The 499,795-nt window shown below is 48.2% G+C and overlaps 5 protein-coding genes and 1 long non-coding RNA gene across 53 annotated transcripts; 3 read left to right on the forward strand and 3 right to left on the reverse strand.

Annotated features, from left to right (window-relative positions):
* Nucleotides 1–1,726: 1,726 nt before the first annotated feature.
* Nucleotides 1,727–24,861, reverse strand: TSPAN3 (tetraspanin 3). Its single transcript, XM_035553947.2, has 7 exons — nt 24,673–24,861; nt 14,006–14,197; nt 12,867–12,941; nt 8,998–9,099; nt 7,741–7,893; nt 7,409–7,492; nt 1,727–2,678 (listed from the first exon to the last, which is right to left on the reverse strand). Exons 1-7 carry the CDS (start codon nt 24,733–24,735, stop codon nt 2,586–2,588), a joined length of 762 nt encoding a protein of 253 aa, XP_035409840.1. The 5' UTR covers nt 24,736–24,861; the 3' UTR covers nt 1,727–2,585.
* Nucleotides 24,862–45,355: 20,494 nt separating this feature from the next.
* On the reverse strand, nt 45,356–165,067 carry PEAK1 (pseudopodium enriched atypical kinase 1). 33 transcript variants are annotated; one of them, XM_035554154.2, is made up of 16 exons: nt 164,872–165,058; nt 159,755–159,835; nt 158,278–158,348; nt 157,600–157,694; nt 154,649–154,800; nt 153,870–153,923; nt 148,355–148,560; nt 145,253–145,607; nt 142,754–142,986; nt 137,693–137,766; nt 136,948–137,023; nt 80,346–83,609; nt 73,548–73,664; nt 71,421–71,617; nt 61,712–62,460; nt 45,356–52,739 (listed from the first exon to the last, which is right to left on the reverse strand). In XM_035554154.2, the coding sequence occupies exons 12-16, from the start codon at nt 83,495–83,497 to the stop codon at nt 51,582–51,584; spliced, it is 5,373 nt and encodes a 1,790-aa protein (XP_035410047.1). In that variant the 5' UTR covers nt 83,498–83,609; nt 136,948–137,023; nt 137,693–137,766; nt 142,754–142,986; nt 145,253–145,607; nt 148,355–148,560; nt 153,870–153,923; nt 154,649–154,800; nt 157,600–157,694; nt 158,278–158,348; nt 159,755–159,835; nt 164,872–165,058; the 3' UTR covers nt 45,356–51,581. The 33 variants fall into 33 exon arrangements, with proteins under 33 accessions (XP_035410047.1, XP_050569051.1, XP_050569053.1 ...); XM_050713094.1 differs by lacking the exon at nt 157,600–157,694 and having other exon boundaries at nt 154,526–155,424; XM_050713096.1 differs by lacking the exons at nt 145,253–145,607; nt 148,355–148,560 and adding an exon at nt 91,095–91,174 and having other exon boundaries at nt 154,615–154,800.
* On the forward strand, nt 64,713–108,045 carry LOC118251703 (uncharacterized). 3 transcript variants are annotated; one of them, XR_004779910.2, is made up of 6 exons: nt 64,713–64,872; nt 96,665–97,121; nt 98,642–98,712; nt 99,465–99,533; nt 100,730–100,806; nt 104,594–108,045. It is a non-coding gene; the product is annotated as an uncharacterized LOC118251703 (long non-coding RNA). The 3 variants fall into 3 exon arrangements; XR_004779911.1 differs by having other exon boundaries at nt 64,817–64,872; nt 96,665–96,886; nt 97,057–99,533; XR_004779909.1 differs by having other exon boundaries at nt 64,817–64,872; nt 96,665–99,533.
* Nucleotides 165,068–165,237: 170 nt separating the features above from the next.
* On the forward strand, nt 165,238–332,610 carry HMG20A (high mobility group 20A). 11 transcript variants are annotated; one of them, XR_004779914.2, is made up of 19 exons: nt 165,284–165,579; nt 166,828–166,921; nt 169,755–169,856; nt 170,331–170,480; nt 182,128–182,220; nt 184,238–184,385; nt 185,732–185,947; nt 188,358–188,490; nt 188,836–188,867; nt 192,316–192,391; nt 193,239–193,454; nt 194,089–194,232; nt 238,995–239,157; nt 245,359–245,523; nt 298,233–298,316; nt 323,217–323,327; nt 323,948–324,112; nt 328,521–328,718; nt 330,177–332,404. XR_004779914.2 is itself a non-coding variant. In XM_035554232.2 (13 exons), the coding sequence occupies exons 4-12, from the start codon at nt 170,452–170,454 to the stop codon at nt 194,223–194,225; spliced, it is 1,080 nt and encodes a 359-aa protein (XP_035410125.1). In that variant the 5' UTR covers nt 165,238–165,579; nt 166,828–166,921; nt 169,755–169,856; nt 170,331–170,451; the 3' UTR covers nt 194,226–194,232; nt 197,378–202,287. The 11 variants fall into 11 exon arrangements, 8 of the variants coding, with proteins under 8 accessions (XP_035410125.1, XP_035410127.1, XP_035410128.1 ...); XR_007708743.1 differs by lacking the exons at nt 165,284–165,579; nt 166,828–166,921; nt 169,755–169,856; nt 170,331–170,480; nt 323,948–324,112; XM_035554232.2 differs by lacking the exons at nt 238,995–239,157; nt 245,359–245,523; nt 298,233–298,316; ... (2 more) ...; nt 328,521–328,718; nt 330,177–332,404 and adding an exon at nt 197,378–202,287 and having other exon boundaries at nt 165,238–165,579.
* LINGO1 (leucine rich repeat and Ig domain containing 1) lies at nt 332,559–444,222 on the reverse strand. Of its 3 annotated transcripts, XM_035554231.2 has the most exons (5): nt 444,101–444,222; nt 415,966–416,008; nt 382,935–383,093; nt 379,070–379,155; nt 332,559–334,828 (listed from the first exon to the last, which is right to left on the reverse strand). In XM_035554231.2, the coding sequence occupies exon 5, from the start codon at nt 334,814–334,816 to the stop codon at nt 332,975–332,977; it is 1,842 nt and encodes a 613-aa protein (XP_035410124.1). In that variant the 5' UTR covers nt 334,817–334,828; nt 379,070–379,155; nt 382,935–383,093; nt 415,966–416,008; nt 444,101–444,222; the 3' UTR covers nt 332,559–332,974. The 3 variants fall into 3 exon arrangements, with proteins under 3 accessions (XP_035410124.1, XP_035410122.1, XP_035410121.1); XM_035554229.2 differs by lacking the exons at nt 379,070–379,155; nt 382,935–383,093; nt 415,966–416,008; nt 444,101–444,222 and adding an exon at nt 346,279–346,500; XM_035554228.2 differs by lacking the exons at nt 379,070–379,155; nt 382,935–383,093; nt 415,966–416,008; nt 444,101–444,222 and adding an exon at nt 345,850–346,276.
* A 32,976-nt stretch (nt 444,223–477,198) lies between these two features.
* On the forward strand, nt 477,199–497,311 carry CSPG4 (chondroitin sulfate proteoglycan 4). 2 transcript variants are annotated; one of them, XM_035553795.2, is made up of 10 exons: nt 477,199–477,388; nt 485,961–486,124; nt 486,915–490,484; nt 490,714–491,193; nt 491,450–491,626; nt 493,287–493,485; nt 493,605–493,736; nt 493,829–493,983; nt 494,254–494,437; nt 494,821–497,311. In XM_035553795.2, exons 1-10 carry the CDS (start codon nt 477,295–477,297, stop codon nt 496,710–496,712), a joined length of 7,047 nt encoding a protein of 2,348 aa, XP_035409688.1. In that variant the 5' UTR covers nt 477,199–477,294; the 3' UTR covers nt 496,713–497,311. The 2 variants fall into 2 exon arrangements, with proteins under 2 accessions (XP_035409688.1, XP_050568880.1); XM_050712923.1 differs by lacking the exon at nt 477,199–477,388 and adding an exon at nt 480,984–482,167.
* The last annotated feature ends 2,484 nt before the right edge of the window (nt 497,312–499,795 follow it).

Genomic DNA, 499,795 nt, shown 5'->3' on the forward strand with positions numbered 1-499,795 from the left:
AGAAATACTGAGCAAGACAGATTAACACGTGGCTCTGGTAGAACCTACACTAGAAACTACAGCACTGTTGAGCAAACCAAACTGGCTGTTACTGGAAGCAGTGTACCTGTACTTCATGAAGCACAGGCTATTTTACAGTATTTTTCTCAGTAATATTAAGTAGCTGCTACTAAGTTGTGTGCTGCCATACCTCAGTTCCCTTTAATACTTGAGCTTATTTTAAGGTAGTAGTGGAGTTAACTTTGTACTGCACTGCAGATTCAAGTCCTGCACTAAACAGGATTCAACAGTAACAGCTAGATAAACTAGCAACTGAACATCTACCATAAAACACTACTCCATCCTGCTCACACAAGTTTCTAATTTTTTCTTAGATGGACAAGAAGCTGTTTTGTTCATTATGACATTGAAGTCAATACTGGAAAATACTGTCTTGAATGTTTACAGGAGCCTGAGTTGTTTCCATGTAACTTCATTTAAGGAATCGCAAACCAGGTAACAAAGAAGAAAATCTGCTTAAGTGTTACTTGACAGACTTGTGCTATTAAGACCTTTCCACCGTGATCTAACAATAATGCAGTTTCTTGCTCAACAGCAAAAGCCACCTAATCGTGTTGGGATGTGGGTCTTTGACTTCGGTGAAGACTTTTCAACACAAACCTTACTTACACTGTTCAGCAATGAGTGAAGCAGAAAGGCATAGAGCTTCAGCAGCTTGCTAAAGAGAAACAGCTCCTAATAGCACGCTTTTTCCCACAGGACAGAAATCTGGTCTTCTGCTGTCAGAGCACATGAATAGTTTGTTAAGAGCACGGTTTTATTAACATTAGCAGACAGCCTGGAATACAGTAATCTGTTTTAAAACCTGCCCTGGTCTGATTCTTACAACCCAGGGTTATCTCAGTCTCATTAGTCTGGGATCTTACCAAGCATGTGTAATATATGTAATACAACATGATGCACATAACCCTTATTCATCCACTCTCCTGACAGTTGATTGTTAGCAGGCTTATTTCCCACATCCACTGAATTTAATACTAGAGTCCCAGGAGGCCTTTCAGGTTATTATTAACCCACATATAATCCTAAGAATGAAAACCTAATAGCATGTTATCTGCAACCCACATTTAGAAATTAACACAGCAGTCCACAAGCATGCTTCTACAGTACTGAAACATCTCTAAAACTTAAATCTCTCAGGTCATATTGGCCTTAACATCATTAACGCACATCAGAATTCCCTTTTCCTAAGTGACATTTCTTTGGGTATCTGAGAACATTACATTGCCATCAATTTGGTGGAACAAATGTACTTTGCATGATAAAGCACAATCAACCACAGTAGAAGTTCTTAACATTCCTGTCTTCTGCAAAGAATGTCGTAACTGAAACCATTGAAAGCAGAGCAGTGACTAAGTATCTGAGTATCATAAAGCAGATTAATGTGTAATTAAGACGCAGCAGTTACAATATTCATCCCCCACTGTTGAGAAATGACAGATTCTTCGGGAATGGTATTCACAAAGTGTTTCCTTTCCACAAAGTTTAACTATGTTGTACTGTTTCAAATAAAAAGTAATGTGACAAACAAGCTTCCACCAAACCTTAGATGACCTCACTTAGATCTCTAAGACAGATGCTTTCATATACGAACGGTTACACTTCCAGCACATGAGGATACCATTTGAACATATACACAGGAATCTTAAACAGAAAACCAGACATGTTTATAGGGAGGATATACAGAGATTTATTTAATCAGGTTTACTATTTACAGTTGAGATCACTTTCACATACTACTTTGCTACTCTACATGGCTACATTATTTCCAAACCAGTTTAAGATCTACAGTCTACAGTTCACTCAACACATAAAACTGCTCTTCATAGAAAAAAATGAAATATTTCATTATAGAACAGTAGTGCATACATTATACTCCTGAAAAGCCAGCTCGTATTTTAAAACACTAATGCTTGAAAGGTTTGATCTCTGAAGGTCAAAACTTAGTCTTATGTACCTAAAATTTTGGTTAGTTTTTTTGTTGTTTTGTTTTTACCATTATATATAAAGTTTACTGGACTTAAGTGTTTTTTTTAAAAAAAGTGACACTGGTGATGGGCAAGGTTAAAATATTTTTCAAATTGAATACAGCTGGCTTTTTTTTTTTTTTTTTTTACAACTTCAGTCAAAGAAGTTCCATGTAGTGAAGGTTTAACAAATTCTCTCTATATGCAAGAATCAGTCAGTTAATGCTTAGAGGTAATCCACCAACACATCCTTTGACTTTCATATCAACCAAATCACACTTAACTTGCAAATGGTTCTGAAATTAGAAAGTTTACTAGCATACTAAAACATTTAGATACATGAATAGCTGGCTAAAACAGTGAAAGTCACAGGTAATTAATTATATGGGTGTGTGTAAAGCTGAGTTGTTTTGCCCGTCACCAGTGTACAGTACAGCTCTCCTCATCTGTGAAAGGTGCGCTTTGACTAAGCTTAGGGCAAGAAAGCTATTGCAGTAAACCTGGCCCGTTCACCTTCCACACAAGTGAGATAAGATTGAACCACGTTCCCATTCTCTTCTAGGCGTAGGTTCCGCCAGTGATGAGAAGTTCGTAAGCAGGATCCCGACTCCTTCTACATAGTACTATACAGGCACACAACATGCCCAGAAGCTATGGAGAAAAAAAGAAAACAAGCTGAGTACAAAGAAGGTACTTCATGATTTAACCTCTGCACAGAAATTGTCAGCATGCTTCATAGCACCGTGAATGTCCATAACAAACAGCAACAAATGCATTGTTATTGAAAAAAGCTTCACTTCCTGCTGCAAAAAACAAGGGCCACAAACTTCAGCCTTAATTTCTTGAAAGATCCTAGACATGGGTTTGGTCAGCCACTTGGATGCTGCCTCAAAAAATTCAGATGGAAAAATGACTGATTTCTTCCTGAAAGACACAGCTTCAGATACTGCATGTGTTATGAAAGACAATGAAGTGAAATTCAAATACATGAGCCTCAGTTGTTATGATGAAAAAACTAAGCATTCTGTGAAGCTGCTCCACCTTACTTCAAATGCTCCATCTGTTAATATGCTATACTAGAAAGCTCAAGGCCGATGTGAATTATTCACTAAAGGTGAATTTCTTGCCATTGAAATTTCAGAGCTGTAACTATGCAGGCAAGTTTGCCAGGAATTTAGTGTTATGATCACTTTGTATACATTTATAAGACTTGAATCAAATGAATATGATCAGGGATTCAGGGTATGATTTTAGGAAGGTTGCATATTTTTTGAGAGTAGATTTTTTTTCGGGGGGTAGGTATAGACTTATTCAAGTTCAGTGATGTGTTCCAAAGTCTGCAATCATTGACAATAGCTTCTAGTGACATAAGAGATTATCTTGATTTCTTCATATGCATACAGGGAAAGAGTCTATTCACAGATAAACGTCTACTTCAAGATGCTCCTGTCATAGCTCTGGATTATAAAGCATCACCCAGGCAGTAAGTTACTTAAACAGAACAACATGAGAGACTTGAATGGGAAGCACAAAAGAATTAAACTGGAGACCAGCCAACCAAGTATAAAGCATGATGTTTTGTGAAAATACGTCACTTGATGGGAAGAATTATTATTTTTTAAATGAAGTCTGATGCAAATGTCACATGCATAACAAGTTTCAGAAACCAAAGCTTAACTGAATGTACATGCAACTTGGTACTTAAGTGTGCTGAAAGATGAAAGAAGTTTTTAAAATCTTAGTTAAGTCTAAATAAGCAGTGATTAAGAAGCATGATGAAATTTTAGTCCAAGCTCTGTATTTCCTGGAAAGGAACAAGACGTAAAAATTAAAAATATTTGTCCATATTTTATTCTCTGCTTTGGATCTATAGCCAGATTCAGCTCAGGTCCAGAAATAGCCTATTGGGAGTAACCTATAGTATGGCCCTTCAGCCTATTGATAAAAATGGAATCTTCCTTTACTTTCAGCTAGTACTTGGATGGTTCCAGTTCACAGGCTAACTCCTATAAACGCTATATGCATTATGCTCATGTCAGAGTAAGAGGAAGAACTGACTTACATGAAAAGCATTCTTCATGGACAGAACCCTTCCAAAGGAAGAGGTAGCATCCACAATTAGAAAAAAACAAGCTAGACATGCACGATTTGTGGTAACTCCCTGTGGCTACAAAACTCTGAAGAAGGGTTGTATGCTACAAGCACAAAAACCTTCTTTTATGCTGACAAAAACAAGATAAAATGAAGAGTGCTATACAAACAACTCCTTTATTTTTTTTGGCCATAAGTCATTCTAGCCATGTATTCAAATAGTAAAACTAGTTCCATCACATTTATGGTTATTCACATAAAGAATCCTGGTCAATTGACTGAAGACATCCAATTTATGGAGTTGTGTAAAATCCAAAACAATCAAGTACTGTAACAGACTTATCTAATCAGTTTTTGAGTCAATATCAAAAACATTTACACACTTTAGGAAGCTAGCAAGCATATTCCTGGAATTCACTGTGAGCACAGAATGGACTCCCTACAGTTCTATTTTCTTCACAGAAATAATTCAGCATATAACTCTCAAAAGATGCGCTGGCATCTCTAAAACCTTCTTTAAGGCATTTGATTCTGTATCTCTTCAATCTCTACTTAATAATATTGTAAACAAAATCTTTTAGAATTCTGTTGAGGCATGATAGATGCATCTTGTAAAGCCTGAACAGCATCAAGAAAAGTTTAGACGTCTCCCACAGTCAGAAATTTGTTTTTAATTTGCCTGCTAGCGTTAACCATGGCCCATCTTCTTTCACCAAACTAATTTACTTTTTTTGCTTAAAAACCTCATTGGCTGTATAGATATGCCAAATTTAATATCTCACAAATTATCGCTAACTACAGAAGATATCTTTAAGTATGAACTTTGCAGCTCATCAAGCAGCACTTAGCATGTTGCAATACCTTTGCTCCCTTCAGGTTGCCTCCAATTTATTAATAGTTCAGAGCTGTCACTGTTTTAGACAAAGGAATTACCACACACTTCAAGAGTAACTGGAACACACACACTAGAAATTAATTCTATGCAGAAAAGACTGAGTTTTCCCACAAATTAAAATCCTCAGAGAAGTTCTATTCTCATCTTCTCAGTCTTTTCATTTTAAAGAAAGGGGTGAAAGCTAGATTTGCTTATTGTAAACTACGAGGTAAATTTTGAACAGTCTTACCGCACTGCATAACATACAAACTAAAAATCAGTTCTGAGTGGACTCTATCCAGCATTTCTTGGAGTGGTAATAGAACTGACCAAAACAGATTATTCTTCCTCTGCAGGACACAGCCTAGGTTACAGGCCATTTGCTGAAGTTTACATTTTTATCTACATTGCAATTATCCTGCAGCCTATTTTGCTGAGAATCATGCTATGTACATACTTCAATTCTGTATTCCAAATAGGAGGATGTCACAACTTACATCCTAGGTTTTGGGAGGCAATAAAAAGAATAGTTTGAATGTGATTTAGTATTAACCTGTCTTAAACTAAAGCGTTCTTAAAACATGCCAATTTACAAACATTTGAAATGTGGAGCAAAGATATAAGAATATGACCTCCAATAAACTTAAATCTGATTACCACTCAGTGAATATTACTGGACAGAAATTTCAAAGGTATTCCTAACACCCTGTACTCTATTTATTCACTTGTCCAAACCAATGGCACAACTTGTGACACATTGTATTGTTACACTGCAGCAAAGAAAGAAATTGCTTTAATGTTCTTATTTTCTTCCAAGCTGTTTATCCATTCACTTTTGCCAATAGCTTGATTACTGACATGTGGAGACAAATCAAAGCGTACCCACTGCATAAAGTATAAAAACACCATGCTTGCCTAGAATTGGTGACCCAGGAAGAACAGAAGGATACAAGTGGTCACATTTCCATTCTACCTGTAGTAGAAATTCTGGCCCAATCCCAAAGAGGATTATAATAGTACTGCACTTTAGAGTAGACCTATTGATCAACCTGCAAACTCCAGTATTGGGAATAATGCCGCCTCCTCTCTATTCAGCTCACCCAGCCTCATAACATACATTTTCTCATACATAAAAATCTGCCACAGTAACTATGGTTGTGGAAATACCTTCATTTTAATTACAGAAATATTTCAGTGTTTGAACAGACTGAATATTGCTTTAACAGTTAAAATTTTAAGAATGACAATTTAAAAAAATCTTCCTTTGGAAGACTAAGCATAGATGTCACCAAATTTCAAACTTCATATCTGAAGAAATCTGGTTCTGGACCATTCAACAACATTACAGTATACACTGTTACCTATGAATACAGCCTTGCAGCACTGAAATAGAAATCTGGCTATTTTCACAAAACTGTTTGCAAAGGATTATTTACTTACCTTCAAACATACAAACCAGCTCTAAAGCTGGTTTTGAAAATTAAAGTGCTTAAGCTTCTCAATTCAACAGGAACAATGTTTTCTGAATTCAAATGCTATTAAGGGCATAAAATTACTTTGAAATCAGTTTTTAAATCTCTTGGGATTCAGCATATATAGTAAATTTCTCAGAGACCATAATACTGACACAAACTGAAAATGTGATTAATGTACTAAACCTGCCTGATTGATGAAAGCACAAAATTCTGATTTTACAGAAATGTTTAAGAGACATTGTCATATAGGTTTATTTGTTTTCAGTCTTAGTAAATAATGAGATGCACATTAGTTTATTTCCCCAGTTACTTTTTATGACCGGAGAAACTACAACCATTTGGATTCCTATGAGACAGCCTTCTTTCAATTTTAAGTAGCTGCTGTCTCTAGCTTTGAGCTTTTTTTTTTTCCAAGTACAGCACCTTCAAGACAATGCAAAGATCAATCAAACAAAAGCAGAACATGCTATCGAAAACCCTGCCTTATTTTGTGGGTGTCGACATTGTACATATGCCATGAAGCATACTTAAGCTGATGTACCTCTAAAACAGCATGAAGTATGAGCCATTTGTTTCAAAGCTGTAAATTAAATACTATACAAATTCTTCAAGTGTTAAATGCTTTCAGAGCACATTGATAGATACTTGATGCTTAAAGATAATCAGTTTAAGATGTAACTTATCATTTACATTCTAGTCAATTACTACTGTTAATGTTCAGCTACCTTCAAATCTAACAATGCACACTCATCACAGTAGTTTTTAAACCATGCTTAGTTGAGAAGTTCTGTGTTAAGGTGTTTAGGTCCTTTTGACTGAGGCTCATCTGTCTCTCAAACGAAGTACAAACCAAAGCTGTTGACACCCTGTACATAACTGTAATAACCTGGACAGCAGTTCACAATTTCATTTGAGTTTATAAATAAAGAATATTCGCTTACCTGAATAGCGGCAAATGCTAGTGCTGCCCAGATGACATACATCATTATCTCTTGAAGCTTCTTTACAACCAGAGCCTCACAGCCCTAAAACAAGTAGACTTGTCATATATCCCTCTGGCAACCATATTTAGATACACACCAAAAACCCCCAAAAGCATCAAACAGGGCAGAAATATAAGAAGCGTTTTTCTTTAGAGGACATATTTATTTCCTATTAATCATAATTCCTTTCACCCCAAACTTTACAGTTCCACTAAACAGAAAATTAAATGATTGTCAGCAAAAGAACAGGACTTGTACTTTGCTCTAAGTTCATGTTTTGGCTGTCTTACCTCAGAATAAAGGTCCATTGGACGGGTCAAACTGCCAGTACAATTGCTGAGAGCTGCTTTGCAACAGCTAAGTGGCACACTGTTGTTTTTAGTTTGCTTGAACCAGACAGTGTTCTCCCAGTCTGAGTAGTTATGGATCCCACAACAGCGCAGCTGAAAACATACAGGTAAAGACTCACCATGTTTACCAATCATGAAGCTGGATGAAACAGTTCTAATTGCAATACCAAAACCACAAACATGTTACGGTTTGGTTGACTGTTACTTCAGTAACAGAAGTTATTTGACAGCGCTATCAAAGTAAATCATGGACTGAATGGATTGTTAAGTGGCCTGCAGCCTTAAGTCATTTAAGTCCTTAGAAAACAGACTGGAAGTGCCAGTTCTTGGGGAACATTTGATGAGCCATTTTTCCTTTGTGCCCCCAAGACAAGACAAAGAATGTTATTTACAGCTCAGAACAGCTCTATCAATAAAGTTTATGACAGATGCTTGAAAAAACCTACACTCTCTGGATGTAGTCCTGGCATGAACCAGAGTTTGTTCTTCTCACAAGACTTCAATGCAGAATTGAAGTTCATTTTATATGGCCACATAGACATGTGGCTATGCAAAAGAGGAAGCCTTCAAGAATGAACCAACTGAACATAAATACAGTTCTGTTCAGAGTTGGAGTTTCATATGTACAGTACAGTCTCAGAGGTACCGCCCTAAGTATTAGTTTATGAGCCTGTCCTTCATTTCAGGAGGCGATTTAAGCAAGGTATTAAGAAGTATTATCATTGCTTTAAACATACTAGATATTTAATATACAAATATTAGAATTTTATTGATGCAATTCTAAGAATGTTGAAAGCTCCTGCATTTTCCATAATTCCCCCTCCTCCCCATCCAGCAACTCACAAGACCGGCATTCAGCTAGATTCTAGAGCAATTTTCTTCCCCAAATGGTTCTAGATGAAACTGCACAGATAAGAGCATGCCGCAAAATCCCATTGCAGAAAAACAGAAGTACTAAATATTTGAATACAAATACTGATTCACTGATAACCCCCACAAAATACACCTTCCCACCAACAATTTCTTAATTTTACTGATCATAACAGAGTTCAGCTATTTATTGACTGCTGCTTACTAAGTTTGTCAGAACTCCTGAAGATGTGTCACAAGTAGCAGAGTAACATAGCACCTGTGTTTTATGGACAGAACAGACTGGAAAGCTCCAGTAAAATTATTTCATGCATCTGGCAGTCTCACCTGCCTCTGTACATAGTCAATGGCACGACTGGCTGCATCAGGATTTGTCCCATTGTATCCATTGTATACTTTCTGAATGCTGTGATCAACTTCATCCTCCACCTGCAAAGCATTAGCAAAGCACCAGCATTAGCACACCAACAGAAATAACAGAGGTCTAGGTAAAAATAATTCCACTACTAATTACAGAACTCAACAAACCAAGACAACTCGCTAATATCTGAAATTAGTGTACTTTGGTGGTATAGCTTCTTAATATTCTGTCCTGACTTTTGCAAAGATACCATGAGCATACAACCAAGGAAAAATGTGCAGCTACATTTGGTAAGATTTTAGACAAAGTAGCTTTGCAATGCATCTCAGAAAGGAAATGGCTTCTATTATAACACCATGGGCATAACAGCAGACACTATGAAGAGAAGAGCTCTCTATAAGACCACATATTCACCTTTCCACTTTCTAGTCCTTGAAAGTTCCAAACCAAAACCAGCATAACCATCCAGGCTAACTCATTTTGTTAGGGACCATGAGGATATCATTAAGTCATGTGGCCTGCTCTGCCACATGCTCTTCTGAACAAAGCATGGGGAGTCCCAAAGACGAGCTCTTTTCGCTGATTATTCTAGCTTACAGTGACCAAGGTCGCTGTTCAGTCCGCCGTTCAGTCCGCCACCCCCACACTTTCTGAGAAATGTTGGTGGAAGTACATGGTACATAGCAACAGCTCCTGGAATAGCTCCTAAAGCTACCGCAGATGAGTCAAGCTGCTAAGGATGCTGTCAAGTACACGTGTTTAAAAATGGATGCCACCCAGGAATCATCACTTGTCCCCCAAAAGATTTCTGATAATATCCACTTCAGAGGAAACCTTACTAGAACCTTTCAAGTAATAAGTTTCAGTATAAATTGTTCCTTAAATGCACAGAAAGTTTGGTGTTGCCAAAATTTGGTACTAGAGTAAGATTAGAAAAAAAGTCAATTCAGGGCTATTGCATTCAGTGGGAATTATGTGCAAGGAATGTTCAGTTCTGAGATGAACAGGAACTAAGCAAGCATGTTCTTTAGATTGCAAGTTATAGTAGGAAGATCTTGCCAACACATCATTGCAAAGAGACTTAAACTGTTTGAAGAGAATTTTCTGCAACAACAGCACAAGCTTCATTTCCCCTCACAAAAATGCTGGTTAACTTCACAAGTAGATCTGTATCAAGACATGACTTAAAGTCAATCTAGCCTTTGCAGACAGCTTGTTTCAGACCAGCTTGAAATCAGTTATGATTTAACTAATGATTGTCCTGATTTCAGCTAGGATAGAGTTAGGTTTCCTCCTAGTAGCTGGTGTAGTGCCATGTTTTGGATTTAGGATGAAAATAATGCTGATACCACACTGATGTTTTATTTGTTGCTGAGCTGTGCTTACAGTAAGTCTAGGACTTTCCAGCTTCTTGTACTGCCCTGCCAGCAAGGAAGCCAGGGTGCACAATGCACTAGCTGGGAGGGGACAGAACCAGAACAGCTGACCCAAACTGACAAAAGGGATATCCCATACCATATCACATCATATGGAATAATTCATATGGGGTGGCTGGCCAGGATGGGAGGGGACCGCTGCTCAGGGACAGGCTGGGGAGTGGTGGGTGAGTAGTGAGCAATTGCATTGTGCATCGCTTGCTTTGTACATTCTAGTATGATTATCATTTCTCTTCCTTTTCTGTACTATTAAACAGTCTCTACCACAACCCAAGAGCTTTTACTTTTTTCCTCCTGATTCTCTCCCCCATCCCACTGGGGTGAAAGAAGGGAGGGGGGCAGTTGTGAGCAAATGGCTGTGCAGTGCTTAGCTGCCTGCCAGGTTAAACCACATCAGTGATTTACAACTCTGGTTCATATACCAAAATGTATCCTCAATTTGTTACATACGTTTTAAAGCATTTCAGTGCGTGCTTGTGTATTGTCTTATGTTTCAATTACAGCAGCATGTATGTGAGGGACGTGCAAATTACATAAGCATGACTTGAGTGTCTTTTTTTTATTTTAAAACAAAACTCCACAGATCTACACAGGCCATGCGTGCAATAGAAGAGTAATACTAGCAAGAGACAGTTGCCCTATTTATCTCGCCAAAAATAAAGGCAGATTTCACCTCCAAGTTCACTGGTAGTAAGTTAATTTGACACTCTTGTTGCACTTGAAAATAATAGTTCTAGACACTGAGTACTACAGGATAGTAGAAGACAGCCATTTTTACTAACAATACCTCTGTCTCCCTCTCAAGAGATTAAAGATTTAGTTTCCAAATGCTGACTCCTGCAAGACATTTCAGTTAGCATAATACCAAGCTGCCACTGAAAAGATACTCCATTCCCTTCCTTCTCTCAAGCTCTGATCCTGCATTACTGCTTGTGAGGCTGTATGGTAGCAAGACAAAATGAGAGGCAACAGGAATATACAGTTGGGGCCGATCCAGTTCTCAAGTGGTTCAAGTGTGTAATTTCAGACAGGCTAAGAAAGAAAGATACATGCATCTTCTTTTACATGCTCTGAATCCTGTTAACCAGAGATCAGCAAACCACTTCTCTGTCCAGATCAGAGACATGGTAATTCCTGCACTACACTGTAGCACACTAGCTCTGCATGTATTGGAGCAGAAAGCAATCATTCAAGCTATCATGTATGAACTCAACATGCTTCCCTTTCTCCAGGAAGCATACAGCTTTCCTCAATTGCTTCTAAGGACTACTTGCACTACCAACTAGAGTCCCAGCTGATCAGCTCTGCCAAGAAACCTAATGCAGACTGTGAGAATATACCCTTAAATTAAGTATCTTTAATAGAACATTCGTGTTGAAGCAATCTATTCTGTAACAGAGATTAATAACACACAGTTCAAGGTCGTCTTGTTAGCTGCTTATTTGAAGCAGTTTTCCTTCAGTTAACAAAACAAGACTAAATTTTTCCTTAATGCTTGACACTGCTTTTTAGAGAAAAGGCACGCAAGCAGGACTGAACTATAAAGTCCCTTGTTGCTTATATAAACACAGATGGGCCAAAGGAAGGTCAATGGGGCTTTAATTCACCTTGCTATGAAGACAGGACTATAATGCCATCAAAGTATTTCACAGCTATACCTTTTTTCTGCTGATATTTTTCCTGCAACATTGACACATAGACAGATACAACAAGAGTCAGTGAAACTGCAAGTTAAACTTTTATTTTCTTCAAACTACATTGTGGTATCTCTAATAGCACATGGTATACTTCTACCATGTTATATTGCTAGAAGCACATTTAATTTCATTTTTCTGGTCCTGTTCTCTGAAATTCCATTAATAAAACAGTGGGAGAAATCAATTTCTTTAGCCATGCCCCTATAGCCATTGCCAACAAGCTGCATAAAGCTAGACAGTATACATTAACACATTCAGTCTATTTGGCTTGATTATTAAGCAGTGTTAATCCATAGACTGTAAGTCAACATTTAAGCTAGGGCATATTGTTTTGATATGCAACATGTTCAAATACTGTGTAACCTTAAACGTGCACTTAGTCAAATGCATAAATAGGCTAGAAAGCCATCTGGAAAATTGGAAGGTACTAATTACCAAGACTCCCTTGTCTCCCTTGTAGTGTTCAATTGTCATCAATACATTCCAGACAGGTTTTTTTCTTTCCCTCTGAGAAAAGCTTCAGCTTTGCTTTCAGGAATATTGCTGTTCTAAATTTTAAGATATTGATCTCTAACAGTTTTCCCTTAATGAATATCCATTAACAGTTTCACAATCACATACAGAGAAGGCTGAAAAGGCTACACCTCTGTATTTTGGTCACAGTTCACAACAAAACATTTACTGAAATTGAGAGGTTATTACCTTTGCTCTGTAGATGTATCCAAGAACCACCACCACCACTTCAGTAATAAAAACCAAGAGCAAGATGATCACAAACTGTAAAATACAATCCAGGATATTTATGCAAATAATTTCACCCATTTCCTTTCTAAAAGTCTCAATATAACCTTTGCTATTTATTATACATCTTTTAGGGTTTTAACTCAGCAACTAACCTAAAGCAGGCAATAAAGTTGACCAAATGGGTCCATGACCAAATGGGTCCAGAGGTAACTTAATTCAAGAAGCTTTAGTGCTCATAGCTTTACCAAGTAATACAACTTAAAACTACCTAGCCAGGCAAGTGCTGATCACTAAGACCAAAAAACTGTAAATTGAATGTTTTAACCAAGTGCTTTTTTCACTCTTTTATTAGATAAATAGGACTGCCACATCACACAAGTGACCCAGGCTGTTAATAGAAATTGTAGGTGAATTAAGGAAATGTTTCTTCAGATTAAGCCCTGAAACAATTAACAGCAATAGCAACCTACGCATTCGTCTTGGTATGTTTATGAACACTTAAAATAAATTGTTAAAGAAGCACACACAGCATCTAAAAACAACAAAATGGGGACAGTTTAAAAGCTGGCTCTCTTCTCTTCTTTCTCCTACCTAATACACAAACTGAATCTGCAGTTAAAATGCTTGGAAACATATGACAAATTCCTAGAAACTAAGTATTCAAATTAAGCCATACAGAGAAAATTTAGGCATCATAACCACCCCTAGTCACCCTCAATGCAATACACTTAACACTAGAAGGCTCCTGGCTGGCTCATCCTTCTCCCTCTCCAATTTTAGCTTTTCAATCAGAACAGATAAGTGAGATTTAATTATATAATTAAGTCAGAACAAATGTTTCTTGTTGTTTTTTTTTAAAAAAAAAGATGTTCACTGTGCTAACAAGTTGAACTTGAGTCTTCTGCTGCCAGAATCAGCAGATTCAACACCATCATTCAAAACAAAAAAATTGAAAAAAGGTGTTCAGAACAAAATACAAGGCCAACACTTAAGACAACAAAACAGGACAAAAAACATTAAAAACTATATTTTACAGAATCAATTAAAGGGAAAAGGAACAGATAAACAACAAGCAAACACCATCACACGCAACTTACTGTAGCAAGTCCACAGCGACTTTCTCGAATTGTGGCACAACACCCAATAAGTCCAATAATAAAAAGAAGTGTTCCCACAGCTATGATGATAACTGCTGGAATGAGCGTGTAGACGTCTTCAAAGAAGTGATCATAGTCGTCATATGTGATGAACACATAGGCTCCCACGTAGCACAGTATGCCTGCTGCTGCCTACAATAGACACAATAACTGTAAACTTATTCGAACACTAAACCTTTGTGCAAGGCTACTTTGCAACAATTTTATCAAATAACATGAACTAGTGCTTTTACCTTTTTTTAAGGCATCATCACTAGACTATACTGCATGTTTGTTCAGAATATCTCAAATGGAGACCAGCCAATTCCAGCTTCCAAACTACATTTCATCTAGGCAGATTCAGTTTTGACTGCATTATGGAAGCCTTCTGATGCATGTAGTTAAGAAACGAGGGTAACCAGGCAATGAACATCAAAATCTTGCTCCCTTCTCTTCTCAAGTACTTCCCCTCCTGTGCTATGAACTTAGCTTTTTACACTTACAAACTACATACCTTTGATAACAGGATTCCAGACCACAAACAGCAAGTTGTTTGTAATTGAACAGCTTTTCAGAACATGGATGCAGTTTTTACCTGCCATTTACCTACTACTTATTCCTCCATTTTGCCTACTGACTACTACCTATGATTTAACATTAGGACAGAATGGATATATGCATTGTAGACTAACTTCTGCTAGAGGCAACAGCTTTTTTTCAAGTAAAAGACACCAATTACTGAAAGACTGAATCAAATACCTACAGACTTCTTAAACTGAAAGTTCTGGCAGTGACTTTCTAAAAAGAGCCATTGTATAAAAAGGTCTTTTGTTAAATGTAGAAAAAATACCACCTCAGGTTACTACCATTTAATAGCAAATAAGGCCTGAAGAGTTATACGGCCTGAACCAAATAATGCCACCATTGCTACAGAGTTAAACAATCCTACTATCCCTTAAAATCAAACAATTATATTCTACAGATTTGCAGTGAAAGACGATATCATCGGAATGCTTCATGTTACACACTTCCCCGGTGTCACAATACATACAAATCACACTGCCTTGCTAGGCTAAGCTAAAAACAGCCCACTCAGAAGATGCAAAGACTAAGCCATGATCTGGGGAATTTAATCCTGCTGTAGAGAGTAGCAACCCCCTTACAATCCAATCCATACCCCAGGCACAGAAGTACATTCAGCTGGAATATCACACACTTCAGCTCTGACCTGAGAAAGAATACAGCAGGCTGTGCCTCCCTCCTGCCTTCCTTCCCCAGCGGTTTTGTTACCACCCCTATCCCTGTGCTGGAAACAAGAGGGCAGACGGATGTGCACACCTAGCTCCAGCAGCTAGACTACTATAAGACTGCATCGTGCTATAGTAGAATCAAAGAACCAATAAATAATCCAGACCAGAAGGGATCTCAGGAGATCATTTAGTCCAATCTCCTGCTCAAGGCAGGGTCAACACTGAATTCATACCAAGTTGCTCGAGGCTTTGTCCAACATCTTGGAAATCTCTAAGAATGGAGACTCCACAGCCTCCTAGGCTGTTTCACACTCCTGTTCAGTGTGGCACAGAACAAGAGAGGTGATCAGAAAACTGGTGCCTACCATTTCAGCACTGTTTGCTACTATGCATATTTAGTCTGCAATATTACTGCAACTATTTCCCACAAACAACGCTGCATAAAGACTGCTAGCATAAAGCCTTACACACAAAGCATCCTCAGCAGCACTTTGCTGTAGAAACACTAGCTCAAAGAAAAAGGAATTAAGAGCGAGCTCAGAAGTGCCTTCAGTTCTGTGTGGATCTGAACATTGTATTTCTCCTCTACCTTGATGTATGCAGTGAGGGTGAGAGTGTACTCTGGAAGAATCTTAAAGCATCCAGAAGGCTCACATTCATCCAATAAAAGGTGCTATGGAGATACAACAGCAATGAAACTGAAAATTAAGTCAAATACCAGAAGTGAGGCACCACCAGACCAAAAAAAAACAGAAGCAAACAAGCTATTATTAAGACCGCCCCTTTGCACAAAACACATCCAAGTGCTAATCCAACAGTGGAAATCGTGCCATGTTAGGTACAACACGGCAAAACACAGACATGCAATTTCTGTAGACATAGCAAAGATTCAAAGTAGTGTCACCGAACAATGGCATTGCATTAACTGTAGCCTAGCAACAAAGCATGTGAATGACAGGCCAGTGAGGTAATCTCTCACTTGGCAGAATTAAAATGCTTCTTAGAAATATGGTATTTTGTAAGGTGGAAGGAGAAACAGCTGCAGCTGGCATGAGCCATAGAAAATATACCACATAACTGTAATCAGACCCACTTGTGAGCCCCTTTGTCTTCCTCCACAGGGCAAAGTTTAAGTGGCTTCCCTCTTTCTAAGAAAAATCTGGATCATAAAGAAAGACTTAAGATTCCTGATAGCTGGATGTGCACGTACATTAAAAAATATATTTGAAAGAAAAAAATTATACATTAAGAAGCCATCTACACATTGTAACTTTCCATCCCTGATGGAAATGCATACATTTTTGAGAAACTTCTTCCTTTCCAGTATTACGCTTAAGATGAGTCTAGCTAACAGAGTCTAAGACATTAACAAGTGTTGTCAAGTGCATTTTTTTCTTAAAGAAATTATTATTTTATAACAACTGGAAATGCATGTTCCTCTTTAGACTCCTCATCTTAAATGAACGTGGTCTGAAGATATCACTAAAACCTTTTCACACATGGAACTATAGTGACTGACCAACCATGACAGCATTTGCCCTTCGGTTTTGCTTCCAAAGGCTGTAAAACTGGTGTTTCTGTGGATAAAGCTGCAAAATTTTGGAAGCAGGAGGGTGGATTCATCTGTCTGAAAACTGTGTGCTAGAATCATGAAGCAGAAAGTAAAGACATTGCCTCTCTGCTTGATGTGGCCACCTAGTCAATGAAGTCAGAATTACGACTACCCCTTCCTCAGAATCACTTCAACAAATCTAGAAAAAAAAGGCACCTGAAAACAAAGCCTGCCAGAGTTTTCATACTCAGATCAGTTTAAAAGCTATAAAGATTAAAATTCCTTTCCTCCATGTATTACAGTTGAGCACTATGAAAAAATGCAGTGCTGCCCTTCTCATTTACAGGAAAAAAGTTTCAAAGCCTTCCCTTCTCATTCCATGTCAGAAATGTGATGCTTAGTGTTCTTCTGAGCATGCCCTACATCAGCAAGGGAGGGTAAGGGGAGGTACCTGTATCAGCATTTTGGCTAGAATTAGAAGAGTCCTTTTGGAGCAATCCTTTTTGCTCATCTTCTGACAATTTTCATTAACTATCTTTTAGCCAGCATCACTAAATGGGCTTGGCATGTACAACAGGACCCCATTTAAATGAAACTCAGCCAGAAGATTAGTGCTTCTACTGTGCTACTAACTATACTAATGGATGTTGAATTACTGTGACCAGCGGTGACTCCTTCCACTACTCAGTAGTTTCAAAATCTGGTCCTTAGCACAAAAGGTTTTGCTCCATTTCTATAGTATAGCACTACGTTGTATGTTCAGATAAATAAAGCATAAATAGTGTGATAGGCAAAGAGCTAGTTTTACCTATAGCAAGTATACATTCTACATTGGTCAGTAGCGTACCAGTTGAACTGCATATTTCCCTCTTGAAGTCCAAGAATGGTAAAGTTGAACCTATGCTTACTGTTGTGTTTTTTTTAAACACAGCTTCTATCTGGTCTGAAGCTGATCTGAGCTTCTATCATTTGCTTCTCAAAAAGGGAATAATGCAGAGAAACTAAGATCTCTATCACAAGTAATGACACAAGGATAATTAAAAAATATAAAACAATCCAATTCTCAATGCTTATTATTCTGAAGAATGAAAGGTAAATCCACAGAACACTAAGTATGCTCAAATTAAGCAAAGACATGAATAAAAAGCCACCATATATTTTCAATCATGCATTTCTCCTATCATTAAGTGGTAGTTAAATACATGAACTGCATACAATTCAAGTAAGTCTTTGATAAGCAAGACCCAAAAGAATAATTCTCTAATAAACTGTTCAAGGCTCTGAATAGAGATGGCAACAGCTCCTGAGTCTGCGCCAGGTCACACGCGTGCTCCGGGGAGCCGGCTGGTTATTCAGCATTCACACATCCCTTCCGAGCTGCCTGCAGCTAACTTCAGTACTGAACCTGACATGGCATATGCTTATTTTAGGATGAATTAAGCTTTAAAAAGACTGCTAAGGCAAATACAGTCAATGGAAACAGTTTGCTGCAAAAGGCTAGAACACGTAGATACCCCTTTCATAAAATTTACAGATAGACCTCATAGATCAGAAAAGCTTTGTCTTGTTACTTTGACATGGGCCTCTAAGGAATTACTGAAAACATAATAAGTATGCAAGTAACTGGAGGGAAAACAGGAAGATCTCGTGTGCAACGCATACAACAATAAAAAGAAAAGTATTATAGGAAAGAATATTTAGAACCTGGGAGTTCTCCCTGTCTCTGGGCTGGTGCAATAACATCCTCCTAAGCCCATGTCTGTCTTCCAAAAGTCAGCTTTCACCTTTCACATGCACTGAGTTGTACAAGCCTACTCATTGTCTAGACAAACCCTGAATCATTTTAAGTAGGCTGCAAATTAAGAACTGCCTTCATACTTTCAGTAATCCTCATACGTAGCGGCAGTTTGAAAGCTAAAGTTTTTGCTGCTTAGGAAGATGACTGGAAAATAACAGATCCAGACTACTGGTTCTGCTGACCATTTGTTTATCAATAGAAAACGCAGCTCCATTTACATACTAACACTTTCCTATACTACCCCACTAATGTTCTTCCCCAACAGACTTAAAGGGAACTCAAAAGATTTTCTCTCTACAAAGCACTGTCCTTCGAGTTACTTTTGCTATTGGACACTCCGGGTTCACAGTAAGACCCAAACAGAGACTGACTTTTTTTTTTTTTGGTACTCTTCCATTTACCTGGGCTAAAGAAGAACACTCATCTCTCTGGAATCTTCATTTTATTCACTGTTTTTCTTAAAACAGTCTCTGAACAAGCAAGTGAAAGTAGCAGCAAAGTACTATATGCTAGAAGAAACCACTTTCACCTGATATCTGATTAGATAAGAAGGTATTTCACCCTTTTTGATAAGGACACTGAACCCTGAAAGAAAATAAGTGCTTAGTACTGCCAACTTTACCATCACTGATGGGTAAGTTTCAGTGGTAATATAGATACCACTCAGCCCAAATACTTGTCATTCCACTCCCAAAGTATCTGTCAAGACTGTGATTGTAAAACACACCTATGGTGTACTCTCACATGCTATCTTCCCAACCTGTCTATTGCTTTCTTTATGTTCAGCCTTCAGTGATTCTTTTAGTTGTCACTGCCCCTCTAGTATGTTGGGAATGTGCATTTTTAAGAAAATGCCATGCACTCGAGACTTTTTAGGGGTCTACAATTGTATCTGTTTCATTCTTCCTAACACCTCCTTTTCTCCATGCACGCCAATGACAACATTTTCTACCTGTACATATATACAGACATTGACATCATGGGTTACTATCCAGTTTTTGGACTTCTTGCAACAGCACACTAAAAATTGTTTCTTTTTCACAATACTTTTTTCTCCATTTGACTTCTACTGTATTTCTCCATCATTTTCTGACCTGTTCAACACACTAGGATATTCACAGCCTGATTACTTTCAGATAAAAAAAGTTTTCCTCACATTTAGTTTTTTTTCACCTTTCTCTCCTTCAAAGTTGAGTTTCTCAGTTTTAACCTCAAAGACCCTAAAGGATAAGGCCCTCTACTGTTTATTTGTCTTTCCGTTCCTCTCAGCACTTTGCTACTCTTTATCTCCCTTTCCAGTCCCTTCTGAAAGGAATACACAGTCACCTGACATTCTTTTCTCTACTTGCTTAAATTGGTATCCTACCACCATAGGACCCAATGGCTTCTGGACCACTCCTCTACTTCTTTCTTATCAATAATTGTTTACATGGAAAACTGGGCTATGACTCTCTCTCAAAACCCTTGGGGAAAAGAAAATTAGCAATTCCATCTAATCTTCCCAAGAAGGGCAAGTTTGAACTGATGCTTCCTATCTCTACATTTATTTATGAAGTACCTTTAGGCTTAAGCATTCTTTGCCAAGTTATCCAGAACTCAAATGAATGTTTCATAAGACCTACATCATACTATTCTTGATGACTACCACTTTTTTTTTTTTTAAGTCAGCTGCATGTCCACAGCAGATGTCCAGCTTTCTATATGATAAACTACTACCTGTCCTGCTGTGAGAAGGCGGTTTCTCCAGCTCATTTTCAAAAAAAATTTCCCTGTAGTAATCCAACATGGGAATGTAGTTAGAATAAGAATTTACAGGCCACAAAATAGTTTTCATAAGACTATATAGAACCGAGATTTTTTTTATTAATGCCAATTAGAAAATGTAATAAATAACAGCACAAGACTTTTCAGAATGTGTAGAATCACTAGCAAATTCAGAGGAGTTTGAGTTATTAAAGTTAGCAGTCACAGATGATGAATGTGCACAGCTATGACCTGGTAGCATGCCGCCTTTTTCAGAAGCCTTGAAAGACAAACAGGGAGCTGTCATAAAATTATTAGAAATGACAACCTATTTGACTCCAATACTGAAAAACAAGAGAACTTTATTCTTAATGATTTATGAAGGTTTGTGCGTATAACTGAAGGCACTGCTCTTAATGCCTGCTGCCACAAACAGGGACAGCTTGTCTTGGCATAAGTCTTTAGCAGTACCATTTAAGCTAGCTTGCTTCTCCCAGCAACTATTTGTAGCAGCAAAAGGAACTTGCTATTGCCAACATGCTTATTCTGTATTAATTTTACAGAAACAGCCTTGTCAGCTGCAGGATTTGTTAACAATATTAAATCATACCTGCACTAACAAAACTTAAAAATGTTTTTTCTTTTTGCCAGTCTTTCTAAAGGCTAGACATTACCAAACAGTACCATCTGAGAACCTTTGAATTAAAAGAAATGTTATGAGCTACTGCAATACATACTCAGAAGCCTGAGGTAAACATCTCAGAGCACACTGCAACAGATTCATACTGAATACGAATAGTATTGTGGCTTCACACGAGTAGAAGTGCCATCAACAAAACTGTCCAGTTCAGTAGAACAAACCAATGCTCTTTCCCTATAAGACAGCATCACAATTTAAGCTGCTTCTTCTGTTCTTAAACACTTCTTCAAAACTGAGGTGTTTTTTGATATTGCCGTCATACTGACCTAAGACACCTAGCTGTTGCTTAGAGGTGTGGTCCCACAGTGCTGTGCTCTTAGCTTTCTCTTGTTTCTTGCCCTTACCTTATACCACTGTGTCCATCCGATAGCCATTCAACCAGGATCATCAAATTAAATTAACGTAAGTTCACGCCCACCTTTTCCTAGGATTAATTTTCTCCTGGAAACAGGACTAAAGCAGTTAATTGTGGTGTCAAATGAACACTGAAGCCTGCCCAAGTAAGCAGCAGAAACACAGGCCTTTCTGGTAACAGCCATAGCACTTCATTCCCCACAGCCTCAAATTATCTTATGGATGGCAGAGATCAACTGATGATAGTATCAAAAATACTTGAAGACTTAGAATAGACAAGAAATCTTAAATTTTCTGATCTATACATCATTAGGTTCACAGTATCCAAACAACAGCTGATAGATACTAAACAATTTCCCAACTCTGTTCTAGACTAACAGCCCATCAAGTTAAGTATAACATAGAAAACAGAACTAAAGGAAAAAAAGGACGAACGTGTTTAATAGTCATGAACTCAGAATGCCAATCATCATTATTATTTTTAAACAAGTTACATTCTAGACTACAGAGCATAACAATAAAAGTCTCTGCTTTTTCTTCAGGCAGCAGAAGTGGTAATTTTCTGAGCATCTCACGTTCATAAGACTCAACTATAAAAGCATTCTGAACATTCACACCCTCCCACAAATTTCAGACCCATGGTAAGGGAGAAGTTATAATCATATAATGGTAAAATATCCCGAATTGGAAGGGACCCACAAGAATGATCAAGTCCAACTTCTGGCTCCACACAGGATCACCCCAAATAAAGGATCAAACCATATTTCTGAAAGTGTTATCCAAACACTCCCTGAAGCATGATTTGCCTGGCTAGTCTAGCAGAGCTTTCAATGACTTCATCAAAATAATCTTAAGTTTAAATGCAGAAGCAACTTGATATATCTACAGACCATGAAGATGACGATGATCATGATGATGAGATTTATATATGAAACTCTAAAGAGACATATTAAGTTTATAAAGGAAATAAAATGAGGTTTCAGAATTACTTGACGAATTATAGGCTGTTGATTATTGTCAAAAGTCTCAGTGCAAATCTGAATGATCTAACTACCAGAACTGGAACTACATATGAATGACAATCAAAAGATTTCTGTAACAGCACAGAAGCAATTAACATTTAGTGCCCATCTAGCTGACAATGCAACATAGACATTCAGCTCAGACACCAAATGAAACATGCTAGATCAAGAATTCAAATGCTTCCTTTCTCTTCTGCTATTTAAAATGAAGATATACTACTTTTGCTCAAAGTATGCAAGAAGGACAAATGAATTCTTTTCCTATTTTTATCACGTAGCTTGGCTAGAGAGGCAAAACATGGATTTTGCGATTTTCACTTTTTAGGAAACATGCTTTTATCATTCTACATGCAACTTAGCAGTATGGCTGTTCCAGCTGCGTCCCTGTCAAAAAACTATCTGCATAAGTTGACTTCTCGCACTGGATATGGTTTGCAGAATACAGCAATGACATTTTAATTTGTCATGAAGTACTTTTTATCTAAACACAATCTGTCCTGAGTCAAGTTCGTCTCAAAATTTAAGCCATTAAAAATGGTAAAGCACTGCATTCAGCATTACACAAAATAACTTCTGCACTTATCGTTGTTTAAGCTGGATAACTGCACTTGCAATTAAATTATTAAATCCAGCAAACAGCAAGCAATACTTTTTCAAATATATAAAACATGAAAAATATCACTGAAGTCTGGAGGGTGGATAAGAAATTGCATGCAGAATGCATTCATTTATTAGACATATAATCTAATCTAAACCAGCAACCAAGGAGAGAAAAACACTACTTCAAGATGCAACTCAGACTACCTACATGTCCAGTGAAAAACTAAGTATTCTGTAGCAGCTACCAGATTGCCTTTTTTTAATGCCATTTGCATGTAACAAAAAGCCACACCCTTCAAAGCAGATTCCAAACAAATGGCTGTGCTAAAAGATTGATGCAACTACATGATACTTTGAAGATAAATAATGGAACTAATACACCTCAGTGAAAATGAGCTATTCCTAACATGCATCAAAGTCAAATATACCTCACAGTTACTGTTCATCTCTCTGAACAGCTATATACACAAATGTCAGTGAGACTGCACAGACATGCATTTTGCCTGACCGTGATTCATGTTTAGGCACCCAAGAGAGGCATTCCTTTGTAAAAATTTAGACAAGAACATTTATCCTCTAACATTTGTTAGCTTTCATATGGCTTTCACTATTAGTTATTCTGCTAAATATAGCTACATTTTTATGTTCTAATATCTTGTTACCCACTATCCCTTTTTCAAAGATGAAATCTTTGAGCAGCTGCGACAACAAATCTTCTGTTCCTGAAGCTGGGATTAGAGGCTGAGAAACACAGGATCTAAATCCAGAAAAGGAACTCTTAAAATACACAGACAGCCTTAAATGTGGTTTCATTTATATATATGTTGTTCTGACAGGACACTTGTAACTGTAAGTAAGATGTCAAACTACAGCTTGTTATGTTATGTCCGTCCTCAGAAAGGGGGTTTACAGCAGCCTACTGGTGCACCAAGCCAGCACAGCCAGCTTACATGGTTGTCTTGCTGCCAGCACGGCTGTAGTTGCAGCAGGTTTAAGCAATGCGTAAATAGCATGATGCAGCTGTGCTCACTGGAAGAAACAAACCACAAGACTCGCTGTTAGACTATTAAGTTACATGTGTATCACAATTGTGCTAAACCGATAAAAAAACCAACAATGCTACATACTTAACACCAAGTACTTACAACAGTCGTGTTAGGTAGAAGGCCAAAAGCTAGGTGGCTGTAACAGCTCTTTAAGCCGGCAAACCTGAAAGCCTCAATAACGCAGCTCAAGGTATATTCAATTACACAAGCGTCTCTTGTGCTCGTTGAACCCTCACTACCAGGCTGCCGAGGCACCCGACGCAGCTCCCTCCACCTCTGAACTTCGGAGAGGAGGGCAACTCGGCAGGGACGGGCTGCACACAGCGCTACAGCACAGGTCCCCAAGGAGAGGATACAAAGCGCCCCTCACACAGCCTTTAAGCAAAAACGGGACTGGCACAGCGGCACGGGGACGCTCCCAGCCGCCCGTAAGCGAGGCCGGGACAGCGGCCAAGAGACGCGGCCCCTCAGGGCCCCCGGCCCGCAGCGCCCCGGCCCCTCAGGCCCGGCCCAGGCCCCCCCCAGCAGGGGCCCCCCCCGGCCCCGGAGGTGCCCAGACTCACCCAGAAGATGAGATTGAGGAAAACCAGGACGGTTTTGGAGGAGGTGATGCCGCACTGCCCCATGGCGCCGCCACCGCCCCTCAGCCCCACTCCGCTCCCCTCGGCTCTGTTCCGCCGCTGGCCCCGCCCCCACGTGACCCGGGCAAGCCGAGGCAGTGGCTTGCGGAGCCTAAGATGGCGGCCGGCTGCGTCACGTGCCAGGAGGGGGGCGGAGGAACCTAAGATGGCGGCCGCTCCCTCTTAAAGGAGCCTGCGGCCGGCAGCCGTGCGGTCTACATCGTGACCGACCGCCGCCGTGAAGTCGTGACCACAGGGGCGGAAAGGTGCCTCACGCGAGAACTTTGGTCAACTTTCTCCGTCCCTTCCCTCATGAGATGGACACGGTTTGTCAGCCCCATTAGCAGCTTAGACTGAAGTGGCCCTTGGAAATCCCCTGTACTAATAATAATGACTTCTTTCAGTAGATGTTTAGATCACGAGGAAAAAAAAAAAAAAGCGCTCAACGATTGCCCTGGTCAGCGGTATGATGACAGGGCTCCGTGCCTTCAGCAGGCTGAAGGACAGTTTCAGGGACTACCTAGAAATCTCAGTCAGTTGAGCTAAAACTAAACGTTTCAGGAATTACAGCTGCACCCTGAGTGCTGCTTAACCTCTCAGAACAGTGGTGTGAGCGCTGGGATGCAAAAGCTGAGGTATGTCCCCACAGGAGAAGCAGCCTGAGAGACATCTCTTCTTAAATGACCGCTGTAAGGATCTCACTGGCTGGGTTACTTTGCTAACTATCCCGCTACCAACAATGTGTGTAAAGGTGAAGCATGAAGTGTTTTCCTGTGAGGAATTCTCTGTGCACATTGATGGATTTTAAGATAAACTTGAACCTCTGCTACTGGCTGTCAGTGACTATGTTATTTGTGCACCAAGGCATGACAGGCGTAGAGGAGATCAAATGTATAAATGAAGAATGTCATGCATTTTACGAACAGGACATTTGTCTAGCAGGAAGAAGTAAAGCTCCAGTGAAGCAAGAGAATATGACTTTTTGTCCCACAAGTGAACGAACGGTGAGGAAGGTGCAAACCTGGGTAATTTTTAGAACATTTTTGACTCATCTAAAGAGAGTGGGCTTTCCCTGTGAAGAACGAAGGAAACGTTAAGAAATGAAGAGAAAACATGCACAGTTTCCACAAGATGCACTTCTCTGAGACTGCACCAGCGCTCAGGGAGCTAGGTCAAGGTAACATCTATCTAATATTTGCTGCTCTTTTTACTTATAACTTTATCTTTAGCACAATCAGGATAGAACTGATAATTATCAAGGCCTTGTTTGGTATCTCACTAGTCAACCCAAACACCTTCTCCGCCATTTCTTTTGGCATCATGATATTTTCTTGATCTTTCTTTTATTCCATTTCTCCTCTTTGTAACCCTCCACTTGTCACAGAAATACCTGTCATCCCTCAGCTGTTCTCCCCAGGCTTGGTGAGCTCATTGAATAGCTTCACCTTGTTCCTTTTATAGCAGATTTGCTTCACAGGTGGAAAAGAAATTACCCATGCTACTGAGGGCCTTAACATTTTAGGGATCAATTTTGTAAATGGAGACAAGTAATAACCAGTTACATTGCACTGTTCTGTTCTCATGGTAGCAAAGTTAGTTTTTTTTCCTCTTACAATTATGGGAAGTTATATCCAGAACCAGTTCCTCGATACCATGGAGATAGTAAGTCTTTTTTCAGGCTTCTTTTCAACTCCTTATATGCTCTTGGATGAAACTTCCCAATCTTGCAAGCCTTATCAGAGCATTTTCTGTCTCTACAAATTAATTTATGTACACAGAAGGTTTGCTCAAAATTGGTTGCACTATTAATATAGTTTTGCAATGAATTTCTGTCATTAACAGTGTGTTTATGTCTTGTAGTTTCTGTTTTTTATTGTGTCGTTCGAGCTCTCAAGTACCACCAGCCAGACTGGCCACAGGCGCGCCGCTCAGGGCACTTATGGCCAGCCACCTTTTGTGAGGCCATAGGGTGACAGTGACTCTGTGGTCACATCACAAGGGTCTCGGGGTGCCCCTGATGGCAGCAGTGACAGAGGTCACCTGACCATTGTGAGACAATGCTGACGTGAGATGGCTGCTCCACGCTGACAGGAGCCATGTCTGCCACGCTGGGGTCCAGGCCAGGAGGTCAGCCTGCGGCTTGGGAACTGCCCTTTGGAGCTGGAGATGTCCTTGATGTGCAGCTGGACACCCGAGCATTGGAGACATCCTGAAGAGACCATGGAAACAACGAGTATTAAACACAAAATATGTAACAATAACCTGAAGGGATGTCTGAAATTGCTCAAGTGTTGTATTGGCCTCGCATCACGAGAAGACTCAGCTCTGTTCCCAAAATCCAGGCTGAAGGTGGGATTGTTCAGCCTAGAGAAGAGGAGGCTCAGGGGCGACCTCATCGCACTCTACAGTTACCTTAAAGGAGGCTGTAGCGAGGTGGGGGTTGGTCTGTTCTCCCACGTGCCTGGTGACAGGACGAGGGGGAATGGGCGAAAGTTGCACCAGGGGAGGTTTAGGTTGGATATTAGGAAGAACTTCTTTACGGAAAGGGTTGTTAGGCATTGTAATAGGCTGCCCAGGGAAGTGGTGAAGTCACCATCCCTGGAGGTCTTCAAAAGACATTTAGAGCTTAGTGATATGTTTTAGTGGAGGAGGACTTGTTAGTGTTAGGTCAGAGGTTGGACTAGATGATCTTGGAGGTCTCTTCCAACCTAGACGATTCTCTGATTCTGTTTACATATTACAATTCAGTGTCATATGGTATTTTAAAAGCATAAGGATATATCATCAAAAATGCCATGAAGAGTTGGTGGAAAAAAAAAAAAGACTAAGACTTGTCTGACAGAGGAAAAATTCACAGGATTAATGATGATATTTAAAAACTCAAAGATTTTATTACAACAATGCTGTTACGAAGTTTCAGTGTTGAAAGTTTAAATGTAACAGCCTGCTCTGATGTTCTGTATTAATTTTCTCTACAGCACATATTTCGTGACAGATTAATAGGACTTACTGTTCAGCAAACACATTTCAGTTACTTTTTTTGTGGCTAGTTTGGAGAACTGCTAAAAAGGATGTAAGGAAGGACTGGGACTTCATGCGTTCTGGGAACTGGGGAAAAGTGCTGTTATGTGAGGCCCTGATGGGGTTGTCATTTTACGTATGTGAGGAACAAAAGGGGCTTGTGGGGAGGATGGAAAAGAGTGGGAATGGAGAGACTGCAGTTAGTTTTTGAGGGATTGTGTGAGCTGGACTCACGTTACCTGGGATGGCAACATCAAACACCAAGAGAAAGATAAGCGTCAGGTGTACCTCTAAGCATGTCACCTGTAGAAAAGTAAGTATAATGGTGCCTGGCATTCTTTGCAGTACTGTCCCACTGCTCATGTGCATAGAAAGATAGCTGATTGTGACTGCCAGTGTGGGGGCTTTGCCAGGGCTTTTGTCAAACTCATGTGCAGTGAAATACTCCTGGTTCTTTGGAGAACCCATTCAAAACTTCTGTGTCTCACCGTTCTCTGTAACTTCAAATCCAAAGACTGTCTTTGGTATGTGCCTGTGCTGCATCTCATACTAAGCAGGGCATGCCAATCAAGTGACATATTGGGAAAGATGGGACCAGTAGTAGGATGCCATCAGAAATTTGCCCTCCTCCCTACATGGGAATTTAGTCAGGACATAATAGCTCTTTGCCTGCACAGGTAGAGGAGGAGAGACAGCTTGCTGAACTGAGCATAGACATTGCAGTTCCCAGGAGGGCAGGGAGCAAGGCGTGTTGGAGGCAGGTTGTAATAAGTGGTTTGAAAACAGGCTGTAATTTCAAGAACTAGCTTGATTGAATTGGACTGAACTGTCTCCTGCACAGCCCTGATACTTAGATCTCCACCTTTCTTGTTGTGGACAGCTAGCTTGACTGCTGAGGTGTGCTTTTATTTTTAACACAGTTTAAGCCTCTCTGAAATTCTTCAAAGACTGTTTATCGAGCATTTCACAACATTTGGCTTGTAACTATCATCATAGCAATATTTTCAGAAATGTGTACATGGATGTAAGGATAGCCTGCACTCCTACTTCTTTTGAGGGAATGAGAGGATCAAAGACTAAGGGCAAGAGTGGCTCAGTTCTCAACTACAGAATGCAAGTATACTAGCAAGGCGTTTACCACACAGTTTGTGAAACTCACAGAGACCAGTCTGACTGAACTCTAGCATTTAATAAGACACCATTGCAGCAGCAAAGACTGCACAGGTTGGTTGCGTGGCTGGTTAAGGTAAGTGCCATGAGAAGTTGTTTTGCAGACCAGCAGCAGACTTGGAATTGCAGACAAGTGTGCAGGCACATATGACTATGATCTAGTTTGCCCTTAAGTATAATTATGTCTGATTCAACTCTCCATTTTTTATATAAGCACTAGGAGTCAAATTCTGTGGGTATGGTGCACTTTGCATTTATGCAATTGAGTCTAGACTGTTACAGATCACTGACCTAGACAAGTCTGCATACAATACCACAGCAGTGATTAATTTGCAGGCATGCATTAGAAAAGTAAAACGGTTTTCTTTCTTTTGGGACAAACAATGTAGTAAATGTAATACAAATAAGTTAACTCAGTTTGAATGAATTAGGTGGTATAGAAGAATCTCATTATTTTTATCAGCTTCTGAGGAGATAATTAGAAGCTTCTTCAATACTTTGAAGTGTGTAAGAACATGGAAAGATCCATGAAAATTGAAAGATGCATAGTAAAAATGCCTGATTATCTGACAAACATTTCCCAGATGTGTATTTTAAGTTGTTATTTGGAATAACAGTTACCTAAAGAGAACATCCATTGGTCACAGGTATTGCAAACCACTGAACAGAGGAGGGAGCTGGGACTGTCAGTGTTAAGTAGAGAGGACAGCAATGCTGAAATTCAGTCTGTCACGTGTTCTGGAGCAGAAGAGATCTCTTACCTATCTGATTTCGTAGATACCAGGAACGCCAGTCACAACTTACAATCTGTTAATTGCCCTTCACTGGTAGTAAATGATCTCACTGGAGTCAATCCATGCATTTTGTCACCTTTGGATGGACTTGCACATTGTGAGCTTTCAGGCAATGATCAAATGTTGGAAGAAAGGTGCATTTTATTGCCCCAGAAGAATGTAGAAGGAACCATCTCTCATGGTTCACTCATGACTAAGGGAAAAAAAAAGTTGAGATTAATTTATTATCTTCTTTTTATATGATCTCTGTCATCTGAATTAACCTACGTAAAATAGTTTTCAGTAATGCAGACGTATATACGCACATAGAGTGCATTTAAATACAATTTTCATTAATTAATTATGTAATAATATGCTTTTGTTCAAATACACTGGATGGCATGCAAAATGTTTATGTGCTGTAATTTAATTTGTTCTAACACACAGTTTTTGCCAGTCATTGTGGTGTCATGGTACGTGTTGGCATGGTGAAGGGAGACTTTTTGTATTTGAGCAGCAGGAAATCAGAATGTAAAGATAAAAGCCTGACGTTAGACAGAATCTGAAACAATTCTGCATATGGATCCAAAAACCTGGTACAATAGTTCAGAAAGCAAGATACAAAAAAAAAATAAATTAAATCCTTTTAGAAACATGTCACTGCTATTGGCATCTTACCCAGGTACATGAACATTGATCTTATTAAGAAGTAGGTGTGGGTTGGCCTCAAAGTGCACCCAAATGCTGGAGAGCAACTGAATCTGTGTAGTTGATCCATTTCATGCTATGAAAAAAGGGAGAAATCCTGGCACTGTCCATTCTGCTCTTTGGAGTCGTTAACACTGAACTACAGATAGCTCCTTCTCACTCCCCCACCCTTACATTTTCTGTGCGAGCTCTGTGCCAGCTCCAATCAGTTCACTTTTCAGGATCTACATCCTGGAAAATGGCTTCAGTGTAACATTACTTTGCCTTTGGCAGCGGAGGCTGTTACCACAGCTCTTCTGTCTCCACACCTGCAGGCATATGCTCCCCTCCCCGTGCTGCCCTCCTCCCTTTCCAGCTGGGCCAATGCAACTAATTTGAAGAGAGGGTGATGCTTTTTTACTCACAAACAGCTCTGCACTGCTGAAGAAGTGACCGGGGGATGGGAACTTCTTAAATCAAGGAGAGGTTTGTGTTGTCAAGAAAGGTTTGTGAAACCTCAGACCACAGTTTGATGAGATTTCCCTTCCTGCAGCAGTGCTGGCTTTAGCAGCCTTCTGTTGGTTTCTCCCTTTTCTTTAACTCTTCTTCACATAGCAGTAACAAATGTACCAGCATAAATATTTATGTAACCATGGAGACCAAGAGGAAGGAACAGATTATGGTAAAAAAATAACTTGGGAAGAAAAATTGTATTTTTAACCTGGATTGCTCCCCAGTCTGTTCAGTGGATGTACCAACCCAGCTGTGAGGGCTGTGCACACAGAAATGACCAGCAGGCAAGTGTGGGGTGTGTAACTGCTTTTACCACCAACGCTGCTGAGTTCACTCTCCAAGAACTTGGGACTCCTGGAACATGTTTCACCTTACCTAATATTCTCCAGATTCTGTCTCATCTGGGCTGGAAATATAAGCCCCAGGTTGCTGCTGTAACCAATAGAAAGTGAAAGGATGGCTCATCCCATCCTGAGATGAAATGGATCACATCCTGGAGGGACCTCTCTCCGTCTATACCTTTTTCCTTCTACGGTATCCAGTTCAAGCCAATTCACAAGTCACCCTAGCTATTTAGTGTTTTACCCACTAAGACAGCATTTCACAAAGGAAACAGGAGATTTTAAGGCCAATGTAAAGATAAGACAGTAAGTCAGTGACAGGCAGAAAGACAAATCATATAAATAGGCTTCCTTTACACTTTGGCCTGTATAAGCACTGCCTGGGCACATCAACCAACAGGCACGGCCCTGTTTCCCCATAAGGGGACGGGTAAGCCTTCATCCTGGGTATGGGGTGGCATGCCTGGGGAACCTGGGGGATACGCAGCACACAGCCCTCAGGTGCCTCCATAAGGTGTTGTGGGGCCTTGCTGCCTAAGACACTGAGCACCATTGCTGGAATTCATTACATAATCTGCAGGTGAAGTGGTTTTGCAGAAAATATCATTAAAATATTGCATCCTTTTAACTGGTGTTGCTCTATCTTATTGTTTGGAAAATTGATTAATCTCGGGAAAAAAAAAAAAAAAACACCTCCCTAAAAACAAGCTACAATTCCAAACCAGTTTGCTGGGCTGCCTTTGCAACGCAGCCCTACCAAACTGTTCTGTTGGTGCCATCTGTAGCTGAGAAGAGCTGCTCCAGGATTTAGCATCTGTGTTTGTACACACACCTTTTAACAAAGATCTTTGCAGTTTATTAATGGGTAACCCTATTGTACTGAGAAGAATGAGAATGTTGCATTTAAAACAAAACTTCATGGATGGAAAACCTTACCTGGATTTACTTTGCAGTGCTAGAGAATTTATGTAACCTGTCTTTCTGATTTTCTCTGAATTTTTGGAGGTTGTTGGTTTACGTCATCAGTGTATTACAAGTCTTGAGTTGATATCTATGAGGCCTAGAGCTTCTGGAAGGAAGAGCTCCTACTGTAATTGTTGGGCTGCCTCCTATGGGTATTCTGCCTACCCTGTTATGAACAGTGAGGATGTTATCTTCATGGTTGTCATTGGGTGGCTTGGAGCAGGCGCTCAGCATAATCCTGCCAGGTGTTAAGTGCTGTGACATAGCTGTAAAGGGGTGTTTGAACATATCCATACATTCAGCTGTGGTTCCAGTAGAGTGAAAGATCTGGAAAAAAAAAACACTTGGTACATTCCAAAAGGGCAGGATAATTAGAGGGACAGTAACTTGTAAACATCGGTTACAAAACCAATGTTTATTTCTGCACTCTGTAAATGTCTCTTTTCCCTTCTAAGCTTAGTTCTCCTCAACTGTTTAAATTAAAGTATGGTCAATTGAACATTTTCCTTACCAGTTGCAGTTTGCTGAGTCATACTCCAAAATCAGCCCTCTGTGTAATTCTAGCAAGCCAGCTGTGGCACATTATCCAGAAGGAGCAACAAAACAAACTGGTATTGAGTAGGTGAATTCAACAACAAAAAAAAAAAAAAAGAAAAGAAAATGTTAAGCTTTGTGTAGTACTGTAGGCCAGTTTTTCAGGTAAATAATTGATGTCATCCAATATTATGTGTATCTTAGTGAAATGATGACCTAATATTTCAAACAAAATACAACTTCTGTAATGAGATACCTCGTTTCTGCCAGGATGTTATTAAGATACCTGCTACAGTGATCTAATGAGATTGACCTTCATTTCATAACAAATTGCTCTTCTCCAGAAACTATTTTTAATGGCCTTCATGATTTATGCAAAAGGACCTATAGCGATAGCCTTAATTTGGGGGAATAAATGATTCAAATAATTATAAATTTTATGACAATGACAAGTTACTTTAAAGTGCTACTAAATTTTTACCGTGTTATGCACCAGTTAAGGACGAAATTGTGAAAATCTCATATGGTTTTGTTCTCTCTGCAAAGAGCAAAATAAATGAATTTAGCTCATAACGGGTAGAAGAAAAAAACCACCTAATTGCTAACTGACTATTTTAGCAGCTCGCAGGCTTTCACCTTCAGGCTATTTTACTCCCTGGAGTGCTATTTGCTGCCATCTACTGGTTATTTCTCAACATTTCAAGGAGACGGTCAAATCCGTGCTCTAATGTATTCCAGCTCTCCTCAGTCAAAGCTGCAGTGCATGTGACTTTTGATACCTGTTGTAAAGAGAGGAACCGTGCTCTAAAGAGTGATGAAGGGGAAAAAGAGGAATCTGTATTCTGAATATTTGTGCTGATTGTCTTAAAATTATTGATTAGTTGAAGCAGGACGGTTAAAGCATTTCAGAGGGAAGATGCTTAGAAGATGGATACAGTTGGCGTTTTATTAATAATAGATAAGAATGCTTTGCTCTTCTGTAGTTATTTTAATCCCAAAAGCTGAAGTACCGTGCTAGCGTTATTTAATCCTCACCACATCCTTGGAAGATTTCTTTTATTACGTGGTAGCAATTTTATGGACTGATGTCTTGTACCCACTGTGAGTCAGAAGATTTTCAGGCTTCATTTTTCATATATATGGCTGTAACTATCATGCTTGTAAATACCCCTTCAAAAATGCCAACACCAGGACTGTTCTGAGTAAACAGCGCTACCCAAAACATAATTGGAGGTGAAAAGACTAAGATACAAATTAAACTTTAAAGGAAAGGCTTCACAAAAGTAAAAAGAACAAAGTATTTCCTCAAAGGTCATATAAGTTACCATGTAAAGACAAAGAACTTTCAAGTCTGTATGTATGGCATCATTTGGTGACTTCTGCACCAGCAGGATCCCAAAGGAGGGATTTATGTACCTTGCCACGTTGTGAGTCAGTCAATATTCCCCAGCAGACTTTCTCCTTACGTTCTCATTGCCAGGCACAACTTCCTCACCAACACAGAGATACACCACCATTCCTTTTTCCAGACTTTGGCTTCTGTCATTGTTATTTGTGAAGATGAACACGATTTGTTTGTGCTTGTGGCCTCTTTCTCATGTCTTAACGGTACGGGCATGCTTTCCTCTTAGCGTCTGACAAAGGCTCCATGGGCAGAGCTCCCTATTAACTGTTCCAACCTTGACAGTCACAAGACAAGCACATAGATCGTTATCTGGCACCCAGCTTTTCTTGGCTGTCCCTGCCTTTTTCCTGCCTGGCTAAGACAGCAGTTCAGTCTGTGCTTTTCAGTGTTGCTGCCCACTTCTGTTCCATTCTGTCATCTACTTTATTTTGCAGCCATCCCCTGTAATGCCACATTCACTTTGCCGCAGAACAAATACAGGGGAGATCTGTTTAGTTATGCAGATGGCCACTTTGCCGTAGGCTGCAGGTGCTGTAGGGTGCAGTTGTTAGTGTTTACGTCCACAAAACCAATGAATTGGGTGATCCATTTGTAAGCATCATCCTCCAGTGCCTTAACTGTGGATACACAAATTTTGAGCAGTCTTGTCACAGAAACTGTTAGACTACAAAAGGTTTTCATTTTCCTGTAAACAAAGAACAAGTAAAAAGATATGGAGCTTAACTCTCCAGTGTGTTACACAATAGTACCATTGATTCCAGTAAAGTTCTATTTCATCTTAAACCCAATGTAATTGACTGGTACATCAGGTTTTTAACTCAGAAATCCTCTATATCCCACACATCTCAGGCAATCACCACAGCTGCTATGGATCTCTATCACTTACATATATTTCCATACCACAAAAGAAAATACATTTCTGTTGCTTCAGCCAGAAAGTACTTTTTCTGTAGAACAGCCTATGGACTTAGAGAAAACATTGCATGTCTATGTCTAATTACAACATATAAGGTTCAGAGAAGAGGAGGCTCAGGGGCGACCTTATCGCTCTCTACAGTTACCTTAAAGGAAGCTGTAGTGAGGTGGGGGTTGGTCTGTTCTCCCACGTGCCTGGTGACAGGACGAGGGGGAATGGGCGAAAGTTGCGACAGGGGAGTTTTAGGTTGGATGTTAGGAAGTACTTCTTTACCGAAAGGGTTATTAAGCATTGGAACGGGCTGCCCAGGGAGGTGGTGGAGTCGCCATCCCTGGAGGTCTTTAAAAGACGTTTAGATGTAGAGCTTAGTGATATGGTTTAGTGGAGTACTTAGTGTTAGGTCGGAGGTTGGACTCGATGATCTTGAGGTCTCTTCCAACCTAGAAATCTGTGTCTGTGTCTGTGTCTGTCTGTTCTTCCTCTAGTAGTAATCACACAAATGCTGCAGGGATGAAATCCTGTTACTAAGTCTCCTTCCTTTCTTTTTCTTTCTCTTTTTCTTTCTCTTTCGTCATGTAGCAGCTGTCTTAATTCATTAGAGAACAGTTTCTTATAATTTGTCACAGTGTAATGAGCTAGTTACAAAATCAATCAGTATTCCAGGTGAGAAATAGTAGGGTGCCAGCAGTTTACCTGATGACCCGTTCTGATGAAGCAGACAGGTGTATATATTTTAGCAGAACATGAAGGATGAGGTTAGAGATCACACATTTGCTGATGATACTGTATTGTATAAAATCTCCCTCCTACAGAGTCCACATCCCTTTGCTTTCTGATGAAACAATGTAGTATGGCATACATGTCAAATTTTGTGGCTGTGAAGCCTGTGCGGATATTTTTGGAAAGGCAGAGAACTTGCTGAATGTTAAAGTAGAACTTGCTGAATGTTAAAGTATAACTTTGTACTGAGATTTTATTCAATAAAGGGTGAACACAATTGTAAAAACAGAAGCCAGTAGCTCTGTAAGCCACTGAGGAAATCTGCATTTCAGCATTTGAAAGCCCATATTTTCATCTTTTGTTGTTTTAATCCCTTTGGGAACCTTTCTGTAGTGAATGACATGGCATATATTAATGTAGGCTTTTAAAATATATTTATATATAAGCAATAGGGAGAATGTGCTATACAACTGTTATTGTTGATTTGTGGTTAAAAAGAAAAAAAGTAACAATAAAACCCAGTGAAAACAGAGGCAAAAAACTGGGTTAGGAAATTCCTAACACAGCCCCTTTGAAATGTACTTAAAAGGAAAGTCCTGACTGTGCTGGATGTGTCCAGTAAACCTTCCTTTTCTTTTATTTTCTTGGCATTAGGACTACTAATGCTGCCAATAACCTGAGTGGTACAAAGGGACAGGAATCCTGTTACTCTTTTCTCAAGGGTAACAAGTCTTTCCTTTTATCCACACCTATGGAAAGTGACAGGTCAGTGTGAGGAGAGACGCATTTTACTTACCCTATAAGAAAAGCAGTGTCAGGCTGGTCAGGTTGTTTCTCACTCTTTCCAATTCTGAACAACCAGAACATGGAGAAAAGGCAGTATTGATACAGGACATCTGAAGCTTTCTGTTCACAGCAATCACCTTGCTCACTGCCGAACCTTTGGTGCAAGGGAGCCCTTTGTTCATCTCAGTTTGGACAGCTTTGCCAGGGATCTGCAGCCTTTTATTACAATCTCCTAATTGCTGAGGTTTTATAGTTAAGTAATTTAACTGTCTAGGGGTTCCTAGGCTCATTACCCTCCTGTTTTACCATCTGACACATTCACCACATACCTAAGAATATGTCACAGCTCTCCTTTCATGTCTTTCATCTGATTTCTGTAAATGGGACACAGAGATCTTTTAAATTGGCATAGCTTTGTGACCTTCAATGGAACTATCTTAACCAATATTCAGAACACACCCCACAAAAAAAGATACACCTTTGTAAAACACAGATCTTCACCCAAAACGCAGCTGCCTTTTTGCATGTGAACTCCTGCAAAACCAGAGTTCTGCCACATACCTGATAGGATGATTCTCAGAGCCTGGAGTCCAGCGAGTTGCACACTGAACTTGAATATTTTTCCTGACAGTAATTGCAATTGATTTTTCAAATCAACTGGGTAAAGTCATTCTGTCTTTGATGTAAAACACAGCTGCATTTTCCACAAGAAAGGCCTTTTCCAGAGATGTAAAGCATTCTAGAGCCTAGTTGTTGCTGTTTGGGTAAGCTCTGTGGCAATTCTGTCTTACAGAGGGTTATGTGCAGTTACTGCCTTTATTCTTTACGTGACCTATCTGAGCAGAAGGAAGTGTTTGGAATAAGGGCAGCTATTTTGAACTTATGATATGTTAGAGACAGGGGGAATCAGAGTGAAGGATAGAATTAGGTCACAACTTCAAGATGCCAACATTTTCCTCTTGATTTGCTTATCGCTTTTGTAAGGCAGGCTCTCACATTTACCACAGTGGAAGGAATAATCTTTTCTCTACACTCATTGGATCAAAGTACAAAGGAAATTCAGTGAAGTCATCAAAAATTTAATTTTCTGCATTTCTAGGAGAAAGTCTGGCTAAGAGGACAAACCAATCTTCTCAGCTACGTAATTAAGCATTTACTGTCAGGAGATAATAAACAATCAATCGAGGTTGGTTAAACCATTTCTCAAGGGCAGTTTAGAACCTCACTGAAATGACAAACGCAGTGCAACACAGGCATTTCTGTGATGAAGTCAGATCCAGGGCAGGAACAGCAATGGGATTGTTAATGATTAGTAGGATAAGAAGTAGGATCACGAAGGCCACTTTTAAAGCTGAGGAGCTCAATTCAGTTCAGGCAATGTCCCGAGCCCACTGATTGCTCCCTTTAGAGAGCAAGCTTGCATTCTTCATTCCCTGTGGTCTTCAGAACTAGTAAGTGCATTCAAGTAAGCCACTGGTAAAGTGTTATCACAAAATACCCTTCGTTAAAACACTTCGGGAATTGTGGGAAAATAGTATTATTGAAAAGCAATCTTAATAACTGTAAGACTATATTCAATTTGCTTGCAACCTTACAGCTTTGCCTTCAGAGGCTGTGTGCACCCACATCTCCTGTTTTCTATCACAGCAATCATGTGCACATGTGGATGTGGGCGGGCGTGGGTAAACAAATAGTGCTTCGGAAATCCAGCCCACGTTGTGCAAAATAAGAAATTAGCAATGACCTTGTGGCTAATACTGATAGGATCTTTTCTATTATATTTTATCCCCTTTCAAAATTGCTATGGATTGTGAGCATTTATCTAACTGTATTGAGGATAAGGCCCACTTCCCAGATACAGTTAAAACAAGCTGTTCTTTCTACCTTTAGAGGGGATAACATAAATTCACAACCATGCCACTGTCTTCTCTTAAATTCTGAAGGCAATTAGGAGATGTAGGAAACCTTGCCATCAGATGTTTCTAATTTAATTCAATCCCATGTTATGTTGACCTCTACTTCAGTCTCAGCCTCAGGATCTAAATTGTTTGTATTAAAAATAACATAATAGCCACCCTTTTGTTTAATCAATGTTGACTGCATTTAGGCAGGCACTAGCAGATAATCTGACTACAAATACACAGTGAGTTGGCAGTTAGTTAATAACTGATGAGGAAAATTTGGAAAAGAATCAAAGGAGAAAAGAAAAAGAGAAAAAAATAAAAAAGAAAAAGAAAGCCTTACAAAGACATACAACATTAGAGGAAATACTATGGAAAATTTATTTTTGCCAGTGACTGGTATTGGCATAGGCCTCAAAGATGCACAGCCAGTGATCTCAGCCACGGGTGACAGGCTCAGCCCAGGAGGGAGAGCATTGACGGGACTCTGAGCAGAATGAGGCCTACGGTAAAACTAACATCATTTCCTCTTAGACTTATTTAAACTTACTAATGGGATTTATAGGTTAGACGCTTAGTGGTATAAGCTGGCATAACTCCACTGAGCTCTGACTGCATCATTTCCACCCTTCTCTTTCTGTAAATGTAGGTGGACACTGTTTACCTGCCCACTAGCCCTTTTATGGGAAAATGATGCTTCTTGTCCAGTGATTTTCTGGGGCTTGTGTGCTCCCAGATTTTTGCCTCAATGTGTGGAGCTGTTTCTTCATTCAGATGGTTCAGCTGGTAGGAGAACCAAAGCACTTGGTGTTGTTCTCGGGGTGTTCCGTGCACTAGCTACATCTGTGATTCAGCTTCGTGAAGTTCCCTGGGGAATGTCCTGTTTGGGGGCATGGATGGGCAGCAGCAGACTGCCTTGGGACGGGAGACAGGCTCTGTTGAGGGTGAGCTGATGCCAGGAACCTTGGAAAAGACAGGCTTTCTGGCAGTCCTGGCACAGAGCTGGAGCCAGGGCTGGCAAGAAAACCTCTGGTGTGTAGCTAAATGCAAGCCACACACTGAGTAGTGTGGAGCAGCTCTGCCATCGCATCGTACCAGCTTATGGGGAAGTCACCGGTCAGGCTCCCCAGCCAGTTCTCTGATCGTCCTGGCCTGACTTACCTCACAAGGCCCCAGTTCTCTGGAGACTGAGAGCTGCCAGCTGTAGGGCTGCCAGCTCTGATGGCACTTAACAGAGGATGACATGGACTTAGATTGAGGGGACTGTGCTGCATCTCTTTTTTTTTTTTTTTAAATACCATCCTGGAAACACGTCTGAGGTAGGTAGCTTATTGCCCACTATATTTTTCTCCGTAAATTTGCAATACTGTTGTAATGACAGCCCTTCTGGTCAACCAGCAGCTCCAGAGGAGACTTGGACTGGTTATTTTCCACCTGCCTCCCCTGTGTCTGCTCCTGATGCCTGAGTGATCAGGCAGAATGGAGCCCAGGGCCTGCTGCTCAGCAGATGGCACCTTTCCAGTGCATCAGTACTGGAACGATAGCCAGCACAGTATGAGACAACCCAAGCTGTTAGAGCCTGCCTTTCAACTAAAGCAGGAGAGCAAGCCGTGGCAGTTTCCTGTTTTGCAAGTTACCCGGTAGCAAAGAGATGGTTTACACAATGTCCTAACGTGTTCTACTATGCCCTTATTCTCTGCCTAAGCTCCCAGGGCTCTCACTGAAGCTCCCCGCTCAGTGGATTTCACACTGATTTGGTAATGAGAGGTGCCACACACCATCTCAGAAGGGACTGTACTGCGCTATTCTTGGGAATAACATGAACTGTATGTGCTAATCACACAAGGGCTTTGAAGCTTGCGGTAGAGACTGCTTAAAGTCATCAGCATAATAATAGAGCAGATTTGGGACTTGAAGAGGATGGTGAAGTGGCAGAGGGCACAAAGCTCTAGTCTCAGTCTGGAAGCCTGTTTGGGCTGAAATGGATGTCAGAGCAGCTACTTCAGTGCTATATTCCTTTCTTTTTAGAAGCTATGCAGTCTTGTTACTTTCTTGCTCATTTTGTGATAGATTTAAATCGATTGAGGCTCCCAAATCTTAGTGGACAGTTGTAAATCAATGGTGAATAGCGTGTGAGTAGAAATACTGTGGGAGATGGCTTAGCTGAATGGGCACTGAACCCTGGATCAGGCTTCTTCCATCCTTTTCCCATTCAGTGCAAAACTCACATTGTATTCTTAGTGAGTGGGAAAAAAGAAAACCCTTTTAATCACAGATAGGGAACAAAAATTCCATAACAAGTACAAATTCTTTAGAGAAGACGGACAACTGTGTCCAAGAACTAGTCTTAGTACAACATTTCCAATTGCTGATTTGCAGGAAGAAGTGATTAATCAAAAAGTGAAATCTTTTCAAGACTAGCATAAATTGCAGGAGATTGTAAAAGATTCCGGATGGATTTGAATTATTTGAAAAAGCAGACGAAAATGGCAAAAAAAATTTGAGTTGAATAAACACGGTCTAATCCCTATTACTAAAAAATAAACTCATTGTTCTGATGTGAACATCCACCAGGATTTTCAGAAGACAAAGCTGTAGGCCTAGAAATGTCTGCTCAGGACAAGCAAATAGGGTGCTGATCTGCTAGAGATAAAAACGTTCTGCCATTTCTACAGAATGCCCATATCCTTACTCCCATTCCCTCAGTTTGGGCTGTATCAGCTCAGAGACACAGACCAAAAAGGTCTCTCAGCAGTGAAGGGAGCAGGACTGTATGCTGAGGTTTCTATGGACAGAGATGTTGAAGTCTTCAAGGTGATATGCAGAGGGAAATGCTTCGTGCCACGGGGAAATGATTTGAATGCTTCATTGCTGCAAACATGTCAGGAATGATGAAACTGCGGGTTTTATGAAGCAGGGATGGCATTGTAACATTTATAACTAATGCAATAAACAAATCGTCATGCGGTATCCCACAACATCATCTGATATCCTATTGCTCCTGCTTGTCTGAAGCCTAGTCAAACCCTGTGTCTTGTGATGGCAGCTTTAGCAATAACGTCCATACAAACCCAAATACATGAGCTGGATTAATATTGCAGAACATAAACCACATTTTCAGTAATAAAATGGAGAAAGTTTAGATGGAGACAGGCTCCCCTGGACAGCAGAAGCTGCACGACTGGCTCCCCAGGTTATGGGGCGTCCCTTTTCTTTTGGTGGTTGAGGTAGTGGCTGTTACATGGGCAGACTACTGGCCCATCTCCAACAGTAACTTGATATAAATTTAGTGCCTATGTAGGAACTAAGATAATTTTATTATCTTGATTTAATTCTCCATTTTCTTTAGAAGAATATTTATGTCCTTTTGCATTTTGGATAGGTGCAAAGTTAGTAGTTTGCTTCTCACATATAAACTGCAGGGATTTCCTGGTATTTTTTAAATTTAACCTGCTGTTCATTGCAGTTAATCCAGACCACTAAGAGTCCTGTGAAATCAGGAAAAAAACAGGATCTGATATTAGACCTGTAACTGCCCCCTGCCCTGCTGCACACAGGTGCTGCCCTTGGGGGCCTTTCTGTCTCTAAATGGCAGCATGCAGGAGAGCGAGTGCTCTCCTGACCCCAGGGTGCCAAGTCAGGTGCCTTAGAATAGAGTAGAGCAGCACAGAATAGAATAGAATGGTTCAGTTGGACCTTCAATGATCATCGAATCCAACTTTCTGCCCTCTTCATGGCTAACCAAAAGTTACAGCGTATTAGTGAGGGCATTGTCCAAAGGCCTTTCAAACATTCACAGCCATGGGGCATCAACCACTTTGCTAGGAAGCTTGTTCCAGTGTTTGACCACCCTCATGGTAAAGATTTTTTCCTAATATTTACTCTGAACCTCCCCCAGCACAGCTCTGTGCCGTTCGCATGAGTCCTTTCATTGGTTCCCAGGGAGCAGAGACTGGCATCGCCCCCTTTACTTCCCCTCCTCAGGAAGCTGCAGAGAGCACTGAGGCTACCTCTTAGTTTCATTTCCTTTCCTCCAGACTAGACAAACCAAGTGTCCTCAGCCTCTCCCCACGGGACATACTTTCCAGCCCTTTTGCCAGCGTTATTGCCGTCCACTGGATGCCATCAAGTACCTTTGCATCCTCTTTATATTATGGAGCCTAGAACTGCACACAATATTCAAGGCAAGGCCTCACCAACACTAAACACAGTGGGAGAATCCCCTCATGTGACTGGCTGGCTATGCTGTGTTTAATGCACCCCAAAAAGTGGTTTGCCCTCTTGGTGGCCAGGGCACACTGCTGGCTCACGCTGAGCCTGCTGTCGACCAGCACCCCCAGATCCCTCTCTGCAGGGCTGCTCTCCAGTCACTCACCTCCCTGTCTGTACCTGTGTCTGACATTACTTTGTCCTGGGGCAGAACACAGCATTTACCTTTGCTGAATGTCACGCTGCTGCTGACAGCCCAATGCTCCAGTCCATCTAGAGCCCTCTGCCTTGAGTGACACCAGGGGCACGGCACATCCCAGTACCTGTAAAACAGCAGGCAACAGCTTGAGACGGCAGCTTCATACATGTCTGTTGAACAGAGACTACAATTAAGACTGGCTGGTACTGAAAAAAACAGAGAGTGGTAAATAACTTGGCAATAAGCTTCTCCGTTTCCATTTCTCACCTTTCTGGAGTCTAAGATGTAGCAGAGGGTTTTGTGGCTTTGCCTTAAATGATTGTGTTACTTCCAGCATCTGCTTTTGTATGTCCCGACTCTGCCAGCTGCAGTGTGACAAAATAACACCTTAATGACAGCAAAACAAAGAGGTCTCATTGGGGTGTGCGTGGTATAAGAACAGGAGATGCTGACGGAAAATGTTCAATAGCCATAGTTTTTTGTTCTCTGGTTTAATACTCATAAATCTGCTTCGCACTCCTCCAGCTGCTCTCCCAGTGGCTCCCTCAGTGACTTGTTTTCCAGACAATAGATGCTGCTACTCACTTGACTTCTGTTCTCATCTAAAAGAGATGAACTGATAGCAAGAATCCTGCCTCCATCTTCCGAATGGCTGGGCTAAGCACTAGGCTGTGGCATTGCCTGCTGAGATAGCAGCAGCACTACTAAGCGAAGTGCAGCAGATTTGAAGGCCAAATAGGGTGTTTTAATGCATGCCTTTCTCCACAGAGCTAGGAGTCTTAGCTCAGAATTGAACTGAAATGAGACTTTCCCTGCAGGATGGATTGCACAAAATGTTTAACTTGTGCCTTGTGAGCTGGCTGCTCCGATGTAATTCTAGCTGAAGCCACTGCTGGGTAAGGAGGAGGATGGCATGATTCATGTATGGCAGCACAGACGCTTACTAACTCGGCAAAACAGGCAGCCTGCATAGCGTGAAGATTTTCTGGAAAATAAAGGTTTGCCATTTATAGGAACAAAGCTTCTTAGGGCCTGTTTACAATTAAGGTGAATTTCTGGGCTGGTGAAAAACCTGAAAATTCTTGCATCAGCCTAAACTAGGCATCTGCTGGCTTCACTTGTATTCATGTCTGGCACAAGCTGAAATGATGCCAGACTGTGACCACTTAAGGACACCCACCAGAGAGTTTGCACCGATATAACTAAATTCATTTCAAACAGATTTTAGTAAAACTAGTATAACTATCATGTCTTGTCAAGGTAGCAGTCTATTTTTGAGTATCTTTTCCCTCCAGAGTGGTGATTGCCACTGACAAATGGCATAATCTGGCTCTGTTTAGCTGAGTCCTTGGCACTTTGTTGAAGTGAAGAGGGATTACTCTAGCAAAGCCGAAATATTTATCAGGCTGTTAAATGTCTTGCATATTTACTGGTATCTCTGGAGTCAGTTAGCTTTGTATTTTTAAAAAGGATGAGGACACTAGCTTTAACTGGTTTTGAAAGGCTTTGAAACCGTGTCTGAGGAATAAATGTGAAAGACATGTAGTAGTTACACTAGACTAATTGTGATCCCCCTGCAATTGATGACATTACCTGTGCAAAGCCGCTGGAACTGTGGGAAGAATCGAGCCCTCAGGTTGTTGGCTCTTTTAAAAGAGTAGTTACGAGCAGCGCAATTGTCACGCAAAACCACAGCATTGCTCCAATGTACGCGGTGTCATCTGTTCTATGCTAATAAATTAGCATCTGCAGCTAGCATTGCTGCCTATCAAATCTGGGAACAAAATTGAGCTGCTTGATCTCACTATTGCTGAAGTGTGTCTGCACGATCACGGAAGATGCATATTATCCCATCTGTTTCTCACAGACCCTCCATCAGGCTGTATGCTTCAAGGTAACGGATCAGACAAAATGAATTCCACTGCAGATGACTGCCTTGGAGGCATCCGACTTTGTCACAGCATATAAAAATTTCCCTCAGAGCCATTTTATTCCTTCACATCAGGCCATTTAAGCCCCATCCACACTAGGGAAATGGCTGACTTTGGCTCAGCTCCTTTAGCGATAACAGTTGCCCCAGCGCGGACACGTGGCTGTGTCCATTTTCATTAATGTGTCAAGTCACCTCTCTCCAAGAAGGCTTTACCAGACAGTTGTTCAATCAGCAGCAGTTGCCGGTGGAGTTTATTTTTGGGCTGCTGCCGCTGCTTGTCGGCATGGAGCTGAACCAGAGCCAGCCATGGTGAGACTTCTGGGGAAAACACCATCAGAGGTGGCAGGTAGCTCTGTGTCCTGAGCCCTGGGCAGCAGGGATGCTTGGCATCACTCATCAACCAAAGCTCCTATCTGTTGCACTCACACACTAGCTGCTGCAGCAAACCAGCCCACTTTTCTTGGAGGAAAATCTTTTTTTCTCGACTTGCCATGTGTTTTCCTCAGAAGTACAGATTTTAGTCTAATTTCCTAGGAAGAAAAAGACAAGCGAAAGTTTGAGTGTAATAAAACTAGTTTATTTACACAGTAACATGAATGCCACAGAGTACACAGCAAAGTACCACAGCAAACCAGAGTGTAACTGCCCCTGATCACAAAGGAAGGCTTGAAGTTTATATACTTACTTATATAAAAATGTGTAAATGTCAATATGAAGCACCAGATAAAGCAATGCAACCAGGAATTCCAAATACAAATTACCCACAAGAATGGAGTTGAAATTAAAGACAAATAAATCCCTTATTCAAGGCCTTTTAAAGAAATCGCGTTTATAAAAGATCATCAATTTTGGAATCCCTAATTTAAAAATAACTTCCCCCCCTCCTATTAAAAACAAGAACATATTCTTAAATGCTCAGCATAATTAAGTTTTAAAAGAAAAAAACCCAAGGATTTCAACTGCAAAACCTGCTATTACCAACAAGCCAAATGATAAAGAAACAGAGGTTAAAGTCAATTTTAAAGGTGTTCTTTATGAAATGACTAGATTCAAACTGACATAGCCCTAAATATATATTATATACACAATATATAATATATATATTTGCAAATGGAAAGGGGCAAAGAATATTTTCGGGATACAAAATTTCATATACATATATATATATGAATGTGCCCACACACACTCATATATTCATGTATATATGTGAACATATATTTCTTCCGCATAAAAAAATTTTCCATCCTCTTCTAAATCCCTGAAATTTTCCCCTTGGGTGTATGCAAAAAGTAATTTTCGCAATCTGAAGTACAGTCCAAATTCTCAAATTCTGTAGATTGGTAAAATGCTAATGTACAGGTAAGCTGAGTATTTCATTTCTGACTGGCAACTCTGCTTGATCTGAAAGCATTCTGTGGTTTCCAATTAAATGCTGAGTGGAGCACCAATGCAAGGAGGCTTATAGGAAATTATTTAAATTACATTCTATGTCTGTTCAAAACTACCATCCTTCTAATACTGCATCCAGGTGAATAGTAAAATCTATACAAATGCCTATCAGAAATTCACCGCAACTCAGCAGCAGTAAAGACTTGTTCCTCCTTTTGGAGTTGAGGATGCCCTAAAGAAACGTCTCCTTAGTATTTCTTCTGAAAAGTATTTTTTGTGTGTTAGGAATCCAGATGATTGTTTACAGAGCATTTCCACAGGTCTGTTATTATAGGAGGTATTTAAAATTCTATTCTGCGCTTCTTTGATGTTATCTTACTGCATAACTAAATCATCATCACATCTCTCTACACATGGACTGAAGGGCTCTGATCGTGCTCTAGGTTTTACAGGTGTTTTAGCAGAACCAACACTACCTTTGCAAAATCAGAGTTAAATAGATGGCCCAGTCATGCACCAAGTAACAGTTTAACAGTCATAGGCTGTTTCTATGGAGAAACAGACATTTTAGTTCTTGTTTGGGGTAAAGGGGAAATGAAAGTGCATTAAAAGGTCTGATTCAGTTTCCATTGTATCCCTCATTAAAGTTGCAACTGATTTAAATAATAACAGGATTATTTACTTTATATTTACATATGAATTTGTTATTACAAACAAAAAATATATTAATTTAGGTGGGGCTTCTCAACACAAGAATTGAGAAACAGATACATTTCATTCAGCAGCAAATACTATTTTCACATACTAAAGTTAGGGCCCTACAGTGGGAAGCTGCTGAATGAATTCTCTAAGCAGCTGATCGCTAGCACACATCTGATTTATTTAAATAACATATTTTTCTCTCTAGTATGCTGGAATTCCCCTGTGTTAAAATGTCAAGATGATCCATTCATACCTTGTGGGTGCTGCTGGGATGTGTGGAGCATACAAGATTTAAGGTGGAGTATTTTTGTAAATGATATGTGCATTCTTGTCTGCAGGCCAGCAGCACAGTATCCTAGCTTGAGTTGTCGATTTAATCAGGTCTGAATATTGAGAAGAGACCAGGCCTCTATACTGGACATGCTTGAGGCTCCAGAACGAAATTCTGGTTTCCCTCATTCCTGAAAATTTCTAGCTAAGGTTTTACTAATCGATTCTCTTTATCTCAGCTGGTTCTGCATACTGACTGGAGCAGATCTGAGGCTTGAAAGCTAATTAGTGAATAAGTAATTCCAATTTTAGAAACACAGAACCATTTTCCATAACATCTCAGGAGTCTTTTTTTCAGAACTCCTCTTTTACTAGAGATTTGCATTTCACACCACAGTGCAGTGTGCAGCACATCCACTACTTACATCAGGAGCAGCACACCTTACCTCCTTCTGATTCCTCCTCTCCTGGAAGCCAAGCGCGTGCAGTAGATTGTCAAAGCATTAGACTTGTTTTGATGCAGGAGTCAGTCTGGATCAATTGACTTATTCTCCCTGTGCAGATTCAGTTCCAAACGTGAAAGCCCACAATTTCGGTGGTTATTCAGGTTTATGCTGTACTACAAGCAATTTAAAGGAACCTGTTCAAATAACTGAAACTCTAGAAACAGATTTTATTGAATAGGTCAGCTCAGTATTGTATGAAGTACAGCTTTTAATTTTTAAAATCTTTTGCATCTTAATGGAGGCAGTATTATTTATACGGCTATTATGGGAAGAATAAGATTTCTACCAACTGACCAGCTTCATTTTATTTTATTTTTTCGACAAGGCACTAAATGTTTTGAATCCAATCACTGTGCTCTCTCTGTAACATTAGAGAGGTTTTTAATGGCTCTAATAGGTTCAGAAACCACTCAACATAGTTCAAGCAAACATTTGATTTTCCAGAAATTAGTTTCCACTGGAAAAATCTTTAGAGTTCATGTTAAAAATATGTGAACGACAGCTTTTATTAATAGAAAAATATATATTTACAGTCAATACTGTTATCTGAGATTTGCAGCTCTTCCTATTTCTTGAGATCAACTGAAAGTGCGATACTGCTAAAAAAAAATTCAAGATCTGTGCACATAGCCATGGAAGTTAAAGCATGCACAGCCAGGGGTTTTGTTCCTGTCCTACACAGGATCCCAATTACAGAGCGGGTTTTTTTTCCTTTTGCTTAGCAATTATGCTGTAGCATTCTTAGGGTTTGTTTACAATCAGTTTAATGCATACATTCTCAGATATTTATGTGGCATAATCTGTTGCTAGGATGGACTACCACAAACAGTTACAATCATCAGTTATGGGCACATCTGCAAAGTCAGCTGCTAGCTCCCCCGAGGAATACCTCAGGCCAGACTGTGTTTGACTTCTTTGATCATTCTTTCTTTTTTAAAGAAAACACACACAACATTACAAATTGCTAAAGTTTACCCAGTGCTGCACAAGAAAGAGATCGGTAGTGAACATCTATCCATGCTTGATTATACTGCAGTTAAAATGAGTATTGGTTCATCACAAAAAATACTAACTGAAATTAGATAGCTAGAGATACAAAGGCTTTGGACCAGCTGCATTAAATACGTATGGTTGTAAAACATTCAAAATTCAACTTTGCATGTGCGTGTTGACATGAAAGTAACACTGAGAACACATGTCCGTAAACACAGAAACCTCCTGGCCTCAGGGAACGAGCCCAATACAACGGCAAGTGGTCCAAGAACTGCTCATACAGCCTATATGAGCTAGGTGAGAAGTTATGTGCACACAGGCACTACGAAACGAACACAAAACCAGACTACAGAGAACAAGAAGCCCTACTCTTAGCTCAACACATTGTGACTAATAGCTAGCAGATAGTATGCGTGTGACTTGTCATGCTCAGTGTACTTAAGCTATGAGGGTATTGCCCTCCTGTCTCCAGATAAAGCAGAGCTGCACTGAACACGTGTGTGATTCTTTTAAAGGTTCTACAAGCTGCTAAGCAGTAGTATAGAAACTTTCTTTCCTGATGTAGTGAAGTACCTCAACTACACACATTGCACTTGGGCTTTTAAAGCACTGTCCTCTTCCTCCCCTCCCTCCCCCCCAGTCAATGCTGCCATCCTGACCTTCTTGCCAAAAAGAGAAAGAAAAAATATCACATGAAAATATATTATCCTTATCCTTGCCTGATCCTTCACTGATACAGGTGAATCAAACACAAGAATAATCATCAGAAGTTTCAGAAAGTCTTTAGAAAGGTCACAGAGACTGTCTACATACTATGGCACAATCGATGTAGGCTTCTACACGCTATTCCGCTTAGCTCTGATAGATGCCCGAGAAGATTAATACAGAAATTTCAACCCCTCCAAGTGAATGGTGTGGATCCAGAGCTAGTTTTGCTGACCTTAAGCCTGCACGACTGTTTGTTCAGTTTCCATGCATCTGGTCCAAACATGCATATGCTGTATAAAGTGGCTATTTGTTTCAAGGCTGAAGTGAATTGATTCCTCACAGTTTTAACAATTAAAGTGAAATATCAATCCATAAAAAGAACACATGGATATCTGTGCATTTATGTGCCAGGAAAGTAAAAGGAAGGGGCTGCAGATCTAGCATCAGGTAAAGGCTGGTGTGTAAAGTGAACACTGTAATGTACAGCTTTAAAAAATACATACAAGAATTGCACATAGATCCATAGAAGAGAAGCACAGGCTCATAACTAGGGCTGTCTGCTTTTCATCCCCTGGGTCAGAATATTCAGTATTGCTTTTTCTTCTGTATCCAAATGAATTCTTCAGAGTGATTCAGGAAACAATTCAGAGCCTAGCAATACTGAGCAAAAATAATGTCTGTACAACTGCAGCGGTTCTGTAGGAAACATCCATTAGGCCAGGGAAGAAAGTCAGCAGCTGCCTCTAAAAGTGAAAAGCTCCTTCAGGTTGATTTTTTTTTAATTTCCTCTCTTTAATACTCAATAATTCCTGCTCTAGTCCAAAATCCTGTCTGCAATGCTCTTTGAGCTATTTTGACAACATGCCATTTTTAGGGTGTTGTCTGTAGCAACATTAGAAAACACTAGTTACAGCAGACAGGAGACAGGCAGCCAAATACCACTGTGGGAAAAATGGATCACGATACTGTTAGTTGTGGCTGCCAAACTTAACAGCTCCCTCAATAATTAAACAACAGTGTTTTTGCCCCCTTGTTTTTACCCTTCAGAGAACTGTGTCTGCAGTAAAAGCGTTTCCATGTGGCCTGTGAGCTACACACAGACAAGCTCTAAGCATTTCTATCTCCTGCCAACATACCAGCAGAGCCAATTTCAGTCCCATTTTGCAATATGGCACAAGTGACAAGAGCAAAACAAAATAAAACAGAAAAGGTGGTTGTTATTTTCAACCCCAGTTCATAGCAGTGATTGTCAGAGAAGGTTATGTACGTCCTATCCATTTCAAGTCAGGCTTTAGTGCCTTTTGCGATGGAAGGGGAATTTCAATTGCCCACCATGTGTTGTATTTTTCTGGTATAAACAGAATTATAGCTACAGTACATCAACTGTCCAGACTGGCGAGTGTCATGTAGGGGAAATGGGAAAGACCAAGTGTGCATATTCTGCTTTTTAATGCAAAGGTCTTAAGCTAAGGATAATGGTCCAATTAAGGCAGCATGGTTGAAATCAAGGATCCGTGATTAGAAAGGATATGGGCAGGCAGCAAGTCAGGGACAGAGGAGGGAAGAGGACAGAACACAGATGCTTACTGTCCGCCGACATTGCTGCAATCAGCAGGATAACCATATCTGCAAGGGAAAAAGAAGGCATAAAAGGTAACAGAAAGATCAGAAACCATTTGGTTGAGACCAAAGGGAAGAGGAGTCCAGCCCCACTGTAAGGGGTCTAAGGTGAGAGAAAACATTGCCTGGGATGTGGATTGAAGGCAGTGGAGTGTTTTGTGGCACGGGGCAATGTGGATCATTCATCTCCCATGTATACAACTCCCATCTCTGCTAATGGTCACTGCTATTCACTACCAATGCTACATACAGAAATGACAGAAACTACCCAGAAGAGGAGGGCGATTTGTTTACTGCAGTGATAGAAATAGTGGTATCAAAGTTTGCTCTCCTTTTCATCCAGATATTAATCTAGTTACAAAGTGTCTGATACAAATGCAGTCATATGTGTGTATAAAAGTAATCCCTAAGAGGCCTGGCAAAAAAGTAAAGTTTCTGCCATATTGGGTACGGGATGCAATTTCTCCAATCAGAACTTATTTGCTCAGAGTTGCTGGCTTTGTTGAAACACTTATTCAAAGTGTGAGCCCTAGCACAGGTTAGAGTGTGGGCTGGGGTGGAGGTGCTTCACGAAAAGCAACAGGTTCTACAAACTAGTGCTGCTGCATGATTCTCACAATGCGATGAAGTGAGTCTATAGTGGCAAAAGCCAGATACTGACAACAAAGCCAGTCTTCCAGAATAACTCCACAGTCCCTGTCAAAGGACTTCTCTGCAAACTTGATCATCAGCAGCGTCCTTTTGATGTCCAGCCAGTTCTGAAGTACAGCATCTCTCCGAGCTGGGTTGGAAGATGTTCTCAGAGCATGAAACAAGTCCTCACGTGGACCCCAAAGCAAACACTGAAGGATTCCCTTGGCTTCTGATATCAGGATCCTCTCTGAAGGGTTGGGATTTAGCAGGCAGCTGGCAAGTTGTTGAAGCCCTTGAGAGTAGAGGGAACGGCAAGGGATCTTGGGGAGATCAGCACGAGTATATTCCTTCTCCTTCAGCTCTGGATTCTCATCAAAGGGATTGGGTAAGTGCAGCATTTCGTAGATAAGGATGCCAGTCTGGAATTCATCACACTTTTTGTACTGTGTGGCAGTGATGATTTCTGGAGCCAGGCGGGACTGATCCCTTAGGACCTCAGGATCCACCATATGACTCTTCTGCTTGGCCTGCGAGAAGTTGCTCACTATTAACCTGGCTGGGCAAGCAGTGTTGGGACTGGGTTCCATGGACTCAGAGCTCAGGGGGTTGCCTCCTGGTCTGGAATGAACCAGCAGCAGGTTCTCTAGCCGCAGATCACAGTGTGTGATATGATAGGGTTTCAGGTGTTCCAGCCCCAAACACAGCTGTAAAAGGAGGAGACAGACCTGCCTCTCATACAAATCTGGGCTTTTTGCATGGCGGGGTGCAGACTCTCGTACAAAGTCAGCCACGGTTAAGTACGGGACCTCCCGCGTGATGACTACAACACGGCTGCGTGGCTTGCTGATGGTCCCCTGATTACTTGAGCTGTCCTTCTGTGAAGCCTCTGTATTGGAAGAAGCATCTCTGTTCTTTTGCTCAGGTTCTCTCTCTTCTTCTTCTTGACCTTCTTCTTCAACCTCTGGTGCATCAGTGTCCTCCCATGGAAGGAGGCGAACTGGGACTTCAGCAAGGAAATGGCCACAGTCCTGCTGGATGTTAAAGTTGATAGCCAGACTCTGCCGGATAGATAGGCTGTGATAATACTGCTGGGACTCCTTAGCTTTGCTCTTACAAATCTGGGGAAAGAAAATAAACAGAACAGACATAACTCTTATATGCAAGTTCTATATCCTGTTTTATTTAATGTATCCATAGTCCAAATACAAGGACCGAAACATTTTTTACTGAACTGACCTTGGCATGTGAACAGTTTTGTACTGGATTGGAACTGCAACTGCAGATCAATACGTGCAAACAGCTCTCCTGCGCATCTATTGCTCAACAGAAAATACTGCTCAGGCAGGTTCTGCTTTCAGTCAGGGGAGCAGCTGATACAAGGTAACTTCAAAAGGGAGCTTACTGCACAGTTACTTGTTTATCCATATCATTTTATTTCCTGTTCTTCTCTCAGATTTGTGTGAAGCTTGAACAAAATAAGAATTATCAAGAGCAATAGGATATATAAAGAAATAAGCATGGAATATTGGAGGATATGATCAGACAATTGCACACGAGTGAACCAGCATGGCATAACAAGTTACCAGCTGTCAGCTGAGCTAAATGACTGGATGCATGCTCCTTGCCCACTGTAATTGGAAACTGAAATCTATTAGCTGAAGCTGTGTGGAGCTAACACACATTATATCTTCAGTGAGGTGGGGGGACAGGGGAATTTGCTGTGGCTCAGGTGATGAATGGAAACTCGTTAGAACATGGTACCTTAATTGCTTTCAATCATTTGTCAACATCCTAAGTATACACTTATATTTTGTCCTATCTACCTATATTTCATTGCTGTCCAGAAATATCTTGATATGTACATTATCACCATAATTATTATCCTTATTAATTGTCTGCACTGTCATAACAACTGGCAGCTCTGACCGCCTTATGACAGCCATGGGACAATCTCTATTAGGGCCTCTGTTCTATGGCATTTACTGATTAAAATTGCAGCCTTACAAAGACTCAGCTGTGTTGACCGTTGCGCATTAACCTTACTTCTGCTGACTTCACTGAGATTGTTCAGAGCCTGTAAGGTTAAGTGCATGTTTTAATCTTTACAAGGTTAGAGCCTAAATATTCAGTCGGTGTAAAGCACCAACAGGTTTAAACTGCAAAGCTCAAAGGAAGAGAAGATAGGAAGATATCTCATTCCAGATGAAGTTACAGCCTCCCTTAGCTCCTTTCTGAAAGCAAAGGAAAGGCTGATCTCTAAGAATGAGGTTAGAAAAGTCAGCACTAGTTCTGCACAGTCACAACAATTAAGGAGCCCAGATCTCAGACTAGCCCTAGATGTAAGCAAAAGGTGGCTTTTCTCCTGGTTTTTCCTTTTTCACCTTCTCAGGAACTCATGTAGGGCTAGTTATAAACTCATCTTCCACTAAACAAACACACAAATGGTACATTTAGTCTTCTATGCTTGTTGAGAAGAGAAATGCATTGTCAGATAGTCATATGAAGTAGATACATGAGATGTAGATGCATGTTTCCATATGAAATGACAATGACAGTCCCCCCCGTCTCTCAAGGGTTACAAGTTTAAACAGGTACAGTAAAAATACAGCATGAATCCTTGCATTATGTATGTCAGCTGATCGTCTTGGAGACTGAAGTCCCTGGGTTTATCAAATACTTAATACTGCATAAAAGACAGAGATAGAAGAGTGTTGTATAGACTACCCTTGCTACATGTACCAAATCTGACTGGGAGAACAATTAATGAAAATTAAAATAATTTTGCTTTCTACGCCCTTGAAGTCCATGGCCTTTTTCTTGAACAGCCAGCCATGGAGACAATCAATTCCAGCTGCAGAAAATTCTGTACGTTGCAACCCAGCTTTTCTTGTTATTACTTAAAGGACCTAATCCAAAATATAAACTAATCACAGAATCGTAGGGGTTGGAAGGGACCTCTGCAGATCATCAATACCAACCTCCCTGCTAAAGGCAGGTTCCCTACAGTAGGTTTAGCAGGAAAGCGTCCAGGTGGACACTCTTAAAAAATATATATATAAAATTAAGCGCTCTTTAATGTCAAGAACAGCACAAAAAAAAAAGCAGTTGCCCTTAGCAACCATACTATACCTCATGTTACCCCCAGAGGAGTTCTAATGCCACCTGCCAGCTAAAAATGATATTCTATCAGGAAAATATAATCTGCAGAGTATTTGCTCTTAAAACAATTAACACTTCCCAGTTTGGTGAATACAAGGCATTTTTTCAAAAGTTCATGAGAATTATTTCTCCTTGCCTATAAAAAGGGAAAAGTAAAGGAATCAAAACTGATTTCTAGTTCTTAATGATAGTCCTAGGCAGCCCCATTTTCCTACTTACTTCAAAAAAGCACTCTCAAATGTATTACTGAAATTTCAGTTAAAATAATAGGATACTAGTACTTCGCATGTCTCAAACATCAGCCTCAGTTCACTCATTTTCAGAAAATATCCCCAATCCTAGAATTGTACTAGTACAAAAGCACGATTTCAGTAGGTCTCTCTGTGGATGTGGCAATGCTCCCTTGGAATTTAGAAAGGACCGGTCATGCAAGATATCTGCACAAAAGGCATGCAGCTGTTAGGGTGCAGTATGCTGCCTTCGCCCTTTCCTTCTGAGCTAGCTGAACAGGCCTGCAAGGCAAATGTATCTGTACGTTGCCAGCTGGATCATCCCTAAGAACTGCCTTCCCAGACTATTAAAAAACACCCTGAAAGGGAGTTGTCCTTCTCCACCACTGTCCTTCTCCATTGTCTCCCTTTTTCCTACTATTTAATCCTATTTCACTCTTTTCTTCATTCCTAATCCTCTGATTATTGTTACTCTTTTCTGGTTTCTTCCATATTTATTACATCTTTCTGAAGAATGGTACCCTATAATGAATACAATATTCCAGTTAAGACCTCTTCATCATCAAGCAGAACAGAAACTTATATATAACGATCCAAGGGTGAAAAAATCACTGATTCCACTATTCCTGTTGTTTATGAAAACCTTAAAGTCACTGTCAACTCTACAGCCTGAATCCACAGCAGAGCCAAAGGTTCCCAAACGTCAACTCTCAAACATGAGATTTTGTTTCAGATGCCTCTCCATCAAGAATGGAGATGCTAATTCCATTCTTGCTACAGTGACTTTGGAGGTTATCTTTGTATCAATAAACAGTAATTGAAGACTAAATGATTACAATCAATACTAAAGTGACTGCATTCATGAGAACAGATTTTCCATCCTTATTCTGTTGTTGAAGAAGATAAACAATTAAAAAAAATATCTGATCTCTTAAAATACCCAACAATGATGGCTACCAGACACTTTTCTTACTTCTCCTGTTCAATACATGCAAGCATATGGATACAAAAACATGCATGCAGTATCTTCCAGAACAAGAAAGCTGAAATCTGATTAGAGATATATTTTCTGCTTCTTGCTTTTTGTTTACAAACAATATGATGTGAGAAGTGGAAGAGGCAGCTGCCTTATTTAAACTTGATTAAATTGGTGACTATACAAGCACTAAAATTTGTACACTAGATATTCTGTAATTGACAAAGGGGAATGGAAAGCTAGGCTGTCTAGGAATAGGATCCAAAGGCTGGAGTATGAATCAGACACCCGTCTGAATTCATAAAACTGTTTCTAAAAGGAAGACCTGCAGTAATCTGATGTTCCTTTAAGTGTCTGATTACTCTTCAGACTTTTGCTGTGAAATACAGCTGCATGAGCCCAGGTAAGTACTGGGCTTTGAGACTACAGAGTTCAGATTCCCTTTGTACTAGTATCTTATTAGAACGGGGAAAATGTACTGCAAGCAGTAGAGACAAACTGCATTTTCTTATTGATCTGTTCTGAGACAGTTCATAGAATGAAATTTCATTTACTGACTTTCACTGGATTACCTGGAATCAGAAAAAATAAGGGCCAAGAATCTTTTTGTGCTATTTTATTATTTTCTGTGCTGCACTTTCTACTCAGAACTCTATTTTATATTGCAGTTTTGCAAGAGTAGTGAATGCTAGTCTTTAATATGATTAATGGGTAATAATGCTTACCTTTGCATTTTGTATTGGCATAACCCCACTATCACCTAAAACTATAATCTGAATGACCAAGATTTAAAATTTTTGAGATGGCTTGAGTTCTGGTAAGTTAAGCAAAGTCTACCTTTATCTTTGAAAATATTTAGGGGACAGGTTGTGAAATTTGATGCCCTCATTAACAGGTAGCAGTTACAGGCTGCTTGTGATGAATTGTAAAAGAAACTGATATAGAGCTTCTTTTCTGTTGGTGACAGTTAATGCTATCTCAAAACTGTGAGCAAATATACAACCCAGTTTTCTTTGCATGATATTTAAAGCTTTTGTCTGTTCCAGTCATTGACTCTTTAAAAAAAAAAAAAAAAAAACCACAGAAATCCCATGGCCTTTTCTGAGAGCTATGACGAAAGGGGTTGGTTGATCTGGGCGTGGCAAGCCTTATATCTAGTGCTAAATAACATGATGGTTGTTCAAAAGATGAAGCAATGTTGGTAAAAAGCCCTTCCATATGATGCAAGAAAGCAATGAGAAGAGAGATATGAGTACGAAGGAACAGAAATTTTCCATCTTCCTTTTCACTGGTATGCATTGTCATCCTGTGTCTTTCCTTCAGTGCATCCATAGGAGCCAAACTTTGGTCACTTTTATCAGGACAGGACAAGGTTCTTTATATCCTGCCATTTCAATATCCTTTTTTTTTTTTCCCCATTCACAAAGAAGCAAGATTTTAATGTTTCAGGGCTTCTAAAAACTTCTGCATTAGCTTCTGTTTTTCCCTTATGTGTCCAGTAGCCTACTGTGCCATCAGCTGACTTCCCTGCTGGTGAAGTGGAATCTCATTTCCACTCTGTCCTATGCATTTTACAGGACATCGGTGAACTTAAAGATGAATATAGTGGGAAATGAATTTACAAGTGCTGAAAATGAGAAACACAGAAGATCACAGAGTCTGTACCATCTGTGCTACTTTGTTGTATTACACACAGGGACAACTGCAAATGAAATTCTGTGTAGAATGAAAGCTTGCTAATCCCAAATTGATAGCTTGTTCTTGGCACGATTTTTTTTTTTTCCAAGGAGGCCAGTTTGATTTCTGATTGACCTCATTTTCTTGATCTGGCCTTAGAACAGAGTGACTGACTTTTTAACAATATGCCAAAACACAGAATTCTGTGCTGCTATGACTGAACTTGGAATGGGCTAAAAGTTTAATGTATATAGCTTTATTTTGATCTGAAGCATGACATTTGGGGATGACTTCTGAGAACAGTTCTGCCAGGCTCCACTAGGGAACTGTATTAATCAAAAAACCCCAACAAATCTTAACACACTAAGTGACAAACTAAACAAAACTGGAAAATAGTTTCTTAGTTGCAGCTGACAATTATCAGCCATATTCAGCCCAATACTATTTATTTCTGCATTGCTCTATTTTATACTTGGAACGGGAACCTTAGCAAAAATCTTCAGGTTTTAATGCATGAAGAATTTCTGCTATCAAAGCAATACATTTTTTTTAACTGCTCCTTTTGAGCTGTTTGTACCTTTGGAAGTCCCATTAACCTACCTAAATTGTACTGCAGCATGTGCCTGTGTCCAGAACACGTGTGGCACAGGTACCTCAGCGCTTTGTTTTCTTTACGTCTGCGTTGTTCTGTATGGACTCTGAACCATGACTTCTGTGTGTCTATCTATGATATTGTGCAGTAATTACCTCGAGAGTTTGATACTGAAAGTAGAAGTAGTTTCCTCCACTTGACTGACACAGTAATTAATCTTGTCTAACCATTATTCATCCTGAGTAATCACATTCTTCCTCTTTCTTTTTTTCTCTGAAGATCCCCATCATATTGCTGCCATATTAAGTCTCCTTAGGGATACTGAGAAGTGGACGTGTCTAGTCCACTCTGTACAAAAAATTGGTAGTCACTCCTGCCTTTATTGTAGTGTAACCTTTTCCCTACATATTTGGAATGACTGATAAGAGTGTGGTTTCATGGGAATGCTTACTTATTGTCCCAGATCTACCAGCTACTTAGAAGATGATAGTTGTACTGAGTGAAGGAAAATACCTCAGAGACTGGAATTTTATGAAAACCTTTCTTGTAAGGGAACTTATATTTTTGCTATTTGGAAAAGTAGCTCTCTAACTGTAACTTGTTTTTATTTGCAATGTTTCAATCAAAATAATTTCCACATGGCTTCCTGCAACATTTTGGCACAGGTTGTTTACTAACAGATTAGGTGAAAGAGAAGTAAGAAGCACAATACAATGCTTTGAAACTACGCACTCCTATAAACCGTGTTTCCTCTAATATCCACACCAAATGGAACAAGCTGCACTTGTTCTTCACCAAATTTATCAGATCATCTTCAGTGATACCACCAGATTTTAAAGTGTGCATCGGCATATTCACCTGCACAAAAGGTTCATTATTCTAAATTTAACTCAGCAGTAGTCAAACAGTTAAAGCTTACATTTTAACAGTGCTTTTATAATTATACTTTTGGAGATAAGGAATTAACATTATTTTTTTTTGGCTTGTGCATTAAGACCCATAATACCTTCTGGGGGCAAATCTCTTGTTTCCTACAAATTGAGAAATAGTAATAATAAAAAACATTATTACAATGTTTCTCAAATCTAATGTGAAAACTGGAAAACTTAGAAAGCATCTGAATTGTTAGCCAGTGTTGCTTGGCTAGTTCTGCAAAACCCAAACGAACTACACAAATTCACAATGTTAGAAGATGTAGCTCCATATATCCTTTCAAAGTGTATTTCTAAGTCTCTTTTTGCTACTTTCCCGTAATCAAAAGTAATAGGAAGGCTATATTTTGGATTCATTAAAAACGCCATTAATTTTCATCTCACTGTTTTTGCCATCCTGTTTTGGGGATGAGGGGGCTAAAATGATGGAAATGCATAGCATATTTGCTGGAGGTAGATGATTATGTAATTATTATACAAGAATTACCTATGGTAGTAAATCTGGTACATTTATTGAAGCTAAATTCACAAAATCTCTATGTAATCTAAGAGCAATCTGTTGTTAGGAGATTTTGTAAGAATTATTCTGGATCAATGACCTACAAGTCAAAGTTCAACTTAGCAGCAAATGTTAAGACAAAACCAGTGTTAGTACATTTCAACTTCAAGGGGAAAATCCAATAAATCCAGTTTAAAGATGGCTATATAATTCAGTACATCAGTGTAGGGAATACAGCAATAAAAACACGCACTGGGGAAACACGGAACTAAAGAGAACCCAACTTAACTGAATGTGAAATAGTTCAGGTATGTGAAATAGAAAATGAAAACAAAACAGTAATCCCATACGCTGGTCCTGCCTGGTTTGTACAGAAATCAGAGTACATCTGTAGTGAGAGCATCTTCCAATATCACATTAACTGGAAGGGAGGGTATTTCCAAGAATAACTTTTCCTCTTAACACGACAGCACAACAGTTCACTGTGACCTCCCACTCCATGATATTTTTATGGATACTTCACTCACACTTGAGACTATCACACCTATTATACTGTAATAAATTTTCTTAATCTGAGAACTACTTTTAAGACAACATCTGAAGTATAACAGAAAATAACATGGCACATATTTTTCATGATGCTACATTGCTGTGCTCTCTTCTTACTAGCTTTGTACAAGAGATCTATTCTCCTAAATATCTTGAAGAAAACAACAGCATCAGTCCTGCCTGTGCAGACAGGAATTATAGTAGTGGTAACCCAAACCTGCACACAGAGAAAAATACTACTTGGGATCCCAGAAGCAATTATTTTTGCATCGCTGTATTAAAAACAAAACAAAAAGAACCCGAGTAAGACCAGACTTGATTCTGCAGCTAGACTAGATTAGCAGATAGATGCATGATCATACTTGTGATCTGTTTCTCAGCTGTTTAGTACCACTGGACATGGCATCCACAAGGCATCCATATTTCATTTCAAATCTTTTCAAAAAGAGAGCCTTGGTAAACTAAAGAAATATAAGTGACTATGCCCACAAATCTGCCTTAAAAAGATGCCACTTCAGGAGAAAGTATCAGTTGAAACAAGCTTACCTTTCATTTATTTATTTTTTATATCTTTCTTGTAAGCAATAACACAGGAGCAACAGCGACATTTTATTCCTGTAAAACACCACCTTTCTGAGAACACCAACAGGCTTTATTTGGAATAATGGATTACGCCTCACACATGTGCTGGGTAATAGCTGTTGTATCTCAGTTTCCACAGGGAGGAGTCAGAAGTTCAGTGATTTGCTCAAGGTCACACAGGAAGTCTGACAGAACTATGACTCTCAGCTGTTTTTCTTGCTATCATCCTACCAGAAAACCCTTGAGAACTGCAGAGATGCAGTGCTCAGAAAAAATTACCTATATAAACCTCACCAAGTTACAACACCTAGTGAGATAGCTGCCAACTATTCATTAATATATTAGCAGTAAGTCTAGTAAATCTTACTTCTTTTAGGCATTAGCTGAACAATAACCTAGACACAAATCAATTGTTTCTTTAGTAAAAGGCAACAAAACCAACACTGATAAATTCCACTTTTTTTTAGTATGGCTTATAAGGCAGCACTGATGGCTAGATGGGAGATTTTGAAAGGCTGGTAATGAATGCTGGTGACAACGTAAGGCTTTGTATGGGAACATAAAGACACACTACTCTAGAGGTTACGTTTAAAATTACAAAGCTCTGAAAATGTAAAACTTGAAAAATATTATGTCATTGAGATTGATGATTTGGTATCATCTGATTAAGTATTTGAACATAGGTTCATCTGCATGCAGATGAACTTTCAGTATTGCAAATGTGCTTCTTTATAGGAGGAAATGCCTGAGATTCTTACATTTCACACAGCATTGCAAGTAGCACTTATTTTTATTTGTAGGACCAACCACAAGTGGGAGTGTTGCTGATTACGGTTGTTGTCATTACATTCTGTCCCTGATGTCTAGGTTTCCCATTTTTCAACCCCCTCTTACCTTAACTGCATAATTGTTGAGAGGATCTTTTGCGTAAGAAGCTGGGTAGTAAACTGCATCGCCCGCCTCACAACACGGCTTGTCACTGGTTAGCCTGAAATCTGACCAGCTGTCAACTCCAAATCGCAGCTGGTCTTTTTGTCCGGCCATGAACAAGTCTTCACATTTAAGTGCCAGCTTCTTCAGTGAATCGGTGTGAAGGCTTCGGATTTTACCTACCACTTCTTCTCGGTTTTCAATTCCTCGATAAAGTGCTTGCCTTTGCGGCTTCTGGACACCCTTGCCCTGCTTAGTCTGCGAGATGCGTCTCCCCGTCAGAGACTCCATGCTATTGGAACATCGGTCCCTAATACTGATAGTGGTTAGGCTGGAAACACTGTTAGTTGCTGAGGTGGTTGTCCTTAACTTTTCTGTAGGCCTGTCCAAGGAATCTCCCGACTCATTGTCCAGCGCCTTGAGCTCCAAGCTGACTGAAGAGCAGGCACTGCTTGCTTCCCAGTTGGTGTCGATGTCATAGGTGGGGTTGGCCACAATGCACAGATTGTTCTCAAGAGCCTGCTTCTGGAGATCTCTGGGACTTGGCTCTGTGTTAGCTCTCAAAATTGTTTTTTTCGGCAGCGGAGGTGGTGTTGGCTGTAAGTTGTTTGTTGTCTCCTGGTCTACTAGTCCTCCAAAGGCAATGGCATCATCCAATGCTCCCTTCGGTTGCCTTGGCTGTTTTGGAGGTATCATGGCTGCTCTGGACTGTCCTGTGTAATAAGAAAATAATTGGATCAGAAGATTTAAGTACTTTGCTGCTCATATCTGCACTTTTCAACAAAATTTAAGAAGGCAAAAGAAAAAAGCTGACTAGGACCTCCCCCCTCCCCATTTGGCGAAAACCTAAATACATACCTGAAATGATGAACTAATCAGAAAGCAAAATGACTAATCAGCATCATGCACAGATTACTACATACAGCCCACCTTTATTTGACCTTGGCCTATAGATTAAAATCAGTTTCAGTGCTGACAATGCTGGCATTTTACATCACATGGCATTAATGACAAAAAAGTGCAAGCAAAAACCAAAAGTCATTTTTGGCACTCGGGCCAAATTTGTTTCAGTAATGATGCTCAGCTTCCCTTAATTCTGCCTGCAGTCAATCAAGTATAATGGTGTTCTTTACTTCCTATTCAAATGTGCTAAAACTATGGGTGGATGCTGTTAAGTGGCTTTGTGAGCTATTTCTCTGAGAGATGCATTTCTCTGGCAGGTGAGATGATCTTTTTTATATATCCTCATAATCATCTGTAAAGCTCTTGATCACTTTGATTTGAAATGTGCTAAAGAGGCTGAAAGCATTGTTCCTGAAGTTTTCTGGTTTACCTTCTGATACAAACAATATAATTTAGATACTTCAGCAGTCACATCAGAAAGGCAAGATTGCCCTAGCAGATTCATTAACTGAAAACAAGGAAGTTACACCTACTTTCACTGAAGCTGACAAGTGCATTGCCACTGGTTTCAGTGAGAGTAGGATTATATTTTGAGATTACCCAACAAGTTAAAAGAGTCACCCACCCCCAACCATAAGTGTCTCTAATAAATTTCCCTTACTCATTTGCCACAGGCACCTTTGATGACAGTGCTGAGTTCATAGATAACGTGATAGAGATTAAGTCGAGATTCCAAGTAGTGGGTCATGTGTACAAAAACATGGGATTTCCTCTGAGATACTGGTTACATTTGAGTGTGTGTGCTTCTAGGCAAGATAAACTTCCCATCCTGTGTTTTGGATGGATTTTAGAGAGGACAATTATGTTTTGTAACTGCCAGAGTTCTTGGAAATAAAGAATAAATAAATGACGGCAATATAAGAGAGAATTGAAAACAAACAAACAATAAACAGAAAATACAAGTGATCAACTGGCTGCTGTTTGGGACAATTAAGCAGTTATTACTCATAACAAAATGAGACTTTTCCACTCTTAATAATCAACTGTCATTTTCAGAGAAGTTATTTTATACATTTTCTACTAGTCTTGTTTTTGCAGCTGTAGCACAGCAGACATGAAATGGATGCTCTGCATAATTGCAGTTGAGCATCTTTACCAAGAAGGATAAGCCAGTAGAAAGATGCCACAAATGTTTGACTATTCTAGTAAGATACGTTTTGAATCCCTGTAAAGAGAGGACTACATCCACACACAGAATAACCTCGAGCCTTGAATTCCTAACGATCATTCTCTTTTCAACCATTCCAAGGAGACAACATCACAAGTGAAAGTTATATCCCTATCTTTTGTTTAAGCTCAAGAAACACTCAAAAAAGTCATATGGATTTTGTGATAAGCCTGGATATTCCAATGTTTAAAAACTGAATTTTGAGCAGGAAATTGTATAAACTTTGTATGTGCACTGACAGTGGATCTTTAGAGCCCGACCATTGGGGAAAATTGCATAGGGCTACTCCCCTGTGTCATCGCTTCTTACCTCACACAAAATAAAACTGCTCGAAGGCTAGAAATACTGCAGAATTCCTGTGTGTCTCTTTCAAACCATTGTAAAGGTCGCTTAAAAAAATACAGCACTCAGTACCCTCTACTGATCCTTTCTGATATCGGTACTGCAGCGAATGTGCTCTACAGAGGCTGCTCTTCCTGTCAGCTTTTGATGTGCTGCAGCACATAATGCTGGTGCCAGTTGAGCAGTACAGAAACTGTATTAGAAATGTACTTTTTGCAGACACGAAGAGTGGCATGATTCATAGTCAAAAGGAGAATTGATATCTGCATGCCAGAATCACACATCCAAATGCCACAGTCTTTTGCGCAACCTCGAGACCAGTTCATTTCTGCTTGCCCGTTTTTCTGACTCATCCAAACATGTGTCATCTTCCATACCAATTCTTTACTCTTACAAAATCTGTGACCTATGTACTTCTCCTCCTAGCAACATTCTGTGTTACAGATCACTTGTCTGTTTTATAATTCTTCCCCTCTTCCCCACTATGCTAAAATAGACTAACTGTTGGGGCTTGGAGAAAGGCTCCAATTTCAGTAGGCAGTTTCCTAATACGCCTTGTCTGTGTGACTTTCTAATCTTGTAACAGCAAGAAAACGCGTTAGAACAAGATGCACATTTCAAGCAGTAGCAGGCGAAACCCTCTCCAAGAAAGGTAAGATTTGTATGTTTCTTGTTGATTCTGTTTCCCGTCTGATTTAATGGACCTGTCCAAAAGCCATTCATACAGAGGGATGTTGCGACTGCAACCAGTGACTTTTGCTAGTTGTAGCTTTTGCGTAGCTTTTGGAACTGACATCAAGACATAATTTGAGAAGCTTTTCATAACCAGAAATTGTCTTTGCATATGTCTGCTGTGGGTGGCAGGATCCAGAGAACTGCATTCATTGGCAGTCTTTATGTAGTTTCTTTTTCAAGTATTCTCAACTGAGGAAAATGAGTTTGTAAAATGTGTCATGTTACAGTGTAGTTTTTCCCCACAAGAACCAGGTTTTCCATACTGAAATCTATCCACCTGGATTACGTGTTTGAAAAACTTCTTATCTGGGCTGTTTTTATGCTGACTTCTTAACCTTGTACGCTTCTTTCATGCCCATACGACCAGGCCTTCTAACTCACCCTTTCCTAAGCATGGTATGGCTACTGCATGCCCATTCTTTTTTAAAATCAATGCCTAGGAAGAAAAAGTTTGTCTTAAATTTTGAAGACACAAGAACATTCCTTTGCACCCAAGCAGTACCAAAGCATTTTCTTTGTTTTCTTGCCTGCCACTTCCTTCTCCCCTTGCACACTTGAAAAACTCCATTTCCTTACCTACTGTACAGACTCTCTGACATTACAACATTACAAGGTGAAAAGGAGAAATGGGCACAATATTAAGCTACCGCTTACAAAGATCTTTAAAGTGGCTTCTAGGCTGTTCAAGAAAGAGAAAAATTAACTCTTTATAGAGGACTTTAAGCAATTCTACAGTATAATATCATCTTGCACTGTAGAATCCTACTGCACTATTTTAATATTAATACTTTAAGTCTCCAGAAACCACACAGAGGTATGAAACTCTAAATCAGACCTAAAAAAAAATCACTTTATTTCTCTAGGTAACTGATTTATCATCAGAGCTTGGCATTACAACCTGCTAATATTAGCTCATTAAACTATCAAATCTGACACACTGTACTCAGATTTAACTCAATTTTGTATTTCATAAGCATGTTTTTCATATAGTAACAATGCTCAGATTTCTTGCTACCACCATGTATCTATATTTTTTGGCTTAGATAGATCAGCAGCATGCATTGTTGAGAAATTTCAAAACTGTGAAGGAACATGCTTCTTTAATTGGAAAAACAACTCTTCGTAAATCAGGCAAGCCAAGTAGGTGACATGCTGCATGCTTCCATCCTTCCTTGAATAGAACTGCTCCTGAGACATGTATCGCTCTACAATACATAACATATGTTAGTTCAGTACTGCAATTACAACAGGCTGCTTCTGTACATTCTCCAAACTCTTCTTGCTCTTGACGTTGCAACCTGTCCTACGTTTTCCTTTATTCTTGAAAGTAATCTTTTCTGATTTTATGCCATTGCCATCTCTGATCCAAGGATAACTCCCCTTGTGGGAACATGTGAATTAGAATCTAGTATTCACTATAGTGACTACACTATCACCATGATTATTAACTGTGTTCTCAGTTTTAGTGACCACTCTGGCACTCTTTAATCTCTAGCTCCCTACAGGAGGGATTTAGATGAATGAACAGGACCCACAGGGCTAAAATGACTCACACCTCTACTGCTCTCCAATTTACCACACCAGCTTGACAAAGATTTCACATTTTGCACTGCCAAGGAAAACAAAAATGAACAATCATCCACATACAACATAGGTAACCAACCTTCCAAGACCAAGTCTATCAAAATCCCAACAGAATAAAGTTAAAACTGTGGACTCCGTACACTGCAGACCACTGAGGAAGAGGAATTTTCAAATGGCTTCTTACATGCCTGCAGGAAACCCCCCGTAAGACAGGGCTGGGCTGATCACACGGCTGGATCTTGGAGTGGTCCAACAGTGTTAGCTCTGGCAGCCTCTGCTTATTTGTTTCTCTCCACAGCCAGGAATGGAGTCAGACGTCCTAGTAATTTCCATGTCAGTATATCCCCATTTCATATTGCAAAACCCAGTCGTAAAGGCTGATTAGAGTACTCATTAAGTAAAATCCTTGAGAGCTACAGGTTGGCCATCTCCAGTGTACACATTATCCCTTCTCTGGCCTTGTTTCTTTGCACTTAGATATTGATCATCCTTTACAATCTACTTTTTCATTATAGAATAGATGTAATTGGAAAAGATTCTTTGTATATCAGTTATACTGATCTTTCAAACTAGTAAAAATACATCACTCCTTAATGAACTCTCACCCTGACTAATATAGATAACCAAATCATGAAAAAAACCCACAGATGCATAAAAGCATCTTCCAACCACTGCAAAAGCATCCAGCAATTCCAGTAAGTGCAGTACATGTACACTATTCTATAAAATTATTCAATACACAGATTTACATGAATGTGATAGTTAATCCTGTATTATATTCAGTTGTTTACAGTTAATTTGATAAACATCTTACTAGAATGACAATTTACTGAACAGAAAGAAAAACTGACATTTGTTAACTAACACTCATGGTGCACCTCCAATTTCTCATCAACAATTTGAGATTGCACAGTACTATCCTATCCTGAGGTGGGCAGTGGGTACTAAATAAATAAAAGCTCCAGCTCATCTGCCTTGGTGACTTCTCAGCTCTTACAGCTGCCCGCCCTTACACCATGTTAAAGGTACTACCTGTACTAATACATGTTACATAAAATGCATCACGTGGATTCTGTAATCACCATTTGTCACTGAACCATCCAGTTTTAGTCAACAATGACTTCATCACCTTCTTTATAGCCTGGCTGAAGCACACTGCCCTGCTTGGACTTACTGACTGAGGAAATACTCCATGTACATGCTGTGATTTGGTATTTTTTCCAGTGTCAGCAAACATAAAACTGAGAAACTTAGCCTCCTTTTCCCCTTTTCTTTAGGTGCAACGAGTAAAATAGTTGAAAATGAAACCACCTATTCTTTTTTAAAGGATAGAAATGCTACTCTGAATATATTTAGAATATTTTAACCTACCCACAGTAATGCAAATTCAATCAAGTCAATTTCCCCAATGAAATTTAAACAGAAAAACTTAAAGATTTGTCAAGGAAAGGATTTTAATCATCTACTTCATTGCCTTCCTTATCATAAACCACAGGACTTACCTGAATTAACTTCTGCTACAATTATGGGCACACCTTAAAAGAGAAACATCCAGGTCCCGCCTTACAGGTTTGAACATTTGTGTGTTTCTACTTTGAGATTCAACTGGCTGCACTGGATTTTATTAAGTCTGTTGATTGTTGATACCAAAGGTATTCCTCATTGTAGGTCTGCTCACCACATGACTACCCAGATCACGATCAAGACTGATCAGACTGTTTCTTTGATAAGCTGAACAGATCCAGCTTCTAGAATCTGTCACTACAAAGTGCCTGTCACAAAGCGAGGCCTTTTCAAAGCTTTTCTTTAGAGCCTACACAATTTCTTTCGAACGTTCTTCTTCAACTGTGATCACCAGGGCTTGACAGTGGTCATGGCAGTTGTGTGGTAAAAATGAGACACACATAACCTCTCTACTCTGATTGAAGTGTCCTCCTGTTTATACATCCTGAGTTCTTTTATCCTATCATCATGATGGGTGTTCCTGTTTCCTCAAAATCCTGTCTTTTATGTTGTATCTGATTCCCCCCCCAAAATCCCCTATCTTATAAGGCTTGCCTGCATTTTTTTAATTCCTAGACACAGGATTTTACATGTTAGCTGAAGTAACAAATACAGCTCCTATTTTATAAATGAGCTTTCTCAAGTTTTGCATCTGCCATTTGGTACCTGACAAGTAATTGCTGGCACAGTTTCAGTAATTGTGGACAGGACCGTAAACTGCTGATGGGACAACTGTGAGAGCTGGGGAGGGCCAAAACCAAACATATTTGAGGGCAGTACTTGCTATAAACTACTACCTGACTACAGATGAAAACTTAGCAAGCTTTTCATTTCATGCAATGTGTCACAACTGAAGATGAGACATTTATCAAACTAAGGATATAATATTGTCTGCTTTTCCATAAAAAAGATAAGAGTATGTATTAGAATAGTATTTAAAAAGTCAATCTTGTGCATTATGCTGCAAATTGCTATGTTCATGATATATTTTCCAAAGTACTACACAAACTGCAGTATGTAACCATAAAAAGGTAACTGTAGATACAACTGCAGCTGAAGCAAAAGGCAAATGTAATCCAACTTGATTATCTTACATTTTTTCTTATTATCCTTTCTTTCAATTAAACACATCAGATTTTGTTAACTGTACAAAGTGTGTGATTTTGCTGCTTGGGTGACGTAAGATGTGAAAACAAGTAGGAGTTACTCTGTGTCCCTACCTAGTCATTTCTTGATAGCTATCTGAATTAGAAAGTGAGCTTGCTCGAATAAACCAGAAAAAAGTTTGAACAGCAGCCAGAGAACTCAGTGCCATTTAGGGTAGCATTGCTTTTAACAACTAGTAGCAAGCTTGCCAAGCCAGACCAAGACGAGACTACAAGTTCATTTAACTCTTTCATATCTAAAACTTACTCTGTTGACAGTGAATCTGAAAAAGACCCTAAGACGAGGATAAGATTTTGAATAAAATACTAAAGGGTTCAGTTTTGTATGGTTTTACACAGGAACATTCACACAGAGGAGTAATGCTGACAAAAGTGATCACAGAATCGCAAAAACACTTAGGCTGAAAGGAACCTCTTGAGGCGCTCGAGTGCCCCCACCCACGGCTCAGGCAGGTAGGGTCAGCTGGAGCAGGCTGTCCGGGGTTGTGTCCGGTTGGGTTTTGTGCATCTCTACAAACAGACACTCTACAACTTCTCTGGGCAACCTGTTCCAGTGTTTAATGATGTGTTATTACATTTCCCATGAGTTTGCTACTCCCACTTTGTGAGATACTGTGGGAAGAAAAGAGGTCTACAAATGGAAGCGCATTAACTGTGTTGAAGCAGCTGCCATCAGGGTAACATCTTGCAGGAGAAAAGCGAGCTAAACTGAGTAAAGATTTAAATAAAATATTCACAATGTCATTGCTTTGGGTATGAAATGCAAGTAATCCCTTGACCATAGGAGCACTATGGCTACAAAACAGCAATCTCACCACAAGAAATAACTGGTAATTCACACATTAAATTATATAATAGAAGCCATAAAGACTTCATCCTTTTATGTATCAGTCTAGTTAGGAACATGGGCTAATCAGGTTTTAAATAGATTTGGTGTAGCTAGATCTACTGTCTGGACTGTATCTGTAATGCAGTTATGTCCTAAATACAGAAAATATATAGATACACACATATACATATATCACAACGAATGGAAAGTAAATTCATTAGGTCTTTGAAGAATTCCACCATAAAGATATAATTTCAGTTCTTCTTGAGTTACAATTTCTTGGTAGATGTTCCTATAATTCTTGGGCAGAATATTTTCCTCTTTATGCTTTCCAAACAATAAATTTAAACCTAATTAATGTTTCATTAGCAGAACACACTACATGTCAGCCACTAACACGTTTAAGCAAAAAAAATCAACAATATTGCTAAATGTCTAAGGAACATATGCACCTGAGGGTTTAAAAACGTGGACCTCAATCCCTCAAACGTGTGGACATACCAAACTCTTATACTTGTGAGCCATCTCAATGCAGTCAGTTTATTCTCGTCCAAATGCTTAATGTGCCAGTATGCTCGCACGATTGGAGCCTTACTGAAAAACTTGTATTTACATATTCTTGAAAATAAATAAATGAGGGATTTTTGCCCTTCTAGAAGACCTGCCTATAGACATTCCTAAATTCACAGTACTCCACATCAAAATGCTTCAGAAAAGGAAGCTCACAATACTGAGAGATGCTTATTTGTCTTGCTCACTTGTCTTCCAGAGAAGGGCTGCATACATGCACCTTTTTCATATGATTCGGGAATTCAGTGATAGTTGAATAGATTGTGCAGTACCTTTGGGATATTCCTATTTTAAACTTTTCTGAAAGAGCAAAAGTAAATTCTGAAACTAGGACAAGAAAGGTTTTAGTCAACAAAAGAGGACTGCAAGTATTTTAACAGTTACTGATGCTATAAAATAAAAAGTCGTATCTTATGCTGCTTGGAAAAATACTGAAATCCACTTATAGTTCTAAAAGCATTAGATAATTTAGTCTGTATTTTAAAGCTGCTTTTTGATAAAAAATCCTCCAAATAGATGAAACAATTTGTCTTTGAAAAGCATCTCTGAGATATTTATCACTAAGGGCAATTAAAAGACTGCCTAGACATAGTTTTAAAATCATAGAAAAGAAAACCTTTGTGTTTGTTGAATCTTCTCTTTCTTTGTTGCATCTCTCAGAATGAGACAAGAGAATTTAATTTTCTATAGATATTAAAAAAGTGTGTCTTTAAGAACTAACATTGTGAAAGCATATTGAGCAGTTTCAAAGACAAGGTACTTCACAGCCTATAAAGATACCCAAATTTTGATCTTTGATGAGTATACACTTACCTAAGTTGCTGTACGTAGCACTGCAAGGATTTAAGTCAGGAGATTGTGAAGCTTCTTCCTTGTCTTCCTCCCCCTGTGGAACGCGGACAGTTGATACAGGTATGACTGAGGCGCTGCCGCCATTGTCCTGCTTCACAAACAGGGCTCTAGGAACACGAGGGGACAAATCCTCCAGTGTCGTGTCATCGGGCACTTGGCTGAAACAAACAAAACAAAATCACCTGGAGATCAAAGCTATGTGCACTAGATCCTAATCGCAAAACACCAGATTTTCCATTATGTATCTTTAGTAAAGGGACTGAAATAAAAAAATAACCTTTTTGCCCCCCCCCCAGCCCCTTTTAAGAATAACTTTCTAAAATATTTATTTTTCTTGATAAGAACAAACAAGTTTTGACTCAAACAGTAATAACAGTTCATACCTTTCATAAAAAAAGGATAATAAAATGTTTTCCAGCTGGCTACAATCAGCATATGTACGCGGGAATGATTCTGCATAAAACATGCGTAGAACTCATAGGACATCAGCAGGGATTAAGGTGCTTTTTACAAATGAGAACAAATTTAGCTTATTCAAAAGTACCAGGGTATAGCCAGGGGGGCTATAAGTCTTAAAAAATGCGTAACATTTTAATGATACATTTTCATATACTGGTAGGATTTTGGGAACTGACACTTTGGGAAACAGATCAGTAGCCCATTTAACCTAGTAATCTGTTTCCCATATAAAATTCTCCATGATTAAAATCCATCTGCTAATGTATTAAGGCAGCCACAAAAGGCCATGAAGACATTCCTCTGTACTTGCTCTTAGCTATGGTGTTTTAATCAAACTATGATTACTTATAGTGCAAAACTGTGAACATCATGGATTCTATCAGCTTCCCTGTGTATATTTACAGCAGTATGATTTAAAAATTATGTGTAATATATGAAAAAAATACTCTGTTCAGGCTTAAAAAAAAGTCCTGTTGAAACCACAGCAGAAATTATCAATAATGTGCCAGATAAAACATGTCAGAGAGACCAAAAATATTTCCGTGCCTTTATGCTCTGTCATTGACAGAAACAAATACTGATTATAGCCAAATCTCAAGAGCATATGTCCTATTCACTAGTTCTCATTATTCCAGTCTGCTCTAATAGAACAGCAAGAATTTTAAGTATTCGTGACTTCCATAAGGGATAGGGGCGAGGCACTTCCTTCAAAAAGATGGTCGCCACAGGTGAGATCTGTACAGGTGTTTAATTTTCATGGCACAGATTTAAAACAAGACAACTCCTGATAAACAGAAAAAAAATTGTGCTTTTTTAAACAGGCAGAGCAGCTGAGTTTCCATGATAAAAATCCTTATAAGTGGGAAGAGAGATGATATCCCCAAAGAGTTAACATACATTATAGGCAAAGGTCTCTCTATTCTAATCTAAAGCCAAACTACTGAAAATCCCGGTACACAGTCTTCTAGCAATCCCAAACAGACTTCAAAGATTACAACATGCCAATAGTTTGCGTAACACAAGACCCCATGTACAGTGCAGCGCACACATGCTGTTTCTACTCTCAGACTCATGAATTTTAACTGCAGGCTGATACAAACAAAACTCATTAGAACTTGTTAGTAAAGGAGAAAAAATGGCATAACTTCAAATAGCTGTAGTCTTTAATCAGCATTAACAATTTTGTTCATTTTTAGTACCATGCATAGCAATGGTGTGAAGAACATTCCAAGTGCCCTAAATATATCCACATTAAAGAGTTAACCTAAGATAATTTCAGAGTAAAGCATACATAAAATTAAAGCAGTGAAAAGGCTCTCAAGTTGATGAGAAATTAAACTAACAACCCGTAGTTGCTGTAAATCATACATTTACCTGCATTCCTCAATAAGAACGTTTTCTTTCAGAAAAAAATAGTTTCTATTAGCTTTACAGTTCTGTCATTGCCACATACCAGAATAATCACATCTCAAAGTAATTTTTTAGTATCGATTGGTGAGGTACAGAACAGACCCATTCTCCATACGAGACACATGCAAGCACATACACTAAACCTAAGCTCAAAAGCATTTTGCCAAAAAACGTAGACCAACAGCTAGAAAGGAAGAAAGAAAAAAAAAACCAACTCACCCACTATACTCACTCACACAATTCCCCATTAAAGGAAATTCTTTCAGGGCCTTCTTGAGTCTTTTAATCATGTCTTGAAACTCTGGCGAGCCATTGATTCCACAGTGTTCTGATGTGCTACAAGTTGTGCAAGCTGTAAGCAAGAGGCTGAACTCTGCACAGAGTGATACACCTACTGCACCTTAATGTTTACCTTAGGGGGTTGGTCCAGGGGCTTGCCAAAGCGCCCTGGGACACCAGCTGGTTACAGCCCTGCCCTCTTAACTCTTCCACTGCCTTCGTGGATGAAAAACAGGTCACACACTGCTACATCACTGTTTTGGTATGACAACTATGGTCTTAGTCATGGTAATTAGCTACAGAAAAGGAGGTTCAAATTTCCAGAGAGGTATGAAGAACTTAGACTAGCCTACTGTTAAAAGTAAGGGGACATCTTGAACCTGTATCCAGCCCATTTTAGTGTCTGAAATGAATACATATTAAGTTGCAACGAGATGATGTCAGGCCATGAAATCAGTGAGTAAATGCTTCCATGTAGCTTAACAGTGAAGTGGGATAGATCCTGAGATCAAGCACACATACACGGTGTACTGACTCAACAAGCAAAAAGCCAACCTGTAATCATCTCTGACATAACACAGAGAGAACAAAAGGGGAAAACCTCCTCACTCATTAAGCTACAAGAACCAAATGAATAATTGCTTTTGCTTCATGCAGTAGTCTAAACAGTTAAAAAATATATTAGCATCTGAGAAAAGCAGACAGAGCAGCTGATAAACAAGCCCTTCTTTGAGATTAGAACCATTTAAGCCCCATTTTGTATAAATCTATATCTCCTTGTTGACTGCAAATGAATAGTGAAGCTATCCCCTTATTTGGGATATTTATAGCTATTTTGCCAGGGTGGATTCCTTGATGCCGTGCGTAAGAGCACATATTTAGCTTCTGTCATCGTGGGCACAGTCTGCTCCGTCCAAGCCCTTTTCTTTTCCCTTTCTTATTTCGGAAAGGAACTTCAGAGGAAATGAATTAATTACCTTAGAGAACTCTGCTCCTCGGGCACATGTGGCTGAAACTAAACAACGTCCAGGTAATAGACAGAGAAGCCCTCCATACACGGAGAGCACATTTGCTTTCCAAAGAAGCTGAATTATGCATAGCAAAAAACCTGCGTTAAAAAGGACTGTCCTTCAGATAACATGCCCCTGAATTCATATGCTTGTGATTCACATGTGTACAAGCTCAAAATCATTTTAAAAGCAGTTTTCTACAGGGTCAAATGCCTCTACTTCTTCCCTCAGGTTATCCTCCTCGAGGTTTTGGAAGATGATGTGATCTAAAACTTTCCTTAATCTTTTGGAATAGTAAGAATCCAGAAAGCAGACCGTGCAGTGTGTTATTTTTTATAAGGACAGTGGAATTACAACTATTGTGTGACCTATATTTTCCTCTGTTCAGTGCACATCTCAATCAAAGTGATTAATAAACAGCAATGAATACGAGGAAGATAAAGAGGTGAAATACTTGAAAAGAGTGATTCTGAAACCGTGTTCCTGCAGTAGGGTCAGATCTTGAGGTCAAGCTGAGGGAGTACAGTTCTGGTAAGGCAGCATTTAAGTCCAAGCGGCAGAAATTTGTGACAGAAACTCAGAAAAAAGCTGACATGGCCTCAGAGCCTGCTCAGACTGATCTCCTCTGATGTCTACTCCACCAAGCGGACATCAGCAAAGCAATAACCAATGGTAGTCATACAGCTTGAGATGAGAGAGCCTGATAAGGAAGAATATTTTTCTTTTACACCAAATATCTGTGGAACCTGTAGACATATTTAGTTTCACAGAGATCCCTTTGAGGCTCCCTCAGGCCCTACCGGTTTTAAGCTAATAAAGCTAAAATAAAGCCTAAATTTATTGAATAATGCTTGAGGAAAAATGCAGAGAGGTTAATGGCTTGGGAGGTGGTCAAAGGCCACCTTACAGAGGAACTTTCATTCAGAACCCAGACCCCTACGTTTCTCCAAAACACTGAGCAGGGATGATCAGTGCTTAGGGTTAAATCAAAACACACTACGGGCACAAAAAACCCTTTCCAGTGGCTCACGCATTTCAGTTTCTCCACCCTCATTAGCCACACACAGTCAAGAGGAAAGTGAAAGAAACTTCACCAACTGGCAGTTCGCAATAACTAAGCCATAAAGTTTATTCCTATTATTTAGAAGTTGACTTATTCCTGAAGCATGAGAATTGATATTCCATTATTATTATTTTTAAAATCTTTTATCATGCAATGTTGGCATGGATAATGGGAACATATTTCATAATCCAGGGAAGACATCCTGCTAAGCTCTTTAGTGTCAGTGAAACTTAATGGCAACAAGTTCCGCAGATTAACTGCACATTATAAAAATTGTTTATCCATTTTATATTTTCAGTCTTTCCATTTTACAGACTGTGTTGGAGAAGTTAAAAACAATAATACACGATTTACCATCTCCATCTAAATTTATGAAATAATGAACAATAAAATCGCTTCCACTTGGTTCTTTAACTGTTCTCAAGACTTACAAAAATCTTCACATAAAACTTCACCTAACTTTTCGCTTACTGAACGTACATAAATTCTGAATCTGTTAGCTTATAGTTGCTCTGGAGAAAGAGTCTCACGGCAATTTTTCCCCAATGAAACAAGGTGAGGTAGGTGGCTAACACTTATAAAACATTGTTGGGCACTTGACTAAAGTAAATAAACCTTGCTGATACCTAGAAAAAGCAGATAAAAGTAGATTCAGGGGGAAGGGGGAGTTGATAGTTCCACCTGAACTTTCTGGGTAGAAATTTCTTCCACTTCAGTAGACTTGTTTAAGAAAAAGCTTTCTTTTCAGCAAAAACATCCTTGAATTCTCCCCACCAATTTATGCAAGCTACATTTAAATGGTTTTGGGTTCAGGTGAGAACCTTAGTTTAAAACCAGTACAAGGGGTCCTGCAAACTGGGAAGGAGGACTTTTTTTTTTAAACATATCCTTACAGTGATCTTAAATCTTAAAACTATTTGTATAACGAGAGTGGCACTGGGGTAAGATTTGAAGGATAATAAGACATTATCAAAAGCTTTGATATTGCTGCCCTCTGATATGTATAGAACCCATTAACGTGCCCAGTAAAACACCCATGGGCTATTTTCACTAAAAATTGCCTTAAAAGAACCCAAATTGCTGATGTACAAGTATGCTCTTTAAGGAAAATGTTTAAAAACAAATCTTCAAAACATACACATCTGTAGACATAATAGGTGTTTCACTCATTTTGGAAGATAAAACAGGATAGTGATCTTTTCTATCTATGGGTCAACAGAACTCATGCCTGTTGATTGCCAGCTTAGTTTCAAGTCCTATTGAATAAGTTAACATCAGTTTAGGAATTAGATTCATAATCCCAACTTCAGTTATGAAGAAATGCCTTCTTACCTAAACCAGAGTAGAATGAATATACAGACCTCATTACTTCAAGTATTTCAAGTAAACATGCAATTTTATCTTTAATTCATCCAAGTCTGGCCCAAAGAGCCTACAAAGAAAAGTTATGAGTGACTTGTAGCTATGAAAGGAAACTACTCAATTCGGTACGTAACTGAAATGGAAATGGCTGTGCGCAATGCGCTTGTACCTTGATTTATGAAGGCAATGCAATCTAAAAATGGTGTCAAAATGTTTTAGTTCAGCTCTGATATGGTTTATGAAGACAGAAAAGGAAGAATCAGAAGGCAGGGCTGCAGTTTTCTTTTAGGAAATGGCTCAATCTAAAAAGTTGCTCCTGGGTGTAAGCAATGTTCTCTCAATGAGGAAGAAACTTTTATCTTGTGAAACTCCTGTAACAAGAGTCTGATCCACTAGAAAACAAAGCCTTTGAGGAATAGGAAGATCCTTTCTTTCCTAAACTTCTGTGTGGATTCCACCAAGTGCCACACCACCTTCATCACTGACAATGGCTTAGGCCAGAAATGTTGTTACCGTTGTAGAGGTCAGTTTTGGCATTTGCCTGGCAAGACCTTCTGCATCATAAAAAATGAACCCCAAGAGTTCTGAGAACACCTGATTTCCATTCCAATTACAATACGGCCGACATTATTGCTGATTTTTAGCAAAAATCCTAATTTAACCCATCTGCAAATTTCTGGTACAGTTAATACATTAGTATTTGCTATCTCCTTTGGAACCACCTTATATGCAACCTGGCTCCAAACAGAAAGAAACTACCGCATGGATAAAACCACACCAAGTTCTTTTATATAGTTTCCAGCTTTCCAAACAACTGTGCCTTTTGCCAGTGCTGTTCAAAGGGATGAACTGACCTTTCTTGGTGATAACTTTAAATACCTTCAGACCTGTTTTGCGGTTATGTTATCAATCTCTAGCAGCTTTGTAATCCATTTCAAAGTAAAGAAATATTGTATATTCATTTAATTTACTTTCAAGATCCCCTAGTAATCTGACATTTTTAAAGCTTATCTTATTTTCCAGGTCATCAGTTTGTTTTTTCAGTGAGCTTACTTGTGTTGGCATTCTCAGGCAAGTGTCATGTTCATTGATTGCTATCTTCATCTCTTCAGTTTTCCTCTATGCCTCTGCAAGCTTAACTGAAGATTTAAAAAATATTTTCCAGGCACATATCTTAGCCTGAATTAACACTAAACTAACCTTTTAATAACATCTGATGAGTTAACACAAAACAAGTATAGCATCACCTGTTATGTCTCCTGCACGTGTGAAAATGGAAGTTGACAACCCTGATTCTCACCTACTGGAATATTAAAAAGAGAAGTCAAAACCCTTTAACTAAATTCCTTCATTTTTTGGCAGTCTAAGGTTTCTCTCTGTCTCTTCAACAGTATTTAAAATTAAGTAAAAAACCAAAACAACAACTACTTTAAGGCTTTAAATTGCATCAAGGTAATAAAAAATAAAATCCACTGCCTAGTGTTCTAACAATGTATTTCTCAGTATTTCATTTTTTACTTTTATTTTTTAATTTGTAGAAATTTGCCACTGAACAATGTTGTTAGGAAGAAGAAATTCCAATTCTAGCATTCAGAGAATTCTGATTTGCACCAGGAAAAATGGTGAGATATGATTTTAGCCAGTATCACCATGACTTGAAGAAAAATTAAAAGTAAAAATACTTTTTGGAATAAATGAGTCAGATGGGACAGAATGACCAAGGGCCAAAGGGAGTCCAGTAACAGTGTAAAAATACAAAACAGGATAACAGCACCATCTCTAGGGTAGTTTAAGAACAAGCGCCAATGATGAGTCTGTTATGGCTGTTTACCACTGAGATAAAAGCAGCTTCTCCTTTCTGTCTTCCCTTGTCAGATCAGAGAATTGATCTGGCTGAAAAATACCTCTGCAGTTACTTTTCCTTGGGTCACTTCCCCAGTCTGTTCACCAGAGGTGACCACACAAACTGTCGTGCCAGCAAAAGAGGGTGAGCGAACCTGCTGATAGCAATATATTCAGTAAGGCTGCTGGAAACATGTTGACACAAAGTCACTTTCTTCAGGTTCCCCTGGAGATAATGCAAAGAACTGTTCCTCTGTAGGGACAACTGAGACCACAAACTTCCCTGATTCTTTAACTTGTTCTCTAAAGCTGCTAAAATTTTTCCATGATACATTTGTGAAATTCCCACAGAGGTGACAAAGTCAAAAAAATTGAATTTCCTACCAGTAGGTTATTGTTGCAATGAATTAAATAATGCAAATTTGAAGTTATTTTGGAATCAGTCTGTATAATAACCTTAGAAGACCTGGTCTAATACATCTACAGCTGTGGTCTATACTCAGTGAAATGCATACTATGCCCACACAATAGCCTGCAATGAATATCTCCAGTACCCTAGGTTATACACTGTCATGCACTGTAGGAACTCTGTGGTGCGTTGAAAACAACATGTATCTGGAACAAGCATATTTCTTTGTGTTTGGAGACAACCAAAAAAGCATGTGTATCCTTGAGAATGGAATAAACAGGCCTTTAAACCAAGACCTAAAACATTCAACTACCTGGAATTTATAGAGTAAGATAAACAATCTGACCAAATATTCCTACAGAAAACAACACATGATTTTAGCAAATTATGATTTAAAAAATATTAAAAATGAAATCACTGAACAAAATAGTCAGGCAGAAATGGAGCAATGGGCTCTGCTGAATCCAGTACTGTTAGGGGGCAGAGTATATTCATTACTAAAGGCCTTGCAAAATGTAGATTTATTATTTTATAGATAATTTAATTCTATTATTACTTTTCACATGGCTTATTTTAGGAGTGCAGCAGTGATGTTGCAGTGTAGCATCAAGTTAATTAGCCTATCTTGTTTTCATGGGTATGTGAGATAAAGTTAGCACACCACCTTTATGCGTCACAGATCTTTTAACTTCTATTCTTCTTTTAAATAGTAGCCTTCTATTTCCACAGAGGAATTATTTAGTTCTATAACATAAGAACTATTTCTTTAACTAGAAATTCAGGAAAATCTGATTCAATGGAACATGACTATCACAATGTATTAATGAACCTGCAAATACCAACTCCAAATAGCAGTTACTATTCCCAGTAATCTTTTTTGATTCTTTCTGATATCCAATATAAAGCAAAGATTTTTAGAATACACTTTAAGATACCTAAAATAAATATATTTAGAAAAATTTACACTTAATAAAACCCCTTGATTTCTTCCCTTTTTGGTAGTACAGACAGTGCAGTTCACAGCTGAATGAATAAAAAGACAAGCGGATTACCTGGGGATTTTCTTCGGAATCTGAGGTGGTGATGAATGGCTCATTATTTTCTGTTCCGAGCTCTCCGGAGACTTTTCCTGTATTTCTCCTTTGTCTTTTGCTAGTGCATCAGCAATAGCAGACTCCACTCCACTCTTGTATTGCTGGTCAACCTTTGGTTCAGTCTGTGCTGGTTCACATCTATACATGAAAACAATTGATGGCTTCTCACTGGTCTCTGATTTTGCCTCGCTGAACCACTGATGACGCTGAACTGGAGGAGGAGGGAGCATGTGTATTACAGTTCCATCAAGACCCACCAATTTTCCTTTTTCTCTCTCTTTCTCTTTGTCTTCCTCCTCATCAGTTTTTCTGCGGCGGAAGAAGCTTTTAAACGATATCCAGCGTTTGGGTTTTGCGTCAGCAGCTCGTCGACCTTCCGAATGAAGGATTGACTCAGCCTCTGTTGACCTGGTGGGACTATTTGGTTTGGTCCAGTTGCTGAAATGTCTTTGCAACAAGTTACTTGCGTGATAGGGTGAAGATGTGGACCGTGGAGGAGGAAATGGTGGTGCTTGCTCTGTTTTGGGACTTGTCGTATTTGGGGTGCCTCTCACTGGCTTTGGAGAATGGGTGGCAACCGGCTGTGATAGTGTATCTTTCTGCATTTTAACGGCTGTGTTTTCCATTGTCTTGGATGGCTCTATTTCAGACTGTGATGTAAAAAGAGATTTGGGTCGTACCAGCGTGTTTTTAGTAGCATCTGCATCAGGGGGTAAGGAATACAGTTCTTCTGCACTGCAAGACTTGGGTCCAGACTGAGGCGTTTCTGGCGGAGACTGCGGGGGCTGGATGGAAGCCACAATCTGTGAAAGCACCGTGCTCGCATTCTCTCTACTGCTGTTGCCAACGGAAGCCTCCAATGTCACATCTGCTGGCTCTTGGGTTGTCTTTTGAATTCTTGATGGGGAGCTGTGGTCAGAACTATGACTTCTCTGTGGTGATATCTGACTTTTACTGAGACAGCTATTAAACTCTTGGACCTTCTGAGCCACAGAACCCAGCCTGCATTCAGTGTTATTAGTTACCCCCTTCACTTGGGAAAATTCACTGGGTTTGCTCCCTATAGCTTCAGTCATTTTGCTTTCTGTTTCTATTTCTTCATATGTGTGGCTTATTACACTGGTAGTTTTATCTTTGATAGATAGCTCTCCGCTGGTCCCTAGAAAACTTTTATAGATAGCCAGGTTATCATATGCATTTGGATTGATTACAATAGGAACTTTAATAGCATTTTTGGAACTCTTAGCATAAGTGGGCTCATCATGAATGATAATAGGAAAAGGCGGCATGCCAGCGTTATTGTAGCTGTTGAATTTTATCTCAGATAAATTTGGAGACTTAACTGGGATAGTTTTTGAGGAAAGGTTTGTAGCTGTAGGCGAAGTAGGAGCTGACTTGTGGCTTGTCTTCCTGGGAGGAACAGAAGGTCCTGAGCTGTTAGCAATTAACTCTACCTTAGGTATCTTCTGTCTTGGACTAGTACTAGAAGTCCACACTTCTTGATATCTGATTGCACTGGATTTTTTCAGATTAGTGTTGACTCGTGCAGGTGATGCTGCTGAGGATGTAATAGGTGTGCCTGGAGTTACTGGTGAACTTGGGTTAGATGATGCATTTTTGGTTTCTGAGGTTTCAGTTGGACTCTCTTTACATTCATTGGTCATGGCAGCTGATACATCCACTACGGTATATGGCTTGCAAACTGGTTGTTCCATATTCACTACCCTGTAAGGTTTAGCTTGCTCTTCCACAGGCACCAAGTTGATAGTTACAGCTTGACCAGTAACATCTGAAGAACTTTTATTCTCTTGCTTATCAGTCTGTACAGCAATTTTGCCGTCTTTCTCTTCCAGTCGAAGAGCAAGGACTGCCTTGTGGGTTTCTAGGCTCTTTGGGACATTTCTGGAAGCCTTTGACGCATCCTTCACTTGCTGACTAACACACAGACTTTCATATTCTGGTTCGATCAATTTGATGTCCTGAGGAGTACTAGGAGATAATCCTCCATTACAGAGTTTCTGTGAAGAACTGCTGGTTGTTCCAGAACGAGACTCTTCTGTCAACGAAGAATCAGGAGACGTAGAATCAGAAGATACCATGCTCTGCATGCTCTCTTGCCCATAAAGAATCACAGTCTCTTCCCCATAACCATTTAAAATTTCATCATAACTATCATCGTAATCGACCGCACAGATCCGCTGAAGAGACTTGTTTCTGAGGGGCACGGTGTTCCATTTTTTGTCAACACAGAACTGAACAGGAGACAGGGTGTTAGCTCGAAAATTAGCAAAGCGAGGTTGGCCCCTCATACGAATTTCCATTGCTAGCAACTCTTCATCACTTTCATCCCAGCTCTCATGCTCTTCCTGCATGCTGCCAAAAAACGTGTCATCCTCACTCTCATCTCCACTAGAGAATTCTGGGTAACAGAAACGCCCACCTTCATTACTTATTACTTCAGTGCTTCCACTCAGAATAACATGCTTACTGTGTGAATCCTTCATTCCACCCATCATGCAGCTTGGAGGGATCTTTCTTTCTAATGATCTTTTATAACAATTATTTATTCTTCCCAAGAAGGTTTCTCTCGAGTTCATTTCATTTCCAGTTAGCTGAGGTGTGGTATCCAAACCTGCAATCTCCTTCAAAACTTCTGTCAGTCCATTATTATTATTATTTGGTATCTTACCTACACCATCGTTGTTGCCATAAGGCCTGTGAACATGGCTATAACCTTCGATTTCATCTTCATTATTATTGTTCAGTGTTTTTTTGTTCAAGACAGCTTTGTTTCGGTTCCAGCTTGGGGGCACCGATTTGTTCTCACAATGATCCGGCGCGCTGATTTCGCCACATACACCCTGCCCATCTACTACCATCATGGTGGGCTTCACAGCTATCGTGGGTTTCTTTGCCACAGGCGGTCGGAAGTTTCCTCTGTTTCCACCACGATGGCTGTTACTTTGGTTTGCGTTGGTTTTCAGATTGCCATGCGAGAGGGTTTTTTTCTCAGATACTGGAGGTAACTGATGCAAGCTTTTTGGCTTGAAGCAGTTCTTACATTCACCAGGTTTCCAGACGTGTTCAGTGAAAGTGTTGCAAGCAGACATTTTCCCAGAGCTTTGCGCTTGATGCTGTGCTGTTCAGTGCATGGTCAGAATTTCATCCATGTGTTTCCTCTTTGTTCACTTGGTATGGCTACTGTTTTAAGCAGTGATCAATCTGAAACACAAAAGAGAGAAGGAGGATAAGAATGGGGAAAAAACAGGATGATCATTGTACTTTTTGAATGCTGCTAACAACAACTCAGAATAACCAAGTAGCCTTTTGCTGATGCCTTAAGCTCTTTTTACTTAAATTTACAAAACTACAGTCCTGGTTTCAGCTGGGGTAGAGTTAATTTTCTTCCTAGTAGCTGGTATGGTGCCATGTTTTGGATTTTGGCTGAGAATAATGCCAGTAACACACGGATGTTCTAGTTGTTGCTGAGCTGTGCTTACACTGAGTCAAGGACTGTTCAGCTTCTCGTTCTGCCCTGCCAGCGAGGTACCTGGGGGTCCAAAAGGAGCTGGGAGGAGACAGAACCAGGACAGCTGACCCCAACTGGCCAAAGAGATGTCCCATGCCATGTGCTGAGCAATAAAACCTGGGGGGGATGATGCTCAGGGACAGTCTGGGCATTGGACAGCAGGTGGTAAGCAATTGCATTGTGCACCATTTGTGCTGCAAATTCTTTCATCATTATTTTCCCTTCCTTTTCTGTCCTGTTAAACTGTCTTATTCTCAACCCATGAGTTTTTACCTTTTGTTTCCCCTCCCAATTCTTTCCCCTATCCCACTGTGAGGCAGAGGGAGAGGGGGCAGTGAGTGAGGGCTGTGCGGTGCTTAGCTGCCTGCCAGGTTACACCACAGCGCTACTTAGATGAAATGCAAAAAAATGTGGCAAGTATTCTTCTCGGACATAAAGAATTAAAACTTTGTCAGTGAAGCCCTATATTACTCAGAGCAGAGAGAGAAAAATGACAATGACTGAGAACATAGAGTAATTCTCTTGACTAGTTCAGGACCATTGACCTTAATTTTTGCCCAATAAATCAAATGCCAGGAAAAGGACATAAAACCAAGGATTAGTGCATATTGTCTTCAAAATAACCATTTAAATGTGTGACAAGAAAGTAAAAGAATATACTTTACTCTATCAAATGCAATTTAGATCACTTGTTTTAGCTTCAAATGTTGAATGAGCTGAGCTTAAGTGGCAAAATATGTTCAACCAATTCCAAACTGCCATTTAAGCACTTTTTTCAGCAGAGTCAAATTATAACTAGACAGATACTTTGTTTGACAAGACAGGCTGGACTCTATGCTGAAAAATCAGCTAAAATGCTGGGGAAGCCTTTCTAGAAAGTCAGTTTCTTCTTTAGCTTGCTATAGTGGCAATAAACCATTCTTATATCCTCAAAACAAAGCTATGGATGACTTTTAGTTCCTGATTTGTTTCACAAGTAGCTTTTCCACCTAACAACCCCCCCCCGGAAACATCTGAAATATAATTGTAAATCTATTTCAAAATGAGTTGTCTTTTTTCCTGAAATGATCAACCTTGAGTAAGAATCAGGCATGAATCTGTTATACTTCACAGTCATTGGAGTATCCCAGATTTGAGTTTTATGAATTAATGCCTGAAGATTTTAAGCCTTCTAAGCCAAAACCACAACTCTGGTCTCTTCATCATTGTTGCATAACTCAGAAATGATCTGACATTTTACCGAGGTGAAAGAAGCTGTCTGTTGCTGGTTCTGCTAACGCAGGCATTGATAAATCAGTAATTTTACATTTTTACCGGCTTTGGATGAAAACATACGTGCTGTTCACAAAGGTACATTGAAAGCGTAATACCAAACCCACTCAGTTAAAGATGCAGCTTTCTATAAAGCCAGAGGTTAGTAACTCAGCAGCAGGACACTTATGCTGGAATTCACCACGGGCACAACTGATTTTCATTAGTGGAGCAAACAATAGAAATCATTAGTAAAATTGACACTTGTCTGACTTTCTCAGTCTCCTCACGTACTGCTCTGTGTTTTGGCAAAGGGCTAGCCTACGCTGGAAAACTCTGAAATAGGAATTCTGTTCCAACACCAGATGGGGCTGAAGTCTAACTGTATTATAACAGAGTACATTCAGACACAGTCATGGTACCAGTGCTATCATATTTCATACACTGACTGAATATGTTTCCAGACACAGCTTTTTGCCAAAAAGTCAGTGCCAAAAGCTTTTTCTTTGTATGACCTAAGAGATAGAAAGTCTGCCAGATAGAGTTCTGCCCAAACTTCAGCCTCTGTTTTAAATATACACTGAGTAAAAGGCCTTTGCATTGTTTTGATCTTTGCCAAGATTTGTTGGTTCAACACTTTGTCAGCCTGTGCATTGTAACCAGAAAAATCACATTAAGAAGTAATTCTCCTAAAATATGAGAGAGAAAGAGAGAATACTAGAATTTTATACTGTGGTTAACTCCTTCTTTTCATGTTAACAACTAAAAGGAGAAAACTTGCACTAAAAGTTGCACAGCTGAAATAAATGTTTTCTTGGAAAATATATTTCTCCATTACAGAAAATCTCCAAGCAGACAATTTAAACAAAGAGATTAGTGCACAGGTGTATAGTTTTTAAGATTTAACTGGGTGATATTATTTCTTAGAAATGGCACAAAGTGCACTTAAATCCTACCACAGAACAGACAGTTTTATGGCCTTCTAGGCTATGCATTTTCTGCTAATAAGGTTGGGGTAAAATGAGAAAGCACTCTATTGCACACTGCCACATGAAAACATTTTCATGTTTTACCACCAGCTGTACTTTGCATTTTTCCCATTTGCTCAGACACACCAGTACGGATCAGTTTTCCTCTAACCCAAATGAGTGCTACACAAAATGTGTGACTGCGAACTACAGGAGGCTTACCAGACCCACAACCCAAGGCTCCAGTCACAGTCGAAGTACGGCAGAGTCACAGTTCTGTGCAAACGTACATTTCATGTCCCAGGAGTACTAATGCAGCAACTGAACTTCAAATGCTACACACACAGACATGCGTGTGTAAATGCAGGCATGTATCAATACACAGACAGAAAATACATAAGATGCATACAGATATTTTAAATCTTTTGCATTTCAGCACCAAATGGAAATGGTTTAAACTCAACAACATGCTCTAAACATGACTTTTGACACAGTCTGCAAAACAGGCATGAGTCACTGACTTCTCAGGTTTATAAACTACAGACAGGTTTCCAATTGGATTTGGCACTTCCAGGATGAGCAGTGCCTGTAACATGCTTTACACTGCCTGCAGCTGTAACGAAGAGGAAATATGCATCTTCAAACAATAGGAAATGTACGTTAAGGAAAAAAAAAAAAAAAAAAACAACAGTGAACTATTTTCATCCTTTGAAATCAGAAGCAGTCTACTATAACAGATTAAATTCATAGTGACCTTTATATGTCTAAACAGGTATTTGCACTCTCCAAAAAAATCTAGCATTTTTTTAATTGTTGTACAACTAAAAATGATTTTTCTGATGCTTTCCTCTGCCTTTAAAGAAAACACATTTACTGTTTCAACCATATAATCACTCCTATGAGTGATAACGACAGTAGAAGTGAATATGAGTGAAATGAATGAGATCTTTCAATACAAAAAAAATTCAAACATTCTTCACATGTTCAGGATGTTGCTTCCATTGCTGTTAACGACAGCTGCAGCTGGATAGGGGGCAGCAGAGTCCATTGAAGGTAATGAAAGCACACACAAATTCACAAAGAAAAAATCTTTGGCCCTGATATCCAGACATTGTTCATTTCTAGACTCTTGCCCTGCTCTTCAAAACTAAGGAGGTCGTGAGGAGATCCAGGCAGTCACACATCAGATCTCTTGGGATTAACGGTGCTCCTGGTATCTCTTCTTCTGTAGCTTCCCTGCAGCCAATGACAGCCCATTTACCTGCTAAGGAACTGCTAACTCTGCAGGAGCCGCTCGCTCCTCTGAAATGAGTAGTTTGGACAACAGAACTTACTTGAAGATACTCAATCTCAGCACTAACAACCTCAGATGTTAAATACAAAACTGCATTAGGCTTCTAAAGTGTTAACAGTAAACACGTGGTACATTTCACCCTGCATCTCAAAGCTTTTTATGCAAGTTGATAAATATACCTATTCACAATTTATACACAGAAACACTGCAGTGCAATGACGTTAAGCAACTAAAATTCACCAAGTGAGTCAGTAACAGGAACAAGTACAGACAGACAAGTTCGGCTCCTAACGTGGTGCTGCAGCCAGCAGATCGTGATACTTCATTCACTAGGTGGTTGAGTCAGCACAGTTAGTTTATCAGCTTTATAGGCTAAATCACTCTTTGTATAAATGAGGAACAACACTCTTGTTTCAGCAGATACACAGCTGCACACAGAAGGGCTCAGTCTGGCCCTGTTGATATTTCACTTTCCAGGTCAGAGTTAGGGGATGACAGGTTCAGAGTTGCAGTGCAGAGCTGAAGCAGTCATCAGCAGAGGCATCCTCATGTCAGGAAACTGCACAGAAATGCAGCAGTATTATTTGTTGACATCATCTCTGTTGAGTGCACCAAGATGGGAATAAACATGCATTTCAGGCATTTTCCCTTTGTTCTAAGTAATTTCAGGCTGGCGGGTCTCCCTTAGATGCATGCTGGCTGAATCACAATGAAGGCCTTCGCCAGTAATACTTTATACTAACATAATCCAATTAAAAGGAACTTAATTGGTGTGCAACATTCCCTACAATTTCAACATTTTAAAAATGAATAGTCTCAGTAAGTACCAGATGGTGACACGCACTAATTAATCAGGCCTGCTCAATGAATGAGCGTATTAAAATGAATGCACCTATTAGACATGTGTTTTCAATGCTGTATGCTGCAAAAACTCCCCTTAAATGAATGCCTACTATATTACTGAGCAATATGCACAAGTGTGCATTTCATCATTTGTAATTGTAATTCTATCACTCTTTGGTTTCTTCTTAGATCACTAGATACTTGGTACAGGAAAAGGCATTTAACTTCAGCATTGCTGTTCATGAAAATGGGCCTACGATTTTTATGCTGCAGAATAAATTGCATTGATTAGCCTTCTTAACAGACAACAGCCCATTAAATTGCTAGTGAACAACCCACGAACCTCTCACCATTGACAGGCATGTCCTCAGACTGAAAAATCAGCCATGGGCAATCCAGCCTAGTTTCCTATATAGGAGCACCTAAACACCACAAAACCACTACGGCTTCGTGGTTTTGTCTGAAGTACTTATAGGCATCTGGACACTCACTGATTGTCACGAAGAATAGTGTAAGTCTAACATAACAAGACTAAAATCATGGTTATTTTTGTCGGTGTCTGATCTTTTTATTATTATTATTATATTTTTATTTTTTAATATAATCAAAAACATTTTAAGAAACTTTTTGAAAAAAACAAAACCAACCCAAATCTGAAATGCTCCAACTTCATACATACTGTCCTGCTTGGGTGGCAATGGGCTGTGGAAACACTTCATCTCTCAGACAGTGTCAATGTGTACTGACTCAGGGCCACTGATCCACAAATACATCTAGCACAGATAACTGGGACTACAAATGCAACGTGCCAATTAGGTTTTGTCTTTCATGCCAAAAAAGAAAAGAAAACAAAACACACAAAAAAACAACCTAAAAAGAAACAAATAACCTTCTCATATTTTACATCCTTTGTTCAACTTCAAAGGAGAACAAATCCCAAGTGAAGCTAACTGCAACATCTGTTAGGTACATGAAATGTAACACAGAGAGAAGAGTCACAGCCAGAGAAGTTATGGTCCCAAGTTGCAGGCATGTTGAGAAACACACTTGTTGACATTCAGTGCCCAGAAGCACTGTGCTTTGAACAATCTTGCAGCAGTTATTAATGAAAGTCAAATCAAGCAAAAAATCTTATTAAAAAAGTACTACAGCAGAGTTTGGAAATAAAACTTAATGTATCGATGTTTAAACGTGTGAGAAGTGCACCCACCGATCTCACAGAACTTCACAAAGGTGGGCAAGCATTTAACAATACAGATTTTGTAGCCTGAAACAGTGACTCAAGGTCTCACTTGAAGTCCTAATTTGGTGGAATATCAAGATTAGAACCCAAATTACCTGCCTCTTAAGTGTGGCACCATGCTCAGTCACAGCACTTATTTCTCAAGAGGTGTGCCAGAAAAGAACGTGAAATTAAGCAATGGCACTGTGATCTACCACGGTTTTATTCCGAAAGTGGACTAATTGGACCAGTATACAGCACATATCTGATCATTGTTGTAACAAGCCAGAACTGTGCCATGGCAGGCAGCACAGATGGACATTTCCAGAAGTGTTAAGCGTCATTATCATTTTTCTTAAAAAAGAAATTTTGTTTCAGATACTTTTTTTTTTTTAGTCAGAACTTTGAGCGCTGATACCAGTCCAACACCATAAAATCACAGTCCTACAGAAAACGTAATAAATCTTCCAGTGGATATTGAGGAGGCAGTGACCTAAACTTCAGGTCCATATAATCTATAAAGTTGCCAACTTACTTTAGAACCGCTCTGCAGCACAACGTACTATGCTGCTGACATAAAGGGCATGCTTTGGATGGAGAAGACAACAGAATCACTGCTAAACACAGTTCTGTAAATAAAAAAGTTGCAAAATTGCTGCAAGACAGCATGAAACAATCAGGAAAACAACTTGGAACTATTTCTGTTTTTAAGCTCCCATGCTGTATTATCTCTCAGTTAAAGAGTGCTTAAATGACATGAATATTTCATAAAACCAAGTGAGTGAAGGAAACCCTTGAATATGTTTTTTTCCACCTAAAACCTCTAAGAAAAAACATCATAGAAATAACCAATGAACTGCAGCAAAAACCTGCCTAAGGCTAGACAATCTGTAATGCTTCAGAATAAAACAGGCATTGCTTCACAATTTACCTAACCCAAACAGATAATGCCATACAGCAAGGAAAAGGCAAGAAATATCCTCAGGATCTGCACAAGTAACCTGATTAGATTCTGCATCATCACATTGACAACGCAAAAAAACTATAACAAGGACAAGCTCTCACATTTAGTTTTGAGGCCCAGTAGACCAGCAAAGACATGCACTTGAATATGAACTCTTCTAACTTCCAATGAGAACAGATTCTTACCTTGAGAAAACTATTAAAAATGTAATTCCTTTTGGAAAAATAATCTGTTATCATTAATATACCTTAAGTCCCTAGTGACCGGTTATCACTTAGACAATTCTGCAGAGTATATTCTTTTGGTATACTTTTTACTTGCACAAACTAGATTCACCCCGCCCCCCCCCATGCCCATCCCTCCAGTAAAAACGCTAAGACCTGTCAATCTGTAAAATACTTCGTTTACCTTGTTTCCTAAAAAGGGCTATGCACAACATTCCAAGATCTTTTAGCAAATTAAGGATAAGCACAGAAGTACATTAGCTGAGAGATACTAGCTCGATAATGGTAACTGAAAAAATATCCCCAGGTTTGAGTTTGTCTCAACTCTGTTTAAGCAAAATTATGAGAATCAAGCCATTCGTAGCATTCTGAGAACGCGTCAGTATGACAATACCTTCCATCATGTGATTACCTTTGAATTACTCTTCCTAGGCTCAATTCAAATCCTGCCCTTTTATCTTTTTGGTCAGTTGTTTAAGCACATGAAAGTATCTAGAAGAATAAATATTACAAAACTGTTAAACCTCTACAGAATGTGAGTATTCACAATATATAACAATGAACTACCTGAAAAACATTACGCTGCTGCTGCAGCTACAAAACCTGGTAACGGTTGTGGTTAACCTTCTCCTGAGCACAGCATGAGAATGAAAACAGTGTGCATTATTACTATAGTATTGAAACCATCAATTCTGAAACTACAACTTACTTAAAACTCTCTGCCTTGCACTACTGCTACGTCCAGCTCCAAAGATCCCCACACAGAACCCTGATGCAGCAAAACGCACCAGTGCCAACCAGGTATCACTTGGAGTTTAGCAATGTAACTAGTGGTTAGCAAAATACAAAACAGCATTCAAAAACCTATCAGCGTTATGATACTCACGAAAAAGTCCCCAAAGACAAACAGAATACTGCAGTATCAGAAGATAAATAATTTGTTATTAGTGGACTGCAGCCACAGTGTGAGAGGTCAGCTGTAATACAGAAGATAAAGCACACTACAGAGAAAGAAGCCAGATGATTACTCTCCATCAATCTCAATCCCCTCCCCAAGATCCTTTTGAGTTATTTAATAAAGACTTGAGAGAATTAAGTTTAAAAATAAAACACTATCAGCCATTATATATATAAAAAAAGATATTAAAAATAATGGATAAATTAAGAGCAACAGCTCAGTGGGACTGGACTGGGTAAAGCCAACAACTGGGGAGAAAGTTGAAGTGGCTGAGCTACACACAAAATGATGTGGTCCTTTATCAGAACCACACAATGGTACAGAAATGAGCTAAGTACAGGATGAATGGGATATCATTTCTTTTTATGACTTCTATGAAGAAAACTTGCTCATCTTCCTGCCAGACAAGGAAGTAATGGGCAAAAGAGAAACAGTATTTTATTTCTATTTTTTAAGAAGCTCTCACAAATCACTAACTGCAGGGCATGCAAATGGTGCAACAGAATATGCACAACAACCAGTAGATTACATGCTTTCAGTGCAAGAAAATCAGAATAAAACCACACACAGATATGTTAAGAGATGAGAAGCTTTACGTATTAAGTGAAATGGATAGACTGGGTGTTCCCGTTTAGCCTCTCATGAAACAAGAGCAACAAACCCAAGAGGCAGCATATTTAAACTCGTGAAAAGAAAATAGTTCCATATAAAATGCTTTCTGAAACAAGATGGCAGTGAGGTCAAGAGGTAGGCTGGATTCAGAAAAGGATTAGACATTTATACAGATGCTGAGACAGTCGTTATTAGATGGGGTAAATTCAAACCTTCCAATCTGAGTGTTTGAATGAAGCCGTAACTATTTGGGTTAAGAAGAAAATCCTTGCAGTGGCAGACTGTTCCTTTATTGTCCATTTCAGAAATTTCGGCAGTGTGACAGACACAACCACCACTGGAGTCAGGGTGCCAGAGCACCGCCAGCACTAATTCACTGCAGAGCGCTTCCCGTTTCTATGCTGTGTACGAGTTCTCTGTCTCATGAAATCATACATCAGCTGTCAGTCTTTTCACACTCACAGATCCAGTTCTCCCACTCCCCTGCACCAGATCTGATGCACAGAAGAGCCACAGAATCCTAGACATCATCTGAAAGATCCCCGCTCTTCTCATCCAATCTGCTCCACGCACTGTTTCCACCTCTGTATGTCACGTCTCATTTAGGATTTTAGCTGTTTAAGCCTTCCTTTGGCAAGGCTCTTCTCAAAATTAACCTCTTGGGTAGCAACATGATTCTGTCTTTCCCTTTGTATCAATTCCTACTATTTTGCTAGAGTTAACTACATGTTTTGAGAATACTAACATCCCATTATCTCTCAGTGGTAAGGCCTCTTCCTTCCCCCCTCATTGTTTTGTCACTCTTAAGTCAGGCTTATATCTCAGCCCTGGAAACATTTTTTGTGTTCATTTCTATTTTTTATGACTATGTTTTCATGTTTGATATGGGGCAACAAAGACCTCAGGCTATACTACTTGGGTCAAGTAACTGTATGCAACTCTAGCATGTCTCTTGCAACGATCCATACAAATCCATAGTAATGCATACATAAGATAGTGGTAATTACAAAGGTAAGGAAGCCAGATGAAAGCCTTGTAAAAGATGAGTACTCTTTGAATGTTGTCATACTATAGGTCAGAAAAATCAGGATAAGATGACAGAAACTGTATGAAAGGGATTTCTCTCTACAAGCAATTTAACTCTTGAAGAAATACACATTACTAGTTTCTGGTAGGAAAATACAGATGAAAATAAACCACCTACTATATCTCATTCACTACTTGGTGCAGCAGGTGGCTAGAAAGGGCTTGAATCTTTGTAAAAACTCCTTCAGCTTCTCATTCCCAAGTAACCATCTCCTCCCACCTGGTGCAGTCATTTTGCCTTGTTCCTTGCATCTATGATCAAAGAAAAACACTCTAATTTGAGGACTTCTTTGATAATCTTGAGAAACTAGCTACAGGTAATTTTCTGGTCATCAAAGCTAGTTCAAGTAGCTCATTCTCACTCAGACCGTTCTTCTAATTAGCATGTCATTTACGCATCCCAACATACCATTTCACCAGACATGATGAATGCAGTAAATTTTAATCCCCAGTCATAAGACACAGCAGTGAAATGAGTGACGAGCTCTAAGTCAGAAGGTTAAACGTTGTTTACTAATGCTGAAGTTAAAAAGAAAACAACGATACATTACAATAGATATTCCTAGGCACTCTTAGATATTCTTATCCTTTGCCTAGAATCTATCTCCATAAAATCAGCAACTACTGATGAGAATGCTATTAGGGATAAAAAGCACCATCACAGGTGAAATTTTAGTTAGAAAAGGAACCAGCAGATAGATAGTAAAATTGTGCACTTCTTAGCATTCACAAAAAACAAGAATTGATTTTTAAAAAAATATATGATTAAATGTTGTGTCTGACTGTATTTTAGGATTTCTGATCCTTCCCAGCATTCCACGATAACAAAGACCAGGATTCTGTTCCCTGCAGTTTCTCTGTGCATTACCCTGCATAAATTTCAACCACACAATCCTGCTTGCAAAGCAGTATCAGGGGTACGAAGAGATGCTATTCCCTACCTGCGTTTGCACAGGTTCTCACAGAGAACTCAGCTGTACATACAAAACTAGGCTTTTGCTAATATAGAGCCTTCTGCTTGTTTTCACCGTTTGGTACCAAAATGGGTTTTACCGTAGCAGTATCCAATACAACTACCTACATTATAAATGATTCACCAGTTTAAAATCCTGTTACGCTTGTAACAGCAGTGTAGAGGAACAGGCCCAAAAGCCAAGCAAATCAATACCTTAATTCATGTAAAACATTGTGTTGTGGACCACTGTGAAGAACCCAGTCATTTTTATGCTCTTCAGTCTCACTATAGGGGTTAGCAAAGTCACCAGCCCCTGAAAAATTTTGAAGTCCACAATACCTGAGTTTTCCAGACATCTTAAGAGGGGCTCCGTGATGCAGCTGTATCCCCCCATGGTGAAGGAAAAGGCCTAACAGCATGACTAAGGGCATCTAACAGTCGGCACTCATGTTTTTAGGCTACCGAAATAGACATGATATCATGCAGGAAAACAAAATCAAAAACAAACAAACAAACAAAAACCAGTAATTTTAGTCCACAAAAATCTGATTCCATACTTGAAAATAATCTAGGCATTGAGGATCTATGCAGCGAAGGCATCACTAAATATAATCAAGAACAGAATCAGAAAGGCAATTTAACAGAAATTCTGTATTAGCTTTTTCTTTTGCATTCAAAGACTTTTTTGTAGCTAGGGAATTTGCTTATTGTACTCCATGTGAAGACAAACAGCCTTCATTTGCAAAGACAGAGGTGTAAATCTATCAACTATGTAAACCACTATAATCTTTACACCAACACTGTAAGAGGAGGAAAGGCAAAGACGGATGTCATGCAGGCAAAACATACCCTAAGAACCCACCTGCTTGTGGGCAGCAGGAATAGGCAACCACAGCTGAATTCCGACACTCAAAAACCAGGGGAGGTTGTCACAGAGAGCAACTGCAGCCAGAGTACATCAAGGTAACGTCCCCCTCCTTCCCCCCGCCCCCTTCCCACTGCTCTGAGCATTCCTGCAAGCCCAGGGTGCCCACTTAGCTGTTCCTTCCACCTATGAACAGTATTGCTGTCAGAGCTCGCAGGTACTAATTAAGAGGCTGCTGATCACACTTGAAAATCGCAAGCTGGAAAACTAGCCAGTGCTCACTCATTGGGTCAGGGCACAGTATGAAACAACAAAACCAAAGCACTGTAAACAAGCTTTATCAAAGGAAAGAGAAAGAAAATCAACAGGAATGGTTGTTTTCAGAAATGGTACTCTGGAATTCTTTTAGTTCTTTTTAAAGACAAATATTTCCTAAAAGAGCTGATTGACAAACATACATTTTGCTACTTGTGCTTGACAGAGTTTTTAAAATTCAAAGCTTTTTCTATCCAGAAAAAAACACAATGTGAATTTTCTAGTCTTGTACTACTAAGATGACTCAATACTAACCCACAGGGATTTGCAGATAAAAGCAGAATGACTTTCATCTGCATCCTTTAACTTTCGAACAAGGTTTCATGATGGTATCTTTACTACCACACAAGACCAGGATGTGTCCACCATTGCGCAGGGATGGGTTTCACAAAAAACACGTCAAGCCCGGGGCAATTACAGTCTGCCACTGCAAACCCCAGTAGAATGAAAGGCTGCTATTATTGGCCCTCTTAGACTGTGTCAGAGGGAGCTTTTATTCCTGCTGCATGCAATACTATGCTATTTTGAACAAAATCATTAACAACACTAAGAACTAGTCTAATGTGGACTAAGAGAAACGGAGAGACTGAGACCTACTCCTTGTCTGGGTAAGAGGCACTAAGTCGTAAGGCAGTAGTAACACTTCTCCTGCTGCCCCCTGCTGAGGTCCCGGGCTCCATCTCTACAGACAGCTCACGAGACGACATCAATACTCCATGCGATCAGGAGAATTGCTCGGGAATCCAAGTCACACTGCCCGGTTAGTGCTTCATAACCGTTACGCACAACAGAGTGATGTGTGCCAGGTCTCAAAAGTACAGCCCATGGAAGAGGCTACATGCTCTCTGCAGTACTTCACCTTGCAATTTATACAGAAAAGTCTGTACTGTGTATTTTAAGGTTGTGGGCTCACATTTGTCTTAATAACACATGCTGGCAGCAGGAAATTAATTACGTAAACAGTACATGGGATCCCAACTGTTAGTCAAACGGTGAATTATGATGGTAATTGCAACAGCTATGCAACAGTGGTAAATCATTTCTTTTGCTACTATACTCAGAAAGTGCTATTGGTTTCTACTTTGACTTTTTTAAAATTAAAAAAATGAGCAAATTGAGCACTTGAGTCTTCTCTGTAAAAAGTGCTGTTCAAACCTTTAATCCCTAGTGACTTTTGTGAATTGTTATTAGCACCCTTGGACTGTTGCTCTCCAGAAGACAAGACGGCATTCCTGGAGTTTCCCACCAGCGACAACCACAATGGAAACAAACCCTTTGTACTCTGGAAATAGATTCCTCTGCACGTGGAGTCAAGGCACTGTCCTTTTAAGTCCAGGCTGCTGTCTACAACTCCTATCCCGCTGATAAACAGTCGCAACTTCCACAAGCTTTTGAGGATGCTTGCTTCTCTCAGTTAAGTCAGGCAGCCCTGCCTATACTGCTTATTCCCAGTTTACAGTTGTACACAGTAAATACTAATTACTTGTTCAAGCCCTTTTTCAATGTAATCAGTAGATTTATCTGCTTTTAAATTAACTGTTCTCCTAATGTTTGTTACATGTAATTTTTTTATTTCCTTTCAGACTAGTGATAAAAAACTTGCCCAATTTTAGGACAAAATCAATACATGGCATCACATGCCAAGGTGGTAAGTCTCCTGCTTACAATCAGCTTCAGACCTATCACCTAACCAGGCCTAATCCACATAATATACACAACACATATTTTAGTTTCTGAAAAACATAGCAAAATCTGAAATGTGAATTTAGCCTTTTGTGTATTTGTTAACAGAAGATATCCATTCATAGCTCAGTAAAATCAAACTCAGTATCTAGAAAGAAGATGTAAAGAGATATGAGGAAGAGAGGACTCCTGGTTTTGCCAAGACAATGAATTGGGGTTTTATCTTTAAAGCCATTTAAAAAAGGCCAAACCCTTCGGTTTGCAAGTTTACAGCCCTTTTACAATAATATCAGGCAGTTATTCAACAAAAAACAAACAGTCTAACTAATGTGCATAAAGATTCAAGGTTTCATTTCTCAGGTTTCTACAGAGATTTGTGGAAGTATACATACATTATTTTTTTTATTTTTTGCATAACTGGAGAGTTAATCACTACGAAACTTCACTTTTGTTGGCTGCTTTGAGTACCCCCTACTCAAATCATCACTCAGATAACAGTCACTCGGAAAAGTGTCAGCTGTTTTAAAAAGCCTTTTGTTGAATCTGGGTATGTTAATAGTGCTTCCAAAGCCTCAATTTTGATAGGAATTGCAGTATGTCAAATTCAATAAAAGCACCCGAACTTTGTTTTGATGCCAGAATGTGGTATGTGGAAAAAAACCCGAACCCAACAAATGATGAACATCCGTGATAGGATATTTATGAACTGCTTACCACATCTGCATGCAGTTGTTGTAGGACTTGGCCGCTGCATGGCTTGATACAAGCATGCTGAGAAACCGAAGCTCTCACTGAAGTGTATTTGCTCTGCACTGTGCACATTTCCCAAATATATATTAATGCAAGTATTTTCACTACTTTTTTTTTTTTTTTCTGTAAAGAGCAAAATAATTCCCTTACTTTCATAGAGTATTGCAGGGACCGGTAGAGCAAGGAGAAAAATGGAAATAAGCAACATAAAAACTAACAGCATTTCTCAGAAAATACCGGTTATAAGGAGAAGCTTCTTGCATAACTCTCATTTATGTTCACCTCTAGTTCTGCAAAAGCAAGATGCTACTTTATAAAGTACTGAAGCACTCAGCAGACACCACCCTAGCAGAGCCGACCTGCTCTGTTTTACCCCCCTCCTTTTCTTTCCGCTGTGTCAGGAGGCAGGTGCACAGCCAGTTACACTCACATCATGTCAGTGGAGCTTCTGATTTGCTCCAGTTGACTGTCATTCTGCTGCCAACCCCACCGCACAGTGCCAAATGCAGTGCAGTACCAATATACACCGCACTTCTGTTCCAGCAGAGAATTCCTCCAACTCTGATATAATTCAACATGATTAACAAAAGGACAGTTTCATAATGCTAATTAACATCGTGTAGTCAGAAGACAGACTGTAGGCCTGTATCTCTAATGTCCTATGTTAAACTTGTTCTATAGACATAAAAAGGCTAGTACATTAACCATATCTTATTTTCACATTCTTCTTTTCAGAGAAGCCCAGATCAATCGTAATGCATGCAGATAGTCTGAAACACTCAGCAGATGATTTCGCTTAAATTTCAGTAAGACAAATTAGAAGAGATCTTCAATCACTGCCTTGGGATGTGTGGGCGATGTATTATATTTTACAGGCAGCAGCAGCTGAAAATCCAGTTTTCACTCGTCAGCCAATGTACGCTTTTAATTACACACTAAAACTTGAAGACCTAAGAACTGGAAAGGAAAAGAGCAAAAGAGAGACTTCACAGAGATAATGAGATGGCTGCTTGCTGAAATTAGGGAACATCATTGTTAATGTCTGCAGTGTTAAGCTAAAGAAGGAAAAAAACAGATTCCTTGTCTTGCCCAATGCATTTCCTTTTAGAAGTGTAGTTCACTAGTAACAAATTTTAAGACTTGAAACCCTAGCAAGTTGACTATTTGAGTGAGGGGTTTTATCTTATAAGGCATGATGGAAGAGCTAGTTTGAGGCAAAGTAATAAATTCTGCCTCCTATTTCTGTGAACCCTTAATATGCTATGATCCATAGACAAATGAAAGTCTAAGGTCCCTGGAAACTTACTGCTTGATATGGCTATTCATTTCCTGGTGCCCACTTGATTTTCACGCTCCAAAAACAAAGCTTCAAAAGAGAAATTAGGAAAAAAAGGTCAAACTTTTTTATAAAGCCCAATTTCAATCTTCCTTATGAAGAATGTCATTCAAACACTTCATTATTAGTGTGTTTACTCATAGTAATTTTTTTTTAAAGCTGTCTAGATCGATTTGATATGTTATCCCGCAACAACTGGACAATTCCTCTGTTTTCTTGCAGATGAGAACCTTGGATTGTTGCACCAAGTTTCAGCATTACTACTGATACACACACTCAAACAGACCTCAGGTGAGCGCATACTTTTCTTACACCTGTACACAAGTTATGCACTTAACATGTTCACAGGTTATGCAGAGGTGGCTCAAGTGTTACTGGCTTAGAAGTCTCTCAAATAGAACTAAAGCACAACATCATGTTATTTTCCTTTAATCCTTTTATTGTAATATATGTGGATAACTGTAATATAGCAAGTATACAAGTTTAATTCAAAGATCAACTACTCGTTGATACTGTCTCTTTAGGTTTTCCTTCTTTAATCATGACAGGGATGCTAAAAACTGCCGTGCCCAAAACATTTCGGAAAGATTAGAATCACTATCTAAAAATTAAGATTTTTCATAACTGATGACTTCTTTGAAAATACACATATATTATCTGCATATTTTCTATACTGTAAAAGCTGAGAAGGATATATTATAAATGCATACACATATATAAAAGGGAACAAATTTACTATTATGAAGTACACTAGTATATTCCTGAGATCTTCAGATATCAGATTATCTATGTAAAATGTATGTATCACAGTCAGAAAGCTAAAAATGTATGACCAGATAAAAGTGGACTCAAATGTAAGTTATGATAAAAAATGAAAAAAACTGTATTAGTAATGAATCTAAGGAAAAATTAATTTAGACAGACAGCTTATCCCAGTGAAAGACGCAAACCTACTGACTGTTTAAGACAAGTCTTAATAGAAGCCAGAATACAGCTCAGAACACAGCTAACAATGATACATGAAAGCCCAGCTAGACATTCTGGATACCTATTGTAGCTGACTCCACGTGAGCTTATACAGCTTTGCTGACAGCAATGTTTTTATTAGGAATGATTCTCATGGTTGCCTTAGCTGTGGATCTGCTGTACCTGTCTATGTTAACACTGTGAACGTATTACTACCACACTGCTTGAACTGTTCAAAGCAGAATTTTAGCCAGGGGTGAATGTAAGCAGTGACGGTTGTCTGCTGGTAAGGGTGCACTTTGGCTGGTAAGGGTGGCTGAGGGGGTTCTTTTTTGTGTAGTATTTACCAAAATACATGCATTCATATAGACCTCCATAATAGTTACAAAGTTCCAATAAATAACTTCAGACGCAGAAAATACAATCCAGTTTTTAAATAAACACTCTAAACAGTTAATGTAGTAAATTTGTGGACGTGAGCACATGCTCATTACGGCAATCTATTTGATTTATTTTTAAAGAAGAAGATGTTACAATAACGTTATGAGCAAGAAACTTCCAAATGCAGTTTTAAAATTATCTATCATCTTCAGCTTTGGTAAGTCAAAAAACTGTATCTCCCCCTACCATAATATGCCTATTTCTGAAGTTTTTCTCCTCCACATTAAAATACTCAAGTGCTTAAACAGATTAATATTCTTTAAGGATGTCAAGGGGATAAATACTGCTATTAACAGATACCAGTTTCCATTTGCTTTTTCAAAAGGGGTGAATTGCACTTTGAGGCCTCATATGCCCTATTAGTCATTCACAGGACACAGTATTACTGAGAGTTAACACGCAGAGGAAGAAGTGGAGACTAAAACATTTTTTTTGCATTAACTGGAGGATTCCCCAAGTGGTTTGCAGTGTGTGCTCCAGGGCCATTCAGTTTTTCTAGTGTATTTCAGGCAGAAGATGTTCAACTCTCTTTCTTCCAGGACCCAAGTATAAATGCAGTGAATCAGGTATTTATCCAATGCAGGTAATAGATTCTTAGGCAGTAATTTTCTGCAACTTAAACATAAATGTTGCATAAAAAATTTATTCTTACTAAATGTTAAACACAAGTGTTTCAACAGAGAGAAGTAGGGAACATGGCACTGATCTCTGCATTCTGTCATCACCAACAACTGCAGCCCATCTGCCCCCAAGGAGCATACAGCTCCTATCAATCTGTGATCAAATTAAAAAAGAGCAAGTGTAGCTTCAAGAAAGGATGGGTATTCTATATGTGCATTTGGAAAAAGACAGCCATGAAGCATTGCCCTGTTGAATGTTATAAAAGTTCCTATAAAATATTCATGCGCAGCATTTGTACTCTAAGCATTTAATCATTTCTTTACAAAAAAATGAATCGGGGATGGGGAAAGAAGAAATTACTGTTTCCCTCTGTTCCAAGGAGTTCAAGGTAACAGAAAAGACGAACTTGTGCACAAGTGCTCTGTAAACCAAAAGCTCCAAAACAAGAAACTTACGGATTAGAATTTTTTCAGGTATATATTTTTTAAATCACTCACACTTGATCCACTGATGCATATCTGTTGTGAGCTAAAATAGCAGCACTTAAAATCCTACCATCACCCTTTGAAAGCATTGCATTTCTTACTATATTCTAGGACATGGAGCCTCTTGAGATTAAGCCTCTCTGACTTGAAGTTTATCAATACTACAATGAGTTAATATAGATTACTACAATAAATCCTGATGGTACAAAAGCCTGTTCACAAATGGTATGTGCACAAAAGAGGAAAGATAAAGCAAAAGAATTTCACAATAAAATTATAAACCTAAAATAAAGGTAAAATATGCAGAGAAGTAACACGTGAATTCCTCAAGATGGAAAGATGGAATTCCAAAGATGGAATTCCTGCAAGATGGAAACAGAAGGGCTTAATGCTATGGTACTTTAGGTTCCGTCCTGGGTCAGTCAAGTCGGATGCTAACAGATGTACCCGAGTCTTCTCTCAGGTGTGTCAGACAAATCTCAGTGGAGCTATTCCAGACATACATACACCAGTTTAGAAATACAAAGCAAAAGAGGAGGAAAAAAAGTGCACTGATGTCTTATATATCCCTCAGGAAAATTGCCTCTTGCAAATGGTTTTTATCATTTCCATCATTTTCATTACACCTCGTTTGATTTGCTTTACCATCTTGACTGGAACAACAGCTAAGATGTGATAGGGAAACATTTTTCCACAGGCTGGTTCTAATTACATTAAATCTCAAGTGAGATAGGACACTTAAATAAGAAACAACAACTGCAGCAGAGCTGAGATAATAACATACCACGATAGTAGGCTTTTTTAAGGTAATGTTAAAATGATGCATTAAACATTAGAGTGCTCCAATCACATCTCAACACAAGAGCCATTGCTCCAGTGGCATGTCGCTGCAGAGGGGGGGTTAGCAGTTCCTGCAGTCAACATTCAACTCAGAACAATTATGAGATGTTGTTGCTCATGCTGAAAGTGACACAGATTTTCGTAACATGAACTGCAAGATGCATGCTTTAACTTCTCCATGAGGGGAGGCAGTTGGGAAAGCAAGGACATAGTGGGATTAGTGGCCTCATGAAACGGATGCAACGTAAAACTCAGAAAGTTTTAAGAGCTCCTGGATTTTGTTGAAAGTTGAACCTTTAACATTTTGTTATGATAGCTGAATTCTCTTTTAACATGCTTGGAAAACATATAAGCTTTAGATTGCTGAAAACAGAGAAATATAAACATGCTAAATGGAGATTGTGGATATGTGGTACATAAACACAGTAGAAGCTGTCACAGTTCCCCAGTTTGTGTGTTTAGTGTTATGAGCCACTGCTCAGCTGTGCCTCCAGTATTGGTGGCAAACTCCCCTGTAGGGAACCAAAAAGGAAGAAAGGAAATGCATGTCGTGTGTCCGTCCTTCCCCCCCTTTTTCTTTGGGCTTACCCTAGCCCAGGCTGAGGGAAGCAGAAGGGCTGGCCTAGGGGAAGGCAGGGAGGGAGCACAGTTATCGACTCCCTTTGATTGCAGCTAGTTACTAGGCTGACCTTAACTAACACGAAACCACATATAAGCAATTCCAGTGTGGTTTACCAGTGTATGGCTACAGCTGAAACAGGTAGACATGTAGATTTGCTCGTAACTTACATAGCTGCTCAGCTATTTTTCCAAAGTCATCATAATAAAGTTTCAAGGAAACTATCTTGCCACTCTGAGTATTGAGACTTATCTTCAGTTAATAAACAGAATCTATGACTATAAATTCTATGCTTAAGAGAATACTAATTTTCACAGCAGTTCAGTAAATAAAACATTCTTGTCTAAATAGCAGAATGTATATTTATGCTCTATTAAAAAGGTATCAAGTACACAGGACAAAGTTGAAAAAGTTAATTTCCATGCACAAAATATTTTTTTGTGTGCATATATTATACACTTCTGACTTGCTGCACTAAGTGTACTTACGCACTAATTACCCATGTTAGTCTAGTGAAATAGCGTCAAGGCACCAAGGAATGATTACATGCAGAAAGTTGAACAATAACAATTATGTGACCACATTGCAAAAACGTATTCTAAATGCTGCTCAGAGGTATCTGTGCAGCCACCGCTAAAGATGCCTGTCTGAATTAAATCTGAAAATGAAATACATATAGATATGAAAGTAATCAGTAGAAGATGTGCAACTATGAAAATATTTTGCATTTAATAAGCAAAGAAGAAGGAATTTACTTGTACATCTTTATTAATGCTTGTTTTTTGTTTAGAAATAAGTTCCTTTAGGCCCTTATGCTCATAAGACATTTGTAAACTAAAATTAGTTGGAGATGCTACCCTTCATGTACGCTCATTGCTTCTCTTGTACTGACTGCTCTTCTCCTGACCAACCTTTCAACCAACTCAACTTTCAAACAGCAGCAAAGTAACCTGTGAATGGAGAGGGGGAGAGAGAGGAGTTTTCTGCCAGGTTAGCAAATTGAATGGGCTCATGAAGATTAGCAGTAAGCACCAAACATTCAGCCACAGAGGGATAACACTGCATGGAGCAAGCAGCCATGAGGAAGCTGTTGTACCTCTATCATCCTCTGCATCCCAGAAGCAATGGTCAGTAGAGATTTCAGCAGGTGAACAGTAGCAAGTTTCATCTAGGCACCACGGCAGGACAGATGATACTTTCTGAGGCTCTCGGCCTCACAAGGACTTATTCTAGTTGCACAAAATCTTTAAATCCTGCTCCAGCATCTCTTTGAGAAGCCTTCGGTTACTGACAATTACCGGAGCCGTCTGTCACAACCTCTGCTGCTAGGGCCACACTAGCACTTTTTTTTTTTTTTTAACTTTTTTTTTTTCCCCTAGGGCCAAACTTTTTCCTCGAGAACTGCGAGTAGCTCAGGTAAATCACAAAAGACATGACCATGTTTTACCTATTCTGAAGGTACAGACTGGCATACTTTGCTTGGGGCTATGGATTGGTATTACCTATTTACAGTTGGTCTTAAAATAATCACGTTAATTGCCTTATTTTGGCACAGTTTCTGGCATATACCTTCCACATTGATATCAATGAATTATTAATGAGCAACTTTACACATAAATTAAACAAAGGCTACTTCTTCCCCAAAGAGAGTAATACTTGGAAAACGTGCTAGTCTTGCTCATGAGTTGCAATAAGGCTGGTAACAGCAGAGGCTGCACAGAGCACAGGCCATGATGACCTGAACACTGAAGGAAGAAAGCAAGCTGAGCAGTGTTTCCTGAAACTAGGGCATCTATAAAGGCAAGTGCCAGTAATGCAATGCTAGTAATTCTACAGCATACAGCCACAAAATCAAGGAGACTTATTTCAACAAATTGGATGTAATAGATTGCACTTATAGGGTTTTATCCCATGGCTACTGAATTACTGAATCTTCATTGATGCTTTTAGGCCACGTGCACTCCTGATCTGCTGTCCAAGTTTCTTCCTATACAGGCTGGTGGTCTCTAAGAACAAGCTTTACAGAACACAGATTTCAGATTTTATGGAATGCACCAGGCTTGCTAAAGATCCACACTTTCTTCTACTTAACTGAAATAACATTTTTTGCCTACAAGTCCTGTTCTTTTTGATACTTGCATTGTGTATTTCCCAGTCAGATCTCTAAGGATCTAATGGCAAGAGTCACCAGTACAGTGCATCTCTCCCTACTTGCCTCCCCTTTAGTTCTTTGAGATACAAGTACTTTATGCTACAGGAAATGAGGACAACAGAAAGCTGTGGATCCCATGAATATACAACTGTCTTGAAGGCATGGAACAATCCAGCCCTAATTACAGCCAGCTGGAGTCTGATCTCTCTGCAGCAATACTTAGATAATTAACCAAATACTGACTGATGCAAGACTCAAGGATGTCACAACTATTCAGACACTCAAGGTTAATTTTTGTATCAATCACTAGAATCAAGCTTAATGGATATTATCAGCCAGTCTTCAAAATCGATCAGTGACACACAGATGTATAATTTGGGAAAAATATTTCTTCTTGGTTTGGGCACTATCATTTTTTAGCTGCAGAAAAATGTCTTTTCCATTTAAAAGGCAAATTCATAAATTTTGATTAATTTCATGTCCCTTTAATAACATGAATTTTTAGACAGATTCAATCCCTCTGACTTCAGGTTATTTTTATAGAGCTAATTAGTCTTGCACTGATCAGAAGAAAAACATTTCTGTCACTGCTTTTTACTGAGTGGTAGCTCCTGAAGCTTTTTTTCAAGTCAGTCATTCAAGAAATCTATTGAGAAATATCTGAAATATTTTAGCTTGGCAAAATGACAATGACGAAAAAATCTGGAACAGAAGTGCAGAGAAACCTTTGGTAAAGACACAGTGCAATGAGAAACACAACTGATCAATAACTGTTAGATCCTGGGTAGAGTTATACAGGAAGAAAAAACATCGTGCATCTCAGTAGCATACTTGGAGTGTTTTACAAAAGCTGGGTGGGGAGGTAAGAATGTAAAGAATTTAGAACAGGGACTCTTTTCATTTCATTTTTTTTTATTTTTTCCCACACCTTCTTATCTAGTACTGAAAAATAAACAATTCCAATTATGTTTGAACACTGCCTAGCATAGTCCTTCAGTAGGAAAAGTCTGAATTTTGTTGAATATCTTCAAAATGTCACCCTAGCACAACCCACAAAGTGTCCACCACAGCAGTTCAAGTACTGTGTGCAGTTTCTCTCTGAAGAAAACAGAGTTTATTACCAAGAATGGAAAATAATGGAGTAAAAATAAAAGCTTTGCAAAGACTCTCATATAAAGAATAACACAAGACACTGCTAAAAAAAAAAAAACAAAACAAAAAAAACCAAGCAAGCCAGGTATTTCTGGAATGATTCTGAAGTCAACTAAAGCCCCTACTTATTCTTCTATGAAGCTTGTTTGCCTGGAATATATATAATTCTAATATATATATTATATAATATATAATATATATTATATATATGCTATATATTCCATATATATATATATGATATAGATATATATAGAATATATATCATTCTAATTTGTAAGAACAAAGGAAGAAAGGACTACGTATCATCGGCCATAATTGTTTCTGAAAGCATTTTCAGAGAGCTATACTGAGAAGAATTAAGGAAAATTCATGTTTGAAAGGAAAAGTTGCATTGTGGATAAATTGCTAAGAAACCCTTTGAATCTGAGGAGCCTCCACCGTTTCTATTATTCTGTGTTTAAAGGAAAGAGAACAAAACCCAATTATACCTTCAGAATAATTTTCTAGATGCGTGCAGCTGCTACAGAGAGTCGGGGCACACGAGTGAGCTTTAGGCACGGTCCCATGGCACTCAATTCCTGCTGCTGCTGAAGCAACCCAGGGCGCGAGGGGAATACTGCAGCGTCCGGGGTTGAATCTGCCTCTGGCCACAAGCAAGAGACAGTGGGATGGGTGACCAGCATGGGACGAAGCGCCGACACTGCCACACGCACCTGGGGGGCTTTGCGAACTGCAGGACACAAAGGCATCCTGTCCACACCGCGTGCAGCACTGCTCTCTTACTGCCGCTTCTGAGGTATATTTTTAGATGTGTCTGCTTTCTGTTCGCTCGTTCCCTCACTCTGCTCTTAATGTTAACAGACAAGCCAGAAGCATGGTATTTACATAATTGCATATATGCCATTTCCTAATTGGGATAATATGGAGCTAACGTCTTTGATTTACAAGTTGTAGCAAAAAATAGCACCGATACTACAGGCTACTCCTGGGTATCTGGATAGCATTCTTAAAAGTATATCTTTTTTATGGCAACTACGTAAGTAATCTTTTCCAACCTAATAAGAAAGTTATTCTTATTCATACATAATGATTTTTGTCTGAAGCAGGGGTAAGCATGGAGATCATCTTTTCCAGCCCTAAAAACTGATCATTCTGTTAGTTAGCAGAATCTGAAATATGTTCGGTGCTTTTTTTTTTTCTTTTCCAAAACAATGGGAACGCATTTCTTGCCAATGCAACCCAGCATGAAAAATAAAATCTAATAATCACCAACTCAACAGCTGATGAATCAAAATGACAGAAAGTAAGTATGCTATTTTCGAATGAAGGAAACTAAGGGAGGCTGAATTGTTAACAAATATTGGGCAAATGAAGATTGGAGACCTCAGTACAAACAAAGGCTTCTAATCTCCCAGTTACCAGAAATTCACTGCTCCCACAACAAGCATTCCCATCAGAAAAAGAGCTAAAAGATCCAATATCCAGAAGCATAGAAGTTTTGATGTAAATAAAACAGGAACCTGTTCAAAATTAGGAGCTGTAGTAGTTTGGAGCTTTAAAACGTTTGTAAGATGATTTTTCCGCTTCGCCAGTCCTGTTTAGCTGAAGTTTCCAGGGACAGCCATCACACCACCAGGAATTCAACACATTCAAGCACCAATCTTCTTTTATCAGATGAACCAGCAGGAAGATAATTTTAACATACCTGTGATGGGACTGATTGCACAGATAAGCATTAGTGAGACTAATGGAGACTAAAGCAAGCTAGTGAAAAATCAGAAATGCCCTTCGGAAAGAGTTGTGTCTAGGGACATTTAATAAGTGTATTTTATGTTATTGTTGCTTCCTCGGTCAATGTTTCCATTTTGAATCATCATCTTCAGCCAATTAAACTTCAACTGAAAAAGCATGGTCAGGCCTGAAAAAACAGCACGCCAGGTCTCAGGGGAAGAGCAGACTTGTCTTAACCCCCCCCAACCCAAGCACATCCTCAATTTCCTACCTCCAACTACTTTTGAGATGGAGCTAAGAACCTTAGCTGGGAGTCTTGGTTTTGTTTATGCCTAGCTGAAGTTACAAGGTTCCACTATCCTTTCCTGCTGAAGCGATGCAGTTCTGCAGTTCCTCACACAACGGTGGGGAAGGCAGCCCAGCAGCCTGCTGGGTCCAGGGAGCGTGCAGGGCACAGCCTCCCTGCTCCGAATGCTCTTTCAAACTGCAGGTATGGAGCAGCTGATACAGCTGGTCAAGTTTAGCAAATTGTTCAGGAACGCACAAAGGAAACATGCTACGCAAATGTAAAATCATTAAAGGAGTCTTTTTACAGTTATCAAGTAATGTTACCATGTAATGTCATCATTTTAAGAAATACATTTAAGCCCATAGCCCCACCTCCTCTTCTGCAGGTACTCGGCTATATCTATAGTGTTCACCAGCACACCAGACTGCTTCGGTGCCAGTACTTTATGTTCCTTCCTTGTTCTTACATGCCAAGTCAAAGAGAAGAAACAAAAGCTGGTGTTGTTTCTAGGAAGAAATGGGTTCTGTATCAATGAGCAGGCAGTTCCTTTTCATGCACGCATCGGCCTGCGTGCTATGTAAAGAGGTAGCCTGTGGAAACACTTGTAGTCTAATATCTTCTCAATGGAAAGCATCCCTACAGAAGTGCTGTGGGCACTGGATATGAGAGAGGCGGCTCCTGGCATTTCAGGAAATCTCTTGCTGACGGTAAATCACTGCGTGGCTGGAGAGATGGGCAGGCTGTCGAACAGAGGTGTGCTCAGCTGCTTACGGCCTCTCATTGTCATTGAGAAGGTGGTCATTTCCTCTTTACTGAATCTTTCCCCTTGTTTTGCTCTTCCTTCCTGATGATAAATGCACCTTTTATTATTCTAACCAATTCAACATTAATTTTAGAAATTTTATCACTCATTGAGATTTCACTCAGTGAGTCAAGCGGAAAAAATGTGTTCTCGAGCCGAGAGAGAACCCTCCCATCTGAATTCCCTGAGCCAAGAGCACCTCCCAGGCAGCGTCCTCCGGCTGCTCCCAGAGACAGAAAGCGCCTGGCCACGTGGCGCACGCGGTGCCTCCGACAGGGAAAGGAGACCAGCCCAAAGCCCGACCCCAGCTCTGCCCCAGCCTCCTCCTGCACGGCCCATCCAGCATGTCCTCGTGCTGTGCACACCTCCTAGTGCTCAGCCCACGAGGTCTTCCCCTGCCAGCAGAGAAACCTCTCGCGCAGCATTGCTGCTCCCGTTCCAGCGCCGCTGAATGTCACTTTCATCAGCGAAATAATAGTAATTTGAATACAGGAACAATTATGGGAGACTACTGCCTCGGCTGGAGCCTTTAGCCCTGACAGATTTACAGTTACTGCTATTTTGGCAAAGGCTGGTTGCAGAAAGAAAAGGTTGCTCTGCTCAGCAGTGCTGTACAAGGCAGCAAGCAAAACACGACCTTTCAGTCCTCTTAAAAATTCTCCTCTGAAAAGAGGATGTTTGTAAGCTACCTGTATCTCTGTCCTACTGACTAGGACGTGCCAAGCTGGTACATTTTCCTTAGTAAGGATGAGTAGGAGCTTGTGATTAGTATTGCTTTTTAATTTGCCCTGCCAATATTTCTGGGCTGTTAAGCATCTTCTAGAAATTCAAAAGCACACTCAAGAGCCCCAGTTCCACAGCTTTTGCAAAATGCAGATGTGAGAACCCAAACCGTCTCTTCCTCTTGTTCATTAGGCATGTCAATAAATTGCAGACCTATGAGCAATTCATCCACATGCATTCAAAGAGGAAGGACCATAGAGGTAGGGAGAGGAACAAAGAAAGAACATTAAAAAGAGCCCGTAAGTTTGAAAACCTGAAAGAATACTTTTCTCTTATCATTCTTTGGACTTCGTTTGTTGCCATAAAAATTTAGTATTCATAACAATCTGAGACACACACAATAGTAAGAAAATACCCTGTGCCTTTAAGTACAGGCAAAGTATTTGAACATTCACATCTCTACAATTTTCATATAATAAATATAAGCATAAAGAAGCTAGTGTATTCCTGCTCCAACTTTTAAAAGGTATGGCATTTTTTTGTATTCCTGACTAGTACACTGACAAGATGAAGGCAATAGTACAGTTTTCATATAGAATTTAAATGTATTTTAGATGTTTCATACCCAATGACAAACAAATGAAGGGCAGAGAATGGGTTTAAGCAAGAACAGCAAAGAGAAAATGAGGGAGAAAGGTGACTTTTAAGGAAACATTCATCATTAACAGAAATAAGCAACTCTCACAGCATACTATATATATGTGGCTTTTAGTATGCTTTGTAAGTTACATAAATTACTTGCCAGATACATGAAAATAGCTACAGAGATGTTTCTACAACTTGTTCTGAACTGTACTTTTGTGAGGCATTTGGTAGAAAGAGTCAGTAACGCAGCAAAAGCGAAATCTACTGTTGCTTTTCAGCGATGAAGAGAGGCTGAAATTTCTCTAATTCACCAAGCAAGCCAGTAATCCAACTTCTTGATGATAAATTAAACTCACAACTACAAAACCTAGCGTTAGACCCTGTTAAGATTGCTCAGTCTCAATCCTGCTAGTAATAAAGCAATACACTCTAAGACCCATGTATGTTATCATATGCGGCTGCATTAGAGAAATAAGCGGCTGTCAGGAGGATCAATTACTGCCCAGGTTTGGGGCACTTCGTTCACGGCAAGGCTTCGCGCAGCCACCCGCAGCGGATCCCGCTGGGACCCTGTCTTCGGGGGCACTGGCGCGCGCAATACGCTCACGCAGGGCGGGCCTCGTGTGCTGCTAGCCCCAACGGCACATGCGCGTGCCACTTCCTTATGTGGGGCCGTACTCGTACACCCATGTGGCCAACGGCACACGTGCGTGCCGCTTCCTCATATGGAACGGGCCTCACGCGGCAAGCTTCAAAACGGCGCATGCGCGTTGCGGCTCCTCCAAAGTGAACAGAAGAACTGGAGAACTATCACACGTACTATATACATAATGCACGTTATGAAGAGCTGAAAATAATCTGCCTCTTACATGCTCAGAAATTATGGCATTTTGAAGTGGCATTACCTCACTGTTGATCAGGTAGTGAGAGTTTTCAGAGGGCAATATTTATTTCACTTCAGAATTAGCTCCTCGGGTGAAGAAATACTGTAGACACACTACACCTTGTTTTAAAGGAAAGGAACGAATGGGTGCCTTCCTTTCTGGACATATTTATGCTGTTAACACACATATGTTGATGTACTGGAATATAGACTCAAAACTAGAGTTTAAAAGTAAAAACTTTTTTTTGCTTTTAAATATGCTGTTTAAAATAGAACTGATTCATGGAGAGAAGGGAAGTACTTAATGGCTTGCTCATACTAAAGGACTCTTTAAAAACAAGTATCTGTTACTCATGCATTTGAAGGATTTGCTCCTCCTGAGCTACTGATTTGAAAAGCTTTTGACACTGCAAGATGAAGACTCATCCCAAAGGGCTGCTATGTGTAGGCTGAACGAATGTCTGTGTGCTCTCAGAACACTTTCTTCCTTTCATTGAAGAAAAGGAAAGATTAGCAAGGGCAGTGTGTGTGCGTGCATGTATGCACATGTGTTAATCACTTTGGCTCTGAAAGTGAGGTCAAACTAAAGTTGTCTGTCTGCCCAGAGAAAGAGCAAGCCATCCTTCACAGAATCACAGAATCGTCTAGGTTGGAAGAGACCTCCAAGATCATCTAGTCCAACCTCTGCCCTAACACTAACAAGTCCTCCACTAAACCATATCACTAAGGGCTACATCTAAACGTCTTTTAAAGACCTCCAGGGATGGCGACTCAACCACCTCCCTGGGCAGCCCATTCCAATGCCTAACAACGCTTTCGGTAAAAAAGTTCTTCCTAATATCCAACCTAAACCTCCCCTGGCGCAACTTTAGCCCATTCCCCCTCGTCCTGTCACCAGGCACGTGGGAGAACAGACCAACCCCCACCTCACTACAGCCTCCTTTAAGGTACCTGTAGAGAGCGATGAGGTCTCCCCTGAGCCTCCTCTTCTCCAGGCTGAACAATCCCAGCTCTCTCAGCCGCTCCTCGTAAGACTTGCTCTCCAGACCCCTCACCAGCTTCGTCGCCCTTCTCTGGACTCTCTCGAGCACCTCCGTGTCCTTCTTGTAGCGAGGGGCCCAAAACTGAACACAGTACTCAAGGTGCGGCCTCACCAGAGCCGAGTACAGGGGGACAATCACCTCCTTAGACCTGCTGGCCACACTGCTTCTTATGCAAGCCAGGATGCTGTTGGCCTTCTTGGCCACCTGAGCACACTGCTGGCTCATATTCAGCTGCCTATCAACCAGTACTCCCAGGTCCTTCTCGGCCAGGCAGCTTTCCAACCACTCATCTCCCAGTCTGTAGCGCTGCTTGGGGTTGTTGCGCCCAGGTGCAGGACCCGGCACTTGGCCTTGTTGAACTTCATACAGTTGACCTCAGCCCATCGCTCCAGCCTATCCAGATCTTCCTGCAGAGCCTTCTTTCCCTCAAGCAGATCGACACACGCACCTAACTTGGTGTCGTCTGCAGACTTACTGAGGGTGCACTCGATCCCCTCATCCAGATCATCAATAAAGATATTAAAGAGGACCGGCCCCAGCACTGAGCCCTGGGGGACTCCACTAGTAACCGGCCTCCAACTGGATTTGGCTCCATTCACCACAACTCTTTGGGCCCGGCCATCCAGCCAGTTTTTAACCCAACAAAGCGTACGCCAGTCCAAGCCACGAGCAGCCAGTTTCTCGAGGAGAATGTTGTGGGAAACGGTGTCAAAAGCCTTACTGAAGTCAAGGTAGACCACATCCACAGCCTTCCCCTCATCCACCAAGCGCGTCACTTGGTCATAGAAGGAGATCAGGTTCGTCAAGCAGGACCTGCCTTTCATAAACCCATGCTGACTGGGCCTGATTGCCTGGTTGCCCTGCAAGTGCCGCGTGATGACACAAGATAATCTGCTCCATGAGCTTCCCTGGCACCGAGGTCAAACTAACAGGCCTATAGCTCCCCGGGTCTACCCTCCGGCCCTTCCTGTAGATGGTCATCACGTTTGCTAGCCGCCAGTCAACTGGAACCTCCCCTGATAGCCAGGACTGCCGATAAATAATGGAAAGCGGCTTGGCCAGCTCCTCCGCCAGTTCGCTCAGTACCCTCGGGTGGATCCCATCCGGCCCCATCGACTTGCGTACATCCAAGTGTCATAGCAGGTCGCCAACCATTTCTTCATGGATAGCGAGGGCCACATCCTGCTCCCCATCCCCTTCCACCAGCTCAGGGTACCAGGTATCCAGAGAACAACCGGTCTTGCCACTAAAGACTGAGGCAAAGAAAGCATTGAGCACCTCAGCCTTTTCCTCATCTTTTGTAACTAAGTTTCCCCCGCATCCAGTAAAGGATGGAGATTCTCCTTAGTCCTCCTTTTTGCGTTGATGTATTTGTAAAAACGTTTTTTGTTATCCTTCTTGCAGTCTGATCATTTGGGTACATGTTAAGATCAAGCTCCAAATATGCATCCACCTATCATTCTGTGACCACCTCTGGCTGACCCTTTCAATGACCCAAAACAATCTTACGCACATAGGAATCATCCTAAAAGGGTGGAAAAAAATAATTATATTCAAAAATACTATCTAAATCTCAAAACACACAAATTGCACAACTGACACCATTGTGGGTTATATTCATTGAAAATGTATTTTCTTTTACCACATAAAATAGTTTGCCATGGGCTATGAAGATAAAACCCAAGACCAGACATTAAATATGGCATACCTGAATTCAAATCGCTAAAACCAAAACCTGTCCTCCCACTAGGAAACAACCTCAATGCTTCGTGTCTTGAAGAACTACTTATCAGATGCTGACACCACAAGGGACTACCCAGGCCCTAAGCCCCCAGGGTTAAAGCTACAACTTCATGCAACTTTTTATTCATTAATTTTTGACTTAATACTACAGACCTAATATTTAATAAGGGTACAAAGGCAGCTGAAAGTGGAAAGAAGGCAATGCTAGTTATCCATCGTTATGAATGAATTATGTGGTACAAACTCTTACAACTTACAGAAATACGTGGTTTATTAAAGCTTGGAAGAGAGTTTCAAACTCAGCCAAAAGGAGCTTATTATGTTCACAGCCAGCTGTACAATTGTGTGTGGAAGGCGGGAACAAGAGCAGCACCTGCCAGCACAGCAACAGAAGTCTACTGCATCTTTTTTACTGTTTTTTTCCTACAAGAACAAGCAAAATCTCTTATGTCAACGGTTAGTGAAAATCTAAGCTTTCAGTGCTATTTCCCACTGACAATATCTGAACGCAGCCTTACAGGGGATGACTCTTGTCAGAGTGATGGAAGCCTCAGGTAGCAATATGGACATGGGGATACAGGGAGATGGAGAAACCAGCGGTACTATAGCAACAGGGAAAACAACAGTGAAATAACTCACCCAACCCCAAACCCTAAAATGGCCATTTATGCAACTTTCTTTCACAAACCAACCCCCAAACTTGCACTGGAACTATGATTTGAATTTCACTCCACTCCCCACCCACCACCATACTCCTCTGCTGTTTGAAGAGTTTTATTAGAACCATCTGTGCAATCCTCCCCTTCCCCCTTCCTTATGTCTGTTAATCCAACAGCTGTACTTCATCATCCATTTAAAAACCTTTGTTTCAAAGTTCTAAGGACAGAAGAAAAATTATCTCCAAAATCAACAAAGCAAGCACATCATATACTGTACTTTACAGATAAAAGAGGAAGAATGGAAGTTGGAGAATACATATATTTTAATGGGAAAATAAGTGAAGGTTTTAGGGATCAATTTATTTTTTTTAATGTACCAATACAATTGCAATAATTCCGACAAAGCCAGGACTTACTGAAGTACTGCAAGCTGTTGCTGCAGAATTATTTCAAGATCACCACCGTCACATATGGACAGAAGCAAAAGAAATGCAGATGAGTATTTCCTTACAGCATCTCTTGTTAGCAAATGTTACTAAGAGAAGGGGGGTGCTACTGTTTATTAACTATAGTAGTAGAGAGACTGCCTTTATACAAGATAAAATTATTCTAAGTTTTTAAATACAGAAGTCATGGACTTCAGACTTTCTTCCTCTTTTATTAGGAGAATGTCTGAAAGTAATTGTCACCGCAATAATCTGTACTTGTCCAGCCCTGAGTCCCCAACAGCATACATTTGTATACACATGAAATTGTCTCTCTGGACATTTAAAAAGTGGGTTAATGTAGAAAAACTGTTTGTATACGTACCAGATATCCCATGCAAGACCCACCCACCAGTAAGAAAAAAGTACAACATGCTTGGTAATGCTACCTTTGGCTTTATTAGCTTGTGTGTGCTGCTGCTTGTCAAGTGTCAGTCATTCTACATAACTCTCCCAAACCATATTTGTTGGTTTATATGAACACATACACATAGCACCATCATTCACGTCAAGATGGGACAGAGCTTCTACCTGTAGAATATGGCAGGGCACATCACTGACAAAAAGTGAAAACGCCGGTGGCTCTAATTTGTTCTGATATGTTCTCCTCCAAGCTGTTTCCGTGGAAGCATTTCACTACTTGCATCAGATCATCTCAGATTTTTTTTTTAAACAAAGAAAATGCACTTTAAATATGAACACAAAATACTCTGAGTTTTAAGTATCCGAGGAACATTCATACTGCTTTCTGATGTATAACGCTACGATAATTTCCGTTCTTTTCCCCTTGAAAATAAATACTTTCCTCTACATGCTGGCTATTTAAAAGGTAACAAAGCAAACACAGACAACATTAAACTACATACATGCAAACATTATTTGATGGTAAATTTGAAGGAACTGACAAATTTTTTTCACTGAACTTTATACAATTTCCCCAGTTACATCAATACTGGAAATAAGTTTCCCTACATACGCAAAAAAACTGAATGGCATTTATTTCTACAAGACATTTAAGACAAGTGCCTTGTGGTCATGCCTGAAGACCTTTCTGATTCTGCTTTATTGAGCTTAAGAGCCCATGTCTTGCTTGGCCCAGTTCTTAATTCCTTGTTTAAATAAACAACATCATTTAAAGCTTCTCAAGGACTCAGAATTTGACTAGACTTCTACAGACTAAACACAAGGGAATTTTCCTTTGTCTTCCCAATCTTCCCTTTCCATCACAATAGAATCTTTTTATTTTGAAATAAGTGTATGCTTGTAACCAAGTTGTAACAAACAACTACAAGTTCACTTATCTGCTCCCTTGAACTCTACCATGCGGTAGTAGACAGCTTTAAAAATGTTTTCCTTGCACAGGCTCTACAAAAAGATGCAAATGCAATCCTTTCCGAGTTGACACAGCAGACTTCAAAATACGGTTATAACCTGTAACTTTATAATTTTATAAGCAAAACTTACAAAATAAAGTAGACCTGGAAAGATTTACATTAAAAGAAAATCCATGTATTTTTTTCCAATAACAGCATAAAAATCAGAAGAACTGCTCTTGAAAAGTATTCTGAAGTCTCTCAGGAGGATTAATGAAATATCCACACACTGTGTGCATGTGTGGATCAGCTAGGAGGAGATTTTTATTAAAATATTTAACATTACTTCTCTCAGTACCTACTTTGCTGGCTTATTAAAAATTCTGGTGAAAGTAAGAACACTGAAGAAAAACAAAGTTTAGGAGAACAAACTGACAACTTCTCTTCCCATTCCTCATCTTTTGTATTTGAGAAAACATCGCTGGGATGAAAACTCACTTAGAAAACCCCTTTTCACACCACCTTTGATCTTTGCAGAATATGTACATTTATAAAAGCTAGAAACAGCAGCGAAAACAGCAAAAGCAATTTAAAAAACTTCTGCGCATAGCCTTCTTTCAGGGCATCATGAATATATTTAAGCAAAAACGCAAAGGAAAGAATGCTTGGGACCATACAAATGAAATTATATCCTGCAGCAAATATTTTCTTGCCCTTGAACACAGTGCTGATTCCTGGGCACCAGTTCACCAAAGAAACTCTGGTGATCCTGTGTGTCCCTTGAACCAGAGCATGGGCAACCGAGAACCTCACCAGTGTTTAGGACGTGACGAAATGCGAGGAGAGGAAGCTGGTATACAGTTTGACTGACCACAGTCAAACAGGTGTTATCAGAGCATTCACTAGTTCATTATAATATCCCTACAAAAATTCTGGTAGATGGTGATCCAAGGATCAGTAACAATTCATATGGAGGGGAAAAAAACTAAAAGCAAAAAAAAAAAAAAGCCAACAGAAACCTTTCTTTGATACTGGACTGCAAGTAGCACGTGATTTTCTGCTACACCGGAAAGTGGAGGGGAAAAAAAAAAAAAGGGAACAATGCACTTCTAGGAATCGCCTTGATGGCTCTGTCAGAACAGATTCCTGGTGTTCAAGTCTTATCTGCTCATTAACAAAAACCTGAGAGAGATTTGAAAGTGGGGATATCAAGCACAAGTGTGTAAGCCATCCAGAAGAAGCCGCATTGCCACGTTCATCCAGAAGAAATGAAACCTTCAACAAAAAGAACAGGAAAGCTGCAGAGCTGCTGCACTGAAGTCTTTAAGGATTATCAGAAAGGACCCTCCAACACCCTGATTTCCTTTTCGTTAAAACAGAAAACAGCTTATAAGAATTTCAAGAAATGAAGGCAGATTACTGACAATTTCCTGATGGAAGGTGGCTGAGACTCCTCTGCACAGAGATGATATGATGCACCATCGAGCCATTTCCCTGGGCTCCCAAAGGCACCGTTTCCAAGGTCACTTGCTCCAAAGGACCCTCCTTGCTGTGGGCTGCCACAGGAGCCCAGAAGACTGAGTCGGCTTTAACACAGACATGGCTGGGGCCTGGAAGGGCCACATGCCTGGCAGCGGGCTGGTGGCAGCTCAAGGAGCGCTGGCAGCAGCGGGGACACTGCTGGAAAATTCCAGCACGGTCTGCACCGAGCTCTGCCCACAGCCACGGCCAGACAAAGGAAACGCGCTCCAGCAGGAAGCGACAAAAACAGCTTAGCCCCATTTTCAAATTGGAGTCAGCAATGCAATCTTTACTTAAATGTTAAGCCACATACACGGGCCATTAGTCAAAATTCCTTTTCTTTTTAATAGCTTTACCAGCTTTGACATTTCGTAACATTATTATTCTAACTCCGATCTGTTCCAGAATTCACAGTGATCTTTAGAAAAATTGTTTTGAAAATGCCATGCTAAAGCATCTTCTGTATTTTACTGTAATTTGTCAAAGTTTTACTTAAAAGCAGGTAGTAAGATGAATGAAAGTGACCGAAAAAATTGAGTACTTACAAGAAAATAAATAATGCTTAAACTCTGACAACAGACAATCCACACCTTTTGACTTCTCAGAGAAGTATCACCCGACCTTACAGTGAGAAAGGCAATAACGTCATATGTAAATCTCAAGCAACAAAGTCATTGGTCAGAAGAGGCAGAACGCACATTGTTCTGACATACTACATTAAAACACATTCTAGGTATTTAGTTTCTCAGTAGCTTTGGTAATTTTTCCATTGATGCTTAACATTTGTGGTGGTCGTTTTTACCCTGGACAACTTCTTTAGCTAACTGAGCCGTGCTGCTTTGCCCCCGTGGCCTGCACCGGCCTGTCCAGGTGCTCCTGCCCAGCAGCAATTCTTACTTTTGATCCAACATTCCTCCCTCCTTGCTTTTACCATTTCCTCCTTTCTGTGTATTCCCAAATGAACTCTTTCTTAGGCATGGGTTTGCAGCTATGCATGGTATCGAGCGACTCCCTTCTCATACAAGTTGCCTTATCAACACACGTGTGCAACTCTTAGATTAAGCTTGATACTGAGCTTGGATACCTTTGTTTTCAGAGAAAATGCACTGTACCATGTAGGAGCATGACGTGATGCTGCAGCTGAACTGTATTGTTAGTCTAATGACAAGCTAGAACACAAGCACTGCTTGCTGTGCATTGTCTGCTGGCCTTGGCAGTTTCCGTATTGCACAGTACGACTTGTTTCCAGCTTGCAGCTGGTTTGTACAGCTCCAGCAGTGTGGTTGCCAAAAGCACTTAAAGCCCAACCTGTGTCTAGCGAGAGAGAGTTTTAAGAGATTATTTTCCTTTTTGTGCCTTTTTTTTTTTTTTGAAAGATGGAGATGCTGCAGATCATAATCCCAAATTTTCCTTTTGTATTCAATTTGTATGCTGTAGGGTATTTATTAAACTGCTGCTTTCAACCACTGCAGTACTGTGTTGTGCAAGGTGAAGTAATGAGAAGACAGGGCATGTCTCAAGCAAGACAATTTCAGATAACTTTGGGTAAAAAAACATGGAATACTTCCTGAGATTTTATTGTCATTTAAATGCTCCTCTAGAAAATGGTTTTATTAAATGCTAATTCAGAATAAAACTCCAAAAGACAAATTCAGGGAGAGAGTAGATGATTGTCATGGAAAAGTGATCCATCTGTGCATGATAAATTATTAACTTAGAGTATTAACAGAATGCAATAGACCTCATCTAAAAAGGAATGATGCAATTTAGCTGATGAGATTTAAAATAACAGAGGCAACAACTGCAAATTAAGCAAAGCTGCCAATGATCAGAAGGATCATAAATATCACAAGGAAAGCCCTAGAGAGGACAAAATGGTTTAAAACATGACAGCAGCCCTAGCAGATCAGACCAGAAGTCCAGCTTGTCCATTACGCTGCTCCTGGCAGCGGCCCAGCGTGTAAGGACACATCCAGCAACACTTTCTCCAAACCCTCAACTCCAGCAATAAGCAAACTGGAAACTTCCTGAATATTCCTGAATACAGATGGTGTCTTTGAACTTGATAGTCATGCATGGAATTTTCCTTCATAAATTTATCCAATTACCTTTTGAACTCATTCAAAATTTAGTATCCACAACATCCCATGGAAGGACATTCCACAGCCTAACAGCTTTGTCTGAAGTACCTTATTGTGTGTGCTTTGAGCTGCCAGATTTTTGTTGCAGAAAAAAAGACAAACCAACCAAACAAACAAAAAAAAACCAGATAAAAACTCAACTCTTTTCTATCGCCTCTATTTACTTTTTCCTAAGCCATTATGATTTTTCATTTCTATTACACGCCCCCCTCAACTTATCCTGCAGTTAGAAGTGTCCTGATTTCTGTAATCATTCTCCAAGAGAGTGGCCGCTCCCAAACCTTCACCTATCTGCTCCACATTCCTCTTTGGCATTCTTTTCAAGTTAGATTACATAGATACTCAGATGCTTGTGCAAAGAGGGTGAAAGAATTTTAGAGCAGGGAGAACAGAGTGATGTTTAAAGGTGGAGAAAATTTTCAGAGGGGAAAAACATACAGAAAATAGATGAAGGTTCACTTACTACATTTTTGCAAGCATCAGAACTGTTTGAGGAAGTACTCTTAAAAAAAAAGATTTATAGTAAGAAAGAGCCCCTTAAGATCTGTAGTAGAAATCCATTTATTTTTCTCTGCTTTCATAATGTTTTACAGAGCTCAGACAATTTATTGGGTGCTGTTCCTCCCTCCAATAAGCATTTCACTGCATTTTGTAACCTTCTACGCTATCTATAAATAGAGAACCACGCTAGAGGCAGTACACTAATGAGACACTTCGTACTATGATTGCATTTATATTTGGGAAGGAAAGAAAAGAAATAATGGCAATAAATCGAATGGCAAACAAATGGACAGTGGGTGGTGACAAAGGAGGATGAAGAATGATTGCCAGCAGTCTTTGAGTTAAAAGCTGCAAGTATAATACTTGGAACTTTTTTTATTTTCCAGTCTTGAGAAGCAACTGGGATCTTTATCATCCACTTCCAAAAGCACAAACCATTCTCTAAGCATCTGAGAACATGCTTTGCTCTCATGCTGGCCAGCCTTCCAGAGGCTCCCCGCAAATGCGGGCTGCGCTCAGGTCGCTAATGCCCGCACAGGAACACGAGACAGAGACCTGTAGCAGTCAAGGCTGCAGGTCTCAGTTCAGCACCACCTGACAGTATGCCAGTGGAACAGGAGGAAACTGCCTGTTGCAGGTGCTCTTTACTAATACTGCATTTAAATGAACTGCAGCTGAGGTCAGGGAAGGTCAAGACAAGTACAATCCCCTTAGGGTAAATGTCTTATCAGGAAAACACTTCAAAATATACCCACGGCAGGCTCTGCACGCACACACTCAGAATTTTCCTCTTTTGTAAGTTTCTATGCAAGGTCAAGTTTGAGTGCAAGAGCCTTGGTATTTCCATAGACTGATATTGCTCATCTGCTGCTACAAACTGTCTTCTATTAAGTTTTTAGAGAAACTACTCGCTTCTGACCTCCAGCACCTCAAACACCAAAGAGTCTACGAAAAAAGCCACAGGATACACATGCTGTAGTCCATGATTCCCCCTGATAGCAGCTGTAGGCTATAGGAGGCCACACACAACTTTTAGGGTATATTTCTTCAGATCAAAAATGTGATAATCAATTCTTTAAGTTGAACAAAAAGAGGTTGGCTTGCATTATTTAGTAGCTACCTACCTGCAGCTGTCATTCATTAGAATATTGAAATTCCTGTAGCCTGCCAAGCATCTACATTACCAGCTCTTACATTCGTTTTCTCGCGCTGTTGTCTATATGCAGTTATTCAACCTTAACTTCTCCAAGCCAGCCCAACCATTTCTTTTTCCCTTTAAGTTGCAGCAAATGTATTTCAGATTTTCCCAAGAGTAAGAGAGAGGAAATAAAAGAAAAGATTTCCCAGAGCTACCATATCACAGCTGAGGTTTCCTGCTTAGGAATTCAATTTATAATTGAATTTTGGTGGCTGCACAATTTTTGATGTTTTGATAAAAAAATTTGCCCTTCCAAATGGCAAAATTACGAAGTTTTGAAAATCTCCATTTCCACATTCTCATTAGACTATATGAGGTGATGATAAAATTTAGTATTTACCAAACATATTTCAGTACTCTTGGAACTAGACAAGAAGTACTTGCCCTATGACGAAACAGAGCAGAACCAGAGGAAACACTTATTTTTTCACATGACTGTACCTAAAAACATGCACATAAATGAGAGAAAACACACCGATATTTACATACTATGTAATACACTTCTGATATATATATATATATATATATATGTTTTCAACATGTGACTTCACAAATGTAATACTGCTATAAACAGCTACAGTACATTAGCAGTCAGTGGAAATAAAATGAGCGTATTATGCTGGTGCTCTGCAAAGTTTGCAGTGGGGAATTCTTCCCATCTCTCTGCTGCCCACTCTGCATAAATGCATCAAAATCTGAGCTGCTGCTCTGCCATGATCTTCTGGCTATTATTCTCTCAAATCCCATCTGCAGGTCGTTTTTAAATGAATTGAACTGGTTAAAATCCTCTCTTTTTTTCTTTTAACCTAGGGTAAATTCAGATAGTCCAGGTCTAACTGATGGGAATTTATTTTTACCATTTAAAATATCAATGTATTTGTTTGGCTCCAGCTTAACAGCTCTGACTGGTTTCATGCAGACTCATTTCACTTCAGCTTTTTCAGATAAATGCATTAGTTTGCTGGGTGCTGAGAAGTGTGGCTGAAAGAGTAATTTCCATTATCTTCTTTTAGGCTCAGACCCATTTCCACATAGAATTTGGAGCACTATACAGAATTTACAGAGAGGAAAGAAAGCACATACCATTGTGAAAATAACTACTACAGATTTGTTTATCTTTACTTGTTTACTAAGATAATCGTAAATCCTCTCTCTCTTTGTAACTTAACAAATTTGGATGTGATTTTCATTATGTAAAGGAAGCAAACTGATTATTCCTCTGCCTTTGGGGAAGACAGTATGCAGAGTTAAAAATCTGTGTATGCACAAACTGAAGTTCTTTTTCTCTGTATGTACAAGAAAACACTGAATAAAAGCATCATACTTGTCAGCATTTCCTCCACACCAGAGGGCTGAAAGGGAACTTGACCTGGATAGGATAGCTTCCTACATCTTTTGTTTTGAAAATGATGACAGACCACTTAGTTTTGTGCAGACAGACACATATACTCAAACTGAGCATTCAGAAAAAGCTGTTTAATGCATGCTGACTACATGCTGACTACATGCTGACTACAGTTTGAGAATCTCTCTTGTTGGAAACCAACAGACTAAAAAACAATGGAAAATTTGTTGGCCGTAACAGAGCTTGCAAGTAATAAAGTTTAATATGGCTTGGATCTCTGTTTACAGAAGAAAGGCAGAAGACAAAACTCATGAAAGCTAATGCTACCATGACAGGCTCCCCCAGAAAAATACAGCTCTCAGGAGCACAGTGACAAAGCTACCTAACCAAAGGTGCTGTACTTTGTCTTCATTGCCAATTGTGAATTCTTACTTATGATCACGTTTGAGAAGCTTGAACTAATGGCTTATGCTTCACTGTAAAAATCAATTCCAAAAAGCATCAAGAACATGCATTAGGGTCCTTCCCTGTTTTAGCCAAAAGTCCTCGAGCTATTGTTTTCTACACTACTAATGCATGGAGACCACTCCTGCAGCACATAATAGTCAAAGATGTAAATACAACGGAAAGACGTAATGAATATTTGTGGGTTTTGTTTGTTTGTTCAAATTGGGTTTTTAAACCTGAATCAATTTGCAGACCTGGTTTACCACATGTCCTGGATACCACCTGCTGCCCAGCAGTTTGGGCACAGGCTATTTCAGCCACCAGTGCCCTGGAATACCCAAATGCCAAACAGCCCTGCCACATGGGTGGAGTGGGCACGGTCCCCAGCTGCTCTGGAGCTGTCATGGTTTCCTCTCACAGCAGTAGACAGCTCCCATGAGGAGATTCCTTTCTCTCTCATGCTAACAAAGCTTACTGAACAGTGAATTGCATTATCTGGCATGCAGAATGCAGGCAAAAGAAATTCTGTAAAAAACACTGCTGCTACTTCTATCCTGTTACTGAACAAAAATTCAGATTGAGCATCCTTGTTTTGGGTTTCACTGGTTATCTGGAACTTGAAGAGTCCTCTGACATAAAAATATATATCTTACCCTGCCTTCTTGCTTCAGAAAAGAAGACTGCAAACCTTAATGGGGTTCTTCCTTAGCATAGTATATGAATACCTTCCTCCTAATTCTTACCATTAGTTATGATATCAAAATCACCTAATGACAGTAACTTTAGGACCACTAATGGAGTCTTAGCTTTGATCCAGTGTTACGGGTGGCATAATACAGAAGTCAGCCTTTGCAACAAAAGATGTATGGTTAGATAGCTTACACATACACAGTGTTAATGGTATAAGCAGCACACCTTACCTGTGTTGCCTGTATTGAGCGTTAAGTTGCACAGCGCAGTTACAGATGAAAGACTGGGAATTCACTTGTTTCCCTGCCTTTGCCATCAGCCTTGTAGTTCTGCTTCCTCTTCTGTGCTCAGCAGCTCACTCATGCAGCAGACAGCTCTCCACTTTTGCCAGGTTCATTTTCTGCCTAGTTAGTGAGTTAAATGAGCTGACAAAGCTCCGAGGTGCTAGCACCAACATGGGTGGGGAGGAAGGGAAAGGGCAGAGTGCTCAGGAACTTCCTTAGCAGCAGCAAGCTGCTAGGTTGGATTATGTCCTTGCAGATAACTTCACTTTGAAAATACTTCTGAAGTTGCCACATCTTATCTTAACCCTATCACTATTATCTGCAAGCCATACAGTTGTTAACTGTGAGGTTGCAACTTTGTCACTGGCATTAGAGAAAACTGAAACATAACTGGAAAAAAAATGAAAATGTGAATATTTGAAGTATAAGGAATCCGACTCCTCTTCCTCACTTGCCCTAACAGACCCAAAGCTGAGGCACGGAGCAATACACTCAAGAACACGACCACTAAAAACCTGGTGGTAGGGTTCAGCTGGCTGGCCACAGTACACAGGGTCTGCACAATGTTCAGCTGCTGACCGACGCACCGATACTTCAAGTGTTGACTCCTACAGGGCTCCTGAAAAAGGCTGCAACCTTCTACTCTACTGGCTTTCAGGAATTGCATCGGAAAACCTCATTTCAGTGAAGTAAACTTCAGCTATCGAGAAGTTTGCCTAAGCCTCATCAGCATCGCCGGTACAGGTACGCTTTGTTTACTCAAGAATACCTTATTGCTTTAATTTAACTAAGTAAGGAACTGACCTGGGCTAAATCAACACAAGGATTTCAAATAAACTCAAGAATATGCACTAAGAAGTGTCAATCATTTTTAATTAAACCTACACATGCACTTCTTTGTTGGATTTACCTAACTCTTATTTTTAGGCAAAACGTTAGTTTCTAGGCTGTGCCTCTGTTATTATTTGTTCAGCAGAAGAACAAACTTATGCAACTCCTACCTTTTCTCCCCACAGGAGCTCGTTGCTCCCGCGCCAGCCTAGCCACCAAGACAACAGTGCTTCAGGCTGGCTGTTGGTCATTTTTGGCAGGGTTTTCCTTCTCCAGGTGAATCACTTCCCTGACTTGGTTTATCACATGGCTGCACAAACACATGTGCTGGCACAATGCAGGTGGCAGTGCAGAAGTGGAAATGAAGGACCAGCAAGAAAGGGAAGTAGGGCCTTACCCAGCTGCAGTGCCACCATATATGCAATCCTAGCTGGAATTTGCTTTGTTCTCACATAAGATAAACTAAAGAAACATTAAAAGACAGGAAAGTGATGAAAAATCGGTAATGAGGGAGGGGTATGACAATCAAGACTAGGAAGCAGACTCAGACTGAAGGCACTGAACCAACTAGATACTGAGGTGATCACTTTTAAGCACCCCACAACTCACACAAGTCCTAAATTCCAGAGAAAGGTTGAACACATTTCACCTCACAAATGCAAACATACTCTCTGATATCAAATTCTCCAGAACAGTGCCATTTATAGTCACCCAGACTAATGACTTACCACTCAGTGTGGCTTTTCTATAGTTAAATAGTTAAATTCCAAGTCTGGCCACATTAATCTCCCAAATGCATGAAGAGAAAACTCCCTTTTGTGAATAATGCCATTGCTGAACCTCTGAAGAAATATCAACAAAGTGAAATATAAGAGTTTAAGAAAATGCTTTAATTTAGAACTACAAGTGTTTTTGGAAGAGGGAGATGGGTGGAATTCAGTATTTCATTTCTGCTTTGGTGTTTCTGAATATGTTCTCAAGGATGCCAAAGTGCCTGCTTGATTAGTTACAGAAGAGCTAAGCAGCATCCTGGCAGCTGCTGCAGCAAGCAACAAACTTGTCACTTGATGCCATTACACATCAGCGGGTGTCAAGTTCTGTGAACGGAAGGGTTTTCCAAGTTTCCAACCACTGCCACAGTCCACCGGGCAGGATGATGGCAATAGCTAGATGCCTGCAAGCCAAGCTGTAAGAAAACCCTTCTTAATCCTCGAAAGCAAGTTCTGAATGTCATGTTGGCTTGGAAGGCTAAAATTTTCATTTCCGTTCCTCCTTCTGAGATGGTCTACATGGCTAGGTGCCACAGAGATTTGCATGCTGATAGATAACAGATCTGTCTGGTTTTGGAGGCTTACCTAATGGTCTAGCAAGAAATTTAGGCACAAGTCCTTTACAGTCTCATCTGAAGCTCATCAAAGTTAAAAACTACTCCAATGAGACATGTTGTTGACATCGTCAAAATCTTATAGAAGTTTTGCATAAAAGTTACAACGTCTGAAATTCCCAATGATAAATACGGCTGACAAGGAAAACCAGAGAACAACCTATGAAACTGCCCCACAGCTGTTAGGTACCTACCGCAACTTTGCGGCCATTAAGCAGCATTTGTTTTCCTAGGATTCCATCATTAAATGTCAAAGTGGTCAAAATGAGGAATAGCTAAAATAAAGACTGATGTCCATTTTACAGTAAGCATTATTGTGCTATGATAACTGAGAGAATTCCTGTTTCAAACTGGAATAAGAAGGTTGGAATATACTCTCACATTCAGTCAAAAGAAGTTAGTTATAACTGATTCCACTAAACTTTTTTTTTTTTTTTTGATTACACAGTCACAGTTAAACCTTCTGCAATTTTGGTGGCCTCTGAACAGACCATTTATACATAATTTTTGTCCCTGTCAGTTCCCTCTAGCCAGTGCAGGCAGACTGCAAGTCTTGTGTCCCAGCCAATGTTCTATTATAATTATTCCACTGTTTCACTTGGCATTTAATAAAAATGCCTTTATATATTGTCATCTCTTTCTTCTATCCATCATTACACTGTTGACTTCCAAAGTAATATGTGCATTTTTGTCTTGTGATGTGCTTAGCATGCCACAAATGTTAGGAGTAGTGAATAGCAACATTTAAAAATAATAAACATTTAATACAAACATTAGTTGAGCACAACTTCTAAACTGTTGTTAGACATACTGGGTATGAACTACAGAATTTTATATTAACACTAAGCTTTGATGACTAAACAGGTTCTTTTATCCCAGCAAACAGAAACTACAATGAACATAGGAGCTGATTACACACTAGGAACTACAGTTATTCTTTTACCTAATCCACAGGATTTCAGCAGTTATAAGCGTACAGTGGCTGAAGCTCCCATTTATGACTCACACTACAGTTTTTCCTCTCCTATTGTTTTGCAAATTCTCTACTTAATTTAAAGTACATTTCAACTCAAAACTTCCAGCCTCAGTGAAAACTTGACAATAACATACTCCAAATGAGTGATGTTTCACAGGTGTGTCTTCACAACATTTTCAGGCAATCTAGATCTGGGCTGGTATGGTCCTACCCTCGTCGCTGCTTCTGAGTTTGTGCCCCCATCTGTGTGTGCAGCCAGATGTTGGCACCAGCCCTCCGGAAGGCAGCTCAGGGAGCTGAGCAGGCTGGAGACCAAGCAAGAGCTGATGCAAGAAGACAGAGGGAGAGAGCATGTAGCGGTGGGGTAGGAGCAATACAGGACATGGCACACAACAGAACTCTAGCAATCCAGATTTAGATGGGTTTAAATGGAGATACATTGTCAGGAGTCGCTAATCATCCTGCATGAGCCACACCTGAAAGGGAATTGGCATTCTGAGGCATGGGTTTTAAGGCACTGATTTATTATCATAAAGCATATTTTGAATCTGCATATAAGCAGAGAAGTTGTCCTACATATACTAGTGATATGAGTACATCATGAAGACCTATTTCAACAAAATTTCATTAAGTGCCAATTTAAACTTCTGGGCTTATGAGTTCAGTCAGAATAATGCCTGCTTTCTCTGCCTTAAGGCTAGCAATTATGCTTTTGAAATGCATTTGGATAATACCTGGGATGCTACAGCAGCCATACTGAAACCTGGAACTCTCTTTTGCTTCGTCGCTTTGCTTTGCTTAACAGCCAGTTTTTGTATGGTAAATCAGCGATAGGAACGACAATTTATGGATAAAGATATGCTAAATAAAACTGTACTGCTTGTACAGGAGCACACTTTGGCACATACCAGAGTTATAATCAAAATCTCATGTCTGTAAGAACAGCATGAAGGCAGCAAGACAAGATTCAAACTACTTCCCATTGATAACTTTTCACGCAGGGTACTCCAGGGCAGAGCCCATTAAACAAACATCTCCCAAAATAAATGCACAAAATGGCAAAACCTTTAACATCACACTCCCATACAAACTATTTCTATCAGCCTATCATTCTCTTCCAGATGGGGAAATTCCCACTCAGTCAGCAATAAAAATGCATTCAGTTATCAGTTTACCTACTAATGAGTAGCTTTTAGCATATAGTGCCGATTCAGAGTCAGGTCTGGAACATGAGAGAATACTCCTTAATAATTTAGAAGACTCATTAATCTTATCGCAGAAGATAAGCAAACAGCATTTGGTATCTACTCTTATTTCCAAACCAAATCAAGGTACAGCATTTCAGAAGACTTTAGGATATATCACATGATAAATATTTGCAAAATGTTCTTCTGTGGAATAACTTGTTAGCAGAAAAATTATTCATCTCAGAAAGCCTGTATTATTAGAGACTAAACATCAGGAACCTTAGGAAATTTGCACTCTTGAAAATTATACCACAAGGTTTGAAAATTATTCAGCGGAGCAGATGCTAAAAATCTTTACAATCTGGTATGTTAAATAGACAATACGTAGGTCTATTCTGGCTGTGCACAGTACAAAATATAAGCATTCTACACAGGTTAAGTATGCCCAGAGACAGAACTCACATTTGGCATCAAATACTCAGTTTGATATCACAATGCAGAGAAGCAGGCAAGAAGAAAAGGTAGTATATAGACTTGTGCTGGGAATAGACACAAAAGTGAAAAAACAGGTTGCCTCAAGTTCTGTACTTGGCCACAAGGATGATCCTTGTTCCTACCAGATATTAGTTACAACTGGCAACACAACAATTGACATAAGTATTTTTGGAAAAGGAAAGTTATACAACAACTGGGTATAATCCCTTGTCACTCCCCCATCCCCAATTATGGCCAGAACCACAGCGCTTATCTAAAAACAAACACCACCAAGAAAGGAGAACCCAAACATAATTTGCTTTGTTTCCTTGGTGTCTCCTGCTATGAACTACCTTAATGCTCTAGAATCACAGCATTACAAAATGGTTGGGGCTGGAAGGGACCTTTAAAGATGATCTAGTGCAGCCTAGAATTGCTTTTACCTCTGTGCAAACCACCACCAGTAATGAGGACTAGCCTACTGAGAGAATTACCTGCTTAGATCTCTACTCATATCTGATCCCTTACTTGTTTGTAGAACAATGATATTCTTTCTTCTGTTTTGAAGTCCTCCTAAATGAGATAATCTCCATGCAGAAGCAGCTGGATGTCTACTCTGGGGAAGAAGGGAGGTCCCATGTATTCCTGCTGCCTTCATCAGGCAGGGCTGTGAACAGCAGCTAGGGAGCTGTAGGTGCTCACCGCATTTCTTGCTCCATTTAGATGAATATGTGCTCCAAGTTCCCATGGGTCTTAGAAAGCAATTTTTTTCCACATGCTGTATATAGAATCACAGAATATCCTGAGTTGGAAGGGACCAACAAAGATCATCGAGTACAGCTCCTGGCTCCACAGGACCACCCAAAAAATCAAACCACGTGTCCAAGAGCAGTCTAAACCCTTCTTGAACTCCAGCAGGCTCAGTCCTCTGGGTGCAGAACCTTGCCCTAACCCCCAGCCTAACCCTCCCCTGTCCCAGCTCCATGCCGTTCCCTCTGGTCCTGTCGCTGTCCCCAGAGAGCAGAGCTCAGCGCCCGCCCCTCCGCTCCCCTCGTGAGGGAGCTGCAGGCCGCCGCGAGGCCTCCCTTCGGCCTGCTCTGCTCTGGGCTGAACAAACCAAGGGACCTCACTCAGCTGCTCCTCACAAATCTTGCCCTCCAGACCCTTTGGCATCCTTGTAGCCCTCCTTTGGATGTTCTCTAATAGTTTATATAAAGGACTAAACCAACTGTACTTTCTCTTCATTATCTACAAAACTAGTAACATCTCCCTTCAACAACTAAATCAATGGGCAGAATTACTTTACTATGTAGGATAAAAATACTTAAGCAGATGTGCTTCAGAGCCTGTGCCTGTTATATTCCTACAGAAAAGGAGGACACAGAACACCATTTTAGTGTAGATCGTTCTGAAATGGCAGTAATTAAAGAACATGCAATTTCCTTAATTACAAGTCCCTTCTTTATAAAATACCCCCTTTAAACAAATCAGTTTATATTACAAGCAGTGAAGCATAGCACAATGCTGCCTTTTCAAAGATAAATGTATCTGACACTTGTTCTTTCCTGAAGTTACCACACTAATATTTACCTTTCACACCAGGCTTATAAACAGCTTGTCATAACACAACCAGTATTTGACTGATCAGGCTATTCGAAAACATTTTGGGGCCACAAGTATGTGTAGGAGAATGTTGCTTAAAGATTATAGAACAGAATAAACATGAAACAAGGAAAGGACAATTATGAATTACTTAAAAATAGTTCATACTTTCTATTCCTGTATAAGCTTATCAAAAGAATATTGATGGTGGGGGTTTTGTGTTTGTGTTTGGTTTGCTTGTTTTTGTTTGGTCTTTTTTGATTTTATTTTTTAAAAGGGCTTTCCAAAGTCATTGCCCAATTTCTAAACCAGCTTTTTAAAACTTCCACCAATCAAAACATTTGTCAGCATAATGGTGGAAGAAAACCCGGGGGACCCAGTCAGCTTCCTTTTCTCTTTTACAAGACAGCACGCTAACAGAAGTGAGGAAGAGCTTGCATAGACTTAGTGCAGCTTTCCAGAAAGGCGTGGGCTTAAAGCAAGGTAATTCAATTATATATACAACCAAACTGCACCTTTCCTATCTCCACTGGTGCTCTTTTCAAACTCTTAGAAGAAAAGGATTGGAATTGCTACTTGGCTTTTTAAAGCGTATACTTGAATACTGTAACGTCTATGGAAACCAGCATAGCCAAGAAACAGCAGCTCTGTAACACGCATTGCTACTCCTTAACACAGCAGAAAAATCAAATGCTGTAGTGCCAAAATACATTGCAGCATGTATGTGTGTAAATGTCTTAATCCTTACACGCAGTGTATCAAAATAAAACAAAAATTTCCCAAGAAATTGAAAATATAATAACAGCATCTTTACATTATACTAACAGTATATGGTACCTTCCTGTTACCAGCTGGTTTTGTTTGCTTGGTTGTGCTTTTAACCAACTTTTGCACTGCATGTTCTGTTCGAACAGGACAAGAGGATTAATGAGTACGTAGTGTCTTCTCAAATCTTCGTTTCCAACTAGAGTACATCCACTTAAACCTAACTAATGGAGTCTTTGTCAGGGAGTGTAGAGATACAACAAGGGGTAATGGTTTTAAACTAAATAAAAAAAAAAGTAGATTTAGATAAGATATAAGGAAGAAATTCTTTACTATGAGGGTGGTGAGGTACTGGAACAGGCTGCACAGAGAAGCTGTGGATGCTCCTTCCCTGGAAGTGTTTAAGGCCAGGCTAGATGGGGCTTTGGGCAGCCGGGTGTGGTGGGAGGTGTCTCTGCCCATGGCAGGGGGTTGGAATTAGATGGGCTTTGAGGTCCCTTCCAACCCAAACCATTCTGTGAGACTAAATTCAGACCAACTAAATTGCAAACAACTGAGCCGCTTCCCACAGCATTCTCCTCAAGAAACTGGCTGCTCATGGCTTGGACTGGTGTACACTTCGTTGGGTTAAAAACTGGCTGGATAGCCGGGCCCAAAGAGTTGTGGTGAATGGAGTCAAATCCAGTTGGAGGCCGGTCACTACTGGAGTCCCCCAGGGCTCAGTACTGGGGCCAGTTCTCTTTAATATCTTTATCGATGATCTGGATGAGGGAATCGAGTGCACCCTCAGTAAGTTTGCAGATGACACCAAGTTAGGTGCGTGTGTCGATCTGCTCGAGGGTAGGAAGGCTCTGCAGGAAGATCTGGATAGGCTGGACCGATGGGCTGAGGCCAACTGTATGAGGTTCAACAAGGCCAAGTGCCGGGTCCTGCACCTGGGGTGTAACAACCCCAAGCAGCGCTACAGGCTGGGAGATGAGTGGTTATAAAGCTGCCTGGCGGAGAAGGACCTGGGAGTATTGGTTGACAGTCGGCTGAATATGAGCCAGCAGTGTGCTCAGGTGGCCAAGAAGGCCGACAGCATCCTGGCTTGTATAAGAAACAGTGTGGCCAGCAGGGCTAGGGAAGTGATTGTCCCCCTGTACTCGGCTCTGGTGAGGCTGCACCTCGAGTACTGTGTTCAGTTTTGGGCCCCTCGCTACACGAAGGACACGGAGGTGCTCGAGCGAGTCCAGAGAAGGGCGACCAAGCTGGTGAGGGGTCTGGAGAACAAGTCTTACGAGGAGCGGCTGAGAGAGCTGGGATTGTTCAGCCTGGAGAAGAGAAGACTCTGGGGTGATCTTATCGCACTCTACAGGTACCTTAAAGGAGGCTGTAGCAAGGTGGGGATTGGTCTGTTCTCCCACGTGCCCGGTGAAAGGACGAGGGGGAACGGGCTAAATTTGCACCAAGGGAGGTTTAGGTTGGATATTAGGAGGAACTTCTTTACTGAAAGGGTTGTGGTTGTTAGGCATTGGAATGGGCTGTCCAGGGAAGTGGATGAGTCACCATCCCTGGAGGTCTTCAAAAGACATTTAGATGTAGAGCTTAGTGATATGGTTTAGTGGAGGACTTGTTAGTGTTAGGTCAGAGGTTGGACTAGGTGATCTTGGAGGTCTCTTCCAACCTAGATGATTCTGTGAGAGTCAAGATTTTGCTAGGTCTCATTCTCTGGGGTCTAATACAAACCTGTATCACATAATAGTACCTTTTCCTATTACTTCCACTATTCTGTAAGGATACATTTCCATGTCATACAAAAATAAACCAATAAAAATTGTGGGAACACACAAAAAGTCAACGATAAGGATAGTAACTAATATAGTTACTAAGTATAGAGATGTTCATTTTCTATAACTCAATATATACTGAATCAAGAATGTAGAGGTACCAACTTTGGAAATAGGAAGAAAAAGATTCCAGTGTAAAACATTTTATTCCTACTACCCTAAACCAGGCAACTATAAAAGGTGATAATCCAGTAGGAAGCAACAGGCCAGTATATCCCAAATAATCAAACTCTTCAAAACATGAAATACAAACTTTCATGCAGCAACTACAAAACTATATTCTATTGACATTTATAATACAGCCTAACTCAAGAGACATAGCTGGCAACTAAAAGACATCTGCTCCTTCAATAAACCCTGGATCAACTCCTCAGATATTTTAGCAAAACCCTGATTTAAACTTGCTAAGAACACACAAACATCACTGCGTTTTCCAGAAAAGATGGCATGACTTTCCTCAGTTCCTGTATTCAGTTCTGCTCAGTTATAGCCATTCTCTCTCCTGAAATAGTAGAAATCTGAAAGTAATAATCAAATGTGGAAAACAGATCTCTTCATAGGAACTTCAGAAATCAAATGCTGATAATTACCAAGATTTTACATTATTTTTGTTTACTGCTCTCTTAAAACACTTTGCAGTGTCTACAAGAAACCAAGGCATTTCCTAACCTTGCTTTCAGGGATTTCTTTTCCCAATGAGCATCTAGCATTCTCATGTCAGTTGCTTCTGCAAACTATCAAGCAGTGGTTCCTTCCAGAGATGGCATTAGATTAACCACTCTATGAAAAACACTTGCAAGGCTGCTCTGCAGTTGCTCTGAGCCACAACATCACTGAGCCCTGCCAGCTGGCACCCCTGACCAGAGGGGCATTTTCCCCTGGGTGCACGCTCCCTGCTTCCCACTGGGTCCTTCCATTCTCACAGCAGGATTAGACCAGTGAAACAGGCTGAGGGTCAGACCTGGGCTAGCGAAACTCATTTTTCTGTTGAGTATACAATACGTGGCAATGGAAAAAGTCTGCTGAAAGCTAGCTTGCATCCCCCTACAGCTCTTCATTTCATATGGTTTGAAAGCTTGCTTATATTGAAGGAACCATTCGGATACCCAGTGCTAAGGAACAGTAACTTCAGCCCCCCCTTCCAGGGAAGCTATGTCTCCCCATGACAGAAACACAAAGTGAGTCCTTGTTTCATTTAAAGTAGAGTCATAAAAATGAAGCACAAATACTAATTTTTCTCTAAAAGCAAATAGACCTGTGGCTAGTTCTTAAACCTTCTGACTTTTCAGTGTCATTTTGATTAAGATTGTTTTAAATTTATTTTGATTGAAATACAGCCCAGTTGGCAGTGGTTGAGATTCTTTTCTTTGACAGTCCATAGCTATTTCATTAAGAGTGCTGGATATCCTGCACAGAGTTCAGGAAGGAAGAGCAGCAGGCCAGTTCAACATGAAATTCTGTTCATTTAGATTTTATTTTTCCCTAAGATTGACAGCACATCTCTTCTTCATACTATCATAAGTAAAAAAAATGAAGACACCACTGGTAGCTTTATTGGAAATTGATTTGCTGAATAAAGACTTGCATGCAAACCATTTCAAGGAAGATTTTCACATGCAACGCCTGGCATGCCAAAGAAATGTTCATGTACAGCTGAATTTGGACCATAGTGGTGTTTTTTTTCCCCCCTTTCTTTCAGCAGCTGCACTTAGGTATCTCCTTTATGAAAGGCCACATCCACACAACTGCCTACGTGAAATAAAAAATCTCATTTATAAGCTGGATGTTCTGAAACAGTTTTAGCCAGTATAAACATGAGCATAGACACAGGAGATGCAAGTCTCAGCAGTCTCTCAAGAACTGGATATGCCTCCATTTTTAGTAGATTGGTTTAAAACAGTTAGGAAAAGCAGCTTGTCAGAAAGGTGATTAAAGGGACCTTAAAGATTTATCTGGATATATATTCAGTTCACACAATACTTTCATCTCAACATGCAAACATTTTTTCCGCACAAAAACTCTTTTTCTACTATTCCTAAGTACCAGAATTTTTGAAAACCATTGTCTCCAAGGAGAGCATTATGATCAGCTTTCCCGTTCAAAACAGAAATTCCTATCTTCTCTAGCAGCTCCAAAGTAACTAAACCATCCTGAGCTTTCTAGTGTACCTACCTGCCAAAAGAAACACACACACTTCTAAAGGAGGAACAGTAAAAAACCAAGAAGTATTATTTAATGGCAATGAAGTTTGAGTGGGTGAAAAACATTCTTGCTTTTCTTGGAATGACAATTCTCAAAATGCTCTTTTTAATTAGGCTACTCAGACAAGCTGCGTTTATCCATTTATTTTCTTCCACAGATTGTTATCTTTAAAGATCTGTCATCTAGATTCTAGCAAGTTAGAGATGATCTTTGTTAACACTTCAAAGATTTGTATTTGAGCAAGTCATAATTACATCATGAGTATGCTATCCCGAATTTTCCAGATCAGTATTTCCTAAAATTTTTATTTACGTCCAAGTCTCAGTCCACAGTAATTTATTTTTGCACATTCCCATCACAAAACTTCTCATTTAAAATCTTACAGACAACACTGACCTAGGCACTTCCTACCACACAATAACGGGTCATATATGCCAGCTCTTTTGTGCTTAATTAATTAATAATACCATATATACTTACATGGAAGAGTGCACAAGTATGTACCAGAGTATCTAACATTTCACCTTCCTGGCTTGCATATGTCACAAGGGATTTGTGCAGTTATGAACCTCATTTTTCAAATATAGCACTCTCCTCATCTCAGCCACTAAAAGTTTTGGAACAACTTTCCCATTCATAATGGCTCAGAACATTTTGTCTACAGACTATGCCCGCAATGCACAGTGTCACAGGTCAGGTATTTCAAAGGCTACTAACATGCTGCTTTGTAACTTACAAAGGTCACGGTGCTTTCAGCTGTCCTCTGGGAACTGCCAGGTTAAGAATGCCAGAAAGCCACTCTTCCAATCAAACTGCAGTAGAAAATAGGGTTCAGCATGTACATTTATTGTCCTTGAAAGTCACAGCACAGAAGTTAACTTGCAAAGCGTATGCAGAACACAGCAAATGAGTCATCCCCAAATGGAAGACTTCCACACTTTCTTATAGACAGGTGAGAAACATTATGTACAAGATACTTTTTTTCAATGGGTCTTCAGACCAGCATTTAAATGCTATATTTCAATAGGTATTTCCTTCGTTAACTTACTGACAATCTCTATTTTCATTTCCTTTTTTTTTTCTCTTGAAACAGGGGAAGGCCTTGGGAACTTCCATGGTTCTTAAGTAATCTATAGCAATGAAGCTACTTATCTCTAGTATTACTGGTTTATAACTCATTCCTCCAGAGTTATTTTTCCTCCCCTGACGAAAAACTGACATAGCATCAAAATTCTAATTCTACACTTCTTCCAGCAAGAAGAGAAAATGATGTGTAAGATACCGGATCTTTTATACTGGAATTTTGTATGGTACTTTATAACATAGTTTATGGTACAGAACCTTACAAAACCTTGATGTTTTCTACTTTTTCATCTGATGTGCAGCTATTGTATACAGCAATAAAGGCATTAAGTATATACCATCTTTGTGTTAAGTTCTGCATTTAAAACATAATGTATAGCATAAGCTACTGCACATACCAGAGGCTTTCTATCTGTAGACACACACAGATTCATCTTTGCACCGCTACTCCCCTCCTCTCTCGAAGAAAGCACTGAAATCAGATAGGAAATGCTCTGAGACTCAATTGTTGAGGACAGTTTTACAGTACCATTGCTTAATCACTCAATCTTTCTATTTTGTTAATCATGTAGCTGAAGAAAAATGATCTGATAGTAACTGTGCATCCCTTTTAATTAGTCCCTGGAAAGAAATGCCAGGAGCCAAGAATGTCCAAATCTTCTGAATAAGCGGAAAAAACTGCACAAAGAATATAAACATTGTCAGTTTATATACACCAACACTTTCTTTTTGATCATGAATCCCTGTTCTGTTCCCCACGAAAAAAAAATGAAGTTTTACAGAAAGTTGCTCACATGAATATGAATATCAGTGCCTGAGCTAACAAAATCCTTCTAACCCAGCTTCCCCTTCCAAGCTTTAGCATATTAATCTCTTTTCCTTTTAGCTGCTCCAGGTCTTGCATAACAATGCCACTTCCTGAATTCAAATCTCTACCAATAAACCTTAAGGCTGACTAATACTTTATTAAGCTCTGTGAATATTCCCTTAAGCAGGGCATCCTTTTAAAACTGGGATGTGCTGTCACAATTCAGCATCATTTTCTTAGCACTTCCAGAGTAAGGAGCAGAAGCATTACTGCAATCAACAACCTACATACCTTCCTGAAACATGGAACCACTACCATTTCAACAGGAGACTTAACAAGCTAACAATGTTCTGTTTAAATTCTCAGCGCTCCATACAGTAACCATCTATTTCTCTGTTATGTATTTGGGCAGGCTCATAGGGAAATCCTGTACAGGTACCTGGAAAGGTAAAAAGCACAATTACTGTCCTCTGCCTTTCAGTACAGCATGAAACCACAGGCCTTTCCTAAGAATGTTTTTTGAATCATCAGTGATTAAACCTTGACACAAGTGGTTATTCTAGTAAAATATGAAAATAAAAAAGGCATGTGAGCTCAGTTTTGATGTGCATGCTAGGTAGTTCCTTTTGTTACTGGTATTTCTAGTGAGGGTGAAGCTAAAAATAAATGTATAATTACCACGTTTGAGCTCCTACTTGAGCTTGATACTCCTACAGAATTTGGAGTATCTGTGTGTTAGATATTATCTACTGTGTGCTACCTGAAGTGTGACTTGCAGGACGGGGAGGACAGCAGTTGATGGCAATGAAAAATGCAGATGGACACAGAACTTTTGACTAAGAGTATATCACAAGGAAGAAAAAAATAAATCATCTTGAAGGGCAACTACAACAGTGAGGAAAACGTATTGCACTTCAGAAGGTAAAATTTATTTCACAATGAGGTTCATTAAAACAAACTATTCACTGCTAAAATTTTATCATCCACTCAAGACCCATAAGATACCTTTTCTCGAAGGGGCTGGAGAAGAAAAACTGTGTTAATAAGAAAAGATGAACTACAGGTTGCACATTTAACATTTTTGATGTGTCTTCATATTAATCCCCAGTGAAAAACACCTACCGACACTGAAGAGGACAAAACAGGGTTCTGCACACTCCAACTGTAAAAACTTCATTGCACAAGGAACAGTAAGTAAGGACTTGAACAAGAAACAAAAGGATACAGCCTTTTAATGTCCCTTGTCTACTGTGACACTTTTTATGAGCCACACACAGAGCAAAATACATATTACTCTAACCCCAAAAGTACTAGTTAGTCGATGGAGCAAGAGCTAAGTACACTAATAATACCAGTTATTTCGCACAGCAAGGGAATGCTGAGACCTGAGTAGCCTGTGGCAAGATGAAATGCCAACAGTGGAAACAGCAGAGCCAGATCCACACCGTGCCAATCCAGCCTAAGCAGCACTTTCATAAGCAATGAGGGACAGAACCCAAAGTGAGCTTTAAAAATTGGTCTTCAAAGACATGCAAACGAGGAAACATTCTTGTAGCTCTTGGAGCAGTGCAACTTACACTCAGGATCTTGTTACCTCCTGCCTCATGCCCTCCTTAAGATACCTCAGCACCTGCTCTTCACAACCGGGATACAACACCTGCTGCTTGGGTATGGGTGCGAAAAAGGAGAGAATTAGTGGCACCCTTCACGTTCTCATCTTCAGTATCTTTCCCCTCACTAGAAGACTGCAGGCACTGAGGACCCAGGCCTTTAAAATGAACCTCCAAAACTGAACGAAACACAAGTGAAGAATCTAGAACAACCAATTAGATATGGTGATGACCAAATAGAGCCATGATGAAAAAAAAAATTCACCAAGTCCATCTCTGTTCAGCTGAACTTGTGGGAAAACGGAAAATGACATTTAAAGTCATCAGTATATGGACACAGGACTATAGGGACAACCCACTTTTATTTTACGCATATGTAACAACCCAGGAAGGAAACAAGAAAAATGGAAAGTTACCAAAACACAACAACTATTGCAATGTATTATGTCTACAGGTATTCATAATCATAGCCTACTTTATTTTGTTAATATGTAGTGAATATATTTGGCACATCAAAATGAAATTGCTAAATAATCCTGCCTAAATGTTTTGCAGATAAAACTCCTTGTGACAACCTATCAGTAAGTGGACAGACTTTTATTCTGATTTTAATTTTTAATGCAAACCCAGCAAGACCAGCCAACCAACCATCAACTCCGACTATTCGAAATACTAAAAAGACGATCAAAATTATCTACAGGACAGCATAGCTGGAGACAGGGAGACAGCATTTGAAGACAGAGAATATAGTCAGTTTATTTGACAACTTTTGCTTTTGTTTCTTATACACAGTAGATAAATACAAGTGTGAAGGTACTCCAACAAGCAGTTTCCTTAGCTCATAAAAAAACACATTTTGTCATACTCCTATTGTGTGAAGATAAAGCTCCTAAAATTGTGAATAATAGCATTATTATTCCACCTACTAACCCACCATACTAACCCACCCAAAGCCTAAACAAAAATGAGTTTTCCAGAACTGGAACACCACCTGCAAGATACTTGGAAAACAAATTCTGCTCGCATTTTCCAGCATTAAAAAGCAGTTGTTTTTTCTTGCATTAACACCACTTGGTTATGAAACGATAAATTTAGCCTCTGTGCAAAGAAAGGAGTGAACATAATGGCTCCCTTAAGGCACAACATTGAGGTAGGAGGGATGTTAGCTCAATTTCTTTTTCAAATGCTGTAGAGAAGGATGACAGAAAGAAACAGCTTCCAGTTGTCATGCTTCTCATCTGCCTGGTCTATGGCTTCCCTCCAGATTTCTCTAATAAGCTCTATTACAGCACAACCCTTCACTGTCCTTCTAATATGCATGCTGCAGCCTGTGTGGTCTAGTTAAGACTAGTTCACGGGAAGCATTTGGGGTTTTGAATTATTTTTTTTAAAACCTGGGATAGCAAAAGAAGGTCATTTCATTTAACGAACCCACAGGAATCTCATAATATTTCAAATATTTCTATTTGTGTGTGAAGATAGACATTTGTGCGGGATGTGGTAGGGAAATTTTGGTTTTGTATATTAGTTTATTTTGGGCAGAGGAAGATTGCTAGTTTCCTACTAGTGTTTTTGCTAGATTATTTTGCAAAACTGCCTATAGGATTGATTGCCTGTTAAAATTCGAAATTTAACTCGAGGAATTCATGAAACAGAAATAAGACAACACTGTAACTAGTCAATAGTAAAAATTAACAAAAGGGGAAATAAATCTGCATTGTTTAGGGATAGGAAAGTAACAAATAAACCCCACTGGTATATTTCAATAGAAGAGCGACCTTTACAGAAACAGACTGCATTCAAGTATACAGGGAAGCAGGAGGAAAAACAGGAAGAGGCATAAATAAAGGATAGAGGAATGAACAGAATGAAGATTGATTGGGTAACACAACTAATGCAAAGTGGACCATCTTGGGAAGATCTGATCTTGCATGCTACAAATTCTTCAGCAGAGGACAGATAACAACAGTCCCGCAACTTGAAATTCAAAGCATGCTGTTTCACTAGGCAGAAACATTGAAAGTAACTTAGTTTTAACCACATCCTAGATTTCAACACAAATGCCACTTTAGCCTACAAATGTTTCCTTGTATTTTTAAGCAATAAATTACTGGCCTAAGGTCTCCAACTTTTTCTCTCAATCCAGATAAAAGCTTCAGAGATGTATGTGCATCGCCGGACAGTACAGGTAAATCGTATTTTCTCCTGTGACAGACTCAACCTAGAACATTTTCATCTCCCCACCCAGCCCTCCCAAACCCTGCTGCTGCCACTCCATGGATTTGTTGTTCCTTCAGGCCTGCTGACACAAGCGATTGTGAGGCGAAGCTGTAAAATGGGCTGTTTAAACACCTTTGAACTTATTCTGTCCCTACTCCAACCCTCCCCATCCCAGGTACTAAGCCCACAACATTTCAATGACCTGCTCTCCACTGTAGCCCTATGAATTCATTTCAGCACAAACGAGTAGGGTAACAAATTGCAATACGCTGACGGGAATGCCACGATGGCTCAGGAAACTAAAAGAACATATCCCTAACTCATTCTCACCATCACTCAGCCACCTTTGTGGTGCTGACCACCTCCTGCAGGGCTACAGTTTTAACTGATTTGGGTAAACAGTAACTGAGCAAAAAAAAAGCTCCACACCCCTCATCCCTAGCTTTTCTCAGATCCATTTCTTGACAGCTATACCAACAGGCTAGCATGCACAGAGTAAAACCAAGAGACTAGGGGCAGGAGTGTGGGGCAGCTGCTTAAGATGGCTTAGGCAATGCCTCTGCCAAAACACTAACTGGAGACTGACGGTGCGGATTCAGGTTACAATTAAAGGATTACACAGCGAGCTATGGCCAAAAAGGATGGTGCCACTTCCTTCTCACCTGGCCCTGAAGCAAGTTCTCACACCTTCTCACATGCTTCACTCCTAGTACTCATCTGACTAGCATGAGATCTTTCAAGGAGCAAAAGAAACGTAAACCATTAAAGAAAAATCCATCTAAAGAAAAATCCATCGTAGTTGAGCAGAATCAGCAGCTTACCGTTACTGACTGGGATGTTGCACAGGTCTCTGCCCTCACCATGTTCATGGTGCCCAGGTCTGATTGCTTCCTTTGTGCTGGTTCCGATGTTTACGAGCAGGACTCCTCACTGAGATGCCAACTTACTGCTAAAACCTTTGCTTCTTCACTGGATGAACTTTCTGTTCCTTTAGCAAGTCGAATCGAGTTCAGTGTAGTGCCCACAGGTGATGGTGAGAAGCAGAAGCATACAGCTGGGGAGAGGAGGGAAGATGGAAGGAAGAATTAATTTCTGGATTAATTTAGGCACTGTTTCATGCTACAACTGAAACAGGAAAGGAAATAAAATCTATAAAGAGAAAATACTGCTGCAGGGTAATTAAGACCTAGGAGTAAACATGCCAAATGGTGTTTGCCACATGACAACAAACAAATGTGAATCAGAATGTGAATCAGTACTTGAGCAGAGGAAGGAATGTTTTCTCTGCCATTCAGGAAGCACTTCAATTGTTTCAAAAAGGTGTGAGTCATTAACTCCCGCATGTATAAGTGAGACATCCAAAGCTATAAATACCTGACATACTTAAAGGGCTCTTCGGAACGGAACAATGGAAACCTATATGTACTTTTTCAAAATAACAGAAGCATGAAAACCATGCATCATTTCACAGATTTTGATTTGTTGTCTTCAGACTCTTCTGAATTGGATTACCCAAGCATGAAGAGCTATAACCTTCAAAGGACCCGTTTCCTTGCTTCTGACACTAAGGGTAGCTAAGCAGCTATCCAAACATGAGAGGCGCACAGGACTTGATCGTATGCTAATTCCATGCAACATTTTTGTATGTCTGAATTCACAGCTTATAGCCATTAAGTGAAGGTACCTTTCTGAGAGCGTCCATGAATCTCACTGGCAACAGGTAGCATCATAAAAACAATCCTCCTCCTCATTCTCTTTGATTTCATGTATGCTTATTGGAGCTCAGCACCAAGGCAGTATGAGAGTTTTACTTACCTGCACCATCGATTTTTATGACAACTGGAGGATTCTCTGGGCTATAACACACTCACATCATTCTTAATCTGTTTCTACCTCCTAATAGATTTTATTCCTTTTAAATACAGCTTAAAAGGCTGGTCTGATGTCAGCATAGGGAGTTTTCATTCTCATGTTAAAACCACTACCATATCGCAGATTATCAGTGCATTAGGGTTATCGAGACCTGGCAAAGGGCATGGTTCCAAACCTAGGTGCAGCCAGCCTGTTGCCTAAAGCCAAATATTACCGTAATAAAGTATAGACCCTATTCCTTCAGATACACAGCTTTAATGTTTTTCCCTATGAAAGTCACCTAGTTGAGATGCCATTTGATTCCTATAAAACCCTTCTAGAAAAAAGTATGGTTTCCCCACATACTGTGTTTTTCAAAATAATTTTTGCAACACCTTCTACCTTTGCTAAAAGACACTACAAAGGATGCTGGTGGACTACCCAATATCTTGCTACAGGTGCCTTGCAGAAGAGGATACATAAAATACCTTCAGCATTCAGGTTAACCCAGGTGTACGTTACTCTGGTGAGACTGACAAACTCCTAGGAAAAGTGATTGCACAACAGGAAGGAGGGGGAAAGAGGGGGCTTAAGAGCTTGGGCAGGCATTGGGACTCCTTCATCTACCCCATCCTCAACTCTCAGAATACAAATGCACAAAAGGAATACAAAACCTATGCATGGCTATGTGTAAGCATATGGAAATTTTGATTTTACTGTATCAGACATTTAATTATACTTTTATACCATCAGTGATATCCTTTCTTAATTCAGACCTCTAAAAATTCTTATTTATAAAACTCCTTAGAACTATACTTATTTTCCTTAATAAATAGACTTATGCAATGAATACTTTATGAAAAACCTTCCCCCTCTACATCTATTTATTTTGTCTTCAGAGATTGATTAGATATCATTGTAAGCTAGAACTATATGAATTGATTTGTACAGTCTTTGTGCTTTTGATGGAAGAGGTTTTCAAATGTAAAAGCCTGACTGTCGAGACTAACGTTGCATTTAAAGCACTGTAGTCATCACACACAGTTTCACTAGCTGGGAACACAGCAGAGTATAAGGAAATTCCCCTTCCTTTGCTAACAAGTTGCACTAAGATCTCAATCAGTGCAGGCTGCAGTCTTCTCAAAAAGTGAGTGACTTTCTACAGGCTTGGTAAAAAAAAAATAAAGTCAGTTTTAAAAACCTAGCAAGCTGAAACATAAATATTCAAACTTACTGCTTCAGAGCCAGTAACTCAAGCAACATTGCCAAGTTCATTACTGAAAATCTCTGCAGCTAGAGCTGCCCAGACTGCGATGCAATAACACAAAGAACCTTGCAACTACAGCTGGGTTATCTATCCCAGTGATGTATTTGTACAGAGTCACCGGGATAATGCTAACAATTTGTTCAAGTACAAAATGTTTAGAGAACATTCAACTAGCCCCTACTTTGCCATTTATGAATCTTACCTTGCCTACCATCCCTGGAAGCTGAACAAACTGGTACCGTACTGAGACCTGATGCAGTTTCCTTTGCAAAAGTGTCTGAAGGACAGTAAGGCTGTTGCCGTGAAGCCAAGAGCTAAATTTGCTGCACATTTCATACAGTGGTTCTCTAATGTGGCACCAATAAGAAAAAAGTTAGTTTGTCTCCCTTCCAAGAATCTCAGGTAATGGCAGGGCTTTCCACACTGGAATCACAAATCACTTAACGCCGTGCAATTTAGAAAGAATCCAGAGGATGCAGGTTTTCCACAGCAGCGCCCCGGCAGGCTGCAGAGCCAGCTAGCAATCTCCTACCATCTCCTTGAATGCACATCTTGGACTAAAATGCACAAAGTGGAAAAATTAAACAAGCAATGAACCACTCATACACGTAGAAGCTCATCTAAATGTCTAAAAACCTCTTAAGAAGCCTCATTGAAATGATGTCAACACACTGAAGCAATTCTCGGAACAAACACCTCCCAAACCTGTCACCGTGCCGTCCCTCCTGCCTCCCTCCGGTGAGGCTGCATTTATCATCTTCAGCTCACTTTCACACACATGGGAGAATCTGTTTACCAACTAGTAAGCTCAAATTAGACACGCATCAAATTGAAGCAACCTCACCCAGGTGAATGCTACAAATCCCCCTGCCTTCACCAGTACTTTATTAAGAGCTAGCTTCACATTTTCTTACCATTAAGAAACAGCCTGCTTTATTCCGACCGCCATCCGAACCGGACACAGCTTGCAGCCCTATCATTACATCTGCTTCCACCCTTTCAAATGGAATGCTTAATGAGTGAGGTTTTTCTAAAAGATGATTTTTGAGTCATGGATGGAACAGGAACTGCCTCACTGTCCATACAGGGCTTGCCCACAACAAAACAGCTTGCTCCTAGGGACCAAAAAATCATCAACTGGATGTAAACCAACCTCAGAGAGTAACTGCAGAGAGGGCCAGCCTTCTCCTTCGTATTATTTTCACATTTCTCCTGCAGAGTTGTGATTTTTCCTTTAAGAAAGGATGGTTAGTGTTCTCTTAAAGGGTACATCTTGATCAGCTGGGGAAGTGTGGGTCTTACCTGCCTTTCCACCACAAAACACAGCAACTTTTAAAGTGCTACCGTACAAACCATACTCGCAACTGAGCTATTTCTAGTGAGCTATTGCCCATTCAACTTCATTTTCCAAATTTATTTTTGATTATGTTTAATAGCATACAAAACCCCTGATTTTAGAAGGAAATTACTCAACTTGAGTGTAACTATAACCACACAACCGGGATAACTACTTCTATGAGTCAGACCTCCAAAAATTTTCCTGTTTTTCAGTTTTTTGAAAGATCACTTTAGAACCAAAAGTATAATACTTACGCAGTACACAGTTGTTAATCCAATATGTTCCATTACAAAGAAAATACTAAAATTTGAGTCTTTGAAGCTCACTTAACAAATCATCCAAAACAGTATTTTGTTGTAATTGCAAACCTTAAAGGAACAGAAAAGCAGAGCTTCTAGAAAAAAAGCTGATTAAAAGTAAATTAAAACATATTAAGTGATAAACAGAACACCAGAAAACTCATGTGCCAAATCTCACAATGTATAAGCATTCCAGTGAAGTGGAGAGAGAAATGTGAAATTAATTTTGCATTTATGTACTTGATTTTGCCACCAACAGTATTTTAACAACTGGCTTCTGTTTGAGCTTTGCCCAGCTTGCTTGGGGCCTCATCCACTCATGTTCTGAACATCTCCACAGACAGAAGTGCCACTACTTCCCTCCAGGGCCCCTGTTCCAACATCCAACCATCGTCACAATGAAGCCTTTTCCCCTTGTATTGCAAGCTAATTTCTCCCTTGTTTACAATCTATGTTTGCTACTTCTTGTGCTCTCACTCCTGAGCAGCTTGACTTCATCTTCTCTACAACCTCCCACGAAGGAGCTGTGGACAGGAGCAAGATCCCTCTTCCACCTTCTCCTTGGTGGGTTGAGCCAGAGTCTGGCAGCTTCCATCCCGCAAAAGCAGAGCCCGGATGCAGCTGCGGCCACGATCCAGGCCTTGTCTGAGTGCCAAAACAGGAGGCCAAATGTATTTCTTGGGCTGCTTTCTCCCTACTGCTAGCAGAGATCAACTGGGAATGCTGTCTCCTTGAGCATAACACTACTGAAGATAGTTATTTATTATATAATATTATTTTACTATTAATTCATAACTCACTCTCCAAAGTTTTATGGACACATAATTAGGGCTAGTTAGAAACAAGCCTTGCCCTTCAAACTTAACTTTAGTCCCCCAGGCTCGTTGGGTATATGTTACAGGCATTACAGCAAGGGTCTGGTACTACGTCTAGCACAGCCCAAACACACCACAATTGCAGTCTCCATATAAACAAACCCAGACAACATACTATAGGTTTGGCTATGCTTTGCAGCCATTTGCACAACACTGGTTCTGTCAGCATTCAGCAAAGGTGCAAGGATTACTTGCAGTAGCTTGCCACAGTTTTCTCTGAGAGAGGCAGGGGTGAACCTAAGACATGTTGTACCTGAGAACTATTAAACTGCCTGGGCAGACAGAAGGGCATGACAGCATTCTTCCTGTGGGAACATATATGAATTTGACGTGCATTGCTGGCAGTGCAAAAAAAAAAAAAAAAAAAAAAGGCTTTTTGTCCATGGGAACAGCCCCAAACAAGAGGCAATACCACCTGGTAGCTCAGTTTATGCAGGACGAGCATAGCATCAAACAGCAGCAGCACACCAGTTGCTGTTCACACAGTCCAACAACTTCTGTCTTCAAGAAGCGAGTTCGTAGATTTCCCTGCTACACCTGCAAATTGCATTCCCAAATTCCCAGTCACCTGAAGGGTGAAACTTACACATCACTCAGGAGCAGGCTGAAGGTAACAGGCAAGAAACAAAAACTTGCTCTTGTCAGATCAGTGATGTATCAAGCTACTGCCTCTCAGCAAGCAGATGCTGAATGACTGCAAGCTCATTGCAGTGCAAAGTAAAGCCAGTTAGGTTTACAATGTTCAAATCGCTAACGGTGATGTCAACTCATCTGTTTCATTCCATACTCACAGTGACTATGAGGTACTGCAGCTCAGCTCTGCATCCAAACAGGAGTTGGACTCGATGATCCTTATGTGTCCCTTCCAACTCGGGATATTCTATGATCTCAAACACAGGGGCAGCAACCTGTGGATGATATTCCCCTTCCTGTGCTCCAGCAGGACCTAAGAAGTTCGCCTGTCCGCACCCAGACAGCAGAACCGAACTGAGAGTGGCTGGAAAGAGTAAGAGCTTCATAAATACCCAAACCAAAAATCGAAGTCCACATCTATTACATATTATGAAAAAAAAACTTTCTCGGCTACCCTTTATCTTCAGGTAGTAAACGGCCTCATTTTTCGAAATAGCAGTGATAATGAGACACACACAATGGTCAGCAAGAGCCACCACAGACAAGTAAGATTTTTGGGAACACATCAGCGCCTCAGGCTCTCAGCTTTACCCCATCCCATTTTCTCTTTGATCTCAGCAAATTATTCATCTTATTAGTTCAAGCTTTTATCTTTTGATCAAGCTTTTGTAATATGTTATTTGGAAATGAGTTTCTTAGAGGGACAAGTGCTGTCAGATGGTAACCCGTATCAGATCAACCCCAACAAAGCGGTATCAGCTTAGGACAAGTTACAGCCAGAGTTAGAGCTTCAGAGTGTACGTGCAAAGTATTATTTTCTAAAAACCACAGTGTTGACATTACAAGGGAAGAAAAGCAAGGAAAGATCGTATCTTCTGAGCCCTCGATCAAATTACTTCATATTTCACCCACTAAACCTAGCCTCTGGTTCCCATAAGAGACAGCAATCTGAGACAGAACAAGCTTGTGGATTTTAGAGCATTAAGGGAGAAAAGGGAACTAACTGCAACACTGCAACTAAATCTCCAGAGGATGTAGAAGCATTCAAAGATATTTTAAATAACTTCATGGGATTACTTTAAGTAACTTCATGGAAATTTCCAGATATAAAATAGGCGTCAAAATGAAATTATCTATGATCCGAGTAAGACAGACAAACTGGAACACAGAACTATGTAGTGCCTGCAACTTCCTGAGGTTTCACTCCAACTTTTTTCAAAGTAACTGTTAAAGATATTAGATGCCAGTATTTCTAAGATGTTATCTGATAATTCTTAATTTACCCTAGCTTTTTGTCTTTGAAGCAATTCGGCTTCAGTCTCAGTGTCTAATTTCCATTTTACACATCCTATAATTGTGTTTGTCCTTTTGTCCTTTAAAGCTGACTTCTAAAAGATTCCCATCATTAACACATTTACAAAGAGCAAGCAAACTTGCTCCTTTTCTAGGTCCTTTAGTTGAGATAAAATTATTATTTTTCTTACATGCTTTGAAAAGTTGGAAATTGCTTTAAATGGTTCTTTTACGACAAGTCGTGGGCTTGGACCCATCCCTGTTCTGGAAGGGACATATGCTCTGCAGAGGCTTCGGATCCTTAACCTGTAAACTAACCGGATGCATGAACTACTGCTCACTTCATCTTCTGGCAGGTCCCGTCTATTTTTGGCCTTACTTTAATTGTTCAGACTTCCCTTAGCATATTTGGAAACTATTCCTCTCGGCTCAAAAATCTTACACGGGGATTCTAGAATTCCTTACTAAGATCTCTAAACATTTTACTTCAGTCTGTTTACTTTTTCCCCCACTTCTTAAATTTATTTTTCCCTTCTTATTTTCTTAACAGGCAATACATGGTCTTTTCTATCTTACAAAATGGACACTCTAACACTTTTTAACCTGCAAAACTAAAATCTTAAGATAAAAAAAAGAAAAATATAACTCAACACGAACTGAGCTGTGCTTATTTCATGATGCAGACTCTTTTCTGCATATGAAAGTATAAATAGTATCCACAGCTGTGAAATTTATCCTTGGTCATTAAATGTCTGCACAATCTTACAATTTCTAAAAGCGTCTGCATTGCCTACCAATGTGCTGCATTAATATAAACAGCACATGAACAGCCAGAGAGGGTTTAAAACAGAAGCCCTAAGCAGCAGTTAACTAAACTTGAAAGAGTCACCTTCAGATTCAAAAAGAACCATGAGCTTGCAACTGCTTTGCAGTTGATAAATTTGCCAAGAACACTTTCTAATGTTTTCATCCCACAATCCCGAATTCCTGGTTTATACATTGTGAGAATAACAAAAGCTTGTTTGAAAACCATGGAGCCAAACCACCTCCTGTGTACCCTGACTCTTCAGGGTGCTTGTGTACTGGAAATACTCGGCGTCCTGCAGAAAGTTCGAGAATTGTCTCGTTTGCCCGAAGCACCCATCGCCCTCCTGGTAGAAGGGACGAGGGAACAATAACCTGGAAAGCCTGCCAGATCCCAGCACAGCATCAGCCTAACATCTGGGCACAGCAGCACAACTGAACAAGTTTGGCATATAGGCTGGATTACCAAAACCAACCCAAAACACACAAAGTGCTTACAGCACTCTGCAGAGGATCAAGAAGAAGGGAAGCAAGCTGTGTATTGTATCTTATCTCCATTTTAAGAATCAGCAAATTTGTTAACCTCTTTGTCTCTCAGTTTCCAAGGTTACAAGAGAGGCACGACAAAGGCAGGAAGAAAACCTAGATATCTTCTGGCTTCCAAGTTTTTTTTCTTTTGCTGTTCAGCCATCTTATCTTCCCAAATTGCAGGCTTCACTCTTAAGAGTAATTGATATGCTTAAATAACTCTATGCAGTCTGGTTTTTTTTTTTTTTGGTCTTTTTTTTGTTTGGAAGGGGGTGTGTGATTCTAATCAGTTTTCCTTCTTGCAAATTTGGAGGATTGTTTGGTGATTAAATCTGATCGCTTCTTGTTTAAATCTACTTGGAAATAATCAAGGAAACAATACCCCCACCAGTTCTAGCTGAGGAAAGGACACATACCTATAAAACAAAGTTAAACCAAACTATTTTCAAAGCTATTTAAGCGATGTGAGACAAGACAGGAAACCACATTTGAAGTGTAAATCAAACCTATTGTTTTGTTAAATTGCTGAAAAAATCTTTCAATAATTCCCTCCCCCCCATCTGAATTTCTTTGTTCACAAGAGGAAGCATGCAGGAACATGAAAATAAAGCGATGTCCCTCCTCTGCAGAGGAGTAATGAAGTCTCCTCCCCCTTCCAACGGGGATCACAGTTTGCCAGCTCTTTGGCAGCCACTGCAGTATTTAAAATAGAAATGAATCCCAAAATGTGATTTGGCAAACAGCTGCTGAAATACCCACTAAGTTTGTTTTCCGTCTTTTCCATTTCCTTTCGACCCTTCTAGTGTCATCTAGAAAAGCGTTCAGACCCCTCATAGATGAGCCACACGTGCAGCTGGACAAAGAGCCCCCCAAGCACGTGAACTTTCACACAAATGCAACAGATGAATCAGACAGACTTGGCTTTGTGTGGCCACTGCCCAGACGCGGCGACAGCTCCTACAGCTGTTCTTACGCTGACGCACGGTTTGAGTTTTGAGGCAGGCACCCCTCGTGCCTTCCCAGACCCAAAAGTGTTGGCTGGTTTCTCCCAGTCCATTTGTCACCAGTTAAAAGCTGACACGCGCAGTTTTGTAGCTGGTTCCATCAGTTTTCTGGCACACGCAGGCAGCGCTAAGGTTTCCACAACACTATACATTTGCAGTTGCACTAAGGTGAATCGTACAATCGAGGACACGCCATATTTTGCAGATATTTTACAGAGAGCAAACACTGCTGCATTGACAGAAAATACAAGGGCAAGAGACAGCTGATGAATCAAAGACATGAACCCTGCAAAGGGACATCCAAGTGCACTGCCAGACCCAGGCACGCTAGCTGGAGCCAGTCGGCAACAAACTCCTCCCCAAACTATTGTTTTTGAAAATATGATTTAATATGAAACACAACTTGGTGCAGGGTGAGAGCAATGAGCCAGTTGTCACAGATGTTTGAAGCAACAAAAGCAAGCACATTTTGTGAATGTAGGTAGGAAACCAGCGGCGAGGAAAAGCCTCCAGTTCAGCTGTTAGCAAGTGCTCACACAGCAGCCAGAGGAGCAGATTGTGTGACAGGTATAACCTCTGCTTCAGTGGACTTAAATCTTTGAAACCCCTGACTTCTCACCAGGAAGCACTGTATACAAGTTAAACCATCTTAAGCATTCACCAAATAAAAGCAGTTAGGTGTTTCTGAATAAAGGGAATATAAGCTCCAACATTCAACCAGCACGCTGCTTCTTCATCTACTACTAGCTCCAATTTCTAATACAGGCAAAATATCTTTAATATGTTTATGCAAAATCATCAAGCTGCCAGAACAATATCCTGTTCAACATCCTGCAACACACCTCAAGAAAATTTCTGGATCAATATTTTTCCCTTGTTCAGAGAGTAGAAGAACTTCCCAAGCGATGGTTTAACAGCGGCTAAAAAATACGTAGATTTTTACAAAATTCTGTATGTTTTCAGTTTTAGAAGTTTTATAACCCAGTACAAGACCCAACAGTGATTTCTGCCTCGCCACCAATCCAACAGTTCAACAGGAGCATCCGGAAGACCTCGCGACTGATTTCACAGCTCACTGGGCCGTGTGGTGTTTGTAAGCCGCTGACCCCAAACCATGGGGAACTGTAAGGGCCTCCTCAGTGGAAGGGAGACTTACAGATTGCTGGACAATTGAAATTGATTTGAAAACCGAGGCTGGCCTGCCAGCTTTTTCTAAAAGACCTTTAAAACCCTCAGTGAGTCATATTAGCCCACACAAGCAAACCAGCACATTGTTCCCATTTCCCCTCCCTTGAAACGCATCGTGCTCTCTCAGTACAATACTACTGTACAAGTAATTAAGGACTTGCCAAAAGCTACCACCAAGCCCTAATCACAGCAGGACCGCTCTGCATATTTTCAAACAAAACAAAAACTAAACCAGGCTGCTAGAAAACAGCCAGTACTGCAAAATCTCTGATGCAGATTAAGAAATAAATCTGCGATAAAGCATGAGCCAGATTAGAGTGCTGCAGAACCTCAGTGCAGAAAGAGCTTCATTTCCTTGCTGCAAGACAGGACTGACTGTTCGTGGCACACATACAGCTGCTATGCACAACAAGTTACAAAAAGCATCTACTCATTTCACCAAATTCTTTAAATTAAGACCACTCAATGCTGCAGACACCTTAATGGTACTTTCCACCTTGCCCTTTTCAGTGGTACTCCCAACCTAGAGTAAGAACATTGTGCCCTATTTTATATTTTCTGTACATTTTACAGAAGAATTCAGAAATTGTATGTTTTCAGACTGACAGGTTTCTGTCAGTCATTCTCATCTTATCTTTACTCAGGATCTGACAATACCAGAAGACTTGAGTGCATTTTATTGTCTTGCAGAGTCTGCCTCACAAATGATGGGAGTGATCTTGAGGTCACTGATGGAACTTTGGAAACATTTCCTTACTTGAGAAGTACTTACTCAGACAGAGACTTGGAGATCAAAGGCGGGATCTTCCATGCTCTGAACATGGAAAAAAAACAACAACAAGAAAAACGCACCAACCTTTTCACTCTGGGTATTCTTCTCCTATCTTCAAATGGAAGTTTCTGATCAGGTCTGAAAAGCAAGCAACAAACTAAGCATCATCCCAGCTCCCAACTTTTTCCTGTTGTTGAACAATACAGAAATTAATTCCAAAGATTACTCCCAGCTCACGTGCTAGCATTCAGGCATGAGAAAAGTAAATACTAATCAGCAGGTCTGACTGCAAGCTTCTGATATGCAGGGTAGCTCTTCCAGCTCACGGACAGACATACTTAACTAGCAAAACCTATTGTTGCTCTGAACAGAGCACACCACGTGACGCAGCACACGTTTCGACAGCAAGTAAAGCAAGAATGATGATAATACAACAGTCACAAACAGCCAAACACAGCAGTACCAGGATATGCCTCTAGAAATAATTTTTGTGATATAAACCCATAAATCTTTACCATTTGAACTAAAGACTTAAACCTCTCACAAAAGAAGCAGGAGCAGCCTAGCTGCTAGGATTAAAATACATATCCGTACTGTGTTATGGCAACTAGAAAAATATTTAGTGTAGCTTGCTGTTTCCAAAGGGCTGGGCAGCAGACTGAGTAAGACCCTGAGAGTGTTCTGGGTCCTCTTTTGAACTCTGGAATAATTGACTTTAGGCAAGCTTTTCATTTTCTTACTTGTTAAATTAGTGAATGATGGAGCTGTTGCTTATTGCAGAGGGCTTTTCTTGAGATGATTTCTAAAGCCATTTACCCCAGTTGTCTACCTGCTTCCAGTGCATAGACAGAGGAGATGCTCACAAGCTGCTTCCTAAGCCAGGAACATCTTCAGGTAAACCCAAGCAAACTTCTGCTCAGAGATGGGAACTTCAGTCACACTTCTCGCTGAAACAGTAGGCTGATATGCTGCTACAAGGAGTTTTTAAATCACTGTTGACTTCTACTGTACTACTCTGCAGAGAAAAGCAGACTCATCCTGAAATAGGAATCGAACTGGAGATTTAACACTACTTCCTAAAACAGCATTAACAGCTGGATTAACAAAAGCATGTTTATGTAAGATATGTGTGTCAAAGCTGAGCTCAGATACACAATTCTCAGTATGAAAAGAAACATCTCGAATCAAAGTTGCAGAAGATTGTATTTTCTTTCCAACAATGCTGACAAGTTGATCTTCTGGAATTTTTTTTTTAACCTGGGGGTTACAGAACAACATAGCTTAGAACGATCATATCTGTCCAAAATCTTTCTCCTTCATGGCCAAAGGTATCTACAATCCAACAGTCCTCTTCAACTACCAACAGAAATTATATACCTTAACTTTCACAAATACTGAAGTGGATATTAATATCTGTTTTCTGTAACAATATGTAAGACACAACTTAGAAGATGTTTGTACATGAAAGTGCCAAAGCTGACAAGTTTATATAGCCCTGGTTTACCAAAACAAAACAAGCCATAACTTCTAAAATTATTTCTTCAGTTCAAGAACAATTTTCCCTCAAAATGCACACGCTCTTCAGTTGTTGCCTTCTTCCAGATTCCAAAGAAGTCCCTGCAGCCCCGTGCCTCTCTTCCTAGGAAGGGGAGGAAGAAATAAAGCAGAGAGAGTAATTTAAACAGAAGTTCCAAAAACTAACAACTTCCACAGTGGATGCCAACATTTTCTCAGGAAGTTATAACTTTACACAGAGAAAATTCCAATGATTTTGAAATCTGGAAGTACTATAGAAGACATTTTCTACTCAGAAGGCTCCTCATTTAAGCCTCCCATATAAACTATGGTGGACTATGGGTCTTAAGGAGCTCAAAGAGAGGAAAATCTCTTAGATTTTACAGGGCTACAAGCAGCAAAGACTTTACTAAAACCAAAATAAAAACTGAGGTCATGCTTACAACTTTAAAAACAAAGATTGTGTAATAAAAAGCACAACGCTCAAGAGAGTTGTTCATCTGAAAAATATGCAAAAAAATGGGGAAAAAAAGATTTGTTCCAGCACATCTTGAAGAGGCAAAAGAGATTATGTTCCCTCTCTTTTCATGTTGTGTACAGCTTTTCCAAGAGGAACTATTTCTCACAGGTCGTAGCATACCCTGTAAAGCAGAACAGAGCCACTGCTGCGTTTAGAAGGTATTTATAATGGGAAGTCTTCACCTCTGTCTCTCACAGAAACCATAAGGCAGATGTATCTCAATATATTTGTCACTTATAATAAAAGCTAGGTTTTTGATATTTGGGGTACCACTCAATAATTTCAAGAATCCCTTTTGCTCTGTGAATATTTCTGTGTTCTTAAATGACACTGCCATGCACACCCACGGATACTGAAGTGATAAGGCAATGTTATGTACGTACTGTGTACGTTCCCTACCAGCCTGAGAAAGGCACCTTGTGAAGATAGGATTGTCCATTTTCTTTGCACTTTTTAAGCTCTCAGAATAGAAACTGAGGTTTAGTTAATCTCACAAATGCCCTTTTCTGTGGTGTGACAGCCCTCTATTCTATACCAGCTCATAAAACCACTGCCAAAAAAAAAGAAAAACACACAAGCATTTCCAAGAAAAACTGTTAAGAGGTTTTAGATAATAACTTGTTGGACTAATGACTGCAAACAAGCTTCTGAGATGAGGCCCATACTGCTCAGTCCTAGCAGGATACCAGACTTGCTGAAGCTTTCAACTCTCCACCAGAAGTCATTTTCAGAATTCTTACGCACATTGTGCAGGCAGGGCAACTCATGCTGTGCATCATCATCCAATGAATATAAATACAGCTAACACACGTTTCATCTTCCCTGTAGAACCATTACCCTGAAATTGCTGGGAGAGCTCATGGAAAAACAGTGATGGAAAAGCAACCTTGAACCATTGAGCAAAATCATCTGAGCTAAAAGCAGCTATTTTACATCTGTAGATCCCAGCTCAATTACAGACATTTCATAAAGTAGCAGGAGAAAGTGAACCAAAAATTACATGAAATCCACTATTGCTTCATGCTCACCAAAAGGAAAGAAATTACATTTTTAAACAGTAATCAAAACTGCTCCTGTATCACTTGAAATACAAGTTTAAATGGATAAGCATCTCACTCATGAAAGGCACCAGCAGACAATCCAAGAAGCCATATTGTTCTGCTGTTGAGAGACCTCCTTGATGCGAGACTGTCCTGACAAATGTTCCTCTCTAACATATTCACTAAAAACATAACACCGATTTTTTTTGGAAAAGCACAGCACACACTTGCTTATAAGCCCACACTTATTCTTCATTATTTCAACTGTTCAATAATTGTTTCATCCACAGTTCAGCTGTTTGCATCCAGTCCAACTACTGCAACTATGAACCAGTATTGGCTTCTCATTTTTCCAATGTATTTTCCACCTTTGCTTTATGATTATAATTAGACGAAGAAGTACAGGAACTCCCCTAGGCAGCACAATCTGAGAAACCTGAGCATTACCCACATAATACAATGTGAGGGACTATTGGCTGAAATTACCCCCCCCCCCAAGTAAGTACTGCCTGCCGCTGGAGGTAGCATTATTCTTTATATCAATTCACATTTTCTTCTGCATTCTACAGATTTCATTTTGCTTGGGTGTTTACAACTTTCACATGAAGGCATTCAAAGTCAGCTTTTTACATAGATCATGATTACCTGCAATTGTCTGCGTATTAAGTCAACTCTAGAAGAAAAGATAGCAACAAATTAAGTAACGTTTGAAAGGTTAAGAAATCTAATTCCCACTTACATTTAAATGCTGTTGCTTTAGTGTTTCACCTGCTTACTGTGATTTCACAGATGAATTTAGCATATACATGTGCCTTCCATCAAGCGCCCTGGCAGCTGCATTGGAACATTTCAGAAAACACTGTTACACCGCCTTTTCCATAATTGCATCTACAGGGGGTTGAGTAGAACCCCGTCTGATAACCCATGCTGGTTATCTTTTCCAACATGTTTCTATACAACACTGCTTCTCAGCCTGCAAATTTGGCTTCAAAAGGTCTGTCAGTTGCTATCTCCGTTGTTCTGTTGATTTACATTGAAAAACAAAGATAATGTACAACCATAAGCAATGAAGTCAATCTGCAAAGGACAGAGAAGGAAAAAAGCCTGCAATGTTATCACCATCCTGCACTACAAAGAAAAATTACAAAAAGGGTGAGAAGTGGGCTTTTTGCTTTTAATGCAGCACTTGTTGCTATTCACAATATTATGCAATGTGCTATGACTTGCAATGCTGCATTTAATGAATGTATTTACTGAATACCATACTGATGCTGAGTGTTAATACCAATCGGAAAGGAACCTGATTCAGCTGCTGTCTGTGAAAGCAACTGCACGAACAAACAAAATAATCAAACACTTTGCACATTCCAACAAGCAGAAAAACAGAGATAATTATACAGAACACAAGAGAACTCACCACGACTAAAGCTCCAGTACCGCTGAGGAATCTGTCTTACTGCTCCGCAATTCCACCTTGCATCTGCAAAGCTGTCGCAGGAGGATTTTCATGGCAACTGTTACTAACAGTATCTCTATATCTACTGCTAAAAACAGGTACTTTACATAGGAGAGTGCAACATGCCTTCTGATGTACCCCTTTCTGAGCAACTCCCCCTAAAGAGCCACCTTTGAAAGAGCTTCGCTCCCACTGGCCCAAGTTAAGTGGGTTTGCTCGCGAGGAACCACGCACCAGCACCCTGCATGCCAACAGGTTCGTGGAGCAAGATGACAACTGTGATACTGCAGCCCAAACCAATGCAGATTGCAAGGCAGATCAAATGTGCTTTAAGCTCTGCTTGACCTGGCATTTTCTGTAACAGGAATTCTGCCCTTGCCGCACAAGAAATTCTTACTAGGCAAAATGCATAGGCACAGGAGCATGTCAGGCTTCAGCAAGCTTTGTCCTAACATGCCTCTGCTTTCTGCACTTCCCAGGCAATCTTTTCAAGCCCAAGACAGTGACCTTTAAACGTGAGCCTGCCTGATTTTCAGAAGGCCTGGCCTAATGTTTTAAAAAGTTGTTACAATCTAAAGACACATTATTGAGACCTTCATTAGCATCCCAGGAAGTCTGAGACTTTCTTGCAAATAATCTGATATCGCATCCCTTTAGACATTCAAATTGTGAGGAAAAAACAATCACAGCATGAAAACACAATTTTACAGATGTCATGTTCTAAAATAGTCAACACGCATGCCTTGGATGCGCACTGAACACCAAGCTCAGTGAGTTGCTCCCCTGCTTACAACCAACTGCACTGCTCTGCACGACCAAAGCACGTGTAACTGGCCAAAATGAGAGGCTCTGTGTCCCCCCGTTCTCTGCACCTCCCCTTCAGCTGAGCCATCTCCCTGCTTCCAAGGGCTGAGAACATCCAGAGTTTACAGTACAAAAGTCATTAAATAAACTGCCTTTTCCCAGGATCATTCCAAACAGCACAAGTCATGCTCTTTAACCATATAGTTACAGACCCAAAGTCTGACACCAGAGAACATTGTGCAACCTGTTTTTCAGCAAAATACCCCATCTAGAAGAGGAAGGCAAAGACAATTAGGAAGGCAAATGGAAAACCAATTACACAATAGGGCTTATTCCTCCATGGAAAACTCCTATACTAATATTTATTCTCTCTGAGCTTGTATGCATTTGCATTAAACTTCAAAGTTTATTAAAGCAAAACCGATGTAATTCTGAGCCTTCTTGGAGAGAATCAGTCATATTAATGGGGTTCCAAACAAGCTCAAAGGTTACTCTGCAGAAGATGATTAGGGACAAATACAAGGTGGAGAAAAAGAATGAACTTGCCTCTGGGGAAAGAAAAAAAGGCTAAAAGACTAATAGCTACACAAAGACACTTTAAACTCAAGAACTGTAAGATGTTTGTTTCCATTACCTTCAGACATGATCATTTCTGAATTTACTGGCCAATGGGAGGTAGAATTATATTTTCTTTTTTAAACAGTTCTCTCTCTTGCTGCAATCAGAAAAAACAACACAGAAAGGACATTAACAGATAAAGAAGCAGTACAGTAATATAAAAAAAGGCTACTTAGCACCTAAGACCACAGCAAGAGCATCTGCGATGCATACAGATATTTATATTAGCAGGCAATATACACAAAGTCAATCTAGAAGGATGTCTAAATTTGATCATGTTTATAGCGTACACTAAATGTCTTTTAAACGTGTATGAAGGCTTTTCTAACAGTAAGAGCCTTAGATCTGGAAGACTGCATATAAATAAATATACATATGCAGTATTTACATCATTCATATTATGTACCATCTTCCTCCTTTGATGGGCTTTTTACAGAGGCCTGTAGAAATACAGGCAGCCATTCAAGAAAGAACATTTTAAGATTCAGATACTTATTTAATGGATTTATAAAACATTTATGGTTCAGCAGTGAATTTACCACTGAATACTCTCCTATAGAGCCTCTATCAAGTAACATAATAATCCAAATCTGCTTAAGCACCAGTGAGGTTGCATATATCTGGCAAATTTTTTGCTAGTCACAGTACTTCTAAAATAGTACTGGCTTCACGAAGTAAGGATCTTACTCTTTAGCACCACGCTGAACTGTTATCTCAGACAAGATGTTACTAAAATAAGTATCGCTAGAAGCCTACAATGTTTAGCCTGGCACAATTTTTATCCATTTATTTACTGTGATTTCAAAAACTTTGCTAAGAGTGTCTCCTGAAATCAACAGTGACTGCATTAACACAGTTGAGCATTTTTCAGCAATTACGTTTAAATGCACGTAAGGTTTTTTAACTGAAATACTACTCTCAAGTACAACGTGGGGCACAGCCTGCCAATGGAAGGATTTAAAAACGTCTTGTCCAGGTAACATTTTGTATTACACCATTTGTTATTGCTACTTTATTCACACAAAAGCATCTTGGTTAAGGCCAGTGCCATACGCGACAGGCACGAGTGGATCTATGAGGCGGAGATTTTCAGAACAAGCCAGGTAAAATTCCACCTATCTCTGCACATTGCACTGGAATCTGCCACCCAAGTACTCAAAATGGGAAACCAGTCAGGACGAGTTCCCCCCCCCCCAAAAAAAAAAAAAAAAAACACAGATTTTTCAAGCAGAAAAATGAGTTAAAGGCTGATTACAAAACACTTCCCCAAGTGGTGCAGTTTTACATTGACTTTGCATTCATCGCGCTCAGCAATACGTGATTACAGGGCAGAGAGAAATGGTGAGCTAGGCTGCACAGGGTTTCCACAATTTTGGTCTTCTTGGCCTCATCTGAGCAGACAAACCCAGAACCAGTGGGGTGAAGTTGTTTTATAATGCAGTGAGTTAGCACAGCAACTTTTGTAACAGCCCATGCAATACCCATAAGAAAATCAATTTAAAGAAAGTGACCTCGAAGCTAAACCGCTGCATAGTTTGCCTCTATCCACATTTTTTTCCCAACAATCAGGCAATCTCAAATCAACTCAGTCCACTTAAAGAGATACGGGGGAAGAAATTGCTTTAGTGACTCAGCCACTTATCTTAGGCAAAAGGAAGACTGAGATTTTCTCGCATGGTCGATAATTTCTGCTTACGGTTTGGAAAAACCAAAAGGAAACACGCAGGGTACAATACTAAACCACGATTTATTGAAACTGCAGCTTAAAATATTGGACAGCTAATTAGAGCTGTTACCAAGTAAAAACAAGTAATTTATCCTTGTCACTAACACTTCAGAAATACTAAAGCTCTCATATTCTTTTCAGTGCATACTGTTTACTTCTTCCACTTCACCCCACTTTAAAATTGTGAAAGCCAACTAGCCAAGTGTAATCCCACTTTCCAGCCTATATTTTTCCACCCTTAAATTTAAAAGCGTACTGCAATGGCAATTCTACATTATTGTGTTGATACATGTGAAACAATGCAATGACCTCAGCTTTAGGTCAATGTAAATGCCAGGGTACCCTTAAACAGTGGCCATGTCTGGGAGAACACTAAAAAACCCTGCAGAGGAGGTCTTGGTACCCCCCCGCCACAGGTACCACCACCATGGGCAGAGGCATCGTGCTTTGCCAACCCCCTCTAGCAAGAGTCTGGAGCCTCTTTCCCTTGGCTGTGATCTGGGGCCGGGCATCTCTTCCTCCTGTGTTATTTCATGCACATGTAGGGCGGATTTTGCCACTCTGGTGATTTTTGGCTGCCGCTCACAGTGAAGAAACACTACTCGTGGCTTGTGAATAACGTGACATTATTTCTTTGAACTTTGCTTCAACTAATAAACCAAACCGTGGTTTACAGCTTCCCATTTTTGTGTCCTAAGTAGGTTAAAAACATCTGGAGTTATCACATATTAATAGCAGAAAGATAAGGAAGTTTTATTTTCAGTTTCCCATGCCAAGCGTTCTCGTCACTCTCTCTTTTCATGTCACATGGCTGTATAATGTTCAATCGCCAGAGCTTTTCACAAATACAGCACTATCTCCTCACCGTACCCATCATCTGCATCTTGCTATTCTGCCCCTACCCGACTGTCAGCTATGACACACCGACTGCACGGGAGGGAGCAGCTCAGCAGGATTCTTCAGGAGCTGCAGCAGCGCAGGAAGTGGGAACAACGGGGAAGCTGGCAGGAGAAGGCCCTCGGCTTGGATCCATACCTAGAAATCCCCAGGTTAGACCTCTCTGGCTATCAAGCTGGGGAAAAGAGGGTCTATCAGGCATTCACAGAAAAAAGACACTGGAGTCAACACCACCTGAAAGCTGGTCTTGTCAGAAAGGAGTGAGAACAGGAAAAGCAACGACAACGAGGAGTGAAACCGTGGATCCCTTCTGAGAAAAGGGAAAAGCAAACAGGCAACTCGCAGGGATGGGAGGGTCTAATTCTTAATTGGGATGACGGGCAGCTCTAGGGAAAAGGGAAATCTAACAGTGGAGACTACATAGGAAAAAGGAAAAGGAAAGGAGAGACCCAGGAGTGTTAATCCACTAACAAGGCAGAGAAAAGAAAGCATGTCTCAACTTGTTAACTTGATAGCAATCTTTTCAGAGACATATTTTTTCCTAGCACAGTACAGAAGCTTAACAGCAATTACCCATGTCTGTGACCCTAAACACTAATTTACAATAGTTATCTGAGTATTTGACTACCCTCATTAGGCAAGAAACCACTTAGGAGCTGTTTGGCCGAACAGCACCGTCCCTCTTGTTTTTCTTTAAGCAATCAATTCCAACCTATATATATATATATATATATATATTTATTTTTTGCAAACACAAACAAATGAATAAGCATTTCAGTAAATATGTTTATAAATAGACTTTTTTTTTAAAGAGCCACAAAGTCAGGAACACAAATTACCTAAGAATCTGGAATGGTATTTTGTCTCTTGGCTCTCTCCTTTGAAGCAACCTTAAGACTTGCCAATAAACAGGGAATGCTGTTCTTTTGAAATTAATGCATTTATTTGCATGGCTAATGCATGTTCTGAAACAATGAAAGCCAAACCTTGTGCCCATGAGTGAAGCTCCCTCTCCTATCAATTGCTCACTTCCAGGAGTGTGCAGCTGGGTGGAAGTGCCTGCTGGCAGCGAGGCCGGGCAGGAAGGCGTGCTGCTGGCTCCCCGCTCCGCAGCCGGTGCCTCCCGCCAGCCTCAGGAACCGCACCGCCACCGCTGCTCAGGTGCGGAGGAACAAACAGAACAACCCAAGAAAGCCATTTAGGAAGTCTGTGAACTACGTTATCTACGGGAGATAGCAGAACAATAAGGTAAATCCATCACGAAAAGAATGTGTAAGCTTAATCATGGAACGTTACTCATGGAAAACTGGGTAATTCGCTTCTTGCATACTTCTACAGCTTAGAGGACAAAATGAGGCTTTCCTGAAAACACACTACAGCAGCAGCTGCGCCAGAAAGATGCTTCATCTGGATAAATCATCTCAGCTACTTCACAGACAAAACCTTTTAAGCCAGAATGGAATTAGATTAAGAGCTCTAACTAGTCAAAGTGACCAAATAAAATATCCACAAGTATTTCCTGTGCTGCTAAACTGCTGGAACCAAACCACCTAAATGAGGCTGTAAGTCAAACAAAAGTCGGACAGAATTAAACACGTTTAATCTGTAACAAAGGTAGTTGTTCAGCTGGTAACTTTATACAAGTTTACTTAAACTTTGTAACTATACAACCCAGCTACTGGAATTCCAGAAAGTCCTGGCTCCTAGAACAACTGTGTGCCCTCCTTCCCACCCATGCATCTTGCCTGTTATTTTCTCCCCCAAACCTCCACGTATAAAGCGCTCTAGCAGACATCAGCCCATCTTCGAGCCACAAAGCACGCGGGAAAAACTCCAGTCCCACACGAAGCCATCCGAGAAGAACAAAAGCCGAACTCTGCCCGGCGGAACGCTAAGAACCTAGAGCACGCAGGGGCTTTCAGGAAGGCTCCCCCAGCAAACCGGAGGCCGGACATCCACCGGGCCATGCTCCTGAGCCTCGTTCCCCCCTGGGAGCAGCCGGGCCAGCAAGCCCCAGCCTCCCCCGGCACTGGAGCCCGGCCGGCCCGCCTCGGAGCGCAGAGCAACCCCGGTGCGGAGAGGCAGCGCCGACGGGCTGACAGGAGCACGGCGCCGGGCGCCTCCGCGCCGAGCCGAGGGGGGCAGCGCTCACCTGGCGCCCGCGGCAGCTCCCGGAGGGGGGCGGCGGGGCCCGGCGGAGCCTCGGCCCCAGGCGGCGCTGAGCCCACGGGGGCTCCCTGCGGGGCTCCGGCCGCGCCCTGCTCCGCCGCGGGGCCCGGGGGCTGCCGGCGGGGAACCGGGGGCACGGAGCCTCCGGGCGGGGCGGGCACCGGGGGACCCCTCACAGCCCCCCCGGCCCCCTCACGCCCCCCCCGGTCCCCCCCGGTCCTCCCCGGCCCCCCGCGGCCCCCTCCCGGCGCCCCCCCAGCCCGTCCCTCCCCGAGCAATCCCGACCCCGCAGCGCCGTTACCCGCCCCCCACCACCCGCGGAGCCCGGCCCGTCCCCTCACCTGGCAGCGGCCCCCCCAGCCCTGCGACGCCTCCCGGGGGCGGCGAGCGGGGGGGGAGGAGGAGAAGGAGGCGGCGGCGAGGGAGCTCCGTGAGGGCCGGCGGCCGCCGGGCCCCGGCGAGGATCCGGCTCCGGGACGGGGCTGCAGCCGCCGCGCCCGCGCGCACCAACCGACTCCGGCCGCCGCCGGCCGCGGCCCGGCCCCGCCCACCGCGGCTGGGGGGGCGGAGCCTCTCCGCCCAGGGCAGCCACCGATTGGCTGCGGAGGGGCGAGGAGGCGGGACGCCGCCGAGGGATACTCCCGGCCCGCCGGCGGAGGCCCCGGGGGAAGACTACAAGTCCCAGCATGCCCCGCGCTCGGCGCGCCGCCCGAGCCTTTAAAATCGCACCGAGGCGCTGCGCGCGCAGAGAAGCGATGTGCTTCCGCCCGCGTGGGAAAAGTAGTCCCGACGCGGTGGTTGAAGTCCGGCTCCGAGCTGGCAGCGAGGGGAAGGGCCGCGGCGGGAGGGCGACGTACGGGCAGCGGGAGCGCTCCCGGGCCGTCTGCGGCTTTTTTTTGGGGGGGTTGGGGGCGGGCCGCGCTGAGGTGAGGTGCGGAGGGATCCGAGCGGCCTGGGGCAGCGGTGATGCGGCCGTGTGAGGGAGCTGGCGGCGGCTGAGCGGGCTGAGGGTACGCAGCGCGGCCGGCCCGGGGCGCTGCCGCCGGCAGGTCAGTAGGGAGGGCCGCGGCCTTCCTCTCCTTCTCCTCCTCCTCCTCGCCCTGTCCAGGGTTGGAGGGGCCCCGCTCCCGCGGCGCTCAGCTGGGCAGCAGCGGCACGGGCAGTCCCCGGCGGGCCTCGTTCCGGGCTGCCTGCCGCCCGCCGCCCCGGGCTGCCCGTGTGGGAGGCCTGCGGAGGGGGCCGGGGGCTCTGCCGGAGCGCCCCTCGGGAGAGCTGGGGGTGGAAAATAAAAAACAAACAACTAGAAAATCCCTCCCCCTACAGCCTGAGCCCGCTGGAGCCACGTGCTTTGCGAGGCAGCGTTCGGCCAAGCCCTCTGAAATACCCGCACTGAGGGCAAGTGGCCTGGGGAGGGGAGAAAGGAGTGGGAAACCTCAGTCACAGAGCTGGGTGGTGGAGGTAGAGGAAAGGAGATTTGGCTTTCTAGAGCAGTGGTACACGCTATCTTGGGTGCATGCCCCTATTAATATACAAATAAAACCCCCAAACGTTGACCAGCCTCCTCTCCAATAACTTTTTTTCCCTGTTTTTATTTATATAACTGTATCACTATACTGATAAGTGTATTATAAAGCATTTACACAAAAATGAAGAAAGGATGAGATAGAGATGAAACAAACACCACTTAATAAATACAATTAATAAACAATATTTCTAATGGCAAAAAAAAAAAAGTTTTTCTAAAAATACTCTGTACTCTGTATTTTTAGAACTATACCAGCCTTAGATGCTGGCAAATACTGTAACTTTAGAGTCCAGAGAGGTCAAAAAAAAGTGTGTGGGTTTTTTTTGTCCTTAGAAGCCTGGAATGTCTCAGGGTAGTCAATGCTACGAATTCTAAGGAGATCTAGATTTAGAGAAGCTGGCTAAAGCAGTGTATTCAGATTAAATTTCTTAAGCTAAATTCTATAAAGAATACTAGCAGTTTTCAAAATAGGAAAACTGAAGTGTGGGGGATTTAACTCCACTGTTCTGAGTGGATTTTTTTTTCTTATTTTGGCTTTTTGCAGTGAGGTGCATAGAGAATAACCTCACAGGTGTCGCTTTTATGGCTGACTAGAGGCAGAAGAGAATCAGAGAATCATGTTTCTACAGGAATGCTTCTTTAGCACCTGAGAATAGTGTTCAATTCTTCTATGTGTATCTGGCTGTTAGGTGACTAACAAATTCTTGTCCTTTGCAATAAACAAACTGAGAAGAGAGAGTTTCCTACTGTCTTCTACCTTCCTTTCTCACAGGACATCTTCCCTCAGCAAGGCCACCTGTGTCTGATGGCAAGGGGCTGCTCAGTGAACTGAGAAGACGCGTGACTTCTGAATGAAAGCAGTAACTGTAAGATGAGTTTTTGCTCTGTATCCATATCACAACCTTATTTTTAGTATCAGAGCATAGGAATTGAGACAATTGTAAGTTAGTATGTTCAAGTTAGCTTTGTAAGCTTTCTTTGTTAATTTATCTGTTCACAATGTATTTAAAGAAAGATGTATTTAACTTGGTATCACGGTGTGTCCAAATAGCCAGGTAGCTCCTCTGCCAAAGTGAGTTCAGCCTTCCATTTGAAATGCTTCTCTGATTAAGCAGGGCTGCTTTAGGGCCTTGATTTGGATGATTTTTTTTCGGGCTTGCCACTGACTTGGCTAAAGGTTGCAGGCAAATGTGAAGCATGTTTCATTAAAACAAGCGGATACAGGTGTTTGAATTCTTGCTGTACCTCCTGACTTCCACAGGCAGTGGTTGATAATTACCCCCACTTGCTGTTACTGAAGTGTGCACAGACTGTACTGATTTTTGGAGTCTTGTGGTGTGTGCTAGGAGAAACTGATAGCACAGGTGGAGAGGCTGCACTTCTAACAAAGGGGACACTTCTGCTAATCCTCTGTTAGAGAGAAGGGTAACTCAGGGGAACACAGTTGTACTGGTTTGAGGAGACTAGGTGAGGGGAGCTTTTTTTTTTTCTAGTTCATGTACCTCAATAAAAAGCCCTTTATATCTGTAACTGGATTGGCTTTGGAGAGCTTCCCAAACTATTTTTTTTTGCATTCCTTTAAGCTTTTTGTTTTTGTTTTTACTTCCATGAGTTTCCCAAGAAAGAGGGGGGAATATTTCTTGTGTTTATGGGAACTGTTGAACTTAATTTCTTTTCAGGAAATGAGTAGAGGTAGGTAAAAACACTTTGGCATTAAATGTTTACTAGGTGTGAATTTACTAAGAACAGTTCTTTTCCAAAATGACTGTTTCTATTTTGCTAACCAGTTCTTGAAAGCATCTAAGGCTAGTTGGTATCTGTACAGTGCAAGTAGCAACTAAAAGCTTTGTTAGTAATGTAGAGTTGACTCAGCTGTCTGTTCTGTCATCTCTCTTAATGCAGATATTTCATATGAAATTAGCTAGTGTTTTTGTGAATCTTTGTTTGTTGTTTAAGAAAGTAACAATTTTTCTCTTCAAGTTTCCTTGGCTGTGCTTTCAAAGCCTTGGATGCAAGATGACATGATGATTTTTAAGTTTGGAGTACTGTTTTCTGGAAGCAGGTTATTGATGCACCATCAGTAATGCAAGTGAACCTTTTTTGGAAGAATGACCTGTTTTTTCCATTTGTATAAGAATAGGCTAAGTAATAATCTCAGGCTTGTGACTCTGAGGCCATAATTACTTGTTGGTCAAAGGCTGAGTTTCTGATGTAGTGGAATCTAGCATCCTATGCTAGGGTTCAAAATATGTGGGGCCTGGCATGATACAGAAAGGAAAGTGTCAGTCTCTAGTTGGAAGAGCAGTGGAGAGAGCTGTGACAAAGCAATTTCTGGTAGTAGTATGAAACTTTACAACAGAGAAAACAGATCAGTATCAAGAAAAGTATCGGAAACAGTAAACTGTGAATTTTTGCTCACACTTCTAAATCTGGAGTTTACCAACATTGCAGTTCTGCCAAGATGGGGAGGGGGGAAGTGCTCTCAGCACAGAACAAATGGTGCACCAAGGTAGGAGGAGAAAGTTTGTGTACTAAATATGTTTCATTTTTTTAATGATATTCCAGACCTTTTTCTTTGGTAGAATGTTCCTCTTCCACTTCTCCACAGCTTACCTTTCTTTAAGAATATGCATCTTCCTCCTTGTGTTTATTTTCACATATCCAGGGCATTGACTTAGACATCTTCTGATACCTAAAGGATGAAAAATCAGGATTTAAGACTTAATCTAGAAAGAGGTTCTGTTTAAAGCTACCACTGCATCAAATAGACCAGCATCTTGTTGGAATATCTCATTAATCACAACTTGTGTAGAATTTCTAGAGTGGATGAGCATATCTTTGGAGTCTCTGAAAGTCCTGAACTATATAGGCATTTTTGAGTGTTCTTAAGTCTTCCTACAGGGAGTATTTCTTAAGGAGCAAGTTCTGCATTAGCTCTTGCTTCTTGGCTCTGAATGTCTGTGATAGTGTCCATAAAGGGGGGCTCTCAAACAGGATCTGGAGGTTTGTGATTCAAAACAGTGCTAGATAACCTGGAGAAATCTGGAAAACTCAGTGGAGGCAATGGAGCACTAGGTGACACCACGTGCTCATTGTTTCTGTTGAAGTGTAAACTTTGCCAGTGCAAGATCAGCTAATAGCTACAGGACTGAAGATGTTTGTGTGCACTTGACTAGCGGTGTAGTTATCTAAGAACGTGACACAGCAGGTTCTTTTCAGTCCTGACATCTAGTCTGTTACTGGCACAGGTCAGGTAACCACACGAGAATCTTCTTGTGGAGCAGATTTCTGGCTCAGGCTGCATTTACTGCAGTGAGCTTTAGCTGGTGTTGCACGTGACTCCTGCTACTGATGGAAGGAAATTGAGATAACTGATATTTGATTAAATCCTCACGGTTTCAATATGTGGAAGGGTGACAAAATGCATTTCAACTGCTCTTCTGTTCATTTAATTAAGATAAAGTATACTTTCTGCAATTCAGATAAGATATGTAATAAGTATCCCTTGTTAGAAAAAATGAATCAGAATTTGTGGAATTAGTTCTCTATTTCCAGAGTCATGAGAAAGAATCATCTTTCATTAGTAGAATAAATGTTTAGTTTTAGATTGGAAAGAAGAAAACTGAAAATGTCAAGACAACTTATGAGATAATCCTCATTTTTTTTTCTGATACTTCCTCATGCTTCTGACTATTTTAGGGCCCTCGGTTACTGGAATCATTTCAAGTGTTCTTTGTTCCTGACACCACATGAATTTTAGGGGGAGAGAAACCGAATCTCAGGTTGCAGAGTTATAGAAATGTAAGTCACTAACTCTGGGCTGGGCTACTTGCACCCTTCTTCCTTGTGCCAGCTGCAGTGTCTGTTGGATCCTTTGCTGAGCCATTTTACCTGGCATAAACTAATTTGATAAATCAACTAAAAGCTATTCTGTTTGCTTAGCACATAAATCGTCTAATAAACAGAACTGCCAGTCCGAAGATGATGTGATTGAAGTAGCTAGTAGTTCAAGAGGCTCAGGCTACCCCTGAACTATAGCCTTTGGCAATGGAGAGCTGTTATTTGTTCCTTCTAGTGCTTGGCTTATTTTCATGTGGGCAGATAACAGCTGCTCTTGATGTGATCTGAAACCCTCCACAACCAACTGCTAACAGATTGAGTTCAGCTGGCAATAATCTTTGGTGGCTGGGGGTGGCTTATTTAACTTAACGTGACTCTTCACCACTGGTAGAAGTGGGGGGTTCTGTAGGCATTCATTAATTTTTTTTTTAACAGCTCTGGTGTTTGAGCCTTCTGAGTCCTTTCAACTGTGTCACCAAGACAGTGCAAGATCCCCAGCTTCCCTTCTTCCCTGCGGTGCTCCCGAAGGGAAGAGCTGTGGGGTAGGAGCAGCTCTATGAGGAGTCCAGAGATTGCCATAACCAGGTGAGAAAGGAGCAAGGCCTTCTGTTCCCAGCGGCAGCAAGCTACTGCTCTGGCTCAGTAGTCTTGTAGCCTATCCTTACATCTGACTTATAGCCAGATATGCAGAGGTTCAGAAATGATATCTGAAAATAGTGATAGTCGGATGTTCAACTCACACCACCAGTTTATTTGGCCAGATTCCCATTCTGCTTCGTCAGTTCCAAGGAATGTATACTTTGTTGTGTGCTGTTATTAGGATTCTGTAAGTCTCCACTAACACTAAATGCTTCCACAAAGTGTGGAAGCAGAAGTCATGCTTCTTAAGCTCTGAGTACAGGAAAAAGGAAGGCAGAAAAAAGCTTGTGAATCATATTAGTTTGTGTTCCATGACTTTTTAAATGTCAGTCTGAAGTCGCAAATAGAGCCTGATTCATTCTGCTTTCTGAAATTTGATGTCTTTGAACAAAATGGCATCAATTTGAAACTTGTTGGCTTCTTAGAATGCAGTGACAATGTATCTGGCTTTGGCACAGAAAGCGTCTTCGAATCCTCGTGTAGTGGAGACGCCACTTCTTTTCAGATTTAAGCTCCTATTTTCATACAGATAATCCTCTTGTGAGGCTAGAAACGCAAACTTATCTCTTGCTTATATGCAGTGAAGAACTTGATGATGTTACAGTATCTTGTTCTTGGTCCCTCACTTTTCTGTCTCTAGTGTTGCAGAATTGTGAGCAGTTCATTATGCTGTGTCCTCCACTTGAAGGACAGAACATATTGAACAGGGGACTAATTAGTGGAGTGGCAAGCACAGCAGCCCTTAGTTTTTCAATTGAAGGAAAAAAAATATACTTAAAACTGCTCCTGACTTAAACCTACTTGAAATCTCTGAAAGTTGGATTCTGTGTAGTGAGGCTAACATGTAACTCCTTTATGAAATGGCAGTTCGCCATTGTTTTTTCACAATTTGTTGGAATGGTTTAAATTAGGATAAGTACTACTTATACTCAGAGCTGAGAATAAATCTGAGCTTAATACAGAGCAAGAGGCAGTCTTTGGAGGGGCAGTGTAACGTTGGAAGTCCAGCTCTAGCTTCAGTAATTGGAGAGAAGATCCTAGAATCCCTATTAAGGTGCTCTCTGTGGATTTTTCTCGTTAATAGATGAATCAAATGAAAAATTTCCGTACTTGCAAGCTTTCTGTCTCTAGTCTGTTAATAGAAGAATTTTTTTTTTTTATTCGTCTGTCCTTCAAGCTTTGTCAGGACTGGGGGAGGTGTTGCCTGATACTCTTTATTCTTGTGGCCACTGTAAGATATTTTTTCAATTGCTTTTACATGCTGTTTTACATTCATCACTATCTCTGTCAGAGAACATCAGAGAACAAAGAGCTTATTTCTCCAACTGTTTGTAGCCTTCCAAACAAAAAAAGCAATGAGGATGAGGTAGGGGGGTTGGACGCAATGATCTCAGAGGTCGCTTCCAACCCCTAGGATTTTGTGATTTGGTGATTGTAGACGCATGCCTTGCACATTAATGCTTTGCTGGGGGGATCTTACTTGGCAAAACTGGTTGGAATCTTTAGAATTTTTTTCTATGATTAGGAGCTATACATTTATTTATAAAATGTGTGATTATCAGGTGAAGTTATTAACTGTTACTGAGAAGCATTTTAAATGGGACCAAAAACAAGTCGATGGTGATTGAAACAGGGATACTTGAGCAGAAGAAAATGTCAGTGGATAGTAGATGAAAGCTTCTGCTTCTTGCTAATTAACTGTTAGCTGTAAATGAAACACTTTGACTATCAAAAAAAACCCCACAATTTTTACAGGCAGACATTTTGGAAAGCCTTTCCTAATTTGATTACTTGGTATAGTTGTGGACTAAACCTGCAGGATTCTTCTTAGCAAGCTTACCATGGAGCACTGGAATGCTGTAAGCATATTTCTTCTCCAGCTATACATAGACGACCCTCTCTAGAGGTCAGCAAGCAGTTTCAGGGTGGGAATTAGCTGCTCTGGGGAACTGTTAGAGACCGGGGAAGCCAAATTTCCATTACAGCAACAAATGTTTAATCTCAGGAAGTCTAAGCTTAAATGCAATTGTTAGTTTTCATGGAAATTTAATGTTTTCTGCATTTAAAAAGTAAAGTTTAAAATGCAATGTCATGCTTTTTTTCTCTCTTTTGTTTGGGAGGTGTAGGGAGGAGCAAAATACAGCTGTGAAAGCTTTTTGAGAGTAGCTTTTTTTAAATGAAAAGGAGAGTGCTGGTGACTAGAAAGACAGCTCTCTAACTGAAAAGCCTCTGAGCTAATGTTTAGGATTAAATGTGATAATGGATCTTCAGGTAATTTCTGTACGTACTTCTACCAGGCTGCAAAAGGTAACCAAGAGAAATAAGTTTCCTGAAGTTGTTGTACTGTGCCTGCACTTGTGTTGGAAAATATTTAGGTTCCACAAATCCAAAAAGACAGAGTATTGCCCAGTCTCTTGTTTTTCACCAGTTTGCCTTGTCTCAGTTTCTGATCAAGGCAAAGAACTTCTGTTTATTAGGTTATACTGAGGTGACATCATACGTTATATCCCTTGTGAAAATACAAATATTTTTCCATTTTCCCACTATTTAATGTTGTATAAGCCGGAGTGTTATTGACCTTTTGTCACGGATCTTTTCAGTAGGCTTCAGTTCTCATTTCTCCTTGCAATAAGAACTGCATAATGTGTCTTCCAGTCACACCATCACAGCTACCTCTGTCTGAAACTGAGTTAGGACTAATGGTTAGGTGGCATAAGCAAGATGAAGTGGTATACTAAGCAGCTTTTGAGATGCCAACAATAAAAGGGTTAAGGTTAGTAGCATCTTAAAGGCTGCTTTTGAAATTTGGTTGTGTTCTTAGCTCTTACAGATTTCCTATATGACCTCTAAACCAGCTACTCCTCTTTAGCCATATATAGGGATATTGAGATAGCATTTGTTTTAACTCAGAGGAACCATATTTACTTCAACATATATAGAAATGAAATCATCAAAAGGAAATGTAAAAGCAGTATAAATCTTTGCTGTTTGTTAAATACAGTAAATACTCGAAGTTGAATGCCAAATGTCTTTCAGAACATTTATAACTAAACATGTATTTGAAATCTTTTCAAGCGTGAGTGCTTGAGACTTTGGCTGTGATACATGAGAGCTCCACCCTCTTGTCTGCTCAGTCTTCAGCCTATTTGAAAAGATCTATGTTCTCTTTTAGGACTAGCTCTATTGTGTATGTAGATCAACTGTACTTTTTCAGAGCTTGTGCATGTTTCCTGCCTGCAGTTCCTTGTTTCTAGCACCTGAGAAGTAGCAGTGGAAGAGGAAAGTTGAAAGAGCAGTTTAAACTTACAGGTCTTACATCTGTCCCAGGTTCTTGTTTGTTCTTTGGCTTCAGGCTCTGGGTGGTGATGCCCTGTTCTTAGTCACTACTTTCCCCTGGCTTGTTTTGTCTTCTTGCACGTGATAGAAAATGATGGGCACAAAGAAAAGATTGCAGCATCAGTAAGACAGCTGGTAGGAGCTGTTAGCAACTGTTGTCAGAGCAATTTGTACAGGCTGCTATGGGAAATGGCTTGGGGATCCAATGAAGTATTGCAAGTTGAAGTATCCTTCTACTCTCCTGAACCCAGACAAGGTTCTACCGTTTTCTTGATAGCTGCTTGAATCTTGTCTGTTCTGTGCTTGTTGTCCTTATTCCTTTTTCCATCTTAGTCTGTTTCTGAGATCTGTGCAATTCGAATCCTATGATGCCAATGACATGATGTGTGGGAAATCATCCCAAATTGAAGGATCTGTTAGAAGAGCCTTGGCTGAAGAGATTTTGATGTGTTTAGTGCAAACTTCCTTTTCTGATGCATGTTTATCCATTACTGGAGAGCTTTAAGAACAGGTTAGAAACTGCAAGCTCCCCAATCAGTCTATCCCAGATATTCACTACTCTTGCTATTAGGATTTGCTAGTATCCATTTGGTTAATCTTTAAAGGGAAAGAAATAGCAGATAAGAGCGTGAAAATATATCTGCTTTGCACAACTAAGGCTATTTAAATTTTGACTTATTTTAAATATTACAGGTTTTTGTTTGCTCACACTCATTCCTTGTATGTTGGAATAATGGAACGCAACAACAAGTGTAACATAAATGAGAGCAAAAGGAAGCTGATATGTCATTTTTCTCTAAAGATGGGTCCTGTCTGAAAACAAGCAGAATCAGTTGTCTGTTTTGTGTGAGAATCACTTATTCTTCCCACACTTCATTTCCTCTAACCTTTGTCCCTGTACCCATATCAGTGCATTTAAAATATCCAGTTCCATGCTGTCGTTGTTGCTCTTGAGGTCAGAGTAGATGCCTTTGTGTTGGGTCACGAAGCCTGTGGTGAGTCATTCTTTTAAGTGTATACTCAATCCCTTATTCAGTATATTCTCACATCCAAAGTATTCAACCCCATATTGTGTAAAATGGTCAGTAATGACTTGTTTTGTTGGGTATGTGCATGGGAAATTCCAATCCGTATTCCTCTGTGGCAGCAGCTAGTTTCTATTCTCAGAATTTAAGTGAGCTAGGAGTATATGCTGTACATGCCTGACAACTTTTGTGGTAAGGCTGAGAGAGGGCAGAAATGGTAAAATGGCTTTAAAACAGCTTTTCAATCACAGCAGGTGTTTCCGCTCTTGCATTATTTTATTTTCAAGTATCTAACTTATCACTTCACTGGTCAGTCACAATCAGGATCCTCTGACATTCAGAGTTATTTCTAGTTCATAAGGGTTTGGTATTTTAAATCATAATGGTATTCCAGCATGAAGTTATATTGTTTCTGCACTTGTGTGATGCTGGTAAAGGTTAGAGCTGAGCAAACACCATGAAAACCTTTGGAGTCTGTTCATTTACATTTTTTAATAAACTGCTTTGCTCACAGCACTTTCATGTTTGCATTCTCCAAACAGTGAAATAATTGAGTCTTACTGACATAAATGGAATTCAACTTTAATTTTGAAGAAAAGTAACTGTTCACTTGCTGAATGGGAAAGCTAACAATATCTGGTCAAGTCTTGGATGATTCTACAATCACCGTGGTTTCAGAGAAATGTCTGTGCTCAAGGCATGGTTTGAGTCCATTACATTGTTGTGTTATTTTGTTAATGGGCTATCTGTTTTGCCTTGTTAATGCAAAAGTAGCTATTGGAAAACTTGATGTCCAGTGAAAAGTGATCCTCAGATCCCAGAGATTTCCAAGGAACAGGTGAAGAGGTAGATTGCCTCCAGTAGCTGGGGGAACTCAGAGGTTTTTATGGACCAACCTCAGTCATCCCTGGTAGTGAGGTACTGGACTTGCCTTAGGTAGAGTGATGAATTAAATGAAAGAAATCTCAAGTTTTATTCCAATACTTATTTTTTGTGATCTGATTGGGATTTTTCTTGACCTATAGCGTGAGGATTAAATTAGTTCTGCAGATGTGTATGTACAGTGGCATTACTTTAAATGGCAGCTAACACTGTCACTAAGAAAGTTAATTCAGGAACATGAGCTACCCTCATCTTCAGACGCTTAATGCCTGCATTGAAGGGCTGGATGGCAAAGCCTCTCCACTCGTAACCTAGTCTGCAGTTACTCATTTAGCTGTGTAGGGGTGGGTAGAATGACTACTTGTACAGTCTTCTCCATATGGAGTTATTTTCCCTCAGGTGATCTAAAAAGCTTGTGTATTGCCAATGCAGAATTTCTTGTGTGTGTTTGAAGGGAGACAGTTCAGCCTGGATCTGTATTTGCTTTTGTCTGTGGAGTTGGGCATACATCTCTTGTCTGTGAATATAAATTGCAGAAAACAGAATATGGTGTATATGAGATGACTTAAATATGCCCTATCATAATGCGATTTGTAAATAAAGGTAGAATATAGAACTGAACACCCGTGCTTTTTAAAAAGAAAATTTTGCAGATGTTTGGCAGGTGATACTAAAGCTTTAGTATTAATAGCTTTGGTAATGCTTGCCACAAAGAGCCGAGTAAACGAAGCATAAAACTAAGCTCTACATCTTCCCTTCCTTTCCTTAGACTGCTTGGAAATGAAATGGAGGTCTGGAATCTTTTCCTGCAAGTCTTTATTTTGGTCTTTGGTGGTTTTTATTTTTACTGGCAAGAAGTAAAAATAAAAGCAATTGGCTGTTCTCTTGAGTATATGCTTTCTGGTCTGACAGAGAAACCTTCGTCATGATGCGTTTGACGTGTGATTTTCCTGAAGTTAAAGACCTTTTTCTAATGAGTTGCCTATAGGGGAAAAAGTCAAATCTGTCTCTTGCAGTTAAGGATGTTGGATAATATGCTTCTGCTCCAATTTGATGGAAGAAAATGCTGCTGTCAGGAGAGAATGTGAACTTTCTCTGACAGATCCAAAATCATTGTGGTTTTAATTGAAGATGTACTTGCTTTCGTTTTCTTTCTCATATTCTGACTACATGTAGACAGACAAAGTGATGATCCTATCGATTCATCTCTCAAAAAATTTTCTGGGTTTAAATTATTTACATTATGAAGTGCTTGGATTCTGATGCTTAGCTAAGGAGTACTGTGGTTCCTCTGTGATGTAGCAGAAGATACTTATCTGCTGTCCTCTGAAAGGTAAATTTTGGAGCTACTTGTTCTGGCAAAGAAAGACACGAGAGGTTAGGAACAGGAAGTATGGGAGGAAAAGCCTCCTCAGCGGCCATGTTTCTAAAACAGAGCTGTCAATGAGGTAATCAGAACTCGGGCAATGCTTTATACAGGCTGAGCATTGGGCTTGTGATGCTGACTTCATATTTAAATATGCTTAACTCTAATAAATGTGTCTTTATAACCTTACCTTTTAATTGGGTGACTAATTTAGTAATTCCCGATTCTTTTGCTTAAGAATCTGATATGCTGTAGTCACTGTAAAGGCAACGTTGCTCGGGATTATTTTGACCATTTTTTTCAAGTGTTCAGGGCAATCCCAGGACCCCTCCCATGTGGCCTTGGGCTGAATAGGAAGTCAGTCTGCATCTGACAGTGACTGCATGGCCAGACGTGTGCAGGCACTGTAGAGTCCAGCCTCACTTCACATATGTTGTGCATCGCTTGACACCAGCAAAGCAAGTTGCACTTTGTTGAAGCAATGACTATTTTGGAGAGTGCACAGTAATTGCTTTGTTTTGGGTCTGGAACAGGCTGTTTCTTCATTTGGGTTGTGCCAAGAGCCAGCAGCGCCCAGTGTTCGAGAAGAAGGGCTGTTTGTAGTTCACGTAGCTGTAACAGTCTGGCTGTGAACGTGTTCAGCTCTGACTCCGATCTCCTTTGAAAAATAAAAATGCAAGTGCGCTACATCAAGATGGTCTGCTGCTTGAGTGGAATGGCCTGATTCTCTGAAGGGAAAGTTCTCTGTGACAAATGTTACCCTTTGTTGCACGTGTAGAAGGCTTAAAAAAAGTTTGTCTGGGGTGATGCAGAATCTAGAACCTGCACGTGTAGGTGTGCTGCCCTGTAACAGCACTGTGAACACTGCAACCATAGTAATGATGTTGCAGACGTGTCAGTCATTTTGTCTAGCCCATGTTAGAGATTTGTTCTAACAGGTGATTTAACAATTACCTTCTTCTAACTTTTCCTTCCTATTACACGGATGTTACTAGAGATTAGATTGTATGGTAGCTTTGTCTACTCAAAATATAACTGACAGCCACTTCATCTTTTTCTATTAGAAGAACATTGCTATTACATGACATGGCCTACAAAAGTTAACGTGAAAAAAGATCAAGAAAACTTCTGGTTTTTCAGCTATTTGATTCCCTGCTGTGTATAGGAGCACTTCAGTCTTTATGCTGTGCAAGTTTTTTTGATTTCTCCAGTAATGCTTGTCAAACTGTGTTTGTACACTGTAGTATTTATGAAGTGAAGTGGCCATCCAGGCAGGAAACTTAAATTGGAAGTTAGAGTGCTGTTGTGTAGTGTTTCTGGACCACAAAGCCTTTGTTTCTCCTGAGAGATAAGAGAAGGAAGGGGTAGGAAAAAGGTAAAACCAAGCTGGTTTTGGTGGATTAGGATAATGTACAACCTTTTTTAGGCTCATAGGGGTCTAATGTTCGGATAAGTGGCTGACAGATCTTTGGAAATCTTAGCAATGTTTGAACATTGGGAGCATGGAATGGTCCTGACTAGGATTTTTCTTGGTGTTCCATCTGGGATTTTGCACACACAATGTGGAGCTTCAGTTTGTACTCGATTTCTTTGCTTTTGTGTTTTATCCTTTTAAAATGTGGGTTGGTAATGCACCCCAAACCAAGCATACAAAAAGCTCTTCCAGCCTCCAGGTCAGGTTATTGTTACTGTTCTGCAGTTGATCACTGTTATGCTGGGTGTAGGAAATAGAAGAGAAAAACCCCTAAATCTTATGTTCCTATGGAGCCTGCATTTGGAGGAAAGTCAGTGCAAAGGAGAGCCTGGAGTGTTTGGACCTCAGGCAAAGTCAGGAAAATGTATTGCTGATTGTTAGCCATGGTGCAACAGGAGGTTTGTGCTTGCTGCTGGCATTCCAGGAACATTGTTGCTGGCTGAAAAATACCGTGTTTCAAATGGGAGCACAACTGCTGTAGAAACTCCAGGTGGTGGTAAGATGGAGCATTGCAGTCTTGGTTTGGGTGTCCCACCCTGCATAAGTTGTAAAGAAATACAGTTGAGTACATGCCAGACCCTTCCAGGTTGATCTATCCCAGAATAAATCACTGTTCTGCAAGCACTTTATCCAAGACAATTGTAAATGAATCTGACTTGTAGTCCTACTTAGCTGGTTGCTTCCTTGAGCCATCACAAGTAGTAGTGTAGCAATGCAGTAAGCTCAGAGCTGCTCTGGTTTGAATCGATTGGTTTTGTTTGGAGATGGTGCTTGCTCGCACTGAATCGGAATGCTTGTAGGGATTTGGAATTTATATCAGTTTCACAGTTTTATGTCTGCATTCAGCACAATTCTAGTTTGGACTTTGCAGCTGTCCTTTTCAAGTCCTGTGAATTCTGCAGAAGCTCAGGTTGAAGAAATAGGAATTCCTTTCTTTTCCTCAGGCTGTTGTTTTGCGCATTTTGTTACATCCCTGAAATGAACATTTAGCTCTACAGTAGCATTGAAACTAGCTGATAGTGCCTTTGGAGCAAAGGCCTGGAATACTGCAAGTACAAGAAATGACTGAGAGACTTGTGTAGGCTGCCATCAGTTCTCAGTCAGCTTTTGGGGAGCTGTCTTGTTTTCTTGCTTCCTGGAACAGATCAGAAGCCATTATAAATTCACTGCTGTTATTGATTTCTTTAGGACTTGGCTCAGAATTAACTTTAAGAGTTCGTAGCTAAAGCATATGGGTTAAATAATAAATAAAGAAATTAAAGAATGAAGCGTGTGTTCTCCCAGCTTCCTGTGTTTGTGTTCTGTTTATATGTTGTTAAGGTTGATGTCCGGGTGCCTCCCCGCAGTTAGAAAGCAAGCTGAGATTGCTGCTGACTAGGTCCAGATGTGCACAGACGTGGGGACCTGGTGGGAAGGTCACAGTGGGCATCAGGGACAGGAGCGCTTGGTAAGGAACGGTGTGCTCAGAATCAGTGTCTCTGCTCTTTAAGGCAATGTGGGAGTGCTGAGTGCCACCAGATTGATTTAGTGAGGTTGAGAAGAGGTCCGTCCTTGGCTGCTGAGAGGGCTGCTGGAGGTGCCTGAACAACAAAGAAAGCTTTTTTTCAGACATGCGTAAAGCTTTTCATAAGCATTTTAAAACACGTTACCAAGGCTTTAGTCTTATTGCTTAAGCTTCTTTTTTTTTTGGTAAAAGATTAATTTAGAATTTTTGGCTGCCAAAACTGGAAGGGATTGTGTAACATAAAGCAAAAGTTGATTGCTCTCTTGATAACTGCGTGAAGTGATTTACATTGTGTATTTAGTAGCTGTGCCTAAACTGCTTTTGGGGCATCAGAAGAGTTCATTCTTCAAATCATTTGAATTATCATTTTTTTCTTGTAATACCTGAAGCCCCAACCCTCAGTTAGATTCTTCTCTACATGTGAGGTATGGTTTGCTTATCCTTCTTTAATAGTGAAAATTCTGAGTCCTCAACCAGTGCACCTAGCCCCCCTTTCCTAAAAGCTTTGTATTTGAGAGCTTTCAGTCAGTTTTCCTGCTTTTTATGTCAGAGATGCTAGTGTTTGCAAGGAAGTGTAATGTGGAGTTCCAGTTCAGAAAACTGCAGATGTATCGTAGTGGGGACATCTGGAGGTCATCCGAGTTCAGCCTCCCGCTCAGGCAGGGCTATTTCCAACGCTAGTTCAAGTGAGCTGCAGCTCTGTATAACAGCATGTAAACTCTGCAGGGATACACTACTCTGCTACCACCCCTCTGGTAACCTGCTCAGGTGCTGGGCTGCTCTCATGGTGATTTTTTTTCTAGTGTCCAATCTGAACTTGCAAAGCCGCTGCCCATCCTGAGAGTTTGGTTTTGTTATCTATGGTGCTTTCTTGCACTTTGCTCCTTCATGTACAGGACGGGTGGTCTTGTTTGGAAACTGAAATGTGCTTTCTGGTGGAAATTAGACACAATGAGTGTTTCACAGAGACCTTCGATTGATCTCCTGCTGTGAGCATTAACTGAGCATTTGTTTAACTGAGCAAATTGGAGATTTACCAGAGATTTGTTTGTGAGCTAATATCTGTAGTAGCTTATGAAGGTGTAGAGCTGCTGCTAAAGGCAGCAGCCTGTTTTCACTGAGGCAGGAAATGAATAGAGCAGAGCTCACAATCTCAGAAAAAAAATGGAGATTTATTATTGATGAAGGAAATTGTTCTCTCAGCAATTTAAATAGTCTGATTTTGCTGGAGACTGGTTGCTTTGTTGGCACTCAAGGCCAGTATTACGCTCCACTTCCCTGATAACAAACTGTGTGTATCGTCGCATTTTAAGTTATCTTTATTTCCAAACCCTCATCTGGGATGAGGTGAGCTTAAAAGGTATATCTTGATCCTAGAATTCCCCCAGCAGACAACTAAGCACCTGGGTACCACATCTCTTGCGGGACGTAGGACTACAGTGTAGGCTTTGCTCGGGTTCGGGCACCCACACAGTGAGGCTGTGCCCATGGTGCTGTAACCCCAGAACTGGCGCTGCTTAGCATTACACAAAGCTGAGACGTCCTTGGCCCTTTGGAGGAAGGGCCGATGTATGATTATGCTCTCTGTTCCTGAGAAAAGCCTTTTGAGTCCTTTGGCCAATTTTGACCAAATATAGGAGAAGAGTTGTGTAGTAAGGATACACAGTCTTAGGTTCAACTGGAAGGTGGATCAGAAGAGTGGGATCTATGTACTTGTGTGCTGAGTATGATGAATGAAAATTTACCTTAAGGGGTAATACAGTGCCACAGTGGGATTTCTAGTGACAGTGTGATGTTGGCACAGGGCTCAGTAACAGGCAAGTTCTGATCATCATTTACAATCTTTCTTCTGTCCTTAAGCATGGCTGCTGGCAGGATCTGGCCAACTAGTTATGGCTGGTCAATTTTTCTAGGGGGTAAAAAAGTCTGTGGTACGTTGTGACATTTAAGCAGAAGCACTGCTGAAGGGAAACAATGAGAACTTAACTTTCTTTTTTTTTAACCAGAGGTATGGAGAACTTGGTGGCTGGCTCCACCCTTCCTCCACTTTTTGCAGATGAAGATGGATCTAAGGAAGGTAGTGATATTACTGTGACTGGGTAAGTGACTCCTTTTTTTTAACATTCAGCTGTCGCTAGATTTGCCAGGGAAGCTGTTTCAGTGAGAAGAGGGTATCCCAAGCCATTTAAACAAAACCCAACAAAGATAAATCCTGCAACACTCCTTTGGCCTTGATAGACCATCACAGGTCTCCATGTATAGTAGAAAACAGAACTCTTCTGAACTGATGGAAACAATCACAACATTTTCTTTAACATCCCTTTTATCTTGAAAAGTTTGCTTCCCTGGGATTTTATTTTTTGAGAGATTTATGAGGCCTGTTGGAGGGTGGGGAAGGGCTGTGATTTCTCGTAATGATATTCATCAGTTATTCATCACTGATCTCTGGCACTCACTGAGAAAGTGATGTCTTTGCTTTTTGTCAGACTAACTCTGCTTTTACAGACTGAAACAACAGCCTCTCTTAAAATCACAATGACAAAAGTAGTAGTCCTCTAGGAATACATGGGATTCTTGTTCTGTGTTGATATGTGAAGCTTCTGTTTTGTAAAGACCAGGCAATAAAGTTCAGACTTTGCAGACAGGTAAAGCCCTGTAAAAATAGATATGGAGACACTTGCTTCAAATTTGGTTTTATTTATTTGGGACTTCAGACCTGCTGGTGCCAAATGAAGTTACATGTTCGAAGTAGGTTTGTGTTTAAGAGGTATTAGTGTATTGAATGAGCTTTCATGTTCCATTGCAACTGGCTACACATCCATTGAAGTTCCTTATACATGTGGTTGGAAAAGATTCCCTGCTAAGGAGTGACAGGAAAGCTGAAATGTTCTTCAAATCATAACAGTGATTCCGAGGAACTCTATTGTTCCATTTTCTCTTTGACACCTACTGAATGTTATTAGAGGAGTGTGTATTAGTTCTTATTACTAACAATTCGAGAGGCAAGAAGGGAAAAAAAACCAATCTGATATCTGAAAGCCAGGCATGGATCTCTCCAGCCCTTGTTTCTTTACTGGTAATTATGCCCTGATTGCTGATAATAGTAATGAAAATACAGTGTTCTTTAGTTAAAGGTGAATTTTCCTGTAGGCAATCAGCTAATAATTTGTATTAAATATCTCAATTTTCAAGAGCTGTATTCTACGTTTTATTGCGGGAACACTTTTTTTATATATTTAATGTTGGCATGTATGTGAGCAGCTGTAGAGCTGAATAAATGGACAAAGTAGACTTGATGCATATGCTACTGTTACAGTAATTTTCAGGAATGTAACAAGGCAAGGTCAAGTAACCTCCAAGTCTGGCTTAATAAAGAATTAGAATCTGAGAGGAGTCCCAGAGTCTTACATGAATTTGCCCACTGAGCACAGTGGTAAGAATAACTCTGGGGTTGATGCCCCCAAAATATATGCTCGTCTTTATGTACCTGCCTTCATAACCTACTTTTTATTTGTCACTGTTTTTGTTTTTCTGGCCTCCAGGCAGCTTGTCCTTTCTTAGAGTATGGTCAACTGATACAGTTCTTGCAGCAGAATTAACAGTGGCTGTTCAGGAACCTCTTGGGATCTAGGCATGTTTGTGCTTTCAATATCTACATGTATCAACAGGAAATTATGTTGAATGAGATTTAATCTCTGAAGTGTGTTTGTGGGGAAAATACACTAAAAGCAATGAGAAAGGTGTATATATTGTTGAAGTTGAAATGTTTTATTTCAAAGATATTTTACTTTTTTTTAAGGAGTAGATTCATGCTTTCTGATTTCTGATTCAAACAGATTTGATTGACAGTTTGTATAATCAAAAGCTTCACTAAAAATGAGACTAAGTAACACTAAAAATCAAGCTGGCTTTCATAGTAACTGTGGTAGCTATAGCAGTTGCTTGGATGGAACAGCCAGTTCTTCTGAAGTGACTTTTTCGAAATCTTTTTCTTTTCTTGATAGTGTCAGAACTGAATATATTTGCAATGTTTTTTCATGTTTTGGAAGTTTAGGGAGGAAGTGATTTAGCAATATGATGATTAATTTTTTCTTCTGCTATTATGTGCTTTTTCAGAGTAGCTCATTCTGAGAGTTCATTCACTGGTGGAGCTTCACAGTCTGTGAATAACCCAGATTTGGTGGAGGATTTGTCACAGGTTCAGCAGCTGCAAAATGAGTCTTCTAATACTGCTGAAAACACTGAGCAGAAACCTGAGGAGGAGGTGAGCTAAAATAATGGTGATTTGTCAATGAAGCAAAAGCATGGAGTTTGGTCATTACAGTTTAACTACCCAGATTGTTTTGGATAAGATCACAACTTTTCATCCATATGCCATTTTTCATCTTTTGATTCTCCCTATTTATTTTACCAGTGTTGCACAACTGTTTGCCATGGCAAGCTAGCAGTCATGCTGTGCAGAGATGATCTCTGTCTCTAGCTTAGCTAGTAGGGTCCCCAGACTGGTACTGCCTCTACTTTTCTGGAGGACTGAACGTTCCATGGCCACAATTTATTTTCTCTCTTGTGAGGTGGGAAAGCAAGACCCCTGCACTGTTCTGGGAGTAGCTGATGTCTTTGAAAGTGTTATACTTACTCTTTAGGCTGCAGCTTGTGTACTATCCCACACTGATTTTTGGTGACTAAATCATGAAGGAACTGAAGCTTGACATTAAAGTGATTTAAGTATTTTGATAGATGCATTTGATTTTCCTCCTTGTAGTTTGTCTTCAGCTCTGAGGTCCTTGTTTAAGGAAGCAGTAAAATCCTAGAAAGGGAACTAAAACTAACATGATTTCAGGAACATGTTGATTTGGGGAGAGATTAGAAATACCAGAATAGTTGTGTGTACGCACTGTAAGAAAATAGTGTTGTCGAGAGATTACTGTAGTAACGTGAAACCAGGAGGATGAGTGATAGTTACGTGATTCTTTTGAGCTCTGTGCCACAGGCAAATCTTACAATGTTCCCTTTGAAGTTTGTTCATCTCTTTATTGGAGACGATTTGTGGAAAAGAAAGCCTATAGAATAAGCTAGAATACAAAAGCGTATCTGCTATTCTGTCACCCACGTTTTGGTCATGCAATGCACAAAGGCAAAGGATTTGGAAGGTGCAAAATAGCTAGGTAGTTAAAAATTGCTAGCTCATTTGCGAACTCTTCAAGTATGATATTGAAGCAAATGCATTGGGAAAGCAGGGGGGAGGGAGCTGTGAGCTAGAATAAAAAATAAATTACTTGCACTTGTTCTAGTTAGGGTGATAGTTGCGTGAGCTATCGCTCCTCATGGCTTTACAGTCCGAAGTTGATGCAGAAGTTTACTGTATTGCCCCACTGGACCGGGAGTGATACTGCAAACAGCTTTTTACAATGAGGCTTCTTGTTGGGCTTTGCTTACAAGAAAATCAGAATTGCTCTAAGGTAAGGTTTGAAGCTTACTGAAGGACATCCATGGCAAGGATACATTACAGCAATATAGTCCTGATGAAAATGTTTGAGAAATGGATATTTATTCCTTCCATTGGTGGTAATTTTTTACCTTCAATCTGAATTTTCCGTTTTCATTTTGCAGCAGCAAAGAACTAAACGAGGAGGCTGGGCCAAAGGGAGAAAGAGGAAGAAACCTCTTAGGGACAGCAATGCCCCCAAATCCCCCCTCACAGGGTATGTGAGATTCATGAATGAGCGTAGGGAGCAGCTTCGAGCGAAGAGGCCTGAAGTCCCTTTCCCAGAGATCACCAGGATGCTGGGCAATGAATGGAGTAAACTGCCTCCTGAGGAGAAACGGGTACCATTAAACTCCCTTTTCCTTGTTGGAATATGCTTGTTGTTAAATGGGAATATTGCTGTTTAGTGAGGAAGTCATTGGCTTTTGATTAAAGTTGTGTTTAGGAATATGCTTCAAAATAAGGGACACGTGCCCTCCAGAGTTCAAATAATGAACCCTGGTAGGGCCATAGTGTCTCATGCAGGTTTGGTGATTTGAGGAGAACTGTGTCCTTGAGACAGTAGAAGAATATATCCAGTACAGTGGTGAGTGCTCTGAGACATTCCATGGCTTATGCAATCCATCCCAATGAACTTTTGTTGTAGCTAACTCAGGTACAGCTGAGGCCTACCAGCTTCCAAGGCCAAAAGCCATCGAAAAGCTGGGGCAGGCATTTATTTACTGTGGCTGAGGAGAATTTGGCAAGATTTTCAGAGCTGCTAGAAGGATCTTACAGTTCTGCTAATCTTAAACTTGTCAATGTAGATGAACATCTGATGTCTTAGAGTCAGCCAAAGAGACCTGAAAGGACAGGTAACTGAAAGAGTCTAAAAGTATATTAATTTTGGCTATGATTTGAAGTGCTGGTAGTCTTAGAAAAAATAATGGTGGGAGTTGCGTGTTCTAGCTTCTATATGCATTACCTCAGGAAAAAGCTTTTTTTCCACCTTTCAGTCAAAATATGGTGGTCTTCTGCACCATTTGATGTGTGAACAAAGACAAACCTAATGTTGGGTCTGGTCATATAACTGATTCTGGAGTGCACCCTATTTCTGCTAATGAGTATTTTACCATCTACACATTGTTTCCAGTTGGAGATATGGATCAACCCCAAATTCCTGTTGAAGCTGAGTGAGCTTGTTTTTGGTTAGCTAATAACTAGGAAGTCATCCTCCTAAAGTGAGCAGCAGAGTTCATAGTATACCACTGCTGTACAGGTTAGTGTCCCATAATCCACATGAAAAGCCTGCGTGATATTCTTCTGTGGCTGGTTGCCAGTGGTTAGCAAACTAGCTGTCTGATATGTGAAAATTGAAGAGAAGGTCTCGCTTTTTTGTGTTCCATCCCTGTAGTCTTGCTACTTGCCTTTGTCTTTGTCTAGCATAAGGATAAGCTGATAGGACTGAACTAACCAAATAGTGAGACTCTTTAAAACAAAAAACAAAAACACCCCACCCATTACATTATAGTTGTAAAGCAAGCACTCTAATAATCAGTTCTCTTTTTTTATCGCCTTCTCTGAGGAAATATGTAATGAGGTGTGTAGATCTGCACTAGAAAACCTATGATACCTATTTACAGCTATTACAGCAGAACTTACTGACCCAAAACAATCCATTCAAAAGATAAGCAAGAGGGAAAACTTGTTAACTCGGTTACTGTGCTCTTTCAGCAGCACATTGCTGGAGATGGAAGAGAGGAATTAATGTCATACAGAAGAATGCAGTGTCCAAAAGCGATGGTAGCCCAGCATCAGCAAATTTACACCCCTATCCAGGATATCAACAGTGACCTCAGCATGGTCAAGATGATATTCCAAATGCATGGGATATGTAATCATTAACTATATTGCCCTGATGATTTCATGAAAGTACAAGTCATACTAGATGACTGAGTTTGACTCTGATTGAATAATTCCATTGAATTTTAAACTCCTATGGGTATGGAGGGTGGAACTGGGAAACAGCTTTTTCTTGGAAAGATCACAGTAATAAGCATTGTGACCACTCCTTAAATGGTATTCCGTTCATTAAGGTACCCTAAATAATTCTTCAGTTTAGCTCCTTCTGTTGTGCAGGTGTTTAATATCTGCAGGCTAGAAAAGAAATAATCTTTTAACATGAATGCAGGTAGCTTAAATTGATAGATCTTCCAGGTTCTTTTGTCCTTTAAGCTGTACTTTGCTGATAGCCATAATGTTTTGTTCTCCACTCAGATGAGGGTTGAAGTGTGAGGTTGTAGGAAGGTAGTGCTTTTTGTCTGGGGGGGAGTGAAAACAAGTGTACTGGAACATCAGTGTTACACATCTGAACCTTAAATCATGATCTGTTAATAAGACATTCTTGTTTGGTAGCATTTAGTCCTGGCCACAGAAAGGCGATTCTTAAGCATTTGGTCTATAATATTGAGGTCTGTAATTCAGTTGAATTGAGTAGCCTAATAGAAGATTGTCTCTAGGTTTAACAAAAAAGTTAATAGAATAGTGATCTGGATTTAAAAAAAAAAAAAAAACACAAAAACCAAACACCAGAGTACAGTAATTTTATCCAGAAATTTTAGCTCTTTGCATGTCACACACATTCTCGTTGTTTCCTCGCTCCTTTCCTGTTTGCATAGGTGAAATGGATCAGCACTTCCTTTGATGAGTTTTTCTTCCCTTCCTCTGGAAGGGAACGGAACTCCCTGAAACTCTTGGACTTTTTTGTTTCAGCGATACCTTGATGAAGCAGATAGAGATAAGGAGCGTTATATGCGGGAACTGGAGCAGTATCAGAAGACTGAAGCCTACAAAGTCTTTAGCAGAAAAGCACAGGACAGACAAAAAGGCAAATCACACCGACAAGGTATTGAACAAGACATTAATGTCTTCCTAGCTAGAAGAGAAGATTTCTAGCTAGACATGTAATCAGACACTCACTTTAAAAGCCTTTGTTTAAAAAGTTAATGCATTTTTTCTATGGTATCAGCTGTATCTAAAGTGATAAGATTTATGTGGATTTAACTGTATCTAGATTGTATTGGAGGACATGTATTAAAAGTGTCCAAATTAGACACAAGTTCTATGTGACTCCTTTGGAAAGGTGCACAAGTTTCCTGTCTATAACTGTTCTGTAACTGCTTTGATTTTTTGGATCTTGTTTTCTCAAATCTTGTGTATTCTTGGGGATTTCCTGTTTTTTCTTTTTCAGATGGAGCAAGACAGCCAGTCCATGATCACGAGGTAAACCTCCTTATCCTGTACATTAGTGTCTGGTGTGTTACAGGCTAAACTTACAAAATTTTTACTACAGGATTTTTCAAAGCAGAGAAGGCTCTAACTATCCCTACATTTTTAATTTGTTTGATATTAAACTCTGAGGTAAAACTTAAAAATAGCTTGAGACCTAGATAAAGCTTCCAGGTTAACACCTATAGGTGGTTGTTTTGAGGTACTGATTTTCTGCAACAATGAGAATGATGTGGCTTCCTTGAGGAGAAAATAGAATCATAGAATATCCCGAGTTGGAAGGGACCCATAAGGGTCATCAAGTCCAACTCCTGGCACCGCACAGGTCTGCCCAAAAGTTTAGACCATGTGACTAAGTGCACAGTCCAATCTCTTCTTAAGTTCAGACAGGCTTGGTGCAGTGACTACTTCACTGGGGAGCCTGTTCCAGTGTGCGACCACCCTTTCGGTGAAGAACCTCTTCCTGATGTCCAGCCTAAACTTCCCCTGCCTCAGCTTAACACCGTTCCCGTGGGTCCTGTCACTGGTGATAACAGAGAATAGGTCACCTGCCTCTCCACTCCCCCTCGCGAGGAAGTTGTAGACTGATAAATAGATAAAGACTATAGATATAGACTGATAAATAGATAAAGTAGCCAAATCATTGGGGCATCTCTGGCTTAAACTTTCTTTCCACTTTGCATATGTAAATACTGGAAGAGTAACAAATGTCTGGAGAAAAGGTGTCTATGCTTTAGTTGATGAAAACTATCACAAACCTTGTGCATCCTGCCTGACTATTGTTTTTCTCCACCTGAAGTGCTTAAACTTTCTCTTTAGTTCTATTACCTGGGGCCTCAGAAGTTCTTCCATAGTTATCAATAAATTACAAATGATGCCAGTGAAAAATCCTGTTTATACACAGCCTCTTCACTTGTAAGCAACAGGCTGTTCTGAAAGATCTGTTCCTTTTTGATTTTTTTTTGCCTTGGGAAAGCAATTGAGTTGCTCTTTAATATGTTTGTTAAGATAATGACATGGGTGCACATTGCTGAGAGGTCTTGTCTAATTCCAGGAAAATAAGTTTCACTTCCAGGAAAATGCCTTGGTAGCATATTCATCCTGTGCCTTTTATTAACCCATAAAGGCAGCACTTGCAGTACGTTTAATACCTAGAAGTGCAGGATCCCCAGGTTTTCTGATTGTATAGTGCTTGAATCAAAGTTCATCTTGAATTGTACAAAGACAGATTGCTGGAAGCTTCAAGCTCTAGGTTCATGTTATGCTATGTAAACTTTAAATTATACAGGTGACAAACTACAAAATCATGGAGTCTTACCTATCATCTTCCTAAATTCAAGCTATTGTGGCTTGAAATTTTACACTTGATAAATGAAGTTAAAAAGGAGACCCTAAATAACCTGTGGAGCTCTTAAGCTTTATCAGGTAGTTACTAGATAGTTGAGCTAGGAACATATAAGGCAGGTGTTCTCTTATGAAAGCCTGCTTCTTTGACTGCTTAGCTTTTTTCACCTTTGATACAGTTCCACATGCTTATCACCTGATATGCTTTCCCATCTTTTCTGCAAGGTTAAGTATTACAGTCCTCCACAGGCAAGGAACAAGGAAAAAATTTAGATTGCTTTTAGAAGTATGCACTCAAGTCATTACTGGAAGCAAGACTAAAGCATCTTGTCTTACTGCTTTCTTATCTGCATTGGCTATTATCATTGTGTCTCTGATTAGTAGATACAATGTGATGAAATAATTTCTTTTATTCTCTCAAGAAATAAAAGTCAAGGAAACCTTTTCTCCTCCCCTTGCTCCACTCAGGTGTTCATGATCTGGTTTCTGTGAATCACTGTTGAACTTGTAAATATTGTCTACAGAGATGACCTCCAGAAAGGATTGCAATGAACAATTCAAATAAGTAATATTAATTACAATAAAAGCAACAAAAGGGTGAGACTTGGAAAGGCAAGAGGAAACTTAATAGGCAGATATAGCTATGAAAAAAGATGGAGAAGCTGTCTCAGTGAGCTCATCTGTTGACATGAAGCAGAACATTGTCTTCCTCCAAACCCTAGACTGATAAATATTACATATAGCAATATGTAATAGAAATATTAATTGTGATCGGCAGTGACTGAACCATTGTGACTGTTCTCCACTGTTGACGCTATTGCTTCTTTTCTCAAGCTGTTTGGTTCAGTGTACGTAGGCCTAACTTCAGTCAGTCAGACAGCATCTTACTGGTAAGATTTCAAAGGCTTATAGGTGCACTTCAGGGTGATTAGGCGTTGCCTGGTTGTATCTACAGGCTTTTAAGATACGCAAATGGCTGTCGTAGTCTTAGCACACAAAAAGAAAACATTACTCTAAGAACATTTATTGCAAGGTAGTGTATTTAGGATATCTGTACCTTGCATGGACTGCACCTGACCACAGAAGGAGGGATGGGTTTAACACCCCCCAAATCTCAGCTTTTTCTTTGCCGTACTTAAGGATGTCTCCAAATACTTCATCTGATTTGTCCTGGAACCTCTGAAGATCAACCTCAGTTCTAATGCTCAGATGAGAATGGCATTGCTGGTTGATGCTCTTATTTCAGGCAAAAGACAGAAACAGTTTTGATTCTCTCTTTAATTTGAGGGGTGACAATGATATGCAGCCTGAACAGATTGTGCTATTTTAATATGAGGTAATCAAAACTTTTATTTTAATTGAGTGAACCTCGGAGTGGCTTAAGCACTTCAGGGCTCTCGAGAGGATCTTTTATGTGCTATATAATATATTCTGTAATGGAAGAGTGCTGATGGTTTTCCTTCTCGCTCTTCTGTTCAGTAGAATGTCTTGATTGCCTTTCAGAAGCTGAACAGTTTAATTACTGTATTTTTTTTACCTGAAGAGCCTGTATCATGCAGGACTGTAGACAGAATACCCTCTCTTCTTCGTACTACCCTCTCTTTCTCCTTCTGTTCTCCAGGAGCGAGTGCTGAGCCAAGTCAGTGTATCTTTGCACACGAGTAGGAATAGTAACGATGAATAATCTAAAACTGATGTCTTATAGGTGTTTTTACTAAGTTTTAAAACTGTCAATATTTCTTAGTGGACGTTAATTCATTAATTTTAGGATGTCTGTTGGTTTGATGGGAAAAAGAGGAAAACAAATGAATTCATAGTTTTAAAACTGAGCAATTCTGTGATGTGTAATGTCATTAGAGCAAAAAAGTATGTTTTAGTCTATTATATGATATTTCTTGACCATGATATTTGTCCTTTTGTTAAGCCTGTGTGTTAAAAAGTTGATCTGCCCTTTGACATTTCTTGATGGGAGCTGGAAGTGTTTTCCATCTACCCAGTTCTGCCTCTATATTTGGTCTCCCTTCTTTTCTTGATGAAAAATGTTTCACAATCTTGAAAACTAACAGTACTTAGAAATGTATTACTCTCTTCTTTGTAGAAAGAAGCAGACACAAAAGAGAGATCTGTTTTTGATATTCCAATATTCACAGAAGAGTTTCTGAATCACAGTAAAGGTAAGTTAAAACGTTTGCAGGGGCCCTTCTTTTACTTTTCCAAAGTTTTTGCTAGGTGCTGTCCAGGTGAAGAGTCCTTACAGTCTTACCTCAGCTCAAGTAATAACTTGGATGTAATTGGTTAATGTTTCTGCTATTACTTAACCTCTGTATAAACACAATGGATACAACATGGCTTTGTCTTTCAAAACTGTCCTTTTTGGAGAATGGTGCTGATGTTTGAGCTCCACATGTTATTCCAAGCTGGAGCTGCTGTTCTGTATGATTAAGACACCTGAGACACAGCATGATGATGATTCAGGCTAGTTAGCAGTATTTTAATTTGTTCTCCTAGTTATGTGGAATATTCCACTGACGTTTTCTGCTACTCTGTTTCGTTTTGGTAGTTGCATGTCACGATAGTTGCAGGAATTTTTGCCAGATTTCCTGGAGACTTTCTTGACTGAACAGTCTTTAAAGTCACATACTCTTCGTGATGATCAATAGCAGTGTGTTTTTGTAACTGCTATCTTGTCCATAGGCCTCTTAGTATTGTTGCTAAGATATATTATACTGAATGGATTTGAAATTATTCTTGTAGTCTTCATTTCTAATCAGTTTGCCTATTCACTTGCACCCAGATGCTTTGTATGTCTTTTAATTTCTAGAGACAGACAAATTGGGTGCTATTTAAGTACTTCTGTAGGCACTGTCAGCACTTTGTGATATGTTTTATTTGTCCTAAACCTAAAACTGCACTGTCTTTAATCATCAGTTGAGCACTCCAGAACGTTCTACTTCATTACCTACCAATTGCAGATGTTTTTTTAGCTTTCTTGACTACATGGGAATGGGTTGATATTCACAGCACGTGAAGCTGAGCTGCGACAGCTGCGTAAATCCAACATGGAGTTTGAGGAGAGGAATGCTGCTCTGCAGAAACATGTTGAGAGTATGCGTACTGCAGTGGAGAAACTGGAGGTGGATGTGATACAAGAGCGTAGCCGCAATACAGTGTTGCAACAGCATCTTGAGACCTTACGGCAGGCACTCACAACCAGCTTTGCTGGAGTCCCACTGCCAGGTAAGACTTTTTCTTAGGACTTTCTGTCCAACCTTATACTTAATTTCTTTTGCTTAGAAGTTTCTGTGAATTTACAACAAGTTTAGAAGTCTATGATATTGTCTATTTCTGAGCGTTTGTTATATTAAATTCTGGAATCCTAATGCACTCAGGGGAAGGTTTAATATTGGTGCTTAATTTCAGCATGGTATTTTATTCTTACTATGCTTAATTTTTTTGTTCCTAATAAAGTGAGACATTCAGTCCTTGCTCTTTCACAGGTTTGTGCAAATGTTACAAAAATAGAAAGGACAGGACCCACAAATTCCTTGATTGAGAGAGATGCTGCATCTGTCTTGTCAGATGCCAGGGAATCTGTTTAGATACTCTGAATGCCCAGCTGGAAGAGTTTGTTATAATCAACTCTGAGACGCAAATCAAAGGAAACCAGGTTTCATTAGTCCTGTTCTCCTTGGAGCTACTTGCTTTGTGGAGCTAGGACATTATTGAATCTGTCACAAGAGGTGGTGTGTCGCAAAAGAAGTTCCTGTTGCTGTTTTCTTGTTGCTGTGTGCTGCCCTTAACAGTCATATTTTTTTTTGGAATTGCTATAGTCATCTATATATTCTGTGGCTCATTTTACTGTTAACTGTAGGTAGCGGAGAAACACCTACAATGGAAACTATCGATTCCTACATGAATAGGCTGCATGGTATTATTATGGCTAACCCACAGGAGAACGAGAACCTCATAGCCACGGTCCGAGATGTGGTGAACCGACTTGAACGCTAGTGACTGGGTAAGTGCTTGCTCTTAGCCTGCTTTTGCTTGGCATCTTCTCTGCGCCTCTGGCACTTATTCTGACATTGATTCTTGTGCTGATTGTACAGTATTGTACAATCAAAAAGTTTTTTCCTCAAACCTGTAGGAGCAGGTTAACTTAATGAAAGTCACATGGAGTTGAAACTATCAAGCAGAAGGGTTCTTAAAGGGTTCTTAAATTCTCCTTAGAATTCTGCAAGACCTTCATATAACAACATAATTAGCTCTTTTGTCCTGTTACTTAGTGTATCTCTGTAAGGTAAGAACACTGACAGAATGCTGTAAGAAAGAAAGGATTATTTACGTTTTAGGGATAGGGTGACTAATTTAGAAAAAGGTGGGCTTCTTGAGTGAATTTGAAGAATTCTGCATTAATTGTAGAATCTGATCTGCTGGTCATAGACAAATCTTGTTTGCTTCAGAGGTTACAGGAGGACTGATCTCCATTACAAGCTGAAAATGCTCTGCAAATACCAAGTGGGAAGCACCTGCAGTCAAACTCTTCTGGTTAGGAAGGTTTACATCTTAGAACTGCTAATGCGTGGCTCAGGCTAGATATAGCATTTGCTGAGGCTCTAATGATCATATGGCTTATGCAGAGATTATTACTGAGCTCATGAACAGTTCTGTTCAGCAGCTTAGAAAACTGTAATAAGGAACTGAGTAGAAAAACAAATCAACAAAGAATAATCAGTCTTTCTAAATTGCTGTGCTTCCCTGCATTTCCCACAGTGTTTGCTCCTCCCCCCCTGCAGTGCACAGCACTAAGCAACCATTAGAAATTTGCCTGTTTATATTTTACCTGTGTACATACCTGGATTCTTTGTTGAGATCCACTGCACATCTTGAATGGTGTTTAGAAATGCAAATAAATCAGGGTTGTGCCATCTGCAAATGTGAAGACAGGGCTTTTCATCCTTTCTGATTCTGACCTTTTGTGATACTGTGTAGAACAGTTAATTACACATTCCCCATTATAGTGTGGCTTAAGCTAAAAGATCATTGTCCTTCCAAAGGGTAGCCAGATGGAACGGACTATAGTTCCATGAGATGACTGAGCTCCCAGCAGAATAAAGAAGTGGCTTTACTGCTGTTATTTATGAAGGGGAACAGCTTGTCGATCCAGGTCTGGGATTTTTCAGTAGCTCATCGACCTCCTCGTTTTTGTATACCATTTTTAATTAGTGCTCTTAAGCTCAGAAAGAGAATTGTAGAGATTTTACAGAGTGTATAAAAAGGAAAGCAGTTTCTCATCAATGAGTTATTAGAAGGGCATGCCAGGCCCTGAAACATTTGTCTTTTAAGCACCTTGCCAGAAAATACGTATCTCAAGGATACTGAAATTTAGACTTACGTTCTCATGTCATGGGGATTCTGTCTTCCTAAATAATGGAATGTAAATAATCCTAAATAATCAACGTTTTCTGGGTTCTTAAAAATGCAAGTATTTTCCTCTTGATTAAACTGAATTTAGCTATAGCTGGTTTGAGGAAAAACTCTGCCTTAGAATTCTTCTTCCCACTTTATAATTACAAAATTCCATTCCCCTCTCTCCCCCTCCCCCCAACACTTTCTTTCAGCAGCAAAACAGCATGAGGCAATTAAAAACTTGATTAATAATTTGCTATTTTCATTATACAAATATGTGCATGTGACTGGATATGATCACAGAATCATCTAGGTTGGAAGAGACCTCCAAGATCACCTAGTCCAACCTCTGACCTAACACTAACAAGTCCTCCACTAAACCATATCACTAAGCTCTGCATCTAAACATCTTTTTAAAGACCTCCAGGGATGGTGACTCCACCACTTCCCTGGGCAGCCCATTCCAATGCCTAACAACCCTTTCAGTAAAGAAGTTCCTCCTAATATCCAACCTAAACCTCCCCTGGCGCAACTTTAGCCCATTCCCCCTCGTCCTGTCACCAGGCATGTGAGAGAATAGACCAACCCCTACCTCACTACAGCCTCCTTTAAGGTATCTATAGAGAGTGATAAAGTCACCCCTGAGTCTTCTCCAGGCTGAACAAGCCCAGCTCCCTCAGCCGCTCCTCGTAAGACTTGTTCTCCAGACCCCTCACCAGCTTCGTCGCCCTTCTCTGGACTCGCTCGAGCACGTCCATGTCCTTCCTGTAGCGAGGGGCCCAAAACTGAACACAGTACTCGAGGTGCGGCCTCACCAGAGCCGAGTACAGGGGCACAATCACTTCCCTAGCCCTGCTGGCCACGCTGCTTCTTATGCAAGCCAGGATGCTGTTGGCCTTCTTGGCCACCTGAGCACACTGCTGGCTCATATTCAGCTGCCTATCAACCAGTACTCCCAGGTCCTTCTCTGCCAGGCAGCTTTCTAACCACTCATCTCCCAGCCTGTAGCTCTGCTTGGGGTTGTTGTGCCCCAGGTGCAGGACCTGGCACTTGGCCTTGTTGAATGATCTAGTAATTCATAGGGCTGTTACAGTGATGTTCACTTGGCAATTATTTTGTAACAAAATCTGAGGAGGGAAGAAGGTTGGGCTTCCTAGGTGTAAACCTAAAAAAAAAATGTCTCCATATAAGAAGGAGAAGCTTTAGTTAGAACAATTCAGCTGGCATCTGATAAAAGTGAATCAGCAGACGGTGACTGTTTTCCCACTGCATATGAATTATATTCTCCTAACTGTGATCTCTATCAACCAAATGGTCTGTTTGAGGTTGAGACACATTACAAATGAATTTATTGGAAAAATCTATTCATTAAGATACTCTTGAAAGCCACTGTACTTTACAGAACTGATATGTTTTTTTCTGGTGGCTCAGGTGCTTTGTATTTACTGACAATTTGACTGTACTGGTGAATGTTTTTTTCTGAACTGCATGGTAAAGAGAATTTATTTGCTCAGTCATTGTATTTGGAAGGAAAGAGGAGGGTTTTTTATTCAGCATGCTGTTCTTTGATTGGAAGTAGGAATATAGTTGTAAAATAAAGGGTTATTTTGACATTTTTCTGTGTCTGTAGGTTTCTGTGCTATACTTCTTAATATTGTGCTTTCTGATAAATCATTCACAAAAAAGGCGTGATGTCCTATTTGATCTTGACAGCTTGTAGTCTTCTAACATTTATCTTTCTGTTTCATATGCAGGTCTCGTGACCCAGGGATGGTTTACAAAATTTGTTTGGCCAGTGTGGAATAAGAAGCCATGAGAGAAAGACTAGGGGTCGGAGGTAGAACTGCAGGTTGATGCTGATTCCTGCCTTTGTGGTTTGTCAGTGGGACAAACAGATCAATGTTTAGCCACAGATACCACCACTAAACATTTTGGAACTGCCCTCTGTGTAAACGTTTAAGAGCATGTGACTTCTGTGCAATCTTCATTTTCTTATTTTGCTGGGTGTGTGCGTGGCTACATTCTGTGGACTTGCTGACTATGGAGATGAAATCTGTGAAATTAAGTTAGCTTGTGTGTTGTAGTCATGACTTTGTGTTACATTGCTTGATGTCTTCTAGTGTTCTTTAGTTTGTTTTCGTGTTTATCTTGTAGCTTGACCTTCCTCGATTTTAGTTTCTTTGATCTTTTTGTATGATACTTGCAGTACTGGATAGCAGCGCTTGTGTTCTTTGCTATAATAGGCAGTCTTCCTTGCTGCACTGTCTTGTCCCATCCTGCCTGCCATGTTTATGTAAAGTATTCTTCAGCAGAATCCTGTTTTTTCTGTTAGCCTTCAGCTTCTACAATGTGAGATTGCTCCTTGCTTGTGACTGGCTATGGTTGGTTCTTTGTGACTCGATTCCCCTAGGGACTTCTTCCCTCCCCCTCTCTTCAAGCACCTCTTTTGCACACAGCAGCCTGCTCTTCTATGCAGATCCGCTGTTATCTCTTGAAAATGTTTGGTGGAATGTTTTACTACCACACAGGTCATTGATAATCAAGGTAGAAAGTGAAGGGTTAGCTCTTCTCAGTTGGATGGAATCCTCCATTTAGGACTAAAACAAAACAAAATTTGCCTTTTTTCTGTTATGTTGCTCACTCTAATTGTCTGCTTACTTTCTGAGAGAATGATCTCATGGTGAGAGCAGTATTCTATTAAAAAAGAATGGGTGGGGGAATTGCATTTTTTTTCTGCCCTTCTGAAATCAGTGCTGGGAAGCAATGTGCCTGGAAGCAGCACGTATATTTGCATGAATTATTATATCAGAGAAGGTTGTTAGCTAGGCCCGCATTGCAGCCCAGAGATTTCTACATTACAGTGCGTGATTTTCAACTTCTGTACAGCTGAAGTACAGCCTGTGGAGCCTATAGCATTCAGCCTATTATGTTCCAGTGTGACCTAAATGTCCTTTCACCTGCATCACGTACAACCTCACATGCTAGAGACTGTAATATTACCGAGTTACGGCTGCAGCTCTTGTCAAAGGTGGCACCTACTGTCTGCACTAACTTATGCAAATCATTTGCTGCCCTTTGGTTCCTGTCAAATTGCTAATTCAGACTGTGGTTGAGCACCTGTTGGACATCTATGGGCTTTATGGTAATGATGGAAACATGCTTTCTTCCACATGACAATCTCCTTGTTCCTCCGTCAGAAATCTTTAAGGATTTCCCTGTTACGAATTGGAGATTGCTTTCATTACTTGAGTGCATTGCAGTCAGGATTGCTTTTGTGCATCTGTAATGTGAGTATTTGAAGATTAAACAGCAGTTTCTTCTTTCCCACGGTATACACATGGACTTCGTGCTTGCCTGAAGCTATCTCCAGGTATGACCTTGTATGTCAGGTCTCTGCTTACTTCTGGGCTTATTGCTGTAGCCAAGCAGCAAGGATTTCCACGTATATTCAAGTCTTCCTTCAGGGAGAAAACTCCTTTCTCTTGTCTTCAGGCTCATTTTCAAGACTTCACAAAAAGAAACCTTGATTTGCTGAGTTGGATCACCATTATTTTCTGTAACATGGACAACACCAACTGAAGTTGACACAAACTTTTTCAGTGGATTCTATAACAAACGTGGGGGAAAAAATCTTACGGATTGATGTCTCCAGAAGAAGCACCCATACCTTTAATCTGTGCGTGTTTTGCTTGGCAGCATTAGTGACAGTTTATTTTCATTTAAATGAGGCCAAAACAGACTGTATAGGCAAAAGTTTGGAAATGAAATTCTAAAGCTGTCTGTGACATCTTATCCAATACCTAGAGTTTCATCCCATAAAGATTCCAGAAATTGGTATGTAGTGTGATAGTAGGATGCAATTCCAAGCTGTTGAATACACATTCCATAAATAAGGTATGGGTGGCTGCAGGCTGCCTTTGCTTATATAAATTCAACACAACTATCAGCTTGTGGCATGCTGCTAATACCTTGTTCTGTTGAGTAGCATGTAAGTGTTCTTGGATGGGAGATTTAAGATCAAATTATTAGTTGGGAGCTTGACAGATCTTTTGCTTTTTCCCCACAAGGAAGGAGGGACGGTGGTATACCCGTCTGTGGAAAGAGTAATTTCTTGGTCACCAGTGATACAACGGATGTTTTGTCTCACTGAGATGCTTCTTATTTACACTGTTAAACCTTATAGAAATGTTTTTTTTGTCTTTCCAGTGTTTTCTGAATGTCTTTTCAGTTTACATTTTTCAGTGTTGGCTGATTTGGAGAAGAAATAAAAAAAAATAATGTTGGTGTCAAGGAGAGGAGCAGGATAAAATACTTTCATCTCTTAAAGAAATGTTAAGAGAAGTATATGAAAAAATAATGCATTTCTTGGATAAATGTGTTTGGAATTGTTGAGATGCCAAGTTTTCTGTAAAATGTTTTTGTAATTAAACTTTTGGAGTCCTTTTCTTTTTAAGAAGTTGATGTGCTGGTTGGACACTTGCTTCATTAAAATTGTTCAACATTGAATCCATTCTGATTCAATTTTAAGTGCATTTTTGTGAAAACTATTAATAGCATTGCTTTCTTGTCTGAGAGACTGTCAACTCCATGTTAATCTTTGAAAAGAAATATTGAATATGCTCCTTCCCTCTCTCATCCCAAGTGCATCTCCCTCTGAAACAGCTAAAGCGGGTAGTTATTTGTAGTGATGAAAGCTTTGGAGATTGTTTATAAATAATTATCAGGCTCCTTCCTGTCATCATCTGTTCCCAACTTGAGTAAACTTCCTAGAATGTCAGGAACCTCTCAGTCTTCTCTTTGACATCTTTGTCCTCCTCTGAACTCCCTAATTTCTCACCACCATGTTTGTTTTCCATTCCTTTAAGGACCTTCTATATTGTATGTGCTTCTCACCAATTCGTTTTGTTTTCCCGATTGATTTTTTTCCATGCATCTTTCCTTCTGCTTGCTGAGTACGGAGCCAAACTATAAACTTATGAAAATTGTACTTTGAGTGTTTGTCCTCTGTGGTGGAGGAGTTTGAATGATTTCTGCCTGCACTGGTGCACCTTCTGAGTTTGCAGCGCTGTAAACAACCGTGTGTTTGTGTTACTTTTCTGGTCACATCTCACTTTGATTGCCAAATTAATGCCTGGTATTTCTGTATACTAAGACAATTCAGTTGCATCTTCTGCAGCCTGGGACGAACTGCTTATTTAGGTTTATCATGCTTTGGACGTGTTGCAGAACACTAATTATGGAATGATAAACATATCAAAAATAGGAATATAACGAAGTCCTCAGTATGAGTATGGCCACTGTGACACTGTAGCTATACCAGAGCTGGAGATGGTGGTAGCAAAATTGGGGCACACCTGTGCAAAAAAAAAAAAGGCAGCAAATTCAATGTAAGACAGAGGTCTGCTTCCTTTCTAACCGTAAGTGCTGTATGTGGCATTGTGAGCAGGTGGTGGTCAATCACGCTCAATTTAAGATGTAGTCTTTATGTAGTCTTAAATTAAGACAATTTAAGACAATTCCAGTTTACTCTGCTGCCACTCAATTAACTGATAGTTAACAATTGTTTAAGGGAAGTGAGGGGGATTTAAGTTTTTGGATACTTTTAAGGGGAAAAAATAACTTCCTTATTCTTTGGGAAGGTTAATATATTTGGAGTTTGAAATGAGAGCTTGTTTTGTGTCAACTGCTTCATTTCAGTTGTATCCTTCAGAGTTAGTACTGTACTCAGGCTCATCATTTACTTCTCCCACAGAATTTTCTGCTTGTGAACAATGAATAGTTTTGCTGCTTCCTTCTTCCTCATTGCTCATACTTTTGAGTTTTATAGGTTTTAGAACATCTTGATTATATTCAAGATTTGTCATCTTAATTGCAAAGTCTGTGGACTCCGTATTGTACCGTTTTGGTATGTGGAAAGTATCCACATCCATTTTGTAATCCAAGGACCAACACTTACGAAATCTGACTTAGGGGTTCCATTAATAAACTTGTCATTCTTATTTTGTTGTTTTTTGCTGGCTTTTATCATTTGTTGTATAGACACTGATGGTTTGTGTATCTGAAGATATGGAAAATTGGAGTTTGGGAGCTTTCGACAGGTGAAACTTTGAAGCTTACATCTAGCCAAGTAGCTGGCCTGTCTTATTGCTATGAACTGATATATGGAGACCTGTACGATGTTAGTTTTTTAATATATATACACCAGAGTTCTGAATATTTGTATCAAAGTAATGACAAGCAAAAGCAGCTAGGATATTGTGAAGTACAATTTTGGAAGTAAGAAAGGAGAAAGGTGACTTTACAAATCAGACTAGATATAAAAACATGGGGCTTCTTACTCTGTTTTATAAGCTACAACTGAGTGGGAAAAAAAGTTTGCTGATGGCAGTTGTCGCTCAACTATGGTTAGTTTGTGGTCTCTGTTTTCAAGTTGTGTTGGGAGGGAGATCGGCTGGATAGTATTATATTCTCTCATTTTCCATCTTTGGCTTATGTTTCACCCCAGTATAAGGACAAATGCAACACAGATTTTTCATGTTTGCATCTTCTTTGTAGTTACAAAGCAGTGTTCAGACAACTCTAGGTTTAAAAAAAATCTGTTCACTTTACACTATGTAGATTTTATTTGCATGTGTATCCTACTAAACTGAACTTAGTGCTGAAATGTGATTGGTTCTGTCAATTATTTAATGAAGTGTTGAGGTAGTGTTTGAAAAGCTCTGCCTGTAGATGGAGGAGAAGTGACTTCTTGTCCAGCTGAGAAGGGTTATAAGTCCTGATCCTGAAGTGCTTAGGCAGGAGGTCAGTGTTCTGTTCGTGAATGGGTCCACTGAGTTGACTGGTCTTTCATGAAATCGACTTTCCAAATTGCTACATGATTGTTATAGACTGGAACAGAAAGAGAAATGAAAACACCCCAAAACCCTGTAATTATTTAATGAGAATACGTTTAAGAAAGTACCAAAACCAGTAAACTCATTAATAGGATTTGAAGTCATTGTATGTTGCTAACCAGATATGCTGCTCTATTTAGAATCTTCATTTTCCTTCATCTCCTTCATGTTGTGTCCTGATATCTAGGTTTGTGTCTTCAGAGAGTAAGCCCCCATCCTCCTCTGTAAGTGTAAATAAGTAATTCACTGATATCAGAAACTGTTCTACATAGCAAAATTGCCCTAGCTTGCATAGGGAAAAACATTTTTTTGGGAAAGAGCATAATAGTGCAGTGGGACTCTGAATAGGCCAGTTGGAGGCTCTGGTGGCTTGAGTAGTGACATGGGACGTGTTATTTTTGCAATACCAGAAGACAAGCTGTTTTACATTAGAGATGAAAATTCAGGTTTCACTGAGGAATTGAGTGTCCATTTTTCTAACTTGTGTGGCAGGTTGCTGCCTAATGAATCAATCTGCTGTTGGATTTTTTTTAACCCATCTGGAAAGCAAAGTTCTGATTAAAGAGTTGAGAAACTCTCTGGTTATAATAAACAGAAAACCTTAATTCTCCTGCTGTTACGTGGAAAAGATTCCAGCTGATCACAAGCACTACTTCTTTAGGAAAAGGAAGTGAAAGGAATCATGAAAGATGTGTGTGATACTCTTCCAGGCTTACTAGCAGGCATACATTTAATTTGAATATCATAAGCACAAATATTTAAGCAATTCATTAGAATTCATTCTCGATGTGCATGTTTACTTAGGCCTGGCAAAAGGATTCTGGTGCTTATTTTTTATTTTAAATATTTATATGTAAAGAGTTCTGCCTGTCCAAATTCTTGGTTGATATATATTGGTCTGTCTTCTTGAGCTGAGTAGAATTATATCAGCTGAATAGCTGGCTGTCTGGGAATTGGGAAGAGGTATATTTTTCAGTTGAAGTTGTAGTACCATGGGATTTCCCTCTCATATGGGCAGTTTTAATTTTATTAAATCTGTTCTAGTGTTAGTCAAGAAAAAATTTCCTCATCTAATTTACTTCAAATAATATTGCTTAAGCCCAGGACGCTTATAGAGAAATCTCAAGCTGAAAATCTAGGCTATAAACATACCATTTCAACCCCTCACCTTTCAAAACAAATGTTAACAACTGCATTAGTATTGTAATTCTTCTCAGAGGAGATTTCTTTTTTTCGTGTATGGTACTTCAAGTTCCTGCCTCGGTTGTTTGTTTTTTTTTTTTTTTTTTTATGTTGGAGGAAGAGAGGTAAACTACTCGAGCTGGGGCAAGAGATGCACAAGTGTATCAGAAGTGCAAGCCAGCAGGGAAGGTGAGCCCAGGAGAGTGAAAAGCTCTGGAAAACTCTTGACACCTTTCTCAGAAAGGACTGTGGTTTTTTTTAGCATTGATGGTGAATATGCTCCGAAACATGCTGTCTTCCTTGTCTGTAAATATGGATTATGGAAGGTTGACATAGGATTAAAATCTTCTGAGGACAGTTACAGCACTTGTACAGAAGAAGTGCATATCCTCTTACAGAGGAAGGGTAGCTGTATGCAAGTATGTCTTTCAAACACATGCTATGAACCTGATAAGCAGAAGGGAAGGCTGTCATTTTTCTTTTGCATGCTAGCATTAGTAACGGGTGGCCCTGGCATATGTAAATGCAGAGTCAAGTTCTGTTTACAAGATGTGAGTAAGAATTCTCTTCCACCTCACCCCCTTAAAAATCTGTTTCTGTTAAAGGAGATTTTGTAGGATAAGGACAGCAGGAATAAGAGGATAAAGGAATAGAACTTACATTTATTCTTGAAGTTCATGTTTACCTACTGCAGTACAGAAATGGATGAGTTCTTAGCCTCAGTAAGTTTGGATTCGGACCTGACAATTCCAGACATTCTTGAAGTGCTTTTGAGCAGAAAAAGTAACAAATGTGAAAATGGAATTCTAGCTGCACCCTAGTTTCAGGATTTCACAGCTATGTGGTAAATGTACATTTCCAGATGTCTGAAATAACTATCCATGTGAGGAAAAGAATCCATTTTCTACTGGGAGAAGCAGTGCCTCCTAACGTTAGTTCTTGGTATCTCAGGATGAAAATGGAAAGGCTTATTATTGGAAGCCAAAGAGCTTTCTAAGTATGTGAAAACTAAACTCAGTTCTGTGGTTTTGTTCTAGACAAATGGTAGTTTCTTCAATTGTTTTTTTTTGCTTGTTTCATGCTGTTACACGGTCCTTTTCCTATTGTGCTTTGAGGGCTGGTCAGGGTAGAAGCAGTACAGCAAACGTTCCTGTGTTACAAGGCAATTTTGTTAGGGCAAATAAAACATGAACTCAGTTTACGAGTCTTTGAAGTTGTCATTCTGACAGCAAGGAATGACTGATAAAGGCTTCCAGTTGGCTAAAGCTGATACTGTGTGTTGGCTGATCTTGTAAAATCAGCACAGCTGGCTTCCCTAGCTTCCTAGCTAGCAGGAGCTGTGAATATGTAATTCCATGTAATGGAAGCTTTGGAGTTGTTGGTATTTACATAGTTCTGTGTCTCTACAGAGTTGGTTTTCATTGTGGGAGCCTGCTATAGCCTCATACTTAGACAGCAGTGTCAGAACTGTGGAGCTAGAGCATATGCAGCATGGTGGTAGCTGCTTCCTGAAGATCTTACTGCAGCCAAGAACATCCCTGCCCATTTGTGAGATTTGCTAACCTGTCAAAATAGTAGAAAACTACCCAGGCTTTTCATTGCCGAATGTTTTCTGTTATTTTATGAATTGGGTGAGCTTATGAGATCTGACAAGCACTGGAGTTTGCAAAAGATCAGAGGAGAGAAGGGGGAATCAGGAACTCCTTTTCTGACAGGTACCTTGCTTTTATTTTGGTTCATTGCATTTCATGAAACTATACGCTGAAATAATATGGGAGCACCAACTGTAGAAAACCATCCACTTCTCAGCATTTAAAGTAGTCAGTAAATATATGACAATGTAAGTGAATCTAACTCCTGACTTCTGTGCTGATGCCCTTAGCTCTGTCTGTATGATTTCTCTGTGTTAAACTGGTGCAGCTTAGAGGCAGCTAAAATTAACTGTCCCTGCCAACACAGTTTTCTTGTGGAGAGAAAATGTTTTTTCACTGAATTTCATTGAAGAACCAAATGAATGTGGAAGGGGTCCACAATTACTGCAGCATAGGAAGTTTTTAGAAAAGATAAAACTATGGAAATCCTTTAAATTATTTTTTCTGTGTGAACTGGGGGCAACAAACCAACCCAGCAACAACGCTATACTCCCTAGTACCGGTTTTGAAACCAGGCTAAGATATTAACAAAATGAACTGAAGGTATAAAATCAAGATGGGGAACACACACAACAAGATCATGTTACTGCTAAATAAATAAATTCCTGACTTTCTCCCTTTGGGTATGTGTTCAAATATAGAAAGAGTGTTTGTCAGAATATGTTATGCTTAAGCATGCTTTGAAGAATGTATCCGTTTTTACCTTGTAGGAATTTCTAATGGAATTCATTTCCAAACATCTCGGTTTCGTAAAACCATAAGTCAGAACCGATGTATTTTATCCATATAGCTTTTACAGGGATAGCTTAATCTGGGCACATCTGTACTTTGAATTGAAAGTCTGTTGTATTTAATAGGTTGATAACGAAGTTTATTCTCTGGGATTTGTGCAGTGATTTTATTTCCTGCAAAAGGAGCAATATGAACTCTAGCAACCCTAACCCTAATTATGACCCTAACTGAACACCTACGTTTCCAGTTTCTCCTATCGAGAAGTGCTCACAATTGAAGCCTTTTAGTAGACCTGAACTCCCTTGGGGAGCCTTTACGCAACCCCACACGCAACAGGAGTCTGTGCTTTCTCTCTTTCCAAACAACCCTAACTGTAACCCTGACCCTAATTATGACCCTAAAAAACACGTACGTCACCAGTTTCTCCCATCAAAAAGTACTCCCAACGGAAGCTTTTTTTGAGAAACAAAGTTGTGTTGTTACAATAGAAGGTGTTTACACAGTGTAAAATTCCACTAATCTTGCATATTCAAAAGTGATTGTACAGGCATGAGAGTAGCATAGAAGTGAGGAGTATGTTAGAAAGACAATGAGAAGGTCCCATTGTCCCAGAATAGGGAGGATAGATAAGAAAAACAGGACGAGCAGTCTGAAATCAGTAAAAACAAAAATTACATAGTAGAAGGAAATAAAAAAGAAAAAGGAGAAATTTACGGTTGGTCAAATAAAATTGTGTATATACGGTATACAAGGGTGTCGAGTGGATCGTGAACCTGTAGTACTCAGCCAATGAGGAAACAGAAGAAATTGGGTGTTGGGTAATAGGGCATATAAGGTTACAATAAACTTTCACTGTGCGCTCCTGCTTGCAGGATGCCTGCCGTTGGAACTGCGAATAAAATAGCTTCACAGAAGATCCTGTCTGAAGAAAATTATCGAGACTTTTTCTCACAATCTGGGGACTTGTCCGGGATCTTGTTGACTACTGGAGAGTTCTTGCCACTATGGACAGGAAGGTGCACCCCGCAGATGTCAGTGGTCTCGTCGGGGGTAGTATGTTGTCTCGGTATGGCTGACAAAGGACCGAGACTGTTAATCTGAAGACAGACTCTGCAAAGCACTGGAGAGAAGGGAGGCCACTACAGCCACACCACAGGCACAGGGATAATTGCTCATAACTCGGACCGGGAATTCTCTGCATGGACCGAGGAAAGGCAAACTTTACCGTATATTGCCTCAGGGTGGGTTCAGGGAAACTCTTGAGTGGAGCGTGAATGAGACGCACTTCCAGTGCAAAGCGAGTGTGGAGTCTGATGCCGTAGTTCTGTAGTCCTGTGAGGGGCGTGGCCGGAGACAGACGAAGCGATACATAGATAAGCGAAAGAGAGTCTCAGGGGTTTCTGCTTGCTGGGACACTGCGCTTTCTCTCTCTCCAAACACCAACAATCTTAATTAAATAATCTAATTATGACCCCAAGAAAACACCCAAGTTGCCAAATTGTCGCATCAGAAAGTGCTCCCAATGGAAGCCTTCAGGTATACCTGCACTCCCTTTGGGAGCCTTTACGCAACCCCACAGACAACAGGACTCTGCGCTCTCTCTCTTTCCAAACAACTCTATAAATGTAATCCTAAACCTAACCCTAAATTGGACCCTAAAAAACACGTATGGACCACTTTCTCCCATCAAAAAGTGCTCCCACAGAAGCCTTTGGGTACACCTGCACTCCGTTTGGGAGCCTTTACGCAACCCCACAGACAACAGGACTCTGTGCCTTCTCTCTTTCCAAACAACTCTAAATGTAACACTAAACCAAACCCTTATTTGGACCCTAAAAAACACATATGGCGCCACTTTCTCCCATCAAAAAGTGCTCCCACAGAAGCCTTTGGGTACACCTGTACTCCCTTTGGGAGCCTTTGCGCAACACCACACACAACAGCACTCTGCGCTTTCTCTCCTTCCAAACAACCCTAAATGTAACACTAAGCCTAACCCTAATGAGGACCCTCAAAATCATGTACAGTGCCAGTTTCTCCCATAAAAACGTGCTCCCAACGGATGCCTTTGGATACACCTGAACTCTCTTTGGGAGCCTTTACGCAATCCCACACATAACAGGATTCTGCGCTTTCTCTCTTTCCAAACAACTCTAAACATAATCCTAAACCTAACGCTAAATTGGGCCCTAAAAACCATGTATGTTGCCACTTTCTCCCATCAAAAAATGCTCCCAACGGAAGATTTTTGGTACACCTGAACTCTTTTGGGGAGCCTTTATGCAACCCACACACAACAGGACTCTGTGCCTTCTCTCTTTCCAAACAACCCTAAACGTAACCCGAACTGGAACTCTAAACCTGACCCTAAAAAACACGTACAGTGCCACTCTCTCCCATCAAAAAGTGCGCCTAAGGGAAGCTTTTGGGTACACTGAACTTCCTTTGGGAGCCTTTGTGCAACCCCACACACAACAGGACTCTTTGCTTTCTCTTTTTCCAAATCCCAACAACTGTAATCCCCTAACCCGTTGTGCTTCCTTTGTGAGTACTTTCATCCTAGTATATAGAGAGATGGCGCCGATTCATTTCTTTTTGATATTTCTTTGATGAGTTTGATATAAAACTAATGCAGGGCAGACAAAATTCCTTAGTTGATTAGGTCACGTGCTTTTTGCTTTTTCATTTCTTCATCCATCCAAATGGTTAATGTTTGCTCATTTCATTTACATAGAGCCGCCAGTTAACGTGGCTGCCTCTTGTCCAATGTACCAGCATTGTCTAGGAAAAATTGCTGTGTTCCAAATAAGCGTCTATAGGCATTATTCTGTTTAATCATCTACATCTAGTGGTTGTTTTGGATATTGGGGTTTAATAATAGTATTTACTTTTTAGCCTTTTTATTGTTTATGAAGATAGGTTTGTGATATCTTTTTTTTTTTCCTGTTTGAACTGTTCTGCCTAATATTGTTCAATACTTTAGTTGTCTCGTTTTCATTAGTAATGGCATCCATGTGAGGAAGTGGTGGCAGAGGTCTTGTGTAGTCTTCTGAAAATGGTCCTTTTCTGTTCGTATGTTATAGTAGTCAAAACGTATCAGGAAGGTATAGTGAATAAAAATTAAAGACAACTGAGTTGCAGAAGCCAGGAATAATCTTTTGACTGGGCTTGTTCAGTTAGCCAGAAAATATAAATATAATCCAAGTGAAAGTTAAATCATTTTGAGGCATAAAAGTAGTGTCCGGACATATTTATGCCTAAATACTTGACTTTGGTGTGAATGCACTGTTGAAAAGAAATGATAAAATATAAACACTTATGGCCACACAGTCTCTTACATGATTTATCAGTTTAGAAAGTGATTTTTAGCATATTGTTGAGCACTGTCTTGTCTCATCCTCTCCAGAGGCTGCATAGTAAATACCATGCAGAGAAGTTTTCAGGATCGTAAATCCAGTTTCCACAATCTGTATCTTCTGTCCATTGGGCTACATAATTTCTGCTGAATTTCAGTCTTGCTGCTCCTCACTTGGCTAAGTGTAAAGTGCATTTCCACTTTTTTTGTAGATGAAGCAGCACATCATTTGTTCTAAACAGGATTTAACTGAGGGAACATGGTTACTTAGTGCTGTTTCAGCTTGGGAAGGAGTGGTTCTGCTAGGAAACTCGTGTTGCAATTAGTAGCTGGTCATCATCCTGGGATGATGGAGCTGTGTGCAAAAGAAAACCAGTCAGTCTAAATGACCTTTTCCCACCTTTTGTCTTCTGCACAAGGGGGAGTTCACAGGTGAGAACTTGTTTTATTAACTTGGTATGAAGCTGGAAGAAGAGGAGAGAAGAGTATAAAACAGATCAGATTTAGGTCACTGGTAGATAGAGAGATGGTTCAGTTGCTGCCCATGAAGGAAAGATTGCCATCAGCTCCAGATCTCCCAAGAGACATTGTTTGCTGAGCTTCTGTGATGAGGCGGTTCAGAGCTAGTGTCAGTCTGGATGGTTCATTAGTTTAAATGTCTGGTTTTGGGAGGCATGTTCTCAAGCAAAGGCTTCTAAATATAAAATAACCTTGTGAAGTTTTTATCTTATGAATATTCACTTGTTGAATTTACATTTTGTTTTTCATCTCTGAGCTTTCAGAACAGAGCCGTACACAGAGGACAGCCCTCCCGTCTGTCTGAATAAACTCTGGAAATATTTTTGTGAAAGTAGTACCTTGTTGTTTTACTTGTCCATACTCTTTAGTTAATTTCTTTCAGAACACTTTGAAGGTCCAGCCGTTGTCACAGGCAAGCTCTAATAATCTAGGACTCCAGCAGAATTTTGCTCTTATGTTCACCCTTGAATGTGCTTACAGTGGTGGACGTGCAGGTGGAACTGATAATGCAATTTGACCTTGAGAGCCTGAGATTTTTAGGGCAGCTGTTCTCTGTACAGCAAGTTCTTGATAAGCTTGGGAGAAAGCAAATGCATCTGATGCATGCTTGTCAGACATCTGGAGTGGATGGTCTGGAACTGCAGGGAGGACCATCTATTAGAATGGAGAGCTATCAATAAAACTAGCAAAGATACTCGCCTTCTCTATTTCAACCATGGCTGTCACCATGCTTCATGACCTCTTCTGAGAACAATAGCTATTGCAGTTGGTCCTGTGCATACACTGAAATGATTCTTAAAAGAATAGAGGACATAAATAAGGGTATGCATTCTTCACAGCCTCCCTCTCCCTAAAACCCTTGGATGCTTGATTGCTTCTAGACAGAAGATTTTGTTATTCTTTTCTCATTTTTGTTTCCAGTTATGAATTAAGTTATTTCCTAATATGGATTAATGTGGTGGCTAGTGGAACTGAATTGATGCAATGGCTCCAAAAAAGACTTTTAGCCAGTAGATTCTAATTAAAGCAACTTTTTTTTTTCAGAAGAGAGAAAAAAATCCTTCAAAGATCTCACTTGCTTTGTATCAGATGAATATGTATGCAATAATTTGCCAGCCTGATGGAGACAGAAGTTGAAATATGCTTGGAGCAGTTATATTCAACCATATATAAGCGCTGGCACTACCTGGAGCTTATTTCTCCCACAAGGTGATATTTCCACCGTGTAATTTTGCTGCTTCCTGCCGTAGGCAGTATTAGGGAGAATGTGTCTGAAAATTTGTCAAAATGGCTTTCTGTCAGAAGATTCCATTTTAGTCGTGCCCATGGGGAAAAGTGCATAGATTTACTTGAAAATTCACAATTCTCGGTTTTGACCAGCTTAAGTTTTCAGGGCAAGTCCATATGCCCGATTGTAGAAGCACTTGCATTTACAAATCCTACCCTCAGGTTCTCTAGGGAGAATGTTTCTTTGATCTTCCAATTTCATCCATGTGTCTAGTTTCTCAAGCAGCGGGGAGGAGAGGAGCTTTTCCTGGTACAACTCTGTTTTGGGGAGGGAAGAACAAATAAAAGAGGTTGGATATTATGAGAAATTTCTTCTCAGAGTGGTTAGACATTGGAACAGGTTGCCCAGGGAAGTGGTGAAGTTACTGTCGCTGGAGGTGTTTAATGAAAGGGTAGATGTGGTACTTAGGGACATGGCTTAGTGGGCAATATTGGTGGTAGGTGTACAGTTGGACTAGATGATCTTGGAGGTCTTTTCCAACCTTTGATTCTATGAAAAGAACCTCAATCCACTACAAACATTATTTTATTAAATCTAACTACCAAAATTTCACATGTATGGTAGTGACCAAAGTTGGGTGCAACCATGAAGACAGTGGGAAGGGGTCTAGGCTGAAATTAAGGAGCTGAACTGCCATGATGTGACATGGACTGGACTGTTCATTTTACGCCCTGCATTTAATTGGGGGTGGGGATGGGCGAATTCTCTTGTCTCTAAACATCTCCCATCCAAATCTGCCTTGTAATGTCAGACTGGGAAATCGCTGCTTAGGAGAACAAAGAGACATTGCAAATGCAGCTTCCATTGCAGGTGCCAAGAGCATTTTGTAAAGAAAATTTCTTCTGTATGAGTAAATCTGTTTAAGAAGCCTGACCAATTGAACTCATTACCTGACCCACAGCCATCCTCAGCAGGAGAGGGAAGTGGAATGGATGAATTGCAGCTAACACCTAGTACCCTCAAGACTTAATTGAAAAATGTGCTAGTTAAGTATACAGGAGTCTCAGTAATACAGGAGTATACAGGAATCTGTGGTTTTTTGTTTTTTTTTTTTTCCCCTCTATAACTGCTCTAGAACAGCCCTCCATAATTCCTTACCCTTACTGTCCTAAATACTAAAGAGCCTGTTAGTCCCAGTTTGGAGCATTTGGGCTCTCTGTTCAAGGGAATTGTACCCTGTCACTCCCTACACAGCATGATGAGTTATACCTCTGAAAATCCTTCCTTTCCAACATCCCCTGGTTGTTTAAAACAAACAAAAACCAAAAATACCCTTTCCCTGTTTCTCTCTGGTCCCTTGCACCTAGGCTGGCTGTATCCATGAAGCCCCAAAACCTGTAAGTGATGCTGTTTGCCTGTCAGAGAAGCTTTTAAATCTGAGTGTAAAATGAGACTCCTACAGCAGTAAACAGAGCGATCATATACCTCCTTTGAAGTTACCATTTAAATAACCTCCCGGGCTTCACTAATGCAGGAAGCGAGCAAGAGGAAATAATTCCTTCCTTCTCTCCTCCTCCTCTTCAGCTCCCCTCTCTGAAGCAGGAAAATGAAAATGAATTCTATGGCAGAGGAGGGACACTGGATTTCATGGTATTGCAGAAGAGATGAATGGCTCTCACTTGCAGCTTAGTTAATAAGTCAGCACGTTCATTCAGGGACACAATTTATTAACCCATAAACACTGCAGATGATGGTGTTATCACTGTGATAATTTTTAATTTGCTGTATAATTTATAAGGTAGTTGCTACATCAGAGGGGAGCCTGTGTCTGCTCATGTGTCCTGGTCCTGGGTTGGTCCTAGGAAAGGAAGTGAGGACCTAAGAAATAAAAAGGGAGGGGTCCCAGCAGTATTATAGGAACAGAGCTGGCTGCAGACCACTTTTTGCTGTTTCTCTGTCCCTGTGGGTTTTGCTGGTGCTGCTGATTCCTGAAACGGGACAGATGTCTGTTTCCAGGCCTCCAGTTCTGCACCTGAATTGAAGCTTGGACTTTCCTGAAGACACGTACACATAGCAAGAGTGTAAACGGGCGTGCATAACATCTGACAGCACCAGGGGTGTTCAGTGCTGTGCTGCAAAGGAGGTCATCCTGTCCCGAATGGGATGCTGCTGTTGTAATGTGGATGGCAGCATTATGTGTTCCTGATATTATAGCATGGTCTTCTCTGGGGCTGATGCCTTACACCTACCAAACAGGAGCACAGCCTTCTGCAGCCATTGCAGTTAGTGTGTGCAGCAATGCTGCAATGGGACGGCATTCCAGAGGGATGGCAGGCTTACACAGTGCTGGAGGGATTGAGACTAAGATACCGAGGACCTTGGAGAAGTAGCACTCTTAATTGCCTGGGTGTTAAATGTTTGCCAGGTAGTTTAAGTAGTCAATATGTAAATGAGTTCACTTCTTTGTTAAGTGATTTTTTAAATAGTAAGATTTGTTCAAATAATTAAGTAGTGTAGCCTATTAACTGGAGAATGCCCTAAAGACATCTCCGAGTAAGTCTGAATCTTACCAAGCTGCCTGAGGTCAATTTCTCCTGGGATCAAAGGATGCAGTACTCACAATGCCCGTGTTTTCACTCTGTTCTTAATCAAGTGTTTGGGGCTTATCTTATGTAAGGAAAAATATGTTCATGCCTGAACATATTACTACCTGGTCTTTGGCCTGACTGAAAACGTTGGGAATTTCCAAGGCAATTATACCTATGCTAATCATAATTTTCTCCTTAGTCTAGGAGTATCTGTCCTTATGTCTGTGTTGATGTTGAGTTGCTGAACAATTTGATTAGGTGCTTTGAATAAGCTGTGTAATTATGCCACAGATATTCCTGATGCATACATTATTTTCATTATCTAAGTTATCACCACCCATTGTTACTGTTGTAGTGCAGTAATGTTTAAAGGCTGCTATTAGAACTGGAGCTCCATTGTGCTAGGTATTGCACAGACATTTACAAAGCTGCAATCTCTGTCCTGGAAAGATTACAGCTTTATTGTACTGATGTACAACAGCCCATTATATGAATTACTTCATGTAACGTCACTGAGGTTGAAAAGCTCTGCTAGTAAGGGATTAGCTGACTCCATATGCCCAGAAAGGAAACCACCATGGTGCTACCAGCATAGAGCACCTGACTGCTGCTGTGTGTTTTTTTTGTTGTTGTTTGTTTGTTTGTTTTTTAATCCTGGGGCTCTGTTGACTTACTCTGACAACTTGTAGCTCTGTCAGCTTCCCTTTGTCTGTGGGATGGGAGTGGGCTCTATAGCACCAGAAACTGGGGACAGTTGCTCTATAGTCTGGCTTGTCTCCTTCTGGTCTTAATATATCCATTAATCTCAAGACAGGGAACAAGTTGCCCAGGGAGGTGATGGAGTCACCATCCCTGGGGGGGGGGCGGGTTAAGGTTGGATGTGGTGCTTAGGGACATGGTTTAGTGGGTAATATTGGTGGTAGGGAGACGGTTGGACCAAATGATCTCAGAGGTCTTAATCAACCTTATTGATTCTATATGATTCTATGATTTTCTTAGTCTAATGCAAGAGTGATTCTGTCTTACTGGGGCATCTCTTGGCTCTCCGGAGCTTTGTTGGATGGCAGTTGTAATTTATATACCAGGTCTGAGCCAGCCATAATCTTATTTTTTGTTGTTGTTATTCTACTTTTATTTTATTTATTTAATTAGACAAGCCATCCCTTCAGCTAAGGAGATGTTTTTGTGCCAGCAGAAGGCAGCATCAGATCTCAAAGTAGCACCAGCCTCGTTGGTGCCAGTTTCTGATCAGTCTCCTGCTGCCATCCCTCAGCCACTTGATTTACTCTCCTCCCAGCAAATCTACCATAAATTCTGTCTGATCCCTTCCAGAGGTTCTCTGTTGTCACCTTCCTGTTTTAGTTTAGCAGTGATACTCACACCTGGATTTTTGTGGTCTCCTCGTTCAAATGAGGTCTTATAGCTTGAGGTGCACAGTATAGGGAAGCAGCAGTAGGTTGGTTATCGTCCATGGTCTTCTTCCAGCTAGCTACTGGACAGTCTGCACAGCTCTCAGACATTGAATGTAAGACAAGTGTCAGGCATTGTCAGTATTGTAGCCCTTCTTGATATGTGGTTTTAAGTATTGCATGGAGTAAAAATACATATGGTAAAAGGGTTTCTGGTAAAGGCAAGAAATTTCCCACTTAAACTCACTGTTTCCGCAAAAAAGAACAGAAGCAAAAAAATAAAATAAAATAACATAAAATAAGGTGCTCAAAATAGTTCTGTGGGTTCCATAGTGGAAATGGCCTAGCAGATCCTTTAACCCATGAAGACAGCAGTGATCCTGAGTCCACCTTTGTCCTTATTCTTTGAGTGTTACCAGTTCTGAGGCTTGTTGGACAGCATTTAGGAAGCAGTGCTTTGAAGTGTGCTTGGAACTGGCTGCTTCTGCTTTTTCAGTGAGTCCTCCTGAGGGTGGAAGATTAGAGCCAGGCTATCCTTTCATATCTGCAGCATCGGTTTCTTTTTTATCAAATGCGTTTTATTGCAAGGTGAATTCTTTCCCAGCTTTTTGTACTTCGCCAGATTCCCTTGACCTTGAGCCAGTCAATGATGAGTCGTATGAGTCCCCATTGAAAACACTGCGGAAGCCAGAGGAATGCCAGCCTCACTGTGTAGTACATAAAGTCAAAATATTTTAAGCCCAAAACTGATGGGTATGATTCTTCTATTTTAATCTGCACCTTCAGATTAAAAAGCTGTTAAAAGCTTCGATTTGTCTTGATGCATCTGCTGCTTCATGACCAATGAATGCTATGTCCAGGACTGGAGGGTATGGGTAGGAGGATGATGTTTTCTGATAAATATATCTGATGGTATTTTATGTTCAAGTAAAAAATAAAAAAATAAAAAAAAAATTAAAAAGCCTGTTATAGAAAATGACTCATCTGTTAGAGAGACTGCTGGAACAGCATCTAGTACTCCTCTGACTGATGGACAAGTAATGTCTAAAAAGTTCATAAACCACTAACATATGCAAAGTTACCTTTTGCTTCTGGCTCTTAGTTTTGTTTCCCTCTGCTGTGCTAAGACTGTGTTAGGTTGCAATTGCAAAATATCATCTTGTAATATGTTATGTATTAGACCTCTTATTAATTGTGTAATTCTTTTGTACAGTTTTGTAGCTATATGACTAAATATGCAAAGCGTTTATGTGAAAAACTATAAAGTTACAGGTTATTGGTAGTTTTCAGTGTTAAAGGTTCAATGAGTCGAATTCTGTGCTGAGGGGAATCAATGATTTGATATAAATTTATTGGTGTTAGAATGAGGATTTCCGGAGTAAACTGGGAGGCTATAAACATGCTCAAAGACATAGCTGGTAGAGCAAGTCTATAAAACCTTTGAAATGATACAAACTCATAAATATTAGGCTTCTTCCTGTCAGACTACTGTGATCTGTGGTGGCACCAGTGTTAGGAGGAGGAGAGGTGCAAAGGCTACAAAAGGCAAATATTATTTCTGGAAATGGCTGGTGGGATTTGGGTCTGCTTTTAGCAAGCATGAAATTTTGGGACTGAGGCCAAGTGCTATTTCCAGAGTTCGAGGATGACCCATGACTTGGATTAAGGGCTTGAATTTGATTTAGTTTAAATCTGAGGCTGAACTTAGTTGGCATCTTCTGGTTGGGATTCTAGGAAATCAAACCCTCACTGAAGCTTTGTTGACTGAAGTAAAATTCTGTTTTCAAATACTGGTAGGAAATCAAATGCTTTTGAGCCATCTTCCAACAAGAAAGAAAAAACCCAAACTGGTGACATATAGATCTGACCTCAGTACCCTCATTTCTCCTGCATTTTGGACCTGGGGAGGGAGCAAGGAGAAGAGAAAGAGAGCTCTGGCAAATAGAAATTCAATTGGTTTAATATACAGACTATTTTGCTGCAGTCTAACTGGAGCCTCTTATTAAGAATCTGATGGTATTTCTAAACAGGGAGAGCTACTCCCTTGGTGGGGGCAATCTCCAATCATACACTAACATTGCTTTTGACATATTTATGACTCCAATAAAATCTCCCATCTGGTATATTTTAAAATAAAATTGAAAATTTATCACTTTCCTTTAGCTGGTTTGTCGTTCTCCCCGAGAGAAGATAGCCAGGCTGAGATTATTGCATCAGCAGTCTGTCAGCTGAAGTTAGGCAGAGGTGTGATTTAAATTTCAATACTTTCCACATTACAGCTGTCTGGGGTGGGGAAATTACAAGGAGGAAAGCAAAGAATCTCTTATTTGTATACATTAGTCTCCCCTGATTTTTTTCTTTTTTTTTTTTTCTTTTTCCTAGCTGGGGCACCTGAGGAAAGAAAATACCCCCCATTTTTCTGGATTTCCATAACCTTGGCTTGGTCAGAGATGCTTGCAAGAGGATGAAGCAGAACCTGAGTGTTGTCTCTCCTGTTGCTTTACTGTTAGGCGAGGTTGTGGCAGCAGGAAGAGATCCTTTTCCATATGAAGTACACTGCAAATTTATGGCATTTATATAGCTTACAGAGCTGGTCTTAAAGAGACTGTGATCTTTGGGAGAGCAGAGCTAAGGCATGTCATTTCCCTGACAAAGGACCAAGGGAGAGGGGTGGGTGGCATTTTGTGTATGTAAGCAAGTCTAGTCATCTCAGCAAAGCAGTAGATGTTTCTGGAGGCAGGAGTAAACATGCTCTGGATATGCTTGCATGTTTCTAAGCCTTTATGATGAGTTTAGGCCAGGCTCTTTAAATGGCATGCGACAGGTAAATGAATCACCTGCCACAGGATTTCTCTGAGTCAGGGAATTGAAGCAACTGAAGCTGAGTCCAGGCCAGGAATCTGGCCCCTAGTGCATCACTGGGATTTCACATGCAGCCTGTATTGGATGGAAGCTGTGGAACAGAGATGACACATGAATAAGGTGCTTCCTGGCAAAATTATTTGCAAATCTTTCTGAAGTGGAAGACTGTCTCTTCACCTTTTGGGGCCCAGGGATGCCATGTGTTCTGCCTCATCCTTCTGACTGATGATAGAGTCGTGCCCATCTGGCTGGTGGCATTGCCCACATCTGATTAGGTGCGTTTGTTCCTGTTGCATCAGCTGAGTGTTATCCAAGATATTATCCCCCTTCATTCCCTCCAATTGCTTCATTGCTTACACTGTGACTGGAGCTACGGTGAACTTGTGACCAGTGTCCTTCACTGTAGTCACAGCAGTAAGGCTGGAGGGCAGTGATTGCAGCCTTCACATGGGCATCTTGGTAACTTAGCCCTGCTGTAAGCTCTGAGCCCAGGTCCCCCCGCTGGGGGGAGAAATGATGAACCTTCAAATGGTCTCTTGGCTGGTGCAGTGGTGTGACAGTCCTGACACAGCAGCCTGGGTAGTTGTAGGTCTGTAGCTGGCTCTGGGGAATTAAACCCAGCAATGCTTGTGCTCACTCTGGGAGAGAATTAAATGTTATTAGTGGTTTATGAACTGTAGGTGTTGAACCTATGTGGGGCCCGCTGGGACCTCAAACCCACTGTTCTATGTACTGTGGTGTGCCCTACAGGGAAAATGCAAACCAGTGCATAAGGGTTATTAAATGAAACCTACACTTAAGACGCATGAATTCTCTGCAGAGCACATATAAACCTTTTGTGCACGAGCTGTGGATTTGTGCAGCGTGGTTTGGTTTTCTGAAGTGTGCACTTTGAGCTTATGTGCAATGGGCTTTTGTTCTTATGTGTATTTCTGCAGGTGAACATATGCTTAAGGGTCTGCCCGTGTGCATTGAGTATGCAGTTAATGTATGGAGAATTCTTTTGTAAGTACTGTATTTACGGTGCTGTGCTTTCTCCAGCGTACACGTTGTGTGCATACAACGCATAAATGTCACGGTGTTTGACTGTTCTGTTTTCTGGACTGAACAATTGAGGGTGTTTTTGGAGTGCATCAGATGTATTATTTACTTTCACAGCAATCGTACATCTGCTAATGCCACATTTATTCTGAGTTGGAAACTGGCGCGGTTCTTGATTGGATAGACCAAGATCTTTGTTGCACAGAATGAACGGATGTTTTATTTGCATGCTCAGTGTATGTATATTCCGAAAGCACACATGCTTTTGTTGTCTGCAGAAATAACAGCTGCTTTGCACTGAAAATAACCTGTGTTGTAAACGTTTGTGAAGGTGGGGGTTATAGCATTTATGCTCAGAGCCCGCAGCAAAAGTGTATTCTATCTCTAAAAATCAGCGTGCTCTGTGTTATGTTTGTGCAGTGTAAGCACATATTTTCCTGCATTTGCTGGCAGAGTTACAGAAGTGTTGAGTCTTCATATTGTTAAAATAACAGAAGAGTTGTCCACATATTTTCTAATTTTTTAAAATATCCTCCAGCTTCTGTGGTTTAAATTTCTAAGTGTCTGTCCAAGAGATATATGTCAAAACATCAGGAAGGATATTTAGGCAGTTATGTCAGTGGAATGGAACAAGGTTGTGAGTTAATGCTTTTCTGATGCAATAGAAAAGGGAAAATGGTGAAAAAGAGCCACAAATAAAATATAAAATGAACAAGATCAACCAAGGTAAAGTTGAGGTTTGTTCTTAAATTGGAGGCATCTACAACAAAAGAATTGAGATGACTATATTCCTATTTTATGCCATCCTGTGATCACGTCATCCTGTCCCAGACCTCACAGCCTCTAGGGTCAGTCCCCAGAAATCAGGAAGGATGACGTAGTGCTTCCAGCCTTGTTCCTTCCTCTTTGGCTGTCCTGCCTGGTAGTCAGGTGCCTTGAAAAGGAGTTAAGGCCTTCATTATCCCACCATTTCTTTTCAATGACATTTTAAAGAGCTGACACAGAGTAGGCATGATTGAAGCACCTGCTGCTTTTCTCTGTAATTACCCAGTTTCCTTGTTGGGGCTGAAATTATTGCCCTGCAAGAGTGCAACGTCCCTATTATCACGTAAGAGCCAAACACAAACCTGTCTGGCTGCAGCTGGCACCATTCCACGTAAAGACAAAAATGATTTTCCTTGGCTGCTGGGCTGTACTGCAGAGTACCCAAGCCCAGATTAAAGTGGTAGAGCTGGAGGGGAGGTGATGTGTGGCTTGAGGTGCTTCTCAAACTGTAATTAGTCCTCAAACAGCCTTTGATGTGGATTATCTGACTGGAGGCCTTGCCTGTAGCCTGGGGTAGGAGTAGAACACAGCCAGGATCTAAAAGGGGCAAATCTGAGAAAAATTAAGAACGGGTTCAAGTCACAGTAATCAAGTGATGGTTGAGGGAAAGTTCTGGTTGTTGGACACATTCTGCAGCATTTGCTTCTTAGAAGGTATCTAAAGAGGGTCTGCAGCCATTGCCAAGGGAACTGCGTCTGGAGATGTGGGAAAACATGAAAGCTAGGAATAGTTAACATTTCTTGGCTTTTTTTGCAAAAGGCAGGAGCGTGCCAGGGATTTTGTGAGACCCCAGAGGGAGCTGACGGGGATTCTTGTAGTATTTGTCGCCCAGCTGCTATTTTGACTTCAAATCCTTAAGAGTCAACAAATAACAAGGCCTGGGGCTTGAGTACTGTCCCCTGAGCCGAGTTCCCCATCTCCACCTGGACTCTAAATTGAGCTCCAAGACGGGTGCAGGAGCATTAGCCAGTGGATGTGCAGAGTGAGAGAAGGAAGGAAAGAACAGGAGGATTAGGCTGAAGGATCACTGCAGTAAATGACTTCCATGCTCGGAGAGCTCGAAAGCCCTTTGTAATAAAGGAGGAGGCAAAACCAGATTCTGTGTAGCCTCTGAGCCGTGTGGATAAACCTTATCTCAGCACACTGGGTTTTTGTGGAGCTCAGCTCTTACCCAGCTGCCTGCCCCTCGCTTCCCACTCCCCTTAGCAACATGGGCTGCCTCTCCCCTGCCTCCTCTCCCTCCAGCTCCTTGTGACAGGCGTAGAAACCCTGGGATCCCTGATGCTGGAATGGCATTTGGGCCTAGCTGGAATTGTTTATAAGCACAGAGCTTTGATGCTGTCTCCAAAGCGTCTGGAGAGCTGAGCAGGGCTATTTTTCATGTGATGCTTTTGGAGAACATTATGGGAAAAGGTCAAGGGACATAGTGGGAATGGGTAGGTCACATACTCGTTGGTTTAGGGCACTGCGACAACATTGCTTCTTTAAGATCTCAGAGCCTGCTTTGTAAAAATAAGCACCTCTCACTGAGCTGCCTGGGAAAGAAGAGGGGCATGTCTCCTGCAAGCGGATGTTCACAGCCTTCTCTGGGTTTGTTCTCTTGCCTTGGCAGTTTCTGCGTCTAAGTGTCCCTGTGAACCAGACAGATCCCTTAGACAGTGTGCAGCGTTTTAAAAAGCTTCCTTGCTTACCACTTTGACCTTTGTAATACAAGGAGAAATTCTGTAAGAGCAGGGGCTGCCTTCTGCCCCTGGCACCCGCTGTGGCTGTCCTTCAGCGGGGTCTGGGCACAGCACTGCAGGGTTCGTTGGTCCATCCCTGTGTCCTCCATGCTGGGTCTATGGACAAAAAGAGCTCCAGGATGAAGATCTATTTGACACCCTCCCCACCCCCCTTTTTGTTTTTACATGCTGTCTTTGCTCGTTTAAATCTGGGATGAGGAGCAGTCTAGCAAGGATTGTCCTTCTCCCTTTCTTCCTCCCTGATGCATGCTGTCACACTGCAGATAACAGGCCGGGTGTGGGGAGTGTGTGAGGGAGCAGGAAGCAGAGGGGTGAGGTGCAAGTCATTTACATTGGAAGCAGAAGCTGAATGTGCATTTCCTTACTCTGTTGCCATCAATCACTCAAATTTCCTGTACACTATGGAATAGAGGAGTAGAGTTTGCTCATTCCCCATTTCCCCCAGGAATGGAAGCACTCATTTGTTTCACTGTCTAGAAGTGCTGATCACTCACAACATTTGTTTTTTTCAGATGCCTGCCGTTCAGAAGCTGACCTTTTCGGCTTCTTCCTTCTTGGCCTTCGGAAATATCTTCAGATCTCTGGCAGACCTGGAGAATCACACTGGTGCTCTGTCTCTGTTAAGGGACGGGAAGATGCTGCTGCAGTACAGACAAGCCCACAGCCTTTAGAACAGGTGCTTTATTGCAGAGCCCTGGCAAATACCCTGTGTTCTCCACAAAGCTCGTTGTTTTAACTTGTTCCTCTGATCTTGCACCCAATACAGCATAGTGAGGGCCCAAGTCCTGCTTGTCATTGGAAACCTTTGAGTGACTATTCTATGGGACTAACAGATCTGTTGAGAGAGAATTATGGCAGAGAATTATAGGAAGAGATAGACCAGCATGTGTTCACTTTACTTACAGCGTACCTCTGTTGGAAGGCATGGGGACGGTAGTAGAAACATAGAGCATGGGACTGGGAAAAAATTAGAGGGAGAAAAAAAGGAGAAACAGAAGTGGAAAAAGGAGTAGGACAAACAGGAAACTGAATTAAAAGTTGGCTGACTCTTTTCATAGGAAATAGCATAAATGAAATTAGTATGGAAGACAGCCCTGCCTACTGAAGAGGCAGAATATAAGAAATGACCCCGTGTGTGTGTTTATGATAATGTGTGGTGTACATCTGTGGGTTTTGGATGGTGTCTGGTCTCTGATTAAGAAGAAATGCCTTCCTATTATTTAACAATCTCTAATTAGCCATATTATAGTTCAACAGAGGAGTTGACAATTCTTTTGCGGATGCACTCAAGCAATGGCCAGTTCTAGAGATAGGGCAAAGCAAAGGGACAGGGTGCTATAAAGCTCTTGTGTGACTTTGGCATCTCTTGGCATCCCTGGGAAGCTTGGTTACGGCGTGGTGTCTCTGCAGCTTCCCTGACATGGCTGGGAGAGGCGTATTGGTAGGGTTCAATTCAATTGCTGTGACAAAGAAGCTGATGAGGCTCTGTGTCCTTGGAACACAGTCGTGGCCTGGAAATTTTTACTGGCTGTGGGGGGCTGAAACCCCATTCCCTTGGGTTGTGAGCTCAGCAGCTTTTGAGCTCAGCCATTGTGGGTCTGGGCAGAACCCGCAGGGGAGTTCTGTCAGGGAAAACCCAAGGGCTGGAAGGAAATGTTGCTGATGACTCAATAGGCAGAGCTCTTCCCTCTGTTGATGTTGGAGCTGAGCCACACAGACACGTCCCTCCATAATTACCTACTGGTTGCTTGAAGTTCATGCTTTTTAACCACTGGCATTCTCGTTTGTAGTCCACACACCCAGACGTGTGATGCTGGAATCCATACACGAGCCCGGGTATGGCATCGATGCTTGCAGGCTCCGAGAAGAAAGGACGTGTTTGCCTCCGGGAGGAGGTGCGTTTGGCCCATGCGTGCACGTGTTATTGAGCCTGTACAGATGCTATGACAATGCAGGAGATGATGTCAAGTGGCAGTGGTTTGGTGTTCGGGGCGGGGTGTGGGGCGGTTAGGTAGCGTGAATGGGGGAAGGGATGGACTGGGATGACAAAACATCATGACAGAGGGAGAAAAATCTCTGCTGTGTCCCACATTAAGCAACAGAGACCCTTAGTGGTCACCCGGCGTAAAACACAGTGCTGTGTGACTGATTGCTTTTTTTTTTTTTTTTTGTATTTGCTCGTTTCAGACATGAATTCATGTAATAACTTGAACTTCAGAAACAAGAAGACATTCAATTTCAATTGTTTTAACTGCTATGAATAATTTCACTTCTGTTTTTTTTTTAGTTTCTTAATGGTCCATTTTGAAATGAGGAGGTGTTTTGTGAAACTGACACATTTTCAATCCTTATTGATCACCATATGATATTGCTGTATTTCAAGCAGCATCGCAATAACTGTGTTCTAAGAAGTTATCACTTCAGATATTTTGGGGAATTTACTTCACCTGGTTTTGTGCTTCCATCCAGGCACACTGACTACCTTACCTCTTCTCCCCTGCTTCTAACCAGCCTGGTGTCAGAGTGAAACTGAATTTGGTGAATTAGCTGGCTGGATTTGCAACACCCTCACCCACCCTGCTAGCAAATGCACAGATAATCTGACAAATATTGCTGTTCCTAGAGGAGTTATTTTGATGTGATTAGCCTCTTTGCTGTGAGTGACAGTGGGGTCAGCCCACCCACACACTGCCTTCCTGTCCCGAGAGGCCTACTGGCGTGTGGGCCTCTGATGGCTCTCAGCCTCTCTGGAATGACTTTGGAAATAACCAGCATCAGGAAAATCATCCCAACTCCAAGGCTTTTTATGGGGTTTGCTCACTGTCATCTCGGTGGTGAGGGACTGCTGCCTTTCAGGTGACCGGTTGTTGCTTGATGAATGAATGACAGGCTGGCAATCAGGCAGGATGGGCTGCACATCTCTGAGGGGTGGCTCATTTAGGGTAAGCCACTTTAGGTAAACCACATGGGGATGTGGAAAACAAGGATAATGGTCTGGCTTACCTTTGCAAAGAGCTTAGAGAGCTTGGCTGAAAAGTGTTTTGAAAGAGCTATGCTCTGTTACAGTGACACTACCTTTGCCTGCCCCCACCCCCAAGCTTCAGCGCAGTCAGACTTTCAGGACTCCCTGAGGACTTTGCCAGCAGGATTTCTTATTTTCCTTATTTTACTCTCTTCCAATGATGTTCAGCCACAATGTATATTACAAAACGATTATGACCATGATTAGGGTGCTGCGTTATCACCACTCAGTGAACAGCCATTCCCTCGATTCCACTGGAATCCACTTTCACTCCTTGAAGTGGCAGGCTAAAATTAAAATGGTCCTGCAAAAAAAAAAAAATATCCAGAAAGCTGAGATTTCTTCTCAGCCCAAATTCCCTTCAGCATTTGTGTTATTAGCATTTATTATTATCTATCAATGCTCTAAGTAGCAAATTCTCTGAGGTCATGAGTTGTCACTTCATCAAGAGAAGCTGCAAATGAGGCTGCATGCAAACAGGTGAATGGGTGGGCTTAGAGCCTCCTGGTCCTGAACAACTCCTCTGTAGGTGAAGAAAAGGTTCTGAGGGATCAGGCCTTGAGGCTGGTGTCTTGATCATCACTGTGAGACCTCTTCACAGAGCTTTCAACTCTTGGTCAACTGTCAGTAGAGTCCATCTGAGTAAATAGTCCTCCACTGAGCAGTCTTCTCTGCTCTTGTCCCAGGGGCCTCCACTGGGAATCTGCCTTATGCTCAAGCCCAGCCTCCGCACCGACAGCTCTGGTTTACGTACTGGTTTGCAGACAGTCTGCATCTGTAGCAGATCATGTATGACAACAAGTGGTGATTGTTTCTTTAAGGCCCCCCTCCTCTCTCTTCCCCTCTCTACTACTTCTCTCTTGATAATCCTGCTGATGCAGAATTTTTCTCTTGCTCAGTTTCATTGCACCTGCTCATCTAAACCAGGCTGCATGGAGTTTGCTCAAACTGAGCTTCTATCTGACAGCAGAAGCAGCACCCAAAAGCACACTCATACGCAGAGAAGAGTCGTTACTATGAAGAGTGAAGCCTCGCTTAGGCAGCTTAGATACCTGGCTTAGGTGACCCATAGCAGCTAGACACTAAGTGAGGATGTGCCTTCAGTTAAAGGTCAAATCAACTGTCATGGGAAACTGCAGGGATGTTTCAGAGAGGTGGTAGTAAAACAGGAGGCTTTCCTATCATCCTATCTGATCTAGATATTCAGCCTGCCTCTGTGTCTTCATTATTGCTTTCTGTGCTCGGTGTGAACCTGCCTGTCCACCTACATATGCTAAAGGCATAGCACTCAGCTTGTCTTTTGTGATACTGAACCCGACTTGAAATTGGAATTACCATATTGTGCTGCACTTGCGTCTTCAGGACAGGCTTGTACTCTCAAGCACCTAACATGTAAGCTGATTTGTCTTCATTCCTACTTTACCCTGAGTTAACTAACTTTGGTTAGCCAGCCTGCACTTAGAACACATCATTCCTGTTTTCTTCACCTTTCTGTTTAAACAGAAGGACTCGGAGATGGATAGGAAGGCCTCTGTGGCCAAGTTTTGGGAGGCTGGACGTGTGGGAAGTGGTTGGAGGAAGCTGTGGGAAGCTGCCAAATGGACTGAGAAGCCTGAGGACATTGGGGCAGCAAAGGGTGGTGAAGATATCCCAGGGCTGATACAAGAGAATAGATTTTAGGAGAGTGGTGGTGGCCAGAGGCTGTGATTTAACCACAGTATTGGCTTAAGCATTATTGCACTTAAGCAAGCAGGACTACGAGGCCTGGGCTGGGCCAACGCAGTAGTTCAAGGAAAAGCTGAAGTGTTCCCCAGGCCTTGTCAGCTGACAAAATAACTGTGGTAAGGTTCAAAGTTTTACTGCAGGGAAAGCAGGGCTCCTTGGAGTCAGGGTAGGGGTTAATCAATGTACATTCATTGTTAATTTATGCATGTAAGGGGGTTCTGGAGTACAGTTGCCATGCTGGTTTTGATAATGCTAACTGTATCCACCCCGCCAGCTGCTGCAGTGTCGTGGTAGTCTGTGTTGCTGCATGCAGAATTATGGTGTTTTTGTGGGAATATTATGTTCCCTGAATAGAGCCCCACAGAGCAATTTGCTTCATCCTTACAAACCCATCCAAATAACTGGCAGTGCCTTACAAATACAAAACAATTGAGCAAATAAATGTATTATACTGTACATCTGTGACAAAACAATGCTTTCATGTGCAAAGAGAAATGTGTTTGTTTAACTTATGGTCTCCCATTTGGAAATAAATGCATCCATTTAAATCAAAATGGGACGTTCTTCACTATTACAGTATTTTGCATGCCAGCTGTAGGAAATATGCTGCTTGAAGAGCAGACTCAGAACTTGGAGTGGTATTGCCAGAAGCATGCTTGTGCTGGCTTATCCTAGACACCATCTCTCTTTTTGCAGGGGGTCCTCTACATTTGAGTAGGAATTTCTTGGCTTTACATGACTGGGACAGTTTCTACAAAAAAAAAATGGGAGTGTGCTTCTCCCTTGTGTGGTAGTCCTGTGTCTTTTGTGCACACTGGAAAGCCTACCTTTCACCTGATTTGTATTTAGAAGAGAGTGCTAACTGATGGACATGCCTCAGAACTTTGCATTACCATGAGGCAGACTGATTTTCTGCAAGAGTTGTGGCAGTCCAAAGGTTTTTGATTGTTTCCAATTTTTGTGTTAAAGAAATGTTTGTTTCATTTATATGCTGCAGTGAAAGTGTTAGATGAGGAGAAAAACAATAAAATACAGGTTGAATGTTCCAATATTTGCTTTTTAAAATGTGCCACATTAAAAGTGCCTTATAAATGGTTGAGTTCTTGTAATGAAAGTCTGCTGCATTTCAGTTTACACATAAGCTTAACATCATCAAGCCAAGTTTGTTCTGGGTGTTAACATTTGCATTTTTGAAAGCAGCAGCCTAATCCAGAGCAAAACCAGATGAGAATGCACTTTAATACAGCACATTACCAGCTGTGTGCCAGTAGGTGTGAGCATTCTCAGAAAGGCATTGAAATTTGATTTGGGTAGTTTTCCAAGAGTCTGTGAACTTAATGGAACAAAACTGAAGATCACTGCTACCAGTAGCAGGAGTTGTAAATTGGAATTCCACAGTGACATGATTACTAGAAGGGAAAATAGCCAAAAAATAATCAATACCCCTGATTTTTTCTAATCTGAATTTTGAATATTAATATTAAGACCATTTCCTAGGCTCATGATTCTTCCTTAATTGAAATAATTATTCTGATTACAGATGGTAAGGATAAAGTTGAGAGTTTTAGCCCTCTGCCCATGTTGGCTGACCTGCACTGTCCCATAGTGGTAATTTCAGGTGTACTATCAGGTCTGTGCACGCAATGTGATTGTATTGTCCCTTAGTAGCTGAAGGGCCACAAGTGATGGGAATCACGGCTCAGCAAGCCTAGCATTAGTAAATGCTCTATAGTTCAATTTGGAAACATCATAGTCTTCATCTACCCCATTTGGAACGCAAGTATCTTATTGTTATACCCATCCATCCAGGGAACGTGGTATGTTAGAGCCAGCAGGACATGTACTGTATTTCTGAAAGCCAGCACCTCTGTATTGACTGATAGCCTGAGAGGGCTGTGCAGCAAAGGTGGTTTGGCCCAGCTCTGTTTCTCCTCTGGATTGATTAATCAAATACTTCAAATAATTGCTGCGGTTGTGATTAATGTTGACTGCATAGCTAATTACCCAGAAGATTAAGATAACTTTTTGTTTTTAAAAAACTGTAAATGAGTTTATTTACTCTGCTCACCCTTCTAACCTTGTTATGCTTGTAAATGAATAGAAATATTGATCTCAGGTGCGACCCATCTTGCATCTGTTTAATTAGGGCTTTGATTGTAATCCCGCTCACTCTTTCTGACCACATATGGTTTGTGCTATCTTTTTGTAGATATCTTGAGGGTGGGGCTGGGAGGGATCATTAGATATAACTGACCTCCAGGACTTACAGGATTTCCCTGTGCTGGCCCCATTACTAACTACTCTACTTAAGCTGCTACTGGCTCCTTGCAGCAGTGCCTTCTTGACCACATCTCTTGGTAGCAGACTCTACCACCCAGTGGCTGTTGCTGTTAAAACAATTTTCTGTTTCCTCAGCGAGGTGTTTCCTTCTCTTTGCTTCAAGCCACATCTTGTACTTCCATCTTGTCAGTCTGAGAACATTTTTCCCTGTCTGTGCACACGTACAAACTACGTTTTAATTATGTGCCTGGTTGTAGGAACGTGTTTCTTGACCATGGCAGAGCATGTCAGAAGGCTAGAGATTTGCCAGTAGAGATGTCTGCTGTATTTACCACCATGGGACAGAGACCTGAATGTCTCCCAAACTGGCTGGTTTGGCTAGAGGTTGCGTGCCCCATCACTTTTCCACTCCCAAAGCAGGGCTTCACAAACAAGTTCCTAACAAAATGTGGACCTCCTTGTCAAACTGACAAAAAGTGTGTCAATTTTAGGAACAGTATAAAGGGTGTACCACTTACTGAAGGGACAGCAACCCAGAAAGCTCCTCTGCTCTTACATTTGTGGAGATATAAATAAAAGAAGCTTTAAGATCAGCCTCTGTTTAAGCTCATGTCAGCTCTCTTCAGTCAGTGCCCTGTGCTTCCATTTCCTTGCAATATGGTTTCCAGAAAAAGATTGGGTGTCCCAGCATATTCTGAAAGCGTTGTTTTAGACATTGCCAAGCCCAGGTCTTTCTCCAGTGCTAAGGTTCCCTCCCGTGCATGGCCATCTGGATGATGTGGTGGAGCTGTCTCCCCCTCGCTGGTAGACGTTCACATCTCTTCCACAGCTCTGCTAGAAATTGCTGCCATTTTGTGTTTGCTTCACTACAGCCTGACGTAGCAGAGATGGCTACTGTGCTGCCTCTGTCGGGAAGACTTTATGTAGCATGCTGGTCTGGCTCTTACATTTTGCCTTTTTATTTTTTTCCTCAAGTCCAGAGCGTATGCACTGTTCATATTAAGCTGTAGAGACCACGTTTGTTCTGGGGAGCTCTCAGGTGGCTCATGGAGAGTTGAAATGGTGGCTATCGCATTTCCTTCTCTTCCCTTTTCCCAGGTTTCCTGAAACTCTGACGTTGCTCTTTATGAAGAGAAAACATGACAATTTGGCCAGCTATCTGTGCATCATGGGACTTGTCTCAACTCTTTTTCTCTTACGCAAGTTGATGGGCTTGAGCAGGCTGGACAGTGACTGTCAGAAATAGTCTTTCAGAAATGCAGTACCAGCCCTCAAATCCTAAACCATCTGTCATGGTCAAATTAATGTAACCTTCTCCCTGCTGTCAGTGAGAGCTGGGGAAGTACAATAGCAGCCAGGGCTTGGTCCAGTAGGACTGGTCTGTTCACGTGGTTTTCTCATATCCTTGGGTCTGTTCCACTGGCTGCCTTGTGGCAGGCTCAGTTCTCAGCCCAGAGCAGAAATGGTCCACGTTTGTGCTGAGATATCCGAATTTTCCTGTTGTTTTTTTTCAGCAGGAGGCTCAGTTATGGCAACCTCAGGGCTATATGGCCTTGGTACAGGCATGGCTGGTGCTAGTGTAGCCCACAAAGATCTAACACAGGAAGCACACCTGCTGCTGGGCTTGGTGGCTTGTAAGTGACTGTAAGTCATGTGCTGAGTGCCAGGCTGCTGCTGGCTAAGCTCGAGATGCCGACGAACATGACTGGTACCAGTGCAAGGCCTGACGCTGGAAAGGGAAATGGTGGTGCTCCGTGCTCTGATGACATGGTTCTGATGCAGTCAGTGCCAGATGCTATCATGGGAAACTGGCTGCGGCTCAGCTGCTGCTTGAAGGCTGATAGGTTTTCTTGTAGCTTCTGAATGTGGTTGTGTTTTCTGGCAGCTGGTGAAAATGGCTTTGAAAAATAATAGCAGCTTTAAGTCAAATTGATGTCAACATTCACTCCAGGCTCTTTGAAGCTAATCAGTTTAAGTTTCTGCTTGGCAAATGAAATTCCCGTCTTGCTGGCCTCCCTCTCTTTAGCCCAATACTCATAACTGCTACTTGTTTTTCACTGTCTCTTTCTAATGTGTCTAGTCAAAGAGAAGTTTTGTTGCTGAGATGTTGGTTCTGGTATGTTTTTGAAGGTACCCACACTGTCCGTGTGAACTTGGGCTTCTCTTTTTTTCCTTACAGGATCTCTCTAGTTAGGAGCAGAGGAGAAAAAAGGCAAAAGCTGGTAAAGCTTTAGCACCTGCCTCAAGCATAGTTCAGCTGATGAGAAACACCAGTCAGTGCTCTCAGCAAGGGACCTGATTCCAACCATCATGCTTGGACTGAGACAGGTGGGTAGTGAGGATCCGTGGGGGAGCCATTACAGACTATTCCAGGTGAGCAGAAAAACGAAAGAAGTAAAGCAGCTTCTGAATAGAGAGAATCAGGAGAGCAAGAGGTAGATGGGCTGATGAAATAATGCTGTCTTTAACTGTGAATAAATAACAGCACCACAGGAGGCATTCAGGGCAACAATTTGGGAGAGTTAAAATGGAGGTTAAAGATTACGTTTAGGATTAGGAATATCAGGACCCCTATGGCATGCTCAGTGAATGCTAAAGGCATAGATAAAATCAGATGTGTCTGGAGTAATGTCTGCTAATTAGATATGTATGATGTAGGTATGTATGATACTCTTTATTTTTTCTGTTAACAGCACCCATATATATGGTATCTCTCTGTATAAGGGACACTTAATACATATTGTTAGCAGATTTGATGGTATAATATATGCAGGCTAACTTGGATTTATGGAAGTAAGTGTTAGAAGTTGCTGAGCCATGAAAAAGGCTTCCTCTGGCACCTCTGTACAGCAGCTCTTCAGCTCGCGTATGGCAGCAGCTTAAGCGCCAGGTTCTCCCGTTGCACTGAGTGATTAGCTGTGAATGCACCCTTTAGGTTTGATTGGAGCCCTGTATCTTCCCCTGAACGTTCACAGATAGTGCTGGCTGCGTTAGCACGCAATACAGATGCTGGTGAATGAATAAAGGGGAAAAGGAAGAGAGAGCAAGCTTGTCTTTGTCATCCTTTCTGAAAAGCAGAGGAAGGCATTAGCAACCTCCAGAGGGAGTTTCTCTTCTCAGCTGATCTCTAGGCATGAGGAACTGATGCCTCTGGGAATCTCTTGACATATGAGCCTATTTTCCCTGGTTCTGTCATGATCCTCCGGAGAACATTTGTTTCCTGTTTGGTTTGAAAAGATCGGGCTTACTGTATGCTAATTTTATATGAGGACATCCAACAGCACAGAGCTAGTGCAGTGCACCAGAACAAGCTCAGTTCCGGCTCTGCCAGGAGTATGTACAGCACCTTGAATCCCAAAGGGCTCTGCGATGTGGGGCTCAAGAGATGAACCTCCCAGTCAGGTTTGAGACTGACCAGCTGTGACTACAGAGTCATGCGTGTGGTACGGTGACCAAACAACGCCATCATTCCTTCCCATTTCTAGAGCCACATTGGTCTGTTATGTGAAGGTTGACTGAGTTGTTTTGTAAATCTCAGCAATAAAATGTGTCCACAGTCTCCTAAATAACAGAAGAAAGAGAAGAAGGCATAAAATGATTGTGCTGGTGGAAGAAATGAAGACTAGTGGAGTCTGAAAGAGATGTGGGCAGGTGAGCAATGGGCCTTGTGAAGCAGAACAAAATGCATTATTTTTTATGGAAATACAAAAAAGGGATTGTGGATCTTCTGGACAGGGGATGAGTAGAGAAAATGCTAATTATATTTCATAAAGTTGATGGGAGCGAAGTTGGCTTTGTTCCACTGCTCAAGCAAATGAATGTGGCAGCTGGAAAGGACAAGCTGGCAAGAGATGGGAGGAACCTCACGTGGGGATTGTGCTTCTCACCTGCCAGTTTGTGTTCCCATTTGTGCCACAGAAGTCTGTTGTGTTGCTTTGAAGCTCTGGGTTCCATGCAGAGGAAAGATGTTTCAGAAATTTCAGTGAGATGCTAATGCCAGGCTTCTTGCTGGCGTTCTGGCTTGAGTCTCAAACCTCTTCTAAATTGCAGTGGCCAAAGCTATGCCTAGCTTCATGTTCATGAGTGAGTTTCAGGGAGAGACCTCTGGTTCTGATGCTGCTACCAGGGAGCAGATGTCCTGAGACATTCACAGACACAGGTCCTCTCTTCTCCTTTCTTCTAGGTTGGGTGCATAAAGCTCAGTTGGCAAAAGTGACAATTTGGCTAGGATGTATGGCAGTGGTGTCAGGATATTCCTGTAGTGCTCAGCACTCCTTACAAAAATGGTCCCTGTCTCCTGTTCCAGAGGCTGCTAGAGAATGTGGCACAGATAAAATAAAGCAGTCAGTGTCCATGGGGAAAGCATTCCCAAGAAAAGCATTTGCTGAGAAAGCGTTTACTGTGCTTTGAGCAGAGTCAGAAGTAATTAAACATCCTAGTGAAGCACTAGGAGTGGGCACACTTTGCAAAAGAGGTTAACGTCCTGGGCAGGAATGCTGTTTTTGGGGTGCAGATGGCCATGTAGAGGGGTGGCCTGGCCTACCTGGAATACTGACTGCCCCATTGTGAACTGGAACGTGCTGGGATGTGCTGCAGCAATGCCCTGTGACTAGCACAGGTTGATTTAATCCCTCTTGGATTTGCAGAGAGGAAAGCAAATGGGTTGAGTATGGGGTCCTCGAGGCACTGAGTTATTTAGATGATCAGCAAAGAATGAGTAAAGGAGTCATGTCTCACAAAAGTTCGAGACTGTCAGAAAAATACTAGAGATCATCTGGAAAGAGGGCGGTATTGGCAGGATAGAGCTGCCCCAGCCTTGGGATGTGCCCCCAGTTCCAACAGTTTGCATGGCTAAAGGAAGGTCAGTGCCATGGAAGGGGACGGGGTGGAGGGGAGGAGATTTCATGTCTATGACCAGGGACAGGTGCAGAAATGCAGAGCTCAGCTGTGGCTGTGGGGTTTGAGCCTAGAAGTACCAAGAGCTTTGACAGAGGGGCTGAAGGTAGAGGTTTAGAGCCTTAGAAGGAACATGGCTGCAATTCTGTGCATCAGATCCAGGATAAAATAGAGCTCCTAGGTAGGATCCTGTTCAGTTTCAGGAGCTAATGGGTGGCTGTGAGAATGCGAGTGAGTACAAATAAGGATTTGAAAGGAAAATCTAACCCCAATGTGCTTTTGTGCTGCAGTTTTTCTCTGATCAGATGCTTGTTTACAAGGAAGGGGCATGCCTTCCTCTTGTCTTTGCGAAGGCCCTGGCAATGTGGAGTTGGAAAGAGAGGTTTTGAAGTGTGAATTCCATATAATAGAAAAGCACAGATTCCCCAGGGGCTGGCACAGCACTTCCCCAAGGCATCATATGAGGTTGGTGGTTGACTAAGTGGGTGATGTGGAGAGATTCAGGTGATAGTAATGGTCTGTGATGGTGTTTAATAGAAAACAGTGGTGGGGCTATTTGTAGGGGATTTAACTCTCCCAGATGCATGACCTCGCACAGCATAAGCTTTCCTAGCATGAAGTTATGCTACATGTTGTGGAGGTGCCGAGGACTTCTGAATCATTGCCTAACTCCTCTGGCACAGTTGCCCGTGAGCCAGATGGTGCAGGTGCAGGGTAGGACCACTTGCACCTGGTGAGAAATAGGTAACAAACGATGTAACAAGGGTAGGTAACAAGGTGCGCCCGTGTACTTGTGCCAAGCTCTCTTTTCCTGAGATGTCTCCGTGCCAGGATGGGTTGGACAGTCTTTCAGGCCACGTATTCTGCTTCTGGCTCAGATGCATTTTCCCAGTTCATGCCTGTGCAGTACAGATACCGGGCATTCAGTGTGACCTTCGTCTGGCATTTCAAGGGACAGCCTGAACAGTGCCAGGGCCTTCAGGAGAGAAGTGCTGTGTGTCCTGGACAGAAACAGGAGCATTTGCTTTTCATGGAAGGCTCTGGCTGGATGTTGAGATGAGAGGAATGCGTCTGCTTTCCCTACGGTCCACCAGCATTAAGCATTTAGTGTGTAATAGCCACTGCCCAAGGCCTGATTTCTATGCAGGGTCTGTAGGGAAGGAAGTGAGAACAAAAAGAGGAGGTTTTAGGATTTGCTTTCTCCATGGCAGTGCATGTTGATCCTTTGTGCGTGTGCTTGCGGAGCACAGGAACGGGGGGAGGATGCCACCGCTTCGTTCAGCACTGCCTGCGACTAATGGACCTTGACAACTGCAGCACAACATGGAAACTATTAAAAAGGGAGGACTGATTAAAGCCCAAACCATCCCAGCATCCCCCTGGGCTCTTAACCCCGTGTTGGAGCTGAGCAGCCTAGCAATGCCTCCTCCCTGGCTGCACAATTAACATCTCTTGTCACTAATTGATTCCTGTGGTGCTCGCAGGACAATTAGAATTTAAATTGCCTTTTACAAAGGTCATGAAAACATGATAAAAGACGAATCTATTAGGAAGGATCACTCAGGAGTCTCTCTCCTTTTCCGCAACACTGGCTGCTGGTTATCACAGGGACACGAGTGAGGGGAGCTGGGAGGGTGGCTCAGGCCTTTGGCTCATTTCTTGCTGATTGTAGTTCATGGCAGAGCCTCAGCTCGTTGTCACCTGTGCATGTTCTTGCACTGAAAGTGGCACTTAATTTTTTGCTATTTCTTTTAGGAGTGTTTGTATGTGTTATCCCTTATCCGCCTTTTTTGATAAACTTTGAGAAAGCTGTTTTTCCACTTGACTCCTTAATTCACTGCAGAGGGGAAGGAACCCGTTTGTGATGGAGGATGAAGGGTTTGCCTTCGCAGAGCAAAGGTGTCCTAGTGTCAGCCTGTCTTTACTTCCAGAGAGCTTGTGTCATCGCAGCTGAAGTGGGATCAAATTCTCCATTCAGGTGCCGTGGCATCATGGCTTGTCAAACCGAGTTTTGAGTTTTGCCACCGAAGCAGAATATGACAGTTTGTAGTTGGGTGGGGAGCTGGTATTTTGCTCGCAAATGGGAATATCCAAAGTCCTTACAGTCATGGTAACGCTCCCCTCCGTCACCCTCAAGCCTCAAGAGTGGAAAGAGATTTAAAGCCTCACATGCCATGTTTAAGGCAATGGTTTGTAATTGCAGTAAATCGGGCTGAAATGGATCTTGGAAGAAGATCCGAACATTTAAGACTCTAGGCTCTCAAGTCTGGATGCAGCAAGAAGTCTTGTGGTTTGGTGGTTTCTCTTCTGAATTTTATATCCCAAGCGTGTGGGTTGACAGGAAGACAAAGTTTGAGACACGTTACTGTGATCCTGAACCAGCCTCACATAGCTACAGCAATATTTCATGCTGAGAGAAAAAAGCCAGGCAGAATATCCAATTGCCCATCCCATCCTATCCCAGTGGCATCCCCCTAATAAAAGAGGCTGGCTGGCTATTTGAGAAACTCGTGTCCTTTCCAAGTTCTGCCTTTGACTTCTTGCTATTCTGGTTATTGAAATTGATTTTGCACTCCAGGCATGGGATTTTGCATTGCCAAGTTTAATGTCGGAGATAATAGAAATTATGTTTCCACTCGTACATAAATCTCAGGGCTGTTTGTGCTCAGATGACTGGATAGTAAGTACAGGTGAAATTGCTCCTGTGATTGTTTCAGTAAAAATGTAATATTGTTGTAAGGTTTTATAAAGTGTGTTTAACTGGTTTACACATTTCTAGCAGTGACTACGTAGGTTTTTTTCGTTGTTGTTTTGTTTTTGTCATTAGAATAAATATAAAGCTCTAAGCAAGGCATCTAATTTCTCTTCTCGACAGTGTGGTAAATCAGCTGGTTTTGGATGTAGGCCAAAGAGTGAGCAGCATGACCACCTGGAGGTTGTGCATTGCCCCTCTGCTGTGCTTGCACTGCAGGTTTGCACTCGGAGAGGCCAGCCAGTGCACAAGAACATCAAGGAACTCTCTGCTTTTGCAACCTTCCTCACGTGGGGCAAGCACCAGGCTTTGAACTGCCTGGGGCACAGTCTTGTCTCCACCAAGTCTTTCTATTGCTAGTCAGTGCACACAGGACCCGGCTTTGAAAAGATTGGGAAGGAGTAAGCAAAGGTGAATCTCTTGAGCTTTAAGGGCAAAGCAGTCTGAGAAGGTTTCTCCAGCTCCCAAGAGCTAAAGGAGGTAAGTGGTAGTGTCAGGCCCACAGGGATCAGGCACTGGATTGTGGCCTGAAGGCTCTGCGGCCTTTAGGGCCTCCGTGCCCTGACCTGTCAGTGTTGTCAGCTCCCAGGAGGAGGAATGGCTTGCTGTAAGATAATCTTGCATGCTCTGTGAGGATAAAAGAGCAGGGAGGAAGGATGGCAGAGTGATGGAGGGACCAGAGCCTGCACCCACTTAAGCTACAGGCTTTGCTGGCTAGTTGTGGATCTGCTCAGCTCTGCAGCCCTCACCTGGGCGACATTCCCATGATCTGAAGGCCTTGATTAGCTTCCCGAGCAGCTCTGTGTAACCCAGCCAGCTGGCTGCCGACCAGCCCTGCTGCCATCTGCTACCCTGCGCCTCTGTTGTGGCTGAGCCCTGGATGCCAAAGATGCTGCTGTAGCTCCTTCCTGAGGGAAGCCCAGACCCTGACAATTCAGGTGTTCTTCAGGCAATATCCTTCACGCAATAATGTGCCAGCCTCCAACAGCCAGGGCGTGCTGGATGGTGATTAGAGCACTGCAATGAGGAGAACACGCAAGGCATTTATGTGGCTCCCTACCTGCCCTGCCCCTGTATTCTTCTATGCTGTGCACGTCTCGTGTCCTTGGCTCAAGGAACATCATTAGTGCGTGTCAGGCAGTGCCCAGAGTGGTGAAACCTCAGCTTGAGCTGGTGTTTTCGGCACTGTCGAGCAGTTGCATTGTTTCCCTCCTAGAGGTGCCTTCGCTTTGGGAGGGAAGGTGCTCGATTTATCTCCTCCTTACCTTGCAGGGGTTTGGTGAAGCTCAGCTAGCAAAAACTTGTAAATTGCTCAGAGATCATTAAAGGAAAAGTGCTGTAGCAGAGCAAAGTATTATTTATTAATGTGCCTCTGTCTTACAGGGCCATAAATATCAAGGTTTTAATTGTTCAGACTTGTAATCTGAGTAACTTCATGGATCTTTTTTTTTTTTTTTGCCTTGGTGAATAATTTCATGGAGCAGTTGCTGCATAAAGCAATGCAGGAGAGGTGTTTAAAAGCCAGGTCTGTTGGGTAGAAGACAACGGGATGTCACAGAACCACTTTCAGCTTTTCTTTGGCTGTTCTGATCTCTCCTGGCTCAGTACTAGCCTCTGCATCTAAACTTGCTTTGACTTGTTTAAAATCCCACCTCTGCTTATGAGTGGAGGGCAAGAAATAGTACTGTGAAGATGATCGGAGATTTTGCATTGCAAGGGTCTCTGGATCACTTAATCAGCAATATGCTACCATTAATAAACTCTAGCTATGCTTGAAAATTTGCACTGTACGTCTTTTGGGGCAGGACACAAACAGTGCAACTGAAGGGCAGAGAAAGGAAAAAATCCTTTCCTTTATCTTTCCAGCTTCAGCTGGCAGAGGAGGCGTGAGCTGGCGGTGGGACTGCACTCGATGCCCTGCTCTGCACACCACGCTGGCAGCTGCAGCCCGTTGAAGCCGTGGGGCTGGCATCAGCCGCGCGTAGTTAACTCCAGCAGGAGTTTGGCCAGTCAAGATGCAGTTAAATATCTCTGTGCTTGCGAAAGTGCTGAGGCTGGTTTTTTTTCTCTGCCTATAAGAGCTGTTGCCAGGTGGGGATAGTCTCAGGGCTATCCCAGCAGGAAGGGGGATGGGATCTTTCAGGTGCTTATCTCTGAGCTTGGGGGAAGGCAGCAGGGCTGGTGTTGCAAGGCTGAGGTGTGCCTGATCTGCAGAGGGTGGTGGTAAGTGCTGAGCCTGGTGGGATGATAGCAAGCAATCCACAGAGGATGGCATTGAGTGCTGTGGTGAGTGGACTTGAAAGTGAACCCTTTGTGCTGTATCTCTAGCATACAATAAGGAAATTCTTTCTCTTTCTCACTCTGCGTGTTTGTTTTTTTTAATTGTCTCAAAAATATGGCAAGGCTCAGCCTGCTCCTGTTCCCCCAGGTGGGTGGGCAGCCAGCTGCTTCCTTGTGTGTTTCTAAGCTCTGGGATATGCCATTCTAATATGTTGTTCATAGGCCTCTGAGATTACCCAATTTCATACCAAATGTAGCAGAAGCAGCACCAATTGTGTGTGTGTTGCCTTTACTTCCCAGCTCTGGCAGACCGACACCGGCTTTAAAATGTTTGCTTTGACTGTCAGTGAATTATAAAGCTGATCTGAAGGTTCTCCTTTCTTTTTAGGTATGAGGTGTGAATAGCACAGTGCTTTCTCCCCTTCGTGCTGGGCATACTCTGCTACCTCCTGATCTTGATGCAGGACTCTTATGATTTCCATACAACCATCTCATATCAAAGCCAAGTGGATAAAACCCCATCTACATCAGCATCACAAGGAAACATTCAGGTAAGGTGATGAGCATGTCTCCAGGCAGTCCTAATATATTATACCTTAAGATATGGCAGCCAGACAATTTCTCTGTGGTCACTGCAAAGTCATGGAGGAGACACTATCCGCTGTTGTGACCCTCGCACTGGGACCCTTAGACCATCACTGAAATCTCTAAGTTTTAAGAGACTCATCACTGAGTCTCTAAGGAATGGGTGTTTAGTTGGCAGGAGAACTTAAAGCTGCATCCAATGTCCCTCAGTCATCACTATCCGCTTGTTTTGCTGCCTCAGATGGTCTCACTTCCCAATCAATTGTCAGCATTCCCCAAGGGACTCAATTATGCCACCTGAGACAGAAGGAGGAGAACAAATGGTCTATGCTTCAAGGGAGAAAAAGGGAGTGTCAAGTCCTAATTCAAGAACAGTGGCAGATTGGCCCTTTCCTCGTGAGATAGCATGAACACTTTTAAGAGTGGAAGCAACTAATATCTGCTGCAGCTAAGCCAAGCGTGACATCCAGAGGCTCCATAATTAAATGTGAATGCATATGCTGAGGGGCTTGAAATGTGGACCAGGGGAAGACCTCCAGTAATGATTGCCCATTACATGGGTGATATCAATCAAGGTCAGTCCTGGTCCCTTTAGCTGTGCCAACGATCCTCAGTGCCAGTGATTCACACATCCTCTATTTTGTTTCAAATATGTGGTCAATATTGAACAAATGCATTTTAAGAATTTAAAGGGCTTTAAAGAGCTGTGCTTACGCTTAGAAATTTTTTATTTTGGGGGCGGCACTGGTGATAACTGCTTGTGCAAGCAGACTTCAAAGTTGTTCAGGGACTTTTTAAGGTAGTTGATTGAACTGTGTGAAGTCTACCAGGCCTGCTCACGTGCCCATCTCTGACCATGGTAGGTGCACAGAAGCCAAGAGGCAGTAATTTCATCTGGGTTCTTGGTAATGATGCTGGCACCCATCTGCAAATTGTTACGCTTGGCTATTGCTGTTCTTGGCAAAGTGGTGCTGGCAGGAACGAGAGCAGAAGCCCAGTGGGCAGGCTGAGGAGCCTGGTGGCAAAGGAGCGTTGTGTGGGCTAAGGAGTCTACCAGCATTCAGGTGGTGGCTGAACTCCGTTCCAGTCCCTTGAGTATGGTTCTACCTGGGACTCCCAGCCAGGTCAGTGCTGCAAGCATATGCATTTTTATTACTGGAATTAATTGCTTTAATGCCAGAGAGCAGATGGAACAAGGCAAGAGGGAGAAAGGGGGGCAGGCTGCATGCAGGTTTGGTTTGGGTTTGCTTAGTGGTTCTACAAGTGGTTCTCTGCAAGCCTATGTGGCTGCTGCTGCTATGTTCAGCTGCCTGCATGCAGCAGTGAAATGGTTAAGATGCATTGGCCAGGCTGCTTTAGAAATCCAGTATGGGAATAACGGGGATTCTTCAGTTTGGCACTAAATTGTAAGGATAGGCTTATGTGAACAAAGCTGGTGGGGAGACTTGAATTTCACCATGCTCAGGAGTGTAAAAGAAATGAAAGCTGGCACATGAGTCTGTTTCCACTTACGAAGCACCCATCTGCCTCTTTAAAATTCAATTTATGGGAATGGTGAGTAAGGCTGGGCCAGTTCGTAGCTATTAGATCCATGCCATTAACATTCCAGCCGCTTCGCTTTATCAATAGCATGCACTGAGCGGGGAACATCTCTCATGCAGGATTGGCAGAAATTGATATTAATAAGTGGATCTAATATTCTTAAATTTGTATTCCTTCCCAAGACTCGCAGTGAACCCAAAGGGCAGAAGAAATAATAAGTAAAGGCCTAATTCATTATTTATAACCAGGCAAACCAGCGAAGTAACTCAGGGAGATTACCTGGATAATCCAGCATTAGCATCTTGTTTCAGAGATCTTTATTAGGACTCAGGAAAGGCTCCTGGGAGAGAGGAGGCAGTGTGGTAAATTCATGCGCTAGCCTTTGACCCTGTCTAGTGCCCTGGCCTTATAATTTACTTTGGGGCTTGTGTGAGTTTAACACAAAGATAAACACTGTTGACTGAAGATAGCGAAGGAAGTTGAAGAGGGGCAGTACCATTCTAAGGGGCTCAGAGTAGATGGCAATGCTGCACCACGGACTGTGTCCAGACTGTCTCCTCTTTTTCCCAGTTCATGGGACCAAATGCGTTTTGGGAGGCACTCCTCGAACTCTTGGGCTCTCCTTTTCAGAGTGGAAATAATAGCACCTCCCAGAGAGCCGGCTCATGAGGCTAATGCTTTGCAATGCTTTAAAGTTAAAACAGGTTAGGTCTTGTAGGCCAGTGTCTTTCTCAGCGTGAGGACAATCTAGGCCTTTTGAGAAATTATTACTTTACTGTTCTGTCCATTGTTTCTTTTTTTTTTTTTTTTTTCTTAATGCGGATGGCTTTACAGAAGGAGGGGAGATAGGGGTAAGTTTCATGACCAATTGCTGAGTCTCTTGTTGACAAATATTGTCCTCATTGGTTTTTGTTTTCCTGAAGAGGTTTAGAATGGTCTATGGTTGCAGAAATGAAACCAGCTAAAAGGTCAAAAATAAACTTTTGCAAGAAGATACAGAAGATTATTGTGGGACAGAGGCAGAGACACTATTTCTGAGATTCCCAGTGCAGTTTTGCAGATGTGAAATATTTGAAAAAGTTACAGTGAAAGAACTTGATGCTTGTTTCATCCTCATAATGCCTTCAGTTCATTAGGCTTTGCCAAGCAGCCCTTTATTGCATAAATAAGTTTGCTTGTGTGTATTAATGGCAAGGAGGTAGGCGATGCACCTCTTGGAAAATTCATGCAGATTCCCCTCTGGATAGCTTTTTGGTTGGGGCTGTTATTCATCCTAATTCTTTGCGAAGATAAGTAGCCTAGAGTCAGTTCAGATACATGGGCAGATGTTTCAAGCAGGAGCAGAGCAGGCTGTCAACAGTTAATACAGCAGCAGTGTGACCACTTCACGTTTGTGATGTACCCTCCCTCTGAGAATCTGAGTTTTTCCAAATACTATCTAATCCCCTCTAGACACCTGCCAGGTTGGTACAGTCAGTAGTAAACCCTTTTCAGATGAGGAAGGCTGAGGTGGAGCTGTTGAACAGTTCTGTAACAGATCAGTGGAAGTGCTGGGAATAAAGCCCGGGACTCCCAGATGCCCGGCCCTGTCTCCCGTACATTCTTCCTTGCTTCTTTTTCATCTGAATCGATTCACCCATCCCTAATATAAAAGCAGATCAGCTCACCTACCATGTCTGCGTACACAAATTTTCTTTAAACACTAGCTATCGGTGGGCTTTTTTGTGAGATTATGCACACAGAGGAGAGAATGCTACCATCTGGGATATCATATCAGCACTTCTAGAGATATTTGGTACAGGATGTATCCAATTATAAATGAGCTAGAAGCCTACAGTCTTAACAAAAGCAGGTGGAATCTTATCAGCAGCAATGAACAGCTTAGGAAAGGAGAGTTAGCAGGATTATTAACCCCCCTGAAATAGACTCTGCTTTCCAAAACGGAAAATAATACTGTCCATAACTGAAATAATTAACAGGAAAACAATTTGCAACACTTAATTAAATGGAAAAGAATATGCTAATGCAGAATTAAGTCTGCACGAAGGCTTCTGCTCCAGTGCATGCTAAGTATGCGGTTTCCGTACGCTCAGAACTTTGTTAAATCAAAGCCAAATGTCTTCCAGTTTAGGAAAGCACAGACTCCTCGTTGAGAGTCCTTGTGCCAAGTTTCAAGCACCAGCCGTGCTTTCTGACTAGAAGGTTTCTTGTTTTGTTTCCCTCTTCCCCCCAAAAGTGTTTTTCATCTATAACTCACAAGCAGCTGAAGTGATTTTTATGAAATGATTCAAAACACTCTTTAGCTCTGGGAAAACATTAGCTCGGGGGGCAGTCTTTCAAAAGTGCATTGCGATGGACTGGGAATGAGGAGGGTCTCCTGGCTGTACCTGCTGAGGGCGCTGGCAGCTCCGTGTGCAGTAAGTTTATCATAAATGTGAATTGCATTACTGCTACAAATTACCTGGAAGCAACGGGCACTACGCTGCTGCCAGAGCAGTGCTGTGATTCCAGACGTACCTGTACCAAAGGGTACCCAAATTGCTAGGCGTTGATATTGTTATGGTACCAGCTCTGTGCTGCTATCTCTGGCCCACATGCTGCTGCGGCATGGTCATTTCAGCTAAGGGTTGGCAAGCAGGAAAAGCCCGTTCTTCCTCTGAAAGGGCGTATGTGTGTGCTAAGAGGTGGGGGATGAAGCCTAGGACTTTATCTGGGGGCCTCAAAGTGCTGCATGGTCTGCGTCCTGGTCTCTGCCCAGATGTACCGAGGAGTGCAAGCTGCAAGCAAGCTGGTTCTGCCCTGAAGCTGGTGAGTGGCTGTGTGGCATGGAGCCAGCTCTGTGACAGGAGAGTGGCAAATTAGGTCAGTGTCTTGTAAGAGGTCTATAGGTGGCCTAAAATAATTTGGTCCCCATTTTAGGAACCATATGAGGTAGGCCTGAATTTGAAAGGTGACTCTAAGGTAATGCATGAAAAGAGCAGGAAGAGATGCTTCTCGTCCATCAGGTTGAAATCCTTTTTGCACCAAAAGTTGACAGAAGGAAAAAACAGAAGAAGTTTTTAAAGCTGTTTTTGGTATCTTCTGGGCTTTGTTTCCTACCACCATAGGTACACTTCTGAATGTGCTGGTAGTGGATTGGCTGGGTGCGTTTTTGGTATCAACCTACAGACGTCTCCCAGTGACACATAAAATGTTCTAATCTTTATTCGGCAGTGTGCGTTTTTTGAGGACTTGCCTTGGGATGAAAACTCCTTGGGGTTTAGACTGACTTGCTCCGTGGTGAGGAGATGCCATTCACCACAGAAGAATTTCTCAACAAATAGGATCTCTTGTAGAAGTGAGCTGGGTTAATAATAGTTCAAGCTGAATATACCTCCTTATGTTTAGTGGATGCAGTGTGCAGGAGCTGACAAGCACATATGATAGGAAGAATGTTTTCCCTGAAAATACTATTAAATGCAGCCTAGACAACTGTGTTCTGGACACATCAATATCTGCTTTGGGAGATGGTTCGGATCTTTTAAAGTGATTCCTGATATTGCAGACCCCTCTGCTGAGAGTCTTAGTGGCATTCCTTACATCTGCTACTCTTTCTTGCCTGGAGTCAGCTGCTGAACAACTGGTTTTAGGGTTGGGATGTGGGAAGACGGGGATTTGGTTAGGAAGAATGGATTGGACTAAAGAGATGTCAGAAGTGGAGAGCTGGGGGATTTTCCAGGATGAACACACGTGACTGCTTTTCCTCTGCTGTTCACAACACCCATGCTGACTTCAATAGGTGGGGATTGGAAGGAGAATTGCAAGAGGATGGGAAGAGGAGTGTGGGGTTCTTCTGATTTCTTTGAGCTCTGTGCTTACTACTTACTCCTTATGAGAAAGCTGGGAGAGAAATTCCATCTGTGGTCCCAAATAGAGGAATTTTAAAGAGTGCAGCAACAAGAGAGGAGAACACGTGAGAATGAGGGTGGGGTTTTTTTTTGTTGTTGTTTTGGTTTTTTTTTAAACAGCTCATTTGAGTCAATGTGACCCAAAACAGAAGGCTCTGGCTCTAATACGAAATGACTTATTCCCATGCTGCCAAAATGCACGTTTTTGCTGATGCTGTGTACTGCTTCATGACTCTTTTAAGGCTGAAATGATAGAGAATTCTTTCCCACAGTATCTGATTGCTAGGGTTGCAGGCTGTTGGGTAGGTCTAACACACCATAAGCACAGGTGCTTAGGTAAATATTGCCTCTTCCTTCTCTGAATCAGTACCCGTGCTGATCACTTTGTAAATTGGTGTGCTTTGATGAGAGAAGAGAGTGCAGTTTGCTATTTCACAGTCATTCTGGAATATCTTTTCTTTCTGATTGTTTTGCTTTTATGGGACTCTGGCCCGTATTCTGCAAATAACCCTGCAATTTTCAATAGTTAAATATAGTTGGCCAAATTCTTCCCTTGGAGATACCCATGTAGTTCCAATGGCATTGCTGAGAACCCAGAACACATTTCTGAGGACAAGCTTAAGCCCGACAGAGCCATTTCACTCCAGGCATAACACTGTTCAAAGTCAATGGAAGCATGATGTGAGCACATTGTCTTTATATTTTTACAAGTGCTTTTCTATATTCCTTTACTTCCAGGCTAGAATCCAACAACGCAAACGCCAGCCAGAAAGCTGCTGTTTTCTTCTTAACACTTGTTATCAGTGAGCTGTGTATGCTTGGGGAGCAAAGCACAGTGACAGTGCCTTGTCACACTGGCAAGACAGGATCGTGTTCAGGACTGCGTAAGGTGAAGAGCACAAGGTAGGAAAACTGGCTTGGATTTTCAGAGATGTTAAGGCTGCCTTAGTTTGCTCCTCTGGAGGTTGGCTTATATTGTTCACTTCCACTATAGCAGGAGGAAGCCAGAGTGGAGTGCCTTGTAAAAATCTCACTGCTCCCCACAAAGCGGCCTGTTTCTAACCAGCTAAAATCAGTTTCTTCCCAGGTTAGCTGTCAGAGGTAAGCTGTTGAGTACTGGTGGCCCCATTCACTTGGCCTAAAGCAATGTTTTTCACAATGTTTAACACATGATTAGCAAGATTAACCTGGCAGAGGTTAAAAATTCCTCTGAGGAGACATGCAGGGTGGTGCTTTTCTGTTGCGGTTGGCCTAGGAGGCAGCTAGGCCGGGCCAAGCTGTCAGTGGTAACAGCTTGTGCCCTCCAAGTTCCACCTGCATTGCTGAATCCTCACTGGTTTCTCTTGCCTGAGTGTGCTCAAGGCTTTTTGCATGGCTCTTTGTACTGAGATGTGAGAGCTTTTTGTGGCCAATTGTAGGACAATTTGTGTTTCTCTCAGGATAAACTATGAAAAGGCTTTGGAAGGCTACCAGGATGGGAGCAATTTGGACTGCTGAGAGGAAGCAGTGTATAGCATCTAAGCTTTACTCACACCCGTGGTAAAAATACGTCCAGACTTGAGTGTAGAGCTGTGTAGATGATGGTGACATCTCACGCTAAATCCTGGGTCAGAAGGAGTCCAGGCTGTGTGCATGCTTTAATTGCACAGCCTTCTTGACTCTACTTAGGTTGGGGCATATCTTGGGCTGTTAGAGCAGCACGAGATGAGTGAGCCCAAGATAGGTCAGTGCAGTTGGGTACGTACAAAGTATCTGGGCATGGGCAGCAAATCCTGTTCTTGGACATTAAAAAGTACTCTTGGCATATTCAGCTGTCTCCCCAGCTACTGGCAAGGTGACAGGAAAATTGGCTGGGCACATTCCCAACTGGCTTGGTGGCAACATTTACTTAAGACAAATATTCCCTGTCAGACTTATGTAGAAGCTGGAAATATCTATTTCCTGGTCTCTCCTTATATGCTCCTCATTGTTTTGCTGCCCACCATCTCACCAGCCTATTTTTTGTCCAATTAAGGCAACTGTTGGCTAAGGCGACTGCAACCCACGGTTACACAAGACACGTGAAAGCACCTTGCTCAGCATTCACATAGCAAAGGCATGTGCCTCATGTCCCGGCTTCCCTGCCCCACTGGGCTTGCTCTGGGTGGCTGAAGACTTACTGCCCTTCTTGGTGTGCAGTTTGGGGTGGGGGAACCTTGGTCTTCCTGGGAGGCTGGTGTGGGAAGGGGCTGTAGGAAGGGCTTTGGTCGCTGTGTTCTGGTAGTGTCGGATGTGGGATTAGGGGAAGGCAGTGAGGATGGGCTCGGCAGCAGGCCGTGGTGTTGCTGAGGATGACACTCTTGAGCACTGTATCCTCAGAGTGCCTGTGCCCTGGTAGTACTGCTGGTGCTGGCTCTGTGCCACCCTCAGCTCCACGCCAAGAGCCGCTTTCTCCAGCAGAAGGAGCACCTGGGGTCACAGAAATACCTCTGGGTGCCAGTGTGTGCCACAGACAGCCTGCGGGGCTGCTCTGGAGAGAACCCAACGTGTCCTGCCACAGTTAATCCCCATTGCCCTTAATCTACTGGGGGGTCACCCTTGGCTTTTCCTTCATATTACTACTGTCCCCTAAGGAGGAGCCGGCCCCTTTGCTTTTGGGCATCTGGAGAAATGTAAGTCAGTTGTGAATTCTGGGCTTGATGTTGCAGCCTTGTCCTTGGAGAACTCAGAAGGGCTGTCACTTTTGTCTGTGTTTGTGCTGGACCTTTTGTGTGGGTGTTTGCTTTTGGGAGAGCATGAGGAGCTGGGCGTGCTTGGATGCTAACAAGGAGAAAGCAGTAAGCCGAAATTTACGGAACAGCTCAGCTTTTGAAGGTGCAGCTTTGCAATAGCCAAATTTTGCTTTACATGGCACCATGGGTGTGTAGGTCCCACTGCCTATCCAGAAAACACTGGAGAGAGAGTTAAAAGCCTGTGCTAATTGTGGGGTTGATGCTGCAGGAGGATGCACTGAGGCTCTCTTCCTCCCGAGTCTTCAGCTTTTTGATTCACCCACCTTGAGAGGGTTCTTGAGTAAGGTGCAGATTCCTGCAGGATGACTGTCAGTCTTCTGACAGTGGGTCTGCTAATCCTGTTCAGGATTAGTCCCTGGGCTCCAGGGACATGAGGATTATGGGCTGAACCCTCCCTCTGTAGCTGTTATGGAGGGAGGCAGGGTCCTGCTGAAGCAGTGGAGCTGTTATGCTTGTTCCACGCAGTTTTCTTATTATTCAGCCTAAAGGCCTTCAGGAAAATGTCAGAGACATTCCAGTGACCTCCTTGCAGTACATCCCAGAGCTCTACAATCTGATATTAATTATACTGAGTCTCTATATTAAAGCAGAGATTTGCCAAGTTACCATAGGGGTTTCAGTGCTTGATTCACGTTAATTTAAAGAGGAACTAGATATTCCCTCAAGCGGTGTTGGAAGTTTTAACCTCATAAAAGCAGAAAGATAGGAATTCTGCTGAATATGCCTAGCCTGGGAACTATCTAGCGGTCACCAGCATGAACCACAAAGAAGGGCAGTCCATGGTGCTCGTTTGTTTAGTCCTTTTTCTCTCTTGCCCTCCCCACATCTGGGCCCAGCTCTGCTGCCTTTCTACAGAGACTGAGAAGTTTTGGCACCTCCATACCCAGGACCTGATTCTCTCACCTGGCTTAGGCCAGTGCCTTGTGCTGCTGTCTTACAACAATCCTCTTTTGCTGCCTCGATGTCCTGCTGGCTTGGTGAGCGTGTGTGTGTGCCATGTGGTCTGCCCACGAGCAGGCAAGACTGTCCTGGAGGGCTGCGGCCATTGCGTTTATTTCCAAGCTGCATGGTGTTGGTGGCAATCCCAAGCAGTACTAAACTCCATTTCACTTATATCTACAAAAGCTGATGCGGTCAAATAAAACTGTTCTGACAGCAGCATTTAATAACCTTGCTGTCTGCAAAACCCCGGGTCCCCATACTTGCTGACAACAGGTGTTTTTTTTAGGAAGCTGATTTTTTTTCTGTCTTAGAACTAGATTTGCAACCTAACCATCTACTGAGTACCTGTGTACACAGACGTCTACAAAAGACAGTGAGGGAGAGACGGGAGGGGAGAGGTGTTGTGTGTTCAAACAGACCAACAGTAAAAAAGCAGCAGCTTTTGTGCGTCTTGGCCTACTGAACTCTGCGTGTGCTTAACTCCTTTGCCCTGTGTGTAAGGAAGAAGGCAGTGAAGGGAGGCCAAGCCAGACATCTCTCCTCCATCAGCTCCTCTGTTTTCTGTGGTGTGGGAGGGAGATGTGACTGAGGACATGCTACAGGTTGCACTGTGGGGAGCTGTGCCTTGTGCCAAGTCCAATGGGCTCTTCATCTTCCCAGTGTCTTGCTCTGTCCTTACAATATTCCCAAACCCTGCCATGTTTATGCCAGTGAGGAAAGTGCAAGTAGTCAGCAGTGAGGGTGTTTTCAGCATGGGATGTGAGTCTCTGAGGTCTCTTTAGCCCTTGGGGTCACTCATGAGGATCAGTGTGCATCAGGTGCCCGCCTGATAATGAGATCTGAATCTGTTCTTCCCCTCTGATTTTAGGGAACTTAGGGCAGGGAGGAATTTTGGCTCTCCCTGCCTTGTTTCGCTTCTCTTTTCTATTTAGGCTGAATATAGCCATCCTCATTCCTGCCTGAACAGATTAGGTGCTGTCACTGCACAGTTGCATCCCACCCTGGAGGTGGCTGCATTTTGGTGATTCATACTAGCCCAGAGGACTGCCTGCTTCTTCTTCCATGAATTTGATAGAAAGAGGCAGTTGAACTTGTTGTTCATACGATTACTAGGATGCCTGTCACAGCCTGCATGGCAGAAAGCCGTATTTGTAATTAATATCTGTACCTAATGGCCTCACAGTTAGTCATCTTTCATTATTGTATGGGGATTCTCTTTTCTGCAGCCTTGATGGCTGGGTCTTTCCTTGGACTTGTGGCTATCACTGTCCTTATAGCTTCTAGGCTCGTGCAGCAGTGGTTTGGGTGGGCTGTACTGCAAGGAAGGCATTGTGGTGTTCCTCTTGAGCCCTCAGAGGCTCATGCCCCTAAGAGAGGGTTGGGGCCCTTTTCAGAGACCTAGTGAAGGGGCTGAGGCCTTGCAGAACGGCCTGTTGGCTCGGCAAGGAGAAGGGAGGATGGAGGTAGGTTGGGAAAGGCAGTAGGGGAAAGAGGCAGGTGGCGCTGGGCAGGGTGCTGAAGGGACTTGTGGTGTCAGAAGGCAATGAAGGCGATGATATAAGATGAGAAAATGCATCCTTCTGAGGGTGGGAGTCTCGTCACTTGGAGTTCTTGACCCTGAGCTGATTGTCGGGTAGAGGCAGTCACGATGGTGGTTGGTACAGGGCCACTTCTCAGCTCCGTTGGGGTTCTCCTGTATGTGACCGCTGCCCAGGGCTTGTGAGGTTCATGCCACCGTATCAGGGGACTCTGTCCATGGGGTCAGGAGGGGATAGGCTCTCCTCAGCTGAGTTAGTTGTTGGTTTTAGGCCTGGTGAGCAGTGTGTCATCACTTTCCCATTCATCATGCATCTCTGTCTGCTTGGCCGCCTCTTGCTTTGCCTCTTTTCCCAATCTTTTCTGTGCTTGCTGCAGAAATTGTTTGCTCCTTGTGCCAGGCTTTGGCATGGGCTGAGGGAAGCACTTTCTGTGGGCTTACAAAAAGTGTTTAGGTCATGCATTACTCACTGCTCTGGGATTTCAGGGGAGCTCAGCGCTGTGGAAACTAGCAGGAGTGAAGCACTTAAACCAGAGGTGGGAAAGTCCCTGGCTGGGGTAGTGGTGAAGGGGACGTGGGGCCTTGCATGGGGTTTTGGAGCAAATTTTCCATGGATTACCTCGAGTAAAGCATTTGTGGGTTAGTCCAGTCAGAATCACTCCAAAGCTAAAGACTACTGACAATAAGCGGGGGGCGGCATTTACGCTACCTGGGGACTAGAGAGAGGAGAAAAAGAGAAGGGAGAGCCCAACTTTCTGCAGGGCAGGGTGGCAGTTTTACAACAGGTCTGCAAGAAGCTACTTCTGGCAGGTCTCTGACATGCCACTGTTCTCACCCGATCCCCTTGTGCTTGTTTTCCCATCTCCCTCTCCTCTCCACTTAGACTGAGTGCTTTGGGCCGGCAGTCTTGTCTTCCTGGGTGTTTTGAAAACACTTAATACGTACTTGGTGCTGAGTAAATTACTGCTGCTGCTGTTGTTATTATTGCATTAATTAGCTCAGGGCCCTTTTGCATGCACAAGACCAGATCATTATAACAATTTGTTTATAGCACAGCAGCACAATAATCCGGGGCTCTCCAGCAAAGCTGGAGGGCTGGAGGTGACCGACAGGGACAGGGCTGGCTGCAGCGAGCACTCCTCCCCCCTCAGCTGGCGTGGGGTGGCCGATGGTGGGAGCTCCCAGTCTGCTCCTGCATGCGATAATCTGTTCTGCCTCATCCACCACAGAGCTGGGCATCCTCCATCTGCCTGGGCATCCAGCTGTCATGGGACAGGGTCTTGTTTCTGCTGCCTCCTGCAGTGCCGTGGTGGCAGTGATGCTGCAGCCCCAGGTGTCTCCTTGCTGCAGCTTTCAGTTTAGCTTACTGAGGTGGTGAGGGCCTAGTCGTGCTTTTCTTCACTTAAGACAGCGATGACATTCATAACTGCTTTGTTTGGGCTTCTTGGAGGACTCCTCGTTGGATCTGGCAGTCTCTTCCCGCTTTTGTTGCAGATGGCAATGGTGAAGTAGACCAAAGCAAAGCCAGCAGTGACCTCAAGTCCTGTGGTGGAACTTCCCGTTGGCAATATTCCTTGCTGTTGGGTGGTGGTGTGTTCTCTATTCCCTCTCCCCCCCGCCTTCTTCCACAGCTGGCTAAGCAGACAGGATGTGTTAAGGGAATGCGTAGTTTGTTCTGAAGGGTTGATATGACTTGCCTGAGATGACACGTTAGAGTCAGGAGTAAAACCAGACTTTTGCTGCCCAGTCGTGTGTTTTAACCGCTCAGTCTTGCTCCCCAGGACGCTTGGATCCTGTAGGAAGCAAGGCAGATGGAGCCAGGCGGCAGGTCCAGCTCCAGCTGGCTGCCAGGGAAAGGGCGAAGCAGCAGCACCACTGACCTTGCTGATTTATTCATTAGACAGTGCTTAGAAGAAGGGGAGGATTGATTTGTCTGTCAAATGCAACACCAAGCCATGCGGCCTGCAAGAGGCGGACTAATTGTGCCGCTGACACAGAGGCCAGCACCGACTCGCACAGTCAAGCACCTTTTTATTATGTTTTCCTGCTAGTCAGCCCTTCTTCTTTTCATCTATCCTATTATCCTGGGCAATGTATTGATGTGAAACTAAATTGAAGTGGTTATTTTGCCTGTGAAAACGAGGAAAAAAGCCTATACTGAGTGGGGTGAGATGTTGGATCAGTGTCTGTTACTGCTGTTTGGGACCAGTTTGAAGCCACCTGCCCGTACAAACCATGGCAGCACTGCAACGGTAGCAAAATGCCTTCAAGAGGCTGAGTCCCTTGTTCAAAAGCACTTTGCGAACCCTTAGGAAAAGTGTCCCAAAGCACTCAGGATGGTGTAGGTTCTCGATTCTTAAATTCAAAGGATTCTTGAAAGCACCAAACAGCCTGCATGCCTTTGAAATCACTGCCAGAGCAGCTATTTTATTCTATGAAAAAGGAGACTTTGTGTAAGTGTGGTGCGATTGCTCTGAGGCTGCAATTCCTGAAGACAAGCAAGGGATGAATTTAAATTGGCCGCTTTACGTGTAGGTAGTGGTGCTGCTGGGGTAGCTCCGCAGGCAGCATGGTGGGCTCTGCCTGGTTTCTGAGAGGCACAGGCGCTGTCAAATCCAAATAGCAGGGTGGTGAGCGAACAGGCGCCTGGCTGGGCTGCAGCACAGAGCAGACGTGAGCTCATGGCCTGTGATCCATCATGCAGATATGCTCCGAGTTCATGTCCTTGGTGCGAAACGCCCTGGGTTCTCCCAGGGCTTCGTCTGCAGCCTCTGCCAGTTGGCAGGAGGAGCTGTCGGGGCTCCCGTCAGCCCCTCGGGATGTCAGTGGAGCGCTGTTGTCTCAGCAGTCTGGTGGTGGTAGTCTGTGCTGAGTGTCCCCGCTCCATGGGGCCAAATACCTGCCTCCTTCTGCTCCCCTGGACTAAATGCAGAGCGAGCTGCTCTTTGTCCTCAGCTTTGCAAGGGTGCTCTCATGGCGTTTTCCTGCCTGCCTGCAAATGTCCAGCTTTGTGATTAATGAAGTCAGTGTTCATTTCTCAAACTTTTTTTTGTCTTGTCTGGCAGCTTGACCTACCCTCTAGCAGAAGACTTTGGTCTGTTCCCTGTGGAGCTGATGAGGTTTCAGTTCACGTGGGATACCTTGGGAGAGCTCAGATTTTGTCTCGTCCTGGGTGGCTCCTGCTAAAGGCTCTTAATCTGGGCCTGGCTGGCAATCTTTAGGGGTCACTACAGTCACTTGAAAGATTTCCAATGCCTGCAATGGGTGCTGAGTTAAGCCCGCACCGAGGACACGGAGAATTCCTTGTCCTTACTAATTTGGTTCTTGCATTCTCCCCCACTGTTCTGCTAAATGGACCTCAACCCTGATCTTGAAGCAAGCACTTTGCGGAAATTCACACCCCTATGGGATGAGAATAGCTCCTCCATTTACTTGCAGTGTCTCCTTTCTTTGCAATTTCTGCTGCTCTCCCGTAGTTTTTGGAGGCCGTTTATCCTGTAGTTGCAGAGTGTGCCTCCCCTGCTGTAGCTCCTTGCTGTCATCAGGCTGTTAAACATGATTCCATCTTGTGTTGCAAAAATAACTAGCTTTTAATTATGTAGAGGAAAGGTGTTTGTAAAAGCCCTTCAAAGCCCACTGTCTCTGAGTCCTGTTGCAAAGCAAAGGCGGTGTGAGCCTGGCAGAGTGTGTGCTCACAGTGAGCTGTTCCTTTAAGCCATGTATTACACCCTCCACCAGCATTTAGTCATGAACGAAAATGCCAGCTGAGAGATTCCTGGGCTGTTCTGAAAGCAAAGAGGGATTAATTTGAGCAAGAACTGAATGCCTTCTTCCCGGCTCCTTTCATCCCCACGGAGATAAATTAGGGATACTCTCAGCACGAAGGCTCCACAGTTGGAAAGTCAACTGTTCTGCAGAGAGATTTTGGAAAACGTTGTGGCTTTGGCAGAGAGGACATCAGTGGAAGTAGCCAACAGCCTCCCAAAGGGTAAACCCCACCCTGGGTCAGAGAGAGACTGCTTGCAGCTTGATTCGGTGCTTTCTGTCTTGCTATGGTGTTTTTAGGATGTTACAGGGACTAATGAATGTTACAGGGACTAATGAATCAAGGGACTCCACCTACCCATTCTTAAGACTTCCTTTTTTTTTTTCCTTAAGACTTCGACCTGCTAAGGAGCTTGGATGTGCGCAAGTCGATGGGGCCGGATGGGATGCACCCGAGGGTACCGAAAGAACTGGCGGAGGAGCTGGCCGAGCCGCTTTCCATCATTTATCGGCAGTCCTGGCTATCGGGGGAGGTCCCAGTCGACTGGCGGCTAGCAAATGTGACGCCCATCTATAAGAAGGGCCGGAGGGCAGACCCGGGGAACTATAGGCCTGTCAGTTTGACCTCAGTGCCAGGAAAGCTCATGGAGCAGATTATCTTGAGGGTCATCACGCGGCACTTGCAGGGCAACCAGGCAATCAGGCCCAGTCAGCATGGGTTTATGAAAGGCAGGTCCTGCTTGACGAACCTGATCTCCTTCTATGACCAAGTGACGCGCTTGGTGGATGAGGGGAAGGCTGTGGATGTGGTCTACCTTGACTTCAGTAAGGCTTTTGACACCGTTCCCTGCAACATTCTCCTCAAGAAACTGGCTGCTCGGGGCTTGGACTGGCGTACGCTTCGCTGGGTTAGAAACCGGCTGGATGGCCGGGCCCAGAGAGTTGTGGTGAATGGAGTCAAATCTGGTTGGAGGCTGGTCACAAGTGGTGTCCCCCAGGGCTCGGTACTGGGGCCGGTCCTCTTTAATATCTTTATCGATGATCTGGATGAGGGCGTCCAGTGCACCCTCAGTAAGTTTGCAGATGACACCAAGCTAAGTGCGTGTGTCGATCTGCTCGAGGGCAGGAAGGCTCTGCAGGAGGATCTGGATAGGCTGGAGCGATGGGCTGAGGCCAACTGTATGAGGTTCAACAAGGCCAAGTGCCAGGTCCTGCACCTGGGGCACAACAACCCCAAGCAGCGCTACAGGCTGGGAGATGAGTGGTTGGAAAGCTGCCTGGCGGAGAAGGACCTGGGAGTATTGGTTGACAGTCGGCTGAATATGAGCCAGCAGTGTGCTCAGGTGGCCAAGAAGGCCAACAGCATCCTGGCTTGTATAAGAAGCAGCGTGGCCAGCAGGTCTAGGGAAGTGATTGTCCCCCTGTACTCGGCTCTGGTGAGGCCGCACCTTGAGTACTGTGTTCAGTTTTGGGCCCCTCGCTACAGGAAGGACATGGACGTGCTCGAGCGAGTCCAGAGAAGGGCGACGAAGCTGGTGAGGGGTCTGGAGAACAAGTCTTACGAGGAGCGGCTGAGAGAGCTGGGCTGGTTCAGCCTGGAGAAGAGGAGGCTCAGGGGCGACCTTATCGCTCTCTACAGTTACCTTAAAGGAGGCTGTAGTGAGGTGGGGGTTGGTCTGTTCTCCCATGTGCCTGGTGACAGGACGAGGGGGAATGGGCGAAAGTTGCGACAGGGGAGTTTTAGGTTGGATGTTAGGAAGTACTTCTTTACCGAAAGGGTTATTAAGCATTGGAATGGGCTGCCCAGGGAGGTGGTGGAGTCACCATCCCTGGAGGTCTTTAAAAGACATTTAGATGTAGAGCTTAGCGATATGGTTTAGTGGAGTACTTAGTGTTAGGTTGGAGGTTGGACTCGATGATCTTGAGGTCTCTTCCAACCTAGAAATCTGTGTCTGTGTCTGTGTGTCTTTTTGCTATGATACCCCTGTGAAACCATAATAGCAAGGGCCTGTGAGAGATCCCTTAATGCCTCATTCATATTACCTTCAATTTACAGAGTCACTAAATAGGATGCCTGCTAACAGATGCTTTTTTCTTGTGCCTTTTTCTTTTAGCTGTGCCCTGCTTCCTTCTCCTTTATAATTCCTACCCAAAGCATCTCTAAGAGATTGCTCTGCATTTGTCTAACACCTACCAGTCCCACGGGGGCTTTGGGAGAGGCAGCGTACTCTGCCGTGGGACCCTGTCCCTATCCTGTGTCCCAGAATGTATGTTCCACTGGGCTGAGTTATTGAATTATTGTACTTTTTTTTTGTTCTCCTAAATATTCTGCCTCTACCTGTGGGCCTCAGATAGGACCCCTGTGGGTGTGCTGTAATGCAAGTAACAGATGAATGCTTAAGGAGCAATTGCGGTCTGTTTCTTATAGATGAGAGACCCTTGTGACCCAAGCCAGTCAGATAATACGGGGCAGGTATAGCGGCAGATGCAGGCTCTCCAGTTGCTAGGTCACATGCATTGGGCTATATCACACTTTTTTTTGGGGTGGCTGGGGCGGCACTCCTAGGCTTGGTTACTTGCCTGGATTTTGGGGGGGGGCACTGCTCAAATGGGAAATCACACAAGATTCTGTGTTTTCCTAATTCTCTGTGCCTGAGCTGTGATGAACTTGGAAAAGCTACAGAAATAAATCTTTCTTACTAACATCCTGGTGAGGCTGGAGCGAGAGAGCCTGGGAATGGGGAAACCTCAGTAAAAGGCCTGGCAAAAAACAAGTAGATGAGCTTTTGGCCCGAAGGGTTGGGGGAAAAGCCAAAAGGAGGTAGGATGGTGAGGGACAGAGAAAGGAATGTGCAGATTTCCATCCCAGCTCTGCTCCTGCCTCAAAAAGCAAACTTTGGTAAGTGTTTGCAACCTGCCTTGCCTCAGTGTCCTGTTGGTGAGATAAGAGGAGTGGTCCTGAGCTGCCACGTGGATACATTTGTGCAGGAAAGAACAGGTACTTGCATGGCGGTGTGATCCGCTGGGCGAAAGAAGAGCAAAGTCGTCTTTGTGGGTACGGACTGTACCAGCCAGCAACCCGCTGTGTTCAACTCTGCAAGTCTTCCTGCCTCAAGAGAGGCACATTACGAAACCCTTGTCCGCCACCCTGAGGACAAGAGGACCCCGGAGGTGAGACCGTCTCCTCCCGGCGGAGCTGTGCCGTAGGCCTGTGCTAGCAGTCCATGTGCTAGCAGTGCATTTACATACTGCGTGCTGCTACAGGCCTTCCTGCGAGCCTGGGGATCAGGCAGAGCAGCGATGCGTTCAGCTGGTGCACGGGGACTCAAATCCTTTACAAGTCAGTTCATCTGTTGATCTTGAAAAGACAAAAGTAATGAACCTCTTGAAAGCAGGTTGCTGTTTGTCCTGTTGTACTACCGCATTGTTTGGACATCAGTTAGAGGAGGCTGAAGTCAAAGCAGAAACCTGTTGAATGAATAAATCGGCTTAGGGAGCTTTGTAGCGATTTATTCTGCTCTTTGGTCCTTTGGGCTTGTGTGCAGCTCATAAACAAGCTTATTATTCTATCATGATTCATAGCTTTGTCGCAGGAGCAGAGGGTATATGCGCCGCCAGGGAGGACGGGCTGGAGATGAAGTATGTGAAGTGGAGATCAGGCAGAGGTCACGCAGGAACATGGAAGATGAGGGAGAAGAAGAGGGAGAAGCAGAGGCAGCTCCTGCAGCCAGCAAGTAAGCAGCAGGACTGGTGGATCGCTGCGCGCACGATGCAGGAGATGACCCTTTGTGATCAAGGCTTAATATTGTCACTACTCTTTGGCATTCATCTTAGAGCTTAGAGATCTCCCAGAGTCAGGGGAATGCTTTATAGATCTCTTACTGATAGGAAGCTTTGTGATGTGTTCCACACAGACCATCTTGAGGGAGACTTCAACTCTCCCTTCCTTATCCTGGGGCTTCTCTAGTCTACTTCCCACTTTGTATCACCAATCCCCACTGCCTTCCCCATCGGTGGCAGGGTTTGGGGATGTATTGCCTTAGCAAAACACCAAGGCAACTTACAAGTCCCTCCTGTTTCCCTTAGTGACGTGTTGTCCTACTTGCAGTGTCGCACAGCTGGTTTATGCATGGTGGGGGCTCTCTGTCACTGGAGATTAATGCTGCAAACAGCAGGCGGCTTGAGATGGGGCTTCAGGATGTCCCAGCCCATCCTCCGTGTGCCTGATTGAATCTGTCAGTCAGTCTCCCTGGCAAGGAAGCGACAGCCCGAGCCAGGCTGCTTGGCCAGATGCTGTGGTATGTTTGGTGTTTCAGAGCTGTCAAGGACAAAAGGAGAAGCTCTGGCTTTCAGCACCTCCCTTCGCTCTCCCTGCGTGAGGCTGAGTCGCACCTGAAGGGGATGGTGCGTGGCTCCGGGTGCAGGGAAGGAGCGGGTGTGCATTGTCCTCCGTACCCAGGTCAGTACATGTTGCCCATAGGTAGACCCTGTGCTCCGTCATACCCTGTATTTTCCCAGAGACCCCCTCAAAAAGGGCTTCTTGGCAGAGCCTGACAGCTGCTGGTGCAGCTGTGGGTGTTTTGTGGATGTCTTCTTCACCATGACCTCGGGAGGCCTCCTTCTGCACATCTTTCTGGCATTGCAGTGGGACTATAGTCGTATTCCTTTCTTTTGGTCGAATGCAGGAAATATTCTGCCGAGGTGATGCATTCACAGTGACAGAGGGCACAGGAAAGTGACGGAACAGTCATTCCCATAGTGTTCCCAGAGGTGCTGTCCTGTGATCCCTCCATACATTTTGCACACAAGATTTAGACTCTGGAGGTGTGATTTTGTTCTCTGCCTGTGTACGTTGCTGAAGTTTGGGTTGATCCCATCCAAGCTAAGGAATGCAAATAAACCATGAGTGCAGTTGTGTGCAGTGGTGATGGGGTCACAGCTGGACAGCACGCAGTCAGTGCGCCAGGGGAGAGCAAGAACTCAGACTGCCTAAGGTCACCCACCTTCTGGCCATGCCTTCTCTTTCTGGTTGTAAAATGAGCTTGGGATGACTATTCTCCCGTACTTGTGGGTGTTTGAGGTAATGGAGTTAAATGCAGGACTCCAAGCCTAGATAGGAACCCTTTTTGAAATGTACGAGGAGGCAAATAGAACAATTTCTGACCCCTAGGCTCTTTGTGCAGTGTGACGGCTGGCAGGCACAGTGGAAAGACCTGTGAGGGTTGTGCAGGTAGTTTAGAGATGCGGGTGAATTTATGCTTTGTTTGCCTTAGCTGTGTAAGAGCAACCGTGTTATGTGAGATCCAGTGTCCATCTGGTCAGGTTTTCTTTCTCGTGCAGTGGCAAATGGTGGATGCCTCAGGAAGAACATTAGAAGCAGGGCGAACATGTCATGGTACCTCCTTCATGTGTTCTCTCCGCCTCCAGAGATTTTTTTACTTCTTTAGCCAGACATAATTTAATTGTATTCTGTAGCTCTAGATGGCATTTCCTTACTTGAATTCTTCAGCTTATGAGAACTGATAGCATCCAGCACCCTGCAGCAAGGAGTTCCACCACTCACGTCTTGTTGGTGTCTAAAACATAAGGCTGCCTGTTGGCTTCATTCGTACGATAATCCTAGTAAATCAAGGAGCTGGAGGTCCCTGGGCAGATATTACTGATGCCTCTGAAAAGTGAGTTTTGGTGGAAGTGTGAGTCAGCACAATGTTGCCTGTAGCTTTGAAATGTCTTCAAGACTCTTGTCACAAACATTTCTTTTTAAAAGGCTCCAGTTTGCATCTGCCTGTGCTCCAGGAAGCTGGGAGTTTGTTGAGGATGGATCTGTACATTGCCTGCAAATTGCCTGGGAAACGGTAAGGCTAGGAAAGAGAACTGGTTTCTTTTTCTCCTTTATGTAGGGTCACAGTTGCATGCAACTCTGTGTGTTCGACAGGCTCCTTTCACCAGGTACTGAGGAAGGTTTGCTCTATTTTGCTGGAAAGAAATGTAAATAAAGGTTCCGCTGATACCATAGGAGCGCTCAGCAGGCTCATCACTCCCTACAGCACTAACATCCAAGCTGAAAAGACTGCGTTTATGTTCAAAGAGGTAGGAGAAATATAAGATGAGGCAGCTTATACGTGTAGTGATTCTAGGAATATGTTAGGCGAGAACTGACTTGGTTTCTCCTGCACTTTGCTCACATGTGCAAGCCATGAGACAGCTTTCAGAAAGAGTTGGGAGCAAGAGGCCTCCATCAGAGGGACTTCCCCAATCCAGGGTGCACACAGCTTGATGTCACTTTGTCAGAGCTGCACCTGCATGTGCCAGCTCTGAGGGTGGCCGAGGGCCAGGCAGCGCTTTGTTAATCAGATGGGAGATATGGAAGTGAGTTTGATTAAAGCTGAGAGCCAACATGTGGGGGAACAGTGGGAGGAACCACTCTGAGCCAGTGGAGGAGAAATCTGCTGGAAAAAAATGATGAGAAAGGATTTCTGTTGTTTGGATGGATGAAAGTAATAGGAAAGGAAAAGCTCAGAGAAGGCTGTGGGTCTTCGGGAGATGTGATGGGTAGGGATAGCAGTGGGCAAACAGCCAAATTCTCGTCATCACATACTATGGGGAAACGCTGCAGCAACTTCTGAGAAGAATGGCAGCGCTAAAACCCACAGACTTTTCCTAGCAGTGTGCCCCTCTGCTTAGCAGGACATGGAGAATAAACAAGGGGTCTGATTCTGGGACTTGCAGGCTGTGTTCTCTTGTATGCCAAAGATCCTCCTGAACTAAGAGTGGAGGATTTGGCCCTATGCTGTGCAGTGCTCTCTGAAAGGCTTGTACATTTGTAGGATGTTTGAGCAGCTCCTGGTGGGCTTTGCTGCACCCCATCACCGGTTTTCTCTTGGCTTTACTGTAGTTTTCTAAAAGGAGAATGTCTTTTTAAGAGATTCTTGGCAGTAACATTGACCCCCAAAACTAATTTGTCTTTTTAGTGACACATGTTCCCTCTGGTTGCTGAGATAGCTGTAAGCTGGTAGATGAACAGTGGGTAAGGGAGGAGGCTCTGAATGGACTGAGAACAGTCACCTAACCTTCCTCCTGTCCTCATGATGTGACTCGTTAAAGCCATGAGGCTTGGGTAAGAGAAAATACAGGGATGGGGATGGGGAAAAATGCAAACTGCATCAGAGGCTTGAGCAAATCATTTGAGACCCAGTATGATTGAGTCACACTGCAGGGAGGTAAGAGTCTGTCACACGTGCCCACTGTAGAGAGTATGCACAAACCACAACAGCTGGCTGCAGCATATGGAGCATCCAGAAGGGAACAAAGCTGAAATAATTCCCTTTCCTCTGCTTTCTGCTTATTCCAGCCCTGACTCAGGAGAGCACTGCGGGGACTGTTCTCATCTTTTGGCCTGTACTTCAGGTCGCACTGATTTCCATGATATACCGAGTTTTGATTTCACTATTGACTTAACGAGTTTTCTCTACAGGTACCTGGGCCTGCGTGCTGTTAGGGTACAGCATCCCTTAATCACAGACCCCAGGAAGACTCTGGCTCCACAGTGCCTGGTATTGTCTCCTCTGTGGAGCTCAGAAAGGGTCCAGCATGCAGGTGTCCACCCTTGGTCCTGGACAGGAGATGGTCTGTAGATGCTTCTTCATGAAGCAGGCAGCGAAGAAACATGGGATGGAGATGTCTTGTCACAGTTGGCTAATGGGCCACTTCTTGGGTAAAGGTATTTTTACTTTCCTTTGGAGCTGATCCGGTTTTTGGTTTTGAAATCAAATGGCTTCCCTCATCTGCATGCTACGCGTGTGGGAGTAGCTGCCCAGGAAATGGAGGCGATAGGTTTGCTTGAGCCTTCAGAGAATCAGAGCTTTTCTGTTCTTTCATGCTTTTCCTCCATCTCTGTCATGAAATGCACGGGCTGAAGGGCACAAGTGGATAATTGTGTCCCACAGCAGTGCAGTGACAGCAGAAGGGAGTTGTGGTGTAAGCAACTGATACGTGTGTGTGTGTGTGTGTGTAAAAATGAGAATGCAGCATAAGCGATCTCACCTATCCCTTCTGGCTTTAGTACCCAAGAGAATGATTATCAGCTGCTCTTACACAGCAATGCATTGGTGGTATTGGGCAGTGTCTGTTAGAAACCTGTAACAGAAGAGGAATTCACGGGAAAGCTGCTTGCTTTTTGTTTAAAATCGCTCTGTGTGTGCACCTAAGTGTGTGTATGGGTTTTGCACTTGCCTCAGCGTTTTTGGGTGGGCTCTGAAGCAAATTTCCCAAGCAGTCTGCACCTCCTGCTATGCAAAAGCTGGCCAGAACATTTGTTAGGTTAGTAAAATGCATCTTTATGGTACCCTTTAAGCAACCACCTCATTTTACATAAAAGTCTGTGATTTGTAAGACTCTTTCAGTCTGTTGGCTTCTCTGATATCCTAAGCCTATTAGTTCTCCACCCATCCACAAAATTTTCCAGGAGAAAACAGGAGACAAAAACTGAATTTCTAATAGAAGAGACAAAACAAACCAACAAGCAGGAACAAAAATAATCAAATAAAAAAAAATCACTAAAACAAAACCCAGCCCAAAGGTTCCGGGTTCTGTTTTGGATGCAATGAGAAGGGGTACAAAAATACAGCTGTGCTTCCCCTGCACCTCCCTTTTAAGCAGAGCACACCTAATCTCTATCAAGCTCCCCCTGGGGATGGACGGGGATTGTACCCTGTAAGCAGCTTGTAAGCCCACAGGCAGCGCTCCCTGGAGAAGCAGCCTGAAATGATTTGGAGCAGCTGTACTGCATGGTCATTTAGAGCTGGTGAATGCTGCTGTTTGGGCTCCTGTGACCGTAGCACCTAGCTCTCTCTGTGCTGTTGTTGAGCAAAGGCCAAAAGATGCAAGAAGAAACAGAAGCAGGGACAGGAAGGAATTTTTCAGCAGACCTCATCATTGGCATTACAACATCTTTCTCAGCTCACAGGCAAAAGCATAGCCTTGCTATTACCTGCTGTTCTCAGAGGTGCATTTTGGTCCCGTTCAAATTGTCATTCTGCACCATTTTTTAATATGGTCTCCTTAAGTCTTTAATGTTAACATAAAAAACATAATGAAAACAGGCAAACAGACAAATCATGATGCTTAGTGCTCTGCTTTGTCATTGATAAAGCAGCCCCCCCCCCAAGATTTTGGCGTTGTACGCTACTGGTCACTTAAAGTTTCATTTATGAAAAGGAGAAAAAATAAGTTGCTATCACAGCACCCAAGCGTAGTAAGAAAGGAAAAGTCTCTGTGCATTCTGCATGGGGCTGTGCAAGCAGGTCATAATGTGATTTCTTTCGTTACAGCCCTAAACCTGCCTTCCAGTTTGATCGCAGAGCTCAGAAATATTTTTGCATTTGATAATGTCTCTGGCTCAGCCACAACTTCCTGCTTTGTGCCGCTTTCCTTCTGCAGTGTTTTTGGGGCTGGATAGTGGAACTCTGTCCCTGTCGATGCTGTCTGCATTGTTCCTGTTGATAATTACCTGTATCACAGTAGTTATTAGAGGCCCCAACTGTTAGGGACTTGGTGCATGTACGAGGCAATCTCTGCCTGAGGAGCTTAAGGTCTAAATAGGCAAGGCAGATAGAGGAAGTGCTATCAGTCTTATTTTTACAGAGAGCTTAAATGACCTGCCGAAGGTCACCCAGGGAGTCTGCGATGAAATCATGACTGGAATACAGATCTTCCATGTTTTATTCAAGCATCTAACCCAGGCTCCTGGCTAAGGCACTGGTTTGTGAGGATGCTGTGTGCGTGTGTGTGTCTGGGTGCAATTCTGGGTCATGCAGTGGATTTGCATATGCCCTACTGATCCAGGCACACCCCCGAGGAGCTTTGGGTGCTGTAACAAATGCATGGGTAGCAAGCAGCAGCTGCACACACATGAGATGCATGCTCACCTGAAATGCACATCTCAGTGTAGTTCAAGGACAGAGCCCTCAACAAGGTGGCAGAAGCTGTTCGTGTGCTTACTGAAGCCTTCACTGTTTCTGACTATGCTACAAGAATACGTCAGTGCTTGTGAAATGTAAGAGAGGGTGGTTGAGCTGAACACAGCAAAAACATTTCTGGTTTTTGGGCTGGTGAGTGCAGTCCTGTGGCTGCTGTGTCTAGTAGTATGAGTCTCGATGTTCAGAAGCAGCTAAGAACCTCAAACTGCACGAAAGCCAGCACTTCAAAATGTTGTTACAAAATACACGCTTAAAATAAAAAAGATTGTTAGGTAGCATCTATCAAGAAAAGTAACTGTCCTATGGAGCTTCCTTCTGCTGAAATCATTGGTGAAGGACTGGAGAAAAATGGTAATCCTTCCTCTAGTTCCCTTTTGTAAGGCAAGGAAGTTCCCTGGGCTGCCTTTCTGCTATACCCAAGGGTGAGGAAATGGCTTCTCCTGTGCTGGTTGATCAATGCCACGCAGAGGTCCTCTGTCTTTGTAGACCTTTGTAGGTCCTCTCTGTCTTTTGGCTGTAGGAATGTCTTACAATAGTTTTGACTATAATTTCCTGGAAACTAGGTACAGGTGAAAGTAATTTTTTTTTTTTTACAGAATTAGAGCAACCACCTTTCTTAGCTGATTGTTTTAGAGGACATTTTAAACTATTGTTTTCCTTAGCATTTCTAGTCTACATTTCCATTGCCCTCAAGTACAAAATTCAATTTTCTTAAGAGTCAATTTTTATCTAAAATATAATACTTATTAGCAGTTTCAATGCATTTCAATGTGTCTTTGTTTTTTAAAATTATTTCATAAAACTCTTTACATGTATAATTGAAATTGACTTTAATTTGAAACTCAGTCTTAACAGAGTCAATATTTCTGCAGTGTGTCTCAGCTTGTTTCTCAAGGAAATTATTATTCCTTTTTTGTCTGTAAAAGGAAGGAAGGGACGTGAGGTATGCCATGAGTTAGGAGGATGAAGACCTAAAATTTAAACAAGTTTGGCCAGGTTTGACTATAAGGCTGTTGAAGCCTGCATTCAACACGCACATTATCGAGTCTCTCCTTATATGCTGTAGTCAGGGTACAGTTCAACAAAGCTTGTTGACAAATTTTAGCCTTTGAGTAATGATCATGGTTTCCTGAGAAGTCAACAGTTTTGTGGTGAGTTGTTTTCTCAGTGGCTGAATTGGATTAAGGCAGTTTAGTTAATTGAAATGTGAAGGCAGATATTTGAGAGCTAATGCATTTTGCTGGATGCAATTCCTTTTTATTTTTTTTCTGGACGCTGTGTTCTTAGATTAAAGCTGCATTTATGGACAAATGATTTGTCTTCAACTCTACTTTTCAAATAATGTGCTTTGCTATTTTAATTTTAAAACTCCATAAAAAAAAAGCTTACTGTGGAAGGACCATAAGCGGCATGGAGTTCTGAAAGTGCCTCCCAGTGTTGGTTTGCCTGAAAGAGCTTAAAAATTGCTACCAAACAATCCAATCCTCTTCCCCTACACTAAAGTCTCTTCCAGTAGTCTAGGAATATTTCAAAAAAAGAAGCCTTTTCAAATGAAGTCTATAGAAATACCCTGTGGGAATGCTGAGAAATGAGGCAAAAAGATTTCCAACTTTGGAATGCAGCCTTCTTGGCCAAAGGATGGTATATCCAGAAATATACTTGCTCTATGAGATATTCTTGTATTCCATTAGCCATGGGAAACAAAACTCCACATAGAAATGCATATAGACATTACCAATTACAAGTGGGGATGGTTTGCCAATATTTAAATAATTTCATTACAGTAAATCTTTAACTTTTGACAATATTCCAAATAAAATTTTCAGTGCTGCTTTCGAAGTAATCAAGACGACAATGGGTTGTTTCCTTTTCAGCTTTGTAGTTGCAAATGATTATTGGAAATATTTTGATATTTCCAAAGTTCGTAGCATCAGAGACAGCAAATAAAATTGTCCTTCTCCAGAATGTCTTTATTTCCTGTACTGAAAAAGAAGTTAATATGTTTTTGTCAATAAGCTAAGATTTTTGCCTTATGAAGATGCAATGTTTTAGCTATGGGTTAGTCTCATAGAAACAAGGTTATTTAATTTGCTGCTGCATTCAAGAGATCCATGCAAACAACTCTGAGTAGAGCTGTTGTGTGCCTTTGTGGTTTCACAGAAGCTACTTTGCTCCTTTCTGCATTTCCAACCAGTAACCCTTTTCAGATATGTTGTTCTTCGAAGCTGTTGTGCAGTAACCTTACAATGTTTTGTTCTCATGCTGTCTTGCTTATGGCGGACTGTCAGATGCAACTGAGAAACGTTTTCTGCAAACCCTGTTGTGAGTCTTCTGGCAATTATAGCTACCTTCAGTGATTCACGCGAAATCACTTCCACTCATTTTGGAAAATACTAAATCTCCAGGAGGTATCTTGAGTTATGGCTAAAAATCTGCCATTGCCTTCAAGGTTGTTACCTGACCAGGAAAACAAAAATAAGTAAAATCTTAGACTCATTTTTGATTACAGATCTCATTCTGGTTAGTGGGCCTGCAACCCACAGATGCTGGGATTTATAGAGACAGAAATTAGGCCAAGAGAAATGTAGGGGGGAGAATCATTATTAGAAGTTGGCAAGCTCAGAAAATAAAATATTCTAGGTGAACTTTTCTTTTAAAAGTAGCTGTAGTCTGCCCACTTGCCTTTTGGATCCTAGTGGTGGTTGAGGCCCTGCCTATATAAAATTTCTAAAACAGTTAGGGCACATTGGTCCTGAAGATGCTGTATAGATGTGAACGACTGCTGCTTGAGACCACTTACCCAACACTCGATCTCAAATAACAAGACAGTCTGGGGAAATGAAGCAGCCTTTCCAAGACAGCCTGAGTCACCCCAGATTGCCTCTGGAGGAGTGAGTATGTGAAGTACCTTTCTCAGTCAGCTCCAGCCCTTCAACTCTTACTCATTGATTTTCTCCATTCTCAAGCTGTTGCCTCACTGCAGGATCGGAGTGAGAGGCCTTGCTTGTTTTTAAGAAAGTCTTCTATCTCTTTTGTCCCCTGAACTCTTGTCCTTTTCTCACCTTAAATTGTAAGGCGGCTCGTTTTTTCTGCTGTGCTGCTGGCAGCTCTCCTCTTGCAGCCCCTCAGCTGCTGGGGTATCCTACACTCAGAAAATCAAGGGCCCTACTGGCAAGGTCTGCCACTGCATTTCAAGCTCCTATTTTGCATCTGGTAGCATTGCATAGGTGTAATGAAGTGAAATAATACTCTCATACGGCAGGTGTTTGCTTTTCATATCACCATAGTGAACTCCGGCTGAGCTGTTCTTCATTGCCTTTCTTGATATAAACTGTGTTACAAAAATACAACCCAGCTCTGGGGTAGAATCAAGCACAGCCACCCTCACCCCCTCGTTTCTGGCCTGCAACCTGTTGCAAGCTTAGTACAACGTTTAAGAAAAAATTGTCTGTGCATTTCCAATGAGAAGAAGAGAAAACTTCAGAAGTCTAGGCTTGTTCAGGTTGAACGCTTGACTGAAACTTTTTTTTCTGGTATTTTCTTTGAATCAATCTTTTACTTCCTGTAGTTAAAAGTGAATAAAAAAGGATGTCTTCTAAAAGCAAGGATGGAGGGCTACCCTTTGCTTTGGTATTAGCTGGAGGGAGTGAAAATGTGCCCAGTGGTGTCTGTGTGCTTCTACTGTATTGAAAAAATGGATTAAATGTGCACCAGAGCTGACTTCCAAGTTTTTTGTAATCCAGGCAAAATATCTGTATGTCCAAATGTGTCATTACTTAAAGAAACAAAAAACAACTAGGTAAAGAAGTTAGCCTTTGGAAATCTCCTGAGGGAAATAGTTTAAATCCTATTTTTTTTGGATCTAGACTGAACTGGTAAGACTACTGGTAAAATTCAGAATTGGGTACCGTTCAGTCACGTAAAGTTCAAATGATTTTCTGAGAGAATCAGTCACCTGAGTAAGAAATACTGCCCAGGTACATACCAATCCTTCAACTCTGTGTCATAAGGTAGGCTCCTGGGGGCTTTTGTTCATTTGTGATGGGGAAGTACTGGAAACTTGCAGCTTCCCCTGGATTCTGCGGGTCTAGAATGAGGTCCCCAGTGAGCAGACAAAAGAGGACAAGGGTAGTTGAAACCTCTTCCATCCTGGCCTTGCCTGAGGCACTTTTTCTGGTGCGCGCAGGTGTCAGTCACATTTCTGTGTTGTTGGTGGTGCTTAAAATGGAGGCCCAGGCCCAGAGCAGCTGCTGCTTCTGCACGTCAGAAGCCAGCCCAAGTGCTGTGCTGCCTGCCTCGGGTCCCTCACCCTCACAAGTACTGCAAGTTTACCAAACTCATCTCACAACAGAAGGATGATGAATAGCCACAGCCTGCCCTGAACTCTGGGCTAGTTGCAATGAAAAGCAGGGATGCAACCTCCTCCCAGAGCAGGGGCTGCCCATAGGCACCTGCTGCAATGCTGAGAGGGAAAGAGAGGATGACTTTCTTGCTGATGAAATGCAGCTTTGCTCAAGGGACCATATTATTGCTGTTATTTATTATTTATGCACTGCTGAAGGTGTGTACGATGCTTTATAGTGCAATAAAAAAAATGACCGGTGTGCAGTCCCTCCAGATGCTGTGCCACTGCTGAAGTGTTGCAAGGGGGCAGTTGATGGAGCCAGTTCTCCCTCTGCCACAATGCTGAGGTTCATTAGTGTTGCAGGGTGTCCTCCTCAGACCATGATCAGGCTTGGCTGGGGGTGTTAGAGGAGCTTTGTCACTGTTTTGCACGGTTGTGTACCAGTAGTGTTTGCGAGGGCATGTACCCTGTTTGATATGCATTCAGAGTCTGGCAGCAGTGGGAATGAGTGAACAATAAAAGTGCTGCTGTCACAGCCCCAGCTTTTTTTATTTTTTTTTATTTTTACAGATTCTCAGCCATCTGGTGCCTCACCAGCTGCTCTCACTGCAGCATGAAACTTATCTCAATTCAGGAACCCAGTCCCTAAGGAGAGTCGAGGCGGTGGAGTTGAAGGAGCGTAACTGACCTCGTGTGCGTGGTCTGTAGGACACAGACCCAGACCAGGTGCCAAACTCCAGAGAGACAGCAAGTAGAGAGAGGGAACAGGTGAAAGAACTGGAGATCAAACACATGGCCAGCCTCTTGTTAACCATTTTAGAAAATGTTGGCCATGGAGATATGCTGGCTGGGGGCAGTGGGGCCTGGGTAGACCCCAGGAGCTGGCCGTGCCAGAGATCTGACACCTCCTTTAGCTAATATTAGGCTGACAGAAGCAAAGAAAAGACCCCAAGGACAAGGGCGACTTTGTGAGGTTGGAGCTCCCTCACTGATGTGCTGCAGCCAGCCCCATTTGCTGTGAGGCCATTTTTGATGGGCAAAGGAATGGAGCCTGTTGGCAATGTAACTGGTGGCGGTGGGGAGAGAGAAGCAAGCCCTGCCTTGGGGGGAAGCTCAGCAGCTACCAGCAGGCAGGGGAGCAGAGAAAGGCAACTGCTGGAAATTTGCAGGGCTAGGGGGTCCAAGAAGCCTGACTGCTGAGAAGGGGGCATATATTACTCACTGTCTTTGAGGCATCTAGTTGAGCATTGCCTAATTTCATTAAATCTGATGTTTATAATCCCTGTGGGATCCAGGCAGCCGACCTGGATGCTCTTTGAGCCTACCCCTCGATCACTCCCATGCCTGCTCTACAGAAATGGGTGATGCTGGATCAGGTGAGGGAGAAAAGGGCAGGTTGGCCCCGTGAGCCAAGGGGGGGTGATCGGGTCCCCTCCTCTGCTGTGTGTGTGCTGCTTCAGACCACTCAGAGCACCCTCCTCCCGCTTTTATGCATTTTCCAATTAAATTTTCTCCACGAGGAGGAGAGTGGCACTCGGAATCCATTAGCATTAGTAATTACACAAACGCTTCGGGGAGTTGACTGCCCATCCTTACGTATAATTAATGTTTCTGGTTATGAATGGAGGGTTTGCTATTTTTTTTTCCCTCTTTTTGTGCTGAAACAGGGCGGGGTAGAGGTGCAGAGGGGTGACGTTCTGTATTGAATTTGCATAATCAGGAGGCCTGATTGGGTATGCATGAGGATAGGGGCAGAGGGACACCTTCTCCAGTGCACACTCTATTAAGCTGGTGGGAAATCTCAGGAGGGAGATGCAGAATGCAAAGCAAGGGTGAGTGCAGCGCAGTGACTGCAGGGAGTGAGAGACTCGGGTTTAGGAAGTGGGACCTGGGGAAAGGAGGAGGCTTTGGGCTGACAGATATGTGCAGGTGTCCTATGCCTGGCCATGCTTAGCCCATCCTTTTACTTTGCTTGCTTGCTAGAAATGACATAAGGAGTCTAAATGGGTCGCATTCCTGGCTTTTATCTCAGGGGCCACAGCTGCAGGCTCCAAGGTGTGTGTCCAGCCGGTAACACAGAGCTCGACCCCAGATACTCCAGACTTGTTTCTCATTGGTCTCCATCTCAAGCTTACCTCGGATTTTTTCCCCATACCCCTGGATATAGGCAGTCCACCACTGGCCTCCAGCCTTCCTTGGTTTAAGTGAGAACTACTGTGCTCTGTTACTTCTCCACAGAAGGCTTATACCTCTTGGTTTTGACTGATCCAGGATGTATGGAAACATATCTAGTGAAGAGGTATCTACAGGAGTGGGCAAAAGATCCTAGAGGAAAAAAAAAATGGAAAAGTGGAATGCATCTCTTGTGACCTCTCTCATTTTGGTCACCATGGGCAGGGCAGGAGCTTTCTTTCCTCAGTGGTGCAGTTGAGAAGAATGTGGACAAACCCTGATTGTTCTGCAGCAGCTCAGCAAAGGCTTCCAGAGTACACAGGGAGAAAATTGGCTTTGTTTCCCAGCCTGTTCTCCCCAGAGCTTGTAGAAATGTGCAGATTTCCAACACGTTCCAGTAACCCTTGAAAGAGGTGAGGAGGAGAGCACACACACACAAAATAAAGAAACAGAATAAAACCCCTGAGTTTGTCTATGAATTTGTTGGAGTGTGTTTGTGTATGTTTAAAGAAGAAGAAGAAAAGCAGGGAAAACCTGAAATTAATTAAACATGTTTCAAAAAAATAATAAACCAGCTTCTTGATAGTGGACAGTATGAGAGGACACCAGTTTATTCTGAAGATTGGTTTTTAGTACAAGGAACCTGAGGCACAACTGGATTCTGTGCTTGCTGAGTAGTTGTTCTCTGACTGGAAGCTGCGTTGGAGATTTGTAGCTCTGAGGTTCATGTTGCTCAGTATTTTGTAAAGCATTTATACATTTGGTCCGCTGCTCAAGAAAACCACTGGGGAAGACTCTCACTAAGTAGAAGCACCTGTAAAATCTACAACGCACGTAAAACCAAAAGATCTGCTGTGCTTAGACCACAAGCTTTTCTGAAGGCTGAGAAAGGTCTCAATACTGATTGGGAAGGCGATCTCTGACCGGTTGGATGAAATCCCAGAGGGCACTCACTAGAAGTAGAGTGGAGGTCTTGGGGAATTATTTGTTGAATGACTATGGTAAAACCATAGCAGCATGTGATCGTGCTTCTTTATGTGGTAAGGGTGGAAGCTTCCCGGCTGTGAAATGGGAAGATGTCAATAGCTCAGCTCTGTCCTCAGCTCCTGTGGCATTCATCCTGCAGCAAAACGTGCCACTGGGGCACCAGGACAGCAGTGAGAGGCAGCCTTACTGGCGAGAAGAAAGAGGAGTTGTCTGGGAGAATAGTTCCCCATGGGAAGCAAGGTCAGCTCAGCCTCTCGGGGTGGTTCCCAGGTCTAAGCCTGGGTTTCTGTTCCCTGAGATCAAAGCTGCTTACAGTGTGGTACCAGACAGAGCTGTGCTCTACCCTCAGAGCAGAGGAGACAGAGTAAAGACCTCGCTGGTCCCCAGAGCCAATACTGAGGTCAGGAGGGCTAAAAGAAAGGAAGAGGGGAAACAATTGTCAAAGCAGAAGGAGAGAGACCGTGCTGAGGACAGGGACAGCCTAGAGTCAAACAGAGGGAAGGAAGAGGAGGGGAAGAATAACACTGCTAAGCGCACTGTGTCTCAGCACCTGGGGAAGCAAACATACACTGTGCCCATAGTCCAGCAGGACCATGAACCGCAGGAACAGTTTCCAACACACTCCTGCCCTTCTATAGGGTGTCAGTCTCCTGTAACAGACTGCTCTGTATTCACTGAAGTTAGCAGCTGATGGAAGGGTTTGAAGATGTCCCTGAACAATTCTGTGGGAAAACGCAAAGAGCAAGGTCCCTTCTTAACTGTGCTTGTCAGCGGCTCCACAAGGTTCACATCGCTGCTTTGTGTAGTCGTGGCATTTTCTCTTTCCCTTTTTTTTGGTGGTGTTGGGGGAGGATTGGGGTGTGTACGTGCAGCAACGAACACAGAAACACACCCATGGATACATGCAGGCACACTGCACATGCATACACCGACGCTTCAGATCGCTGAAGGCATAAGTTAAATCCCACATCAAAGCAGAGAGCTATTGGAGCAGCGCTGTTCAAAGGCGCCAGCTTCCTTCCTGAGAAAGACAGATTGTCACTTTGATTAAGAGATTTTAACTAGAGAGAAAAAAAGAAAAGGAGTGAAAGAAGGGAGGAGAGAAAAGAGACTTTTTATTTATACTTTTTTTCCCCCTTTGGCCATCCAAATAAGGTTTTAGTTTGATGAAAAAAAGACCCCAATTTAAAATAAGTTTAATGTAACAATGAATTATTTAAGGGAGGAGAAAATACAAGCTGTTGCCTACAAAAAAAAATAGAAAAAGCTATTATTGAAATGTCAAAACAAATACCCAGCTTGATCTGCATTAATATGATAAATACTAATATATTCATTTCCCCTGGTGCTTCTGGGCTTGCAGAGGTACATCTGCAGTGCATTGCTTATGGTAATCAGGTCACAGCTTCAAAGGGAGACGTGCAAGGTATTCTGGGGGATGTTGTGCGAGCTGTTAGAGACCTCGTGGATCATGGTGTGGAGGTGAGGAGAGCTGATTGGGGTCTGCTGGAAGATCTCTGGTTGCTGGAGGAAATTGAAAATCTTGTCATGCACTGGTGGACCACCAAGTCTTGGGACAACACAGGGATCTGGTTGCTGTCTTTGGAGCTGACGTTTTGCTGTAGACGCCTTAGAGAGAAAGGAAGAATGAGATGGAGAAAGCAAATGAGCTTCTTACCCTCTGTCTCCACAGTCTAATTCCTACTGTCTCTCTGTGGCTGGGAATAAATGCCATGGGTGAGCTGTAGAGCACAGCTGCAAATCCACCACCATCTCAGTTTCCACCTCCGGCGTCTCACAATGAAGTTTTCAGGAATGATCTGGTGAAGCTGGTAGTTTGAAGCATTAAGAAACTTCACACAACCATTTTTGTGTTTTTGGAGTCTTAACAGTCTGGGAACTCCAAGTAGAGTGTTTTCAGTAGCGACCAGTGTTACCTTCTGCAAGGCATCATCTCCACCTGCCCCATCCTTCTCAGCTGTTGAGCGAGAAGTTCTGCCGTAAGGTGCACCGGATTTGCTAGAGTCAGCACCACACATGCCTTTGAAAGAGTAGCCTGGAGATCAGACCTGTTATGGATTGCATTTCTTGCCAAGGACTAGATTCAGACAATGGTAATGCAACAGGATGTCGGCAGACCCCAACAGCTGAGAATTAAGAGAGCTTATTTGGGAGGGATGTGTTGCAGAAGGGATTGAACTGCTGTTTCCTGAAGTTACAGCTGACAGGTGATTGACAGATTGGTAGTATTTAAAATTGGGATACAAATTAATTGAGCTAGACTTCTGGTTGGTAGAATGAGTAGAAAAGTGTAAAGGAAATGGTGAGGGCTAGTATTAGATGAGGAGATTGGAGCAGAGAGAAGCTCAGAGGCAGGGAGTGGAGGAGAGATGTGGGAAATGTGCTTGGTGGGAGGTTTAATAATACAGTTACCCTAAGCATGGTTTTGTCAGGTGGTCAAGCGCCCACCTCGAGGAAGGATTTATTGCACCCAGGGCAATTCAGCTGATTGTGGTGCCTGGAGCTTCCAGGTAGACAAACGCTGTGTGTTCAGAGCCTAGATAAAGCTAGGAAGGGACCTGCAGAAGCTGTACCTGGGAGTCTGTTGGGATAATCTGGACCCACTTGAGAAGCTCCTCTTCTGTGTGTGTGTTCTCAGTGAAATGCTCTAGTTTCCAAGGAGCACTAATGTGCTTTTCCAGTAGATTTTACTCACAAATGCATAGAGTTTTAGTCCATCTGCTTCTGGCCCTCTTTCTCTCCATTGCCTAAATTCGAATGTTTAATGCTGGCTTTTGGGCACAAGCATACTGTGCCCAAGCTACAGACCAGTTCCTCAATTAAAAGATGCATATGCTTTATTATTTATACCATTTTTTTTTCCTGGAGATGCTCCACAGGGTCTGCAGTTTGCTGGAAACCCCCAGCGACAGCCCCTGGCTTTGGACTCCAGAAGGCGAACGCTCCCAGTGGCCATTTTCAATCCATTCACTGGGAAAATGTGATTACTTCTTATTTATTCGAGTTAAGTATTCCTGCTCGTAGCCACCGTGGCATTAAAGTAAAACGTTCAGCATTTAACACGATGAATGCAGAGACACGAGGCTAAATGCAGTGCATAAAATCTTTATGGGGCTGTAAACAGACGCCCAGAATATTTTCAGCTGTTCTGTGGTGAGTCAAAGGGGGGTCCCGCCCTCTGCCCCAGGTGCCCCTGGAAAGCAGACATGACCTTGTCGACACTGCCTTGGCCTGCAGAGGGGAAAGGGCCTGGGGAACAGAAAATGAGGCAGCCTGCCTGCCGGCAGGCATCACTTTTACCAAGGCTGGCCTTGGCCACGCTTGGTGGCTGTTGCTGCCTCAGTGCAGATCTGGGGGGTAAACAAGCCGCTGCTATCAGCTGTGATTGCTTCAGAGCAGCTTTTCTTCGGTGTCAGCCTCAGATAAACATTGCTCAAGAGAAAATCAGTTCAGAGTGAGTTTTGTCAGCTTCAAAAGAGATTCATTCCTGGTGTTGTCAGTCACGGGAGGCTGATGGCTGAGATTGGTGAGGAAAGCAAGGCCTGTAGGCATTAAAACAGATACTGTTGCTGGAACTCAGGGTTTAAAGATGAGATTTAATCTGGAAAGTGGGTTTCTGTAGACTCGCTCCCCCTTCTGCTTCCTCACTCGTAAGGCCCGATTCCCCTGGGCACGCTCAGCTTCCTGTGCTCCATGTGCGTTCGTCGGCTTTCTGCCACACCCCGAAATCCCCTTCCTGCCTCCTGCTTCAGCTTGACACCAAGTGCAATGCTGAATAAAAGGGCTGGGCTCTTGGCCTTGCTCTCTGTGGTGGTGTGGTCAGGCTGTGTCCCTGCCTGTGGACGGATGCAGGAAAACCCTCAGCAGAATGAGCACCTCCTGTGCCCGAGGAGTGCGGCTGGAGGCTCAGGGAGCCAGGGTCAGAATTTGCTCAGCTCAGCAACTTTTCTGCATGAAAACCCAACCCCTGGGTTGGGGCAGTGGGGCACAATGAAACCCAGATGTGCCACCCAAAGCAACTGTGCTCACGCCTTTACTTGCTGCATCCCATGCCACCATTAGACATCTCTGCAAGCTCCAGGTGTGGTTCGTGGTAACTGAGGAGACAAAGCTGAGACCAAGCTCTCTGTTACTTTATTGCTTTGATAAAAGGCTATAGAAAGCATTTAAAAAGCCTCCTGAGAAGCACTGAAAGAGCATTGTTCCCACAAAGTAAAGTCAAAGGCCACAGTCCCATATTTCATGCCATGGAGTATAACTGGTTGTGTTTGTGCTGCAGGCAGGTCAGCACAGCACCAACTGACCGTCCCCAGTCCTTTCCTGCCATGCATTGGGCTCAATGACACACCTGAGAGAGTTCCTCCTGGGGGCTGGTCTTATTTCTTCTGATTGTTCCAAAACTGTGTCCTGAAATTTGGAGTGGCATATCCTCAGGAAGTTAACATTTTGCAAGCTTTGCTCTTGGTAGAAGCTCTAATGTGCCTGTTGGGAATACCCCTGCCTGTCTGCAATGAAGTGATCAGGACTGCTTTACATCTTTGCCCTCCCTCGATTGCTTTGGATGCTTCATTGCTACAAAGGTTCCTGTCCCACATCCATGCCTCCTCCCCCGCAACCTCCTCTGCCACTCAGTAAGTGTCTCTAGCTCCTAACATATGGTCAGAGCATATTCTCAGCAATACCGACACTTCTGCTTCTTCACTTCAGCAGCCGCAATGACTGTCAAACGGGAAATCTGTCGTTTAACTCGGCCGTTTGCAGTCACTGAAGAGAAGTAATTACAGTAGCCTTAATTGGCTGACTGCAGAGCCACTGCCCAAGTAGTAGTAAATAGTGCATGCTTAGGAGCTGGGTGAGGTGTAACCGTCCGGGGTTTCTCCTCCTCTTCTTCCAGCAGGTCTGAATCCACTTCACTGCGGAGGCTAGCAGGACGTCAGGCTGCTGCTTTAAGGATCCAGCCCTTATACAAAAGAGATGCTTGCTGGTCAGCAAAGGCCCAGAGATGTTTCCTGAAGCTCTTTCAAGGGATCCTGGCAGGGAAAGCTCTTGGCAGCACTACTGCTGCCTACTGCTGCCTGGGTTCCCTGCCTTCCCCTTCTCCCAGTGCTGCCAGGCTATAGCACAGTTTTTTTTTCATTAGCAGTGATGCAGGCAGAGCGGGGCCAATTAGTCACTGCTTTATGCTTGCTGGAAAACCCACCCAGGACTGGTAATAGCCATTAAGTGAGGGTGCAGCTTTAACTACATGCCATTACATTAAGTTTCAAGTTGATATATGGCCAGAGCAAATTGAATTCCTGCTGCTATCCCGTCTGACATTTGTTACATTACAATGCCTGCTCTTTTGTTTTTGAGTCAATAGCTGCTGCTTTCGAGAAATATGGATTATTAGAATTTATAGCCCGTCCTACGCGTCTTTTCAAACACTCATATCCTTTTATCATTTCGTTTTGTTGTTATTCTGCCCAGTACAGTTTGTATTTCTTCAGGTTTTAGCACCTGGGACTCTTGATACTTGTGCTAAATCAATACCCTTTGTCCTCATTGCTTTAATATACACAACCATTTGTGTGATGCATGAATTGCAGTGGGTTTTCTGCCTGCGATAGTCATTTTACTCCTCCTGCTCAAGCATTCCTTCCTGTCTGTGTGCAGGTCGTGCTTTGCAGTAAATATAACACATCTACATTTAAATTCCTTTATATGACGATTTGCAGGCACCTGGCTGCACTGGGGAAGGTGAATTTGCTGGCTCCTTAGCAGGCGGGTGTCGCAGCTTTGACAGTACTCCAGTGCCTCCTGGAAAGTGCTGGTGTGCAGAGTTTAAAGAATCTACCTTTCACTCTTGTGCTGGGTTCTTATTTTAAAAATCCATGTTTTATTATAGTCATACCTTTTCATAAAACAGGCGTGAAGAATCTCAAGGAGCAAAGATAGGGTAAAAAAGGCCTTTGGACTTTTGTTCAGCGTCCTTTGGTCGGTACCATCTGAAGGTGTTGCTCATCAGCTGGCAGTTCTGGAGACCTGTGGGAGAGGAATTGCACCAGTAAGTGCCCGCGAGGCAGCCTCTGTGTGGGACCAGCACGGGGAGATCTGGGCTGGGGGCTGTGTCCCACCCTCCGGCTCGGAGCGGGTTTCCTGTGAGAGCAGAGCACGGCCTGTGCTGTCACTGCACCCGTGCTGTGCTTATGGAGGTGTTCCTGAGGCTGTTCATCTCATACCTTTTATGCGAGGGGGATTTTTATTGGTTATTCCCGTACTGATCTGCTGTTTGTTTTGTGCTATCTCCCCTTTCCTGTGCTGGCTGGGGCAGCCCAGGATGTACAAGGACAGAAAAGCTGTATGTTCCTTGTCAGTCTTACACTCTTGCAAAATCAGGGTGTGCACAGCCTGTGAAGATGCAGGAAAGACGAAGAATGAGAAAGATGAGAGCAGGGAAAGGGAAGGCCTAGCCTGACCGCTCTGCATTTCCCTTGTGGATGCCTACTGCTTCTGGGCATGCCTATTGTGTCTGACGCACAGGTGAGAGCTGCTGCTGGGTAAAAAGCCAGGTCTCTGCGTGGAAGTGAAGCGGGAGAGATGTTTTCAGGTTGTTCATCCAGCGCTGGAAGGGGTCTGGGCAGGGAGCACATGATCTCCTCAATCTTTAGCGTATTTCCATCCCAACAGCTGCTGGAGCCTGGGCTGAGTCCCTTACGGCTCAGACAGACGTGTTTTCTGTGTTTTCTGTGTCCATCCTCGTGGGCCGGGTGCCCATCGCTGTGGACGTGGCCTGCCGCACCACAGGGCCCGCAGTGCCTCGGCCTAACCAGGTGCGATTTTCCAGAGCGATGAACACAATTTTGAATGTCTCATCGAAACGCGAGGTGAATCCTTCATCCCCAGAGGGGGGTGCGTTAAGCACAGCCTCAGAATTAATCTGAGGAGCATGAATCTCCTGCACCATGATGCCCTCCTGTGTCTCCGAGTTCCCTGCCATCTCCTGCTTTGCCTCTACCACCGCCACTCTTTGGGCTCTCCCTCCCTGTCCTTCCTGTGAAAAATGAGACGTCAGCCCTCTTCGGAGCGTGGCGGAGTGGCCTGGGTATTCCTGGCAATATATATTCCACATAAATAAAGGGGAGTGATTTACTGATCAGGTGTGTTAACTGAAGTAGAGGCGGGGAGCAGCAGAAAAAGGGGAGGCCAGACCTTCTGCGGGCGAGGAGCTGTGGGGCTGCGCACAGTTGGCCGACCCGGCTGCTTGGGGGGCTGCAGCCTGCGCTCCCCATTTGTAGCAGCATCGCTGGAAGTGGGATTTAACCGCCTGGCTTCAGGGAGAAGGTGAACCAGCCTAGCATCTGACCTTGACTGAAGGTTTCTCCTTGGGTTTCGAGTCCTCCCCTAGATCCCTTTATATTCCCGGTGAGGCCTTTCCCACCGAATGCCTCCTCAGGCCTTCAGACAGAGTACCCACCTCGCGGATCCGGGAGGCAGCACCCAGCAGGGACTTCAGAAGATCCTTCAGAAACCTGTCAGTGCAGGTGGCACATGCCTGCATGCTCCTTGCAACATAAATGCTCCCGAATATAAAGACTATTTACATTCCCAAACAAAGCTGCCAAACACTTTTTAAATGCGCTAACGGTGCCTCTCTCTTTCCGCTGTGCTTGCTGATAAAGGGCCATAAACAAGCCTGACACATTTATAATAACCTTTCTCCCCTCCCTCTCCCCTGTTCTCTCCTCTTCCTCTCTTGCTTCTCTTGCAGGCTGCATTGGGTAATTCTTTATTCTCCTGCCATTAGCTGGGATATATTGTTTGATAGGGGGAAATAAAATGTCGAATCTTTTTATTTTTATTTTCTTGTTCTAGCGGCAGCTGTTTCAAATGCCAACAGTGGAAGTTTGGTTTTAAAATATCGTTTCCCCCAGCTTTTTTTTTTTTTTCTGTTCATCTTCTCCCCCTTTTCCTGTGTCTCCCTTCTAAAAGGTCATCTTAAATGATGCAAGGATACATGCTTTTGCAGGTTGTTTTTATCACTTATCAGCCTATTCCAAAGGCCATTTAGTCTTCTAGGCAAAGGTTGTAGCTTTCACTCTCCCCTTCCCATTTACAAAGGAAAAATGGATGTTTTATCTCTAGATATATAAATTAGGTATAGATATAGATATAAACCAAAATGCTAACCCATCTAAAATAAAAGATCCTTGTAATTTCTTTGTCTCCAGTCAGAAGAGGTCTCAGGTTCACCTTTCGTCATGTCGCCTGTTCCTTTTAGAGATATTGATGGAAGTGCCACATCTAACGATTCCTCCTCCATCCTGTATTGATGGTGCTGTAGAAAGGCCCACTTGCTGGAGATGAAAGGCAGTGGTGAGTGGTACGGGTACAAACAGTTCCTCTGGGGCTGCTCTTGAGGCTTTTTTTGTTCTGCAGCCCGTGGCTGTGAGAGAGGCTTTTGCGTGCAGTGGGTGTGGGGACACAGGGGAACACTTGTGGGGCTTGCGCTGCTGGAGGTGTGCATTTCTGGACCTGGTGGGCTGGTGCTGTTTTTGCAATCCAGAATTTTGGTATCTATGATAATACAGCGTGTCTTCCCTTGAAGCGTTGGCCAGAGGGAGAGAAATGGATGTGGTAGACCTGGCTTGGCAGAGTGGCGGTCAGACGTGGCAGTTTTCTTTGCCTCCTGGAGGCAAATGAAAGCCTGGGGAGCTCAGCACAGGCGTTGTCACTGCATTAGCCTTGCTCCAGGGGCATTGGGATCAGGGAATCTGCCAAAGGGGCAGCAACCCAGCAGCTATTCATGCAAATGTTACCTGAGACACGACTAAGACGCAGTGAAAATCTCCCTCGCCTCTCCCCACTTTGTCTTGCTTATGTAGGATATATTTTGGGGCTGTCTCTGTGTGTGTAAATGTCCAACAGGAGTCAGAGGAGTCTCCTGGTACCACTGTGGGAGCAACGATGGTGTGCAGAGCTTAGATGGAACCGCTTTCACTGCTTGAATCTTTCAGATCAGAGTCGAGGAAAGGGCTTTTTATGAGCGATGCATTAAAACTGTTGCTTTTCCTCTTCATTTGGTATATTCTGTTGTACGTGCTCTATAAATTTGCAGAGATATGGTTGTGGTTATGGAAATCACACAATGGAGTAATGAAGGGGCCTAATTGTAAAGTATATTATAGTCACCAATGCGCTCATTTGCTATTCTATTGCACCTCACAGAGCAGGGCAGTAATTATGAAAAGCTGAGACAAACTCGCACTCAGCCAGTGAATCCAGCCAAGCCCAAATGTGATGAACGGATCCCACAAGCCATTAAGCCCTCCTGGTGGCCTTTGACTTAGTCAGAAATCGAAGAAAGCGACGGTAGGGATGCTAACATGCAAAAAACAGATCATGAGGTATTTGCAGCACAGGGAAAGGCAGGGCCATCTCTACAGCAGGGAGAACTGATGGGAATTCCCCATCAAATTCATGCCCCAGCCCAGCTTGTTGCCGGGGTGTGATTTTATTCCTCTTGCTGCAGTGGGCCTCAGCTCTGCGTTGTTTTCCTCCCGCCGTGGTACTGGCCGGAGCCCTGTTGGAGCAGGCCTGTGCTAGATGTCCTGGGGCTCATGTCAGGACCGGGGGCTGACGCTGTCTAAAAAACGAGGAAGGAATGAAGTGTCCTCTCTAATATGACACAAAGCCCTCATCACCGAGCCATTTTCCAGTGTATTAATATTCATTTTTCACTAATGCGGGATGAATACATTTAAATGTTTGGCCAGAGCACATTCGTCATTTTTATGTCACACTCACAGAATGCATCAGCGTGATATATTGTGTATTTTACCATAATAGCAGACAATAGAGCTCAGTATTTCATTTGGACAAGTAGCAAGTGTGAGGCAAGGAGACAGCCACTGCTGGACAAGGGGTGAGCTCGAGAAAACGGAAATAAATTGAAACATATTAATCTGGAGTGAGAAGTCATTTCACCACTAAATTAAAAGCAGCAGCCTTTGCCTCTTGTTGAGTTGCCCTAGGAGGATGCTCGAGAAAGGCCTGGCCAGCAGCATCTTCTGGAGGTGACTTCAAACGTAGTGAGTTTGGCCATCTCGGCCGTGCAGGTGGCAGCATCCTGTGCAGAGGGCAGTGCCCAGAACTGATGGTGCTGGGTTGGCACAGGGCTGGAAGATCAGAGGGGGTGCAAGTGTGCAATGGGAGGCACCATGGTGCCCGGTGTGTATCAGCCCGTGGTAGGGACAAGGTGCTCTGTGTAGTGGTGGAAGAGGGTCACTGCTTCGAGGAGGATCTGTAGGATGCCCACAGAGGGGAGGGAGGCCAAGAGGGGTAGGGAAGGAGGGAGAAGGGGCCTGAAAAGTGAAGTCACGGTTACTGAACACGCTTTTCCCTGTTGCTTTATTTGTTCCCATGTTTTGCCCTGGGCACTGATGTTTGGTGATTTAGACCAAAGGGAGCTGAGGAGTTGCTGTAAAGGGTAGTTCAAAAATCAATGGACGTTAGAAAGGGTCAAATGATGCCATAAAGAGATTAACAGCAGCATGGAGAGATAATATTCCCCTGACTGCAGAGCTGGCCCTGAGAGCTTTATGACATGGAGAGAAAAGAGCAGAAACAGCCCAACACCTCTCTCCCTGCTTGACTTCTCCCCTTCCTAAAAGCTCGAGGCTGTTTGGGGAGAAAAGGGCCAGGACTGCTGGGGCAGTGAGAAGGGAATGGCCGTGGCGATGGCAATGAGAGGAGCCAGGCAGGTGGGCCATGCTGCTGCCTGATGAATCCTTCTTCTAATCCAGACAAAATGCAGCTCCGTCAACAGCCCCTGCTAAATCACTCGGAGGAAATGACTTACTCAGCATCAGCCCCAGGTTTACAGCACGGAGGTCAGGTTTTATGAGGGTCCCCTGGAGGAGCGCGGGGGAAGCGCTGTGTGGCTGTGTTTCTCCTGGCATCACACCTGAAGCCAGGGCAGGCAGCATGCTGGGCAGGGAGAGCTCCAGCTGCAGCAGCCTTCCCCTGCAGCTTGCTCCTCAAACTCATCACTACGGCCTCCTCGCTGAGCTAGGGAACAAAATCAGGGATGCAGCCCAGGGGACCCAAGGGCTGAGGAACAGATGACATTTGGCAATCAACTCAATGTCCTTGTCAGGAACAGGAAAGCTGCTCTCGGGGGATTTGCTTTTTGCTCCTTTTTCAACTGTTGTTTGGCTCCATGGCATGTTCTTGGCACTGACAGGAGTCCCGTATAGGAAAACATTGAATTAAATAGCTCTGTTTTCCCCTGTCTCGCTCCCAAGGCACTGCTTCCCTCTGCGGGGACAGGCAGAATGAAGCACGGGCATTTTTTACTTCGACAGCACTCTTGATGCACGCAAACGTGCACAGGATGCACCATCTAGGCTCTACCAAAGGCCTGCAGTTGGCTGAGCTCTTTGAAGGGGCTTGAAGGAAGGGAACAGACTAAAAACCCACTGAGGTCAGCAAGGACTGTCTGCAAAATCTCAGCCTGGCCCTGCTGGGAAGATTTTCCCCTTGGAGGGTGTCTTCCCGAGGCAGCTTCGCCATGGGCACAGCTCCCTGAGCCTTGTCAAATAAAACTGAGTCGAATAGCAGGAAGGTTGCTTTCCTGGCATCTCGCTGTAGATCTCTGTGTTGCAGGAAATTAAAAATCACACCCAGAGGCACTCGATATTTCCTGGATGAAGGCAAGGACCTGTGCTGGGTGCTGCGGAGCGGGGAAGGGGCTCGGCGTGCCAAGCAGGCAGGAGCCCCGAGCGTGGGGGCTGTGTGGTGGCTGCCCTTGGGATCTGGCAAGGGGATCTCTGGGATGGGAGAGCCTGGAAATAGTGGGGTTGGGTTTGGTTCTGCACTTCCATGAACCGGTGTGCCTGGAAGAGATGTGTCGAAGGGCTAGAGGACTGATGTATGGCATTAGCAAGCCCGAAAGGGAAAGAAGGAGGCGGTTGAGTCTTGGGAAAAGATGACCTTGGTCCGCTGCCCTTTAAAGCTATGGAGACATCTGTTTGCTTGAAGAGACAGCTGCCATTTTACGTGGGAACATTTGAGCCAACATGTGATGAGAGGAGCGCGCACACTAAGCTCTGTCTGCCGTCGTGCTGGGTGGCGTGCGGCCAGCAGCAGCTCAAAGCCCACTTTTCCCCAGGAGGAGCCTGCCGGGCTCCCTTGCTCTCACCCCGCTTCCTTGCCAAATGTAGCAGAGACCCTGGCGGCCACGAGGACGCCTGGTCACACTCAGGGGAGTGCTGTGTCTGCTGGGGACATGGCGGGGAATCCAAATTGCTCCAGATTTTCCTGCACCCGGGGGCAGAGCAGCCAGGAGACCGAGGCAGGTCTTCCAGGCCAGCAGTGTCACCTCTGGTTCTCACTGATCTTGTCTGCAAGGAAAGCACCATTTTGCTGCCAAACCTTAAACTTCCTGGTGTGTGTATTTGCCTTGATTTTTGCCATATCATCTCCCCCCCTCTTCCCTGTTACTGCTGTGCCGTTTTATCTTGCGTCCTCTCTCTGCGTTTCTCTTACTTCTATAGCTTTGTTTGCTTCTGGATCTTCCCCCCTCCCCGTTTCTCTCCCCTCCTCTGAGTCCTACTGGTCCCAACCTTGCTCACCTCGCTGGCCTGGCCCTCTCTCAGACTTCGTTTTCTGGCCTCCCACCCAAGTGACAGCAGATGAGAGCGCAGGGTGCTGCCACTGGATTTCTGTGCTTGCTTCCTGCAGCGCCTGGGCGATTATTATCTCGGTAAACGACTGAAAGAAGTATAGTGATAAAAGGATTAAGCCAGACATATTTTATTTTATTTATTTATATCCTCCTCCCTTCCCCCCGACGAGTTGTGGAGCATATTGTGCTGCAGCTGCTGCTGCTGATCCAGGGAAGAGCGGTGACATGGGGCCGGGGAAGGCGCAGCGTGGGCTGGGGGTAGGCAGGGAACAGGCACGTGCTTGGGCAGGGGCTGCTTGCGAACGGGGGGGCTGACAGTGCGTGGGGCTAAAGCAGTCAGACCCCCTGAAAAAGGGCTGTGGATGCAGTGAAGCCACCATGCCCTTTTTCCTTGGTAAGAAAGCCTTCTTTGAGTCCATCTCTTCAAGAAAGAAGGGCCCACAGAAATGGGGTCTGAGCCTGGAGCTGCTCAGAGCTAGCAGTTCAGTGGGTTACAGACCAGAAGGGCGACCAGAGTGTCCCCAAGCAGGAATTATTCCAGAGAAACCCCACATGCTGGCCTGGCTTTCCCAGGGCCCCGCGAGCACGTCGCAGCACAGCACTGTTCCCAGGAGCAGCTCCTGTCAAGCTGTTCCCTGCAGCAGATCCTGCAGATGCTCCTCAAAGCAGCCTGTTCCCAGCTGAAGTTTATTTCAGGCCTGTTTGTGTGTCTGTTAAATAACCGACAACCCACAGACTCGCTCAGACAACCCAGGCCTGTCTGGGAACTCTCAGAGCCCTGCCTGCATCTGCAGCCTCCCAGATTTCCATCATAAGGGCTCCCAAAATTCAGCTGGTGAGACTTCCATCCCTCCTGATGGCATCACAGTTAGACGACGCATAAACCAAGGCAGAGGCTCGGTTACAGAAGGCAATCTACCCTGAACATTTGGGTTTTGATATTGCATCTTCCTCCTGGCACCTTGGCGTGGAGGGTTCAGTGCCTGGTTGAGCACTTGTACTGGGTTGAGCCCTACGGGGACAAAACTGGAGATTATATTCCTGGCAGGGACTCCTCTCTAAAGCTTATTTTTACCAAGGTTGTATCTGCTCTAGTAAATATGACAAGCCAGCATCCATTCTCTGGTCCTGAGGGGCAGTGATGTGGTGTGGCTCGTGCCGATACAACTAAATTTTGGCCTCTACTGTGCAGTTTACTGTTGACGGCCCCTGGCTCACGCCATCCCTTGAACCGTGTCCAGGAGAGTGCTGGCTAGCATAGGCCAGGGAGCATGTCAGCAGTTAACCATCTTGGAGGACCATACCACAGTGCCTGAAGCCAGCACCTTGATCCTCTGCTAGTTACCAGTACAGACCTCTCTGAGATGCTTTAGCAGAGTAAAAGGAGTTTCAGAGACCCACTGCCTGGAGCCAGGCAGGCGGGCGTCCTCTGGAGCGCTGCTCGCTGACAGCACAGGGTTGTGGCGGCGGGGAGCAGGAACGGGAGAGAGACTGGGAGAGAGCGGGGGAACGTGGATGGAGAGGGAAGCGTGATTTATGGCAGGCTGGGAAGCCTCAGCACGCAGGAGCGGAGACAGGAGGACCCTCTTAGCCTTCTCCCTGTAGTCTCTGTGCTGGAGTGGTTGCACGGCCACTGCCTGCATCAACGGGAGGCACTTGGCACCCTCCGTCTCGCTGAGTGCTGTGCGGAGACAAATCAGCTGCTATATTTGTATGACTAAAGAGACCCAGGAGCACAATCATTCAGGAAGTGAAACAAAATGATGGCAGCACTTGGGCCAATACCTTCAGCAGTGCAGGGATATCAGAGCTCTTCAGGCAGGTGAAGGAGCAACTAAAACTATCTAAAATGATCACATACTGCTCTGGCTCTCAGGGACCATGAACTACCTAAAGGGGCAGCGGCTAAGGCCAGTCCCATAGGTCTAAGCAGAAGCAGTGATTTTGTCCTTTCCAGCAAGGTGTTTGGAAGATGGAACTGCATCAGAAGGGTCCTTCATGGTGTCCCATCCGTCCCTGGGGAATACGAGCCAGGTGAGAATGCCGGACATCTCTGGAAGGACACCTGAGGGATGTCTTGCTGGGGTGGCTCTATCCCACAAATCCTTGTTGGCTGTTGTTTTCCCTGCCTTTCTCTGCTCCCCCATTTCTACCTTCCCTTCCACCTGTTCCCACAACGAGCAGAGCAATCCAGTGTGGCCTAGTTTAATATTCCACAGATCCTCCCAGGCTGATAAATGAGAACAAGAGAGGGAAGAAGGGGGTGGGAGCCTGGTGCATGGGGGGATATAAAGCCCTGAGTCTGTATTCAGAGCAGCAGAGATAACAATAAGCGAGAATAATAGTCTAACAAGTCGGAAATGTCACACGCGATCTGGTGCCATTAACACAACATGGATCTGAAATATCACATAATTAGTTTTGTGCCTTGTTGTTCCGATTGGGAGAGAAAAAAAATATTAAAGGAAAGAGATTTGGGGGGGCAGAGAGGGGAGTGCCAGCAAAGTGAACTCATAAAAGGGCGAAGCCTACAGCATCTAATGTTTTTGGAATAACATAATAAAGCTCTATCTCCTTACCCATGTTTGAGGCCGAGATTTTATCTGGCAGTACAGGATAAAAAGAAATGAAAACTTGAAAAGGGTAGATAAAATTGCGATTGATCTCTCTAGGACTGCCTTGCCTCCTTCCACGGAAGCTTGTGGGCCTCATAAATTGCTCCACCACCGAGTCTCACGATCCCCACCCCTTCCCGTGCCACCTCACCCACAGATGAAAAACCCAACGTTTCCAAGGCTTCTTTCCCCATCTCTTTATTACCCAGTGCACAAAACCCACGTTTGAAGGCTGTGAAATGACTCAGAAGCCGCGAGTCCCCCGGGAGCATGCCTAACGTACGTGTGTTTGGGGGACCCCCGCTGCTGCCGAGCCGTGCGAGTCCCCGTGCTCTGAAGGTCTGCCTGCGGGCTGCTGGGTGCCGTCAGCTGCTGAGCACAAAGCTCCTGCCTCGCTGCACCCGGTCTGCGGCTGCTGGGGGCTCGTGGTGCTCCGAGGGAGGCTGTCCCCTTTCAGAAGAGACAGATGCACCCAGATTTCGGTGGGATGGGCACTTGGGAAAATTGGGTAAGGGACTGGAACGAGGCTGATATTCCTTATCTCAGAGGAGCAAATACCGCGTGGGACAAACGCTGTCAGTCCCTTCCTGCCTGCTACTGGGGTGTGATGACCCGTTGTGCACGCAACGCCCTCATGAGACTCTGTGGTTGTGCCTGCTGTCCGCCTGACTGCATACCTGGCTGGCTTTAGGAGCAGCTTTAAACTGTGAGCAAACCCTCCTGCTGCCTGGGGCAGCCCCACAGCCTCGCTGACATCATGCACACCTGCCTTGCTGCAGGAGCTGCCCCATTCTGTGGGGCCAAAAGGTGCATTACAAACGCACCCATTTGGGATAGGAGCAACGGAGCCTGGGGTGTTGCACCCTCTGTCCTGAAACAACTTAGTATCTGCATGGCCCACGGGGTCACGCCAGCTCCCTGTCAGAAGGGAACAGGGGAGGATTTCTTTTGCATGCTTTATTTTATGTGTTCCCTTTTCCATGCGGCTCTTTCTCCTTGCAAAAAGCCCTTTATCTCTGGTGGTGGCTGGGACACAAACAACAGCTTCGCCTCTTCCTCTGGTGAGAAAGCTGGAATTGCTTACATCGAATCAAGCGTGGATTTCTTTATCTGCTCTGGCAGAGAAATCCCTTTCTCCATCCCGTGGCTGTTCAGTGGCCTGTGTGAGGCTGATGGATGCCTTGGTGCTGCTTGTGCAGACGGGTGCTAATCACCCATCAGTTCTGTTCCAGGCGATGTGAGGGGAGAGGCCAAAGGGCCACGTGGCGCGAAGGACCACGATTTGCCAGCTCCTCCCAGGGCTGTTTCTGGGAGGGAAGGTGGCCCACGCTGCCCCTTTCCCTGGCTCTGCATGCAGAGCAGAGCTCTGCTAACCACAGAGCTGAATTTTAACAAGTAATGAAGCTTTCTGTCAGTTTTTTATGTGCCAATTGCTAATCACTTTTAAGCATATTCTGGGAAAGAGGTACTTTAAAAAAAGCTACGCTCCTGTGCCAAAGACACGGAATGCTCTGTCCAACTTCTGTCTCCCGAGAACGCCTGTAGGATTGGGATTCAATTAATTCGGTCCCAGTGGATCCATCACTTTGCCCACTAACGGCCGCATACTGACAGCGGGTGCGACAGGAACGGTGATCTATTGCTTGCTGCTCTGGCCAGTTGTGGCAGGAGGCTGCTGTCACCGTGCCGCTGTCAGCTCGAAGCCAAAGCCCTTCACACATGAAATAGGGGATTTGCAGAGGGCCGAAAGGCAGCTGCCTCTGGGGTGGAGCGCAGCGGCGGCTGAACTGAAATCTGCACAGCGCATTTGCATGGGGAGTGAAAAGTATTTCTCCATTTTGTTAGCGCTGAACAGAAGTGATAAATATTAAGACTGGGAAAGAAGTGAGCTTCCCTTTTGACAAGAAAGTCTGCGGCATCAGTTTTTCCTTTGACTCTGAAGCGAACGTTAAAAATTCTGATGAAGCATATGTTCTTCCAAAATTAAACATCCCATTTCTATTTCAGCCTTTGCAGCTTGCCAGTATTTTTAAAATACAAGAACAATGATTTTGTTGGGAAAAGCCATTTTGAACAAGGCATTTTAGGATATCAAAATGCTTTGTTTTGTTTTTAAAAGTTGAATGATGATTGAACAGTCTACATGATATTAGTATTTTTTGAAATGTGTTGATTTAAATGAAAATTGATTTTTCTTGGTGGAAAGCAAGGCTTTGATGAAAAATTTCTGATCTGCTCCAGTAAGATAGGCAAGGTCTGTATTATATATTGGCCTCTATCCAGGGAGTGAGACATCTGCTACCACAAGAGGCAAAGGGAAGCCTGCAGGAACAATGCTATCAAAAAGGCCTTAAACGCCACTCCTCTGTGTCATACATCAATGTAAATAATTAAATTTCTTCAAGCAATTTGCTGGGAGTTTTATCAGGATGATGCAAACTGACTTACTCCCAAAGCTTCTTCTTCTGTCTTTTTATGACTCTTTAGGACTTTTAAGCCTACCACCTCCAGCTGGATGTGTGCCCACGTTTAAAGATACATTGCATGCATGGGCACATCAGGTGCAGCTTCTGGAGTTTTGCTTTGGAGTTTTTGAGGTCTCCAGCCCTAGAAATAGGCATCAAGTCCCGCCCTAAACAAAAATAGTTGAATATGAGGGCAGCTGCCATTATCCCTATCTTTGTGGACAAGTTCCAGGTGGTATCAAAATAGGGTGTGGTGGAGCTCACCTCTAATTAACCTTGCTCAGCCCTGGGGTAATTGCAAGCAGGTGGTACTGGCAAGGATGGGGGTAGTGATGAAAGCTGATGTGAAGGTCACAGCACCTGGAGCTGTTGAGAGAGGTGATAAATCTCGCTGAGGCTGCATGGGGAGGAGGTAGCATGTGCAGGGAAGTTTTGGGGAGTGGTTCTGGTGTGCTGTTTCAGCTTCAGGGAGAAAAGCCTCTGCAGAAGCTTAAGAAGGCCTTCGAGCAGCTGCTAAGTAGAGGGTGAGTTGAAAGGGAAACATCAGCAATTGGAGGTAGTTTTTGTTGGATGTGTTTGAGCGTAGTGTGCCTGTTTTGCTTGTGGTGCTTGCCTTATGAAATATTTTGTGGGTAATGGCCTCCAAATTATGCAACTCAAGAGTTAAAAGGGGAAAAAATAAAGTATAATCTTGTTCTATCTGACTGGCAGTCTTTTGAGGACCAGATCTTTCACCCTATAACCATGAGGATTAGAAGCAACCCATCTTCTTCAGTTGATGCAGAAAGGCAGGTTAAGTGCAGTGCCTAAGACTCCAGGACCTGAGGGTAGGTAATTCCCTGAACTCATAAAATCATGACTTGGCAAAACTGTGTTAGCTGCAGAGCTCTTCATGCTCTTAACCTGTATTTCTCCTAAGCCAATTAGGCTGAGCTTCTAGTGAGGGCAATAATGGCCGGGCACACTCTTTTGAACCAATAATATAGGTGGAAGGAGTAGACGAGCGGCTTGCTAATGAGGAAACGGCTGCCTGCTCGTGATGCATAGCTAATGACCTCTGTCTCCAGCATTCCATGGTCAGGTGGAACAGAAAATCTATTTCCACCAAGTGCTTCATTACCACCCAGCTCCACTTGACTGAATAGCTCGGTTTGGTGGAGGGAGTGGGGAGAGCGATGTGAGTGGGACGTGGTTGTTTGAGGGAGAGGGAACGTGGATCCCTGTGTCACCCTGGCCAAGCCCCTCTGCCTCTCTGGGCACTGCTGTTCTTTATCCCCTGCCTGTAATTGCAGTGGGAGGAACAGTGCTGCTCTGTGTGGGGAGTGCATGGGGTTGTGATATGTGCTCTGCGATATGGTAGAGAGGAGTTACAAGCCCCTGAATTGGTTAGAGCCATGCTTCTGCAATGCCTGCCTGGTTACTCTGTTGCCTCTTCAGCCCCTTTTCAGGGGCTAACATCCTTCTGGGTTTGGGGAAGAGAACAAGAGTTAGGCAGGAGCTCTGGGAGGCAGGCAAGCCTCAGGATAAGCTGTTTGCAGTCCCTATTGAGAACAGAGTGAAATAGAGGTTTCTCCAGGACTGGTCCTTGGCTGTTGAAACCACAAGGATTAGACTGGCTCTGTGTTTCTCAGTTTCCTGGGGTGTGATGCTGGGGGGGGGGGGGGTGGGGGGCAGGTAGGCAGGGTAGAAAAATCTGCTGCAAGATTTCTTCCTATCAGCAGTTTAAAGCAGTTTAAAACAAGTTTAAACTTGTGGAGCTCCTATGCCTATCCCCTTCCACTTGGAGTTAAAAATACAGTTTTCAATCTGTTAGTGAACAATTCTAGCTTTCTACAGTAAAGACCCCATCTTCTAACCAGGTCCTGCGAGATCTCTCCGTGTCAGTTGATTTAGCCTCATTGGACTGCTGTGGTTGGGAAAACGTATTGAGATGCCTCCAAGATGCTAAAGATATATAAATGGCTGCTGTTAGGCTAACTTATTACTATTTAGCAGAGAACAAATACATTTTAAAGGGCTAATGGCAAATTAAAAATCCTATTAAGCAAATTTGCTTACCTAGTACATAGTAACAACTTGGGTTTAGATCCCACAGTCATTTAAATGCAGGCACAACTTTACTCAAGCATGTGGGCCCAGAAAAACCCTAAATCTCTGTGGGATCAAGAACATGGATATTAAATATAAAATAATTACTAACCCTCCCACCAAATTAGTCTTTTGGTCTTGGCAGCACTGGTCTTCTCCTGACTCCCTGCCTTTGCTTGGAAAATGAAAATCGATGGGGTCAGGTTTACTTCTGCTTCTAGTCAGCGTCAATCCGGTGACCTCAGTGTGGAGTTGGTTTCGCAGGAGAGTGCGGTATTGATCCTGCTTCCGATCTGCAGCATTTGACATCAGTGCACAGCCACCCGCGCTCGCCCAGGAGGCAGCGATGCTCTGTGCTGCCGGGGTGGGCCCTTGCCCACTGCCCCTGGGTCCTGCAGGATGAGGTGCTGTGCCCCTAGTTCTGTGTGCAGTGTGTTGGGTGGTTTGTTGCCATGAGCTGGCTGGCTGGGGCAGCCCGAAGCAGGATGTGCTGCTGAAATGTTATTGTGAAGCTTCGCTGCCTTGGGCTGCTGGATGGACACAGCCCAGCCTTCTCCAGGTGTTTCTTAACTGACCTTCCAGGGGTGCACAGCAGTGGTGAACAGCCCCTGAGCTGCCATCTCCGTGTGATTCCCTCATCTTTGAACGAATGGCAAACAACCAGTTAAGGCTCTGAGAATTAGTAGAAATCATTCTAGCTTTTTTCTTTCTAGTTTGTATTGTAAATGAAGGGAATAATCTTTGCTCTGAGGTCAGAGACTGGTGTTTGTTTATTGTTAGTGACAGTTTTTCTTGTGCTTCTGGTGCAGATAAGGGGATGAAGCCCTTTTACTGATGTGTGTTGCTGATTCATTTGTGAATGAATGGATTTGTTCTTGGCAGGGGGAAAGCATCCCACAGGTGGCCCTGGCCGCAGAGGGCTGGTGCTGGTGAGGCACACTGTAGCAGGGGGAAGCACCAGGAGTCAGCCATGGTGCTCCCACGGAAGTCTGTGCACAGATAAGAGCAGCACCAAGCCAAATGAGGCCTCATTTCGTCAGCTGAAATACTGCTGGGGTCAGCAACCTGTCAACAGAGAGCTTGTGCTGAAGCGCTTTGAGCAGGGATGGGTGTCGGCGGTGCTCTACATGAAGATGGCTCAGGCAGGCGTGAGGCCTGCGAGGCTGGCTGTGAGGCCACCGTCTTTGGTCACTGAATTTACTGGCTGAAAAGCAGCTCCAAACAGCAGCACCAGCACAGCGGAGGTGTGCTGGTGTGTGGTGAACTGGTGTGAGGGGCTGTGATGAAAATAGGTGGTTGTGGGGGGATTGTGGCAGATTTTGCATCGCCAAAAGCGTTCTGCACCACACTGAGGCCCTGAGGCTTCCTCTCCATTGGCATCCACTGCAAGCCAGCTCTGAGGTGGTACTTGCTGGAGTCCTCCCTCTCCTGGTCTGTCTGCATCTGTCAGACCAGGTGACAGTCTGCAGTGAGACCTGCTGTGCCCACGCAGCCTGGGCAGGCTCACAATTAGCAGGTAATTTGCTGAGGGAGGCCTGCGGGGAGGCTGGAGGCAGTGCTTGCTGCAGGTACCCGCTGGTTTGTGCCTGCTCCATCCGTATTTCAAATGTGAGATGTGAGCCCTGTGCATGTTCTTGCTGGAAATGATATGTGCTGTAATTCCTGTGGCAAAGAATGTGCTTGTGAATGTGTTGCTCAGAAAAAGGGGTGAGTTCAGATGATGGCTTTCAGAACTCTTTCCTGGCTATTTGTACAACCACTTCTATTTATGTGAAAGTGCAGCTTCTGTGAGCACCCCAAATTTGAGCTGAATTTGGTAAAGTTTTTTCAGCTGAGATAAAATTTTAATATTCAAAACTTCATTTAAAACTGCTTTGTACATCTGAAATGACTTTTTTTGAATGAATTTCCCTGGAACTAATCCTTTCTCTTGGATTTGAAATACTTTAGACTGACAACTGGATGCTTTGATACAGGAAAAGTGTTTGTAGCTGAGGCCAGCTTGAAGCCCTTTTGAGAGGGAATTAGACTTGTTCATTGGTCAAGGATTTGTACAGCGTGCCTGCGTGTTTCTTGGGTGCCAGTGGTCACCATCTTCCAATTCAGCAGCAGTGGCCATCCAGTCAAGGAAAAGAAACTGCACAGTGTGACCCCCTGCAGAACATGAATGACTAGTAAAAAATGTGTATTGTCCCCAAATTCCATGATGCATTTCTTATCTGAAAGCAGGGGCACTGGGTGGCCCCTGATGGCCATGGTACATCTGACTACCTTAAATTGCAGTGCACTCTGGTTGAATCGGATAAAAATCAGAGCAGGAGATATTTTGATGTGCAAGTAATGTCTTCTGTGAGAAGGGGACCCCTCTTTCTATTTTTAATCTGCAGTAGTGCTATCACCAGCTTTGTGATTTGTAGCATGCTTTTATTGTGATAAATCTATTGAGCAAATATTCTTCAAAACAGGCTTTTCATCTTCTCTGTCACAAGCAGTTATTAGCCTTCGGTTGTTGGAGAGCAAAGAGCTCTTATGGGGGAAAGTGGGAGCCTGCCAGTGCCTTGGTGTCCTCGGCAGGCTCCCAGCCAGGGCGCTCTTGGGGCTGCGGGGTGGATGTGAGTCATGCCTTGCCCTTGTTGTTCCCTTGTTTCCTGAGCTGCGCTCGCTCATCTTTCTGAGCGCAGGATGTGGCTGGCTTTATTTGGAATGTTACAAGCAGCCCTGTCTGAGTTAATTGACCAAGACAAATTTTGTTAAAAAACCTTGACATTAATAATGAGAAATAAGAGCTGGGAGGTAAAACACATGCTCTCTAGACACGCATTAGCAGTGCCCCCACCCTTCCAGTCTCTTCCTGAGGTAGTACAGCAGAGAGCTTAGGTCAGTTAGTTTTAAAATTAACTTCTAGTCCTCAAGGCATCCTTTAAATAGAGTTTGAGCTCTGACTATTGCTAGTCTTTTTAGGCTGCGTGAGGGTGTGAGTCAAGGAAGAGCACAGTGGTGTGGGAGACCCAGAGAAATCCATAACTGTTCCTGGCTGCTCTCCTGGCTGCTCCTGGGCGGATACTTCACCTCGTCCCCCAGGTCTGCATGCTGAGCTGGGATAACGCAATCCAAAGCAGTGTTGGTCCTGCCCCTGTCTCCTTGGGCACTGCTGTGCTGCTGTAGCCATGCCAAAAGGCAAGAGATGATTTTAAGGGAGGGAATTTCTTCAGATGAAGAAAAAGCCCCAGACACCCTCCAACTCTGGTAAGCAGAAGATGAAGCCCCTGGAAAAACACCTGCTTATTGTTCCACATTGTGATGTGACAGGCTAAGCAGCAGTGGTGTGGCCTTTGCTGTGTCAAAGCCTGGCCATATTAACGTGTCTGTCCACCTTCCCTTCATCCTCAGTGGGGAGGAATCCCCAATGGGGTTATGGCTGCTGTAGTGTGATGTAAGGTCATGTCATGTAATGTACATCCTTTGGAGAAGCTTTATCCCAGTTCTCTGCTTGTGGACCCAGACACAAATTGGTGATGAAAATATGTTCCTGCGGACAGCACCAAAAGGAATACCTTCATTTGCTTCTGGAAGCAGGCAGATGTTTGAGTCTTGGGATGGCTCCTTCCCAAAGTCACGGTGCTGTCCTGGTCCCTGGGGACGCTGTGCTCCCATGCCTTTCTCTGCTGACGTGGGCCTTACAGGCAATCCATCAGCTCACATCTCTTCTGAAGTGGCAGGACTGCAGCCGTACATCTCTGATCGATACCGCCCAACCTTGACATGGAATCAGTCACTCGTAGCCTGCTCATTACTGCTGGCTAACCGTTTGCCTGCAGCAGCCCCTTAATAGCCTTCCCAGGCTGCTGCGTAGTCACAACAGGAGTGTTTAGCAGCCTTATTTACATGCAGCATTTCACCAGTCCCTCCTTCCCCTCGCTCACAGCGTGCCATCTGCTCCGGAGCCTCGGAGGAGCTGGAGGCTGCAGTGCGGGACCGAGCATGGTGCCTGTGTTGTCTCTATGGTGACTGCGTGCCCTGCCTGGTGGCAGCTGGGGGGGCCGGCCACGCTCTGCCCACGCGAAAACCTTTGTTCTTCCAGAAGATTTTGGCCTTGCGCTTTGATTCTCTTCTGGCTTTGAAGCTGATTTTAGTTGTGCTGATTTTAATCTGCTGCATTTCGGTCTTCTCATCTGTGTTTATGCTCTCCGAGGATGGGAAAGGCTTGGGAAGCGCTTTCTAGAGAGCAGCTTTAGGATGGCAACTTATTTATAAACTGGGGGATGGATGAGGTCTGGGAATGGAGTGCCTGTGAGTCTATTAGCTGGGCATGTTGTGCCCTGTCTGACTGCAGAGGCTTTCCCTTGTATCAGCAGCGAAGTCTTAAGTCTTGACTCCTGACCTTGGTCATGAGCTGTTAATGATCTCTGAAGAAAGAAATACACTGACACATGCACTTTGGGGGATATTTGGTACATCTGCTCTAGTGTGCCATTGATTTACATGAGCAGGCTCAAAGTACCACTTTTTAGTGGCTTTTACTTAAACTGAAGTCCAAGTTTCAGCTTGGCTTCTGTTTGCTGGGAAGAAACAATTGCACCCTTGGGAGTGAGGATGTGGAAGATGACAAATTGTGTGTGTGTGCAGGCAGCAGGGCTGGAGAAACACCTGACCCAGGTGGGGAGGTTGGAGCAGCCTCTGTGTGCTTGCTGCTTTGCTGACTGTGGTGTGGAGGTGCTTGGTTGTGGCGTAGGAACCCCATGTGCTGGCACTGCAAACACCCAGACTGGAAATGCAGCCCTGCCTCGTGCTCCTGACATCAGCACTGAGGGTTAAGTGGGTGTATGGGCCATCTATGCTGAATAAAATGCAGGGCTTTGTGAGTCTTAATTAGTGCACTAAATTGCTTCAAGTGATCATTCTGTTAAAGTGGGAAAATCTTGTATTTAAATACATAGAGGGCGAGACTTTATTCTTAGATGCTTGGGGAGGAGCCAGCAGTGCTATAGCATGAATAGTGTGAAGGGAATATTTACTGCAGTGTGAAAGGTAGCAGGGCGTGCTCCAGGAAGCTTATGGGCAACGAATGTTTTCCAGTCCTGTATCTAGAATCACTTGTGTGAAGGCCTCAGTTTTTCAGTGGTGAGAAGGAAATGGCTGCTTTGATTTCCTTCTAGTAGGAGCCAGGTTTTGAGTGTTGTGTGTGTGCTTCCCCAACCACCCCTTCAGCCCTGTTCATCTCCCACCGAGGGAGCGGCTGTGTGGAGCTGCACTGCGTTAACCTACAGGATTACAGGGAGGGATTATGGAGGAGAGGCTCTGAATGCTGAAACCGTGGGAGCACTTCAGTCAGCATTTGTGCTTCCTGCCCTGGCAGCGTGAGGCACGGTTGTAGGAGATGAGGCTCAGCACAACACTGTGCACATGGAACTGCTTCTTTATGGGGGCTCCATCTCCAGTGTTATGTCCTAGGAAGGACCTTGAAAATGTGGCTTTTAGCTTCAGTACCACACAGATAATCTTTAATGTATTCGCATGTGATTTTGGAAGAGTTGGAAATAATTTTGGAGGTTGGGGTTGCCATTACAGTGAACTGATTTAGGAACACCCTTCTCTCCATAAATCTCCTGTTCTCTTCCCCCAGAGACCATGGGGCGCCATGTGCTGCTCTGGCACACTGCTGGTTTACCTGCCAGGGTTGGTAGCTCCCATTTTGCCCAAGTTAATTCTTAACTTCTGCCTCTAGACCTTTTTTCTGTGCTTGCCTGCCTCAGTCCTTATCTGATGCTCATCTGCACTGTCCTTGCAGGAGTGTGGCTCATCTAGTTCATCTGGGACTCTGGCCTCACATGAGTTGCTAATGAGAGTGTTGTGTTTCAGGGTAAGATTTGTTTCTCCTCTTGACTTCAAGATGAATATACGGTTTCACAAGTGAGGACTCTGTGTTAGGTTCTCTCTGTGTTCTCTTGCATACAAATGTGGCTACAGAGACTTGGAGGACAAGGGCAGCCTGAAATGGGTTTGCAAACTGCCTTTTGCAGCAAAGACTGCATCTCAGCTAAAGTTTAGAAAAAAACAAGATAAGTCTTCTCCTCTAAATTGGAATTAGACAGCTGTTGAATTTTCTTCTATGTGTAAAAAAAGTTGGAATTTCTCTCTGGTGTGAAATATAAAAATAGATCTTGCTGCATGTTGTATGTTTGCCTGGATTTTGTTGTTCTTGGAAAAGTTGTTTGGAAAAATGACGCTGCCCTTGGCTGGCTAGATAGCAAGAAGATGAGAGGACTTGGCTGGTGGCGAGGTCAGGCTAACACTGCTGCTTTCCCAGGAGGCCAGCTGAAGCTTTCTGGGGGCTGAGTGACCCACCTGGCTGGGCGATGGGAAATTCGTGGAGGAGGTGGGAATGGCAGCTGGCTGTGGCAGGACGGAGGTGTCTCACGGGAAACTTCAATTCCAAGTCACCATTTTTCTTCAGGATTTCTTCCCCCATTTGATCATGCTAACCTTACTGATGAGGCTGGGAACTTGAGAGGGAAAGCAGGCATCTCACAAATCCCTCTGGCCTGCTTTATGTTCCAGAGTCAGAAACTGAGCAACCACATTTGTTCTTAGGCTTCTAATCTCTGCGGTCCTAGCAGCTGTCATGGTGCATCCTGCCTGCAGGCTGGGTGCTTCAAAACTAGTAGGGCTACACCATTGCTCTGGGATATAGTTGTCATCCTCCGTCTGAGGCTGAGGGCTGTGCAGTCCTGGTGATGCATGACATAAAGGTCTAAGCTGTCTGGTCCATCTCTTTCTCATCCTGACCTCAGCCCCTCTGCTCTAGCAATCCAGATGCAATCAGTCTGGCACTTTCAAATATTTATGAATCATTGGATTTTTTTTGAGGTTTGAAGTTGTAGCTTTCATGGAATTTGGTTTGATTAGCTGGAAAGTCAATATTTTCAGTGTGCTGTCTGAGCTGCATTAATTCCAGCCCAGGCAGCAGCAGTAACAGCACGGCAGTGCTAATGGCTCTCTGCCTGCAACAACTGGTGTTAAGGTAGTCTGGGATGAGCTTGGAGCATGTGGAGGAGCCTTGGAGAGAAGATAAAGCAGTCCAGCTCATGGTGCAAATTGGCAGAGGCAGGTAAGGAGAAGGCCTACAGTGATGTTTGGGAATCTGCAAGATGAGACATTGAGGCTGCCTTTCTTTGCATGTCATCTTTTCCAGCACATCCGAACAAGGTGGATTGATCGTTACCAGAATTCCTATTAACTTGTCTTTTTATTTTTTTAAAGAGTACAGCACCTTCAGCAGAGTGAATCAGAACCTCGTGGGACCAGACCTTTATCTTCTTGGCGGATGCAACTATCAATTGATAGGTGAGCAGAGTTATCCTTGCCTTTACAGATGAGGTAGGTAAGCCATAGGGGAATTGTATGATCTCAGCAGAGGCACAAACACAATCCTCTATTCCGTCACTTTATGCCATGACAGTCATTGCCTGAACAGGAGAGCCCACCTCTCCTGTTCACATCTTTCATATTTGTCCTGTTCCAAATGAATTGAACAACTTCCATGCTAATTTGAGATGGATGAACATGCTGACCAAGAGCATGTAAGTTCTCTGCTGTTCGTGTAGGCTGCAGACAGCTTCCTGTGCTCTCAGGGTGTATAGCTGAGCATCTCTGAGTCATGCATTACAGTGAATGTGTCTGCATCTACCAGGGTTTGGATATTTCAGTGTCTTCCTAGGCACTAAGTGCCTGCAGCGGAGTGTCATGTTCCAAGGTAATTCCTTCACATCCATGCTGTGGTGTATTTCTGTCAGATTAGGTAGCCCTAAGATGCCCAGCTGTTTGCACCAGGAAATGTTTATGAGAACTTGTGTGCGATGGGGACTGAGGAGGCTGGCTGCTGTGTGTGGATGAGAGCCCTTGTGTGAGGCGCAGTGGTGCTCTGTGATGATCAAGTGTGCTGTGGCCAGCACTCCATCCTGGAGGGCAGTCTTAGCTCTGCCAATGAGGCTATGGGGAAATAAGGGCCAAGGCCTCGAGCCTGCTTTCTGCTGGCTCTCTCCATCAGGAGCCTGCTGTGGTGGTGCTAACAGGATTACTGAGTGCTCAGGAATGCAGAGGGTGTTTCAGCTGGAGCCTGCTGCATGCTGCAGGCTTCAAGGTAAGGCCTGTCATATTGCTGCAGTCAAGCTGGGAGCTGATGAAAGGCGTGAATAACTGAGGCGCTGGTGCTGCTCGCAGGCTGGGGTGATCTGAGATCCTGGCCTTAATAGAAAGTGTTGATAACAGGTTCTCTGACATCGTAGCTTAAAGGCAACAAGGGATGCATAAGCTAAAGACTGAACTGACTGTGCCAATAGCATCACAAACTGCTGGCTTCCAGCACTCAAAATGCAATTTTTGTGGTGAATTTACTTAGCTTATAACTTGTAATCAGCCTCCACCAGGTGTGTTACCTGTGAGCTGATCTTCACTAAGATCTAGGACACCCTTTTGGCATGGGCATCCACATGGATGACAAGTGATGGCAATCCTGTTTCAAACTTCACGGTCTTTCTGGTACTGTTATGTGTGCAGTAGTAGTGATCAAACTGCTGAAGGAGGAGATGCAGTGGCAGGCTGCAGAGCCTCACTTGAATGATACGAGGTTGTCCGATGCTGTAAGTCGCCTTAGCCTGCAGGGTGTGTGCAGAGGGACATGCATCAGCCCATCCTTCAGGAGAGAAACCACAGTAAGTACTGGTAAGAGATGACAGACCCTCGTGGATCTATGCTGATCATAGAGGTGCTGATGCCTTGGTTTTATGGCTTGATCTTGTTCCAGTCTTTTATGGTGGCTAATAAATACAAGCCAGTTCATCTATTTGCTTTGTCTCCTCCTGTGACCTGTCTTTAAAACTGGTCAAGTTCCTGATGTATAGATTGTCTTACCCTTTGCAATGAGGAGACCTGCTCTGGGGTGACCCTGAGTCACGCTAATTTCAGCTGCGATGCTTTATTTCTGACTTTATTCTGGAGGGACAAGACTGTATTCAATCATGCTCCATGGGGTGCTAAAAACCCATGGTCTGGGTGATGCTCTGTGTAATCTGCCTTGTCAATACCCACTGCTCATGTCCACGGCAGTGAAGGGAGTTTTGCCAGATGACTGGATGCTTCTGAACCTGAAGTGCAATGCTGACTCCTTCCCCAGCCTGCCTCTCCTCCTTTCATTTCAAGCATCTGCTTTCCATTCAGGGTTCTTGGAGAGCTTCGCAAATGTGTCATACCCTAGGAGATGCACACACAGGGAGTATGGTGAAGGTTTCCCTTGTTACGTGTGAGGGAAGTGCCCTCCTAGGAAGGCAGCTGTGGGGGACTGCCATCTAGTCCTCTGCCTTTGCTGTCGGATCGTGTTCCCATTAGTCACCTCTGCAGGAGCCAAATCAATCCATTGCCACTTCTCAGTCTTCCCTGAAATTGGCTGCTGAAAGCAGGTCTTCCGAGGAAAACAAATGCCACTTACTTGGAAGCTCTGTTTTCTTATTCTGGCAGTGAATTAACTCACCTGGAACATCGGGGTTCCTGGGGCTGCAAGGTCTTGTTCCCAGCTCCCTCTTAGATGAACGAAATGCGTGGTCAGAGCAGCTGAGACCAGAGGGGAATGCTCAAAGGTTATGTGGAGGGTGGCTGCAAGCGTCTCTTCCCTGTAGGCTAGAAATTCAGCTCATTGCAGGGCCTTGGCCATGGCTTTCCGGAAAGCGCCATGCCTGGAAGTTCTGGGTCATTATTTTTGCAAGGGATTTGTGCTTTGTTTTGCTTCCAGTGGCAAGGTTGATTGGAGATCAGAAGTCCTGGTCATGCAGTGACTACAGGTTAAAATGGTGAGAGAAGTAGTGGGGGAGAGGGGTATTACCTGGCAGCTGGCTATGGACAGGGCTTTGGGCAGCTGGGACAACATCACGAAATGTGTATGGCGTGCACAGCAGTCAGACCTAGTATGTGCTTAGCTGTCATCGTTATGTGATGTGCTGCTGGTGTAGGAACACCTTCCCTGCTGAAAGCAGCTCTCAGAAGAGGTGGAGAATATGCCAGCTGCAATGAGGTGACAGTGATGCAGTAGATAAAGAGCAGCCCGGGAGTGGGAATTCATGTCCTTCAGATCCTGTTCAGGGCCCTTTGAACTTGGTATTGATTCTGTTTGCAGGCTGCTTGGGGAGGAATGCCCTGGCTACATCCCTGCCTAACACAACAGTGCTGACACTTTGCTTTGACCCTAGACACTACTCTCATCAGGTCAAGAACAAGAGGTGCTTAGACCACTTGTGGCATCAATAGCTCTTGATGTGCAAGGTTAGTGAAGCAAGAGTCCCTGAAAACTTGTTTTCTTGTTCTTGGGCAGCTGGTTATTCCTGCTTGAGAGAAAAAACTGGCCTTTGTGTCTGCCTGAAAATAGGATGAAATTCAGACCATTCCTCCAAGCTATCAAGATCTTATCAGTCTAAGCCTGTCTCCTGAAAGTACCTTAAGTCCTTCCCACCTTCATGTCACCTGCAAATTTAATAAGTTTTCTTTTGCTCCATCATCCTGGTCAGTAGTGAAACCCTGGACAGAGCTAGGCTATGACAGACTCCTATGAAATCCTGTTCATCAGCAGGTTCTTCCTTTGTATTAGAGGACACTGCTGGTATCAGCCCTCTGCATGTGGCTATCTGAGCAGTTTTATACCTGTCCTGTCATAGTTTCTCTTCAGACCATGTTTCCCTAGCTCATGGGAATGGCAGGTAAGGCAGTGTGAAAAGCCTTCCTACAGCTGAGATGTTTGACAGGTAGTGCTCTCTGTGCCAAAAGCCTGTTACCCTGTTATAGGAAGAAGATAGATTGGCTTGATGTGATTTGCTCGTGACAAATCCATATTGGCTGCAACTCATCTCCTTGTTATCTCATTGATTTCTTTGGAGGGCTTGGAAATGGGTCCTTGGGGAACAGGGCAATGTGCAGGGGAACACGAGCTTCCTATCATACTGGCAATGGCCAGCAATCCCTTGTGAAGTGCCTCTCTCCTGTTTCCCAAGCTGTTTGTTGCTTCCTAGCACCAAAATGGCACTGGGGTGGTTATCTGTATGCCCTTGATGTGGTTTTGTCACACCCTAGTGGCTACATAGCATGGTGGTCATGGACGCAGTGCTGCTGCAGGCTTCAGGGGACTTGCTTTTGGTATTCTCCTGGAAGCTCTGGTCCTGTCATGCAGTGGCCTGGGATTCAGTCCCTCCTTGCTTGCAGCATGCCCGGCTATCTCCCTGCAGGCACTGACAGCTCACATCCCAGCTCTTCACACCACCCCTCTGTTCAGCAGCCCTTGGTGTGTTGGCCTGCTGCACCAAGTGGAGGGTGAGCTTGTTTGTGCTTCTCTAGCACCCATTCTCTTCTCCTGTTTTAGAAAGGATGATGCTGCTCTCCCATTAAGAGGCTTGGCTGTGAAAAGGCAGGATGAGATGCCATTTACCTAGTTCTGGTCCTGTGAGCTCACAGTGAAGATGTGAGTTGTCTTCTGGCACTGCAGTGATGATGCCAGCAAAAATGGCCTCGTGGAGTCAGTACCAGTTCCTGCCCACTGGGAGGCTTGGCTAAAATTATTTACTCCTGGGGCTGCTTTGGGATCGGTAGTGTTCAACATCTTCATGGGTCTTAGGGTCAGCACCTGGCTAACAGTACAGCATACAGACCCCAAAGCTGGGGCAGAGGGAATTTGTGACACCTGTGCTGTGGGCTTGAGGCTGTGTGGATTTGGGCTTGGTCCTGTTCCCTCCTGCCTTAGGAAATGGGAGGAGGGCTGTTACCCCATCCCAAACAAAGCATATTGTGCTGTGGGTGCGAGCTGAGCCACGCTGACTCACTGGTGGGTACAAGCACTGTCACAAGCTCCTTGGTGGCTGTTTCTTTTTTAGAGCTCCCTGAGCTCTGGGGGGTGATGAAAGCTGCTGCTTTGCAGTGTTTGGGTTATGGGCACCGAAGGAGGCTCTCATGGCTCAGTTGTGAGACCACTTGTGCACTCTCAGTAGTCTGAAATTGTAGGGCTGCTGACGTCAGTGCTAGCACTGAGATGCCCCTTTGGGAATGTTGTGCAGGTGGAAACCTTTTTCCTTGTCATGAGGCAAAGCAGGGGATGGTACAGTGAACTATGCTCAGGTCTCCTGGTTACTTGTCCCATTCCCTTCCTGCTGGAGAATGCTCTGATACACTGGGAGTAGGCTTCTGCTCCCTAGGCAGCTGTCTGGGAGCTTGTGTTTGGGCTGACAGGGAGCTGAAGCTCCTTGGACTTACAAAATCCAGAAATAACCGGAGCTGTGAAAAGTCTGCTTCAAATTCCCATCCACCAATCAGAAGAAAATTGCTGAGTTTGTGCCCTTTCCCTTACAGAAGCAGTGAGCATGTTTTCTGCTTACAGATGTTCACGAAGTCAATGCTGCTGCGATCCCATGTCTTCCTTGCAGAGCTTTTATCTCACCTTTGTCTTGTGCAAGGGATGTAGCTGAATTCTGATTTCCCACTAATGGGACTTTTGTGCCCTTGCACTTGCCCTCCTCCTCCTCTCACTTTGATCATGCTATCTTTAAATATCCTTCTCCAAAGTGTCTGAGTAGCATCTGGAGTGGATGGAAGAGAATATATTTGAACCGGAAAGTTAAATACAGGCTTCTCTCAATGGTCTCTCTACTTGTTCACAACATGCATCTGTCAATTCTCATGTGCTCCTGGGTGAGATTGCCACGGAGGAGATCTGCTGAAGGTTCGAGGGGTTGAACTTGCTGCCTGGTGCTGGCTCAGGACTGTTGTGGGGAGAGGCTGGGGGGCATGGGGACACTGTCAGATGACAGCTGATGAATGGTACCTGGTGGTGGCTGTGCAGCCAAACAGCCAGTGTCAGAGATCTGCCATACTCATCAGGCTGTGTTTGACTGAGCTGGGCTTCTTCAGGTCATGAAAAAGCCCAGAGATGTGCACAGCTAGCTTTGTCATAAGGGTGTTTGATAGCAGGAGGTGTGCTGAGAAGCAGGCTGACCCTTGTCTTGGAGCTGGAATTGACTGTATCCGGGGCATGGGGAGCAGCAGGATGGGAGGGAAGGTGATTCTGTTCTTTAGAGCTTCAGAAATGCAAATCAAACCCAGGGCAAAACATCTGGGCTGTCCTTGTTTGGTTTATACTCTTTACCTGTGTCTCTGATCAGAAGCAGATCCTGTTCTTCATTCAGCTGGAAACTTAAGATACTGGTCAGTCTAAAGCAGTCTTGAACTCCTTTCCATAAAGGTGGCACTGGTGGTTGATTTCCCCTGGAGATGACCGTGTGTGTGTGGGGGTGGTCTTGCAGTCTTGCTGCATGGTGCTCAAAGTAAATGCCAGCAGCTTCAGACCCATGGGGGCAAACCAGGCCTTTTGTTGGAGGCTTGGTTCCTGGGCTTGCTCTGCTGACATGCTCTTGGTTTTCCTCTCCTCCTTAGCCACCGGAGGGCAGGCAGGAATCCTGTAATTACCAGCCTCTGGGGAAGAAAAACACTGGAATAATTAAAAAGCAATTAATGCTTGCACTGCTGGATCTGCTGTGGCCTTGCTCTTTCCAGTTGCATTCTCTGCTTCTGGTCCCCTTGCCACCTACTTGACTTTGTGGATTTTTCTTTATCATTTGCTTTTCATTTTCATTTGAGCTAGCTGTGAGAACTGAAGTTAAAGTTCAGATTAAGTTGCAGCTGAGATCTGCTTTGCTGGGGAGATTATGGAGCTGGCTGTGATGTGTTAGCTGCCTGATAGGGTGAGCAAAGCAAAGGCTTTAGCAGGCTGTGACCAGACAGAAGCCTCTGCTTCCTAGGGCTGGAAATGCCACCGTGGGGCCAGATGCTCCTAGGCTCAGGACAGCAGTGGCGTAACCCCTCTAACTTCCATCATGAAACTGGTTGATCCAACCTAAACAGGAGAGCCTTGGTGAGCTGGAGCTCATGGACCAGCCCTGTAAAGCTGTCAGCTCTGGTGGAGTTCTAGGCAGCAGCTGGAGAAGAGCAAAGCCTGATGCCAATGGTGCATTTTGGTCTGTTGCAGGTCCTGAGTGTAGTAGAGAGAAAAATTGGAGCTTTGAGATATATCTCAGCTTTTTCAATTGCTTGGGTGAGCTCAATTTCTGTAATTACTTCCTCCAGGAAGCTCCCTGGCCGTGTCTGTTGTGCATGTCGAGGAGATGCATCACCTAAGGATTAAAATGCTGTGAGGTGGGAAGCAAAACAGGCCAGGGCCAGAAGCTGCTGTGGATGGAGAGGTAGGGCACCAGTGAATGTTGTGCGTGCAGTAGGGCTAGTCAGAATACACAGACCATGCTGAGTTCAAATAACTGATGCTGAGTGGCTGCTTCTTCCACACTGTCAAAAGTATCCCAGTTTTTCGTTGAACCCAAGAAATGCAACTGCAGTTGCCTAGCACAGGTGTGGATGACTGTCCTTCCTCAGTACCCTGGTAGGAGCTGCAGCACTTTTACTAACCTGATATTTTAAGGGTCTTTACAGAGTAAATTGCTTTCATTGCTTTATCTGTAGCTGCGTAGCTGGGCTTTAAACCAGTGGGTAAAACCAGGTTCAGGGTAACCTGCTCCTTCCAGCAACTGAGTATGAGCTGCCCCTGTGTACATGTTCTTTCAAGGTGGAAGGTCCAGCCTGGTTGTCTGTAACTGAGTGAATGTTTTGAGCAGTTTTCTGATGGCACCATTTCCCAAAGTGTGCTCTCAAAGGTGGGATGCACCGCTCCCCCAGGAGGGAAGGACCTTCTTGCTAGGATTGGGAGGAGGCTTTCTTGAATGCACTGACCAGAGCTGCAAAAGCCCATTTGTGTGTGTAATTCCGCCAGACCTTTCTCTTACCCTCAACTGCCTGCACTTTGTCCTGCTCTGGACTGGACCCAGTGCTCCATTTTACAGCTGCAGCATCCCTCACCATCATGCCACAGCACTGGGACTGTGTTGTGGTTGCAGTATAACAAAAGCACACGGTAGCACAGTGATGCTGTTCCTTTACCCTGCCCCTTGTAATCATGGCAGCCTGCTGCCAGGTGCTGCTGGCATCCTCCCCTCCAAGCCCTGCTGATGGCATATCAATCTCCATCCTGCTACCTCCAGGATTTTCTCCTCCTCACTCTCATTTCCCTGTGTTTCTTCAGGAGAATTTCAACCAAGTCTGTTGTTGCTGGAAGGGCTGCCATGTTCAGAGCTGTAATCTCCCCACCTGCTCCGAGCTCCCTGTGTCACAGGCACAGCCTCCCTTGCTGTGTGCTTTCAGCTGCAGGACACACAGCAGAAGTACTGCACAGGTTAGCAGGGGGCAAGGTGATCTCTAAAGGCATCTGTGTTGTTGAGATAGTGCTTATCTGCTGGGAGAGAGGGAAGGAGTGAGCAGGCCTGACCTCCAGAGCACGAATGAGACTAAAACCTCATGGCTGAATCTCTCATCTGATCTATCAGATCTCCCTCCACCTATAAAAAAAAAAAAAAAAACATGAAAAATCAGTAAATATGATAGCGAGGTACTAGAAAATGCTCAGATGAAAGGTGCGCTAGTAATGGAGAGCGGTAAGAGGGGAGTGTGGTACTGGCAGCCCTGAAGGATGTTATAAATTGGGTCCTGCGTGATGCTGAGCCACTGCCGCAGCATATGGCAACCAGTGTGGGTTGTAAAGTCTGAGCCCTTCGCTGGGTGCCTACTGCCACCCAAAATGGCTCAGAGCCATCTGCCGTGCCTACCCCTCCTCCCACCTCCTGCTGTAGTCATGGCCTGAGCATGTATTTCCTGCTCAGAGCCTTCGTAAAGCGATTGCGTCCTTCTCTTAGGGTGCAGGAGAGTTTGGAAAGCTGTAAAACCAAATGTTTCATGTGAGCCTTCATGTCAGCAGCATGTTAATGTGTTGGAAATGTTACAGATGCTACCTGCCCTCCTCATTTGTTTGGTCCCTCCTGAAAGGTGTCAGGGATGCTGAAAAGTAGCAGTCCTGAGAGTTCGTGTCCAGGCTGAAATTCTCTAAAACAACGGACAGCGAATGTTTGTTTAAAATTCCCTTCCACCTAATCTTCACAGATGCTAGTAAGATAAGATTTTTGCAGGGTTACTCAGCAACGAAAAAATATTTGGGTCAAGTTGAGCTGTTTACATTCATCGTGGTTTATCCATCTTGTGGGGAATGAAACTGTTTCTGAAGTTTTTCCCCTTCATTTTATTTTTATCTCTGTGCTTTGTATAAAAGTCTTCCGTGTGAATCATGGATATTATCATTCCAGTCATGATGAAGGCCTTGTGACACCTCCTTGCTGTGGTGGTACATCAGGATGAGTAAGCTGGTCTGGTGCAGTAAAGCCCAGCTTGGTGTCTCTCTGCTGCGCTTCCTTGGCTTTCTGGTTCTGAGCACGGTGGCCCCGGTTTGTGAACTGCTGATGGAAATTGCAGTAAGTTTAAGCTCTGTCTTTTAATGAGATGCCCGGTAGCCCCAGGTTTCACACATGGTTCTCCAGTCTGCATGTGAAAATCCTCTCAGGAGAGCAGACCTGCTCTCCACACTCACATTACGCTTTCATGAACTTGGTCTCTTTCTGAGCCTAAGCGAAGGTGCAAATAACAAAATGACTTTCAAAAGTCAGTCTCTGCGTTGTATGATCGCGAAGTCCTGATAAAAAGTTGGGGAAAGATTGGCTGTGCTGGTCTTGTGAGAAGCTGAGGTGGGCACCGTGTATGTGGGGGATGAGTCCTTAAAAAGAAACAGCCCTAGCTGACTGGTGATTGTCCTCCAGCTTCAGAGGAACACCTTGTGCTTGCTTTCTGATTTGTGGCCTGTGCCCTGGGGACTTGATTGGTCTTGTTGAATTAAAATGTTGGGCTATGGCAAGTTGGAAATGATCAGTCATGGCTGGAGGAGGCCATCCTATCTGTCAGCCTGCTGTGCCCACTGGTCGGGGGAAGCTCTCTTCCAGGGAGGCCCAGGGACAGTGGAAAGCATAGAGAAAGCATCCTGAAGGCACTGGAGAGGGTGCTGCACCAGCTCCAAGGGCTGCCTGCATAACCAAAGACCTTAGCTGTCCTTAAAGCTGGTGGATGTTGCCCCAGCACCCAGGGGGCTGCCTCGTGCGGGGCTCCCGGTGCTGCTGCGGGGCCTTGGCAAGGTGAGGATGGCTCCGAGCACTGCAGGCTGCTGCAGGAGGCGAGAAGCGTGCTGCAGGCACACGAATGAAAAGTAGGTCAGTGGTGGGGAGCAGGTCTCGGTGGGCATTAGCATGCTTGCATGTGTCTGGCAAAGTCAGGGAATGAAAAAAAAAAAAAAAAAAACACTTTTTTATCCTCTCCTTTCTCATGTGTTCTGTGGAAGGAAGGAGGGGTCTTCAGGGACAGCAGGCCAAATTCTTCTCTGGAGCAAGTCTTTGTAGCTCTGCTGATTTAGTTGGCACTTCCCTGATTAATACCAGTGGAGAAACCAGGCTGGAGTGTTTTGTATGCTTGTAAATAATTGAAGACCATGTGAATACAATGATGTAAGAGAGGATGAGAATAAAGCGGAGACCCCCCAAAAAAAAGGGGGGGGGTTCAATGAAGCTTTTATGTGGAAACACATTGGTGTCTTGGCTGCGAGGCACTATGGTCGAGTGTGAGGTTTTTCATCGTAATTACAAGAACCAGAGCTGGAGAGCTGTTGAAACTGTGAAAAATGGCAAGCGCGTGTCAGATGGGGAGAGGGAGGCTGCTGCCAGCTGTTTCCCCCTCCCTGCTGCCTGACAAGGTTTGATAAATATGCATTTTTTTTAATACTGAAAAAGAGGCTTCGTTCTGGGGAGGTGCTAAATTGACAAACCTGGAGATGAAAGCCTTCATTATCTGGGGTGAAGTGGTGACAGCACAAGCCTCCCTCGTGTGCTGAGGGACCCAGTCAATGCTGCACCACTTCAGTGAGTGCCAAGAGATGCAACTTGTGGCCAAAATCGCTCCTTCTGAAAGATGGCTTTTGATGGCAGGGGCTGGTGTTTGTAGCTGGGGTTGTCCTGTCCTTCCCCTAACCTGGGCATGCGTCAGGGGTTCCTAAAAATGTGTGAGGAATGGGGCTGCCTCCACTGCCTCTCCTGCTCGCCTGTGTAATGTGGCTGACAGCTGCAACCGCCACTTACAGGGAGGTGCGAGGGTAGGAAATAATTTGATGTATTTCAACCTGTCTGCTTGTGTGATTTAGGGACAAGAAATGAGCTGAGCTGGTGCCCTGAGACCTGGTAGCTGCCCGTGGCCATCCCAGGGAGTGCAGACAGAGGGCTGCTGATACCTGGGCATGAGCTTCAAAGCCTGGAGGCTTCCCTGAAGCTCCATCGGGAGGAGATGGAGCCCTGAGACCTGGGAGTGGGCCTGCGGGTCATGTAGGAGGCTCCTACAGCTTGTTGTTATGCATGAGCTGGTCACCGGTGGAGAGGGGCTGTCCATGTCGCACCTCCTCAGAAACAGGGAAGAGCAAAATGTGAATACTTGGAGGGACTTAATATTCCTTTCAGAGATTAATGCCCGAGTTCCAGAAAGCTTCAGGTTTGGTTAGAGCCCGTGGGTGGTTGTTTTTTCTCCATCATGGGAAGAAATTAATGTCCCTAATTTCTTGTCCACCTCCTGAGATGCTGAGCGGGATGGAGATGGAGGCAGCTGTGCAGCCCCAGGAGCTGCTGCTGCTCTTTGTGCTCGTGAGCACAGAAGCTGGCTCTGCCCGCTTGCAGGAGCAGCTGCCATTTTGTGTCTCATTCCAGTTCGGCTGTGCAGTGAATTGCTGTGCTTAGCCTCTTGGGGAGGCTTTATATTCGTTCTTCTCTTCTTTGTCCCTGTTGTTAGTGTGAAATGAAAGTCAGAAATGCCCATTTTGCTCTGGGTGTGGGACAATGTAACAGTGGCTGCAGGTGCCCTCCATTTCTTGGACTGTGGGCATGATTCAACATGTCATTTTTATCTAGGGCTTGGACTCTTCTTGGTGTAATATTAGTTAGTGATTTGCTGCCCTGCAGATCCCTTCCTGCTGCAAGATGCTCTGTGTGCTGCCAGGTCTTGGCTCTGCCGGTCCCTGGTGGGGGCAGCCTGCATGGCACAGGGATGGAGAGGCAGGAGCGTTGGCAGTCAAGGTGAGGATGTGCTGGGTGGCAGACACAGCCCAAGCTCGCAGGGATGGATGCCTGAGGGCTGCCGAGGGGGATGGCAGGAGCAGGAGGGCCATGCCTCTGAGGGCAGAGCAGAGCCTCAGGCAGGGTCTAGTTGGGTTCTGCTGGGGGTGAAGGTTTGCCTGTGTTTTGGGGTGAGGTGACAACACTGCCACTGCTGCACCCACCCTGTAACAAAACAGTGGGTATGGAGAATGCCCTGTAAAACAGCAGTGCTGTCCCATGTGGGCAAATAGCAGGAACACACATTTTGGGGAGCCTGCGGGTGGGGGCTGCGATGCCCTCCCACCTGGGCAGAGGTGCTGTGTCTGAGCACTTGTTTCAGGAAGAAAATGAGAACTGGTGGGGAAATGTCAACCAGCAATTGTTAGAGAACATGATGCTGGAAAAATTTCAACTCTCGCCCCGCAAACACATTCCAAAATATATATTAAAGGTTGCCCAGGGAACCTTAATACTTTCAGCAGTGTGACCTTGAGAATCGCCTACAGAGCAAGAAGCTTGCAGGCAATCTCTGCTGCTGGCCACAAATGGTGCCTGCCCTGAGGAACGCCCTTCATTCCTCACCTTGGTTTCACTTGAATGTGGCTGCTTTTGCCTGAGTTTCAACTGACACCAGGTTTGGTTCACAGACTTAGTGCCACTTGTGAGGGGTCGTCTGCTGAGGCACCTGCACAGCACTGAAATGTTTGTTTCATAAGCATCCACCAGGGAAACTGAATTTCAAAAACAAGCCAGCCCTGGGGGAGTACTCCTGAAAGGACATCTGAAGCAAGTGTTGAGCTCTCTGAAAGGCTTTTTTTATTTATTTTATTGCACTGAGACCTAGGGTGCAAAGCTGCCCATTGCAAGAGCAGCTGTGTTCGTGTGAAGGGAACAGCTAGTCCCTGGGCCAAAGGTTTGCAATCTAATTTAAATACATGAAAATGGAATTGGGTAACTAAATCATCCCGTACCATTCCTCAAACGAGCAAAGACCTGACTTCTTTCTAGGGATTGAAGCAAAGTAGCAGCAGCCTTTCTGCAACTGAAGTACTGGCATTAGGACGTTGCCTGTGGGGAGGGAGCAAAGCAGCAGAAAAAATGCTAAAATAACAAGACAATCACAAGTTGCAAACCCTTTGTCACATGTTTACATTCACCTCAAGCTTCCCTGAGGCTTGCTGTAGTCCGTAAGCTCCCATGGGACACGTCAGGCTCATTGAGCTGTCACTGGCCAGGGCTAGGGATGCGAGGTAGGAGATGAGGGTCTGGCAAGTGGATCCACACAGCCCATTGCTGGCCATAAAAGTGCCATGGGTGGCCAGAAGAGTCAGGGCTCTGTCTCCTCGTGCACCTGTTCACCTGGGTTGTGGCAGCCAGTAAGACACAGCTCGTGCTGCTGAGAGCGCTGGTGGAAAGGGTTCGAAGCTGCAGGAGGAAGGCAAAGCTGTTGCTGAAGTAAGCCCCAAATGCTCAAGTGGTGCCTTTTTTCCTGCCTGAGTGTTTCATGGGCACTTGTAAGAGCACTATTTTAAAAAGTGAGATCTCTAATCTATTATTCATCCAGGAAAAATCATTTCAGAGTAAAATAAAATATTTCCTTTCCCAACCTCATTCTTAATATACTCTCTTCTCCTTTCTCTCTCTCCAACCTTCCCTCCACCCTGCAGGGCTCCGGGGAATGGTATGTATGAAATTATTTTGTAAAATCCAATAAAAATTTTAATCAGGTCAACATCATTACGAGAGAGGAAAGTGATGGAGCTTTCCTGATGGCGGGGGGAAGTAAAGTGAAAAGCAAGGTAAACATGCAGTTGTAGAAAAAGAGAGAGCTCTGTGCCTGGACTCCACATGGTCCCTCCTCCCCTCTCATCTCCACGGAGTGCTGTCTCGCTTTCATCCAGACATGCACCAAATGCATGGCTGTTCACTGTCTTGCACGCAGCCTCAGCCTATTGTGCACACACCAAATGTGCTGCAGAGGATGGAGATGCATCTTTGGGGATGCAGGCAAAACTCTCTGTTTGGCTAACAACCCTTAGGAGAATATCCGCCTCTGCTTGTGGCTCTTTTTCTGGTCTGTCCCAAATTGCCTCTAACCCTGAAGGTTTCCCCCTTACAGAGCCCTAGTCCCATATGTTCCAGTATCATCTCTACACTGTGGTTACTAAATCAGAGAGGCCTGCTAGTTATGCAGCAGCTCCTCTTTTTAATCCTTGTCTGTCTGATTACCATGGAGGGGAATAAAAAGCCCTGGCAACACATGGTCATGCTTGGAGGATTTGCATAGTATATTAAGGTTTGCTAAGATCTCATTCCTGTCCTGACATTTACAGAAACTGTGGCTGGTGAGGCTCCTTTCCATCTTCCCTCTTTCAGATTAAATGTGAACTTCTAAATCTGCCACGAGGAGCGAGGGGAGGGCTGGGGAATGCAGCTGTCTTGCACTGACCTCGCCTCATTACCGCCATAGGGAACGTGGAGCTGGGCCAGCGACAGGAGTGATGGATGTCCGTGTGGGTCAAAACCCTCGTGGGAGGGGAGCTGGCGTGCCAGGCTATGAAAGTAAGATGCTGTTGGCTCCATGGGATTTGCAAAATCCTCCACAAATGAGGCAATTAATGCTTGGAATAATGTCACCACCACGTTTGTTGAGGGCGGGGGGGAGGGGCTGGCTGCCTGTTGCACCTTTCCATGCTGAGGTCAAGGCAGTGACTGGGGAAGGCAATGCCAGCTCGGGAGATGAGCACTGTGCTCTCAGGACCTGCTCTACACAGTGGGAAAAGGAACACCAAGAGAGATCCAGCAGCTGGTGGAGATGCTCATTTCTGCACGGATACGACTTCTGTAGGGTTTGCTGCTTCTCCCAGGGAAGCAGAGACCCATGGAGCAGCTGTGGGTCTTTGTGCTTTTTTTCCTGGGCTGGGATAGGGAGGTGACAGGTTTGGTGTGCGCTGTAGTTCATCACCTCAAACGTGTCCGTCACTTCCCCACTACAGGCATGCTTTTCCTGCCATCCTGCAGCAGGTAGGGACAAGGCAGGGCGCTGTCATTTGGGCAGCAGCTGGGGCCGGGCTCAGCTGTCCTGTTGGTGCTGGAGCCCCTCTGCCTGGTGGAGACCCACGTAGCTCCCGGGAGCATGTTAAAGGCTGGGCTGGGAACATGCAGCTTGGCCTATGGGCTGGAGCCTCCCCTCTCTGCTGGCAGACAGGCTAAAATAGGAGTCAAAACGCTCAGTGCTCCTGGAAAGAAAAATAAACTCCCAGGCAAGTGCCAAGTGCAGCAACCATTTTGGCACGAGTACCATCCCGCAGGGAACGGGGATGACAGTCTCAGGGTTGATGGGAACATCCATAAGTGGAAGCAGCCTCAGCCCAGGTTGTCTGCTTCTACAGCCCCTGGCAGCAGACAGGCGCTGGCTGTGTGGCCGGAGGCACCCTGCCCACAGCGAGCACCTCGCCTCCTCCCCATGATGTCTCTTTGCCACTCTCTGAGTGTAAGCGCACGCACATCCTACAGCTCTGACGTTATTCTCTTCTGGGTGGTGTGAAAGGACTCAAAAATGTCCATGTTAGGGTTTTTATATTTTGGGAGTCGGATAGAAAATCTCTTCATGGTCAGTGATGAGCAGCTTATGGGAAACATGAACAACACTTCTAGGAATTCCTCTTATTGCTGCCTGTGTTTAAAATCTAAAGTTAGAAGGAGAAGGGCTGAAAAAATAAAGTTTGGTAGGCTGAATTCCAGTCGAGTGCTGAGGCAGTCTGTGCAGCTCTGTATGGCTACAGAGCTCAGAGTGTACAAGTAGGCTTGGGCAGTCTGGCTGGGTGTAGATCTGATTCGGAGCAAGCTCCTGCTCCCCTGCCAAGAAGCTGCTTGATATTCTCAAAGGGATCAGTCTTTCCTGGAGCCCAGAAAGAAGTGGCAAGTGCACCCAGAGGCCAACCTGCCATGGGCATCCCTGTGGGGTGCAACCTCTGCTGCTGTTTGCAGAGAGCACCCTGGGGATTTGCTCCCGGGCACCCTGATGGAGCTGGAGGACTTGGTGCCACCCGCAGCCACCGCTGCTGTCCTGCTGCAGACAGCCTGCCCGGCATGGCAGCTGTGTCAACGTGGGTACTATGAGATCAGTGCCTGATCCTGGCCGCTGGATGTTTTCCGTAAGCCTTGTGCTGCTGCCTGCGGGGCTCTGCCCGGCCAGGTCTGTTGGCAGAAGCTGTGCCTGAGGCTGGGAAGGGAGAGCTGCAGCTTCCCATGATCAATGGCAAGAGGGACAGATTGCCTGAGCAGGGAATAAATCTTGTGGGCTGGGTGATATAACAAAGCACTTGACCTTTGCCCTGGTGGTTTATTTTGTAATCGGTGCCCAGTGATTGATTTATGGGATAATCAATCTCTCCCTCTCTCCCTTGCTCTGGCCTTGCCGCTGCCCACACTGTGGTCCTTGCTTCTGAGCGATGACTCCGGGTTACAAACGGCACCCAGGGATGTGACCATATGCCCCTGCCCCCTTCTCTCAGAAGGGGCTGCACTATTTACAGCCTTATCTGCCCCGTAAGTATTTGTTAGGTAGCTCTCATCCCTCTTGCACGGGCAGTTCTCTCCGCCTTGCCAATTTGCAGTGCTCCTGCCCAGACAGTTGGCTTCCCAGTGCCTCCGTTTTCAAGTCCTGCAACAAGTTGTCCAGAATGAAAGGCTTTCATGCCTCATGATGGATTTGCCTTATGTCAAGTGGGGCTGTGAGCACTCTTGCTCTCCCCAGGGATGCTCTGCAGTGGGAAGCTGTGGCCAGAGCAGGGGAGCTTGTGCAGGGGTGCAGTTCATCCCCAGGACATGCACGTCTGCTGCATGCTCACGGCATGGCTGCTGAGCTTCAGGGCTTCAGGCAACCACGAGCTGCTCACTAAGACGCGAGTAACCTCCTCTCTGGTGACGATATGCAATTTTTCACTTTCCGTTATTTCCCCTTCATTCTCTTGCACTGGCTTGTGCCTTCCCCATCAGTGCTACCCTGCCTGACAGCTGGATGTGGATGTGGTCAGCTGAGGGGGAAAGGACCCTGGGTGCCTTGGGACGGGGCTAGCACGGGTGGGGGCTGCCTCCTCCTTTGCTGCTGGATAAATCTGTTCTTGCTGGGCCCCGGTTCCCCTGTGCTCCCTGCCTGGGAGGCTGCTGGGAACCCTGCTGCTCCGCTAGCTGCTGTGTCACCAAGGCTGCCCGAGCGATCGATAAGAGACCTTGGAGGGATCTCATAAATACGATACTACAAGGAGTGAGAAAAGAACAAGTGAGGGAGTTCAGCTCTGGCGGAGAGCAGGTTCATCCGGTCAGAGAGAGCCCGAGGAAGGCGTTTAAGTGCCAGTTCCAGCTGGAGGCAAGCAAATGAGGAAAGGTCTGAATCTCACCAGGCTGTGCTAGGAGGGAGGCACCAGGGCAAGGCCCTAGGTTCCTGGGGGCTCTGGAAACTACTCCCCTGCTTTAATAGCATTAAACCTGGGCCCGGATTTCTGTCAGAGGCCCATCCTAGCAGTGCCCTCTTACCAAGACCTACATGTCTCCTACACATCCGTCATGAGGATATGATATCACGCACCTCGCTGTGGGCAGCCATGGTGAAATGGTGGCACCAGGGCTGCTGTCTGCTTTGATGGGGACCCACAGGATGGTCTGAGGGGAAAGAAATGATAGAAAAAAAATGCTCTGAGCAGGAGGCTGCTGGGCAGGCAGAACCCAAACCCCACAGTGCATACGACACAGCTCCACGGCAGGGGGATGGTGTATTTTTGGGGTGATACTGTGTGTGATACAGGGCTGGGTTGACCAGGCTTCAGTCCCAGAGGTCCTTCCTAGTGCCAGCACCTCAGATCCTTTTCTTTCTTGTGGGGATTCTTTCCTTACATCTATTCCAAACTTGCCCTTCTCTTATTTAAGGCCATTCCTTCCTGTAATACATCATCCTTGGTCAGCCTTAAAGGTTGGTGAACCCTGAGGGAAGAAGAGAAAGAGTTATAACGTCTGAGGGACTAAAGGTTTGATTTGGATGCAACCACATTTATTCAGCAGCAAATTACATCTTCAATCAAACCAATGCAAATCAGGCTCCCACTTCAGTCTATTTGTTTGGGCTTAGTGAGTGCAAGGGGATTCATTATTTCTTGTTTTTCCTTCCATCCTGCAAAGTCGCAGTGCGCATGTACAGAGTTGCACACTCGAGTCTGTAATAACCCTTTTCCCCCCCAAAGTGTTGTGCTGTAGGGAATAGGTATGGGATGGTCTCTGGACGTGGGTAACCCCCGTGTCCCTCAGGAAAGCAGCAGGGAAGCAGAGGTTTCTGCCAAGGGTGGCACTGTGCAAAGGAGGCAAAGGGCACCTCGGAGCTGCAATTAGAGCTCGGTGAATAATTCAGGTTTTCAATGGGGTGTCTGAAGTAGAACAGCTGAAAACAAATATATCTGGGAGACTGACGGTGATCCCTTTCCCCTCTCACACACCCTGAGGACGAAACAAACCATGAAAATCCATTTTGTTTGTTTGGGGTCATTTCATTTTGCTTCTTTGTGTGTGCTGGCTCATTTCCTGGGTGAAAAGTGTTTGGTTTCAAAAATGGTGAGGAAGAAGACTGTTTTTTTCCTAAAGTTCATATCTGACTTTGACGTGTATGTCTCTGTATGACTTCTTGATATGAAGCCTGAGTTTTGGGGGAGAGGGGGGAAGGTAAATCTCTTTTATGAACAATTTCTCCCACCTTAGTCCCAGTCTGCCCTGGACATCTGCATGTCAGTCCATACCTGACCCTGCTAGGAAGCCTCTGTGAGCCCTTCTACTGCACCTCGTGCCCTACAAGAGGGTTGGGGACCTGTCCATGCCCCACATCATGCCATGGACAGAGTTGTTCCGTGCTGCAGCCGTACTGATTTGGAGCATGCAGGCTCCCGGCATGCAGGGCAGTAATGTGGCCCAGACATGAAAGCAGCAGTCTGATTTCCCCCGGGCAGAGGGAGGCTTCTTCCCTTGTCCTCATCCTTTGTTTTGGGAATGGTTGTGACAGTACTTGCTGAGGAGAACCCACCTGTGAGCTTTTGCCTTTCATCTGCTCCAACGTGGCAAAGCAGTGGGGAGGTGAGTGGGTGCACACCACATCCTGCAGCACTCCTCTGCTGCCCTTTGCACACTGAGGCCCTGATCCTGCACAGGCTTGGACATGGGCTCAATTTTGTGCACTGCCAAGTTCAGTAAAACTTGGCCAGTAAAGCTCACAAAGTCTTTGCAAGGTCTGAACTTAACGGTTGTGAGCCCTTCAAGGCTGGAAGTGTCTTTATGTGTGTTGCATGGGGTTTTGTTCCTGCAGCCTTCTGTTACCCCTGCTTACCAGGTCCAATCTGAATTCCCTGCACAGGGCATTTTGAGCTGGAAAAAGGTCAAAGCACCTCCGAAAAAGGCAAGAAAAATTTCTGTGTTGAGGACATTGAGTGGTGAGTGCAGAGGAGGGGCACAGCAGAAATTCCTCTCTTCCTAGAAAGCTGCTATCAGCCTGAATTTTGGTGCCACAAAAACCTTGAAGAATTCGGTGCACCGGCCTTGGATTTTTTTTTTCTTTTATAACTTCTGAATTGGATCAAAGAGTTTTGTCTTTTTTATGGATCCAGAGTTGTGCACTATGTTATTTGAAAGGGGCATGTGGTCCCTGGCCTTGTGGGTTGCCCAGGTCCCTGGACACATTCCTCTTCACCAGGCACTTTGCTCACTTTAAGCCCAAATTTATCTCTGTCCCAAGCAGTCCAGGAGTTGTTTCACTTAACTTTTATAAATTCTCAGCCCCGTAAATATTTCAGTGTAAAACTGAAGTTACAGACAGTGTTGTACTGAGGAAATTGATTCCACTTTATTTCAGGCTGCTCTGTTTGCTGCTGCCCACATTGTTTTCTGGAGGCCGTGCCCCTTCCTGGTGGGCGGCTGCTGCTGGTGCTGGGACTTCTGAGCCGGTGTTCAGGGCTTTGCCCCCAATGCCTCTCACACGGTTGGCCCACAGGAGGCTTGGCTGACCTTGTGAGGACTGTAGTCACTTTTTGCTTGCTCCATGACTCCCTACCTCTTTCCCCTTCAATCTTTCTCCTTTCCCTTGGCTCTTCCCTTCACAGAAAGGACAACTTTTCATCCCTTCTACCTTGCACACTGTCAGCTCTCCCCACCCCACTTTTTCCCCCAGCTACACAAACCTGCTGCCGATGGCTGCCCAGCTCAGCTCCCCTGCTTCCAGCACAAGCCTGGCCCCCTGCCCCACGGTTCCACTGCTGGTAAGCTCTTCAGGGCCGCAGCCCCAAATGACCAGAGTATTTCCCTCCTCCCAACGTCCTGTCCCACCAGCCTCTTGGAGACCTGTCCTCCCTTGGCAATCCAAATTGTCTCTCCTGGTTTTCTGCCTACTGTTTCTCTTGCTGTGCCTGTCTGAAGAGCCTTGCCATCATGCCAGCAGACGCTTGGGCTCAGGAAGGGCTCCCCAGAGCCCCCACTCGGATGCCTTCACCGTTCTCCTCTTCCCGTTCTGCCCAGCAGCCATGGATCTCCTTCCGTGCTCGGCGGGGGTACTGAGGGTTGCCCCCGGGCCCATCTCAGTGGTGCCTGTGGCCGGGGCGTCTCCGCCATGCACTGCGGCCTGCTCCTGGCACGGCGCCTTCCCCCTGCGTCGGGTTGCTAAGGGACTGCTGGAGCTCCTCTGGAGTGTCATCGTCTCACGGCTCACTTCCTGCAACATCCTTTTCTCCAGCCTTGACAAATGCAATCTTCTCCCACTTCTGCTTATTTAGAGCTCTGCCATGAGGATCGTTTTCCTCACCTGTCATTTTTCTTGTGTCACCCATGCTTTCCTCGCTGTTGCTGGTTCCTGCTGGCAAGCAGCAGTTACCTGTCCCCGCTCTCTGGGCCTTTCACAGCTCCCCCCCGCTAACCCCGGAGTCCCTCTCCACACACGGTGTCTCGCCACCAGTCAGCTGCCGGTGACAGCCAGCGCTCGCTGTGTCTTCAGGCGTGCAGCTCCTAGAGACACCCTGCGAGAGATGTCTGTCCCGCTGTCGTGCTTTATGGGAGTGCTTGTGAATTCGAGCTGAATTTGGCAGGCAGGGTGGGGATGTGCATGGGTACCGGAGAAGTTCCTTCTCCAGCAGCCCCACAGAGGGGCCGGCTTTGCCCCAGCGTGGTGCCGACACAGGCCTGCTCCATCACACCTGGGCCTCCTTCCTGGCCTGGGGACCTTCCTGCCCCGATTCTGGACAGCCTCAAGCCCTGCTAGGGGCTGAGGGACACACTCTACCTCCTGGGCTAATCCAGGGCACAGCCAGGGGTGCGGTGCCCAGGTGAAGCATGTGGGCCCCGGTCCACACCACAAATGCAGGAGGGAGATAAAAATACATCAATGCCTTCACCTACCCTTATGGATTTTTCCCCCATGTTTTTTCAGCATTCATTTTTATTTATGTGAGGTTAAAGTCAGTCCAATTTGGAAATCAGCTTGTCTGAGGAGCTCCCCTCAGATCTTATTAGCCTCACGTAGTATTTCTATTCATTTTTGCTAATACCATTCACCAGGCTGGCTGTGGTGGTAGTAACCCTCTCTGTGCCAGTCCATGGTGGCCGTGAGCCCGCTGGTTGTGGGGCAGTTGTGAGAGCAGCAGGATATGTCCGTGCAGCTCCTGGCTTTCCCACTTCTTCCAGCAGTGGGGAGGGGGCACTTGCTGGCATCCACCTCCCCATAGCCCCCCTCGCTGTGCCCAGCATCCCCTCCGCAATTCTTGCTGTGGGCACGGAGGGCATCTCTACCTGCCTGTGCTGGAAATCAGTGGCTGGTTTGGGCAGAGAACAGTTAAGAAATGATTGGGCTCTCCTTGTAATTAGAGAAATTCCTGGAAGAAGAAGAAAAAAAATCCATTGAGGGCTTTTAAACGAGAGATAGGATGCCTGAGTCAGGAAGTCCTTCAGCCACAGATTGCTGGCGGCTGGAAGCGCGTCCTGGGGAGGTATCAGTGCACGCTTGGCCTGCCTTTACACTCGTCCCCTGGCGCTGGCTGCTGGCCCCTGCCAGTGAGGATATTGGCAGGGTGAGCCTTCGTCTGGGAGCTGCCAGGCTCCGCTTCCCTTCCACAGGCGTTGTTTCAGGAACCCCAGCCCACAACACCCAGTGGAGCTGATGGCAGGGGGAAGGAGTTAAGGTGCAGGTCGGGAGTCGGCCCCAGGGGGAGAGGTTGGTGGCCACCAGCATGGGGACGTGACCTTTTGTGCCATCAGCACAGCGAGCATCTCCCAAAGTGCCCGGCACACGGTCACAGCCATCCCGTCTCTCCCCTTCCTTCGATTATTTATTGAAGTGGTTTGATGCTGGGTGACTGTAATTAAAAGAAGAAAAATACACACAATAAAATGATTTCTAAAATGGTAACGTGCTGGATGCAGCGAAGCAAGGAATGTATTAAATATTTATTGCCACTGGTCTGCTGGGGGGAAAAAATTAGAATTATTTAGCCAGGGAAAAAACATTTTAATTATTTAATTTGAGAGGAAGCCTCCCCCACAGCCCTCCTTAGTACTGAGCCCCAGACAAATGTTGGCGTAATGTAAGGTTTGATTAAAATCTGAATGGGACAAAGGCCTGGAGATTGAAACATGGGATGAGGAGCCATGCGGTTGCTGTCCAAGCCTGAGGTGCCCCTGCCTTGCCACAGCAGATGGGATCTATGGGATGCTGGATCTCACAGGGGTCACTTTGCCTCTCAGGGGTTCTGGGTTGCAGCAGTGCAGTGCAGCGAGTCCTCCTCTGGCAAGGTGGTGGAGGAGAGAGGGGAATTGCGTTGGTGCAAATGGGCTTGTCCTCTGTTAGCCCATCCTGTTGCAGCTGTAGGGCTTTGTCCAGGGAGGGATCCAGGTGAGGGATCACAGGGATCACAGAGGCTGAAGAGATGCTCTGTTTGTGGTCTGTGGCCTGGCGAGAAGGCTGAGCTATGCAGGAGGTGCCTTTCACCTTGGAAGAAGATCAGTGACACCTAAAGACATCAGAAGTTAATAAAAGGGTGCGGCGTTTCAGAAGCAGAGGGTGGTTCGTGCTTGGCAGCAGTTAGCCAGGGCTCTGCTTCACCCATGGGAGCCTGGGCTCTGTCGAGGACTTGCTGGGTGCATCGATACCTGTAGGAAATGGCAGCACATTACCACAGCCCTGTCTGCAGCTGCACCTCTCTGGGTGTGCGGGTTGCTCTGAAGAGCTCTGCTAGGCTCACCCAGATCAGCCACGGGGCTGTCCGAACCCCTGTGTCTCGTGGCACTACACCCTGTGGGCACGATCCTTCTGCTGAGAGCCTCCCCACTCTGCACTGGGGCAGGCGTCCCTGGCGGCTGGGGCTGAGGATCCTCCAGCCACGTATCAAAGATCCAACCGAAGCGTGGGGTCTGGCAGCAGCTGATTGTTTTCTGTGAAAGGAGGGGCTGCGATTTTTTCCCCTGTGTCTCCGGATTGACAGTCTCTCATTATTAGCCCCCTGGAAGCAGGCGCTTTGACTGAAAGAGCCATCCCAGCCTGCACTGTAGCAATCAAAGCAGCTCAAGAATAAACATGGCTTGGCAAAAATAAACACAAATTGCAATGCTTGCTGTGAACAGTGATATCCAAGGGAGCAAACATCAAATGAAGGATTATCCCTGTTTGCAAGGAAGCTCTTCTAGCAAGAGATTGAATAAGGACCAGCTGCAGCCCAGAGCAAAGGGGGCTACCAGGAGAACCTGCTCGTGCCATCAGGAGCACTCCTCTTTGAAGCCTGCATGGTCTCCTGTAGGCAGTGTCTGGTTCTGCTTTACATGCTCTGTTGGCTGCTCAAGCCCCTGAGCTCTTCACAGCTCCCTTCAGCTTGCAGACAAAAACCCACAAAAATACACAAGGAGAGGAACTGTGCAGGAGGGAGTAGAGAGGCTGGGGAGAGCCTTCCCCGAGGCTGGCAGGGAGGGGTATTTGCGCCAGGTATGGGACCAGGCTGGGATGGCTGCCAGCAGAAATGCTGAGCTCCTACATGAGTTGAAGGAAGGCCACATCATCCAAGTCCTGTGGGAAGTCTTGGGGTAAAAGTTCCAAAGGCAGCTCTCAACCAGCAGCTGTCCCCTTGCTGCCATGGGGAGCGAGCACGAGCAAGCCTTCCTCCCCAAAGCCTTGCGGAGAGGGAGCCCGCTCGACATAAATCAGACTGGGAGGCGCAGAGGTTCCATAAACAAGCTTATTTTCTGAAGCCAGGTCCCATTATGTTATCTGTCACTTTATTGGGGTTTCTGAGCCATTTATTTTTATGTATATACATCGGAGCTGGTGAGCCGGCGTTGGCCTGAGAGTATAAAGCTGACAAGACACGGTAGCGGCGTGTGAAACCTGTCAGCAAAGCAGCCGCCTGTGAAATGAACACAAGAGCTGACTCCGAGGCTTTTATTTACGGGGATCTTGGGCAGCACGTGCCGGAGCGGGGGGTCCTGGCACCCCCGTGGTGCTGACCTGCTGCCAGCGGGCTTGAGCATGGGCTCGAGGCAGCTGGAAGCGAGATTTTCTTCCTAAGGAGCATCCTGAGGTGTGGAAATAACTTTTGGCCAGCATAACCTATGTAAAGAGGCACATTTTCTTGGTATGGAAGGGAATGAAAAGAGTTTTTAAACACCTTGCTTTCCACTGTTGATCTTGGTTCTCTTCATTTTTAGGCTTTGGTTTTCCTTCTTGTGTCTTTAAGGTAGAGTCAGTATAAGAATTTGGTCTGAAATGGGAAAATCAGAGTTTCCCTATCTGAAAAATGCAGGGTTTTTAAATGCTTTTGAAACTTTTTTTTTTCTCGGTTATTTTACCCCCAAAGCAACATTTTGCCAAACTCAATAGTCTTTACAGAAGCCCAAATGAATGATAGTTTCTGTCATATTCCAGGGGGAAAATATTTTGATCAGCATTTTTTCCTCTTTAGTCGCAGCAAACATTTAGGATGCTAGATAGTTTCATGGGTCATTGAAAGCCCTAACGAGTCGTGTATATTGTTATCAGAGTGACGGTACAAGCACAGACCCTGCTTTGACGCTGTGCTGACTTCTTTGTATTCCTCTGTTGTAGCTCAGAGCGGATGTTGCTGTCGTGGTCTGGTCCTTCGGTGGGAGAAAAACACCTCTGCTGCTTTGAAAAGGCGACTCCTGGAGCCTGTGGCAGGTCATGCTGCATGTCGAGGTTGGTGCTCCCTGGCTACTCTTTGCATATTGTGAGCCCAGATGAATGCATTTGGGCATCCTGCGCCTGTCCTTTCCATCCCATTGACACCCTGGCCGAGCCTGGCACATGGCATTTTCATGGTAGAGAGCAGCGTGGCTATGTGCCACGCAAGCCCAGGCTGCCTTTCAACAACCGGAGATGAATTTTATGGCTTGTACTTGGCAGGGAAGGGGTCAGCAGAAAATGCTGTGCTGCGTGCCAGCTCCACTGCTGGAAGGAAAGCAGGGCCATGCAGGGCTGGTCCTGCATGAGGGTGTCTCTGACGTGTAAACCCTTTCTTCTGCACACTCTGGCAGCAGAGCTGCTTTCCCCAAGCACCCCACTGGTGTTGAAGCATTCTTCGTGCTGAGGCTGCTGCCAAAGTGTGGTTCTGCCCAGGTCGAAAGCCACGCAGCCATGTGCAGCTAGACTTGGGAAGAGTGCAGGAGCTAGAAAACAGGTTGGAACCAGCTATTTTGGGACACACCTGTGTGTGGGGGTGGATGTGCTGTTTGACAGGAGTAATAACTAGCAGTTTAATCGAGACTCCCACCCTGCCTTCGTGCTTCATGAGCAATAGCAATATGTCATCTTCCCAGAACCATTCAAGAAAACTCATCTGGAGCAGCTGCGTGTCTCGTGGGTGCCCCTGGAGAGCTGGAGGCCATGGACTAGGTGGCGTTTTTTTCCCTCAAAGCAGCAAGCCCTGACCCATCAGTAGGAAGTTTACCAATGCTGCTCTGCTGCTGGCTTGAAAGTGAGAGGTATTATTTTAATCCTCAGCTTTCTTTCTGATTTGGGTGAAGGACACGTTTCCTTTCCTGGCTTGTCTCACAAGCTCTTTCCCCAGCACACCCCCATGTCAGCCTGCTGCAGGAAGGGCCTTTCCTCCCTTCTCTCCCAGGAGTGCAAGCAGGCAGCTCTGCCTGATTGATCTGCTGCCTTCCAGCCTGGATCATTCCACTGCAGGTCTGTCTCTCACCTGCCTGGGCACTGCTAAATCTTCCTTGGAAGGAACAGCTATTTGTCAAGTAAAATCAGAAGGTTTGAGCCTCATGTTCCCCAAGGCCACTTAGCAGGGCTCTGGCTGTCTCTGGACACCTGTTTTTCTGCAGCAGAGTGGTACAAGTGACAATTAAGGCTGTGAAGCTTCTCTGGAAAGAGGGCTGCCTTCATCCTGCTCAATGTCGGTACCACTCCTGTGAGCCCTCGTAGCGAGCACTGAATGCATTTTGCTCCCCCCCCCCGCACCTTAGAAAGGTGCAATGTGCCCCAGGTTTGCCCTTCGTGGAGCGACGTCTGTGGTCCACGTGCTGTCACCTCCTTCCTTTGTGCTGCTCTGCACCAAGCCGCTTATTGACTAGAAGCATAATTGTGCTGCATCATGTCTAATTGGTTTGCTCTGTCGCTCTCCATTTGCTTTCTCCGTCAGCACCCTCCCCGCTCCCTCCCTGAATGCACGGAGCTGTGAGCGTGAGCAGGGCACGAGGCCACCGTCCTGATTGCTGGAGAAAAAAAAAAAAAGGCACCCGACTTCCTTCTTTCTTCTCCTAAATTCAAATGACAAGAAACAGAGGAAAACAATTTTGCAAACCCTTGGCAGAGGGCCAGCTCTGATAAAGAGCCGTAATTAATCTCCCCAGCTTTATTAGAATATCATTACAATTAACTCAGCAATCTTGTGTTGATCAAAGCCATTGTTCCCCACAGAGCAGAGGAAGCCAGTTGCGAGTGTGCGAGCCTGGATTGTGCCATGGATACAAGCACCTAGAGCCGGCTCCTTCCTGCCAGCTGAGCGTTGCCTGCTGTACTGCTGGCAGCACGAGGACTGGTGGAGGTGGCCCACGGTGTGGCCCCCAGGCCCGTGTCCTGCCACTTGCAGCTCTGATTTTTTTCAGCAGCTCATTTCTTGGTGAACTTACATGGCCTAGATCCCTTGTGGGCACGGGGTACGTTCCTGATGTAGATGCTTTTGGGTCCAGCCTTTTCAGCAGTGGGTTTATTCCTTTGTGTGTGCTCACACGGATCTTCCCGTGCCTGCTTCCTCGTCTCAGCTGGCAATACGGCTGCTGCTGCAGTAATCCAGCCAACAGCAGCAGAACGGTAAAGACACCAGGGGAAACATTTGTGGAAGCCACATTGTAAAGAAAGGAGAGTTGTCAAAACGAAGCTTCATGAGCTCTCCAGTTAAATAGCCCAAGATGTGTGCTATAGAAAAGCAAGGAAAATGAGCACTGTTAAACTACCCCTTTCCTCCTTTCCAAACTGTTCTCTTAATATCGGGCATTTATCTGTAATTTAAGCCTGTGATTAGTTTTATCAAAAAGATAGTTCTGAGGCAGAGATCTTAGAAATGATTAGGTGTGTGTTTGGAGACAAGCACAGCCACAGTTGCACTGCAGGATGAAGATGTAGCTTCTGGCTTCCTTGAGCATCTATCTGTGGGGGCCTTGTGCCAGAAGGAATCTCTGGGTTGTACACATCTCGAAACGCACTCTGGTCTTTCAGGGCACTTCTCTGCCCCCTTTGAAGGTGCTGGGTCCTCTTAGATGCAGGTCACGGGGCGAGACAGTTTGTTCGTCTGGGGTGATCTGACACCTGGGGCTCTGACAAAGCTTTCTGGCTCACTGACAGCTCTGGGTGCATGGACCTGCAGACACCTGGGATATGAAGACATTTTGCAGTTTTGCCTCAAGAGCAACCCATCAGGCTCGCTGTGGAGCGGGATGAAGAGCCTGCAGCTTCTTTCTGATCTGCTCCTGCCTCTTTCTGCGTGGTAGCAGCTCTCTGCCAGGCTGGAGCCATGCCCAGGAATTCTCTTCGTGCGGAACCAAGGAGGAGATTTGTTTGCTCCAAGGCAAACAGCCTGGCCCTGCCCAACGTAAGAGCAGGATTGTACAGGTGGAGGTTTTAACCTAGGAGGGTTATTAGGGTTATTCTGTATTGCCTGGGCCTTCCCTCTGCCATAGGCACCTGGATTTAGGGTGATCAGGGCTGGATTAGGAAAAATAAAATAAAATTAAAAAAAACAACAACCAAAGCCATAAAGGCCATGAAACCTCTGATGGCACAGGTTTTGTTTTCACGTGTAGTCTCCAGGTCCTTTGCTGCTCTGTCCCTAAGCTGAGAACTTGTCCTTTCCCACTTTGTCTGCCAGCGCCCCTCACCATGGGTGGTGGCAGGAGAGTGGGCTGGTGGCAGGAGGAGATGCTCAGCATCGACTTGGGGCCCATCGAGAAGTCATTGCTGAGTCCAGGAGGACACAGTGCATGCCTTGGCCAGGCTCAGAGGGAGCAAGAGCTGGGGAGGCATTTTTGAAGAGATTAAAGCGATCCCTCTGCGTGCCCCATCCTGCCTCTCCCAGGAGGCAACAGGCACCATTCCTTCACTGGTGGCTGGGGACGTTACTCAGGTCTCTGAGCGAGGCGCAGGGGCTGAGTGTCAGGTTGTTATTAAATATCATCACCGAGTGACAAAACTGTGCAGAGCACTTCAGGCACAGACAGGGGCTGGAGGAGGGATCGCTCGCAGCGTGCGGTGAAGGTCAGAGGCTCCTCGTGCTGTGCTTCCTCCTGCTCGTCTTCCAGGCACAGCTTTCCAGGACCCCCGGGGGGTCCCTTGGGGTCTGCAACATGCCCAAGCATGGGTCCCCAAGCTGGCCTGTGCATGAGGCAAAAAGAGGGCCTGTGCAGCCCCCAGATCCTCTCCTCTCAGTCTATTTAAGAGCTCCAGGAGCAGGCTCCCACCCCATCGCAGTAGTGCTGCAGAGGGAAGAGGCTCCTGTAGCATCTCTTCTACCCAGCGGAGGCAACTGGAAAAGAAGTTCTGCAAACAAATTTCGGTGCCTGGGCAGCAGCAGAGCTCTGAGGAGGAGCTGGCTTTAGGGGCAGGAGCACATGCTGTAAACAGAAAGCACGTGTGTGTATAAGGGATGAGAGGGAGGCAGAGGCACCTCTGGTGAACATGCCTGGGCTGGGAGCTGAGCGCTGTAATCATCTGCTTGGAGCGCTCACTGACCATCAGCAGAGTGGAGAGACACTTCCCCGTGTTTATTTAAGGCGAGATGCCCTAGTTTTGTGCTTTCAGCGGAGTCCCTAATTATCCCTCGGTCTTTGTAGTGAGCTAATTGGTTTTGCAGCACTCCAGGCTGATAGGCTTGAGAAGCACAGGCTGGAGGGACGAGGAGGAAGAGGAGGGGGAGGAGGAGGAGGAGAGAGCCGGTGGGAGATGGCAGGCTGGCTGGGAGCAGGGCAGGGTTTGGTGAGCTGTTAGATGGTGCCCTGGGAAGGACGATGGAGGAGGGCAGAGCCACAGTGCTGTGTCGGTTGCTGGGGTCCCGCACGGTGCACGCAGGGGAGGACAGCGACTGCTGCCCAGTGAGGACAGAAATCCCCTAACCAGTTATATGGCTGTTTCCTTGGGCAGCTCCCTGTGCTGGGGACCTGCTAACTCCTGGGCTTGCAGAACCAGCAGCGTTTTCTGACTGTCCCAGCTCTTTTCCAGCTTAGTGGTGACTCCAGGGAGCCCTGCCAGGGGAGGCCAGCCTGGTCCCCGCCATGTGGAGTAGCTGGTCCCCAAGCTGGGTGCTTGCCTATTCTATATTCTATATCCTGTATCCTGTATTCTGTATTCCGTATTCCATATTCTGACCTAAGCTGGTTCTTGCCAAGATAAGGTACCGTGCCCTGATAACCAATGTCACTTCACACAGTCCGTGGTGTTCCTGCACACACAGTGTGCTCTGATCTGTGTGTGTGCGGATGCCTTGTTGCTCTCTGCCATGCAAAACCATCCAGGCTGTGCTCCAGAGCCCACGCTCCTCCACCCGGGCCATGAGCCTGAGGAGCACAAAGCTCTCACTTCTGTCCTTGCTGTCACTGGGAAGCTCCCCGTGGCCACCAAGTGCAGCGTGTGTGACAACTCCGAAGTGCCCAGGTGGCAGCAGATTTATTAGGGTATTATCCTACTAGTGCTGCAAATGGTGTCATCTGTCTTCTAAACTTTGCACTTTATTTCAGGGAGATAATTTAGTATATCCAGGTAATACGCTGTAGTTTTAGCATATGATAAAGCCCTGCTGGGAAGTGTAGTTTTATTGATTTTGTTATTAAAGTGCCACTGGAATAAATTAGCTCATTTGAATGAAATGTCTTATTACCTGGATTATAACAGGCACATGATGAGATCTCTGGAGAGGCTGGTCACAGGGAGCAGAGCACCTGACGGGGACCCACGGCTGCCACCCTGGTTTAGGTCCCCCCAGAGCCCCCAGCTCCTGCGCAAACCCACCGAGAAACTCAGCTGGCAAACCTCAGGAGGAGAACAATCTGCAGCTGGTCGCAGTGGCGGGGACACTGTGTTTTAGTTGAGGTTTGTATTGCTTCTCCAATCCTCTGCTCAGGTGAGAGCATTGTTTTAAAGGGAACGAGGAAAAATCTCTGTTACGGGGCAGTATTTCTTTAGTACCATGAGTAATGGGGGTGGATTGGGAAATGAACCGTTCCCCATTACACCAGGACCTAACTGCACAGCCCGTGCTTTCCAGTTAAAATTTGATTGCCTCGAATCCTGAGGATTATGGAAAATAAGAAAAAGGCCTAGTAAAATTTATGGCTTTTAATCATAAACCGATAGAATTGCAGTAAATCTATCATAAGCATGCAGATGTGGACGCAGAAGAGGGAAGCAATAGGCTTGCCTGTTCCGGGGGGGGTGAGGAACTGCAGCACCCACAGCAGGGCTGGCTGGGCGGGGAGCGGGGCTGCCCCCCCATCTCCTCCGGGGTGCTAAGCCCACTTCTCCTCCGTGTCCCGCAGGGCCCCGGTGTCCCCGACCTCATTGCAAAGGGGTGGCAGGGCTGGAGGCACGTGGGGAGCGAGGGGGGGTGAAGTGGGAACAGGGGGCAAGGGTGGGATGGTGGGGGGTAATGGAATGGAAAGGGGGAAAGCAGAAAAAGGGGCCAAAGCTGGAGGTTTTTCCTCCTCCCCTCCGTGCCACTGGCTGGGCAGGGAGCAGGATGGGTCCTGCCGAGGGGATGAGGGAGGCAGAGGTCAGGGGGAGGATGCTTGCAGGGATCACATGTGTGGTGGGAGAGGAGAGCGTCTGGCAGAGGGAAATGGCAGGAGAGCGAGACACGCACAGAAGGCAGAAGGTATTTTATTTAAGAAAAAAAAAAAAAGAGCGATAAGAAATAAAAAAGGAAAGAGTAAAGAACTGACTCTGAAGAAGAGATAAGAGAGGAGGGTAGTTAGTGGGAGAAGGAGCAAAAATAAGTGTGATAAGGCCTGATAGAAAGGGGAAGGCAGCAAGCAGCGCCGAAGAAGTCGGGGAGGCAAAGGGCTCGTGCCTGGGGCCGGGTGACGATGGCGAGAGCCCTGGGGAGCATCAGCAGCTCCGGAGAGAGCTGGGCACCGATCCTGGTGGGGAGGGAAGTGCCAGGAGCCAGCTGGTGCCCTCAGGGTGGGAAGTGTCTGTCCCCTTGTCCCCAGCCCAGCTGCATCCCACCACAGGGCCCATCGTGAGGCTCCCGGTGTTGGGAGCAGAGGAGGGAAGGCACCTTTCACAAGCTACCTCCCCTCCATGCCTAAACACGTCTCCTCCTGATTCTTTTTAAGCTGTTTCATAAAGCACTTTGTATTTCTCCTTATTAAAAAACAAAAAAGACTGAAAAATGCTGCCTGGCTCCAACACGCAGCCCATGGTTACCTGAAGAGCCGTGGTGGAAGTCAGCCCCTGCTCTCTCATCCCTGATTAAACTGCAACAGAAACACACTGTAAATTTCAGCAAAGAGGAGAAAGAGAGTTTATTCTTTTTTTTTTTTTTTATAGCCATGAAAATTGCTGAGCCGAGATGCTGGGCACTCTAAAATGCTTTTCTTCTGCTCCATCCATCTGCTTTAATTACATGGTGAATGAAAAAAAAAAGAAAAGAAAAATCCAGTTCACAAAGCATCGAAGATTTAAAAAAAAAAAAGACTGCAGGTAACAAACTGTGTGCAGGCGACAGTGCCGCGGAGCAGCGGGCAAACTTGCTAATGAGGGACTTTGAGGTGTAGCTCGGGTGGCTTTCTCCAGGGCAGGGAGCAAGGACGGAGGGGCTGGGGGTGCACATGGGTCGTGGCGGTGTGTGGCAGGGCCCTGGGGCTTTGCAGGGATGTGCGGAGGGTGGACTTGCCTTGGGAGCCCTCCATGTGACGCACGGAGTGGGCACGAGCAGGGGGCTCGTGGCAGTGGCTTGCACGGGGAAAGGCAGGCTTGTGGCATGTGTGTGTTGGGTGTTCGGTGTCCAGGAAGGGGCTGAGGGCTGGGAGAAATGGTGTGGTAGCACAGCCAAGCCCTTTTGCACAAAGAAAGAATTTTCTCTCTTTTTTAAAGCTTCTTTTTAACAGTGAAAGACTTGGTTCCTCCCTTTGATTGCTGGGATACTGCTGTATGCTGCAAATACCTTGTTGGACTTGGATATTAGTGCGTTTTTTTTTTTTTTTAATCTGTGTGTGTTGAATTAGCTCTTTTAATTACAGCATTAAAAAAGGATAACTGGAGTCAATTAAAAAGCTCTTCCAGGCTGCCAGTGTTAATAGCTGTCCAGGAACACAGAGACCCCCCTCCACCTCTCTGCCGTCTGCTGATCCACCGAGTGAGTTATTGTCAGTCCTGGCAGCAGAGCTCAAGCAGAGATTTCTGCACCTCGTATGTGGCTGGGCACAGCTTGCTCGGCTGTGCTCGGCTTGGCATCGTCCTCTGCAGGGCTGAGGCTTTGCTACAGCCTGGCCCCGCGTCCCCTCCTCTCCTAGGACAGTGCCGCTCCGAAATCGAATGGGATCTGCATCTCGGACGGGGCCGGGAGCACCTGCCTGCAGCTTGTGAGTTGTTATTTGTGGTTTCGTATCGAGCTTGCTGAAAATGATGGTTAAACACAGGTGGGAGGGGAGGCTGGCAAGGAGGCTTTTTCCTTTGGCTCTTTTTAAAAGCAAAGCAAAAGGCTTCAAAAAGGGTTCGGCTTCAAAATTGCAAAGGAAGGATGGGTTGGAGAGGAGGAACTAAGAAATCAAGTGTCTGAAACCTGCTGTGGAGAAAGCAATGCAAAATGTTTTGTTTCAAGGTGAATGGAAAGCTGAAACCAGCAGAAAATCCCCCCCTCCCTATGAGCACAGATGTTTCGGGTTGGTTTTTCTAGATTAGCACATTGCTGGAAGAAAAGAAAATCCATTCTTTCCTCTGTCGGCGCTCCAGGTTGCTGTCGCTTATTTTTTTATCACGTTGTAGTGACTTTGATCTCTGAAGACTCCTTAAGTGCTTTACAAATCAAGCATGCAAATCGGGGCTCATCCACCTCTGAGATGCCGCCATGGCCAGGGCATCCTGCCGGCGTGGTCCCACGCTTCTGAAAACCTCCAGCACCCCGTGCACCTGTGTCACAGGGACATTTTGTGCTTCCAACACAGCCAGGAACTGGTGCGAAGGCCACTGGGCTGTGCTGGGGTCCCTGAGTGGTGCCAGCCCTGCTCCTCCCATGCAAAGGAGGTGGCTTTTGCCCCGCCCTGCACCCGAACTTCTGGGAAATTGCCACAAACTGACCAGGAGCAGCTGAGCTGGTTTGATGAAACGGGTTTTATTTTCAAAGCTTGACTTGAAACACCTCTTTCCCCATCATACTCTCTCTATATCACTCTCTCCCCATGTGTTTGCCCTTCTGGCTGGCAATGCCACCAGGGACCCCCGTTCTTCTTTTCCAGGCAATGCAGATCTGCCAACACCGAGCACCAGAGCTGAGCGAAGGGAGGTCACTCCCAGGACCAGACACCATGGTGATGGGCACCCTGGGGCTAGCACTGGGGCAGGCGGCACGATGGCAGCCTCTGCCTCCTCCCTGCTGCAGCCCCGGGCCCGTTCTCCTCTGGCTTGGGCAGCGTGGATGTGTGTGCATTTATATATGCATGTAATGAAGCTAAATTCCCTCTGGGGAGTACCGAGGGGGCCAGGGCACTGCCTGCTTGTGCTGCAAGGTTTGAGGGCTGAGCTCACCACAGAGGTGGGCGTTTGGGGAATCGGCTGGAAAATACAGCTAGTCCTCAGCAAAAGTCCTCATCTCGTAGCGAGATGGCTGGGAAGTACCTCCGAGGTGACAGCGTCGGAGGGCGGGAACGGAGTACTCGCCAGTGATACAGAGCTGGACAGATCAAGAAGTCAAGATTTTGCATTCCAACTATCTATAGGAAATAGGGTTTTTTTTATTATTTCAAGTTTTCATAAAAATCCATAATTATTGAAATCAAAGTTACAGAAGAAAGTTTGTAACTTTTTATTGATTTTATTTCTTTTTTTTTTCTTTCTTCCCCCCCCGTTGTTTTTCCCTCTTGGAGTTATATCTGACACCAGAGTCCATCAGACAAAGTCTTTACAAACACAGGAGTCCTGAAGATATCGGCTGAATGTTTTCCTGGTATAAAGAAGAAGAGGAGGAGAAAGAGGTGGTGACAGTGCGGGTGCAGTGGGTTTGGACTGGGACAGGGGACGTTGTGAAGGAGAGAGGTCGGTATGTTTGTAGCAATGTTTTTTTAATTATTTTTTTATTTGTCCATACGTTCTTTTTTTAAAAAAAAAATTATTTGCAAATTGCTGCCTGGTTAAATCATTTTCATATTGAACTTGCGCGGTGCATCAGCAGAGCTGATGCCCGCGTCGGACTTGCGTGGCACGTACTCAATTTCAATGTTGTGCTTGGTGTTGCCTTTTCCCCGGCTCCACAAGAAGAGGAGCACCAGACAGAAGAGCACGACGCCCAGGAAAGAAATGAAGCCCATGGTGGTGGCGATGATGAGAGTCTTGATGTCAAAGGGGAAAGGCACGGTGGCACGTGTGCTGTTGGCATCACTCTCGTTGGGCTGGTTGGAGATGAACGCGAAGGTCTTGTTGGGTTGGTGGGGCCAGTCTGGGGAGTAGCTGCGCACGTGCAGGTGGGCCAGCATGGTGTCGTTGCCACCCGCGTTGCTGGCGATGCATAGGTAGGTGCCATTGTCCTGGATCTGGGCATAGCGCACCTCCAGCGTGCCATCAGGGAAGACAGTGAGCCGCCCGTTGGTTTTGGTAGAGATGAGGTGCTTCCGGGGGGAGAGCCACATGATGGTGGGCGGTGGGTCCCCATCTGCCCGACAGATGAAATGGACCGTGTGGCCTTCGTCCACGAAGATCTGCTGAGGTTTACGGTCTCGTATCCTGGCTCGGCGGCAGGTGAAGTAGTTGGGCAGGAGGACGTCAGGGAAGTCTTTGAACTCCTTGCCCTGGACGAATTCGGGGGTGGAGCAGGTGGGCTGCTGCTTGTTGAAGTTCAGCCTCCATCGCCGTCGGAAAACCCACAGCAGCCGACAGTCGCAGGCCAAAGGATTGTTGTCGAGGATGAGCGTCTCCAGGTTGCCCACCGAGTGGAAGGCCGACTCCTCCAGGGTGGTCAGCAAGTTCCCCGACACGTTCAGGATGCGCAGGTAGTTGAGGCCGCGGAAGGCAAAGGGCTCGACCATGGTGAGCTGCCCTCCCACCAGCTGGATCTCCTGGAGCCTCAGCAGGTCGTGGAGCATGGAGCCCTCGATGGTGACAATGGGGTTGTAGGAGAGGTTCAGGAAACGGAGGTAAACCAAGTGCCTCACCGACACGTACGGGATGGACGTCAGGTTGCAGTGGGTGATGGACAAGGAGGTCAAGTTCAACCCATAGAGGCAGTTGGACGTCATGGTATCCAGGTAGGGCCAGTGGGAGATCTCGAGGACCTTAAGCCGGTACAGCCTCTTGAAGGAGTAATCCCGGATGGCGTTGATGTTCAGGTGGCGCAGCCGCAGCACAATCAAGCCGTGCAGGTGAGACAGGGCCTCTGTGGGGATGGAGGTCAGGTTGCATTTCTCCAGGGTCAGCTGCTCCAGACTGTTGAGGCCACTGAAGGCCCGGTGGGAGATGTAGACAAGGTCGTTGTCCCCCACCTCCAAAGACTTCAGGTTGTACAAGTCCTGGAACATATAGTCCAGGAGGATCACAATTTTGTTCTCACTAATGTCTAGCTTGGTAAGGTTGCTGAGTCCAGTAAATACCCCCAAGGGGATCAGCTTGAGTCTGTTACTCCTGAGCCCCAGCGTCCTGAGGTTGAAGAGGTTGTTGAAAGCCCCAGGTTCAATGGCACTGATAATGTTCTCGTTTAGCTCCAGCTCCTCCAGGTGAGGGTAGTTGGCAAATTCATCCTGGTTGAGGGTCTTGATGCGGTTCTTGCCCAAGTCCAGCAGCCTGGTCTCGGTTGGGATCCCCTCGGGGACGACCATGAATCGCTTCCTGTGGCACAGGACAGCACGCTCCTGGGCAGAGCACTCGCAGCGCGGCGGGCAGCCTGTGGCAGAACCAGACAGGATGGATCCCAGCATCAGGAGGAGAATTGGCTGCCAGCAGGCCAGGATTGGGCTGCGCATACTCGCCTCCCCAGCTACCATCCTATCTCTCACCTGCAGGCAACGGGAGAGAAAGAGCAAAGCTGGATGTGAGCGAACGATCAGCAGAAGCATGGCAAAAGGTGCTAGAGCCAACATCACCTACCACCTGATGAGACCAGACCTCAGGAGGCACTTGACCCTGGTATTTCGACAGATTCACAAACGTGCAATGAGATGGGGTGACAGGCCTACGGGGGGGGGGGGGGGGGGGGGGGGGGGGGGGTGGAACTCCGCAGGGCAGGCAGCGGGCCCTCCCCTGTTTCCACTTCAAAAATAAAAATGAACCAAAAAAGCCACCCAAACCCTAATGTGTCATAGTGAGACAAGGGGGGATGTGACCATGTGCAGGACTCGTGCACGCTGTCAACATGTATACGAAAAGGGGATCTCAGGTCACAGTAAGTGGGCACGTGAAGTGTGCCCCTAATATGGGGCTGCCTCACACCACACCTTGGGGCTCTGGGCATGCTTTGTGCACCCCTATATAAGGGGCTGTTGTGTGCCACACCCCTAGACTCTAACACTTTTCTCCCTCAAAGAAATCAATGTTTCTTTGCAAGGTGCCAGGAGCAAACATGTTGGAAAGGCCATAAAGGTTTCCACGCACACGGCATTGGAACCCGCCAGCCCTTGGCACACCAGGCAGCTGCAGAGCTGAGTACGAAATGCAAAGGGGCTGCTGCGACCATCGTGGTGCCTCCTGGCCTGGGGCTGGGGCTGGGACACGCTGGGGGCAGTGCTAGGGAGGGTGGCAGCACCGCTGGCACTCAGCAAAGGGCAGCTGGGTACGTGTGGAGGTGCTGCCGGGCTCCTGCGAGGCGGTCCCCCCCCGGCCAGCGCGGTGCTGGCGGCTCCGCTGCGCTCCCACAGCCTGCCCTGGCCGCTGTGTCTCAGAAACCAATTCCCGCTGCTCACGGCCGTGCTGAGAAAGCCATCAAAGAAAGCAAAGCAACTGCTTGCAAAACAAAATACAGGCCACAGGGCTTAATTACACCCGGGCTGCGAAGACTTGAGCTCATCGGGCTGCCAGGCAGCTGGCCTTATCTGGGTGCGCTTTGCTGAAATCTCACCTCTGCCCTCGGGTGCAGCCGGGCGTGGGGCCCTGCTGCAGCCCCCTCCCCCCCCCCCCCGGCACGACCCCCTTCCTGGATCTGCCCCAGGTCAACTTCTGCCTCCCCCCTGTGCAGGGTGGAGGGTGCAGTGCACATAAATCAGCGTGGCTGCTTGGCCAACAGGTGATTTACACCAGGTCTGAACCCGCTCCTAAATCCCCTGCGCGCTGCTCTGGCTGGGTGGCACCAAACAGATGCACCGTGCCGAGCCATGCCCGAAGCGCTGCTGGCCTGGCTGCCGCTGGGATGGCAATGCCAGTGGGTGGATGCCGGGCAAGCAGCTGATGAATGAAGTGCAAGCGTCAGGTTCTTAACGACTAGACAAACCCACCTGCACAGAATTAAAGTCTAGACACCCTTCACATGTTAGTAGTTCTCAGCTAAATTTAAATCTGTGATAAATGCAGTCCCTGACAAAAGCAGCTGAAATCTTAACGGCCAGAGTCAGTAAGAGCTGGGGGAGAAAGACAAGGAATAAATTCTGAAAAATTCTGGGCCAAGGAGAGCTTTGAAGCCCTCCTGTCTCCCACTGGGCATTCCAGAGGCCTCAAGGTGAGGTGGCTGGCAAGAGGTGCCCATCTAAAAACGACCGATAAATCGCTGGTTTTTGGTGGCCAGGCTCACTCAGCAGCACCAGATGGGCTCAGACCAGGGCAGGGCTGGCTGGGGTGAGGAGGGCCCCAGCTGCTCTGAGTGGGTTCGGGCACGTTCACGAGGCCAATTCTGGGGCAAGGGCTTGGTGTCGGTGGGGAGAAGTCCATGGCCGCCTGCAGGGTACAGGGAGGTGGGGGACATGGAGCCTCAGCAGGGGCTTTGCGAAATGTGAAGCCTGCCACATTTGCTCTGAGACAGACCATGAACCCTACCTGCCCTTGGAGCTGCTGAGCCCCCCGCTCCCAGGTGCCAGCCCTGGTCAGGATCAGGCCTGATGGCTGTGATACACAGGCCAGGACAAGCCGGGGAGTGCTGCAGCCCTCTGGCATGAATGTGGCTCTCATTTCTCACATTAAACAAAAAAAAAAAAAAGAATCGATAAGAAAGGAGCAGCTGCCGGCCTCACTGGTGTTAGGTAACGACTGGATCAGTGCAAACCAAAGGAAAAACTGTGCCCAGATCCAGGGCAGTGGGTGCTCACCCTCACCCTGCTGCCTATGGATGAGAGCTCCAAATTCTGCACGAGGGGAGCAGATGGATGCACTGGGGCCGCGCTGCCTCGGTGCTACACGTGGCAGGACCCGCTGGGAGGGGCAATGCTGTTCTGAGCCCCCGCCTGCAAATGCAGCCAACCAAGGCTGATGCCGGAGGAAGCCCAGGAGAGCACCGGGGCTTGCCCCCGAGGCTGCAGGGTCCCTCCTGCCCCGAGGGGCTGGCAGTGCCCTCTGCTATCCTCAGGCTACCCCCTGCTCGCCACCCTGCAGGGTGCCCGGTGCTCCGCCACGGTGACGGCAAGCGAGCGGCAAAAATCCCCGCGTCAGCGCTAACCCCACCTGGCCTCCATAAATTACCACGCGGGAGACGTTCACCCTTGAACCAGATGCTTTCGAGAGCATCGGACGACCGCAGGCGATTGAGGCCGAGGCAAGACAAATCCCCAGGGCCCCGCGGGCTCTCAGGGGCAGAGCTGGGCCGGGAGGGGAACGTGCGCCCACCCTGACCGAGCCATGGTGCTGTGGGCTGGTCCCGGCACCACTCCGGGATGCTGCATGGGCACGGTACGGGCATGGCCAGCCACGGGCTCACCCCATCTCTGCACCACTGGCTTTCCTCAAAGCCTTAGAGCCGGTGCTCGCCTCTAAGCCGCTCCAGCTAAATCAAATTTTATTGAACTTGACTACATTTTAGAGATAAAGACTCCAGGTTTACAAATAAATATTTAACAACCTTTCCTGCTGCTAAAGAGTTGCTTATCCAGACCCCGGGCTCTGCACTAAGTGTTCCTGTAGCTATCTGCAAAGCAGCAAAACAAAGGGAGAGGCTTTAATTTGCCAAACACGTTCGTGCCTATTTCCGCCTCGCTCCATCATTCCCTCTGCGTCCAGCGTGCATTTGCAGGCCTTTTTTCTTTCTCTCTCCCTCCTCCCCACCCTTCCCGCTCCCTCCTCCTGCTCTTTCCCCACTCAGCACAGGTACTGGCACCAGCCGCACCCCTCATGGTGCCGGGAAGGCCAGGGGATGGAAGCAGGGCCAGACCCGCAGCACCAAGGGGTGGTTTCCCTCTCCGACACATAGGCAAAAAGGAAGCAGTGGGAGACCCTAAAGCAAGCCCCAAGCAGGCAGAGCACGGTGCTGAGCCTGGGGGCTCCCCTGTCCTGCTGGCTTAGGGACCCTACAGGGCTCCCTGTAGCTCTGTGCCCCTTCCCTTTGATCCTGGAGGCTGCCAGGATTTGGGCAGAGCCTGCCCCAGGACATGGGAGCGATGGGAAGCAGCCTTCATTAGGGGACGGCTTGTTAACAAAGGGCATGGAGGTGGTGCCCATGTCCCGGCCTGACCCCCAGCTCCTCCAGGGGCAGCACAAAGCGCTGGGAGAAGGGTGGCGAGCAGGGCAGGGGCTGGAACGGCCGCGTGCAGGGCCCCTCGTCCTGCGGGGGGACGCGAGCACGGGGCACGGTGCTCAGCCTGCCCAAGTATCTGCTTTCAGCTGCTCCGAGACGGAGCCTGGAATAGGTGTGCTGCAACCTGATCTGCTGCGGCAGTTGCTCCGAGGCTGTAAATGAGCACCAAGAAGTATTCAAGATGCAAATCCCCTTCCGGCACTCACACAGCCTGGCTGGCACCGCACGCCCGTGGCACCCAAGCCTGCGGGACGGCCGCGCAAAGGAGGGCCCTTACGGCGATGGCTCTTCCACCCAAAATGCAGCTCTTCCGCCCAAAATTCAGGGGCCCCAGTACCATGGGGGGGGGGGGGGGGTATGAGGTGAGGGACTCATCAAGCCAAAGGGCAGAAAAGCCAGGGATGCGCAGGGAAGGCAGAGGTGGAGAAGAGCTCTGCGGTGGGCTGAGGGACCAAGGGGTGGTTTTGCCCCAGCCAGCTGCTGGTCCAGGGATCTGCTTGACTCCACAGATGCGAATGCTTGGGGGATAAATGGCAATGGCCCAGAGCCAACCTGGGGAAAGGTTTTCAGGCCTGTTACTGGAGCGGGGCGGTGGGAAGGAGATCCCAGGCATCTCTGCAGGATGCCGAAGCCCAGGGCAGATTTTGCTGAGGCTGTCTCGCTGCAATCACAGCCGTGCCAGAGCCGCTCACCCCCACTCACCCCTTTGCTCCCTCATTTTTAAAGGCTTTTTTTTCTCTCTCTTTGGCTGCCCACGCTTCAGTGACCCATCAGCAAAGAAAACATCCTGACAAGGGATCAATAAGTAATTGCGAAGGCAGCTGTAGACGTCTGGGGGGTGCAAAGCCCTGAGCTAGCGGGAGATAAATGAGGATGGGAAGGGTGCAGCGCTCCAGGGAGCTCGGGCTGCGAGCCAGCCACGCTCCCCTGCTCGCGGGCTGCTGGTTCAAGGTTTCCCATGCCAGGCAAGTGCTGGAGTGCTGTGTTTGCTGGGGGAGCATCTCCTGAGGGTCAGCCTTCGGTCTCCTGCTCTGCATGTTTCAGCCTGGGTCAGCAGGAGGATGGTGCATGGCTGCGACTGGCTGGGAAGGACATGCAGCAGCTGGCTGAATGGGGCTTCTTTTTTTTGTTTTACTTCAGCAAAACTCCTCGCTGAGAGGCCGGTCTCTGCGGATATCAGGTCACCAGGGCGTTTTGGGGCTCAACTGAAGGCAGCCAGCTCAGTGAGCACCTGAGTGACGAGTGAGCACGGGGCAGAGGGGATCCAGTGCAGCACGAGTGTCTCTGTGGGTGTTCTTTCATCCCTGCACGTAGCTGTGAAAGAAGGATGGAAAAAGGGCAGCCTTTTCCTAGGACTATGGAAACTGGAGAAGTGAAGGAAAGGTCTACCAAGAGAGCATCTTCTGGGACAGGTGCCAGGGTCACGGTGACATTGTGAAGGCATCTCCCGTGCTCCGCCTCAGCATGCAAAGACCCTTCTGGGGACAGTGGGGGTCGGCAGCTGCTGGAGCCCGGGCCACCATCCTGCTCCCGATCCTGTGGCGACAAGCCCACCGTCTCCTCCCAGTGCAGCCCCAGGAGCCATCCCCCACGGGAGGCTTGGCTTTCCCAGGGAACAGGCCCCAGCAGTAGCCAAACACTTCCCACGCAGCCCAGGAGCGCTCCAAGGAGCAGGGCAGTGCTGGTGGCTTTGGGGCTGGAGGTCCTGCTGTGCCAGGCTGAGGCTCAGCCACCTCGGCCACCAGCTCCTCACCCTGCCTCCGTGTCCCTGCTCGATGGTGGAAAGCTGGGTCTGAAGGACCAAACCGCGCAGCTCCAGCAACCGGGGACCGGGGAGCGCATCCCGAGCCCACGGCGCCACGCGGCGATGCTGCTGCCGGAGGCTGTGGGCACATCCGTTACATGTTTAATTTAAGGTCAGCCTGTACCTACGGCACCACTTCTGTTCCCACACCTCATCCTTAAAATACCCCGGCAGCCAGTGCAATATCCTAAAAACAGGTCGATTTGGAGCACCGTGCCGTTCCCTGGGAACCTTTCGGATAATAGCCAGAGGACTTCAGAGGACATAAACCCCACAGCTTCTTTGATTCCCGGGAAACCTGCTGGTTTACCTCCATGTAGGACTGGCCCTGATATTTTTACAGCGTTGCCTAAATAAGTGGCCTCAAAGCCTTTCGGCTGACCGCGGAGGAGCCCGGGGAAGCTCGCTTTGTGACAAGCGGGATGAGCTGCACGGCGCAACGAAGGCACACGTGGGCAGGGGCACGGCTGCACTTCAAGGCACTGCGAGAGCCGGAAGCCCCGGTCCTCTCCATCCACCTGCTGCCCAGACCCCTTCCCACAAGCCACATCTCTGCCTCTCTCCGTTATTCTGGCTTCATTCACACAATAACAAATGCAGTGCTGCAGGAATTTCCAGAGAGAAGCAGAGAAAAAAGGGAGCAGAAGCAAGCATGAGCGATGGCGAGCGTGGCGAGCAGATTCCTCTTCCCAGCCTGGCTTTCTCTGTGCTGGTTTTACACGTATAATTCTTTTCTTCTTTCCCCCGTTCTTGCTTGTTTGATTTTGCATTATTTATGGCTTGTCTTCAGGGCCTCCATTTGTTGTTATTGTTTCATTCAACAATAAAATAGATTCGATAAAAACAAACAGCGCTGAGCCGTGGCTGAGCCCGCCGGTCCTGCAGTCAGCGGTGCCGTGGGCAGGCGAGTGGCCAGCAGCGCCTGCCAGCCCGGGACGAGGGGCTGGATCCGCACATGGGCATCGAGGTGTACAGCTTGGCTGGGATTTGGGCTCCAGGTGCTGCCAGCCCCACAGACACGCGTCCTTCCCAGGTATGGGGGTGCGCACAAAGCTCCTGGGTCACAGCAATGCACCCAGACCTCAGGCCCCCTCTGAGCAAGAAGGAAAACGCTGGTTGAAAGGAGAACCCAGGTTATTTTTAGGGCAATTTCAGGAAATCCAACGTTTCTGCTTCACTGGTGATGCTGTCTCAAGTCCGCTGGCACCAGCTGTGGATGCTGCGCCACGCAATCCCAGCCCCAGGTGCTTTGGGAAGCTGGGACAGGGGGATCAGCTCCATCCTAAAGGGAAGGGCTCGGTGCAAGCCACACAGCACAGCCCCACGGCTACACAGCAGCTGGAGCAGGGGCAAAAAGCCCGGTGGGTTTAATGCCTTTAATGAGGGCTGCTAGGCTTCCTGCAGCCTCCGCTGTGCCATGGGGAACCTCACCAGTCCCCAGCCCTTTCTGCCTGGCAGCGCTGTCCCCGTGGGCACAGAGCAAAAGGAGCAACCCACCGCGGTGACGGAGCGTCCCCCCCGCTGCCCTTGGCAGAGGGCTGCTTTGGGGTTGTTTTGTTTCGTTTTCCTTGAGCTGCAAGAGATGCTTTCCGCCCCTTCCTCCTTCTCCCCGTGGTGATGATAATAATACAGAGACTGCACTCGGGGCTGCATGCGAGAACAAAAGTAATCACGTGGCCATACGGTGCCTAGAAATTAAATCGGAAATGCAAGGCCAGGGTTTCCATTTCGGTTCAGCCTCTGCATCGTTTCCCATTGAAAAGGAGCAGCAAGCTGAGCACAAAGCAGTTTAATGGCAGCACCTAATGGCAGCGCAATCCCAGGCTTCCCGGAGCAAATCAGAGCTCGAGCCCAGGGCAGCCGCGGCTCCACGCAGGGCGAGGGGGTCCCCACGCTGCTCAGCGCCGAGGCCCTGCCTCCTGCCCTTCGTCTGGCTCTGGTGGCACACATTTCTTTGCAGCACGGCTGAGGCTGGTGCTCAGCTCCTCCAGCTAACCCTCGTGGGCTCCTCAGGGCTGCCCCCAGCCCAGGGGGTGTTGGGGAAGGGACGGGTTTGGGTGCCGGAGGGACAGAGGTGTGCCCAGGTGAGGCCTGAAGGGAATCCCCGGCCCGGCGGAGGCCGAGCCTCCGAACGTGCTCAGACTTTGCTCGGCACCCCGGGCGTGCCTCCGAGGCCTGCGTCCGTCATTCCCCATCTCGCACTTGACGTCTCCGATCTCAACAATGAGCCGGGAGAATGGAGCACGTCAAAATATTCTGCTTCTCCCTCCTGCAAGAATTCCCCATCGGAGACCAATCCAATTAAGGTGCTGGTTATGAAATTAACCGTAATTACACGAGCGATATTTAACGTTTTGCATTCTGATGAAGAAACGGAACGGAAATGATGAAAAAAACCAATAATGGTGGGTCCTACCGAGATAACTAAGAGCAACGCAGGGCGGCGGGGGAGGAAAGGAACAAAGGCGCCAGGATGCTCTGGCTCACTCTCAGTGCTGTCCCCAGCTTGGGACACCAACCCTGGCCCTGTGACAAGGGACACAGAGCTTCATGGGGCAGCCCATGCCATGACACAAGCGTCCCACGGGACAGTCAGGTGGCGGAGGGAATGCCTGGGGAGAACAGGGACACGGTGGGTGCAGCTCCAAGCAGATGGCAAAGCAGGGTCACAGGGAGCGGGGACACGTGGCAGAGGCACGGAAAAATCTCTCTGTGCAGCCATTTCCCTCTGCAAGCTCCAATTTTTCCTCCCCCAGATGGAGTGGGTTGGGGGGGGAAATTGACTTGGAAGAAAATTGAGGCCATGGCCTCCAGTTGCTTTCTCCCTTTATTTTTCTTGGGTTGTTTGATTTGAGTTAAGCATTCGTAGCCCTCTTCTCTCTCCTCCCAGCCTCCCCCCACAGCTGACAAGCTGTGCTGGCTCTTTTCCCACCAAGAGCCATTTCTGCTCGTGCTAGGATAAACCCCGCTCCCTCTGCTTCCCGACAGACAAGGGAGGACAGCCTCCGGCCCAGGGCACTGGACGCATCCAGCCCTCGAGGAGCCGCACACCTCGACCTGTGCCCTCCTCTCACCGCGCGGGGTGACGGGATGGGCGGGCATGGAAAGGGGATCAGACGGATTTGGAGGAGTATGGGGGCGAGCGGTGCTGCACAGTGCCCCAGCCCAGGACACCGGGGAGCGAGGCTTCTCCAAGGAGCGAGGCTCTCCAAGCTCTGGAGGCTCTGCCCCGCACGGCCTCCATCCCCGCACGGCCTCCATCCCCGCACGGCCTCCATCCCCGCACGCCCTGACGACCACTCAACCTAACGTGGGGCGAGGCCAGACCCTGGCTCTCAGCTTTGCCTTTGGCAGGAGTGGCCTCCTTGCCTCCGCTCCCCGTGAGCCTCCCGCGGCTGCACGTGGTGCTCCAAGCCGAGGCCATCTACCTCTGGTCCACGGCACGGCCATCTTGCCCAAAGGGACATGTGTGGGGACACCGAGCTCACGCCAGCCTGGAAGGATTCAACGTGACCAAGCCCCAGCTCCGCTGACCTTCCCCAGTGCCAGCAGTGCCCAAGCAAACTCCCCACGGGCCACAAGCCAAATGGGGACGAGGAGCAGCGGGGCTCCGGTGCCCCAGGGACAGCGGCTCCCACAGGTGACACGGGAAAGCCTCTCTCCAGGAAGTTCCACCCCGGCGGGGTCCCAAAAGGGGTAGCAGAGTCACACTTCCCACGAGCACCTTCACAGAGACGTGCCCCCGGCAAACACGTCCCCCCCAGCCCGACGGCGCTGCCCCCTGAGGCTGTCACCCCCCAGCCACCCGAGGCACTGTCACGGCACCTGGTGGGGTCCCTTAATCCTCACCAAGCCACGACGGGCGCCGGTGTGCTTTACAACGCAGCAGCTGTAATTACACGATAATTACACCATAATCGTGGCGTTATTATAAAGTGATTTATCAAGCCCTGAAATTAAAGCTCAAGTTACAGGATTTTACACTTGTTACGCGCATCGAGCAGGGTAAACTCTGGCATCATTACGGGACTGTATTAAGTAGGAAACTAAAGGAATAATAAGTCGTTCAGTCATGCTGTTAACCTGCCAGTGATATGAAACACTGGTAATTAGAGGTATCGCGGAGTAATTGCGTTAGAGGTGTAGAATAACTGCAGCACGGTACGGTGTTACAGAAGTACAGCCATCCGCTTCGAAATTAATCCCCCCGCAAAAAGGTTCGGCGGGTCTGAGTCCCCGGAGAGGAGAGGGGAGGAGAGGAGGAGGAGGAGGAGGAGGAGGAGGCCTGGTTACGGGGAAAATGGCCCCAGCATGTCTGTAGGAAGGCATGGATGCTCAGCCCTGGGATGCATTTCTCTCTCAGCCTCACTCACCGCTCTCGCTAAGCTCAGAGCACCGAGCCCACTGCTCGCCGTGGTACCAAACTGCCGGCTGAGCGCCCCAGGCAGGAGCCAGGAGTGGGAGGCGAGGAGGCAGAGCCAGCCCAGGCAGCTCCTGCCGCTGGCCACAGCCACGCTGCTGAGCCGGGCAGGGGGCTGAGCAGGGCTCCCTGCACAGGGCAGCTCGGCATTTGGGACAGGCTCGGGGCATTTGGGACAGGCTCAGTGCGGTGCTGGCCATTCGCACCTGGGAGAGAGGCAGGAGAGGTTTGAAGCAGGGGGTAGAGGATGCTGCGGTGTGGGGCTGAGCAGCGACACGGGGCTGGGGGGCTGCCTTTGGGGTGGGCAGCCCTGGGGGCACGAAGGAGGGCGTGAAGGTCAGCTCGGCGCTGCTCGAGGCGGCAGCGTGGGTAGCTGAGGGTTAAGGCTGGCGGAGGGCTGGGACGGTGAGGAAGGGACATCAGAGCCCACGCCAGGGTGCTGCAGAGCAGGGGGAGATGGAGGGAGGAAGGGAAAGGAGCAGATCTGCCCAGCAGGGCTGCCCCGGGTGCTTCGCCTCCAGTTCTGTGGCCACAGGGAGCAGCAGGGGACGGGGTCTGGCATGGACAGGCACTGCCGGGCGGGGCTGGCCGAGCCCCGGCTCCGCGATCCGGCACACACCAGGGCACGGGGCGAGCGATGACCGCCAGTGCCCACGCTCACACCCGCCCTCGCCGAGCCTCCCTCCCGGTGGAAATCACTTCCACAGCACCGCCGCTCCCGGTCCTCCCTGGCGGGGGCAACCCCAGCACCTGGAGCACAGCACGCCCCTGCCTTTCGCTCCGGGCTATGTCCACTTCCAAGGCACAAGGTGAAAAATCCGATACCCTCAAGGCAGCAGCAGGAGCAACAAGCGCTGGCGCTGCCTGGGAGGGCTCCCCGGCCAGCCAGCAGGCTCCCTGGCATCCTCCCAACCCCTCCTGCCCCGAAAAGCCCCTTCAACATTAACCCCTTCAACATTAACCCCTCCTTTTTCTGCCGGGCACAAACCAGGCTGGCAGCCCCTCGCTGCCTCCACTCCCATTTTCCCGTGCCGGGGGCTGAGCCCAGAATGGGGGGGGGGGGGCCCTCAGCGGCTCCCCAAAAACCTGGGGGTCCATCGTCCACCCAACGGGCAGCACATCCCCACAGCCCCGGCTCACCTACCTGCAGGCTGGGGGGCTGGCGCCGGCGGGGGGCAGCCCCCCTTGGCCAAACTGCCCCCCATGGCTCCCGGCTGGGGGCTGGGAGCTCGCCCTGCCCGGGTGAAGTCCTTCGTGCCTCGGTGCGCGGCGTGCCCGGGAGAGGGGCAGCCTCCTCCAGCATCAACCTCGCCGGCCACGCTGGGGGGCTCCGGGGCGCCCAGGGAGCCTGCCGGGCTGCGCCGTGCCCCACCTGAATACGGGATCCGCTCGGCTAGCGGGGAGGAGGAAGAGGAGGAGGAGGAGGAGGCTGCCACAGCAGGAGGATGCGGCGCAGGGCGAGGCAGCCCCGGGTAGCCGGGGCAGGGCGCGGGGCTGGGGAGAAGCAGGGGCCGTGCCGAGCCGAGCCGTGCCGCGCCGCCAGCCCCCCGGGCAGCCTCCCCATCCCTCTTACCTGCATCTCATTCTCGCCGGCGGTCTCCTTCGGTCCGAAATGGCATCTCCCCCGGCCCCCCCCCTCCTCCGCCACAGCCTCCACCTGCAGTAACGCAGCTCCCCCTCTCCGCAGCGCCGGCACGGGCAGGAGGCGCACGGGCGGCGGAGGCGCTCCCGGGTCCGCCCGGCTCCCGGCCTCCCCCGGCGCCCGGTGTCCGCTCCGGGGCCGCCCTAGGGACGCTCGGCGGCCGGCGGCCTCCCCTCCGCGCCCGCCGGGTGGAGGCCGGGGGAGGCGGCGGTGCTGCGGGGGGGCGGCGGCGGCGGCATGGCCCCCCCCGGCGGGCGGGGAGGCGCGGCCCGGGTCCGCTGCCGCCGGCCGGGGCTGCTGCGGGGAGGCCGGCTGGGAGGCAGCCTCGGCTGCCGGCCCCCGCCTCCCCTCCGGGAGGAGCCGCCGGAGGGAGCGGGGCGGTGCGGGGCCGGGGGCGGCCTCCAGTCCCCTCCTCCTGCAGCCTCGGTGCGGGCTGCGAGGCCGGGCTCTGCTTCGGGGGGGGGGGAGAGGTGCGGGGCTGCCCCCCGTCCCCGGGGAGGGCCGTCCTGCTGCTGCCGCGCGGGGCTTTCTGCTCCCCATCTTTCACGGCGCTACCCGCGCTCTGTAGGGAAAAGGCTGCGGGGCCGGGGGAGGCCCCCGGGGCGGGTCTGAGCGCTGCTGACCCCAAAGGCCCCAGCTCAGAGCATCCCGAACCGGTACCATCGTACCAGGACTTTCTGAGCTCTGCCCATGGCTTCGCCCCCCTCCAAAACGGACACTGATTTATCCAGCACCCTCAGGGGGTTTTCCCACTGCCCGCTCTCCCATCGGAGGCTGGTTTCTCCGGCAGAAATGGAAACTTTGCTTCTCATGTGCACTTTCCCCTCCTGCTCCCTTTCAGCAGGGCTCTCGGGTGCTTCCCGCTCCATCCAATTTCTGCCGGCCCTACAGTGCCGCCGGCAAGGCGGGCCGAGGAGCTGCACGGGGAGCCAGCAGCCAGGCTGGCTGCGTTGGCGCAGGCTGAGGCTCCAAGTCCCCACACCAGTCCCATGAGCCTTCCCTCGGACGGCTCTCTCAGCCAGTGGGAGCTTTTGAGGAAGACGATGGCTTGGCCTTCCTCCACGAGCCCTCTAACAAGCCCAGGGGCGGAGATTCCCATGCAGACAACACCCCGGGCAGCCTCCATCCCTCCCTGGCCTCTCCTGCCTGAGCTGGGTCAGGTTCCCGCGTGTGCCCACCGTGGGGCACGGGACGCCGGCAGCCACCCCGAGCAAACCCTGGGCTCGGAGCAAAGCCCGGCCACGTGAGCCTCCCGCCATGCTCAGGCGGGGGCTGCTGCCTCCCCGGAGCCCGCAGAGGAGATAACAGTTATCCTCCTGCTCGGCACACGCGAGCTTCGAGCGGCGCAGCAATAAACAAAGGGTGGGCACCGGGAGCTCACCAGCTGAGGGCTGAATCACTCCTCCCGCAGCGCCAGCACCGCTCCCGCACGCGCTGCTGCCCACTCGTTGCCTGCTGCCTCCCCGCGCGCTCCTCCCAGAGCCTCCATCGGGAGAAGGCCTCTCCGCCAGCCTCGCAGCGAGGCAGGACGGGGCAGGGGCAGGGGTGTGTGTGTGCATGCGTGCATGTGCGTGTGCGTGCCCGCGCCCTGCTCCTGCCATCCAGGAAACCCAGCGCAGCCCCTCCATGTAGTGGTCGGGCCTCTCCGCAGCGCGGATCGATGCCCGTCCTTTTTACGGGTATTTCTGCGGTGCCGTCGATGCTGATGGCACTTCGCAACACGCAGACAAAGCCGGCAAACTGAACACGGCCGGAAAAAAACAGAGGACAAGAGACAGGCTAAGAGCTCTGAGCGCTGTTTTTAGAGCTTCCCCCCTCCGAGCACGCTGTGAAAGCCCCACTAAAGTGCAGGGCACCGCCCGTTCGGTAATAACACTCCAGAATAATTCCCGGCATTGTCTGGTGCCAGAAGGGGGGAATCGCACCTCGGTGCTTCCGAAAAGGCCCGGCGAGCACGGCGCGCAGGCAGGGCTGGGCGAGAGCCCTGCTATTCGCTGCCGGGAAGCAGGGGGCCTCCCAAGACCATCTTTCGGCAGCCGTCCCCACCCCGGCGTGGCGGCGAGGGACGGGGGACTCGGCGCAGGAGCCCTGAGCCGTTTTCCCCTCGCAGCCCCGCGGGGAGCGGCGAGAACATTTGGGCGTCCATCTGCGGGGGGGCTCGTCCCTCAGACAGATGCTCCAGCTCCTTGCCACTGCCACCCTCAGATGACAACGGGCCGCAGCAGATGGTTCCCTTCTGCTGGCAGGAGGCAGGGAGCTGCGCCGGCTTCCACCTCCCTCCCGGGGAGGCAGCGCCTGCCCCCTGCAAGGGGCTGCGAGCCCCTGCCCGGGCAGCAGGACGCAGGGCTGCCCTTCGAGGGGGCCGCCTGGGACGTGCTCTGATGTTGCCCAGCAGCATCCCTCCTGGTTTGGGCACACGTGCCCAGGAATCCCACAAAAGGTTCGGAAAGGGCTGAGCTGGCAGGAGGGAGATGGGTTTTAATTAGTGCCATTATTCTTATAGTTCCCTTTCTTTTCAAATTTTCACACTTTTGTCGTAACAAGCTGAGCTGAGAAAATACGTGCAAATGCCAGGCTGAGATAAGATGTACCACACCTTGAAGTGCTGCCAGCAGCGGCTCTGGGAACGCCAGATCTGCTGCCTGCCCCTCCAGCCTCCACCCTCCACCCACGGGGACAGAGACCTGCATTTCCCACAAGCCCGGATGGCAAACGGCTCCTCAACCCCACCCGGCATGAAGTAGCCCTGGAGAAGGCTGCCGTAGCCCCCCGGCTGCTCGGGACAGGGAGGGGAAGACAAGCCGGGTGTCTCGTGCACCACGCACACGGCTCCGGTGCCCAAGGGTGGCTGCGAGCACCCAGCCCTGCGGATACGGGCAGGGGAAAAACGTGCTGGCGGGTCTCGGGAGTCTGCTTCCGGGGGGGGGTGACATTTCAGGGTGCGTGGGGGGCAGTGGGATGAAGGGGCAAGGCAGGATGTGCCTGCTCCCCCGTCCCCGCGGCCATCTGGATGTGTGCTGCTGCCACCTCGCAGCGGGCTGAGTCAGTCCAGTGGCTTCTCATTATCAGCTGGAGGGAGTCCAAATTCTGCGGCGTACGCCTGCTCCTGAGCGAAATTGAGGATCGTTGTCAAGTATTGTCATAATGGTTTCTCTCTGTACTGCCTTGTACCGCTCCTTGCCCTGGCCAGCTGATTGATTTGGAGCACAAGGAGGCGGTGTACCAAAAATCCTCCAGCCGGCAGCCGCCGCTTGGGATGGCAGCACCGGGAGCCACACAACGTCACCACTGTGCCCACGAGCAGCCTCGCTGGGAGGCCCAAGAGAGAGAGGCCACGTGCCCTGATGCGAGCCTGGCTCGAGTGCCCAGCAGCCCGAACACGCCGTGGAAAAGGCTCCGTTAAATTTCTAAGCTCATTGACACACATCCAGGAGGTATTAATAATATCAAGCATCTCAGCGTCTATTGTAGCCCACATCCAGGAGATGAAAGATAATTTCTGGGACAAGGAAGTTACGACAGTGACAGCTTTTTAACAGCCTGGCATAAGAACAGGAGCTGCACAATGGGACAAAGCAATGATTAAAGATCTCTGCACAAAGGAGAGAGGGCTGGCAGACCACAGAGGACATCAGAGTCGTGCCAAAAGAGAAAAGTCTGTGCCAGACGAGGAGGACTGCGGGGGGGTGAGGGAGGTCCCGCTGGGCTGACTCACAAATGCCTGGCTGCTAACAGAGCGGGGTCAGGGTGCTTGGAGGGGGTGAAGGAGGCTCCTCACCTCCGTGCCTGGTAGGGGCTCGGCCCTGCCCAGTGTGCCAGGCACAGACGGGCACGGTGCAGCCAGGACAGGGCCGTGTGGGCGATGCTGGGGAGCTGGGAAGGGAGCTGAGTGCCGCTGGAGGCTGGGGAAGGTGAGGGAGGGCAGGGGCAGGGCGAGGGGCAGCCAGAGCCCCAGAAGCAGAGGCGGCGCACCCAGCACCCGGAGACCCCCGGCAGCGTCAGCATCACGGACATTTGGCGTTCCTTTGCACACATCCACGCTCCCCTAATGCACGCCGCACATGTAAACAGCTGCCTGGTGACATTTGCACGCCCAATTACACCTGTGTATCATTGATTTACATGCACAGTTGGAGAGCAATTAAAACACTGAAGCCTGCTTCGCACTTTCCCACGGCCACCACCACGGGGCCAAGCCCTGGCCCCGGCCCCAGGGCTCACGACTTTTGCTTCTCCCTCCCCTGCCTGGCGTGCGGGGAGCCCCCGCCACAGCGGTGCCGCGCGGGCTGGGACCACGCCGGTGCCCCCTCCTGCGACACCCGCATCGGCAGCGACCCTCAAAGCAGCTCGCTGCTTGCTCGGCTCCGTCGGAAGTGGACTGGCGACTTTCCAAAAGGGATTAAAAGCAGGGAGTGAGAAACATTAAAGCTTGCGTAATTACGTGCAAAAAGCCCCTTAATAATTTATAGAGGGAGAGGGTAAATATCTCCGTGCGTTATTCAAGTGCGGCTCGCTGTCCCGTTTGGCTAACACCCAGAGCGCACGCATCACAGCCTTCATCCGGGAGGCCGCTTTGCCTTTAATACCTTTCATAAATTATTGAATTTATAAAGAGGAAAGCAGGTGTCATGTCATTCCTATAAACAGCTTGTTAGTTAAAACTAACGAAGGTGGTGAGCGACACTTTCCTCTCGCCTCTCGCTGCCACCGGCTGCCTCACTGCCGGCAGAGCCAGCTCGGGCGCGAAGCCGACGGACAGAGGGACGCCCGGCACCACAAGCACGGGGAGCGGGACATAGGGCCGGCACGGGGGAAGCCGAACATCTCCCTGCCCCCTTGCTGAGCGAGGCAGGGTGCTAGGAGGCCGCGGCTAAAAGCAGCAGGCGTGTGGCTGACTCAGGCAGCACGTGGCGGCGCGAGGGAGCCGGGCACGGCGCCCACGCACAGGAAAAGCAGTGAGTGAGCGTGCCCACGCCGCCGCCACGGCCGCCCCCGTGCAGCCGGTGCCCCTGCAGCCGGTGCCCCCCGCAGCCGGTGCCCTCGTCCCTGTGCCGCCGGGCACGGCGAGCTGGGCTTGGGAGCAGCTGGCTTGGAGGCTCTGTGTTCGCACCCGCTTGGGGCTGAGCCCTCACGCGTGCCCTCCCCAACTATAATGCATATGCATTGAAAAGCAGAGAGGGGAGCTACGGGAAGGGTTTTAAACAGAGCCAGCACCAGATCAGGGTGAAGGTGCTGCAATCACAGGGCCCCAAGGAGGACGGTCAGGGTGCTGCTGCAGCAGAGCCGGCAGCGCTGGCACCCCGACGTGGCACTGGGACACTCCCCGAGCCACCCCGGTGCGTGACGCAGCCGCCCCATGCTGCCGGCAGCGAGGCGAGGCAGAGCCGCGTGAGGAATGGGGGACCCGGAGAAGACCCGGCAGGGCCTCGCAGGCATGGGAAGAGGGAACTGGAAGTATTGATAATCAATTAACTCCTTCAATTACAGAAGCCTAATGAGGTAGTGCGAAGTCAGCTCTAATGAACATCAGTTTAACAGAGGCGGTGCCTTGGGGCGCTGGTTTTTGGGGTAGGAAACACAGTGCAAGTATCAAGCAATTAACACCAATAACAAACCCAATCCTCGCTCTGGAAGCAGGTGTGGGGTGTCCCTGTCCCCGGCCCTCTGTTATGGGGCCGGTGCCCAGCGTGGACCCGCCAGTGCCGGGGCAGCCTCGGGGACAGCTCTGCCTTTGTTGGCAGAGCTCAGCTCGTTTGTCCCCGCCGAAAGCACGCGTTTTCTGGCGATGCTGTGGACGCATGAGCTGCTGGAGGGGTCTTGGCAGCACGGCCCCGCTCCCCCACGAGGAAGGGAAGGGGCCCAGGCCGAGGCACGCGGGCTCACTCCCCGAGCCCAGGTGCACGCAGCAGGGCTGCCCATGCCTCCGGCTGCCGCGGCAGATGGAGGAGGACGTGTGCTGCCGGCCAGGACCATGCCAGGGCTTGGCCGCAGCCTCCCTGCCCTCCCGATGGGCTCTGGGAGCGTGGCGGACGGCTGCAGGAGCCCCGGTGCCAAGAGAGGGCCAGGCCAGGCAAGGCAGGGGTGCGAGGTGCGAATGCGCAAAGCCTGAGTGTGGAAACCTCCAAGTTCCCACGAGCAAGTTTTTTGAGACCAGTGTAACCAGTCCCCAGCTCTTACTGGTCCCAGAGCATGGGATACAGATGCCAGGCTTGGGGAGAGTTGGCCCCAGGGGTGTAAAACGCCCAGGGAGGTGAGGTGAGGATGAGATGTACGGGGGATGCTCAGAGAGCAGCTTTCATTAACAGCCACGCAGCTCCGGGAGCTGGAGATTATTCTCGCCTCTTTTCTTGTTTGTCAGACTTACCCTAAGACTATTAGTGGCTTAACTAATATTCTTACAATCCTGGAGCACCATCCTCACTGGGGTTTAGGGATGCCGAAGGGGCTGCTCCCGTGTTACCCTGGAGCACACCCACAGCTGGGCGGGCTTGCCAGGGGAGCAGGAATTGGTGCAGAGCCCTGGCATCAGCCGCTCTCTTCTCCCAGCCTGGCAGGGCTGTAGCCAAACAGTGCTGGCTGGGGGCAACCACGTCAGAGCTGGCAAGGAGACATATCTCCTCCTGCTTCCACCCTCTCTCTCCCGTGGCGTGGTGTGCGTTTTCTGGGCTGGATGTCACCGCGAGGGTTTGGTGACACAGAGGACTGAACCTGGCGGTTCGGTGCCGCCGCTGCCACAGCCTGCCCCCATGGCCACGTAGCTCTGGGAGCACTGGCCCAGAAGGCCCCGTGGCCATGCCCCCGGCCTCCGACGAGCAACCCGATGGCATCCCAAATTGTGCTGAGCTGTACCAGCACAGTCCCCCCCTCCCCGCCCCACTCCCCACCAGCTGGCAGAGCCCCAGCGGTTTCCCCCTGAGAGCGTGCGGTGAGACGCGGCACGAAACAACTGCAGATAATTAAAGGATTGAATGGGGTATCGGAGAGGAGCTAGGAGCTTGCAACATCCATAAATAGCTCGCCTTGCCGAGCTGCTTAACTCCTTGCTTGTTCTTGCCAAAGTGCAGACCCCAAAGGGATGATGCCTGTGCGCGAACAGGGGTGGAAAGTTCAGGAGCGTATTTTTAAACCATTCAAGCTTTACTCAGGCTGGGTGATACATTATTGTGTGTGTGTTGCTTGAAATCTCTCATGAATGCAAAAAAAAAAAAAAAAGAAAAGAAAGCACCATTTTGTCTCTCTAAACTCCCACCCCTCTGCTCCTACCCAAATAATGTCAGGCTAGATAGACACAGACACAGACACAGATTTCTTGGTTGGAAGAGACCTCAAGATCATCGAGTCCAACCTCCGACCTAACACTAAGTACTCCACTAAACCATATCGCTAAGCTCTACATCTAAACGTCTTTTAAAGACCTCCAGGGATGGTGACTCCACCACCTCCCTGGGCAGCCCGTTCCAATGCTTAATAACCCTTTCGGTAAAGAAGTACTTCCTAACATCCAACCTAAACCTCCCCTGTCGCAACTTTCGCCCATTCCCCCTCGTCCTGTCACCAGGCACGTGGGAGAACAGACCAACCCCCACCTCTCTACAGCCTCCTTTAAGGTACCTGTAGAGAGCGATGAGGTCGCCCCTGAGCCTCCTCTTCTCCAGGCTGAACAAGCCCAGCTCCCTCAGCCGCTCCTCGTAAGACTTGTTCTCCAGACCCCTCACCAGCTTGGTGATGTGACAGGCAAAAAAAAAAAGGAAAGCACCACAAGGTGCAGCTGGTTAAAGCCATTGAAACGCTTTTCTCCTCCTTGGGGGGACCTCTTGAGGCCTGTGGGGAGCTGTTTTGGCCAAAACCAGAACCACAGAACGGCTGAGGTTGGAAGGGACCTCTGGAGCACAGCCAGTCCTGGGGAGCCATGAGGGGACGTGGGGGCAACAGGTGGGGGTGAGCGGCTGCCATGGGGCACAAGGGCAGAGATGTATCAGCTCAAAAAGGTGCTGGTGACCCCACGGAGCCCCAGGCAGGGCAGGGCAGGTGCGTGCCCAGCGGACATGGCGTCCTTCACACCACGCAGCGTCACATCTTCCCCACACCACGGGAACGCTGCACCCCCAGCTGCTGGGGCATCCCTGGGGGACCCGCACGTGGTGGCAGTGATGGCCAGCGGGTCCCTGGGCTGGCAGCTGGCCCCGAGCTGCAGCTGGAGGCAGGGGTGCCGCTGGGTCTGACAAGCAGCAGGAGCCCTGGTGAGATGCAGCAGGACAGAGGGAAAACAAACCAGAAACTCGCTGGGAAATCATTCCTCTCTTAAATGGTGCTGAAGTAATTAAGCAGCACGGGCTTTATGAATGATACCATCTCTGCCTTGAAACACATCATTACTTCCCTCTGTTAGAGCAGTATTTTTCAATATATATTTCTTCCTTAAACGCCTGAGGAGAAGGCCCTGTGGCTGGGACGTCAGGACAAGGCTGCTAATCATCTCCTATTTCACCCAGGGGCAGGGAAGCGTTTGGTGCCGAGCTCTCCCTCCCGGCACACACGCTTCTGCTCGGAGTCACCGCTGTGCGCCTCTCCCCGTCCGCTGCCTGTCTGTCCTCCCTGTCCGTCTGTCCTCCCTGCCTGTCTGTCCTCTCTTCCTGTCTGTCCTCCCTGTCTGTCTGTGCTCCCTGTCCATCTGTCCTCCCTGCCTGTCCATCTGTCCTCCCTGTCCGTCTGTCCTCCCTGTCCGTCTGTCCTCCCTGCCTGGCCTCCCTGCCCGCCTTCCCTGCCTGCTCACAGCCCCTCGGGGCTCAGGGTCTGGGTGACGCTCACTTTGGCACCATTTGGGTGCTTCTGCCCCCGCAGGACTCGGCCAGCCCGCGCCACCTGTGCCCCGAACGCTCACCGCAAAGGATTAGAGAGGCCCGAGCAAGAACGAAGGGCTTTTGTGCTAGAAATTGAAAGTTGATGGAGTGTGTCATAGGAAAATGACAACAACCTACTGTACCTCGAAAGACAATTATTTTTCCCTCATTGGAAGTGATTGAATTTCTCCATCAGTGACACTACTGATGCCATCAACACCAACAGCTCTCTTAAGGAAAGGCTTTCTCAGCTGTGCACCTGCAAGTTCCTTGGATCTTCCTGCTTTGCTGCTTCTTCTGCAGGACGTGCCCTGGAACCCCATTTTGGGGTGTTCTGGAGCCCTGGAACCCCATTTCGGGGTGTCCTGGAGCCCTGCGACCTCATTTCAGGGTGTCCTGGAGGCTTTGCTTTAAACATCCTGAACACTGGTGCTGAGCACTGGCCTGGGGACACCCTGCAGCCACGTGGGACTCGCTACAGGGCGAAAGGGACAACACTGCTGCCCAAAAGCCTCTTCTCCAACTGATTTTGGCCCAGAACCCAGAGCAGCAGGAGCCCCAGGTAGGTTGGGGTGGGCATTTGTGCGTCCCGTGGGTACCAGTCCCGTGGTTTCCCATCCCCGAAAGTCCAGCCAGAAATAATGCCTGCTGGAAGAAAATCAGCCTCGTTGGCGGGGTTTGGGGGGACAGCAGTGGCAGCCAGGCATGTGCCAATGCCATACAGGTCCAAAACCCTACCTGGAAGGGCAGGGGGGGCGATGCCACGGCGGGGCGTGGTGGCACTGGCGCAGGCAGGCGTGTACCCCCCCCGGCTCTGTGCGCCGGGGTGCACAAGTGCGCACGCTCCGGCGGCTTCGTGCCGCATATGTTGTGGGGGCTGAGAGCACATATGTTAGGTACACACACGTCGACGTGTGTGTGCGTATATATATACACAGACATGCATGAGGGAGACTATTATAGCCACACATTTACATACATAATCAACAGCAGAGATTACTGCAGGGTTTGGAAGGCAGCAGAATCGGCCCCGGGTAGCAGAAAAGGGGTATTTTAGCTCTGCCCTCCCAGCCTGTGCCCCTGGTTGGGCTGGGGAATGGTTCATGCCAGAGCCCCAGCTGGGAGGGTGCTGGGGTGGCCATCTCCAGCCCCGGGAAGGAGCAGAGCACCCTGCCTGCCACGCTCACCCAGAGCCACTGCGGTCGGAGAGGGACCCGGGGACCCATCTGGCCGCAAGCGGCCCGTGCCCGTGCCTGGTCGGACGAATGCCATGTCGCTCACGGAGAGAAAGGGCCTCTCCGGGGCAGGATTAATCTCGTTCCTGCCTGAGAAAGGTCAGATGGATTGTGCCTGGCCATGCCCCTTCTCTCCCCGCTGACTGCAAATGTCACCCAGCCAGCGGGCTCCGAGGCAGGTACCCACAGAGGGGATGCGTGCAGCTGGGTGAAACGAACCCGAGCACGCACCCATAGGTGCCTCGGGGTCAGCCCTGGTGCTAGGCACATCTGCACAAAGGGCGAGCACGTGCCACTGCTCGGGGTCTGAAAGCCGTATTTGTCCCAGCCATATGCAGGCCAAAAGCTCTTCTCTCGGACTGGATTTTGGGGCCGGATAAAAACAGAAACTGCTTACCTAACTGCGTGCAGCATTAGCTAATTGGCTAAGAGCCGGTGAGGTCTGTGCCAGAGGAGGATTGAATCTGGAGTCTTCAAAGCGTTGGCAATGCCTCTGTGCCGGTAGAGCGCCCTTCTCTCCGCACCCCAGGCGTGCACAGAGCTGTCCCTGTGCCATGCTGGGCTCCCCTCTGACAGGACCCCCCCAGGGCACCCCACAACCTCAGCACCTCCGAGCTCCCCGCAGAGCTACAACCAGTCCTAGAGCGAGGACACAAGACTCGGGTGCTGAGCAGCACCAGAGGCTTTGGCGTGGTGAAATGTGGCACTCGTTTCACCGGATAGCCCCGAGCAGCACCACCAAGCTGCGAAGCACCTCAGAGTTGACTCAATGTCATATTTAAGTGCTGGCCGCATCACAATTCAGGATGCTTCGGAAAGGTTATGTAAACCATTACATCAAATCCTGGGAGAGTTATTAAGGTGAGCGGCGGAGCATGGGAGAATGGGTGATTATCTCACAGCAGTAGCGGGGAGCCACACAAGCAGTGTCCAGCTTAAGGATGTAACTCATTCTCCTTACAAGCCTCATTTTGTTTCTTCTTAGTGCTTGTTAAAAAAAAAAAAAAGTAATCTGTCAACAAATTATGTGTTCTGGAAAATATTTATTCTAGAGAGTCTCCAATCCATCAGGTAAGGTGCTGGGGAGATGTGGTTTGAAAAACCAGAAAGCTTCTCACTTTTGGAGGTCTTCTGGTTTTTCCCCCCTTTTGGAATGTCATATTTTAAATTCAGTGTGGTCTATTAACTCCAAATTTGTTTTATTCATCTGAACTCATGCCTTTGAGGACCTGCAGGAGGACTGCAGGGCTAATTTTGGAGTTATTTGCTACGGACTCTTGAACCTCTCAAAAGTACGTGGCTTCCCCATGGAGTTTCTTGAGTTTGCAGCACTTGCCTTCAAGGACAGGACGGTGTCTACAGGGGCCCGCAATTTTTCTGAGGTTGGAACTGACCCAGCCAGGTCAAAAGACATTAAGAAATCTTTAGGAGCAGCAAATGCTTTGCAGAAAAGCCCACAGCTGGTCTACTTGGGTTAAATAACAGGAAGGAGCCTGCAGGGGCAACGCGAGCCCTTGGAAACTGCAGGCCTGCAGCAGCCAGTGGAAGGACTCTGAACATCCTCACCGCCGTTGCGCTGAAACAGCCGCCCAAGACATGCCAATTGCACAGATCAAGTCCTGCACCTAACACGTTTTCTGGCGAGGAAAGCCGAGCCCAAAGGCAATCTGTGCCCTCGGCCGGGTGGCCGTGCAGCAACCCAGCGCCCCCTGCCCTCACGCAGGGGAGGCGAGGAGCTCCGCTGGGTGCCTCCTGCGGTGCTCCTTCCCGCAGGGACCCCGGGCAGGCACGTAACCAAGGCTTTGGCCCCGCGGCGGTGCTGCCGTCACCCCCTCCGCCGGGTTGGAGATGTCGTACACGCCGCTGGCATTTTCACGCTCATTGTCATCTCGCTGCGCGCCCGGCGGCACGTAATGGCGGCGGTGTCCAACACGGGGGCACTGACTCACGCGGGCTCCAGCAGCGCCCGGTCACCAGCCGGGGCGAGCTGCGTGACAGCCCTGGCGAGCCGAGGCTTTCTGATGCCTTCACACTCCTCCTCGCATCCCAGCCAGCCCCCGCATGACCGTGGGCCACGCGGCAGGGTCCCGAGCCTGGCGGGTGGGCGCCGGGGACACCCTGCTGCCCCGAGGTCCTGGGGGAAAAGTGGGGACAGGATCAGCCCCGACCTGCTCCGCGCATGGGAGGGCTCCGGTCTCCTGGGCTACGAGCTGGCACCTTCCGCTGATGTTAACATTCATTTAAGAAAAATTACAAAAAACCCCAACATGGGCTAATTAGCTAATGACATTATTTTGGCCTGATGTGCCATATAATTAAACAACTAATAAACGGCAAGAGTCCTGCGCTGCTGAGGCTCCTGAGTCAATACCATGCTATTACCACAGTGTAATTGAGTTTACAGAGAGCCTCAGCACAGACGTCCCAGAGCCCATGCGAGGAACAGTATTGAAATAGCCACCAGAGACCCACCTGCTGGATAAAGGAGAAAGACAAATCTTTTAATCTACAATACAGCCTGAAGTCACACATGGAGAAGAGAAGGTTGTGCTTTGCACGGCAGTAAATGTGTTTACTAGAGGAGGGTACAGGCCACCCAGGGGATGCTACATGTGCAAAAGCTTCTCCTCTGGCTGCGATAGGGGCTAGCTGAGCTCCGGGGAGGATGCGAGTGGGATGAAATGTGGCTTGTCCTCACCCCTACGGAAACGCGTACAGAAGTCTATCTCCTGGTACCCGAAACATGTACGTTTCTCCATCAAAGGGGTATTTTTGGTGATTGAACCAAAAGGCACATCAGGGCTACTGAGAGGTCTCGGGGGTGGCTCGAGGTCTCCTCCCGCAGTCCTGCCCTGTGGACACCAAGTGCCCCGACCTAACGCTGTGCCTGCAGGCTACGAACGGGCCGGGAGCTGGCCTGTGGGCTGCAAACCTCCTTCCTGATTTTTTTAGCGTTTGAGAGAGAGGAGGAGAGAAGTGGGCTGGCACCCAAGCTCCCACTTGAGTCGTGAAGCATCTCCTGCTGTCTCCTTTTTATTTGCAGAGGGGTGCAGAGCCCCACTCACTTTTATTTCCTGAGCCCCTCGGAGGTGGGTTCATTGCGTGGACGCGTTGCAAATCCCACCCGGCGAACACAAGCCCGGCAGGACCTGTGCACACACACACACACACACACACAGCCTGTTCCTCGCCTGCTCCCGCGCTCTCCCCTCCCTGCAGCCCTGCTCCCAAGCCCGTGTCCCCGTGTGCAGCCGTGCTCCAGCTTGTCCTCCTCACCGCCGTCCCGCAGCAGTGCCACGCGAGCACTACACACGCTCCCGGCCCCCTCGGAACAGGAGGAGGGGACGGCACGGCGAGGGACGGACACGGCGCCTGTGCAGCCAGGGTGCCAGGGACCTGCAGGTTTCTTACAGGGTGGGACAGTGGATGCAGATCCAGAGGCTCTGCTCACATCCAGCAGCCGCTTTACGTGCTAGGGATGGACCCAAGGGGGCCCAGGTGGAAACGCAGTGGGAACTGCTGGAGACCGAGCCATCGGAGAGCCCAGAGGACTCCTCTCAACTCCTCCGAGCCTCTGCATGGCAGAAACCCCACCATCCATCCCCCAGGAGCCACTGCATCCAACCACGAGGGCTCCTGGCTAAACCTGCCATCACATTGAGGACACAAAACTCCGCCCTGGGGCTGGTGTGGAGGGACCCTGGGGCAGCAGGAGTGGGACTGCATCAGAAAAGGAGCAAAACCCTTTGCTTGGGAGGGCAGAGAGCGGCGCGGTGCCTGCAGGCGGGCACATTGGCAGGGCCAGGAGCAGAGGACGGCGGTGCCGGGGAGAGGGGGGCGTGCAAAGGCTCGGCGGCGGCGGAGCTGCCACTGACAGTGAGAGGCAGCTCCTGTCGTCGGTGTGAGCCAGGCTCTGCCAACCCAAATACCGAGCTTGCTGACAACAAGCCCTGCGCTCCCGCGGCGTTGCCGTCAATCAGCGGCGTGCGGGGGGCGTGCTGGCACCGCACCATCCCCGGCAGCCACCTGCCACGGTGCCAGAGGGGAGAGGGGGCTCGTGGCTTCACTTGGTGGCCTTGGACAGCCCAGATGCGGTCCGGTTGGGGTGGGAGGATGGCTGTGCCCCCATGGTGGGGATGCTCCGGGGAAATCCCCCCATCAGCTCGCAGGGAGGCTCACAGCATCCTCCCGCACCCACCGCACGGGCAGGGGCCGAGGAGAAACGTCTGACATCTGCTGCTGCCGGGCGAGCCTTGGAGAGGTGCTTGTGTGGAGAGCGATTCCCGCACTCGAGAATTACGCATGGAGCTCTCCAGAGCCGCGCCGAGAGCAGCCGGGGCATAGCAGCGAGGTCCTGAGTCCCTACAGGGCGCTGCCCGAGCAACGCGGCTCCGCAGCGGCCACGGCTCCTTCCCGGGGCGCACGGAGACCTTCCAGGTCTCCCTCTGGGGACAAGAAGCTGAGAAGAGGTCGGTTTGCACATCCATCGCCTGCTGGAGGCCACCAGGGGAGGCACCGAGGGGCAGCACCAGTGCTCAGCACCCCATAACACCAGCAGCCACCCCACAAAGAGCCCACCGGGGCTGGCTGGGTTCTCCCCTGTGCGCCGAGCTGCCCTGCTTTGTCGGGGCTGCAAAGCTGAAGGAGCCCCCGCGTCTTCCCTTTTATCTCTCGTTTCTAAGCTGACATTTTAAAGGAAATTTGCTCTCCTCCTTGAAGTATGGAAATCCACATCCAGAGAGCACTCGGGCCCCCGAAGCCGGGCAGATAAACATATTTGGACGTGTGATTTCACAGTTGCTGTGCTGATAGCTTTCAGAGGCTGGGTCCTGTCCATCAATTACCCGCAATGTGCATTCAGACGTGATGTGGGAGAATAAAACCCGACTCATTAGAGGGGAAGAGAGGTGAGCGAACACCAAGACTGGTTAAACACAGCAGCTCACGTGTCGAGGAGGGAAGGGAGGCATTTCTCTCCCGCTTGGCCCACCCCACAGCAGCCTAAACCACCCAAAAGCGGGGCTGTGAGCAGCCCAAGACCGCTTTTCCCATGGCCAAAAGGCACAGCACAGACATCTGCACGGCGCACACAATCTGACAGGCTCAGCCCCGGGAACGGGGTGACTTTTGGGCAAGACATTTAGCAGAATTTGCTAAACAGACTTTGAAACGGAGCCATTCAGCACGGGATTTTTAAAGATATTCAGGCCCTTTGCTCCCCCCTGGCCTGCAGGTACTTGGGAGCACTTTGCACATAAAGAATTATTTGTCCAATATATCATGTTAGAATGTGAGATGACATATCCAGGACAGACTTTTGTATAAAGCAGAGTTTTAAAAGCAGAATTTTAGCAGTCCCGGGGGGACCAGGGCACGTAAAATATGCAGGGGAAGTAGCAGTGATTTCTGTTTAGCCTGTCCAAGCATTTCTGCCCCACGTCCCTGTCCCCAGGAAAGACAATTACCATTTGCTTGGTTCACTCTGGCACCTCTCAGCCCTGCAGGACCCTGGCCGGGGCCAGTCCCGTGGGGCCGCGGGATGCCCGGGGATCCAGGAATTATTTCCAACGCCGTGCAGATGGGAGCTGCGGAGCGGCGGTGCTGAGAGCTGGCTCTGCTCCTCCACCCCGCTGCCTCCCCTTTGGCTTCGGAAGAACCTGAGCACTAACTTTACAGCGGGATTAAACAACAATGGTGCCAACCTTATAGATGTTCCCGGGGGAATCGGGGAGAGACGCAGGGCAGAGCAGTGGCAGGAGGGTCTAACGGGGGGGACAGGGCTGCCTGGCATGGCGGGTGCCTGGGGCAGTGGGCAGGCTCCCACCCCATGCCCTCTGCCAGATCTTCCTAATATGCTTCTGCAACACAAAGCTGGGGTCACAGCCGTCCCCCAGGCCCTACAGGCTCCCCCTTCTTGGCCAGGTCTCCCCTCCTGCCCCACCTCTCCCTCTTTTTCCTTTCCCTGGGTTTTTTTCAGGATGTGGTTTCCTTGTCGGTGCGCTCATCCCTCGCCTGAACACAAATCACTGCAGGCTTCAGAGGGGCAGGAAATATTTCTGTTCTGAATATTCCACAGATCCTCCTCTGCATGGAAACGGACACTATCATTATTGGTGGTTCTCTCTTTCTTCTTAACGTCTCAGCTCAGGAAACACTCTCTCCTATTAGCCGGGAGCCTTTGCTGTAGCAGAAATGAGGGGGAAGAGGTGTAAAAGAGCCAGGCTCCCCGCTGCGCATCCCTCTGTCACGCAGCCCGACGGGGAGGCTCCGGGGCTTTCAAGGTGCATTTCTGTTCCGGGAGAGGGTCTGCGACGTGCCTGGAGGCCACCCGGGTGTGTGGCGGCCTCGCTGCAGGTGGCACACGTGTCCCTGATGGCACAGCAGGGCTGGGAGGTTCCGCTGCTGGCGGTGCCGCTCCGATTCCCCATCAGCAAGCCCTGCTGGAGGTGACGCCGAGCGAGGGACCAACCCCGCCCTTCCAGATAAACGGGAAGATGACGCCTGTATTTATACATTGATGTATTTATAGGGATATCATTCCTATATAGAAAGAGCTGCTCTGCCCTGGCACGGAAAGGAGCCCCCAGGAGCCCCCCCTCGCCCCAGCTGCGGAGGAATTCAAACGAGGTGATCGCACACAGCTCGGCTCCAAAGCCCCGAGGCCAAGCAGTGCCGAATGGTTTTGCCCCATCCCAATCCACCTGGATTACCCCCAGCCCGTGCAGGACTGCTCTGCAGCGCTGGCAGAGCCCACAGCCAGGCGTTTGCCCAGCTTTGCAGGTGGCAGGCTTAACGCATCGAGCTGCTCAGGTAGAGGATCACGTTACTCTGGAAATGGAGGCTCGAATTATTCCATTATTCCCCAGCGAGGGGATTAAATTACCCTGGAAATAGAGGATTAAATTACTCACCAAGGGAGAGGATTGAATTACTTTGTGAGACGCGGGATTAAAACGCTCTGCAGGTGGCAGGCTTAAAATAGACCTTCACACAGAAGGCAGGATTAAATTATTCTATGGCTGACCAGGAAAAAAAAAAAAAAAAAAAAGCAAACCACCATACTCTGGAGGAAGCCATATTAAATTATTTCTGGAGATTAAATTGCTCCACAGGCCTGCTGGATCCCAGTGCTCGGGAGCAGACCATCTGCTTGGTGTAAGGTGTGCGGAGACCCGAGCACCAGCAGCCAGATGCCGGTGTCCCACCGCTGGTGCCCAGCGCCTCTCGCCACCGCGCCACCCGGCAGCTTGCACCGGATTTATTTGCGTGCCAAAGCAAATAACGCTGGGCTCTGCTCCCCTGCACAACGCAGGGAGGGGACGGGGTAGCCCAGGGCACCCAAAGCAGCCGTGCTGGGCGCAACTCACTTCTTGAAGCAGTTTTTTTTTTGATTTTCATTCCAGCATAGACGCCCACAACACCGTTGAGTCTCCTCTCCCAAGCAGCGGACCAAAGCCCTCCCTGCCACCAAGCAGGACCTGCTCTGCTCCCCAAAATCCCTGTGTCCCCACTGATCCCTCATCAGCACCCAGCCCATCGCCTCTTCTGCCCTCTCCCACCAGCCCAGCTCTCCCAGTGCTGGCGTTCCCATCCCGTTCCCATCCTGTGGCCGGGGTCTGCACGGTGCCAGCGCCACCCGCGGGCAGCCCCAGCCCCATGTTGCTCCGTCCCCTTCCACTTCCCCAGCGCCTGTCGCTGCCTGTCCCCTGCCACGGTGACAAATTGGTATTTGCGATGTGCATCGGTATTTTTTATGCTGATTTCTTTCGGAGGCTCCACCGCTGAGATTTTGAGAGAGAAAGAGAATGAGCGTTTTAGGATAATCTTAAAAGCAGAAAAATTATTACATGTCAAACACCGAACGGGGAGTTTAAAAGGCTCCCAGGTGGGCTGCAGAATTAAATGTTTGGAGTTTTTTTTTTTTTTTTTCCCCGTTGCCATAGAAACCGGAGGGCAAATTCTGGGCGGCAGCTCCGTGCCTGGCGGGGTGCGGAGGGGCTGGGGGACCCCCACCGGCATCGGGGTGGGGATAAAAACAGCCTCGTGCACCCCAGTGGGACGGGTACGGGGCAGCGCCCGGCTCCTCGAGATGGTGGCAAGAGGAGGCTGCCGGGAAGCCCCGTCTGTGATGGGTGCCTCCGGGAAGGGAAGTGAGGAGAAATCGATGAATCGCTCGCTGCCGCCACACCGAGACGGCTGCAGGCTGCCCCGAGAGCCGGGGGGAGCATCGCCACCCCGCTCTGCCCGGGGTTGGGAGCGGGCGGGGGTTAATCGAGTGCTGGTTAACTCCTGGGGCTCTCCTCTGCTCTGCCAGGGTTGGAGTAATTAGTACAACCCGAGCCGGCTCATTAGGCAGCGAGATGCAGGTAGCAGGGGGGTTAAACTGCCCCACTTGCTTCTGTTCTCCCTTGGTGCCAGCTGCTCCAAACGGGGTTTGTGGGAGGGAAGCTGGAGCCTCTCCAAAGGAGCGGGATTTGCTCGGGGAATGGGGCCAAGCAGGGGACGGGGCAGGCGGGCGGGCGTGCAGGCAGCGTGCGTCCTGTGGGACCGGGCCGGGAGAGCGGAGGTTGCTGGAGCACAGGCTCAAGCCCCGTGGCCGCTGCTGTCCCCGTGGGGTGTCCCAGGGACACCTCCTGAGGGTGGCCTCCCCGTGGCACCGGGCTGCCCGCGGCCCTCAGGGCTGGGAGCACCCACCCGCTGCTCAGCACCGGGGCCAGGCACACATTTAGGGCAGGACAGATTGCTCTTGGCAGCAGGGGAGGCTCCCCTCGGCACAAGATCTGCAGCGAGGCCGTGGATCAATCGCCAGCAGCCGCCGACCTTGAAGGCGGCGGCGCAGAGGGCTGCAGGGCGTCTCGCTCCGTTTTTCCAACAGGAGGTGCCCGTGCTGGGGGCCTCAGGGATAAACCGGGGGCAGGTTGTCAATAGGAGCCCCGTCCTTGTCCTCCTTGTCCGTCCTTGTCCTCCTGCCTCCTGGCACGCAAACGGAGGGAGGGGACGCCGCTGCCCAGCTCCCCGCTCGGTCACTCCCCTGCTTCAGCCACCAGGGCCTCAGCTCTGAGGACTTTTTTTTTTTTTTTTTATCATGGGCAAACAAAGTGGAAAATGAATTCCTTTAGATAGCAAATGAGTTTAATAGAAATGGTGATGGAGTGGCTCTGTGCCGGGAATGTTAATCCCGCACCCGATGTGGCCGGACTCTCAAGCAGGGCAGGGTGGGAGGAGGAGGGCTGCAGGCACGGGCAGGGAGGTCAGGTCTGCGCCTGGAGGTGGCCCCAGCTCTGGTCACACCTCGGCAAGCCCCAGGGACACCGAGGGGATGGCACCGGCCCTCCTAGCTTTGAGGACTGAATGCAACCAGCCCCAGTCAGCGAATTCAGCCTCTGCCCAGAGCAACTGGCGGCAGTGAGCAACTGGCGGCACAGAGAGGGGACTTGAAGGGCTGGGGACAAGTGGGACAGACCACAGGGCGTTTGGACCATGCCCACCCCAACAGGGAGTGGGACACAGAGCCCTGGAGCCACCTCGGAGCCTCCAGGCACCCTGCTGCGATGCCCAGCGGTCCCAGCACGGCACTGGGGACACGGAGGGGGACACTGGGCTGTCCCCCTTGCATGGTTCGGTCTGGTTTCACCCGTCCTTATCAGCTGCCTGCTGGGTCCTGGGTGAGCTGGGCAGCACTGGAGGCTGCAGCCGGACACTGCTGTGCACCAGGGCACCGCGAGGTGCTGCTGCTCCCACCGCTGCTTCCCTCCCCGCTCAGAGTCACCAGGAAAAGCCCACACTCCTGCTGCCAGAGCATATTTGATTCTTCTGCTAACCTGACCTTATTTAGTTCATTATAAGCCCCCAGGACATTGCAACTGTAACTTAAAAGGAAGAAAAGAAAAAAAGAAAAAAGAAAAAAAAGAAAAGCCTAACAAAAACACAAACCTTTTCTCTGATCAATAGTGCAGGCAACTGGAAAAGGTGTAATTCAATTTGTCAGCACACAGTTATTAGTTACCGTGATGGAGCCCTTCCTCCCAGCCCCGCCACCCCCGTGGGTCCCAGCACCCCTGTCCCTGGGGCCGGGGAGCAGCAGAGGGGACATGGAGCCAGGGGAGGCGGAGACCCGGCAGCCGCACGGCTTCGTGGCACCCGGGGAGAAGGGAGCAGGGGGGGACGTTCAGCAGAGGCTCCTGCAGTGAAAGCAGGGTGAAATTGCCTCTTCCTTCCCCTGGCTTTGCAAATGCCGTTTCTGGAGCAATCGCAGCATGTAGGGGCTGACAAACTTCTGTCCCCTCCCTGAAACGCCAGTGTCACCGCTCCTCCTAAGCGTGCCAGCCCTGCCCTGCCGTGCACCCCTGCGGGATGGTGGTAAAGCCACCTCCATCCTCAGCACAGACCCACTGGAGCCTGATCCTGAGCTGCCTGTCCCGCAGAGCACAGCTGGAGGCAGGCCTCTAGTCCCCAAAAAGGCACTGCTGCGGAAAGGGTCACGGCCAGGGAGAGGCCGGCGGGGAGGGAAAGCCGCTGGGCCACGCATGGCCTCGGAGAAAACCAATTCCCATGCCAAACAAGGGGCCGGGAGGCTCTGGGGAGCCTTATCGCCTGCTTCTGATTGCAACCTAGCCTGAAATTACCTCCCGGTGCTCCCCAGGCTCAGCAAAAACAGCGGGGGGAGATGTGCAGCGATGGGCAGCCGTGAATACCAAGCGGCTCCCGCACGTGCCAGCCCTTGTCCATCCTCGTCACACCGTCCCCTGGACCACCTATTTCTCTACCCCAAGACCCCACCAGGGAGCAGGGAGCAGGTCGTGCCTCCCAGCCCCGTGTGAGAGGCGTTCCCAGCACCACGCCTGCTCGGCTCCCCCCCCGCTCTCCTCCCCCAGCTCCGGCACCGGGGAAACCTCCGGCTCTGCACCCAGAGATGTCTCTTTCCATTTGTTGATGTCGACAGGCGTATCGCGCACACATTCATTATTTAATCTACCTTTGAATTGGGCTAAATAGTTCTGACGATAATTACGGAGCATTTGTATTTATAGAAAACCGTCATGCACAATCTGCATCCCCACGGGTAATGCCGCCGCCACCCATAAATAGGGCCAGGGACGGTGTGGGAAGGCAGACGGGGCTCCCAGGCACCACGAAATGTGACGTGCATGGACGTCGGGAGGGATCGAGAGGAAAGGGAGCAGCTCTGTGCTCCCCAACACTGAGGCTCCAAGAGGGGGAGAAGGCAGAGCAGGGGAGCCGTAGGGATGCGGAGAAGGGCGCGAGGACTCGCTGCTGCTCCTCTTGCAGCCATACGAGCGTCAGAGCAGCGCAGCCAGCTCTCAGGCTTTTATTGCCCACATTAGAGAGGCAGAGCTTCGCAAAGCCGCAGACCCCGGAGTCAAGTTAAGAAGAAAGCTCTCATCAGAAACCAAGGCGAGAGGAGAGGGGCCAGCCCTCCCGGCTGCATAGAAACACCAGGGAAGGTGAAAACGCCCGGTTGACACCCGGGTGGCAAATAAAAGGGAGCCAACAATCATCACCCGTAACATTTACTTGTCTTTAAAACCACCTGGTGCGCCAGTTTCTCCCCGAGCACCGCAGCCCTTCGGGGTGTTTCAGGCTTTCTGCCCCACCTCGGGGCAGGCAGGCAGGCTGCAGGGGTGTCCCGAGGGAGCCCCGAGGCCGTCCCGTGCTGTGCGCGGCGCTGCTCGGGCCGTGCAAGGCGGCACCGTCACGCTGCCCGTCCCCACACATGCACACACGCAAATGAGGAGTGCTTGTATTGCATTAGTGCCTGGAAATTTCATTCCAGTCAGAACCCATTCAGCCAGACGCTGCACAGATACAGCACGAGAAGCTTTTTTTCTTTTTTTTTTTTTCCTAGAGAGAAAAGCTGGGTTTCTCTGCATATTGGTTTAAAGCAAACACAGCCAGAGGCTGAGCACGCTTGAGTAATGGCCCACGGCCGTGCCAAGGAGCAGAGGAGAGATGGCAGCGTGTGCCCGTGCTGGTTTGCTTCAAGACCTCCTTGTGCTGCTCCGGTCGTGGCCCTACCCAACCTCTGCAGGAGGAAAAGGCCAACCCAGGCCCCGCGTTTCTTCAATTTGGGGCTTTACGTCTCGTGTTTCCCATTGCTAATTTACAAGCAAATATTTAGCCATCTGGCAGCCCCATCCGCTGGGCAGCAAAGCGAACTGTTTGGCTCTGCCACCCGAAGGGCAAGGAGGACATTAAACTTCCCTCCCCGGGCACCGGGCACCCCCCTTCCACCGTTTGGCACGCTGCTCCTCCAGCTGCCTGGAGAACTCCCCAAAGGGCACGGAGGCTGCTAAATACAGCAGGGGAGCTCAGCAAACATTGCTGAGCAGCCTCCCCTCAAAGGTACATCTCTGCTGGACTCTCTCCCTTACCCGTGACATCTCCAATAGCCTTAAACTCCTCTGCGTTTTCCAGCCCCGTTTTCTATCTGGAGTCTTGCCCTTCCTCTCTCTTCCCTGCTCCGTTCTCACTGTCACTCTTCCCCTCTCCTTTTACACATGATTTCTCACAACCCTTCCCTTTCACACTCAGGAAAGGGCTCTAGATGATGCCAGTGCCCCTTTCCCAGCCCTCAGAGGCACAAGGGGAGACCATATCATTGGCAATCTGGCTAAACCACTCCCAAACGCATCCATACACACATACATTGGGCCGTCAGGAGCCACTTGCTGCCAGGACACCCCCCCGCACCCAGTTTGCCAAGCCCTCTGCATCACCCTGCTTCCCAAACCTGCCGCCACCGCTCCTCCTGGCCCAGCTCCAACCTCTCCTAGGCCCGCAGGGGTCCAGGAGCAGATTTATTCATGGCACCGCTGACCCACTCGCTTCGCCCTGCACGAAGCCAAAGCTGCTACGAAGGAGGAGAAGGACTGCGGAGTTTGGCCGAACTGCGCTCCTTTGCGCAGGCGGTTTGATCCCGGCGGACCTCTGCTCCCTGCAGAAGTAACAGCCGCCTAGCCGTGTTTTACCGTGGCGAGCAAAGTAAGCAACAGAGAAGGAAAACGAGGACCCAGCAACCTGGACGTGTACAAGCCTGGCATGCAGACAGCCCTCGCTGCCGTACGGGTGTGAATCTCCTGTAGTTTCCTCTTTGGGAGAGCAGAGAAAGGGAAGACGCACCGAAACCAGACCTCTTTAACAATGAACTCTCGTGTTCAGTCAAACGGAAAAGACAGGAGAAGGGGGAGACAAACGCAGAGGGGAAAGGAAGAGAGACAACAGAAGACAGAGTACTATTTCCTCGTCAAATATTTATTTTCAGGTCTGCCTCGGAGCGCTGCTTATTGAGACACAGAGCCTCGGCACACCGCAGCTCGCGAGCTCCTGCTGCACGTGGGCATGGCCCTGCCTTATCTCAGGAGATTTTCCTGCAAATTTCCAGGGATTTCCATCAGACCAGTGCCAGACCCTGCAGAGGGCAGCCCTGCTCTCTGTCCCAGCCCAGCACTGGGACCTGGGGAGCTCACCTCCTCCAGGCGCTGTGCTGGTCCCAGCTGGGACATCTGGGCACACAGCCTGGCTCCGTTCCTTTTCTCCCTGGCACAATACACCCTTGGAGCTGGGGGCCTGGCCCTCGAAGTTTTGAGCTCCCAGAGTATTTGTGGTGATGCCTCCAGGGCAGCAGAGGTGGCCTACAGGGACATCAGAGATCCCCCAGCCGGTGCAGCAGGAGAGCTGAAAGCGGCGTCCAAGCAAGGTGGGAGAGAGCCCCGGGCTGCTGGACGTGACATGTCCTGGAGGAGAGCCAGAGCTGACATCCCGATCGCAGGCAGCAATTAAGAAATTAAGCTATCAGAGAGGCTTTTGGGGAGGAGCGAGCATCCATCCGCGCTCTGGCCGGATGCCAGAGCGGGTCAATAACATTTGTCCTTCCCCTCTCCGCTGCAGATGCAGATCTTTGTTCCCGAAGCTGGGGCGGCCGCACAGCTCCCTCCCAGCGCCACGCGGCCAGAAGGGCACAGAGGGAGAACATCAGGGCTCTGCAAAAGGGGGAGAAACCCGGAGAACACAGACCTGGCAAATCCAGCAGCACCTTCCCCGCACCGGGGCCGTTCCCAGGCAGCCCCGTGCCCCCGACACACACCCCAGCACCCCGTGGCCATGGCAAACCTCATCTCCTGCTCCCCATCCTGCTCACAGCTCCCACTCCGGCCTCGTGCCTGCGTGTGCACAGCCTTGCACGCCTGCAGCCACACATGCACGGCTTCCTCTCCGTGCCGGGCCTGAGAAATATTGATTTCTTTCCCCCCTGCAATATTTCGCTTGGCTGAGCAGATTTAGAATTGAAGAGCCAGACTCTGCCTAGAGACCAGAACCATATTTAATTCCACGGTTTAAGAAGCCCTGGAGCAGGTTATTCTTATTTTCAACTACCAGTGCATTTAAAAGCGAGTGACATTCGGGGGGATGAGGCAGGAGATGGCTGCTGCCCTCTGCCTGGGTCCAGCCGGCGCTGGGAAGAGTTTTCCAGCCCTGCTGCATCCCCACGGCCCCATCAGCTGCTCCACACGCGCCAATGAGAGGCGAGGGGTGGCAGCAAGCTGCCGAGCAAAACTCAGGAGATTGCTTTCCACATCTTTTTGACCGAGGAGAAACAAGGAAACAAACAGGGAGGGGAAAGGAAAGGCATGGAAACCTCTGATGAAAAGCGCTCGGTGCACTGAGGTTTCACCATTCAGATGGTCTGGTGCTGTGTCCAGATACTGCTCATGGAGCACGCCATTTGCAGAGAAGGAACAAAAATACAATGTCTTGTGCAGAAAATGGTGGCCCTGGCCCTGCCCTGCCCATGGCACACAAAGTCCCATGGCCCCAGGCACTGCCCTGGGGTCCCCACCGTTCCCAGCCGCCCCGCGCCGTGCCCCCGAGCAGAGATGCTCTTTGCAACTTCTAAATAATGAGGGGGAAGGCAGCAGGTGCCAGACACCCCAAGGGCACTCCATGTGCGTGCACACACACGTGTCTGCCAAACAGAGCCCAAAAACACTCGGGGCGCTGCTCTGGGACCCCCATGCTCCCCCATGGGGCCACAGCAGCCTGGCCCATCCAGCCTCCCCTGCGCAGTGCTGGTCCTCCAAAGAGGACGCCCTCCTCCTCCTCCTCTTTACCTCGCCAAGCACAGCAGCCTGCCCCTCATGGTGCCGTTTTGGGGAAAGAAAGAAAAACAGGGACTGGGAGACGGCAGAGCCGCTCCCCCCGCTCACAGACGTGCCGGGCAGGGCTGCGCTTTGCAGCCCAGGAGCTCTGCAGGAGCCCCAGGGGAGCTCAGCAGGAGCCACGATTCACAGCAGGGCTCGCTGTGGGCACCGGGGCTGGGGTGAAGCAGCCCCAGGGGCTGCGGTAGAGGCTCGGGACAGCTGCGGTCCGGAGAGATGGAGCGCCGACCGCGGCAGCCTGTGCATTAGGTGGCTGTGGTCTGGGATGACACACAGCGCTGCTAGCTGCGGCGTTGTATTTTGACTGAAGCAGACAGGCAGGAGGATGAAAATGGATCCCTTTATCTCAGCTCGCTCACACGCTGTAACAGCTCTTGACATCTTTTCCCCAGCCCCGCTCCTTGCTGGCGCGCAGAGCCAGCCTGGATGGTAGCGGGCGGGGGACAGGAAGGCTGCAGCCTGCTCGTGGCCTTGGCACCGGGGTGCCACCTGCTCCTGGCAGGCAAGATGCACTCAGAGCACACCACACGACCCGACAGCACCGTTTGGAGCAGCTCCCGGAGTTGGGGAGCACGGATGCCCTATTGCTCCCCAGCCCTAAGCTGCTGGAGGCAGGTGCAGGCAAGCCTCAAAGCTTGCCACCCTCAGAAAACCAAAGCCACCCTCACCTTGCCGGCTAACCCTTCTCAGGGGCAGCTCCGACATGCCTGCGTGGTCCCGGTGCATAATGGGGCCGGGTGGCTCCGTTTTGGGGCCGCATGGGGACCCGCTGCTCCCGGGGCAAGGTCAAGTGAAGAGCAGACAGTCGGGGCGCAGAGCGGGAGGCGCGAAGGAGCGCAATTAGCTGCGGTGAGAGGCAAGGCTCTGAAAGCACATTGCTGTTAGCATAATTATTATTATTGCAATTATTTTTTTTCTGTGTTTTTGACAGTTGGGTAAGAATTAGCTTAACAGAAGAAAGCATTTTCCTTTAAGTGCCAGTGAATCTAAGAGGCAGAGAAGGACAATAACATCTCACTTTAAATCTGGATATTCCTAAGGATTTTTCCATTTCTTTAAGTCAAAAGCCAAGGAACTTTACAGCAGAAATTGTCTTTGTAAAGGAAAATGACAATTAACATCATAGAGGAAAAAAGCTAAGTGAAACCCTTGGACATTTTCTGTTTTTTCCATTTTTCTGTCCCAAACGAACAACTCAGCAAAACACAGGCAGGTCTGCAAACTTGCAGGGCTGCTGAAGATGCGCTTTTGTCAGGAACAGCCCCCGCCACCGCAAGAGCAAGCAGCAGCAGCCTCTGGAACATCGTGTCCGGATCTGCTGGGGCCGGGCGGCGTCACCGGAGCTCCCAAACGCTGTGGCACATGCGCACAGCCAGGGCACCCTCCTCCTTCCCCATCCTCCTGGAGAGCACGTAAGAAACCCAAAATGAGCTGATTTTACAGAGTAAAGAGTATACGACAGCAAAGTTGGAATGAATCCAGAAAAGCACATAAATATAACAAAAAAGCACTGCAATTAGCTAAACTGTTAAATGAATAAAAAGGTATTAAATAAAGTTTCTTGAATGTCAAGTTGACGCAGCTTTTTGTGATGGGGAAGGGAAATGAGTCCCTGGAGTAAATCTCCCTGCTCCAGGGCGAGGCATTAAAGGCTTTCTGGCGGATGTCACCAGCTGAGGTCCCTTTGATCTGGCTGCTGGATGCGCCACGCGTCCTCGCCCGGCCGCCGCCATCCTGCTGCCCTCCTCCCGTGCCCCTGTTGCTGTCCAAAGCAGAGCACCAAGCCGTTTGGGGTGCACGGGGTGGGAAAGCAAAGCAATTGCCTCTTCCCCAGCAACGCCCAAATGCCACCAGCAGGCCTTTTTAGCAGGCGCGTCCCTGGCTTGCCATCTCCCCCCCGAGGAGGATGAAACAGCCGAGCTGCTGTCACATCTCTGCCTCCACCTCTCCCGTGGGCAGCACCACCAGCGTTCCCTCTCCGGGGACAGCAGCACGCTACTTGTGAGCAGAGGGTCCTTCTTCCCTCTGCACCTCCTGAAGCAAGCCAAACCTTTGTTTCTGGGGAGGAGGGGAGATGTTCCCCCCTGCAGCAACCACCACCAGCTCCGCTCGGGTACGAGACCGGGTTCTGCAGAGATGCTGCCCGACTGCTGCGAGCACAGCACCGGCGGTGACTGCTCCATGCCTGCAAAGCCATCGACGGGAGATAACTTCTGATAGGGACAGAGACAGGTGTGAACGCACATATGAACGTATTCCTCTATTCCTCTTGGGCTTTGTACGTACCTCACCTGGAGACTTAACCAGTGCGGTCCCAACACACACATCAAGCGAAGCAATTTGTCTCAGACAATTGCCTGAGCTGCCTCTGATGTCGCTGTCTCAGCGCTGACGATAAGAAGCTCTTAAGTGTCCTGAAATTGTACTGCAAGTTCCCAGTGCTCTCACCCCCGCCTTCGCCGCCTCTCCCTCGAGCTCCTTCCCGCGTTTCTCCAGCAAAACACTCTCTTAGGCAAATAAACACGCAGGGAGGCACAGAAGGCATTTTGCCTGGGCTTTCGGTACAGCCGTGTGCTTCTCATTCAGATACCCAGCTATACCCTTCAGAGATCAAAAGCACAATGCCGAGGCGAGGCACGCACACCCCAAGCCCACGGCTCGAGCTTCGTTTCCACCCTTGGCAGGGGACAAGGCGGAGGAACTTGTCCCCACCGTGGGGGTTCCCTGGTGTCACAGCGCTGGGACGGCCGCGCGCACAAGCGCAGCTCCATCATGGCGCCGCCCTCTCCTCCGAATCCTGGAGCCACGGGGTTGGGCGTGCTCACCGAACGATGTATGAACTCATACCAGTTTTATAATCGCCTCCTGGCTCAACTCACATTGTCACTCTAACCAGCCTTAAACTCATTTAAATCCTAATAAAAACACGGCCCTGCATTTGCATGCGCCGGTCCCCGCGGCTGCTGTGACAGCGGTTCCTGCGGGATCAATCCCGCTCGGGGACGCTGCATACAGGAAAACCAGCCCTCGCAGGCGGGGTTGGGACGTGCACTTAGCGGGACGATAAAAAATAGATGCAGGAAATGGACCTCCAGACCGCGTCAGGATGCTGCGCAGAGCAGGCGGGTGCCAAAGCTTTCACAGTGACGTGGGAGAGGCAGGGGCAGCAGTGCCGAAACCTCGGCGTCTCGCTTCCCCTGCCTTTCATCCCAAAAATGGGTACAGGGTGAGGTACTGCAGGCAGCCCCACGAGGGGTTTTTAAAAGAGGACAGGGAACGCCTAAGGAGGCAGCAGCAAGCACCGGGACCCTGCAGGAGCGGCGCAGGCACCCTGGGGGCGGATGGGGACAGACGCAAGCACTCGCGCCCCGCTTTCCTCCGCGCCCGGCGTTCGGGTGCCAAAGGCAGGGCTGCTGGCACAGCTCAGAGCCACGTCATGCCCCGGGGAAGGTGCTTCGCCCATCGCCCCCAGGCTGCGATGATGAAGCACCAGCCCTGCCTCCCCTCCCAGGAGGGGCTCGCTCCAGCTGCGCAGGAGGCAGCCAGGGGACCCCGAGAGCCCCAGCGCCCTTCAGCACAGCTGGGTGCACAGAGGGGGCGCTGCAGGTGCCCCAGGGCACCTCTCCATCCTCCCCAGCAAGGCATCTTACTGCTGCTCACAGTGCCCACGTGCTGCGGCACGCTGCGCCCAGCCCTCCGCCCCACTCGCCCAGCGCTTTACGGCCGCCTGTTAATGTCGGCACCGGGAACAATCTCCCCTGGAACAGGGAGATTATGAGCTGTGCCCTCCCAGCGCTAGAACTGCTAATTATTGCTGAGATAAATGGGAATATCAATGATGAAAGTCAATATTATTGCCTTCTTTGTTCCTGGTTGTTTTATTTGTAGATGAAAAGACCACTCAGCCCGTCTCCCCAGGATGCGGCCGGGAGCTGGAACCGCTCCTCTTGGCACGCTCGTCCAGAGCCGTGCTCGGCTAAGAAATCACACTGCACACACGCCTGCAAAGGGCTCTCTAAATCAGCAGCTCTCAAAAGCAGGCATTGTCTTTGATTAATTCATAAAACCCGAGCTGCCTCCCTTCCCCCCTCCGCACCAGGCGAGGGAGGATTTCGGGGAGGGGGAAGGTGCGACGTGGGTGGCCGTGATTAATTGTGGAACACGGCACAGGAACACTCCTCGCTTCGGCTGGCTTCGCTGCTCACGCTTCGCCCTCCCCACCAGCAGTTAGCCATCAAAACGGGAACGGGGCGGCCCCATATGAGCCCTGACCCCAACCCTGGGGCAAGCCCCCCCCCCCGGCGCGGGCGCTGCCAGGCGAGCCCTTCGAGCAGCAGGGTTCCCTTATTCAGCACGTCCGCTCCCTCCGCATGTTCTGAGTCAGAGCTGCTGATTTCAGCGACAAGAGACTTTTTTTTTTTTTAAGCCCTATTAGCCTCGCAGAGCTAACGCGGCAACGAGCGGGTGAATAGGATGCTAATTTGGGATCACGCCTAGCAGGGGCAGGGGGATGCGCTCCCCATGGCCCACCGATGTCTCACCAGGGCTGACACAGGGATGGAGAGGTGCAGTGGGGCTCCAACACCTCTGGAGCACATCCCAGTGCACAAGGAGCATTTCTCCTGTATATGGAACACACACATTACACCCTAATATGCTACTGAAGTCACCTCTGTTTCCCTTCCAAGTTCCCAGTCCATCCCTGGCAAGCATTTATGGGAAGAAGCCAACCCAATGACCCCAAAGCACCCCTCCCCAAACTCCAGTACATCAATAGCCTCCCGCTACAGCAGCGAGCCAGCCCAGCCCCAGCCCATGCTAACGAGGAAACTTCTGCTGCCTCCCTCCCAATGCAACGAGACCCGGAGAAGTGCAAAAAAGCCTTGCAGGAATAATTATGCCAGTTTTCAAGAAGCCAGCCTGTCCTGAATATTTCATGGGAGGTAATTATTTAAAAAAACAAACTCTTAAAACCCTTCTCCCCCCCGCCCCCCCTTTTGGGGTGTAATTAAGCAGAAAGGATCAGAGCAGATCCAAAAAACAAGGAAGGGAGGTAAGGTGTGGAAAAGCAACTCAGGTGGGGGCTTTCTTGGTGCTGCTGGGGCAGAGGAGCGGAGCTGCCTGGGGACAGCCAGCTACACGGGGCTCTGCCCACGCTCCCAGGCTCACCCCCTGCCTGCACGAGCCCTGGGAGCCGGGCTGAAGCCCCTCTGCAAGAGGACGCAGGTTGGGAAATGAAGTGAAGCCCAGCTCCATCCTGCTCCCCAGGCTGCAGGGGCTGTAAGGCACCCAGCACCATCCTGCCCTCCCCGCCAGCAGCTCTGCCGTGCCAGGTGCTGCCGCTCAGCCCTTCCCATCTCTTTCTTCCCTCCTCCTGCACCCCTACAGCCCCCATCCTCCTCCCCTGACCGCCCTTAAACGGGTTTCTGGCTCACTGCAGCATGAGGCGGGGAGCCTGGGGTGCCCATCCTCACAATTATAGGCATTTCTCATAATCCTGATGCTCAAAATTGACTATAAAACATGAAAATCTGAGACACATCCGTGACACTAACTTAACAGAAAACCTGAGCCATTCCAAGTCTGTTCCTGTATCAGGAGAAGTAGCAACAGTGGAGAGGAGAGGGAGGATTTTTTTGAAGCATTTACAGCACACACATTCAGGGAGGAAGAGAAGCATCCCTCTGAAACCACACAGGTTCAAAGATTTGTTCAGTTTAAACAATAAACCTCATGCATTAAAAACCCACTCAGGTTCAGGCCTGCCTCAGAGCCGTGCCAGGCTGGGGGACAGGGCCTGGGGGCACCCGATTGCCCCATTCTTGCACCAAATACCAGAGATCAGGCTAAGAAACAGACCACATAACCCTCCGTCATCCCCAATTTCCAAGGCAGGAACTGTTTTTCTTTTCTCAGAAGAAGAGGCATCAGGAAAACACACAAACACCTGTTTTTCTAAATACTGTTCTTAGCAAAAAAAAAAATTTCAACTTTTGCAAATGGCACTCTGGAAGAAACCACCCAAATTTAAGCCAGAACCACATGGTGCTCAGCGCTGTTTTTTCCAGGGAGGACTTAAACCAGCCTGGCCATTTCCTGCTGGCATTTTGTTCTGATAGAGGAGTGCTATGAATAGACGCCTCTGCCTCCATCTAAATACAGAACATATGGAATAAATCCCCCCTGCCATTGCCTGGCTGGTCTCTGGTAGCCATCAGCCCTTTTGGGGTCTCCTCTTGTGCTCACACATCGCTTGGCCTTGCTGTACAGGGGCAATGGCAACAGGAGGCTGGAAGCACCTCCCTTCAGAGGCACAAACATCCACCTGCCAGCCCCCTTCCCCTAAAAGGTGAGGCAAGAGGAGGACGCAGGTCCCTCTCCTGCATGCATCAGGTTGATCCTGTGCAGCCTGCTGTTTGCTTTGAGCAAAGGACGTGATGTAAAGGGGAAGTTAGTATCGAGGTGCGTGCCTTTGGGTATGAGAGCCAGCTCTGCCTCGCTGTTTTGCCCCCCTTTTCTCCAGACCTGAGATGGGGGCAGGATGCTGCCTCCTGGGCACCCCCAAGTGATCCCTGCTGGTGGCACCGAGGGGACAGGTCACAGCACACCCTGCCATCCCATTCCAGTTTGGGCAATACCTAATCTGAACGATTCCTCCCCCCAGCTCTGGTGTATAAGAGATGCTCAAGTCATCATTTTCTCTTGTTTGTTTCATTAGGAAACCGAATCCCGCTCTTCACCGAGATCCCTTTGTTCTCTCCTGAGGACTGACATCCTGGGAAATTGCCTGAGCCCAGTCAGCTCTGATGTTTGCCGTCTCACGCAGTGCTTGCATCAAGCTGACAGCTCACAGATTTCAGCCGAGGATGTGGCTGTACAGTACAAGCTGGAACCTGCTCCTGTCTCTTTTGACTGTCCCGGCGAGGGAGCTGCAAGGAGGCTGAGGCGAGCGCGCGGCGCTGGGTGACAGTAATAGAGACATCTCAGGAAACGCCACCTCTCGCCGGCCCTCTCGCTTGCCCTCTCCTGGAGGATGAAGCTATTTCTGCCCCAAATCCCCAGGCTGCAGCACGCGGCCATCTGTGATGATTTACTCCGTGCAAACATTTGCCCCTCACCACGCAAGCTGAGCAGGAGCAACCCACCTGTGCAGCTGAGTGACAAAAGCCCTCTTTTCTCAACAGTGCCATTTGCAAAGAACTGCCTAAAACACGTTAAATACCTTCCTCCTCCAAGGTAAAATCCTCTCCTGTGCCAGCACGGTGGCTCAAACATCTACCTGCTCCAGGCACGTGGGTAGGGCTGGCCCCAGGAGGACTGGGCAGCAGCCCTGGGCTGCACGGGGAGCGAAGGCATTTCTACTGTGCTTACAGCAACAGCAACCCGACCAGAACTGGTCCCAGCACGACCACGGCGTGTGAGCATCACACACACTGCGATACGTCAGCGACCGAGCTCGCGTGTCACCTACCCGGGTCAGATGAAGGCAGGACGCGGGGGGATCAGGTGCCAGGGGCGCGCTGGGCTTTGGCCGCTCCTCTGCCTCCCGCTCATGCACTGTGGGGGAAATGATATCGCAATTAGGGCTTTAAACCTGGCGTCTGGTAGAGGCAAGTGGGAGAGAAATTAGAAAGCTGTGAATACTTTTCCCCTCTCCCTCCCAAAAGGGAGCTCAGCTGAACTTAATCTTCACCTGAGCTGGTATTTAAGAGCAATAAATCAGGCTGCAGAGGACAGGAAAATGTAGTGGACTACCAAAATGTAGTGGACCTGCTTCTGAAAGGACCAAAATGAACTGCTTAATAGAGGCCATTTTCCCATGGAAATAGAGCAGACCTGTACTTAGCAGAGCATCGATCCGCTGACAGCTACCGGGACAGATTTGGGCCAGAGCACTTGGGAATCATTTGCAGGGATCTCTTAAGAAACACAGGCACGCAAAAACCCCTCTTAAAAAAACCCTGTTGTAAATCAGCGCCGTGGCTCCACAAGGCCAGGCAGCCTCGCTGCTGGGCGCTTGGGCCTCCTCCCCAGGTGACCGGGGGAGCATCAGAAGAAGACAGGAGGGATGCCGGGGGGGACAGCCCCACCGCAGGACCCCCTGTGCCCCCCGGCACAGGGACACAGTGCTGGGTTGGGCAGCCACCTCTCACCTGCCTGTGAGCTCTCCAGAAGCAGTTATCACTCAGGATGGCCAAGGGAAGCAAATATATCTCATTTCCAGAGGCGCTGAGCGCCCTCAGTGCTCGCTGGCTTCCCACCCAGGTGCTCCTGCTCCCAGCCCTTGGCTAGCTCTCCTCACACCTCCTCACATCCCCATGAGGACGGCGAGGGGCTTGGAGAGGGGGGAGCAGCCCTGCTGCCCCGCCAGCCCGCCGCACACACAGCAGCCATAACACAAATCAATGGCACGCCGGTCGCTGGGTTTTATCCACGTTATCGACTGCACTTCCTTATGAAGTCTCATACAGAGGATCTTAGTGATCCAAAAAGCTACCAAAATAAGCCTTTGACGTTAAGGAAACAAACAGGAGCAAACCAGCAGCTCTGCTTCGGGCAATGTAGCCTGTCCTTTGAAGCACGGCTGGGCAGAGGTCCTAATATTGCTCCAGAGCTTGGAGAAAGCACCGAGAACTGGGAAACATCTTGATTAATTTTTCTTTTTTTCTTCCCCTGCTATCACACATCAGTTGTTTAAAAAACCCTAAAAACATGTTTATGAATTTAATGTATTTAAATAGCTCCAAATCTGTTTAGCTAGGAAGGAAAACAACTCTCCCACCCCAAACTTCCCGTGGGCTGGGACCTGCTTTTCAATCGCCCACCCACAGGCAGCATCTCAAGCCCCACCTTGGGCTGAAAAGCTGCTTTTGGGGACAAACCAGGGAGAAGATGTACGTGGGGAGCATGGGGGGTCCCACGAAGTGTGGGGAGGGGGCTGCTTGTCCGTTCTGCTCCACCAGAGCCCTGAGCAAGCCTTCTCCATCCCCCAGGGGGATCTGGGGACACCTGGGCAAAGGGGGCAGCTGAGAGAGGGGACACCAGAAGTATTCGTATGTGGGCAGAGCATCCGGGGCGGACTTTTAAGGAAAGATAGGGGAAAAAAATGAAAAAAGTCTTCCTTCCTCCTCCTCCATCAGCAGCTTTCCACAAGGAGGATCAATGCAGCCCACTGTAACTGCACCGTTGTTCCATTTTTAATTAATGAAAGAAAAAACTAATCATTGAATTAAACTTCTCATTACTCCAGCTGAATACCCACTAAGTAAATTTAATTACTGTACGAATTGGGTTTCTCCCTGCCTGTTTCATTAGCTACTGATAAAGACGGGGGGAGGGGAAGGGAAGATGGGAACAGTGAAGGCAAGACCAGAGGTTAGTGATTCAGCAGGTTTCAGGGGCTCGGGGAAAGACCCCTGCATCCCTCCCAGGGCAGGGATTCCTGTGGGATAACCCCAGCCCTACAGCCCTGGGGGACGGCACACGACAGCCCCGCATCTGTGGGGCTGCCCCACATCCACAGGGCAGTCTCTGCCCCCAACCCCCCCCCCAGCCACCACCGCCATGCCCTGGGTTCGAGCCGCCGGTGAGATTGCACAGCCCCGACGCCGCTGGCTCCCATCACTGGGCTCGGATCCACAACAGCCCTCGATGCCTTCCGACCTCGCACAGCTCCAAGTTCTGCCTCCAGGATGCAAGCAGCAAGCTTCAGCCGGGAGCTGGCGCTGACAGGAGCACATGGAACACACAAGGACGGGTGGCGAGCACCTGCTGCCCACCCTGGACCAGGACACCTGCCTGGTCCTTTGGGATTTTCAGCCCTCCTGCCGGAGCGGGCATCCTGTGCGCCCGGGCTGCCAGGAGCCAGGGAGGTGCCAGCAGCATGCCCCTGCTAGAAAACGGGTGGCAAACACGTCCCTGCGGCACAGGTTTGGGTTATGGCACAGTTTGGGGCCTCTCCTGCTCTCTCTGCTAGGATCCAGCTCCTCACTCCTGCTTCCTAAGGGCACGAGCCAGCGTGGGGCAGGCCCAGCCCCATAGCACAGCCCCATGCCAGCCCCCGCTAGCACAGCCATCTCCCTTCCAGCACTTCTGCAACATTAATAGAGTCACATTTGGGATAAGCTGGGGATGGAGAGGGGGTAGGAGATGAGAAGTGCAGCCTCCTTCTCTAATTAGGCAGCCTCGGCTTTTTCTTTATGGTAGGAGGGCTTCCCGGGCACTAACAGCGATGGGGTTTGGGGAGTGTAGCCAGATCAGCTCCTCCTTGTTGCTGCTCAATCCTGACGTGGTGCCCAGCGGGGCCAGCACCGCTCAGGTGCCCCATGGCCACTGTGGGGCCACCACGGCCCTGAGGCTGGGTGCCACGGGCAGAAGGATGCTGGCTGCTGGGTGGGCTCGGCACGGTGCGCTCTCCTGGCAGGCGGGAGCTTTCCGCCAGAGCTAAAATTAGCTCCCGCAAAGCCTCTTCTGCCATCCCCTAAGTCGGTGGTACAACATGTTCTGCCACCGCAGGCTCTTCCCAAGCTCGCTCTCACTCAAGAAAAAAAAATAAACCCGCTGCGTAGTGCATGCCTCGCAGATCAGACGCCCGCGCAAAGCAAACAACCTCGCGGGTTTCGCAGCCGCCGCCTCCCCGCGCTGCTCTGTGGGCACAGCATCACCCTCCTGCCTCCTGCTCGGGCGCCCGTGCTGCCCACCGCCCCAGGAACTGCTGCAAAACCCAGCTTCCAGCCCCAGCAGCGACGTATTCCAAGGGTCTGGGCTGGGAAACCAGCATTTGGTTGTTGTTTTCTTTGCCTTTGAGTTTTGGTGGCCAAAACGGAGAAAGGTAACGCAGGTCGGCGGAGACAATAAATTATTTCCTTGGATAAATTTTAAAGCCCCAGTAATAAGCCGGGGGGGCAGAATGAAACACTGTTTGGTCTGAAATGAAGCTTTCATTTTGTTTGTAGGTGGCTTCCACCCCACACACTGGGAGAAAAAAAAAAAGCTAGAAAATTTTCAAAATGAAATGTCATCTCGAAACAGATGGCTGAAAGGTTTCATTTTGAAAATGTCAAAATCAAACTTTTCACTGTTTCACTTTTTCTCCCCAGCCAAAACCGCTTGCTAAATACAACCTGAATTCGTGAGCGGTTTCTGTTGACTGAAACCTGAATTATTCGGTGCATAAAGTCTCCAAAGCCTTTTTTTTTTTTTTTGCAGGTCTTCATACGAGCCCCCGCTGCGCAAGCTGCAATGGGGAGATGCGTGCGGGGCAGGCGGGGCAGCGAAGCCCTGCAGCATCCCCTTCTCCTGGAAGAGGCATGGGGAAGGACGACCCCAGGACTTACCGTGGCAGCAGACCTCGGTGGCTCCGGCTCCGTGTCGGGTGCTGGGGGGGCTTCCCGTGCAGCGCAGCGACGTGGGGGTGCCGCGGCCCCGGCTGGGAAGGGCAAGGTCCTGCCCGGCTCATGGACCCGGCGCGGAGCAGCGGGGCACCTCGCTCAGCCCTGCGAGACAGGAGGGGAGGGAGAGCGTGAGAAGGGGCTGGGGGGACGGAAACCAGCGCCGCGGTCACCCCACGGAGCCCGGCAGCTCCCGGCCCCGTGTAACCGAGGGCGTGGGAAGGAGTGGCAGCTGGGGAGATGCCCAGAGGACTTTGGGGTTGTAACGCACAGGAAGAGAAACGAACTATTTAAAACATGCTTTAAGTTTTCCTTCTCTTCCTCCCTCAAGTTACCCCCCAGTGCTGACCCAAAGCCCTGCTTTTCCCTGCGCCGCAACGACTCCTAACGCTCCCCAGCGAGCTGCGGGATTCCCGGGTGCACCAGCAGCGTGTAACAGAGAGGAGCAGAAAAAGATCAGATTCAGAGGATGGTAAAAAAAAAAAAAAAAAGAAAAGAAAAAAAGACACCAAACCTTTAATCCAACCTAAAGTCACGGCTATAAAAATCTGGTTTATGTTCCACGAGAGGCCAAGCAAAGAAATCATATGCTGTAAAACGTTACAAAAACAAGAGCTGACACCGAAGCCCGAGATCCAGAGGCCACGTTCAGAGCTCAGCGCAGAGGCTCCAACTCGTTCCCTTTCCCCTCCTGCCTCTGGCTCCGTTCGGGGGCAGCAGCACGCAGCCCCCCGAGGCAGCGCTCCCCCCCAGCACGAGCGCATGCCACCAGATCCCAAGGCCGGCGTCAGAAAACCTGTTCTTGCGCGATCACTAGCCCGATCGCTAGATGAAAGAGGATTAGACAGGGCTTAGGCTAAGCACCTCGACAGCATCAAGCCACACGGTGATGCTCAGCCATTGCTGCTGCTTCGGTAACACACAGACACATTTATCTGCCCAGAGAGAAAGCCCCTGCTCCAGAGCCCTCCCCCACGTTAACCCACCCCCGGAGGGATGAGATGAGGCAGCCAGGGCTCCCCAGACCTCACGGCTGAGTTCTGGGGGGAGCATGCAGGGAAAGGGAAACTAAGGCAGGCGCCAGTGGCTGCCGAGCAGACAACGCCGCGGCAGCTCAGGAGCCCCTGTGCCCAAGCCGGGCAGCCCCCGTCCTGCAGGCACATCCCATCGCCTGGAACGGGGCTTCGGGAAAGAATATTAAGTAATCCGTCACCAGCATTAAAAATGGCCAGTTTTGATGTGTTTAAAAGAACACGTCTCCCTCTGAGCCCACTTTTCAGTCCAAGAACCTCTTTTTTTTTTTTTTTTTTTTTTAAACCCCGACTCCCCACTCTGCTACCAAGCCTGAAAACTCTCTTTGCACCTACGATGCCTGCTTGGAAATAAATCCTTCGAATCCTAAACTGAACCTTCTCAATTCCCCTCCTCCCCTGAAGGAGCACAACACCCAGCCAGCCTGGAAATGTGCTCTTTGCCCAGCCGGGACAGCAGGGTATGAGCAGGATGGGCAGGGAGCGGAGGCGTGGGAGGTGGCAGCCAGGTGGGATTTGGATGCGCTGCATACGGAGCACCTCTTGGCGCCAAGGACATGGAAAAAACACAGTTTGTACACAACCTTTATCCCTGAGAGGTGGAAATAAGGAGGGAGCAGAGCTGGATCAGGTGCGGGGAGGCAGCTCCCAGAGCTTCAGGGAAGGCTCCTCGGGGACATCGTGGGCAAGACGAGGGGACTGAGGATGCGCTGAGCATTGCTCGGGGCACTGAGGAGGCACATCCAGCACAGGCAACAGGGCAGGAGCACTGCTCCTCCTGCCTGCACAGAACAAACTCAGATTTAGCACGGAGTATTTATGAGTATTGAAAAAAACACCATGCCACAGGGAATAACGGGGCTTTCTTGTGGTTGGCAGCCGAGTGAAATAAATCTATCCACTGGGCATAAATTGTTTAAGCAAAAATCCCTCTCAACGTGAATGTTTTGCGTGAAAAAATAGCAACAAAAAAAGGGAAGGAAAACTCCGAACCCTCATCATTTCTCTCCTCAAGGTCAGAGCTGTTGTTCTCTCCTGTGAAGGAGAAAACCACCTTTCGCTAGCGAGCGTAGCCAGAAGAAAGGAAACGTTGGGGAGGCACGCGCGTCGCTGCCTGGACCAGCCTGCCTGCTCAGATTAGGCTGGATCTCTCTATTTAACAGGGGATTCTCCTTCAGAAGCGAGTCGGGGGGATGCTCAGCAGAGTCCCCAGCACCTCCGGGATGGGACCTGGGAACGGGCAGAGGCACCTGGGCTAAGGGAGGCATCAGCTGCCGAGGCTCCAGCCCTCAGGGAGCGGAGCCACGTGCCAGAGCCACGGATCCAGAGCCTCCTGGGTTATTATGCAGAGCCTGCGCTAAGGCTGCTGCTTTAGTGCACTGCAGGCACTAAATTAAGGGGACGTTTACAGCCCACAATGCAGGGAAGCAGCTGCTGAAGGTGGACATGGTGAGAGGCTTCACCTCGGGGTGGGAGGCTCCACGCAGTGTAAGCCAGGAGGGCACAAAGAGGGGAAAGGAGCTTTCCTAGCGCCCTGCGGGGCAGGGACAGGACATCTCGGGGCAGCAGCCTGCTCTGCTCACCCAGACAGGGCTTCTGAGACATGCCCTGCTCAGAGGCGGTGCAGAGAAAGGCGAGGAGAGAGCACGAGCACCTAATGTCCCTGAGGGACCAAGGGGTAGGTTCCAGCAGGCACACCTTGGGTGCTCCGCTGCTGCCACCGGGCATTTGGGGGCAGAGGGAACAACAGGAGGGCACCCGAACAGGGCGGCAAGACCGCTCTGCTCACCCACTGGAGAGCACCAACAGCATCGTCCCCACACCCCTGCAGCCTGGTCCTGTTTGGGGAAGTTAACGTGCTTTAATTTACACCCCGAGTGCTGCAGCGCCTCGGCCGGGAACAACTGCTGCTCCTTTGTGGCTTCGGAGACCTCGCCCTGCCAGCAGAGCTGCGGCCCTGCAGCTCCCTGCCTCTGGGAGCCAGCTGCTCAGCCCCAAAGGAGTCCCTGCACTTGCCAAAGCCATCGGCAGAGGACGATTTTTAGCTTTTGTCCCACAGCAGGTCAGACCACTGGGTCAGGAAGCGCCTCTCCTTTGGCCTTTAAATGTGCAGCGGGTGGAGTTTCGGGGTCCTGAACGTCCAGCCCCAAGCCTGGAGCAAAGGATCCTGCTGCCTCAACCCAAGTCTGGGCAGCGGGCCCCGGGGTGAGCGTGTCACAGGGCACACATCCTACAAGCCCTGGGGAAGCCGAAATCAGGGTCGAGGGCTGTTACAGGGGCAGAGGTGGCTCAGACAGCACCAACGCAGCTTTCCACCACTTTGCAGCCAGCCACCCATCCTGCAGCCCAGCTGGGACATCCAAGGGCCGCTTCAAGCGTGCTGGTAACACCGACACTTCACAAGGCCAGCTCAAGCAGCATCAGGAGAGTTATCATCCAAGTCCAGGTGGCTGGACTCTAGCCCAGATCTTGGGCAAGTGGTTAAAGTGATCGGCATTTTTCTGGAAAGAAAACTGCTGCGCCATACCTGCCGTCCATCTTCGGGACCACGAGCTGCATGATGGCAGAAGCAGGGCCACCTGTAAGCCAAGGCCACGGCAGCAGTGCCTGCAGCTGCAGGGAAGCCCCGCATCTCCTGCAGCCACCGATAATGGGGTATTTGGGGCACCGTGGCCCCCTCGAGCATCACCCTACCACACCTGGGCAGCTCTCGCCGCAGGATCGGGGAGGGGAGCACCCTGCAGGGATGAGGCTGAATTGCTGGTCCATGTGCCCAGGCTCAGATTATTTCTCCCCAGGGGTTACATGAGGAGTCTATTCCGGCTGGGAACAGACCCCAGGCTCACAGGATGGTCTTAGCCTAAGGTCTGGGTCCCATCCATGTGCCTTCACTCCTATGGGACACGGTAACAATGCCAGCCAAGAAGGCAGCATCCTCCCCTGTGACTACAGACCCTAAAATCACGAGCAAAAGAAACTAAAAGCAGACATGTCCTGGTGAACAGAGCGCTTGAGCAGCTGCTGAATGCTGCCAGACAGACCCCACATGCTCCCCAGGGCAGCTCCCAGCCCCAGACCTCAGTTTTCAGCCCATTACACCACACTTCGAACCAGAGGGCAGCTTTATGTGCGGGCACAGGGGTGTTGGAGACCAGTTAGTGTTTAGGAAGAGATGAAGAGGGAACTTCAGTCCTGCCCAACAAACCAGCACAGCCCAACAGCCCCACCTACTCGGTTCAATCACGTCACCCCGAAGACCAGTGACCGAGGATTTATAGGCTTGGGGGGTTTATGGCTTCAGGGTTATTTCACACAGCTCCGGCCCCAAAGAGCACAACAGGCAGGGACCTTGGGGAACCAAGAGGTCACTCAGGAGTGGATTTATCTTTACGTCCCATACGTAACCAACCCATGCCGAACGCTCACCTGGGGTGCCAGAAGGGAAGCTGCCAAACTTGCTGAGCCGCAAAGTTGAACCGTGCCTAGCTGGGGATCCCAAACAGGGCAAAATCCACATTTAATACCCATTATCCTAACATCTCCCCATCTGTCCACTTCCCTCACATGCCTGTAACTGCAGTGTGCCAGGGCTGCCTGATATCAATGGCACTTTAATTTCATCATTCCCAACTTATTTAGAGCAATTAGGAGGCAATGAGCACTCGCCGGGGGCCAGGATGCACTTGAACAGCATCCAAGGGTTACCGCAGCATCGCGGGAGACCTTCAGATGGAATTATCCGTCGGCAAAAAAAACTTCAACAACAAGTAAGGCAACCCACAAAGGGAGGATAGGGTTTTTTCTCATTCCTATAGGTCCATTTTTAATTTGAAGTCAGCTGACAGAAATATAAAGAGATGATATTCCTCATTTAATTAGCGAAAAGACAGCATCTCGGGTTGGAAGACAAAGACGGATGCTCTGCTTGGAGAAACCAGCGGGGGAGCGCAGGGATTCCTGCCAGCTCCAGCACCAAACCCCTTTTTGGGGAGCTAGTTTTGCCATCGACTTCTCTGGGTGCAGAGGTAAAAAATCGAGCAGTCCTGTAAATTCTAAAGGCAGGCAAAGCAAAATGGAAACCATTCCTCCCGTGTGGTCTCTGCTGTGTGACAGGAGAGCTGTGCAAAGCCAGTGCCACCACGAACGCTACCAGAAGGCAGCCAGGCTCCCTGGCGTCCCCATTTCGTGCGGGGCAGGTGAGCTGCCGAGGGAGGGGACGGCTCCTCGCTTCGCCTTTCGCCACATGCCCACTCTCCTCCCGCACAGGCTCTTTAAATGCCTGCCTGCGTGAGAAAAGCAGTGGCCTATTTTTTCCCCGAGCAGCTCAGCGCAGCCTCCACCTCGCACACAGGTCTTATTTAGGATGCTTCAGACGCATCCAGAGGGACTCGGGGAACAAGCTGTGGAGAGAGAAGACTGAGTGGGCAACCTGAGTCACTTCATTGCTTACACAAGTGTACATAAGCATCTTCCATTTGAGCAAAACTCAGCACAGCTCCTGACGACTCCTGGGACCAGAGGAAAGTGCATCTTCTCCACCACACTCTGGTGATGCAGAAAAGCCACACAGCACCTTCCTCGTCCGGGCTTACCCAGAGAGGGATCATCCCCACAGCCCCAACCTCCGACCCTGGCAATTCCTCCACGGGGAAGGAGGAGCCGAGGGCTGCAGATGAGCTTCCTCCCGAGCAGGGGAAGGCAGAGCGGCGTGCGCACATGAGTGCCGCACGTGGGGAAAGAAGACAAGCACAGGAATTGCAAGAGACCCCAATCCAGAAGAAGGAGACAGCCTCAACCTTGAGCCCTGGCCTCGAGGAAGACACCTGAGCTGCCAAACAAGGGTCTCCGTGCAAAGATCCCGATCCTGGAGCCGAGCAGGGTCACGGCCAGCCAAGGACATGCCCTGCCCAGGGCACCTCTCACCTCACCGCTCATCAGTGCTGGTTTACGCACTGAGAGCGCCAAGCCTCTGCTCACCTCCCGAGCAGCACAGGCACTCCCTGCACAGTCTTTCCAACCAACCTCCATCCTCCTGCAGGGCAGGACCACAGCCTTGGGCTCCCCGGGCTCTCCCAGCCTCACCTTTCTGTTAGGACTGGTCCCAGAGGCACCGCAACTTCAACAGCAAGGGGGGACTCGGATGCCCTGAGCCAGCCTGGAATAAAAGCCCAGCCATCACAGCTGCGAGCACTAATGGCCTCTTGTCACTGCACTGTGGTGACCAGCAGCTCTTTCATCTCTTTTCATCACCATCTTTTCCACGGGATAAAAGCCACAAAGTGCTATCCCATGCAGCCGATGTGATTTCAGCAGCCACGTGCACAGCAGCTCCCTGGGACGGCAGGGAAAGGGGTCAGGGGAATGTATGGAAAGCGCCAAGATACGAACTGCTAATAAGATGTATTTTAAAATGTCACCAAGTTATGATCCGTTGATCTCGCACCAGAAGCTTGACTTTTTTTCCGTGCAGTATTAATCCACGTCACTCACACTTTCCGGCAACTGCAGATTGAATGAGTGCCGCCATGCTAAAATTAGCTATTACAGCTACCGAGCGCGAGGGGCCCAACCCCACAAGGTGCTGAAGGGCCAATGCAGGGAAACAGGGCCTTCACCCGCTGGGAGCCTCCCTGCAGATGTAAGCTCAGGCACCTCGGGTCAGGCCCCTGCAGCGGTGTGGGACAGGGCCACGGGGCTTGGTGGGGAGCAGGCTCTGCCCTCCAGGTCACAGCCCAGAAGCTGACCCGAGTCCAGCTAGGAACATGAGCTAAGTCCTGCCCTGAATCGTGGAGATCCCAAGGAGGGGAACATTTCCAACCCCATCTAACTAAGGCAAGAGCCTGCCCACCCCCCAAGCCGCTGCAGGCTCTCCCAGCACCCGTGCCACCCTGCGCTGCCCCCGGTGAGATGCTCCCCCTGCAGCCGCTCGGCCCTTCCCTCTGCCCCAGCCAGGGCAGGGACATCGGTCAGGGCAGGGTGCCAACGACACTGCTGAAGCCTCACAAGTTCCCTCCCCTCCACATCGAGACTGCCACAAACCTCCGAGCATGTTCGGGTAGGGGCTCTAGGAGCAGGGAAGCCAAGTTGTCTAGCAGAAGGTATCCCAATAGCTGAAAACGCTCCAACGGGGCTTTGGCCAAATATTTTAGATCCCTTTTAAAAACAAGGCCAATCCATAGCTGCTTCCAACGATCCACCTGACTGTTGTGCACTGAGTGCTAATAGAGACAAGTTGTCTCCTTCAGACCACTATATCATGGCTGAGAGCATCAGGAGGGGAAGATGATGGGCTCGGAGAGGAAGAACATCCTTCCTCTGCTCCCCTCCAGCTGCTAATAGGAGTGCCAGAGCTCTCCAAATGCCATTACATCAGTGCAGCACAGAAGCAATAAAGCCCTGGAACAACACATTACATATTCACCGAACTACACGCCACACAAAAGACTGTCCCCAGGACACCGCACAAGAACCTGAAATAGCAAAGCCAAGGGCTGTAAAAGCACCGGGCTGGGCAGCCATCCACGGCACCTGCAGCTGGCGCTAGGGCACGCAAGAGCCGGGCACGAGGGATAATCCAGCGACTGCAGCTCACCCAAGGGAGATGCCCAAGCCCCAGTTTTTGGGTACAGAGCCTGCAGAAAAACCAGCATCCAGACGAGGAACGCAGCGACCAGGGTGAGACCTGGCTGCTGCCTACCTGGCACCAACCCGTGATCCCCCCAACTGCTTTGTTTTCACTTCCAGAACTTAAAAACTTCGCTCCTGTGCCCTGGGAACTGGGCCTTTTCCTGCCTGTGCTGCACACACCTGGCTGCTCCCTCAGCACCCCGCTCCGAGCCCCTCGCAGGCTCGGGGCACGCGGGCGCAGCCGGCCATATGGCGAGGTCACCGGGCTCCGCTCCGCCACCACGAAGGCCATCGAACGTACCTCGGCTGGACAGGGGATGTCCCCGCTGGCCAGTGGCACTTGGCAGAGGACAAGCTGACAGATGTGCTGGGACAGAGGTGGAGAACTAGAAGGGGTCAGAGGCAGCACAGGGGGACCCCCATACGCGCTACTGCTGGGGAAGTGCAGCCACTCGGAAAGCTTTGGGATGCACGTTTCCCCCGGGCTCAGAAAGGGGGGCTTTGCTGGGGCAGCACAGCTTCGCAGGAAGGTTCTGCCCTTGCTGGCAAGCAGGGGAGGCTCGGTTGCCCTTTGCAGTTAAGCTGCTGGAGGGGCACAGAAAAGCCTCATCTAAAAGCACCCCCAGCTGGATGCTATCAGGGAACGCAGCTGACAACACGGTGAGCTAGGGCACAATCAACGTGCGTGGTGGTGGAGGGGTTGGGACACCTGCAGAGTCCACCACCACCTCATGAAAACACCCTGAGGGTCCCTAACCCACCTCCGGGGGAGCCACGCAAGCCGGCACGGCTGAGCTGCCAGCCCCGTGGCACAGGGGCCCCATCCCTGCCTACGCAGCCGGGGGGGCAGCACACGGAAACGCAGCACCCCCGACGTTTGGTGAGTTATTGTGTCACACCAGCAGCTCTGACCTTATCACTACGCTCCATTTTTACTGGCTGCCCATTTCCTCTCCATCCCCACAGACTCATTAGAAAGCAAACGGACCTGGAGACGGCTCCGGCAGCCAACACGGCGGCACGGCACTGGAAAGGTCAGAGACGAGGGGGCTGTGCCGAGGCACTCCCAGGAGGGCAGCTGAAGCAGGGGGAGCCCTGGGGCAGGGTCCCTGGGGGGGCAGGGACCTACCCTGCAGCCACATCTGCCCCCAGGCAGGACCTGCACCTGAAAGCACCCTGCAGGAGGCTCGGTGGGAAAACCTGCGCCAAGTCCCCACAACGCGGGCACAGACCCCAGCCCCACAAGAACACCACAAGCCATGCCCTTGGCAAGGCTGGGGGTCCTGAGCAGCACCACAAGGAGGGACCAACGCACGCAGGCTGGGCCGGGCTGCCCACACCAGCCCAGGAATTACACACACAATGCATGAAAAAACCCAGCTCCAAGGAGGCACGCAGGGAACCTCACGCAGCAGGGAAGCTGGCACCTCTCCGCAGCTCTGCTGGGGGGGCAAAACTCACCATAACACTTCAGAAACGCACCAGGAGGCAGCAAGGGCTGGCTGCTCCCTCAGACAGCAGCCAAGGAAGCTATCAGAGCCAGAGCAGGGGCCACCAACAGCCAGGGACAAGCTCCATGCAGGCAGGAAGGGAAGCAGCCCGAGATGCACCCACCTCCACCCAAGCTCAGGGGGCTGGGCTTGAGCTTACGAGCGGCTCCCGGAGCACCAGCTAGATGGCATGGGGGCTCCGGGGAGGGCTGCTCAGGGCAATTAAGGCCAATTAGCAGGGGCCCAGCTGTCCTGCTTGGTGTCCACCCTCCTCTCCTTGGCATAGCACAAGACCAGCACAAACCAGGTGCACGTTTTGGAGGCAAAGCCACAGAAGCATTTGCTGGGGCCCTCTGGCCGGCTGTGAAGTGCAGGGCAGCCACATTAAAATAAAATAAATAAATAAATAAAATAAAATAAAAACACCCCAAAGGCAGAAAAAAATAAAGGGTCACAAGAAACAAGCAGCCCGAAAGCCCCCAAGAGAGAAGGGACAGCAGGAGGCAGAGGTGCCCAGCAGGGGCCAGGAGAGCGGAGCCCCTCGTGATGAACACCAAGGGTTAAACGCTGCAGCAGCGACTTTCTGAGGAATGGAAAATATCACAGCTCTGGCAACACGTACTCTGATTTTTCTAAAATAATGTTAGATTTTAATGTTAAAAAAAAAATCTGGATCTGGGCAAAGGAGTGCATTGACATTAGTGACAGATGGGATGGAAAAATTTTGTTTGGAAAAAATATCGTCTTTTGAGTCACATGCGTGCAGCAAGGAAAACAAGTTAACCCCTCCAGTCCTCCTCCAAGAGGAGCTGTGCCACAGCAGCGAGGAGCCAGGTCCTGGTGGCAGAGGCGGCCCCATGCCCGTCCTGGTCGGTCAATAGAGGCCAAACCTGGACCTAGCAGAGGAAGGGGGGAAATGCCTCAAAGAAGCCTTTTCTTTCTTATCCAGCCCTCCCCATCAAAGCCAGGCGGCCTTGCTCAGGAAAGGTTTTATCATGCCAGAGGTGCTGGGGCTGTGCTGAGTCCTGGGAACCACCCCAGCACCCCGTTCCCACCGGGAGCCCCAGCAACCCTTGGACACCATCGGCCATGAGTTACCTCAGAGCTCTGCAGAGATGAAAAACGTTAGAGACAAGACCCAGGGAAGAAGAACAGAGACGGGACCTGAAGCTCAGGATTTGTGTTTGCTCGCCGAAGGTGGGCAGAGAGGAGGAGAGAGGGGCAGGAGGAGGGCTGGGACGCAGCACGGGGCAGGGGAAGGAATTACAAAGCGTTTGCCCTTGTGGTGCAACCGGCTGGAGATGAACTCCCACCGCTGCTGTTTTGACAGCCCGAACGCAGTCGCTCGCACAATATCTCTGTCTTGTTAAAGGTAATTACAGTTCTTCCTGTGTAATGAGATGGTTTTTAAAGGCCATTCAAAAGAAATTTTCTATAATGAGGTTAAGGGTTTTATGGTGTTATACATCAAGGGAGCTGGTAATTGGTCGGATCCAGGCAGCATCCTGAAGCAGGGAGATAGGAGGGTTCGTGAATAATAGGCTAGCACGGAGTGCAGAGTCTCCAAAATGTTTTGGTTCTGCAGGAGAGGGAGAATAAAAGTGGAGGAAGAGAGAGAAAGGAACAGGCAGAGACTAAGTTGACAAGACTAAAAGTTGGCTGCTGTGCTGCTCTGGGCGGGTTCGGAGGGGCCCCGTGGGAGGAGAAGGACAAGACGAGCAGCAGGTCCCTTGGGACAGCGTTTCTGGTCCGGGTGGGCAATGCTGCTCTGCCTGCTGGTGCTGGGTGGCAGCCACCTCGGTCCCCAGCAGGCAGCAGGGAGAAGCTGCACGGCACGGCACGGCACGGCTCGGCACGGCTGCAAGAGCTCGGTGTGGCTGGTGCAGCCTCACAACCCACCCCCATCCTCTCCATGTGCAGGAGGAGGAGCAGAAGGCGCTGCCCATGCAGGGGTCTCTGCGCTGCGCACGGGGGCACGCTGCAGGCAGTGGGGTGCCATGGTGAGGTGCAAACCTCTCCGGCTGCTTGCTCTCCTCCAAGTCCTTGTGCAGGAAAAACCCAAGCGGATCTGGCACCCAGCACTCAGCCCGAGCCTTCCCCAAGCCCTCCAGCACCGGAGAGCTCCTTGCTTGTTATTTCTGCTGCTGCTGCTTCCGCTGCCTCCCATCTCCGCTCCGCCGGTGGGATCATTATTCCTGGGCATTTAGTGGCAGCTCCCCGGCGCTGCTGCAGGCCTGCAACATTTCTCCGTAGACAGAAAAAGCTGGTGGTGGCTCAGCCACTGCTGGGGGTGAACAACGGGGAGCCGAGCTCAAAGAGCGGCTATTTTCATGCCACCCCCAACCCGCGAGCCCCAGGCACTGGCAACTTCAGAGCAAAGCTTGTTCTCTCGGGATCTCCAGCCCACTTGTTTGCACTGAAGAGGCAGGAGTAGCAGTGGAGAGACAAGTACCTGAACTCTGGGAGGCTTAAGTGCTCGTCTGATTGAAAAATCAGCCTCTAGATGTGTGGAGGTTCACCCACCACTTGTGCTGGCAGTGCTGAAGGAGCCGGACGAGTGTGCAGGTGATGGCAGGGGAGGATGCTCTTTGCATCGCTCCCACCCCTGCTGCGAGGACTGCTGGCTCGGGTGCTTAGGAGGGAATGGCTGAACCCTAGTCTTGGTAATAAAGCTAAATTTTCCCTCGACACATCAGCTGAACCTTCTGTGAACTTCTGAAGATGTTTTAGTGGGGGCTTTTTCTTGCTTTGTTGCTCATTTCCCAAGTGTTATCTACCCACACATCTGCTTTAGGGGCCGTAACTTGCTCTTAACAACAGCCAGCCCCAAGCCTTGGGGTCTCCTACCGGTGTCTCACTGGGGCAGGAGAACTGTCTTCCCAAGGGATCAACTCCAGCCAGGACGTGCGGAGCTTTGGAAACCTGGCACAGCTGGAGGTGGGAATTTGCAGCAAAACCCTCCGCAGATGCAACTCTGTGCTGTTGCACTGCCGCTGGAGGAACTGCCACCACTGTCGTCACCTGCAGAGAACAGGGCCACTGGTCTCGTCCCCACCATTTAGCACCTACAAATTGCATGCTGAGGAAGGAGCTAGGCGCTGCTGGCGCGGTGCGAGAGGGGCTGAGCAGCAGATGTGATGCTTCTGCGCTTGGGAGCGAGCGCGAGCCTGGCCGGGCTTCTCTGACCACCTCTCCATCACCGTGCGCCTGGGCTCGGTCATCAAGCACCGGGCTGCGGGCATGGGGTGGAAGGAAACAGGATTTTTCTGAGCGCTGTCGGCTTCCTGCTCCCGAGATCGCACAGAAGGAAAGGAAACGCTTCCCCGGCCCTAGGTTTCAAACCACACTGAGTGCATTTTGCAAGATGCCACCGGTCGCTGGGTAACAAACACGACTTGCCTTATTCTGCCTGAGGAGTTGCATTTAATAGCCTGCCTATTTATGTGTTTTAATGACCAATTAAATATTAAAGGCATTTAGCAAGGTTTAACGCTGCAGCGATTGCAAGAGTTTGGACGCCAGCGATGCCAGTGCGGGTGGTTTCAGCGAGGAGGTGCAACAGGAGCCCTGCGCAGAGCCCCGAGGGCTGCAGAGGGCCCTTTTGGGCATCATTTTTGGCACCACGTCTGCTGTGGAGCTGGGCTAGGTGGGTGGCAGGGTGCTGAGACTGTTGGAGAGGCACCCACCTGCAGCACACATCCCCACCAGGATGTGGACGCTTTCAATCGTGCACCAAAACCTTCCTCCACTCTGGAAGGCTGAAATCACAGCCACTGCATGAATAGAACTGGTTTGGGAATCCGTCGACTGAGTGTGTTTTCGTCAGTAAACACCGGTTTGTTGAAATTCAAAGCCTTCCCCAAAAGGATCAATTGTGACAAATTACCCATTTCACAAAAATTCTGGGAAAAAAAAAAGCTCAGAGAGGTCAAAATGTCCCATTTTTGATACATTCAAGATGAAAGAAAATCAATTTTTTAGGTTAATAAATCTAAGGTAATTTATAGTTTTGCAAAAAGAACTAGAAATGAAAAGCAAGTATCAAAATGTTTTGAAATTATTTAAAGAACCCTATTCAGTGGAATCAAAAAGGTGGGGTTTTTGTGAATTTTACGTATCTGTGGCTGGTGGGAACTCCTCTCTGACACCTCCCGAATTGCAGGGGTGAGGAGACGCTTCCTCAGCGGGCTCTGGTCTCGCTGGCGTGACCTCGCATTGATTCCTGCTGCTACTGACATCACAACGGAGGGAGGGGAGAGGCGAGGCTCCCCTGCCTCAGCCTGTGGTGGTTACACACGGCGCTGGTGGAAGTCACCGAGAGGGCTCCGGGGCCCCCTCTGGCTGTCTGGGGGCTCCCCGCTCGGCAAAGCCCACGCAGCTGGACTGATGTCAGCACGGCTCTGCTGAGCAGACAATGGGTGTGCTTTCCTTGCCCCCTCGGATGCGGCTGTGTCCCCCCAAACCCGCAGCACCACACCCGGGCAACCGCCCCGGCGGCGTGCAGGTGGGCCGGCACTTTGCGATAGGCATCTGGGTGAGGATAAAGGCGGCAGAAGGGGAAAAGAGGCTGATAGAAATAAACGAGGCCGAGATAATGAAGCAGCAGCCAGCGTTTCTAGCGATGATAATAGGCAGGTAGATCGAACAGGCGCCCTGTTAGGGGTAGAGGCAGCGAGCCGCTCCCCTCCCTCCCCGCGCGCTTCTTCCCCCTCTCCCTCCCCTCCTCTCTTGCCCTGCTCCCCCTGCATAAATCTTTCATCCAGACTAAAGTCTCTCTTCATAAGGAGAGAAAGAATTAAATATTTCACGAGACTGCAGTCAATCTTGCGGGGCCCTTCTGTTGACATTTCAAACATATATTTGACATTGCTTTCTCATTCCCTCCTGGTGGAGCAGAGAGCTCTGCAGAAAGCCCATTACCCTCCGCGCGGAGGGGACGCCGTGGGCTGTTCGAGCCGCCCTAATGAGAAACGAGATGGAGGCAGCAGTCCTTTACCTCCCTCCGTACCCAGCCTTTTATTCCCCTCCTTCTCTGCCTCTCCCTCCCCAGCTCTGGGAGCACGGGCAGCTCCTGGGCTGTGTTTTGTCCCTTCTGTACGGCACAGGTTGAGCCCTCGCCGTGCCCCAGGCAGGACCGAGAAGCCACCAGCTCAGGATCACGCATCCTGGGGGAACGAGGCATCTTCCATGAGCTGCCCTTTGCTCCTGACACTGCTCCAGGCTCTGCACCAGTTCCCTCCCAGTGCACCTCACCACCCCTCCTTGCTCAGGGGGTCTCACCCGCAACCGGAGCACCGAGGGCTGGGCAGCCTTCACCCCACGCCAGAAACAAGGGAGAAGAAGTGCTGAGGGACACTTCTTCCCCAGCACCAAGATTTCCAAGCACCTCTCAAACACGTAAGCCATCTCCAATAGCTTCCCTGGTACCAGAAACCCCACTGCTCTCCATGCTGCTGCCAAAATCTCCTGTGTCCCTCCTGCATCCCAGGAGGCAAAAAAATGCAGCGCTCTGAGTGTTTGTGGCCAGGCTGGAGACGGCAGGGTGACATGTCCCCTCCAGCCACCACGGGGGGATGCAGGCACGCCAGGACCGCCAGCAGCTCGTGGCATAGACAGGGGGAGCCCATCTCAGCCCCTAAATCCCCCAACTCGGCAGATCCCAGTGCCTGCGGGGGTAACGGGGGCAGTTTCCGCTCTGCAGCGCAGCAGCAAGCGGCTGCAGGCTGGCGGAAGAAGGAAGGCGCAGAGCTGGTTGCAAAAGCTGGGTGGATTCGCAGAGCCGTCTCCTTTTTAATGAGGTTTTACAAATTGTTTCTGAGGTCCTACAGTTCCTCTGGTGTGTCAGTTGAACAAATCCCATCCTTCTTTTTAAGTTCTGCGTTTAAAGATACATTTAATCCCCCTGTTAAAATATTTCCCAATTCCTAATAAAATTACCAAACTGAGATTTTTATCTAGTTCTACCCCTCTGACTCAAACTCTCCCTGTAACCTTTGAGTCTTCCTTAGATCAGCAGAGCTTGATGTTTGCAGATCAAAAGGAAAGATTCATGATCACCGGTATTTCCCCTGGAAACACCCGCGACCCACACAGGCTCACGTAATGAGATCCAGTGGCTGGAAGTCAAAGCTGGGAGCTGCAGAGGAGGTACCAGGCTTACGAGGAGAAGAAATGGAGTGGCAGGGCTGTCTGCTGACATGCACGCCGCTCTGCCCAGCGGGACCTCGCAGCCCAAAGCAGAGGTCCCAAAAGCATGATGATCCCCCAGCGCTGCCCACAGTTCAGTGGGGGTGCTGGCTTGGGCAGCCTGCCCCCGTCACCCCCTTCCCGTGGTCCCTGCAGCCTCCGGGGACTGTGGGGACCAAGCAGTGGCTGCGGGGACACGCGGGGATCGTCCCCAAGCCCGGGGAGGAAGCCTCGCGGGAAGGTCAGCCGAGATGATCCCATCGATTTCTTCTGGCATTAGAGCTCCAGGAAGAGAGGAACTCCTTACACTGCAAGGAAGTATTTTGCAGCAAAGCGTTTCTGCGCCAGTTCCCTTCCCTGCTAATTTTTTGCTTTGTCAAAGATACTGGAAAGTATTTCTTGTGACTGACAAAGCGGTGGAATTTATGAGTAGACAAATTAAGAATAAAGAGGGAAGAAAGAAGCCTGTTGATAAAAAAGCTGAATAATTCAGCCGAGGATCAGTTCCCCGAGTTGACTCCCCCAGAATTTGAATGAAATAATTTTTACTTAAAGTAAGTTTGTCTTTTGGGTTGAAAACCTGCGAGCCGGAAAGCAACATATTTGCATTTTGCTTTCCAATACATAAACTGAGGCTTCATTTTGTAGGCTTTCTCGTTGAATAATCTGCTCTAATTTAATTGGAATTTGAATCCTATAAAAAGCATTTTCTACTTAGTTTTCTACTGATCTTGGGTATTGAGATTTTGAGATCTGAAAAAGCAATATGTCTGTGTTTGCTATTATCATACTCAGAGGAGCTTCGTTGTTTTCGCTTTTTCTACTGAATAATCTGTTGAATCTAAAATGCAGTTTTGACTTAGCTCCTTATTGATATTTTTATTTTAAAATGTTATGATACAAAGAGCAATTTGTTTGTATTTTGTGCCGGGAAGTGTTTTCTGTTGAGTAACAGGGGGGCTGATCCTGTCGATGTTTGTACGGGAGTAAGCAAACCAACAGAATTACTCACACAATTAGCTTTACCTGGCCCCAGCAGCCAGATATTGGAAATGCGGGTGGGCATCTTCCGGGCAAATTAAAAGGATGCAGATGCCTAATCTTTCTTGGCTTCTCTCTGCATCTCCAGGTGCCTAAATACCTTTGTAACTCTGGCCCTATGACTGTCATTGCACAGAAAGTGGAAAAGGCTGGAAAAAAGAAGTGAGGACACAGGCTGGGGTTGGTTCTGCAATGTGTGCAAAGCCCGTGCCCCGAGTCCTTCGCTCCCTGGCCTTCGGGTGATGTGTTCACGGTGGAGCATGGCTAGCGGGTGTCCATACAGGACCGAGAGGACGCTGTGGGGTGGTGCTGAGTGCAGAAACCGCGCTGGGATGTTGCAGGATCTGTCCCACACGTGCTAACGTGCTCAACGGGCATGGGGAGCTGCTGGCATGGCAGCTGGTGCAGGGCCTTGGCCAGCTTAGAACTTTTGCCTATAAAATGAACTATTTTTTTCTCTTTTAAAAAAGCCTAAATACAAGGCTGCAAACTGTGAGCTAAGAAGGAAACAAGACTGGAGCGGCGCAGCTGGTGTCCCTCCGGTGCTGCTGGGGCCTGGGGCTGCCCCTCGCCGGGCGAAGACGCAGGGCCGTGGCTTTAAGACAGTCGCGACACACTGACCTGCACAAGCAAGCAGCCACCACGGCTGAAATCAAGCAATTGAACGCACCTGAATCCCTCGGTGGGTCTGGGCCAAAGCCCTGCCTGGAAAAAACAGACCTGTCTCATTTACCAGGCTCATTAAGCCCATGCCTGATGTAAACCCTGCCGTGGCTTGGAGCGGCTGATCAGTGCCAGGGCAAGTACAACCTGGCACGTAATGTAATCACAGTAGCAATCAGAAGGAATTAAAATGAATTTATACACGTAATAATCGCTCGGCTCTGGGTTATCAATAATACAGCAGCAGCTTGCGGAGGAGCGAGCGAGTCCGCGCCCCGCTCCTGTTCTGCAAGGTAGATCATAACTCACAGCAGCAGGCAAACGCTGCTGCCCATGAGCGGTGGCAGCTCGCTGCTTGGAAACAAAATGGACAGCAGGAGTGCTAGGGGGAATAGAGCATTTTATTCGGTGCATCAACAGAAATGGATTAATATAAGACAGTGATCCTTTGAGCAATGGCTGGGTAAAATATCACCGAGAGGACAGGAAAGCTACATCGACTGTGAAATAACTCCAAAGGGCAATATCATAATTTTGGTATCATTTCTGTCCCATGGGCGTTATTTCACCACTCCTGTCATCCAAACAAAGGTATGCAACGCTACAGACCCAACTCGCCACCTCGCAGGCTTGCAAACAGGTTCCTGCGTGCCGGGGCCGCGGCGCTGGCAGGCATGGGTACGCATGGGGCCAGATCCCTGCTCATGGCCCACGGGAGGCTCGGGGCTGCCTTTGGGTGAAGGGTTCCCAAACAGGGGGCTGCTCCTTTGCTTCGATGCCTCCCTGCTTTGAAAAGCAGGGCTGCGACTGGCCGGGGGCGAGGGGAGGAGAACCACCGCGCTCTTCCCGTTCACCATCAAAGCGCAGCGAGCGCCGGCTGTGCTCAAAGGCTTGCAAGGTGAAGGCAGGAGGAGAAACGCACCGGGAGGACAGGAGAAAGCCGAGGCGACACGGGGAGGCTGCAGGTGCACATGGGCCGGGAGAGGCTGCCAGAGCGCCACGCTGCTTTTGCTAAGTGGGATTTTGCCCCACCTGCCTGCTCGCACGTGTGCCGCCGCGGCCAGGCACCAACGAAGGACGCGGGAGCCACGCGGTCGGCCTGGATTCAGGACGTGTCCCTGGCACGCACGCACGCTCACACGTCTCTGGAACGTGCCGTAGCAGAAAGCCCGTGCTCCAGGCTCCAGTCAATGAGCAGACGGCTCCCCAGCACTCCCATTTTACAACGTTAAAGCTTCTGCTCGGCTCACGCAGCAAACATTTCCTGGTTTATTGCGTGAGAAAAGGTGGGCAAGGTGGCTTTGCAAAATTATAAATTTCCTCCTTTATCTGTTTATCGCACGCTTTCTTGGGGGAGGGAAGAGCCTTTCTATTTTTGATTTACATCCTGCAGGACTCGGATTTTTCCCTGGATCCCAGTGGGCTTTAGCTTCTGTTTGCTTCTCTCCAGATTGTGATAGCTCTGTCGTTCTTTGTGGGGAACCGGGAGATGGAAGGCTGTTATGCAGACATCAAGGGGTTGCGATCGCATGCTGGTAAACATGAGAGCAAGAGGGATTTCTGATGGTATTAGAAACCACAAGATGTCTGCAGATGGGAGTGTTCCTGGAGGCACTGGCTCTGGCTGTTAGCGGGGAGATTAGACCTGGCGTTATTCCCAGCCCTGGGGTCACCTCGGAGGAGGTCCCCGTGTCCCACCACGTCCAGTGGTGGCACCCCTGAGCCCTGGGCACCCCCACAGGGACGGCTCTGGTGTCTCCCACCCTCTGCCAGAGCACCACTTGTTCCCACTGGGCCTTACAAGCTCGGGAACAGGGGAAGGAGATGATCTGAAGGAGACAGCACCATGCCTTGCTTTACATGTACTGCAATTACCGTGCTGGCATTTTCCCTGTGTTCGGAAGAAAAATGTCAATAAGGAACAAGTTATTAAACCAGCAAGAGAGTGGAAATGGCAAGAGCTCCCCGAGGCTCAGGGCCGAGTGTTATGGCAAACGCAGCCCGTTCCTACTGTCCCTGGGCTCTGGGGCGCGGGGCCGGGGCTTGCTCCCGCTGCCCTCCCTCCGGGACAATCCTGCTCTGCAGCACCGTGAGGCTGTGTCGGGACAGCCAGGTCCTGAACTGGGCTGCCCAGCCCTGCAAGGCACTGCAGGACTGGTGAGAGTCCGGAGAAGAGCCATCAGGATGGTCTGGGGCCAGAGCACATGGCACAGGAAACACTGGGTTTTCAGCCTCCAGGCAAGACCTCACTGCCCTCCTCGGCTCCCTGCCATCCTGAGGCTGCCCCAATAACTGGAAAAGTATTTTTCTCTTTTAATGAGACTTTTCTGTCCTTTTTACTTGCCTTTTCCTCTCCAAGCCGTTCCTTGGTGCCCCGCTGAGCTTTCTGCCTCCACCAGCAGAGCCAGGAAGACCCCAGGGAGCGACATTTGGAAAGGAAGCCAAGAAATTCCCCACCGTCACTCGACCTGGGGGCTTCTGCATCAAGCAAAGCCCTCAGCAAAGAGCACCTCGGGCACCCAAGATGCCAGAGAAGACTCCACCACGCCACAGGGTGCAAGCAGGGTGCCCGTGGCACCATCCTGACGGGATGAGCCAGCCCCGAATGCACCCCTGCTCTCCTGCACCCCCAGTGCCTCCCTCTCCCTGTTTTTAATTACCGAAGCAAAACAACAACAACAAAAAAATTGTCACCCTCCAGGAATTAATTAATGATTCATGTTGGAGCCTTGGCAAATCTCGCTGTGCAGAAGTTCAGAGCAGGAACAATAAGTCTTTGGCAAGGAGAAGGCAAGCGGCTCGTGCTCGGAGGCGTATGGCGCGGGGCACTGGCAGTGCCGCATTTCGAGTGGGGCCTCCAGCAGGGGTCCTGCCATGGCCACACGTCCCCAGAGCCCTGGGATGAACGGAGAGGTTCCTGCCCTCATCACGGGCATCCTGCACCAGTGCTACCACGTGCCTGCGCCCTCCCGAAATCCTGGGCCTGGGCAACTCTGACTTTGTGTCGCAGAGATTTAGGGCAATGAGGTTTTAACTGCAATCCCTAGATGTCGTGGGACATCGACTTGTGAGGCTGGTGCAAACGGGGCTTGGGTAGTTGGCGTTGAAAGCCAGGTATCGGGGAGATGGTTTGTCTTCCCCGCCAGAGGTGGAGGCTGGGACGTGCTGGGGCTGATTCCCTACAAATGCGCTTGGCTGTCTGCTGACGGCATCTTCCCAACTAAGCCGTGGTGTGCAGGACTGCCAGGCAGCCCCGCAGTCCTAGCAGCACACAAGCTGTCGCTTGTTATTTAGGCAAAAAAAAAAAAAAAGACCTGAGAAGTGTCTTTATCCCTATATGCACACACAACACCGACGTGCTCACGCACGTGTGCCAGCGATGCCCTGAGCGACGGGCAGCCCGGGCAGCTCTGCCTGCAGCTCCGCTCTGCTCCGCTCAAAGCCCCCAGACCCCAACATCGAGGAGACTGCTTGTGCTCGGTCACCTCTCAGCAAAGACTGAGAGAAGAGGTTGGTCATTCTCTCTGCATCCAGGAAAAGAAGACAGAAGTTAACCTCCACCCGAATCGCCAGCCGCCACGGCCGTACCAGCAAGGGGCAAACACCAGCACCCAGGACAGTCCCCCAAGGACATCTCCACCCTGGAGAGGTGGCCAGCCCAAAGCCATAAATCTTCCCCGACGTTATCTCAGGATGCACACGGCTCCCCAGCCCCCTCGGAGCCTGCTCCAGGGCTCAGGTGCCTCTTTGCAGGGAGCACGTAACGGAAAGGCCACAAATCTGGCAGAAAATGCAATATCCAGTCTGGGCGAGACTCCTAAATTAAAAGTTTTGTTTTGCACTGAGCGAAATGAATCAGAATCATCTGCAGAACAGGACTCAGGGAAAAAAATCAAGCCCTCACTGGGAAACATTTAGGCATTTTGCTGCAGTAAGGGAAAAAGTATTTCATTTCTCAAACACCGAACCATAAAAACATGTTAAATATAACCTGGATATTAAATTAAAACATAAAAGTCAAAACATGTCGAATCAAAGAGATACATTTGAATTTCCTGGACACTGTCAACAGACGGAAGTCAAAATGATTTGCCTCAGCGCTCTCCCAGCTGAACGCTCGCTCCGTGGCTACGTGCTGGTTCTGATAATGCAAGCTGATAAAAAAATGTATTTTCCAATGGAAAATTGTAGCCCTGGTACCCTCGGCCTCCATTTCCAGAGCATCCAAGGTCCTGCCTGGCGGGGATGCAGCCCTGGAGGCCAAAGCCCTCCCGGCCGCAGGGGACAGCGGTGACATCCCTGGGGTGCCCGGTCCCCCAGCAGCACCCGGAGGTCTCCAGGGGCTCCTGTCTGTGCCGCTGGACAGGCAGAAAAGCCTTGCTGTGGGTTATTAAGCATTTGTGCACGGCTTTGGAAACGGCGAGCGTGTCGCCCCGCTGTGACTACGGATAAACATGGCGCGGGCAACTGGAGCGCGAGGGAGCGCGAGGCTGGAAGAGGAGACGGGGATGGGCAGCCCGAGACGTCGTCCTCATCGCCCAGCGGTCCCGTTCCCCTGCCCCAGGTGCTCCTGGCTTGCCAAAAACCACATCCGGGACAGGGTGCTCCAAGCTGAGCAAAGCAAAGGCGGGCAGGATTCCTCCAGAGCTGCCACAAGTTGCCGGGATCGGGAGCACCTGTGCAAGCAGCGGGGAAGAGGAATTTCTCCAGACGTTATTCCGGAGGGGCTGGGATGTGGCATCCCAAGGCCAGCAGGAGCCAAATCCTGCCCGGGGAGATAGGGAAGCACTGGGAGAGCCTGAGCAGCACGAGGAGGGTTAACTCACAGCCATGGGAGCAGAAAATGAGGTTCCAGTTATTAGTTGATTTATTGGTCTGTCCTCAATTGGCACTCAGAACTCAGAAGAAAATGTTCCACTCCAAAGCATTAAGCATCTTCAAAGAGCAGAAGCATTAAAAATTGAAATCATAAAATAGACATGTAAATATAGCAGAGGTAAACGGGGCAGTGAGGAGCGGAGCCGAGCTGAGCCTGCGGGGCAGGGAAGCGGCCGCGGGGCGCAGATGCGTGGGGGCATTGGGGACGGGTGGGAGCCACTCACCCCGTGCAAGGACACCCCAAAAGCTGTGGGGTCACACCCAGGGCTCCCCCTTCTCCCATTCTCTTCTTTCCCAAAGGATTTGAAGCATGGCACAAGAGGTGGAGCAGGGCTGGGGGGACAGAAGGGACAGAAGTGGGGACAGCAGGAGATGAGCAGGGAACCCAAGACAAGCTGTAAGCGGGCTGCCAGCCCCTCCCAGTGTGCCGAGGCTGGCCGGATGCTCGGGACACGTTATTTATTTGTGTGAGGTTTCACACCGGGGGGGCCGGCGCTGTGCCTGCGGCGAGGCGGTGCCAGCAGCAGCCACCGGGGCTGGGGGCTGCGGCGTGCAGGTCGCACTGCACGGCTTCCCGGCAGTGAGCGTGTTGTGGGGTGGATGACCACGGCCCGGGGCCGTGCACCGGTCCCTGAGCTCCCCTGTGGCTCAAGAGATCCCAGTGAAGTCACCCGGTCGCCCAGCTCTACGTCAGGGGGCATGGCTGGATGCCAAACCAGCGCCGTCACCCCAACACGCAGCAAGGGCGGCGTGCCACGCGCTGTATTTCATGGGATGGACAAGCCCGCAGTTTTACGGACTCCCCCGTGCCCCTCTGGCCCTCTGCCTGGGTGGCAGCGGGATGGTACCATCCCAATACCAGCCCAGGGAGAGGAGCTGCGGGATGGGGAGGCTCCAGCCCAGCTGGGATCAGCTGCTGCAGCTCCCAGCCACCTTCCCAGCTTGCAGAGAGGTAAAGGACCCGATGGAAACCCCTGCCCATGTGCAACAGCCCCGTGCTGGGCCTGGGGGTGTAAGCAGGAGCTGGGAACTGCTTCTCGTCTTGCTCCAGCATGTGGCCCAGCGTAAGGCACCATCTGTCAGCCGGGACAGCACACCTGGGGAAAGACGTGGAAGGAGGAAAAGGGAGGGAGGGGAGGACACAAAGCCTCCTCGCCAAGGTGGGACTCAGCAGCTGGCTGGGGACTGGCAGCTGGGGATGAGTGGGTGGCGATCCTCTCCCCACCACGAGCAACGAGTGGTGTGTGGAAACCCCCATCAGGCCACGGGCAGAGCGTTTGAGCCAAAACACAGCGGTAAAACCCATCGTGAGCCAGCAAACCAACCAAGGCACAGAACGTCAACCAGCCCAATGCCAACGGGCACGCCACCTCCGAACCCTCTCGAAGCACACCATCGCCTTGGTCAAGGTTGGTTCTGCGGGGACCTGAGGAACCACGGTGTCCCCAGGGGCTGTCCCACCAGCACAAGGGCTGGCACCCCATGCCCCGGCGCTAACCCAGCCCTCTTGGCGCTGGTACCTGTTTTTCCCCTCTGCACAGCTTCTCTTAATTGGGAGCTCGTTAATTATCCCAACGCTTTGCGGAGGAAATAAACAGCAATTAGAGAACCGAGCGGGGTTTTCACTCCCCGGCAGCCTCGCCGCCTCCCAGCCGCGGCTCCCACGCGGGCGCGCCGCTGCCCGGCCGCTCGCCATCTGTTCCCCCGAGCGGGGCGCGCGGCTCCTTCCTCCCTCGTGCTCTTCCTCCCTCTCCCCGCGTGGGAAGCGGCAGGCTGTCCCGCTCTCATCTGCTCTCCCCGTCTCAAATCGCGGGGAAAAGGCGCTTTTCCTGCACGCCAGAAGGTTAGCGTGTTTAAAGAGAGCACTGGAGCTTTTTTTATTAATGAGAGTCGCTATAAAGAAAGCGTCTTAATTAACATGATTATCCCGTTTGAGGGAGGCAGCCCGCACCTCGCAGACACTTTTCAGGCTGAAGACGCGGGCTGTCACACTCGGTCACCATTAAGCAAAACGAGCCGCTTTGCCTTGCCGAACCGCCCCGTCCGCACGCGTTCCCCCACCGCAGGCCGAGCGGGGACGGCTTCGGGCTTTGGGATGGCACACGGGGAGCCAGCGGGGTCGGTCCCCTGCCCCCTGTGCCCCTCGTCCCTGCCTCCAGCACGGCCCCGTTGGCACCGAGGTACGTGCCCTGGGGCACACCCCGCTGGCGCCATCCCCCGTCGTGGTCCCATTCCTCCACGGTCACTTTTGTCATGGGGAAAGCTCCATGCAGCCCGGGCAGGACACTGGCTTACACCCTCATCAGCCACCCAAAGCCATGCACAGACACCTACTGAACTTGCTTCAGTGTTTTAGCAGGTATTTCCGCAGCTGTTTCGCTCTTTTGCTAACATCTCGCCTCAATGCGCGGTAAAATAGACTGTTAACGATTAGTGCTTTTCGTTAAAACCTCCTTATTTAGGGAGGACAGCTCTGATGTGATGGGTCTGCCCTGAGAATTAGTGCCCCTGGAGGTGTTTGTGCCATGTCTTTAGTGCCAAACCAGTGTCATAATGGAGCCAGAGTCACCATGCCGAGCACCCCCTGTGGCCCTGGGGACACAGTCATGGCGTGGGCAATAGCTACCTGCAGGCACAGTGAGGCAAAAACCCACAAAAGAGGGATTTTTAGTGTTTTTTTTTTTCCCTTCTGGCCATGGTTTCCTTAAGAAAACACAGTTTATGCAATCACGTGCTCCGCGTGTTGTCTGTCTCCCCTAATCACCCTCCAACTCAGCAGTCAAACTCCACAGAAGGTGACTGACAGCTGGAAATCTCAAAGATATTAAATTCCTGGCGGTTTTGTGAAAATAGGCAGGCAGATAAGAGCTGAGAGGTTTCCTCGTCTCGGCTGAGCCAGGCTGCGGCAGGAGCTGGGGTTCTGCGGGGCTCTGGAGAGCAAGGAGGGAAAACCGTCAAAGTCCCAGTCCCGGGGCATGGCTGGATCAGAGGGTGCCTCTTCCAGGACGCTGAAATCAGCCGATCTGCTGGTGTCAGCCCCTGGAAAAGCAGCCCTCTGTAGTGCTGGTAGGCACCTAACGACCTGCTTCCAAGTAGGAAATGCAATTTCCATGGGAAATACGTGTTTTTCTTGGTGGAAGAATTAAAATATTCAGAAAGAAAAAAATCAAACACCTTTCTCTGCTGCGGTTCAGCACAGACCCGAACGTTGCAGGTGGCTGAAAAAGATGACAAAGTTTGGCTCCGATCCCTCTGTGTGCTCACAGTGCCACGTGCCCCCATCTCCCTGGGCTGGAGGTGCCTCCGAGCACCCCAGCAGCACACGAGGGACCATGGCCAGGCAGTGGGACACAACCCACAGGTGGCACTTGGATGATTCTCTTGAAACGGTCTGCTTAAAAACCATGCTTTTCATTTTTTATTGCTTGCTTTTCCCCCAGGATGAAAAGACCCCACCGAGCCCATCCATCTGCGTGTGGAGAGCCACCGGAAAAAATCCGGAAGCATCTTTAGCAAACAATTTCCACGTGGCACGTGCCTCTCCCCATGGTCTGCTGCCAGCTTCCTGGCAGGGAGGGCTCGAGCTGGGACAGGACATGAAACGGGAGGAGAGCGAGGGGCAGGGAGAGCAGAGCGAAGCCGGGGGCTTGCTGCTGTGCTGATTTTGCACGGCGCACGCGCGGGTTTTATTTGCATGCAGGCTGCGAAGCACCCACTTAGAGATGTCTCAAGACCTACTTGCAAGACCAAATAAAAATACCTCTCCTGGCCCTGGATCGCGAGAGCTGGGAAGGAGGTTTCCAAAATTGGCTCCCCTCCCTGCCTGTGCAGAGGCCGGGGCTGTGACTCCGCCGAGGAGCTGTTTGTAGGTCTCCGTTCGCGGGCTACCAGGCACACAGCCTCGCCGCCCTCACCCCCAGCGCCCGCTCCCCGGTATAAATAGGGCTCCTTCCCGGGAACGTCTGGGTTGGAGGCATTACACAACGCGGCTCGGCGGCTCTTCTGCCCGCATCCCCTCCCTCTGCTGCCCCGTCTCTGGCCAGAAAGCAGCCCCGTGCTTCGGGAAGCCTTCCCCGCTGCAGCCGGCCCACACGGGTGTCTTATCAAAAGCCAAAGCTGCGGCCAGCTGAACAGCGATGCTCGTAAACGCCTTACAAGGGAAATGTTAATGAGCACTGAGCGGAGGGCGAGAAAAGCCCTTAATCGCATTAGCTCCACTGCCAGGGCTGATGAGTGTCCCCAGGCTCGGCTCCCTGTCCAGCCAGGCGGCGCGAGCAGCCGGGCAAGCTCCCAGCCCCTGCTCAGCACCCCGCCAGAGCCAAGCCGATCCCTTGCCTGACCCCAAGCACCCCTCCAAGGGGACGGTGCTCACGCCACGGGGCTCTGAAGTCACGGGTCCCACCAGAATTCGGATAGCTCTGCCCAGACGGGAGGAGGAGGCATGGCACGGCTCCCCGGTGAGCTCTGATGGAGCTGGATGCTCTAGGGCGCGGCCAGACAGGGGGATACGGAGCAGAAACGAGCCCTCCCTTTGGGGACAGCCGGGCAGGGGACACTGTCCCCATGCCAGCTCATGCCGAGCCCCCTTTGCAGGGTGCAGGGAGAAAGGAGCAGTGCCAGAAGGTGACGGAGGCAGACAGCGTGCAGGAAGGCTCCTCTCCTGCTTTAACCACTGCAATTACCCATCCAGGCGGCCGGAGGGGAGGGGAGGGTGCAGTTTATGCACTGCAGCTCGGGTTGCATAAAGAAGCCACGTGCTGGGTTTTATGCTGGAAACGCTGCTCCGAGCTTGTGTAACTGTCTGCTTTTTTTTATGTGGCCAGGAAATTACGATATAAAAATATACATATAAAAATCACGGTTTCCCTCTGATTAAACAGCCACGTGAGCTGTGCCTTTTGTGCTGCCCTGCCTTTGGTCCCGCATGCCCTCCACGTGCACGCACACACGTGCCGCTCCACGACACACGGGGCCGTGGTTTTTTACAACCTGCAGATCCCCCTTGAGGGAAAAGGTGGTTTAATTTTTATTATAACCTTAAAGAGGAGACTGGCGAGGCATCTCGGCCATAAATTTTGGAAGCGACATTTACGTCTGGGCACATTATAGATGGTGATGGACGAACCTCGAGCGCAGGGCCTCGGTTCAGAGAAGCAGCCGTCTCCTGGGGAAGGCGGCTGCTGCTCCGGCTTGGCTGTGCCTGGAAGATCTCCCTCCTCTGCTTGTTCCCTGTCCCCAGCTTGTGTCCCCTTTTGCCTCGCTGAGGGCTTGGGGCTCTTGGGACACTTTCTGGTCTCCAGAGACATTACCTCTAAGGAACCCCAGCCTCCTGGTGCAGAGGGTACCAGCACAACCACGCTCCTCGCTCAGCAGCTCGCCCATGAAAGCGTTTCTGGCCAGCTCAGATTGCTGCCCATCCTGGCCAGGGCACAATGGCCATTGCTGTAAGAGCGCAATAGATCTTCTGGTCACCGAATCCAGCTCCCTGCTAGCCAGGAGCCTGCCACGTTTCAATTTGAATCCACATAAAAGATCTCAACATCTGGGTGTTTAATTACCAGGCCTGGAAATCAGGCTCCGCAGAGCCCTATCAGGCTGTTCCAGCTCCCTGGAGCTGGCTGCGGAGCACGCCAGGACCGGCTGCGGGCAGCCCGGCACTTCCAGCCCTGGCTGAAGGTGCAAAGGCGGAGGGAAACAGAAAGTGGAGAGAAACCCAAGGCAGAGCTCGGGGGAGCAGGGACCACAGAAGCTCCTGAGCATGATGCTGGTGAAGCTGCCCCACCTCCTGTCCGTCTGTCCTGCCCTGCCCTGCACCCAAGCTCACCCAGCCCCGTGCTGCTGATGTTATTAGGACACCTGACCGATCGCTCAGGGAAAACGGGCAGCTAAGTGTGATGTAGTTTGTGGCACAGTTATTTGCGCCCAGGAGAAGGCAGGTGACAAATTAGGAGGTGGCAGCCCCACTGTCACATCCCTGAGCTGGCCACCACGCCGCCCCACTGCCGATGTATGGGGCCACAAAGAGGCGTCGTGCATGAACTGCTGGGGAGCAGGGCCTCTTGTGCCCGAAGGCCGAGAGCTAAAAGGCCGTGGGGTGTGGAGCTAATTAATACCCTCCAGGGGTGCCTGTCCTGGCCCCAGCAGCCGTGAGCATCTTTGCCCGTGCTGTATTTTGGGGTCAGCAGCCCAGCAGATGCGCAAAGGGTCCTGAGCCACCGGACCCCACATCGGCACCAAATGGAGGAGCTCTGCTTTTGTGCACACGTTTCCATCAGCGTGTTCTGGGGGAAGGGATGGGCAGAGCCAGCAGTAAGTACCTTGGCTTTAGCGCTGACTTTAAAAGATTATTAATAGCAGAAGGAAGCCTGATGAAGCCGGCAGCCTTGGCAGGGCTGCGCAGCACCGACGCCAGCACCAGCTCGGATGGCACCGGGCTGAGCAGTGGCACCTCTGGGACCACTTTCCCTGGCAGCAGCAGCTTGCTCTGGGCTGTCTGGGAGCCTTAATTCCTCCTCTGCCCTGCCTGACGGCCTCACCGCACCCGACAGTCCCCAGGGACTGAGAATAAGGACGGGCATCAGGGCAGTGGGCACCAGGGGACATGTCAGCAGAGCTCCTCCAGCCCCAGAGGGGCCGGGAAAATCAGCAGCCGCGTTGCGCGCTTGGCCATGCTCATCTGCCTCCCCGGGGAGCTTTGGGATACGGCCACGGGCACAGCCCAAACCTGCCCCAGAGCACGCGGGCGAGGGAGGAGGCAAAGCGAAGGGCACAGGGACGGGCAAGTGGCAGGCAGCGAGGTCTGGGGACGGTGCTGCGACAGAGATGCTCACGGCCACGGGTGCCTGTTTGCCAGAGGCCCCCCAGGGGGCTGTGGCAGGCGCTGGGAGGCAGGAAGCCCCGAGCGGCCCTCCTCCCTCCCCAGGACGCTGTGTTTCCTGAAAGGCAGCTTACTGTGGGCATAAGGGAGCCCACGTCCTTCCGAGTTAAGCTCAAGGAAAAGGTCTAAAGATTTTTCATTGTTTTGTCTGGGCGAGCTGCTGGGAGCACCAGCAGCTCAATTTGTATTGATAAAAGCCTCTTGCCTCTGAAAACGTGGGACCAGTTCTGCCCCTGACAGGAAAACGTGGGCAATGCGGAGCCTCAGATCACAAAGCCCAGTTGTTTCTGTGCATTTCTGCAGGGCCACGAGGCAAAAAAACACATCTGACAGCATCTGCAAAAAGAGGCATCGTGAAACCCGGAGACCGGCGGGCAGAGCAGGCTCCCAGCCCTTTCCACGGGCGGCACCGAGCCCAGCTGAAGGGCACCCTCGTCACCATAGCTCCCGCAAGGTGCTTTTCTTGCTCGCCCTCATTTGGCACCCCAAAGTGAGCTCCCGGCCGTGCTGGCACCTCCTCCGAGGTGCTGCCACGGACCACGGGGGGACAGAGCAGCGGGACAGCAGGCAGCAAGCGTGCGACGTCCCCATCACAGAGGGACCGTGGGGCCGGCTGGAAGACGTCCAATTAGTTAACGAGCACTCCAGTGCTAAGCCTTGTCTGCAGTCAGTAATTAATTGCCACAAGACAAGCAGCAGCGCATACAGTTGAGGAGCTCGTGCCTGTCCTAAGGATGGGAGGTATCCCAGAGGGTGAGTAGGACCCCGGTGCCACACTGCCCAGGCAACGGAGGTGGCACGAGCGGTCTCCGGTCCTGAAATGGTGGGGAGCAGCTGGCAATGGCTTTTGGGATTTTGGAAAAAGGGATGGATTTTGGAAAGGGATTTTGGAAAGGATGATCTGGATCCCCAAGAGACACGCATCCCCCTGTGCAGCACCAGGAGCGAGCACCACACCTGCTCCCCGACGGCTCGTACCAGGAGCTGGCACATGGGGACACGGAGCAGCAGCCGAGCGTGGCCCTGGTCCCCCACGTTCGTAGCAGCACGTCGCCCGCCCGCTGCAGGCACGCAGCCCCTGCAGGCTCTGCTTCTGATGAGCAGCGCTGCAGTAATTAAGCGAAGAGGAGACGTCAGCCAGCCAGGCACCTCCCACTTCCACCAGCCACAATCACCCACTGTGATTTTGGAAACCCTGGGATCATTTCTTCACGTTTCTTTCCCTCCCCAGCACCCTGTTGCTTCTGCTGGGGACACCAGGCAGCTCCGTGGGCATGAGCTGCTTTGGCAAAACACCACCTGCAGCAAACACCGGAGCCAAAAGGCAGCACCGAGGGGTGGCTGTGCCCACCCCTGCGCCCAGCACGGGGTGCAGGGAGCGAGGCAGAGCTTTTGTCAGCCCTGCTTTTGGCTCTGCCTCCAGCAGAGAGGGGAGGTGTGTCGCTGCAAGCCTCAGCCCTTCGCCTTCTGGATGCGAGCAGCCTCCTGCCAGGCTCCTCCAGTGGAAAAGCAGCGGCAGAGCTGGGGGAGGGAGGAGGAGACCTCCTGCCGGGTGCCGGCACCCGCACCAGGGGGCTCTGCCTGGCACCGCGCGGGGGGAAGCTGCAAAGCAGTTCTGCGCCTGGCCACCGTGATAAATTAGCCAGAGAGCCGGGCATTTCACGCGGCTGCCTCGTCCCCTGCCAGCGTGCCAACGTGATTAATTTTCAGTGCAGATGAAGCTCGTTTATCACAGGCACGTGACGACCACGCGGCCGGCGGGGGCGAGCGGCGAGTGCAGGGGGACGAAGGCGAAAGGCAGCGAGGAGCCGCGCTCGGGGCAGCGCCGGGAGGAGTTTGCCACGTTCGGCTGCGATTAAGCACGCCGGGGAAGGAGAGCCCCGCGTGGGCTGGGAGCTTTTATCTCCGCTAACACAGGCGGCCGTGCGGCGGGAGGAGAGTAAGAGGATTGGGGAGCAGCAGCTGCGAGCCGATTACTGCACTTGGGAGAGGCAACACCGCCTCTGCTGCCGTGCAGCCCTCTTCTCCCCTCGCTACCCTCTCCTTGAGGCTGTTTTCCACCCCATCCTCTTTTTTTTCCACCCCACAGCTCCTGGGAGCGGCACGTGCTCCTGCATCCAGCATCGTCGCCCCGCGAGCAGCCACGTGGCGGCACGGCTCCACTCAGTGCTCCGGGAGGAACCGCCGGGAAGGCAGAGCTGCCTGAGCTCCCTGACGTCACCCTGCCCGGCACGGGGAATCGCTCTGCCTGCTCACCGCCCGCGGATGGGAGTTGCCGCACGTGCTGGAGCGGTGCCCGAGGCGGCTGTGCTGCTGGCACGGCGCGGCGCGGCACGGCACGGCTCTCCCGAGGACCAGCGTGCTGAGGCAGGGCAGCAAACTGTCCCCCGGCTCCGGGGCTTCTGGCTCCGGTTTTTGCGCAGACACCGAGCGTTACCGCTGGACACCAGGATTTGCAAGCGGATGCGCAACAGAGGAGAAAGGCAGGAGGTGCACAGCAGGCACGGCACTGGGGTTGCACCGCTCCCGCATGGACAGCAGCCTGGGGAACCGGGAAACAACGCAGCAGGGACATCATTTAGGAAAGGAAAGCAATTTCTTCCATGCCCGAGCATCTTGTCTCAGCCTACAGAGGCAGCAGCCGTGGAAGCGACGCAGCAGGAGTGTGGCCAGGCCACGCGGGCCACCAACGGCAGTGACAAAGCCTCGGGCCGGTGGCAGTGCGTGTGGTGGGACACAATTATCGGCCCTACGGGCAGTGCCGAGCAGAGAAGACGCATTTTTTGCTATATTTAATTCTTAAAGAAAACGTGCCGAGAGGCCAGCCGGGAAGACGACGCGATAGGCGATGGCCCTGCTGCTTTGGGGGCAGCCCTGCTAATTTCTCTCAGCACAGAAGCGGTGCCGTTTCCGCTGGGTTAAATTACATTTAGAAAACCCGGGGTGACTTGGGAAGCACGAGAACATCACACACAGAGGGGATTTAGGGACCAGCTCAAAGAAGATGGCAAAGGGGGGTGTCATGCTGCCCCGTGCCGACCACAATTCCCAGTCCGTGGGGATGCTGGGACACACGCACACACTCGGGCTCGCACCACGCTCCTGCCACCCTGCTGCACAACCCTGAGCACAGCCAGGGCCCCGTGAGGCCGTGTCCCCAAAGCCTGGCCCCAACAACATCCGTGCCTTCAAAGGCATCCCGACCCGCGCACCCCTGCTGCCCCAGCACCCCCTGCACGTGGGGTGTTTCGTCCTGAGAACTGCACCTTTTTCTTGAAGACGCAGTTTTCAGAGATGGTAGCAGCATTAAGAACATATTTTTTTTAAAAAATAAAGGAACTGAAGGATTTTTGCCTTTGTTTACCGAGCTCCATGGCTGGAACAGGGACTCAGCCAGGCCTGATGCACCCCGCAAGCACCCTGCCGTGAAGCAGAAAGCGACCAGGGCGCTGCAGCGAGCCCGCTGCGGAAAGGTTGCAGTGACGGCACTGCCTGGCCCGGCACCGTGAGGCCAGGACCGCGACCTCTGACTTTCACGTTTCTTCCAAAGTGCTCCGATCATGCCACATCCAAACCCTGCTCCTCCGCCAGGTCCCCAGGGAGGTTTTGCTCCTCTCCCACCTGCTGCTTCACCCTCTGCTCTTTCCAGAGCTCCCAGTGCCACCCCCGAGCACCTCGGTGCGGTGGTGGCAGAGGCATCCCTGCTTTTATTTAAATCATCATGTCAATTACTCGACTGAAACGCAAAGTTCTCATCCGTCAAAGTTTACCCAGAAGGATCAAAGATGCCCACACACTTTCCCTCTGCAGATTACAGAAAGGCAGCGATGAATGTTTCCCAGCCAGCTTTCACACAGCACAGAAATAACCGCGCCAGCACGCACGTCTCTATTTGTGCTGGGCCAAAACGCGCCGGGGGCCGCATCCTGGGCTCCTCCCCTGGGAGCAGCACACAGGGAGCTGTGTGGGCCACATGGAGCAGCAGCAGCGGAGGTGGGATGGGGCGACCTCTCCGGAGCCTGGGTGATGGGGAATATAACCCGGCCATCACAGCCAACCTCCCCGCTCCGCTTTGGGAGAGCTCCCCGCAGCAGGAGGGGTCCCCTCCCTCGCCCCGCCAGCACACGGAGGATGCTCCGGCACCAGGCACGCCCGCAGCGAGGAGGAAACGCTATGGCACTTACCAGAGCCGAAATCTTGCGAGGACCTGCTGGCTAGGCACGGAACCTGGAAGGGAGCAGAGAGAGAGACGTGCTTCAGTGGGCTGGCTGCCGACAGCAGCGGGCATTTTAGAAGGGGGACGCGGGAGGGCTGGCATCGCACCAGCCCTGCGGGGAAGGGTCCTGCCTCCCAGCCACCCCCGGCAGCACGCGGAGCTGGCAGGGGGCTGCTGGCCGTGGGACAGCCCCGGGCATCACCAGGTTCGCTCGGTCTGAACCCTCCTGGCTCGGCTCTCAGCCACTGTGCTGGGTCGCTGCCAGGTGCCCAGGCCTAGGAGCAAGAAACCGGAGCCTTCCCCCTGCACCCTGAGCCACGTGGGCTCACACGGGGCTTTTGGGGTGGGCCAGGCTGCCACCTCCTCCCTCCACCTTGTGCAGGGCCAGCAGCCTCCGTGGGGACACCATCCTGGGGGACACGTCCCGGGGGTCCCCACCGAGGAGCACCGAGGCTCCCGGTCACGCAGGGCCCAGCATCCCGGAAGACTCGTGCTTCAGCAGAGGAAGCAGGGTGTGCGGGGAGGGAACTTTTACTCGCTTTTAATCCGTAAATTAGTTCTCGCGCCCAGGCTTTGCATCTGCTGAGAGCCTGCTGCCCCTTCCCACGCCAGCCAAGGCTGCGCACCCACGCCGAGGAGCTGCGTTGTGCTCCTGCTGGCTGCTCCTGTTTCTTACTACTCTCCGTGCCAATAGCTGCGATGGGGTGCAGGCACACCCCAAAACAGAGTGATGCGCTGCTGGCACCCGCCCTGGTCCAGCACTTAGCGCTCCCCTCTCCGGTGCCTCACCAGCCCGGGTACGGCGCTATGCAAATCCATGCAAAGGAGTCACAACTATAAATATCTGTGAAAAATCTTCCCATAAATACGAGGGAAGGGGAATTTACAGCGCTTTCTTTGGAGATTTCTCCAGGTGTTCCCTATTAAGCCATTGTGTTCGTTTGCATAAGTATTCCTCAGACAATAACGCACGGGCTGCAATCAGTTACCGGCTCTGCAAACAGAGCAGCGGCAGGCGCGCTGCACTCCAGCAGCCAGCCGTAAAGATGACAGACGGGCTCCTGACGTCACCAGCTCTTTGGGGGGGGTGTTTTAAATCAGCCACAGCCAGCAACAGGTTGTGCTCACCCGATCCTACAGCGGGAGGACGAGGGGACGAGCTGGGACCCGTTGGTCACGTCGCCAAGGGACAGCCCGCTGCTCGGTCCCTGCTCGGGGACGCTGCCTGGCATTGCCCTGCTCCTTCGGAAGAGGGAAAAGGAGCAAAGTCTTCCTCCCTCCCTCACCACGCACCAGGCCTGAGCAGCTCTTGCGAGGCTGCTGTTGCGTTTTTTCAGATGTGACAGCTCTTTGCGTGTTCAACGCGTCCCTATCACGGCTTCCGTGTCCTTCTGGGGAGATGGGAGGGAGACAGGAGGAGGAACAACACATTTTCTCCCCGCACGAAATTCCGAGCATGTCCTCCGCTGAGTGCAATTACTGTGTATATGACTCCTGTAATCCGGCTAATACAGTTTAGTATGCTGGAGATTAAGGGATTTCGGACTGCAAAGTCCATTTCATCCAGCCAGGCCTGCGCGAGGCGATGCCAGCAGAGAAATGCTCCTCCAGAGGCACCCGGACCGAGCCGGGGCAGGTGCCAGCCACACCACGTCCCCAGGGGGCCCTCAGCAGGGAGAGCAGTCCCCACACTGTCCTCCCCGGGCAGGGAGCATGGGGACAGCACTGCATCGCCCCCAGCACTACCAGCCTGGAGCTGGTGGTGCCCAAATTCAGCATCTGCAGGAGCTGGCGGCTCTTGATGGCCACGGCCCCAGCTGGGACCCAAAGAGGCTCCTCGGGGCTGCTCCTGACCTCGTGCCCAGCAGCGGGGGAATATCGCTGGCCATACAGCACACACAGCCCGTTAGGGGATGTTCTCCGCTGGCTCTGCGTGCAGCGCAGCCGGCTGGGCTGCCCAGGTGTTGGAGTGGATGCATCTGGGGACACGACAGAAATGGTGAAGGACTTGAGCAGTCACGGCACTGCTGCTTCGAGCGCTCTTCAGGCAACAGGAGAAGAGCCTTTATCTCCAGGCTAGAGAGTTAATAACAGCACAGGAATAAAAACTCAGCTTTGGCTGAAGCAATGGCTTGCAGAGAGGGAAGCTGGAGCACATGGCAAGCCCCAGGGCTGCAGGATGAGATAGACAGAGGGAAAACCTGCCCTGGTTCCTGCCTTGTAGACCTCCTGCACAAGGAGGTCCCCCAAATAAACCCCCTTGGGGGTCAGCATCCTCCCTGCCAGGTGAACAAGGGCACAACCCGCACCCAGACACCGCTCCTGCCCAGGGGATGCCATGGAGGGCTGCCTCCAGCTCCTCCAGCCCGAAGCAGAGAAGACACAGGGTTGTTCTGCAAGCACAGATGACCAACATGGAGCAGGGAGGTGGCTTTAGGGGGTAAAAGCTGCCCTTCCAGGGCCGCCCCATGCCCCCACGCAGGCTCAGCCCCAGCCAAGCGCTAGCTTGCCCTCGTGGTTGGATGCCTGGCTCCAAACGTCAGCCTTTACGCAGTGTTGTACAGCGCAACCCCACGTTGTCGGGAGATACCCCAAAGCTATCGACACATCTGGATGCAAATGGGCGTTTAAGCGCCCCACACGGTTCCGTGCATACGCAATGGATTTACTGTCGCTTCTCGTAGCGTTAGGAGGGATGAAATAAAGCAGCCGAGCAGCAATGGGCAGGTGGAAGCAGCCACCAGCCGACTCGAGGGCTTCAGCTGGGAAGGGAGCTCTGGAATAAAAACCAGCGGTTCACTAAATTCTCCACCCTACAGAAGCTTCCCCTATATGTACCCCATCTTTTGGCTTCACAGCATCCTTCTGAGCACTGCTGCTTCCCCCGCAGGGGAATTCAGAGCGCATACAAAGCTGCCCAAGAAGCAGCTCCTGTTCACTTGGTGCCCATTTTTCACCCAGCAGGCTGCCGAGAGGTCTCTGCCCGCTGTGTTCTCCCAGGAACCGGGGCCGTGGGCTCTCATTTCAGACGGGCTGTGCAGGGGAGCGCGTTCACCCCTGCAGCAGAAAGCCCATATTTTACCTGACGAATTGAGCTCGGCCCGAACCTCGGCTTTCCATCAGGAAGTGTTGGCACAGGAAATTTGTGGCCGGCCCTTTCCATCAACCCGCGCGGCCTCCGGCATGAGGAAGGGCTTTTGGATAGCGCTGCGCTCCTCGAGGCAGCAGATGAATGTCCAGCTGGGGAGGGGGGCTGCGGGCTGAACCCAGACACGCTCGGACTCGAAAATAAGGTGGTTTTTAGACACGAGTACCAACGACTGGAGCAGGAGGAAATCTCTGCCTTCAGATATCTCAGGGGGAAGACAGGGTTAAAAAAAGAGAAGAAACAATCCCAGGGAAAGACTACAACACCTTGAAACCTCTTCCTGCTTTGAAAGGCAGGCCTGGAGCAGGGAAAGAAAGCCTCATTACCATCAGAAATCCTCTCTCCCTGCCCTTACCTCCCCGCTCATTTCCATATCACAGGGCACACAATGCCTTTCTTCTCCGGGAAAATGTCCCATTTTGCAGAGACCCATGCCCAGCACGGCAGTCGGGAGACGGGGAACAAAAGCCCCAGTCCAGGCAGCACCGGTGGGTGACTCCTAAGACCCTTATCGCCAGTCAGGGACAGTTTTTATCATTGTTATTATTACCAGACTACTTTATCTTTTCTTTTTCTTAGCTTCGAGATTCCTTAGTCAGTCAAATAACACTCAGGCGTAGCAGAAGCAGCAGAAAATAAAGCATTGTAAGGGGTTCAGGAAGTTATTTTCATCTTAACGAACGTGTGAGAAAGGTTGACGAGTCTTTATTCTGCTCTTAGGGGATCGTCTGCAGGTTCCCGGCTGATACAGGGAAAAAAAAATTAAAAGCATCAGAAGAAATGACAAGAAGAAGTAAAAGCCACTAAATGTACGTGATGTGCACCCCTACAAAGGGTGCCTTGGAGCCGGGAGTGCGCAGGGTGCTTTGTCCCAGCCAGAATCAAAAATCTGTGGTTTTCCACAGAAAGTGCCCCAAACACGAGCCAGCCCAGGCGGCACCGGTCCCGGCCATCGCTCCCACAAGCAGAGCCTGGAGAGGAGATCCTGTCTCAAACCCTACTGCGCACACCTCTTGCACGCAGAGGTTGCAATAAGACCAGGAGATGCTGAGCTCCCAGGGCCCTGCTCCTGCCTGGCCATGGGGTGATCCTGGCCTCTCTCAGCGGGGCTGTTTCCACACTGAGCGGGGCCACCCTGCCATTTTCCCATCCCAAAGCATCGCAGGTGGAGCAGGGTGGGAAAGCAAAGCAGTATGGACATGGAGCAGCACCCCTCCAGGATCCATGCCCCACGTCGCTGGATTCATCCTGCTCCAGTCTGGCTGCTCCGATAAAAGCAAGGTGAATCCAGCTGTGCACGGCAAGTATTTCCTACGAAGACCTCGGGAAAGGGAGCTGGGGCTCCTGGAGCAACAACAAGCACACGAGGCTGTTTGTGGGGCAAGGAAGCCTCCCAGGACGCAGTGCCGGGGGGCAGAGCAGCGGGGTCCTGGCACCCCGGGGGTCCTGGGGGTGCTGGTCCCTGGGGTTTGAGGTTCCCCAGCCAGGGGGAGCGGGGGCCAGCCCGCAGCGCGCCGGCTGCCCAGCGGCTGCGCCACGCCGCGCGGGGCTGTCAGCAGTGATCGATGGCGCGGTTCAGGAGGAAATAAATTCGCAGGCTTTCGCAGGAGGTGAACTGGGGGGTGTATCCATCTTAAAGATACTTAATGAATGTGCCTCAGCACGCCGAGTGGCAGCAGATACATCTCCGCAGCCAGCGCTCCCTGCGCTGCTCCTTGCGAGGTGCAGGCGCAATTTAACAGCTTCTTATCGATTTGAGTTACGCTCCCGGGGCCCCGGCAGCACCTGTATTGCCCCAGCCCAAGAAGAGCCCTGTGGTCACAGTGGGGTCTCGCCCAGTGCGAAACCACCCGCCGCACACTGCGTCTGGGGACAAAGCCGGCTGTCTGGGCAGAGAAGGTGTCCTTGTGGCCTCCTTGAAGCACACCAACGTCCGTACGGGATTCGGCGCAGCCTCAAGGGAGAGGACGGTGCTGCGCTGCTGGAGCCTGCCCAGAACCGAGGTGGGACAAGAAGGATGGTCCAAAAGGGAGATGCTGCAGTACTGAGAGAATCAGAGAATCATAGAATATCCCGAGTTGGAAGGGACCCATAGGGAGGTAGGGGGGGAACTGCAAGCAAAATAAAAGAAAGGCGGACCTTACGGATGACACCCTTGCAAGAAAGACTTTGGAAAGCCTTTGCTTTTAAGGCAAGAAAAATGGCAATCAGCAGTTCTGGCGCGTGGCTTTGCTTTGTTTTTCCCTCTTTCCCTCGAGGGGGAAAAAAGAAAGGAAGAAAAGCAGCACAGAAAAGCAGAGCCCTGCCTGACCTTTCTGGCTACACGACCTTGTCTGAATCACTGGCTGGTAACAATGAGTGAAATGCCAGTGCCCCGGTTCCTAAATACCAGCCTCCTCTCGGGGTGGAATGCCAGCTTTCGGATGTGTAAATGCCGCCAAGCAAATGTCACCCTCCCCAAGGTGTCAAATGCCAGGGCGGCTCGGCCTCGGGTGGGCACCAGGGCTGGGGCACGGGGAGGGTGGCCGTGACCATGGGGTCCTGCCCAGGACCCTGCCAGCTCCTCCAGGCTCTGCTCTGCTCCAGTGCTCCCCCACATCAGTGGCACGAGACGTGGGGAGGGCAGGATCCTGTCCCCTCGGTGTCCCGACAGCACCCCAGCTCGGAGAGCTGCCCTTGATGTTGGTTTTCACCCTTCTCAAGTGCTGCTCCCCAACACATCGCCTATCAGACCTTCCAGAGCGGCCAGCTAACCAAGCAAATCCAATTTTAAGATTGTTTCACATCCAGACGACACGGTTACTTCCAGTTTTCTCAGATAAATGGAAAAACAAGTGAGTAGCAGGAGATATTGCCATCTAACGAGTTTACCGCTACCTGGAACTCCTCATTTTCAGCGAGCACTACTGTTGCTGCTCTTAATCCCATTTATTAAACTCGAGGAATCATCAAGCACGCCGTCGTCGTGGCACTGAGCAAGAGCAGCACCTATGTAAAGCCAGGGATGTTTGCCACATTTCCTCCTGCAGCCAAGGCCTTGCTGGACGCAGAGCCACGGTCTCCAGCAGCTCCCCCTTCCCTTCTCCCCGCTTGGCATCGGCGTGGGCTCGGGAAACCCATCCGGAGCAGATTTGTTCACCCAGCCCCGGGAAAAGTCACCGGGGGCTGCACAAACACCGCCAACCTTCCTACCTGCCGCCGGAAACACGATGAGCCACGTCAGGAAATGAAGTTGCTTTTTGTCTTGTGGGATTTGGAGCTTTTCTCTTTCCCCACACCCACACCTTTTTTTTTTCCCCCGTAAATGTGTGAAATAATTTTACCACCTTTTTTTTTTTTTTTCCTTTCAGATACTCCTCCTCTCCCCGGATCTCGCCCTTCCTGGCATTTGAAAATAGCTCACGAAAAGGAGGAGGAAGAGGTGGAAAAAAATAAAATGAACCGAGTGGGGATGAAAAAACAGAAGGGGAAAAAAGGGAAAAATACAAGAGTGAAAACATACTTCTAAAAGCGAGTCAGGCGCGGCCGATGGCTTCGACTTGAGCACCCCAGGCTGCCTAAAGCTCCCCTGGGCAGCACAGCACCCCCTGCCCACGCCGGGCATGCGTCCTGGTGCCATCCCCAATGACAAAACCCTGCCCCCTGTGCTGCACAGGTGCGAGAAGGACATGATGCACCCTCCTGGCGTAGATCAGATCAGGATGACCTTTTAACCTTTTCCTCTGAATTTTGCAAGCTTAGGAAGGCTCTTGGCATCCTGTCATTTGTTACACAATGGACAGAAAAAGTGGGGCATGCATGTGTAAGGCACGCACCCTGACACACCTCGGCGGGAGAACAAGCCCCTCCAGTGACTCCGAGCATCGTTTGTGATTAGAGCTGGTTGGGAACCTGCTGTCGAAATGGGTTTCCTCCTTGCACAGTGCTGACTGCCGGAACGGAAATGTTTGGAAAAAACATGTCGGATGTGATAATCCTCTGAGGAGCAAAGGCAGGTGTGTGTTCCTGAGCTGCGTGGCCAGGGGACGGGGCTGGACCGGGCGCTCTGCTTTCAGCACAGCTTGGGTGCCCACCTCCCATCCCATCCCGTCCCATCCCATCCCATCCCATCCCATCCCATCCTGTCCCATCCCATCCCATCCTGTCCCATCCCATCCCATCCCATCCCATCCCCTGACCCCCCGTTTGCGCTCCCTCTTGGGGAGGGGATGACCTGGCTGTGTTTGGGCAGGAGAAAGGGGCGAAATAAACAAAGGAGCAAAAGCGGAAACAACTGGGAGACTCCCTAATGGCTTCTCTACATGCTTGCTTAGGATTTCTTATTTTCTGCATGCAGCAGCAGCGCTCATCCTGTCCCCTGGGACGCACGTGCAAGCAGAGCGAACGCTGTCACCCGGCCTGGCAGGCACAGGGACATCCAGACCCCGCCGAGCCGTCCCCCGCCGCAGGGGCAGGACGGAGGGAGGAGACGCTCCATCAGCGCGCTGGAGTCTGAATGTGAGCAGACGCTAGAGGGACGCTTCTCAGCTTTTTTTCCTTTAAAACTAGATAAATAAGCAACCCTCATTCACCACGAAGCAAACGCCCCGTGCCTGGCGCAGGAGGGGCCGGGGGAATTTCTGCCGGCAGCAGCGTGGAGGGGAACCCGCGGCTGGCAGCGGCAGGGGGCCCGAGGAGTATCCCCGAGGAGCATGGCTCGGCAGGGAAGCGCCGAGCACCCAAAGGATGCTCCCCACCTCGCTCAGGGGCGCTGCGAGCTCCTCGCCTCCGGCACAGCGGGAGCTGGGAGGGGAAGCACGGCTCGTCCTGCGTGACATGAGCACCTGGACACGTCGGGGAACCCGGGGCTGAAGCCCGGCTCCGACACGGCACCCCGCGTTAGGGCTGGGATTTTCAGCAGCGGGGAGGGAGCAGAGCCCTGCCGAGGCGTGGTGCTGTGCCAAACCAAGTGGGCTCTGTCCGTCTGCGCTGCTGCCGCGTCCCTCAGCACCAAGCAGCCTCCGAAGCCGGCCAAAATCCTGAGACCGTTTGGGACACCGAGCGTTTCTCCGGCTCTTCTCGGGAGCTGTCACCGCCGCGCTCCCCCCTTCCACCCTCCCACTTTTTCCAGCTGAACCAAGGAACAAACAAGCCCTCGCCCACTCCAAGGAGGTGGCTTGGCAGCAGCCGAGCAGAGGATGCTTGCTGCTGGGCGACAAGGCACCGAGCTAACTCAGCACAGCCAGGCGATGGGCAGCGAAGGCGCCCCTTCCACGAAGAGCACCGCGCCCAGCGCTCCTTCTCAAGAGGTCTCGAAGGGCTGAGCGCGCACTTCACCGTGCACCCGCTTCCCGCGCGCAGGAGCGACGCTTGCGAAGCTAATCATTTTCTAGTGCATCTTCATTAGCCTGGAAACACTCCACTGCTGGCCTCCCGCATCTCCACGGCTGCTGAAGTCCTGGGCCAGATTCTGCTCTCGTGCACGTGGGTGGAAAGGCACTCACTCGCAGCCAAACTGAGGTTGCAACCTCGGCCCTGCACCGTGGGGTCTGGCGCGGAGCTGGGTTCTCAGCCCCAGCAAACTTGGGGTGTGCAGCCCCAATCCCTCCCCTTGTTAGCTCACGAGGCATCTCTGGCACAGAGCTTCAGCACAAGGCGTGCACCTTTCCCCTTCGTTTCCATCAAAGCCGCATGCAAAGAGGCAAACACCCCGAAATACACCTCAGTGCTTGCTCGCAGGAGAGCCCCTTCCCAGAGCAGCAAAATTACTGTATTACAGGACAAGCACAGCCAGGCACCACGCAGAAAGCCCTTCCCAAGCCGAGGACAAACCACCGCCCGTTCCCAGCCGGCAAGCCCCGCTCCTCGGCAGGCAGCAGCACCAAGGGGGGCACCCTTCTTGCCCTGGTCAGCAGGATGGGCTTTGCAAGAGTTCCGGGAATTCCTCATAAATCTGTGTCTGAGAAGCACTGGAAAAGAGCTAACTCTCTGACCCCGCCTTTACCTTTGCCTCCGGGCACGACTGCAAGAAGACAATTCCAAATCCAGGCTGAGGATATCCTGCCCAGCCTGCCCCAAATCTGGCAGAAAAAAAAATCCTCCTGTGCTGCAAGGCTAAAGCTCCCGCCTGGCGACGAGCCCGGGCCGGGCCTTTTCGCAAAGCAGGTCTCGGCAAGGCCGCGGCGTCCCCGTCCCCAGCAAACCCCATAAAGCCCAACCCAGCGTCCGTGAGGTTCGGAAAGGGGAAAGGGACAGGATTAAAAATAGATTACAGCTTTGTTTCAACCGCTGTAAACTAAAAGGTCCCCCAGCAGCCACTGCTGAGCCAAAAAGCCCGCCTGCGTTTCGGGCCACGAGGCACCCGAGCAGCGGCTGTATTTTCCATTCCAAGGCTGGTTAATATTGCAGCCTGCTGATGCGGGCCTGTTTGCCCACGTCCGGCTGCTGTTTCTTCACTCTCCGCTGCCCACCCTAACAAGCAGGGCGACACGAAGGTAAATAGAAAATAAATTATCTGGCACTTAGGACAAACAAACAAACAAGCAAGGCCGGGGAGCACCCTCCCGACTTTACAAGCCCGACGGCTGGTGGGGAAGGGAACTCATTTTCCTGTAATGGGAGATGACTACACTTCGTTAACTCAAACTTTCTCATTAATCACCTTTGCACCGCCTCTGTCTGCCTCGTCGCTGTCAGGCCGCAATAACATATGGAGAACGTTCATTTATTGCCCAGCTCCCCACTCAGTAAAGATACACGGTGCTGCAGCGATGGATTTACCCTGACACCCGGCTCTCGGCACAATAAGGCTAATTTCAACACGCGGCTGACTCAAACCCTGTTTTCCTCTATCCCCTCCTTTCATTCCATTCTGCAGGCAGCAGGTGCCGGGCCCGGCAATTAGAGGTGACAGGCGGCTGCAGGCAGAGCACCGCCGCTGTTGTTGTTCCAGCGTGGGTGCTGGTGAAGGCTTCTCCCCTCCTGCCTGTTTCTCTCCCGACAATGCCCAGCCAGAGCCACGTCGCTGCTGGGCAGAGGATGCTGGAAACAGCCGGGATTTCCCCACCAAGGCACGAGGGCGTCGTGGCCACGGGTCCCATCCGAAGCAGGAGAGCCGGCGGCGCCGTCCCACGGTGCGCCTCTCGGTTTCCCCGTGTTGGGTTTGACACCCCCAGTGTTTCACAACCACGTCGTGTTTTGTCGAAATCGTATGCAAAGCGCTCCTCCAGCCTCCCACGCATCTGTTTATTTTCCAGCGGGCTCTGTTTGTTCCAGGCTTGCTCCTACAAGGCGGGGAGGGAGGCAGTGGGAGGGGGACGCGCGGTTGCAGTGCGGTGGCCGGATCCTGCTGCGGGGCCACAGGGGCTCAGGACCAGCAGGGATGCCCCATGGATCTGCCCAGCATCCCGGCCCATCCACAGCTCTGAGCTTCCAAGCAGAGAGGCAGAGGAGGATGCAGAAAGCAGGCAGAGCCGGGGGGACGCTGCCCTCGCAGCCCCAAGGGCTCCGGCAGAGCCCGGTGTCTCCATTTTGCAAACTGCACAGCAGCCCCTCCATGAAGTGACAACTGCTGCTAAAGCAAAGCCTGGCCGCAAACGAGCTGCTCCTTTTTTTAAAGGAAAGGATCTGGGATTAACTAATTCTTAATTAATTAACAGGGACTTAAATGTTGATAGATGTCGAATATAGAAGAGAAAAAAAGGCAAAAATCCCTTGTTGGACAGGTTTCTTCGCGCAGAAAAGCCTTTTAGGGGATTAAAAAAAAAGTCATGCTCGGATGCAGCCGCCCCCCCACCCACTTTTTGGCCCCCTCCAAGCTCTCTGCATGTGTTAAATCCTGGGGAAACTGAGGCAGGGCTGGGCGTCCTGTCCTTGCTGCCAAGCAGGAGGGATGGTGACCAAAGCCTCAGCTTTGAAACAACAGGAGAAATGAAACCTACGGTGACATCCTTTGCAACTGAAAGCATCCAGTAAGGGGAACCTTGCCCCAAGGAGGGGTAAGTAGGGCTGGTGGTGTTCAGCCAGCGCTGTGCCACCGCAGTGAGCGGAGACCCAAGAAAACTTGTGGTTTGCCCCAAAAAGCCAGCAGCTATGCATGGGTGAGAAACAGCCACACACAAAACTGATGACGCAGCTTCCACGGCTCACTAACATCTCATCTGAAAGCACTCCGATGCGTTGCATTACCCTGAACATTAATGGAAGCCATGTATTAAAAAAAATAGGTGTTAAAATCGGAAATTGCCATTTCTCTGCTCATTGTTGCAACGATCCCTCGCTGATCTCTGAGTCGGATCCACGCTTTAAAAAAACCCCACATGCGCACACCGGGCCCTGGGAAGCAGAGCGCTGGCGACGCACGAGGCCATCGATTAAAAACCCACGCAGGAGCTGGAAATCACGAGCAGCAGGAAGCATTGCCAGCCTGGATGCAGCGTTCTGCGCTCTGCCCTCGGTGTGGGGCATGGAAAAACATCCAGAAAGGTGCTGGGGGTTTCCGGCCACGCACAGCCTCTCCATCGCTCGGGGGGACGCAGCACCGTGCGCCCCAGCTCCCCTTCCCGTGCCGGCTCGGGAAAAGGGGCAGCTCCCAAAGGCTTGGTGAGCACAAGGAGGAAAAGGACTAGAGCTTCCACATTTAGCACGGGATTTCCACCAGCGATGTGCACCCCGAGGGTCTGGCGCTGGGCTGGAGCAGGGAAAAGGAGGCGGCACGCAAGCACCCGCTGTGCAGCGGGGCCAGAGGGAGCCGGCACTCGTCCTCCGCACCCGGCTCCGTCCCCGGCGCGGCGGCAGGATTAAGCGCAAGTTATAATTAAGACTGGATGTTTGAAGAGAAACATAATCTCCGTTCCGTGGGATTCGCCGGCACAACAGTAATTAACGTCTCATTAACATTCGCCTAATTAAGCAGTTTATGAAAGTGGGTAGATTTGCATACTGCTCCACTTCAGCTCGGCTGCGCTGGCTCCGCTCACACGCCACCGTTAACCCTTCCCCTGCACAGCGCGTCTCACCCGGGCCCGAACACCCCCTCGCCACCGCCTCTGCTGCGGGCACAGCCTCCCAGAGCCTTTCTCCTGCCCTCCGACGGCCATCTATTTTTAAAGCCTTTGGTTGCTTTCAGTGCTTTGCCCTGGATTCTCTCTATGCCTTCATCGCAAACAAAGAAGCCTCGCCAGAATTTCTGAGGACCTGCAGAGTCGGTCTCCTCAAACGCTTCACGCTATGCCCGCTCACTTCCAAACCTTCTTTGTTTAATGATTAAAACGGTGACTTCAAGAGCAAAGAGCCGCTCCAAATTCCAAACAGCAACTTAAAGGATGTCTCCGCAGCTTCCCAAAATGCTCTGACACAGACCTCGTCCCTCTCCGTTAGGGTCTTCCTGTTTCTTCCTCCAAAGCAGCGGAGCAGCTCGGACAGGAGCAAAAAGGGGTACGGAACAGCTCCGAGAGCTGCAAGGTTTTCCACACCACATAGCTTTAAACAACAGCTTAAAGGCTTGCAAAGGGACCTCGTGGTCATTGAAGGCAAACCAGCGAGGCACTCCCAGAGCACCGAAAAGCCCCCAGCCCCTTGATGTGCCTTCCCTCCCGAAGACAGCAGGGAGCTGGGATCTCCTTTAAGCCCGGGCAGGTCCCGGAGCAAGGAGCCACTGCATGGGACGCATCCCGCCCGCCTCCACGCGGCGATGTCACTTGGAGAGCTGGCCGTAACATTTTCCACTGCTAATACCAGCTTTCTGTTCTGGTGTTGGATTAGCAAAGCCGCTGCATCCATCACGAGCTTAGACAGAATGCGTGCAACCCTGCCTTTTTTTGCTTTTCTTTTTCCTTTCTCACTCCCCTCCTCCTAAAGGGGGAAAAATGAGCTCTCTCGTTAGCGGTTAATGCCAGGAGTCAAGATGCAACTTTGCAGCAAATACAGTGGGGGAGAAAAATTCATGACACAGCCTTTCATTGAAAATCGATAGAGCCCAGCCCTGCCCGTGATATACGCACTCAATTTATTCCCCTCCTGGCTCGCAGCACCTTCACCGCCAGCCTGGCGGAGCCGCCCCTCGACGGCAGCGAGGGGAGGGCACGGGGACTGTCGCAGATGTGCTGGTGCCCTACAAAAAGGGGGCAGCTCTGCGCCACGGAGAGGCCCCAGGCGCTGCGCGGGGCTCCAGCACCCCCCTTTGTGCCGGAAAGCAGCACGGCCGCCTCTGTGCTGCTGCAGGAGACCTGGGCAGCCTCGCCAGCGTCCGAGGAGGAATTTTGGCTGCCCCAGCTGGCACGCTCAGCTAACGCACGTGTCCCCGCACGGCGTCACGAGCACGCAGGAGGTGGGGACGGCCACCAGGCCCTGCTGCAAGCACCCACAGCGGCAGAGCTCCGGGCTGGGTTTGGGCAGAACCTGCTCCGTTCGCCCGGCTGCAAACGCGCGATACGGAGCCGAGCAGAGCAAGGCAGATTTCATTTTGCTCGAGCTCGGCAGCAGCAGCCAGCGAGGCCAGGTCCTTGCTGGAGGTGGGGAAACACAGCCTGTGCTTCTGGGGCAGCTCACGAAGCTGGAGAGCCCTCTTACTGAGCGGCCACCTCCCCCGGCATGCTGGAATAGCTCCGTTCAACACCCGCAACGACCAAACTACACCCGTGAAAGCCTCTCCTCACCCTGACGGGCTGCCCCGAAACAGGGCAAGCATTTCGGAGAGGGGCTGGGGCCCCGCATGGCCCCGTGCCCCCGCTGCTGCAAGGCAGCATCCCTCCCCCAGCACAGCGCAGCCCAGCCCTGCCCTGGTGCTGCAAAAGCAATTTCTGAGTTTGCTTCCATCTCCCAACAGGTGCCTGCAGCTAGAGCAAAGCGCTGCTCCCCGGCTCTGCCGCCGGAACGCTCCTGATTTGCACTTAAAACCCCTCTGCCGTGGAAGCACGCCTTCATTTTCCCCTCTCCACGCAGCTCTGGAGCCTTCCTGGAGGGGCCGCGGCCATCTCCCGCCACCCCACCTCCCTGCACGCCCCACAAACAGCCCGCAGACCTCCCTTCTTGTTTTTACAGGTTAAAAAGGGGTGGGGGCATCTTCAGTTTTCCTTTGGAAAGGGCTGGAAACAGGGTGGAAACATCTCATCCCTCCGAGGGGGCTTTGCTTGCACCTTGAGGCTTCACAAATCGCCGCTGCCCCACACCTGGAGCCAGGTGCTTGCACAGGTCGATGCCTCATTCCTTCCTAAACATCCTTTTTTAGGGTTTTTATGGGTGCGCGGGTGCTGGGGCTTGCTGTCCACGCCCGGGGCTCTGCAAAACTGCCTGACCTACTTTCAGGGGCTCCTTCCCCTCGCCGACATGCAGACACCGCATTATGGAGCAAGATCGTGGCTGGGGTCCCCTCCCTACCTCCCCCCCCGCGACGTGCCCAGGCTGGGGGCTCGCTGCCTCCCGCCCCCTTCCCCGAAATATTCCCAGCACATCGCAGCCAAGAGGAGGATTTATTGCTCGCCTTATCTGCGCCTAATCCCAGCCGGAGCACCGTGATGAACGGAGCCGGCTGAACACAGGGCCTCTCACAAGGTCTCGGTGTTGGCAACTTGGGGTTGCAAGGCGGGGGGAGCAGCCCCCCGGAGCCCCCCCAGTGCAGGGGGGAGCACCCCAAGACACTCCTTTAGGGCGGGTTAAAGAGGGTGCAGCAAGCGCCCATCTGAAGCTGCGGCCAGGGGCACGGAGGGGGGCACAAACCCAGCCCACAGCACTTTGTCTAATCGATGGTAAGCAGTTTACCCACTGCTCCTCTGCAGTGCGGGGAGCCCTAATTCAGGCATGACCTGAATCTCTAACGGGGAGGGAGGTGGGGCCGGCAGGCGAGCAGGGGGAGAGGAGAAATGCCACGGATGCTGATTTGTCCCCGTTCCCTCTCCGCGGGTCGGCTCCTGGGAGAAAAAGCGCCTGCTAAATCAGAGGGACCCCCACGGAGCAGAGACCTGGGGGTGGCGCGCGGAGAAATCCCTCCCCGTTCCCCAGCCAGAGCAGAGCAGGTGGAAGGACGGGCACAGACGGAACGACAGCGCCACTGGTGTCACCAAGGGAGCCTCCGGTCCCCCGCGTGGCACCAGCAGGGCCCGATCCAGGCACCGTGGGGAGGGAGCGGGGGGGACGCGAGCCAGCGCAGCCCCAGCGCGGCCGTATCCAGGTCAGCTCGGGCCGTAAAAGCAGGGGGAGATGCTGGGAGCGTCCCGCGGCTACGAGGCAGAGGCCGGGGCCACCAGCATGCAGAGCAGCCCTGCCCTGCAAGGGTGCTGGCGTGGTGACGGGCTGCGCAGCACCGCTGGGGGGTTTCCAACGCAACGCCCCCGTAAGTCCCCAGTGCCCAGCAGTTCCTGCCCGTCTGCCAGAGGGAGAGGGGCTGTGGAGGGAGGGGGACGAGCTGCAGGGGGATCCAGGCTGCTGGCGGGGTGCAGGGGAGACGTGCAGGGGACGAGGGGCTCCAGCACAGCCCCAAACGCAGGGAAAATGGAAAAAAAAAATCAGTTGAAAGCCCCTTGATTTTTTGAGTTAAAATCAAGTGTGTCACTTGGGTAACAAATTGGCCTGCCTGACTGGCAGAAATAGCTCTGTTAAAATACCTCTCTCTGTTATCCTTTTTGGGTTGCCTTTCCCAAATGAGTTCAAGAATGGGGAGGGTTTGCAAGTCCCTGTGGACAGCCAGTCTCTCTTTTCCCTTCCCTGCACGGAGCAAGGTAATTATCTGCCAGGAGCCCGGCTGCTGGATGCCTGGTTACACCGCTAATTAGCGGGAACGAGCCAGTCCCCCAGGGCACGCGGGGCCTCCCATCCCGCTCTGCCTTCCTCGCTGCCCGCTCCTCCTCCTCTTCCTCCTCCGCACAGCCCAGCGGGCAGGGCCCTGCAGAGCACCCAGCACAGCCCAGCCACGGCCTCCCAGGGGCAAAACGCCCCTTCCCAGCCGAGGGACAGGGGACAGGAGGACGCCCAAAGCCTCTCCACTGCTAAGAAGGCACGAGGGCTGGCAGCGCTGAGGCACCCCTGGGGGCTGCCAGGGCTCGATGCCGCAGGCAGAGGGGACAGCAGCTCGACAGCACGCAGAGAGACGTGCTCCCTGCCCTGGGTCAAAAACTGCTGGGGAAGCCGAGGAGCTCCAGGTGCAGCTCCTGCTCTCCAGGTTTACACCCGGCCCTTCCCACTGCCCCAGAGCAGGGAGCGCAGCCTGACGATGCTCAGCCAGGACTTGGAGGGGAAGCCGGCCCCAGATCACGACTCCAGGAGCTCTGCTGGCCTGTCAGCTCCCAGAGGTTTCCCTCACCATCTGTACATCCTTCCCCACGAGGACAAACCCTCCAGAGCAGGGTCCCCAGCAGCCCCCACGGGGGGACCCCATCCCCTTGGAACGCAGCAGCCCGCAAACCTAAGGACCTGCTCGGAGGCTGCACCACCCCAAACGAACGGTAGGAAGAGACACTCACCCAGACACAGGTCCTGGACGACTCAAGCTCCTCTTCCCATGTCCCCCTCTCAACCGAGAGCAAGAGCAGCGTCAGGGTGAGCCGACAGCCACGGCTCCACCGCTCTCCTGCGCTCTGCGCCTCCAGAGAGAGCCTTGGAGCCGCTCAGCCTTTGAAACAAACTCCCCTCCGCAGCGAGGCATCAGTTGGTGGGTGCTCTGCACGCCTTTGGGATTTTTTTCCCCCCTTCCCTTTCTTTTTTTTCGGAGCGTTTTGAATGTGCAGATGCCCCAGCTTCTTAAAATTCAGCCCGGGGGCGTGGGAAGCGTTTTGGAACTGGCCCAAGCTGTCTGCTCCGTGCGTGCGCGCTGCTAAAAACGAGCCACCTCCAGCCCCCAGCCCCAGCCTGCCCAGCAGCGCGCCGTGCTCCGAGACGAGGCCGCCTGCACCCGCCGAGGGGGATTTGGGTGCCGGGGGATGCCGGGCAAACTTTGTGGGCAACCTTTCAGAGAAGGTCAGCGAGCATCGCGCCGGATTGCAGCCCTCGAGGCGATGTCCCGGAGCCAGCAGCCGTGGGGACATCCACGTTCCCTCACCCTTCCTCCTACCCCGTTATTATTTTGGGGCTGTGCCATTAACACGCGTTTAGGATACCCAGCCTGGGAGCCCTGCCCTCCAGCCGAGCATCCCTGCAGCAGCGCCGTCCAAGTGAGCGTAACGCGTCTCCTCCCAGGCAATTCCCAAGTGCTTCATGAACAAATAAACGAGCTACAGGGATTTAATGACTTAACCTGTGAGGCACCGCTGGCGAAACCCAGCTCGTCTGATAGCGCAGAGCAACGAGGTAGCACGCAGCCCGCTCTGCGGCGGAGCAACCAGGGAGGGCAACAGCGTCTCACCGGTTTGCAGCAGTCCAGCATCTGAACTGGCAAGATATTCAAAGGAATATAAAAAGCATTCGACCTGCCCTTGCAGGCTGTGCGAGGCGGCAGGGCCTCAAGGGATGAGATGCCACCACCAGCAGGACAGCCACGCTCCAGCCTCACAGCACAGGCTGCTAGAAACCAGAGATGAGGCTGCTTTTTTGTGGTCTTTTATATCCCTTCACCAACCCGAGCTCATCAGTTCCGTGAGGGCAGGCTCCCTCCCTTCCTCCAGCATCACTTCTCTGTAAATTTGAGTGAAATTCCTCCTTTCCTATCAGAAACACGAGGTTTCAAACACGCAGAACGCTGAATTTGAAGGCTGACTTTTGTTGGGAAGGTGCCTGTCTCCTTGTTCACAAAAGGGCTCATTTTTCCTGGAAAAGGGCCCAGATTTTGAGTGAAAGATCAATAACGTGCAGAAAACAGGTCCTTATATTTAATTTTCCACGTTACCAAAAGAAAAAACAATCCAATGCTGAATGAACTCAAAATATTTTGCATTTGTTTACCCCACGGCTGTGCTGGAGCATCCACTCCACCCCAAGGGGAAGGATGCGGCCTTTGGGGCTTCCCTTAGAGCATCCTCGCCTCCTGCTGCCTCCCCGCTGGGGTCAGCCTCGCTCAGGCTGCAGGCTGCTGAAAATTCAAGCCCTGCTTTCCCGTCCTGCCACTCTGCCTCCCTTCCTTGCCTTGGATGGGCTCCAAGAAGCATCGACGGTGCCCCCCTGCCCGTGCCAACGACAGCGTGGGGAATGGGAGCCAAACCTTCCCTGCAGTTACAGCCCTTGGGGCGGGGGGGGGAACACGAAGGCACGGCATTCAAGATGCTTGTGCAACAGTCATGACATGCTGCATCCTCCCAGATCCATATGGGGGAAAACTAACACTTTGGCAAATTTATGAAGATGTGTGAAAGTGATTATATTCCTGAAAATATCTCAAGTGGAACGGCCTACCTGGCATATTTTGTTGGTCATGAAACACGATCCGTACACCGACTGTATTTTGTGGCTTCCCATCTGTTTAAATACTTTAAATACTGATTTTTTTTTTTAATTTTATTTTTTTTAAAGAGCACGACGACAGCAGCGGCACACTGCTGACTCAGGCTCGCGGGGGGCGCAGAGGGGGCCGCGTTCGCCATCAGCAGCGTGATGCAAAAGGCGCCTCGCCCAGCCCTAGACGTGCCGAGGAGCCCAAAACCAGGAGAGAAGAGCATTAAAGCAAGCAGACCATCCCTCACGGCTTTGGCCAGCTTGTGGCACTGGTTTCCAACCATGCCATCTCGCTGCGCTGGGGGAGCTGGCGGCGCATCCCTCCCCTTCCACCAGGCGGGGATTTTACCCCGTAGGAAGCGTGCCCCCCGGCACGGCGCCCGGGCGAGCGCATGGACCTGCTCCCTGCCCGAGCATCCCTCGGCCCGCTGCCTCCCTTCCCTGCTCTTTATTTAATAGCTTCTATTTTAAACCTCGGGCTCGAGCGGCTCGCGCTGCGGCGGCAGGAGGGGATGGCACGGGGACGCAGCGAGCTGGGAGCCAAGGACACCCGGCCAGCAGCCCCCAGCTCCGGCGAGATGCCACGACAGGGAAGCTCGAGGTCACGTTTTCCTGCTTTCACCAAAACGCCCCGAAAAGGCGGCTACTCCTTTTCTCACCCAGTAGCTAAGGCAACCTGGCTTGACAGGCAGAAAAGCAGCAGGTTTCAGGAAAAGCATCCACGTTTAAAGCAACTCTGCTCTCCGTGCCGGTAGGAGAGGGGACTTGGGGCGCTGCCGTCAGCACCCACAAGCCATCCCGTGCCTCTCGGGATGGAGCACGTCCCCCCTTCAAAACACACCCTCTTTAAGGGAGAAAAAGGCATTTTTCTCGCCTTTTACCATGGTAATAGCTGAAAAGCAAAATACCCTTTTATGGCACGGTCACCTCGCAAAACCACCGTGCCGTTGAAATGAGACTTCAGGTCTAAACACGATGATTTTCCACCCCAACTCCAACAGAGCATTTAGCCACAAAGGGAGAATTTGGAGTTATTTAAGCAGTTACCTCCTGGTTACACGAGGCAACGGCAATTACACAGGACAAGGCGGCAGCGCGTAGTACCTGCGGCGTAACTACATCGTAATTACTCTTCCCCTGATTATGGACAATGATCAAACGAGATCAGAGCATCCTGGACAAATCCCCTCCTCCCCAGCGAATGTCAGCTGCCACGTGGAAAACGCAGCCACAGATCTATGGAAAATAGAGCAAAGACCAGCAGAATGTGATGAAGGCTTTCCCCAACGGCAGCGCGAAGCTGAATATTAGGTGATTTATGGCAGATTCCCTCAAAGCGAAAATCTCTCCTGCCACATTGGCGGGGTTTTTTGTTTGGTTTGTTTGTTTTTACAGCTCATTTGGCTTTTTGTTTGTTGAACAGCTTTGTGCTGTTTCCTGTCCTCTTGCAGGATGGTGCCTTGTCATTTGTGTTCCCTTACAGCTTTTTTTTTTTCCTCCCTAGGAGAAAACCACCTCTGCTCGTGTTCTCCATAAGCCTAATTCTGCGTCCCCACTGGTGTGTGACAGCGCCGGAGTTATTGCCACCTTCCAGAGGGATAAATCGTGGCGGAGACAGGGGCTGTTGTTCAAGGTCCAGCACCTGGAGGAGGAGTCTCCCGTTCCCCACGGAGCTAGTCCCCGGGAGGACTAATCCCACTGGAAATAATCCAGAGCAAAGAGGTTTTACAGTGTCTTTTCAAAGGCTCTTTCTTACTGACAACTGATGAGCTCATATCCCCCAATATCCATTATAGGGTTTATTTTATTTCTTGTTAAAAAATAAAAGGGCAGAGCCAGAGAAGAGTAAAAACCAGCAACAGAGGCTGAAGACTGACGGCAGCTGCCTGGCAGACAGTGAGTGAAAATGCTCTGACAAGATGAAATGTTTTTTCTTTCATTGAAATCACTCCCTTTCGGAATGACTAATACGCAGCTATCGCACCATGGATATTTCCAGAGTGATGAGATGTTTTTAAAATATCTCACTGTGCCTCAAAATATCTCACTCTGGCTCAATAGATCATCCAAAACACCACCCACGGAAATCATAAATAAATAGATACTATAGCGCCACAAAAGAGGAGACTGTCCAGGGCCAGGGTGGCATCCTTCACCGGCAAGCAAACGAGGCCACTGAACTCCTCACCTTGGCACACGGCTGCTGCAGCGAGGCTTGCTGGAAGGGCCAGAGGCACCAAGTCACTGCGAGCTGAGCTCGATGCCTTCTCCTCTCGCCAGTGCTTTTACAAGTCTTTGTCCTGTACGTGCGTCCTTGGAGATGCACACAGCCCCTTGCCTACGCAGCAGCTTCAAACCCCAAGTGGTAGAGCCCAGGCTCAGGCACCCAGTCCCAGAAGTGCTCCTGAAAATGCAGCGACGCCAAGAAGGGAGGAATGCGCACAGGGAACTCGGTAAGGAAGCATTAGGGGAAACCACACCCAGGTCCACTGAAAAATAACCAAAACCGCTGCAAATCTGTCCCACAGCTGCGTGGAGGCACTGCCGCTGGAAAAGGAGCTGGAAGCCTTAGGGCCCCCTGTGGCTGTTATCGCTTTCCCCTGTGCCCTTTGCTGGGACAGTCCCTTCGGGCAACCAATTTTTACACATCCCAATGCACTCACGCCAGACTTGGATGAAAAAAAAAAAAAGCAGCCAAAGGCAACACAAGGCAGCTGACTTACATTTTGTGCTTCACAAGCTCGCTGACAACCTAGTGTCCCCCCAGCCATGTGCTGCCCCGAGGCACGGCGCAGTCAGGGCACCTCAAAATCGCCAGCCAGCTGCAGCACCGCTCACTCCGTACAAGCTGCATCTGCTTTTTGTCTTCCCCAGCAATCAGGCAACACGTTTTGTTTGGCTGATTGAAGGAAAAGGGAGCCAGCTTTTTGGAGGAGCAGAAAACGGGCTCCTTTGCTTTTCTCAGCAAGATAAAATTGTTTAGGTCACCTGGACCATGTCATTCGCAAATTGTTTCCTATTTTGAGAGGTTTGCCAAAGTGTGTTTATAAACTTTTGGAGATGAAGTGGCTTTTCAGAACAGCAAAATCAAAATGCATCACTTGGAAACCCCAGAGAGACTTATTCTTCTTTTCCTTTTTTTTTTTTTTTTTTTTCCCCCAAAGGGCTGGACCTAATCCCCAGCACGGCAGGAACTGGAGCTTTCCATGGGTTGGAGAAGGGTAACACCTTGCCCGTAGCAATTCCACCCTGCTGCTGACAGAATTCAGGCTCCTGCAGCAACTGATTAGCAAAAACCCAGAGCTCTGCCAGCCCAGAAGGTGCTTGTCCCTTCCCTTCGCTCCCCCAGGAACAGGCAGCACGAGGGAGCTGCAGAGCTGCTGCAAAGGGTGGGGAGAGAAAGCCAAGGCCCCGCATCCCCAATGAAGACAGCTCCAACATCTGTCCTCAGCCAGAAATGTATTCACCCGCACAGACACACTCATCAGATGAGGCTCTAAAATATTTACTGCCCAAATATCAATCCTCATAAAGCGAGGCAGCCATTTGGGCTCAGGGAGGGGGAAGGGGATGGGGCGGGTTGTCAATAATGTCATAAACACGGGCAATTTTATGTATCTCTGGAAATGGCCAAGGAACACGCAGCTTGACAGATGTGCGAACGGGTAATGCAGGCTCCCTAGTTATGAGCATGAGGATGTCAAGAGGAATAGATGAGCAGTAATTCAAAGTATATTGGGCTTAGAGAAGTACAGGGGCATCGCAATGAATACGTGATGGGCACCGCGACAGAGAGAGGGCTGGGGAAGAGCGAGGCACGTCGATTTGGGAACGCACCCTCCAAGGACAACCCTTAAAATGTCAACCCTTCAAATGTCACAGAGGACCCAGGCAGAGCCACGATGCCACAGGGTGTCACTGCGGTCAGGGCCACGTCAGCCTGCCTGCTGGTTCTTGGGGCCGGAGCGACCTCCGGGCTGATTTCCCATGGGAGCCGCTCCGATGGTTCCCTGCCAGCCTCTCCCCTAGAGCAGACGAGCACGGGGACAGAGCTCCTCAAGGCTCCCGGCCACCCTGCGCCATCAGCACCGGACCAGGGAAGCCCTGGACCCTTTAGAAAGGGCTGTCAGGAGATTTCCCCCATACCCAGCCACGCTCTGTTTGCTTTGCAGGGAGGCGTTGCTGAGCCCGTCAAGTTTCACAGCGGCGTTTTGTGAGGGTACCCAGAGCAGCCTGGGAGGCGAACAGCCAGAGCTGCCTGCCCTCTAAATCCAGAGCGCTGTTTCGTGCGGGTGTAAGAGACCTCCTGCACTAAAGGAAGCATCCACAAGGGGATCCCAAAGGGCACAGGTTGCTTTTGGAGAACTTTCCTTGGGACTCAGCCTCTGCAGCAGAAGCTGCACCCTAGGGGGCTGCCGGCTGCTCCCTGGGGCTGGGCCGACCTCCAGGCTGACCTCCTATCCGTGCAGGCTTTGCTTTCCTGGGGAAACGGGAGGGCAGAGATCCTCGCCTCCTCATGCTGAAAATCCTTCCTGAGAAGGTATAGATGAGCCAAAAAGAGGGACTTTGCTGCTCCGCCCTCCATCACGCCACCTTGCCTTTCCCACACCCAGAAACACGAAGGTTTGCTCAAACGCGTGCCTTTTCCTTCACGTTCAGAGAAGACTCAAAAAAAACCCAACCCACCTCAGCAAGAAATCAAAGCAAGTTCAACTAACTTCTTCGCATCCATCCCCAAATCAAAAACACCCACCCCCAGAGCCACAGCGAGGGAGAGGGACACCGCCCCCGAGGCGCGGGCGGCAGCAGTCACCGCGATGACTCGCGGCCGGCATTTCCCCTGCCCACCGCGGCGTTTCTCAGAGCAGCACCAGAGACTTTTCGAGGCAGCACCAGAGATTTTTAAAAGCAGCACCCAGAGACACGCCGCACCCCCAGCCGCACGCTGCCGCCTCCCGCACGCAGCGCAGGGCTGGCAGGTTTCCAGCCCGGAGCCAAAAGGGAGCAAAATAAATAAAAATAAAGCTGTGCTCGGGCCCGCGGCTCCTCGCCGGGCTCGCTCTCCCAGGGGAGAGCTGCAGCACGTTGCAAAGGGGAGCCTCAGCTTGTCCACGCTGGCCTCACCCAGACCTCAACGCCACGCTTTTTTTTTTTTTTGCTCAGCTTCGCCTCCTTCGGCGTCCCTGCCGGTGAAATTCCCACTGCCCACCTCCCGCGGTGCTCTGCAGCGGGATGCAGTCATCGGCACCGGCGCCAAGCACACCCTTCCTCCCCAAGCCCCCCGCCGCTCCCCGGGAGAAGTTCATCATTTTCACTCCCCCCCGTGCCTTCTGCGGGGGGAATTACTCACGGCGGCGAGCAGGCACCCGCGCACCAGCCACCAAGGTGATTTTCCTGCTGGAAAAATCCATGAATCACTGTACAAGTAAGTCTGGCTTCAACTGAGACACAGCGCGCCGTTGTTTATTAAAAATCAGCAATCTTTCCTGGCTGATTCTGGGACATGACTTATCCTAGCCACTCACTCACAAGTTATTGCAACACCCGGCTGCAAGCTTCCCCTGCTCGTGCTCCGGGAGCTTTTCCTGCCTCTCACGGAGAACCGCAGGGTTTTGTTAGGTCAGATGAGAGCACTGAACAAACGCAAACGCAGAGGAAATGTTTTCTGGAAGTCTCAGAGCTCATCCTTCCACCCCAGTCCCGGAGATGTGTCACTCTGAATAATCCTGAAGCCAGGGAGACCAGGGTGCCACGGCCACCGCGAAGGTCAGGCAGCAGGGAGGGAAGGGACAGGGTCTGCACAGCCGCAGCCACCCCGACACAATGAGACAAGCAGGCGGGAACAGACTGATAATGAGAGCTTCTTTCCAAAAAAATAAAAAAAAAAAAAACCTGGCTTGCTCTAATTTGACTTTTTCTCCGGGAGGTGCTCTCCTGCGCACAAGAGCTCTGCAACGACGCGGTATAATGGCACCAAACTTCAATGCCCACAGTCACAATAGCAGCAGCAGGAGATAATTGCACCTGTAACTCATCTCGGGGACACCTTCCCCACTAATGAGGCTGTTCGAGTCAAAGTCGGCGCAAGTTGAGAGGGCCGGTCTTGGTGCCAGCCCGCTGACCAGCCACGGCCCCAACCTCACTGCTTCGCAGCTTACGGGAGCTTGCCTTCCGCTGCTAGCCCTGCACCCGCCTTGCATTTGTTCCTCCTTAGAAAAACCTCCCTGGGTCAGCTCTTATTTCCTCTGCTTCCATTTGCTGATGGTTTGAGGGCATCTCCCGGCAGAGCTGCACCTGCCCTCCCACCCCAGGCCCCGCAGAGGATTTCTGCATCGCTGCCCACGTGCTCGCGGGGCCCAGGAGCGCGTGGCTGGCACCGCCGGCGGGGACAGGGACGAGCCTCGCTGGCAGCCGCCGTGCTGGTGGCTGGGACTGCTACCTCTGCCTTCAGCTGCTGCAATTTGTGCGCTCACCCAGAAGGAAAGGCAGAGTGCCTCCTGCCCCTCGCTGAGCCGCTGTGAAACCCGCTCCCGCCCCGGAGTTAAGCAGCACTCGCCTCCAGCAAGGAGCTGCTCTCCCTGAATTCAAGCAGCTTGCCCGAGTGGTGGCTGCGGGAAGGCTTGGGGAAGTAGAGCAGGAGAAGAGGAAAGGGGGGGGACTCCAAAACCCACGGCAGGGCACGACACAGCGGTACATGACGCATAGCAAAGGCAGTCGGCATTGCTCGGGTCACCAGCGTGACCTTCGGAGGCCGGGACAAGCTGTAAGGACAGGAGGAAAACTCCAGCGGCTGCTCTGTGAGCTGCTGAGGACCGGGAACCCAGGCGTCACGCAGAGAAGCTGGTGCCTCAGCATGTGCCAGCCCATGGCGGAGCTCGCCAAATGGGTCAGGCTTCAGCCCCTTGCTCAAGAACACAGCTCAAAAGCTTCAGATTCCCCTCCCCAAGCCCCCAGGGGGTGGATGTTTGGAAGGGCTGCACCCACAGCTGCTGTGAAGGGACCCCAAAAACCCTGAAAGCAGCCAAAGGAGGACCCCAGAGGACGGGCAGGCAGTGCCCCTTGGCTGCAGGCACAGCTGGCAGGATCCCCGCAGGGTATGCATCTTGAAAGCTCAGAGTAAATACTCAAAGGTGGAGGGAAAAAAAAAACACTGTTCCTCCCTGAAAGCAAGTTCTCAGACTTTGCTCTGGGATTTGAGGCTGAGGCAGACAGAAATATGACAAAGGAGACACAGGTTTCAGCAAATCATAGGCACATCAGAAGCAATAGCTTTCAGCTGCCTGCTTAGCTGTGAGATAAATTCCTCCCGGCCACGTGCTTGGCAACCTCGGGGACAGCAGCTCTGCTCTCCCTGCATGCAGGGGGGGCTGTGGCGAGCCCAGGCTGCCCCCTCACCTCGCACCCACCCGTGCTGGGGGAGTGCTCCATGGGCAAGGAGAGCCAGGGCATCGCCCAGACCCATTTCCAAACAGCTACAGCCGGCCCCATCCATGGGATGCGTCTCCCTTCCTCGCCCTGTCCCGTGAGCATGCAGACATCAGGGTTTGGGGCAGCACACAGGTCCCGTGGTGCTCAGGGATGCTCCCAAACCTGCATCCTAGCTCCACACAGCAAGGGCCAGAGGAACAAACAAAGTCCCAGCTTTCCTGAGACCTCAGAGGGGTGATGGCTGGGGAGGACGGGTGGCGACAGCCTCCTCATGGTGCCCAGCAGCCCAGCACTGGGACGTGGCTCAGAGGCGTTGGCCGGAGGAGCTGCTGAGCACAGGCTGTTCTGTATGGCTGGGCTGTCCTCAGGATGCTTTTATTTCCAGAGAGAGCTCATTAGCTCTGCTTGTGCAGGAGTTTGGTTTTTTTCCCCGTGTTACCAAGAGCTGAAAAACTCCACAGAATAACATCTCTGAGCACAGCTGGAACAAAGACAGGGCACAGGGGGAGAGCGGCAACAAAACCAGAGATAATCAAAGCTGCTGCTGCAGCCTCACATCGCCAACGGGAGGCCCAGATTCCCCAGGCAAAGCTTACTCAGGCCCCAGCAGCTTTCCCCTTGCCGGGTCTGTGCCGGGGCTCTTTCGGAGCCAGCTGCAGGGCAGGGCTTGGGGTCAGAGGGAACCAGACTGGACCAGACAGATTGCCAGGAGCACAGCCAGGGGAAAGGCTGGAGGAAAGCCAGGAGCTAAACGGGCTCGTGCACGCGCTAGGCGAGGAGGCCGGCAGTGCTGCGGGAAGGGTTTAGCACAGGCACATCCTACCAGGGATGTTCCCGCAGCGGTGCCCTACAGGAACCAGCCCACAGCCACGCCACCTCCTCACCGAGTCCCCGTGCTCCTCTCCCATCCCTGCACAGTCCCAGCGTACTGCAGCCAAGAAATCATGTAGGAACAGCGGGAGATAAGGCAGCTCCCCAGATATGATCTAAAGCTCCGTTATCTCTTTAACCCTCACGCGATTCATTTATCCCTCCCAGATCTATTCCTCCCTCTCTGGATCCTCCTGCTTTTCCCCTTCTCTCACCCCACAGATGCTCTCGGAGCAGAGGAGGCGGTGGGAGCCCGATTCAACGGGCTGCCACTCACCACAGCTAATGGGATGGACTCCGATTGACTAGCCCCAGCGATTCCAAGTTAATAAAATGTTAAATGCAGCCCTATAAATCACCTGCCCAGGAAGTGACCTGGACACGAGGCCTAACGAGTTAGCAGAGGGTTTTATTTAAAAGCCATTTGTCTAAGAAGTGCAACACAGAGAGTCAAATAACTCTTAGTAAAGCAGAAGCACTGAAGCTACAGGGAGGATTAGAGAGGGCGAGATATTTATGGCCGAGGATGTCAGCGCTAACCAGCCCCTGCTTCCCCGTGGCTGCCTGTAGATGGGCCGGGCTGAAGCTCACCAGATTTGCAGATTTCAGAGTAGGTTTAAGGAGAAAAGTTGTATTAGACTCGCCTGCAAAGCCTAGCTATGAAAACCCAGAGGGAAATCAGGTTTTGGGTGGGCTGAGCTGGGACAAGGCAGGTCCCAACTCTAGCTCACTGGAGCTGCTGTGACCATCACTAGCGATCTCCTGCCTTGTACCCTTTGCCACCTCACAAAATGCTCGGGACATCCACATCCTTCTGCTAGTCCCAGCTCGTCTGCGCAGGAGATTAAACAGATGGAGAAGTAGCAACGCTCACGCATTAACACACACATCTGACACCTCTGTTTACAAGGAGAAGCTTGAAAACAAAGAGGTCTAAAAGCCTCAAAACCCACAACACCAGAAACCAAGTTTTCAGTTTCTAAACCCAATATCTACTCCTCAACTGAGAACAATTTCATGGCCAGCCCCACGTATCCCCCGTAAACCTAGCGCAATTTTATTTGAGAAACCTTTAAAACAATCTTATTGCAAAGGGCAGATATGAGAGAAGACAATATGAAGTTTGAGGTAGCAAGAGGACACAGAAACCCCTTCCCAAACACCATCTCGGGGAAGCTGAGACAATCAGAAGGCACCAGTACCGCCCAAGCCCAGTTCCTTCCTGGACAAGGCAGAAGACACAACCAGCCAAAAACCAACCAGGCTCTCACCCACATTAGCACACCCGTTTGCTCTTCACAGACAGAACAGCCACAGTCCTTACCTCAGAAGGGATGCAGGAGGCTGCAGCAGGGAGCCTAACAGCACCGAGAGGCTGCACACAGGGCGTTGCTCCAGTGGCTCTGCAGGTGCTGGGGACAGCTCATGGCTCCTGGGTGCAGGGGGCTGCAGATGAGAAGGCACAGGAGATGTCAGCATGGGAAAGCAAGATCTCAAGCCCTCATCCAGCTTGTGACCACCCTGAGTTTAACAATAAAGCTAGGATGGCAAAGAACTTACTTAAATATCAACTTCTTTCCGTATTACTCTTACTCCCATTGCCATCAGGGAAACCAAGAGATCAGGTGGGACCCTTCCTGGTCCCATGCACCTCTAGACACCAAGTTACAGACACCTACACATGTTCACAAGCCCTCGAGGGGCTCCTGACAGCTGTAGGGTGATATTTGGGAGCCTAAACACAGCAGCTCTCAGAAGGAATTACTGTACTTTCACCATCTGCAACAGAGAGGAGGCACAGTAGAGGTGGAGGTGACATTTATTATCAGGATATCAGAGTATCGTGCATTCAAGTACCAGTGAAACAAGTTACAGTTTTTTTCCTGCAACATGGTAATTTAAATACAGTACAGAGGGGTCTAAAGGGAACTGGGGCACTGTCACAGTCCCTCAGGCTGTCCTGTGCTATGGGTGATGTGATTGTGGCCCAAAAGCATCAGTTCTGTGAGCACCAGAAGAAAAACGTGGGCTAGTGTTGCAAAATTGTTGAGGGCATTCTAATTTCCAGTGACCTGGCTGTTTACAAAAATGGCATTGATTGTCAGCATGCACAGGTTGAACAGGGTTTGAACCTAATTGCCCTCAGGGGCCAGACATTCTACTCTTACTCTGCCTACAGGGGGTGCAGGCATTTTCTAATTGCTGAATTTGTAGAGCCATTGATTTAGCTTCACCCCTTTGCTTTCTTAGCTGTGCTATAAAAACGTTGAGCAGCTGATAATTCCTTCATGCTTTTTCCTTCCCAGCCAATCATTGTACTTTGAATATTTTCATAAATTTTAGAACCCAAGCCCTGAACAAAAACTGAAACAAGTGCAGATCTTGCTTGCTTCACAGGGTTATCTATTTCTGCACGTCTTACACAGAGTTCTCAGTCTATCCATGTAGCTGGCTGGATTTTCATCCTTGAACTGTTTGCATGCATAAACTTTAGCCCAATCTGTTTTTCTAGGACATACTTGGAAAATAGCATTCAAAATAGAAACCCTGTGTGATCTAATATCAGTGTTTGGAATTGGCTGTACTGACCACTTGGCTGTGTCATAGAGCCTTATTAAAGTTTCTCCTGGTACTACAGCTCTAAGAAGCTGGTCCATATTAGCTGAGGTTAGGTTATAACTTTCTTATTATCCAAAGCTCCATAAATTCCTCATTTTCCCCAGTAGTTTGGGAGGTAAAAAAAAAAAAATGGTTGCACTCCAGGGAAAATGGACTGAGACAAGGTTGCCATCAGATCCAGCTTCTCTCAGTAGACAATTTAGTGTAGTTTTTACTGTTTTCTTCTCATTTTTCTTAACATTTTCTTTTGTTGCTGAGTGCTAGGGACCTCAAATTCCTTCCTAGTGGAATTGAGAGGTTCAGACTCAGGGCTAGTGGTGGAGTCAACTTCCTCCCTCTGTTCATAGTGGTTATCTGGAAGATACAGTGCTAAATGAGAAAAATAACCTAGGTCATCTGCAACCTCCAGCTCTATCAAATAGTAGTAGCACAAGAGTATAAGAGAGATACAAATGCTGGGGTGGTTTAGGTTCTTGATCAGTTAACTTCTCTTAAAATTTTTAATTTGTATTTAACTTTTCCTGGGATTCTTTTAGGCTCTGAGGTTGTGACTCAGTGCACTGTTTAGATGCACTGTAACAACTAAAAAAGACATCCCACTGAGTCTGGGGTACTTTGGTTTTGTTTTCTTTTTGCAATCAAAACCCAAAAGCACTTTAAGGAAAACTGTTTAGGAGGATCATCCTGGGTATAGCAACAGCATTTTTCTTACAAACTTTAGGGGGAGGTATTTTTGTACATAAATTGGGGCAAGTTCCCCATAGAGAACCACGCTCGCTTTGGACTGCATGATGCCCATCTGGAGTCAGTTTCATTTACACACACAATCCAGGATTAAGCTCCATGGAGTGCCAGCCTGCTTATAAATCTCCCTGAGAATATTTTTGTCAGCCCATGATTTTAGAAGTACCTTTTAACTGCTTGCGAGACTCACTCACACACCAAGACAGCGAGCTGGTATTCAAATCGAGGCCTGCACTTCAGGCCCATTAAGATGGCGGCCCGCCCAGGGGCGTCAGCCTGCCAAGATGGCAGCTTGCCCAAGGGTGGTAGGCCCACATTTCACTCACACTGAGGTGGAGGCCCCCCCAAGGGTGTCAGGCCCACATTTCAGTCACACCAGGATTGCTTATACAGTGCTACAACACGGGGATGGAGACAACACAGCAGAGGCCCACTGAAGTCAGACATCTCTGCCTGATCCGGCCATTCCAGCAGAGGTTAAGCTTCTTCAGTGATGGCGCTCAAGCAGCTCCTACAGAAACTGGAGGCCTGAAGGATGAAGAGGACCCTCCCATTCAACCATGAGGCCAGGAGTGGACCCCATGGCTTTCCAGGCTCCTTCTGGAGCCTGGGTGCACCTGGATCCAGCCCTAGTCTCAGGCTGGGTTACCGCTTTGTGACTGAGAGCTCACGCACGTTCACACACACCGCTGACCAGACGGTCACCAACAGTTGCAGACAAAACAAACTCCCCAAACAAATCAAGACCTTACCCTTACCCAAACAAATGAGATTTTCCAACTGAATTTATCAATTACAATTAAACTTACTTTAGCCAAGTTTAAGGTTCTGGGCTGACCTGTATTTAAAGTCCAAATAGTAGTGTTCAAGCACAGTGAGGAGCTTACAGACAATCCTCACTGAAGCCCCAGTGGGAAATGTTTTAATTTATTTTTAAAGAAGGTGCCTTACCTTTTCAGTTTGGCACCTGGGGTTCAGAGGAGATAGCCTGCAGTTCCTCCAAGCTATGGCACAAAACGAACCATCTGAGTCATGGCATCAAAACTGCTGGAGATTATCGTGACTGAGTGCATAATAATGCAAGCACAATTTAGGACAGGTCAGACAGAAACTTATTAACCACAATCATAGCGAGAGGCAGTATTCCCCACCCACCCAGGAACTGCAGAGACCCAAATCTCCTCTCTTTGAACAGTATCTAAGGGGTAATGAAAATAAACCCAATGTTAGAGCCAGGTATGCACACTAGGGAAGAATGGGCTCCAGACAACTGCTTACATGTTAACAAAGCCAAGTAACCATTCACGGGAGGGAATGTTCCTTTTGTTAGGATAAACTTATTAGCTAGACCTCTCAGATCTGAAATAGCAATAATTTTACTTGCCACCACAAGGAGGAACAGAAAGCTACATAAAGCATGCCAGCAGCATCCATCCCACTAGGGAGGAGGTCACGAATAGCAGGGGGAGGAAGCAAGGACCCAGTAAGTGCCAGGGCACAACCCCACGCCCTTTGTGGTGCACACAGAGTGCTTGAGGGACGGGTCCCCAGCTCTGCCGCCCCACAGGGTGTCCCATAAGGCCAGGGAGCCCTCCTCCTAAGCCGAAGTGTCCCACAAACACCTTGAAAAATGACTTGTCCTTTGCCTGCTGATTGAGGAGCTTGATTTCAGCACTGAACGAGAAGCAAGACCCTTTCCTGATGGAGAAGGAGGCATCTTCACCCCTCTCCTGCTCAGCTTCAGCTTGACCTTCACACACAGCACTATCACCTCCAGCCTGGGTTTGATTTAATACATTTGTTTCACTGTGAGGTCCCCGTAGCAGAGCTCACATCGTTTTTTGCATCTCAGTTTTGATCAGCCAGCATTTAACAAATTAATAATAAAGAGCCTGAAAAATAGTCTTCTGTCCCTCAGAAAGTGGCTGTGCCTCCCAGTTGCTCCAAAGGGCACTGTTTTAGACCTCGCTGAGCAAATGGTATTTAGCTGCAGCCACCTTTTAATGGGAATGATGTGCTCCTACAAGGAAAGCAGTCAAGTGTATCACATCTGAAGATATCCACATGCTGCATAGCAAGAGGGCAGGAAGGAGAGAGGATGTAAGGAAATACTGTTAGTATTTTGCAGCAGCCGTTCCCGGTCCTGTCCCCAGGCCTGACATCCTACCCAAAGTTGTCCGTTACATTCAGCATTGAGGTCATGAGAAACGTTTGCAAGGTTCACTGTGGAGGCGGGCAAATATTTGCCAAGGATACTTCCAAATCTCTAGGCCCGCCACGTGCTTTCTGCAAATTTATTTGCTGATCATGGTCCTTGCACAAATTTGCAAATGAAGAGCAAAGACAGAGCATTGTGTCAAAGATAACTCCGCTGACTTGAATTAGGGTACAGTAATTAACACCCTGAGCACTGGCAGTCTCACTCCCAGCTACCAGAGCTGGTTATAGCCTTCTCATCTCATCTCAGCTCCTTACCTCCTGCTCGAGCTTGGCCAAGCACCCTGCTAATTTGCTGTGCTAATTAATCACAGTTTCCATTGTTTATTCTTTTGTTCTTGTACAAGCAGCCACCATGGCTGGGCACATGCCCGCAGTGGTAAGCTGGCATCACCTTCAAGGACCAGTACAGCTCCACTGTGAAGCCAGTAGATGCCAAGAGCTCTGCCATCACTCCAAAACAGAGGCAGCCACCTCCCCGTGCTAATCCCCCCGCATGCCAAAACCCACCGCTGAGCCAGCATCACTCAGCTGTGCTGGGGACAGAGCTGACAAGCCATTACCTCTCTGCTTGCTCCCTTTTGTCAGGAATTGCTTTAAACAGGTATTTTTGCAAAAAAGACACCAAGAGGAGAGAAAAGAAATGTTAGTCCGAGTGAGCCTGTGTTGTTAAATATCAAGAAATCCAAGCCTGGAGTCCAACAGAGGCCAAGGTTTCTGGGCTTTGACACAGCTGACAAGCTGCAGCACAATGAGGAAATGCACATACAGAAATAGCCATCCAGGATAAAGGATTTACTGGCTCTTTCATAGAAAAGAAAAGAATAAGCTTAAACACTCCATTTAGGAGCTGTAAAAAAAAAAAAAAAAAAAAAAAAGATCTGCAGGAGGAATATTTCAGCAGCAGGATTAGCAGGAGGTGAAGAAAAACCAAATCCTGCCTGTCCTGAGCACACAAAAGGACACTGACCTTCTGCTCCAGCTTGCCCCCATCCCACCGTGTCCCCAAAGGTCCCAACACAGCTCCTTGTCACACCAGCTTCTGCAGGATCAGGTCTGGAGCATTCTTCCTGGACTGATCTTCCTTGCTCAAAACCCTTTTCAGGGCTTGTTGCTGCTGTGGCACCCACTGAAAACCCCAGCTAAGGGGGTCGCACTGCTCAGAGCGGTGCCACCTTGGCCAGGGCACGAGCCCTTTCCCACCCCAGTCCACGGTCTGAAGCAGAAAGGAAAAGTTTTGACTTCCCTGAAAGTTTTTCCTCTGCCTTGAGATGAAAGAGACAGTCTAGAGGAAGAAACAGGAACCATATTTTTCTGATGAAAGCATTTCAGCTGTATTATTTTTGACTAGCACCAGTCAGAACAGAGCCACACAAAAGGTCTTACCCTTCTCATGGCATGAGACCAAGTCTCTCAGCTGGAGGCCAGAAGAGCAGCAGAACCACCCACCCGCAATCCTGCTGGGAAGCAAGTTAAAAAATCACAGCCATCATTTCTGGGCTGAAACAGAGCAAGATTCACAAACCCAGCCTGAAAGCGCTTGTGGTAGAGCAGCTCACATTGTACTTCTGGCTCTCCCTGGGTAGACAGGACAATCATTTAATCCCCTTCCCTTGAGGAGCAGGAATTTCACCAAGCCTGATGGACACTGTCAAGCCTGGCCTTAACATCTCCAGCAACGGTGACCCTGCAGCCTTCCTCAGCAGCTTGCACGCTGCCTAATTACCCCCATAGTCAGGCATTGAAGTTTTATATTGTAAGCAGCAGCTAATTTCTCAGCAGCAACAAATACTTGGGAACGCTTTCTCCCTGGCATACTCTCTCTATTGTTCATCTCTTTCACATAAAGCGTTCCTAATGAAGAGGGAAGGAAGGATCTTGGCTTCTTTCAAAACAATCTGAAATATTATATTAAAAACATGCACTGAGTGTTGACACATTTAGCGCGTTGCTTTATAAAGCAAATTGCCCGAGCTCATTGCGAGCTTGACACTATTAAGATGGCACAGAGCTGCACAACTGGAGGGATGGGGCTGCAAGAAGTCCCACTTCTGAGAGGTGCAGAGCACCCCGAATTTGGGGGCAGCTAAAGCCACCAGCATCACCCAGTCCCTCCAGGACTGAGCCCCCAAAGGGAGCAGCTGAGGGGTGTTCGAGCACCGCTCAACATGCCAAGGTGAGGATTGCAGCAGGCTTCAGACATGTGAAGCCTCCCTGCCCAAAAGCCCAGCTCCTCACCTGGAGATCTCCAAACACTCAAGGCTGAGAGGACACGGTATGCACTGTGCTGGCCTCTCCTCGCGATAGGTACCCACGCTGCAGGAGAAAACCCCGGAGTCTCCACCTCCACACCAAGCCCCATTGCTTAAAAAATGGGCAGAAAGCCTAGGTTCTGTAGGTTTTGAGCTGGGAGACACTTGGCTTTCTCTTTTCCTTACTTGCAAGGAGAGGTAAGGAGACAACCCACCCTTGGTTTATGCAGAAGCTGTGAACACACCAACAGAGAGCCAGAATTAATCAAAAGCTACCATTTCTGCCCAAGCTTCAAGCAAAAGCCCTTCAACAGCCCAGCCTCAGGAGCTCAGAGCCCCCCAGACCTCAGTCCTTCATGCCGCTAGGCACAGTGGCTGCAAACAGGTTGAAACATGCGCACGTCTCCGCACACAGCCGAGCCCTGGTGCTCGAGGCAGGGTTTCCCCTACACATTTTTATAGTGGAAACAGAAAAAGGAGTGGGGCAGCAGGGACTGCGGCTCCTGGGGCTGGACTGGGTGCCTGTGCTCACAGCACAGCAAGCCCCAGGGTACCAAGTGACACCTCAGGGTACTGGAAATAGGAAAAAGGAAGGAAAGGGGAGATTTGGGGTTTCTTCCCAGCTCAAGCAGCTGGTTAGTGGAAGCCAGCACATGGCTGATTTCTCTCCATGCCTGACATATGCAGAGTCCCTGCAGAGCACCTGTCCTCTCCCTGGGCATCTTTGAAGTACTCCAGGCTCTGCTGCAACAGGATTTTCCAGACATTGAAACGATGCTCAGGAAATAAACAGAGATAGGAAAAACTTTAATTACAAGGCTGATAAACATCCAAGAGCAGCCAAGGGACCAGACTAAGGTAGGAAGCTGTACCTGAACAGCCCCTCGCCAAAGGCACACGAAGGGTACAGCTCTCCACGGACACAAGATCCATGCCAGCTGTGCCTTTTTGTTGCAGGACGGGGGCAGGAGCAACAAGTAGGTTTTCCAGACAGCACCCTGGCTCTCCTCTGGGGTCCAGAGACCTTTAGGTGCCTCCTGAGTTTCTGCTGCCCTCGGCCTGAACACCCCTGGGGTGGCCAGCAGGGCTCTGTCTCCAGGGCAAGCACACAGGAAAGGGAACCCCCAAGGTTTCTATTAACGCTTGGTATGGGTTTCTTTACCAAGTTCCCACCTGAACAACCTGCAGTGCCATTCATTACCTGCTCAGGGAAGTCACCATTTGTGCTGGAGAGGCAGAGCCCCCCTTGCAGGCGCTCCTCCACGTGGCTGTGCCAAAGCCCCCAGCTTGCAGCCCCACAGCAGGCGTCAGCCTCTTGAGGCTCAGGCTGGAGAAATCCTGCACCAATCGCCACCACCCCACCATGGTTTTGGTCCCGGTGCTCACAAGGATGATCATCCCTGGGGGGACCCCATCTTCCCCTCCAAGCAGATAAAGAGCCAAGGGGCCTCGGCACAGGGCAGGGAGGCTGCAGCACACACAGACCAAGTTTAGGTGCATTTACCTCCAACTTGACTCCATTTGCAAGATCTGGTCCTTGCACAAGGTCCTGCTTCCCCAGGACTGGCTAGGGCAGTCAGAGCATCGCACAACCAAAGGTTTCAGGAGGCGACAAAAGCCAACGCAGCCACCCAGGCAGAGCAAGAGACATCACAACAGACGAGAGGGATCTGGGGCTCCTCCTCATTGATATTCCTGTTCAGCTGCTGTTCCTTCGCCATGGCTGAGGAAGGCAAGGCAAGACAAGGCCTACAGAGAACGCCTACAGATTATTTCTCTCAGATTCCAATTTACTCTCCATCATTAATGCTTTTTGAAAGCCCAACACGTCCTGCAAGCAGAGAGAGCATGTTAAGCACTCCGGCAGTGGAGTCGCTAGAACGAGAGCGGCACGTGCCTGGCACACATGCCCAGCCAGCCCAGGAGATGGGACCATGGTCACAGATGTCACGATGCCATCAGCACAGCCAGAAAGCATCACCCTCACTCAGCAGAAGCTGCGATAGAGGCCAGTCCTCCCCCCTGGAGGCTAGAAGAATGAGGGCATCACCCGGGAGCGCAGAGGACGAGAGGCACCGCAAGGCTCCGAGCGTCGCTCAGCTGCAGAGGGGAGAAGGCAGGGCTGGGGGAGAGCGACTGCAAAGGCTTGCGTGAGGGATGAGATGAGCTGGAGGCTTCCCTAATGTACAGAAAATTGCTTTTGCCAACTATCTGCAGTTTTAAAGCAATTACGGTTGGGGGAAAGCCGAGAGCACGTCTGAATGCTGTACACATGGCATGTGCATTTTAAAATGCAAGAACCAAGTAAAAAAAAAAAAAAAAAAAGGTGAAAAATCCTTTAAAGAAAATTATTTTATGCATTAGGTCCTGAGAGGATGAGGTATTTGTAATTGAGAGGGCAGAACGCGGAGGCAGCCGGCATCCCAGCCATGGTGAGAGCCCAGAGGAGGTGGGACTCGCAGGCTGCTCCGGCAGCACGAAGTCCCACCACAGCCTCACTTCCCAGCCACGCAGCAGGCTGAGGGCTGTCCCCCCTGAGGGCATGGGGGTGCTGAGCTGCAGGCACAGGGAAGTGGCCCAGGAGAACTTTTCCCCAGCTGGAGCAAGCAGGAACCACCTGGAGATGCACCGACACCTTTGCTTGGCTGCAGCTGAGCTCCTTCAAGCTCTAAGAAACACTTCTCATCTTCACCCTGCAGGCTTTCACCTTTCCCCACCCCCTAATCTGCTGGGGTTAGAGAAGATCCTAGGCCATTAACACATCCCCTCTAATTACCAAGGGGCTCAGCCACGTGGAGCTGCTGCATCTGACACCCAGCAGGCACCCCGCTTGCCTCAGGGACAGGTTTGGGAGGCAAGGAAGTGGCATCAGGCGGTGACAGAGCCCCTCTTCAAGGCACCGCTGCCCTGCCATTGTTACCGAGCCTCACCGAGCGGAATTGAGACATGAAGTAGATTTGTGCCCAAGATAATGGCATTTATTAGACAAGCTATTGAGGAGAAAACAAAAGCTAACAGTGGAGAGCCTCTAAGAGCAACGCTTTAAGAAAATCCATCAAGAATACAAAGAGGAGCAGTGTTAATAGTCGGTGCTTCCCGTCGCTGATTAGAAACCTTGAGCAGTCCCTCAACAGCTCCGGGAGAGGGACGGCTGGTGTCATAGGGCAGGAGGTGACAAACACACAAGCGGTGGTGACAGCACCAGCCTGCTGCGATTCACCGGGGCTGCGTGAGGACAGGGCACACAGGGCTCGCCATGTCCTTGTCCCCAGCTCGGTGGGGTGCACAGGGTCCTCTGGAGACCCATTCCTGCCTATTTTTTCAGTATAAATATACTTTTCATTGGGAAAGGGCTTCCCTAGGGCCTCTCCATCCAGGCTGGTTCGCTGCCAGCCAGGCCAAGGCTCCGGTGACGCCTGGAGCATCCCCACCAGCACAGATCCAGGCCGTGTTGTCCCACATCCTACTGCCAGCTGCAGGGCAGCTTCCCTGAGATCAGAGCACGTCCGGGACTTGCTCACACTGTGACACAGCCAGCCCTTCTCCAAAGGCTGAATCCTAGCAGAAAACCTTGGGAAAACACAGACTGCGGCCACTACACAACTCTTGGTCCATCCCTGGTGGTTTCTTTTATGTTTCCAAACAACACAAGAAACCACCGAGTCCCTGGGGACAAAGGCAGCCCCTGGGAAAGCCTCTTTCATGCCACAACCTCTCCATCCCAAGCCTCCTCTCCTCCTCCCAGGCTGAGGCCAAAGCGCTAGGTCGGGGCAGAGCCGGCAGCAGGGAGATGGGAGCACAAGGGCATCCCTGCCGCCCCGCAGCTCGGCGGAAATATATTGCTTGTGACACGTTGTCAGAGTGAGATGCACCTCATTAATCAGAGCCGAGGCAAACAAGAGGGCTCCTTAGCGCATTGAGGGGGGGGTGAAAAAGCAGGGAGGCTCTGCTGGGCTCACCACCACCTCCCCTTCACACCAGGGGAAGCGAGGCACGATGCGTAGCACCTGCTGGCTGGCAATGCTCTTCTTTCTCCCCCAAAAACGAGACCTGAGTGACTCGAAATGCTGCCCCTTGGCAGCTGTGGTGGTTGTGCAGAAGCAATGCAGCAGGCTGCTGCCAGCTCTCGCTACCGCAGGGGTGCCCAGGGCTTTGTTTCCAGCAGGAACCAGCCTGACCCACATGGCACACAACCAGGGGCTTCTCCCTGTCACCAAAATGCCCAGTTGCCCCGTTTCCGCAAGCAGCAGCAGCTCAGAGCAGCCAGCACCGCCACAAAGCCAGGCTGGAGGCACACAAAGCTCCAGGAGCCCCACCTGGCACAGGGAGCTTTACAACGAGAGGTTTCATTGCATCCCTCCCCAGGCACTTCATTGCCCAGCTCAAAATAGAGCAGCATTCTCTGCTAAGAAAAAAAATAAAACAAAATCTATTTTTAAAAGCTTTGCTTTTTCAAGTGATGTGGTTTTCCTTTACGGGCTAAGCTGAGCCGAACACACAATGCTTTGTTTTCCAAGATTTATCAGTGCACAGGGCTCAGCCACGCTCCTCCAGCACCGCAGCAGAGCCCCAGCGTGCAGCACAAACCCACTGGCCCTACCCATGGAGCCAGGGGTGCCCAGGTCAGAAAGCAGCTTTCCCCTCCCAGGCAGCACCTCCAGCTACCAGCAGGGGAACCCAGAAGCACACAGCTCTCCCCAAGCTGAGCCAGCACCAGGCAGGGCAGGCTGCAGCACCCAGAGGTGCCACCATCCTGGCGCTCCCCATCCCAGGGCTGGGGACAGGTCCTAGGGGGCCTGCAAGGAGCAGAGGACACTCACTGCACTGCAAGGAAGCCACCCGCGCACCTCCACACCCTGTCCAAGCAGAGCCCAGATCCTCCCCAGGCCCTTACAGCACCTGTGGGCACTGACACAGGTGTCCCCCATCCCCTGGCCAGCCCCAGCTGCGTGCCCTCCCTGCCAAACCGGGGCTCTCACTGCGAGCCCTGTGTCCCCCGAGCAGGGATGCTGCACGTGGGGCACCCCGAGCTCAGCCTCTCCCTCAGCAGGCTGCGTTTTCCCTGAATTAAACAATAAACAAGGAGCCGCTTCAGATTTTCCTTACACTGCAGTTCCTTATTAATCCCCACAGTAAACACAAAGGAAAAAAAAATAAAAATAGCCTAAGAGGGATGCTTTCTGTTTATGGGTACGGATGATGCTGAAAGCTTCAACCCAAAGGGACAGGGGGCTGCAGCCTACCCGCTGTCCCCCTGGCAAGGGGCACCCAGCCCCCTGCACCTGCACCCAGCCCACCCTCACCTCCCCACGGGTCTTGAGGCTGTGGTTTGGGGGTCTCACAGCATAGAAAAACGCAATTATTCACCTGGAAAAGGGCCGGGCTGCTGGAAGAGGCACCCAGCTCCTGGTGGCTCACATTGTACAGCACCGTGTTAGTGAGAAGGGGTGGCATGGAGCTGGACCCCTCTCCTGACACCTTCTTTCCCCCCCCGCTCTTCCCACCAGAGCTGCCTCCTGCCCACTGCGCCCAGCTAATTAATTACAGAGCGCAATCCAATCAGCCTGGCCATCCTATTTCAGTGAAAGGTATTTAAGGGATAATGCCATCAATCTCCAGATGGACTGGCCTGGCCCCAGCCTCTGGCAGTGCTGGGGGTCCTCCAGGAGCTGCCACTGCCACTACTTGGCCCCAGCTGCAAACACCTCAGGGTGCTCAGAAGCCTGCCGGGTTTCTGAGCCCCACGGAAATTTGGGGGACCGGAGCATGCGGCGGCATGGCTTGGCACGAGCGCAGGTGGTGGCGCTGCTGCCTGCCCGGGCTCTCGGCGTGGCAGAAGGACTGATTTGGAGGACAGATGCCAGCCCGTGTCCCCCTGTGCCCCACGTATGGTCGGCCACGGTGGAGGCTGCCGGGGGGCACCGCGGTGCCGCCGTGCCGGAGCAGCCCCACGGCCGGAGCCTGAGCATCCTCGGTGCGGGTGCCTTGCTCCGTGCCAGCTGAGCTCGCAGCCTTCTCACGTTCGGTGATGAGAGCGGCTGATTCCCTGATTTACTGATCCTACACTTGGTTAATTTTGCCTGCCCGCGGTGAGGATAAGCTGCTGGATTTGCAGACATTTTGAGGATTGCGGGTTTAATTTTTTTTCCCCTCATTGTGCATGCATGCATCAAAAGCTCTTATGCCTTGATCCGGAGCCCGAAACCAGCGCAGCAGATATACATCAGGGCTAAATATGCGCCTGTCACAGGTGGCATCAAAAGCTTGTTGCTGGCAAAATGAGTGCGGATTCTGCTCTCGCTCGGCCCAGCCTGTCCCACGGCAGCTTGACTTGCAAGAGCAGCGAGGAAGAGTCTCTGCCCCTCGATCACACCTCCAGGCTGCCTTTGTTGGAGACTCAGGCACAAGCAGCTTGGGGAGGGACACAAACCTCCTCCCAGAGCTGTGCATGGCCAGGCCACCCTGGGCCAGCTGCCCAAGCATCCCACACCAGCCCCAGCACCACCACGAGCGGCACCACCAGCAGCTGTGCACCCAAACAGCACCCCACAGGTTTTCCCTTGCTGGTGCCACCACCCGCTCTGTCCCCAGGGTCACTAGCCGAGCAGCAAGTGCAAGGTGCCTGCTCAAACCAAGCAGATGCTCTTCACCTTCTAGACCCTAAAACAAAGAGTGTAACCACAGTAATGGCCAAACACCATGGTTTCATCCAGACGATCAGCGGTGCCAGCTCCCCGTATCCACACCGACCCCGAGGAGCCAGCAGGGGGGCACCGCTTCTTCAAAACCCGCACCCCGTGCCAGCCCCGGGAAGGCTGGGACGAGGACGGAGAAGAGCCCAGCACCTCCGGCCGGGCGATAAGATAAACCATTATGTCCTTCCTCCTCCTGCTGGCGTGTCCCCGAGCAGCACTTCGCAGGGGCCGGCCCCGCAGCAGCATCCTTTTGTGGTGCTGAAACGGGTCCTGCAGCGGGGGCCTAGAGGAGCCTCTGCTCCCCGATCTGAGCCGGGACCCAGGGCCCCCGAGTGGGGCGCAGGCAGGCAGGGGGAAAGCAGACGCTCCGTGCATCCCAGCCCTGCAGCCATGGGGAGAGGGAAGAGGCTTTTCCCCATGGAGCTGCAAGACCGCAGTCCTTCAAAAGCTTATCTCATGAGCTCCCATGAAGCCTTTCAGAGATTTTGGCAGGAGGAGGAAAGAGGAGCTGTTTGCTAACCCCTGAGGTCGCCCCACCTCGCATCCCCAGGAGACCGCCGCGCAGAGCCCTGCTTCTGGAGGCAATTCACTGGCTCTCAGCTCCCCAGGTGCCCCATAGGACGCGTCGTCTCCTGACAACCAGGGCAAGGGCTCCCTCGGGAGCTGCCTGCTTCAGCAAGAAAGGATCAGCAGAAACGGCACAGCATCAGCTCCTCGGAGGACAGCACCAACGGGAGGTTGTGCTAGCAGCCCAGAGCACCTGCTCCGCGCCCCAGCCCCAAAAGCACCGCAGGAACGTGCCAGAGCAAGCCGTCAGCCTTCAGCATCCATCTTCCCTTCCCGGAGCCGTAGCAGGGGGATCACTGCCGGAGCCAGCACCGTCCCATTTTCTCCACCCTGACCTGAACCCTTCTGAGGAGCCACCAATTAAACCGCCGACCTGTTCTCAGCTCAGCCTCCTGTGCGCGAAAGCCTCCTGTTATTTCGCACCTGCCAAGAGCTGCGTCCCAGCAGATTTATCTTGAACTGACACTTGAGGGTAATTAAACCCCTCTCCCTCCTCCCTTGGCAGCGCAGCGGATAAAAGGAGCACCCCGGGGGCCTGCGGTCCCTGCTGGGGTGGGTGGGATGTGCTGCTGGGGTGGGATGCTCGTGTACAAGTCGAGCACCACGGGAGGAGGGGCAGGAGGGCAGCTCTGCCTTTCACCCCATAGGTGACAGCAGCTGGGCGAGATGTAAGGCAGCGTGCCCCACCTGGGGCTGCAAACCCGAATGGGATCGGATCAAAATCGCTGCTCCTCAGGGGCATCCCCACCCAGATGGTGGTCCCGAGAGGTTGGGGTGTGACAGCCTGGGCCCCCTCCCAAGCTGTCCGTGCCAGGGACCCCGCGGAGCCGGTGGCTTTTAGGGGATGAAGCGGGAGGGCCGCGGGCAGCCGGAGCCCTGCCGGAGGTTCCCGGCTGCATCCGACCTCAAAGCCCAGCTTCGATCGCGGCGGGCTTGAGGCGGGCGCTGCGGGCAGCACTGGGGGGGGGGCGATGCTGGGGGGCGATGCCGCGGCGACCCCCACCCCTTGGGGGGGGCCCGACTGCAGCTGCTGGGAGACGCCCCCGTGCCGTGCCAGGCGGTGCCCCCCACCCTTTTCTTCCCCCCCCCCCAGCCCTCCCCGTTACCTCGGAGGTGCGGCCGGGCTGGGCGCGCTGCAGCTGGGCTGGGCTCCGCGGGGTTCGGCGCATCCTCCGCCGCTCCTGCCGCCTGCCTCCCGGCCCGCTTCGCCGGGCCCCCCGGTCCCCCGGGGGGGCGAGCTCATGCCCCGGGGCTGCGGCTGCTGCCGGCCCCGAGCACCGCGGCTCCGGCTCCGCCGTTCCCGGCAGCTCCCCCCCGGCTCCCTCCTCTCGCAGCCGCCGCCGCCGCCGCCGCGCCCCCCCCCGGCCGCCCCCGCCTCCTGCCTCCCTCCCGTGGCCGGCCCCGGTGACAAATCGCGACGCTGGGCTCCCGCTCCGGAGGGTTACGGAGGGAGAAAGGACCCCCCCGTGCCGGGATGCTGGGCGAGGATGCGGCTGAGCACCCCTCGGCACTGACGCTGAAGGAGCATCGGCACAGTCGGCACTGATGCTCCAGGAGCAGCGGCACGTTTAGCCTTTGTAGGCAGTGGTGTGGGAAAGCGTGGGGGCTCAGCTGTGTCCCCCCAGTGGTCCAGCCAGCTGGAGATGCCCCCAAGCCCAGTGGGATGGACAAAAGGTGCAGGGTGCGGGGTATGGGCAGCCCTGCTGCAAGCAGGACACAAAGGGCCCCTTCCTCTGACAAGGAAAGGCCCAGGGGTGCGAGATGCACAGAAAATGGTTCCGGATCCCCGCAGAGAGGAGCTGAATGTGGCTGGGGCCGGGGTTACCTGCTGCTCCTGCCCCGCACCTCCCCGAGCAGCACAGCCTGCTCCCAGCCCCTCCTGCCCCCTGAACATCCCCAAGCACTGCTCTGCGAGAGCAGCTCCCACCACGTCCTGCACGCGTGTGCTCACGGCTGCACGCCTGGCGCAGCGCAGCAGACACTAATCCTTGCAGAAAGGCGTGGAGGGAGCTGCAGCAGCCGCGCTCCCAGAGCAGCCTGCACCCTCTCTGCGGGCCCTGTCCATGCAATCGGCTGTAAAACCCGTCGCTGGGTGCTGTGTGGGGTGCTGGCTGCAGCTTTGCACCGTGGGCTGGGTGCTGTTCCCAGACCTTACTGCTTCAGTGCTTGGCGTCTTTCACCAGCAGGTATCGGCTGCACTGGGGCCGGTGTCGCTGTGACCTTTGAGGCCGCTCCACTAAGTGCTGTCGTGTCTTACTACGCTCCCAGGCACCGTGCCAGGCTCAAAAAACACCCGAGGCTGGGAATGCTGGGGTGTCCTCTGGTGTCTGGAAGGAGGGACAGGGTCCAAAACCCCTGCCTGGGTGCCAGGACTGGGTCTGGAATGGTTCCTGTTGCGTTACGCAGAGATAAGTGAGGTAGGAAAGCCACCTGGAAGGAGGAGGGGCATAAAGCAATTAATGCATGATATTAATAATGATCTTCTTATTCCAGCTCTGCTCATTATTACAACAAGCTTTGCTCTAGTCCACCATGATGTGCTGCATAAAGCAGCTATCTCCTGAATCTGATTTCCTGTTTGGAGATGATCTCTAGCTGAGAAATTACCTGCTCTCAAAGCTGATTAGAGTCCTAATCAGCAGATTCTTCACCAAGCCTTTAGACAGGCCCCAGAATATACAAGGAATTCAGGATAATTTCCTGCACGTGCTTGATCACCATCCAGGCATGCCAAGAGGACGCCGGGGAGCCAGCAGCAGCAACCTGCCTTCCACGGCTGCCACGAGCAGCACAGCCAGGGGGCTCAGGGCACGTCGGAGAGGTACCCCCGAGTCACCCAGGGGGGCCCATGGACCCTCCGGGGGCTGTTTTCCCCCTGGGGAGCAACACAGGAGGAGCCCAATGCACCAAAAGGCATTTGGGGGGACTCAACACCCCTCCACTTCATCTCCCTTCGCAGCCGGTCCAGCCCCGTTCCCAAAGCAGGGAGTTATTTTCTCTCCTCCGCTTCCAGAGCATCGCGGCTCCCATGGTTAAAAAGTGGCTCCTACAACAGCCAGCTTTAAACCTATTTGTTCTTGTGCCAGCGCAGTCTTTTAGCTTAAATGGTTCTTTTCTGTACCTGGTGTTTACTCGCCTGATATATTTATGGGGAGTAATCATCTCCCTGCTTTGCCTTCCTTTGCGGGGCTAAACAAGCCAAGTGCTTTCAGTCTCTGCTTATAAAACAGCCTCTCCATCCCAGCCATGCTAACAGCTCTTCTCTGCACCAGCTCTGGTGTGAATTCATCTCACCGATGGCCGGGCGCATCGCCGGGTGCCCTGCGTGGCCACCAGCACCCTCTCCACCTCTGGAGCTCTCACCTCTGCGGTGCTCCGGGCTCTGCGCTCCCCTCTCTGCCCTGAGGCTGGCAGAGGACGCACGGACTCATCCCACTGAACCCGGGGGGGCGATGGCATCACCATGCTCTGGTGGTCACTAATAACTTTACCTCTCCTGTGCTATTCTCAGCAGAGATAAACCTCCAGTGTCTGATGAGCCAGAACAGAAATATCCAATGGCTTCTCCTTTCTTTTTCTATTTTTGCTGTGAGCTGGTTAACCCTGAAATCCAATTACTGCTCATTATTCGGTGGAACTTGCCTCTTATCAAACGGACACATTGCGGGGCCGCTCTGCCAGCTCCGAGTGCTAATGGAGCTGCAAATTGCTGCAGCCACACTGACGGACAGCCCAGCCTCAACCCGGGACTGCCACCCCGTGTCCCCTGTACATGGGGCTGCGGGACACCAGCCCCAGCACCCCGTCCCCGTGCTGCCCCTCCGTGCCAAATTGCAGGGACATGCCCGTGGGCTGTGGGTGGGTGAGGCAAGCACAAGTGCGCACAGGGCTCGGGTGGGCTTAGAGAGCGATGAGCAGCCTTTAAAGCTGCCAGGATCCTCGGGCACGGTGCGAAATGCATGGGGCTGACCCAGGCTCGCCGCGGGTTAGCCCGGGAGGCTCGGCGTGCAGGGGATGTGCTCTCTGCATCAGAGCCGGGGAAGCAGGCACCCGGCCAAGCCCGAGCGCCGCCTCATTCACATTCGGTGCTGAATTCAGCAGGTGGGAGAAAAAAAAAAAAGGGCAAAAAAAAATGCTTTGCAGTTTTCTTTGCTGATTAAAGTCATAGCACAGCAAGTTTCACCTACGTTCATTAGCAGGAGGGGAGGGAGGGAGGGGGATGTTCCTGCAGCAGCTGCTGCCGATGCCGCTCCCCTAGCACGGAGCATCAAGCATCCATCCCCCAAACCCTCCGCACGGGCTGGATGCAGCCCCTGGGACATCTCTGAGAGCCAGGAGGTGCTGGCAGGGTCCCCCCGTGCCCTTGGCTGAAGTGCAGCCCCCATACACCTCCATCCTGTGCATTTGGGGCATCCTCGTGGCCCCAAAGCAGCCAGGGAGCAGGGATGGGAGCTGAAGGATGGGGATGGGCAGGGAGAAGCCAGCGAAAACCTAAATGTAATACCAAGTAAATTAATATACAGGAGGAAGAGACGGGTTTTGACTGAACTTATTGCACAGCTAGGACGGGGAATAGCACACAGGAGATGTGACAGCCAACAGGACGGCTGGGCAGGGAGCTGGGAAGGCATTCCCATGCGCAATTCCCTGGGGGGCTCGGGCACGGTGCCCCCCTGCATCTCCAGGGCTGGGTGGCAGCCCTGAAGCTGCCCCTCCTTGTCCCTGCTTCACGTCCCCAGGGCTTAGGCCTGAGGGTTGTGATGTGGCTTTTTAAACTCATCACCACCACCATTTCCTGAGTGTAAAAAGGAAGAGAAGCAGGGAAGAAATGCAGCATCCATCAGGCCTGGCGTCGGCTCCTGGAGAAGCAGGGACTGCCACCAGAGCAGGCGCTGGAGACAAGTTACTGGAAGGCTTAAAAGGCTCTGTAAAACAAAAAGGCTTTCCCCAGCCTTGGCCCACAGAAGATGGAAATCAGAGGGAACTGATGAAAGAGCAAATCTAATAAAGGGAGTTTTAATCAGAGCAAAAGAGAGCGGGGAGGGAGGGGAATGGATCGGACTTGTAAACTGGCTGGAAACCAGTCCCTTCGTTATCGCCAACACATGATCAGAACTTAATAGCGTTTGACATTTCATTAATTTAAACCAGGAGTCTTGGGAATAGAGAGAGAAAAAGAAAGAACATTATTAATTTTAAAGACCTCCTCCCGGAAGAGCTCATGCTAAAAAAGAAAAGAGAAATGTTAGAAGAAAATTGTTTCTTTATGTTTTTTTCCCTGCTTTCCTCCTCTCCCTTCTCCCCTCCAGCTGCAGAAAGGCTTGTTAGCCACCAAAAAACAAGGGCTGGGCTCCCGGTGCCTTTCCCAGCCCCAAGCAGCGAGTGTGTGGGAAGGACGGACAAGGAGCAGGGAACTTGCCCGCCCCGAGATGTGGACCTGGGCAGAGCCCATGAGGAGACTTGCTTTCCTCTGAGAACACTGCCAAGGCTCCTTGATGGAAAGCAGCCTTCACCCTGTCCACCTGGAGCAGGCAGGCATCACGGGATGTCTCATTTTATATAAAAAATGGCAGATTTTGACATTGCCCTTCCCTAAACCTGACTTCCAGAGAAGAGTAAAGGCAAGCAGAGGAATTTCCCCCGCTGTCCCCGCAGCTGAGCATCCCAGGGTGCGCTCCGTGCCAGCGATTACCCGCCTCCCCATTGCACGCCCTGTTTAACAGCGCTCGCTGGGGAAATAATACAAAAAAAAAAAAATCCTGCTCTCAGCCCTCGGGGAGCCTGGGTCCAGCACCACGTGTGCCACGCTGAGCCCCGCGGGTGCAATCCCAGCACCTGGCTCCCGGTGTGGAGGCTGAGGTCCGGAGGCAGCAGGGAGGCTGAGGCCGGCCTGGGTTTGCCTCTCGCTCTCCTTTATCGCTGCCTTCTGACAGAGAAGGAACACAAAGGGGATATTTATGAGCCCTACAATAGGTTGGTTTGGCTCCGGGCTGCATTTAAAGCACCTCCACCGTTTCCAAGCCTGAAGTGCCTCCGAGATATTTACAGCCTTTGACAGCTGGAGGCAGGCACAGGTTAAAGCTCCCAGCCTTGTACACCTGGACCTCGTGCAGAAAATGTGCGTGCCCACAGAGGGAAGATGCTCTCCTGGGTGGCAGCACGGCTGCTGCACCTCTTCGCCTCCACCCCAGCCCTGCCGCCGCCCAGCCCAGGCTGTGTCGCATCCTCCTCCCTCTCCCAGGCTCCCTTTATCTCGTGTTTATTTCGCTGCTCCACTTTTGCATCCTATTCATCTGTCTCTCCTGCCATCTCGCCTCGCAAGGCTTGTCAGGAGAAGAAAGAGCGCGCCCGGCTTCTCCCAGCGCTGTGCACTGAACAGGGCCTGCAGTCAGGTTTTATTTCGGAGCAGGGAAACAAACTGCATGCAAGTAGGGCAGGAGACGTGCCCAGGAATAACACCGATGATGGCAAGGAGGGGGACGCACGGGGAGCAGACCCGCGGGGGTCTGTGTCCTGGTCCCTGGGGCAGGATCCTGCCTGGAGCCCCTCTGGGGAGCTGTCCCCAACAAGCCGCTTCCCTCCCCACTCACAGCTCCGTGAGAGGCTACTGACCAACCAGCTTTTGGGGCTGGGGTCCTCCTTGTCCCCATGTCCCACCTCATGGTGCTGCTCCTGCCAGACATGCTGGCACCCCTGCAAGTTCCCAGTTCCTGGAAGAGGACAGGACCGCAGTGCCCCTAGGACACCCCCATAGCATCCCTGTAACTCCCGGGGGACTCTTCCAGCCTCGCAGCCACCCTAAGCCTCCCTGTGCACGTGCAGGAGCTCTCATGTGCCTTTCCACACAGCTTGGGTGGGTTGTTTGAAGGCAGCTGAATTAAAAAACAAACAAACAAAAAAAATGAAAACTTTAAAAGCTTAACCCTAAAAACCTTACAACCCTAACCCTAAAAACCTTAAAACCCTAACCCTAAAATTAGTGACCCAAACCCCGCTTGGAAGTTGGTATTTCTTTAAACAAGCATGCTCGGCCCTAAATCCCTCTTTGAGTGAGCAGAGGTGGTCGGGGACCCTGAGCACCCGGACACGGAAAGCGCATCGGCTCCTCGGGGAACGTGAATCATTGAGCACGGGGAACCAGCCATGAACCGGCTGCAAGCTCCCGGTGAATTATTCACAGCCTGAGTTTTTGGTGATTCCTGAGATAAAGATACCAGAGGCCACGCCAGAGAGCCTAATGGGATTTTAGATTAAAAGAGTTAATGAAAAATAACAGCCAGCTCCACAAACGGAGCCCTGTAAGGTCAGCTAACGGGTGCACGGCAGCAGAGCTCTGCCTCCTCCCGCAGGGATGCTTTTCAAGCCTGAGCCCCAGCCCGCAGGTCCCCTCGGCTAATTCCTGGCCTCATCCTCCACAGCCGTGTCTCTGGGAGCAGGTGACAATCCAGGAGCCCCACGGCTGCTGTGTCACCCTGTGGCCAGTGTGGCCCCGGGGACACCCTCGGGGTGACGGTGGGCACACCCCCGGTGGCACCAGGGTGCCCAGCCAGGAGCACAGCAGCAGCGCCAGGACGAGCTTCCCATCACCCTCAGCCCTTGGAGCAATGCCCCGAGAGCCCCAAGCGGGGGTCCCTGGGGACCCTCAGACCAGGGCCATGGGGCAGAGGACGGCGGTTCGTTAGGAACCAAGCTGATCAGCGAGTGGAAGCGAACCCAAGGCGGGGACTCCCAGCCGGGGTCCCTCCGGGGAGCGGATCCGGCCCCTCGCCAGCAGCCGCCCCAGGGAAGCAGCCGCGGGCTCTCCAGTGCTCTCAGCCCCCGCTGATTGCAATCAGCGCCTCATTCACCCGCTTCTGTTTACCAATTTTCCAGGAGATATCATACTAATGAGGGAGCCTGGCAATCAGGCAGCCTCCCAGAAGCAGGGAAGGAGGAGAGGATGCTGGTACCTGCTGGCAGCACACACGGCACCCTCGGCGGAGGCACCGAGCCCCTTTCAGAAGCCGAGGGGGAGGCTGGGGCAGCAGGAGGCCGTCCTGTGCCTCCACCTCTCCTACGTCTCACGCAGACACAGGGCATTCACCCACCGGCGTTATTAACTACATTATTAGCAATTAATCCACGCAAAGGTTTGGCCTGGCCTGCCTGAAGCGCACAGGGCAGCACCGATGGGAAATGGGATTTTTTTTTTCCATCTATCCTTGCAACAGTCTGAGTATTTGCTCTCCTGGGCACAAGAACTGAAGCTTTCCAAACAGATATTAAAAATAAATAAATAAATAAAAGGCTCCAAGAGGCACTGGAGCTGGCGCCCAAGTCGGGGGATGATTTAGGGAAGGATTTATTGCATGGAAAAGAGGTGAAAGGGAGACAGAGCTGGGGGACGGCATGGCACGACAAGAGGGATTTAGCAACGAGGCAAAACCAGCCTAAAAATATGGTAAAGGAACAAATAGCAATGGTTCCCAGCACCAAAAGGATGGGCTAAAATCCTGGCTCGTGTAACTCAGCAGTGATCCAGGGAAGGCGCTGGAGCTGCAGTAATTTACAATAACTGCTGGTTAAAAAACCGCTCGGTTTTACAGCTACCAGGGATCAGGGCGTGCGAGAGAGGGAAAGAGGGGAGGCGAGTCGGGAAGGCTTTATTTACACTGCAGCTCAGGAGCTGCTTAAACTGATTTGGAGGCAGGTGAATAATTAATTGCATCTTTGAGGAGCCGAGCTGTTAATAACGCTCCCCACAGTGGCGGTTTGTAAATGGTCCTGCCGGGGTGGAGCATCGCAGGGGAAGGGGAGAGGCAGAGGAGAAGGGGCTCCGGCTCAGGTTGGGGTTTTCCTGCTATCCAGCTTTTCCCGACACCTGGATGCCAAATCAATATCATAACGACAGCACCACGAGAAGGGAAAAAAAAAATCCTATTACGACATGGAAAATATTTATATTACCTCCCACTCTCTGAGGTACAGTTGTTAATTGAGCACAAAGGGTAGGGTTTGCCTGCAGAACCCATCAGAGGAGCAGCCGATGTTGGGATTCTGCTGGGTGAGGCGGTGCTGCTGTGCTCCAGCCCAGCCTGGGGCCACATCCTGCGAGATGCTCACCCCCTCCATCCCTCAAACCCATCCCCAGGACCTGCACGCTGCCACAAATCAGATAAATCCCTTTGCAGGAGCACCGACTATTTTTTTTTCTTGAAGCACAGCCTCCCTAGAGCTACTAATAATTACTCCAGACCCAGACTTTAAAGCATCACCACTTAAAAAAAAAAAAAAAAACGGCTTTAATTAAAAAATTAATTTTTCCTGACAGCCCCACTGGCTTGGCACGGCGTTCAGCAGGGGGAGCAGAGCGCTGCCCTCACCACACTACCCCCAGGCCATGCACCAGGGCTTTGTGGTGGGGCTGGGGCAGCAAGCAGCGAGGGGTTGTGATGGGGGGGGAAGAAATAAAAGCGCAAACTTGCTCAGCTCCAGCCTCAAAAGGTCCATCGCAAGGGGATTGAGCAAGGTGACACTGCTCAGCTGCAACCCCCTCGGCAAAGCTCCCATGAACCCTGCGCACCAAGGTGCTGGTGGAGTCAGGGTAAGCGGCATGGGACAGCCTCCAAAATCTGCCTGCAGCAGCCTCACGCTTCAGGAAATAACACCAAAATGCATTTTTGGGGAGGGGGCGAGGTGACAGAGCCCCTTCCCCGAGCAGAGACCTCCCCTCTGCTGTCACCAAGCCACCAGTTCACGCGTGTGGATTGCACGTAGGTGAACATTTCCCCAAAATTTGGGGACAACATTTGGTAATTGCCTACGGGGAGCCGTGCCAGGAACGTGCTGCCTGCTCCTGCAGCCCCCAGCACCACTGCTTGTGTCCACGCAGCCCCAGAGGCTGGGGCGCAGAGAAAAATTGTGGTTTGTCCACGGCTGGCTCCCGTCTCCCGTCTGGCCCTGCCTCTCCCACCCACAGCCCTGGTCGAGCTCCAGGCCTCGGCTGCTTTTTAATAATTCCCATTTTCTGGACTCTCGTGAAATTAAACGCCTCTAATTCGCTCTGCAGAAAACCCCGCATCCTGCCGTGGTGTCCCTGCCAGCTGTGACCTCATCCCCCAACAACCATCTTTGGGAGTAAATTAATAGAAGCAGCCAATTAATTAATCGGGAAGAACTCGCGAGGCGAACAGGACCATGGCTGGTGCTCGTGAGCTGCCCAGGAAGCTCTCCGGGTTCCTGCTTGCCGAGCACTGACGGCACTCTCCCTCCAGCCAAGAGCTCTGGAGGGACGCTCCCCAGCACCAAGGTTATTAACGAGCAGCAAACCTTTAATTGCTCCCTGCTCATGCTGACCTGCTGGCCCTGGGACAGAGCCAAGCCCAGCTGAGGATGCTTTTGCTGCAGCCCCACTCCAGCTAGAGGCGAGCCAAGGCTCCAGCAGAGCCGCCGAGCCCCGCACGTACATTTTCAGTTTATTCCCTCAGTCTTATTCGCTGGTGGTTTTTCTCTTTTCTCCTCCTTCTCCCAGGGAAAACTTAATAAGTCTTTGAAATCATCAAAAAGAAATGCCGATGCTCCGATGCTCGGAGAGCGCAGTTAAGTTACTCCCTGGCAGCGTAAGGCAGGGCTGTGAAGCCAGCCATTTCCGTGCTGTAATGCAGGACGAAAACAGGAGCCTGGGAGGAGAGGGAGCAGGAACGGCCTTACCTCAGCCCCATCTCAGCCTCCCCACGCTCGGGGCTGAAGCATTTGGAAAGTCCAATCCAGGCAAGGCTTCTCCAGAGTGCCAGGCGCTGTCACCACACTTGTCACCTCCTGTGTCCCCAAGCTGTGCCAGGCACGCAGCGAGGCCATGGACTCCACGAGCCCCGATAAGGGACGGGCAGGCACATCAAATAACCCAGAGGGTGCCCATCTCTCTCCTTTCCCTCCCATTTTCTCCTTTAATAACATTTCATCTGAGGTTGGGGCGACAGGACCTGAGACCAAAGCATTCCTGGGGGATGACATTGGTGGCACTCACCCGGTTGCAGGACCAGGGGTGGACACAGGTGGCATTGGGGCAAAAAAGCAGCCCCCAGAGGAGAAATGTGGCTGCTGGAGATGCCGTGGGACACAGCTCCTGCAGCACCCCCAGGGATACAGGACTCACCCCCCCGCTGCCCTGCTGCAGTGGCTGGCACCGGAGCGAATTGCCAAGCATGTCGCCAAGCCCTTGATTGACTCTCCAAAGCCTCCTACTTTTTACGCTGTGCTTTATTAGCACTGCCTCGGAGCAGAGCACAATTAGGAGTATATTAGCAATAAAAAAGGCAGGCAGAGCTCACCCCCAGCGCTGCAGCAGCACCAGCACCAGTCCTGGCCACCTTCACCCGCTTATATTGATCACCCTGCCAGCTCATTTCAATAATTAGGGCCAGATGGAGCCCATTTGGATGTTTAAGGGAACAACCCCAGGAGCATCCCTGGAGCTGTGTGGTTGGGGCAGAGGGGTGCAGTCGCCTTTTGCTGTCAGATCTTCCTCCCACTGTCACTTCCCACCGTGTTGCATCCCTGAGCAGATCAGGGGCAGGCAGCAGCATTAATGCTCTTATTTATACAGAAATAATTACTGTCGTGCACCATCCCTCATACAAACAGCACTACAGCCACGAGCCCGTTGGCAGCACAGAAATGAATTTGGCAATGCATTTCCAGCATGGTGCTGGTGGGGCAGGAGCCTTAAGCACGGAGAAATCGATCCACTGGGGTGAAGCTGGATGGAGCAAGCAGAGCCCCTCAGCGCGGCCCCAGGCCTGGTGGCTACCCTATGCATGGGGCCAGAGGTGAGCATCGCCAGACGATCCTAACATTTTTTTCCAAGCGTGCGTCACAGCAAGCTCATGGTCTGCAGGTGTTTGTTGTCCGGGAACGAGAGTCGAGCCTCACTGGGTTTATTTATGCATACTTCCCGTACCTGGAAATCGCTATTTACACGAGCCCGGCGTTCCCATGCTCTCGGGTTGTGCCGGAGCCAGCCCGCGAGCTGCAGCCTGACAGCTGTCCTGCAGCTGGCTGCCTGGCCGGGAGGCCCTGGGTCCTGCAGCCCCTCAGGGATTTTATTCACTCCTCTGTGCCTTGGGAGGGGGTCTGCATCCAACTCAAGCATCAGCCTTCCTCCCTGCCCAGCCCCGAGGAAGATGAAGGGGCAAAGCTCGCCCCCACGGCAGCAGCCGGTGACGTGTTCCACGTGGCACCAAAGCTTTACATTTAGGGCAGGAATCCTAACTGGCTGGGGGAGATAACAGCACCTGAGTGCTGAGTGGCATCGAGCTACGGCCACTGCACGGTGCCAGCCACGGGTGGCCTCACAGGGACATCCTTGGCCCCCTGGCACGGAGCACGGGCACACACCCAGCCCTCGGCACCTCATTCTTTGCTCCTCATCCTTTTGCACTCACCTAAGTGCTTGCTGCCCTGCCTCAGTATTTCTTCCAGCCCTTATCGCGCCAGCTTGCTCTCACTGATACTTTTTTACTGTGTCCTTCTCTATTAGTCACAGGAATTAGGAAAGACAGTTGGTATTTCATCATTAGATGTATCGCATCCAATAAATTGATCATTATTCTCTGCTGATTAGCAGCTCAGTTTCCATCAGTTTAGAGTAGTTATGGTTTTTTTCCTCTCTTCAAGCAGCAGCACGGTTTCTCTTCAGATCTGTTCTAATCAAAGGATTAGAGCTCTGCAAATGTCCTTTGCATACGCAGGAAGGTTTTTCTCCCTCTCGGAGCGAGCACGCTTTGAAGCCCTGCCTCCCAGCCCTGCACGCCGGCCGTACCTGACCTGCTTTAATTTTAGCCTCGCCTCAATCTGCCACCGGCTCATTTATTTGGAGCAGAGAACTCTCTGTCTCTCGGCCACTGGGCAGCTCAGATGCTCTCCTTACAATTGCCAAGCCCCCCCGTGCTTCGTGCTTGCCACGAGATGCCCCCCCGTATGGGCACCACTGCCCTCCAAACGCAGCAGGGTCCCCACAGCCCCATCCCGCAGCGCAGGTGCCAGCATTTTGGGCATCACATCCACGGCTTCCCAGGCTGAAAATAAGTGTGATGGCTGGGAGTTTTAATCTCTTAGACCCTGGAAATCAGCCCCATCTGCACCCGGGCTCAACTGCAGGGTGATGCCTGGGGGATTCACAGCCCCCTCTGCCCCGTGCCATTTGGGGTTTGGCTCCGCTCAGGGGGTCTTCCAGCCGTTCCCATGCTTCTGAGCCATTTGGGAACATGGCTGAGAAGCAATTTGGAGCCTCTGGAGATGGGACCGGACTTGGCATTGAAGGCGGAGGGGTGAGCCCACTGCCGGGGGGTGGAAAAGAAGCGCCTCTATGCGCTGCTTCTCCTGCTGTGCCCGGGTCAGGAAAGAACCTGCAGCCCGGCATCCTCGCACCCAGCGCCCCAGGGCCATGCAGAGGCTGGGGAAGCGTCTGGAGAGGAGCTGCTGGAGTCTGGGGCAGGAGGCCCCATGGGGAGCAGCCAGCCCCAGCCCCGAGCCGCAGCCGGCTGCACCAGGCAGCCATTTCGGGCGGCTTCTGCAAGGCGCTGGGCTGTGCTACGCATTCTGGAGTGCCATCTGCTGGCACCTGGCCCCGCCGAGATGTCCCCAAAATCAGCTGGGGCGCGGGGCACCCAGAGGATGGCCCCTCCGTGGGGAGCCTCAGACCTTGCTGTGCCCCAAAAACCAGCCCAGGGAGCCGCAGGCAGCCCCAGTGCCCCCTTCACCACTTCAGTTGCCCCTCACCTCTCCAAAAAGGCAGGTTTTTTGAACGATGCCAGGCCCCCAACCACTTACTCCATTCCGCCACCCTGGCCAGCACATGCCCATGTGTTTTGGAGAAAATAGCCATGCAGTGATCCCACAAACTTTCATCTCCCTGCCAGCCCCTGGTGATGCTCTATTGGGGCTGGGATGTTAATTGCCAAATTCCTCCCCTTATTTATTTATTTATTTAACAGCACAGCACCCAGCTCTGTGGCTGGGGGTTGGTGTCATTATCATTTCCCATATGTTAGCTTTAAATCCCCAATAATCCCCCCCGACTGGAGCCCATTCCAAGTGAGCAGTGAAATCCAATTTTGGATCCCATTCTCGCCAGCTGTGCAGCTGGAGCCTCCTTCGTGAGGGCACAGAAATCCCATGCAGCATCCTCACCCCTCTACAGCTGCCCTGGGAGACCTTCACCAAGAACAGCACCGAGGCCGGATTCAAAGCAAACCCCAGGAACAAGGAGGGAAGAGGCAGCGAGGCCAGGAGGTGAGGCTGCCCCGATAAGCAGCACGAGCAGGGCTTTCCTCGCCCCACGCTGCCCTCCGGGGAGGCCGCTGATTAAAGCTGCCACTCGCATCGATCCAGCAGCCTGCCAGGCAGGGGAAGGGAGGGCTGCCATGTCAACACGTGTGGGGAATCGGAGGGAAAAGGAGCTTGCAGCATGTCAGGAATGTTTCTGTCCCCTCCCCAGAAATTGAGCTGGCATCCCTGGCTTCTCCAGGACGGTGTTCGCCTTGCAGATCCCACGTCACCAGCTGCAAAATGCCAGGAGCAGGGAGCAAGAGGACAGGAAGGGTGTGAGGAAGGGCAGGATGATGGCTCCGGCCCACCAGAGAGCACAGGATGCCTCGCATCTCCAGTCATTTTGGTCTTTGCACTGCAAGCTCACATTTCCCAACCAAAGAAGTCTTTCGAGTTTCCCCCATGACCAATTCCCCCTCCCACCCTATGTCCCCCTCCCACCACTCTCCCCCAAGCACCTGCCACACCTACAGGGGCACTGATGGGAACCACGCACTCCAAGAGCGGCCCCAATCCCCTCACCGCACACATCCTGGCAACACAAAAAATCCTTCAGGAATGTGCCCAGCCCTTTTAACAAGCATTAAATAAGAATAACGATGTTCTGAGGAAGAATTAAGAAGTGTGATGTGCCTCCAGAATCACCCGTGATGGTGGCACCGCTTTTGGGAGCCCCCAGGCACACCCCTGCGGTGCCAGCAGCCCCACGTGCCATGCTCACAGCCCACCCTGGCCGGGGGCTCCGGGTGCTGGTGGAGCTCCTCAGGGATAAGCAGACCCCGGTACCCCCCCAGCACTGGCTCAGCTGATGAGTGCCTGCCGGGGAATAAGGCAGAAGCGTCCCTTGAGTTACCCAACCGGGGTCCCCCGGGAAGCTAGCAGGTGGGTCGGTGGCATGGGGCGCACCGAGGAGCTGATGGGAAGAGGCTGGAGACATGAGCATGTCCTCGAGGAGCCCACCAGAGGAAGGAGATGCTGCCAGGAGCGAGGCTCTCGTTACTATGGCAATTAGCACAGCCTCCCAAACCCCATCGCGTGCCATGAGACAGCGGCAGGCGAGGCGCACGAGCCGCCCGTGCCACCCCGTGTGCCACCCCCGGGCACCGTGCTCAGCTCCAGCCCCCCGCATTGCCTGGCACGGAGCCTCCCGCTGACGGGCAGGTTTAATTGAATGTTGCTGCCTTTATGTTTCCCTTTCCGGCAAATAAAACCAGAGCAAGATAAAAATATATGATGCTTAAAGGGGACACCGCCAAGGCACTTTTGTCGGTTTTAATTTGCCTTTTATTCTCCGTTTGTTTGTGGCACTGTCTCGCAAAATAGCATTTTTCCCCTGGCTGAATTCTGTCATTTTTCCAGCTGGCAGCTGCTGATCCAGGGCCCTCTCCCTCCTCCGTGCCCCATGCAAGGCACCGGCTCCAGCACACAGAGCCTGGGGGTAACCCGCACAAATCACAACGGGGCGAGCACCACTAGAACCGCGCTCTGCCTTGGGAGACTTCCCCGTCAGGCACCAAATTCTGGCCAAACTGGGCAAACCCAAGGGTGCAGAGGTGCTGTGCCTCTCAGCAGGATGCTGAGCACTGCTCTGGGGGTAAGACACAAGAAGGGTCCCCCAGCCAGGAGCTGCCCCTCCTGAGCTAGGGAAGAAAAACGCCATTTGTCCCACTCTTGTGATCATTATGGCAAGCCTGAAGGTTTAATTTATACCCCAGCTCCCGGAATTAACAGCTGGAAAGAGAATATTAGCTTTCGGTTAAAAGCTGGGGATTTTTAGCCCCAGCGCACGAGAAATCCCAGCTACTCTGCCCCATAAATTTTGGGGGAATTTACGGCCACCAGGACCCAGAGGTGGAAATCCCAAACGCTGCTTTCCAGCTGGGTTTGATAGAATGAACGAATGCAGCATGGGGAAGGGTCTCTCAGAGCCCAGAAATCTCCGTGCCACCACCTCCCTACACCTTTCCCCCTGCTGATTTCACCAGCTGGGTGAGAAGCACCTTCCTCATCCCGCCGAAGGCAGACGGGTGCCGCAGCAGGGAGTCCGTGTCCCCTCCCCCCCCCTCCCCGGCTAAGCCGGGCCAGGAGGGACCACCTCCCCCCGGGACAAGCCGCAGGGACGCCCCCCGCCTGCTGCAGCCCCCTGCCCACCTCGGCTGGGGGGTCCCCAGCTCCTGTCCCCGCAGCCGCGGTGCGCTGGTGCCACCTCCTGGGCGCCGGCATGGGGACGGCACCGGCACCCTCCTCTTCCTCGGTGCCTCCAAGCAGCGGCTCCCCCCCCAGCCCAGAGCCCCCCCAGGCCCTTAGGAAGGGCTTTAGCAGGCCGTGGGCTTGCTGGTGCTTGGGGCAAGGAGGGGCTTCCCCCCCGGAGCAGCTCCCCAGGAATAGACGGGTCAAATTCTCACCCAGGGTGAGAATTTGGACGCCTCCTGGAGAGGTCCCTGAGCCTGCTGGCACCACAGCACAGCTCAGCTCCTCTTCCAAAGCACCCCAAATCCAGGCTAAAAATAAATGGGCTTTATCGATTTCCTTTTTAGTGCTGGGAGTGATGTGTTCAGCGCTCGGGGAAGAGCAAAGCGTTTTACTCAAGGAGAAGTACAGCCGCAGCACTCCCAACCCCAGCGGTGCGGATACAGCCCATCTCACACTAAGCCCCATGCACAAACCACAAGGAAACCGGGAGGCTTTCTGCCCCATCACCCAGCACAGCTGCTGGGGGTCACTCCAGCTCAGTGCCTTTTTGGGGCTTCAAAACAAGCCCCCATGCCAGTGCACACATGGGAGAACATCCCAAGGCAGTGCCAAACCACTGACAGGAGGCGTTTACTCGCCATGCTGCAGGCAGCTCCTGAGCCCCATCCTGACCCTCCAACGGTGAGGCACTGCAGGACAAGGCTCAAAAGCCAGTAGCAGGCACCACTCCCCAGCCCAGGCACCTCCCCTGCAGGCAGGACCCCATCGCACAGCACCTGAGATGTGCAGGACACAGCCCAGAGCTACAGCACACCTGCCCCTGGTGAAGAGGAACAAAGGCTGAAGGCACCTGAGCTTAAACACATGCACAGGTGAGACCCCACATGGGGTTGATCAGGACAATTAGCACCTCAGGGTGCTCTCGGGGCCCTGAAACTCTCTGGGGAGCTGTTTCTGACCAACACGGCTTCCAAGCCCACAGTCCTCAGATCCCCACAGCACCCTTTTCCTCGCCCACCTCCCTCGCCCTGAGATGGGAGCCGTCGGCCTCACGGAGCAAGCCTGCAAGATGTGCCCCAGTCCCTGGGGGACCCCCCCACCCAAACCCTTGCACATCTGCCCAGATGTTGCAAACTTCCCATCGCTTTCTCTCTGAGCAGGTAGCAGAAATATTCCTGGCCTGGGTCAAAAAAAACCCTCGTTGATGTCCTACTCCTGGGCCAATGGGACTGTGGCCATGCTGCACGGCGGGGAGGTGCCCGCAGCTGGCACCGTGCAGCACCCCAGGCCCCTCCAGCAGCCCCCATCCTGACATCCTTGCGGCCAGGTCGGACCCAAACTCCGTGGTTTGGTTCCTATTAAATCGTGGGAGCGCTTGGGAAGGCAGCTGCTGAGCAGCTAAATCCCAGCAGCATTGCTGAATGCGCTCCCTGCTGCCAGCACCGGATGGGACACCCCGGCCAAGGGCCGGCGGCGCGCTCCAAGCACCGCTCGCTGCTCTCCCCCTGCAGCCGGCTCAGCAGGGCTTTATTCCCTGCTACAGCCCTGCACGGTGCGGGCTCGGGGCTCCGTGGCAAGGACAGGAGCTGGGACCCCGCTGGGTGCCCCTGCCCTGCCCGAGCATCGCGTGGGTTGGGTCCCCCAGCGCCCCGACCCCGCTGGGTACCGCTTCCCCAGAGCCACCCTGCACCGGCTGCGCCATCGCCTCCGCCACATGCTGGCTGGGGAAGGGGACAAGAAGGGCTCGGAGGGATGCGGCCTGGAGCTGGCCATGAGTACCAATGGCGGTGGATGAGCCCTGAGCACGTCGTCCCTCCACCAGTCCCAAAAACTGAGGGGGAAAGCCGGGGACGGAGGGGAAGCGAAGCGAGGCAGAGCTCCTGGCAGAGCCGGAGATAAAAGGCAGGAAGGGGAATACTTGGCAAAATTGAATCTGTACAAATCAGCAAGTCTGGCTAATATGTAACCCACAGACTAAATAGAATTAGCTAATGAACTTACCGAGCCCCTGACAATTATTCATAAATAGTCAGTGAGAGAATGGCACATCCCAGGTTTATTTAATGTCTTTATTAATGATCTGAAAGCAAGAGTAAACAACACATTAATTACGTCTGGAGAAGACTCTGAGCCGGAAGGTGTTGCAAATGCTGCCAAAGACAGCAAAGTCACACCACGGGCCCTAAAGAGGTTAGAAATAAACCAGCAGGGAACAAGCCGTGCGTAATCCATCAGCAAAAGGTGTCTCGGGGGGAAAGGGACCTGAAATATTGACGTCTGAGAGGAAGGAGACTTGTGCTGCACAAGGGCTCAGCGGGAAGCCAGGAGCAGGTTTGTGGAGATGGAGAGAGGGGCTCCAACGTGAGCCAGAGCAGGGTGAGGGCTCACAGGGTGGGGACATGCTGTCACCAAATGGGTTCGAGCTCTCCCAGATGTGTGCACCATCGACTTGGCCCCAGGGAAGGTGGATGCCCGGGGAGAAACCATGAAGCCCTTTTCCCGAGCCATTCCGCCCTGCATCCCACGAGCTGAGCATCACCCTGATGGCCCTAACCCTGTTGTAGGACCCTCAGAGAGCCCCTCCTGCGGGCAGCAGTGGGCAGGAGGCATTGCAGTGGACAGAGAGCACCCAGGAGCACCCCGCTTCGCCCCGCAGCCTGGGCACCCTCAGGACAAGCACCGCTGCTCCTCCCCATGCGTCGCCCCAGCGGGAACAAGGGTGCTTTGAGAGCAGGGTGGGTCAGGGAGCGGGAGGCCACTAGCCCTTTAAGAGGGAAAATTTGTAATCCGAGCGAATTCCTCCTTTCTGACAGGCGGGAGAAGCCGCAGGTCCCTCCCTCGCTGCACTTTATTAAATATAGTAGTAGCGGCAGCCCTCGGCTGGAAGCGGGCGCTGCCAGAGGCTGCTCCGGCCGGGAGGCACCATGGGCACCCGAGGCGGCCCTGCCACGCTGCTGCTGCTGCTGCTGCTGCTGGCCTGCCAGCACGGTCCCCTCCATGCGGGACCCCCGGGCGGAGGTAAGCCCCCGTCCCACCACCCTGCTGCTGGAGCAGCGAGGGACAGGGGGACGCTCGGCGGTGGAGGTGCAGGGCAGAGCGCGGGGCTGGCTGGGCTGGGAGGGAAGGGGACCCAGTGTGAGCACCCCTGGGTGCCCTCCTGGAGGCCAAAGAGCTGCCTGGTTTTGGGCAGGGTGTTTGCAGCCTGTCCCGCTGGAGGATGAGCTGCTGGGGCTGCTCGGCAGGGCTGCTGTGCCCCGTGTCTCCCAGGGAGCTGCACGCCCATGTCCTGCCGGCTGCTTTCCCAAGGGTGCTGGGTGGGATGGGGCCCGTGCGTCTTAGCGGTGCTAAGCAGTGAGGAGGGAGCTGAGCAGCTTCACCAGGGCGTGCTTCACCTCCTGGCTCTGCTCTGTCTATCTGTCTGTCCATCCTGTGCGCCGAGGTGGGCGCAGAACCCAGCATGGGGCACGGGGCTTGCCTTGCACCACAAGGTCTGAGCGCATGGCTCTGGGCACCCCACAGCAGGGTGGGAGCAGTCGCTGGGGGGCTGGCGGTGTTGGGGGACACGAGGGACAGCAGGCACCGTGGTGGGGTCCGGCCACCCCGGGGATGAGTCCTTCCAGCGTGCCCAAAAGCAGAGAGCAGCCCTGGGGCACCTCGCTCTGCCATCCCCGTTTCCTCCCCGGGGAGCAGGTGGCCTCCCAGGACTCGCTCCTCTCCCTCCAGGCTTGTTCCTTCTTTCCTTCATGCACCAAAATATTAGGATGCCTGGCAAGCTGAGTGGAAAGAATCCCTTTGTTAATGAACAGAGTGCTCTTCTTCCTTCCAGCGCTGACCTTTAGGTCCTGGACAGGGCTTCCACCCCGTGGGGCAATCGCCTGCTCCTGTGCGCGGGAGAACTGCAGGGGCTGCCCTGGCACCCTCCGGAGGTGCAGACACCCCTGTGGCATCCCAAAATCACTGGGAGGCCACTGCCAGGCTTGAGCATGGACAAAGAGCAGGCATGGCTTTAATTGGCACTGCCAAAACCCAGAGGTTTGCCCCCAGATACCACCCGAGGCCAGGGCGCGGCTCCAGGGGGCAGAGGACATCTGCTAGCACAGGCCCTTGGGGCTGAGAAGGGGAAGAGGTTTTGCACCAATTTCCTGCCGTGCCCAGCCCGAAATGGGCAGCCTGTGCCCATCAGCTGTATTTCAAAAAGGAAAAACACCAGAAAGTTTCTCCTCCTGCCATCGGAGCGTGAAACTTTGGCAAAGTGCTTAGAGAGGAAAAAGCGCCCGGTCCTCCAGCAAGGCCACCAAAAAACGAGTCCCCCAATCCTCGTGCTGGGGACTCGGTGGGGCCGGGAGCTTCCTGGGAAGGGTGCTGGAGGAAGGGCAAAATGCATCCCATGTCCATCCCTGGGCCAGCTCTGTCACCTGCCTGCCACTCGTGGATATCACCCCCATGCTCGGAGACCTGGCCTCTCCTTGCTCCGACGCTCAGCGAGGGCACCGCGTGCTTTGAGGTCACGGCTCTGGGCAGCTGGAAAAGTTTCCAGCTGATGGGAACGGACAGGAAAAAGTCTGACAGAGGGGGAATGCAAACTGGTATCGTGGGAATCGGGGAGGAATATTCTTGTCTCACTCTTATATTTAGCAGCGGAGGGCTGCAGGCAAATGTATAATAAGCGCATTCCTCCAAGATCGCAGCTCGGGGTTAACCTCAGCCCGGAGGAACTAACGTCAGGTTGCAGGCTGCCCAGGAACACGGCCTCATGGGCTTCGGCGGAGGATGTGTGTCTAAATTAGGCCCCAAGCACAGCTTGGCCACGGCGCAGCCCTTCCCATGCGCCTGCAGGCACCAGGCTCCGCTTCGCTCCTTTTCGGGACTCCCCTGGCGTCAGCAGGCTTGTGGCTTTCCTCAGCCCCCAGCTTTCCACTGGGAAAGCTCCTCAGCTCGGGTTGGAGCCGTGCCCATGTGCCCGAGACTGCCCTGTGTCTGCACACCTCCTGGAGATGTGGAACGAGAGGCTCCTCATCCCCAAACCATGCCCCAACACCTTCCCATCGCCACCGTGCCCATCCCCGTGGCTGGCACAGGGCGAAGGGAAGGGGAGAGCTCAGACCAGGAGCAGTGGGACAGCTTCCCTCCTCCCGAAGCAGATGTTCCTCTGCGCTGCTCCTGGAAAGTCTGCATGAGGACGGAGGCTTTCAGTTAACGCACAGCCCCCAGAGAAAATGGAAGCCCAGAAGAAAGCAGCCTCAAAAAAAAAAAAAAAAGCCACTAGTTACCAAGCTGCTTTCACACAGGTGGATTTTTGGCCAGGCCTGTGCTTACCAAACATGGCCCCAACATCCCCGGACACCAAGCAGCTTGTGCAGGGAGCAGCACTGAAATGGGAGCATCCATGCGGGGTGTCCGAGGGCTCCGCGCCCTTGGGCACACGGCACAGTGCCCCGGGGAACCGCGCTGCGCTCGGCGGTTGCTCTTGGCTGCCTGACAGCCGGACAGACAGCCGGTAGCAGACAGCAAGCACGCTGGGGAAGGGCGGGCACTGCTAAAAACAGCAGAGAAAGCCACGGGGAAAACCACCCGGCCTCAAGGTGGCCGGTCCCAGCACGTGCCCGCCAACCCCGGGGAAATGAAAGCCGCATTCATCCAGTGCCACTGCGCCGAGGGCCCGTGCGTTGCCGTGACTCGAGGGTTATTAAAGGAGCCTTTATGGGCCGTGAGTCAGGGAGGGATGGGCACCGGGTACGTCCCATGCTGCTTTTGCCCAAATCTTGTTTTTCTGGCGGTTGTTTTTCCTCCCGGCCGCATGGTGCCATGCACACCTCCCACAGCCAGCCAACAGTTTGAAGGGGAAACCATGCGGGCAAAGGTTGTTTTGCCTCATCCCATCTCTTTGGTCAAGACGCCTCTCTTTTATTATTTTTGGTTTTGGGGAAAATAAGCCCAATTCCGCACATTTTCAGAGCAGAGCTCTTCCCACATAGACATCTGCCTTGGGATATCAGAGATGTCGTGTCCCATCCCACAGAAACCCGAGGGTCCTGGGGGTCATTTCCTCTGGGAAGCGGGGAACACGAGGCTGCCGGAGCTGAGTTTTGGCCAGCGGTAGCTGTGGCTGAGAACAGCCTCCTGCCCCAGGGGGACCTGCTCACGCCTCCCCGCGCCGCCAGCCCTTCCCCACGTACGTGCTCCCAGCTATAAATAGAGGGCGGGCGGGCAGGCGTTTATTTTCTCTATAAACACCAGCCCTCGGCTTGTTTCTCAGAGATGGGAAAGGCGTGGGGCTGAGAAATCCCGGGCTGGGGTGGGAGGGCAGGGTGGGGAGGGGGCCCCTGACAGCATGAGAAAGGAGAGAGGAAAGATTTCAGCTGCTCTGCTACAGCCAGACCACCCCAAATCCCTTTCCTGGGTGCGCTGGATGGGGAAATTAAACCCGGCAGGTCGCTGCTGGCACAGCTTTGGCATCTCCCCGCTGTGCGCCTGCACGTTTGCTCCTCTGGAGCTCCTCTCCCCCCCCCAGCCCTGAATTTGGCTGGTGCATCCCCGTTGTCCTGGCGCTCCGAGGCCGATCCGTCCCACGCCAGGCTGGGAAGCGGCTGCTGGGAAGCTCTCCAGCGGCGGCCGGGCTGTTTGTTTGCAGCTGCGCATCACTCTGGTAACATCCAGCCCGTCCTGGGTGGATGCTCGGGAGCGTCTCCAAAAGGGGCGCCCGGCTCCGCTGCCCCCGGGGGCAGGTCAGGGTGCGGGGCCATGTCCCCGTGCCCAGATATGGGGCCGTGTCCCCACTCCCAGATAAAGGGACTGGCCGGGCAGCTGGAGCCCCAGCACGGAGCTCACCGCGAGCAGGGTGGAGTTGGGAAAAGTTGGCAGCCAGAAGGCGAGAGGCAGCTCGAGAGAGTGAGGAGAGGGGAAGAAAGAAAGAACAAAACCCATCTTGGGATGGTTTGGAAACCACGTCCTCTGGGGCTGATACAAAATTTCCAGGCCAACTTCTCCTGGCAGCGGGAGATGCAGCGAGCCTGAGTCACGCTGCCGGGGCCGTCACAAAAGCCCCATTTAGCTGCTGGCCTCCCCAAATCCTCCCACTTTCTCCCCCCCGTTCTCCTCCCAGAGCAAAACCTCCAAGCACCTCTTCCAGCTCGGGCTGCCTCCCCGCATCCCTCCGGATCCGTTAGCACACAGAATTAAAGCCTCCCCATCCCGGCCTCCCTGCTCCAGTCTGGGGGGTGCGGCAGGGGTGGGCAGCCCCCTCCCCATGTGCCGGACGCACGGATGCTCATCCCCAGGTGTGACCCACGATGTCACGCTGCGCCCCAGCCACCGGGATGTTTAACACATGTGCAGGGTGTGCTCTTCCAGCTGCACACATGTCCCCAAAGGGGCAGTGCTGGCAGAGCACCCTGGCAATTTTTGGGGGTCCCCGGCACCGTGGCAGTGCTGCAGGGGCAGATGCCAGCGCCGTGCCCTCCCCTCGGTGGCTCCATGCAGAGCAGGGCAGTGCAAGGAATGCCAGCAGCACTTGGGCTGCTTGAATCATGGCAAAATTATGCTGGGGAAGCGAGGGCTGGAGTGGCGAGCCTGCGGCCAAGGCTGCTGGACCCATTTCACAGCAAAGCGCTGCGCCGCCTTCCTCCTGCCGGGGCCGTGCGGGCCGAGCGGGGGCCATGGCTGCGCCTGACCCCGAAGTCTGTGGGCTGCAGAAAGGCATTTTTGTGCGGGAGCCAGGGCAGGAGAGCGGGGAGGCAGAGAGGGAGAACAGCTGGGAAGGAACTGCAGCAACAAACACAGGCGGAGGCTCTCGTGGAGGTAGGGGCGGGTGCTGTGGGGCGAGCAGGACGTGCAGGGGAGAGCACGGTGCGTCTTCCCTGGGGGTCTCCTCCAGCGGCCAAAAAAAGGGGGTGGCGAGGCTCCTCCGCAGCCGGCAGCGTTATCAGAGGCGGCTCTGCTCTCTGCTTTCCAGCAATCCCTGCTGCGCTTGGAAAGTGAGGGCGGGAGCGAGGAGCAGAGCCCCGCTCCCTGGTCCGGCTGCAGCGGGGTTTGGGAAGTGCGCACGGCCCTGGCACGAGGCCATGGGAGCCGTGCTCGCAGCCTGCAGGAGAAAACACAGGAGCAGGGATGAGGAGGAAAAGCCTTCCTCCATGCCACGGGCTCTCACCGGTGCCAGCAGGGGGGGGAAATGAGGCAGCAGCTCCTCCAGCTGCCCCAAAAACTTGCTGCAGGACATCCCCGAGGTCCCCATCGAGCTTGGATGCTCAGGGCCAGCTCCCACGCCGCCCAACCCTGTTGCATGGGGATTTCCCCGCTGTACCCATCTGGGGTCTCGTCAGCCCTGCAGCCGGCAGCCCCCAGCCCCCGCCACACATCCCCAGAGGGGGCTTTGGGGCCCCCTGCTCCCAGCCGAGCCGCAGCCAAACCCCGGGGCCTCTGCGCACCGGCTGTGTTTGCCTTAGCCCGCCTCGCAGGCTGCTCATTTCCTTCCCCGGCCATAAATAAAACCACGCCGTAAAACGAAGGGAATGTGGAGCATAATGCAGCCTTTCTCCGAAAAGCCCATCAGAGGCTCAGGGCAGGCGGGGACCTATTCCTCCCGCCGAGCCCCCTCTTGTCCCCAGCCCCATCCCGCAGCTCCTGGGGAGGACGAAGCCGGGGGCCACCCACGGCGGAGGCAGGAGGGCTGGGCGAGCCCGCTGCCTTATAAAGTCACCAAAACCCTGGCCCCGAGTGCCTGGGAGCCCGCTGACGCTGCGGAGGAGGAATGCACCAGGCTGGGGCGTCCCGGAGTAGAGGCTGCCAGCAAGGGGCTCGCCAGCCCCGGCACACAGGGGCCGCTTGTTCGGGGCGAAGCACAAACACCGGGCTGTTGATGGGGACAAGGAGCCCTCCCTCCACACCTGATTTTCCACCCCAGGAAGGCCGGGGCAGGGAAGGGCTGAGGACACAGAGAGCCTTTCAGGTGGGGTGTGCGCGCACGATGCACCCCCGGCCCCCGCCCTGGAGCTGGGGGTGCAATTAAAAGGTTGCTTTAACGAATTCCAGTCCCCTCCCTGCAAACACAGGCGGGCGCACGGCCCCTTCCTGCTCGGGCGGCCTGAATGAAGCCTTGTTGAGCAGCCAGCCTGCCTTCCTCTGGGCAGGTTTTCCTCCGCTCGTCCTCAGCATCCTTCCCAGCGGGGACGCGGTCCCCAACACCCCAGGCACAGGGGAAGGGTGTGTGTCCCCCTGCCACAAGCACTGCTTGTCCCAGCGCTGTCCCCAGGCACTAGAAAACAGCCGGAGGGGCCCAAGCAGCTGTGTTTTCGATGGAAAGGGGACGAGGCAGGGGGAAGCAGGCCAGGGCATCCCAGACCCGGCGCATGGCCGGCGGCTGGGGCGGGCGCCCAATGCGCACAGAGCCCTTGCTTGTTCGCCTGGCCCCAGAGGAGCGGAGCACGCCCGGGGTTTGCTCAGAGCCTGGCTTTTGGCTTTCCTCCTTGTTATTTTCAATGAAAAAAAAAAAAAAGAAAAAAAGAAAAAAAGAGAAAAGAAATAAAAAGACAGTGCAGCCTATAATCTGCTGGCTGCTGGCCGGCTGCTCGGAAACTGTGACGGGGGCTCCACTCGCCTCCGCAGCCGCCTTTCTATGGGGCTGGCGAGGCGCAGGGCAGCGATTTCCTGCGGGACCCTGCAGCTGGGAACGGGAATTATTTTTAGCCGGGGGGGAACGGGGCGGCCAGGGGCTTGCCCCCGGATGCGAGGATTTGCTTCTCTCCACGTGGGGTGCAAGGGCCAGCCGGGGCATCCCCTTCTGGGGACAAGACGGCACATTTGTCACCCTCGGCTTTAAACCACGGTCCTGACAGCCTGCTGCAAGATGTGAGAGCTGCCTTCGAGCACCTCCTGGCCGGGCTGTGTAGCAGAGGGGTGCTGCAACAAGGTTTGAAGACAAACAGCAGTAACTCGCATCGCTCTGCTGCCGAAGAAAAATCCCAGCGCCTTCTGCAACGGGGCAAGGGTCCCCTCCCCTGCAAGCAGCATCCCTCCCCTGGGCATCGGCGCTTTTGGCAGCCTTGCGCTGTTTTTCAGCAACATCTGAAAGCCACGTTTGTTGGGCTAGGGGAAGCCACAAAAGCAAAGGCTCGGTGGGAGCTGGAGCCATGCACGCACATGGGGGAAAGCTCGGTGGGAGCCAGCACGGAATGTGCAGGCGAGGTCTCCTGGGGCCCAAATGCAATGCGGGCGTGCGTGCCTGCGTCCCATGCCTGTGCAGGGAGAGGGAAAAGCCTTTTGCAATGTGCTGCGTCCAGCGTGGTGCCAGAAGGGCCATCGGGCTGGTTTTGCAGAGACCAGCAGCGGGAGGGAGCAGGTCGGGAGAGGACTGCAAGGCTCCGGGAGTCACTGGCTCGGGTGAGGAGGACGAGGAAGCCAAAGTGACACTTGCCAACGGCATGCACAAGGACCAGGAAATGAGCAGGCTTGAGTAAGACGTGCTGGCAACCCTGAGCGAGCGGCTGGCCGTTAAAGCGGGCGTTGGATATTTCCATGCTGCCATTCCCGCCCTGCCCAGCGCGGGTGGGGTAAGGCTCCTTGCCATGCCCTCACTGCTCTCCCGGACCCCAGCAGAAAGCTGAGGCCCTTCCTCTGCCCTCAGAGGTGGGATTTGGCGTCTGGGCAAGGAGGGCTGCAAGTTCTGAGGCCGCTCGGCTGTCCCCAAATCGCTCAGACTGGAGACGCTCCATGGAGAGCCCAGAGGAGCATCCCTCCACAGGGCACAGCCTGACCAAAAAGCACAAAAAGTCGCCTAAACCTCACAGAGCGTGGCCTGAAAACATGAGTTCCCCCCCTCCCAGCACATCCTCCCCAGACTTTTACATCCTACAGGTCTCGACAGAGTTAATGCTTCATCCCGCAGGCGCGGAGCTAACGGTGCAGGGAGTGCCGCGGCGCGGGGCCACATCCAGCATGTGCTCTGCACACGGGTGCAGTGCACACACATGCATTTAGCCAGTGAGCAAGCACCACCGCTGTAAAATTAAGCTGTGCCATGCTGTGGTTACCTCGTGCTTTTCCTCCTGCCAGCGCCCTGTGACACAGTCCCTGGTCTCCCGACCGCATGCCATTGTGCTGAGTCTGCTGAGGGCTTGCATACGCTGGGTGCTGAACGCCTTCCAGCGGCAGCTCCAGCCGAGCACGCTCCCACATCCACATATGGGTTGCACACACGCACTGCACGCATTTATTCCTCCGGATCTGTCAGAGCCGCTGCCTCCGGGGCGAACCTTAGCAGCAGTTCGACGCTACGGGGAGCTGTTTGAGAACGGTGCTGAGCGGGGAGAGGATTTGCATGGCAAGGTTTCCCATTCCTCCCGAGGGGCACGGGGGTGTCCGAAATGGACAGGACTCCTTAGGCTAACAGCACACCTCCCTACACGTGTTCAGGGGCAGGCTGGAGGCTGCAGCCTTCGGGCCCCATCGCGTGGCCGGCGCTGGAGAATGCAGCTCCCAAACGCGCAGCTCAGCGAGGGAAGGGGCCTGGGAAGGGGGCTGAAGGCTCACAGCACCCACATGGCCAGGGCTGAGGGTGTCTTTCCCTGCCTGACTCTCTCCTTTCCCCCCTCCGCAGCCTCTTTTTTCGGGGACAGCTACGTGGAGATGCCGCTGGCGGACGCCTCGCGCACGGTGCGGCTGCGGCTCCAGCTCTACACCAGCCAGGGCAGCGGGCTGCTCTTCCTGGCTGCCGGGCAGCCCGACCACCTCCTGCTGCAGCTGCGAGCCGGCACCCTGCAGGTTGGTACCGCAGCTCCCCGAGTCCCTTCGGGGATATTAAAGACAGGGAAACAGCCCCCAGGTAGGGAAGCTCGGCCATGGGAAGCATCTTGGACACCCTGATGCCAGCACCCTGTGCTCATTGCATGCTCAGACATGGCACTGAGCACCCTGGAGTGCGAGGGGTTGGGGAAGGGATGGGCCAAGAGGACCAGAGAAATGAGAGGTCTCCACCCAACGCCCCCATTCCACCGCAGGCCGAGCACAGCTGGGATGTGGGAAGGGAGCGGGACAGAAGAACAAAATTTCCTCTTGTGGTTACACGGGGCTGGTGCCCACCAAAGAGGAAAAAAAGCAGGGAGCATCCAAGGAACACATCCCTGCTTCCCCGGAAGCTGCTGGGCTGGGCCACGGACCACATCTGAGCACCAGCAAGCAGCTGGCCGGAGCTCCCCAAGGCAGAGCGCGTGTCTCAGGGCCCGCTGGCCAACCCTCTACTTAGGGAGGCTCCGGGCTGCTGCTCGTGGGGACGGTGCCCACCCCATTTCTGGATTATAGAGCGGACACATGCAAGCCTGCTATTTCCCCTGCCAGTCCCCAGGCTGACGGCTGGCGGGGCTGGGAGCAGCCCAGGCTGTGGGGAAGGGGCTGGGAGATGGAGGAGCACGCAGGGGCAGAGCAGGGCAGGGCACGTGGCAGTGAGCAGAGGGACCACAGCGTTCCTAAAACCCCAGGGATGGGTCCACGCTTTGTCAGGAGGGTGCTGTGCACGAGCCCAGGTGCTGACCCCGCTTGGTTTCCTTCCCCCAAGGCCAGGCTGCGGCTGGGCTCGGAGGAGGTGACGCTGCAGTCGCCAGTGGAGCTGCAGCTGGACAACCTGGCGGTGCACGACGTGGAGCTGCTGGTGGAGGACGGCAGGATGACGCTGACCATCGACGGCCTCTTCAACAGCTCCGTGGACATCCCGGGGCCCGTCCGGGAGCTGGACATTCAGTACGGCCTCTACGCTGGTGGCACCGGCGGCCTCAACCTGCCCTACCTCGCCGGGGCCAGCTCACCCTTCAGAGGCTGCCTCCACTCAGTGACGTTCAACGGCCTGGATGTCCTCTCCCCGCTGTCCTCCGATAGCAGCTCCAAGGTCTTCCATGAGGTGCAGGAAGGCTGCAGCATGCAGTTCTCTGCCGAGCCCGAGGACCCCTTCGGGTTCCTGGGGCCACAGTCGTACGTGGCATTCCCCACGTGGGACGCGAGGGAGGAAGGGACCGTCGAGTTTGTGGTCACTACAGATGTCACCCACGCACCCCTCATCTACCACGCGGGCACAGAGGATGACTTCTTCTACCTGGAGGTCTCCAACGGGCGCCTGAGGGGCTTTGTCAACAAAGGGAACGGCGTTGTCGTCCTGCACAACAATGTCTTCATCAGCGACAAGCAGCAGCACTACGTCAAGGTCTACACAGGCACCCACAAGCTTGAGATCCTGATCGACTACTATGCCTCCTCCACGTCCAACCGGGGCATCAACAACTACCTGGACCTTCGGGGAAACCTCTTCATCGGAGGGCTGAACGAAAAGGCCTTGCAAGGGCTGAGAGCGCACCGCCTTGCCTTCACATCGGCGGGCACCATGAGCAACACTTCCTTTGTTGGCTGCTTGGAGGACCTGCGGATAAACCTGCAGAGGAAGAGCCTGCAGGATGCTGTGCTGACGAAGAACATCGTGGCTGGCTGTGGGAAGTCGGACCACGACTATGAGGACTACGAGGAGGCGTACGAGCAGGACGAGGCGCCCACCTCCCCTCCGCCGGACACCTGGCCAGCGGTGGAAGCGTGCCGGCCGGACAGCAGCTTCCCACCCGCCTTGGCCAACATCAGCAGGCTGCTGCATGTCAGCCCCCTCGTCCTCTCTGAAGGGGGCACGGCCTATCTGGAGTGGAAACACGTCCAGCCAACGGTCGACTTGAGCCTTGCAAACATCCGTCCATCCCAAATCCTCTTTACCCTTGCCGGCGACCCTCGGCATGGCCAGCTGGAGCTGGATGTCCCCGGGTCCAGGAGCAGGAAGAAGTTCACCTTGCTGGACGTCGTGAATCGGAAAGTCCGGTACACCCATGATGGCTCCGAAGCACCCATGGACCAGCTGGTGCTGGAGGTGACAGTGGCCGCCCAGCAGGGCGTCCCCGAGTGCCTGCGGCAGGGGCAGAAGTACGTGCTGCCCATCATGGTCAGCCCCACCAACGACGCCCCGCAGGTGATCTTCCCCCACGGGAACCAGATGACCATCCTGACACACACGCGGAGGCACCTGAGCACGGACACCCTGCAGGTGCTGGACGACGACACCTCCTGTGACGACCTCGAGTTCCAACTGCACGGCAGCCAGCGGCTGGACGAGGGCTACGTGGAGTATGACTTCCAGCCTGGCGTGCCCATCGAGGAGTTCTCCTGCAGGGACCTGGAAGCAGGCAACGTAGTCTATGTGCACCAGAGCGGGACAGACTTGCAGCTCACCTTCCAGGTGAGCGACGGCTCCGTCCCGAGCCCCGTTGCCACCCTGAGGATCCTGGCCATAGAGCCCGACATCCGCCTGCGCAACAACACCGGCCTCTCCGTCTCCCAAGGAGGGGCTGCACGCATTTCCACAGCCAACCTGTCCGCCGAGACGAACGCCGTGAAGCAACGGGTGTCCATCCTGTACAGCCTCACGGAGCCCCTCAGGTATGGCGAGGTCCAGAAACAGGGGAGCACGGGAGGGGAGTGGAAAAGAGTCGAGTCCTTCCAGCAGCAAGACCTGGAGCAAGGGCGCATCCAGTATTTCAGCACAGATCCAGAGCACCGGCTGGAGGATGTCGTGGAGAAGCTACGATTTGACGTCCAGGTGGGCCAGAAGGTCTTGCCAAACAACACTTTTCTCATAAGCATTAAAAGAGCCACCATTAAGATGAAGACCATGGTCCCCCTCCAGATGAAGAACAAGCGGCACAAAAACATCACCAGCAAGGAGCTGGAGGCGATGCTGGAAGACCCAAACTCTGCCCCGGTCCCTTTCCGCTATGTGATCATTCAGGCCCCCAGGAAGGGAAACCTGGAGCTGCTGGGCAGCAGGCTGACCGAGGGCTTCGCATTCACCCAGGAGGACCTGCAAAAAAACCGCCTGAGCTACAGCGCGACCGTCAGGAACTCCCAGCAAGCTGAGGACGCCTTCCAGTTCCACGTGCGCGCCGGTGAACAGCACTCTCCCGTGTACACCTACCCCATCAGCATCGGGGGGGACCCCGACGCGCCGGACCTGACCAACGTCCTGCTGACGGTGCCGGAGGGGGGCCAGGCTGTCATCTCCAAGGACCACCTGTTCGTGCAGAGCCTGAACAGCATGGACTACCTCTACGAAGTGATCGAGGGGCCAGCCCACGGGAGGCTGGCGTGGGCCGCGTCCCTTGGCAGGGCGTCCGGCGAGGAGATCACGGAGTTCACCAACGACGACATCCTGCACCGCCGGCTGCTGTACCAGCACGATGACTCCGAGACGCTGGAGGACGACATCCCCTTCGTAGCCACCAGGCAGGGCGAGGGCAGCACCGAGCCTGAGGCGGAGGAGGTGAGAGGGGTTTTCAGGGTCTCCATCCAGCCTGTCAACGACCATACCCCCGTACGGGCGGTGAGCAAGGTGTTCAACGTGGTGCGCAATGGGCAGCACCTGCTGACAACGGACGACATCGCCTTCACCGACAAGGACTCGGGCTTCTCCGACGTGCAGCTGGTGCTGGCCAGGAGGGACATCTTGTTTGGCAGCATCGTGTCCGTCGACGACAGAAGCCACCAGCTCTATCGGTTCACCCAGGATGACCTGAGGAAGAAGAAGATCCTCTTTGTCCATTCCGGGGCTGACCGGGGCTGGATCCAGCTGCAGGTCTCAGACGGCCTCCACCAGACCACGGCCCTCCTGGAAGTGCAGGCATCAGAGCCCTACATCAAGATAGTCAACAACACCGGCCTTGCCATCCCCCAGGGGAGCCAGGGGAGCATCGACGCCTCCGTCCTCAGCCTGGAGACCAACATGGACATCAGGTCAGACGAGGAGATACGGTTCCTGATCACCGCCCCGCCGAGGTGGGGGGCCGTGCTTAGAGGGGGGCAGCCGGTTATGGCTTTCTCCCAGAGGGACCTGCTGGCAGGAGAGGTCTCCTACCGCCACAACGGGAGCAGGAACGCCCGGGATGAGCTCCAGTTCACCGTGGAAGCAAACGAGGTGGCGGTGGAGGACACGCTGGCCATCACCATCTTCCTGGACACCCACCCAAGCCCCCTGCACGTTGTCAACAACAAGGAGATACATGTCTTCCAGGGGGAGGCAGCTGAGATCAAGCAGGAGCACTTACTGGTGAGTATCCCCCTCTCTGCTTGTTCCCCAAAACCCACATCACCTCCCCAGACACCAGACTTGGGGGGGGGGGGGCTATTTAACACCCACCTGCAACGACCAAAGGATTTGTGCCCGCGCCAGGCTTTGCCCAGGGGCAGAGCCCAGGTCTGGCTTTGCCATGACCCTCAGAGCAACCCCTGGCAAATGTCGGCCCCACACTCACACCGTGCCTCCCCCATGCTCCCAGGTGGCCCACGAAGAGATCCCCCCCCAGGACATTGTCTACCTGGTGAGCAGCCCCCCGGCCTCCGGCTTCCTGGTGATGGTTCAGCACGGCCGGGACTCGGACGAGCCGCCCAGCCTCGACCCCGTGCAGTCCTTCACCCAGGAGGACATCAACAGCGGACAAGTCCTCTACCTGCACTCCAAGCCGGAGGAGGAGCGGGACCACTTCGTCGTGGATGTCACAGCAGGGGGGGCAGACCCCCTGGAGGGGGTGGCAGTGAGCCTCAGCGTGCTCCCCGCCACCATCCCCCTGGACGTCGGCAACATCACGGTGCCGGGAGGAGGCTCCGCCATCCTCTCCACGGCCGTCCTCAACATCCCCAGTGACTACTTCGTGGCTCGTGGCGTGGAGTTCAGGGTGCTGGAGCCCCCCCGCTTCGGCACCCTCCTGAACACCAAGCGGCCCGAGGAGGGGATGCTGCAGAGCTTCACCTGGAGCGAGGTACGGGGCTGGGGCCACCGGGAGGCTGCAGGGGGGCTGCCCCTGGGATGGAGGGTTTTAGGGTGGCAGGTTCACCCCATCCAGGTCTGGTGTGGTGGGGGGAAAGCCCAAACCCAAAGCTGGGGGCCACGGGGAGGGGATGCGGGCAGAGCACCGGTGCCAGCCCCTCTCCCTATCGTGGTGCCGGGGCCGTGCCCAAGGGCTGCCCCCCTCCGCGCCCCACAGCCGGGCCCTTCAGCCAGCCCCTGCCCCGCAGGTGGAGAACCAGGAGGTCCAATACAGGCAGGACGTGGCCCGGGCTCGGGCCGACAGCTTCACCCTGGTGGCCAACGCCTCCGACAGCGGCCGGCAGAGCCAGCCCCGCACCATCTTCGTGGCCATCGCGCCCCGGCGCACGGCGGGGCCCCGGCTGCGCATCAACGCCGGGCTGCAGGTAAGGGGCTGCGGGGGGGGCACCGGTAAACAGGGGCGGGGGCCGGCCTTGGAAGGGCTTCTCCCACTCCGACTCCTCCTCTTCCTCCTCCCCCGGCGATGCTGAAGCTATCCACAAGGTGGGAGCATCGCCTCGCTGCGGGTGCTGCTGGCGGCTGGCTCACGCAGCGGGGTTCAGGCGGGTTTCTCACCGCTCCTCACGCCCTGCTTCCCTAGCCCCCCCTCTCCCACCCCAGCAGGGATACCCCAAAGGAAGGCGGAGAGGGGCTGCCCCGCAAAGTTTCGGGTCCCCATCCGCAGCCAGCCCATGGTCTGCCCATGCTGCCCTCGACCCCAAAGCCCCCCCCAGCCCAGAAAAGGCAGCCCCCCTCCAGCAAATCCCTTTTGTAGGGCACTGAGCCCTGCTCTGCCCCAGCTGTGCCCAAACCCCTGCAGGGTTGGGTTAACCCCTCCTCTGCCTCGCAGCCAGCCCAGCAGCACGGTCACTCAGAGAAGCTCTACCTTCCCTCCCAACCTCTATAAAACCATCAAAAGACAGGAAAAAAAATAATAATAATAATAAAAAATACACCCAGAAGCACAGGTTTGTCCTGCGCAGGACAAAGCAAGCAGCGTGCAGGAGGGGCCGCGCGTGTGTTTGTGCTCCCAGAGAGATGACTTCAGCGTTTAAAGGTCAGCCCGGGCCCGGCACGGAGATTGCACAAAGCTTCCCCTGCTGCACGCACACCAGTGGCAGGGTGCAGAGTCCACACGGGCAGGATCAGGCCCCGCGGGCTGCAGTCCCTCCTGCCAGGAGGGTGGCTGGATGCCACCAAGGGAGGTTTCTGCTGCCCTCTGCGCCGCGCTGCCGTGCTGCCGGCGCCGTTTCGCTGCCTCCACGCCAGCTCTCCCAGAGCGCAGAGGTGACACGGAGTGTGAGCAGACATAATAAGCCAGAAAAGGAGGGCAGGAGTGCAGCTTTAATAATTCAGAGCGGATGTGGGGCTCGGTGTGCTCGGCCCCGCTCAGCAAGGCTGCCCCCGCGCAGCACTTCCCCCATCCCGCCTCCCCAAAGCTGCGCTTCCCGGCCTCTCTCCCCCAGTCCCGCGGGGGCTGCTGATGGATTTGATTTCACTGCCGGCACCCACACCCACTCAAGAAATGTTTGGGGATCGGCCAGCTGGAAAGTGAGGAAAACAGCTAAGATAACCCGACGCAGCTGGCTCTGGGGAGGGTGTGCAGGACCTGACATCGCAGGAATAATCCTAATCCTGGTGTCTGCGGGACAGGGATGGGGCAGGGGATTAGGAACGGGGCATAGTGCTGCCCCCTGCTCACCTTCATCCCCCTGCAGCCCCAGCAGAAGGAGCCCCAGGGACTGAAAAGCCCCTTGGGGAAGGCAGGTGCTGTGGGATCATGGTGGCAGTGTCCCTGGACATGGGTGGCACGGCCGGCTGCGGGGCGGCACGGGCAGCACGCACCCTGTACGTGCCGGGAAACATGGGCACGGGGTGATGCAGGGCTTGGGAGGAGGCCAGGGCACGGGTGCTTTGCCCAGCAGATGCACAAGGAGCCCTTGTGTGGCGCAGACATGCCTCCTGGTGCAAGGCACCAGCACTCAGGGACGGGCTGGGGATGGCCGGGGTGCCCCGGGGGGGTTACAGCCTCTCCCTGTCCCCCAGCTGCGGAAAGGTGCCACGGCCACCATTGGCCCCCAGACCCTGCGTGCCGAGGACGAGGACAGCCCGGCGGCGGAGGTCACCTTCTCCATCCAGCCCCCAGTCAATGGCAAGGTGGTGCTGAGGCCGGCGCCCAGCGTGGAGGTGCGGCGCTTCACCCAGGCGCAAATTGACAGCGGCCTCGTCCTCTTTGTGCACCAAGGTACGGCCAGGACGAGGCATCCCCTGGCACCACACCTGTCCCCAAGCCCTGTGGCACCGAGGTCCCCCTCGTGCCAGGTTAGGGGGCTGCCCCGTGCCCCAGCTCCGCACTTTCTGCAGGGCCCCTGGATGGAGGCTTCGCCTTCGACCTGTGGGACGGCGAGAACCTGTCCCCTGGGCACTTCTTCCTCGTCAGGGCACAGGGCGAGGAGCTCAGCCTGGCCAAGAAGCAGAGCCTCACCCTCTGCCCAGGTGGGTAGGGGGCAGCACGTGGGGGTCCCGGCAGCCGGGCTGCTCTGGGGGCAGAGGGGCAGGGTTGATGTCCCCCCCGGCATGTTTTCCAGGTGCTCTGCAACCCCTCACGAGTGAGAACCTGCAGGTGGTGAGCAGCAGCCCTGCCAGCCCCACGGCCCTCTACTACAGCATCGAGCAAGCCCCGCGCCTTGGCCGGCTGCGCACCGCCCGCGGGGACGAAGTCAGGAACTTTACCCAAGCCCAGGTGAGGTCTCGCCTCCTCCAGGAGACCCTCCGTCAGCCCCGCAGCTCGGGGGTCCCACCCCATTTGCTGGGTGGAAAGCTCCTGCCAGAAAGGTGCCTTCTTGGTGGAGCCAAACCAAGTCCCCACGGTGCCCACGCCGGCTCCAGCACTGGCACCAGCAGTGAGTCACACCACGGCAGCCAGAAATGAGATGGGTCATGGCATCACGGCATCATCCGCTGGGGTTATTTTGCCATTAAGCAGAAATGAGCGAGCTTTCTTCCCTCCTAGGTGGATGGCGGGATGATCTTCTACCAGCACGAGATGCCACAGGAGCCCTTCTGGCTCGCCCAGGACGCCATCCGCTTCCGCGTGGTGTCTCCGACCTCCATCTCCGACTCCTTCATCCTGCTCGTGCTGATATCATTCGAGGCGAATTGTCCCCAGCGCTCGACTCAGTTATGGAGAAATGCAGGTAAAAAAAACACGGAAAAATCAGCCCGGGGGGTGGTGCGGAGTGTGGCTGGAGGAGAAGCAAGGGACAAACAAGTTCTCCTGAGGTTTGCACAATGCTCTCACTTGGGCAGGGAGGGGAGGATTGTGCAAACGTCAGGAGAGGCTGTTTGTCTGAAGGAAAAGCACAATTGTACAACTTCCCATGCTCCCTCCAAGCATGAGCTCTGATACCACACCGACATCTGACAAACCACATCCATCCTTTGCTGGCCCTATCCACGCAGTGCCTTCCTCCTGTTGTCTTGCCAGCCTTATCAATCCAATTTTCCTCCTCCATCCCTCTCCGTTTCTTCACATCCCTCCGTTTCTGATGCCGCTTTGGGTTTTCCCTCCTTCTCCCAGGCCTCCGGCTCGCCAGGGCTGAGCGGGCAGAGATCGGCACCTCGCTGCTGGACGCGTCCAACCTCCTGAGCCAAGTCTCGGTCCCCGAGAGGGCCGCGCACGATGTCGTCTTCCTGGTGACGGGGCTGCCTCTCCACGGGCAGCTCTCGGTGGCCGGCGTGGTGCTGGGGCAGCCGCAGCCCTTCTTCCTGCAGTCAGACCTGGCCGCCGGACGCCTGGCCTACATCCACGGCGGGGACACTGCCTCTGAAGACCGCTTCCAGTTCCAGGCTTGGCTCCGGCCCCAGGCGCAGCAGTCCCTCCGTCCTCCCCGCCACGGGGCGCTCATCTCTGAAGCTTTCAACATCACGGTGAGCGGCGGCGGCGGGAAGCCACCACGGGTGGTGAAGCAGCGCCGAGCACTGCAGGTCCTGCACGGCTCCATCGTGACCTTGTCCCGGGAGTACCTGGACGTGGCCGAGCTGGAGGGCTCCCCGGAGGACGTGGTCTACACCCTGCTCCAGAGACCCCTCGCTGGCCACCTGGCCAACGCACACAACCCTCAGGTGGCCATCGAGCGCTTCACCCAAGCAGACATCAACGCCGGCCACGTGGTGTTCGTCACCACCACCAGCAGCAGTGTCCCCGAGTCCTTAGCCCTGAGCCTGTCTGACGGCCACCACCTGGCCGCCCTGACCTCGCTGGAAGTCGTGGTGCTGCCTGCAGCGAGCCCGGTGCCACTGGAGGTGCCCCAGGAGGTGAACAGGGCCACCCTGACCCCCCAGCACCTCCCGGGGGAGGGCGATGCCCTGTACAGGATCACCAGGGACCCGAGGTTTGGCCAGGTGCTGGTCAACCAAAAGCCGGCGCAGGGCTTCTCGCAGGCGCAGCTGGACCACGGGGAGGTGACTTTTACCTTCACCCAGCTCACCTCTCCCCAGGACAGCTTCCAGTTCCTCGCCACATCGCGGGGAGTGAACAGGAGCGGGGAAGTGAACGTCACCGTCCGCGCCCTGGTGACGGCTCGGCCGGGGAGCGTGTGGCCACGGGGCACCACAGCCCTCCTGGACACCCGCATCCTCGACGCGAGCGAGCTGGCCAACCGCACCAAGAGCGTGCCGGTCTTCAGGATCCGCGGGTCGCCCCACAGCTGCCGGCTCGTGAGGGTCTCGGTGGACCCAGGGCAGCCCCCAAGCCCGATCGAGACCTTCAGCCAGAGGGAGCTGGAGCAGGGGCTGGTGGGGCTGGAGGTGCTGGACGCCGGGGACACCCGCCAGCACCCGCAGAGTGACAGCTTCCTCTTCGAGGTGGCGGCTGCCGGCGTGCCACCAGCGCTGGCAGCCCTGGAGTACATCACTGAGCCCTACAACGCCTCGAAAGCCTACGGTGTCACCCTACTTGTGGCCCCACCAGCGCCGTCGTCCCCGGTGCCGTGGCCCCAGGGCACAGCGCAGAGCGGCCCCAACGCCAGCGAGGTGGGCATGGTGCCCCCCAGCGCCTGGCCGGGCCCCGGGGCCACTGCCAGCCCCAGCCCCGTGGAGGGGGGCACCTTCCTCAGCTTCATCGAGGCCAACATGTTCAGCATCATCATCCCCATCTGCCTCATCCTCCTGCTGCTGGCTCTCATCCTGCCGCTGCTCTTCTACCTGCACAAGCGCAACAAGACGGGCAAGCACCACGTGCAGGGCACCCCGTCCTCCAAGGCGAAGAACGGGGCTGTGCCGGAGCAGGAGACCTTCCGGAGGACGGACCCCAACCAAGGCATCCCCCTAACGACTGTCAACTCCCTGGAGGGCAAGGGCGCGGGTCCCCCGCCTCAGGGCACGGGTCCTGGGGTGCCACCAGACCCCGAGCTCCTCCAGTACTGCCGGACATCCAATCCCGCCTTGAAAAACAACCAGTACTGGGTGTGAGGGGCTCAGGCGTGGGGGGCACAAGCGGCCGGACCCCCCCAGACCACCCCAGAGCATCACCATCACCGCTGCCTCCTTCTGGCTCGCCTCCTCCTCCCTGGGAGCCGGCACCGCGTGGGCGCAGGAGGACCCCGGGGATGGGGGGGCTGCCAGCGTGGCCCACCCAGGAGCCCCGAATCTCCAGACAGCTTTGGGCAGGGGGGCACTGCAAGAGGGGAGGGGGGGCAAAAGGCCGGCGCAGCCCTGGGGTGCTCACCAGGGACACCCAAGGGTGCTGGGGGGAAGTGGGGGGGCCCGGCGCGGGCGAGCAGCTCTGGGCGCGAGAGGGAGGATGACGAGCGGCTTGCACTGAGTCAGGCTTGGGATGAAGTTGCCCAAATCCCCCAGGGCTAGGCGGGCTGAGGCACTGGAGCAGAGGCTCGGAAAAACCCCGTGGCCAACGCCGAGGGACTCCAAGGGGTCCCCACCCACTTGGAAAAAAAGGCTCGGAAGCCGGAAAGAAGAGCAGGACACGGGACCTGACATGTTTTCCCACTGTATACGCCAGGATGGCAGAAGTGCAGGGAATAAAGTGCCTTTTCCCGAGGGGCATCCCAAAATCGGTCTGCCCTAGCCGCATCCCTCCCAGCGCTGCTCCTTGCCAAGCCCGGCGAGCTGCAGAGCAACATTTGGAGGTGGCAGGCCAAGCCCCGGGCTCTGGCTCAACTTTTCCCCGGGCTGACGGCCTGAACGCTTAAATAGAAATTATCCAAGGAAAAACTGAGTGCTGGGCTCAGGATGGGGCCCAACAAAAACACCCCGCGGGGCTGCAGCCGAGAGCCTCCTGGCGGGGCACCTCCTGCTCTCAGCATGCTGCGGCGAGGCTGAAACGCCCCCGGGATGTCCCAAATCCCCTTCCATCGCAGACAAATCACTCTGGGGCCGCAAAGCCGGGACGTTTGTAGGACCAGCCCTTTGCCCAGCTGCATTTATGACCCGCTATTTGCCGTCCTGCAGCCGTCACAGCTCCATCCCCGCATGCCCCAGCCCCGACCCACCTGCTGCTCCCCAAAACCCCTGCTGGCCCTCCCTGCCCTCCCTCCTGCTCCATGCCCCTCCTGGCTGCTCGCAGCAGCCCCCATCTCCTTGCCGAAGCAGCACACCCCGAGGAGACTCGATAGAGGGAACGTGGCCTACTTTGAGGAGCAAAGTGGGTTATTTTAAAGGCTGGTGGTTTTACTCCCCACTGCCGGGAAATATCCGCTTCCTGGGGTCACGAGAGGACAGGCAGCAACCTGCAAGACGCCAGCGCTGAGCGCACTTCTGTGGGGCCAGGCTGTGCTGGCAGCAAATCCCCCGCAGAGCACCACCCAGTGCAGAGCCACCAAGGGGCTGAGAGCCGGTGTCCCTTGGCCACGGTGCCACCTCCTGCACCCCGAGCAGCCCGCCTGGGTCCGAGGATCCTGGTTGTGGGTGCCCACCTGGCTCTGCGGGGCACCAGGGAGCTTCCAGCTGCCCCCCGTGGGACCCCTGGGGGCAGGAGCTGGGGCAGCGGGCAAGGCGAGGAGATCAGTCGCAGCCCGGTTACACGGGCTGGATTTCAGACACCTATTGAAAGGCGAAAAAACACCAAGCCAAACAGGTTTCTTTCAACACCACCCAGGGCAGATCGGCTTGGGTGGCTTTGGGAACCTCCCATGCAGGCGCAGGGATTTAAGGGACGGGAGGCTCCATTCCTGGCTGGGCTCCATCCCCGCTCCCGGGGCCCGGCACCCTTCAGAGCCGAACCCGGCACCCCAGGGTGCCCGGAGCCCTCCGTGCCCCATTTCGGCAGCCCGTGCCTGCAGCCTGCAGGACGGGAGCTCCCCAGGCCCTGGCAAGCGAAGGATGGTGAGACGGGGACCTGGCCACCAGCCCCGGGTGCACAAAGCCTCCCGCGGGCAGCTGCGGCAGCGCTCCACCCCGGCTGCGCATTGAAATTCAAGACAGATCCAGCCTGACCCACGCCTCCACACCCAGCAGCTCGCAGGCAGGCAGGCAGGCAGTGACGGAGGGACGAGCTGCTGCAAAAACAACCCGCCCAAAGACACTGAAATCCGGGGAGGCATCCCGGGATGAGCCCCGCCGCCCCATTGGAGGGGACCACCAGCACCAGGGGGACAGGGAGTGCTGGCCAACCCTCTTTGCCATTAAATATGGTCAATGGCACCGTGACCAAGGTGCTGCCAACCCCGGTAACACCTCGGGCTGGCTGTAGGAGAGCGCTGAGCGCTGGCACCGGCTCTTGCTCCCCGCCCGCCCGGAGGAGCGCCGCGGGCTGCTGGTGCTGCGCCGGGGTCACATCCCCAAGTATTTGAGGAACGCGGCGATGACGAGGAGCACGCTGCGTGCTGCCCGGTCTTGCTCCCTGCACGCTGCCAAAACCCGTCCTCGCCGACCGGCCGGGCGGGTTCCACATCCGCTGCCGTGCTGCCGGCGGGCACCGAGGCATTGCCGCCTGCACCGCGCCCTGCGAGGCTGAGCGGGGCAGGATGGAGGCAGGCTGTCCCTATAGCTGCTGCCTGCCCCGTGTCTGACCTGCAGGCTGCGGTGTCCCTGAGCTCGAGTCGCTTCACGGTCCCCTGGCTGCCTCATGGGGATGGCGGGGGACAGTTCTAGGGCCACGCTGTCCTCCCCAGGGGGTCTGGGACCAGGGATGGGGACGGGGTGGGATGGGGAATGGAGCCAACGTAGGATGGGGATCGGGTATAATAGGATAAGTTGGAGACAGGGATGGGGATGGAGTAGGATGGGGATGGGGATGGGGCCAAAGTAGGATGGGAATGGGGATGGGTAGGACCAGGGAAGGATGGGGAGAAGGCGGGATGGGGAAGAATGGGAACAGGGCAGGATAGGGATGGGATGGGAAGGGGAAAGGACAGGATGGAGATGTGGAGGGATTACCCAGGGTGGGATGGGGATGGGACAAACTGGGGCAGCCCCAGGCGGGGATGCAGGAGGAAGCATGTCTGCACCACGGCATGCCCATCCCCGTGGGGTGGGACAGGGGGGCTCTGGCAGGGCTGCACGCATCCCGCCGCCCCCCCCCAGCGCCGCTGTTCTCC

This window comes from Cygnus atratus, chromosome 11 (assembly GCF_013377495.2).
Source record: "Cygnus atratus isolate AKBS03 ecotype Queensland, Australia chromosome 11, CAtr_DNAZoo_HiC_assembly, whole genome shotgun sequence".
NCBI lineage: Eukaryota > Metazoa > Chordata > Aves > Anseriformes > Anatidae > Cygnus > Cygnus atratus.

Coding starts and splice junctions, on each gene's coding strand:
- LINGO1 (XM_035554228.2), bottom strand. CDS start 346,008: ATGCTGGAGGAGGCTGCCCCTCTCCCGGGCACGCCGCGCACCGAGGCA. Junction 334,829..345,849: donor GCCAGCCCCCCAGCCTGCAG/GTAGGTGAGCCG, acceptor CGTTGCCTGCAG/GTGAGAGATAGGATGGTAGC.
- PEAK1 (XM_050713097.1), bottom strand. CDS start 83,497: ATGTCTGCTTGCAACACTTTCACTGAACACGTCTGGAAACCTGGTGAA. Junction 71,618..73,547: donor TGTGTGAGTGAGTATAGTGG/GTGAGTTGGTTT, acceptor TGTTTGTTTCAG/CCAAGTGCCCGATGACACGA. Junction 62,461..71,420: donor TGCTACGTACAGCAACTTAG/GTAAGTGTATAC, acceptor CTTATTACACAG/GACAGTCCAGAGCAGCCATG.
- TSPAN3 (XM_035553947.2), bottom strand. CDS start 24,735: ATGGGGCAGTGCGGCATCACCTCCTCCAAAACCGTCCTGGTTTTCCTC. Junction 7,894..8,997: donor TTGACTATGTACAGAGGCAG/GTGAGACTGCCA, acceptor GTATGTTTTCAG/CTGCGCTGTTGTGGGATCCA. Junction 2,679..7,408: donor TAGCATTTGCCGCTATTCAG/GTAAGCGAATAT, acceptor TTTTCTCCATAG/CTTCTGGGCATGTTGTGTGC.
- HMG20A (XM_035554232.2), top strand. CDS start 170,452: ATGAGGAGTCCAGAGATTGCCATAACCAG. Junction 182,221..184,237: donor AGTGATATTACTGTGACTGG/GTAAGTGACTCC, acceptor GTGCTTTTTCAG/AGTAGCTCATTCTGAGAGTT. Junction 188,868..192,315: donor AGCCAGTCCATGATCACGAG/GTAAACCTCCTT, acceptor TCTTCTTTGTAG/AAAGAAGCAGACACAAAAGA.
- CSPG4 (XM_050712923.1), top strand. CDS start 481,897: ATGGCAAAATTATGCTGGGGAAGCGAGGGCTGGAGTGGCGAGCCTGCG. Junction 490,485..490,713: donor TCAAGCAGGAGCACTTACTG/GTGAGTATCCCC, acceptor CCATGCTCCCAG/GTGGCCCACGAAGAGATCCC. Junction 491,627..493,286: donor GCATCAACGCCGGGCTGCAG/GTAAGGGGCTGC, acceptor CCTGTCCCCCAG/CTGCGGAAAGGTGCCACGGC.